At 40.3% G+C, this 576,716-nt stretch overlaps 10 protein-coding genes and 2 long non-coding RNA genes across 27 annotated transcripts; 6 read left to right on the plus strand and 6 right to left on the minus strand.

Annotated features, from left to right (window-relative positions):
* Window positions 1-35,604: 35,604 nt before the first annotated feature.
* On the plus strand, window positions 35,605-43,825 carry LOC122888082 (myb/SANT-like DNA-binding domain-containing protein 2). 2 transcript variants are annotated; one of them, XM_044222042.1, is made up of 4 exons: window positions 35,625-36,400; window positions 39,735-39,990; window positions 40,081-40,144; window positions 40,988-43,825. In XM_044222042.1, the coding sequence occupies exons 1-4, from the start codon at window positions 35,903-35,905 to the stop codon at window positions 41,904-41,906; spliced, it is 1,737 nt and encodes a 578-aa protein (XP_044077977.1). In that variant the 5' UTR covers window positions 35,625-35,902; the 3' UTR covers window positions 41,907-43,825. The 2 variants fall into 2 exon arrangements, with proteins under 2 accessions (XP_044077976.1, XP_044077977.1); XM_044222041.1 differs by having other exon boundaries at window positions 35,605-36,400; window positions 39,735-40,144.
* Window positions 43,826-48,021: 4,196 nt separating this feature from the next.
* esama (endothelial cell adhesion molecule a) lies at window positions 48,022-112,660 on the plus strand. The gene is given in 8 exon segments (XM_044222043.1): window positions 48,022-48,476; window positions 104,252-104,403; window positions 106,290-106,491; window positions 106,648-106,803; window positions 107,896-108,018; window positions 108,231-108,363; window positions 109,237-109,497; window positions 109,499-112,660. Coding segments are annotated over 8 exon segments (1,374 nt in total). The 5' UTR covers window positions 48,022-48,409; the 3' UTR covers window positions 109,779-112,660.
* Window positions 112,661-114,421: 1,761 nt separating this feature from the next.
* Window positions 114,422-130,805, minus strand: fez1 (fasciculation and elongation protein zeta 1 (zygin I)). 2 transcript variants are annotated; one of them, XM_044222045.1, is made up of 10 exons: window positions 130,507-130,805; window positions 127,057-127,411; window positions 123,648-123,735; window positions 121,767-121,853; window positions 120,825-120,990; window positions 118,177-118,490; window positions 117,113-117,193; window positions 115,935-116,010; window positions 115,775-115,840; window positions 114,422-115,434 (listed from the first exon to the last, which is right to left on the minus strand). In XM_044222045.1, the coding sequence occupies exons 2-10, from the start codon at window positions 127,380-127,382 to the stop codon at window positions 115,418-115,420; spliced, it is 1,221 nt and encodes a 406-aa protein (XP_044077980.1). In that variant the 5' UTR covers window positions 127,383-127,411; window positions 130,507-130,805; the 3' UTR covers window positions 114,422-115,417. The 2 variants fall into 2 exon arrangements, with proteins under 2 accessions (XP_044077980.1, XP_044077981.1); XM_044222046.1 differs by lacking the exon at window positions 130,507-130,805 and adding an exon at window positions 124,138-124,358 and having other exon boundaries at window positions 127,057-127,196.
* A 1,098-nt stretch (window positions 130,806-131,903) lies between these two features.
* cfap58 (cilia and flagella associated protein 58) lies at window positions 131,904-152,737 on the minus strand. The gene is made up of 18 exons (XM_044222044.1): window positions 152,585-152,737; window positions 151,860-152,129; window positions 151,465-151,613; window positions 151,230-151,380; window positions 150,444-150,638; window positions 149,503-149,640; window positions 148,214-148,373; window positions 145,787-145,869; window positions 145,357-145,548; window positions 145,046-145,207; window positions 144,450-144,596; window positions 143,971-144,111; window positions 143,647-143,870; window positions 142,138-142,246; window positions 141,839-141,943; window positions 138,074-138,193; window positions 137,387-137,511; window positions 131,904-137,198 (listed from the first exon to the last, which is right to left on the minus strand). Exons 1-18 carry the CDS (start codon window positions 152,588-152,590, stop codon window positions 137,087-137,089), a joined length of 2,589 nt encoding a protein of 862 aa, XP_044077979.1. The 5' UTR covers window positions 152,591-152,737; the 3' UTR covers window positions 131,904-137,086.
* A 2,550-nt stretch (window positions 152,738-155,287) lies between these two features.
* LOC122888087 (protein turtle homolog B-like) lies at window positions 155,288-300,512 on the minus strand. Of its 7 annotated transcripts, none has more exons than XM_044222050.1 (21): window positions 300,167-300,512; window positions 265,538-265,729; window positions 250,217-250,363; window positions 236,215-236,366; window positions 231,661-231,778; window positions 221,601-221,742; window positions 212,076-212,221; window positions 204,840-204,982; window positions 204,450-204,590; window positions 204,196-204,312; window positions 202,815-202,965; window positions 201,804-201,927; window positions 198,360-198,535; window positions 197,525-197,751; window positions 190,603-190,687; window positions 186,982-187,128; window positions 186,159-186,204; window positions 182,220-182,306; window positions 174,871-176,508; window positions 168,963-169,090; window positions 155,288-165,143 (listed from the first exon to the last, which is right to left on the minus strand). In XM_044222050.1, the coding sequence occupies exons 1-21, from the start codon at window positions 300,228-300,230 to the stop codon at window positions 164,929-164,931; spliced, it is 4,386 nt and encodes a 1,461-aa protein (XP_044077985.1). In that variant the 5' UTR covers window positions 300,231-300,512; the 3' UTR covers window positions 155,288-164,928. The 7 variants fall into 7 exon arrangements, with proteins under 7 accessions (XP_044077985.1, XP_044077983.1, XP_044077986.1 ...); XM_044222048.1 differs by having other exon boundaries at window positions 186,982-187,146; window positions 201,816-201,927; window positions 300,167-300,511; XM_044222051.1 differs by having other exon boundaries at window positions 182,247-182,306; window positions 186,982-187,146; window positions 300,167-300,511.
* A 10,066-nt stretch (window positions 300,513-310,578) lies between these two features.
* LOC122888088 lies at window positions 310,579-312,716 on the minus strand. Its single transcript, XR_006380651.1, has 3 exons — window positions 311,532-312,716; window positions 311,265-311,353; window positions 310,579-311,064 (listed from the first exon to the last, which is right to left on the minus strand). It is a non-coding gene; the product is annotated as an uncharacterized LOC122888088 (long non-coding RNA).
* A 79,413-nt stretch (window positions 312,717-392,129) lies between these two features.
* Window positions 392,130-427,359, plus strand: LOC122888089 (junctional adhesion molecule 3B-like). 2 transcript variants are annotated; one of them, XM_044222055.1, is made up of 10 exons: window positions 416,984-417,014; window positions 417,528-417,683; window positions 418,066-418,134; window positions 418,251-418,364; window positions 418,469-418,621; window positions 421,045-421,247; window positions 422,707-422,806; window positions 422,928-423,057; window positions 423,174-423,228; window positions 424,410-427,359. In XM_044222055.1, the coding sequence occupies exons 1-10, from the start codon at window positions 416,999-417,001 to the stop codon at window positions 424,443-424,445; spliced, it is 1,032 nt and encodes a 343-aa protein (XP_044077990.1). In that variant the 5' UTR covers window positions 416,984-416,998; the 3' UTR covers window positions 424,446-427,359. The 2 variants fall into 2 exon arrangements, with proteins under 2 accessions (XP_044077991.1, XP_044077990.1); XM_044222056.1 differs by lacking the exons at window positions 416,984-417,014; window positions 417,528-417,683 and adding an exon at window positions 392,130-392,274.
* A 705-nt stretch (window positions 427,360-428,064) lies between these two features.
* On the minus strand, window positions 428,065-431,678 carry LOC122888091. The gene is made up of 2 exons (XR_006380652.1): window positions 431,567-431,678; window positions 428,065-430,260 (listed from the first exon to the last, which is right to left on the minus strand). It is a non-coding gene; the product is annotated as an uncharacterized LOC122888091 (long non-coding RNA).
* A 158-nt stretch (window positions 431,679-431,836) lies between these two features.
* vps26bl (vacuolar protein sorting 26 homolog B, like) lies at window positions 431,837-442,570 on the plus strand. Of its 2 annotated transcripts, XM_044222059.1 has the most exons (7): window positions 431,837-432,215; window positions 434,267-434,423; window positions 435,896-436,060; window positions 436,203-436,378; window positions 436,472-436,614; window positions 439,140-439,305; window positions 442,179-442,570. In XM_044222059.1, exons 1-6 carry the CDS (start codon window positions 431,993-431,995, stop codon window positions 439,275-439,277), a joined length of 1,002 nt encoding a protein of 333 aa, XP_044077994.1. In that variant the 5' UTR covers window positions 431,837-431,992; the 3' UTR covers window positions 439,278-439,305; window positions 442,179-442,570. The 2 variants fall into 2 exon arrangements, with proteins under 2 accessions (XP_044077994.1, XP_044077992.1); XM_044222057.1 differs by having other exon boundaries at window positions 439,140-442,570.
* A 3,683-nt stretch (window positions 442,571-446,253) lies between these two features.
* arhgap32b (Rho GTPase activating protein 32b) lies at window positions 446,254-557,727 on the plus strand. Of its 6 annotated transcripts, XM_044222060.1 has the most exons (25): window positions 446,255-446,748; window positions 478,182-478,302; window positions 491,303-491,408; window positions 495,491-495,585; window positions 495,881-495,965; window positions 516,773-516,859; window positions 521,725-521,862; window positions 522,995-523,087; window positions 523,898-524,020; window positions 524,165-524,242; window positions 526,626-526,707; window positions 528,404-528,454; window positions 529,664-529,738; window positions 540,735-540,884; window positions 544,280-544,382; window positions 546,273-546,417; window positions 546,941-547,023; window positions 547,391-547,498; window positions 548,756-548,901; window positions 548,996-549,197; window positions 549,651-549,796; window positions 549,897-549,971; window positions 550,138-550,971; window positions 551,307-551,959; window positions 553,342-557,727. In XM_044222060.1, the coding sequence occupies exons 2-25, from the start codon at window positions 478,208-478,210 to the stop codon at window positions 555,583-555,585; spliced, it is 5,997 nt and encodes a 1,998-aa protein (XP_044077995.1). In that variant the 5' UTR covers window positions 446,255-446,748; window positions 478,182-478,207; the 3' UTR covers window positions 555,586-557,727. The 6 variants fall into 6 exon arrangements, with proteins under 6 accessions (XP_044077997.1, XP_044077995.1, XP_044077996.1 ...); XM_044222061.1 differs by lacking the exon at window positions 528,404-528,454; XM_044222063.1 differs by lacking the exon at window positions 478,182-478,302.
* A 4,036-nt stretch (window positions 557,728-561,763) lies between these two features.
* Window positions 561,764-565,517, plus strand: h3f3c (H3 histone, family 3C). Its single transcript, XM_044222068.1, has 4 exons — window positions 561,764-561,919; window positions 563,162-563,302; window positions 563,847-564,000; window positions 564,116-565,517. Exons 2-4 carry the CDS (start codon window positions 563,175-563,177, stop codon window positions 564,242-564,244), a joined length of 411 nt encoding a protein of 136 aa, XP_044078003.1. The 5' UTR covers window positions 561,764-561,919; window positions 563,162-563,174; the 3' UTR covers window positions 564,245-565,517.
* A 3,269-nt stretch (window positions 565,518-568,786) lies between these two features.
* Window positions 568,787-572,016, minus strand: crx (cone-rod homeobox). The gene is made up of 3 exons (XM_044222066.1): window positions 571,573-572,016; window positions 570,399-570,550; window positions 568,787-570,097 (listed from the first exon to the last, which is right to left on the minus strand). Exons 1-3 carry the CDS (start codon window positions 571,667-571,669, stop codon window positions 569,459-569,461), a joined length of 888 nt encoding a protein of 295 aa, XP_044078001.1. The 5' UTR covers window positions 571,670-572,016; the 3' UTR covers window positions 568,787-569,458.
* Window positions 572,017-576,716: the final 4,700 nt, after the last annotated feature.

A 576,716-nucleotide genomic window follows, 5' to 3' on the forward strand; every position in this document is an offset into this window, starting at 1 on the left:
CTGTCACTGTCTTACCCATAAACTACACACACACAAAGGTCGACTCATATACATAAATGCACTCATACAGTATGTGTTAGACAAACAAATATGGGACAAGCAAAACCCCTGCTGTGTCATTTGACGCTGTGTTTGTTAGTGTCTACACCAAGAGTGTATCTGTTGTCTTTATCTATACGTTGCTGTTTGTATATCTGTGTGTTTCTGTGTTGTACTGGCTGTGAAAACAAATCTCCCTCTGGGACAATAAATCTAAATCTAAAATCTACTTCTACACTTTCTTAAAACACATTGCATGTCAATATCTTCATGGAAAGAGGGTTCCAAATCCAAAAGTTTGCATCAAAAAGAATCAGAGCTGGTTTGTCTCTGGAAAAACAGACTGGCTGTATAGTGCATGTATGAGTTGGGTCCACAGTTTTGTGCCAGAAAACAGCTTGATGCTGATGCATGCTAAAAGAAATCTTAACATTTCACTCCTTGCTTTCACAACAAAAACAACTTTGTAATTTAGACTGAGCAATGCTAAATACATGCATATTGAATTCATTTTGTAGTCCAAGAAAAGCCCAAAACATCATGGCATGGGTTACTTCACATATGAGAAAGGAGCAGAAACACATACAGTAAAGCAGTGGCTCTGTATTAAGTATTCATTTGCTGAAGCTTATGATGTTTATTGTTCAATTCAGTTTCCAAAAAACTCCCCATTATGAGCTTTACCAAACTGCCATGACTGCTGGGCTGCTGTGTTGTAATGTGTTACAGCTATTTTGTACATGTAGGAGATTTCCTAAGTGTGTGTGCCTGTGTGTACGTGTCCATATGGATGAAACAAATTTACCCACATGCCTTCAATCAATGCTCAAGCATGCTATAGCCCTAATGCATAGTCTACAGATCATCATTGACATGCACGTGCGATCGCAGCAGTATAGTCGCATGTGGCGCCCGGACGCCCCGCTGACAGCCTCAGTGTGACTCCTATTAACAATGCCCGTCCCCCATCAGGACCATGTCCTCCTGCTTCATCAGTGTGACAATAAGAGCCATCCTACCGACAAAATTACTGTGACGACCCCTGTCCCGTGCCCTATTCCTGGGGTCCTTTCTGGTCCCCCCTCATTGAAGAGGGTCTTCCATTCATGGGGCATCTGTGCCAGCTATATACACACATGCAGTGCTAATGAGCGTACAATATGGGCATGGTATGGAAGGAGGGCGAGTTGTGTAAGATCAATAGCTGCTGACAGACAGGAGTCATGTTATCTTGTCAGTCTGTTCCAGCCGTTTCACATGGATGTGCTTTAAAGTGTTTCAGTAATGTGAGAAGATGTGAAAGTCCCATAGAGACAGGACATGCACAGCGTGGATGAATTTCTGTCTCTGTTTAAAACAGCATGACTGCCGCACTTAAGGTGCTCTGTACTTCTTCAGTGACTCAAAAACTCTCACACACATATGCACACTCACACTCACAGTAATTCCTCAATCAATCTCCTCAAGAGCAGACATTCCACCTCCACAGCCAGGTCTCTAGCAGGGTGATTAACAGTCTAAGAGAGGAACACCTTGCTCCACACTCTCCCCATGAGTCAGGTTACATTGTATGGGAAGAGTTTATGTGTATTATAGGTTAGACACAAGTAGATACAGATAGAAAACCTCATGTTTTGCACTTACCCTGAACCAGGAAACTGCATTAACTTTTGGGTTGTTAATTTAAAAAAAAGCTGACAGCTGCAACTCAGTTTACTGCTATGTATCTCTTGGACAATACAGACAAATATTCATGCGAAGAGTCTGTATTGTCCAACAAATGTGCCAACATGTAACACCAGCCACTTTGCTTGGCAAGAAAAACAATGCATGTTCAGAGCACTGCTGTCACCTGACCCTAACGATATGTTTGGGAGAAGCACAGCAGACAGGAAATCATAACCTGCTCATGGTGATAATGTTGTTACAATTATCTTCAACACCCAATTGCCTGTTTTTTTATTTCTGTCATAAACTAGCCATAATGAGGCAGCACTGAAGTGCCACTACAGAGATATGTGTATGATTGCATGCTCCCTGGTTTCTCTCCTCAGCCACTCATAATTCTCAGAAAAGGCTCGTCAGCTATGTAATCTGCCATCATGACGATCATGTTCTTGGTCAGTTCTGCTGCGTAAACATGGTGCATTTTGAAAAATTCTATTTTAAATAAATAAGTACATTTAAGTCCAGGCTTTATGGCTTCTTCTTTTTTTCTAAGTTAAGTTTTCTCTGAAGTTGTTTGTACCATCATGTGTTCTTTTATCCGTGTGCACAGCTGTAACATTAGAAATAGACTACACCTGTGCACCTGTTGTTCTCCAAAATAATTTCAATAGCTATAGTATTGGTATGCTGCAGTATAACAGGGAGAGTAATGGTAATAGTACTAACAATGGTAGTATTAGTATGTAAAATAACACTAGTTTTCAGTGTTGATTTAATAAGTAACGATTTGCTAACTGAGTGTGACCATAGTTTAGAATAGCGGGTAGCTGCATGGTGACCGTTTGTTTTGTCAGAGGTGCTTTTGTCAGTGACATGAGGACCTCTGTTTGAAGCATGAAACCACATTTCATGCAAATCCATCAAACAGACGGATGAATGGTGGGACACCGAGTGTTTGGCCTTTCATACAAATGTTAATGCAGAGATGGATGCAGATGGGTCATTAATGTCAACATCCTGTTGGATGGAGGTCTTCGTCTCGCTATGACTATCATTACGAGGTCAAATCCGTTTGACATTCCCACACAGGTCTTAGAAAAAAAAAATGACTGAAATTCTTCCATATCACATTAAGTTTTTCATCTGGATGGATACTGAATCCGACCAACACTCTGATTTCAAATTAAACAAGCACAATGAAGAATTATCACAACAGAAATGTCTTTTTCAAATTTGTATTTTGTCATCACTAGTCAATACAACTTTTGAACTAACAACTAACTTTTTATGATTATGATTATTAGTATTACTTAGCATATCAGTGTTGGCTGTACAACATAAACTTTAGACTTACAGGAAAACAAGTACTTTGAAGCAAATTTGTGATTTTTGGCTATAAAAATAAAAAATCGAAAATGGAATTGGCTAGCTAACTAGCAAGTCATCTGTGGCACATCAACTGATTAACAAGTTTAGGAGTCTACATGCTCACAATGACAATGCCAACATATTGATGTTTAGCAGGTAAAATGTTTACCATGTTCACCATCGTAGTTTCTACTAATTCACCAGAAACACAAAGTACATCCGAGGCTGATGGGAATGTCATTAGTTTTGCAGGTGTTTGGTCATAAACCAACGTTTTGGACAAATCAACATTTTGACCTCATTATGGCAATAGAGGAAAAGTCAGGATCACCAAAGTGATTAGGATACATCATCTGGCAACCATGAATGTCAGTAGAAAATGTGGCGCCAATCCATCTTTTAAATGTTGGGATATTTCACTAGATAAGTGAAAACTTTGACCTGCTCTTGGCACCAGATGAAAAGTTAGGGGATCACCAAAGTTATTGCAATTCATCGTGTATGGAACACACGTAGTGACTCGGAGGCCTGTGCTATAAATAAAGGGAGTGAAAACCAATCAAAAAAGCCAGGATTCAAAGGGTGAAAGCACGGCAAAGTATAATAAATCAGAAGTAGGCTAAGAGATGTAAGTAAGAACTGTGTTTCTGTTAAAAAGAGACAGTGGTGAGTTGACTTGTTTTGCTGATGGAATTATTCCTTCGGAAAAGTACATTATACTCTCTTTACCATGTGAGCCATTATAGTGGAGGCACTGCTATTTTTTCCCCCTTTCCCCCGGCCTTTATCTGGGACCAGCTTTTATTGGTTCCAACACTCCACAGTCCAGAATACTAGCTGGAGCCTCCTAATATTTGAGTACAACCCATTTGAGGATTGACTAATTTACCATAACTTTACCTCATGTGCATAAGTATGTTGATGATTTGCACATACATTCAGTTGTGTTTGTAACTTTCACTTTGACATTCATTTGAGTTAATGAGTTCATACAGTACACAGAATGTGAGCACCTTGATCCAGCACGATGTTTCAACATGTATCAAAATGATTTGGATGCAGTATTAGATGGCAAAACCAGTTTCTCAGGAACAGCAGAAATGTATTGACCTTCTTTGGGTCAATGCATTATAACATCCTGAGCTGGGAAACAGAGCACACCATACAAAGTCAAGATGGATAGAAGGTTGATGGCCAACAGTTTTTTTATGTGAGAAACAGTTTTGAGAATATCGACACAACTGAACTCTCATTACCCATTTTCCTTTCTCACAGTGCTTCTGATGATGAGCCAGTCTCAATTAAATGCATGCAGCCCAAATCTATTGACAGAAAGAACCTTGCATGTTGAAAAGCTGCCAGACATGAGTATTAAATAGACTGAGTTTTTCTTTTTTTGTGTGTGTACGCTGACTTAATGGAACAATTTTACAATTTCCATGAGGTAGATTTGGTGTACAACAATGAGAGAGCTGAGCAGCCCCACATATTTTCTTAAAGTCAGCAGTGATTGCATGCATTTTTCTAGAACAGTTTTATAGTATATTCATACATATAAATATATTGATACCTTGAAGCTGCCTAGTTCAACCATAGCTTTCTGTTAACAACTGGACATTTGTGAAGTTTCAAGGTTAACTTCTTTGCTCAAAGGCACTCCAACATAACTGTTATAATAGGGAGACAATTTGATTATCAAAAAAATTGAATTTACTGATCACACAGGGACATTAATATTCCGTGGAAAAAACTGCTTAAAATTTTTGAAACTGCATCTTTAATGAAGGAGATGTATCATATCATGCTAAAGCTATGACCATTTTAGTTTCATTAAACTTGAATTAGAACCTGAATGAATTAGAACTCTCCAGCCCATGAATGTTTTATGATTCCCAGTGTGTTTTTGCACATTTCATCAAGAACATTTTCTTTCTAAAAATACGAACATGTTGATGCACCAGGCAAATTTTTCCTCTCAGTGTGAAAATAGATATGTAGGCCTGTGCTATTGCCTGGTGAGCTTTACCTCCTGTTCAAGAGAAAGCGTTAAAAGGTAAGGGGTCTTGAATGTAATGTCCAAAGAAAACTCTGGCCTCATTGCAGCGGCTCATTTTCATGTCAGCTGCATTGCCTGTCAAGGTAATGACAGGGTGTGAGTCCTATTCCCCTGGATGCGCGTCAGCTGAGATGAAGTGTGGTTAATGTCTGACTTGTCCTGAGCAGCGAGACGTGATTGCTGCCAGCACCTGCAGTCAGACGGGCATCAGAAAGGTAGCAATGTGCCACTAGACGCCACACAGCACCAGGGTGGAACATCTGTGCCCGGGTCTAGTCATGTGCACTTCTGGGGTCTGCTGCTGCAGTTTGCCCCCTTGGGAACGTCTGAGCTGGGGCAAAGACAGCCGGATGCATCCCCAACCCCTCTCTCCCAGCTGGATGGTAGAGGGCTAAAGGCAGGCAAGCAGCCAGATCCAGCATCCCAACCAGGCTGCAGGTGTATGATACTCCCCCCTCGGTCTTTGCCTCCTGCACTGATACATCTCATACACTGACAAACAATTGCCATCAGGAAAGGAGGTGGCAGTAATTGGGGGGGGTGGATTTGGCAATAAATATCATATGCCACTGACCTGGACCGGCGAGCAGTTGGCAGGGTCCATCATTAGAGCTGGGTGCTTGCCACTGCCCATATGCCAAAGTGCCATAATTGGTGCCTCTGTCCTATACATTTAGTGTGCAGGCCAGAAGGACAGGCCCCCTGAGCAAAATGGCCGCTGTCTCCCTCTGGGGCGCTGTGTCCAATCATGCCTCTCACAAACTGGCTCTCCAGGAGACCCTGCAGACAATTTCCTCATTTCCTCCAATTGCCTCATAACTTCAAAGCCAACTTCAAAGCGTTTGGACTGCCCGCTATCATGGCTGAAAACTAGACAACTGTGCCCCTTTAAGAGCAAGAGGAATTCTTGTATGTCATCTATATCTGTTTCTTGTCATATAGCGGGCAGCATAACTGAGAGTGACAGAGCCAATATGCTTTAGTCAGGGGATTATCCGATCTCCAGAGGCCTAAGTTGCATGCGGGGCCACGAGGGGAGGAAGTTAAACAAAGCACTAGCCGCACCCCACAGCCCGACTATCTAAACCCTGAGCAAACTCTGGGTAATTGCACAACAAAGGCACAATTAGCCACGACCCCACGGATATTAAGTAGGAAAAGATGGACCTGTCATTTATCCTATCAGACATTTACATCTCATGAATTCCCCTCCTCACACCTTTTCATATCAATTTCATTCTATTCTAATTTTCACACTATTTTATTTTCAGATGAATGCAGATACATGCAAAGTACTCATTTAAATATGCATTAGTATTATAACCAGCCCCACCTACCCAAATAGAAGGTGGTAATTTTAGTAAGCCCCAGACCATGTCTGCTCCCTCGGGTTAGACTGCTCCTGTCCTACGGTGGAGACTGACCCTGTGCACCGCGCTGCAGCGAGACTTTGATGTGACTTGCCTGGAAAAAGACCTCGTGCCATTCAGCGAGATTGGTTCACATTCTCACAATCAGTGTGTGGACCATCGAAACACTGGAGTTCATTCCAATCAGCGTTGGAGAGAATGAAAATATTGCGTTGCAAGAGTGAAGAGGTCTGCGTTATATTGATTGGAGCTAAAAAAGATGAGTTATTTGTCAGCCTCAGAATTTGAAGGAGGAGAAAACTTTTGAACTTGATTGCTTTCCCACAGTGCTGTGCGCAGCGGACAGCCAACTTCAAAGAGGCCAGGGGATTCCAGGGGAAAATCAATGGAAAGTGCCAGTCACAGCTTAATAAGTGCTTTAACAAGGACTCACCTGGAGAGATTTAGCCACCTTTGCTGTCATTCTCCACAACATGTTATCTGATGCATCTGAAATCTCATGAAAATTTCATTTCATCCATTAGAAGCCATAAATATGGTACAATAAATTCTCAAATAAACAATCTCAAAAAATTTTAAAGTCTGGTTTCCCCCCTTTTGTGGTTTTATTGTGGTGCTCATCTTTGTAATTTTTTTTAATATAATATTTATGTGCTACAATGGGCTACAGAATTTAAAAAAACAATCACTTTGATGGGGAGGATTAGGCACCTGTGTCACACTGACCATTCATTTTATCTGTCAGAAAAAAATGAAGCTAAAATAGATTTCACAGTGGTGGCAAATAATATTAGATCCATAGAGTTTTCTATGGCTGAATGATTTCAGCCTCTTCTTCCTGAGAGGGATAAAGTGCATTTTAGCAAGTTAAACAAACACGTGGGCACACCAGAGATTGAAAACCTGTGTACTTTTACATGCACCTACTGAGGTGTGTCTTGCCTAAAATGCCCTCAAGGCTGCTAAAACAACTGCATCACGCACCAGCGGGTACCACTCCGCCTCTTCTCTAAGTGCCAGTGCAGGCAAGCCAGCTGGGCCCCCTCCAACCCCGCCTGCCTCTCTCCCTCTCTGTGAGGCTGATGAGCCAGCCACTGTAACAGGTAGACTCCCCAGGTGCTGGGACCTCCTCCCAGCTCGCTAAGCTATTGCACGTCGGCTCAACAAAGCTGAGCTTAATTAACCAAGGGGGTGGGCTACTACTGGCCAATAATGAGCAATGGTGAGAGTAATGTCATAGCATGAAAAGATGTGGAAGTGGGGGTCCAAGGGTCTTTTTTTTTTGGCGGTGAATTATGGATTTTAACCATCTGGCCACATAGGAGGGGTGGGGAGAGGAAAATGATATGCCTGACGGACGACTTTAACAAAGATGTGGCAAGAGAGAGGGGCGTGTCTGAGATCACAAGTAGAATTATTGCAAGCGTGACTGGGCTATTGTGTGGTGTGATGGGTTGGTTATTCACAGCTGGGGCAGCCCAAATTGTTCTTTTATATTCTTTTATTCTCCTTTATTGAAGCCAGAGGGGCTTGGGAAATGATTAACAGACAGCACAACAAGACAGACCCATTGTCAACCTTTCGCTCTCACTTTAGACCCCATCCATTTATTTTCACCACTGTCTCTGTGATGCAAATGCACAGGCTTGCTTGGTTAACTGTGCCAACACTGGTCAGGCTCTAGAAAATTGGTTGGAATAACACAGCGGGTGCACCGTGTGTGCCAAAATAAAGAGGTTTGTTTTTGCTTCTGTTTTCATACAAAACTTCACAATGTGGGCTATATCTACAGGAAACCTTTCGGGGAGGAAGGATTTTACCTGTAAACATTCTCAACAACTTCATTTGTTCAGCAGAAGGTTTACAACATCGCCTTCTTCACATCCGCAGTCATCTCAGATAATACTTTGACATTATGCCCGTACAACACAGAACAACAAGGCCAGCCAAGTCACCCACCATGCTCCATGCTCAACCCCCTCCGCCTCTTCTGTTAGGCTTCTTCCATCTGGTGTCCGTTTTGCAGCCCACCTCTTCTGGCCCTTAGGGGGGGGGTCGGGAGCAAGAGAAACCAGGGCCAACTTAACAAAACCTCTCAAAGGGCACCAGTCCCTCCTGCCACTCCATAAACCCAACTAGATGGAGTTTTCATGGCAATTAGGGCAGAGAGATGAGTGGCTCCTTTCCAGGCACCCACTGGCCTTCCTCTGCCACTACTACCAACGCTCTCACATCTTTCACACTGAAGCCATTAGCACGGCTGGCCCGCTGGCAAGGACTAATTGTTGGCCTCACAGGAAATGACAGTGGCTCTAATGGTCATGCCGTCATTTAGGGGCTCCTGAGATCAGAGACATCTGGTTTACAATGACTGGAGCTGTTCAGGCCACACCAGACATACTTTTTTACTGGGCAAGCTTCAGATGCCATCATTGGATGTTTGTGACTCTAAACTTGCTAAACACTTTGATCTTATCGTAACTAGTTTCAATGACCCAATTATGGACATTATGAAGTTCCATTGTTATTATACAATCACACATTGAGGGAACATTATATTTACAGTTCTAGAGTTGCATTCATCCTAAAATACTCTTTAGACATAGGACATTATATTTTCTTCATTTGGACTTTTGATAGATACATCGGTGATCAATGTTTGTATGTTTTAAAAATGCAGTATACTCTGATGCAATCATTAATGCATCATTCTGTAGCAGTATGGGACATGCAAACCACTAAGGCTGCTTTCAGGCTGTCTTCAGCTGTCCTCACTAAGAACAAGAAAGTGGATCACATCACTCCAGTTCTGAGGTCTTTACACCGGCTTCCTGTCTGCCAAAGAATTGATTTCAAAATACTACTGCTGGTTTCTAAAGCACTGAATGGTTTAGGGCCAAAATACACCCAGTCCGGCAGCACAATTGGGATGCCAAGGCAGAGGGCTCTGATAAAAAAACGCAAGCAAAAAAGCTGAACCTGGCTCAGCCGCAGCATGTCGTCATCAGGCGAGGCGCTGCGGTGGCCAGTCCAATAACTGCAAGCGCACATTCCTGGTGGATTACTTTGTAACATGAAAAGTTTGTATTTCTATCGTTTACCTCGTGATCGTCACAGCGAAAGATAAAATAGCCGCCACCGTCTGATGAGCCTTTAAATTTACAGATGTGTTTTTCATGTCTCATCATATTTTATCTCATGTACAAGACACACACTGAAGACATTTGCTACATGTATGAGAATACAAAGAAACCCAGATTTTATCTCTTTGGAGACCCTACTCCCAAGTGACCCCCCCGACCCTCATCCCCTCAGTTCCTCTGCACACACACATGCATTTACACACAGGCCCCACTCTCTCTGGCACAATGCACAGCACATTCTCTAATTAAATCACTGAGCATTTCATTGAGATCATTAGTAGAGTCTTGTTAAGATTTGATGCTTGATTAGATCTCAAGCTACAGCCCGGTGGTGTCAGCCTCCTTGCATACAGATACAATATGGCAGATATGTTACAGTATATACAAGGTAGCACTGTACAGCAGGATCTCTACATATTACCCTGGTGTTTGGACAAAAAAGGCTTTCTGGTTAAATTGTGGTATAGTATGTTCAGTTGACCGTCTCAATTTAAACAAAATTACAAGGCACACCTGAGCTTAAAGCACAAAAGTTTCATTGTGAAGAATTATGAATTCCTCATTAATGGAAAAGTATATGCTAGTTAATTAGGCTATTTTCTTCATCAGGCTCTGGCTGAAGTGCTGAATGCCATTAGGATTTCTGTCCCTTTAGGTCTTTTGTTCATCCTTTTCAACATGCAAATAGCATCACAATTCCACAAACATCACTGTATGAGTAAAGCCTATTTTATTCATCCAATTACAGCAGGTCCTACCCAAACAGACAAAATCACACACTGATTTAGGATGCCTCATCATTGAGACTCACACATTTAAATAAAGTTTGTTTTCCTGAGGAAATGAACAGATTATTTGTATTGTCCCCTGTTGTTATAATGATTTTAGCAATGTTTGCCATGGTACAGCTGTACCATTCCTAGTGTTTCTGTCTGTCTGTCCCCCGTTGGTTCTCCTCCTGTGTGTATGTGTGTGTGTGTGTGTGTGTGTGTGCTGCGGGGCGCGGCCTCTGAGAAGCTTCCAATAAGCGACTGACACACCTGCTACCCATCTGCTGCTGCTCACCTGCCCTCCATCCACAACCAACCCCTGACAGTATATCTACCCGGCTCTTCTCACCAGTCTTCGCCAGATCGTCCATTTACCTTAGTGGCTCCTGACTACTTTGCTAGAGATTTCCCTGTATGATATCTGAATGCCAGACTAACCCTTTGACTCCCTGTGCCCAGGTTCGATCGTGTCACCTGCCTCCAAGTTGCCCACCGGCTTCCCAGGAGGACCTCACCACAGCTCTCATCTGCTCCACATCAGACCGCTGTTCCTGGCTCGTGTCGGTCCGCTGTCTGCACCCAGTCCACCAGCTTCCAGCATTACCTCCACACTCCTGGTTCCTCATTGTGTTTCCTATAAATAAACGGAACCTACTCCTTCACTTCCACTGTCCTAGTCGTGCTTTTGGGTCCAGCCCTGGTATAGCATAACAATGTTGGCATTTGGGCAAGAGCTCAAGACCGACCTCATTTCAGTCCAATACCCAGTGCTAAACCAGTAGTGTAGCTCTGGCATGATATCAGTCCATTTATGTACAAAATGCTACACACATTGATGAGATGTGATGAATAATTTCCTCTTAAATTGTTCATGATCATGTTTTCTTTAGCAGCAGAGAGGATGACAATGTCAATAAACAAGCTCTTTGTTTTTTAAAAAAAATATATATAAAAGCTAAATGGTGAATACTGACATTCATGACTACACAGCTGTCAGTTTCGAGTAAACAAACCTTTATTATATAATCAAAATGTAATAGGCTCAGTTACAAACTATGCACTTAATCTAGACTTGAGCTTTTACATGATTCTTAACTGTGTCCTCCTCCAAACCACTTGTCTTTATCTATATTTTCTTCCTTGTGATTATATTTAATGGTTGAAATCAATAAAGGATCATGGCTTTTAACTGAATTCACATAATCAAGGTACTTCATTACAAGTGTACAGTAAGTCCCTTTAATATTGTTCCCCCAGACCAATGTAAGAAATATAACAAAAGAAGGTTTTGGTGGAAGAAAAGATCTTGTCAACCTAATACCAATGAGTACGTTATCTCTTTAAACTCTTAGCAATACACGCCAGCATCCCATGTTTGTTCATCCATAGAAAGCTCATGTGTTTGTCTACCCAAAGCCGTGAGTGATTACTGTTCATTGGAAGGGGCAGCCCTTTAATTAGTCAGGGGTCTCTGGGGAGCCATTACCACGGGGGAATCTTGCCCCTCTTTATTAGCCCATTTTAATATTGACTAGGAAAAGAGATACACAGGGTGGGGCAATTTGGTTTCCTCAGACGGGACACCAGCTCCTGTGAATATGCATGCTGAGATGTGGGCTGTGGAGTAGTTGCAGGGTGCGGGGACATGTGACAAGGGTGATGGATGAGCCGGGTTGGGCATCATCTGGGGTCCCTCACACCATAACAAAAGGGGTTGCAAGTTCCATTGGACTTAATAAAGAGACTGTGGAAATGCAGCAGCAGAAACTGAGAGGTGAGAAACATGAATGATGAAAAGGAGGTTTGGATTCCTGTCCATCGCTTGAATAAGGAATATGCACAAAAAATCTGGAGTTTAAGGCTCAAAGTGAGCTATAGAAGAGTTGCTCATACAAAATTACCATAAAAAACATTCCACAGCGAACTCTTACCCATAGAACTGCGAACAAACAACAATGGCATTAGAATAAATAATTGTTGTAATGATCATTTCTTCCAAAAATAAGGTTGTTCTTGTCAAAGTCACCCTTTTCCTCTTGTACCAAAATTACAGAAGGGTGAACCCATCAAAGTGCACACACTAATTCCTGCCAAGGACAGACTTGAACTCTTCCAATTTCATCCCTACACCTCTTTGAAAGCTACTTTAATTAAAAGTCAGAGCACATTTCACTCCACAACTCTCTCTATCTCTTACTTTCCTTGAGCTCTCTCACTCCTTGAGTCAATTTTCATGTCTACCATTGTTCCCCGACTCAGCTGCTCATTTCAAATGATGTCAAATCAAGAAGCGCATCGTGGGGGCTGACTAATTACCAGCCCTGATGCATGTATTTTAGCCATCTTGTTTGGGAATAGAGAGATTAAGGAACTGAGAGACATATGTTGTCAAGCACCGACCTTGGAGAGACCCGAGACGCATCTTTCACCACTAAAGTGGCTTCAGCGGTGTATTAAGCATTTCAGAAACCTCCCGAATGCAATTACAGCAGGGGATTACGTCCCTTACTCCACACTAGGATAAACTCAAATTGGCCACAGTGTGTGTTTAAGTGTTTGTTTTTTTAGTGCATGTGGAAGTGGAAGGGGTTGTTATTGGCAACTGATCCCCCCTCAAGGCCTCTGTTTCATCATGCAGGCCTGGCATCCTGTTTGGGCTGGTGCAGCCTGGTAAACAGTACATAAGTACATTTTTCAGTTTTGAGTGATGACAGTCAGGGTGTGTCTGATGTTGATGAGGCTGACCTCAAACTGTTTTTCTACAGCAAGCGTGGAAGTATTGTGGTTCATCTGCGTGGCAGAACAACACACCCTTTGCCCCCTTTAGTGGTGTCAGAGCTGACATGAAAGGCAGAAATATTTTACTGAAAAAAACTGTTTTCACCTTAAAAATTAGACTTGGATGTTATTGACGTTATCAAAAAAAACACGTTTAAAATATTCCACTGTAATCTAGAAATACAGATCTGAATATGCATTATTATCATTAGAAAAACAAATGTGAATAAGAGAATAGTTGGTTTGACCCTTCCAGAATAAATATAAAACAATGTTTTTGGATGCATATACATCAGTCATGCATACATCATTTGGAGACATGCATCTGAAAATAGAGATGAGAGACGAGAGAACAATGACATGCGAGGTTGTACTCTGTCAGATGCAAAACTTTCATTTGCTACACAAGGCCCATTTGGGTTTCATTAAAAGAGTATTCCACTGATTTAGCATTGCTCTAGTAGAACATTGTCGGACTCATCGTGGACAGACAAAAAGAAGCAGCAGAAGCAGACATATAATCTTTTTTTCCTCCTTTTCAAAACCTGGCGTTAACACTCAAGTGACATCCATTGAGAACATTTATCAGACTTCACACAGCTCCCTCTGGAGCCACAAAAGGCTTTATACAACTTTTTTTCACATATGCAGTAATACTCCCCAACACCTGGAAACACACTTTGATGTGTAAAATTGACGTAGTTCCCCTTTAAGTTCTGTTAAGGCACGGGTTCATTTTCCATCTGGTCCGTGAGGTAGCAAGTACAAATCGTCAGACATGTGAACAGCTCTACCTCGAGTGCCATTCAGACTGGGCTGCAAGGTGAACACACTCATAGACACACAACCAATCAAAAGTTGTGACAAATTTATATCCAACTTTTTGCAGAACAAATAAAAAAGAGGACTTCACTGAGTGATAAAAGAATGAGCTATGGTCAGTCAGCTGGCTGGGTTTTGATGAAATTAAATGTGGCAGCCTGGAGGGAAAATATGAAAACGCCAGGCACCTGAGTTACCAAATGAATCCCTACTGATGCATATGACAATAACTCAGTTCATTTTGCTTTGAGTGTTTTGTTAGAATAGTCATTTCACTTCAACTTGACAAACATTTGAGTGAAACAGGACTTTCCACCCCTGAGCCTTCACAATGAAGCCGAGGGGAAAGATGCTCTCTGTCATTCTCCTTTCCTCCTCTCAGCCACAGAGGGGTCACATGTGCGGCTGCGATCGAGGGGCATTAGTGCTCCATGGTAATCAAAGGCAGAGGATAGAGCGGGAGGGAAGCAGGGATATAAAGGGACTCAGTTGGGCGCCAAAGTAGCCCCCTCTGCACCCAGTGCCTTTTAATTAGGCTCACAGCAGGGACGTTCCACTGACACACACGCTGCTCATCACTCACACACAGATGCATGCACATACTCATATGAGCTGGCAGTCACATACCTTATTCTGCTTCATTATTCCAGAGTATGTGTCATCTCTAGTTTCTGTTAAATTGGGGGTTTGGATGTCTGCTGTCCTGGAGTTGTCAGGGGAGCAAAGAGGTTGTGTTCTGATATTCTGTGACCCATTCGTTTCAGGTAATCCTGCTATGTCGTGGGCTGTTTGCCTCACAAATGGATGATAGACCCATATATGTTCAGGGGCATCACTTTATAACCTCTCAAATACTGTAAAGTTTATTTGATCAGGATGGTAAAATCATCCCATGTCGGGGATGCACTGGGCAATGTTTCACCCCATTCTGTTTCAGACACACAGACAGACAGAGTGCTGTGTTAACAAAAAGCAACTATACAATACTTATCAAGAATAACTTAAAACATTTTCTGTACATATACACACGTGTAATGCTGTGCAGTGGTAGCCAAGTAAAACCTGGTGAGGTGGACGTGCAAATAGTGCAAAATTAAATACAAGAATAAATAAGATGAGATGAGATGATTTATCTAGGAAGGAGGAATTATTTGATGGTTGTTTTTGTGACAACACATTTGGATTCAACACTATCCTGCCTGTTTTTTTTAACCGTTCTTTAGGGTCTGTTGTATCACGGTGACTTTTTGTTTTATATCTAAATTAATTTCTGGAAAGTTATGTTTGATGCTTGGTAATAACTGAACATTAAAAAATGTAGATCAAATCTTAACTCACTTCAGCAAGAATTCCTTATTTCTACAATGTAATACATCCAACCACAGAAGTGGAAGGCGCTATAAGACGCTGTGAGCAGCAGTCCCACTGGAGAACACTGTTAATTCCCATGTTGAGGTTTTTTTTCAATGATATCCTCAACATCAAGTGTCCTTGATAATTCAACAATGAAATAGGTTAATTTTTTCAGTTTTGATTATTTCTCCTTCAGTTCTGAGAAATAATTTTTTGTCCTGTTCTTTTCTACTGGTCTGCATCCCCGTCATGTGACTGCCAAGTGACTTTTGTGGTGGAGATTTCTTTTATTCTCAGTGGAAAATGCAGCATTAACATGCTCACTTTATATGATGTCCATTGCAAAGAAGTTATTAGATGGAACATTATCAAACTTCTGGGTCGGAGCTGTGTGTATAAGAACAGAGGAGCCTGTGCAGAAGCACAAAAAGCTTTCCAACCTGCGTTGGTCTGCGTTCCTGATGAATCTCTGCAAGTGGTTCAGTGCTGTCTGCTCTCTCTGTGACAGAACCACAGACTCTGTTTGCAGCATTTCACTCGCCTTCTTGTTTGTTGCTTTTTTTGACTCGTACAAATACAGCACATTAGCTTTATGAGGCAGATTCAGCTGCACATCTGTAATTCTGCCTCTGGGCTACAGTCCAGTACAGAGGACAGGAAGTGTTCACGGATGAAACCGACAGCATCCTGCAGATTACTGTGCTGCTTTCTTCTGGGGAGACCAAACCATGCCTGCCTATTGAGCAGTAGTACTGTATCAGCATACTTAATGCTCCGTGAGAAATGCATTTTATTTTCATAATCGTTGTTCAGTGAATGTATATGGTCCCCTGTTTTGGGCTCTCTGCCGTCAGTGGGCTTCATTCCATTTCAAATTTCAACCGGTCGGTCGTAACCTGAATCCAAACGTCACTATCTCTGTTGAGAAGTGGCCTTTTACAGCCTGTGATTGTAAAATGTGAAGTTGCTCATTTAAATGTATATATTTATATTTCCAAGAATATGTGGCTGAGTATATTTAATTATGAAATCACCTCTCTTAAGAAGGGGTTATCAAACTGGACTTTTCACATCCCTCATTTAATCCCTGCACTTATCACATTCATATATATCATCAAACTGGACAAGACACATTCTTTGTATGCTTGCACTGGCTAATGAAACAGATTCTGACTGAATGGGCTATGTCATGCTAACCTAAAATCCCAAAACCAAGAATCAAAAGAATACAAAACATCTCCAGGGTTGTGTAAATAGCAGCCTGTGCATGCCTCAGTATTAGATGACCTGTGAATGAGAACAAGATGATCTTTTCAGCCATAACCCAAGAACCTCAGGCCTTCCTCCAAGCCTGTACTAATGTCCTAGATTGTCAGCAATATTGTACAATAATCTCTGAAGGTGACTCATTTTGGTCACAAGTTCCACTAAAAAGAAAAAACAAACAAACAAAAAGCTTCATTTAATATACTGGGCCTTCAAAGTGCTTTCTTAAACTACGCCTGCGATGGCTTGTGTCCATGAAATGAGAAAATGAAAACTTTTGGCGTAGAGCTAAACGAGATACATCGTTGGAAAGGTCGTGATCTTGAGAGTGAGATATGTCAGTATGAAGATTCTTCATGGCTCCTGCTTTGAGTTACTGACCTTTGAACCTTGTCCTTGGTGCATGTTTGAAGGCTTATAATCCAGCAACAAACGAGGCTACAGACACGGGACCAACAGTTACAGAGCGCTCTTGACTTCAGATATCATGTGAGCATCGTCAACAACTGGGGGTGCCGTCAAATAAGATACACTGATACATTGATCCCACACCGGGGAAATTTGCTTGTTACAGCAGCTCAAGATTCAACACGTACAGGAAAAAGGTTGTTAGATAAAAAGTATACACAAAATAAAAATAAAAAAGAAGTAGAGAATAGAAAATAAGAGCTTTAAACACTATATACATTATATATACAGATATGTGTGATGGATAATTGCACAGAGTACTGTACTTGCACAGACATTGTCATACACACATGGTGTGTAGCATTATACTGCTATAAATAATAAATAATCCTCTTAAACTCCCCAGTGTACTCTCAATTCAGTATTTGTAACTTCCAATCCTTTGAAAAACACTAATATTTCCTAAAAACTACAATTCCCTAGTGGCCCGCCATGCAGCTTGGTACAAATCAGCACCACAGTTGTAGGTCTTCAAAGTTTTCAGAGTAGTGTTGTAAATATGATTGTAAAAAGATATCAAATATCTACTACAGCCGAACTAGTAATTACACTTTGTCTAGATGATCTATGTTAAGAAAAAGTAAAGATTTTGGTTTATTTCAGATATTTTAGCGAGTATTCTAGAAATGGGGTTTTGGGTTGGTAGTCCTGTTTGAAAAGTAGGCTTGTAAACAATGCGAAAAATGTTGGTTTAAGATATTTTAGTCAAAACAGGAGTTGAACACTCCGTAGTTTACACCTTCCGCATTACATCAACGACTGACGCTGAAAACAGCCAATGGGAAGAGAAAAGAAGTTTTCCCCTGGATCAGGGGGCATTTCATGCCAAAAGACGCCTCTGTAAAAACCTATGTGGCACACTATGTCTGGCTGATTATGACTGTAAATTCATTGTACAACACGTACTTTGTCTTATCTCTATCCAATACTGACAGAATCAAAGGAAAAATAAGCTGCGGTCAGGTTAATATCGGAGTGAATGGACGGCAGGAGCAGTTGCTCTGTATGAGACGCCGAGGGGGACAAAACATCGTATCTGACGACCTGGGAGTGAGAACAGGTTGATATTGACAGGATCAATTTTTTTGAAACAGAGGCACTGAAACACAGCTCGCCATCTGCCTGGACTCCACTGTTTGCTGACATTTGGTCAACGGCCTTTCACCTTGCAGGGAAATGTCATGACACCAAAACTCACCCTGATACAACAGACCCTAAAAAAAAAAAACCTGGCAGGATGGCGTTGCATCCAAATGTGTTGTCACACAAAAACAACCATCTTCAAATAATTACTCCATCCTAGATAAATCATCCCATGACCATTAACAAGCACAGATGAGCGCTCGGATGATTTTTCAGTTGGTTTTTGACTGGGGCTGTGATAAATTAGAGTGGTGCTGTGATTTTTAAATGCCAGGTGCACACTTCATATGAGTTTATTTCAGTTGAGGAGAGCTGACAGTGAATAATGCAGGCAGGGGGTGAGGGGTGTGTGTGTGGGGGGGGGGTGGGGGGGGTCTTTGATACATGACGGTCAAAGATTATACACTCCTATCCATGTAATTTGAGTCACATGAAGGAGGGATTTTGTGTGAACATCAGAACTTTTCTTTTACCTGCTACCTTGTCTGAAAATAGTTCTTAGGGGCCTATGGGGAATATGAATTTTGAAAGTATATAACAACATTCGCTCAACTGTGTAATTTATTCAGCAAAGACATTAGCATCATTCAAGGCCATGTCAGTTACTCTGTGATTGGACCTCTTTGTTCTCGCAAGCGTAGAACTAGTGGATGGTGCAGAATTAGATTCTGAGCTGCTGAAGCCTGCTAAGATATTGGTATTTATTTAATCAGTCTGAGATTTTCTTGTCCTGCCTCTGTACTTTGACAGCTGAGAACAATAGCTGCATTAAATATTATATAGAAAAAGGGTAAAGGCATGGCCAAAAAAAAGGGAAGGGAGTTCACAATGACACCAATGATCTATGACAAACACTTTAGTATGTGTCCTTACTCTTAGCCCTTAACACAAGTCGTGCTTTGACATGTTCCCCAGCACTGTATTTCACTTAGAAACACTTAAAAAGGGGGTTCATTTATGATTTATTTATGGTCAAGTTCCTCTGGCATGAGTTTTGTGATTAGTTACATTGTCAGGATTATTATATCTCACTAAAAGTACTGAGGCTGTTTAAATGATTTGACAATATATTGGATGCCAGTATACTAAGCTATCGGACTTTTATTAAAGATGCAAGCAATTCTTCAATCCAAATGTTCTTTACTCTAATGCAACTGTATGTGTGATTAATACTAACATTATTTTGCTGGGTGCAGTAGAGAGATTTTGTGTCACATTGTGGTTTGGATAGTGTCTGAATAGCTGTGCCACCTTGTTGATCGCTAGAGCAAACTTTAAATACTGATCTAAAATATATGCTCTTTGCAACAGCTTTGCACATTTTAAATACAACATTTGTCAGCAGTGTAAAAGAAAGATAATTGGTCAAATGTTAATACACAAACATTTTGTCTAAACACCAAGACAAAGTTGCAGTAACATGAAAAATCAACATTTCCAACATTAATCGGCAATGTTTATTTCACGGCTCCATAATTCCCTAGGAAGATTCCTGGAAAGACCTACAGTATGTAATATATTCATATTCATTCATTATTCATTACCTTAATTCAAATTTCAAACCAGTCACCATCCTTTATACTTTATTTTTCTAATAGTTCAGCTTTATTATATCTTTCATAGTTTTTCCCAGTTGAAGTTTTATGGTCTTTTCGGGCATTTTTTAGATTTTTTCATTTGTGTGTACTACGCAGAATGTTCAAACCACACACACACACACACACACACACACACACACACACACACACACACACACACACACACACACAGAGTCAGCTTCAGCTGTGAAACTTCACAGGAGATTCAGCTCTCATTAAGTTACACTATATAAAATCTCAGTTTCCATCACTTACACTTTCACTGTCATCTCAAATGCTTTCACCACTTACATCATTTCAACTCCTTTCAGCTCCTTTTTATTTCAACTGATACTTGAACTTCGCTCAGCGCTTACACTTAAACTGAAACTTCAACTTCTTTTAGCACTTCCATTGTAACTGCTATTTCAACTTTCTTCCGTATTTATATTTCGACTGCCTCTTCAACTACAACTTAAAGTTACAGTGTTCCAACTATTTCAGATGTTTCAATGGCAACATTTCCGCAGCAAGCACACATGAACTTTCTTTAGAAAACTTTGCCCTGCATAGTTGTTGAATTGTATGCTTACTTGTAGACAAATATCACTTGCCTGTTCAACTGACCTGTGACTGACGTGCACTATAATTAGTACCAAATTATGTAGTTCTTTCAAGGAAATCATGGAAATTATTAGGAAATGATTCAGAAATTATAGACCCCTAAAATAAACTCTTACCTGTTAATACATGAACAATTGATACACTGCTCCACTGTCAAACTTTTCCCTAGTAGGCACCAATTAGTGTATCTTCCACAGGGAAGACAGTGAAGAAGCCACACTGGTCAGGTCAGCTGCAGAGGCTAATGGTGTATTGAGCTATAGGCAGGCCGTGGGTCAAGAGGCCTAGGTGGTTCATCTGCTCCACACCTGGGGTCCAGCAGGGATACGGTGGGGGTGTGGGGGGAGGATGTCACCACTCCTCTACTCCATGAAGAGATACAAGCATCCCTCATCGAGTCCATCTCTCCAACCTCAACACCTAACGAATCCCCCCCCCCAACAACCCTAACTGAGGGGGCTGCAGATCAAGAGACAGTGATGACCATTAGCAGTTCTTCATTCATTTATGTCAACTGTTTTCCTTTGTCTTTTCTCTGATGCCTGACATTTGGGGAATTGCAAACCAACACAGTCCCTCTCATATTGCTCGCCCTTTTTAAACAGAGATCCCGCGATACTGCTGTAAGAAGCCCGTCATGGCGCTGTGTGCCATCCTGCTGGCTCCCCCATTTTATACAGACATCGATTCAGCTCTGTCAGCACCTCCGGTGCTGGCTTAACAATCCCCCCCCCCATTCCGTGTCTGTATGTTATTTACAGTATTGTGAGGCAGAATAAAAGGGGCTGCTGACTCCAGGAACACCTAATGGGGCTGTCTGATTTGAGAGTGTGCGTAACAAAAGCTCTTTCTAAAATCAGATCCGTTTGCCATGTTAACTCTGCATAAGCACCAAATTTAGATTGTGATTTATAAATATAAATATGTGATGACATTGCAAACTATATCATCACCAACCAATTATTTGCTTCTTGGCTTAACATTCATGAGATGTTAATGAACTGAGAAATGTCCCTAATTCAAAAAGCTGTCTGTGATATTTAGATATAATTGGGTAATGGCACCCAGCTGCGGACCATTTTGGATGGCATAAAAACTTTCAGCTGGACTGGTTGGAACATAATTTTCTTTTTTCCCCCCATCATGTAAAATTGCTTCACAAACAAGGCAGCATCTGCAGAAAAGACAGATTTTGAAAGAGGTGGTAGAGATTATTTTTGGTACTTTTTGATTAACACAAACTCCAAAGCTTAAATCTTGTGGTAGCTCAAAAACAAGGAGCAAGACCCATTCATTTAAACCCAATTCACATAAGACACACCAAAAGATTCAGTTCAATTCAATTCAATTTTATTAATATAGCACCAATTCATAAGAGAAGTTATCTCATTGCACTTCCTATAGAGCAGGTCTAGACCGTACTCTTTATAATATTATTTACAGAGACCCAACAAATCCCATCATGAGCAAGCACTGGATGAATTAGCTTTGAAGCATCAAGAAGACAAAGAGCAGCTCTTCTCTCAAGTATGCTGCATTGTCACTCCCCATTCTTCTTCTTAAGTGTTTTAACTTGGATTCCCTCACTCTGTCCCCCCCCCCCGCTCCCTTCAGAGGCAGGGAGGCGTGATATGACTTTGGCCCTGACCCTGGGCCCTACCTGAATGTATTGTTTGGATCGGGTGGAGATCAGATGTTTTTGGTCATTACACTGCCTCTCATTAGGTTCCCTGTCTCATCCAAATAAACCTAATGAGACAGTGTTTAATGTCCAGAGTCCCTCCCTGCCCCTGATATAAGGAAGGTGTGTGTGTTAGGGCGCGTCGAGCCAAATTACCCCAACGTCTCGTTCAGTGATGGCACCTGGGCCCCCTTGTCGCTCGGGGGAGGTTAGCTCAGGGTATGCGAATCCACTGGGGTGGGCGGGGGCAAGGCTGGGCCCAGCTGGAGGAAGTGAAATAGCTAAATGCTGATTGGGGTGGCTTGGATGAGAGAGGCGTTTGAATTGCAGCATCAGGAGAGTCAATGGGGGACTCATGGGGGTTCTTTTGTTTGAGGACATGTGGGAGAATCCAACATAACTGTCCTATGGAAAATTCCAGAGTTGAGGTGAACGCCTTCATTCAGTGTTTGCTGTAAAGGTTTAGCAATAGTACACAGGAGACTCAGTGCTAGACTTCAGAGGCACAGGTTTTAGTCACATGCAAGTACGCCAAAATAAAATGAAAACAAAATGTGTTCATTTTGGTGGACTTGTACTGAGGCTCAAACTGCTCAGCACCTCATGCGTTCTCAAAGTAAGACAATGTAGTAATGTGCAAGTAAACACAGACATCAAACACACATTGTGTATGCTGTGTCTATACTTACTTCACATGTGCTAAAAAAAACAGAACTGATAATAGAAACTAGAGCTGAAACAGTCGATAAATTGTTTAATCGTTTAACAGCAAATTAATCTGCAACAATTTTGATAATTGATTAATCCTTTGATGCATTTAAACCATTCTTTTAAGTATTTTGGGGTGATTTTAAGCCTTTATTAGAGAACTGACAGATAATGATGGCAGAGAGAGATGAACAACATGCAACAAAGTATTGCTGGGAAGTTTAAGTGTTACAGTATGTTGCTTTGGTATACCTGGGTCCAGACTTTTAAACCTATCAAACTTTAAAGTTTTTCGTGTATTGGGTGTTGCACAACTTTCAGGCTACACTCCCAGGATGTGCAGGTATCGAGTGGAGGTGCAATTTATGCTTCATTATCCTCTCAAAATATGAAGCCTTTATTACATTATTTAATGTGACCGATAACATATGACAAATAAATATATAAATAAAAAGAGAGAAATATTACAGGTTAGACTATTAAGAGAGGTTTGAAGCGATTTGGATGAGATAGAAGGAAACCCTCCTACTTTTTTTCCTTCTTGGACCAGGGCACGAAGACCATATTTCAGCACCATCTTCTAGTGGCACGTCTTTACAGGGTGTCAGCAACATTGTTTGACTTTCCTGGGTGAAGCTCTGTTCTGTACGTATACTGGGCAAGTCGATCTGACCATCTGGATATTCTCATGGGCCATCTCCCTGATCCTGAGGCCAACAGAAGAGTGGTCAGGGCCTGGTGGTCTGTTCGAAGAGTAAACCGTCGTCCAAATAAGTACACGTGCCATTTCTCCATGCTCCATACACAAGCCAGTGCTTCCCTTTCCCTGTCTGAGTATCATTGTTCAGTGGCTGACAGGGTGTTCGATGCATAAGTGACTGGTCGTTCTTCCCTATCTACGATTTGTGATAGGACTGCGCCTAATCCAACTGCTGAAGTGTAGCAGGTTAGGAATGTTGTACGGTCTGGGTGGAACATCAAGTAGTAATTTGTCATCCCTAAGAAAGTTTGAAGCTCTTTCACTGACTTTGGTGCTAGCATCTTCTCGATGGCAATCACGTTGGACTGGCGTGGTATCATTCCACCAGGGCCCACATTGTAGCCAAATTCGATTGAATCGGTGCTGAAAACACATTTCTGTCTGTTCAACGTCATGTTGTACTTTGTCAGTCGTGCCAACACTTCTTTCAAGTCTTTCATTATGTTCTTTTTGATCCCTTCCGTGGACTGTGACCTTGATATTGTCAAGGTAATGTGGCACCCCCTTCAGGCCAGTCAGCACGATGGCCATGATTTTCTGAAAAGCACTTGGTGCAGATGCTAATCCACAGGGTACGCGTTTGTACTGGAACACACCCTAATGCGTGATAAATGCGGTGAGGTGATGAGACCCAGGGGCGAGTGGAAGTTGGTGATATCCGCTCCTCAAGTCTAGTTTTGAGAAAACTGAGGCTCTGGCAAACTGGCTATAATCGCTATGTTGACTTCTCATAGGTCATAGTAAGTGCCACTTCCTGGCAGCTGTCATGTTCAAAACCCATTTTGGAGCTTCGACCAGTTTGATTATGTCCTCCTGTTGCAGTCGTTTCAGGTCTACTGCAACCTCTTCCCTGACAGACAATGGAAGTTGTTTCAATGGTTGCACCACTGGCAGAGTTCAGCAAAGACACCTGGGCTCCAGTGTCCAGAGTCATATTCACCTGTATGCCACCAATAAAGCACTGATGAGAGACTGTAAGGACTGCGTGCCATGTAGACTTGCATTACAGTGGTAACTTTCCCATCTTCATTATCCATTTTCTCTGTAACACTTCCGACAGATTAGTGTGAAGCGATTGCTGAACGGCACACTTTTTCAACAGCTTTAGCTAGGGTAATGTCTCTCTCATTAAGCAAACGTCCCCTCCACTGGCTGCTTGTAGTCTTATTTATCAATTGATCCATTATCAACTGCTCTGTAAGCTCTCCCCATTCACAAATACTGGTTAGCTGCCTTAGCTCTGCTACATACATTGCTGCTCATTCTCCCTGCAGTTGTGCTCTTCTGTAGAATTTAGTATGTTCAATAGTCACATTTATTTTAGGCAGAAAATGCGCATCCAGGCACGTAATAGCATGCTCAATTTCAGTAACTACAACCTCATGCGGTAGAGTGGCAAAGACGCGTTGTCCCTTGGTCCCCAAACAATGAAGAAGAATCACCAACTGTTGCTCCTTCTGGGCCTTGGTTAATCCAGCAGCTAGCAGGTAAGTTTCAAAGTTCTTTTTCCATATTTTCCATTGCAGAGGAGGGTCACCTGGTGCAGCCAATAAAGGCTAGATCAGTGCCAAAAATGCAGACGCCTTCATTTCCACAGCACTCGGGTTGAACATGTAGGAGTGTCTTAACTATAATGATCACAACTTGTAGTGTCGTTTAACAAATTTTACATTTTACAGCCTCGTAACTGTCAGCTATGCTATCCCTTAGCCAACCTATAGGTCTCAGTCTCGATATCTAAACCTTACTTCTGTTATTGAACAATGGTAGCTGTATTTTTCTAACTATGTACTATGTAGGCACATCAGGTCCTACAGCCACCAGTAGGGTTGCCACCTTCAATGTGTTAAAATAACGGACACCTTGCTACCGGCCCCATGCCCAGGGGACACAAATTAAGCAGGGGATCTGGACTAGTATGTAGTATAGTAGTCTGGAAGGTATATAGACCAGAGACTTCACATGAACAAGTAGCCTAACAATTTGTGTAACAACAAAGCAGGCTGAGCTTGCAGTATGAAGTTCACCAAAAATCAACATAAAAAAATGTAGGACATAAATCCAGTTTGATTTGAAAATAATACAAAGTTTTTGATCTTGAAACTATGCAGACCAACTCTCACCTCAGACACCTCTCACACAGCAAAAAATATCCATCTTGACAAGTCATTTAAGAAATAGCTATATCTTGTTTGTTTCCCCACATCCAACCTGTTACTCTGGTAATTGGCTTCAAATAGAGGCTTAATGTTTAGAAATTTTGTTTGACTGTCCCTCAGTATTAAATCAGGTGCTGCAGTGAAAATACCAGTGTGTTTAAGCTGCTGCATTGGGAGTCACAGGGGGTGCTGGAAAAAAAAAACACAGCGACCTGCGGAAAAGTTGAAATGGAATCAACTTTTGGAGAAAAGCAAAGCAACGTCATGCTGTGGTGGCCAATCCGATCAGACCGGTCAAACTGCTTCACAGTCAGCCTGAAATATCATTGAAACCAGGCGCTATCCAGGCGAGTTCATGGACCAAACTATAGCCGCGTTTCTAACCAAAGTATCTGGAACCTTTATTCCCTGGAACTACTTTTCAAGGAACTAAAAAGTTCCTTCAGCCCATTGTTGTGTGCATTTCCACTGCGGTCTAAAGACCTGTGAAGATTAGGCAAATTACACTCATTAGGTTAAACCCATCACACAGCTGCATAGCTCTACGTTTTAACTTATTAAACACATCACCTACAATTCAGCATAAGGACCTTTGCTTATTTTAAACTATGCACTCTCACCTTTTTTAAACACTGAGCTTACCGGTGTATAATGGCGAAATTGAGAGCCACTACTTCCTCAGAGGGTTGTAAATATTAGAATATCGTAACACAAGCATAATCATTATGTTTTTTTTACATATATTGTATAGACTTGTTTTCAGATAGAACAGTCACTATACACACATTTGGTTCAACTATTTATTCATCTGCAGAAATATAAATGTGCAGCGTTTGTGTGCTTCAGCAGGAGGTATGGGACGAGGGTTGCTGAGTAAACACATTAGTCTCTGCAGCTTGCAGTTCAATGTGTCCGCCCGTTGTGTCTCACTGCGACGACATTTACAAGCTGTTTTGTAGGCCTACGATCAAATTTGACAACAGTTAGCGTTATAGCATTTAACAAGAATCATGTGGGCTGTATGTGATTTACCTTCAACCGACCGGTTATCCATTTCCGTGTCTTCCAGCACGGCTTTCAACAGCGCAGTAGCTGAGCCGCTGCACCAGAGAAGGCTAGCCTGTGACCCAGAAACGCATCGATCCAGACGGTCAAACCACTTGCTGCTCCGCCAGTCAGAGTTTGACTTATCAGAAATGTTCAGCGCAGCAAGTCCCACCCGAAAGTTCCTGTACTTTTGGAAAGTACTACCCCTCGAGCAGGGACCTTTAGGGGGGGTAAAATAATGTCCCCGGAACCCTTAATTTAGACCCAGGTCCCTGCAGTAGAAACGCAGCTTTAGATACTCTCCCAGTTGTGTCTTCATTTGGTTTATTTCGTGTAGGCCTATCCAGCACTGGCGTCTGTGCCTGGCTTACACTCTATGCTGAAAATAGCGACACCAAGAAGCTTCCTTTGGTTTGTGTTTTTGAGAGACAGTGGTGGTCGAGCGATCTAAAGAGTGAATGAGGAGAGGGAGTGCTGGTAATCACTTTTTCACACAGGGCCATGTAGGGTTTGGATTTTGTTTTCCCTTAATAATAACAATCTTCATTTAAAAACTGCATTTTGTGTTCAGTCTAGGCCTATAGCAGCATAACTAAGGGATGGTTCAGGAGCCCTAACTATAAGCTTTATCAAAGAGGAAAGTCTTAAGCCTACTCTTAAATGTGGAGATGGTGTCTGCCTCCCGAACCCAAACTGGAATCTGATTCCACAGGAGAAGATCTTGATAACTGAAGGCTCTGGCTCCCATTCTACTTTTGGAGACTCTAGGAACCCCAAGTAACCCTGCATTCTGGGAGCGCAGTGTTCTAGTTGGATAATATGGTATTATGAGATCTTTAAGATACAATGGTGCCTGACCATTATGAGCTTTGTAGGTGAGAAGAAGGATTTTAAATTCTATTCTGGATTTTACAGGGAGCCAGTGCAGAGAAGCTAATATTGGAGAAATAGGATCTCTTTTCCTAGTTCTTGACAGTACACGTGCTGCAGCATTCTGGATCAACTGGAGAGTCTTAAGGGACTTATTCGGGCAGCCTGATAATAAGGAATTGCAGTAGTCCAGCCTAGAAGAAACAAATGCATACACAAATTTTTCGGCATCATTCCCGCATTTGTGGAATAGGGGCGCAAAGTGGGAGGGACCCCCTACTTCCGCCACCCATGGGAGTAGCTAACTATCACATGACTCTAAACACAGTACGATCTAATAACAGTACACACAGCCAACAACAACAACTTACCGTATCCGCCTCTGGGGAAGTCTGGGGTATCATGAATTGAGCGATTCCACTAGAGTGGAGACTGAAGCAGCGGTTACCCATCTGACTCGGGTTAGATGCCGCGTGGATCTGGACAGGCAGACTGGTCCGTGAGGCGAGGAGCAGGTGGTGCATTGTAGACCTGGGCTGGCCACGAGGTGGAGTTGGTGGTGGGGTGTGAAGACTGACCGTCAGCGTAACCAAGAGCATGGAGCAGGTCGGATCCAAAGGGTCTAGTTCCGTGGTGGAGTTGTTGGAGACAGGCATGGTGGAGTGGCTGGAGAGTCAGGTAGGTAGGCTGACAGGAATCCAGACAGAAACAGAAAACTGCGATCACCGGCACAGGATAATCCTGAGGCAGAGCAAAACAGGATTTTTAAAAAAAACGAGGTAACAAAACACACTAGTAAATGGTACTTAACGTGTAAGTCTTGGGCGCCTTGATGTAGTGGTCGTATAAGTGTACACAGATGATCTGCCATTGGTGTTGTGGGAGAGCCTGGTATTTGAGCTGTGGAGACTGATGGTAGTTTGGAGACAGGTGTGCCGGTGATCAGCAGCAGGCGGGAACCCATGGAGCCAGACTAGAAGACAAAAACACACGCACACACACACACACACACATCCAGAGCCGAGTCGGGGACATACAAGACACACCAGGAAAGGAGAGTACAACAGAGAACACAGGGCTGGGGAGGATAAGGTGGCTGACTACCACAGAATTAGATCATTTATATCATATATAAGTATAATGTGAGGAAGAGCTGGAGGTGTTCGCCAAAAACACGCATCTGAGTCTTTGGTACCAAGACAATGATGACGTTGAGTGACAGTGAATTCTGATTTAATACTTCTCTGCTATGTCTTGTGAAACTCTGTTGGTTTTATTATTTTCATGTCATTCCAAGCATGTGAAACTGTACTGTATGCTGTACGGGACGATCCCATATTATACAGGATGAGTGGCAACCCTAACCACCAGTGTACACTGATTAAGTAAAAAATGTAAATATGTGCTGGTTTTCTTAGTGTTCTATGATAGTACTGTATAGTAACATATTACGGCAGAAGAGCAAAGTTCAAAAACACAAAGTATATTTCAACTGCTTTCTTTCCTTTGAACAGACTTCTCTGCTCTTTCTGAAGTCTTGGGGTGATTTCCCCTTCTGCTAAAAAGGCAGGGGGCAGACACATGATTTCCACCATGACTGCACTTTTTCAGCCTGATGTGCTTAAGATGACATGTCTACTGCAATCAGTATCAAGGAAGCAGCCCACGTAATGGTCATTTCACACCTATCTGGTAATGATCCAATCAGAGCACTGCGATGATGGGAATGAGATGACACCGAAATTGATGGAGGATGTGAAAAGCCTTCGCTAAAACTGATGGCTCCATTTCAAAGACTTCATGAAAGGTCTAAAAGATTGAATATTGATTAGCAATTATATTATTTTACTGCATAATCTTTTTTTTAATCTTTTTTTTTACTGATTTTAGCACCATTTTGATGTTGGATATATTTTTAATGCGATGATACAAGAGCACATTGGGATGCAAGGCCAATGAAGCTTGTAGATGATGTTGTGAAGTTTAGTTGAGTGGATTAATCAACTGATCAGTTAATCAATCAAACGGCACAATCTATCCACTTTACTAACATTTCTAAAATTAATTGCTATAGCACATTGCATTCATGGAAGAGTATCCATTATGGAATCAGTGTTCCTAATATAACAGTTTAAAAGCAGTAAAAACAGTCAGTCCTAGCTAGCTTGTATAATTGAGAACAATGCACAGAATTTCATGTTGTTTCAATTCATTGCCAAGTGCAGTTTTAGCTGAATCCTTACAGAGACACACTGAAATGCAAAAAGGTTGAGAAGAACACCTGAAAAATGAATATGATTAGTGTAGGTACCATTCCTAATCCATGAATATTACATTCCTGTAGGGCCATGTTGGGCAGCTGCAGTCTAGAAATCATTACACATTAAGACTTCTGATTATGTATGAGAATAGGCTGCTGTATCAAATGTTATTTTAATGTGTCTGTCAAGTGACTTTTACCAGCTTCAACTAAATAAAAAACCTGCAGGTGCTTACCTGATCATCTGATTTTAAGCTGAATTTAAGCTGACAGGCCGCTCTTTAACTTCATAATCATCGTGTCACTTCACACATGTAAAATAATGAGTTTGGAGCCATAAGTAGGACTGCACTCAGATACACTTACATGAAAACACTTGAGGGCATCTCTGGCACTGTCATTAATACTGAAGCTCATGGGTAACAGATGTGGCCCAATCAAAGATGAGCAGAGAGACAAAAATAAATCCATCACCCGACTGAAGGCGTAAATTAATCTTGCAGCCTTAAACAATAAAAAGGTTGATTTTTTAGACCTCCTTTCACATAAGCCTAGATTTCAACTTCAGATCTACAAAGACAATCAAAAACATCCTTCCCATATGAAATTAAGCAACACAAACACTATTAAATATACACTCCACCAAAAGAAAATGAGCATTCAGCGAAACAGAACTTTGTGGTATTCACACTCATATCCTCCCTTCATCTCTGTCAGATCCAATCTCTTGGCAATCAATTACAGTTTGAAAAAGCAAATCATCCATCTGATGATAAACCCTAGATTATGATCCTAACCATTCTATAATTACAAAAAAAGCTTTTCTCAAACTTCAAATTCATGAAGCGTCAGTAAAGCTGGTGGTAGTGAAAGGTGAAGCCAGTGTCCTGAACATGTGCAAATAAAGTCCCATCTCATTACCTTTAAGTTATGTCTGTACATGTCCCCAGAATATAATGGCCGTCTCTTGATGGTACATAGATTAACACAGATCCTCACTATTTTGTTCAGATGTGCTTTCAGGAATATTAAAACACAAATGAGGCCACAGAAGACTTGACCTTACTGATTTTGAATGTGCCCGTGAGAAATCCGGGTAAGGCACACTTTTCTAACATCTCAGCTAATAAAGGCATTAAGCAATTGCAGCCTAATAAACCGCCTTAAAGAGGTGATTGTGCACTGAACATTTGGATGAAATTAAGTTTTTTTTTAAAATTTATATATATTTTTCATCGGTGAGAAACACGACTTGACAGGAGAGTGCACAGGGCAACCACATAAGTGATCAGACAAGTTATAAGCAGTCGACACTTTACATAATACACTGATTATTTGGAAGTTAAGATAAACAGTAAAGTTATTACCCAAACTTTCATTTGATTTGCAGAGCCACTTGCTGATTTGTGGTGTGCACACAGTTTTATGATGCAATGGACAATTATAACAGGTATAACAGGCCAAAAACTAGGGCTACAGACGCTCACCGACGTCCCAACATTGGAAGAAGGCTGATTGTCGGCCCGGTGTGTCAGGGCCTTTAGCTCCCTAAAAATCCCAGTCCGGTCTGATTGTCAGTCGCTAGCCGGTTGCAAATCAGGCATTATGCGAATGTGACATAGACGAGTAACGGAAGAAAAACCTGAAATACAAATGAGGCGTTTCAGCCAGGTCAGGAGCAGTGTTTTCTGTGGGAGACAGTAACTCCCTAAGGAATTTGGGCTTTGTAGACATTTTACATACAAAAAAAGCTATATAACACACTAAAGGAAAGGGAAAAACCCAAAAAGCATAATATGACCTCTTTAAAGTATACAGGGCTGGCAGGTCAAAGTGATTGGCATAGTCTGTAGTCTCCACTGCTGTTGTACAGTCTGATGGCAGAGGCAGATAGGCACAAATGAGTGTCTGAAGGACTCCATTTTGCACATGGGTGGGATGATCTGGCAGCTGAATGAGCTGCCCATCTGCCACAGCTCGTTGTAAAGAGAGATTACCCAAGTCAGCAGGATTCATCCTCTGAGGATCGTGAATGTCTGTACAAAATTCCATGGCAATCCATCCAATAGTTGTTGAGATATTTCAGTCTGAACCGAAGTGGTGGACCGACCAACACACAGACTGACATTTCCAACCATAAAGCCACACTGCTAGCGTGACTAATAAAGGCTAGATCATTTCTTAAAACAACTGGGCATTGTAGTTTTTAGTGCATTTGTTAGGGACTATTTTCAGGTGCAGATTAATCCGCATTTGGAGCTGTAGTGAGTATTTGGGGCAGCAGGATGTGTAGGTGGGACTGACTGAAAATAAACTATTCAATTCAATTCAATTCAATTTTATTTATATGGCTCCAATTCATAACAGAAGTTATCTCATTGCGCTTTTCCTATAGAGCAGGTCTAGACCATACTCTTTATAATATTAATTACAGAGACCCAACAAATCCCACCATGAGCAAGCATTTGCAAGAAAAAACAAGAAAAAACTTCCTTTTAACAGGCAGAAACCTTGGGCCGAACCAGACTCAATGGTGGGCGGCCATCTGCCATGTTAGGTTTTGAGAGACAGAGAGAGAGAGAGAGAGAGAGAGAGAGAGAGAGAGAGAGAGAGAGAGAGAGAGAGAGAGAGAGAGGGGAGGGGTTTGGGGAAGGGGATAGGGTTGGGAAGCACAATGCAAAGACCATGTATAATTTTTTTTTATTATTATAGTAGAATAGTAATTATACTGTTAATATTAATAAATTAGTAATAATAGGAATGACAGCTATAGGAAGAATAATGTCAGCATCAGTAACAGAGCCAATAACAACAACTGTAGTAGCAGTTGTCGAGCAGGAACACGGGGGCAGCAGGTGGCCCACAACCACAGACCCAGACCCAGAAGTAACAAATGCATACACAAATTTTTCGGCATCATTTTGAGACAGGATGTGCCTGATTTTTGCAATATTACGTAGGTGAAAAAAGGCAGTCCTTGAAGTTTGTTTCATGTGGGAGTTAAAGGATAAATCAGAGGTTCCTTACGATGCTGCTGGAGGCCAGGGCAATGCCATCTGGGGTAACTATATCTTTAGATAATGTGTCTCAGAGGTGTTTGGGACCAAGTACAATAACTTCAGTTTTGTCAGAGTTTAACATCAGAAAGTTGCAGGTCATCCAGGTCTTTATGTCCTTAAGGCATGCCTGAGGTTTAGTTAACTGGTTAGTTTCATCTGGCTTGATCGATAGATATAATTGGGGATCATCTGTATAGCAATGAAAGTTTATGGAGTGCTTCCTAATAATACTGCCTAGAGGAAGCATATATAAGGTGAATAGAATCGGTCCAAGCACAGAACCTTGTGGAACTCCGTGACTAACTTGGGCGTGCACGGAGGACTCACCGTTAACATGTACAAACTGAGATCGATCTGATAGATAGGATTTAAAGCAGCTTAGTGCGGCTCATTTAATGCCAATTACATGTTCCAGTCTCAGTAATAATAGGATGTGATGGTCAATGGTGTCGAACACAGCACTAAGATCTAACAAGACAATTACAGAGACAAGTCCATTGTCTGATGCAATTAAAAGGTCATTTGTAATTTTCACCAGTGCTGTCTCTGTGTTACGATCCACTCTACTTTCAACTACAGTGTGTGTTCATGGTGATGAAAGAACATGTCACCCAGTGCAACAGTGTGACTCACTGATGTGTTTTTAATAGTTTTTTGACAACAATAGGACTCTATGGCACAGAGGAAGAAGATTTATCCAGCTTTGGATACACACACAATACTTGTTAGTAGATACATTCATTGTTGGTGTTGGTCTTTTTAGGGGATTTGTTTACAGAAAGAAAAACATAGAATATCACCAGAATTATCATTTATTTCAACCCTGATATGCGCCACACTTCCAGAAAGTTCATCCAGTCCAAATGCAATCAGTTGAAAAATGTTAAAAAGGCATTTCTGGCACATTTCAGCTCTTCCTGACAGCAGACACGAAAACTCACTGACAGCTGCAGTTTTGACAAGTAAAGGTTAGACTGTCCAGTGTTTCCTGTCTTTGACCTTTATTGGACAGCCAGTGTGTCCTTTTTACTGTTCTTTTGGCCAGGTCAGTGCCCTCACTGACCACACACACACACACACACACACACACACACACACACACACACACACACACACACACACACACAGCCAAACACTGGACAGATGGCAGAGCATTGTGGAATGAATGACTTGTAGTCCCTGAGGGAAGCTAAGACAAACATTGTCATGGAAAAGATGAAGTAAACAATGACCAATTATATGATCAAATGACCAATTATACACTCAAAATCCAATAAAAGGTCTCATTCACTGCCAAGTGATGACAGTGAATTGTTGGACAACAGAGAGATTCAGTAGTGGATATCTGTGTTCAGAATTTGTGGATTAATTCATCTGATATGCTGTTATATAATTTAATTAATGATTTTGATATGCTTAGTTAGATTTATTGTATGATGCATGACAGTTGAACAAGGGCTTCTTTTGAGGCTCAGTATTGCTGGTCAGACAGACACACACACACACCACTGAGTGTTACAGATTCTACTCTTGTAACATTTTTGCCAATTGGCATCTTTCAAATAGGACAAAGACAAAGACCCAAAATTCTCCCATGTGGACAATAAAGTACAGTACATCTAATAAATCATTCAGCCAGCCATTATATAGCTACACTGTCTGTGCTCTAACATTAAGACATTACCACAATTTGATTGTCTGAATTCTGAGTGTGTGAATTTATGCATTACGCAAAAATTCCAACAATTAATTGGGAGTAGTGTCCGTGGCATGTATGCTAACAATCCCATAATGCTTCTCATTTTATAAATGCAAAAATTACTGTTGTGCGACCCTACAGTGACGATGATCCATAAGTGTCAGAACGCTCAATCACTATAGCGTGTACTGAGTGGCTGTCATGGCTAACTCGGACACTTGAATAGAACTGAGCCATTGTTACTGTAACACCCAGTAGTGGAAGAAATATTCAGATCCTGTACTTAAGTAAAAGTAGAAATACCATTGTCTAAAAGTACTCCATTACGAGTAAAGGTACTGCATTCAAAATGTTACTTAAGTAAAAGTACAAAAGTATTATCAGCAAAATGTACTTAAAGTAAATGTATTTCTTATGCAGGAACACTCCCTCTTTTCAGAGTGTTATATTATGAATAATACATTGTATTATTGGATATTATTACTTAATGTTGTAATTTGTCAATGTGTAGCAAATTTGAGGTACTCTATACAATACTGGTTAGTTTAATAGTAAAGCACTGCATCATATTGTATAAGCTACTTGTATGTTTTGCATGTAAAATCTTAATCTAAAAAGTTATTAACTATAGCTGTCAGATAAATGTAGTGGAGTAGAAGTATAAAGCAGCATGAAATGAAAATACTCAAGTAAAGTACAATTACCTCAAAAATGTACTCAAGAACTACTTGAGTAAATGTACTTAGTTCCTCTCCACCACTGGTAACACCTGGGCCTTTCCTACTAAAACAAGTCAAAATGTCTGCTGTGAAAAAGGCCTGTTGTAAGATTAAAACCTATGAAATAGGTAGGCCTACACCCCCACCCATTCTTTCTACATTAAATGATCTAATAAAAAGTTAAAACTGTATAACAATTAAAAACCATTTTAAAAATGTGCACATCCTCCCATGCTGCATGGTTGCCCGCACTCCCCTCCTGGGCTCATATTTCATTACATTAGTTCATCTTTAAAAGGAGGTGGAGGAGGGGGGCCTTCTCTGAGGCGGTCCCGCATTCAGTACGCCCCTGTCTCTGTCTCATAGTTAGGGCACCAAAATAACTCGGTCGAGAGAGACGCTTGTTTTTGTTTGTTTGTTTGTTTACCTGAAAGCCAAAACTCTTCCAGGATCCACATTTGCAACTCTCCTAGTATCCACGCCGTATTTTTCTCCATGCCTTCTAGCGTAAAGCCCCCGAACGTCACCTTCCCTCCCCCTCCCCTTAGCAACAGAGGCAACATGGCGGCGTCCAGTAACGCGGAGCATTCTCCAGAGATATCGACGCCTTTAAAGATACCGAAAACCGAGGTGCCATCCCCCGAGTCGGAGGATTTGAGTGACAGTAATCAATACCACTCCAATCCCTCGACACCTAACCGCTTCTCGCCTTTGAACGTGGGCTCAGGGACCGCGGGCCGGACGGCGGCCTCATCCTCCTCCAACAGCTTCACGGCTTGCCGAGGGATGTCGTGGACCCCGTCTGAGACAAACGCCCTCATCGCGGTCTGGGGCAACGAGAGGCTGACGGAGGCGAGGATGCAGCAGCTGGAGGTCGCGGGCACCGTGTTCTCCGGTAAGGCCCCCGGTCCTGCCATGTACGAGCGGGTGTCCAGAGCCTTGTCGGAGCTTGGATATGAGAGGACCCCGTCCCAGTGCAGGGAGAGGATGAAGGTAAATAAGGTTATGAGGACACAACAATGGCTGTACATGTCCGTCCTCCATCACCAGGACTTCTACCTGTAGCTTTGAGACTGAGCTGGAGTTGCTAACAGTAGCTGCCATGCAACTAATGGGGGCTTGCAATGCACTGACATGTAGGACAAGGGGATGTTGACAAAAATAAGTCCAGTCACATTTGAAAATGCCCAGTTGTTGAGCAGATAGCGTTAGCTAACAGCCCACAATGGAAGAATCAAGCCCCAAGTGTCAGGCTGTTGACATTGTTGTAGGTTTGTTGGCACACCTCACTTCTCAATGGATGCAGTAATCCACCTGCACTGAGTTGACCCTCCTTATAATACACTGCGCGTTGTGTTTGAAGTACACATCATACTAGTGGCCAGGTATTGTATTAAATATGACATAGGGTTTCAATGGATAAAATAGCTTTTTAGTTTATTGCGTTGAGTTGTTTCCTTACTGTTATCACCAAATGAATATCATAGTTTTTATTCTTTTCATTTACAACCACATTGCTCTCTCCAAGACCCAGAAATAGTTGTCTCTATTAGGGTGAAATTAATGCTAACAACTAAAAATTTTAATCATTAATTGATTCAGTCACCTCCCTGCATGTAATAGATAGATAGGGTGATACTAATGTGTTTTACACTTGTCATCAGAAAGGACAGGGTGATCCTATCCATGCATTTGACACCATTGCATTAGATGTCAACATACCCAAGATAGTTTCCTTTTCAGCATCTTCAGCATGTTAAGCGACATATTCTATACAATTTGAATTCCAATGGGTTGCCAAAAAATGACAGAAATAACAAAATAATCATTATGTCCTGCAGGAGATCAGGGTTTTAATCAAATGTCATATCATATACTCGGCACTCCAGACACAATGCTTTATTCAACAGTGAAAAAGTGTACCGATTGTGATGCAGAAACTCAGGGTATCTGCCGATACTGAGGACCGATCCAATACTATAGCTCTCTTTTTCCCAAATGTATGTTTCCTCACTGCATGGAATTCTTCTCATGCAAGTTAACACGAGGCTGTAACTGTGAAACATGTAACACACCTAACACACTCTGTTTTCTACTACTACTGCTACTACTGGTGTTTTGAACAGATACAGACCTGACAAACAGCACTGAGTTTCTGTGGTAAACAGTGATTAGAGCTGATGTGGCACTGCTGTCCTCTGCGTGCTAACAGGACAGCTGAAATATGTTTTGCTTCTCGTTCCTTGTTTGAGCTTCACTGTGCAGAATGATGTATGTGCAGAGTTTGATCCTAGGGTGGGAAAACGCCTCTTGAAATCGCCAGGAAACCAGTTGAAAATGTGAAAGAGTTAAAATTTCTTGGGACTATAAGCTCATCAGAGATTATACTTTTTGCGGGAGCTCAGGAGATGTGGCATTTCAGGGAAAGCTATGGTCCAGTTTTACACATCTGTTGTAGAAAGTGTGCTAACTCTATCGCAGTTTGGTTTGGTAGTCTGACTACTGCTGAAACAAATAAAGAAATACATTAGAGAAAAAAGTTAAGACCGCATCTAAAATTACTCACCACTCCTTCCCATCCATCTCTTCGAGTTATAGTTTGGCTTCACCAAAAGGCTCTGAACATTGTTAGTGATGATTCTCACACAGCAGCTCCTCTCTTTGAGGAAATGCCCTCTGGGAGGAGGCTCAGACAACTCCGTTTTAAATCTGAGCGCTTTAAAAGAAGTACATTCCTTGAGGCTATTCAATTCTTGAATGGTAAAGTGGCACTTTAAGGTACATTTTGTTTTTTAAGTTTATGATTTGTAATTATTAATGGTATTTTGCGTATTTTTACTTCCGGCAAGGAGCTTATGTCTTTGGTGCCATTTGTTTGTCTGTCAGCAGGATTACAGAAAAACTACTGGCCAGATTTTCATGAAACTCGGTGCACGGGTGTAGCACGGGCCAAGTAAGAACCCATTTTGGATCTGATCACGGGGCAGATACACAAATTATTTTTCACTTTGTCTATGGCAAAATGAACTGAATTAATTGCGCATGCGTAAACCCGTCGTAACTAAAGTGAATGGTGTGCTGCAACTAAACATACAACAAAACATAACAGCCACCCCAAACTTCACTGTAGAAACAGATGCAGCAGGTATGTAAGAAATATGCAGTCAGGGATGGGATTTTTCCCGATTAATCCAGAATTCCAGATTTTCCGACCTGAAAATGCAACCCACGTGAATCATAAAAAAATATCTTATGGTCACGCTAGCTTCTCTGTTGTCTCCTCTGGGTGTTTGACCCAGGGCGGGGCTCAAATCCTGCACACACACACACACACACACACACACACACACACACACACAGCGCACAGCAGAGCAGAGAGGCTGTGGTAGAGACAGTGAACCAGGTGAAGTGACGGCAACGTTTTACTCCGAGTTGACAACAACTCAAGTAAAAAATAGAAGAAGTAGAAAAGCGATATTTCCACCTGCTTTGTCCGCAGCTGTAACAACCGCAGCGTGCTTGTTTGACTGTAATTCTAACAGTTTTGGAAATATGTCCAGACATACAGTATATAGTGGTTGAGCTTGCAGATTTGCATGTGATGTTGTGTTGAAGGAGTTCACCAAGGCAAATTCCTAACAATGTTTGTTGTAATGGCAAGAAAATTAACTCAACTCATTATTATTATTATTATTATTAGTATTCCAAGTAAAGGATCTTTAAAGTCAGTCCTTGCTTTCTGAGCCACTGTCCTTTATTGATCTTTGTTAAACATGTAATAAAATGTGATGTTACTTCGTCCTTGCAATGTTTCCAAACAACTTACTGACAGAAAGTGCTGAAAATATAAGACTATATTGAGTCAAGCTTTGCCAGTGTTAGCTAACCACAAATAGCACTGTCAGCCTTTCTGGGTTCATAGTTAAGGCCTCGTGCCACTGCCTTCACATTAAAATGTATTTATTGTGCAGGACGTACAGGAAGTGTTGAGTAGCAGCAGTAGCATTACAGTAGCGGTAAGTATTAAATGTGGTGTGGTGACGTCTGGCCGATACCCGCTGCACTTAATAAGGTCAGTCTCGCGGCCGATGGATGGGATTGCTGCACAACTTAAAACTTCACTTATTGCAGTCCACAGCCGGACAAATTCACTTGCTGTTGAACATGAAAGCGCCTTAGACTCGCTGTAAGTAACCAGCTTACATTGGTAAAAGCGTGAAGTGAACCTTTCTTTGAGTCACCATACTGTAGAACTGTCGCAACAAAGTTGACCGTTACCGGAACAACAGCTGAGTAAATCCTTTATCCATCCTCCCATCACATACAGACGCTGCGGCGCTGCTACAGCCGCGTGAAGGAGCATGGCATCGGCAAAAGGAAGAGCAGCTACACTATAGAGCAGCTGGAGAAGGTGTTTGGTCAGGGAGGCTGGGACTCCCAGAGTTGTGCCCCGGTGCTGATCAACAGCAGTGGGCTGTATCAGGAAATGGAGTCCGATGGCAGCACCCTGGAAGACTTCTCCCAGGAGGACTGGTGCAACCAGGTGCTAGACTCAGCCTTCCAGGAGGGAGACATGGAGACTGGTGAGTGTGCTAGCAAGCAGTGGACAGATAGCAATAAAAGACACAGAAATAATGGGTTTGAACTAATATGTGTGTTTGTTTTCTCTCTAGAAGAAATCCAGGTGCCTAAAAACAGAGCTCTGCAGATTCAAGCAGAGCTGTCAGAACAAACCCAGTAAGTCAACTAGAACAAAGGCTGACCTCGCTTTGTCTTTGTACATGGAATATGTTTGATATAAAGCTTTATGTTGTAAATTGTGAATTAGCCTAATCATTGCAAATTACTGTGGAAAAGCCACCACTGTATTATTCTGACATTATTCTGAATGGGATGTACTTAGTGAAAATCTTGTTGCCGTTATCTTTCCCCAATTCATTCAGTCTGCCAGGTGAAACAGATGGCCCTGTATCCCAAAAACATCTTAGGATAAAGATGATCTTAGTCCATAAACATACAATGGAACAAAGATTATCTTAGTTTTAAGATGTTTGTAGGAAATGGGTTAGATTTTGGTCATTCTCAAATCTGTATCCGTGTGCAGTGCTGTCTGCCGGAGTGTCTTCTGTGATACTACCACTGGGAGGCGCTAAAGCCAGAATCTTTCAAATCCTTCACATAGGGAGTCTCCGCCTCACCTCTTGGTGTTCTTTTGTTTTAAAATTGCAAAATTGCTCTTTAGTCCCTTTATACTGTGTCAAAGACATTACAAGAGACTTTTTTATATATATAAGCTGATATGAGTTTATCATCTGTAGAGCTATGAATGCATAAATATTACCTGAGGCTGCTGTTCCTCTGAAACAGAGCTCTTACCACCATCTGGTGGCTTGCCAGACCAAAATGAAAACCAATAAATTGGGCAGAGGTAACATAAGTATTTTAAGCCACAGGAGCTCCCAAAAGCAGGCTAACAAGGTGCTACTTATGTCTGACAGCTCACTGCTGGTATAGCACTTTCTAACATGGGAAGCGTGTTGTATTACTTTGTCATTAGTATGTATCTTGGGTTCTCTGCAGAAAAAGAGACATGATGCAGACTGTGATGCGTATCCTTGAGTCAGTGCAGCTGAAATGGGAGCACTTCCAGACGTGGACTGAGTTCTCACGGCTGCACCTCTCCAACAAACTGGCCATCTTTGGCGTGGGCTACAACACGCGCTGGCGCGAGGACGTGCGTTACCACTACGCCGAAATCAGCTCGCAGGTGCCGCTGGGCAAGAGGCTTCGTGAGTACTTCAACCCAGAGAAGCCAGAGGGCCGCATCATCATGACCAAAGTTCAGAAGATGAACTGGAAGAATGTCTACTACAAGTTCCTGGACATTACCATCAGCGAGGCACGCTGCCTGGAGCTGCACATGGAGGTGGACTGGAACCCTGTATCCCAGTCCAGGGCAGCAGGCTGCAGCAAAGGCACCTCCCACTACCTCCTTCCTGGGGACATCCCCAAGGCGTATGGACTCTACGCAATTGGCTACGAGGCAATGTCGTCCTCTGACACCGCTCAGACCTCTCCCCAGGGTGATAGTGAAGACCATAGCTTACCTCAGTGGGAGTCAGAGAACGGGGCACAAAGTCAGGCTGATGGAGAAGGTGCAGGGAAAGGTGACAGGACTGGGGCTAAAGTCACTTACTGCTACCTAGGCATAGCTGAGGATAGGACCATACAGCAGTGTCTCTTCCAGCACTTTCAGGGCTCTGGCAAACACTATGTCCATGGTGAACCCTCCACTGTGACGCGTTTCCTGCAGGAGAACTGCTGCGGTGCCGTCACAAGTCAGGATGGGGAGGGAGGTGAAGACTCGTCTCAGCGTTTTTCCATTTACATAAAATTCATTGAGGTGGAGCTGGACTTCCTCTCAGCAGGCTCCCTGGTGGAGTGCCTCGAAACTGCTGTTGGTTATTCCTTGAAATACAACAACAGAGAAACATCTTAACTGCACTCAGTGTTTCAGATTTGTATTGACTAAAGATATAATTAACACGTGTTACAGCCAACAAGGCAACATGAACGGTGACCAATTCTGTCTGTTAAAGCATGGATGTGTGCAAGAGTCTGGCATATTTTTGCAGCCTTTTCAGCTCTATTGAACAGATTTTTCAGTAGACCCTTATTAAGTCCAAAAAGAATGACTATGCACAATATGGCAAATGTATTGTGTAGAAATATGGGGACAGTAGCTTAAGTATTTCAGAGCTGCAACATCCAAGAAGTATGTACTTATTATTTTATGCTAATGTGCACTACAAAGGTTTCTGCTGCTTGTTTAGTGTAGATATTGCCTCATCAGGGAGTGTGGGGTTGGCAAGGTGACTACTGCAGTATGCATCTGTCTACCTCAGTAGGATGTAGCAAACAAGGCAGCGAGGGCACCACAGCGTGTATTTATTCTGAAACTGCCTTTACTTTGACTGTTGAGGTCTGGACCTGAATTCACAAAGCATCTAAGAGTAACGGCTGATTTATGCCTTACGTTTTGCACGTGGAACTGGACTGCAGCTAGAGATGCTTCCATGCAAATTAGGGAGAAAATTAGTTAGTTCAATTGTATAGGTCTGATGGTTTATCCAGCAGTGTGAACACTGGGTGCGCGTCAAAACCCCGACCGGCCGGTTGGGCGTGGTTTCCACTCCATTTCAATTCAGCACACAAAACACCACATGCTGCTCATGCCGACCTGTATCGACGGCAGTATACAAAACCCCATGTGTACCAACAGCATCGTTAATTATACAGTCTAATAAAAACATTTTTCACACGGCTGAATCCAAATGGAAAGGGTTCTGTAGTGTCTCTGCAACTTTAAAAATACTAAATTAAAGTTTATCACAGCATCTCTACCACCGGCTGCTGTTTGATTTTCAGTTTCGTACCTGCCGCCTCATATCGTGCCTGCTCTCCATTTAACCGGGGTTCCCGCCCTTGCCCTTATTTAAAAAAAACAACCAAACGGAGCGCACTTTTCAAGCTGTCTGGGTTATCTGTGTAGCTCACTTGCTGACTCTCTTGCCTGGTCTTTTATAGCTCTAATGCACATTCAAATGCTTGACTAGGTTGGTGGTATTCAGAGTTTTGCTCCTGCACAAGCAAACACTGAATTTTGTCTTTGCTAGATATTCTGAAATACTGCCAGATCACTAAGGAAATTATTGATTTACTTGTTATGTGTTTTTGGTGCCATGGTATCAGCCAAAATGAGAAATCGCTGATTTTACACTGGAGTGTAAATATACACTAAGCCAATATGTATTGTTGGCCAGTGCTTTGGAGCATCTCTAGCTGCGGCTGTGGGGTTGTGGGTATCAGTGGACCAACACCACAGCACCTCCCACATACTGGTATTTTAAATGCACCAGTGTTGCAGATACATAATCACATGAACACATGATCGTGCCAGTGGTTGAGGTAATCTACTTGCTTACAGCCTAAGATCACAGATCTACAACTTCTAGTAAGGGTAAGACTATAAGCTGCAGAGGTTTACTCATCCTTGACTAATAATCAAACTGAATTCTTTATGAACATGATTCCTGAGGTTATGTGCAATGTGCCAGGAAGGGACTGTGTAGAGAAGAATCAAACAATGGATAAGTCCATATCATATGTTTATGAAATCTACCTTATATATCTATAATATATATTTAAGAATATTGTTGTTCTTGAGCATTCCAGCTTTTGCAAACTTGCAATGTTCATTTGTTTGGGTATACAGTATATAAAGATAAATATGATATTTTATATTTTATCGGTTGACATCATGTCTCGTATGTGATTGTTTGGAAGTCACCGTCTTGTATGTTTACATGTTTGAAAAACAATAAATGGGGCACTCACTGTCATTTGTTACACAGTGAACATTGGTTTGTGAGTGTTTGTTTGAGCTGTAGGTTGTACTTACTTTAGAAATTCTGAATTATTTACATATTAAACATGCTATGCAGTGCGCTGTCCTCAACAATGTATTATACTAAAATGTTTATATTCCGTGGAAAAAGTATAGTGGTGTAATACCAACCTGCAGGTTCAAGTTTATGGACTGTGCAGAAGTTTGTTTTTGGGAAACACAAGACGTTTTCTAGAGTCAGGAAAGAAGGCGGCATTCCAGAGGTGAAAAACAGCCGAAGGACTATTTACAATAAATGTGCTGACGCCCCAAAGTCAACCATGAGGTGCTACTTTTGCGTTTTAGCCAAGCGTGGCTCTTGGAATGTCAATGTCTGTGGGCCGCTTCACCACTTTGGTCCAAACTGAAATATCTCAACAGGTATTAGATAGATTGCCATGAAATCCTGTACAGACATCCATGGGCCGCAGAGGACGAATCCTCACACTCTTCTCTAGCGCCACCAGCGTGTGGACATTTTTGGTTTAGAGTGAAATTTCTCACCAACTATTGGATGGATTGCTATGCAAGTTGGCACAGATAGGATGAATTGTAATCACTTTGGTGACCCTCAGACTTCTCTAGAGCCATCATCAGGTCAGAATTTAATTTGTTTATGAACAAATATCTGCAAAACTAATGTCCTTCCCATCAGCCTCAGCTGCACTTTGTGTGTAGTGCTAATTATAAAATGTTAGCATGCTAACACACTAAATTAAAATGGTGAACATGTTAAACATTATACCTGCTAAACATCAACATGTTATCATTGTCTTTGTGAACATGTTAGCATGCTGATGTTAGCATTTAGCTCAAATCAGCACTGTGCCTGTAAATATAGCCTTGCAGGCTTGATTTTTTTTTGTTGTTGTTTGTTTGTTTGTTTTGAGGCAGAGCACCCAGCTGAAGTTCAGGGCCGGAGCACACCCGTTTCCACTTATGAACTCTATGTAGAAATAATGCCTCACCTTCAATGGGTAGACCACTGTGTGAAATTTCCGTGGATGTAATTGCAGTAGCTGAATGAGTGTGTGTTGAGTCTTGGAAGATGTAATTCACCCGTGTGGCCAGGAGATGGCCATAGATCGCTACTGCTGAAAATCCCCACATGGTAGGCCAGAAACAACAAAGACTTCTTGTCACTGTGAACTAAAATGTGTTGCTTTGAAAGGCATTAATACCTAATTAATAAAACCAAACAGGTAGACAGATGTGGGGAGCCGGCTAAGAACTCAAAGCTGCCTCTGAGCGAGGCAGAGCTGACACTGCGATACTGCGATGTGTCTGCAGAGAGACAATGCCACTGACCTTTCAGAAACTAGCCTTTGGAACTGGAACAAATATCTGTTTTTTCAGACTCACTTCATCCATAAACAGTATCATAAGACTTGATATAAGAAGTAAACAGAATGAATGAATCTACTTTAGACACCGAAACGAATAGAAAGGCTGTACTGTATACTGCCCTTTAGTTATGAATAAACTGTCTTGCTCAGGCAGTTAATAATTAAATGTTACATTTTGTCATTCACTATTTTATTTACATTGTAGGTGCAAAATATTTCTGACTCAATGACAGAAATGACAAACATAATGTGAATAAATATTTCATTATATTCATGCAGTATAATATGCAGGAAACAACAGGGGGGTTTGCCTAATGTAAATTTTAATCATCTACATCAGTGTTTTGTCATCAAAGCATTAGATTCATAGATCAAACTTATACCGCGTTGTTTCTGAGCTGCAGAGTATCAAACACAAACATACTTCCATTATTTTCTAGTGCAGACTGTAGGGGTGAACCCTTCAAGGAATTAATCAGCTCACTCCCACAAGCTATTAACATATTCTTCTATAAATCTAGATTTGAAATATGAAAACACTACCTGAAGCCAAATCAAACAAACCTGAACTGATCGAAGTGTCCTCTCCTGCTCCCTCCGTATATCTACACATGTCCAGAAGAAGTGATCAGCAAGCAACCAGATCTACAGCATCTGGGGCAGCGATGATGGCCGCCAAGACAATGATACTTTTATGCAGGTTTATGGAAATTTCATGCATCTGCCCTATAGAGTATAATCTGAGATACTCAGATCATAAAAACTAAATTCTCACATTGTGGTCCTCACACTGTTTTTTCCATCTGCCTTATTCTTATATTTTATCAAAGCAGTAACGCACTTCCACACAGCTGTTGTTTATATTAGGGGAGGCAACAGTCCAAAGAAATGCTACTGTTCAGTGATGGAAGGCGCAGGATGGAATGGAGTGATACGGGCGGCATGCACGTCACAAATGTGTGAAGGCTGCTCCAGCTGCAGTTAACACAAGAAGCTTGTGTTGAATGACCAAACATATTTACATGACCAGTGACATTCCACAGCACTCCTACCTCTCTACAGCCTGTGCCAGTCTAGATTCTATTGAACAGCAATAGCAAACACTGTCACCTGCATATGGTTTCTTCCATTGAGACCTTGGTAATATCTTCTCCCTGATTATGAATGCAGTACTGTTCCTCACTGTTGGACTTTCCATGGTTATAATAAACTAGCTCCAGAAGTGTACCACGACAAGTTAACTATATACACTGTGGGCTGTAGACCCTTTAAAGTGCCTTTAATGTTAAATATTAAATATTAAAGTACTATTCCCAAGGTTTAGACTGGATGTTTATGCTCACGATGTGCTGTTTGTATGTGTGTAGATATTTGTGTATGGACACTGGGTAGTGGAAGATATTGGGATCAGGGGGGAATACGTCACGTAGAGTATATTGCTGCTACTTGGCACTTTTTCTGTTGGATTTTCTCTTTTCTATTGAGAAAAAAAGCTAACAAAGATTATAAAAGAAAGAAAATATCTTTAATGTATCCTTAGATAGATAATTAATTGGCACAAGCTATATATCTGGCCTCCAGGAGTCAGGTTTGCTCATCATTTTACCTGACTGTGTGTAGTCTGTTTGGAGTTTGCAGTAGCAGTCTAGTCCAGAATCCAGTATTGGCCTCTCTGCCCTGCTCACATTATTTGTGCAGCAAAATAAAAACAGGCCTGTTTTGACAGCTTTCCCCTGAATGCTGTAGATTTCAGTCGGAGGCCCAGATGCAATTTACAACAACACAACAAAAGCTCATTCCCATAAGGCTTGGACCCTGCTTCTTTGGATTTAATCACAGGAATAACCCTCGCTCACCTTTCATAATTGAGCAGTCCTCCTGCATTAGCTTCACCTTTGTAGCTGAGGCAACTGGGCAACCTTAGAAAATGAAATAAAGGGGTCTGACCACTGTGGAGAGCCAGGCCATCCAGATTTTTACATGAGGGGGCTGAGCTCACCTTGGGAATTCACGTCAGGCTGAGTCCGGTCTGTTTCTCTGCTGTCTACCTGGCCTCTGCACACATGACAGCACAGCTGAAGATTTCCGAGGGGACACTGGGGGAAAGGATGTTTTAGGTGTGTGGGTTTGCAAATGTGCTTATTGTTGAAAGAGCGTGGGCCAGCCGGGGTGTTAGAACGCGATGAAACCCCCTGTGTTGGCCTTTATCTTATTTAGAGGCGAATTCAGGTCCTAACAGGTCAGTGGGGACTTCGGACTAGTTTATAATCAAATACATTTATGAGCTGCATGTTTAAGGATTTTTGACAAAAAATAAGCTTGACTGAGACCTTCACAGTGACTTGTATCACACTCGCACCAACAGAGAGAGTGACTGTCCGTGTATTACTCCCACTGCCACTATGTTTGAAATCGTTTTTAATCAATTGAATGTTTTCGAGGAACATTGGGAAAAGACCATGCGATCACACTTCTCATTTCACTGTTGCATCACGCGCTTTGTGTTTGTGGTTTTCTGCCATTGTTCATTTTGTGAATTATTTCCAGAACTGTATCCAAAGCTGCGCACGCAAAGTTAAAGTAGCTACCGGAGGACAGGTGTCCCAGCGTCAAGCTAGAAGATGTAGGTGGCACAATAACGGATGTCAGTCAACTTTGCTTTCAAAATAAGAGCGGACTGTCGCGCGAGGCTTTCGCTAAAGCCGTATACGTAAACAGTGGGTTTTACTTTGAAGCGAATAACCGGAATTTGTCATTAATATTGAGGTGGCACGCGGCTCTCTCTCTCTCTCTCATCTATCTCGTTGGAGGTCTCTCCCCCCCCCCTCAGGAAAGGACACAGGATGACAACTTGCAGAGTTGTACTCGCTGCCGTCTCGACAAGGAGGGAATTGCAGATGCAGCCGAGCGTTAAGACGAGGAGAGGAAGAGTCGCGGAAGACCTTCAGTGTCGAAGGTGGTGATCCAGTTTACACTTGGCTTTCTCGCCATCTCACCGCAAAGTCCGCAAAGAGGATTCCTGCGGCTGTGGGATTAGACGGCGTCCACATTTCCTCACCTGAAGTGTCCCTCACCTTCCCCAGACAACGCGTCTGCTGGGAGACTGAAGGAAGCCCGCTTGCCTGACTTGAAGAGCTTTGCCTGAGGCAAAACAGAGCTCATATATAAAGCTGGGTGAAGAACATCAGCACACTGACAAGTGCATCAACCATGGAGGGCTATACTACTTCGAGGAAACTTACTCTGCTCTCATTTACCTTCCTGTTGGGGCTCTCAGGTCAGTAACGGGCTTATTTTCACGCGTTTCCTAATTTATTCACAAGTGTGTATTTATGTTTTTTCATACACCAAATAATACATTTCACATACCTTTTTATATTGCAGACATTTTTAAAATAATGCAAATATTGGCCCTAAATGTGGACTAATTATCTGTCCCAATGAGTTCATTCAACTCTTAAACTATTGCCTTGATTTGCTGAGACGCTGGATGAAAATGTGGTTTCACTGTCAAAATGAGTCTGTCTCCTGTGAGTGTTGTCAACATGAAGTGCATTTTTTGCCCATTTTTAGCCTACTTTAAAAAATATCCCGAGACATTCCATTCTTCAACATGTGACGTGTATTTTTTTAGATGAATGGTACTGAGACCGTCCTGACAGTATTCACCATAGCCTAATAACTAATAAGGACCCGACAGACAAGCTCTGTGTCTGGGGGTTCTCTGCTGTATGTGTGCCAGAGGATGAAGGGGTGGCTTTAAAGCTGAAACACCTGTTTGTTTTTCACAGGATTTGAAACAAGTGTGTTACACATGATTATGTCTTCCAGGGAAGAATAATCCCTTTATAGCTGCTGCAACATTGGCTCAGCCGTCACTCTCTCTAGCAATGTATTAAACTCCTACTTTCACTGAAAGCTGTACAGTACACGCAGCCCACTTCTCCCCTGCCATCTCTTTGATTTAGAAATTGGGGCATGGTACAGCGGCACGAGCATTTTGCAAATGTTTTAAGGATTGAGAAGTTTTAAATGATTAATTCAGGTAAAAAAAAAAATGTAACAGTGTTATGTAGAGGGGAGCATCACTTTACAGGAAAAAGATTATTGCAATTTGTCATGATTTTTCAAAAGATTGGTTAGTCAGGTAGCTGTTTTCTTGAGAGAAGTTTTGGATGGCTCCTTCCTAAGAGGCAGAAACAACAAGTAAAATTTCGTCTTCATCAGACTGCATGACTGGAGGTCATACTGTATAAAGGCTTCTGATTTGACAGAAAGTCCTTAAATAGCAACAAGGGATTGAAGTTCATATATATATATGTGTCGTGATGAATTTTGAGGCCTCTAACATTCACTTTTAGCTTGGCCATGAACTTCTCTCACGAACCATCCTGCTTCCACATGGAAAAACAGGAGATATCCATTTAGGTTAGGGAGCTTCATCTGCTTCAGGTGAGTGCGTATTAGTTCCAACAGACAGGCTGGTGACTTTCATTTGGCCTGTGAGACATAAAAAGCAAGTGGAAGCTTCACATTTTACCTGAATCTGCTCTTGGCTGCCCGAAGCCTGTGTGCGCTTTTCAGCGCTGTTGCCAAAACAATCACATGCACTGACACGGGCAATCTCAGGCATGCTTGTTGCACCCAGAGGGAGGGGTATTACCTGAGAAATGCCACCATTTTACCACGCAGACCCCTATGACGACATTATGGTTTCGACGCCTTTAAGGCATTGCAAGGAATGATTGCTGGTAATGTCTCCAAGTTTTAACAGCAGACTGTGATTCAGTGTCACAGTACAACTGGACAATACAACCACAGAAGCTGACCTTGACCTCAGCGTTTGACTCACCATCAATCGCCCTGCAGGTGTGTCCTGAAAACACTGATACAGAGAGGAAATGTTCATGAATAGCAGCCTGCGGCAACAGGAAGGCTGGGCTCTCCTTGAGTCCCTGATGTAAACGAGTGCGTTAGAGCAGGAAGTGAGCGCACGTCCTGCTCTAACGACAAACAAGGTAAACAAGATAAGCCCTCATTTAATGTTTCAGTCAAAACTCTGAGCAGTGGAGAATGTTATCCGACTGTCGACGTCAGAAGAAAAAAAAAAGTCTACACATGTACTGGTAATTTCAAATTAAGAGCAAAAAAGTCTACACATGTACTGGTAATTTCAAATTAAGAGCAAAAAAGTCTACACATGTACTGGTAATTTCAAATTAAGTCTACACATGTCATTTCAAATTAAGAGCTCCACTGGCTCATACTTAATATTTGAGAAGAGTTTTGGCGACCACATATATAAAAATAATCAGCAGATTAATCAATAATGAAAATGAATTTATAGAATATGTATAGAATAGAAGATATAAATAGAATAGAATAAAGTATAATATGCATTTGGCTCACAAAAAGTTGTATACAAACTAACGAACAAATAATTACCTGCCAAGTGTACAAAGATCTGAACATGAGACATGAGATGCTGTGTCCTGGTATGATGTTGTTCAGGTAGAAACAAGTTACACAAAAATACACAATATTGTCTCTGTTCAGTTCATTGATACTTTTCTTTATTGAATTTGACACCAAACTTCTGTGCTTCCTCCCAGCTATTGTATCTTGTTTGTATTAAGCTTTTACTGCATAATAGTTAACTGTGCTTCTCAATCGCATGAACCCATTAAGATTGTCTCAGTAGAGATGCCTTTGGATCAGCTAATTTGATTACATTAGCCTAGGTTCAATAGGCAGCGTGCCTAATTATGTATGCATTGTATTCAAATTACTTAAATGAATTTGCCATCCTGTCATTTGTTCTTAGGCAAGTCAACTCAGGGATCACATACAGGGAAAATTTAATATTTTTCTAGTATTGTTTCACTCGTGCCAGTAAATGTGCGTCCTTGTCATCTGTATTTAGGGTTTTATTCTGGTTCAGGCCCTGGTTCATGTTATCTGGACAGCCTGATTAGGAACACATAAATATTCAGTCACTAAATTACTCAAAGCCAAGTCAAATTGTTAGTAAGCTGGTTTGACAGGACATTAGTAGCATGGTTTGACTGCAGCAACACTTGGTCCCCCCAAGAGGAAATCTGGACAACTGACAGATGTTCCCAGTTCCAATAAAATGGACAGTGTGCATTTAAAATGGCAACAACTACTTTTTTATTCCTGACATTAGCCCTGTGTTTTAGTGGTGTGTGTGTGTGTGTGTGTGTGTCAGATGTGATTGCATTTACATGAGCATGCAAGGTAATCTTGAAGCTAGACGTTCCTTATTAAAGTTGTTCGTGGCAGCGACGTATAAGCCAGGCCTTATCTCTTGACCAACCATTGTACAATTACTCTTCTATTCTGGACACACCATCTGGCAAAAGAACATCTTCATTTGTTTTCCAGGTGTGTCCCACAATGGACTTTACTTATTTAACAAGGTCAGTCCATGCAAGCTTCAAAGGCTCCATTTGGGATGGGGGTGGGGGGGTCTGTGGCAACTCTCAGTGATTTAGAGTAGTGAATGAGAGGATTGCAAGCGTTATTTTAAGCTACTTGTATTATTTTAACATGGGGCCACTTAGGGCATAGCATAACATGTCTTAAAGCTTGGCATACTGACATACTCTATATATGACAATATGACATTGGTTTGTTTCAACCCCTATCGTTACCTTAACAGCACTTTTATATTATATGTCCCCTAATACTGCCAGAGGGAGGGCCATGGAATGCAACTTACAACTGTGGCCTTATCTCTAATTGCCTATTTCTTAGAATAATACCAAATGGATGTGCGGCAAAGCCCCTTTCCACTTTGAGCCGGGATTACAGCAGTTTGAAGCCCGCAGTCCTCATGTATGTGTCCCCAGCAACTGGTGCAATTTTGATTTGAGGAAGGAGATTGAGGGATTTATCAGTACATAGGTAATGCCACAGAAATACAACAGTGCATTATGTCCTCTCCGGCGAGGCAGTTTGCTGTCAGTCCGTGCAAGTGTGCCAGCGCCTCTTGTAATCCCATGTGTTTACACTTACTGGCCCAGGAGAACAAGAACCTGAAGGGACATTAGTGCAGGTTCAACCTCACAGTGCTGGGTAAAGAGGGAGCCATCATTGTGCAAGAGACATCATACATAGTACATCAAATTTCACCATCCTTCTCCATTTGTCTTTTTCCTCATATCCAGTGAGACCTCCCCATTTTGTCAATAAGTTGGCCTATAATCATATACCATTTTATAGCCAATAATAAGTCTTTTCATTAGCTCGCTCCTACGTCGCCCCCTACGTAGGAGCAAATCAACACAAAGAGAAGAGAAACAACTACAAACGACAACGGCCACGTTGTTGTAGTCATCATTTTGCATCTCTTTGTAGTCATTTTGTGTCTCTTTCTGGTCGTTTGATTGAATTTCCAACAACAAATGTTAACAGTAACTTCAAACAGAGGCTTTGGCATATACAGGTACATCGATACTTCAATCTTACTGCAGTTAAGCCTGGGGTCATGTAAACACCCTAATGTAATTATTTTACCTTAATTAAAGTCACATCCACAGGATTAATGCTGTGATTAAAGAATGTGGAGCACTGCAGTATTAGCTGCATATTTTAAAGGCTGCTTTGACCTCCAAAGACCATGTTCAGGCTAACCAGAAGAGGTTTGACAAGTTGAAACTCCTGCCCCACATTCGCTGAGTTACTACTATTTTTAAGTATACACAAACATTCATATTTTTAGTATCAACATGAGATAAACTGTGGGAAAGTGGCATAGGAGTAACATAACAAGTATGGTGCTCGGAGAGCTGTCGATGTGTTGCTGTCACTTGTAAATGCATGAAAATAGGAATTTGTGAATTATCCTCACAGTCAAAGTGAGAGCAGAAATTAGAGGATTGAGTGCAGGCAAACATAGACAGTGAGAAGCAGTGTCTCAGTGGCAGCCATGACATGCATGTTGGGATGTTCCTTTCCTGGGCTTTCTCTGATGTCCCATCTCCATCCATGGACCCAGTAGGAAAAAGGCCTCCCCTCAGGGGTCATGAGAAAGCCACTGGGCGACTTTCCCAACATTCGGCCCTGGCCTGGGGACTCTTAAAGGCACAGACACACATACTTCCTTGCGTCATCTCTCTCTCTACCTCTTCCCTCCGCGCCCCTCCCCATCTCCCTCTCTTGAAAATGAAGGACCCAACATCAGCCTACACAGAGCAGTGCAGAGTGGCTGTATATGGGTGTTGATCATTTTTCCCTCATGAGTGATCACTGCCTGGAAAGTTGCCTGCGAGCTCTGATAGAAATCTCTGGTGGACAGTAAAATGTACGGACAGACAATAATAGTGTCCCTCAACAAGGCATTATGTATTTATATATAAAAACATAGTATATTTAGAGACATTATCATGATTTGTGTAGAGTTTGCCCCAAGTCATAATAATGCCATGTGCTCCTGAAGTGCACACACAATACAAGACTGCAGTGTCAGCCTCATACCCAGCTCCTAAATTAAGGTTGCCTGTGACGCTACTGTAGCCAGGCTTTGACAATACACTGGCTAATGATTATTTACAGCCAAGAGAGCCACAGGAGGCTTATCAGGTGGTTCTTAAGGCCAGTCTGGCGGCTTTGCTGGATATTCTCCCTCTATTCTCACATCAGACTGCTGATATCAAACCTCTTTTCCTATCTGCCTCTGGACTATAATAGTAGCCGCTAATAATAACTAATAATGGGTCACTGACTTGGTGCTCAGCACAGCTGACTTCAGGAACTGTAGAACGTAAATGATAAAGCTATATGTGAACACCTGACACCTGCCCAGATGGTCAGAATTTGCAGTTGCAGCCTGTTACTCCTGTGTTTTAAGAGAGTGCTGCCCAGTGCTTGCAGATCACAGTGGAAACACAAGTGGAATGGCAGGACCACTGTTTTTCGTATTTTTGATCATTATAAAGAATATTACTAAATGTTAAGTTAGCATCCACCGCGGCTCTTAGCCAGAAATGAATCTGTCTTCCTGCATGGTGGTAGAATTCCATGCCACTGTACTATCAAGTACACCAAAAATAGGCATCTCTGAGGAGTCTTAAGTTAAACTAAATATGTCATCACATCCTGAAGAACTCACAGCACTGCTAAATATGATCAATTGATATTTTATTATAAAAGGTTATCAAATCAGAAATACTTTATTGATCCCCGTAGGGAAACTCATTAGGATCATTAGGTACGTGGGAATGATCCCTACAATGTGTTACATAGAAGCTGGAAAAGCTGTGGAGTTTTCTGAAATCTGAGCTTGTGAGCAGCAGGAAAAGTTACCTGAGATGCTGATGTAGTGGGTCTAACTCTGCGTAGTGTTGTATAGTGGACTGTCTTTCAGCATGTTATTGCACCACAGATGGCATTAGCATAACTTTCTTGCAAGCTTAGAGAAACACAGCACTCATAGGGTCTCTCTTGCATAAATGTTCCCAGTGCCTTCCCAGGGAAAGTCCAGGATGAAAAGAGACACTAATATTTCAAAAGAGAAATGAAATGATCACACAAAAATTAGACAGGCAGAAACCCACACACCTGCGATTGTAGAGGAACAACATATCCACAGGGTTTCTCTTGCATAAATGCTATCTGTGCTAAATGGTTTAGCCAACATGGTCTCAACAGTACACTCAAGTAGAGCTGAAACAATTAGTCGAGTAATCGATTAGTTGATCAACAGAAAAATAACTGACAAATATTTTGATAAGTGATCAGTTCTTGAAGTAATTTTTAAGCAAAAATACAAATCATTCTCTTCAACTTCCAGCTTCTCAGTTTTATGTGTAAATCATATGTTCTGTTGTCTCTTTGGGTTTGGCATTACCTTGGACTTTGGAAAACTGGGATGGACCTTTTTTAATATATTTTGTCATTTTATATACCAAACTATGAATCATTTAATGGAAATAATCTGCAGATTAATCAATAATAATTGTGCCTAAAGTCACTTATAATATATAGTATATACTGTACATAATATATGTAATATTTTCTTCTCTTTATGCCACAAGAAGGTAGACTATGCCTGTTTGTTGAAAGCTGTGTAATTTCAAAATGTCTGCTTCCAAAAGTTGTTTTTCATTGAACGGTCATTACAGTTATCTAATGGGTTTTGAAAGGGTCTCCTAAGGTCAAGGTTTGCAGAATCTTGTCAACCCACAGGGGACCACAGTTACCAAACCTGGGGTTACGAGAGCCCCGATATCGCTAAAGGCTATGTGGCAGTCTTGCCTCCCAGTTAGCTAAGACAACGCCACTGCTATGAGCAAACACAGCTTGCTTCCAGTGCCGCTGACAGATGTTGCAAGCAGAAGTCAACAACATCCGCAACCACATATCCGTCTGACCTGTCCTTCAAAAAAAAAGTTAATAAAGCTGTGGACAGACGGGAATTGAGGGCATGGGCTTAGACAAGATAGGCTGTGTTAAATTATTCTTACTTGGAGGTACTTAGGTGGGGGTGGGGGTTAGAGCCTGATACACTTACGACTTCAGGGACATTGACATAATCCTGGTTTTCTTCTTGAAGTGTTTGAGCAGCTTGTAATCACACTCTGCCAATCAAATATCCATTTGTGAGCTGCTGTTTTGTTTTATTTCTTCCTTAGGGAGATATTAAAAACACTTCTTAAATGCATTGTTCAAGCTGATCATTGAGATAGACACGTCTACAATGTATTTTTGATTGTTGACGTAATTTATAGAGTATAACAGCCGCTAAATTTAACCTTTCATGACTGACGCTTATTTATACATTCAGAGCAGTTTCAGTAAGGCATATTAACATTTTATGTTGCTGAAACCAAATGGAAAAGCTTTCAATTTATTACCTTCCTGCTCTTATGGTTGAATAGGGGTGCTTGTTTTCCTTAACAGTAGAAGAGTGTCCACGAGCCAGAAAAGTGACATTGATTTGTAATATTCTTGTGTTCAGGCATGTAGCAATTTATAAACCCATTAACTGCAGGGTTTCCCTCAGGAAGTTTGGTTAGCAGAGGTGCAGAGTTGTCATATTTTTTTCGAATTTGGATGAGGATTGTGGTTGTGTGTCAACGTAGCGGAATCTCTGACTCTTGTATCAGTTTTCCGATATACATCGGTTCATCTTTACACATGCCATCTTTCCGGACAACATGCATGCTCTCATTTATTACTGTGAAGCGACTATACCATGCGATCAATCAATCAATCAATCAATCAATCACCTGCTGAGCTCAGTCAGACACATTCTGATGCTTCTCATCTTCTTATCAATGTAGTTATGTACTAGATGATGGTTTAAACACTCATTAACAGGGATGTCCCGAAGTTTGTTTTTGCCTTGATCCTGATCCAAGTCCTTTAATACTGTGAGTCTGATACTTACATTTACCTAAATGACACAGCTGCCCTATGCACACTCCAGTTAGTGTAACCAGTCCAATTCAAGTAGTACTGCATGTTTGACAATTGAATAACTCTGAGCTGATACAAAAGGCAGCATCACACCTTTCTTTAACTGTTTTCATTTGACTTTTATCCAAATGTTAACCTAGAAGTCAAGTAACTCAAATGCAAATAGTTTTCACAAAGCACTGACCAAAACATGCAGCGCTTCCAAAGGTTAACGCTGAAATTGCAAGCACACTTGTGTTCTTGTAGTCCGCTTGTGGTGTTACGGAGGGGAGTTTCTTCCCTCACAAATAACCTTTGGCTGAGTACAGACGCCGGTTTGCAGAGAGTTCAACATCAGCCTGTCATCAAGTTACTTATGGAATTAACGTTAATTAGTGATAGCTGGTATGACCTGCTGCCATCGACAAAAGCAACGGTCAGCGCCGGCTAAAACTGAGAAGCTAGCTGAAGGTTTTGTACATTGCTCTTTGCAATGAGAAAGAGAGAGAGAAGACAAGATTTGCTACCATCAGAGTTTAGTGATTCCATGTATTTTACTTTAAAACGCTACTTCATGGCTGCCAAGAAGTTGAGTTACTTCACAATAACAAAGTAGCCAATGGGAGGATAAGGGTCACATTAGGTAAAAAGCCTTTTTTACTGGTTGTGGTGTCTCATAATGAGCATGACTTGTGGTCATGTAGTGGATCAGGCTAATACAGTATGTCTGCATGCACACACATACTATGTGGACACACACAGAGCCGAGTAGTCCTTTTGTCATAGACACAGCAACTGACACCTGGATGATGGGAAAAATGTCTTCTTACATTAGCAAAAGTATAATTACAGTGGCCCAATGAAAGCCAGACGGAGTAATTGTGTATGAAGCGATGCTGACAGCAGGCAGCTATGTGGAAAAAGTCATTATAGTCACACTATTAAGCTGAGGCCTTTAGGGTGTCACTGTTGGTGTTCTCAGGCAGGCTGAAAGAGTGAAGAAGCGCCATTAGAAAGACAGTAGGAGACAGAAGGGAGGTTTATTCCACTGGTGTCCTTTGGACACCGCTAAGGGAAAATCCCTCCCTGGACACTCTGACACTGCTAAATATCTTCATCAACAGCATGATGTTCCGTTCTCGTCAGGAGATATGTTTGATGGATCTTTGAAACAAAAGGTTTGGGTAATTAGATTTTTCTGCCCTCGACTTAGTGATCTTGGTGATTTCCTGTGTCTCCCAGAATTCCATGTGTCAACCCCAGGGAATGGCAGTGGGCTTGTCGCAGTTAGATGACATATACACACATATTGTCGTACACACATGAGAAAGAGACCTTCACTGAGGTAGCAAGTAGAGATGCTCAGATTGTCACACACTATAATGAGCATGTGACGAGCTCATGGGAAGTTTGATCAGAGGCATGACTGCTGACAGTTATGGAGGACCGGAACTGCCAAAATCAAAAATAACTACATTTTATTTATTTTTGATTTTGGCAGTTCCGGTCCTCCATAGACTCTCACAATAATTAAGGGAGTGAACAACAAACCTACACCCGTTTGTGTATTTTGTTGAATCGCTGTGAACTTGACTGTGCTGAAAGTGGGAGAAAAGGACAATTAAGGAGGAAGTTAGTAGCGATCAAGCAACACAGAGCAGTTTGGTGTCAATGATTACTGAGATTTGCCCTCCTACTCAGAAAAGGCCAAAGGCATACAGAACAAATTCAGGTACATTGTGGTGGTTTTCAAGGATAAAGATCACATTCAAAAGCTTAGAAAAACGTTGTGTAGATGATATGTCTGTAAATTACACTTTAGAAAGAAGCTTCTGCACCATCAGGTCTGTGCAAAAGTTATTTTACTGTATCCAAGCTTTCAGTCAGAGACCATCTTAAAGGGATAGTTTTTTGAGAAATACATTTATTTGCTTCCTTGCTGAGAGTTGGATGAGAGGACTAATACCATTCTCATGATTCTCACAAACAAGATATAATGTATTCACTAAATGGGGCCGCATGGCTCAGGAGGTAAAGCGGCCGTCTAGTAATCGGAAGGTTCGTGGCTCCTGCAAGTGAGACAAAATGCACAGAATCAGCCAAGGAAACAGGAAGCACATTCATTATACACAATATATACATGACATTAACATAACAGAACATAAATTACAATAGATATATTTCAGTGTTGAGGCACCAGACAAAAGCCACCATTAAAAATGGAGAATATAAATTGTATTGTAATTTATTTATAAAAAGACACTCACAGATTTGGGCATAAATCCCTTAAGCCCTCCTTGTGGAAAGCCTTCGTGAAGCACACTGGCCTTAAAGGAGAACAGGTGATTTACTGTATTTGGTCACGATTAAAGCTCCAAATGCTACAAATTGACTATTATTACACCATTATTTGAAGAAAATAGAGCTACTTCCAGTAGGTCTGTCAGTGTGTCCCACTAACAGAGGTGTCACTCACACAGTCCAGGATGAGAGTCACCGTGATAAATGATTGCACTACTGATCCAGCCAATTTAAAAGCACCATTTTGAGGTAGTTAGTCCAAGGTGAAATACTTCTACAAGAGAGAGTCTGTGGATGATCAACCAGACACTCCGCAAACCACAGCAGTGGTCCCAGCATCTCCAGAGCTCAGCTCACCTATGTGATTTGAGATATGAATGAAACTGGAGCCTTTCATGAAGGACTCGGTTAAGCCAGGTTTCCTGCAGTCTCAATCCTTAGTCCTATGTCCGCCAGCGTGGAGAAGTAGCCGCACTATCGACCACATTATTTCACTAGCTTGTGTCTGTGATGTTCCAGAGGGCAGGACCTCCTGTCCTCACTGCATTAAATGTTCTCCTCCCTCCTGCCCCGTTAGCCATTTCATTAATAACATTTGTTGTCACTGTTTATTGATTGAGAGCGACTAAATTATCTGTATCTCCTCTTCATTCATGCAGTGTAGCTCCTCTTTCGTCCCTCTTCTTTCCATTCTTTTCTGCTCATAAACATCTCCCTGTGTCCTCTTTCTCCTTGCCCTCTTCTTTTCCTCTTCATCTTGTCGTCCAACCCTCCTCCTCCCTCATCTCTCCTGAGGGCTGCAGCTCCAGCATCTCATCAGCATCAGTGTCTCGGGTCAGCCGGGTGGGCTGGAGCAAGGAGGCTTTGTTACACCAGCGTGTGTGTGTGTGTGTGTGTGTGTGTGTTCGGTCCTTCATCTTTACTCCTCAGCCCCAGACTTTTATGTGTTTATTCTTCATTCTTTCAAATAATTTCTCCCTCCATCTCTCCCTCTATCTCTCATCACTGGTCCTTTCCTCCCTGGGTGGTGTATGTAATTATAAGCTGTTAAGCGCTTATCTATTTTTCTGTCACACACAGCTACACTCCAGAGAGAGCTCAGTTGATGTCATTATGTCCAATAATGGCTCGGAGGTGCAGCCCCCCTAGCCTCCCTTCCCCATCCTCACCACGCTTCACCATATACAGTATAATTGCTATTTATTGAAAGTATCTCCCACATCGTTGCCCTCCCCAGTACTCTCTTTTGGCTAATGCACCCTCTCCCACTGACAGTCATGAGAGTGGATATGTTTTAATATGCTTCTAATATGCTCCTTTTTTCAATATGCAAGGGGATCTCTGCCAACACTGTCATAATTGGATTTCTCTTTCTTCATTTTCAGTCCAAGTGACAACAGCCCTCAGAGAAAACATGTTTTCATCAGGTTAAATGCAAAGTGCTTTTAACAAACTCTATCACACAAATGGACAATAATTTCTCTTCCACCACAAGTCCTCCAAATTAAACGACAGAATACGTTGTTTGTCCATGCCCTGTAGAACGACGCTTAGAAGCGTTTTCTGATCTGACGCCCTATCAGCGGGACGACATCGTTTCTCTGTGTCTTCCAAAACTGTTGAAAAATAAATCTGTTTTACGATGTGACAATGCTATGGCTACACAATGTCCACACAGGCTACGTAGTGAAAGCAGTGCGTTAGCAGTGCAGCAGTTTCAGTCCTCCGTCAGTTTCTACACAGGATGCGTTCAGGCACAGTATTGAGTGTAGGTCACCCGCATTTTGGCAGCATTCAGAACCCAACACACAATCACTGTAGTTGCGAATAAAACAGAAGAAAATAGAGTTGAAACGTAAAAATACACCTTGGGTCACATTTATGTGTGTACAGGAGCGTATCCATTCTGTCAGATGACCTTTGTACACAGACGTCATCGCTCTGTAACGTCACCTCAGTTCCTCCCATCGTAATCGTTAAGGCTGCTAGGAGGACAGTCACCTTCTCGAAGGGGGCTGTTTCACTGGGTTGTATTTCTGTCCTCGCAGGGACACCTCCCCTCACAAGGCACTGATATCCGCTGCTCAGGTCCAGCTGTCCTCACATGCAACCATTGTTAATTGTGAAAGTCACCAAGGATCTGTGGCCCGCGGAAAGGCTAAATCAGCTTCCTCGCAGTGAATGCCTGACGCAAACTCTATTTTCTGATTCTCCAGCCAAGAACAATGTCATGCAACAAGACTGGGAAGTACAAAGGAAATTCTAATTTACTAACTAAACTAACTTTGACAGAATGCTGTGTGCTGCGTTGTTGAATGCTAGCCTCCTCCTAAATGTCACTGCCTTTGCCGTGTCCCCTACTGCCAGAAAAAAAGCACAGTACTCCTCCTCCATTCATCTCTCTTCCCATGTATCTGTATGCAGCAGCACTACTGTACATGGGCTCTGAAGTACAGTACAGCAGAGGCACAGAAAGCCCACATAATCTCCCCTGCTCATGTGTTTGAAGAGGTGGACGTCTCTCAACTGAATGCTAAACAGGATCTATCAGGATTAAGTCTGGGTTTGAGGCAGTTTAGCTTATTGCTGACTCTGTTTCAGAGCTGGAAATGTGGAAATGCTCGCCACTTGAACCACAAAGCAACAGATTACTCTAATGTCGCATGCACAGTCTCGCTCGGCCACTCTGGCAAACCTGGGCCTTTTTTTTTTTTTTTTTTTTTATTCCGAAAGCTACAACAGACAGAAAGCCTTTCAGTCGAGTATCATCATTGATGTTTGGAGCGTTCATTAGTGACTGGTCATTACGTTCACTGATTTCCTGAGGCCAACCTTCCATGAGAGCCCATTAACCCCAGACATTAAGAGTAATTAGGCAAAGTGCTCACTTTTTGTGCAGATACTTTCACTCGGTGGATTGTTTATGTGAAGGTATGCATGACGTCCTGAAGGAAATTGGCAATCTAAATTAGGTAGGCCTCTTGGTGCTCTATTTCTGTATTCCCAAGAAACTTGAATTCCTATATGCAGTGATGTAGATTTGACTCAGTGAAGGCAAAGGATATTAAACGGGAAAAGGATGAGACATCGGTGGTTGTGGTAGTGCTAGGAGGGATCCTGATGGTGTAGGCCACACTCACATGCACATATATACTGTAGGTGCATACGTGCCCACAAAGGCCTTATTAAACGACTTAATAACACTGTCATATGAAATGAAAATCCTCATTTAGATGCAACATGTTTTTTGTCCCTCTGGGAGACCCTGCGCTGCAGTCACTTCATTCTCCCTTGCTCTTGTCGCACACCCCCGTACCGTTTCCACGACACTCCCGCCAATTCCCTCGATGGGAACACACATCATGATGGCAGATCCATATATCCCCACCCCCTCCACACACACACTCACTCCCTCACTCTTTTTAACACACATCCTTTGGGAGGACAAAAGGCAAGCCTGTCTGATCCGTAATCGCTTTCTCGAGTTCCCCCCTCCCGCGCGCACCTCCTCCGCTATCACAATCATCAGGAAAATAACTTTACAGATTCTGTTTAATAACAGCGTTGGCACGCACACGGAACCCGCAGAGGAATACTAGTTTCTGTCTCATCTCCCCTCCTGACATTACCTGTCAGTGAGCAAGACATCACACAGCGAGGCGCAGGAGAAACGATCAGAACTCCCCTTAACCGCCAAAACTTGTCGCTCATCTGTCTTTTACCTCCTCCCTGTGTTAAAAATAGACCCAAGATGTCAAGTGCCAACCACAATTTTTCTTTCTTCCCCCCCCCTTTTACTCACTTTCTTCAGCTATTCATAATTCGCTGGCTGCAGCTGTTTTCTTGGTCATTACAAGCCACGTGACAGAACCGTGCATAGCTCGTCATTATAATCTGTTTTCCCATTTCTCTCCACGTCAATCACTGCTAATATGCCTGCTTGTCAAGGCAGTGTACAAAACAAGATGAAAAACGACTTAAAATATAAAGTAACTAAGGCACAATTACAATGGCAACAGCACGGCCACATCGCTGATGCTGTAAAGTGTCAGCTTTAAACAAGGTCTTTTATATAGGAGCTTTTTATATAAAGCTTCATAGAAGTCAGTGCTGTGGTGCGTTAGAGTGCGACTTCATTTTCCACCTTCTTCATTTAAAAAAACTATAGTGTTCTGCAGATAGTTTTACAGCAGTTTCCCGTGGCTGAAGCCTGTCTGACAGCAAAAGTGATATTGATGTTTGATGTAAATGTGAACATTTGAATCAGAAGTGGATGCATGTGTGGTATTTTGCCTTTGCACATATGTGTATATTAATGCCGGAAGGGGCCATGGGGGCTGCTTAAAAAAATCATTTTGACAGTTTCCGTTTCAATGCTTGTGGATGCCTAGTTCTGTTGTGGTTCAACTATGAAAAATATGGTAAATTTGAAGGATAAACATAAATGTGGTTTTCGACCTAATACTGACATGACTGCGGGCCTTCGCCTCAGCTAAAAGTTGAGATGGGCTGCTAAACGCAACTGGCTATAGGTGCAGAAAACAACATATTTAAAAATCATATTTCTTCACTGTAAATAGTCCAAAACCAACAAAAAAATAGGCTAAATGGGAAAAAAGGGACCCAGCGTCCATTAGCGAGAGTGAGGCTGCATGTTATCTGTACATCCACAGGTGCATTTATGCAGAATTTACACTGTTTACGCTGCCTGGCGGCTTTTGTCGTGTAAATCCAGCATTTTCTTATTTTGTTGAAATGGAATCTCAGTGTGCGCACAGATCCGCAGCTAACCCGCTATCAACCTGTGGAGGTAAGGAGGTAAAAAGAAACTGCAGAGAAGGTACTGACAGGACAGACAGGATGGACATCTACAGTATCTGAAACATGATGCATCATTAATAACATGTTGAATAAAACACCAGGGTGGTAATCAGCCCATATATGTTAAGTGTATGTTTAAGATGTTTTGTATTTGTAGTTTTGAGCGAGTCACCAGCAGCTGAGCTTGTTGCAGGTTTAAATATCCCTGATCATACGGGTCCTATTGTAATATTATTTCCACGCAAGTTTCAAATTTAACTATAGAAAACTACTACATCTGTCAGATGTTAATTAATTAATACTTATGTGCACGTGTCCAGGGCAACCCTCCTGAAAACATGCTGCAGTGTGTGTGTGTGTGTGTGTGTACCTTTTTGGCAATAGTGGACTTGAATGACTTAAATTGTAAATTATGTTTAATTTAACCATTAAAGGGTTTTGCACAATCAATAAAAGCACTTGAACGAGAAAACTGCAGCTTCAGTTTGAATATATTTAATTTAGAGTGAATTGACCTCAGCTGTGTGGCTCCGCAAGAATACAAAGTTGAGAGTCAAAGTGAGGAAGGAATGTCCGCTGCTTTCATGAGGAAAGATGCCGATTACACTGCTGTCCTTCATCAGACTGTTGTGATGTTTCTCCATCAAAGCTTAGAACAGGAGTTATGCAATCAGTTACTGGTACAAGCAACATGCATAACTAGTGATAAGACTGTAGACGTGTTCGCTCTGGTGTACTTGTGTAACTCTACAGATACAAAGTCGTAGGCTCACAAACACACACACATACACAGAGTTTTAATCGTTGATTGTTATCACCAATGGATGGCTCATTTATCTTCCCTGTAGTGTTTGATGAATGGGTTATGTAAATAGGTGGTGTCTGCACGTCCAGACAGATGCGTGTGATTCCTTTTAACATGGCTTCTGAAATGAACCCTCAGTGAGTTTAGAGTAACAGTTTTACAGGGGCAAACGTCGCTCGGAGGCCGCTTGGAGAGCAGAGGGAGAGTGGGCGGGGGATTTAAATGGAACGCACCTGCCCTTGTACACTTTTAGCCCAAACCTTCATGGATCGACCGCCAGGTGCAGCTCTGTGCTATACTGCTTTTTACAAATCATCAGAAACCCCTGCAGACACGTTTCACATTACTTGCATCGGTTTCTGATTTAGTAATATGTTTGTGATCTGTATCATGATTTTCATAACTATTATTGCTACAGGTTTATGATATCTTGCAAAACAGCAATGCTCCCATCCATTTACAGATAATGTTGGGAATAAAGAAAAATCACACAAGCTAAACAACAATCCAAGTAAATATTAACTGCAGTGAGTCATATGACCTTTCACAGTAAAATGTCAAACTATCAATGAGACGTTTTATGTAGGCTACATTACTGCCACTTAACATGGATGTATTTTCTTGCACCAAATGCATAACTGCAATGCATTATGGGTGGTATACACCTTGAGTGACCATTGTTGTTGACTCACTCCCTCAGCCCTCTGAGGGTCGATCCAGTTCACTTCACTTTCAGACAAATGGAACGACACTTATGATGGCGGGAGTCCCCTGAGGGCATGTGCCGAGGGGAAGTCAACGGGGGCTTGTTGAACGACTACTGAAACGCAGCCAAACAGTTTGAGCTGTGAGGTGAGGTTTAGGCATTTAGTCAGGTGATAATGAGAAGATGAACCTCGTGAACCAGCCCACAAAAGGTATTCTTACTCTTTAGTCTAATCAAGTGTAATCAAAATCACAAACTATGCCTGCAATTGCTATAAATTAGTGTGGTTTAGCAAAATGACTCCAAATATGAAAAAAACCCATTTAGAACAGATCACGAGACATTTAAAAGACATAATCAGAGCGTAGCTCCAGAGAATATGCATCACTGGCCTTGTACTTCCAAAAGAGTAGGAATTCTGTGTGTGGGCTCCTTCCTGTGTTCCACCTTCTCATTATCAGCTGACTAAATGAGAGCAGAGTGACACTGAGCGCACTGAGGTTGATTCGTCCAGCCTAGTTTAACTTGTACTCAGTGGGGTGATGTCAGCCCGAGGTTATGCACGTGGCGTGTCCAGACTTTTCTGACTGGGGTGGCCCAAGTGGGGCACTGACTTATGCAGGGGTAGCATGTAGTATGCGCACACACACACACACACACAAACACACACACACACACACTCACACATACACACATACCTTGGAATAGCATTAATTCCCCATTTCTATCTCCATTACTAACATTGCATTCCTGTAGATATTAAGGAATCTGCTTAAAGTATAAAATACCAACAAAATTAAAATAATTTAGCCTCTGTGGAAAAAAACATTGTATTGACAAAATTGTGCAAAACTTCATATCTACAATACAACCACACAATACGAACTAAGGTCCCGCCTCTGACTGGGTAGATAGCCAATCATAGGCCACTCCCTGGACACGCCCCTGTGCACACTGAGCTGGTGCATGACACCGCCCAATGCTTTTCAATAAATCATAAACCCACAGGGAAGAGAAAAGCTGGTGGTGTGATGTAAGAAAAACAGCTCTGAGAATATAAAATATTACAGTAGATGTGATTGGAGGACAAGAGAACAGGTGAAACACAGTGATTGGTTCAAGTTTGGGTCTCTTGATCCAGCACATGGACGTAAGGATGGAGGTGGCTTATTTGATTTTTAATTTTACTGCTGAGTGCTGCACAGAAACCATTTCACCTGTAGCCTACAGCTGCAATTGCTCATGCATAAATTGATTCAAGCTGCACATTGGAAAACAACATTCTCCACAAACTTAACTCAAGTTCAAGGGCTGCTACAGAAATGTTGCTACAAGTTTGGAATTCTTTTTCCAGAGCTTTTAACCGCATGTCACGTCTTCCCGATGGAGTTTGCTCAGTTATCATGAAGATGATTGATCACGTGATCACCCAAATATGGAATATGGATCATGTGATAACAGATGGTCATACATTGGATGTGAATGTCCTCCTTGATCTCACTGATGCTCAGTCGATGACTTTTGACCCCTTCCCAGACAGAGCTGTGAGAGGTGTTGGGCTGGTGTTCAGAGTCAGCTGATGTTGTCTGTTTCTGGTGTTCACTCAGTCTCTTGTCCAGGGTCGCTCAATTCTTTTGTACATTTTTGGGATTTTTTGACAAATTTCGCACAACAAATCCTCAAAATTAAATGACAAAATACGTCATTTGTAACTACCCTTAAGAACGACACAGAAGCATTTTCTGATCTGACGTCACTATCAGCAGGACAACATTTGTCTGGGCCTTCCAGAACTGTTACAAATCACTGTTGCAAAGACATTTATGAGGTGACAATGCTCTGGTTAAGGTTTGGTTATGGTTTAGGGAAATATCATGGGTTAAGTACTTAGTTAAGGTTAGTTAATGACCATGTGGTTTAGGTTACGGAACGATCATTGTCATGGTTAAAAAAACAACACGTTGATTCGTTGAAAACGGGGAAACCAACAGCAGTGTCCAGTGTTTTCTTGGCCCATCCATCCGCCCCGACTTCTCTCCTACACAGACTTTATCGCTCTAAAACAACGTCACCTCACTTCCTCCTTTGCTCCTGACATGCAAGAGTCAGAATTCATACGGCCGCCAGTGGGCTTTGTCACTTGAATGTCGTTTTGCCATTAAATGATTACTCCTCTTCAAAACTGTGATGAGGAAACTCCTCACAGTCCCTTTCTTGACTGCATGGCAGTGCCTATTTTGAGCAGACATGACTCACTAAACTCACTAAAAGTCTAAGCTCCAAACCCTATGCAGTAGGGTTTTTCTTAAAGAAGATTTTGAAAAAATTAGTTGAAAATCTACCTCTCCCTCTGTGCTCCACAGCTTCCAATAAAGGAGGACTTTATAAAGGACCACTTTTAGACCAACCTAGAACTTCAAACTGCTCGACCAAAGAGTGATATTATTTTAAATGTTCAAAAAGCTGGGGTTCATCAAGAGTTTTGGACTCCAAAGGTCTCTCAAGCGCCTCTGAATGTGACCTCGCGGTTTCGGCAGAAACACAGTTCATGTTGTATCTGAGCCAGAAGAAAGATGCGACAGGAGCAATTTTGGGGACGATGAGACAGAATGAGTGAGAGTAACAAAAAAAGACATTGGCGAATCGGTGAGACAGAGGCTGAAAGAGAAGGAGGCAGACAACGCAAAGAAGATAAAGATTTTGTTAAGAGTCAAGAGGTGGAGGGGAGAAAGAAAGGCGGGGCAGGGAGAAAGTGGAGGAGAGCAAGTACAAATGAAGAGTGCAGCAGATAGAGCCAGATACTGAGCTGGAGATTTGGCTGTTTAATCGAGTCGGTGAGGATTAGAGCCGGATTATGTTGGAATTGCGACATAGCAGCAAATTAGCCCGGTAGCTTTAATCTGAGAGGCGGACAAAGCCAGAGCACTTTACCAGACAGCAGCGCATGTGTGTCTGTGTGTGTGTGTGTGTTATATGTAAATAATGAGGTGACATAGTTTATGATGTCTGTTAAAACATACAGTGTCAGAGGACGCACTGACACAGACACAGACACAGAAACTGATCCAGGGAAAAACGGCATTGTAATCATAACATTACATCTTACTATTTATGGCTATAAAATGTTTTTTCTGTTATTTTTCCTTCTCAGAAACATACAAAAGAGATTTCCAAATGAAATCTTCCCTTTTCTACATTGTCTCTGGATCAGAGCTGTAACAGTTATCGAGTCATCGATTAGTTGATCGAGAGAAAATGAATCGGCGACTATTTTGATAATTGATTAATCGTTTAAGTCGTGTTTCAAGCAAAACTGTCAAACTGTACTGTTGGTCAGACAAATTAAGTCATTTAATGATGTCACCTTGTGCTCTAGGATAATGCGATTGGCATTTTTCACAGGTTTCTGACCAGTCTAGAAAATGATTGGCAGATGAATCGATAATGAAATTAATTGTTCGTTGCAGCCCTCTGCATCACAGTGCATAAGTGATTAAAAAGTAGGATAGAGTGCAATGATGAAATTAAAGATGTTACACACATAGCATCAGAATACTAGGATTCTAATACTTGTTACTCTAATTTACAAACCTAAAATCTGTTGATTACACCTTAAAGATCACAAAAACTACAAACTGACAGATATGCCCATTGTAAATATTATTTTCCCAATGAGTTAAATTACTCTGAAGGCTTTTTTACTTACTTTTACTTTATTTTAGAATGCAAGTAAAAATTCTGCAAGAAATGCACTCCTAAAAGAAAGGCTTTTTGGAATATGTTTGTAACCACTGAGCTGTAAACAGGAATTGCCATCCAGTAAATCCCTAAAATGAAGTGAGTAGTTCCAGTCCTGTGAGCAGTCCAGCCCCGATGAAACCTGATCAGAGCAGGTAGGTCAGACACCCATGAAGGCAGAAACAGTCCAGTGAGTCCTCCACACACAGGGTAATCAGCATTGACATGCCACATGCGCGTGCACATAAGTTCACACCTACAGTAAACACACACTTTATGTGATACACACACACACACACACACAACTCTGTAACACTGCAGTGTGGAAGAGGAAAATTGCCTGCCACTCACCTCAGCCTAACTGACTGCACCTCTGTAAATGAGGATAGATGGGGTGTGGAGGAGAGCAAAACATCTGAGTTATGACTTATTAATGCCTCAAAGATGTGTGTGTGTGTGTGTGTGTGTGTGCGTGCGTGGGGCTTATAGAGGACAGGATGAAGTTGCTTACATAAGAGCTCATTTCCAGCCTACAGTAGCACCTTGGACTGTTTTCCCTTCCTCTTTGCTTCAGTCGAGTCCCTCGCAGCGCGTGGAGTGGGGGCCGACTCGTGTCCATTTGAATCACAGTCCGTTCACTGGGACCCAGCGTGTTCGTTTCTCACCTCAGTGCTTGGCAGGACTGGCTAACAAGCTGCAGACATCATCATATAGTTGCACACGCCACGCACACTTCACCACGGGGCTAGTGGGTAGTTGTTTTCTCAAGACCATGCCAGCGTAACGTATTCACTGCTAGACAAAAGCTTGTGTTTGCTGTGGCGAGTCGGGAACTGGGAAAAAAATCGGGAAAGCTACAAGAACAATCAGAGCAGCTCTTTGTTAGGTTCCCTATGCGCTCCGAACATTCAAGGCATGTTAGGGAAAGACCAACTAAATGCATAGTGCATGTCAGCTGATGATGTGATGGAGGCTCTTCCTTGACCACAAGTATTATATGATTTAATGGAATTGTTTCTCTCCGTGTCCAGCCAGAGACTGTATTGTCTGTCGAGTCAGAGAAATGATTCCATTCCATGTATCTGGTGATGTTTGATGTAGGGTTTTTTTTCCCCTTAATGGAGTTTCAGCTTAAAATGATCAAATTTAATGGTGCTGAACAGAAACAGCCTTAGTCCACTTATTTCTGGCCTGATAGCAATATACAGACGGGGGACAAATGAAAGGAAAACCCTGAATAAAAGAGTTTGCGAGCATATCAGATGCAGGTGCTTCCGTGCACCAGGGCTCGCTGAACGGTTGGGTGAGGATGAAAATGATGTGCCGCCAGATCTCAGCCCAGTTTCACACCTGTGGAGGACTTTGGACCAACGTGTAAGACAACGCTCTCCACCACCATCTCCATAAGACCAGATGATACAATATAAACTTTCATCTTCAAATCTATGTAGTGCCGTCTGTGACTGTCTCTGATGCAGCATGTCCTTTTGTGTCATATATGTTTGTTTTCCTTTCTACCTGCTGTACTCAGGTCTGTCTTGATCTCAGTGGCCTGACCTGATTAAATAAAGGTTGTATATATAACTGAGGGAGCATCTTGTGGAGGAGGTGTTCATCCCTCCAATAGACTTCCACTGACTTGGCAGGGAGCCCTGAAGCTGTGGTGGAGGCTCGTGGTGGCCTGACTCCCTACTAACACACTTCATGTTGCTTTTCCCTGTCATTTGTCACAACATCTGTATCTCACAAAGCAAAGACCCTGACCAGTTAACAGTAACGCAAACTGGATGTGATTAAATTAAGCAAATTATGAACATGTTTTAAAGGATAGGTTCAGATTTTTCTGAAGTCTCTCTTATTATAATACTCACATGCCATATTTAGAGAGTTATTGGTCGCTGTAATCATTCCTCCTGTTCAGACTGACTGTGAAGTGATCCCTTTGTAGCGTGACTACACTGTAATGGGGAAAGTATCCAACTGAAAAAATCGAACTATTTTTATATTTCACTGTGTATAATGAGTGTAATCGCATACTTTCAAAGCACAGGATCCTATCTCCTGGCTGCCATGGCCAAGCCTCTACCTCCTGTCTTTCTTAATTGCTTTGTTTGTTTGTTTAACAGTTAAACAACATGACAGGGTAATTCCTGCCACCCTTGGGACCCACTGGGCAGATCAAGTGTGAACCACTCACTTCTGAGGCTAGAGCAGGATATTGCTATCGCCACTGCCTATCGCATAATTACAACCCCTTCTCCCAACGGATGCCCACTGCCGCCGGACGATCGCTGTCTATGAGGGGAGATGAACAAACTATAAAGTCCCCAATGGACAATGGCTTTTTAGGAAGGACAGTGACGTCCCGGAGAGTGCTTGGTTCAGTGGAAGGAGAGTGTCTTGCATTATGCATGGTGGTTGTTATTTTCATCACATGGTGCTGTCAGGCGTCATTGTCGTTCCTGCCCCGTCAGCACAAATTGCAGTGTGTTCACAGATTGCTGTTTTGGTGTCTACTTTAACCCTCTCCCCCTCTTACTCAATCCATTTTTTCCCCCTCTGTACTTTATTTCGCTGCGTTATGGAAATGGAGTTAGAGCACCCAGTGGGCTCCATTAACCGGCCCTGTCTCCAGAGTGGTGTGGATCCTGGTTTGAGGAGGGCTGTAAGTCGAGCTGGTGGTTGTGACAAAGCTAGCCCTCGCCGTCAGGCCACTCAGAAGAATGAGAGGGAGAAAGTGGCCCTGCTCTGGAGCCCATGCATTATTTCACACAGCAAGTGACAGCCCAGCACACAGGCACAAATGCCAACAGACGCCGGGGTGTCAGCGAGAGGTGTGTGTGTTGATGTGTGGATGTTTGTGTGTGTGTGTGTGTGCACACAGCCTCCCGAATGTGTGTGTGTGTGTGTTTCCGGCTTTATGCCACTGGTACTATGGAAGCTTGCAACATACAGTATCCTTCGCAGCCAAATAGCCTAGATTAGGGCTGGAAGCTTTGAAGTTGCTGGAAGAAATCTTTTGAGGCCATTATCTGGTAAAAGATGAGTGTGTTACAGAGAGAGCTGTTGCCAGGTCTCGAAGCACTCATTAACAAGGTGTAGAGAGCTGAAAACAGACAAGATGCATGATGTTTCTGATTGCCACTAGGTTGCAGTCAGTCTTTCACTCCTCATCCAGATTAATGGGATCCACCCACCTGTCTTTTCTTGAGTTGTTTATTTTCCGTCAGGAGCACTTTATGATAAAACCTATTTGTTCAAAGCGCTCTAGAAATGGCGTTGATACTGAGCTCTCTGTTTCTGCATTGTTCTACAAAGGCCCATTTCCTGGAAGAGTAACTCATTCATTTGAAATGAGAATATGATGCGTCATTAGGCTGTGGCTGCTCTGAATGTACACTGCAATGTTAGAGCCTGGTTAAATGGCTCGCTCAAACAGTTATTTTTACTTCATCAGTGCACACCAACACTCTCATTTCACAAGTTATTTGTGTAGATGGATTCCTTCATCTACAAAGTGACCAAAGGTTGTTTAAATGACTATTTAATTACTTAGTTATTCATTTATTTGTGTTGGTCACGGCAGTGGTGGAAAGTAACTAAGTACATTTATTCAAGCACTGTAAGTACAATTTTAGGTACTTTTACTTTACTTTAGTATTGATATTTTATGCTACATTTATTTGAAGCTGCAGTAATTAGTTGCTTTGCAGATACCCTACTATTTTCTTTTTACATCCAAAACATGAATAACTTAAAAAAAAATGCATTAGTATAGATTAAACTGCTAAACATTATATTGTCTTTGATATTATAATATAATAACACCACATAATGTATAATGAGTTTTAATTTAGATACTTACATTAGTACATTTTGCTTGTGCACTTATGTACTTTCACTTAAGTAACATTTGGAATATTTGTAATGGAGAGTTTTTACACGGTGGTTTTATTAGTAACGTAGAGGACCTGCGTCTTCCCCCTTTGTTCAAAGGGTATAAACTAGGAAGCAGTGTGGAAATTTGAAAAAAGGTTGAAATATCGCAAAACCGGTTTTACACGCGGTTGATGTGGAAAAGTTGGTGTATTGATAAAAAGAAAATATGTCGCAGTGCAATGGAAACAAACTTCGCGAACAAATCATGACGAACATGAAGTATGTGAGCTAATGAGGAGGCTGTACCTTTGCTCAAACGAATGCATGAACCACACAGAAATGCCATCTGTCCATCACGTTTTTCACACGATTTTTCACTGTCCGAGGTGAAGCGCTCTTTTAATTACGTCATCTCGATGCACCCTCTTCTTCTGCAATGGTTTAACACGCTGAGCCTTCAGTTAGGAGGACAACATTAGTGGGTGGAAATGCACATTAATTCACATTTCCTTTTCTGGAAATTCTGTAAACATTGTGAATGGAAACTTGACTAGTGTAGTGCCCACTAGATATTACTACTATACTATACTATACTATATAGCTTTGGACCAATGAAAAGAAATAGCCATGTAAAAGCATGGTTTTATGTAATGAATGCTTGACTTGCACATAAGAACATACTATGATCTACCTGTGCACACAGTTCTCACATGAACCCTATTGTATCAGTTCTGTCTACAAAACAGCCTTCCTTGGTTTGATATTCACTAGACCTGGAGCAACATAATGCTGCAATGTGTCCCCCCATTCGATTTATTAATAAAACCTGCTGATGAAGACTAAGGGAAATAGGAAGCGAGAGAGTGAAGTGGAAAAAAAAGAATGAGGAGATAGAGGAACTGAAATCACAGAGACAGGAGAAAGATGGGAGTTGTCTATCTCAGTAGCATTGCCGATTAGGCAGGAAAGGCTATGTGCTTGTGTGTGTGCTCGCTTGGATGTGTGTATTTGTGCACGTCTAACTATATGTGTGTGTTTGCATGTTACATCCTAGCCTACTTCCTCTTTCCCCTCCTGACATTCTACTTCCTTTCAGAGCGGCCTGGCGCTCCCAGATAAGCCCTTCCAGTACATTCCTCCTTCCTGTCGTCGCTCTCTCCTCCATCCAGCACCAATTCCAGCCCACAGCGATCAATCCCACCGATAACGGTTAGCCACCAAAATAAATAAATACATTCTCTCTTCTCCACATCTCAGTACAAAAGGCACAAGGCTGTTGGTGAATAACAGCCTCTATTGTAGTAGCAGGGTGGAGAAAAAAAACAACCTATCCTTCGATGAAGAATGACGCACGCTGAATGTGGAGTCTGCTGCTTGTGTCACGTCAAAGTGGTAGAGACCTCAGCTGCTCAGCAAGCACCGATCAATATTGCGTAACCTTTTGTGGGTGATGATATATTAAGGGGCAGGAAGGCTTCTGCACTGAAAGTCTTCATCGAGCAGGGATTGTTCATTTAGCCAGTGTGACGGCGGCACCATGCCCATCTATTCTGCAACTGTATCCCTGCTGTGGTAGCTGGTGAAGCTGCAGAAGGGGTCTGAACTCATGGGGAGTGTGTGTGACTTTCTGTCTCCTGTTTCTGCTTATGTGCACGACTATACAGGTGCTTTGTAACTGGAGTCGGACCCCATTGTCTATTGTCCTGGGGGATTCTGGGTAGTGGAGCAGGCTGTGGCACACACAATGGCTTGATTTAGAAAACAGAGGCTCTTACCTGGAAAGGAAAAGTATTGAGGTCTTTGCTCCAGCTGCTTCTCACCATCTCTTTAACAGAGAAGTGAAGATAGTGTTACTGTGTGGGGAGTAACTTGTGTGATAGCCTGTTCCTTTAAAGAAGTCTACTGAAATAGATAGGGGGATTATGTTCACTTTGCTCATTACCTGCATGTAGGACAACATTTCAAGCCATGAAAATACTTTAATCATTGACATTTAACTTAAATTGACATTTTACTTTCCTTCAGTATCAATTTCACGAATTGTGTGGAGGATCGTGTAATGGTGCACGAAATGGATGTCATCAAACCAGATTTGAGCAGCAATTAGATTCTGCAGAAGAAGAAGAATTAGACAAGTACAATGTTGGAGTTTGTCAAATATTTGAGAACCTACATTAAATGACAAAAATACATCCTACAACAAGCTTACTAACCTCACCATACTGACAGCCTAAAGAGTTTATTTGACGTTCCATCCTTTTACTTTTACTACATTTTACAACATATAAAGCTGAGATCAAACTTCATTTGAACGTTGCCACCCAATCAACTGCAAATACAACCAGGGTACAAGCTGAAGGCTTCGCTGTAACTAAAATTGCATGCAAAATGAACATTCAGCTAATAATGACTGAACTGCCAGAACGTTATTGAATGTTATAAACATTATATGACCTATTCTATGATGTTAAGGTAAAGACAGTTGTACAGTCCTGTTTCATTCAAAAAAGAATGTGGGGGAAGTCAGTCACATTTAGCCTCTTACAGCTCTCTATTCTTGCCTCATCCATTGTCTGTGTGTTCAGGACACAGCAGCTAGGACGTCTGCTCATGCTGACAGAACAGATCACATCACATCAATTCTCACATAACCTCGTGGGTTACCTGTTGGTCTCAGCGTGCACTTTATGATTTTAAAGCACAGGTTTTGTCTCGGAGCTTTTAATCCTTTGTGCCAAAGTGTGGCCTTGGATACCTACCTTTTTAGAAAGGCTTTCTGCAGGGAAAATCAATATCACCATTTGCATTACTTCATAATACTTCAACAGACATTTGTTCAATGTGATGTTTATTTCCCATTACGATGTCCTCTTTTGTTTGTAATCTCGTTTCTGTTCTTTTTCTCCCTGTTGTGCAGTACTTGTACAGTACAGTGTGATAGTGTCTCTTTGCTGTTGTTTCCGACTGACCCCTTCTTTTCTTGTGAAACCTTGTTTATGTCTGTTGATTTTGAAGCACATTTTAACTTTACCTTAGAAAAGTGGCATATAAAAACACTAAGAGTGCCTTAATGTTGCTGACTGATGTAAGGATCACACAAGGACAGCAATACAGACTGCCAGGATGAGCGAATTATACAGCTGAGATCAAACTTCATTTCCACCCCATCAACTATCCAGTATCTCTGATGCCTTGTGAACTTTGTCCAAATGAATTCCACTTCATAGTTAAATAGTCCTGGTTAGCATGGACAAGACTGAGAGGACATCCAGTGTACAAGCTGAAGGCTTTGCTACTTACCAGAATCACTCACTGCAATTAGTGTATGACATTCAGCTCTATGTGCTTACAGCATATATTATAGCAATCATATCTTTTCCATGCCATGCTAGTGACGTGGCTCCGTGGATGGCAATGTCAGTCAGTCCACCACTTTGATCCAGACTAAAATATATTAACAGCTATTGGATGGATTGCCATGAAATTTGGTACAGACATCCATGACCCCCCAGGATAAATTGTAATAACTTTTGGTGAGCCCATGGCTTTTCATCTAGCGCCATCATCAGGTCAAAAGTTTGATTTGTCCAACAAAACGGTTTTGGTTCATGACCAAATACCTCTAAACTAAACTGTGCTAATTAGCAAGTGTTAGCATACTAACACACTAAACTAAGAGGGTTAACATAGTAAATATTAGCCTATATATCTGCTGAACATTACCATGTTAGCATTGTCATAGTGAGCATGTTAGCATGCTGACGTTAGCATTTAGCTCAAAACACTGCTTTGTCTACTGCAAGTACAGCCTCAGAGCTGCTAGCATGGCTGTAGACTCTTGTTACCATGTAAACCTGCTCTACTGAATGGTAGTGACAACAATTCTGTATCTCTTTGAGGGTGTAGCACTGAAATACACAAAAATCACATGATGTCAGTAACGTGAATGTTTTTTCACTGAAGAAAAAACAGACCACATCCAACACAATTTCATTTGGATAATTCCGGCAAAATATACACAATATTAGCTATGGTGGATTGGACACTGTTTGAATATAGGCTGGTATGGCTCGTGCATGTATGCGTAGAAAGCATTCTTTGTGTTGCTTTAATTAATAATAACTGATGGTCACAACATGTTAAGTACTCACAAATGTCTTTTTATTTTCCCGTTTCTACTGTATCATCTTTTCAGAAAACAAAACCAATTCATCCAATTCATTTCATTTCAACTCATTTGATCTCATTAAAAGTACATCTCCTGATGACAGGCTGACAGCTTGCTTGATAATTGATATTGCTTGGCAACAGTGCAACTTGGCTGTTGGTCTTAACTGTGGTAGAGCAGCTAATATTTCTCACTGTGAGTTTGATTTCCATCAGTGACATGTTTACTGTCAGTCACTTTTATTTCTAGCTGGTGGCAAAGTTTCAGCAGTTAGATGTGTTAGCAGGTGGATGTCAGTGCACAGTTCAGCGTCGCTGTATGTATGTGTCTGACTCCCAGTCCGTCTGCTGCCACCATCCCTTCACCCCAGCACCAGATGTGCTTGTCTCTTTGGGGAGCCTTACCTTTAGCACTGCCTTTGAACACTGATAGGATTAGGACTGTTGAGGCTTAGCACCGAGTCCTCGCCGCGTCGCCATCTAACCCAATCAGCTGTAAGTGCAGTAGAGATGAGAGCTACCATGCCAACACCTCTGTCCACACGTTTTTATGTTGTATCCACTCACACACACACACACACACAACATATGGGATGCTTTCACACTGTTTTTCTCTGTGAAATCAAATGTAATCATGTTTTCGCTTCATCTAGGCATACTGATGAGTAAAGCAAGACATATCCTACTGTGTTTAAACTGAAATACACGTGAACATGTGTTTCACAGTGCCAATGCCAATATGCTGTTATTTCTCTGTGAGGTGATATACAGCGAATGTGACATAATAACAGTGATGCACTATTTGATGATTTGGATTTGAATAGTATAATTATGTTGGATATGAAATGTAAAAAAAATCACCTGTAGCCTAAAGCTTTGTCTCACATTTCATGATTTAAATTTGATATGCAGTCAGTTATCTTAGCTGACCAGTCATTCTTGATCAAATATTCCCAATCCATTCTGACTTATTTAATTCTCTGTCAATGTGGATTCAGGTGGGGCAACACAGTATTCTACATATGATCACAGAACTGCCAAAAATGAAGAGAAATAGATATTTCAGTGTTAAACAATTTAGACGTTTGTAGTCCAGTGTGATTATAATGGCATTTGTGTTGTACTGTGTAAAAAAATAAAAAAAAATAAAAAAATTGAAAAAAATAAAACAACAACAACAAATCCCCACATCTTTTGGTTTTAATATGACAAACCGACATTCTGTGATATCTGTGTTTCAATTTGGAAGTGACGTACGTGACTAAAGTATCAGACTGCAGACGCTACAGCTAAGCTAACATAGCAAACGCAGCAGATGACATTTATCTCCACAACTGCTACTACAGTTGTTGTTATTGGCTCTGTTACTAATACTGTCATTATTTTTGCTATAGCTGTATAATAATAATTATAATAATAATAAAATAATAATTCTAGGTGGTATTTGCATTGTAACCCCCCCCCCCCCAGTTCTATAGGAAAAGTGCAATGAGATAACTTCTGTTATGAATTGGCGCTATATAAATAAAACTGAATTGAACTGAATCTGAAGTCAGAAGTTATTCTGTATATCTCTGCTATATCTCTTAGACATCGAGGACTATACTCAAAAGGTACTAATTTGAAAACTAGAAAATGACAATGGGACTGAATGGGCCTCCATAGACTTTAGTGTATTATACAACTCAAAATGAATTTGAAAGCAGCAAGAGGATAACATCGACAATATGAGACTATACTGTGATTAGTGTCACTGTTGTGTATATTGAACATAAGTGTGGTAACGTCTGGCTTTGTGTCAGTAATAGGGGCTGTAGTAGGAAAATTATAATCTCACCAGCAACAGCAATAATTACTGGATAAATATAGGTTCTCTCCCCAGGGGTTCATTCTATACTGTATTCAAAAACGCCTGTTCAAGCCATACTGACCCGAACCCCCTGTGGGCCACACCATCTACATGCAACCATATAATTACGAGGCTCAATTGCTATCATTATAATACATTTTTCAGACATTATGCGCGGGACACTCATTATGAGCCACACCTCGCTCCGGAACTCAGTCTCTGCAGGACAAACAGTGTTTTAGCACATTATACAGTCAACACAGTTAAGTTATGTTTATTGCCAAAATTATTTGTGACAACCACAAAATCCACTGGACAGTGATAACATCAGTTAGCTGCACACAGACTGAGCCAGAGAGCAACAGAAGTGAATGTGAGTGTGTTATGACTTTTACTGTTTCTAAACAAGACTGACAGGTTAAACATGGTATCATGACATATTTTGGAATTGTCTACCTATAATATGCTTCATATCCTTTACTTGAGTAAAAGCAGCAATGCTGCTCTGTAAAAAATACTCCATTACACGTAAAAGCCCTACATTCAAACTTTTACTCACTCAAGTAAAAGTATATAAGTATTATCAGCAAAATGTACATAAAATATCAAAAGTGAAAGTACTCATTATGCAGAATGGCCCTTGTCATTGTATTGACTATTGCATTAACACATTGGGCGTATTGATGCATTAACATGTAAGTAATACTTAAATGTTGTAACTGGTCGAGGTGGAGCTAGTTTTAACTTATGTATATACTTTTGTCTGATCATTTGTTTTGCATGTAAAATCTTAATCTGAAAAGTAACTAGTAAGTTAAGCTGTCAAATAAAGGTAGTGGAGTAAAAAATACAACATTTGCTGAGTTGTAGTGAAGTATAAAGTACCATAGTGGAAATACTGAAGTAAAGTACAAGTACTTTAAAATTGCACTAAAGTATTCTACTTGAGTAAATGTACTGTGTTACTTTCTACTGTGCCACTGTCAAAATGTTATCTAAGTAAACAAAAGTAACATATAATTAGCAAAATGTACACAAAGTGTCAAAAGTAAAGGTAAATATGCAGGCAGTGGCCCCTTTCAGTGCCTTGTATTATTATATTTTATTAACATATAAGCAGCATTTTAATGTTGCAGCTTATCGCAGTAACTATTTTGTAATATCTGCATACTATTGGTAAGTTTGATCCATAACGATGCCTCATATTGTTTAAGATGATCATATGTTTTAAATGTAAAATCCAAATCTGTGTTTTCTGTTTTTGCAGCGTGTTTCTGTATTTGGTTGGATTTTTTTTTTTCAGTATTTCTTTCTGCTGCGCATGTGTTGTCAAATTGGTGAAGATGTTTTCTTCATTTGCTTGTGTTTTTCTATTTGCTATGTTTTCTTAAGTTGCAGTTGACATATAAAGTGAAGCATAAAATAAAAATAAAGTAAAGTACCAGTACCTCAAACTTTGCTTACGTACTGTACTTAAGTAAATGTACTTTGTTACTTAACACCACTGTCAAGCTATTACCTTCCTTTTTAGCTGGTGATAGCAGGTAGACAGAGTTAATAGTGGAGTGGAGTAAAGTGAACTTGCTAATGTGCTAATTCATCTGAGTGTGGAACATGTCAAGTCAGGTTTTCCTTTTGAGCACTTGATGCATCTGCTCCTAGATTAAAGGCTTTTCCTTTAGCTCTTAACTGTCACTTCCAAAGCCACATGCAAATTAATAGCACTTTTATCCCAGTTTTAAGCCCTTTATGAGAATCAAGTTATGTTTGAACTTGATGGGCAACAATACAATACCCTATTTTGCTTTTATGCCTCTCATAAGAATTGCAATATAAAAGCCTGATTTTTTTTTTTAAAGAGTACCATAAACTTTAGATGGCCATTTGCATGTTACTTTAATATAGACCGTCGTTTCTATCTTTGGTCTAAGTCGTCACATCTGGCTGTCTGCCAACAGAGAGCTGACGCTGAGAAAATTGGTATTTTTCCGTAAACAATTCCTCACAGTTCAGAGATTTAGCTTTATCAGAGACGGATGTTCCTCTGAATAATCCATCCACAAGTAGCTCTTTGATAGCTTGTCATGAATACTCAAGGGACTGTTTCTCCTCTGTTTTCTCGCTGCCTCTTCGGGCTAATACTCAGCAAATATCCCAGCCACGCTGGTTTAATAGCTCAATCTTCAGGTGTTTTTTTTTTTCTTTTCAACTCTGGACACTGTGGACCAAAAAAAAAAGCACATTTTCCATTGCACTGATGCTGGAGGGGATATCAGAGACCAAACCATTTCCTCTGGGGACAGTGAACTTTGCTTGTCACTTCCCGCCTCAGAGAGCGCTTTTGTTTGTTTTTGATGCCCCCTCCCCCACATACTCTCTCTGGGACCGTGAGCTCGCTAATTAGGCTATGCAATGTCTTCTGTAAGGAGGAAAGACAGGATGTTATCAGAGGATGCTGAGGGCGCCCTAGTACGGTATGGTGACGTGATAGATGTAACAACTGATTGAATGTTTATCAGTCAGCTCATCACTCTGTATGTTTGTCACAAAGCTGAAGCAACATATATTAGTAGGTTAGCTCTTCTTAGTTTCTCCTTGGCCTGAGATCGTCCTGTTTTCACCTCTCAAAGACATAAACCTGAGAAGCAAGAGTCAAATGAGCTGCTACTGAGCATAAAAGCAAGATGTTTTGTTTTAGAAAGTGGCATTACAGAGGGAAATATGAGCCTATTCTTAAAATGGCATCAGTTTAGATGATGTAATAGGTTGAGCAGTAAGATAGCTGAACATTATGGGAAATATGCTAATTTGCTTCCTTGCCAAGAGTTAGATGAGAAGATCAAAACCCCTCTCGTATTTGTCCGTTAAATATAAAGCTCGAGCCAGTAGCTAGTTCGCTTAGCTTAGCATAAAGGAAGCATGGGGAAACAGCTAGTTGGCAAGGAAGTCACCGTTCCCGTCCAAGAAATAGTTCAGGACATAACCCCTTGAAAAACCACAACTGTTTTTGTTCTCACACTTTTTTTTGTACTGATTAGACAAATGCGATATAACATGTTAATTATTGAGCTTTAGAGGTGTCGGGAGGTGTATTTTGTTACCTTGGGAAAGAGCCTGAATAGCTGTTTCCCCTTGTATCCAGTCTCTATCTGAGCTAATCTAACTATCTACTGGCTCCAGCTTTGTATTTATTGTACAGACATGAGTGTTATCGATCGTCTCATCCCACTCTCTGCAAGAAAGCACATTTTCCAAAATATCAAATGATTCCTTTAAAGCTTTATTTCTTTCCAAAGTAATCATGACAGCTTTTACCATTTTGTCCTTGACTGAGCTGCTTCATAAAACATCACATATTCAGAGTTAGGACAGTTTCTTCCCCATAAATGAATGCTCAGTATTTCAAACCTAATTGTTGCAAGATTGTAACAGAAACTTTGCACTCCAAAATTAACTGGTTGTCCTCTTTGGAGGCTTGATCCTTCTCTAAAGATTCCAGTTTTGTGTATGTATGTGTGTTGTGACCAAGAGTGTCTCTAATGTGTTGTGATATGGTGTGGGAAAACCACAAAATTTTCTGAGAATGTAATGTAATGTAATTCAGCCCTTCATGTAGGCCTGTCTCACACTCTGTGTCGTGGTAGTTCTCATTTTACAACCCATCCAAACCCACTGCATCTCATTATCGTTGTCTCCATCTGCTGTCTACCACTATTCTACTAGTGATGAAATAATCCAGAAAATACACTCAGCCATTTGTTTCTTTCTTTCTAATCACTATGGAACATGCCAAATATCAGCTGCTGTCATTAGATACTGTCACACAGCAACATATGATCACATTTCAACCAAGGAGAGAAAGTTTCCTCCACATTTCTTCATCACTGGCATTTCAGGTCAAATTAGAATGTTAAGTTGTTCGACATTTTCAATTAGCCTTAGCTACACAGCAGACGACTTCGTCCTCGCTCCTCGTCCTCCACCCCCCCCCCCGACCCTATACATTATCAGTCTTTGTGTCAAAATGAGATGAATGACTCTCCCTCTCTCACTGCAGAGCCCTTATCTTTGATTTCAAGCATCATCCTCCTTTCTCCTTCCTCGCCTTTTTCAAGGGTGTGCAAGACTAGGCTCTTAATTATAGAGAAACCCATTTTCAACACCAAAGAGTTACATCTGAAAAGATATGTAACACCTAATAAAGCACTTAAAATAAGACTGAAGCTATAAATTCTAATAAGAGGAACTTGTCAGAATCCCAAGATCCTTTGGGAAATTAAATGAACTTGGAGGAAAAAGCCATTCAAGATTGTTAGACTCAGACTATGATGAGGAACGTGTGTCTTTACTGTACATCCACACACTTGATTCTAGACGTCTTTCTCCCTAACAAGGCAGGTGGATTTATTATACACACACTGAGCTAACCATGCAAACATCAACATCTGCTCTTGCTAGTTCTGAGAGAAAGGAGGCGGGCCGAACGCAGGGTTTGCATTGCACCATGGGAGGACCAAATGTCGTCATTATGGACCTTGTCCGCTCCATTAATGCCAGACAAACTGCTTTCATCTTTCCAAAACCAAGTCCTTCCTCCGCTCTTGTGTCTTTAAAGTGCATCGCTCTACTGCCCGCTGTTCCCTGTTGGTCAGTTGAATTCCCGTGCCTCTTTTAGCTTTTTGTGATGAAAGTGTTTTGTCAGAGAATCGGTCGAGTTAAAATGAAAGTTTATGTTGATGATTACCATATCTAATCAGTTTTACCTCAGCCTGACTTTGTGTTTGCTCAGAGCTCTGCGCTCAGCTTGCAGCAGCCCAAATGCATTATGGATCAGGTGTGATGCTGGGATAACACAGCAACTAAACACACACACACACACAACACAACACAACACATGCTCCACATGACATAGCATGTATTAGAAATACCCAACACTAGCACACTGATCAAAGTTGCCCCACTCAAGATTAAAAGGAAGTCATGCAATAAAACATCTCCATGGATAGACAACACTGTCCATGAGAAAGAGATCATGTAGAGTAGTGGAAAGAAAATGGAGGAGCACAGGACTTGAAGTCCACCGTTGTATCTACAAAGAATACATACCCACCTATAATAATACTATACACACTGCCAGAAGGGCTTACTTTTCTAAGATCATTACAGAAAACAAAAATAACTCTAGAAAACTGTTTTCTACTATTGACAGACTGTTAAATCCTGCCCCGACCCTGACCTTCTAAGCCAAGCCTCTGCCCCTAGATGTGAAGAATTTGCAACTTTCTTTACCAATAAAATCACAACCATCAGAGCTGGCATTGCTAAAACTGCCAGCACCCCCTGCATTCAACCTTGTGAAAGGCAGGCAGTCATGAGCAAATTCACCAGCATCTCAACCCTAGAACTTTGTAAGATTGTTACTCTGAGCAAACCGTCCTGATGTCTCATCCCGGTTCCTTCTCCAATCTTTAAGAGTGTTTTCAATAGTATTTCAAACTCTGTCCTGAAAATTATTAACACATCCCTTGAAACTGGAGTTTACCGTGAGGCCTTTAAAACTGCTGTTGTGAAACCTCTACTGAAGAAGCCTAATCCTAGACTATGGTATTCAAAGTAATTAAAGGCCCATATCAAATCTTCCATTTCTTAGCAAGATACTTGAAAAAGTTGTTTTCCAGCAGATAAATAAAGTCCTAAATAAAAACATTCTTTTTTAGAGGAATTTCAATCAGGTTCCAGAGCTAATATAATGTTTGTCTTGGGGACAATGTGTCAAAGAAACATGACATAACCTTTGGTGTTGCACAAGGGAGCTGCCTTTCCCCTCTGTTGTTCTCAATTTATATGCTTCCTTTAGCTGATATCATCAGGGAACATAATATTAGCTTACATAGCTACGCAGATGATGCACAGTTATACATATCTGTTGAGCCTGCCTGTCGGCAACAAATAAATGGATAAATAATAACTTTCTTAAACTAAATGAGGACAAGACAGAATTTCTATTAGGTGGCCCCAAATGCTTTAAACACTTGATAAACTGACTCCCTGGATCAAAGCTGAAGTAACAAGTCTGGTAGTTACTTTAGACTCCGACTTTATGTCCGTTATGTACGTTTTATGTCCCATATAAACAAAGTGACCAAGGTGGCATTCTTTCATCTCAGAAACGTTGCCAAGGTACGGCCATTCCTGACCCAGCAAGATGCTGAAAAATTAATTCACGCTTTAATCTCAAGTAGACTAGACTACTGCAATGCATGTGTTCTTAAAAAGTCCATTGAGAGGCTGCAACTTATCCAGAACTCTTCTGCTATAATACTAACAAAAACAAAGAAGAGAGAACACATCACCCCAGTCATAGCTATACTGCACTGCTTCCCTGTAGCTTCCAGAATTGATTTTTAAAGTCCTCTTACTTGTGTACAGAGCGCTCATTGGCCTAGGACCAGTCATCACAGATTCCCTGTTGTTTTATGTTTCTTCACGAGCCCTTAGATCCTTTACTGCTGGCTTTTTAGTTACTCAAAACCCCACCAAAAAGAAAATTTGAGATGCAGCTTTTTTTAGCTATGCTCCAAAACTGTGAACAGCCTACCTACAGATATCAGGCTCTGATGACATTTTTAAACAGCACTTAAAAACACATCACATGGAGTCCCACATGCTGTTTTTAAATGACTTTTTATGCTTTTAAATGTCATTCTGTTACCTGCTTTCTTTTCAGTTTACATTTGTGTTTCCTGTTTTTAATTATTTCTAAATGTAAAGCATGTTGAGTGGCACATTTTGTATGAAATATATATATATATATATATATATATAATATGTGTGTGTATCTGGACTGTCTGAGAAACTACAAAGGATCTTTAGACAGCACAATGTTCCTGTTTTCTTTAAACCAGGCAACACTTTCAGACAGAAACTCGTTCGTCCTAAGGACAAGATGCCCACACAAAAACAGAGCAATGTAATTTATTCAATTCAATGCAGTGAGGAAAACTGCAAAGAACGGTACATAGGTGAGACTAAACAGCCACTTCACAAAAGACTTTAATAACACAGACGACACACTAACTCAGGATTGCAGAGCGCCGTGCATTTGCATCTAAAAGCTACAAACCACACATTTGAAGACAGTGAGGTGAAGATTCTAAGTAGAGAGAAGAGTTGGTTTGAAAGAGGAGTCAAAGAAGCCATTTTTGTGAAAAAAGAAAACCCCTCTTTAAACAGAAATGGTGGTCTGAGATTCAATTTGACAACCGTTTACCACAGTGTATTAACACCAATCCAATATATATTGGTTAATGTATCAAAATAATGTCTACTTGCAAGCCAATCATATGCTAATCAGGTACTTAATAGTGATGAGGGAGGTGCAGCCAGAAAACAATAGGCCTGATTACTGGGCCATCATGGAAACAAAAGAAGGTCAGTTTCAAGTGAAACTAGGCAGGGTAAACAGCACTCAGGAAGACTTCTTCCTGAGGGCACGGCTTAAGCAACACAGAGTAGCTTACATTTCTGAGTTCTCAGACCATTTTCACAATTGAGAATGACGTCCAGATGACTACGACTGAAACCTTTTCTATGATGGAACACTCCTGGACGAATGTGGGACTACACCATCTTATATAAATAAAGTTTGTCATTATTATTATTATTATTATTATTATTATTATTATTATTAATAACATGGACAAATGATACCAAGGTTCCCAGATTAAAGACTGATTTTGATGTCAACATACTCATTCTCTCTCTGTGTGTGTCTCACACACACATACACACACATTCATGTAAGGTCATACTCTAGTAGTAGGAGGAGGGAAATGTGGTAGAATAACCCTGGGCTGAATTCACCATGATCTAATGATGTCCGTGTCACCTGTCTTCTGTCCGTATCGTCCGGTTTGATCTTCACAGCTGTCAGTGTCTCCATGAACAAATCAAATATATGACACTATTCAGGCATATCCAGCCTTCCCACCCTTACTGTCTGTGTCCTGCTGCTCAGATTTTGAATAAATGCACGATATGTTGCCTCGAGCTTCTGCGTTTTTCAAAATGACACTGATTAAGGGCACAAACATGGTCCACACAAGTACGCCAACGCAGACGCTTTGAGCTAAGCGATATTTCAGCTGTACTGTAAAGTTGTAGTTGTTTATTACTTTTCCAAGTACCACAGCTATTAGTGTACAAATTAATATATCAGTTATCAGCGTCACCTTCTTTAAATCACAGATGCTTTGTGTGAACTTGTGGTAGACAAATATCCCGGCATGCCTTTCACATCAACCACAACCGATGGCGGAGAATTTTAGCCAGACCTGCATCTGTTATTGTGTCACCAAATCAAGATTTTATATTTTCAGGTGAGAAATTAACTGTTCAGATTTTTAATATGTGGTTAATGTATCAAAATAATGTCTACTTGCAAATTCGCTCCAACATTTTCAGAGAAATGAGGACCCACTAGCCAGGTGAGATGTCCATTGACATCTCGATGAGAACGGTCTTACCTCGGCAAGCTCTTCGGTCATTTATTGGTGACACTGATGTCTCCATAGAGTTTTAAACATTAGATATAATAACTTCTGTAAGCTAACATTAGTTCTCTGAGTTGATTTAATAATAATCTGGTAATGCCAAATTGTGTTTTATTAGACTAATGTAGCGCTGCCTCTGTGTATTTTTGGCTCCTTATATGTAGATTGCATCACACTTCTACTGTATATATAAATGAAAATGAACATTGGCATAGAAATATACATTACAGTGAGAATAACAAGTATTTGTTGACTGCATCTCACTGCCATTGTGTTGTGAAAGCTCTTGAAACGCTAGTGAGCTGACCTATGAGTTGAGGTTATTATTATTAGTAGTGTTGAAGTGTAATCTCCAGAGCCTGGCTGAGCTGGTGATTTCAGTACGCTGTTGTCCCAATTACAAATGGAGGACTCCTGAATTCAACTTCCAGTTTGAACTCCCAAGGATGCGAGTTTGATTATGGTGTAATCTGTACTGAGTAAGGGCTATTGAGTTGTTCCAAACCTATATTCCACCCTACTAGTAGTGCAACAAAGGATGGTAATAGGTAATAGGTAATGCTATTACATTTCTTAAATGAGCAAAGAATAATACATTGTTTATTTGGAACAATAAGCCTACATCAATCTTACAATGTATTCTTAATGGTATTAGCTTTGTATCCATTGTAAAATGTTTCCTGATAACATTACTACACATAAGTAGAGGTCAATGAGTATTCAAATGTGGGAGTAGTCAGCCAGCAGAGAGTGTGTTAAAGGCTGTTGGTGACTCAGTGTGGGCTACTTCCTGTCTGACCCCCACTTACTGGACTTCACTTTAACACTACCTACCAAGACAAACAGGCTAATCCTGGAATAAAGCTCCATCACAGCGGTATCAAGAGGCCCAGCTTTTTCCTCCCTGCCATAATCCACACAATGCAGAGGAATTGTGCGTGTGTGTGTGCGTGCGTGTAGAAGGGTGTGAGGCAGTCCTTCATTTTTTATAGAGGATGTGACCTATTGCTTCTTTTTTTTTTAAGATTGTCCAGACCCACTTCTAATGAAAGCAGAACAGTTTTAGACTTTGGCTGTTAAGTTAGTGCCATGGCTGCAGGCATGACTTTTTTTTTTTTTTTTTTGTCTAAAGCTAGATTGGAATTGAGGTGCCATTGTTTCTGTCACCTGATAAGACTGAACATGTTGGATGGATGAGGTTGGCTTTTTATCAGCAGTATGTGTTCAATAAGAGCCTCAAGCTCTTTCAATTGACAGATTTTCAGTAATTTCTCCTCTCCCTCAGTTCCCATGGTGTCTTGATCAGATGGAAGGCAGCTCCAATTAACCAAAGCGCTCTGGTCTTGCTAAAGGCTCAGCTGCTATCAGAAACCTGTACATGACACTGGCACTTGAAGACTGCTGCATAAGATTATGAGAACAGAGATATGAGAATAAGAATCATTTTATTCGTTAAGTACAAAAAATATGCAGAAATGTGTCTGTTGCAGGAGCTATAGTATCATCTTTCTCAGCACTAATGAGCATGTTTGCAACATCATTGTAATGTAATTATGACAATATTGCAAGTAAGACGGGATTCATGTGAACACTATACGATTATGTTTGTGTGATTATAATCACATAACCATGCATTTATAGTGCAAATGATGTGCACTCTTTTGTGTATGGTACAAAGCTCAGATTACATTTGTATCTTGGCTTTGAGCACTAATTATGTGTTTTTACGTAGGTATTGCCTTTAAGAGACAGACGCAACTGAGGAGGAGTGAGGAGGCTGGCATTTTTTCAGAGCATACCCTCAACTACAACAACGGATTTAACTGATTTCCAACCATTGTTTATAAGACATCTATTCCTGTGTTGGGTGATCACAGACAAATAGTCCAAATAATTTATTAACTGTATGTTTTTGCTGGACGGTATGTTTTGCAGGGTCATTATTAAAAAAAGTGTTGCCTGTAGGATTGATGTTCTGTACACTCTTAGCACATTAGCCAGTGGTGTATGATAGCCTTAAAAACCAACCTATTAAAAATGTATTTTTACTACATAATGAGTGTGGTCTTCAAGTTCAACCTAATTTTTCCCTAACTGGCAGCAGAACTGTAAAGCGTCAGTTAACTAAAGTGCATTTTTAAAAAAAGCATACAGTGAGTCATGCTCAAAATACTGACAATGTAGCCCAACCACAGTCCTTGTGAATTGTGGCTTACGTGATTGATAACATGGCTTTACTAGACAGTACTGGATTACTGCCACTACAGACACAGTATTACATTAGTTTTATTATTTTTCTGAGAGATGCAACTGTTTTTTCAGACTTCCGTCACTTGATTAACAACAAAGCTCCTTGAACGGAAGGCTTTCATAATCTGACCAATTAGAGGCCAGTGAGTAAATGTAGTACACCCCACTGGATCAAATTAAGACACAGAGAAGTCTCACATGAGGTAGAGTGAACCTCTGGCAATGTTTATACAGAAGACCACATTAAGGTATGACCAGTAAAGTGGGACGCCTGGTCCCCCTATTCCTGCAGTCTTTCTAATAACAAGACTAAGTCTACAGCCATGCTTGCGGCTCTGTGAGGCTGTACTTAGGCACAGCGGTGCTTTGAGCTAAATGCTAATGTCAGGAAGCTAACATGCTTATAATGACAATGCTAACATGGTGATGTTTAGCTGGTATAATGTTCACCATCTTAGTTTACCATGTTAGCATGCTAAAGCAGAGGTTTTCAAGCTCCCCAGGCGGGCGTGGGTGAGGTCAAGGAGGGGTGGGCGGTGGGGTACAGAGACTCCGTGAGGTGAAAGGGACAGATGCATGCTGGTGTTCTGAAAACAACGGGAAGCCTGCTAATTTCGCCCGCTTACCAACAGGGTTAGCAGCTGCAGCTGCAGCGGTGGCTGTGACACACAGCTAATGGAGGCAATCAAGGCAGTTGACTCAGTGTCAGACTTTGGAAACCCCTGCGCTACGGTCAAGGGATCATCAAACTCATTAGGATACATCATCTTGGAACCACGAGTGTCACAAACGTTTGTGCTAATCAATCTAGTCAAATTTTCATGGCAATCCATCCAATAGTTGACACATTTCAGTCTGGACCAAAGCGGGGGACTGCCTTACTGACTGACCAACATGGCCATCTCCATGTTGCTAGCACAAACAAAAGAGAGCTGGGAAGCTGGGAATTGCTGCAATCAACTTCTGATCTATTTTTCATTTGCCAGGCAGAATTATTGTTTATGAAACCAAATCATATCAGTAGGGAAATATAGAAGAACAGACATCTGATTGGCTAATTGCCAGTAGTGATGAGAAATTTATCTATGGCCAGTTTTTCCCCACTGACAAACACTGCAGCCAAGTTTCCCTAATTGCTCAGTTCTCAGAAATGAACTGATTCTAGTGGCTTCGAACACAAACGTGTCATTTTTACCCCAGGTTAAACATGTATACGGCTTCATTTTTAAAATCTATGGTTAAAGAAATTCTGATTATGTGGCACATGCAAGCAGTAAGGAAGGTCGCTCATTGCATCGCCATAGTAAGCCATTGTGACCAAGACAAATACTGTACGTGCTTTCACACAATGCAAGGACATCAGGACCTTCCTCACAGTGAAGTAGACTATAGACTCTACATGTCTCTCTATATGTTTACATAGTCAGCGTACAGGATGAAGTCAGACAGTAAAGCATTCAGTATGCATCTGAAGTCACATTTGCTGCTGGAAAGGGAAGCGGTCCAGAATTTGAGATGTGTATCATAGGTAGATGGAAATGCATAAACATAAACTCGTGCTTGAACGCACACACATACTTCTACAGCTACAAACACACACACTGCTGACCCTCCTGGCCTCATACTATCTCTGTTCTCCCAATTAAGCAGATGCTTCCCTCCTCCTCTCCTCTCCTCTCTCTCTCTGTGTATCCAGCTGATGACTGGCTCGTACTTTTGCAGCTCGAGGACAGAGACGACACATTCTTCCTCTCCAAGAGTCCCACCGCTGTGTCTCTCCTTTAATTATACTGGAAGGAATGGCAGTCGCAGTTATCAGATGACGAGCTCTGCCTCGGCCTTTAGCCCTGAGCCCTCTTTCTGAACGAGAAGCTGTACAGTATGTGTTTCTGTGCGTGTGTTTGAGTACTCTTGTACTTCTATCTTTGTTAGGACCAAATGTCTTCATAACAATATTAAGATTCAGAAAAATATCTAAAGTGGGCACTTTTTTGATTCTCACTGTAATGGGATTACTCATGCATTATTTCTGTGAATGTGAAGAGTGAGTGGAGCATAGCTATTGTTTGGGAGGAAAGGTGGGAACACAGCTCATTTTTGCCCCAGAGCCCCTTAGTTAATCCATTCTTGGTCTGTGTCAAAAATACCTTTACTTAATAGGATACCTGGGAATTCTGAAATTAAATTATATCCACCACCATACAGTAAAACCACCTTTTTGAGGCGGAAATATTTGCACTGTATGTTGTCTGTCTTATTTTTCTGTTTGTTGAATTGTATCTATAGGCAGTACTTGGTTAGTTTGTTCTTAATGTGTGCTATTAAATATTCATAAACTGAATATGCATAGTTTGTACATGTTAGAGGTATAGGGTGAAAGTAGTTTTGTCTGCATGTGTTTTAGCTGGGACGGTGTGATGTTAGGTGTGTGACTAAATAATTCAGTGCTGGAAAGAGAATTCTGTGAGTGTGAATGCTTAACTAATGTACAGAACATAAAATAACTATTGTACATTTATATGTTATGGGTGGTTGGGAATGTGTGAAATTTTGTAGTAATAGTCCCACTGACGTGTCACACGATGGACACACTTTTTAGAGTCATACGTGTCAGATTGAAACACACACACATCATACACACACTGCTACTACAGTAGAACTCACTCGTTACAGTGTTGGTAGGATCTCTGGTGTCCATTGAAGATAAAGTCTGTTTAGAAATCATATAAAAAGAGCGTTCTTTATAACTCCAGATCTTGTCTCATAATCATGAGATTCAGACTTTTCTTCAGGATCAGAGTAATCCAGGTGACGTCGTCTGCACACTGTGAACAGGAACTGCTAGCAGCCAAAGCAGCAGGACTTTCCATGATGCAGATTTGATAAACTGTAAACTTACAGGCTGCAGGCTAAAAACATGGAGCTTGTCTGATACTCAGACATTCAGCAGGTTCATCCTCGATAACTTTTCATCAGTTTTCACCAGATTAGTTGTGCGGTGCAGGATAAAGCTTCACTGATGTTACTCAGCCGTGATCTGATATTGAAGCCAGACACCTTGGTCACTTGACAGTGGGGGGGAGCTGAAGAGCTGAAGTCAGGGACCGTCTTAAAAGTGCAATACAAAATGGCCAATAGAGCTTTTCAGATTTTTGTCAACAGCTTTCTCCTTTCTTTTTTTTTTTTATCATAGACCAACCTCACATTCATGTGGGCCTCCTCTGAGCAACCGTTACCTCTAGTTGTTAAAGAAAAGTCATGAAATATGTGTCAAATAGGCGTCACTTGCCATTTTTGCCAAGACAGGTCACATCTGACACCACCTGACCCTTCCAAGGAAGGAAGTAGAGCCGCTTACTGACGAGGCTACACTAATCTGCCAGTGAGAAATACCTCTGACTGTATTTCTGAGACTAGATGAACCTTTTCCAGCCGCCTGAAAGCTTCTGTAACACCTCGTATTGTCAGCTTCTTGACACATAGGCAAACGTGAAACTGCTACATGCAGACATTCATCTAAATATTAACAACGTGACATGCTGTCATTTGATCTAACTCCTGATGCTCACACATATTTTCTCCGACTCTGATGACAGAAGAACCACCAATACAAAGTCAGATCTGGTGAAATTGGGATAAGCTGTCCCATGAGTTGGTTCAGTAGTTTATCTCCATGATGGCATAGCATCACGTCTCCACCCAGCCTCCAGAGAGAGGACTCAGTTGTCCTCCACTGGGACATCTTTGTGACAATGAACTACTTCTCACTGCTGATCATCCAGATTATATCATCTTGTCCCCTTCTCTCCGCTCTGCCTTTTATTGCTCTTGTTCTCATCCTGTCACCCTCGCATTCTTTAATGAAGCTGTTGTAGAGTTCGATTTTTTTCTGAAGCTTCTTCTTCACATACAACATCGTGAACCGTTGTGACCAGATGTATTTGAAAGTAGGATGTAGAAAGAAACTTCACAACACCTTACCTCTGACATTCTCATTTTCCATCTGTTTCTCTACCTCACTCGCGTTAGCAGTTTACTCGAAGTAGCTGATAACGCTCTCAGAGGAAGTGACTGATCCACTCCACCCATCTTTTTAGCATGAAAGACGCTTGTTAAGCCCACCCTGCTTGGCCTCTGCTTTATCTGCAGTAAGGCATGTAAACAGGCTCAATCTGAAGTGTTTCCTGTAATTAGGAGATTGGCGCATACAGAAACACAATCACAGCCAACTATTTTCATCAAGGGAAAGAAGTGGCTCTGCTGTGCGCTCAGAAGAATGCCAACCAACTCATGTGTACAATATACACCTGGCTCTGAGGGTCAAACACTCAGCGGAGGAATTAGATGACCGTTTCATCCGATGTTTTCAACACTGACTGGTTGGCTCATGTCCTATCCACACATTTGCACTGTATTGAGTCCTTAACTACATTATAACTACACATGATTGCCTTTTTCAGAACACTGAATTCAACACCTACTGATGCATGAGTAATGTGTGGCTGAGCTGGTTGATTTCCAAAGAAACAGCTCGATTTTACTGTTGCTCCCAATAACGATGAAGCAGCCTGATTGTATTGTTGCTGACAGTGCATTATGAGCCAAACGTTTTGTTTTGCTACCAGGAAACCGTTTACAGTGGAATTTTGTGTAATATCCTGACCTCTTAAACAGAACTGTTTTTCCAGCTTTAATATAATTAGCATACTGGAAACCAAGTGCACACAGAATAGAACAGAATATAATAGAATAGAATAATTTTGGTGAAGTTGTAATTGAAAATGAGGTTATTATATAATGAGTTTTACAATAATAAAACTGGAACAGAGGTCACGCATTACATTCTTTACCTAACATTAGTTTGGTTGTTTTTTTTATGTAATTTTGCATACATTTGCCATATTGTGATAATTGTATATCAATATTATTCATATTGTGATATTAGCCTAGCCCTATTTTGTACAGTCAGTTGTATAAAACAACACAAGTTGTATGTGGCATTAAAGACCATCTTCAGTACATTCTCCTGGTTTTATCACTAGTTTTACTCACAGGTTGCTAGTTTCACACCGGTGAACGGCCGCGGCCACGTGTGTACTTCTGTTTTCATTCGTATAGTTGTATAAAGTCACGAAATGCAAAACAGATAACAAAGAAATTAACTTTGAAAGTAAAGTTACTTTATGGATATTTTTAAAGCATTATGCTGTTGTTAGAAATTACATACTAGAAAGTAAAGTATGTTATAAGCTTACTGTAAAATCTAAATCCTGCCAGAAATGTTGTAGGAAATGTATCCTGTCCTGACATGAATATTATAGGAATATTATCAAAATAATATACAGGGCTTGTGATAATATAGTAAGTGAAGTCTGATGTTTCAGTATTTGTTTCTCAAACCTACTGCTTTAATTTTTTTTCATGCAGTCCTGCTGAATATTCTAACATTTCCTGCTGTCCTCATGAACAATATTAGGCATAATCAATGGCAAGGTTTAAGTTTGTTTCTATGCACATGGAATTGGAATTGTTTTTGTTTTTATTATTATTATTATTATTATGAAATGAGATAAACAAAATAAAATAGAATACAACTTTATGGTCCACCAGAGTGGAAATAGTCTTTAGCTCATCAAAACATAAAAACACCTTAAGAACATGTAAAATAAGAAAACTGTGTAAAACACAGCACACTAGTAGAAAATACAAATAAAATACTTAAAGGTCCAGTGTGGAACATTTAGGAGGATCTGTTTGCAGAAATGGAATATAATATGTATAAGTATAAGTTTTAGTTAGCGTTTAATCACCTGAAAATAAGGTGATAATAATAATAACCTGTGTTTTCGTTACATTAGAATAAGCCGTTTATATCTATAGAGGAAGCAGGTCCCCTTCCACGTAGGCTGCCATGTTGCACCGCCATGTTTCTACAGTAGCCCAGAACGGACAAACCAAACACCGGCTCTAGATAGGGCTGTTTGCATTTTTCACAAGTTTCACGGCCACCATAGTTTCTCCTACACGCTCGGAAGGCGAGCGGTATTCAGTTGGTTGCAATCTGCAACTTCACTGCTAGATGCCACTAAATCCTGCACACTGGTCCTTTAAAACAAAGTAAAACATTAGCTCATTTTTTTTTTTTTTAATGCTTACTGCACTTAGAATAACAGACATTTTAAAAAAAAATAAGAAATGGGTGCAGTGGACACTTCCTTATTTTCAGCTGATATACTGAGGGCTACAGATTTCTGTCTGGAGCTGTAGATGAATATTAATTTGTCTGGAGGCTGATACATCTCAGCGATTAACTGGAATTTTGCAGATGGCTGATATTTCCGCCAGGAGTCCAGTCTTTTATTATTCACTCCCACTTTTTTCCCTATTGTTAAACATCTTTAACTGTTACAGTATCTCACCTTATTTCTACCAACACTTTTCTCAAATCAAATGTTTACCTTAAGCCGGTGGTTCCCAAAGTGGGTGGGTTTTTAATAACATTTCACCACATAAAAAAAATTGCCAATATTTACATTAATTATGTTTTATGTTATGTTAGGATTTCAAACATATCAAAACAGAAGAAAAAAGTAAGAAATGTCAAAATCACCATATTACAAACTTTGTTTAATATGCAGTTATGCCGCAGTTATTGACGTGACAACTCACGGTTGCTGGTTGTCATAGTAACATAACACGCTTTACAGTGTACAGAAGCACAGTGACAGTCACAGCGGCGCTGGAAAGATGTGACATGGTAAACAGAGCTCAAAGAAATGCAGCCACATCTCAGCCCTCAGCACAGTCTGACAGGACTGAAGGCCACCAACCAAACTCAAATCAGTTCTCAGATCTTTTACTTAAATAAAAGTAGCAAAACCATAGTATGTAGACATATACAAATAAAAGTCCTGCATTCAAAATTTTACTTCAAGTACAAAAAGTAAAAGTACTCGTTTCATTCATGCAGAATGGCTCATTTCAGAATAATGTATATTATACTAGTGAATTATAATTATTGATGCATTAATATGTGGGAAATCAACAATCTTGCAGATTGGTGCACAGAGAACAGACTACTGCTCAGCGTCAGCAAAACCAAAGAGCTGATCATTGATTTTAGGAAAAAGAAGGCAAAGACACACACCCCTGTCTACATCAGTGGAGCTGAGGTGGAGCAGGTGAACAGTTTTAGGTTCCTGGGAATCAGCATCACAGAGAACCTGACATGGTCCTCTCACATCTCCACACTGGTCAAGAAAGCTCAGAGTCGGCTTTTCTTAAGGAAACTTAAGAAGGCAAAATTTCCGTGCCAAGTTCTTATTAACTTTTCGCAGAGGAGCAACAGAAAGCATCCTGACTGGAAACATCACTGGCACAGGATGTGCATGGCCCAGGACCGGAGGGCTCTGCAGCTGGTGATTAAAACCGCTCAGAAGATCGTTGGTACCAACCTACCGAGCATCAGAGATATCGGTGAGGTGCACGTGCAGAGCCAGAAGGATACTAAAGGACATCCCTGTCATACATGAAAATAATCCCTGTCAGTGGAGTCCGACCTGCGGGTTGTGCTCTCTCTCCCCACACCCGAGAGAGAGGCAGCCGCCCCATCTGTTCCATTAAAATGTTTGCAACCTTTTGTTTTGTTTCGTTTCGTTAGTTTGTCCTTGTACAACTTAAATATAAGCTCATTTTGATTTTGAATTAAATGACAGAAATACATTTAACATATTAGCATATTTAAATGTAGTCAGTGTTTATTTCATTACTTAACATTGATAATATAATATGATAATATTAAATCTAAAACCGTTAAAAATGATAAGCATCTGTGTATATACATGCGGGTTGGGTGGCTCGGGTGCCAGGACAAAAAAAGCCCTTTGAAAGAGTGCTGTGGTGTGAAACGGGTTGGAAACCACTTCTTTAAGCCTACTATCATGTTTCCAAACATCCACCTTCCAAAGTGTTGACTACATAAAGTCCTGTTACAAGTGCATACTCACCTGTAAAGGCAGAAAGATGATTAAAAGCTCGTCCACCTCCTCATGAAACACCTTGTTAAATCAGACTTAGTGAAATTACCCCATTACCTCCAGTGAGACCCATCCAGACCTCATTACTCGCTCCATTCTCTTCATACTGAACAAACTCGCTCCCATCTGCCCTGCCATCAGTCACCATGGAATATTTAAAGCCAATCGTCATGAAGCCTGCAGAGTGTGTTTCAGACCTGCCACAGTGGGAAAGATTAAGATTAAGCCTCGCTGACCAAATTAAGAGTGAAGAGTGACTGTTATGAACGTGATCCCCGCGGCCTTGTTCGTTTCTCTATGTATCCCTCCATTTTCCATGCTTCCATACATTCATTCATCTTTTCCTCCGGTGGGGTGCACTCTCATCGGAATCAGGGAGGATTTCTGTCAGGAAATCTTCTTAAAGCAGCACTTGGCAAGATTTCTATGGAAAAAAACACACCAGCCTGATCAGGCTATGAAGAGCTGCCCATCCACACTAATGAGGGGCTGAAGATTTGGCCCATTTTCCCCGATGATCCCTGCTGGGAAGTCTTGTATGCACACTACAGGTCACAAATTAACAGTTTTAGAACAAAATACTAAATTTTCTACAATAGTGAGTAAGCATGCACCGTATCCGTGCAAAGCTGGACTGACCCCACAAAGACACTTAAAGGGATAGTTCAACATTTTGGGAAATATGCTTATTTGCTTTCTTGCCAAGCGTTAGATGAGACTATTGATAAAACTATATCTGTCCATTGAATATGAAGCTGCAGCCAGGAGACAGTTAGCTTAGCACAAAGACAGGGAGCAGGTCAAGATATAGTCTGCCACATAACCCCCCCATAAAACCACAATTAGTTATTTTTACACTTTTTGTACTGATTAAATTAACAAGATATTGTGTGTTAGTCAGTGAGCTTTAGAGGTGCTGGTAGGTGAATTCTGTTATCTTAGGACAGAGCCAGGCTAGCTGTTCCCCCCTGTTTCCAGTCTTTATGCTAAGCTAAGCTAATTGCCTGCTAGCTGTAGCGTCATATTTAGTGTACAGACATGAGAGTGGTATCGAAGAAATAAATAGGTATTTCCCAAAATGTCAAACTCTTCCAGTAATTCACTGACGTAGCATTTCATTCATTCATTCATTCAAGTCCAACCATTCAAACCCCACTTGCTGTTGCTTTAAGGATACAGGTCGATGATTTGGTTGTGGTGTCTTTCATAGCATCTTCCTTGTCCCAGAGGTTCTTATTTAATGTCAAATCCATTCCTCTGTCCATCCATCCATCCGTCTCTCTGAGACTTACAGCAACCACTCAGTGGAGTCAGTTACAGGCTTACTGCAATCATCAGAGAGCTGCTCCACAGTGACTCATTGCGTTTATGTTTAAGCCTCTTTCTGTCATCTATACATGTCCACTGATCCATCCATCCATCCATCCATCCATCCATCCATCCATCCATCCATCCATCAGTCAGCACCTCTCCAGACAAGAGGTCTGCTTCCCACTGCTACAGCAAATCTTCTTAGGGTCTTAAGAGCAACACAATGAATCTCTTCATCTTGTTTCCCATCTCTTGTCCTTCCTTTCTCCTCCTTTTTAGAACCCTTCCTTCTTCCACTGTTCATCTCTTTCCTTTCATCATCTCCTTCCTCACCTCTGTCTATATCGTAATATCTTCAGTGGCATGACTCTTTATTAGAAACCATGCTTTTGAAGGAGTATAGCCTACTTACACATTCTCTGTCTCTCTCATCACTGTCACTATCAGCTCCATCCGTCTCCACAGTGACAGACAATGATACCTACACCTACTCTCTGTAGAGATCTCTTTACATTGTGCATTGTGGTTCTAATTTCAGCTCTTCCAAGAAAGCGTAAGAGGTGTTCATTAGAAATAACATGAGGTCATTCATTTAATACTGACTCTTACAGCTGGATTTTTATTAAATCCAGGGAAAACCCAGATTGTAATCTTTTTTTCCAAAGCAAATGATTTTGTGCCAAGTTTTGTTTTTTGAATTAGACAAGTTGTATTTTAGGATGTTGCTCACTCGTATTGATGAACCTACAGAGAATTATCACCTGAAGCTGTAGCTCCCCTCGGCTTTTCGGAGCTTTATAATGACTTTCAGCTCATTGTTTAGCTGTCTGCCCCACAGCTTCTCACCGCTCTCATAGCATCGTTTTCAGACTACACTACCTGCTCAGCAGGCAGACACAGGTACTGCCTAGCTGGTGAACATGGTGGAGCATTTAGCAGCTAAACAGCCAGATATTTCCCTCAGGAGCTGGTGGAGACCAAAAACAGAGCTAACAGAGAGAATATTACGCTTACATTCATCAGGTGACACGAACATGACTTGAAATGAATGATAATGCTGCTCCGTTTCTGCTGGATGTGTAAATAAGCAACTGTTTGCTAACAAGTTCACCACATCAACTTTAAAGATGATGATATGTCAATGCTGTGCCCACAACTTGTTTTCACTGCCCCCAAGTGGCCAAAATAGCAGGAGCAGGCGCTGTATTTAAAAACTCAATCATTTAGAGCTTTATATGTTGTTTTTTTTAACAATCGCACCACACCACATCAATCTGTCTTTCTCTCTTTAGCTGACATCCTACTCTGTATATTATATTCAGTGTTTCCACCCTAATATTCTTTTTCAGAGGAAAGCACAAATTAAGCAAGTAGGACACTAAAATGCGGTTTCATTGGGACTTTAAAGTAGTAGGGAACTCTGAAAGTTGGTGGCCCCAAATGGCAGCAAGCCTGAGGCAACTATTTGAATACTGAGGACTTCAACACCCAGAAGTCATGTACCATAACGTTAGTAGACCAAGTTTCTTCTTTGTAGTGCCAGCTGGTGCAGAGTTAGTGAAGAGGTTCAGCTATCACTGATGGGTCTGGACAGAACACTACTTCACACTTTTGTATTGGACTTTGCACTTACATTTGATTGCATCACTTCCTGTGCATAGAGAAATATTCTTGTTAGTGACAATTGTGACACCCTAACGACGGAACTAATTAGTAGGAACGTCTTGCTTTTCCCAGTGAAGCAGGCTAATACAGTATGCATGGTACATGTGTGTGTAGAAATATTGTGTGGCTTTAAAATCACTATTTTTGGAGTACAGTGTAGTGGATGAAGAGGGTGTGTGCATGTAAGTGGATGTCATTAGTCAGATTTCCATCTTTTTGCATTAGCATTCACATGAAGGTCTTGTCGGTCACACTGGTTAGCACACACAACAACACACACAGAAATCCCGTCAATTTTTAAAAATGTGAATACGCCTGCCACATTTCTACATTGCATGTTTTCTGATGAACACACACATACACACTTAGAGCTGGCAGCTATGTGAGACTGATCAAAAATGACTCGGGTACATCTTTTCTCAGGGATGGAAACGGTACTAGAATATTGTACTTAAGAAAAAGTACTGTTACTTTAAATAAATTTTACTCAAGTAAAAGTAAAACTACTGTAAAAATGTCAAAAACAGCAGAAAGGCCTCACACTTCACTGAACGTTCCTCGGTGAAGGCAGGAGTCGCCTGGAGGATCCACCATGAGCATGTTAGCATGTTAGCATTTAATATTTAGCCAGACCCAGCATGCACCTGTTGGTCACGCAACATTGTGGGTGTGTTTGATTTAAGTTAGGCTAGCCTACTTAGCGTGCTCACCGGGTGGTGCATTAAATGGTAAATGGACTTGTATAGCGCCTTTCAAGTCTCCTGACCACTCAAAGCGCTTCACACACTACATATCACATTCAACCCATTCACACACTGATGACAGAACTGCTCATCAGTACAAAGAAACTAATTAATCATTCACACACTGAAGGCACAGCCCTCGGAAGCAATTTGGGGTTCAGTGTCTTGCCCAAGGACACTTCGACATGTGGACTGAGGGAAGCCGGGATCGAACCGCCGACCTTCCGATTGGTGGACGACCCTCTACCACTAAACCACAGCCGCCCCATAAATCAGTGATTAATTAAGGTGGTGCAACCTTTTTTTTTTAAATGATGCTGAGGTACAATAAAAACCATAACCCTAACCCATAATGACGTCATCCTTCATTTGATTGCATTGTTGTGCTACTGTTCACTAAGTGCTATCCCGGCCTGGTTGCAGCCGCTGTCCCCCCACACCCCACACCCTGACACTCGGCGAACGTCTCCGTGCAGAGCATGCATGTGTTCCAGCGTGTCAGCGGAGTGCAGAGTGTCACCTCGCTGCTGCTTTGGCTCCTTTCTTCTGTTCCACCGTCACACAGTTTATCAGGACCTTTCCATGTCACCTTTGAAATGCAGCGAAGTACAACACTTGTGATGAAAAGTAGCCTACTTAAAGCTATAGGTAACATTGGAGAAACTAGAAAGAGACAGCTAGATTTTGGAAGTATCCAACTGAAAAAATCCCACCCCCTCCCTTCAGGCCTCCCTCGAACACATTTTCATGCGCGATGAGTGCTCGGGCAGAGAGCATGCAGGTATTGGATGGGCTTATTACAGGCCTGTGACTGATACCATATTTTTTACATTTTATTTTCAGAGCATTTGATTTACTGATTGCTGTCGGGATGTAAAGAGAATTTCAACAAATATAACAAAAAAAGGCTTCTGAAATTACCTACCCTAGCTTTAAGTAAAAGTATTTTAAAAATACTCAAAAAAGTACATGTATACAAAAAACAACTTTGAGAGTAAATGTAATTCGTTACTTCCAGCAGGTGGAAAGGTTACAGATGAGAGAGAAAAAGAGACCAGGGGAGAGGCTATGTGAGGGGAGAGTGATGGAGAAGAAAAAGGGATCAAATATAGAACAAATACGAAGTTGCTCTGGTGTGTGTCGCCTTCCTCCTGTGCTCATCTTCTTTTATACCTTCTCTGTCTGATTATGTCGTTATGCTTGCTGGGATGGACATGGAGAAGTAAAAGGGCAGATGTGCAGCAAAATCATTTCTCACCAAAGGAGGAAATGGCATTCATCTGAGACGATGTCAAAACCCTCATTTACCGTGAGCGTCAACTAAGCACTAGTATTAACAAACACCGTCAGTCAAATATGTTCTGTCACACAGTTAGAGTGTACTTGAATGAATGCAAGTCATTTTCTTCACTGGTGAAACGCTGAATCATTTTAAAGTGGATATCACCTATAATATATTTTCAACAGAAAATGTGTAAATATAAACATGAAAGTGTATTTCTTGTTTGGTTCCGAGCGTAGCAGACGTGTCTTGGCTCTCTGCTGCCCCTCTCTGGCCATAAATGCAAACTACAGTTTCCTCTGTGTGAGCCCCTGAGCGCTTCATTTCAGGTTGTCTTCTTACTGTGCCACTTTACAGCCTCTGGTGGATTCACCAGCGCGCTCCTTGTTATTTATTTTATCTACATCATAGTTTAACCTTGAACTGAGATACTGAATGCAGTAATCAACTAAATGCTCACATAATATATATATATATATATATATATATATATATATATAGAGAGAGAGAGAGAGAGAGAGAGAGAGAGAGAGAGAGAGACTTCTACCTTGCAATAATGAGCTGAATCCAGGTAAAGCTCATTATTACTTCTTGGTTTCCCCTGTGATTAACCAGTACAGTACTGTGACAAGGAAGAAGATTGCAGCAAGATGATGATGATACCTACATTACATCTTGTCCTTTAGTATGCTGTGTGCTAGCATGCTTTGTGAGAAATTATTTTAGGTAATTTCTACTGTGCCTATAGTGAGGTAAATAAATACAGAGATGTGTATTTTGACATTATTAGTAAAAGAGCCTCTTTTTTGTCTGCAGTGTTATTTTTTTTTTGTTGCTCTCATATCAACGTCACATACAATCCCATATAATTCCCTCCGATCCAGTCTTTTAGACATGAAAAGTGGAAAGCTCTGTGGACATGCAGATTGACTTCTTGGGTGTCAGTTGTTCTGGAATGTGTTTCTGCTTGACTGCTCTGTAGCTTGATGACTAACATCAACTTAGAAGGTGTGTACTGTAGAATTATGAAGACTTAACCTCCACAAGTGCTCACCTGCATGGATATTCTCCCAGCTTTGGTTGGTAGGAACAGCATTTGTTATGCTTTTCAGGATGATGAATAGACATTAGATGTCTAAAGACATGGTGAGCTGCTGAAAACTCTTACCAATGAGCTTTTTTCCTTTTTTCCCACTGTATAGACTTGGCTTTGGCTTGACATTCACGCAAGAGTTCCAATGCTTAGCAGAAAATCGTGTTTGGATATGGATGCCATTATTATCATTTATGGCATGTCAAATCTTAATTTTTAGTTGTTGTTATGAATGATGTGGGATCAAATCATGACTTATCTAAATATGTGTGGTTGTGACATTTAAACATGAATCTGCAATGACACAATATGAAATGCTAAACATGTTTAGTACTGTGTCAGCTTTGCAAGATTCATTCAGATTCTTTCAGCTTTACACTGAGTAGGGATGAAAACCTGATCAGTTTCCTTTCTCTTCCCTTCCTCTATCCAGGCATACGGGCCCAGATCCAGATGCCCCAAACCAGTATGGATGTGATCAAGGGTCAGATGGTGGTGCTGAAGGCCTCGTACAGCCCAGGGCCCGGCAGTGACCTGAGCACCAACACCATCCTCTGGAACTTTGTCTCTAACAACACCCAGCTGGTACGGAAGCATAAGGAAGTCGTATGTGGAAAATATTGAAGTGATATTTGTGCAGATCTTGCTTTATATCCAATATACTACAGTCTCTACAGCCCAGCAGTAAAATCTTTTTACTTTGCCTTCTGTGGCTATAATTCATGAAGGATGTTTGCCTGTTCTTATACTGTTAATCTGGCAAAGCCCTTCCTTGGTAAACCCTTAGAAATGAATCCAAGACATAAAAAGGCTTAAAGCTTTCATACAAGCGCTGTATTATTTCTTTACTGCTTTAACACCATACTGTAGCAAGTGTGTTTTTCTGCGTTAGGAATTTAAGGCTAGGATAAATGTGTTTAAAATTAGATTATTTATGAAATCATTGTTGCGGTAAAACATGAAATGACTTGCGTAACAAGCCCAGCTGAACAACCCCCCTCCTCAACCCTGCATTGTTTTTTTTTTTTTTTTTTTACATATTATCTAGAGATCTGGCCGTGGCTCAGCTTACATATCTGCCCAGGTCAGATTATTGGGCTGTACAGATGGATGACCCAAAAGAGGATCACAATCAAAAAGAAAACAGGGGAAAAGTGATCCTCAGAGAGCTGGGAAAGACACGCTTGATTAAAAGTGAGGCTTTTGTTCCCCATGTGCCTGGACAGCCATCCAGTGTCGCACTCTGCTTATCTGTCATTTGTAGCCAAAAAGATGAATAAACAGAACAAACTCTCACTACCTCAACGCCAAACCTAGATGTCACAATCTCTGTGGAGAATTATATGTGTATGTTACCGTGATGCACAGCCATCCGCTCGGTACGCAGTCCAGCAGCTAATGCGAGGTACTCACTTCTGACAAACTAACTAGTTAGTTGAAAATTGGAAAACCAGTTCAGTCTTGATTTTTCCAAAATAAAATATTTTCTGAAGAATTTTCCATTTCCTGTACATCAAAACCTAACTGGCCTCCATGCAGACTCCTAAATAAGGTGGTATTGACTCAATTAGCACTGGCGTTTGAGAGAGTAACTAAATCAGGTCGTTAAATCCAGCTTTAATCAACTTCGAACGGTTTTCAAACTCAGTACCATCCTTTGCGTCCAGCTACTGTAGTTCAGGATGCTGCAGCAATGCTCAACAACATTAAAATAAAGATTATAGTACTAAGTTTAAAATTGAGTTGTTAGTCACAGCACTACATGGTCTTGATCTTGCTTACATATGTGAACTAAATCTTAGTGCATTGACAGTAGCTGCCCCAAAACTATGGGGTTTCCTCACCCCTTCTGTCCAGTGGAGCTCTGTGGTACAGAGGAAGAAGATATATCAGGCTTTGATACACACACACACACACACACACACACACACACACACACTTGTTGTGATGCATTGTTGGTTTCGGTCTTTTCATGGGATGCATTAACCCTGTTGAACTATCGTAGTGTGTACTACAGTAACTATTCAAATTCAGAAATATAAAATCTGTCTAGCTTGGATTTGTTTTCTTCCTGAACTGCCTAAATCTGGTATTACAGTATAATTATTTTAAAGGGACAGTTCAGCCCAAAATCAAAAATACACTCAGCAACTCACACCAAAACAGTCTGGATGGATAAACAGCGCTACAGGTAAGAGGGAAAATCAGTATTTTTGATTTTGGGGTGAACTCCCCCTTTAAACCCTAGGTTGATGGAAATGGGTCACAAAGTAGTACATGATTCTATGGGAAGACAATATGTGTACAAAAAAGTACAAATTGTGTTCCATGTAACTCAGTTTTTTTAGTTACGCAGTCATATTGACATGGATGTCAATGAAACTGGTTCCTCTGTTGTGCACAAATATGGACAAACGCTTTTATTTCCTGCTGATTTACATCTGACATTGGCTCTCTGTTCTCTTGTCCAGATCATCTCCTACACCAAAGGCTCCATGAGCGTGGGCAGCTCCCAGTTTAAGGGCCGCGTCGGTTTCACCACCAGCATGCCCTCACGCGACGTGTCGCTGTACATCAACAACACCCAGGAGTCCGACTCGGGACGCTACTTCTGCCAGATCATCATTCCTGATAATCCCGGCCTCACCGCTGAGCTCAGTCTGGACGTGAAGGGTAAGAAACAGATTCTGCTTCAGAAGACATTTGCTTCACCTTGCCTGCTGTATAGCTGTACTTCTTACGCTGAAAACTTGACTAAGAAAGATTGAATTACATATATTATGTTGTCTAATCTAACAAAATAAACATTTTGTAATCCTCTCGTCACAGTCCCTCCTGCTGTTCCTAAGTGCTCTCTATCAGGGAAGCCAGTGCTGAAGGGTAATGTGACTCTGAGCTGCACATCCAGCTCTGGGAAGCCCATTCCTCTGTACAAGTGGAAGAAAACCAGTCCCACCTCTGAGGTCTTCTTCTCACCCATGCTCAGTGAGTGGATAATCAGTAACTGATTATTATTATTCAGTTAGAAGTAAGATTTGTGTACCTGCTCGTGTTGCTGGAGTTGCTGAACAAGGAATCAAGAGTCTCTCTTGAGTTTTTGCATTATTTTCATTCTAGGAATCTGTGTGACGGTGTACATTTCAACGACAGTAATGTTGTAAAACAGTAAAAACTTGTTTAAAATGTTCATTATTTCAGATATTGTTTTGTGTTTTTGTAACTTTAGGATTTAAGAGAAACTTTGGACAGCAAAGCTAATCTGTGTGATTGTGTGTAGAGTTTTTATGTGATTATTGCCTTTTTCAGATTATTCAGATGGTATAAGCAATAGTATACTTTTATACTACCACTAGCAGATACAGAGAGAGTGCAGTTTTTAACCTTTGGACAGGGCCAGGCTAGTTGTTGCCACCTGCCTACAGTCTTTATGCTAAGCTAAGCTAACCGCCTGCTGGCCATAGCTTCAGATTTAAACGACAGAATGGTATTAATCTTCTCATCTAACTCTCTGCAGGAAAGTTATTCCCCAAATTAGTTTTGAATGTTTCAGTACTTGTTGAGTTGTTTCCAAACTTCGTGCTGCTTTCATTTTTTTATACAGTGTTGAATAATATAACACATCTCCTGCGGCCTTCGGGAAATATATTTGGCATAATCAATTACAAAGTTCACATTTATGTTTATTTTCATGTGCCCAAAATTGAAATTGGTTAAATAAGCTACTCGATAAAATGAGATGCTAAAACAGTAAAGTGGACACAAACAAGCTGAACTATTCCTTTAAGGAAAGCAAGGAATAGCTGCATTCAGTATAACTGACGAAACTGGATGTTGGGATGTTAGTAAAGGACTGACTATGAACTGATTTTTCTTGTCTTGTCTGTAGTCTTTCATCATAACCAACAGTATAATTCTGAATCTGATGTCAAATAAAGCATATTCATAATTTCCAAAGTCTAACGTGTCAGAGCAACGGATGCATCTACAGTCTGATTTTGTGTTGTCATGTGTGTGCAAATACACATGGAATGCTGTGTCTGCATGCATGCTTGACCTCCGTGTCCGATGCTGCTTTAGATGAGAAGACCGGCACTCTGAGGCTGAACAACCTGAGCAGTAACATGTCAGGGAAGTACGTGTGCACAGCCAGCAACTCAGCCGGATCAGAGAGCTGCTTCATCAACCTGGAGATCGTCACCTGTACGTAGCACACAACATCACAGGCAACCATCATATACACACAACTAGGAAATGATAAAAGGTGGAATCAGACTCTTTTTTCTTTGTTGTTAAGCTTAACCAACAGTCCCTTTCTTACATACTCATTTAAGACAAAACCAATATGTACACTATGTAGACATAAGTGCTTTGGTGACATGTAATCATTGTGTATCCCATGATTCTTCCTGTAGCCACTAATGTGGGGATGATTGTTGGTGCCACAGTGGGCTCAGTGGTTGGCTTCATCTTCCTCCTCCTCATCTGCCTTGTTTTCCTGGTGAAGAGGCGGAGAGACAATGAGGACGACATGGCCAATGAAATCAAGTGAGTTCATGTCACTGAAGTAGCCTTGATCACTGGCTATGTAGACATTTACAGTACAGAATGTTTTATAATTAAAAAATAGATTTCCTATAATGGCTGTCTGATGCCTTCCCAGAATCTTTATTTGGTTAACAGTATATGAGGTGAAAAACCTTTTCTCTGCTGGCTGAACTCTTTCTGAAATCACCAGAAAAATGCTACACCTTGATGCTTCTTACAGAAACTATAAAGCAGCAGGTGCTCAGAAAAAAATGACGCCTCCTCAGTGTGGTTTAAGGTTTGCTCTGGTTGCATTTGCACCTTTGGCTACACTTTATTTGGATCCTTTGTCCAACCAACAGTCCCAAACCCAAAGATATTCAGTTTATAATAAAAAAAGCTCACATTGTAGAAGCTGGAAGCAGCAAATGTTTGGCATTTTTGCTTAAATGACTAAAACGATGATTCGATTATCAAACGTTGCTAATCGTTGCAGCTCTAGTCCCATAAAAACAAAAATCCTCACAAAACAGTAATCCCACCAATTCCAGATGGGATTACAGATTATTAGTGTCGGGCTTGCGCACAATGTAACAACACAACTTAACAAACTTAGTTCACACCCCTCAAAACTTAGTAAGTGAGAGGAGTGATTTCTTGCAACTCATAGGGTGTAGAGAAGAGACATCAAGTCAGTGAACTGAATGGGTAATATCCATTATACAGTAATATGTATCTATAAGCTTGCTAACATAGGTTAACTTTAGCCACCATAAGCTTCTGGTCATACCAGACCAAGTAAGACTGTAGCAGCAGAAGCCTTGAGTGTATTGAACTGAAGTTCTTGTGCGTGCTGCAGACAGTAAATGGACTGTGTGTCCTGTCCACCTCCAGGGAGGACGCTCAGGCTCCCAAGCGTGTGTCCTGGGCTAAGAGCGGCATGGGTTCGGATATCATCTCCAAGAATGGCACCCTGTCCTCCATCGCCTCCAGCCCACACCACAAAGATCCCTCCCACCATCACAACAACCACCACCACCACCTGCAGCAGTACCCCCAGCGCCCCTCCTCAGACACAGCCTCCATCATCACCGCCACGGGCAGCACGGCCGGCTACCGACCGTCCCGCCATCATGGGGCCTCCACCCCACCCCACCCACTACAGCTACAACAACAATACCACCCTGCCGCGCGGACAGCCCGTCTCCTCTGAGGCCAGCACCAATGGGAGCTCCCTACCCAGACCAGAGCGCTACACCCAGCTGCCCCAGGCTCAGGCGCTGCCGCAGACCTACAGCCAGCCTCAGCTGCAGCTCCAGGCCGCTCCCTCCCCGCCACCGCTGCCCACCTCCACAGTCACAGCCTCCAACATCACCCGCATGGGAGGGGTGCCCATTATGGTGCCTGCACAGAATCAGGCCGGATCTCTGGTCTAACGCCTGCCAGCGCTGGCAAAACAGTGTTGTTGACAAAAACAGAAGAATACTGTCCCTTTACACTCTCAGAAAGGGTCAGCTGCTGAATTTTTTTAAAGAGAACGCTTTAAATACTATTTAGCAAAGAATTACATTAGATGAAAAGGTCAAATTCATTTATTGACGCTGGCTTTTGTGCCATGAAGCTTTCATGGCAAGACTGTCAGACAGAAACTGTTTACTTGCTTTAAGTATACTTAAGTCTTTAATATTCTGTATGCACTGTGTACATCGCAAACTATGTATATATATGATTTTCATACATTTATCCAGTATCCTCTTTTCTACTTCATCAATGCATTTCTAATGTTTTGTTTTTGTTGTTTCAAATTTAGATATTCAATGTTGTATTATATATTTTTCCTCCTGCCATACTAATTCCATAAAGTGAATAGCAAATGGATCCTCACTGGGGGCTTTCATGTGTATGCAAGATGAATATACAGATGAAATAAGAAGAGGGTTATGCAGGTCTGCTGTACTTCATCCGTCATCTTTACTTAACTACCTAAAGAAGGAATTATCAAGGCCAAAATAGGTTTAAGCACATTATATCAGTACTGTTCAGAGAAGAGAATGTTGCTCAAAGTGAAGTTAGTGTAATATATGAACATCTGTAAATGAGTATATTTCTGCAGCAGAGTTATGGCAAGAAAGATAAGACAACATTATACATATGATAAAGTATCCTAATCCTTTTTTTGGCTTTGCTTCTGTTGGTGGTTCAGCTTATAAAATGCTCTTAGACTCAATTCTTTAAACACAGATTAGCAAAAGCTTCTTATAATATTGAGCACTATTCAGAAGTGCAGTATGGTGACTTTGCTAATACATGAGTCCACACTTGAGTTGTAATAATTTAAAGTTGCCTGCAGCATTCAAATTGTAAATATGATATTTATTTTCTTTTAAATGTGTGACATACAGCATAGCATATTGTTGGCACATATGATACAGGTAATGTGTTTGCCTGCAACACTGGATACTGAACCAAAGATATACAGTATGTAACACTTCATTATTTCAGCACGCTCTCCTTATATTTTATTTTCTAGTGTAGGTCAGTGAGGTTTAATGGAAGCATTTTGATTCACTGCCAAAAGCTTCGGGCTTCAGGCTTTTTCTAGACAGACCTTTCCCTTTTGATTGACATTGCCAAGAAAGGCTAACAGGAAGCAGATATGAGCTTCTCTAAACAACACTGATGTGAAGGTGTTTTTAAGACTCTTGAAGGAGCCTAGTTAGTGGTCTTCATTTCCTATTATGAGAAGATGAGGAAGATACACCATTCCCCCTTAACGTTGGGCAAATTTAAAACAACCTGCAGAATACTGTGTCAGATATATGTTGGCTTGGCACTGCTGAACCCAAATAAGCACTGGATTTTGGTTCAAAACCCAGTTTCCATTAACGAAAAAAGAAATATCTGGGCATATTTTGAATACAAAAAAGAATTTGTGCATGATGCTATTTGTTCAGTCGGTATTTCTGAATATGAAGAGCTGTGTCTCATGATGCACACAGTAGATGACACAGAGGCACTATTCTCTGACAGACTGCTCCACTCAGTCAGTGAGGCTCTGACCCTGTTAACAATGTCAGCTTAGTTTTTACATTCAAAACATCTTTATTGCAGAGTCCGACTGTGTCCGAATGGCTACAGACTGAATGATCTTAGCACATTTACACTGAATGGTTCAAGAACTTGACATGAACTGTATCAAATCAGTTTTTCTATAAAACTTAAGCAGCGAAATCCAAGTGCTATTTTTAATCTTATTCTGGCCACAGGTCCCACAAATGCCTGTTTAAATACCATTTAGATTTGGAAAAGAAAAGAAAAACATATTATGATCACTGTCATTATACATATATATCCATTCTGCTGAACTGTAATTACACCGGAGCATATGTCTGTTGTTTTTTAGTGTGCACAGGATGTCATAACAACACAATTCTGAAATGAATCAATTGAAACTTGATGATGTTGAAGGGAAACATAAGTGCATCCTTTACAGACCCTTTCTGAAAACTGTTATCTGTTTGACACAAGCTGGACTGTATAGTGACAGCAAAATGTGCAATCGAGTGGTGCTGCATCTTGAAGTTTTGATAGTTTTGCTGAGATTTGTATTGTTTTTAGTACATTCGAGCAAATGGAAAGATTTCATGTGGAAAGCTGAAAGTGGTGAGGAAATCATTTTGGAGGGCAGGACTCACGGCAGGAGCCGAGTGCACCCTGGGTGTAACTTTAACACGCCTAGTATGGAGCAAGTGTAAGTTGGGAAGTCAGATGAGTATCCATGGTAATAATAACAGAATAAACAATGATCATACAACCAGGAAATAAAAACAGCAATGGCGGCGTGTTTTGTTTACAGAATAAATAACGAAAGGGCATTAAGACGCGAAAGCTCGTCCGTGATCGGACAAACCCACTGGACATCTATTCAGAGAGTGAGCTGAGGTTTCGCTTTAGCCCAAGCCCTGTTTGAGTTCATTCATTCGTTACTTTACAGCTACAGTTATAGACTCATTGCTTTAACTTGACTGGGTCATTTTAAAAGTGTACATTATTAACATTAAAATGTATTCAAAACAAGCCTTTATTTTTATACAGTAATGTATAAAAGCACATGAGCAGAGTTTATAAATAGTAAACGCTTCCTGAAGTAAAGAAGTGCTCACTGTCACTGAGTTATAAACCCTGATGGACTGATGTGCTTATTTAAACAGTAGGCCTAAACTGTGGACATTAATGTGCAGTGTGCTCTTGTATCCTCCATATTTATGTTCATGGAAAATGCTTTGTATAATATTTTCAATTAAAAGAGAAATGATCAGTTGTGTGTGTGTGCATGTGTGTGTGTGTCCGTGTGTGTGTGTGTGTGTGTTTTCCCCAAAGCTTCTCAAAGTAGTTACAATCACTATTGAAAGATAGTTTATATCCTAAAGTAATTATCCTAATTTATTTCCAATACTAATGTTAGTACTGTATAGGTATTTTGGTTAAGGATACTATTTGTTGCACATTCCCAGAGCTCAGCTGAGATTTAAAGTCAACCACCAGAGGGCAGCAAATGGACTCTATGTGGGAAAGACCTGAGAAGTGGTAAAGGAAGAATCAGAGCCAAATGTGGCAAAGTGCCAGACAAGAGTGAGGTAAATCTGACAGTTTAACATTTTTAAATCAAAATAACTTGTTGGAAATAAAACAAGAATGCAAGGTTTGCCCTCACAAGCAACAATTCCATGCACATTATTTTTATATATATTCATAAACTGTGATTTTCCAACGTTGTGCATTTAGGCTAGTTGTTCGGCACCGTGCTCAATAAAGGAGATGTATAAAAATGTAAACTGATGACCTTGGTCAGTGTTTTTATTATCTACTCATACTCACTGACAATAATGGACACGTGGACATTTCATGCTCGAAACCTGAACCTGATCGAGTGAATCTGGTCTTTTCCTGCTGAGGACAGTGAGCTTCAGAGCAGTGACAGCGAGGGAGAATGGACCCACCAATCAGGTTTGAGAGGCAGTTGTGAAGGTTTCATCACACCAGAGCCAACACACAGAAACCTCTCAGTCTGGCTCCTTATAGAATTAGATATTCCTGAAACCAAGAATGACCCATATTTGCAATTTGACAAACAGCATTTTGAGAAGTGTAGGATGTAAGTGAGTAATCTGAGATATTAACATGTAGCTATATTATATTTTTTGCACAGGCTGACTACAGAAAATATGATGCTCATCTCTGTTTCACGACCAAACGCAACTGCTTCCTGAGGTTCCACATGAAGGAGTGTTTTGCTTATAGTTCCCTCACTGTGATGTTCAGGCTTCACTGTGCAGAATGATGTATGTGCAGAGTTTGACACTAGAAGCCTGATTTCATATTCATGTGTTGAAGGGGGAAAGTTTCTCTGTGTTTACCTTAACTCTGTTTAACACCTGATGTTCCAGCAGCATTTTGTGACATCACAACTAGTTTGGAAGCCAATCATGGTCCAGTATGCAACTTACACAAGTGTGATGTGGAAACTTGAAGCCTCCACTGCGCATACACTGAGAGCGGACTTTTCAGTGAAGGAGGAGACCTCTTGTGTCCAGCAGCTTTTGTAATGAACCATATATGCATTCTGGATTTTTCAGTGATGGGGGGGCAAATGTATTTTTAGGAATTTTTAATTAGGTAATTAAACTTTTTTGTGTTAAAAACCACATCCGACACAAATAATTATTCAAAAGGGAGTCTTTCTATATGTCTTAAAACATGCCTGTAGTAGATCTTTGATTATATTTGAAGAAAATACTGAATTACTAATCAAGAGACCATCTATATGTTAAAATACAACCTTTCTAATGCATATGTTGTTTCTTTTCGCCTAAAAATTGTTCTACAGAAATCACATTTTTTTGGTGTTTTTCTACTCATACGGCACATTGTTGCCCTGAGACAATGACAAATGTGTGTATGGGTGAGGGTGATGAATTCAATTTTGTGATGAGTTAACCTTGCCCACACCTCCACAGTTTATCAGCATTGATCCTGTTACCTGCTGAATTCAAAAGGGAAAGACAGAAAGAAGCAACTGTTAGGGTAGAATGTTTATTAGAATTTGCGATCAGCGATGTAACATTCACCTACATGGTGCAAAGTCATAAATATGCTAATATGCAAATATGCACGCCTTTATTGAAATGAGCTCATCTCATCGGGGGATGATATATCTCCACGTGGCTGAACAGGGTGGAATGCACGGAAGCCTGTCACTCTGATGACACAGTAAATAAAAGTAGAAAATCAGCAACAGAGTTTATATCAAATATTTAGATACAAATTAAAAGAAATTTCAAAAAAGTCAGAAGAACACTGGATATTCAGATAGTGATGCAAAAAGAAAAAGAAAAAAAGCTTTGTAATGCACTGCACCCGTAATAGTCATGTGTTTCTTTTCATTCACATGGAACTACAGTACTAAGTTGGCAGAAAAAGGTGCATGGCTTTTGTATTTCATCTGAAACAATACAGGGAGATGATCACTTGTGGATGCAGTATGGCATTTCATTTATTTTACAGTATAGTCCTTATGAATCAAAGAATAAAACAATCTACAGAACCCAGTGGTTAAGAGGTCAGTTTATGTTAAGCGTCAACACTTGGCAACATTGAAATTCTGTTAGAGGAAACAAAGTAAAAAAGAAACTGTAAAGTAAAGAAATCAAGGAAGAGAAAGCAATGATAAAGTTGTATCCCTGGACCAAAGTGGTGTTGTGATATTTAGTAGCATGTCATGCTCCATTAGTGAAGTCCATTAAATGTGGGATTGGCTGTCCCACTTGTTTAACAATTCAGATGGCGGCCATTTTGGGTCTGGCCTGAGCTTAATGTGCAGGAAGGGAGAAGGTGAGCTCAGCAAAAGGCAGTAGTCATAGTTGAGGTGAATACAATAATGTCGATGGTGAGGATCCATGGTTGATAATGGTAAAAGAGGAGAGGTCATGCAGCTTGGGCCAGAGGCGAGGAGGGTCGGAAAAGCCCTCGGGGGAAGAATTCTCTGTCACACTGTGGCCCCTGGCCTGGCGGTGCTTTAGGTAGGACACAAGACTAGAGAGGAACAACAGGGGATAATAATGTTAAGTCTCTACGGAATAAGATATAATGAAGTTACTTTAATGTAGTGATTCTTGTAGCAAAATGAGGAAGTTCAATTTCGCAATAACTGAATTTACTAAACAATATTCAGATCAAAGAACATGCTATAATCTTCACTGTTGTGACTGTGTTTGTTTAATTCTCTTGTCTTCCCCTGTACTGTATGTTAAGCTATACAAGTCAGTAGAAGAATAGGGTTTTGTTCAGTTCACCAAAAGCACTTAAACCCATTTGGTTGTTGAAACTTTATAAAACACTGACTTTTCATTCAAACTTGTGTCGTTGTGTTTACCTTTCAATATGTAGTCAGTTAGCAGTGTAGGCACCTTCTCACTGTCCTCCTTCATGGCATAAAGAACTGGGTAGAAGAAATTAAAATTGTACCAACTCAACAAGCCAGTAATTATTATTTGCCTTTGATACAAATGTTCTCGGTTGGCCAGCCTACTTACTATTTGTGAGCATCTGCAGGTCGTCAATGGATGGAGGGATGCCTTTCTTCTCATATGGAATAACTGTGTTTAGATACTGAAAACAGAGTCGAGGTTCTGAGGGTTTAATACCTAACTGCGATATGTAACATTCAAGCTAACATGTAATGATCAGATATTTGTATGTGCTAGCTAAGCTGAGGCAGCTTTCTCTCACTGCTGTTGACACATCATTTAACCTGAGAACTTAATATTTTGGGAAATACACGTATTCGCTTTCCTGCCAAGAGTTAGATGAAAAGATTGATACCACTCTCATACCAAGCTGTCTGTTCATTATGAAGCCGGAACCAGGAGATGGTTAGCTTAGCTTAAAGACTGGAAACAGGGGGAAACATAGCTGGATCTGTCCATTATCATCTCTCTTCTGAGAGAGGTTAGCTTAGCTAACCAGCAGCTGGTTGGAGCTTCATGTGCAGTGTACAGACACGAGAGTGCTATCAATCCTCTCAGCTAACTCTTGGCAATAAAGCAAGTAAGTGTATTTCCCAAAATGTTGAACCATCCCTTTAAAAGTCAATGGACTGTCAGTCTGTACACATTGCAAACAATTAAGCCTTTAACACTGAGAGGTTAAAAGCACAATCCGTGATCTCAATGTAAACACAAGGGTAACCCCAACACCAAAGTTCACTCCCAAACTTATTGACAGATATTTTAATACACTACCTACTATACTATATATTACTCAGAACTGTTTTCTAATGCTGTAAAAAGGTTTGTTTACATCCAGCAATGCTTTTAAAAACTGGAGCAAAACAGACCTACATTTTCAACTATGATCAGCTGAGAAACACAAAATGCTGAATTCATTTCTTGCAGTGTACCATGGCATACTGCTTCCACTATCAACAGCGATCAAATTACATAGAGTAGGCTGATCATCCCTGTGTATGACCTCAATTGTGCAAAGGACTGAGGCAGAGGCGGAACTATGCAGCCAGGGCCCATGACCTAGAAGCGTGTGGACGTTGTTTTTTTCATCATATCATATGCAGTGACTGCTGGGAAATACTGCGGTCCAATGTCTATCGTCTATTTCACCATGTGACAGTTATGTTTGCGTTTGACCAGCAAGATTTCTAGCTAAGCAGAGCTATGTCACACCTTTTTTTAAAATATTTGACCTTTGACCTTACCTGTTTCTCATTCCCTGTGCTTCCAAATGTCTGTCTGATGCCTGTCTGCAGGATGTTAGACAGTCCCTCCATGCTGAAACGCTGCAGGACACACACACCAAACACACACACACACACATACAGACGATTATTACAAGCTACTCATCATCAGTTCCTTGATCAAACTGTATTTTTTTTTGATAAAGTACAACACAGACTTTTCAGCATCTCACACAAACCATGACATCATGGAGAAATACGATTAGCTTTATTGTTTATATTGCATCTGCATCATTAAGCCATCTGTACATTCATACTACTTCAGTAATGCAGCCTCAGGTACCCAGCAGTCACCAGATAAAAACACTGCTGCTGCATTGCATGGAAGGAAAAATCAATTAGGCTGTTTCTCTGTTACTGGACAGGGGTAGACTGGACTGGACTGTTACTGTATGCAGATGACGGGTCACTTCCACTTTAGGATCTTTCCTGGAAGATACTTTAGAGGCTAATGGACCTGGGATCCATTATGCTAACAGGCAGGGGGAAGGAGGAGGGAGAGCTGTAAGGCACTGTGGCTTCACCTTTCTCTCATTTATACTGGAAGGATTAAACATGAAAGTTTCACATTTATAGGAAAACCCAATGGAGGCTAAATATATGTTGGGCCAGATTTACTTCAGATGTGATACATTCTTGAATTGGAACTTGACCATCAGGATAATCATAAGAGACTGCAGCTAAACCTTTCTTTATTTTGTTAAGACATAAGCTACAGTATAAGTGTGTGTTTGGCTGTATTTACCTCTGTATTAACATCCATATCAGCACCATCTCCATCTGTGCATTCAGCGCTGAATACACACAGGTATGCGGTCGCAAACCGCAGCGCACATTTGTGCAGAACTATTTTCTTTGTAAATCTGGCCCATTGTGACTTAATTAACTGCGGCGTAGATACATGATGAATGCACGCACACACACACACACACACACACACACACACACACACACACACTCATATAATGTACTTAAAGGTGTGTGAAGCACACAAGGCCACCCCCCTCCCCCTCCCTGCTTCTCACCTTGACAGGCATACTCCCTGTCTTCTCTGTGTGGCCCATGGAGCCTGTATTCCCTCCGTTCACAGATGCCGTCCCTCCCCCCTGCAGGCTCAGGGCCTTGTCCCGGCGTCTGCGTTTGCTACTGTCTCGTTGCTCCTTCTGCCTGTTCTGCACCTCCATCAGAGCCGTGATGAACGTGTTCTTCACCTCTTTCTCAAACTCCAGCTCCTCACGCCGAGCTAGCTGGCTGACCAGCTCCTCTGAGTACTCGCGGATGGCGGCCTCCACCCGGTGCAACAGCTCGACCAGTGCTGAGCTGGGCATCAGGCTCAGGCCTGCAGAACAGATGAAGGGGGAGAGAGGGACAGTTGGTTTCATTTTGTGTAAAAGTATCGTTTCTTACCCCTAGGTTCAGACAGAATGCTGAAACATATACAGACTGTGTGAATATGAGCACAATCAGTGGAGCTAAAAGTTACTATTTTACTGTTTGAGCAAAAGAGCAAAAGTTAATCAGACTCAAGCAGGACTCAACAAACTCAAAAACTGTCCCGAATCGAACTTTATTGTAACACTATTTGGTTTCTGTGACACTGTGGCAATATCATTCATTCATTCAAGATGTTAACAACTGATCCCTTATGGCTTTTTCACATTGTCAGTGGTGGTTCCAAACTCCTTGTTGCTTGTGACCCTTTAAGAGAAAGCAGCATCTTTGTCATGTATGTACATGAATTGTATGCAGTTCAATCACAGTGATTTTCCCTTTGCAGATTGTTTCATTTGAATGATTTTTAGAGGCCTGGAGAGGTACAAGTATACAGTGTTTCATAAGGAAAAGACAAAGATTAGAGAAAAAGTTCATCATCATTTTATGTAGCCAAATGTAGTTTTTTCTTGTTTCTCCAATAATCATCTCACAACCCCTTCGATTCATCTTGTGACCCCTTGGAGGAGCCCAGACCCCAGAACCACAGACATTATGTAATGATGACAATTTTGCAGATTTTTTTTCCCATATAATTAAACTCATGTCAGTTAAGTTCTTTCCAAATCTGAACTTGTATCATTATTATCAATTTACAATTCATAAACAGAACAGAGTATACAATATACAGACAATCTAATCCTACAGTCTTTATTACTGCCCTACAGTGTTGATGATTTATGAGTCTATCCAGCTGCTTATCAGACAAAATTAAATAAATAAATAAATTAAGCCTGTTGTGTGTTACAATGAGAACTACATATTTGTAATCAGCAACATTTTTTATTTGTTGCATTTTTATTCATCTCTTGTCCTTTCCCTCTGAAAATTTCCCCATAGCTCATTTGATCTTATATTCAGTTCAATTCAGTTCAATTTTATTTATATAGCGCCAATTCATAGCAGAAGTTATCTCATTGCATTTTTCCTATAGAGCAGGTCTACACCGAACTCTTTATAATATTATTTACAGAAACCCAACAAATCCCACCATGAGCAAGCATTTGGCGACAGTGGCAAGAAAAAACTTCCTTTAAGGGGAAAAAACCTTGGACCGAACCAGACTCAATGGTGGGCGGCCATCCGCCGCTGTCGTCAAGTATGTAAGCAATTTCTATAGCACCTTTCAAAACCAGAGGCACAACGTGCGTCACAGGTGCACAACAAGAATTTCAGGGAATGGTTAAACATAGAGAAAGAAGCCAAAAAAACCAAACCAAACAAACATAAAACCATTGGAGTAAAAGCTAAAACCCACCTGTATAAGCCACAGTTACGTACTTAAAATGTGGATTAAAAACAAACGCTAACAGTGATGGTACACACCAAAAAATTGGACAAATCAATTTATTTACACAGCTGTGTGAGCCAAAAGATGCTCTGCTTCACACGTGTTCAGCTCCCATTCCCACAGTGGTCAGGACAAATGAATGCGACTGACAGAGGAACCACATGGCTCTCCAATATGTTCACAATGGGGTGCCTTATGGCAGAGAACACCTTGTCCTCTTGAACTCTACCTATGGACTGAAATGACTAATCTAACCATGTGGATTACTAAATCAAAATCTGTCACGTGGGGGCGTCCTGGTGACTCGGTTGGCTGAAGTGAACATGACTACTGACGCATATCTCTCCAGTCTCTACCCAAAAATAAGATGTGAAGAGTGAATATGAGAGTAAACAACTTGTTAAATAAGATGGATATACAGTATATTGCAGTTGGTGCATGTTTGTCTGTGACAAACCTTGACGCCTTGTCCATGCACTTATCATTACTGGCCTCCATGTTGGATCTTCTATAAATAGGGATGATGATATTTTTCATGTCCAGCCGATGGCAAGGGCTCATTTGAGGGGAGTCTCACCCTTGGTATTTTAATGGTGTTTAGCGACATGCTTCAAGGAGAAATATTAATTGTAACCTAAAGGGTAGTGCCATTATGAAGACTGATCACCCTGATGGCAAACTAAGCAGTTTCTTTGGTCAGAAAAGATTTACTTTTACATAAGCAAGTCTACGAGGAGCAATGTTTTGACAGGAATGTAGCCTGTTGACTTCCCAGACCAGCTGAGAAAATCCTGAACAGGAGCAGTGAACAAATTACTCTTAACAACTGCTCCCCGTGTGTCTGTTAGGAAGTTGCATTTATTAATAAAACAGTAACATGGAGTATTTTACCTTCATAGGAGCAGTTGTTGTTGGAGGCCTGTGACAGCTGCCTGATCTCCTCCAGCAGGGAGGGGTTGGTCCTGGAGGAGCAATGGCTGCTCTCCTCTTCATCCTCCTCCTCAGTTTCGCCAGGATCCGGAGAGTTCTCCATCATTTCGACTATCTCCTCAATGACCTTGAAGAGAGAGAGAGAGAGAGAGAGAGAGAGAGAGAGAGAGAGAGAGAGAGAGAGAGAGAGAGAGAGACGGGTGGATGGACAGGAAAGAGATTAGGAGGCAGGGCCAAGTACACACACATCCATAACTGTCCATTTGTCAGTAGAGTGTGGCCACTAACATGCCAAAAGCCTCCTTTATAAGTGTACATACTTAAATCCATTATTGATGTCTGCACAGGCTACAGCAGTTTACTGCAGAGACAGACTTGGATTTCAGCAGGCGTCTGTCTAAACTCCTGTAGCAGCAGGGTTTTATCTGGCATGATAAAGAGCCTCTCCCAAAACACTATGCATGCAAAAGAAGACTGCGCAAACACATCATTTGGAACTTCAAAGGTAATACATACACACATATCCACATTGTTAATCCATGTAAACATTACCTGGGTGGAAGACAATGAGCTATCTAAATGGGAATACCTCATCTAGCAATGCAAAAGTTATCTCTGGGGTTCCACAGGGCCTGTTCTTGGTCCTGTACTGTTTTCAGTCTCATTCTGTTATGCTGAATGTAGGGGTGGTCTCTGATTCTGACTTGAGTTTCTTCAGTCATTTTTGCAATATTACAAACTCAGGAGCATTGCACTGCCCAGGCACCATTGAGGGCCGTTCTGAGATGAGTCTCATGTTACACCCTGCTTTTTTTTTCTCAGTATCAAAAACAGGACACAGACAAACTGCTGTTTGATCTTAAACACACACACACACACACACACACACACACACACACACACCTGATCGGCTGTGATGAGCGGCTCTTCATTCAGACAACTGGCATTGTCATTCTTCTCATTCATCTCCTCTTCTTCTTTTTCGTGTATCTGCAGAATGTGAGACGAAACATGAGAACCAAATAACAAACAAATGGCTTCTACAGTACGTCTTACTAAGAAAAGGAGGCTAACGAGTCAAAAACTGCCACCTGCATTGAAATAATAAACTAAATCCACAATACGTTTCCAGAAGAACTCGATCAGTGTTTGGGAAAGAGAGGTCATTCTGCTCTCATTTGAAAGACTCATGCTGAAATATTTGAAAGGTTACATGATTTTGTATCACTTTTTTAAAAAAAACGTTTTACTATTCCATTTGTAAAAGTGTTTTAATAGCTTATACCGTATTTATTGGCAATATTTGACTTTTATACAGTTTTGATAGTGAAGTTCGTTGTAACGTGAAGAAATCCCTGACACTGGCTCTAGGGATGGCAATGTTGGTCTGTCTGTCCAGACTGATTTTGTACAGACATTCATGGTTCCCAGACGATGTAGCCTAATGACTTTGGTAAATGCCTGGCAATTTCTCTAGCGCCACCATGAGGTTGGCCTTTGTGGTCTTGTGTGAAATGTCTCATCAGGTACCGGATGGATTGCCATGAAATTTGGTTCAGACATTGGTAACATTGTCATTGTGGGCATGATAGCATGCTGGTGTTAGCAATTAGCTCAAAGCATTGCTGTGCCAAAGTACAGCCACACAGAGCTGCTAGTGTGGCTGTTGACTCTTATTTGAATATCCGCAGGGCTTGTCTCTACTGCTATAATACTCAGGCAGTTCATGAAAGATTTGCCATTTGACAGGAATGTAGCTGGAAAATCCATGTCACACGGCAAGCAGATGTATTTTGTGGTTCTGGTACTTTTAACGTAGAAAGCATACCAACAACTCGACTGAAGGCAGATCTAGCTGAATATCAGCACCATGGTGCATTTTCACAACAACCCTCTCCCTCTGGGGTGACCAGCCCAAACATGGCCTAGACTGCTAAGTGCCTGCAGTTGTATGTGACAGCCAATTAAGAGAGGGGAGGAAGAGGGAGACCTCTGCTGAATGGCAGACCAGTCAAGGTTGGTCAAGCATGGCCTCAAGTGTCAGCATGAGATTAAGAAAGAAAGAAAGAATAAACCAGTTAGCTACTCAGTTTAGCACCAAAATGAAAAATAATGAGACACTGCACTGATACTTTTACAGATATCTTAAACCATAAAAACAGAATCATATATTCCTATATAAACTAGTGGGACAGACATTAATCAACATTTATTCAACCATTTGTAGCCAGTAGATAGACTGATAAGTACTACATATCCCTCTTTATCTGCAAAAAAGAAGGGAAATATGGGAGAAGTGACTGTGAGAGCAATTTTCTGGGGTTGTGAGCATGTTTTCTGGGTCAGGCCTCTTAGCAGATTTAATAAAACTCTGCTCATTTGAGCATAAAATGGGTAAATAAAGATTACAATAGATCGCAGAATTCATGATTAACGCTTCTGACACATAGCTTCATACCACCCACATAATACCACACTGTACAGGATGTTGATTCAAATAACATTCATATGGTTTTGTAGCAATGGTACTAAGCTACTCTTAAAGACATGGGAAGTAAATGTAAACCAAATACAAGATAATAAAGTCAGAACAGGAATAGGGAAGTAAATTTAAATAAGAAAGATATTTTAAAACATGTTACCTTTGTCAGCTAAAGAAAATCATGTTTACTATACATGTAGTCAAGGGTTATAGAAACTCAATTCAATTCATCTTTCCAAAATCAAAAAGCAAATTACATTTTCCAGATCTAAACCAATAGAAAGATGTGGAGTGACATGTACCTCCTGGTCAGAAAGATTGCCGTTGAGTCCCTCTGAATTGGGGTTGTCCCAGGTGGAGATGTAGTTGTCAGTTAGAGCATCCCACACACTGCAAAACAACACAGAGACACATGCATGCACACATGTAAGCAAGGGCCACTTTTATACCACAAAAATATCAATAACAAGCATCAAAACACTAATTTTGGCCTTAGCTCTAAAGGCTGTCTACTGTTTTAAGCTGGGGTATCCACACACGTGTTACATGTGGTTAGACAGTTATATAACAGCAATAAACTACAGTTTGGAGTTGTTTTAGCTCCCTGGTTACAAGGCAGTCTACACAGCCCTGTCTTCAGCAGCCTGCAACTCAGTCAATATTTATATGTGGCAAGTCAGTGATGGTGGTCAATGCTGGAGGCTGCAGAGGAACAATGCACAACAGAAAAAAAACACAGCTTACTACTCAGCAAAAGGTATCCTTATCAGAGGTTTAGATAAAGCTTCTCACATCATTGTGCCAGTGGTCTCTGACTGCAACCCGGTGGAAGTCTGTCTGAGGAGGAATGGCATAAAACTGGGAGAGAAGTCTCCTTTGTGTTTTTTCCTCCTCCACTCAGAGGTTGGCTCAGACCTGCGGCCCCGCTCCCAGTGGCACTGCCCACACCCGGACACACAGTGGACACCATTCAGCTCACAGCTTACCTCACCAGCCATGCCTGTATGCCTTGGCTGCATGCACAAGCACATAAACAGGGTCAAAGTTTCAGTACACTTGATCCTAAAATGAAAACTAAGCGATAAAAAGTGTTGTCATGGACTAGAATGCAAATAAAATGGAATATAATATGGAAAATAAATGTTCCCCATCAGAGAATTAATTTTGTGCTAAGAATTTTGAAATATTTTCCTGAAAGTGAAATAAACTAGACAACACCATTGTGTTTTAATTTTTTCTTTTTTATGAAACAGTGCAATAAAAATAAACTTGAACTGCTGGTGAGTTTTTTCAAGCATAATACCCAGTTTACGCTGGTCAAGGATATACCAACTGAAATTAATACACAGAAAAAGAATTTGTTTGTAATAAACAATCACAGTAGCTAACACATACAAAATAGCTGCTCTAATCCTCTATCATTACATCTTGAAGACAAAAAATACCATCTCTAATAAAATAGTGAGCTAGAATTGAACTGAACTTTATAGCAATAGTTTGATAGTTTGAGTATGCCAAGAGATGGATGAGAAGATTGATACCATTCTTGTGTCTGTAAGCTTAATGTGAAGCTACAGCCAGCAGCCAGTTAGCTTAGCTTAGCATAAAGACTGGAAATAGGGAAACAGCTAGCTTAGCTCTGTCCAAAGGTAAAAACATCTGCTTACCAGCACCTGTAAGGCTCACTGTATCTTGTCTGTTTACTCCATACAGAAAGTGAAGTGTAAAAATGAAAGGTTGTGGTTTTACAGGGGGTTGTGCAAGAGTGTTTGTACAAAGGTACAAAGGCAGGCTAGCTGTTCCCCCTGTTTCCAGTCTTTATGCCAAGCTAAGCTAACAGGCTGCTGGCTGTAGCTTCGTACACTGTGTAAAGGACAATAATGAAATTGGTCTTCTTATCTAACTAAGTCTATTTCCCCAAATGTCAAACTTTTCCCTTTCCTTTAAATTAATCTGAACACTTTAAATGAAATAAAACTCACCTCATTAAAATTAAAAAAAAAAAATCTAATCAGTAATAACCACAGTGGAAACCACAACGACACATGAACAGCACATAGTGCATGCATAACACAAGGACGCGGTTTGGTCGTCTGGCCAGCAGGAACTGGAACTCCATGTTACAAAGCTGTTCTGCTGTGTTTGTTGGCCTGCAGACACTGAATTGAAATCATTCTGTTTGATATTCTACATCTCCATCAGCTTGTCGGACTCGCAGATTTATATCTGCGTTTATAATCAGGCAACTGCAGGGATTAGGCCAAACTGTGCGACAGACAGTTTTCAACCAAAGAGCAGATTTACATCGTTGACGATTATTTCTGTGGGTCTGTAAGACTCTCCGGATTTAAATGAGTCACTTTAAGTCCGACTACACTCTTCACTGAAAAGAGATATTTCTCCTACATGCCATAACGCAACATAAGGTGCTCAGTGTTACGAACAGAATCGTGCACTAAGAGTATTCTGTGTTTGACACTAAGGTGAATAAATATCTAGTGAACGAGACTCACTTGATTTAAAATCACAGCACGGAATGTTACTTGCAATAACTGTTATGAAAAGAGGAACAATGAGACAAAATGGGACGGTTGTTATGTTTGACCAGCGTATAGCTCTACTGGTTTCCTTATCTGTGCCACAACAAATCAGTGTATGGCATTCGGCTTGTGTCTTGGTCATAACATGCAGATTAGTGTAGTACTGTAGAACTCACATCCACCCACGGCCCTGTGTTGTGTGCTCAATAATCAGTCAAAGCTCTATTCAGCGATACAGAGTCATTTTTAACAGCAATTTAATATTTGTTTGAAAAATCATTTCCATCTCTCCTGTTACACCTACAGTCTGACTATTTTTAGCACAATTCGTATGTGAGGACGTGTGTGTTTCCGCCTCAGAGCCTGCTAGCAAAAAGAGGAGGATCTGGCAGTCAGCTGGTGGAGAGACAGACCAACAGAGCCAAAGCTAACTGAGGCGTACAACAATGCACATTGAATAATTCAGCACGCGGCCCGACTGTGGAGCTGAGGGTGGGGTCATGCTGCTGATTGACCGGTGTAGAAATATTTTGGCTTTTGTCATGTGTGACGTGCTGCGCTGCTGAGCCACTGTTCTGGCCTTGTTGTGAATGGCAGTAATGGCAGCATAATAAGTAAGCTGGTGTGTAATATAAAGGGCTGGAGGAAGAGGTTTTGTTTTATGTGTGCTGAGAGTCTGGCATTTTATGCTGTCACTATATTTGTGGTAATTTCTATCATTTTATTATGTTCCTGATGGCAGAGCAGGGTGCATCACACAGCCCACTGATTTAGGCATTTTGCTGAAAAGTTCAAATAGTCCAATAGAAATACAGTAAACACAAGTTATCTGTAGTCTGCAGAGCAATGGAGCTAAAGAGCTAAAAAATCTAAAATCATCTTTTTGTATGTTAACATTGTTGTCAGATGCTGTTTGGAATGTCAAGTTATTTCTATTATTTTAACCCAAAAATACTGATGCAGATGCTTTTTGATGAACTATAAGTGCCAGTCCTGGTATGCCCCTTAGAAGACTCAACTGTATCAGACCCATTAAAACCTCTATTGTGTACATCGCAGGCTTGATATTAACTGATGAATGCCATAAGGCTGAAAGCCCCAGAAAATTTCCACTAAGTAGATCTTGTGCTTTGAACACTTTGTAAAACTATATGTGACTGTGGTCACTCACTCTTCGTCCTGCAGCCTCTCCTCATCCTCCTGGTTGTGTGACTGGTTGCGTATGGGCGCCAGACCCTCCGTCTTGGTGTTGTAATTGTGGAAGCAGACATTGAGCTTCTCGTCAAACTCGTTGACCAGGTCCTCCATCGACTTAAAGCTCATCATCTCAGAGAAGTTCTCCAGCTCAGAGAAGTCCTCACGGGTGATGGAGGCCAGAGGGACGGTGGTGGTGGTGGAGTAAGAGGAGTGGTTTAGCACTGGGTGGTCCAGCTCATCCATGCGGCAGGGCCGTAGGTCCTCAAACTCCTCATCCAAACACACAAGAGGGGCTTCCATGGTGTCCCCTGTCTGTTAATCTGTGAGCCCTGCACAAACAGAGTGGTGGTGATATAGTGTTTAATGCATTGAGTTTGCTAAATCAGCACGGCTTGTAAAACAGATTTTTTAAGTTTCATCAGCATTCCTTTAATGAGGCAAGGCCACTGCTGCAGCAAATGTGTTTAAATGGAAAGACCAGATCAGACAAAGCATCTGCCCCATCTGTTAGATCTACCAATATCCCAGAAGGATTTATCTGGCGTCTCCTAACTCATGTCTGCCTCACCTCATGTGGAATGGCACCATGTTGTCTAGACAAAGAAAAGATAGAGGTAGATGTGCCAGAAGGGGACCAGGTCCCAAAGGGAACCAACCAGTTGGCTTTACTGGTAAACCACAGTTAATTAAGTACCTCTACTGGGAATTAACTGATGACTGATTCAGGGACATGAAATTATAGGAACATTTGTCAAAGTACACAATAGATTATATTAGTAAGGCTATTTTTTGTGCTGGCCAAGGGTTCTTCTTTAAGGGTGTTGTTGTTAAATACATATGGGTGTAAAAATGTATCCTTCACTAAATTGTGTCAGATGATTATAATGGTGGATGGATACATTTCTACAGCACATCACCCCACACAGCACTTCTGGGACAGACTTCAGAAAAGTACTTCAAAATATATTTGGAAAGGTAAGAAACCTAAATGTAGCAACTTACAAAGAGTCAAGGAATCAGGAGGCCTGGGAGCTGCAAATTTCAAGTCGCATGTTTGGTCTTTTATTTTAATTTGAATGCATCCCCTGTGCATTTGCTTAAGCTTGTCAAATAAGGCGCACCATAAAGTTAAACCTTGGTGATTACAAGATGTGGTATATTCAAATGTTCCCTTCAAGCTAAATTTGGTGCAATTTACTATCAGTTTGTTCACAGAAAGATATGAAGTCCCTACAAAGACATGATTCTCAGTTCCTTCTGTTCAATAATTCTAGTTAATTAACTGGTGGAAAGCCTCTTTCCCACAGTGGAGGGAAGAAAGAGTTCATACGGTCTCAGATATGAGGTGACCTCTATAAAAATGATTTTGATTTGCCAGGTCCTTCTTTGTTCTTCGCTGTGCACATGTGCCACGGCAGATTCAATTACCAGTGCAAACTGTATATATATATTTCTTGCTGAACTTTTCTTACAAACAATTAACACTTGGGAACGTTTGGGACGAGGACTTATTTACTACAATTTAAAACTTCAATTAACTGAAACAGTTTGAAAAAACATTAGCCTTTCTTCCAGAGACACAGACCATCAACTGGCGCATTATAAATATGTTCACAGAGCACATTCTACTCCTGATTTTCTACCAAATGAAATTGTTGGCATCTCCATAGTGTGAGTTGTGCTCCAGTGGCTCTACTGGGACATATTATCACATGGTTTGGGAATGTCTCTTGTTTTTTTTGGGACGTGTTAACCATGTGCACATCAAATATTATAAGTAAGAGTATTCCTTGTTTCGAAACTGCCCTACCCCTAAGTGATGATTCTTTGCTTAAGGTTTTGATACGTAGTTCAGCTTCCTTGTAGAATTGAACAAATTCACAGAAATTGAATACACAGTAAGCAGCTCACAGTAACTGTAGAAAATGCTGATGGTCAGTTTTACTTGACTGTATAAAATAATGTCCTGAAACACTTCCTTTGAGCTCAAAATGGCGGGGCCATCAGTAATTCTAAATTATTTCATAAAACAGAAGAAATGAAAGAGTGTAAACCTGCAAAAAGAAGCAGCATTCATTCTCCTGCAGCCAGACATTGAAGAGAAGTTGTGCCTCAGTCAGGTTGACGCAGAGTAATTACAGTAGTGAGGCCTATATTTCCTCCTTTTCTGGACCGTGGCCTGGCGTAAGAGGGTGAGCACAGAGGAGTCCATTTAAAAACAAGCTTGTGCAAGCCTCTTCCTCCTCATCACACCACTCAGCAAAGTGCTGCTCTGTCAACATCCGGATATTGTTTTTCAGGATCTCATCTTCTCTCTGTACTGGTGTGTCGTTTGTTTGTGTTTATTTTAATTGCATCTGCTTCGTCTTTGGCTTAACACTTATTTCTAATGACTCCATGTTGAATAAATCCTCGCAGCAGAGAAATTAATCATCCCCTTTATGTGACAGTGACTGACAACTTGCGTCTTTCAGTAGATCCAATTAAGGTCATTTGGTCTACTTAAAGGAACTTGGACATAGAAAATTAGTAGCTGACTCTAACCTTGCCACAGGGACTCTTCGCAGGGAGCACTGATGCACTGTTGCTTGACAATTTGGCAGGGTGAAAAATCACAAATTCAATTTCCTAATAGCACTTTCCAGTCATGCTGTAGCCTTTCTGTTTACTGCTGGGTTAGATGGGCGAAATGGACGTGGAAAACTCTGGAATATTGTTCCAGCAAAAGGAAGCTATGAAATCTCAGCATCCACATTAGAGCTGAGAGCAGTATAGATGGTGTGGAGGTGTTTGAGATGTGCAGGTATTGAATGTCTGCATAGTGTGTGTTGAGGATGTGTGTCAGCCTTTTTTGTATGTGACCTTCACAGAGAGTGGTGGTGGTCTCAGGTGTGTCTCCCTGCTCCACAAGCATGCAGGTATGAAAAGAGCCAATCACAAGAGCTAATCAGAGGTCATTTAATCCAATGGAGCCTTTTCACTCAGCCCATTTCACTGTGGGAGTGATGATCTCAACTACACGATTGAACACCAATTTCATTGCAGATTTTTAAAGCATTTTTTTCTAATTTGTGACTCCATGCAGGAATGTAACCATATTTGTATTAATATAAATACCTGTTAAATCATTCTGATTTTGTCCCACGTAAATATAACTGAATTGGATTCCCCTTCAAATCCATTTTCAGGCGGCCATAGCAAAAATGGAAATCAAGCAAATGCATGTCATCAGCTCATCAGAGGGAGAAAAAAGAGGAGAGTGGGGGAGGGAGAGAAGAGCAGCGAGGAGAGAGGAAGGAGAGATGGAGGAAACCATGGTTACAAGGCAAGAATGGTGGAAAGAGGATGCACAGCGAGGAACCCCGGAAAGGTCAGGACTGGAAGAATGAACAGCAGGATGACAGGCACAGGAGGAAGACAGTACCTGCAGTAGATGTGCCGCTGTTGTTATGGCTTGGTGTGTAGGCAGGATCTTCTCGGACAAGGAATCTGTGCCTAAGCCTCCCTCCGCTGAAAACCTACCGATGAGCAGCAGCAGCAGTTACATTCATTCCAGGGTGAAAGAGAGAAAAAATCAGGGAGGTAAAGATGGCAGCGTGGTCTGAGCTTTGGTCTGTATCCCTTCCCTCACCCGTTAGCCCACAGCCACCCTTATCTGTCCTCCCACAACCCGTTGTTTTCCAATCAATAGGCAGCCAGCCCAGCTCACACAGAGCCTGCGCACTGCCAGGCCTCTGACGATATCAGCCACCCCCCCCCTTCTTCCCTCACCATCCTCTCTTTCTGCCTTTGTCCCTGCCTCCTCCCTCCCTCCCTCCCTCTCTCTTCCTGCACACATTAATTCCCCAAAATTCATGAGGAGAGAAGGAGGAGGGGGAGCAGGAGATTTAAGACTCGCTGTGAACACTGAGTGACATGAAAACTAAATCAACTTTTACATTTGAAATCAAGCTTGTATTTGCTTCCAAAGTCAATGTCGTGCTTTTTTTTTTTTTTTTTTACAAAAAGAGCATAAAAAACGGAAACAAATGGGAGAAAAATGAAACCATATTTACAGTAAGAGGAAAAGCTTTGTGAGCTGAGGGGAGAGCAGTCTTACACAAACTCATCGAAAGTCCCTAACCTTAATGTAATACATGGGATAATCTCTTGGGAGGAAATATTCATTTTTTCATTTTGATTTTTCATACCACACTGATAAAGTAGGCGGATATACATCAAGCCAAACATACAGAATTGAAAGGAGTGCAGCATACAACACGATGCTAAGCAATTTTGCATTTTTGATCAAGGAGTTAACACCAAGGATCCATTGTTTAGGATCCATTGCTATTTTAATCCAATGAAATTTCTCAATCTCTGTTTGAACAGAAGACCAGCATGTTGTGATCAATGAACACGATCACATTAAATTAAAATAAGTACCACGTTGTTTTTGCACTTTTGGCACACTGGAGAACATAAATCATCATATTTACTACATATTTCACGAGTTACATGCAAATTATTAAAGATCTTATGTTGTGTTTCATGTGATTTAGTGGTTGTTTTGGCATTATACAAAACTTTCTCAAAGTTGGTCATTCGTGTAGGTCATCACTTTCCAACTAATGCAAATTTCTGCCACTTTTACAATAAGGAGTTGAGTTCAAATAACTCTTGAAAGTCATTTGAGGAATACAAAACTCCTGTAACTGATTTTAATATAATGTGAACCTAGATACGCAGCCTATAACACATTTTCGTAATGCTAATTAGCCTTCCAATCCCTAAACCCCACATCTACACAAATGTATTCAAAGTAAGGATTATTGGCAATAAGCACAAAGAGTCAATGTCTTTAATAGATATATAAAGAGAAGATATGTCAAGAAATAAAAGAGTTTTACCGGAGAATCCCCTGTACTGATTGCTTTTCACTACATCATTTCACAGGCAGTTCTCAAAGTGAAATCATATGATAACAAAAACTACAGCCAATATTGGAAATTTGAAAATAAAAGACTCAGTAAAACAAGGATCTTCTTGAAATTAATTCAAATATCAATTTAAGACAATAAATAAAAAATAGATGCTAATGAAAAATGCCAAATGGCCCATCTCTCCTTCACAGCATGCTTCAAAATCTGCATAATCCCTGCTTTCAGTCTGTGACCTCCTGTCTAAAAGCCTCGGCTACATGAGAATAAACACATGCACTGACGTAACAGTTCACGCCATCACACCCAGAATGCACTCCGACTGGGAAATATAATAATATGGCTATCTTTGAGGTCTGGAACATCCAGCTCTCAGATATGAGCAGATTTGACAGATTAAGCTTTTTACAGCCTGATGGGTTTGAGAGAAATGAGAAAGTAAGGAGTCAGAGTGTGTTTCACTGAGGACTTGTTCATGATGCACACATTTCTTTAACATATTCTAAACAGTGATGGGATGATGTATTTTGGACTTTTTCCTTTAGCCCAATAAATGTGACTCTACTGATAAAAATGCTATATTTTGTGTGTACTCCAAGCTGGTGATTAGGACAGAACTGAAAACTTGTCAGTGAAAATAAGTGTTTTTAGTGCTCCCAAAATAGATACCATGATTTTAGAAATTGGCAAGCAGATACAACAGGCGAAGACAAAGAGAGAAGCTGCAGACAGTTTCACTGAACACATGGCGTCAGTACACAGGAGGTGCTGTGCCTACCTGCTTGGTTAAAAAATAAAATCTCACACCACAGAACACACCGTACTCACTATACCTACATACAGTATCTAAAAACACTTGAGCACACAATATGCAGTACATGCCGTGTGTATGCACACATTTCATCATCAACAGCGAAGAACAATTTGGGAAGCATCACGACCAACCAGCCTCGCTAAGCAGCTGCTTCTTCCCCACACAACAGGGGGAGAAGAAAGGAGATTTGGATTTGGCCAGTCAGAGGCCTCCCATTACTACGGCAACGTAGCTCACACAGCCCAGCACTGCACAGACGCTGGTTACCATGGTTATACTGTAATTGCACTGGCAAAGGAATTACTCCACAAGCAACAGAAGGGATACGGAGAGAACTCTCTCTTTCTACACCTTTTCAACTACTGCGAACGCCACCAGAGTTGGCTGTAAATGTACTGGCTTTGTCTGAGGAGGTGGGACACAGTATATGGCCTGATTTTAGCTTAACAAGAGCAAATTATACATAAGCTATGAATACTGTAAATATGTAGAAATGGGAATTTTTGTGATTTGTAGCAGCATGGTTAGTATGGAAATAGCTATTCTGCACTTAAAAAGCTGCATATTCCTCCTTAAATTTGCAGTGAATTTTTTTTTATACTAAATCTTAGCATCTTATTGTTTAAATTGGTTGTGGTGAACATACACCAATTATGCATAAGACAAATGATGTGAATATTTGTAGTCATTAAACAATGATACCTGTTCAGTTATAATTGGATAGAAACAGATCCAGTGTGTGTTCATTCCACTCAAACACTTCAGCAGCTGATGTCACTGATAAGCACACCTGCTAACGAGCTTCAACAAAGCCTAAACAAGGATCAGTAGCTGGGGACCCAGGAACACTGTTTGCCCTGAATTAAGTCTTTAAGGAAGATTCTTCTTCCACTGCATATAAATCTCACAGACCCAATCTGCGGCTTTACCATAGAGTAAAAACTAAATTTTCTTTTCTTGTATGGAGCCCACACTACAGGACGACAGCAGTTTATGTGTGTTTGCCTGTGTGTCATAATTTGCCAAAGCGAGACGATGGGAGAACTAAAACTATTCAGATCAAAGAACACATCCTCATAGCGGCATACTGCAGCAGGAGTCCTGGGATCACCAGGAATTACGGTGAATGAATTGCACTGTTCAACATCAACAGAATGAGATGGTGATAATAATTCCATTCTGTAGCTCATGCAAAGCCTTTAATTGAGTGTCCGATACACATATAATACAAAATATACAATATTGCTGTACCTAATAATTTTAGATAACAAAAAATTAAAAAAAATCTTTTCACCCATGTATTTTAAAAGTATAGCAGGAGATGGAATGTATTTTTGTCTTGTCAGTCTATATTTTGCTGACATGTAGTGGTGATCACAGGGACATCATGTAAATAACCTGCTCAAGAGACAAAGAGGGTGACGATGCCACATATAATCTCACTTTTTGTAATATGATAGATGCAGAAAATAAAACATGAACCCTTGACCCCTGGGTGCTCCCAGGGCTGTGACTTGCACCTGCATTGATGGTGATTCAACAATAGAGGGCACCAATGCAGTGTGATATGTGTCTTTTGCTTCAGATGACTGCAAGATAAGTTTAATTAGAAAAATCACATGTTCAGTCCCTGCACACAACATGAACTCTGGCTGATTGGGATAAGTTAATTATCAGCTTTTATTCTTATACCTAGCACTACTCCATCACTGAAGTGTCATGGGACATATTGTTTTGTAGGGTAATGTGTCTCAATGGTTCCTCCATACGTGTAATAATTATATATTATCGCCATAACTTGGTAATAAAGGAATGGTTTAAGTGACAGATAAACAGTTTCCTATGTAGAAATATTTACTTAACCCTGCTGAGACAATCAGATTCTAAGTTCTTACAGCCTGACTCATTTCTTCCATAATGATCGTAACAATGTTAACTAAGTCAGAAACTGCTGGTTTTCCCTTGTCATATCCTAAGAATATGCACAAGTCAAAAATGTGCATTTGTGTGCTGTTTAGACTGGGGCTGAAAGGATTTTTTCATAACAGATGACATTTTGATAAGTTCTGGTGCAGACAATTCTGATCTGTCTGTTCTGCTTTAAAAAAAAAAAGAAATCTGTGCAAAGTTTTGTCTTAAATATCAGACATGACAAAGCCTGAAAAAAAGTCCCAAATATACATTAATTTTTTATTAAATCTCTTCAGTAAATATACTGCAGACAAAGGCTTCTGAACAGCATATATTTTAGGATTTGTGATGAAATATGTTAGGCCTCACCACGAGTGGAGAACAAAAGACAGCGGCCCAGTTGGGAAAGGCAAAGCTTGGACCCAAGGCTTGAATGGAAAGCACGGGCCAAACAGTAAAATAGCGCCAAATCTCCACCAGACATTAATTCACAGTTAAACATGAGATTTAGGCTTGAATCCAAACACTGGGTTTCTATTGGATAAACTGCCAAACACAGCTATGACGTCATCACCTCTATAAAGCCTAGCGCCACACACTCTCAGAGATGGACAAGTCAACATTTAGTACAGGAGATCACGTTAGTGGTGGAGTCCAGAAGGAAACTGCAGCACAAAACCTTTTCTTTACTATTTTCTTAAACTCGGGCAGACTTGCAGTAGTTGGCTGAGTTAATAAACTGGGCACTTTTTTTTGGGATCTTTTATGTATCTGGATTGCTGAAGAGCAGAGCGACAGTTGAGCACAAATTTCTTTTGGGATTTGATCACTGGCATAACATGCCAGAGTGTTTAACAATACCTTTTATTAACCTGGCATTGGAGAGAACACTGTGGAGAAACATAAGCATGAGGGATCAATATACTTCCTTTTATTGAGAAGGACGCGATGCTCTTCTCAGTATGCTGTATCCTCTCTACCAAAGGTTTTTTTTTTTAGATTTTCTCTTTTCCTTAGACATTTACTGATTGTGCAGCATTTTCTTTTAAGGTGAAGAAATTGAATGTTTGAGTATTGAACTGAAGTATAGGGTTTATAACAGACAACTGAGTAGTCTGTGATAAATGCTTGAATGGTCAAATGAAGAAGCAACTCAACCCCAACAGATCTGTGCTGGTGCTGTGGCCTTGGAAGCTGGGGAATTGAAGACTTAAATCTTCCCCTATTGTCTTTATTTGAACAGCAGTATGCTGTATCAAAGCTGTATGTTTCAGCTGACACCTTCATCAGATCAAACAGAAGGAGCGGGCAGGAAATGACTTTATATGAACTTTTACAATGTACAAGACATCCTTTGGATAATTCAAATATTGAGTGATATCTACCAGCAATATATTTTCTGCCGAATGATCTTTGAATGAAATTGATTATTTTGGCATTTTAAATACATTTTCCTTCCCACAGGCTCATTACTAAACAAGAAGGTAGTACGTGCTTCCCACAGTGACTCCTCATTTGAAAAAAATATGACCCTGCATATAAAACGAGTTATGTGGAAGTTGTTGGGAGGAAACCTGTCCATGTTTATTATGGTTGTATTTCATGTAGCTGGATATATAGCACAATGTGCTGAGTGATGTTCTTCTATGGTACTGTCTAAAAAGTCGCTTCCAAAGCCTAGTTTAGATCTCAAGGGATATGGAGATTTCTTGAATTTTTCATAAAATGATTGGTTGATCATTACTCCCATTTAGAGCCAACCATATGCTTAAGAGGACTATTTATACATTCTGTTTGTACCATGACCATGTTTGATAAAGACACACTGTGTGTCAACAAATTAGAACTCGCACTTAACATGCTTTGCAGTTTCCTTCTGTGCTTTACCACTTTTCACTTGTGATGTACAGTTACTGTAGTGTATTTGGGATGAGAGAAAGGTATGGACAACAGACTCTAATTTCAAAGATTTTCTAAGCTAGAAAGAACGAGAACATGATAGGGACTTGATGCGTTGCTCAAGATTTATGTACTGATCTCCTAGAACAGGATTTAGTACAGACTGAAAGCAGTCCTGGTGTGGTGGGAGGGATGAGGGACACCTTTCTGATGTCCAAATGGAATTAGCAGCAATTTTTTATCATTAAGTTATCATTATTAAAGTCACACATCATCCATCTACATTGTGAATTCTTTTTCAGAGAGGTCATGATTGCTTAATGGTAAAATACAGGGTTTTTGAAAAAAACAACAACTTTGAGTTGCTGATAATGTTAGGTTATGTGCGAATAGATATTTTTTCATTTCAAATTATGTAAATGATGTCAGATGGATGACAATATATTCCATTATAATGGCCATTATCTTCTCACAGGGTTGTCAATCCTGAAGCCTCCTCCAGTGAAATGAGGTTTGCTGCTCAGCTGGGGCAGGGGCTCCAGCTGCTCCACCTTGGTCTTGGTCCTCTGCTCACTGATGAGACACACAAAGCTCCAGGACATCAGAGTGAACAGAACTATCACTAACTGCTACAGTGTACATGTTCCCTGCATAAAATAAATTGTACATTTTGTACCGATCAATAATACTAATAATAAATAAAATGTCAAAATGTTAAAATGTCTACGATTGCTAAGATGTAAAATATAGATCAACCTCACCTGTGAAGCTTTTTCTCAAAGAGGTACTTCTTCTTAATGTTTGCTAGCTCATTAGCTAAACTCTGATTCTCACTTTTGTACTCATTCATCTTTGAGTCGAGCATTCTCAGCTCCGCTATCAACGCCTGTGGAATCCGAGCAAAAAAAACATCATTTTGTCAGAACACAGAGAAGCAAACAGGGACCACACTTTACCTGAGATCAAGTGCTGCACCTGTTCTGATATAAATGTGTTATTTATAAAAGGTTTTTAGATATATATGGACAGTTATATAGTGAGTTGTATTAGTGAAGCTCATTTAACATCACTGAAAGGATGAACTGTCTGAAACAATATCAACTCAAAGGTCTTTATATTAAAGTGTATCTAACCACATTGACAAATCTGATTAAGTTTGCTTGAGGCTTACATTCTGACGAAGGCCTTTGTTAGACAAAACTTTAATGGAATGATTTTTATTTGGTATAACAAATAACTATGGTAAATATGATGAATGTTTTTAATGGGCACAGATGACTGTGAAGGACAGAGAAAGAAATAGCTGACTTGGGGAAGCCAGAATCTGATGGGGTCAAATAAGAAAACTTGAAGGAGTGGGATACAACAAGAAAAACAACATGAAACAAGAAAACAAAACATGGGGAGAGATACGCTTTGACTGGCAACAAGAGGGTGTGTGGGATGACCTTGAGCTTTTTAGTTCTCTCTCTGATGATCCACTGGCACTGCTGGAGCTGCTCAGCTGCCTCAGGACCCGGCTGCCGGGCCAGAATGTGCTTCAGCTCCACATACAGCTTCTCCTTTTCCTTGGCGGGGAAATGGAAGGAAAGGAAATTCAATAGATGAGAGAGGGAGAATGAGCCTACATGCTGTATAACTCAAAACATCTGTTCCGATTATTAAGTTTAGGAAGGAAAAGGCACCAAAGCACACACACGTTCCTGCTATTACAGAAGAAAACTTGCAACTCCTACTGTATATAGATCTGTGATCTGCTTTTGTTGGCTTAAAGCCAGTATGTGTTTGTAGAATCCCAGTAAAAATTGTGAAATTATGGAGTCTTTTTACACAATGACAGTACATTTTCATGAGCAAATATATAATTTCATGGACTAATGTTTTGTTAGTTTGGGACTTTTAATGGGATTTGTTGACAGTAACAAAAACTAAGAAATTCACCAGCCTTATCCTTTAAGCCCTAATGACAAAATGGAATATATATGGAAGTAATAAGACTCAAACCATTTTTTATATGGTAAATAATAGCTTAAATTAACTTAATTATGGTGACCATATTGCTATGAAGATGTTTCAAAAACCACTGGACTGATGCAATAGCTATCACAGGAATCGAATCACTCGGATGACCTAATAAAGCTCAAGTGAATGATTACACTCCACACACAGAATCTCCCTCTCCCTCTCCGGTTTCTTCCCAGGCCACTGTTTCCAGCGCTGGCTCCCCCTACTGTCCTCCCCTGGCACTTACACCTTCACCGGTTATTTTCCCTATTCAGACCGTTGTTACAGACAGGGCCTCCCCTCCGGTGAGAAGTTCACTGTGCGCGGTGGATCAGACCCTCACTACCTGTGCCCCTTGGCTCGGGCCCCTGCTGTTGCCAGCAGTTGGTCTGTGCCCCTCAGGATGGCGCTGATAAATGCTTGCTCCATTGCAAATAAGTCTTTTGTACTGAACTTTTTTTTCACATCTAAAGGCTTGAATTCTGACAGAAACTTGGCAGAGAAGCATGGAATGCGGCCCCCTAATCGAACTGTGCCTGCTGGATTGTACTTTTATTAGCACTCCTTCCTCAACCTTCCTCAAGTTTACCAACTTCCATGCTCAAAAATGTACTTGGGTCTATTGGACCATGCTTGGTGTCTATTATAAATAGCTCCCGGCAATCTGGTTGTGTCCCAATTTATTTTAAAGATGCAGTTGTTCAGTCTCTTCTGAAAAAAAAAAAACTAACCTTGATCCATCCCTTCCCAAAAACTATAGGCCTATACCAAAGCTGCCTTTCATTTAAAAAAATGTTAGAAAAAGTTGTTGCCAAACAGCTCACCGTCGTCTTGACTGAACACAACATTTTAGATAAATTCCAATCTGGTTTCCGTCAGAAGCATTACACTAAAACAGCTCTTCTCAGGGTTTCCAATGACATAATGATGTCTTCTGATGTGGGTGAATGCTCTGGTGCTGCTGATGATATCCGGCAGCTGTATGTCTCTTTTAAGCCTGATGAGACTGACAAACTGACCGTTTTGCACAACTGTCTGACTGCCATTAAGGACTGGATGGCTACCAACTTTTTACAGCTCAACACAGATAAGACTGAGGTCCTTATTGTTGCTTCAGATAGCTTAGCTTCCAAGGTTGCTCAGTGTATTGGGTCCCTTTCTTCAGCTGTACAGTCTAATCTCGGTGTTGTATTTGATCAGGCTATGTACTTTGACAAACACATCAAATCGTTGACCCGTACATGTTTTTTCCTTTTAAGAAATATTGCAACTCAGTTGTGTTGTATCACAACCTGAGCTAGAGATGATCATTCATGCTTTGTTGATGTTGATTAAAAACGTGGCAGTCTATTGATACTTTGATCCTTTGACTAGAGCTGAAAGCTTGAGCTCTAAACCATACAGTCAATGATCTAAACATTGAGAAACAAGGTAACTTTGCTTCTTCGCATCGAACCTCCCCCTTCTCTCTATGAGAAAGGTGATTAGTCGAATTAAAAACTCGACAAATGGTCCATTGGTGCAGATGTTATTCGGCGCCATGTTTCATGCCAGGTTTCGATCACTTCGAAAGGTGACGTCATTAACAACAAGCCTCCACCACACGCAGCTCACATGCTGCTGTGAAAACGGAATCGCGGGTGAAAAAATCTAAAACACGAGTTGTGTTTTTTGGGCGACTGATGAAGAAAAGTCAACTGTGCAGACACATACGGGGAGAGAGAGACAGGAAGAGGCGAGCGGGGCAGGAGGTGTAGGTGTGTGCGTGTGTGTGTGTGGGAAAGAGAACTGAAGGGAAAAGCAAGGTGAGCAGATTAAAGTAGTTTGTGAGTAAACACTAAAATAAGGTGGGAATAGTAATAGCACTATAGTAAAATAGTAACATAAGAAATAACCTACTAGAAATAAGTTAATTTATTCTTTTAAATATTATAATATTTTCTATTGACAAATACTGTATATTTTTCATTGTAGAACAATACCTTGCAGTACATACTTTATTTCTTGTTACATTTGTTTGTTCTTAAGAGATGATTGAATAAAATATTGAAATATTAATGAGACAGGTTTTTGATATTTATTTTGGTTAAATTAATTGTTATATTAATCAGTAAGTAATAAAAAATAATCTTTAAAATAATTAGTTGTTAGATTAATCGACTAATCGAAGAAATTATCGTTCGATTAATCGATAAAAAAATAATCGTTAGGTGCAGCCCTATCCAAAATGCTGCTGCAAGGCTGTTGACCAGGTCCTGCAGGTCGACTCACATCACAGCCATCCTATCGTCTTTACATCGGCTTCCCATCAGGTTCAGGATTCATTTCAAGGCTCTTGTTTTCACATTTAGAGCCCTGCATGGTCAGGCACCTGTGTACATCTCTGACCTGCTCCACCCTTATATCAGTAGGTCACTCAGGTCTTCTGACCAGGGCTGACTGGTTGTCCCCCGCACTCGACTTAAAACAAAAGGTGATCGTGCCTCGAAGTCGCTCCGACACTGTGGAACGCTCTTCCTATAGACTTACATTCCACGGCCTTTAAAAGCAGCTGAAGACTCTTCTATTCATATGGGCCTTTGTCTCGCTTCACGCTGTCTAGTGTTTGGAATCTTGTGTGTTTTTAAAGATCTCTTGTTGCTTATGTTTTATTATTTGATTCTTTTTTATTGTTTTTTTATGGTGCTTTTGCATATGTTTCATTGTTGTATTTTCACTTTTTTTACGGTCTTATTATTTATAATTTTACTCTTGTGAAGCACTTTGTGACCTTGCTCTGTGAAAGGTGCTGTATTAAATAAACTTTACCTACTTAGCCTACTTACTTAAGTCAAACTCAATCTTGTTTAAAACAGAGATCATTTTAGCTAAACACTAAAACATTCTGAATGGGTCCAGCTTCCCTTCCTGTGGCAGAATTAATAATAATAATGTTAATAATTAATAATTGTTCTACAAGACACATTTGAGGGTCTACCTAGTACTTGGCTGCCATTGTCGCTCAGTGTTAGCATCTAAGCAGTCGGCTGCTGTAGTGCCAATAATTACTTTTGACATAGACCGGTGACAGAGGTAATGATATACTGACCAGCTCCTTTTTGAAGAAGTCACATCACGCACGAGGATTAGACTAATTAATGCAAAGAGGCGTGTAAAATGAGTGTGTGTGCTTGTGTGTACACATTGAGGAGACAGTGTCAAGTGTTTACCTGTAATAGGAGTTCACGTTCCTCAAGCTCTTGGGTCTTGGCAATCAGTCGTTTTTGTAAGGACTGAATCTTCTGGATGAGTTCGTACTTGCCGGGGTCACTGCCCTGCAGGGGAGAGTCATTTACAAAATGTTAATGGCCGGACCTTTTCCTCTTTGAATAATTATTAGTGGTCTTCCACATAAACTAAAAATGAAAACGTTCATGTCACTGTCTGGTAGAGAAAAACAAATACAACAGGCTAGGGCTATAATGGCTTCAAGCTAATCCACACAGACACTATGAAACAAGTCCTTCACCTCCAGTCGTCTCCATCTGTGAATATTTATGGGCTTCAGCTGCTCCTCCAGGATGCTGTTCCTCGTCCTCTCTCTAAGCAACTCCCTCTGCAGGTGGAACAGCTCTCGCCTCCAACACAACAGCTCAGTGGTATTTCACACAGTACTCACATACAACATTATTTTAACAATTAACAAGGCTCCAGACTAACTTTTTACATTGGTGACACTGGTGTGCCTGACTTTTTCATTTAGGTGCACCAGCACATAATTTAGGTGCACCCAATAAAACATTTTAAGTGTCACCCTTTTTTTGGGGGTGGGGGGATAATATATTCAAGGTAGATTTATTTATCATTTTACAATAGAGGGTTGTATAATGAGATTTGAGTTGTTGTTTATTTCACTATTGTAATTCTACTTAATTCTCCTCTTTTTTTAGTGTTTACTCACAAACTACTTTAATCTGCTCACTTTGCTTTTCTCTTCTGTTCTCTTTTTCTTTTCTCTACACACGCACACACCTACACCTCTGGACTCCTGCGCACACACCGCTTTGCCCCGCCTCTTTCAGTTTCTGCTCCGTTCACTTTCTTCGTCAGCAGTATGTTTTATAAAGTCGCCCAAAAAACAAAACTCGCGTTTTGGATTTTTTCACCCGCGATTCCGTTTTCACGACAGCAGATGAGCCGTGTGTGGAGGAGGAAACGATCTAAACCGACGGGGCACTGAATGACATCGGCACCAACAGATGCACTTACAAGCTTTTACAAAACAACGGCATAAATAGGCCTACGTAAACAGGAGACTCTCTCTCTCTCTGTTTCTCTGCAGAGCATGTGCGATTGTCAGAAGACCGCACGGGAGGGGTAGAGCGAGGGGAGACTGTCCACTCGTTAATCGATTGCGGATGGCATCGTTGTTTAAATTTCTATCAGACCTGTTAAATTTCAGGCACACTAGTGCGACCAATGAAAATGTTTAGTCGCACTTGACAGATTTTTGGTCGCACCCTGGAGCCCTGAATTAATATACTAAATTTGCCCCATAGTTCACTGGAAGGCAATTTTAGTCAAAGTAGAAAAGAAAGGATAGAAAATACTAGCAAAAACAATAGGCTTCTTGTACTTTGGCTTGTTAGGTAACAATCATGATGTAAAATGAAATATTAAAATTAAGGTAATGAAGTAATGAATTAACTACAGGTTGACTGGAGTCTTATAGGTAATGCATCAAGATTTACTACAGAAACGCTGGAGTTTTAATAGAAAAGAGTTTACTATGGTTTTGGAAGCTAGACGTTCAAAGGAAGTTATTCCTACCTCTGACTCTGGATCTCTTTCCACCTTGCTCTATCTTTCCTTGAATCGTACACTTCTACTCTAAATACGGCACTTTGTAGGTCACCTCATTCTTTCTCCATCCTGCCCATCTTCTCTACTCCACATTCTTCTCTTAGAGCAATTCAATGCTGACTGTCTTTGTTCAAACTCTCTCTTTATCCTGCTCAGGCCCTCTTCTCTCTTTTACCTCAGGTCCTCTGTGTTGGGTACAGTCTTGTCCAGGATGCTCTTCTTGCGCCGGAGCCTCTTGATCTCCAGCTTGAGCAGGCGAATGTCTTCCATCAGCTGGTGGTAGTGGAAGTCCCCCTTGCTCAGGATTGATTGCTGGATCCTGATCTTCTCACACAGCAACGCACGCTCATCATTGCGGCGTAGCAGCTGTTTGCCCAGGTTGTCCCGCTCTCTAATCACCTTGAGAGATGTTGCGCCAACAAATAATCAAATACAAGTCTCTGTTTATCATTCTCTTTCTCTGCTTGATCTTGTCTACCTCCTTCACTTTTTTTTTTACCTGTTCCAGTTGCTTCTTCTGTTGGATCTGCTCAGCATCAGCGTCCGCTATAATCTTCTGCAGTTTTTGCAGTTCTGCTTTCTGACTGTCAACACGCTGCTTTGTTTCTTCAAGCTGGAGCTTCATCAACTGCAGCTCCCCCTGTAGCAGGACACAGAGATGGGTGTACACATGCATATAAACTAGGCATAAAAGGTCATGGCAATGTGCAGTGAAGGTAGCCCTAAAAATGGCTATCTTCTGCTTAGAAGTGGGTCAGTGGTTACCAGTGCTACTTGCCAAGGCAACTTTCAACAAATGAAATGTACCTAATGCTCATACATGGGGGCAAATTTTACATCAACATTTATTAATTTGGCAGAAGCTTTTATCCAAGCGTAAAGTTACTAAAAGGGCTAAATAATAACAATCTAAATGATGATAAGGAACTCAAAACCACACCCAACCCACCAAAGACCCAATGAGGCAGGCTACAGTACCTTGAGGGCCTCATTATCCTTCTCTAAGCGCTTGTGTTCCTGCTGATCCTTGGCAAGGGCCAGCTCCTTCCCAGTGATCTCATCTCTCAGTCGGGTGACCTGGTTGTTCATTGTCTTCATCTTCCTCTTCATCTCTGCAATCTCTTCCTGAGGCACAGAGATAGACGGTGGAAGGAGGGAAAGCAAGGAAGGGGGGGAAAAGTAAAGGATATATAAACTATATATTATATACATACAATAAAGTAAATAAAGTGCAACCAGTGGTCAAAAAGTTCATAGAAATTGAGAGAAAGTACTAGTAACAACGCTGGAAACATGTGGGCATATTTAGCCTCAGCCATCTTTTCAAACTAGCAAAACCAGAATATAAACAAGGAACTACAGAAATAAAGGGAAAATATTACGCTCCATCCGAATCCTTAGTGCAATATGTTATTTCAAGACATAAAAGAATCTCAGTCATAACTTTTCCATTATCTAGTAACTATTGGTGTAATGCATACTGGCATGCCACGGCTGACTCACTGGCAAGCTGACTCCTTACCTGGATAATTAACTGACAAACTGAATGGATGACAAGAACACAACATTTGTACCTGAGCCTCAATGAGGTTTTTGCTGTAGATGTTTCTTTCAGACACGACGGACTCCAGCAGGTTCTCTTGCTGTTTGAGCTTGCACTCTGCCTCAGTGACCTTCTTCCTCCAATCAAATATCTCCATCTCTCTTACTTCAACGTCATTCATTTTTTGTTGGACCTGTGGAAGAAATAAAAGTTCCCCTCAGAGAGGCCAAGGTTGATGGCAGGTTCCACAACCTTGTGATAATAAATAACTTCATCATCTTGTAATATTAAACTTAAGCCAAATAATACAATTCAATAAGCTAGCTCTTCTGGATAACCTGCCTTCTGCATTAGGTTGCTGGTGTCGTTGATGTAGCGGTCACGTTCTTTTTCCAGTTGTTGGATGATCTTACGCTGCTTCTGGGCCTCCTGGCGGTAGCCATTGATCTCATGTTCCAAGGTCTTTTTGTCCTGCTCGAGGAGCTTCACAAGGTTCTGCTGTTTCTCAGTCGACTGTGCAGCTTTGATCATGTTCTATTAAATGGGATCATACCCACAGATACAGGAACATGAGTAAATATATGCTGATTCTGGTGTTGAATGTTATGTTATAGTTGGATGACGCACCATATACGCACCATGTACATACTATATATGTACTGTATATATGTATATACATATATACACACATATATATATATATATATATATATATATATATATATACATATATATATATATATGTTTGCAAGAAGGTACACTATAAGCATACCTTATTTAAGATGTCTCTCTCTCGGATCAGCTCGTCTATAGCTTTCCTGTCAGCTTCAACTTGCTTTTGGGAAGATTCAAGATCTGCGGCGGGAGAAAGATGGGTTTGTGTGTGGACAAATCTGGAGATGTAGTCTGTATATTATGCAAAATATTATTTCTTGCCCATCTGTGGGTGTGGTGGGGTAAACTGGAGATTGAGGGATGGTATGGTTTGGGTATGGGGAAGGAAAAAGTCTCCGCAACATGCATGCTTATGTGATATGTTCAAGTTGACTGTTATGAATGTACCTGTAAATATACATGCCAAAAAAAAAAAAATTGCAAACAAAATAATAGGCTAAATTATATTTAAAAAAATTACAGAAAGTGTGTACAATATATCTGTTTTTAGAATGAAAGAGCTGTACAGTTTGAGTCCCCACCCTTGATTAGGCCAAGGATGGTCGTGTCATCTGCATCTCTCATTGTAATATTGTTGTTCTGGGTGGAAACAGTCACAAGTATCCAGGGTGTCGAGTTTGGGGCTGAGGCAACAGCCCTGGCAGATTCCATATGGAAGCAAATATGGGTCACAAAAATGTGCATGCACTGATCTGAATGTGTAATAAAGTTTTGCAGCTGTAGAAATATTTAGTGCATGTGTGAAGCTTTGTGCACACAGATAATTTGCACATGTAAAACTTTTTGTAGCTGTAGAAATATTTTGTGTATTTAAAATTTGTGCTGGAATAAGTCTGAGAGATGGACGCACACATTTCCTATCTTTGTATGTGACACTGAAGTTTTTACACCTGAGCTGACTAGCCAATCAGCATCTTGCCCACTGACCATACAATCAGAGGTAGTCAAACTGTCCAATCAGGGGGCAAAAGGTTCTAAAACATTCTGGTTACTGATGGCTATTGGCCGGATTGTGTTGAAAGCAGAGCTGTAATCCAGAAAGAGCATGCGCACATTACATGTCCTGTTAGTGTCCAAGTGTTCCAGTATAGAGTGAAGCGCTGGGGCCACCACGTCATCCACTGATCTGTTCAGGCGGTAGGCAAACTGTGGGGGATCCACCGGATTTGAAACCAGAGTTTATGGATTGGAGAACCAGCTTTTCTAGGCACTTCATGGCGACCGTTGTAAGTGCTACCGGCCTAAAGTCATTCATTGGATGTTTCTGGTTTTTTAGAGAAATATTCTCCTCTCTGGTCAGGCATTTGATAAACTGATGATGGTTCATGTCAGTCTCCAAGTTCATGTGTGTCTATGACAAAACATGGCCAAGGTTGTCGTAGTATTTGGAGCAGTATTTTGTCTGTCACATACTTGGCCAAACAATGACAAATGAACATCTTTGATTGACTGTTACGCTGCCGCTAATAGAATAATTTGGTTTTCTTAGCTACAGGATATGATTAGGCATGTCCAACATGTGTTTATTTTATTTTAAGTTGATTATAAATTACTTTTACTTTACTTTTTTTTTTTCTTTTTTTTTACAAGTAACTACATTCTGTCACACCGTCCCTCAGTTTGGGAGCCATCGACACTGATGGGGCAACGCTCAGCTTGAGTAAGTGACATGTGAATCAGCCATGCAAATAGCCCAAAACCAAACCATTGTTGACTGAACAATGGAGATAATGACTGGCTAATGAATATAAATAACATCTGTTTATAATCTTAGGAAAGAACAAATCAAGAAATTAGTGTGCAGGTATTTAGCAGTGGTTACAATACATGTTTAATCCTTATTTAATCAGCTTTTCCTATTGACCACTGAGTCCTGAAATGACACCCTTACACATTACACATGTAATAACATGTATTATATAACTAATCAGTGTAAAAAATAATACCTTTTTTTGCACTTTCCTACATTTTATTATTCTTTCAGCAGGTTGGTGGAAGAGCTTTTTAGTCTTTTAAACATCACTTCTTGTTTCCTCTGTCTGAAATGTATTAACAGAGAATAAAAAAAATGTATTTATAATATTGAAAGGCTGCTTGATGAGCTGCAGCATCGCCACATGGTGGTGACTGATGTCCCGCATACCACTGCCATATGCCAACATTACCGCAAGGCCTTCCACCAGCACAACCACACAGCCCAGGAGTTGCAAGAGGGATGACGCAGAGGCAGAGGAATGATTCTTCGCCTGGCTCGCAAAGCAGGGCTGGAAGAGCAACATCCCCACCGCAAAAAAGGGCAGCACATGTGCATCGATGCGCTTTCAGCTTCCTGTGAATGCCTCCCTGAAAAGCAGACTTTTGGGCGGTTGATCAACCACCCAAGGAAAAGATCCAACCTGAGGCATCTGTGCCATGTATAGACTGTTAAATTCATCTGTGTAAGCTGCTGCAGCTGTGAAAACGCATGCAGCCACATACCTGAAGACGCCTGCAACAAATCTAGTGACGAGTCAACCTCCTGTACCTTTCTCCAGACCAGCGATCTGAGCTTTCAGTGTCTCCCTCTGCACATCCACATCAGCTTTCTGATCCTCCATCTGGTGGAACTTCTTCTGGATGGCTTCTCTCATCTTTGTTTGTTTGGAAATCTCCTGACGCATCTGATTCACCTCCTCTTCTCTCATCTGGTGACAGGAGTTGTATGAAGCATTACACAGAAGTAGCAAGGAGGGGAAAGGGTTTTGAAAAAGCAGAGTGGACAACAGATGTCACTGTGCGCCAAGGGCCGTAACTCAAATTTGGTCTGTCTCTCTGACTACATCCTTCACCAAACTGTTTCAAAGTACTTAAGACAAAAATAAAAAGCCTTTCCTCTTTTTTGCTGTCTTTGCTTTCTAGGAGTAGTACAGCTCAAAACACTGTAGGCTTGTCTCTGACTTGCTCTTTACATGTTGTGCTGTTGGAGCAGTGCCCCATGTGATACAATAGGACAGAATCATATCATCCATTATCAGGTATCCTTCACTACTGTTGATTTGATACAATACTGAGAAAGATGCCAACTCCATGACTTCTATTTTAAATTAACAAATAAGAGAGAAAAAATACTTCTGAAGGTTAATCGAGTAATGCCTACACAGCTTTACCTCTACTCTGATTTTGTCACTGTACTGTACACGCTGCATGTTAAATATAATAACCTTCAGGACTGGCCAACTTCGGCTATCTACTTTGGCTGTATGTAGTCTATGAAAGATCAGTGAGGAGTGACTGAGTAAATCTAGGTTTTCACTGAGCGTGAATGATACACTGTATGGTATCACAGAAATAATTATAGCCTTTTTTTCACTGTACTCCAGTGTGCACAATGCTAATGCAAGTTTCAGGATGTTTTTGAGGAAGTTGAGGAAGTTTTCCAAAAGAAGAGTATCATTAGGAAAATGTCAAATATTATTCATTCTTGTCTCAAAAAATAAATATTACTTATTTTTAATAAGGTACATGCCCTAGCAACTGCCTACCTAAGGATGAGTGGAAAAGCAGCTCTGAAAGAACAAGCTTACACTCTCATAACTCCATGTTATGTGACTTAGCAAATCAGGTATAGGTATACAGTATGTCTCATCAACAGTGTGAAGTCATTCAGGTCTGTTACTTTACCACTCTCTTTAGCCCACTCTAATTCATAATCACGCATGCACAGGCACACCGCTAACATAAACAACCAGTCAGGCATATACAGTGTTCATTTGAGAGGCAGAGGTGTGTCTCTGTCGGTCAGGTGTGTATGCGAGTCAGTGGACCAACGTGTACCTTGAGCTCATTTGCGTTCTGCTGATTTGCCAAGGAGAGATGTTCTTTGACTGATGAGAGCTGCTCACACTCCTGCTGCAGCTTGGTGTTCTTCACTTGCATCTGCTCCAGCTCCTTGGTGGATCGCTCATTCAAGATCTGTCACAGTCCAGGAAGAGGTGTGGGAGGAAATGCTGTGTATTAATCACACAGTTACATGTACACTGGATTTACAATGTTATGGTTAACCACCCTAAATGATAAAAGATGCACTGAGAATAATATACATACAGGTTTTTAAATGCATATTGGTTTTATACACAAGTTTCCCCGATGTACCCTGTGGTTTTGTTGAATACATATTGGTTTATAGGTTCATATAATGGCTTACTGACCTATACCTTGGCTTTAATTAATATTTATTTATATATACTGTACACTTGTTCCAAAAATATCTTTTGGAAGAATGCTGTTCATCTCTCCAGTAGAGCTCCACAGACTTGTGTATGCCAAGGCGCACTGAAGCTGTTCTGGAGGCACGTGGTGGCCCAACACCTTACTATGATGCATCTAAGTTGGTTTCATGGTTAATTTTTCACCCATCTGTATATTGGTTCATTTGAATACATGGGTTTGTACAAGGGGTAAACTAAATACCAGAAAGAACTTACAATATATGCAATTCAATCAAAAAGGTAAGCTTAGCAATAAAGGCATCTTTTGTGAATGCTTCATGCAGTCTCACACTCTCAAAGAGGTGCTCATTTAACTCTATGGTTACTTTTGAGGCCAAATTTGTTCTGGTGTACACTCTAAGTTGTTGCTGTTTTTGTTTTTTTTCCATCTTAGGGGTAGGGGTATAGAGTAGCTATACAAATGTTATACATATGTATAAATAAACCTTTACATATTTTGGTTAAAGAAAACATAACAAGTGGTATGTGTCCCTCTCCATTGCTCACCTTAAGCTCTTTCAGCTGCAGCTCCAGTCTCTGCTGCTCCTCTTTGGCCCTTTGGCCCTGCAGATTCAGAGCTTTGATGTCCCCCATCTTGGCCTCTATGTCAGTGTGCAGCTGCTTCACCTCCTTGTCCAGCTTTTCCTTCAACCTCATCTCCCGGGAAATCTCATTCTGTTGTACCTGGAACTCCTGCTGGAGCTGGACACACAGAGCAGCAACAAGTTGGCATCAGCGCTAGATTAAATTTCATTTCATATTTCTGTTTAGTTCTTCAGCACACCAGTTTGCATTACTCCTAGGGTCCACTGCTGGAGCTAAAAAGTGGTATCCTTTTAAATGTAATCCTACTGGAATTAGTCATATAAATCACAAGTAAAGATTTCCCTTCCCAGTTTAGTGAAAAGGTTTGTGGCTCCATGAGTGTGCTATTGCACTGTTTATGCTTAACATAATTTGGCTACTTCTATTTTTACATTTTTTAGCATCATGTACATACATATGGTCTTCTGCAGACTCACTGACGTGGTAAAAATACTGCAAAACTGAAGTAACGTAAATATAGGTTAAAAATCTGATTTCCCTCTACTTCTCTACATGTTTGTTTTGCTGTTGTCATGTCAAAATCTGGCATAGTCACAGCAATCTTCCCATGAATATAGGCCTTATACGATTATTTTCTTGTAGCCAAGAGCAGAGTCACGAGTCACAGAATCTCCTTGTGTCTCTACCAATGATTTGAATCAGAAATAGGTCAGCCTACTGTCTGTGAGAATGTGTCACTTATTTTACCTGAGAAATATTTTCTAAGGCACTATCTCGTTGGGCCTCTATCTCCTGCTGGGTTGTGGTGGCCTTGTTTAGTTTTTCTCTCAGACCCTCCACAGTTGTCAGCAGCTGATCCCTCTCCTTAGTCAACTCCTCATTCATTTTTAGTAGATCACTGAAAAAAAACAGATTACAGTTGGTTCCATCCACTTTATCTACAGATTCCACACAATGATGAGGAGGAGGACAGATGGCTGACCTCTGCTCTTGGTCCATAGAGAAGCCAGTTTTTTGTTCAGCCATTTTGATTAGGTTGGCAACTTCTTCTTTTAAATTCCTGATGGTCTCTTTGTCCCTCTTCTCTTTATCATGAGCAGCATCAACCATTTTCCAAGCTTTATCCAGCTCCTACAGTGAAAGCAAAATCATTTTTTAGCAAAACCTTATCGAGTTAATGGAATCTGAGGGTAAAACAATAAAACATCACCCAAATGATTAAATGAAATATAACTTTCTATGCCAAACACCACATACTTCCTCAATTTGCATTTCTGGTCCTTTATTTTACACAATCCCAGGTGTAACATAATCTCCATGTTTAAAATTTTGCCAAGTCAGGGCCAAAACCCCCCCAAATATAAATAACTGCTATACCCGCTTTAGTGAAGCAATTGTTATTTCATCTTCCTGGGACAGTTTCAGGGCAGCTGCAACTTTAGTTGAGGTTGACACAATCTCTGCATTCAGCTCTCTGCATTTGGACATTAGCCTCTTCTCATTCTCTCTGGACTTCTTCAGCGCATGGATGAGCTTCTCGTACTCCACCCGGACCTTATCCATACTCTTGTCCCCAACCAGCTCATTGAGGACCATCTGGAACTCCTCCAAGGACTCAAACGTGTCCTCTCTTACCGGTCCTGTCTCCTGGAAATACAGCAGAGCCACAGACTGCAAGTGAAAATGTGTGAAGGCTGGGAGTGACAATGAGCTTAACAGGCTAGACCTGGCTGCTAGTCCTGTCCTAATGAAAAGATAAATAACAGACAGGTATGTTATGTGAAAATGATTACACCTGAAGTTACTTAACTTACTTAACTCTTAATCTAATGGCAATTTTCAAGTTTTCCCTTTGTATTTGACCCTGTAACTCACAGTAGGTTAAAGTTAATACAGATAGCACAGTAGTGAAAATAACGTTAGCGAACATGCTAATAGTTCACTTTCCACGGTCTAATAGACGTTAGATTTGATAAACTTTACGGATATTTTGCTGACAAAACTTGCTACATTTTAAACAGCGTTATGTTAATGTATAATGCTCAATCAACTAAGTTGCCCTGTAAACCTTTTGATACCAAACCCTGAGGAAGAGCACTTACCTCCATTATATGAATTGAAAAGTCAATGTTACTTCGTGAATCTTTACAGATAGCGTAGCATTGGTGTTAGTTTTATCGATAGAGCTGTTGACGTCGGTTGCTAAGGAACCACTGATCTCGCGAGAGAAGGAGTCGCTGGTCTGCAGGGTTGAATGAAGACTGTCAGTATGTAGAGTGTTACACTGAAACAACATGCACTGCTACATAACAAAGTAGCAATGTATGCTACATTTAGCTATAATACTGACTGGAACCCAGTCACACAAAGTCCTCCTACCAAGGAAATTCCCCAGAAAATGATAATTTCATTAATTCCTTTAAAAAGTGATCATTACTAGCACAGGGGCTCGGAATCAGAATCAGAAATACTTTATTGATCCCTGAGGGGAAACTCTTTCCTTACCAAAAAGTTTTGGTGCCAGTGCCCACATGTGCGGGTAGTAATTTACTCACATATTTTAGAATAAATCAATTTGACATCTAAACATAAATAATAATAATAAAATAAACAGGTGCAATGTGAAATGCAAATATATTTAAGGGGTAACTGGGTCAGTTCAGTTCAGTCCCATTCGCAGCTGGGCAATTTACCAGTATAATATAATGATGACTACATAGCACTATGTGGGACTTTTCCATCATGATATGGCTTAAATTACTGTGTTTGTGGTCTTAAGAGCTGCATTACAATAGCCATTTTAACTACGGCCATCTTGGCTCGTCATAGGAGGTAAAGCACAGGTGTAATGAATGACCATAATGATAGCTCCGCTCCATTGAAGTATCCCTGTTAGTAATGCCTGTGAGCCAGCATGTCATGCCAGTTCAAAGGCCATGGTGTGGACCTTTTTCACAGCAGACGTTTCATAGCAGGAAAAGCACAGGTGTAATGTCAAAATGTCACACCAGTGAACACACATTTCTGGTTTTAACACGTCAGCGGCTCCTTTCATATGCATGGTTTTTGATGGAGAGTGGGCAAAAGTGTTTGTGCTTATACCCTTGAACTTGACCTCAGGGCTTATCTTGATTCACCTGAAGCAAACGATAAATTGATGGATTTTTAAAATGTATTCCACCTGTCCTCTCCACTTGGCAGGGTTTCAGTATGCTCCACAAATAGGCAGCTAAAGACACTCAAAGTATTCAACCGAGTTTAATTCTCACATCTCACACTTTTTTAGATTAACCGTGACTTTGGGTCGCCAAAACCAAATGACAGCTTTAAGAACATGATTGTCCTAGCTTGCAGTTAGCTGGAAAACAGTGAGAAGAAGACAAGTGTGCTAGCTTACAGCTCTACAAGTGATGCGCTCATGTGGCATACAATATAATACTTCAAGTTACTTACCCTCTCCATTCACTTGGTAAGCTCCTGACTTTGCAGACTACAGTGGCCAGCCACATCATGCAACACTTTGTGACAATGTAGCTTGCCTGCAGCATAGGACCTATTCCAAGTGTTAAGATGTTTCATCTCCACCTGAAATGGCTTTGCCTTATCTGCACTGCTGATTGCATTTTTGTCTCAAACTGATTTGAACTAATTTGTTGTGCTACTGTTTCCCAACCTACAGAGCGATGAGCTACAGCTACAGCATTCTAAAGCTGGTAGGGACACAGTCAGAGTCAAATACACAGTCAAAACTTGAAAATTACCATTAGGTTAAGAGTTAAGTATCTCCGTGCTCAAATAACGGGAGAAACTTGTAGATTTAAGGGTCTAAAGGGTGATATTTTCTGTTCATACCACCCCCTGTTGTCGGGGGGGCTATCAGTATATTTTGCAGGGTACCCCAATTTCCTAATTATGCTCTTTTTGGATTAACTCTGTGAAAGTATTCTGTACTGTACCAAAAACATAGTATATATACTGTTTACTGTTTATAATAATTCATAATTTTATGATGAAATGTTTGTCTTTCTTCTTTATAATAGCCAGCTAAACTTTTACCTTTCATACAACTAGTAACAATAACACTACAAACAAGATAAAAACCAGAGTTACAGCCATGCTAGCGGCTCTGAGCAGCTGTGCTGTGATGTCAGCATGCTAACATGCTCACAGTGACAACATGTTGATGTTTATCAGGTTGAGCATGCTAATTTGCACTACGCACAACATCCAGCTGAGGCTGATGGGAATATCATTAGTTCTTCAGGTATTTGGTCATAAACCAAAGTGTTGGACAAACTGAAAGTTTGACCTGATGATGGGGTTAGATGAAAAGTCAGAAATTCATGTAATCATAACAGTACCTCAATTTTTCACTAACCTAAATGTTGATGGACATTGCTTTAAAGGACCATACCAGTGGTTTTGCATGCTTTATCATTTACTATAAATCACATTTATCACACAGCTACTTTGCAGCTCATGATGTTGTGTCTCAGATATTTGTAGTTTTCTTTTTGGTATTTTTCCCACCCTTCAAGTATCCATTGGTTTCCATTCATTGTTGTATAATAATCAATTAGTCAACGCTTTTTGGCATATTTACATTATTCCTACGCAATGCGCAATACAATCTGCTAATTTATTTTTATATATACAGAAATGAAATGAATGGAGATCAATCGCTGCCTGAAACAGTAGGGGAAATACTTGCAAAAACACTGATATGGTCCTTAAACACATTGCATAGAAAATAACGCTACACCTTTAAATATAAACTCTGCTGAATAACGTGAAAAGTCATCTTAGAAAATTTAAACATTTTAATAAATAAAAACTGATGTAATATACACCATTATGAATATACAACTACAACAAGCATACCAAGACATTTGAAATACAAAAAACTGACAGTTCAATTTAGTTGCTTTAAAAGCTTCAATTTTTAGGAAGAATGGGGGTGAGCAGGAATTACAATAGCCATACATTCTTTTTAGTGTTTGTGCCAACAAATATAAAAAGCATAATGAGTACTGACTTCTCAGAGATGGTGAACATAAAAAAAAACTGAGTAGTTACATATCTGGACTAGAGATTTCCACGAAGAGACATTTTGAGGTACTGAGTTGTCTACGGCTGTAACTAACAGTGAACACACTCACACGTTTTTGTTGTTTTTCAGAAGGTCATGATAACAAAAACCAGTAACTCAAACCAGTTCTACACATCTCAGGAAGACCGAACAATTAAGAGGAGACAGTGCGTTCAGTTTGTCCTTCTTCCACTTGTATTGCATTTTGTGATGAAAAGAAGAGATAATCAGCTTCATGTAACTTGTATATAAACATAACATTTTCATGTATAGAGGCTCCAAAAAGTTGAGTTGAGTGTTCGCAGCAAACTTTTGAAACTAGTTTTAAACAGCATCTTTATAAGACAATATTCTGATTCTTTCTCTGGTCTTTCAAACATAGTAACACTACAGGTCCCTTATAAGCAACAACCTCCATCTAGTGGTGGGTTTCAGGGTAGTTTGGTTGCAGAAGAACCAGTCCTATTGACTTAATTTCACTCCGTCCTGTCACCATGTTGATGTTGCTTATACTGCACAATAAAAGGGTAACTGCAGGGGGGGTTAGTATGTTTACTTGACCTGACAGAAAGACTATAGAGGGATTAGAATGTTTAAGATGAATACCATATCAAAAGTCATGGTGAGCATATGTTCACTCAGCACCAAACACAATGTGTGGATACTATTTGCAACCACCAATACATTAGACTTTGAAGCACTGTGAAGTTCAGACCAAAATTAACAAGAAAATTGTAAACTCAATCCCAAGAAAATCATTATGACATGTGTATTCAAATGAATGTCCTATTAAATTTCCTTGCTTTAAAATTTGCCACTCAAGATGTTAGTACTATCTGATCTGTGTATTCCCTGAAACAACAGCCAAAGAAAACCATCTAAACACATGACCGAACCAGGTCAAATGATGACTTACTGGCCAAACAGCAACCTACAGTACAGTACAGGATTGTGTAGCTACATTTTGTCTGAAGCAAGGAAATAACTAACTTAAAAAAAAGCACCACAGATGTTTTTTTTTTAAAATAGCACCAGTTGTCAGAATGTATATGACATGTTTTTGGCAATGTACAGCACTGAATTGAATGTCACCAATGTCTGGAGTAACTTTTAGCAGCTGCTGCAATGCTCAACCTCCCCTTTTAAGCGTTCATCGCATTAACTTGCACATGCTTCTGTTTATAACCAAAAAACAAACCAAAAGCAAACATTTGGATCCCCTTCTGTCAGTTCAAAGCAGCATCATGAAGCATGTGTCTGTTACATACATACTCTAAATATACACTGTGAAACATTTCTATCTGCACAGTTTGTGAATTAGATGATTATACATTTATATTTATGTGCTCTGCTGTGATACAGATTGCAAGAGAGCACCATAGTATGGAAAATGATTCTCACCATTATTTCATGCCAAAAAAATATTTTCAAAAGATGAACGTGTGACTGCAGAAGCTAGCCGGGTAATTGACCCAAAAAACAACAATAACAAATTAGCGAGGAGCTAAATCACCGTCCCCAAAAGAAAAAATGGTAAGTGTGGTAAGATGATGGCCCACAAATAATTCAACAATTACATTTGCTATTCACACCAATGGACGTTGCTATAGTAACTACTGTAGTTTGCTGTATTCTTCTCTGAGAGTCTCTGAGTATAGACAGTGAGATATACAGTACAATGACATGTGCCATGTTGGTGCACCATTCTCTTTTGTTTTGTACACAACTGAAAACCTGAAAACACACGTCATATTTCTCTACTTGTGTAAGATTCTGCATTGCTACAGTATAAAGCAACACACTGATATAAAAATAATAGAATATAGACTTATACATTCTTGAAAACAAGTACTGTCCCCAAATATAGATACTCATATAACCATTTTGGTTCCATGACAATATACTGTGTGTATATATATATATATATATATATATATATATATATATATATATATATATATACACACACATATATATCATTTCTTTCTCTATATTTCCTGGCTCTATAATATTAAATTCTTAAACTAATTTCTAGCTTTTAAAAGATTTCCATCACTCACATATATTGTAGACATTGGTCTGTTACATCATGTTATGTGTCACTGAAGCAGATCCTACACTACTCAGTTCCCACTCAGTCTTCAATATAGTTGATGTGCATCATATTTTCTTCTACAAAATATATATATATATATATATATGACATGGTATGCTTATTTGAGATATTATTTACACGGTGGAACGAAACTTTTTCTAAAATCTCAAATCTGTAATGCCTTTTGTACACTCAAGTTTGGACAAAAGTTGATACATTATAATATCTCAATACTTTCCTCCATGTTGCTGTATCGATACACTGAAGGCAAGTATCTGCAGTGTTTTGCATTACACAAAGACTGATTTTAAATGAGCTTGCCTATTTCTCAAGTTTAGTTTAGATGAAAGTCTCTGCCTCAATGTGTCCTTCCTGTCAGTAAGAGATAATATTTCTGCTATTAGCTCTTGTTTTGGTTTGTCATGGAATTTGCCTGTGATTCAGCCTATAGTTCCTGGAAGAAGTATCTGCTATAATATCCCCTATTCTTTTAAAGGATGTTCTTGACAATAAAGAAAATGCCCCCCGAAAGAGTTTGACAGATTCAAATATGATCATGTAATTTATTAATGGGCTTCTACTTTTATTATAAGGAAAGTTAGTTGTAACATTTTCCTGGCCTGTGAGCTAGTATTTCATTTGAAAGACGGAGTAGTGATTTGTGATGTATTCCATTGCACTATATCATTGTATCAAAGATAATTTTGGGAGCAGTATGTCAGTTCTGACCATGAGTCAAAATACCAATTTGTCTATTTATTTACAGGAATCTCAGTGATATGATTAAACTCACAGCACGCGTCTAAATAGCTAAATTTGCTAAAAATGTTTTTTTACTTCTTCTTTTTTTTGAGGAAATAAGGAAAACGATATGGCAGTTTTAGGTGTCGGGTACATTGAGGTGCATTTCAAGAGCAACTAAATATGGTCCATTAAGTAAAAGAAAAATGTTTTTTAACTTGCGCGGCATGTTAGCACCAGAGATTCTCCACTCTTAGCGTATGGGATAAAAGCCAACAATATGATGATAAGTCTCTCTTAATGCATCTTAAAATATGTTAAGCCAGAGCAGAATGACACCAAAGCCAAGAGTCAAGAGTGATACAGTACTGAGATTTTCTTTACAAATGATCTTTTAATTAGCTATTTCAGAGTTTTGTATTGTACCATCAACTGCAAATGATCACTGTTATCTCAAAATGTGTAGCACTATTGGGGCCTCATATGACAAAGTTACAGTATACTGTATGTGTAAATCAGAGTTACCCCCATTGTGGTACATAATCCATGATAATTCTGAGCTAGGGTATTTCACAAAGAATCAGTCATTTTCTAAGTGTACATCTACATACTGTAGTTAACACAAGTCCGACTGCAATTTGACAAATCAAAATTGACTTGTTTCTTTTTACTCCACACTACAGTTTGTGAGGTAACGTTCACCTAACATGTACTATAAAAATATCAATTGCTAGACATCACAGAAGTAGTAAAGAGTAAATCTACCTGCCCTAATTACCAAATCATCTAGAAACAATTCTGGGTGTTGTAACAGCTTCAGAGCCACTGAACTGATCTAACCTCATGGCATGTGCCTTTATTGCATCTCAGCGCTACTGTGGCAAAACTGCCTTAAGGGTAAAATTTGAACATTTGAACCTGTAAGTCTTGTTGTAATTCAAATGTTGTTTTGTTATTAGCAGTAGAAGTGTACAGCAGCGTTATTTGTTCAGAGTAACATTAGTATTGTGTCTGCCAGTACAGTAGGTGGTTTGACTGAATTGTTTGTCCTTTACCAGCGCACCACTGGGAAAACAGCATTTTAGTCAGTTTAAAAGCCTTATTTTACCTTTCAGGTAAGCATAGCTTTTGCTTCAAAATTTGGGACCAAACAGATCACTGATCGCTTTTCTTACACATCACAGCTACACAACGTTTGCTCTGGTAGTGGTGATCCCCCATTTTTGTCAGTAGCATTCAAATGTTTATACCATGCAAGTAATATCTTTCACTATACACTATGTACACGGACACATTTCTCAGTGGCACATTAAGAGGTATACAGTACTTCTTTGTTGAGGAGGATCTGACCTCACCCTCAGCCTTGTTAAGAAGTCTCACCCATCCAGCTCACAGTGTCCTCACTCCACATAAGTCTCATTAAAGCCCTTGGTGATGAAATAACTGCCCAGTCACACAAAGCTACAATTTCCCACCACCGCTGGTTTGAATTTTCAGGGTTTTCTCTAGTTGGGTTTTCATGGTATTCATTCTGTCTACATTCAACCAAAACATAAAAAAACTAAATCATACCACTGAACCTTCACTTTGTATGAAACGATGTACATTTCTTCTTCATTTCATTTCTTTAGTTCAGTTAGTTTATCGTTTTGGATGTGGTGTCCCCGAAGCATTTTGGAGGAGATGTAGAGGCTCACCCAGTTCATTTATTATTTCCACTGTGCTCTGACTTCACTCTCAGACTTGAACTTGAAAATATACTGGCTTTGCAAACAGTCACAGCAGCATCTACACCAAAACTATTTCCTTATTGAAAAAAGTGAATATATTTTATATTAATTTCTGTAACTGCATGCCTATTATAGACCAATTGTAATAAAATATGCAATTTCATATTTTACATTACAATATATAGACTAATTATAACTACAAATTCCGATAAAGAATCTTCTGTATATTTTAGGTCTTTTCCACATCTGTCAGTGTTCCGATTTCCTTTAAATGCGGGATAATTACAACACGGAACAATATGTTCAGTGTTAAGTTAGCAAAGTGCATCAATTATGATTTTGCAGATACAATGTATGCAATGAATTGTAAAGTTAATTCCTCAACAGAAACAATATAATGGAACAATGTGTTGGTACAGTACAGTAAGTGCATTACAAGCTATCATTGTTAATACATTTAGCTTTGTTTTAAATTCTTGATTTAAACTTTTTAAAGGAAGTTGCAGGACTTTTCAATGCCTATTCTACTGATCTAATATTGATTCTATTCCAAAACCTTATATTATTGGTAGAAAATAGTGATTGTTTTATAAGAATTTGTAAGAAATGCTCTCCCAATATTAGGGCATGTTAGATTCCCAAACTTACCTAACAGCAATATCTTGCTTATTTCTTAGTAATGTAAATATAGTTATTACAGTCCTAATTGGGGAATGAATTGTTAATTGATGGCAAACACACGGTCCCTATTGTGTTTGGCTTGTCTTTTCATACACAGTGTTATATGCAATGACTTCTGTCCCCTCTATTGTGCAGGCATAGAAAGTACAATGCCAAAGTCTTTCAACAAAACAAACCCAGTGCCTTCTTTCATTCAATGAATTCCCTCCAGAGCTCTGCTAAGACGACCCACAGCAACACAAACATCAGAAGGTCTACAGAGAAACATTCAATAAACCAAAATGTCCTCTTGAAAGGAAACTATGGCACTCTTCTTCTTATTCTAACAAATACCTTTCTATAAATGGCATATAAACAATGATATTCAACAGCAACAATTAGACATTTGACTTGTAGAACATTATGCATCAGAGTGCTTGCACTTTTTTAAATATCTCTGTAGGTATGCCATAATAGAGGCTTTTATGGAAGAAGAGGTCCTTGTTTCTCTGTCAGTGTGATTTTGAATCCAACCACCACTCCAACAAGCACCTTCTAACCACAGATTATTTTAAAGATAGACAGCAGTGCAGCCTTTTCTCATTTCTTTATATAAAAAACTTCCTAAAATACAACAATGACACAGTTGCGAAAATGGAAGTGGCATTTGTAATCACTTATATGGAAGGTCACTCATTAGTACAGCATCACTTTATGGTTTGCTTAGCACCTTGGGCTGCAAGAAGAGCCTCTGTTTGACACCACTGCTCAAGCACCTATGATGAGATGGCTTCTTCACTGATACGTTTCAGTCACTACATCAGTTAGTGCCTTACAAAGAATGTAAAAACAATGTTGGTGTCACATGGTAGTTCCTTGTTCTCTTTTATCTTGGTTAGCTAACTATTGTCTGCTCAGTCCTTCAAATATCACCACATTCAAAGAGGTGGACAGTAGCCGTTGTTTAGGATTCGTCAATGATCAATGATCGTGGTGTTCGATGTGCATTTTCATGCCACTTCCTTCTCACTGAAAATATTCATGCTGACTTTGTTATCTTTGGAAGTAGAGATTGTGGTTTCACTTAAGTTAAAGATGTTAACAATACATTTTATAAATTTTATTTCAAAGTTATTTCCACAATAAATCATTATATTGACACAATACTTGCAGACATAATAATTCCATCATAAAATAAAGGCACTAGCTTCTTTAGTAAAATGGCTGCTTTTTTAACTACTAAAGCAACCGCAATGCATCTGTATGATGCATTTGTTAACTTTTTTCCAGTATACTAGATATGGTCGTGAGTTAAGACACTTATTAGCAATTATTTTTGCTTGTCTATTTATGTGTGATACTTGCTCTCAGGAGACTTAGTAGTTAGTATTCTCTGTTTTATTAAATAGATGTAAATGAAAAAAATCACATCTACTTTTCACTCCTCCTGCACTTTAAAACTCAAATATGAGAGGAGAAGTCAGTTGTTAGAGCAGAATTTTTCAAACCATGCCACTGTCGCCAAATGCTTGCTCATGGTGGGATTTGTTGGGTCTCTGTAAATAATATTATAAAGAGGTCTAGACCTGCGCTATATAAATAAAACTGAATTGAATTGTTCCTTTTGTAAGCATTTATTGTGGAAATATCTTAAGCAATGGAAATTACTCACTTAAATTGTGGCTGAATTTAGAAGACTATGTTGGAGTTGCAGCTGTGTCAGAATCTGCTCAAAATCACAATATAAAATTACCCAAATAAATAAATACATAAAAACGGCACATCACCACTGAACATACCTATGAGCAATACCACTCCAAACACACAGCAAAACATGGACACTGCTTCGATGTTGCATTGGGAGCCCAAGATATGTTACCGTAACAGCTACAAGTGAATATAACATCTGAAGAAACTGAGCATTTTGAGCAAAACCAAAAGCGCAAAAACATTAACAGTTACATTACACACCCATCCTTTGTTGAATCAAAAATATGAGTGAGCTACAGTGTAATGTGTGAGTTGAGTTTCTGATGTTATGGCACTTCCTTTATACAGTCAATAAAATTCATTTTAGCCCCTTAGTATCCACATTTCCATGTCAGTTAGACAGGCGAATTTAATCATCTCAGTCACTGGAACCTTTCAAAGTAAAACTGAGCAACATGTAAACAAAACGGCTTATACCAGTGTAGCAGTATACAACAAAATCGTTTGGCTCACTTTGTGTTGCCTTCAATGCCACATACTATTTTCTTAAGGTATGACTGTACTCTCAACATTTCCATTTCAAATGAAAAGCACATAAAGAGACAAAATACAAAGGCTATGAATATAAAATGGCCAAAAGAGGCAGATACTTACATACGCACGCACAAACACAAATAAAAAATTTAAATAGAAATAAATAGACACATAAATTAGACACAAGTGAAGCAGGCAACCACCCAGAAGCACCTTTAAGGCCAAACAAAGCCAATGTTTTTATGCCCTCTAAGATGTATGAAAAAAATACTATCATATACTATGGCACAAAATTTTATCCTCCACTACATATCGTTGTTGTTTTTTTATTGAATTATTTTTGGCATAACTATAGTGCTTTCTGAATAGGATTTGGAACCCTCTACACTACCTAAAGTAGAAGAACTGGAGGAGATGTACAGGAACACACACAAAGGAAATGAACAAGATTTTGCTCAAGTGCAAACCGTTATGAGATATGAGAAGCTAAAGACAGAGCAGATAATTGGAGCAATTAAGTGACTTTATATAGAATGACTGAAAGTAATTACCACGTTTCATTGTGCCTATTAATGGTTGTTTTAAGTGTGTGAAATGCAAATGTATCAGTAAGCCCCTGGTGAAACCCTGTGTGATTCACTGCTGAATGACATCTATTCAATAAGAAATTACATATATTGAAAGTCAATAGAATTCCTTCTGTAAGCCAAGTGAAGTAGTTCAGGGTCGTTGCCCTGATCATTTGTGACAGAGCGGAAAAGATGAGGAAATTAGTTAAGGTGAATTTCTTCACTTATGTGACAGAATTATCATTCTGCAAGATACACAAACTGAATTAACTCAAGGAATGTACATCTAATAAACAAGAAGAAGTACATATAAGAATGGAAAACTAGAACACGTCATTATAAGAAAAGCAAGTGGAACACAATAATGACTAAAGAGATGAAAAAGGCTAGTTTGTTCTGCTGGCTGATCCTGGTGGTTGTGTGGTCTCGTGTCCTGTGCTCTGAGGTATACTTGGTAGGAAGTGAGAACACCCATATTTGTGAGGCGAGTTTCTCGGCAGATAAGAGACGTTGCTGGCGGAGAGGATCCCGTGGAAGGTGCTGTAAACGGAGACCCGCAGGGATTTTTGGGGGATTGGCTCAGCACAAGAAACATGACCCAAGCCTATAGAAGCCTTTCAAATTAAAAATGGTAACACTGGAGTAGGAAAACTGTGATTTAAAAAAAGAGAAAGCTGGTAATCATGTATTGCCTCTTTTTGAGTTAATCATTTTGCACTGGAGTAAAACTTTGGAAAAATGTAGCAGCTATCATTTTGATTTGAATCGTTAAAAGTCACATTTTTTAAAGGGAATACTACTTGATTTAAGCATACACAGATTATTCTTGTGCATTTGGGCATCCCAATCAGTAGTTGTAAAAATAATCAAAACTTTTTCAGAGGGAAATCCTTAGAACCAAGACTTGGTGATGCCATTCCAATCACCAATGCTGCTATTTCACTGTTGGGACCAGCATTTTAGAAACAATCATTAATCTGTACTTTTTTATTGAAAAAAGAAAGAAAAAAGTTTGGTCTCTGAAAATAATTCTTGTGGTTTCTTGATCTGATTTCTGATTCTTCCAAGTACATTTCTTGTCATCACAGATTAGTTTGTGAACATTGCAGAATGCTTACTAATGCAGATTGAACTGACCAAGGGAGTACCTACAGAATACACCAAATCTGAATGCTGAAATTTAGTGCTATTACCCTTAATAGATAATAATTTGCAAACATCTGTAATTGATAGTGTTGTTTTTTCCCTCTGGTGTGTAGCTAGTGTTATTTTGGAATGGGGGCGTACTGCATGATTGTGACCTTGTCCTCAAGGGCTTTTAGAGGAGAGTGGCATGGTCTAGGTCTATGTTGTCCATGCTGGCCAAAATAGCCTTCTGGTCCTCCCGGGGTTGGCGGCGGTACAGCAGAGCAGAAAAGCGAGTATATGGGTCATGGAGGATGGGCCGTTTCTTCTTCTTGCGGAGGTAGAGAGCTTCTTCGGGCTGGAGTACCTGAGAGGTGTAGGCCTGCTGGGTCTGAGAGGTGGAGACACCTGGTGGAGAGGAAATGAAAGGCTGGTCAGAACTCACAGTTACTATGTTTACAGGCAATTCTGCACAATAATCCCACTGACTATAGTTGTTTCCACTCCCACCACTATCTAATTTTACCATGTGAAGTGAAATCATGAGGCTGCTCTACCACATCATGTAGTCCACATCAATATCTATTGCAATTAAACATGCAATTGATACAGTACATGCAAGGGCATAACATTAGTTTGAAAAGTGGGTTATCTGGGGGTCCTCCCCCAGAAAAAAAGGATTTGAATACCATTTTCTGCATTTCTACATGCTTTTATCATTCTCAGCTACTTAAAAGCAACACATTATGATTAGTTTAATCATTGTGTCTTACTCTCTGCATGTTTAACCCAGACCCTACTGAACATCACACACTGTGGTATTCAGTTAGGGATATAAGCTGTACTTTGAATAATAATAATAATAATAATAATAATAATAATAATAATAATAATACTTTATTTATAGAGCACTTATCAAAACAAAGTACAAAGTGCTTCACAGAGAGAGAAATAAAATACCACTGTGAATGATAAAATACATAAAAACAATAAAATAAACAGCTCAGGTAAGATCAGGATCAGGTATGCTTTCTGAAGACACTTAAGGAAGACACTGACTCAGACAATCTAATTTCTTCGGGCAAGTTGTTCCAGAGCCTCGGGGCGCTGATGGCAAAAGCTCTGTCCCCCTTAGTTTTCATCCTGGACTCAGGAACAGGTAAAGGTTCATAAGGGATTACAAGGTTTAAAATATAATCCGGAGCCAGGCCATGAAGAGCCTTAAAAGTAATTAATATCTTAAAATCAATCCTAAAACAAACAGGGAGCCAATGTAAAGAGGCTAAAACAGGTGTGATGTGATCAAACCTCTTGGTCCTGGTTAAAAACCGAGCAGCTGAGTTCTGTACAGTCTGCAGTCGTTTGCAGAAGTTTTTTGATTAAGACAAGTGAACAGGCTGTTACAATAATCAAGGCGTGAGGAGATAAAAGCATGCAACAGTTTCTGCATCACTAAAATTTTAAATAGATCGGATTTTTGCAATATTTCTGAGGTGATAAAAACATGATTGGACAAGCTTAGTGATATGTTGCTCAAAACATAAATTACATTAAAAAGGACACCAAGTACCAGTAGATGGCAGTATTTGTTTAGTGATGTGTTGGGGCCCAATAACAAGGATTTCTGTTTTATTTGAGTTGAACTGAAGAAAATTTATCAACATCCAGTTTTTCTATGTCAGACAGGCAGTCCTGCAGAGAACTCAGCATATTGAAGTCGGTGGACTTGACAGGGAGGTACAACTGTGTGTCATCTGCATAACAATGAAAAGAAACCCCATGTCTGCAGATGACATCACCCAAGGGGAGCATATAAGGAGAACAGTATTGGTCCCAGAAGTGAACCTTGAGGCACACCGTACTTGATATGGGAAAAGGATGACATGAAGTTATTAATGGTGACACAGAATTTCCTATTGGACAGATAAGATGAGAACCAGTCTAGTGCAGTGCCAGATGTGCCCACCCAGTGCCTCAGTCTATCTAAAAGAATGCCATGATCAGTTGTGTCAAAGGCAGCACTTAAGTCCAGCAGCACAAGAATTGAACACTCATTAAAAGGTCATTAGTGACTTTGAGAAGGGCTGTCTCAGTGCTGTGGTTCTGACGAAAGCCAGATTGGAACTTTTCAAAGGTATTATTGTTTTCCACAGCAGCAAGAAGCTGCTTAGATACAAGTTTTTCGAGAACCTTTGAAATAAAAGGCAGTTTGTATTGGACGATAGTTATCCAGGAGGGTGGGATTAAGCCCAGTTTTTTTTTTAGGACTGGCTGGACACAAGCATTTTTAAAGTAATCTGGGACACAGCCAGTAGACAGCGAGCTGTTAAAAATAATTAATCAAATGGGGCACAATACAGTCCATAACTTCCAATAAAAACCTAGTTGGTTCAGAGGGCTGGAGGATACTCTCATAAGAGACATGATGTATGTGAGTTAAGGCAGAGTAACAGCAGAAAAATGTTGTTGAAAGTTAAAAGAGTTAGTGAAATTAAAAAAATCAGCAGTGATTAATCATCAACATGAATTTTAAAATCACCACAAAGAACAATTCTATCACAATTTAAAACAAGACTGGATAAAAACTCAGGGAGGGAACATCAAGAAGGGGCCATCTGGTTTAGAGGGGTGATAAATAATAGCAAATATGATTGGGAGTGGGCCGCCAAGTTTAAACATGAGCACTTCAAAGGAGGAAAAATCATTGCAAGCTATGAGGTTACATAGTAAATGCTTCCTATAGACAGTAACAAGGCCACCACCACGACCACAGTCCCAAGGGCGACTAAAGCAGTCATAATCAGGAGGGCACAATTCAGCCAGCTGACTGTGATCACTAGGACGTAACCAGGATTCAGTTAAAAACATAAAATCTAAATCAGTAGAAGAGATAAAATCATTTATAATAAATGTTTTGTTAGAGAGGGATCTTACATTGAGAAGAGCCAGCTTAAAAAGTCAGCTCAGCCTTAATACACAGTATGTTACTTCCTGGTTAAAAGCTTATTAAAAGACAGCGGTAGTTGCAGAAACAATCTTGATGCGATACCTCCTGAGTTATTAACATTATAAACAGTTCTTGTATAGACCCAGTTTTGTACTCAACTGAACAAAACAGCCTGAACCAGCAACAGATTGAATGTACTAAACTGTAGACAGTCTGAATTTGCGCCAAATGTTGCAGCGGTATGAACGATGTTGTACCTTCTGACGTGCATTTGAATAGTGATGCGTTCACTTTCTGTTGTATGTACTGCATCGTTGTAAGTGCATTTAAATGGTGATGCAATCGCTTACCTTAGAAAAAAGGGAACAAACTACATACTCAGTGACTATAAATCTTTGAACTTTGAACGAAATGATTCAAATGACAATTTACATCTCTAGTGTGTACCCATCTATGGGTTCCCTTTGTATACAGTCACCCTGTATATACAGTATATATGTTTCTGTGCTTTTGTTTGGATGGCTCAATGTAGATGTGAGACCCAAACAAGTTTAATGAAATCTTTATCTGTAATTATTAGCCTTCCAGCTCTGCAAACTGCACACTGCAGCAACAAAATGATGAAACATCCACTGCATTGCCAAGTCAAAGCTTAGTTATGGGTTGAATGAAAGATGCTATTCAGTTGCATTATGGGAAATGTAGGATCCAGTGTTTTTGTAGCTTGAACAATACTAGTCAGGATGGCTGGGCCTCTGCTGCTTTGATTTTGACCATTCTTTTAATCTGTCTCTTGTGAGTCCCCCAGCTCTGTGGAATTGCAATGTTAAATCACTGGAGTACTCCTTTAAAGTGTCTTTTTAGAAAGAGAAAAACACATTTTTACAATATGACGTGCCAAGTGTTTGGTGCAAATTAATTTCAGTTTTTGAGATTACTGCTTACAGGTACACAGACAGACACACAAAGGGGGAGGAAATGTAACATCTATCTAACTGCTGGCAGAGGTAAATGGTAAATGGACTGCACTTATATTGCGCCTTTCTAGTCTTTTCCAACTACTTAAAGCACTTCAACTAGAAGCAAGGTAATGAAAAGATGTATTGATACTATCACAAATAAATGTGATGTATCCTTTGTTGACACCAGAAAACATAAGAATATATCTTTGAGAAGCAAAAAAAAAGAAGCGTTTTACCTGTGGTCACCATAATGTTGTTTAGAAGTTTTTAATAATATTACTGTGTAAAATGTGAGAACAGAGAGGACAGGGTTCACACCTGCTTTCTTTCTGGTCTTGGAGTTATTGTTGTTTATCGTCATCTTCTTGGCCTTTTTCATACGTTGGTATCTCAGTGCATCAATCCTCTCAGACCCCGAAAGGGCACTCGGCGCACCTCGACGTTTTCTGGATAAAGAACAGAAAGAGGGGAAAACGGGTAACTCCAGGCCAAACATGGTCAGTGGACTGTGTTTCTGCACTACGGAGTGCAACAAAACCAGAAACCCACACACTCTCAAAACAGCACTGCTCGTGCTAAGCAAGAGGTGCAGCACATTGCCAAAGGATCAATGTGAGACACCTAAAGAGCTGTACTCTGAAATCCAGCAAAAGTTTTTTTTCAAAGGTTTGAAGATTTATTCTACTATTACCAAAACCTTGTACATCATCTGAATTTATTAACAGTTATGTTTAGGTTAATGATGATTATGTTTCACAAAATTAGTTTATAAATCCAGATGGTATATTAAATTGTGCACCTTGAAATTTAATTGCCCTTCAGGGACATCTAAGATATTTTGCTCAAATTGATCCAAACAATCTTCATCCAAAGAAAAAGCAAAATGTTATACAATCCCTAAAACCATCTATTTACCTCATGGTGTAGATTAGAACAGTGACATTTTTGAAAAGATACAACATTTAAAAAGACTTGCACTGTTGATTTCAGAGGAAAATTCTCCAAAAATGACGAATATTTTGAACAAAATGTAAGCAAAAGTTTTTTTCAATTGATGATATGTTTGCAGATTGTATAATTCTTTTAAAAAATGTATCTTTCCCACTCTGAAAATAACAGATGCAAATGTTCCCTTGGTGTGGAGTGTATATTTCTCATCTGCTCATGATTGCATCTACAGACCCCCCTCCCATTCATGGAGGCACTTATGACTTGGCAGCCCACAGATTTCTGCCACAAACACACTCTTGGTTCTCTCAAGGCACAGAAAACAATTAGCATTACAGAGAGGCCATCTTCCCACCGTGGCTGCAGAGAGAAATCGATGGTCGTTAGTAAAGGGGGAGAATCACAGCTGAGCAACAAAGCATCATCAATATGTATTCATAGACATGGATACTGTCTACAATGGGCTTCACCATGCTGACAGGGGGAGAGATGGCGGGAGGGGAAAATGACTACTCGGGAACAGTCACATAATGAAAAATAAGCCAAAGAAAAGCGAAGCACTAGGACAACAAATGTAACAAGAATTTATCCATAGAATTGATTCTTTTTTGAAACGGAGGAGCAATATTTAGCGATGGCATGCATGGCAGTTTGCACATGGAACACGACTTTAAAGGGGAATACATTCAAAAGCACTTCATTGGGCAGTTCACTCAAACATAAGGGGGTCCTCAAGACCCCTGTGTGCCCCCCTCTGCAAGCCCTTGGCAAAATATTTGTTCCTTAGGATAAAAAGAAGTGCGTAAGCTGTTTTGGCAGGACACTTGCTTCACATGGTAGTGAGAACTGTTCTGCAGTCCAAACTTACAAGTGCAATTGTATACTTACAGTAGATGGTTTAATTCATGCTCTATACAGATGCTTTATACAGGGGATTAATGCCATGTGTCCACCAGGAATCTGCTTTTAGTTATTCAGGCTAAAGAGATGCTGGCGGGAGGTTCTGGTCATGGCTCCTGTTATTGCTCTGTTCCTGTTCAAAACCTGCAAGGAATCTGGTGCATTTTTGATAAAAGCTGGAAATTTTTTTAAACTTCTTGAAACTGGTGCGCTGAGAACTTCACACATGCTAAGCTTTCATCACTGCTAGGAACATGCAACAGCCTTTATGCTTCATTGTTAATGCAAAAAAAGAGCTGTGAATGATGGCTCCCAGTGGACACACAGCTTAATGTGACATCATAACGCCAATCTTACAAAATATTTCTTGGAGATTGGGGTCCAAAATATTTTCAATTGGTGTCATACAATACAAGCATCTGTGAAATATAAATGGCAGAATGTGTCACGCTTGAGGAGAGTGCTAAGAAAGTTTTTAGAAAGTGATCATCTGAGAATAAATAATGTCCACCCTATATTTGTATTTACCACTGTATTTCATAAATACACAGTACGCCACACCTACAGAAAGACACAAGACACCAAAATAAATTGGTGATCATACCTGCTGAGAACAGCATATTTGCTTTTTATAATGAAATATCAACGTTACCTGGATGTAACTCAAGTTCTATGACTATGTGTGTGGCCGTCTAATGGACTTCACTATTGGTTCTTTTTTATAAAGGAAGTAATGAGTGGTACAATGTCCTTTATTATTAGTATTATTCTTTGCTGGCCTGATGAGGTTGGTCCACCAAACCCCTACTAGGCTGATGTTCAGAGTGAGAGGGAGGAGGAGGCCAGGATTACCTGGAGCAGCTGGACATCAGTTTAACATCTTGCTGGATGTTGGGTCCAAATAGTAAGTTGGAGGAATGGCATGTCGAGGAGCGCTCCTCACTCAAGCTCCTTGAGCATGAAATGGCTTACCCAAAGGTGCCTGTTTCTGACCTACTGTATGTAGCGCACATGGTTCTCTCACAGTTGATAGCAAAGACCGGTGACATCCTGAGAAAGGCTGCTGCCTTAGTGCGGACCTCATTGTAATCCTTGACAATTTCCTTGGCAATCAGTTCAGTCTTGTAGGGAGTGAGACAGGCAAAGGAGCCTCCCAAGAATGCTTGACTAGAGCTGCACCCTGAGCAGCGTTAGTGTACAAGAAATTGGAGAGAATCAAGCAGCAATTGATTCCATCCTGAGGAAGATGGCTGAATGGGAGAGATGGCTTACCGCTGGGCTAAAGAGAGGAAGAGGGAAAGAGGCACACTTTGACCGTATTCTTAACATGTGCAATTCCTTTGTTTGATTGCCTGGCCTGGACCATGCATTTGGTAGCAAAAGCCATTGCCAGGAGCTAAGCAGTTAGCAGTGCATTCCATTCCTTCTTGTCTAGTGAAAAATGGGCGTCACATAACCCAGGCCTTCTTCTTGGCATGTGGTTTTGACGGGAAGTTGGTGGTAAAGTCATCCACTAGCATTTCAACACTGGAGGAGTGAGAGGGATCACTATTCATCAGCAGATGCATGGAACAGACCTGGTAGATAGTTGAGTGGGTAGTGGTAAGTCAAAGAGGTGGGGGGGATCTTCCTCAAACCCAGATGGCACTGAACTGCTGTGGCGGGAGCAGGCAGTGACGTCATCGTGCCTCTTGCATTGAGCACACAGGCTCCGCAAGTCATCGCGGCACGTGGTCATGCACCTCCACATTTTTTAGACTTAGCGCCTACTACGCGCGGGGCTTTTCACTTCAAGATGGATTAATTTGGGGAATTTTTTTGTTTGTTTGTTTTTTCTCAGTTTATTGAAAACAAAAGTTCAAACAGGCATCCGTAGAACATGACATTAGTTCATTACACTACAACTGAGAACATGACACAAATACTAATAAAAGCAAATAACTTAAATTAAGAAGTAAAGTAGTGAATTAATTTTTACTATTAATATGTCTCAAGGATTTTAAAAAGATGGCCAATTTGTTTTTAAATGCTTAAAATCTTAAAAAATCTTAATTTCATTAGAATACATTTGTTGTTCCAAATAGGAACATTATGAGGACTAAAGTTGTGCTTGTAAATAAGTTTCCAATGTAGCAAAACTTGTGAAATAGGGAGAGTTTCATAGATAATTTATCAACATCAAAATGTATTCAGATTATTTTTAAAATGCACTTTCTAAGGCATGTATCTTTAGTTAAAATAATTCCCAAATACTTGACCTCTTTCCTTACAGAGATATTGTATAAAGGAGATAAAGTATGTCCACAAATAGATATGAGTTTACAATCAATTACAACTCTTCTTCAGAATTGAGGAGCTGTATAGCAGAGCGTGCAGCCATATTTGGTCTATGGAGTTCTTTCGGTAGTACTCGTTGACTTCTTGCTTCTTCATAGATTATTTTGTTTGGGTAAATCGATAGAGAAGTCAGTAGAGGGCCGAGCTCATACAAAATACCATCAACCTACAGTACACTGACAAAACTTAATCAAATGATAGCAGACATTTTTAGGGGCTTACTTCTGCATTGACCATCATTTAACTTGTGGCTGATGTCAAACCCATGACATATAGGACACAACTTAAGTGTGGTTTTATCTCTAGATTAAAAATGTTTGTGCGTAGAAACATTTCTGAAGCTTGTTGCTATTCAGTTGGAGTATAGTCCAGTTTGGCCACGCAAAGATGTCTTCTTTGGCTTTTGCACTGAATACTGACCTTTGCCAAACTAATTTTCACAATAGTGAACCAAGTAACCAATAAATGCTTGAATAAATAGTTAAATTGGTTTGAGGCTGATAAGATCACTATTGTCTTATTTATGTATAAACCTAAAGAAGATTTATATTTAGTGAGGAATTGTTATTAACAGATTAAAAATGTGCATGTGAATGTGGTCAGTTAGCAAACCACTCAAGCATGAAATCATGTTGGTGATACATCTCTGACTTAATCTATTAGCTAACAGATGGCATATGCATATCAGTCAGAATGCATAATGTACTGAAGACTGCAGAACTTAAAATGCATAGCCACTTTGAGAAAAAGGAAAAAGGAAAGAACTGAAATAAACTACACGTGTTGACTGAAGGAAGGAACAAATCAAACAAAGACTCAAAGTCTTGTATTCCCCTTTAAAGGACGAGGTGATCAAAAAGTCCCACCTGCTAACCCCCCCCTTTCAGACATGGATCCAACCCTTACCTATTGCGGTGTAGAGGACCTGGTCACAACAACGCTGCCCAGATAGCTGAGATCAATCAAAAACAAAGCAGGTAAGACTCCAGGAGCCATCAAGAACCACCATACTGCCCCTAATTCATAATGATGGAGACATTGCAGTACATGAGAAGCGGACAGGCCCTGTGACACACTTTGCCCAACAACCTTCCTTCGTAGTCAGACCTGGGGGTGTCCTGGGGGCAATTAAAGGGGTTGGGGAGAGGAGGGTTACAGAAAGGGAAAGGGAAGTAGGGTAGGAAAAAATCTGAGAGGTTGGAAGGTAAGGGAGAATTGGTCATGCAGTCAGGTTACTAAGGCCGAGGATGGGCCGCAGGGCCTGCCAAGATGAACTCTTCTTAAAGCATCCCTCCGCATGATAAAGGCATCTTCAGAGGCTTGGAGCTAGACATAACAATGGTTGTTTGTTTTGTCTGGGGAATCAATTGGATGAATATTATGGGATTCCTCCTGTTAGGTGAAAGCAGGGTAACGCATGATACAGATGGAAAAACAGGGATCCTGTGGTGATGTCTGCAAATTCCCAGGCTTTTAGGGGCTTGTGCCAAACAAATTACAAAGTGCATTGGCAATTAGTATTTTTCATCTGGATGGACTGTAGCCCCAAAAGGTCTGAAATGTAATCTGTGAAGCAAATGCATTTTCTTGTCAACTCAACAAATAATTTGTTTCGCAGTTGATATTTTTGGACTTTTCATTGGAAAATGCAATGTATTCTTCAAGGTGATAATTTTGAAACAATGCTTCACAGATTCAATGGGTGAATACCTCTAACTTGATGTCTGACATGAAAAGCAGCATTGACCAAATTGAAATTAAACTTAAAAAACTTCCAGAACTCATCAAATGAATCATCACAACAAAATGGTTTTCCTTCAACCATACTGTTTTCATTTTCATTTTTCACATAAAAGTGTTAACAAATGAAAAAAGCATAAACTAAACTATAACCCTAATTTGCCACAGAGATGATTTTAAAAATTGATGGATATTAGACAGCACTTCAGTAAAATGTCAGAGCAACTTTACACATCAAAGCATTGTGGGTTGGGGCAGATGACTCAAATGGTATCCCTCTCTGCATGCCTAATGCACCTACCCTGAAGCTGACAACTGGGGTGGAGAGGGCTCAGATGGAAGGATCTCCTCCTCAGTCCTCCTCTGAGATGGCATCTGCCCAAATATGTTGCTGCTTTCCATGGGGGGTGACGGGGACTGGGAAGCTGGGTAGCTGGTTGCAGAGGTGGCAAAGGCCATGTGGGAACGGTAGCTGGGACTTGCTCTCCTGCTACCCTGGCCTTGGGCAGGTGAGGAAGAGGGGGAAGATCTCCTTGAGAAGCTGGCTGTGGAAGGAGGGAGGAGGGTAATCTCAGACATCTCTGGGGGTATGGGAGGTTGTACAATGCTGGGACGTGGCCGGGGACGTACTACAATCTCTGGGGAGCCCTCATGAGAACTAAGGGGGCTTTGGGTGAGCGGTGAGAGTCGGGAGGGCTGGAGAACCACCTGATGCATGCCGGAATCCATCCTACGAGCCTGTCTGGGACTGAAACGAGGGGTGGTTTCAAACCATCGTGTGTCCAGACTACTGAATGTGCTAGGGACAATATGGGCCATTGGATCGGTGTAAGGCAAACCTGGCACACCCATACCGTGGCTTGTGTGTCTTAGCTGCCCTAAATGTGCCTCTTGCATAGCTAAATGCTTGGCTGGGGAGCCATGAGGCTTTGCCTTGCTGGGAGACTTGCTTGAGTGGCTCTTTGGGGCCTCCAGTGGCAGGACAGCTGGGTAAGTGGGCATTGGAAGGGAGGAGGGCTGGAAAGCACTAAGGGGAAGAACATGAGGTGGAGGAGGATAGGGGGAATCGTGGCGGAGATGCAAAGGGTGATGCGGTGGAAAAATGAATTGGGGCCCCTCCAGACTTGCAAAGGTGAAATCCAGTCCCTGCCAAATCTCCGGAGAACGAGAGGAAGAGGTGAGTGTCAGAGGAAGTGGGAAACCAGAGACAGCATATTGTGGGAAATCACCCTCCCCCATTTCTTCAGGAATCATGGGGTGACCAAAAGGACCTTCAGCAAGGTATGGAGGGGAGGACATGACAGAGCTGAGTGGACTGGTATCAGGCATGTAAAAAGGAGGTGGGGGATCATGATCCCCAGGGTGGCCTAGATAGCCATAGAAAGCCCTGTGGTGGAGAGAGCCTCGGATCTGCCCTGTGGCCTGGAGCCGACTGCTCTCCATGATGGTCATACCTTCGAAGGGCCTCTGGAAACGAGGGCTGTAGGCTGGAGGTTGCAGGTAGGATTCCTGACTGGAGATGGGGGAAATCTGGTGAGGCCGAAGGGGGGCCATAACTGGTGGCAGAGGCCTGGGATCGTCATTCTCTTCGTCTGACTGCCGGAATTCAGGATAGAGGTCTGATTCTTCCACAAAGGGGAAGCCCTCGATTCGCCGAGGCTTAACAGACATTTCTGCATCAGTGGGATCTATGACAAAGCGTCCATCTGGGCCTCGGCTGATGAGTTCAATGGGTGTTGTTGCTTCAGCTTCATGCTTGGAGATGCTGTACTTCTTGCTTGTTATTGCTCTTTTGGTCTTCATGTATAAAGACAGTTCCTCCTTCTTCCCTGGACTTGGGGGTGGTTTCTTCCCACGCTGGTCATGACTATCTTCAGATGATTCTGACGGGGATGCCTTTGAACGAATGCTCTCTGGGCTCACCTTTCCTGAAGATGACCTACAGAAAAGAATACAGAAGAAGTGAAAATTTAAAAAAGTCAGACTTTTAAGTCAGTTTTTAATTAAGAATATAGAAATAAATAAGCTGAGTTCACATTGTGTGTCATTTGCAACATCTGCATAAATTGATACGAATATCACAAACCTCCAATGCCTTGAAAATGAACATGGATTTAAAATGTTATGAACTTTGCCTAACAGCCATCAGTGTATGTGCATTTTCTGCTGCATCATCTAAACCATCAGTCTTTTACATATTTCTGGCAGAGTTAAGCATGGGAAAGGGACACATCATATGACTCTATGCCTCACTGTTATGCCACCAACTTGATAACTTAACCAGTGTTGGAAGAAGTATTCCTTTACTTAAGTAAAAGTACTAATACCACACTGTAAAGATAGTCTGTTACAAATCTTGCATTTAAATATATAGTACAAATCTTGCATTGAAATATATAAATATAATCATGAAAATGTACTTAAAGTATCAAAAGTAAGAGTACTCTGTTATACTGTCCTATATTATATCATGATTATTACTCATGCTTTAAAGTAAAATCAGGTGTTTTACAGTTGATATTTAGTTGGTTGAGGTGGAGCTCATTTTGAACTATTTTGTATAAGGCTGCAACTATTTTCATTATTATTTTCATTATGTATTAACCTGCTGACCATTTTCTTGATCAACTGATTGATTGTTTGGTTTGTAAAAATTGCTGATAAATGCTCACAATTATCCAGAGTCCAAAGTGGCACCTTCACAATGCTTTGTTTTGTCCAACCAACAGTCCAAACCTTAAACTTATTAAAAAGTAAATTCAAATAATTAAAAATAAAAGCAGGAAATCCTCACATTTGTGAAGCCAGAAGCATGAAATGTTTTTGCATGAAAAATGACTTAAACAAAATAGTTAGCAATTAAGTTTCTGTCAATTAATTGACTAAACGTTTCAGCTGCACTTGTCTTTAAAGTAGTGCTAAACTAGTAACTATAAAATGGACATGTCTTTCTGTGTGTGACACACATTTCTGTAAATATCTAAAGATGTCTACCCTTTGTATTAGAAAAGTTACATCAGGCCAAAAAGTAAATATCCATGACAATGTCAAAAGAGGAAAGACCCGGCCTTTGCAGTAGATATCAACAGCATTGTAGCAATAGGGTTGAAGTAATTGTCATTAACAGCAATTTAACGCTCTGGTATGCCAGACAGGTGTAACTGACAGGTGAGGAAAGAGAGGATTTGATCCAAGACACCTACAGAAGAGTGAGAATATTACCAATCTTGGAGTGATAGTGACTGTTGTGCCAAAATCATTATGAAAGCTAGAGATGGCCCAATTGGGGACTGCCTTTTCTGTGGCCAGCTTTGATGGTGAGAATTCCAGGTGGTTTCAAAGACTTTACAAGTTCAGGCGATGACAGAGCGTTATATAAATTGTATTTGAGAATATGACAAGTACACAATACACTTTCAAGTAGATGATATGAAACGATGTTCCCATTTAGCGAGATTATTTTTGACTATAACATGTCTTCTTACAGGAAGGAGGAAATGAAAACCATGATTTGTTTTGAAGTCACAATTACTTTATTTAGTGGAAAATTAAACCTCTAGCCAATCCACAGTGAAATAACAAAGGGTTGTGCTTATAACGACCATGTTATAGAGTCTTCAGAAGGCAGCTGCCAATGAAAAACACTGTTACAGATGATAGATATTCCAGGTTTGTTTCCAGGGTGCAATGCCTTCTCAGCTATGGTTTCTGTGAAAAATTACATCAGCTTTATTAAGCTACAGAGACAAATAATACTGAGATATCAAGTGATAATATACATACAGTGTAATGTAACAGAAGCACATACATCATAGCAACTATGCTTGTCTTAAAAGACAATGTGCTGCCTTTTCAGTGTTCACATGATAGACTGCTCATACATGTAGCAATCATCAATTTATTTAATCATTCATTTTTTATTTTTGTAGATTTGACCATCATTCCTGTTGGTTACAATAATATATTAAATCATCAACTTCAACAACTGTTTAGACAACAGGGTAAAACTGGGCTTGTTCTAAAGCTTTCTGATTATTTTTGTTTGTAAAACTACATGTTGTTAAATTGTCCCTGTTTCTCTAATAAAATGGAAACTACAACCAAAAGGAATAGTGGCCAGAACGATAAAATGCAGGCTGTATAAAATGCTGAATATTCCCTTCATGTGCTTAGTACACATTACAATAACAAATACTGCTGACGCTCTTCAAACTGGCTGTATCATGACAAAAAGAAAATTAAGGGAACACAGCAATTACTGCCTCATTAAATGGCCACTGAATAAAGATTCAATGATTACTACTGATGCTGTAAAAATATAGGTCTTTCAAATTTACTCGATCATTCTACAATTAGATAGAATTGTGACTGCAGACAATGTTTTTCATAAGCTTACACATGTTGTCATGCGCAGAAGTTGGTACTGATATTGTAATCTTTACAAGCTAAAAATGCAGGATGGCATTAAAACACTAAGGTCGATTACTGCAACAGGCAGAGTGAAGAAAAAATTTGACTGTGACAGTATCTGGGGTGAGAAAGGAATAGTGGTGAAGGCTACAGTATCAATTCAAAGCGTCAAAAAGAAAGTGTTTCACGTCACTTCACGTCAAGTAGAACAGTGATTTAAAGGAGTGAGCAAGGACACGGTCACATACAGCTCAAACCACAGAAATAGTCACAAAGCATAAGCAGAGTGCTATGCACAATGCAGAAAACAAGGATTATGTTAAAGAAATAGTTCAACATTTTAGGAAATACACTTATTAGTGTTAGATGAGAAGATTGATACCACTCTCATATGGTATACATAAGGCAACAGCCAGCAGCCAGTTAGCTTAGTGTAAAGCTGGGAACAGAGTGAAACAGCTAGACTAGCTCTTTCCAATGATGACAGAATCATCCTACCAGCACCTCTAAACTTTACTAATTAATTAACACGTCATATCATGTTTGTTAAATCCATACAAAAATGGAAGTGTGATAACAATAATTCACCATTTTAGAGGTACTGCTAGGGGGATTTTATTACCTATGAATAAAGCCAGGCTAGCTGTTTCCCCCGATTTCCAGTCTTTGTCTATGCTAAGCTAAGCTAACCAGCTGCTGGCTGTAACTTCGATCTTCTCATCTACTGTAACTCTCTGCCAGGAAGTATAGTGATTGAATGCACAGCTCAAGAATGATGTCATTGCTCTGGAAAGAAGTCTCTCAAGATTTAGATATTAATTTCAGACAAAATCAGCTATATATATATATGTTTTTCATCATCAGCCTTGGACTCATTGATGTTTCAATGAATGAATCACCATTACCATACAGTGAATGGCCATTATACTGTATGTAGTTGAATAACAGACTCTTAGAGGCTGACAGCAAAAACCCGCTTTCAGACAGGAGGTGGAAGTGACACAATATGTTAATTCTCGTGCGAGAAGTAGCCTAGCTGTTCACACCAGAAGGGTGTGTGTGTGCTCGTCTCTCTCTGTTTTGACACAACTGAAAAGTCTGTGGAATAAGTATGTAATTTAAAAAACACAATCACAAACAGCAGTGATACTATTTCTAATAATTATAGTGGATGGGCAGATCTTGAAATTTCATCACGTGGGTGGAAAAAATCGGGGGAATTGAAACTCCAGGAGAACAGCGGGGAGAGGGGTAGGAAAATCAAAAGGGTTGGCAGGCATGGGATGCATATTTCATCATTTATCAGAATCAGATAATTTATATCATACACTGTATAATATCATTAATATCATTTATATCGTTTATAATAGATTATCAGTGTGTTTTCAATTCAATTCAATTCAATTTTATTTATATAGCACCACTTCATAACAGAAGTTATCTTATTGCACTTTTCCAATAGAGCAGGTCTAGACCGTACTCTTTATAATATTAATTACAGAGACCCAACAAATGGCACATCCTGTCTCAAAATGATGTCGAAAAACTAATGCATGCATTTGTTACTTCTAGGCTGGACTACTGCAATTCCTTATTATCAGGCTGCCCGAATAAGTCCCTTAAGACTCTCCAGTTGATCCAGAATGCTGCCGCATGTGTACTGACAAGAACTAGGAAAAGAGATCCTATTTCTCCAATATTAGCTTCTCTGCAGTGGCTCCCTGTAAAATCCAGAATAGAATTTAAAATCCTTCTCCTCACCTACAAAGCTCTTAATGGTCAGGCACCATTGTATCTTAAAGATCTCATAATACCCTATTACCCAACTAGAACACTGCACTCCCAGAATGCAGGGTTACTTGGGGTTCCTAGAGTCTCCAAAAGTAGAATGGGAGCCAGAGCCTTCAGTTATCAAGATCTTCTCCTGTGGAATCAGATCCCAGTTTGGGTTCGGGAGGCAGACACCATCTCCACATTTAAGAGTAGGCTTAAGACTTTCCTCTTTGATAAAGCTTATAATTAGGGCTGGCTTGGGTGAGCCCAGAACCATCCCTTAGTTATGCTGCTATAGGCCTAGACTGCCGGGAGACTTCCCATGATGCGCCTCTTTCCTCTCTCCTCCTCTCCCTCTCCATCTGTATGCATTTTTATCCCATTACTGCATGTTACTAACTCGACATCTTATCTCTCCTGTAGTTTTGTGCTTTCTTGTTTCTCTCCTCTCTACTTCTGTCGCTTTCAGCAGGTATTTCTGCCTCCGGAGCTGCGGGGTCTGGGTCTGTGGTTGTGGGCCACCTGCTGCCCCCGTGTTCCTGCTCAACAACTGCTACTACAGTTGTTGTTATTGGCTCTGTTACTAAGACTGTCATTTTTATTCCTATAGCTGTCATTCCTATTATCATTAATTTATTAATATTAATGTTACCACTTCAGTTACATTATTACTATTTAAAAAATTCTAGGTGGTATTTGCATTGTGCCTCCCTCTCCAGCCCCCCCCAACCTCTCTCTCTCTCTCTTATAAACTCTCTCTATCCTCTCTCTCTCTCTCTAAACCTCTCTCTCTCTCTTCATACTTCTCTCTCTCTCTCCAAACCTCGCACTCTCTTACTCTCTCAAAACCTAACATGGCAGCTGCGCCCACCATTGAGTCTGGTTCTGTCCAAGGTTTCTGCCTCTTAAAGGAAGTTTTCTTCTTTTCTCATGGTGGGATTTGTTGGGTCTCTGTAATTAATATTATAAAGAGTACGGTCTAGACCTGCTCTATAGGAAAAGTGCAATGAAATAACTTCTGTTATGAATTGAATTGAATTAGTGAACTGCATACAGTAGAATGACCATTCAATGTAGTAGTAGTGGTAGTGGTGATTAATTTAATGAAACATCAACAAGTCCAGAAATGATGAAATTATAGTGAAGCTTATATGTCCCATTATCACTCCTGCTGCCCGGAATGTTAAGCTGAGAGAAATTAGCAGACTGATTTTGTCATCCTTCCTTTGAATTTTTGAATTCCCTAACAATCAGAGCTGAACTTGGATTTTTTCAGCATCTTCTGATGATGAAGATCCTTCATCTTTCATCAATGAAAGACCATGCCCAGTATTGTTGTTGCCTTGTGGGGGTATTTGGCCAGAAGCATGCAGCCAGGTCAGGAGTCTGAGGAGCTAGGGTTGAACCAAAGTGCAAAGGGGTGTATACAGTGTGCAAGAACAGGGGGACAGTGGTTAGCACACTCACTGAGGACTGGAAGGTTGGGGCCTGTACCTGCTTGCGTCCAGCCCCTCCCAGTAGGGCTCGACGCTGGGAATGAGGGTAAGTGGAGTCCTGTAGAAGTGGGGAGATCAGACAGTAAGAAGTGGGGAGAATATGGAGGTATACAGGAAGCCTGTGAAATGAGAGGTATGTTTGAAAAAGCAACACAAAATGAGAGAAAATAGCTTGATATTATTATTAAGAGAGTTGGAAAAGACAGAAATAGGAAGAAGCATGAGTCAAGTCACAAGTCACAGAGAAGATCTGAGAGAAAGAAATGTCAGAGAATACGCTTGAAGACAAGACAGGCTATCATGGAGCAACAAAGAGAGAGATAAAGGCAAGAGAGAGGAAAGAAAAATGAGTAAAGATGTGACCACTGCACTTTGAGACAGTTCTCCATTTACTGACTCGAAAGGTATATGGCCAAATCCCACAACCCACATTCTCAGACCCAGAGCACTAGTCAACTGATGCAACTCAAATTCCTCTAGGTGTATCTCATTGGCCTTGTGTTGTTTTCCCCTCACATCTTAGTTCCCCCCACTAAAGACACGAGAAACACACATTTCGTGCAATGAGACGTGCTTCCCAGTCATGTGCCATCTGAGGCGACATCACTTGCCGATGATGGTCGCACAGCTGTGGCACCACTCTGTAGCATCTCATAGTCTTGGAGTTGTGAAATATTAGCCTATGCATGTGGTCCTACAATCATTACTTTGGCAAGCATCCACACATGTACAGCAAACCTGTCCTTGGACTGTACAGATCAGTCAAGTAAATATGTTATGTATATAAATATTTAGTGTGTAACATTTAGGAGGTGCTATAAGCAGAAATGGAACATAATATTTATAAGTATGTTTTAATTAGTGTGTAATCACCTGAAAATATATTTAAATCTACCAAGGGAGTGGGTCCCCTTTCACAGAGGTCGCCATGTTGCACTGCTATGTTTCTACAATAGCCCAGAATGGACAAATCAAACACTGGCTCTAGATAGGGCCATTCACGTTTTGGCCATTCGAGTTTCGCAGCCACTGTAGTTTCTCCTACACGCTTGGAAGGAGAGGGTGAGGCGAGTGGTATTCAAATGGTTGCAAAATGCAATTTCACCAATACTTGCCACTAAATCCTACAGTGGACATTTGAAGCCCCTATGTGTAGAAATGTTACATGATTATAGCATATTTTAAATTACTCAGATGTTTTTAGAAAAATAAGACAATTCAGATGAAAACTGGTGCTGTTCATGTTTCTTTCAGCCCATTATTCACTGTTTGCACAGATCTGCTGAGAGTTAGCAGCAGGAATTGCTGTCTTTGCAGACAGTTCTTGACAGCTGTTCTTTTTTTATACTATCACTGGGAGTCATCAAAGTCAGACATTTTCAAATTCTAAACATGGGGGCTTTAATCTATGGAAAAAGGTTGTTTTTTAGGATTTCCTTGTCATTCAAACCCACATCTGGGGTGCCCTGGTAGCTCACCTGGTAAAGCGTGCACCCCACGTACAGGGCTGACTTCCTATTAAATAATGGCAAAAAGCCCCCCCTAAAATAATCCTTTTTTTAAAAAAAACCCTACACTTAAAGGACGGTAATATTCTATATGTTCTAATTATCAATAAATGCCATGAAAAGACCAAAACCAAAAATGTGTTAGTTCATCTCTCAATGTGTTCCGAATCGCCTACCCTGTCTGTACTCAGACCCAAGCCGATTGCATCCGATTGGCTTAGAGCTAATAAATAATCAGACTTTAGACAGATGTCATAGCGGTCTATTTTTATGATCTTTAAAAAAAAAAAATCTTAAGTAGGCACATTTTCCTCTATGTTCTACATAAATTATGACTCTTTTCAAACTGAAGAAACATGACCTAGCCAAACTAAGCTGCTACGGTCTGTTCACTCCCTCACAAAGGTTTGTGCATTCTGAAAGTGTTTCACATTTAAAGGATCTTTTACTGGGAACATGTAGTTAGCAAGTGTAGCAATAACACTTCATTTGCATTTGCAACAGGAGTTGTTCATTGTCTTGTTATCCTGTAAGCAGGTATCATATAATGTAAAATGGAAACATAGCTCTTGGCTCTGAGATCCTCTTGCGGCTGGGTGACCAACTTTTTAGGCAAAATATAATTTTCTATCTTGCATTAGACCAGTCTAAAAGCAAATATAGGACAAACTCTATGGACTTTATCTTGTGAGCTACTAAGAGGTACATCTTGAAGGAAATGAACAGCATGAGGTGAAATAACTTGAAAGCGTCACATTCTGCCTCTCTGTCTCTCTCCCCAGCCACACTCTTACTTCCCTAAACCAAACCATTGCTATTGCAAATCCATCTACCCTGACTTATTAAGAAGCAGTTGTCTGATGTCACACAACAACAGCAGCACCATGGAAGTGCACATTGTAAATGGTAAACCATCAACTAAACGGCAACCTAAAGTATTTTTGCCTGTATCTAATTAAAATAATACATACTATCATATCATAAAACCTGTTAACCGTGTTAATTGATGTCAAAATATGTCACCAATGTTATTAGGTAGCTGGTTTTGGTGAACAATCACAGAAAGTCAAATGAAATGAAAACATTAGGAAATATACAACATGGTCATGTTTTTTGTTTACGTTTGGTGTTGTGCATCTGGAACGCTTGGAGGTGGGAAGCTGGAAATTTCAACTGGGAAATTCCAACCTCTGACTTTGACTGGAATGCAGCAATAGAATCCAAAAGTTTTTATATCACGTCAAACACCTCTGTCCATATTCACACGCTCTCTCTGCTGCGAGTCTGCTTTACATGAACAGCCAAATGGTGCGTCGCTTTAAATGTTGCTGCAGCAAGGAATTTTGGAACAGCATTCTCCTTTAATTTCCTAAAGGATGGTACAGTGTATCCTATGCTGGAGATAAGAAAGGAAGCATTGAAGCACCTTTCCTTAGCATTTAGAGAATTTGACCAGCTCTTATCATGGCTGCCACTTAAGTACTTGTGGGTCATTTCACTCAGGTAGGAACCTTCCTAAGCAAAAAAGACTATTTGACCACAACCCAGATCCTGCCACAGCCATCTGCCCTGCAATCACCTCATTCCCCTCATCTGAGCTTGCCATGTACCTCATGGCTTCGTTTTCAAGCCTGAACCGGTACCTGACTCCGTACCCATACCTGAACCTGCCTGCCTGTCTGTCCGTCTACCTGTACCTGTCTGTAAGCAATATGTTCTAATTACAAAATCTATACAAGACTGCTCCTGACCATCAGTCAGTAGGACCAGTTAGGTTCAACATCTTTGCTTCATGATGTTTAACTTTTCTAGGGTCACACACATTCAAGTTATTCAAGCAGTTACATTTCAATACATCATCCATTGCTTTGTCTGACCCTTTGAACCACAATAAACTGCTGTTGTGTATTGTATGCAATGTGTTTGTACATTTGTCACATCACAAACAGACACCCCTTCCCCCACTCACACAACTCTGGTATAAACTAAAGGCTATTAGGTTTGGAGCGAGTGTCTTTCTGCTCACTCTGACACAACAGACTTCAATCAGTCACTATAATGCCACATTTGATACACTGATAAGCCAGATGAGGATTTCAGGTCAGACGATGTAATGTATGTGAAGCTGTCATTTAGGTATCAAAAGGATAAGTTGATATATATGATCTGTTAATTTTTTTGTTATATGTTTTGTTATACAAGTGAATTTACTTAGAGCAATAATTTACTGAATAATATGAATAATTTAACTGTTCAGATTATGTAGTGTTGCTAACGCGTGCTTACAAATGTACTGTATAAATCTCACTGTAGGAATAAAGTATCTGCTTTTATTGTTTTTTGTAGGGTACTGTGCAGTGTTGCAGTGAAACAGTGTTGTGTGTCATGTAGGGGTTACTTACGGAGTTTCCATGCTTTTTCTGCAGTGGGTTATCGAAAGAGGGGGGTCTTGAAGATGAGAGAAAGACAGAAAAGACCATTACTGCCATTTAAGATCAGTTTTAAGTGTATATGTATATTTTAAGTAATGTTTATGATAATTACTGCAAAGTTGTTTGTCATTTCACAACTATTTAAATAAAGGAGTTCATGATGAGTAAAAACTACAGTGGTTGCTACATCCTCTTTCCTGGCATTCAGGCAGAGAGCAAACACTAAAGTTAGAGGCAGTGCAAATGCATCATATTTACAATGGAGAAAATGTCTTTTTGGTATTCATGATAAACAACACTGATCCAAGACTTTTACATAAACGTTTTATAAAAACTTGATTCCCCAACGACGACATTAGTGTTGCTGCTGCCGAGCCTGGAGCAGGATTTGAAACGGAGTGAGAGGATGACAATAAAATGCAAAAGACACAAAAAACATGACTATAACCATGGCTGCTTTCTGAAGTGTTATTAAGCCACTTTTAGCTTATAGTTAAAGCTAAGAGGATATGAGACGGTTAAAGCAGCATGAGGTTGCAGTTCAAGTACATGAATCGGTAAAGTACAAGTTAGGTAACGTGTGGTAAAAGTTTTTCCATAAATATATTCAAAATTAATACAGTGATAAAAACACCCAGCTAATGTTATGACACCATGAAACTGTCGAAGTGCCAAATACTACTGTACAACATGAAAGAATCTTCTCTTCTTATTTTTTGTGATATTTTAAAATTTCCCTTAAAAATTGCCATAGCAATTGTGGAGATATAAATGACCAAGACTTTCCCCTCACCTCTTTTCCTCTTAAGCTTCCGCCGGCGCTGCTTGTTGACGAAGCAGGCAGCCATCGTACTGAACAGGACAGCTGCTGCCAGGAAACAGATGGTAGCCACAATGCCAGCCACCACAGGTCGTGCCAGTCCACGTTCCTCCACCATCTCTGGAGGAGGGAAGAAGTCTGTGAGGCGAGGAGGGAAGAGTCAGGGACCTAAAGCTGGTTGAAGTCACAGTGTAACAGCAAAATGATGATGTGGTGATGGGGAGAGAAAAGCATGTAATAAAGAGAGACATGACAGTTTACAGTTGGAAATATGTAGGTACAGAGGTGGCCACCCAGAGGTGGGGGAAATGACAGATTAACGGAGAAGAATTTGTTAAATATAGCAAACAGAGTAAAGAAACAAATGTCAAACTTCACCTTGCTCACTAGACTTCTGATACGGCACGCCACAAGATAAATGCTAATATCAACATTAATTTTCTGGCTCCGAAATAGTGGGTGATGTTTATGATTTCCTCATTTGCCTTCTATTTTTTTTGCCACCCTCCCTAGCAAAAAAGAGAAGCCTCATCCAATAATTTGTAGGTTCCTGCAGAGGAGCCTTTGAAGGGAGAGGAAAATTCCTGCCATATCTAATGAGATTCAAATATGATAGAGCTGACCTTTGCTACTGCATATTTCTTCAAAATGGGCATTTCTGCAGGGTGTATGCCATGATAACTTAGCAGAATGTAAATTAGTATCTTGTTTATGTTGTTTGTTCGCTGGTAACTGGCAGTGGCTGACACAGCGTTAGTGGTTGTAGAACACAATAATATCTGCTACGATGTCACAGTGTGTTCACATTGTTATCACGTAACATTAGTAGATAGTGGAAGGAAGCTCCAGGGTCCAGTTTACATCCAAAAACTACACACTCTACCATGTTTGCTGTCAAAACTTTCACTACGCTAACTTAGTGCAAACTCTCGCTCTGTGCTGGAGGGTTCAGGTTTCTTTGCCGGTGGCATTGTGATTGGCTTTCGAATTTGTGGCGTCCCAAATCTAGCTTGCCGGAGTACGTTTGAATCTCAGATTTTAGGGAAGTGTACAGACATCTCCGCCTTCAGTAGAGGAATGAGAAAACACCTCTCCAGTGACAAACGCTGCACAGATACAAGTCAGTAAAGTCATGGTCTGACTTTTTAGGGGACATAAAAAGAAAAACACATTTTTGAGTGGAACTTTGTTTTTTTGACATTTCCGCTTTTATTTGATAGTGACGGTAGAGAGAGACAGGAAGTGCAGAAGTGATGACATGCAGCAAAGGGCCTGAGCCGGATTGGAGCCCAGGCTGCTGCTGGAAGGACGCAGCCTTGATACGTGGTGTGTGCTCTACCAGGTGAGCTACCTGGGAGGCCTGCTTGAGTCCATTTTATGCTACTTTATAGTTCTACTCCACTTCATTTCAGAAGCAAATATTGTACATTTTACACTACATTAATTTGATCACTTAAGTTACTAGCTACTTTGCAGAGTCTGATAAATAATGCAAAAATAGTCAACAAATTAATTATGATGTATTATGATCCCTGGGGGGAAATTCACAAGCTACCCAGTAGTATGTAAATTAATTAAAATTAGCTCCACCTTTACCAGCTGCAACATTGCACACAAGTGATGAACACAGGACTTTAAGGGAACACACCATGCTACAGTAGAAAACCAGCTATAACCCCAACCCTTCCCTCCTGCCATACACAAGAGTAAACATAAAGGTGCTTGTATGTACGCCTCTAGATACAGTCTGACAGAGACATGAAATGTTAATGATCAAGTTGGAGCAGTGATCAGGCATATTTGGATATACTATGACATGGCCATACATGAAAAATGGACATGGTTTCTATTTTTTACCAATTATTAAGACAATTACGCTTTTGTTATTGGTTTGTTTTAGTGCTGTGTCAGTATTAACTCAAGGGAAATAGGATGGGAAAACTCTTAATGAATGTACAGAATTCCAAAATCAACCATAACCATAATAATTCTAATAATTCAGGGAATCTGAGACATGCAGTTTGCAAACTAGTATTGTCCACTGGTTCTGCAAGACCTTGTAAAAAACAATCACAGATGAAGAAGCTGATCACTGCCCTGCCCAAAGGTGATACATACTACTGTCTGTGACATTCTTCACAGGAGACAAAGGACAGGATTCGTAAATACATTAGTCATTACACGGGTCTCCTTTACTGTGTGACCATAGCTCATCAACTTGGACATGACTATGAATTAGGATTCAAACCTAAAGTGATAATAGTGTCACTAAGTTAGTTCTTGAATATTCATAACTTAAACCATCGCTGTATGTAGAACTACCATTTAGCTACACTGCAGTTCAGGTTGCCAGAACAAATTCAGCACTGTACCATATTCTAGTGCTACATTTCTCCCCTATTTTCTGATGCTCTGCTCAACATGAATGACTGCACTCTTCATTTTGTTACACTGAGATGCATCAAAGCCAGAATTAATGCGACTGGCACAGTTATGCATTAACAATATCATTACGAAAATGAAAACCCATTACTAGAGAGGACAATGTATCGTGTACCTACTTTAACTCCTGCTATAGAGCTACACACTTTAGAACTGTCCTCAGTTATTAATGCTGGAGTTGTGTTAGTGACCTACATGCTAATGAATCGCTCAGTGAGGACCAGGGGGGGCAATGTGTCAACCTTTGTTATGAACTCGTTAGAGTGGTTTATGTGCTGCAGTGAAGCATGACACATCAAACTGAAAAGTATTGTACCTCCAGCAATATTAGTACTTGAAATAACTACGGATTAGCCAAAGAACAACTTTGTCATCTTTGGAAGGACAGGGTGTATCCACATCATGTTTTGAGTATGATATTGAGTGACAATACGCACAGAAACAGCTGTCAAATAATACATATAAAATGAATACCATATCAGCAGAGAAATGAGCAGGAGCCTTTGATCACCACATAGCATAGAACTCCAACTTTACCAGTAGGGGGGAGCAGAGTACTTCCAGAGATCCTAGGGTTCCTGAGCAAATCTTCTCTATAAATGCTACCAACAGCTGCTCTTACCAAATGATGTGTACTCAGTGACCTCTGCAGGGGAGTGACATCACATTTTGAGGGGTTTAATTTCAGATGCAAAACAGACTTTCAGCATTGTGACCAAAAAAAGTCTTTAATGAATCTTTTTTAGCACAAAGCAGCCCAAGACAGTCCGTAAGAGACAGGCATAACGATGATGTCATACTCTTCAGGATGGTACAAAGGAGTGTGCATGTAAAGTGAGCTTAAATTTAATAGTGCTGAGTGGGCAAAATGTAAAGTTGGAGTTGCTGCGTGTGCAAAGCCCTCAGAAATGTTAAGATTGCCTGCGGTTAGAGATGCATGGTTACTGCCAGAGGTTGTCGGGTTGAATCCCAGCATTGACAAGAAAAGCTCTTCTGAATTCAAGGCAGTGAGCAGAGTTTCAAGAAGACCTGTCCTTTCTTCTTTCAGTCTCTGACTCATTTTGCATGCATATACAGTATACTGTATAATGTAGGGTTCAGCTATATGACCACAGGTGTAATTATAATGCATTATGTGATGTAATGGCTCACCTGTGCTGGACACTCCTACTACGTTACTAGGCTCACTGACCATGTCATCCATGACGGCCATGACACGGAACTCATACCACGCCTCCTAGGAGCAGGAGAACAAAGAGATCAACATTCACAAGGTAAACCATCCGGATCTCATGTCTGGTGTCTGAAAGGTTCAATCAGGCTGTAGGATTCTGTTTGTGTCTCAACAAAAAGACCAGCCAGCTATGCCACCAAGGCTTTGGAAATAAATAGTGCAGCTCAGTCACTGACAGTTACCATTTAGTTTTAGTACCACATTGTATGAGATTTAAAAGGCTTAAAAAAATATTAACTTTGAGGTAAAAATGTATCATTCCTAAATGAATGGCACAATAGAATTGAACAATAGAAGTCATGTATTGCAAACTGAATTTGACATGATTCTGATTTTACATTAAAGGGGCACTCCAATTTCACACATAAAGATTAGTTTACCAAACACATACCACTCAGACATTAAAACCAGTTGTATAACTTCTGTGGCTCTGTGTGGAGATTTAAAAAATCTACCAAAATCACACTCCTGATGTCATAGTGATGTCATCAGGATTATCTTGGATTGGACTTGACACTTAAAATTTTTAACAGAAAGCCTGGGTTATGAACTATGGTCATGGACTTTGAAAGACGTGGGCATTTACCAGGCAGGACAGTTCTAATGAGTTGCATTATGGGAAAGTAGGTTTTTGGAGCTTGACCCACACTGGGGATATCTTACATACTTTAAAATCTGTACACACCAAATTAAAGGAAATTTGGATGATATAGTTTACTGATATAAAATAATGTCTATTATTTTATTCAGTCAGCTGAATAATGTAAACAAATGAGCTTAATGTGGCTTGTTAAATTGCTTTCAAAATCAATATCATATAATCATATCACAAGGCTATGCTGTGATGAGAACAATATGTATAAGAAGGAACAAAAAATATATAAAAAAACATGACAAGAATCTCAATAGAAAATGTATGACAGCAAATTAACTGATTACGTGAATATCATAATTGATGATTAATGTGGCTCAAGATGGATAAATCACTAAGCCAAATTAAGCCTTTTAGAACCTCTTTTTCTTGGTGCTGGCTGTGCACGTGTTTTGCTTAAGGACACTTCAGCACGGTGCAATACCTACTTTGCTGTACTGTTGCCGTAACACTCAGAAACCTTCTGATAAATGTGCTGTGGACTGAGTTGACAGCACAATTGTTTCCTACAATGTCAGAAAAGATTGTTGATTTGAAGTGTGTCATACCAAACATCCTGCCACCACTTACACACAAATATTACATGCAGGCAACCAAACAGAGCATCCCTCCTGGTCAAATTACCTCAGTCTATGCAGTAAGAAATTTGCAGCAAAAAAGTTATACAAGCTAGATCCATCGTGTGTGTGGTGAGAGAGCTGGAGAGATGTGTGTGTGTGGGTGTTTGCTGTGCAATAAAAGGAAAGATAAAAGCATCTGCATGGAGCTGAAAGTGGTAGTTAGATTAAAGAAAGAATCTCAAACATGTCATGGCAGAAGAATTAGCTGACATGAGCAAGATGTGTTAGAAGCGTTGTGTCAGAACTCATAAATCAGTAAATATACATTGATTTTTCCTTTGCTGTAGAGAAAATGGGTCTAGGAAATTCACTGTCCTCTAAAAAAAGCATATTGTATACATAATTTATATTGCTACAGTATATTACATTGTATTGAATGTCATGTTTCAGTTACTATTCTCTCTGTGCTCAGTACGACCCACCTGCAGACCTGCAGAAATAAAAGCATGTGTTTGTTCTGCAAGTCACATACAACATACAAGAAAGAGTAAAAGCAAGAAATGCCATGCAGTAAATTCCACAGAGATGGTCAGAAAGTGAGTCAGCATGTGCACACCTGCATTGTAACTATGACAACCAAGGTGGATATGGCAGCACATTATTATACATATGCAGAATCTGATCTGGGTACTTGTAATTTAGAGCCTTAACAGCACGATAAATAATAAACTAAAAATAAATCAACTTTGTCTGCAGTCTGAACATAGCCTCAGAATTGAGCTCTGTTCAAGTTCATTAAACAGGGCGATTCTTTCAGAATTTGTTAATTCTTGTGCAGTCTGATGGCATCTGACACCAGAGGTCAGTAGTGTCAGTCATTATGTAGTTTTATACATTGAAAACTGACAAAGCATTTACTATGCCAGGTTTATAACAATGGTTTATTTGAGGATTTTCAGTCAGGGTTTAGAGTGCATCATAGCACAGAGACAGCACCGGTGGAAATTACAAATGTTGGCTGTACACATGCGTCCTTAATGAGCATAGTGCCTCAAAATTCTGTACACTGTTCAATTCTCCTGGCAGTGTGTTTCCCAATCCCTCCAACACCAACGATTTGGTTGATTATTTTAACTACATGTGTTCTTCAACCTTAGATCTCATAGCTCCTCTGAAAAATAGACCAAACTGAAAGACTAGAAAACAGCCATGGTTAAATAACAGTATTCGAAGCTGAAAGAAATGCAGAAAAGCAGAATGCAGATGGAAGAAATCAAGTCTCCAGGTCCACTTTGTGGCCATGAAAGAGTTATTACGCCTTTATAATAGGATGGTGAAGGATGCAAGAACATGTAATTTCTCTGCACTTATTTCTGCCCATCAGCACAACCCCAGATTCCTATTTAAGACTGTGGATCAGTTAGTTAACCCTGCCTCTCCTTGTGCCCCTACTGATTGTGATGCTGATTGTGAAAAGTTTCTTTTGCACTTTGCTGGAAAGGTGGAGTTAATAAGATCTGATATCACCCCCAATCCAGCCTTTTTAGATGTGGATCACCCGCTCAGGGATTCTTTGAGCAATTTTTCTGCTGTTACGCTGCCTGAACTGTGTCGCTTATGAGAGTGTCCCCCAGCCCTCCGGACAAAATCCCAACTAGGTTTTTATTGGAAGTTATGGATTGTATTGCGCCCCTTTTACAAATAATTTTTAACAGCTTGCTGTCTACTGGCTGCGTCCCTGTTTACTTTAAAACTGCTTGTGTCCAGCCAGTCCTAAAAAAACCTGGGCTTGATCCCACCCTCCTGGATAACTATCGCCCAATCTCCAAATTGCCTTTTATTTAGAAGATTCTCGAAAAACTTGTATCCAAGCAGCTTCTTGCTGCTGTGGAAAACAATAATACCTTTGAAAAGTTCCAATCTGGCTTTCATCAACACCACAACACTGAGACAGCCCTTCTCAAAGTCACTAATGACCTTTTAATGAGTGTTCAATTCTTGTGCTGCTGGACTTAAGTGCTGCCTTTGACACAATTGATCATGGCATTCTTTTAGATAGACTGAGGCACTGGGTGGGCATATCCTTATACATGTTTCCTTTGGGTGATGTCATCCGCATTCATGGTATTTCTTTTCATTGTTATGCGGATGATACACAGTTGTACCTCCCTGTCAAGCCCACTGACCTTAGTATGCAGGACTGCCTGTCTGACATAAAAAACTGGATGTCGATAAATTTTCTGCAGCTCAACTCAAATAAAACTGAAATCCTTGTTATTGGGCCCCAACACATCACTAAACAAATACTGCCATCCACTGGTAACCTGTCACAACATATCAAGCCTGGTGTTCTGTTTGATGACAATTTATGTTTTGAGCAACATATCACTAAGCTTGTCCAATCATGTTTTTATCACCTCAGAAACATTGCAAAAATCCAATCTATTTTGAATCTTAGTGATGCAGAAACTGTTGTACATGCTTTTATCTCCTCACGCCTTGATTATTGTAACAGCCTGTTCGCTTGTCTTAATCAAAAAAAGACACGACTGCAGACTGTACAGAACTCAGCTGCTAGGCTGTTAACCAGGACCAAGAGGTTTGATCACATCACACCTGTTTTAGCCTCTTTACATTGGCTCCCTGTTTGTTTTAGGATTGATTTTAAGATCTTATTAATTACTTTTAAGGCTCTTCATGGCCTGGCTCCAGACTATATTTTAGACCTTGTAATCCCTTGTGAACCTTCACATAGTTTGAGATCTTTGGGCAGGGGTCTCCTGTCTGTTCCTGAGTCCAGGATGAAAACTAAGGGGGGACAGAGCTTTTGCTATCAGGGCCCCGAAGCTCTGGAACAACTTGCCTGAAGAAATTAGGTTGTCTGAGTCAGTGTCTTTATTTAAGTCTCTTCTCAAAACACATTTTTATCTGAAAGCATATCCTGATTTTACCTGAACTGGCTGTTTATTTTATTGTTTATTTTATTGCTTTTGTGTATGTTATGTGTTTTATTTCTTGTGGTATTTTATTTCTCTTGTTGTGAAGCACTTTGTACTTTGTTTTGATAAGTGCTCTATAAATAAAGTTTTATTATTATTATATTATTATCATTATTATTATTATTATTATTATGATTATATAGTTACTCTAGATGGCATTGCCCTGGCCTCCAGCACCAGAGTTACCTTTGATCATTTATTCTTTAACTCCCACATGAAACAAACTTCAAGGACTGCCTTTTTTCACCTATGCAAAAATCAGGTACATCCTGTCTCAAAATGATGCAGAAAAACTAGTGCATGCATTTGTTACTTCTAGGTTGGACTATTGCAATTCCTTATTATCAGGCTGCCCGAATAAGTCCCTTAAGACTCTCCAGTTGATCCAGAATGCTGCCGCATGTGTACTGACAAGAACTAGGAAAAGAGATCCTATTTCTCCAATATTAGCTTCTCTGCAGTGGCTCCCTGTAAAATCCAGAATAGAATTTAAAATCCTTCTCCTCACCTACAAAGCTCTTAATGGTCTGGAGCCATTGTATCTTAAAGATCTCATAATACCTTATTATCCGACTAGAACACTGCAATCCCAGAATGCAGGGTTACTTGTGGTTCCTAGAGTCTCCAAAAGTAGAATGGGAGCCAGAGCCTTCAGTTATCAAGATCTTCTCCTGTGGAATCAGATCCCAGTTTGGGTTCGGGAGGCAGACACCATCTCCACGTTTAAGAGTAGGCTTAAGACTTTCCAGTTTGACAAAGCTTATAGTTAGTGCTGGCCTGGGTGAGTCCTGAACCATCCCTTAGTGCTATAGGCCTAGACTGCTCCCATGATGCGCCTCTTTCCTCTCTCCTCCTCTCCCTCTCCATCTGTATGCATTTTTATCCCATTACTACATGTTACTAACTCGACATCTTCTCTCTCCCATAGTTTTGTGCTTTCTTGTTTATCTCCTCTCTTCTTCTGTCGCTTTCAACAGGTATTTCTGCCTCCGGAGCTGCAGAGTCTGGATCTGTGGTTGTGGTTCTGCTCGACAACTGCTACTACAGTTGTTGTTATTGGCTCTTTTACTGACGCTGACATTATTTTTCCTATAGCTGTTATTCCTATTATTACTAATTTATTAAAATCAACACTACAATTACCATTCTACTATTTAAAAAAAAAGAAAATTCTACGTGGTCTTTGCATTATCATTAATTTATTAATATTAATGTTACCACTTCAGCTACATTATTACTATTTAAAAAATTCTAGGTGGTATTTGCATTGTGCCTCCCTCTCCAGCCCCCCCCAACCTCTCTCTCTCTCTCTCTCTCTCTCTGTCTCTCTCTTATAAACTCTCTCTATCCTCTCTCTCTCTCTTCATACTTCTCTCTCTCTCTCTCCAAACCTCGCACTCTCTTACTCTCTCAAAACATGGCAGCTGCGCCCACCATTGAGTCTGGTTCTGTCCAAGGTTTCTGCCTATTAAAGGAAGTTTTTTTCTTGCCACTGTCGCCAAATGCTTGCTCATGGTGGGATTTGTTGGGTCTCTGTAATTAATATTATAAAGAGTACGGTCTAGACCTGCTCTATAGGAAAAGTGCAATGAGACAACTTCTGTTATGAATTGGCGCTATATAAATAAATTGAAATTAAATTTATGATTTTAATGTGTTAATTTACTTGAGAGCTGAGGTATTATATGAAAGTTAATGAGTTTCAGCTCATTGTTTAGCAACATTACTGTTTTGGTTCACTCTCACCGCTCTTACAGCATTCATTTCAGCCGCAGCAGGCCCACTGCAAACTACCCGATCAGCACCAAACAGCAGACAACGGCAGATAGACACCTCCAAATGATTGATAAAGTTGCTACGTAACTAACATAAGAAACTGTTGGTTCACCTTATCAACTTAAAAGGTGATGACATGTCAAAGTGTGTTCACAATTTGTTTCCGCTGCCCCCAAGTGGCCAAAAATATCAGTTATTGCAGGTTTAAGCTTTCCAAATAAACATATAAATTTCAAAAGAAGTCCAAACAAAAGTAAACACAGCAATCAATTTTTTACACTTAAATATTTCAAGTGTCAAGTCCAATCCAAGATAACCCTGATGACATCATTATGACATCAGGAGTGTGATTTCAGACCTTCCTCAAATCAATACATGAAATAAACAGAAATGCGATATTACCATCCTGTTTTCCACATAGTTTTTCACCGTTTGAGGTTTGACTGTCCCCATTTAATTACATCATCCCGTTGTGCTCTCTTCTTCTGCAGTGTTTTTTTTTATTGGCACCACCTGCAGAATTATTGCCACCAGCTGTTAATCTCGACCAAACCATCTCCTAATATTTGCATAACCGTAGTGGATGGAAACGCACATTCATTTGCATTTTCGGGATTTGGTTAAAATTTGCGCTACATTTGGATGGCAACCTGGCTATAGACATAGCAGAGGTTCTAAAATGTAGTCTTCTGTCTACATCTTCAGTGGTGTATAACTTCTACTCTGCAAATTGAAAAGTGTGTTTAACCCTCCACTACATCCCAGACATCTCAGATGTAGTAGTAGTACACTACCACTCACACACTAGTATAATACTGTGTGTAAAGTCCACAGTCCGTGTCCTGTCTTTTACCTGGATGAGGTCTCTGCCAAGCAACTCCGTCTCCCCAGCAGGAATGCTGTCGTCCAGGATCTCCCATCGTTCCCCCAGGCGAAACTCCATGACATAATGCTGGATAGGTGCTGTGTGATTGGCAGGCGGGATCCAGGTGAGCAGGACTCCCTGCTGCGTGCGATTGGCTGTGAGGCACCGTGGTGGGGTAAGCAGCACCAATGGTTCAGGGGTACTTATAGGAAATACTGAAAGAGCACATTAGGGTTGAGAATGTGTGTGAGTGACTCAGTTATATATTCAGTGAGCGGTTCCACCAGCACGACACCAGTGAATCCCCACACACACACACACACACACACACACACACACTTTAAGAAAAGTGCACAGAACCTAACTGAAATGTCGTGATATATGCTGTATTTCAGTACGCCTATCTATGATACAATATAACAGGGCATTGTCAGAACAGTGTCTTAATGAGAGTTTGAGCTGGTGACTGTTGATTTCACCTCTGATAATGACATGTGTTGCTGATAAATGCACTCAGCTGTAGTTAATTAACATTAATTCTTGTTCTTCCTTCTTTAGAGGCATTATTCATATGGAAATGTTAGAAAGCAAATGAGAATCGAGGTTTACGACCCTCCTAAAACTGAATGTAGTGATCCAGGAAAATGTAGTTTTGCACAAAAACACTTAAAATGTAAAAAAAAAAGATGCAGAAATAGAAATGATTCTGAATGATTTTTTGTTTCAAATAAGAGACTTTCTGGTCATTGTAGTTGCATGCCTGCCAAAGCCATTTTATTATTGGATCCCTTTGTCCCAGTTGAGCAGTAGTGAGTATACTCACCTAGTGTGTTCACAGTGACAACCTCGCTGAAGGGGCCTGTGCCAAGCTTGTTTTGGGCCAGGACGCTGAACTGGTATGTTGTCTCTGGCTCCAAGCCGGGCACCACCATCCAGTCATGGCCTCCAGGCACGGGTATGGAAAGCCAATCATGTGGACCTAAATGCTCTCTCTTTAGCCTGCACAGGAGTCAGGATGAGAGATGAGTGGACAGACAGGAAAAATTTGAAAAAAGATCATGGGAGCGCCTTCCCTTTTGTCTTTTAGATTGAGGTAAAAGTCAACTTCATGTTGATGATATAAAAAAAGTCTGTACAAGATACAATTTAGAGTTAAGTGTTTTCTCAGCATCATTGTCATCACACAGCTTAGCACATTACAATGTAACATAATGTAACATAATTTCTGCAACAGTTCTAGTTCCATCATATCTGTAAAATTCAAGATTTCGTCCATGAATTTTTGACCGTTCACTTCATTCACAACGCGACTTTCACTTGATGGTAATAAGCCCATGCTGCGCTCAGCTTTGCAGTTTGCAGTAGTTTACCCATGCCATATATTCAGCGTTGCCTGAACCTGATCACCAAATAAAGCAGAAAACTGTACACATGCAGCAGCTATGTAACACTCCTACTGTAAATGTCTAGAGTAATACTAAAGCAGTTCCTTTATGTTTAAATAGTTTTTATATTGCAGGGAATGTAACACGCATCTCATCACCTACTGAGATTATCTGTGTTCACCGACAAAGCTATAGTAATGTGAACTGCACACAGTACAGTATCAATACATTACTGGGGAAGATTTTTTTGACCCTATTCCGAAACCGAGTTCCTTAATATTGAGTATCTGCTGCACAGTGCACAATTAGCCTAAAGTAGGCTTCCATTAAAATTAGTAATACTAATCCAATTTAGATGTGCGTGACAGCTGAATGACTTTGTATTATGAAATTGTAGCATGTGTCACAGCTTACCTTTATAAGTCCTGTTAGACATTTGGAATAGTACCTTGTAGTATTTTATACAATAATATCCAAGAGTGTCAGTGTGCATCTGTTTTGGCAGGATGGTTTAGACAGGATTTGAAAAGCTATTCTTCATCCCCAGCATGACCAAAATACTGAAGTTTAAATGCATGTTTTAACCAACAGCAGGACTTAAGACATGGACCACCTGAGAAATGTCATTGAGATGGATGCAACCCAAAGCTGCTCTGCTCGCATCACTCACTGATGTTTGCTGTCAATACGAATATCATTAATTAAAGCTGCTGTCTGCTTTTTTATATTTGTGCTGCGCTGCAGTTCTCTCACTGTTGTAATAAAGCAGGGCTATTTAAAACCTTTTTTTAGTTTTTGGTAATGACATTTTAAACAAATGAAATGAATGTAGTAAAAAATAGCAGGAGTTTGGAGATGCCAGTAAAATAAACAAATACTTGCCAGTCCTGGCAGCGTTAAACTGACGGTTTTCATTGTCAGTTTTACATTTCAGGGTTGACAGAGACTTATTTTCAGTAGAGCACTTCCCTACTTGTGACTGTCGATAGTCAGATAGTTTGAAAAGTTACTAAGCGTGGTCGGAACTCATATGAGAAAACATTGACTTGTGAAAGATGATTGGCGGTGTCGCTACATCCGTAAACATCCTGCACGATCGGCACTGTGCATGTGGAACTCTCAACAGAGATGAGGAGGCTGGATGGGGCCCGTGGCCCGCCAATTGAATAGGCCGGGGTTACAATACAAAGTGTTGGGCATATTATAGTTGATCCTGATCCTGTGGATTGGTTCAGCAGATCCCAATAACTATCAAAGTAATTATGAAAGAAGTCTTCAACGCACTAGAAATATTGTTGGTGATTTACAAAGTTAAGATAACATTTTCCATAAATCCTCAGTTGCATATAGGATGGTGCAATTAACTCTGTTTGTGATGAAGAAAAGTAGTTTAATGTTGTAAAGAGTCTCCTTTTGTGCTATAAAGACAACATGAAATGCAACACAGAGCCCAGCAGGTTAGTTTCATGTTGACTTGTTTCCAGTGATTATAGTACTGGCTTATACTGGGTCAAAACTGATGTCAAATGATTTAGTGATGTGTAAAAATTATTATTCAAAACTGTGTGTGGAGTGACCTAACCTACTGTGCTGCAGTAACACTGCACTATCTCACCTAACAAAGACTTCATACAGTGTTTACTTTGTATATTAACAGTGCAGCAGAATGTTATAGCTCGTTTTCTTTTTTTTTTAAACGATGTACAGGTGTTCATGAGCAAGTGTACTGCATGTTAAGAAGCTTAAGGAAGAGACTAAATTGTTAGTGGTGAAAATCAACTGTATTCAATACTGTATTTCTCTAGCAGGGTCCACTTGAGCAATGCTATTATCACATTATAGTGACAAGCCTGCAAAAACTGCACAGTTTTATTAAGTAATGGTGAAATACACAGATAACGACAAAGACACTCTTTCTGCTAGAAAGAAAGCATCCAACTCCTGAATTTAAGAACAAGCTGAACAAATGCATTTTACACAGTCTGCAACACATATTGTTGGCAGCAGTTACCATCATCACAATTACATGTTTTAAACATTTCCTGCTTCACGCCTGAATTAATGGGTTAGGTGCTACATCTTAAACTGAGTCAAAAATCTTTTAGTGTAACATTTTATTTAAAATTTAATTGAGCACTTAAATAAATAAAATGACAGCATTCTAAAAACTTTTTTAAGGATTATAACAACGTTAGATATGTTTTCACTGTTCTGTTCTTGATCATATGTCCTAAGAAGCTTCGCCTAAATCCACCACACCTTTTTTCTTTTTTTTGACATTTTGCTCAAACACCCATCAGCCAAACTGCAGACGGCTCCCTTGTAGACCTGGGTTAAAACAGTACTTCATACTCCTTCAAGAAGATGAAATACTGTCTTTATTTAGACACTTTGATATATATTAACCCCTTGCATCCCAACCCAGGATTAGCAGCAAGATGACAACCAGAGAAACGCCTACGTTTTTCAATACATTTTAACATTTTACATTTGGGTATGTTAACAATGAAAAATCACTTCAGTATGATTAAGATTATACTGCGCTGGTCATGGCTAAAATCTCAAGTAATTAAATAAATGAAACATTTCAACCCAGGCCTCTTTCCCTGTCAAGCAGCGACAAAGCAGCAGCAGCAGCAGCAGCAGCAGCAGGACAGAGAACTTTGGGTCATGTTCAGTTTGGTTGCAACTGTTTTTATCTGTTCCTCCAGAAATTCCAAGATTAGAGATGAAAACTCACTCACACTGGATGTCCATGTATTTCCATCTCTACGTTTTCACAACTGTCCTGAACACAACCCTGGAAAAGACATTTTCAGAAATAACAGAGGAAGTATTGGAAGGAGAAAAAGCAGGAAGCAAAGCATGCTGGGATGACTCACACATGGCCATACCAGACTGAGAATGTCTGCTGGAAGCCTCCATCATAGCCTGCCTCCCAGGACACATTGGCTAAGGTGGAAGACGCCACCGCATGGACGCTGGTGGGGGCGTGGGGGCTTGTGCCTGCAGGGAGGGAAAGCAGTGAGAAGGTGTTGTTAAAAGGGCACAGTAGTCACTGAGTAGCCTTGCTGTGATACAGTACATTCATTTTACTTGTCAAATACATTTACTGTGAGCTGGACGCAGTAATGTGTTTTTAAGCAGCCAGCAAACCAATGCAACATCTAACTGTAAAGAAAATAAGAAAGAAAACATTTTTGGTTGCATGAATTATGTAATCTTGAATAAAAGCATCTAAAATTAGGTTTTTTGTAGGTGTTACCAGCCAAACGTAAATAATGTAGTAAAAGTGCTAAGAATAATTTTTCCAGCCCAAATTCTTAATATGCATTTTGCTCTTTTCCGGATCCATTGTAGGCACCGTACTGGAGCCAAAGCAACAACAAACCAATCAGAAGCCAGTTCAATATAGTCATTGTATTGGCCTGATTTGACTGGCTCAGATTCAAAGAGGAAGTACAGTGGTCAGCAAGGACAAAGATAGATAAACAGGGCAGACAAGGCGAATGACTGCATTTACCAGAGGTATTCAAATATTTTAGAAATTCAGCATTTCATAACTAACTCTGGAACAAAATAATTTTACTCCTGGAGAGCTTGCAGTGTGTTGTCCTTGTGGTGACTGGCTGGCTGTGAACTTATGAAAGAGTAAAACCACCAATATTACCAATGCTGTCTACACAGGTAAGCATCTGTTCCAAACAGACTTACTTGGTTAATCAAGACAAAAAATATCCACCACTAAGCAGCACCACTAATTAGCTAGCTAGCTACAGCTGACAACATCTGCCAGAAACCATTTTCATTTCAGGCAGCAAACAGATATTCTGATGTAATGTATGTAGTTATGTAGGTTTCTATATGTATATGTGTGTGTACATGTTGGGTACCTATGACTTGGACGTGCGTGCTGGCAGTGATGCTCGTGGCAACGTTGGTGGCGACACACTCCCACTCCCCGTGGTCCTCCTTTGTGAGTGACTTGAACTGTAAGCTGCCTCGGGGCAGAACATTGTGCTTGCTTTTACTGGGCTTCCCTACCTGCAGTCCACCGAGCCAAGCGAAGACAGAGTCAGCCAATGAAAGAGAGACGGAGAGAGGTGCACAGTAGGTTGGAACATGTAATTCAAAATTCACAACATACAAGCCACACATATAGTAGGGACAGTTTACCAGCTGTTAAAAATATCAATCTAAAATCTCACAACTGATACAATAATCTTGCTTTCAATATCTAACTTAACTATCAAAGTATACAGAATGATGGATTATGAATTTCATAAGTGGAAGACAAAAACAATAGCTAATCACACAGTAGTCAGTGAGCGAGATTAAACATGCCGCATAATCAAGCAAACAATTGAGAGAATCTAATATGTTCCTTTGATTGCATATTTTATAGACATCATTAAAATGTGATTAAAAACACTAAAATGACATACAGTAGTTTGAGTAATTAAAATCTGAGCACCCACTACAGGCACAGGTTAGATTGAAGATTTCTCAATGGAAAACAATGTGACATAAAACAACATGAAGTAGTGGGTTACACTTTATATGAAGGTGGCATAAGATGACATGATACCATCATAACCATGACATGACACCTGTCATGAACATGAAGGAGTCTTTATGAAGGTTTATGACTGTTGTCATTAAGTGTCATTTGGTCAATTATGTCACTTTTAATGCAAAGTTGACATTGTCTGAGATGTCTTTGTCATGACAACTTGAAATTAACCAAGAAAACACAACCGTGCCATAGCAGGCCTAATTATCAAACTTAAAAAAAACTATTTAGCTTTATGTGTTAATATTACATTACACTGTCATATGTGCTTGGTTGTTACAACAACTGTCATGAGACCATTATAATTGTGTCATGAATAATTCTCTTGACCTCAAGTAAAGTGGAACCATGTGGACTTGTCATAAAGATGTCAGTAATGTTATGAGGGCAGTTTGATGACAGAGTACAGTTTCCTGATGGACAGATAGCTTTACTTGTGTCGGAGGCTGTGTTCGTCCTGGTCATAGACTGGTCCGATGGTCCGGCTGTGTTCACTGGAAGTAAGACGCTGATGCTAGCTATATACTCTGCTAGCCGTTTTGCACGGCCATTTTGCTCCGTTCTCTTTATACAGTCCAGACCGGGACCAAACCGAACACAACTTCAGAGACCGACGGTGGCCAGTTTGACAGGGAATACAGTACCGAAGTGGTTTTCTAGACGGGTTTGCCCCCTGTAGAGTGTGGTGGAAGGTGTCTTACCTTCCTCCATGTGATGTTGGGAAAGGGGTCTCCCTCTGCCTCACAGGGGATGACCAGTTCTCTCCCAGCCTCCTGCCTGTACTCCCCTCCAGGAACCACTGAGAATTTGGGAGGGTCCTGCCCAAGGTGAAACCGCCAAAACAGGTACGTAAAAACTGACGAGTTGCTAAGATGAACTTGCACTATGTCCTGAATGCATAAGAGCTGATTTGCTATTTTGGGATAATTTAAATGGACAGTGACTATGGACGTACCTTTAGCACCAGGGGAGCGGGAGGGGACCATCCCATGGAACCCAGGGCATTGTAAGGCATGCAGGTATAGGTGCCGAGAGAGTCCTCTGTCACCTCTGCCACACGGATGCTCCCATCGTCCATTTGGCTCCAACCAGGGTACTGTGAATGGAGAAGTCATGGACTGTGTGTAAGGAAGAGTAATGTATTGTTATAAACCAATATAAACCAATGGTTCCTACCAATAACCCAGGGTAACTGAATCTTTCACTCAAATAAGAGACAGAGACACACACTGGAAACGAAAGCATGACTTGAAAAATGGAATCACATGAAGCTTCAACCGAAATGCCGCAGTCTGAGGCGGGGTAAAGTGAGCGGAACCAAACCTGCAGCACCGCTCCAGCTCACCTTATCTATCCGGAGAGGGAGGCCATCTTTCTTCCATTTAACCAGAGTTACAGGGGGGTTGGCATCTACAGGACAGCGGATGAAGCCGGGCAGACCAATGGCCACATAGATGACAGATGGCATGTTTACCACACGAGCAGGATCTGGTGAAAAACACAGAGAGAGAAAACCAAGTGACAAAACATCTCTTTGTAGTTTGGGAAACCTGGTGCCTAGTGATTGTAATAGCTGTGTAGAGAAGACTGGGAAATCATACAGCGCAGTGCAGCATCTGTGTGTGTTTGCAAAGTGTATATTGTTCAACATTGAACACCCATGCACATCAATTTTATTCCTGAATTGAAATTAAATGAGCAGCATTGTGTACATGATGACACATACAGTAAACCAAGCAAGATTTTAACAAGGATCAAATCTCACTACAACCTGCTCTCATGCATGTGTGCTACATTGACTGTACTCTGCATCAAATGCATAAACAATCTCTAAAACTTTATATATAACCTTGATGCCTAAAATAACTCCAGCAGGGGGGAGCTATTAAAACTTATCAACGCACTTAATTTGGTGAAGCCACACATACAGTATATGAACCTCCTTAAAATCACACAAGCGCATTTTTTCCTGTGTTGTTCATCTTTTATTCTGAATATGGTAATAATGCCAGCCAGATAGAGTTAAAAATGAATGGTGTGATTCTTACTAGCTCTATAATCCACAACAGTTAGTAGTTTATGTTGATGGCCTTTCCTTTATTCTGGTGACTCTCTTTACAACCATCTGAAGGCAGCAGGTTTCTGTTCCTGATCCACAAGATGGATTCATTCCAAGATTCTCAGCAAATTGTTTGCATGAAAAACAGTCAAATTTAATTGAATTAAACTTTTAAAATAATTTCAGAAAAAAAATACAACATGCAAAAAACTAAACTGCATTTTATTCTACTTTCATTTTATATATGGCACTGCCATGGTATTTAACTGTAGATGGTTATTGGATGGATCATTGTGATGATAAATAAAATCACACTATTACGCACGAAAAACTGTGTCGAGTAAAGTGAAGACAATTTAAAAACAAGTCAAGGTAAATGGACTGTACTAGTATAGCGCCTTTCCGACTACTAAAAGTGCTTCACATTACATATCACACACACTGTTCAAAGAAACTAACTCATTCACACACACACACACACACCTCAAAGGAACAGCCCTCGGGAGCAATCTGGGTTCACTGCCTTGCCGGACACTTCGACATGTGGGCTGGGGAAAGCCGGGATCAAACCGCCGACCTTCCAATTGGTGGACAACCTGCTCTACCACTAAGCCACAGCCGCATCGGTAGCTATGCCATTCCTATTTAACACTATGTCAACATAGTATTACAGTAAAAGTAATCAAAACAGTGTCCAAAAATGTTTGTGTCTCTATGAGGGTCCTTGACATAAATATGTTTGTTACTGTATATCCTGTTGAAAAAATGTTATTTTTTAGACAAAATTAAACTACTGTCCTGTTTAGTTATAGTATATAAAATTCACATCACACCATACCTGACCTGCCTCACCTCAATCAGATCAACTCTGATATGTTTGAGTTTTATTACTATATTTGCTCAACATTAGTGGCTATCCTTTCACATTTTTCTCTCTGTATTTTAAGTCTTATATAATTCGATTTAGTATGGTCAAGCTCCACACACAAGAAAAAAGTCCATCTGGTAGAGTAAAGGTATGGAACCGTATACAGGACTATATTCAAATGATAATGTAAAGGGGTGACTTACAGTGGCTACCAGGACTCTGACTCTGACTCCGAAGACATTCAGGATTCAGGAGGGCCGGCAAGCGGTAGAGAAGCTACAGAGATGTCAGGCATCAGTCAGTGCCCACCTGTGCCGGTGGGGTCAGCCCCGGGGTGCCATGAGTAAAACCCAGCTAGAAAAGCACATCTCAGTTGTCAGAGTCCTGGTCGAAGCTGCTGTAACTCAACTCAGTACTGTATTCCATGTCGGCCCTGAAAACCTCCTCCTCTCTGCGGTCCAAAGCTCCCGTGCTAACGGTGTAAACAACATCACTCAGCCGGTGCTCTGCGCTCCCAGTTGGGGCAGAGTCAGCTAATAGGACTGCTAACATTAACTAGTTAAGCAGCAGTTTGCGGTTACTTAGCAACAAGTAAAGCTATCTGTCAATCAGGAAACTCTGTAAATCACCGAGAGCTAAGGCAGAGCACCCGGAGGACATCAGAGGGAAAACCAGAAAATATTTTCTCCATAAAATATTATCTCTGTGATTTTGCAAATGGAACTGATGTGATGCAAGAAACATTTCAGACTCAATCAGACAATAAAGTATCATCATCATCATCATCATCATCATCATCCAGTTTCACCAAAATCGGTGAATAAAGTTATAAAAGTTGTGTGTTTTTGTACGGTAATCTGTGAGGCTCAGCCCTCAGAAATGCTGTGCTCATTTTGACTTATATTGTTTGCATAAATGGAAAATCCGGTTACATTTTATTTAATTTTCAAATTTGAATTAACATTTGGATATTGTCCACTGCACAGCGGGTTACCACTTTGAAAATGAAATGTTAAACAGCTTTTCCATTTTCATTTTAATATAGTCAAAGAACGCCCATACAAAAATGTGAAAATGAAAATGAAAATTAGACTATTGCATTTTAGTTTTTACTCAAATAACACATACACATATGTAAAATTATAATGCTATTGTGGAATTACATTTTCATTTTCAAGTTTACATTATCATTTGAATATAGTCCTGTATACGTTCCATATAAAGGGGCTAAGAGGAGGAAAGGAGGGGGGAAGCTAAAACTTATCTATCCTAAATCCTGAATTCTGAAGAGGGGAGAGAACAGCGTGGTGCCTAAATGAGGTCAAGGAGGAGAGCTTTAAAGTAGGAATTGGTTGATGAGGAGGAGAAATTGTGTGAGTGAGTGAGGGGAGGAGGAGGGGTGAAGAGGAGTGAGCACTATCAGCGGAGCGATAGAGGAAGGACGAGCGAGGCTGAGCACGAGCGTGGGAAAGAGGACAGGTGAGAGAGAGATGTGACTGGATGACGTAAGGTAGAGAGAAGCTGGCCATAGACAGAGGCGGATGAAGCGGTCTGACTGTGAACACAATGAAGCAGGCAAAAGGCATTCATCTGGCATTACAAAGGAGAGGAGAGGAGACAGTGAGAAAGTGAACGAGTGAGTGAATGACTGCATGCCATGTTGAGACAGAGGACTGAAACACAGTGAGAGATCAATTGACCACACTGTTGCCAGAACAACTTTGTACTACAACTGCTGTCCTCTGAAGTCCTAACCACTGGCCCGGCAGCGCTCTGCCACAAAGAGCCCAGAGGAGCGCTGCCACCAGCACCACAGACAAGAATATCAGCCAAGTTTCTAAATATAGCCCTCAGACAGCGCTATCGCTCACTACACGCTGGTTCCCACTGCAAGATGCTTTAGGGAAGTTATTCACTGGCAGGCATTTCAGGGAGAAAGACAGAGAGAGGACAGAGAAAAGGAAACTGTGAGAGAGATTTAAACAGAATGAGGCAGAAGAGAGAAAAAGGGCATGAATCAAATGGAGAAGAGTTAAGGATTGAGAAAGAGAGGAAGAGGGAACAAAAGGAAAAGATGTGATTAAGAGGAAAGAATAAGACAGAAAGAGAGAGAGAGAGAGAGAGCCCTCTGCAGTCTGAAAGAGAAAAGACCCTGGTCTTACAGCAATGACGTAATCCCCCTCTCTCACTTCTCCCCCGCTCTCACAACTGGTGTTGCCTGTCTCTATTCGTCACACGCACTCACACACACACGTTCACACACCACAATCTAATGTACAGCCATCAAAGGAGGCAGGAGAGCGAGGGAATGCAAAATGTCTGTTGCCTTGACTACTGCCAGTGGCCGGTCAACCAGTTCGACAAGGCTAAAATCTCAGAGCTCGTCCTGCCTCTGCCTGTCTGCTCCACAGAAGAGCCAGATGTGACAAATTCACCAGGCGTCATCTTTCTAGAGCTCGGAGTGACTGATGGGCTGTGAGTGTTTTATGGGAGGAGAGAATAAGGAGGCGGCAACCCATGATGAAGACAGAGGGAGGGAGAGATAGAGATGTGTTGGTGTGCATATGAATATATATACATAAATGAGTACAAATGAGAAAGGAAGAGAGAGTGAAGGGAGAGGCAGGAGAGAGAGAGGAAGTAGGAGGAAGGGAGAGGCAGAAAGCAAACATGCAAAATAGAAAAGTGTATTTGATAAAGCAAATGGGTGTTTGGATGGGATGAGGTGTTTGGCTGAGACGTGGAACAGAGTTAGCCTGGGGACTGGTAGAGTGTTTAAATCGATTCCACAGTGCCGAAGAAGCATCAAGTGCATTTTCCACCCAAATAAGATAAGTTTCTGGACATGCAGCTCTGCAGCAGTGTCAGATTTGACGCTCCTGCAACAGACCAGCAACTTCCAATTGTGGATAAGCCTCTGGTTTGAACTGGGGTCCCTTCTCAGCAATGTATTGAGATAATGATATTAGCTCAACATCATACTGTTGAGCTCAACATCATACTGTTGAGCTACTACTCTATTAAAGCTATAATTTGTCAAGATAGTCATGTTTAATGTAGAAAGCGTATATACCAAAACACCATATTACGAAGTCCTAAATGCTACAGTACGTCCTACTTTCTTCAACAGAAGCCTTGTGATGTTGCCACAGAGTTCTTAGATCGGTCTAAGTTTATTTTGAAGTTTAACTATTCTATGTTTGATGGCAAGTCCAGTGGCCAGGCATGGGAGGCAGGCTGCACAAAATCATGCTAATATGCTTATGGGGCATTGGAAACAATTATACTTATATTGATAATCAAGAGACCAATCTTTTTTCTGAAAATGCTTCTTCAACCAAAGTCTAAAGGCCAATCCACGCAGAAAGCGTTCTTTGAAGCAATCTGTCACTCGCCGTCTCACAGAATAGATTGTTTTTTTCCTCTGGTGCGCTTATTGAAGTGTTTTCTCCACAGGCAGCTGTTTAAATCACACAAACCTGTTGTGTTATTGTGAACTTGTGAAACGGTATCTGTAATCATTGATCAAGGCTCCCAGAGTGGCTATGAGCTTTCTGGTGTTACTGCAGGCCTATTCCCTCAAAATTAATGAATCAATAAATAAATTAAATTTATTTCAATTAAATTTTATTTATATAGCACCAATTCATAACAGAAGTTATCTCATTGCACTTTTCCTATAGAGCAGGTCTAGACCGGACTCTTTATAATATTAATTACAGAGACCCAACAAATCCCACCATGAGCAAGCATTTGGCGACAGTGGCAAGGAAAAACTTCCTTTAAGAGGCAGAAACCTTGGACAGAGCCAGACTCAATGGTGGGCGGCCATCCGCCGCTGCCGTGTTAGGTTTTGAGAGAGAGAGAGAGAGAGAGAGAGAGAGGTTTTGAGGGAGGAGGGGGAGCTACAATGTAAATACCACCTAGAATTTTTAAAATAGTAGAAATGGAATTGTAGTGTTAATATTAATAAATTAAATTAATAATAATAGGAATGACAGCTATAGGAAAAATAATGTCAGTATTAGTAACAGAGCCAATAACAACAACTTGTCGAGCAGGAACACGGGGGCAGCAAGTGGCCCACAACCACAGATCCAGACTCTGCAGCTCCAGAGGCAGAAATACCTGCTGAAAGTGACAGAAGGAGAGAGGAGAGAAACAAGAAAGCACAGAACTATGGGAGAGAGAAGATGTCGAGTTAGTAACATGCAGTAATGGGATAAAAATGCATACAGATGGAGAGGGAGAGGAGGAGAGAGGTGCATCATGGGAAGTTTCCTGGCAGTCTAGGCCTATAGCAGCATAACTAAGGGATGGTTCAGGACTCACCCAGGCCAGCCCTAACTATAAGCTTTATCAAAGAGGAAAGTACAAGCCTTCTTTTAAACGTGGAGATGGTGTCTGCCTCCCGAACCCACATTGGGATGTGATTCCACAGAAGAGGAGCTCAAGGAGAAACAACGTTGTTTTCTTCTTGTATACTTCTCATGAAGCCCACATGAAAACTATTTTTGTCCAGTACATTTCTGATAACAGTCATCTGGTTATGACGACAGAGACGGCTGAATGGAGGTCGGAGTCAGGTGTGGATTGAACAGGCTGAACGCTTCAGTAAGCACTTAAGTGCTGCTCACATAGTACTTTTTTATGTAGTTCACCAGTAATAGATTATATTATTATGTGTATGTAGGATAAGCTATTTGCCTTGAAAGAGTATCAGTACCACACAATAGGTTTTGATGTTCTTGATTGGTACATAGGGCAACTGAAATACAATTTCTTGACCTGTTATTATCCTAAATAGTTGTTGCATTTCATGTACATTACATTATGCTATACATTGTAGACATTGTTATATTTACATGCAGTTGTACTAATATTGTTGTATGTAATGATAAAACTGATGAGAATATAACAAATTGTCAGATTGTAAATGGTAAATACACATTTCTATGTTCTTCCACTGTGTGGTCACTCTTATTTACTTTATTTATATTTATTTAAGTCCTTGATTAGGTTTTTTCTTAATCAGCTTCTTTCTATGTGTGAAGGGATCCTATATGAACACACTAATTTCTACCAAACACTTTTGCTTGTTTCACATACCAGATTTCCGTATTTGTGTTTTTCTCTGTGCATTTCTCACTGTTTGGAAGTGGGCAGGGCTCAGTTGGAAAAAGGTGATGATGCAACATTTTAATAAGAACCTGATAAATGTTGGTGGGTTGTTTGGTTACTGTCAATCAAATGTGTTGTTGAAGCAGTCTTGATGAAGCAGATTAACAGACTTTTTAGTGTTACCCTCTTCATAAATAATACCTAAAGATGTGTTTTAATTGTTGCTTATTTAGTTAATAATATTTAGTGTTAGAGAGAAATACTAAAGATTTGAAGCCACGTTTTCAGGGGCTTTAAGTTATCCACGTTCTTGCAGTGGACTGAACCTATTTCCCATGTTTCTTTCCTTTGTACCTCAAGCATAATTAGCCCTTGGATTTAGGTATTAATAGTCCAGAGTTGAGGTGGCCTTGGCTTTGACCTAAACAAACGGGCATAAAGAGGAACCCTTACAATGTACCAGGACAGACTCTAAAGTTTAGCACATATAAGAAATGAAAAGTCAAAGTGTAAAAAAAATACAGGACACTCACATTGCACTGTTAGGTAGGCAGAGGCAGTCGGTGGTCGGCCCAGGCTGTTGCTAGGAGCACAGGTGTATTTCCCAGCATCCTCCGGTTTGACTTGGGCAATGATGAGGGAACCATCGATAAGAATACTGACTCTGCGCTTTAGGTCACTGTGAAAATGAAGTGAAGGGAACCGTTAATGTTGAGATATAGATCAGTCAGCTAAGTGTGTTTTATCTGACATCATGTCACTTGGAAGAATTCAGTATGTAGAAAAAAAGACGGAAATGTATTTATTTCAAAATAAGATTCATATGTACTGAACGTGAAACACATTATAACAGCCATCTTCCACACTAAAGCTTTGATTTTATTTTAACAACTCTTTCTTAATACTGAACATTTCTGCTATTTCAACACATCTTTTCAGCCAACAGAAGGCACAAGTCATAGCCTGATGAGCATTTGAGACTATTTATGGACAGATGCACATGCATAATGTCACTGATGTATGATGCAAGACTTCAATGAAGATGATGTCAGAATGTTTTGCCAGTGCCACATTTTCTTGACCATTTTTGCTCATTTCCTAGTGAACGTGTAGCTCTGACTTTCAAAAAATGATGTTCTGAACGCAACTTGATACTATGATTTACAGCAGAATGGTTGGTTGCAGAGGACCTGTAAGTCTACAGGCTTCAAAGGTAGCTGGAAAACACAGGCAAATGTATTCCCCCTGCTTATTAGTTACTTTCCTATGGCACAAAATCATTAGAATATATCAGTCAGGTTGATGGATTCATTGATACCAATACCAATGATAACTTGCAGAGATTTCAAACTTAAATTTAAACTTGAATTTAAAACCTCTATAAACCATTCAACTTGTAGGCTTTTGTGTTGGAACAGAAGAAGGGGATCCTAGAGATCTTGGTTCATGCTTGACTTAGCGTCATGCACAGTGCCTGCAGATTTTTCTGCAGCCCATTCATACTACAAAAATCCTATTTTTCTCATCCAAAAGGTGCTCTACTATTATGAGATCTGGAGCGTGTATGTGTAGCTCTCTGGAGAATTAAACTAAAGTCACCATCATGTTTCTGGAACTGGCTTCAAGTGCAATATCCTCTGAGAAGTATCCATTTAAATAGGGTTAGACTGGGGCTGTGAAGGGATTTTGGTTTGACCACTGTTTTATCTGATTTTAACTAATGACATCACATCTGGCATGAAGTAGTATTTTAAGGTTATGATGACCCAATGGACTATATCAAAACATATTAGCATTACAAAATTAAAGGTGTACTCCAGCAATTTTGTATTGTACCCATCCAGCTCCAAAAATATTGGATCCTACATTTGAACAAATGTATTATTTACAGGATAAGCCTCTTGAGATTCATCATCTCATTGTCAAGAGACAAGTGATCACATTTTACCAGCTACTGGGTGGTGCATATAAAGAAACATACATAAACACAGAAAAAACATGACAAATTATTTGATTTCAAATAAGAAAAAAAGGCTAGTTTTGAAAACCCCAAAAAGGTAATGGATTTAATGTGTAACAGTAAATTCCTCCAATCAAAGGCAGCATAAAAGAGTACTCCAGCAATTTAGTATTACACTTCCATAAAGTTGGGGGGCTTATGAGAGACAGATTAAAAAAAAACAGAGGCCAATATATCATGACTTTACATCCCTAGTATGGGGTATGCCCCAAAAACCCTGGATCCTACTCCTTCCTTTTTAATTCTAAAAATAGTATTTTATAGAATCAACTTGTAATAATAAAGACCCATCACTGACTGTAATTGAAAGAATATTTGAGGATCTTTTGACTCATTGTTTAGTGGCAAGAAGCATACTATACATTTTCCCATAAAGCAATCAATAGCATCCTTTTGTAAGACCCTCTCAGCAGGGTTTCTGTTGTAAATTTGTATTCTCCGAGTCTAAACTGAGATAACCCTGATGACATCATCAAGGTTATTTTTTCAGACTTTGGAAAGCTACTTCCAGAGTCACACAAGATATTATACATGTGTTTTCACATGCTGAGTAGTATTGCCCATGATAAGCAAACTGTTCTCTGTGTAAAATTGGTGGAATGCAATATTACAGTATTAAACAAAAGGGGATACTGTGTTAAGTCCCATGTTTTGCAGAACATGGCATGTACTGTCGCCCTCTCTATAGTTTCAATACTCCAAGATGGGGCATCTTGCATCTGGTGCATCTCATCATGGTGCATATCCTTTTTATACATCAGACAGGTGTTTCCATTTGGAGAGAGGGATCTGGGATGAACGCCCACGTGGGCAACGACAGTGACACCTGGAGAGGGGTAATCGGAAGGAACGGCCCCCCTGATCTGAACCCGAGCGGTGTTCAGTTGTTGGACTTCTGTGCTAGTTACAGTTTGTCCATAACTAACACCATGTTCAAGCACAAGGGTGTCCATCAGTGCACGTGGCACCAGGACACCTAGGCGGAGGTCGATGATCGACTTTGTTGTCGTATCATCTGACCTCCGCGCGTGTCTTGGACACTCGGGTGAAGAGAGGGGCGGAGCTGTCAACCGATCACCACCTGGTGGTGAGTTGGATCCGCTGGCGGGGGAGGAAGCCGGACAGACTTGGCAGGCCCAAGCGTATCATGAGGGTCTGCTGGGAACGTCTGGCGGAGCCCTCTGTCAGCAGGGTCTACAACTCACACCTCCGGGAGAGCTTCTCCCAGATCCCGGGGGAGGTTGGGGACATTGAGTCCGAGTGGACCATGTTTTCCACCTCCATTGTCGATGCGCGGCTCGTAGCTGTGGTCAATCCCCGAACACGGTGGTGGACGCCGGAAGTAAGGGATGCTGTCAGGCTGAAGAAGGAGTCCTATCGGGCCTTGTTGGCTCGTGGGACTCCCGAGGCAGCTGACAGGTACCGGCAGGCTAAGCGTGCTGCAGCCCGTGCGGTCACAGAGGCAAAAACTCAGGACTGGGAGAGGTTCGGAGAGGCCATGGAGGAGGACTATCGGTCGGCCTCAAAGAAATTCTGGCAAACCGTCCGACGGCTCAGGAGGGGGAAGCAGTGCTTCACCAACACCTTGTACGGTGCGGGTGGAGAGCTGTTGACCTCGACTGGGGATGTTGTCGGACGGTGGAAGGAATACTTTGAGGATCTCCTCAATCCCGCTGTCACGTCTTCCGAAGAGGAAGCGGAGGCTGGGGACCCGGAGGCGGACTCATCCATCACCCTGGCCGAAGTCACTGAGGTTGTTGGCAAGCTCCTTGGTGGCAAGGCTTCGGGGGTGGATGAGATCCGTCCTGAGTATCTTAAGTCTCTGGATGTTGTGGGACTGTCTTGGCACAGAGGGATCACACTTCTCAGCCTCCCCGGTAAGGTCTATTCCAGGGTACTGGAGAGGAGAATTCGTCCGATAGTCGAACCTCGGATTCAGGAGGAGCAGAGTGGTTTTCGTCCCGGTCGTGGAACACTGGACCAGCTCTATACTCTCCATCGGGTGCTCGAGGGTTCATGGGAGTTTGCCCAACCAGTCCACATGTGCTTTGTGGATCTGGAGAAGGCATTCGACCGTGTGCCCCGGGCGCTTTGTGGGGAGTGCTCTGGGAGTATGGGGTCCGGGGCCCTTTGCTAAGGGCTGTCCGGTCCCTGTATAACCGGAGCAGGAGCTGTGTTCGCATTGCCGGCAGTAAGTCAGACCTGTTCCCGGTGCATGTTGGACTCCGCCAGGGCTGCCCTTTGTCACCGGTTCTGTTCATAATTTATATGGACAGAATTTCTAGGCGCAGTCAGGGGCCGGAGGGTGTCCGGTTTGGGAACCATAGGATCTCATCTCTGCTGTTTGCAGATGATGTCGTTCTGATGGCTTCTTCAAACCAGGACCTGCAGCATGCACTGGGACAGTTTGCAGCCGAGTGTGAAGCAGCTGGGATGAGAATCAGCTCTTCCAAATCTGAGGCCATGGTTCTTGACCGGAAAAAGGTGGTTTGCTCTCTTCGCGTGGGTGGGGAGTCCTTGCCCCAAGTGGAGGAGTTTAAGTATCTCGGGGTCTTGTTCACGAGTGAGGGACGGATGGAGCGTGAGATTGACAGGCGGATCGGTGCAGCGTCTGCAGTGATGCGGGCGCTGTATCGGACCGTTGTGGTAAAGAAGGAGCTGAGTCGAAAGACAAAGCTCTCGATTTATCGGTCAATCCACGCTCCTGCCCTCACCTATGGTCATGAGCTTTGGGTAGTGACCCGAAGGACAAGATCGCGGATACAAGCGGCCGAAATGGGCTTCCTCCGCCGAGTGGCTGGGCGCTCCCTTAGAGATAGGGTGAGGAGCTCAGTCACACGGGGGGAGCTCGGAGTAGAGCCGCTGCTCCTCCACGTCGAGAGGAGCCAGCTGAGGTGGCTAGGGCATCTGATCCGGATGCCTCCTGGACGCCTCCCTCGGGAGGTGTTCTGGGCATGTCCCACCGGGAGGCGGCCCCGGGGAAGACCCAGGACACGCTGGAGGGACTATGTCTCTCGGCTGGCCTGGGAACGCCTCGGGATCCCCCCGGAGGAGCTGGAGGAAGTGTCTGGGGCGAAGGAAGTCTGGGAGTCTCTGCTTAGACTGCTGCCCCCGCGACCCGGCCCCGGATAAGCGGAAGAAGATGGATGGATGGATGGATGGATGGATCTGGGATGAGTTTTAAGCCAGTCCTGAGATTTGGGTCTGCTGACTGGTGACCAGCCACTTGTAGTAGTCAAGGTAACAGATATTTTGCATTCCTTCTCTTTGCTCCCTCCATTGCCCATTCCAAATCAGACTGCAAAGTCCAGTTCAGACCAAGATAATAAGCGACGACACAAGTTGAAACTTGCAACTACTTGCAATGTGCTGGTCTGCAACATTCTGAAATCTGCCAGTTTACACCAATGCGACTAGACGAGACGGTGTATCATCTCCATAGCATCAACTTTCTGTACTTCTGTTCTAACCGCAGCTTTTCAGGCTTTTTTTGTAGCTGGATATAATTTGTAACATCTTAAAATATGAATGAGGATAGTGACAATGAGTTACTTGCTACAGTGGCATTTCTAGTACTGATGAAATCACAAAAACATAAAAAATAACGACAGGGTTTGGACCCATGGACAATTTGGAGCTGTCCATGAGGGCTTTAACGGAATACCCAGGGGGGCTTATGCAAATTTCTGCCGTTAACTTGAGACAGGACCAGATTCTCTCTTTCCTCCGTCCAAAACTCTGCCATTTCGACCAGCATTCTCCGCCATCAGCTGGCTTGAGTCAAGCTAAGATGGGCCAGTTTACACCGCTGCAATTTTTCCCTGCAACGTTCTAAAACGATTTCATCTCGTCGTGAATCTTTGGTCTGAATTGGCCTTTAGAGTGCAACAAGCAGGGGTTGGGCTATATGAATCTTGGGAGAGAAGCAAGTGGAAAGAAATGACATCATCTCTGATGGAGACAGCACATTTGGAAACTGTTGTTGTGTCACTTTCACAGGATATTTTTTGCAAAACAGAATTTCTATTGACTGAACAGAATATAAGGGCCTTAAAAGCAAACAATCTAAGCAGAGATCATTTGCAAATTGGTCATGATTGTGGCTTTTCAACAAAAATAACAAGATTTTGGATTTTGAACTGTATGGAATTCTGCTTTCAAAAGACAGAAACCTTACATTTCAGAGAGCTGTTAATGCTGCTGTGACTGAAATATGAGGGGGAAACAGAATTTAAGGGATTCATAGGCAAAGGCAATTGCGGAAACCCATTTTTATACTCATACTAATTTTTTAAAATATCATTATCCAGTCAAAATATATCAAAGCTGTAGTAGTATAAGCCATTTTGTGGACAGAAAAGCTCAACTGGGCCAAGCCACATTGATTATCAGGCTGATCTACTGTCTCTGCAAATAATTTGAAATACAATTTGAGGGCATTTCTGATTGCTTGACCCTCGTATCATTTCTCTCACAATAAACATGGTAGTGAGCTGATTCACCAGCGAAGGACAGCAGTTGTTTGTGTTCACCACCTCCACTCACAGAAACTGATAAGCATTAAGAATGAATTACTTGGCTCTAGTAATATGCATCTGGTGGGTCTCCCTTCCACAGGATATAAGTTCTACAGTGTCAGTGGAGGATCTCTGGGAAAGCTTCACCAAAAGACTTCTGCCTGGTCACCCCGATGTAGGAATGGCTTCCGATAGCCAGTTCCATTTTGGATCTGGTTCCAAGGTGGTAAAATACCCAGTTCCAACGAATCACTTATTGAATGTGGTTTAGGTATGGTGCTGAGTGAAATAAAAACAGTGCTTTTCTTTCAACTAAGAGATGTCTTTATTCCCTACCAAACAAACTACCTAAAAATATTTGATGAGGGATTTGATCAGGATTCAGATTCGATAAGTGGATTCAGAACTGGACTTTGATTTAATAAAATGCTATTGAACCCCATCCCTACCCTGATGATACTGCAGACCTGAGAGTTGATGAACACGATTTAGAGCCAAAGCAGTAGCTTCATTCCAGCCTTCCATGCTGTGTTTCTTCTCTGCCTGTCAGTTCAGACTTAGAGATGAAACATTCATATATATGATTATCTGCTCTATATAAATATTTATTTTTTGTTCATTAAAAATCCAGTCCTTCATTTTAAGTACTGAACACCACAATCATGTCTTTAAATAACCTTTCAAGAACAGGTGGGGAGCCTTGATTTCTGTTCAGCAATATTCTCAGGTTACCTCTTTGTGTAACAAAAATTAGACTAATAAAAGCTGTGACACAGACTAAAACATCATAAAACAAAAAAAGCCCACAGCCTGTGACCCTCCCTGTCCCCTGTGAATATTTTTGAGGAAATAGCACCCCCTTTGTTCAGCTATACTGCACATATGCATGAGAGCTGGGTTCATCCCTGTCTACTCTGTCTCCTTCAAAAACAGTGCATTGACGTGATATGATCCATTGTGAATGCACATCATAGACCTAACTTAACTTCAAGCTTTGGTGGCTGTGGGGCACTTTATGGGTCAGCAGAATGGACAAGTGCATTGCCTCTGTCCTAACTGCATCCAAGCATCAACAGTGGAAAAGTCATAGCTTGTGGCCACATATGGAAATGTGCCTGCTGACTGACATTTCTGGAGATCCAACGTTACAAAAATAGTGATGTGCTTTCCATTATAAAGTTCGTTTACTTAGTCAATTAAAATTAAAACACGTTGTGCAACCCCTCTCCAGCACATCATGCTGTAACCACCCTGATGAAGGCAGGATAGCTGAGAACGTTTGGTGGGTACAGCATGGTGTGCTGGAGAGGAGTTGTGCAACATGTTCTGATTTTAATGGACTTGCATTGAAGCGCACACTGATCTGCACCTCGCTGCGTGCGCTCTCAAAGTAAGAAATTGTTACTTTATAGTTAATAACATGGATCTTCAGGATATATCTGTCTGTCTAAAAACTCATCATACTAAACTGGCTCAGCATCATGTCAGCTCAATCTTTTCTCTACGTGGCAGACTTTTCTAAAAAGATTTTAAAAAAGCATACTGCATACTATACATACTGTACACACTCTTACCTAAAGCCCTTTTTGCACATGAAATATGCAACTTTGCTGGCTTCATCAAGCTGTTAAAGGGAAACTTTGGTATTTTTTAACCTGGACCCTATTATCCCATGTTTCTGTGTAAAATGACAGACTCAGATTGTTATTCTAAGTGTCTGACAACATTATAAAGGATCCCTACAGAGAGAGACCTTTTGTTAAAGAGTAAGATTATTTTTGTTTAACCGGAAACAGCCATTATATCGCTCTCCTCAAAGCCACCAGACTCCATTGACAAATACAGCAATTTTACCTCGCAGGTCATTGTAACATCATAACACTTCATTCAAACTAGACAGAAACAAAATAAAATTCACCAAAACCATCTTTGTTAGTCTTTCCACTGTTCCAACAATTGCTAGCTCTGGTTTGGTTGAATTAATAAACCCTTAATTCACAGAGTTAGATGTGAAAATATTGGGAGAGGCGCGAGATGGAGGAATTGTTGTCCCCAATAGTCACAAACACATTGAAAAATAGGGTGCAGGTTGAAAATACTCAAGTTTCCCTTTAAAGTCATGGCTTTCTGTCATTCAGATGATTTTCTACCACTTTATTCGGACATGACTGTTACAGAAAGAGCTACAGGCTTGCCCAATATTTGACACCTGTTGTGTGAGAGGAAGTGGTATCACTGCTAGAAAACAACAATAACATTGACTTGAAAAGTTTTATGATATGAAGGAGTGCTTTCTGTTCTCTTACAGGCTGCATCACTGATGGATTTTAAAACTTCTTTTTCCATCGTTAGGGACACTCTCCCTCTCTTCTCTCTAGTGAATCTCCTAACACATTTTCTCATCGCTTTCATTATTTATTAAAGGATTCTGCTGCCCACTTTATAAAGTCCGACAGAGCACAAGCATAGCATGACAAGACAAGAAGTTGGGATTCACATGCTGTATGTAAAGCTAGGTTTTGCTGGATATTAATTTATTCATCCATGCAGTATGAACTGATGAAATTTTAAGGAGGGGGTGCTGGTCTGATTATTACTATGGTTGTACAAGGGTTTAAAAAAAGGAGATGATAATCAAGTTCTAAATGTATAACTAGGCGAAAAAGACGTGCATTTAATCCCTCTCCGTACTTATTTAACCTTGTGCTGCAGCTTTTACATTCATCTGACAACATTTAATTCAGATTTTTGCTATGTTTAATCAACAACTGAGAAGGCCTGCTCAAGTCAATAAACTTCAGATTGTTGAAGCTGAACAATATTATCTCGACTTTGGGACTCATGTATTTCTTTTAGAATCCCTCTGTTGATTTGTCTGTTATCCCTCCACAATAAAACATATTTTACATGCCTCAGCAATTTAAAAACAGAAATGGACAGGCCAATATACCCCCCTGAGCAGAACAATTACATTACTTAAATCAGTAAAACTCTTAGTGATGCAGTCTTCTATTGCCTCAGTTGGACTGTTCTGTCAGTATGTATTGCCACTGCTGTCTATTATCATGTTGCTTTTATATTCTAGGTTCAGCATCCATGCTGACTATGTGATGTCAAAAGTATTTCAAAAATACACATGATGAAGTCATGCATATTTCAATTTAGGAAGACAAGGATATTGTTTTTAACACTGAATATCATTGTCATGTAAAAATGACATTTTTTATTTTCTTTAAAGCCATTTTTACACTCCAAAAGATTCCTTAATTGCATATTTAGCCAGCTAAATAACTGTTACATCAAAAGGAATATTTCTGTCTGCACACTTTTTGCCTGATGATCATTGCAAAGGCATTTGTACCTGTTTTTTTAGGAATTTAAAGTTATATCATTCCTCTCTAGTGAATATCCACCACAAGAACAACATCACAACATATGACTCTTGACAATGGCTGGTGAACAGTAGGTACAGAAGGGTGAGTTGATATGGCGGACAATAATGAACCCGATCATAACTTTACTTCTTGAAGAAGACGTTGTCCTCCTCCCAGAACCAGGTGTAGGTAAGGTTTCGAGGGTAGGCCTCTGCCTGGCAGGTGAAGAAGGCGTCCTGTGAGATGTTCACTGTAATGTTCTCTGGTGGTGATACAATGAACGGAGGGCCTTGTGGAGAAAAACACAGAAACAGTCTTTAAAAACATATACTTAGTAGGACACTTTGCCTCATTAGAAATGCATGATGCCAAATCATGCATTTCAAAAAGGGATTGAGAAGAATTCTCATCAAACAAATCAAATATAATATTTTGCTTAGCAGGAAATAAATTTTTGCTGCGATGGAATAATAAGGAAAAAAAGCTAGTTTGAATTCATTCAAAATTGTGACCTTTTGACCTTTTGAAAACTACGACAGCCTTATTAAGGGAAAATGTATATTCTACTCAATATGTTGCCTTTTTCTGATTAGAAGATGAGAAAAAAGCATTTGTAATGCAAACAGGGAAAAGAAGATGCCATAAGGGGTCACCCTTGCAATGGCTAGAAATAGAAATACCCATAGTGTATAAGCAATAAGTCATGGAGACTTGACACATGCCTCAGACTCTATACCAAAGACTTGACATTACGGCACTCAGTGCAACCATGTCTCACCCTCTACAGACACAACACAGGAGTTAGTGATCATGCTGGGCAAGGGTCATGTGTGGTATTTATGGCCATGTACACATACTGTGTAGACACATAGGGATTAAAACCAGTGCATCCATTCTGAATTCTTTAAGGCAGACCCCAGAGCCATATCACATACTTATTTTGCACTCAGTAAAGGATTATGAGAATTTATTGAGTGATCCTTGCTGTGCCAGATGGATCACTCAGATGGACCTTGCAAACATGGATATATTTATACCACAATACTTGATTTGTAATCATTTCCTAGCTGTGACCATAACTATATCCATAACCATGCTGAGTTTGGTCTGTAAGCTAAAAGCCTATTCTACCTTCATCTACTTACCACACACTAGGTGGTTGGATGTATGTGAGAGCACCACTCAACACTTTAGTGTATGTGGCAATACCACCCAAAATAGGATATACTACACATAAGTACTGCTTAGTAAGACTGGGCCATTGTGTGTGAAAGATCTCATTTGAACGTGTCTAGTTCTGCAGTCTTCACATGCATGACAGAACAAAGACTTTCTAATGTGTGGATTTAATTCTTTCAAACTAAATATACATTTTTCTACATGACAGGAAAAGTAGCATAGGCTTAAAAGTCCAATTACAACACAGAATTTAGACAGATATATACAAAGCCAAGATATGGGTCAAGAGATGTTCAGGAAGATGGCCCAGCAAATCTCAGTGTGACTCTGCTGGTGAGCGAGCAAGTATCGATGGACTGAATCTTTTTCTGAGCTCTTCAACTAACTGGACAAGTATAAAGAGGCTACTGAGGGTTAAAAAAGAATGAGGAGACTCAAAAGCTTGTGCTCAAGATGAGTGGCAAGGGCCAAAATGAAGGAGGAGCGCCACCAGCAGTGTTGTGCATGAATGCACTAAAAGAGCGGCGTTCATTGAACACGCTCATGTTTTTGGTGAATGGTGAACTGAACGTATCCGTTTGCAACTAATGAACGTGAGCGTTACAGCACCCGGCATGCTGGTAATTTGGGTCACAGAATCTGATGGGTCACAGATTTTTCAGCGAGCTGAAGCATCCAACCAGTCTTGGGAAATATCTGCGAGTGAATATTGCACCTTTCATAATTACACAGAGCTTCACAACAGCAAAATAAAAACAGAATTCAATAAAATGACAATAAAATAAAAGCATTATATAAAGAACATAAACGTAAGGATAAACTAAAATAAAGTATATGATAAGATATTCAAATAATAAAACAATAGATTTGATTATTAGACATACACAGCAAGGAATTAGTTGAGAAAAAGTGCATTTAAAAAAGTGCATTTTTAAAAGAGATTTAAAAGAGGACAAAGCTGTGGCTTGCGTGAGGGGGACCCACCGGAGGATCTCAGGCTACATTTAGGCTCATATGGGATAAACATTAATTTATATACTCAGGAGCCAGTCCCATCTGGGCCTTAAAAATGATAATTAGTATCTTAAAATCGATTCTAAAATGCACAGGTAGCCAGTGTAATGAAGCTAAAATTGGGGTTATATGTACTATTTTGTTAATGAGGAGTCTGGCAGCTGTATTTTGAATTAACTGAAGTCTGGAAAGGTTGTGTTTGCTTAAGCATGAGTAGAGTGAGTTACAGTTACAGTAGTTTAGATGGGATGTGATGAATGCATGGATGACAATTTCCAGGTTCTTGGGAACATGTTTTTAACATGCTGATTGAAATTAAGATTATTATCAAAAGTGACACCAAGATTTCTGCAGCTAGTGGTGATACAGGTGGAGAATGAACCAAGCTGTGGTGTGATGTGATTACGTGTGGTGTCTGGGCCTAAGATAATGGCTTTGAATTTGTTTGTATGCAGTTGAAGGAAATTACTCAACAGCCAGATCTGAACTTTATTTAGGCATGCCCTGAGAGTGATTAATTGGTTGTTATAAATTCTTGGAAGTGGAATTAAAAATGCGAGAGCATGTCTGACCTTCAAGTCGGTTTGAGATAATGGGCAGGGTAGTGTTAAATAAAACACAAAAAAAAAAATCTCATTCCCTCCCTTCAGGCCTCCGTCCAAAGCCACTCCCCCAAAGCACATTTTCATGCGTGCTTGAGCAGAGTGTGTGCAGGTAGGCAAGTAAGTAGATAGGTAGGTAGGTAGATAGGTAGACAAGCAGGTAGGCCAGCCAATCATTTCATTTGGCCCAAATGGGTTTATTACAGGCCTGCGACAGCCACAGATACCGGATTATTTTCTCTTTTTTTTCTTGATGTAAAGAGAATTTCAACAAATATAACAAAAAATGCTTCTGAAATGCATTACCTACCCTAGCTTTAAGAAGACCAAACTTAGTAGTGAAGATGATGTGCTGAACAGCATCCAGAAATGGTTTACACTTAATTGAAATGAGGTTGCTATTGACATTTGAGTGATTTTTATTCCCAAAATTTGAGGTTGAATGGTAGATGGTAACCCTAGATTTGCAAAACTCTCGCACATGCACACTTGATTCAGTACAGTAGCACACCCAGCAGACCTAGGTTCGTGCCCTTTTTGAAACCAAAAGTCAATGTTGACTTGTTATTTTTAGACTTCATTGACTTATTATTCTCATTTTAATTATTATTATTTTCAGTTTTCATTCACAGTTTGGTTAGGGTTAGGCAACAAAACTAATTCGTTAGGTTTAGGAAAAGATCATGGTTTAGGTTAAAATAATAAGTCAATGTTGACTCCTGGTTTCACACGGGAAACAAACAGCAGTCTCCTGGGTCAAAGTCCTGTGTTTGTGAAAGGCTTTCTGGCAGAAAGCCCTGAAGAAACAACGCGTACAACTCTTGCGGGAGTTTCTCAACTCCAGGGATACCATCTAGACAGGACCAAAATTTTACTTTGCCTTGGGCAGTCTGGATTGATTGTTGATCAGCACAGGCATAACAGAGGGGACTATCCGGGATAGGGGCCTGCAGAGAAATATGTCAGTCAGATAAATTAGGTAAAGATTTCCATACATTTGACATAAATTGCTTCACTCTATGTCTGGATAGATGAATGCAATCCTATCTAAGTATATGTAAGTAATGACTGAGGTGCCCTCTGAGCTCAAGGCTGAGGAGTCAGCAGTTAAACCTAGCTGCTGCAGGAGGAGCGGAAGAAGCAGTCAGTGGAGAAAATCTAAGACCAGAAAGTGAAAGAGGGAAAAGAACTGATGTTGAGGAACCGCTGAGTTCAGCGAGTGCCTTTCTTTTAAGTAAAAATCATGGAACTACAGGTACTCTGACAGTGACACATTGGGCCTCATGCAACAACATTTTCAAATTTTATTTTCATAATTTTAAACCTCTCTTACTTGTTTCTGTGAAGTTTGTTCATACAAATGTTCCAAGTCAGATTCACTAAGGCCCCGCTTACACTTGTGATTTCAAGTGTCACATTTCCAGATAAAATCCAGATGAGATTTATGACACTTTCATTTACACTTAGCCACATAGATGTGTTTCTGGCAGTCAGATCACAAATCTGACTGCAATCTGTCTTAATTTTCTTGGCTACATGCAAATCAGTGTTGGCCCTCCTTCAGTCCAGAAGGAAGTGGCAATGCACCTGAAGCTGTTTGGTAACTGCCAAAAACACCAGAAGAAGAATAACTTCTGCACTTAAGCAGTTTAGTTACAACAATAATAGTTTAGTAAGTGTTAGCCAATAACTATCCATAAGCTAACACAAACACATGGATACACAAGGATGAATCATATTTATATCGAGTGAGTTTTATCGTCTTCACAGCCTCTAACTCATGGCGCTCCCTCACCCATACAGATCAATGCTCTCTTTTTTCAATCTGTCGTGAATGCTTCTTGGTTTGCACTTAGCTTTTTTGAGATTGAAAATCTATCTGATCCGCCCAACACACATGAAGTATAAATTGGGTCTAAACGCTCTTGACTGCATAAACTTGTCATAAATTTCTTGTTTGACCTTGATGAATGCCCCCTCTTCCTGAGTAGGTGCAATTGTTATATAACTTAGCTACCTGTTTAGCTCCATTTGTGGGCAGGTTTCATTCACAAAAATGTCATCCAAGAGTAAAAATAAGAACTTAACGCTGCTGGGCTTTAAGTCCTCCTGTTGGAAATCAGCCAACAAAAACACATTGAGTAGAGTCAGTAGTCCTATTAAGAGAACTGGAAAAATGTAAATAATAAAAGTAAAATAAATAAATGTGTAAATATTAATACTGCCAAGCTGCCAACATCATCAGAACAGCACTGTACTGTGAAAGAAATAAAGAGGGAATGGTTTGAAGAGAAGTTAGATATTAAAAACATCCGGCTAAAACAGAGCGGGCCCATCACTTAGATAGCAGGGGGTCAAGGGGACATGGCAGTAATAGATGATTGTAGAGTAGGTGATGTTATACTGTTGGATGCAAGGGAGGATGTGCCCCTGAACAGGGACCCTGAGTCAGTTGATGGAGTGTGTTTTTGTACCTAAAAGAACATTCAAAGTACAAGAAAATTGGTGAATGCCACAAGTTGTCTTAAATCACTGCTGTTTATGAACAAGTCTATTTTGTGCTTTATCCTTCATGTACAGTAGAAACAGAACAGTACCTTGCCAGTAGCTTAGCCCTTCTCTTTGAAAACTCTTAACACCAATATCTGAATATTACCCAGATTGTCAAATATAAATACAAGCAGCCTGCATCAACATCCAGTTGTGAGACAGCATTTATAAGAGGCTGGTTCATAATAACCTTTGAATGGGACACTTTCTCCTGATGATGAATGTATACACACAAACACACACACACACACACACACACACACACACACACATATTTATCCTCATATTTCTTCCAATTTGTTCATAACTTTTGGTCCACACAAGTGTAGACCCAAAAATAACACACACACACACACACACTGATATACAGCTGAGTTAAACCAGTGTTGCAACTAAAACTACTAGTCCCATATGTTAGTTCTGATCTGTAGCCCACGGCCTGATCCTTTAACAGGCAGAGCATTTCCATCTGCCAGTCCCTTCGCAGGACAACCAGGACTAGGCCTGTGCTGGATGACTGTGTTGTTGGTGTTTGAGTGGGTGTGTGTGTACGTGTGTGTGTGTGTTTGTATGTGTGAGTGTGTGCCAACCCGCCCTATTTGGAACGCACTGAGTGCTAGAGATTTGTTGGCACTGTAGTCTCTTAGCTGATCTGCAGCTCAGTGGCTTTCCAGGAGGACCTCTATTAATCCGTCTCTCCCGTAAATTATACAGGACGGGTCAAACAACCGCTCTGGCTCAGCCCTGGCTATACTCAGTTGCAAAAGGAAATATGTGATCTCTGTGAACATTTTCACTGTCTGTTCTCTGATGAATGAAAGCAACTGACAACCAACATATAAATAACAGAAACTTCTTTTATTTAGCAATGATTTGATGAAAGCAAGCTGACAGAAATCATCTTCATGCTTAGGAATAAGGTCAGCGGAAAACATTCAGACCAAGCTAATAAGCTGGTGTGTATTAGTCTGTAATTTTCCTTTTGCAAAGTGACTTGCAACAGTTCTATCTATCTATCTATCTATCTATCTATCTATCTATCTATCTATCTATCTATCTATCTATCTATCTATCTATCTATCTATCTATCTATCTATCTATCTATCTATCTATCTATCTATCTATGCATAAAAGTGTTTTAGAGGAGGTTTATAGTGTCCCACTGAATCAAAATAATGAAAAAAGAACTATTTATCAATCCAGATAAGATGCTGAATGATCATCAATCCAGCCAGCCATAGTTAGGTTAAGTAAGGTAACTGTCATTACTGCCACTGTGCAGTAATCACTTATAAGCCATTTGCACAATTTAGGCCATACTGTATTTCATTAATATGTAGTGATTTAGTTATTGCTCTTGATTAAAAAGTAGATCCAGTGACTAGGGGATTCTTTGGCAGAGCATTAAATCAATGATATTTTTGTTTAAATGTCATCTAACCAGCTCCCTGAAGAGAGAGAAATACTGTAGAAAGCATGCACGTGTGCGTGAGCGAGAACACAAGTGGAGACATGAATAAACTAATAGTCTACAGCTATGTTAGCAGCTCTGTGAGACTATACTTAGCTGTGTTTTGACCAAAATGCTAATGTCCACATGCTAATATGCTCACAATGATAATGTTAACATGCTGATGCTTAGCAGGTTGAATGTTTAGCATGTTCACCATCTTAGTTTAGCATATTAGCGTGCTAATATTTGTTAATTAGCGAGTGAGTGAGTAGGATTCATCATCTGGGGAACATCAATGACTGCACAAAGGTTCATGCCAATCCACCATAGATGTTGAGATATTTCACTCTGCACCAAAGTGGTGGACCAACTGGTCGACCGACATTGCCATCCGTAGAGTCACGTCGCTAGTATGGCTAAAAAACTTAAAGATCCCCTTCAGACATGTTTAAAGGAATATAAAAATGCTCTGCTTTGAATCAGAATTTATGTCCAGTATGGTTACTATTTCTTCTTTAAAAGTTCTTAAAAATAAATCGTCTCCTCTCCCTCATTGATAAAATCCAGAATTTATGAATATGCAAATATTTTAGTTTCAAAAGTTTAACTGCTGGACACTGACTCCTCCTTCACTGAAAAGTCCGCTCTCAGTGTATGCGCAGTGGAGGCTTCAAGTTTCCACATCACACTTGTGTAAGTTGCATACTGGACCATGATTGGCTTCCAAACTAGTTGTGATGTCACAAAATGCTGCTGGAACATCAGGTGTTAAACAGAGTTAAGGTAAACACAGAGAAACTTTCCCCCTTCAACACATGAATATGAAATCAGGCTTCTAGTGTCAAACTCTGCACATACATCATTCTGCACAGTGAAGCCTGAACATCACAGTGAAGTAAAACACATTTTTGACTGGAGGCTAGTCATTCAGTGTAATTCTCTGGTTTGTCAGTGCATTATATGGATGTCAGCTATCTTTAAGTCTCACAGTCCAGTCTTGCTTAGTCCTTTTTCTGGTATCTAACTTATTCCAGACACACAACTGGCACTTATTAAGTGAGCATATATTTGCTACTGGGAATCAGTCTAACTGAAAATGTTTCAGTTAGAGATCGAGCCTCAATTCCCTCAGTCCAGATGAGGTCATGACCACTCAGCTGTGTTCATCTGGGGCAGCAATCTTTAAATTAGATTACCTGGAATGCCTTGTTTGCTGCTTTATCATTTATCCTCTTTGGTGAGGCATATCAAATCTAAAGTTGTTGCACAGGCACAGGCACACATTTGATACTGTGTTTACTTTCAATTTCTGGGAAAAACAATTAGTGACTTTGACCACTGTTGTGTGCATGATGTGGCACATTGTAGACAATAAATGACTCATTTGCTAAATGCGTCTTGATTTTGTGGCGGAGCGTGGACTGATACAAACAGATCATTTTAGTTACAGAAGCTGACATTTCATTTAGAGCTGGAGGCAAAAAGCTCTCCCATCCTCTGATTCTTTTTTCTCTGTAGGTCTCTATAAATAATAAACTGCTCAAATGTATGAATACAATTGTCAAGCCCCATCTAGTCTTAAATGTTCCTGTTGTAAAATGCAGCTGTTAGTCGTCCTCAAATTAATTTCAGTGTAGTCTAGTCCCAATACTATACACACTACTGCATCATACACTATTTAAATTCTACTCAGTCTGTTGTGTTCACATGGATGTGATAGCACGCTTGAGGGATCAGCCAGCTGATATCACCAAGGTTGTGACTGTTTTACACCAGCAGGGAGAAGATATACTTAGCTTTAACACATATTAAATTAAGAGAAACTTTTACCTTTTCACTTAATACTGATTATTATTATTATTATTATTATATTGTTAGCCATGCTAGAGGCACGGCTCAAGGGTCTGTCTGAAATTGACTGAAATACCTATAAACCTAAATAACTATTGGGTGGATTGGCGTAAGATTTTGCACAGACATTGATGATCCCCACAGGATGATTCCTACTGATTTTGACAGGAATCACCGTGAGGTTGATATTTGTGGTTTTGAGTGAATGTCTCGAAAACTATTGGATGGATTGCCATGAAGTTTGGTACCGACATTCAGGTGTCCCTCAGAATAATTGTAAGTGCTGCTCTGGCTAAGTACAGCCACAGAGCTGCAAGCATATAAGATTTTGTACTTTAAGTACAAAAAAGAGCGAGCAAAATAGGTTTGGGGGTTCACACAGTTTCTGTTATTGTTGTGGATCAATATAGATCATTTTCTGTGTCCTTGCTAGTGTACAGGTCTGGTAGCTTGCCGTGTACTTAACTGATTTGATTTGCAACAACATTTCTACTGGATAATAGTAAACCCAGAAATCTGCTCCATTTTTCTTGATTATAGAAACAATTGTTTTCTATTTTCTTTCTCTATACTGCTGTCTTCCAAACCACTCTCTACCTTACAACAATCTTCCTGTTCCTCTTACCTTGGCTGCTCTGCTCTCTACAACCGTACTTGCAGTAGTGTCATTATGTTGCACAACATGTACTTAGATACACTGAACTGACTGCAAACTTACAGTACGAACAACAGAGTAATAACAGAAATACGTTTTACTCTACAATTAACTGTAGTAGCCAAAATGTAAATGGCATTGATTGTAAATTTGCTTAACATCATTTAACTGTAAATTCAACTCAATAATAGGCATAGTCTGCCCTAAAATCATATTTTGCAATCTGTATATTACATTTGGAGTGCTGTGTATTTGTCTTGCAACTCTGTACCTCCAGAACAGTTTTCTTCAGCAAAGCCACCTTGGACTCTCCTCCTGGCTCATTAAATTGTCTGCTGCATTTTAAAGGTGATGAGAGGACCTGATGTGATTTGCCGTTACTGAGGCTTGTCCAAACTCCACCTGCTGATGCTGCATTCCTTCCACATACCCACAAGAATGTATTTATCCAACTTCATCTATCAAAGGCAACACATTGCATTGCAGGATTTTTATCAAAAGTGGTGTACATGCTATAGACAGGTTTCTTCTTCATTTTCTATGCGTGGGGTAGAAAGTTGTTGTTGTGCAAGAAACTGAACAAATTGAAAAAGTAATCCCCGGAAAATGTTCAATAACCCAAGAGGGAAACCTCCCTGTTAGCTCAGAGGGCATAAATAGATATTAGCATCTAGTTATCTGGTCAGACCCCTGGATTTTAATAAGGTGGTGGATAGTTTTGCACAGAAAGTGGTGCAAATGTTTATCAGGCACTCATCAATTAGGTTCAGTTTTGACATGTGCTTAGATTCAGTGTGTGACTTGGTGACAGCTGATAAAGGTGCAGACTGATGGTTTGGGATGGGAAATATATCATTTTGTTACACTGATAATTTTTCAGAGAATCACAAATACAGTACCTACCTTGTACTAGCAGCCGTGTGGTGTGAATGGCCTCTCCCTGGGGACTGAAGGCTCGACACGTGTAGGCCCCACGGTCCTCCCGGGTGATGGATAGCACCGTCAAACTCCCATCAGACACCTGAACACACACACACATTAACATTTAACTATTTAAAGTCTACTTTGAAGGTGGACCTTCGGTGACAAAGGGCCATAAACTTTGGTCTTCCAACCAAAGAATGGTGTCTTTATGCACTCAGAGTCACTGTGGCCACATGTATTTACAAACACAGTAAATGTATACACACACACACACACACACACGTGTGAAGTTTTAATTAAATTAAAAATTTAAATTAAAAAAAAAGTTAAACAAAGACATATACTGTAGGTATGTACACATTTCCGATACATGCCATTTGATTTTACAATATATTTCAACATCATAAAGCATAACTTTAGGCAAGGCAAGGTAACTTTATTTGTATAGCAATTCAAAGTGATTTATATAATATGAGGTGAAGAAATGCATTAAATCAACATTTAAAAAGCAAGATAAAATACATTTAAATTGACTGAAAAAATTGATGAATTAGAATGAAATAAAATACAAGAAACAATAATAATAGACCAGAAATACAGTCAAAGTGCAGTTATAGGGCAGTAATAAGATGCCACACATTTAATAAAAGAAAATGCACAGCAAAACAGCAGGTTTTAACAGAGTTTTTTATTTGATTTTGAAAAAAAAAACGGCCGCATTTAAGATCATCAGAAAGTCGTAGCTAAAAGCAGCTTGTTTGGTTTTGAGAGGTACTCGAGGTGCTACCAGCTTACTGCTTCCAAAAGATGTGAGAGACCTGCTGGGTTTATATTTTTCAAGCTGAACTTTTATTTTGGCCCGAGGTTGTTAGGTGATTTATAACCAGCAGCAGCACTTTAAGCCAGTGTAAAGATTTAAGGACAGGAGTAATGTGCACAGTTCTCTTGGTTCATGTTACAGCTCTGGCAGTTTCAGCTGAATGTGCTAAAGTTTTCTAATGGTGTTTTTGGGAAGACAGTTACAATAATCCACCCTGCTGGAGATGAAGGCATGATTGTGTTTCTCCAAATCTTGTTTGGACATGACACCTCTAATTCTTACTATTTCTTTAAGATGATAAAATGCTGATGTAGTTACTGCCTTCATGTGCCTGCTGAAGCTCAGATCTTCTATTAAAGCATTTAAGATTACTAACTTGGGAAATGTAATTGCATCTAGTTATTTAATTACTCTAAGCACTAGCAGAGTGAGTCTAAGGGATATAGTCGTTTGGTGAGAGGGTAAAATGTAAAAGTAAATTGTGCCGTCGTATGATTTGACCTAGAGGGAACATATATAGGTTGAGTAATAGAGGCCCAAGAATGGAACCCTGGGGGACTCCACATGCCATGGTGATTCACTCAGATTTACAGACTCAGATCACCAATGACGAGAACAACATAGCCCCTGCTTTCGAGATATGATCTGAACCCTGAGGCCTGCACCAAATAATACTACTCATTTATCCAGTCTTCCAGTCTAGTCTTAGAATTGTATTTTATGGTCATTATCAAAGACTGCACTAAAATCAAGATGTTTTAGTCAGTATTCAGACAGTACAGCAGTGCACACAGAACAGTAACTGACCATCCACTATAAACAGATTTCACATTAAGCCCAATATGGCAGATTAAGCATGGAGAAGACAAGCACGTAAGTCGTCACTGACAATTATCTATATCTCTGTTTCATTTTCATGGGATAACGTTAATAAACAGTGAATGGCTTTCAAAGATACATGCATTTGTTTTAGATGAGAGGTACTCTACAAGCATGAATTACAATGTGCATCGATGCACGTGTGTCATTCCTTATGCAGTTTTATTAGTTGAAGTCAGACAAAAAGGAGGGTTATATGAACCTCCTCCATGCCAACTACACATATACAGTAAAGATAATCTAATCTAATCTAGACATACAAATACCTAAAATCTAAAATTTGTATTGTTGTTATACAGACAAACAGAAAGTCAACAACTACCCAAACACACTTCAACTGCATCTAATACAAGAAAATCAAGAATAAATAAATGAAATAATTAATAATCCAAAGCTTTCAAATAATGTCTCAATGTCATATTTTGATTTAAGAGGCAGGAAGTAATCTATGAATTTAATCAAACTTCAGCACGGATTAGGGAATATAACAACATTTACAGGTATCTAGTAAAACCGAATAGTGCCTGTAACTGGAATTAACAATAGTTAGATTTTTACTAAAGACTAGTAACCTGCTGTAGCTCCAGATATATTGAAATAATTATATTGCTTCTTAATTTGCTTTTTGGCTGATAATACAATGAGATGTGATGTTACTTGGAGCACTGTTATGCATTGGTAAGCAATTGGAAGCACATGCTACTGGTACTGGAGAAGGTAAATGGGGAGTATGGCTTTAAAGTGAGTTGTGAAAGCCAAAACTCTGTTTCTTAAAAAGAGATTTTGAGGAGGAGTGTGATTTAAAGGCAATAACAGTGAGCAATGTTTAAAGTGAAGTGGTTGAATCTCTCCCAATCTGCCATAGCAGTTAATGCAATAATTTTATCAGCCTTTAAAGGAAAATACCACTTTTTTACTATCTCAAAACAATACTCACATGCCCTTATGTACATTAAAACAGGTTTCCATCCTAACATGCTCCCAATGGAAGAGATGTATAACACAATTCCTGTTGTTGTGAAATTCTAAATGCATTTTAGCATAAAATGAGGACTGTGGATTTTTCCCCCATTGGAAGCATATTAGCAAGGGATCTCTTAATGTCCAGTATGAACAGGAGGAATGATTACAGCTAGCAAAACCTGTTTCAATGTTCATATGAGCACCTGATTATTGATTTAAGACAGACATGAAAAAATGTGAACAAATACTTTAAATGCAGCAATATGAAAGGCTTTCTCTGAATGTTTCTTGCCTGCTTTTAATGTTGTTACTAGCTGACTTTAAAACAAGACATATTTTGGCAATTTTTTGCAGAAGCTTTGAAAACCAACATCCAACAACCAACATATTTTATGGTAAGCACGTCATATCAAATCAACACAGCTGAAGTCAAAACTGCCTCAAAGGACGCATTCAGCCCTTGACTTCCCTTCCCACAAGATTTATATTTTCAGGCACAAGATGTAACTTAATTTTTCAATCCATTTCCTCAAAATAAACCACCACATCTGACAGCAGAAAGCACAGCATGATGAGCAACTTCCAGTTTACATGTGACTTGATATTTTTGTCGTTTTGTCATTTATTCACATAAAAGAGATGATACTTTCGTATCAAAACTAAATGGTTATTCAGATTAAAGCATCGCCTAAATCTTCAGTCAGTATAGAGCACATCTTCATGTTAGCAGATCTACAGGTTTTACAGTTGCTCACCAGACTGTAGAAAAGTATAGTGTTGTGACTTAGGGAAAGCTGCTAGCTGCAACTGGAACAAATTTAGATACAGAACTCTCCTATGAACAAATCTCAGTCATTTAAATAATTGATCTAATGCAGGGGAGTCATTTCCATTCCTACATGCAGAACTCAATGGTAGCTACTGTTGCCTACAGCATACACTATTAACACAAAAGCTTCTTTTCTCATTAAACACAAATTCTAAAACTAAAACCAAACTCTGTCATAGTAAGTGTATAAGGAGTAAAGATGATTGCGACTGAAAGATCCCATCTGCAATTACAATATATTCACTTATCTGCTACACTTACAGTAAGATCCAGTGAATCCCACAAGGATCATACTCACCTCACTAATAGATTCAGAAATTCTACAGGAGATTCACCCTTTCCTCTTGTCTCTCTCTCTCCTGTGTGAATGGTGTGCTTGAGCTTTGCCTCTTGTGTGTTTGTGCAGTCTGTCTTCGGTGAAGCGGAGGTTATGTGGTTCAGATCCTATCTGTTTGGCGGCACCTGGAAGTTGCTCGATGTCCTCCCTGATCCATATTCTTCATATATGTTTACAATCTATATCATCCTGATTTAAGTGTCTAAGAATAGAGGGTGTCATACACTGTACAGACTGTAAAGCCACTCAAGGCAAATTATTTGATAAATATATATATATATGAATATATAAATAAATATGACTTGACTTCACAGATCAGTATACGAAAGTGGTACAGTAATAATAACAAAAGGGGTCATGAAGTAAACATTAAAATTAAGTCATTCGCGTTCATCTTTGAGGAATATGTGCTTTCACATATTTAATTGGGCAATGCAGCACCTTTGCCGGATGACGTTGCATTGCATTGCTGCATTTGGATTAAAGTTGACCTAGGTTAAACATTTTTGCAGGATGACCCTGCGTTTTTTTACTGAGTCCATTGGTACCCCTGCTTTGCCCATGCACTAGTCTCATTAAAATGAATGAGGAGACTGCCTTTTTACACACAGTACTGTTGTCAGTCTGAACACAACGTAAGTCAAAGACACCAGAGGAGTAACAAGATCAATAATCAGATGAGCCATAAAGACATATAGTTAATACCTTATACTTGGCACTGCTGACCATGAGGCTGCCTTCCCGCAGCCAGCTGACCGAGGGTTTGGGGTTGCCGAAGGCTGTGCAGGTCAAAGTGATGCTACCCCCCTCCTTGGCCTCTACGTACTGAGATGGTGTATCTGTGAACGTGGGGGGGGCTGAGGAGTCAGAGGATAGGGAGAAGTTTGGAGAAAAAGAATAAACGAGGACAAGTTAAAAATGTTTCAAAGGGATCAAGCACTGGTAGAACAAGGAACAAGGTTTTTCTGCAGACCTCTTGTTTTGACCCAATATAAACTGGATCAGTTGCATACTGTTAGCAGCGACTAACCGCATTAATCTGACAATGACAACTCTTTGTAAAACAAATATGTTCTCAAACAACGGAATAAGTTTTGAAGTCATTGTAGATCTCCGCTTACCCAACTTTCACTGAGCCCCTAAACTACGGGTGGGCGATATGGATAAAAATCTTCTATCACAATATTTGTAATTTTAAATCACAGTAATGGTATATATATATCGATACAGTATTTGTTCTGTAAATTCAATTAAGGAATGGTTTAAAATAATCATACCATACCGTACTTCATCACAAGTGATTATTTTCTTCTTTTATTTGGAACTTCCATACAAACAAAAACAACTCCTCCTGCTCTGTATTTACAAGTTCACTCTCCACCTCCATGTTTTCTTGTCACTCTTCTTCTGTGGCGTTTGGCAAACCAGCTTAAAGATGCATTACCGCCAGCAGCTGTCGCTCATGTCACGTGATAACGTGGTAAGCAGTCCTGCTGCCCTGCTCACGTTACCTTGCGACGAAGCTGAATTCATGATTTCACAAGATCACGCAAGAATCCAGCCGTGATCCACTACATAGCATGCTCTGAATTTACAGCAGAGACACTAAGGGATCGCTCCATCGGTGGAAACGGTATTGCCAAATCTCTACCATTGCATTTTGCAAAACAAAATATAAATCTTTTGTAACACATACTGTTATATTTTGGTTGCCAGGATACTGATCAACTGTCTTGATGAACATGCATGGCAAAGGGAAAGAAACTGCCTCCTTGAAGTTTATCGCAGTGGCAAGCAAGTGGTGACATGCCTCTGCATGTCTCTAGCAATTAATGACCTAACTGACATTGTAGAGATCACTATCTTTCAGTATTCCACAAAACACAATGATTCCTATTTACAGGTGATTAAACACTAATGAAAACATTATTGGCACTTGGCAAACACACAATTATATTCCATTTTATTTTATATTCCTTTTCTGCCAATAGTTTTGCCTATTTCCTCTAAATCTTACACACTGGTCCTTTAAGGCAATGATCATGGATGTAGCATGGATGTTTTAGTTACTTTTAGTTTTTTGCTACTTGGTAGCAGAAATCTTCTCATTCCTCCTTGTGTACATGATAGCAGGAGACTGGCCAATCAAACAAGAGACCACTCAATAATGCATGTGTGTAAACCTTTACAATGGATTGCTTGTCCCATAACTGAGCAGGAAGAAGAGCTAAGGATTAAACATGAAATGCTTTTACCCCTAGTGCTGTGAGTGCACATACACCAACAGAGCATGCTCATGCATTTATATGCAAAACACACAATTCCCTGGTTCAATCCCCGGGACCAGCTATAAATCTGGAAAGTGAAAAGTTTGCCCCTCCCCCATTACCACCAGTGAGGTGCCCTTGAGCAAGGCCCTTAACCCCAACAGCTCCAGTGGAGCTGCTCAGTGGCCAGCAGATACCAGATGTGAATGTGATCAGGGTGTTCCTGAAAAAGACAGCATTGCTTTCAGTGAAATTTATGCACAAATTAAATACGTACAGTATAGTGAAGGTTAAATTAATATGTCTTAATATCTAATGACTAACCCATCTGAACTAGCTAAACTAAAAAGAAAGTTTTTCATCTTGCCTTTTGGGGCTTTTACATTTAGAGTGTGATTCTTTTTAAAGATAGGTAGTGATGTCCCAGGCATGTTGCATTTAGTAAAACCATTTTTCAAAATCCTCTTTAGCTCAGAGGCCTTCTAGATTATGAGGGATGATCATGCAAGACAATTGGCACGTCTTCCTAACGCAACATACTTAAGCTGTGTTTTCTAACTAAACCACCCCCATTTTACTTGAATCAACTCCATTCAATGCGCACACATGCCGATATCATTGTCAGTGATTCACTACAGATTTTGTTCAGTCATAATTCCTGTTGATATTCTCAATCTAATCACCTTAGAACTGAAGCTGATCTGCTTACATGTGTAATCCTGTAGTCTCTCAATTGCTACCATGTCGTTCCATCTGCAGCCATAAGCCAGGCCATAGTGCTAATTCCACGCCACATGCTTTTCCACGCCACAGAGATGGTGACAAAAAAAGCACTCCAACCATGCATACATTTATCTCTATTAATCCATTTAATATTTTGAGTGAAAGTAAGAAAACGGCAAATGTGATGGAACGTCCTGATTCCCAATCACATGTCAGTCAAAATAGTATTGTGTCTAAAAACCTGGGGTGTATATCTTATTTTATTTTGTTTATTTTGCATTTTTTTATCATCAGCTGACTTGATCTTCCACTGGTTAGAAACAAGAACCTCGATCATTATTAGGCCATAATCATTTAGATCTGGAGGTAAATAAGTATCAGGCCATATTGAGTTGTTCTTTTGATGATTCCCTTTCATTCTATGCTGTAGTACTTTATGTGCATCTTATTTTTGGATTTTATTAGTTGACGGTGTAGCCCCTCATTCATCCAGGAGTGTTCCATCTTAGAAAAGACTACGACTGAAACCTTTTCTACGATTATATTAGTTGCTGAAAGATGGAGGGTATAAATGACTTTCAGCTAAGACTGATGTGTAAAGCTATATAAACATTGCATATGAAAATGTCAATATATTTTATTTTTAAAAAGTTACAATGGACAGAGCAGAGATATATCGATATGTATTAATATCTATATTACCACATTAGAATACGGTAGATATCTTCTGGATAATATTATGATATATATAGTTCCAATTGTGTCCTTTTTTTCAATGATGGTGGTTTTTCATATTTTAGTCTACTAAATACGAAGTGCATACACTAAACAATATTTCAGGCCATTTTCCACAACACAGCACAAGTTTTTATATTGAAGAGAAACCATTTCAGTACACTATGAAAATCTGCTTGCAGAGCCTTGACAGTCGCTCACCTTTACTTTTAACAAAGTTACATTATTGTCATGTGAACTGCAGCTGTGAGTAGGTAGTATTTTTATAACACTCCTCAGTGGTGCATTCAAGGACACTTTGACTCCCAATAATTGATAGCCAGCTTTCAGAAAGCATTGCACTGAGAAGCTACATTGTTAGTTAAAATTCAAAAGACAAATGATAAGCAAAAATGGATGTTGTGAAAGCAAGAGTGTGAATTTTTTTTTTGCTGTTTTTAAATCAATCTCAAATCTCAATCTCAAATCTCAATCTCAAATTTCACAGCAATACTTCTTATTGTTTTTAAAGCTATGAATGGCTTAGCTCCTTCCTACAATCGCTGACATGCTCACTGAATACACACCAGTCAGATCCCTTAGATCATCAAGTAAAGGTCTCCTCACTATCCCTAGAATCAATTCTAAGTCATCTTATAGTGCCTTCAGTCAGTCATTATGGTCCTACTCTCTGGAATTCTCTACCACATGAACTAAGGTCTGCTACAACAGTATCTTCTGTCAAAAGCAGACTAAAAACATATCTTTTTTCGCAAGCTTTTAGTTAGGTTTAAATTGTGTGGTTAACAGATAAAAAGTGTGTGGTTAACAGGTAAGAAGTGTGTAGTTCACAGGTAAAAAGTGTGTGGTTAACAGGTAAAAAGTGTGTGGTTAACGGGTAAAATGTGTGTGGTTAACAGGTAAAAAGCGTGTGGTTAACGGGTAAAAAGTTTGTAGTTAACAGGTAAAAAGTGTGTAGTTAATGGGTAAAAAGTGTGTGGTTAACGGGTAAAGCGTGTGGTTAACAGGTACATTTTTATCATAGAATCAGTATTTTTATCATTATTATTCCTTTTTTAATAATAATGATAACACCTACTTATCTTATTTCATTTTTATGGTTATACCATTTTATCTTGTTTTTATTTTATATTATATGTTTCCATAAATGTAATACCTCCTTATCCTATATGTTGTTATCTTGTATGTTTTTGTCATGCATGTCTATTTTTCTTGCTTGCTTTTATTTTGAAGCACATTGAGTCTATGCCTGTTATATGAAATATGCTTTATATATAAACTTGACTTGACCTGACTTTAGTTTTTTCCTGAAAAGTCACTAATAATAGCAAATTGTTCAAAATGTATGAGGGATTAACTCATTTCAGGGGGTACATTTCAGTACAGTGAAATGAATACAAACCAGCAGCTCCCATGAAAATAGTAATGCAAAATAATAATGCAAAATATTGGCAAATTGTGGTGTGTTACAGTGGTGTGTTACAGTGCAGTATATGTAGTATATCTGAAATGCATGAAAAAACTGATCTGGAGTTTGCTAATACTGTACTGTGTGCAGGTTGACTGTGACCATATGTAATGCATCCTGTCATGCAAAATCTATAGGTAATGAGATGTGATTCATAAACATGGCAGTGATAACCATTATGGGGTCAGAATACCATTGACTTATTCTGAGCAGTGGCATATGTAACAGGCAAAAAAATGTTAGTGCTAACTGTGTTCCACTGCATATAAGAAACTGTTACAGTGTTACATACCATAAAGGGTGCTTACACATTGAGTTTGAACAGCAGGTCAGCAGACCTGATCATCAAAGTTGGAATAGATGTGTTTGACAAGAGTTTGTGGGCCTCGTACTGTGTTAAACTATATACTATGTTGAGCTATGAGTGAACATTAGTTTTGGTTGAATGTCTACAGACTCACATGTCAGTCAAAGATGCTTCTGTTGCTGTTAACGCTATCACAACAATAGGCATCTCTCTGTATCATTGCAAGAGGTCACGTGAATAAATACTTATTACTGTGAAAGTAATAACCTTGACTTTGTGAGGTCTCTCTATTCTACAAGCGTATTGTTGTTATTGTTTAGTAAACCATTTATCTGATTTGTCTCTGTTAATGCACAATGTTAGATTGACAGATGATAAAAGAGATGTTGGTTTTCCCTTTGGTAACTTTTTGATAGGGCTGGGAATACTCGCGCTGAGCTGTGATCACCATTCAAGCCTTGTTGGCATGGTGCAAGTGTTTTTACACAGCACAGCACGACAATGTAAAAGGCACTGACGACATGTTGGAGGCATGTTGGTTTGAACAAACCACAGAAAGAGCCTATCCTGCAGCTATTCATCTCACAGCTCACTGTGCCTCTTTCTGCTTGTGTTAGTCCTCCCTGCAATATTCAAAATTGATCCACTGACCAAATAGTACTAAATATGTTCATGTCTTGTTGTATAGTTTTTAGGAAAAGACAGAGTTAACGGAGTTCTGCACTCTGTGACAAACACATTGTATTTCCTAGCTGCTTTACAATAAGCCTCCTGCTAGTTGGCCAATGAAAACATTTTCATGTGAAGTGGCAGCAGCAGGAAATGTTTGGTTTGCATCAGCAGTAACTTAAGACAGCTCTGAAAGTGATCAGTAACAGTAAAATATCTGAAAATATTAACAGCAACGTACAGCAGGAGTGAAACTAAACTCCAAATCACAGAGACTCAGGTAGAAGCTACAACAGGACTGAGAGATGAACACAGACTTTTAAAAACAGAGCTTCCTCTCTAGTCACCAGTACAGCACGTGTTCAGAATAGTGCAGAGGTGTTCACTCACTGACTCCATGGCAACATTATACTTGTACGGGGCCCGCCGTGTCAGGCTTTGAAAACCCCTGGTCTGGCAAGAAAGGGCTTTGGTTTGAGGGAGGAAAATGTCACAAGTTGGCTGCTGTCTGCAATGCTACCAAGCAAGACTACAAAGGTGCAGCTCCGTGTGGCTATTAGGACGCAGTGAAAACTCATGTGTTCACGACATGACATTGCACAAAAACCCATGGAAAAATGTCTGTTTTTAGACCATAACAAGGAGGGGGCACAATGACATGTTTATTTCTTCTTCCTTTTCCTCAAAGACTTCAACATGTGTGTTTGCAAGTGCCAAACAGCTCATACGAGAGAAAAATGAGGGAAGAAGTAAAGAGGTAGAGAGATAGAAAGACAGAGGTAAAGAGGGGGAAAACCATGAGAAAGAAAGACACCAACAGAGAGGAAAGATAGAGAAAGGGGCTGGCTCGCAGCATGCAGGCACTGCAGAGTTCTGCTGCAGAATACAGGGATGGCAAGCGGGAGGATGTGCTGAAGCTATTTTAGGGGGAGCAGTTGAAGACTAACCCTGGGAGATATGAACCTTGCTTCTTTGGCATCACCTCATACTGGATTGGGGCCTGTACTGTGAGGGAGAGCGAGGAAAACAGTGGGAGCCTAAATCATCTTAGAAGGAAAAAAAGGATATAGTAAAGTCCCAAGAAGCCAGAAATTGGTATACTAGCCACAGGTCTGTGTGAAGTTACTGTTATCCTCTTCATCCATCCATCCATCCATCCATTAATCCATTTTCTAAAAACTTCATTTCTGTCTAACAACAGCAATATCTTGAATACAAAAAAAGAGAAGAAGAATATGAGTTATTTCATGTAATAATTGGTCTGGTATTCCTTTCCTTTCCTTCAAGCAAATTGCAGGGAGCAATAATTACATCATTCTTACAAACACATGCTCTCTTCCGGCTCATCCTGTTCTCCACTGACACTCTGTCCGGAAGGAGTTTGAGGGTGATACACATTCACAGGAATGAAGCAAAGGTGTCAATTTGTAAAGGAAAAGCATCAGCACAATATAGCACTCTCACCCACAATCTGTATGCATCTCACCCGGGATCTATATGCCTCACTTACTTCTTCAATGCCGACAAGGCTGAGAGCTAAAGTGCTCACAGTAATCACTGACAACCACTGATGTTTGACAATGATAGGGAAAGGTGGATTGCAAATGGGGGTCTATAAATAGAAACACGGCTGGAGCTTCATGCAGCATTAGTATGTAGCAGGGCCCAGAACCTTAAAGATTCTGTCATTGCAATTCCTAAAAATACTGCATAAGGCACAGTTAAACATATGGTGGTGGTGTGTTGTTCAACACACTCATAATATTAATACCCAGGTGATGAGAGGTAGGTATTCACAGACATGATGGCTATCACAGGTAGTACAGCTTTACCACTGAAGGATATACAAAAATGTTGTAAGTACCAACTGGTTCACTGTGATTGCATAATATCTACAGCCTGCCAGCACTGTATTATTCACCATATTGACAGAAACTCTGATGGGAGGATGTGCGGATGTGAAGCTTAGGTGGATTCCTCCACTGTAGATGACATTCCATAGATCACATTAAACCCTATAAAAAGGAAGCCAAAAGAAATAAATGTTTCTTTCAGCTCTATTTCACACAGGCTTCACTGCCTGATGGAGCTCTTAAGACTTGACCATTCATCTTCTCAAATCTATGGTCAGTCAACCACAGAGGAGCTGGGGCCATATTTATCAAACTGCTAAACATTTGGAACATAAGTGAAAGATAAAGTAAAAAGTAAAAATCATTCACTTTTACTCCTACTCACAAACTTAAGAATCAAAGTCTTACTTCTATATGGAATGTTTATGGTCATTTAATCAGTTTGAACTCTGACACAGGAAATCATGAGGCTCTCCAATGTCCAGCCAGTTTGAGAGAGGGGGAGGACTGATCTCTTATTCTGGAAATATTGATTGTTTAAATTCTTGTTTATGGAACGGCACTGTGAAATCATACAAGAAGCAAAGAAGGAGGGACGCTGCATGGCTGCAGTGACTGCAAGGACAGCGACAGAGGTTAATGACAATAAATTGTCTGATAAGACATTCTATAATTTACAACTTGGACTGCTGTTGTTAACCTGCTAGCTATGCTACCTCCTGCAGTTTATGTTTTCAACCCTGCCCACACAGTTTTCCTGTTTCTTCTGCTTTTTACAACACCACACAAGTCAATTTCACCAAGCGAAATCTGCTCTGACTGTCTGGCAAGGCAAGGCAGATTTAATTATATAGCACATTTCAAACAACCAATTAAATTGGGCTTTATTGGCATGGGAAACAGATGTTAACATTGCCAAAGCATGTGTGAAATAATAAGTCTTAAAAATAAGACACTAGACAAATGTGTCTTATTCTTCACTTTCAGCAAAGAACTTTTTAACTCCGGAATTAGCTCTATAAAGCATTTTTTAGTGTAATTCTTAGAAGTTTGATATGTTATATGGCCCTGCTCAAAACATTTAAAAGCTGGCTCTAGTGCATATCTTTTATGCACTATGCTTTGTTGACTCCATCATGACTTCTACAGCCACAGATCATTTGGTTGTGTTCATACATACTACAGTACATCTGCCACGGCACACACCACCCCAAAGACCGGACAACCTGCCTGAACTGCTTCTACCTGCCAGCTAAGCAGAGGTGGGAGTTTTCTCCAGTGGAGCTGCTCGTGGATGGCATCATTAGTCAGTAAAGTGGCAGGGACTCCCCAGAGCCCTGGTCCCCTGACCCCGCCACTGCTTCATTGATGTATGTCTCTCCATCAAAGGACATTTATTTCACCAAGCATTTAACCAAGCAAACCTCCTTGTCTTAAGCAACCTCGCCTTGCTTGTCAGTGAATCAGGACATTGCCATAGCACTCAAGCCAGCTGCTGTCATACAGGGTACTCCCATGCTACCTCCTTCCCTCCATTTGAACTTTTATCTCCTCAGAGACGCTTAAAAGTTGACGATAAAGGAGAATTCTGTGAAAGCTTTTTGGCTTGCATCATATGGTGCTGCTACACATTTAAGGCTGGCCCGCCATCACTTTTACACAGTCAACCACTCAACCACTCAACAGTCAGGCAATGGCAACCACAATGGTGAGTGTGCTTGCTATTGCCTGACTGTTGAGTGGTCACCATCCAACTCACATTGGCTGCGTGCATATATGCAAATATCCAGTACACCGATCAACAAAGATGAGTCTTCGTCTGCCTGTTTATATAATCTAACAGGGACCATGCACCATCTTTTTTCAGTGGGCACTTCCACAATACATATGATGTTATAGGCTACTATTTTTGAACCAAGCTAGCCTCCAGTTTTATTGGTATACTGTAAGTTTGTTTTCATATTGACCTCCCACCCACTATAGGCTATTTCCTACACCTTCACTGACATCTAGCTCTGTGTTTTTCTTCTAAGAAAAAAACTGAAACACTAGAAACTCAGCCACAAATGTAATAGAGAATGTATTTAATTTCCCAACAATCTCCTCACTTAAACACATTTCCTATTCAGTAAAAGCCAAAGGGAGGACATGGTGATTACAGGAAGACGTACAGTACATCCAATCTGTGAAGCCTTGAAGTGGGATAATGTTTCAAAACTGGGCTGATAATGTAAACATGAAGTTTGTGATTTGTTGATTCCACATGCCTAAAAGTACTGTAAGCATTTTGGAATATGTCTAAATACAGATTTTTATGCAGATTTTGACATCTCTAAATACACAGAATTTAAATCATAGACTGACAAGTCTAGTCTCATTTTAGTCCCATTAGAGTCAACAAAAAAGTAATTCCTTTTTTGGCACATCTCTGACCAAAGTTGACCTCAACATCTTGGTAGCTAACTAGCAACCCAGTCAGCTGTGCCCTGTACAACACCACTGACTGTCTGACTACTACAACTGATAAAAGTGCTGTGGCTAACATCTGATGTGGCAACAAGACACTAAAGGACAGCGCAGGAGTGATAGACATTAAGAAAGAGAAAAGAGGCAGAGGAGGATGCCTGAGGCCTTTAAACACTTCTGGGAGAGGGAGCAGAGGCAAAGCGAAGTCTAACCAAACAAGAGCAACACTGATGAAACTGAGCTAGTGTGCCGTGACCAGGGGCTGAGGGTGGGGGGAGGTGTATAGGACCATATCTGGTGTGTCTGTTACCACAGCAACTAGCGTCTGATTAAGTGCCTCGATGAATGCTTGAGCTTCCGAATGAAGCCATGAATATTCTTAGTTTCTGTGAGAGTCCCGTGAGTGTTTACACTTGTGTGAATCACTTATTTTACACTACAGAGACATTGTCGGTGGCGTAGCAGCTAGGGGGTGCAGTGTTTTGCTCAGGGACAACTTTGTCAATCTTATAGTTATGACACAGCCATTATGAGACCAGTCAGACACCACACACATTGACATTGTGGTTATTAGACAGTATCTCTACCCAGATGACCACTGTGTGAAAAATTGACATTCATTCCCAGAAAAAAAGAATTTAGGTTTATAGTCTAATGCTATGATTAGAGCTGATTTACCAGACAGGACTGTAACCACCAAATATTTTTATTATTGATTAATCTGTCTAACTGTGATAGTGACTGTAATAGTTAGGGATGTCCCAGATCAGGTTTAGGCTCCGTTCCCGCTCCTTTAATATTGAGTATCTCCCAATTCCAAGTCCAATCTTCGTGTCTTCTCAATCTTGATACTTATATTTGCGGCCAAATTATTTTTCACATTCACACAAAATTTTCACACACATATGTAGCGGAATGCTGCATGTTAGAGCCCAGCTGTGTTAAAGGAAAGCCGCGCTGCAAAGCTAGCAGGGTGAGGTGGACAGAACACAGTAGAGTACAATAAACAAAAGGATGGGATTTTGATATTTTAATAGATCGATACTGATCCATTAAAATATGCCCAGATCGGCCCGATACCGATCCTTAGAATCAGCTCGAGACATCCCTAGTAGTACTACATAGTGGCAGAAGTATAGTCAGTGTAGCCAGTGCAGCTGTAGTAAAACTGACGAAGTCCATCCATGGGTCTTTCACAGTATTGCGGGAGCAACTTCATCTCTCAAAATGATGCCGCCGCTTTATTGGTCCAGTTTGCTTAAAACGTTGGACCAAAGCAGTTTATATACTTTCTGTCATGGTACAGCGTACCATTCCTAGTGTTTGTCTGTTTATTGGTTCTCCCTCTGTGTGTGTGTGTGTGTGTGTGTGTGTGTGGCTGGTGGGGCGCAGCCTCCCAAGGAAACCTCCAATCAAGAACTGACACACCTGCTACACTCCTGCTGTTACTCACCTGATCTCCATCCACTAGTCAACACCTGGCAGTATATATACCCAGCTCTTCTCTCCAGTCTCCAGATCGTCAGTTTACCTACGCGGTATTGAAGCTTGGCCTCTACCTGTACGCAACGAAAGATTATCTTGCTTGTATGTTTTGAGAAACCCTGACTAATCCTCTGATTCCTGTGTCCAGGCTTATCTCACCGACCAACCTGTCTACAACCAGCACTAGCTCTGCCAGTCACTCGCCAGCCTGCCTAAGCCACAAGGTCTTGCCGTTTCCCTCCACGCACCAAGTGTCTCTTCGTAGTTCCGATAACAAACTGAAGCTATCACCCAATCCCACTCTGTGTCAGTCGTGCATTTGGGTCCAGAACCTCTGTGAATCATAACGCCTTCACATAAGTTAACTCATGTCTGTCGTTGTTACTATTACATTTCTAATCTGTGTGTATGAAAACTACTCCAACCCTATGGAGAAATCATTAGACTTTAACATTACTTATAATAATCCAATAGTTTATCAAAGCCTCCTATTAGCCTCAAAATATCTCTGTTTAGATAGGAGTGAATTTAATTTTGGTTAATATCCGTCTTTAAAACTGAATTTACTGCATTACTCTGTGATAGTCTGGTTTAAAACATTATCATGCCTATATAGTCCTAAAATCCTGTGACCTCACACACCACATATTGCCATATGAAAACATCACTTTTGCAACAAACAAAAATCTAACATTTTACAGATTCAAACTGGCTTATTTACAATATTACAGTAGTTTATCTAATTTTATCTCCTTGTGCATAAGAAATGGTATTGTGAAAGGCTAACGTATAAAATCATAGTTGTCTGTACTACTATGTGTGTGTTTGTGTGTGTGTGTTTGCACTGATTGTGCGCACGTCTCAAAGTGAATAGGGTCCTTAAAAAAATCTTACATTGGGGCCCATCTTTACTAGCTGACGCCACTGCTGCAAATAATAACATTAATAATCATCCTTATTATAATCATCCTTATGTCTCTAGTATCAAATGCCAAAATACTGCATAATATTCCCATAGACAACCAGTGTATAATTTCAAAGACTTGATAATGTATGATTTTAAGTCAGTATACCTGTGTAATATCAGTCTACGTATGTACCATACTGTATATATACAGTGGTGTGAAAAAGTGTTTGCCCCATTCCTGTTATTTTTTTTGCATGTTTGTCACACTTAAATGTTTCAGATCATCAAACAAATTTAAATATTAGTCAAAGATAACACAAGTAAACATAAAATGCAGTTTTTAAATGAATGTTGTTATTGTTAAGGGAAAACAAAATCCAAACCCTACATGACCCTGTGTGAAATAGTGATTGCACCACCTCTGAAAACATAACTGTGGTTTATCACACCTAAGTTCAATTTCTCTAGCCACACCCAGGCCTGATTACTGCCACACCTGTTCTCAATCAAGAAATCACTTAAACAGGACCTGCCTGACAAAGTGGAGTAGACCAAAAGAGCTTCAAAAGCTAGACAACATGCCGAGATCCAAAGAAATTCAGGAACAAATGAGAAAGAAAGTAATTAAGATCTATCAGTCTGGAAAAGGTTATAAAGCCATTTCTAAAGCTTTGGGACTCCAGCGAACCACAGTGAGAGCCGTTATCCACAAATGTGCAAACATGGAATTACCCAAGAGCACAGCGACGACTCATCCAAGAGGTCACAGAAGACCCCACAACAACATCCAAAGAACTGCAGGTCTCACTTCCCTCAGTTAAGGTCAGTGTTCATGACTCCACCATAAGAGAGAGACTGGGCAAAAATGGCCTGCATGGCAGAGTTCCAAGATGAAAACCACTGCTGAAGAAAAAGAACATTAAGGCTCGTCTCATTTTTGCCAGAAAACAGCTTGATGATCCCCAAGACTTTTGGGAAAATACTCTGTAGATTGACAAGACAAAAGTTGAATTTTTTGGAAGGTGTGTGTCCCATTACATCTGGCGTAAAAGTAACACCGCATTTCAGAAAAAGATCATCATACCAACAGTAAAATATTGTGGTGGTTGTGTGATGGCCTGGGGCTGTTTTGCTGCTTCAGGACCTGGAAGTCTTGCTGTGATAAATGGAACCATGAATTCTGCTGTCTGCCATCTGTTCGTGACCTCAAACTGAAGCGAACTTAGGTTCTGCAGTAGGACAATGATCTAAAACACACCAGCAAGTCCACCTCTGAATGGCTGAAGAAGAACAAAATTAAGACTTTGGAGTGGCCTAGTCAAAGTCCTGACCTGAATCCTATTGAGATGGTATGGCATGACCTTAAAAAGGCAGTTCATGCTCGAAAACCCTCCAATGTGGCTGAATTACAACAATTCTGCAAAAATGATGGGCCAAAATTCCCCCACAGTGCTGTAAAAGACTCATTGCAAGTTATCAAAAACCCTTGATTGCAGTTGTTGCTGCTAAGGGTGGCCCAACCAGTTATTAGGTTTAGGGGGCAATCACTTTTTCACACAGGGCCATGTAGGTTTGGATTTTGTTTTCCCTTAATAATAGCAACCTTCATTTAAAAACTGCATTTTGTGCTTTCTTGTGCAATCTTTGACTAATATTTAAATTTGTTTGATGATCTGAAACATTTAAGTATGACAGACATGCAAAAAAATAAGAAATCAGGAAGGGGGCAAACACTTTTTCACACCATTGTATCTGTTTGTCCACCAGTCCTTCCATCTTCTTCCACAGTATGAATAATGCATAGTACTCCATGCTGATGGTACTTACCATTGACAGTTAGATGCACCCAGCTGCCGTTGTGGAAGGTGTCATACTGCTGCTCCAGCATCAGCACCTTACACTCATACCAGCCCTGGTCGTCTGAACGCACATTCTCTATCCGCAGGGAGGACTTGTCGTGCAGACTGGCCCGGCCTGATCAACAGAGAAGGAGATGAGGTGTCAGCAGAAAGGGACACAGAGAGGTGAGAAGGACAGGTGGATTGAATTTAATGAAGGAAATGAAGGGAAGGAAGGAGCAGGTGAGAGGTGAATGAATAAAGAGAAGAGAAACACCAGATGAATGTTAAAGAGAAAATCAACCTTTGAACAGTTCAGATATAAATATGCAGTGATCACAAAGTACACTATGGTGTGTTAGTGTAGGTGTCTCAGGGTAACACAGTGCATAAGACCTGTTTCTAAACAGAGTCACTGCTGCACTGCTAATGTGCAACACAACATCAAAGTAGGATACCAACTGCAGTTGTTTATGTGCAGTGAAATCTGTCACTTAAGCCTCAGCGTGGCAGAGATGTCCTAATCTTCATGTGTGTGGCGGTCTATTTTGGAGATGCACTGAGGCAAGGACAGGTCATTACTTCCGTTGAGGAGTGGGAAGTGGCCAACATGACAACAGAGAACCCTCAGGGTTACACAGGAGTCACAATCCGTCAGAACAGATATCAGCTTTTGACTTGGTGAGTACAGAGTCACGAATAGCTGCATTTTACTTTTACAGATCAAAAGCTGAAAGAGGGGGGATTGATGATGTTGCGCCGGGCAATCTGGCAACTGGATCATAACAGATGGCGACTGGCAATAAGGGCTAAACAAAGGGCTTTCAGGGAGCACACGCCGGCTCAAAACGTTAGCATTATCAAAGCCTGGCTATCCCTCATTAATCCCCTCACTTCACTATCCTCTTCACTTTGTGGGTATTCCTGACAAATTTTTTGTTTGCCTTCCTAAGTCCCCTCTGCAGCATGACACACCAGGTAAATATATCATTTGTACTGGCGGCTGTCTCAGTGAGTTAAGGTACAAAAAGTGATGTTAGTGATGTTTGTTCCCTAGCCTGTGTGTGTGTGTGTGTGTGTGTGTGTGCTTGTGTGAGTATGTGTGTGTCTTGGTTAGGCTATTTATATATCAGATTATATTTGTCCAGCTTCCAACCATGTCTGCCTCCTATCTTGGCTGACTGGAAGGAACTGAGAAAGAGACTCCATGTTACTTATTGAGTGTGAACTATGTATCTAATATACTGTATACAGTATCTATGGATCCTTCACTGTCTACTACTGTGTTTGTTCATACAGTACCTGCCCTTTGATTCCACTTCAATTTCTCTTTGTCTGAGGGAAAACAATCTGTCCAAACAGTACTGAATGTCCTCTTTGGACTTGATGCATTAAAGAATAAAAGTTCATGAACAAAAAATCATGCACGAGTGTGTCTGTATACACACAGGGTACTATTCTGACGCTCACTCACTTGGGGAAGCATGGTGGTGCTTAATTTTCACATATGGTCCGTGCTTTGTCCATTGCAATCTTGGAATTACACTGTGAATGTTTATGTAAATTATGATGTGTTAACCAAAAATAAAATTTACAGAAATGTACATTTCAAACTTGACTGAAGACACTGAAAATCTGTGAAGACTGTGTATTCACATAGAATAGTTTGAAGTAGGGGTATAATGTAAAGCTAGTAACTGTATGTGTTTATTTCACAAAAATATCTGTAGTGAAGTGAGCAAGTCCTACACTGGACTTTCTAGTTGTCTAGATTACTTCATTTTCTGTGTTAAATAGTTTTCTTCTGCCATTAATACTCCTCAAACAAAGCTATAGCTTAGCTGACAGCTAAATATACAAAATAACATAATATTTTAACCTCTAACCACAAACCCAAACTAATCAAATAATAAAGCATGATTTAAGTTTAAAGCCCACCTTTAATACCCCATTCAGAAAATTAGACAAAAGTAAGTCAAGACTGAGTCTAAATAAAAACTGTGTAACCGTTAATGGTCCTGGTGGCAAAGAATAGTATAAATGGAATTGGAGGTTTTAACAGTGGAAATATACAATATATCTCATAAGGCCATATTGTATGAGTTTTCTTTAAAGGCCCAGGACACCCACACAAGTGTTTTCAATTACTCTAGCTGATTAGACCTCTAATCAGGTGGAAGTTGGGTAAAGCTATGCTGGGAATGACATGATGTCACCAAGCTCTATGGACTAATTCGAATGACAGAGGTGTAGATTGTCCAGCCCTAAAAGATGCAACAAATCTAAGGAGAGTGAGGAAGAAGCACAGTTTGTACACGCCCACACAGACCTGAGAAGAGGTCCAATTAGGTAATACAAGTGAAAGCACCTGTGTGGGTGGACCATCGGTGAGTAGGGGCTTTAAAAACTGGAGGTTGTGAAATGTAATGGGAGGAAGCCCAGATGAGTGTAAAGTGTGAGTGGTTTGATGTGCCTGTGAAATTCCATCTAGTGTCAAGTCACCAAGGTGCCAGGCTTCAATATATGATCCTGAAGTAAAAATAACAGCTGTGTAACATCAGTCAAGAAGAAAAAGTCTCTAAAAGGTATGTATGTATTCTTACTTAATTCTTATTCTTTTGTTTCCCTTTTTCATTGTTTGATTATTGTCCTTTTTGTGTATCAAAGTTCAGTAGGGCTTCAAAGGGGTGAGCCTTGGCCATATTTCATATAGCTGGATCTCTCAACACCCTCTCTTGGCCATGGCTTCACCCCATAGTGCTATTGTTCTGACAGTGGCGCCACCAAAAACAGACATGGGTGAGGTCATACTCACGGACCTCGCACCAGGGGCCACTGCTATGGTTGTGTATGGTGACCCTCACCGCATCTCGATCGCCTGGCCTCGTGGCTGGCAGCTCTGTGGCAGCTACTAACCTGGACTCCTTGAAAACCCTCCAAGGGCCTGATGACCTCAGGTTACTGTAGGGTGATCCCTCGTACAGTACTTTTTTTTTCTCCCTTCCCTCCTTAGGGGGATGGGAGTTTCCTGAGTCAGAGCCCTGATAGGCCTCACTATAGACCCGACACCGTCAGGGGGAGATGTCATAATAAGTACCCCCATATCCTCTTTCATACCATTTTGGTGGCCCCTGAATTTTTTTATTATATCAAAGAGAAAGGCTTTGGAGGGCCCAAAGCTGTAAATTTGGACTTGCTTTCCATTCAACTATTTGTTTGCATTATCACCCAAGCCCATAAATGGTGGCTCATAGGGGCTCCCTAGGTCCCAGCTGTCTTCTCTGTAGATAGTATGAGTGGTTTTGGGTGAGACTTCCAAATACATCATCTTCTAATTCAGATTTGAATCTGGCCTGTAATGGGTCTCAGGCTACATGATATACATATCATGCCGCCTTTGAAACACTTCAACACCTATCAAGCTGTACATGATTAGGCTTTGTCTGTTTAGTAGAGTTAAAACTAAATAGAGTATCAAACTGGTTCCAGATAGGAAAAAACATCCTAATATAGTACACTGCCAATGTTTGACTGGCATCCATCTTTCTGCAAAGAGAGTAAATAACTAAACAGAATGGCCCTGATTGTCCAATCAGAATTTTGAGTATATTTTTAGCAGCAATTATTGGTACCTTAGAGGGCTTGGTATCGTTAAAATAATCTGGTTTACGATCTCTCCCCATTCCACTTCTCCAAATGAGATGGTGGTTGTGCGTTGGTTGAATCCATGGACATGGTTCCCGTTATTCAACATGGCTGGTTTTTTTTTACAGGTCTGTTGGTTCAGCTAGCTGTAAGATAGTCCAGAGCTGAGTGAGACTAGGGAGTTCTTAACTGTTGAATGTACTCTGAGTGAATGACTTAAAGACAAAGAGTATTATCTTGGTGGAACTTTAGGCTCCACCTGTAGTTCTGTGTAAAAAGGAAGTGGCACCACAAAAACCACAAAACTGCATGACAACCACTGCTAAGTCAAGCCAGTATATGTGGTGGCCGAAGGAGCTGTGGCATGGTGACATGGTGGACATGGTGCATTGCATTGAGAGTACATGAGATAGTGAAGTGTCAAAGAGGTTAAACAACAAACGACAAAGTTTTTATCATGTCTGCCGATTACTCTTCAACATTTTGCAAGTAATAAATTGATAGAGAAAAGCTGAATATTGTGTTTGCTGGGAGTCATTTTGTGGTTTTGCTAGACTATACTCATAATTTCATGTAAGTCAACATGCTGTTTTCGATTTTGCTACTGTTTCTTTTTCTTGGCTCTTTGTCTAGCATGGCAAGCGCCAGTGTGGCACATCCATCCTATAAGTGGACCTAACATTTTAATAATTAACAGTAATTTGACTAGCATTTTGATGAGTATCCATAAGCCATTTGCTTATTAATTTAACCACTGGCCTGGCTATCCCTAGTTTATGCAGGATGCCCAGGATTATCATGAACACTACAAGTATGCAGACAGCTAAAAAGCCCCATTTCACTTTGTGGAAGACATATACTGTACCATCCTTTGCCATGCATTTTCAAAAGCTCTTCTTATACTATTTATTGTGGTGTCTGTCCCTTCCACTATTGTTTTGACCTCTTTGTAGTTGTCTACTACTGGACCATCTGCTGGAGCCTGACAATGTATTTTGAAATTTGTTGCGTGAAATAACCTGGCCTCCAACGATCAAAATTTGCTTCTGACAAGGCACACCAGTCTATTATCATAAACTCTTCCATAACATATATTCTTGGGGCGAGAGGGCATATGGAGTGTGATAATCTAGAAAGCATGAATACATGTTTCTGGACGTGCCAGAGGTTCCTTCATACCAAGGGTCACCCCATAAGTTACCGAGCCATAAGTACCAATTCCAGGCATCCTTCACTGGTGGGTCTGACCCTGCCTTTTCACTGTAGATTTTCTTTACATTTCTTCTTTTTAACATACATACATATGTTGTTCCCCTTGTGCCCCAAAGAATAGGTGCCAATTAGGGCTGGCCGATATGGCTTATAAATGATATCTCGATATTTTGCCGTGATATACACATACACATATAAAATGTGTGCATATATGCACATTTTATCTAAAATAAAAAAACTACCCAACAGTATATAAAGTAGTTAAAATTAGCTCAACCTTAAACATCTACAGCAGTAAAATGCAACGTACACATTAATGCAGCAGTAATATTAATCCAGAAACATCATATATAATAGGAAAACATTGACAGGGACCATTTTACTGCACAATGAGTACTTTATGTAAATTTTGCTATAATACTTACATACTTTTACCTTAATAAGGTTTAGAATGCATAATTTTCACATGTAGCGGAGTTTTGTAGTGGGGATGGAATTAGTAGTTTTGTTTAAGTAATGAACCATGGAGCCTGGCGTGTCCGTGACATTTCCAAAGCTAGTTTCTATTTCTTTTAGGGTGGTTGGGTCTGGTAGGGCTTTTAGTTTCTCTGTATATTCTGGGGTGATGGCTCTCCCTGGCTCTGTAATCTCAAAACCTAAAAACTTCAATGAATGTTTGGCTATCTCATACTTTTTCAAGCCTATTTAGAAGCGTTCCCTAGTGAGTCTGAGGATTACCTCTGTCAACAGGTCCATATCTTCTTCCTCACTGTCGTGGGTAAAATATACATAATTGATGTATACTCTGACTAGAAACCCTGCTAAGGTCTCTTCCACAATGGACTGGGATACATTAGGTACATTTTTGAAACCTTAGATTAATCTTTTCCAATTATAGGATTTTCCGTTACAGGTAAAGGCTGTCTTTCCAGTCGAAACAGAGCATATTGATACTGACCAAATACCGTTATCTAAAGTCTAGGGTTGTTTTTTAAATTTTGATGATTTGGCCAGGTCCAGAATTTCTCTCAATTTGTCTTTATACTGTGTTGCTCTCTTCGACTAGTTTTCCTTTTCGATTGCAGAGTGTACAATCTGTTTTCATTTAAGGCTTAACAAATCTTATGATATGGACTTTAAAGTCTTATATGCAAAAAGAAAAAGGCTTCTAATAATGCTCTATGAAATAGCTTACTCGTAACATCCTCTCTACCTCTAACAAGAAAAATAAAAAAAGAAGCCCTCTCTATGCCCTTCTGTGCCTTCTTTTTATGCAGGTAGAGCGCAGGAAAAACTCAAGCTATCTTCCATACATGGTCAAACATAAGACACATACAAGACATTGCATAAGGCTCCACCCATCTACGTCAAATGTGAAGCACGTGATAAGATACATAAAGTTGCTTAACAACCCGTTATTTAGCAAGCCATAACTTATCATACATGAGGCACATAGGTCAAACGGCTTTGATGACGGTCGCAACCTTGGGACTTCACCCAGTGGAGAACAACACAGGATGTTTTGCAGCTCTGTGAGGCTGTACTTAGGCACAGTGGTGTTTTGAGCTAAATACTAAAGTGCTAATAACATCCTCACAATGACAATGCTAAAAATGCTGATGCTTAGTAAGTATACAAAGTTTACCATCTAATTATAGTGTGGTAGAATGATAATATTTGCTAATTAGCACTAAACACAACGTACAGCTGAGGCAGATGTTTTATAGGTATTTGGTCATGAACCAAAGCACTAAAACGTTGACCTGATGATGGCGATAGATTAAATGGATCACCAAAGTCATTACAATTCATCCCGAGGAGACATTGATATCTGCATGAAATTCCATGCCAATCCATCCCATAGTTGTCGAGACATTTCACTACAGACCAAAAATAAACCTCATGGTGGAATGAGAGGAAAATTCAGGGGATCACCAAGGTCAGTAGCATGCATAATGTGAGAAACATGACCAAAAACTGTACCAAATTTCATGGCAATCCATCCAAAAGTTGTTGAGAGATTTCAGTCTGGACCAACCAACCTACCGATCAACAGGCTGACATTGCCATCCCTTGAGCCACACCGCTAGCATGGCTAAAAATGGTGCAAATAAGACATAAGCTGTTGAAATACAACAACTACCACATACATGCATCACACAGTTGTTAAAAATCACAGAAACTAGCCAATATTTGGTCATGGTCAGTCAGGAAGGTATGTTTGGGCAATCACAATTGTAATGTGCAGCTAGCTTTTTACACAACAGCTCTTGGAAACTACAAATGTTACTGTGCTTAAGTAATGTAAAACCATGAAGGTGTAATGGTGCACTGTATGGTACAAATAGTTACAGTACATGTATATGACACCACATCAGTTTGCTTACCTCCTAGTTATTGCAGTGGTATGTACTGTACACAAAGGACTATAAGTGTGAGCAAAAATAATGTTTTTCTATGGAAGCTGCATCTCACAGACCTTCAAAGGGTCTTTAAAAAACAATTAGTAATTCTCACCAATTCATGTGTTTTAGGATGTAGAAATCTTTGGAGCAGGTAAACCATTTTAGTTTAGTTTTATTCCTACAAGCAGAAAAATGACACATAGAACTTTTATGTAATTTGGACATCACTAAAGGGCTTTGGTGGCATTTGAAAGAACACTCCAAGATCCCCCTGTTCTTGTTTTGTATTCATTCTTCATTGAAGGTGGGGTGTGAGATTCTGAGAGAATCTCTGCTACAGATGTAAAACTCATCAGAGAACAGAAAGAGATTCAATTCACTTTGCACTCTTTATATTTGCACTCTTTCCTACTTTGTACTGCAACTGCTGCACAACAGTTTCACTCAGGATAAATGAAGTGGTATCTTATCTTAAAGACTATGAACTGACAATGAGTCTTTGCATGCTAACTAACTCCTTTTAACTTGGCTCTGTCATCCTAAACAAACCACATACATGCACCTCTAGTTTGGCTCTTGAAGACAACCATGCCTTTAAAGCTCCCGCTTCATGTGTTTCTTTGTTTCTGACCACGTGGGTTCATGCTCGTGCACACGAAACATACGGAGGCAGAACAAAGAAACATACACACATTCCTTTTGGCGTGCACCCAGACCTGTGCGCACACACACACACACACACCCTTTTTTGTGTAGTTTAGTATTTAGAGTTAGACTTCATATTGTGTTTTTGCTTTGTTTATCTTTAATAAATACTTGTGTATAATTATGCTGGTTTCTTTAATGTTGCACAAGAGTAATTTGCCAACCTCTGATCCAAATCCTTCAACCTACTAGCTATTGGTGGAGACTCAATCAATTAATTGGCTGTCATTTCTTTTCTTTAAGAAGAGTGGTGCCCTTGAGGAGTTTATTAATTAAAGTTATTTATGATTGTCTTTGATAATTCTGATAGCCATAATGAATTGATTGCACCTGCAGAAGTGGTTGCCCCCCTTTAACCATTGTAAATCCCAACACTGTCATAGTTTGAGGTTTTGTCCTGTTTCCTGTTTTATTTAGTAGTGTTCTCCTCTCCTTGTGTGTCTTGTGGATTTACTTCCTGTCTTTGTTTGCGTTCCCTCCAGTTTAGAGTGCTGGCCCCACCTTGATTGTTTGCACCTGTGTCTCGTTGTCTCCCTTACGTCAGTGTATTTAGTCCGGGGTTTTTCCTTTATTCATTGTTGGGTTGTTCCCCTTGTCATGTGCATTTTGGTTGTGCTTTGGTCCTGTGTCATGCATCCTGGCTTTTGGTTATCTATAAGTTTTGTTGGACTGACTTTGTTTCCTTGGACCTTGTCTGTACTGTGGACTTTTGCCTGCTCCCTGTCCTTGTTCCTTCCTTGTTTGCTCGTTGAACTTGTTCCCTGTTTTTGACCGCTGCCTGCCTTAGGCCCATGGTTGTTCCCTGCCGTTGGTCGCGGCCTCCATGTTCTCTCCCTTGTCTGCAAAGCTGCCTCCCTGTTCTGCCTGCCCCGCTACACAAGCCAGTTGCCTTTCCTGTTCTGCCTGCCACGCTACTCAAGCCAAGCCAGAACCAACACTCCCCGTCTCCGTCCCCAGAGCCTTGCCGCTCTGGAAGAGCTCAGATCCCCCAGTGATTGCTTGCAGTATATAATAAAAACTGTTGCTACCACATCCAAGTACCACTTCCTTGTGTTCTGCATTTGGGTTCTTAAATCATGCACCATAACACACAGGTCTGACACACTTGGTCAAGGCCATTAGCATTCTGCCTGAGAGATCCAATCCATGTATGAAATACAAACCAACAACAACAAAAATTCATATGTTTCTAGTTTAGTGTGTTAGAATGCTAACATTTGCTAATTAGCAATAAACACAAAGTACAGCTGAAGCTGATGGGTATGTCATTAGCTTTGCAGGTGTTTGGTCATAAACCAAAGTACTGAGCAAATCAAATTTCTTTTGGCCTGGTGATGGCGCTAGAGGAAATGCCAGGGTAGTGGTAGTTAACATTAAAGTCCATCTCCAGGCAAAAACATGTTTTTCCTCATCTCATTTTACAGATTAATATAAAAAATATTAATGGAAAGATATTATCTTCCAGCTCTGAAACCTAGAAGATATATTGGTTAGTGTTAAAGAATCCATTTCAAACAATCTTCTACTGATGGGCCTGCAACAGTAGGGAATGTAGACTTCATAAAGTGATCAAAACTCTCATTTAAATCCCTGTTAATCTCACAGTTGGAATATACAGTACAGTATATAACTTCCCAGCCTAAACTGTGTCTATACAATAATGTTAAGTGAAAAGAACAGTATCCCTAAGGCAGCAAAAGCAGCAGTCAGCAGGACTTTTGTTCATTGAAGTATTTATGACACAAGTCCAGCTGTTCCTCCAATCTTGTTCTATTCAGTCAGTCTAGCACCACTTCTTGTCTCTTCTATCAGCTTCCTGCAGTCAACACATGGCAGTCTTTCGCAGAGCCACGCTCCTCATGACTGGCATTAACTGTGATAACATAAGAAGACTCGCCTTGGGTCCACATTTTCAACTTCGTATGAGGTTGCTTCTGGTGCTGTGGGTTGACTTGCTACCACTGCAATAGTGTTCATCAGAGGCCATGCTACTGAAATACTGTAGCTTCCACAGATTATCATACATATACTACATATTTAATTGTCCATCATAAATACTAACTCTACCCAACAATGTCCGTTTAATTCTATTTGTGTTATGAAAAGATCAGTTCTTAACTACATGAGCAAAATTTAAATCTGTGTCCAAAATTTTCTGTATAACTTTGACAGAAGAGAGGCAAAGCAGATTTATTAGCTTCAGGAAATGTCTGCTGGGGCAAGTCATTTTAAAATGTCACCATGTCTGGACCAGTGTGGAGATCTTCCATGATGATAGGCGACATTCAACAATGTAATCTGGGACCACTTTATTTTTTTCTTTGTCCCTCCATTTCCAGTTTCATCTTCAATTTCTACTGCTTTCTTCCTGACTGGCTATCAATTTATGTCCATCTCTTCCTCTCTACACTTTCTCATGGAAGTGTTTTATATTTGGTCTGCCTCTTGTACGCTCACGGATGTTTTCTCCCTCTTCCTTTCTAAAAAAGAATAAAGCAACGGCTTGTTTGAGACCAAGTGCAGACGGGTGTCTAGGAAACAGTGCCCCTGTGGTTGGCTCGACTTATTAACCCTCGACATCATCCCAATCTAAATATGGCACAATGAAAGACTATGTATCTCAGCAGCTTTGACCGTGACCTGTGACTTCCAATCCATGATGCAATATCATTCTCTCACTGAAGCACAGTGGGAGGTTGGTGTTTGCCTGTATCAGGCTATAGTTCTTCAGATATTTTAGTGGTGCACTTTAAAACAAAGAGATACATTGCTAAGGGCTAAAGGCAGTGATGTGTCTGAAGGATTGAAGAATATAAAATGTAGCAAGTTATGACAGCAATAGGAGTTTTGAAACCGCACAGAGATCAAGCAGAGTCTGCATTGTCCGTCAAAACCAAACTCAAATGTATGTAACTGATATCTAATAACTGCAGTCTTCACTGTATGTTCAAATCTTTAATACCAACCAGCAATACATTTTTGACACAAAACATAATTTACTATTACTTAAGAGTACGTCTGAGGGAGAGCATCTGTGAAACTTTGAATGTGGGTTGTGGTCTTCCGATGACCCTAGCGTAGTTTCCGATAGCTGGAAACATGATTAAAGATTTAAACTAAATCTAAATCTTTTATGTATAGTTTCAGTTACTTGAAAGTGTTTTGAAAGGATTTGGATTAAATAAGAGTATTCAATATTGGATTGAATAAAAAGCAATTGAACCCAGACCATATGTGAGTATAACTCATAAGTATGCACATTTGCAAACAATTTGCTGAAGCTGAGTAGAAAATGTGTTATTTAAATGATCAAAATGGACTGGTATATAAGCAAAGACCAACTAAATCATGGTATGAACATGTTGTCCTCAGTTTGGGGGCCCAGTCCTGTTTCCAAATCTACTATACAGACTTTGTTTGGTTCATGACAGAATACTCTCACACATAATGGTGCAATTGTTGCCATCTTCACACTGGGTTACATTCATATCCTACTGCTCTTTTTGTGTTGTCAGGATTCTGTAACTCTAACCATAGGTTCTGAAATTCAGCAGGCCTTACTGTCAGGTATTTGTGCTCTGTGATCTAATCAATGAAGACAAAGTGTGTGAGGATGCAGAAAGATTATACAAAGCTTCTGCATTTTTCCCACAGTCATGTAGTCTGTCAGACAATTTTTCTTCCTGCAACAGCAGGCAGGTGGGACGTAAAGGGCACTTCAAAACGAAACCCTTTCCTGTATCAGATGCAGAAGGTGGCCAATCAATCAGCTGCCTTTCAATTAGATGTGGAGATTAGTATCTGCCTGTTAATGGCATAACGTTTCTAATTAGGATAAACCTGTGATACATCGTTACTAGAAAATATTTCATTTTACACAACTTGGATAATTTGTAGTTTCTTAGAGCCTGGAGGATATTAGATTGTATTTGAGATAATGGCACACGAAAGAAAAAACTGTAAGAACAAATCCCTGCTATAAAATGAGTATTTCTTGGACTCAAACAAAAAGTTGAAAAAAACTAATTGCAAATTATCTTCTGATATGATGGGCATTTGGTGATACCAATCTTAACATGATATCTAATCACAGCAATTGAACATCAGATTATACAAAAAGTGACATACAGACACAAGATAAACCAAAAACCACTCCCCAAGAACAATCAGCAACGCTATAACTGAAACATAAAAGAATTCCTCCCCCTTTAACCCTGGCTTTAAACCTTGAGCTAACAACCATTTTACACAGATTAACTACAAATTAAAATGTTCCAAAGTTTGGCATTGAAAAATTATCTCATGGTTCAGGATGAAACTATTTTTGTAGCACAACCTAAGCCAGAGATCCTAATAATGATTAGTCAAATTATGAAAAACAATATATTTAAGAAAACAATATACTTGAGAAATTTCACTCTGGTTTTAGGAAACTTCACAGTACTAAAACCACTCTTCTTAAGGTGATGAATGAATTGAAAGCTGGGTGGTTATTAGCAGCACTGCTCTTCAAAGGTTTAGGCCCTACCTAAAAGACAGGCGTTTCTGTGTAGGTATTGCTGATGCTAAGTCAGCCACAATGTGTATGCACTGTGGGGTGCCTCAGTGCTCGGTCCAATCCTTTTTTTTTTTTTACATTTACATGTTTGCTTTAGGGTCACCTTATATGTAGGTATAACATCAGTTTCCACTTCTACACAGACAACACACAGCATCGCCCTGCAAACTGCCTTCACAGCACTCATAAATGGGTGGGTGTTAGAATTTTCTCCAACTGAATAGCGATAAGAAAATGACACTTATCATAGGTCCACACAGTGCAAATATTTCATCCTCAAATTCTCTAAGTACACTGTCTCATTCCTGATCCTGAGCGATCCTGGCATCCCTACATTGGCTACCTGTTGCTTATCAAATTTATAACAAAATCTTGCTAATTACTTTTAAAGGCCTGAGGGGCCTAGGCAGAAGGTATTTTTCTGACATTATTATTATGTTCCCCCTTGCTCCCTAAGATCCTCAGATGCTTCTCTTCTCGTTGTTCCAAGATCTAGCCTCAAACACAAAGGTGAGAGAACGTTTGCTGTCAGCACTCCTAGACTTTAGAATGACTTACCTGAGGAGATCAGGACACTCTACATCTTCTTTTAAATCACTATTAAAAACCACCTTTTTACAATAGCTCTTCAGTTCAAGTTTATTGTTTAAACTAAGTTTAGTCTGTTTTTGTTTTGAATGGTTGTATTGAACAGCACTTTGTAACTGTGCTTTTAAAAAGTGCAACATAAGGGTAGCTTATTATCATTATTATTATTATTATTATTAGTATTAGTATTATTATCATAATTATTATTATGTTTTAGTGGTTGAAGCTAATTTGTCAGCATTTGTGTGGAGTTTTTTTTTCTTCATTATTTTCTATTGGCCATTGAAATTTCAAGTGGATACCTGCATGTCTGTCTGAAGCTGTATCTGGTATCTTTACCAATTTTTTAAAGCCTTCATAGATCAAGGCATAAGATAAAAATAAAATAATATCATCTCTCATGATCATCAAATTGTTATTATCATGTAACACTCAGAAGGCAAATGCAGTTAAACTCTTTATCCAAAAGGTTTGTGGATGCTACTACTTGCACTGACTCCTCCTCACATTTAATGTGTTATGACATGAATGAATGCTCTTTGAATCAAACACATACTAGAATTGGGGATTACTTCTGAAATTTAATGATCAGGGAAGGGAAGGAAATCAAAAGCAGGCAAGGGGAAACTCCCTCTCCCCTCCCCAGCAAACTTCACCTTGAGCAAAGTATATAAATAGTCTGAGGTGGAAAGAGCTGCTGCCTCCAAAGGAAATGTCATCTCATTAAAGCTGTCTCCATTAGTTAGCAAACATGTTTATTGTAGTCTACACTGGTAAGCACACCACTGATCAAAGACAGCACTGTCAAGAAGGTGATGGTGTAATGTCTTTGTTTAAACCTTTTTACCAAAACAGAAAGTGGAAGAAAAACCAACTGCAATAGTGGCAAAAATGGGATTCTATGAACCAAGATGTATGACCAGCAACTGACTGTGTTTGATCCTCTGGTAAGCATATTTTCACTAATTAAGACAAATATCATGATTAAAATACATCTCATTTAGGTAAAGACTAATAAGGGATTTTTTTATTATTGTAATAATTGCAACAACTGGATAAATTTTAGCATTAAATGTGTAAATAGCTGTATGTGGCATAAAATGTTCTGGTCTTCATGACGATTCCTACATGAATCCAAGTAACAGGGGAGAGATCCTGTGAGGAGCATAATAAAACTCCTAAAGGAAGTATAGCACAAAACAGAACCCAAAAGTTAGATATTACTGAGCTAAGGCGTCTACATAATGCACACGGCAAGATATGTCATTATGATGTATGATTAATAAGAAAGCCCAACGGGTGGGTGCTGGGGTGGTGGAAGGAGAAATCAACATACAGTAACCAGTAGCAGCAAAGGTAGCATGAACAATAACAAAACTGAGGCTTTGACTCCAATGTACTGAGCTGCGTATGGCTGTGGGGAGTGACGGAGTAAGATCCGAGATGCCAAATATCACCTTAAGTACATACTCTCGTAAAAAAAAACATTCTGACTGAACTGCAGTTATTTCATGTGGTGAACAAAACAGCGTGCTTGCATTTAAAGTCACAATGAAAGGGAAGTTAGAGCGTCTTCACCTTCAGTAAAGTGACATATTACAGAGTGAAATGGAATATTTGGGTGGGGTTTAGTTGTAGAGGGTTAGTTAGAGTTGTAGTTAGTTAGGAGTTTAAATTAAATCCTACAGATGTTATTGAATCACTCAAAATGGGCGTGGCTTTGCAAAAACAGCACAATCCGGAGCTATACAGAGACACGGAGGTCAGCAGCTGTAGAGGACTGTTGGTCTCCACACTTATTTCCCTCACCTGTGTTGTTAGATCAGCAGGAGGGGAATAAGGGTGTAATGAATAAATTAGACCTCAACCACATTCTTTGGAAATGTAAACAATGTTTTTGCCAGCTGAAATACAAACACACACCTCCTACTAATTTATTGCTCTGCTAGTTATCCACTAGCTAACAGTTAAGTGGGATTTAATACGATGGGCAGGGTGAGCTAGTCACCCCAAATCACATTTGATTGGATAAATGTATGTAACCGCCCCCATGACATCACTGTTGAGCGTAGTTACAGGTGTAAGAACAGATTCAACAGATGTGAAATTTTCAACCAGAGGACTGTGAAACGTTGCTTTTCAGCCTGGTATCAAGTCACTGTTTAAAGTCTGCATGAGACTACTTTCACCATCTTACCAGCATATTCCGGGTCCACATGAGGAGGGTAGAAGCGAAAGTTGATGAAGAAGGGGATGGGCATTCCATACTTGAACCACTCCACCACATAGGGCTGGCCGTTCAGGGGATGGGACACGTCGCATCCCAGGATGACGTTCTCTCCTGCACGTGCCGTCACAAACTGGGGCTCCTCTCGCACTCCGTGGGCACCTGGGGTGGAGATTAATCAGATTAGAAAGAAATATCACAAGAGGGTCCAAGCAACAGAGTTTCACCCAGAAAGTGAGTGTTTGTGCGTGATAACACAAACATGTGCTACCCTACAACTTCTGTCACTCAAGACAGCAAAGACTGCAATTGACAAATCCAATACAGAGCCAAGGCCAGTGTGTTGGGAAAAGCAAGATTAACAGGACTTGCAGGCACATGAATGTGACTTATCTCGACAGAATCTTTTTCATCTAATTCATCAGACAGAATGTGGGCAAAAACATGAAAGAGGTAATGTGACAGTAAGGCGCCTGATGTTCAATAATACGTTTTACAAAAAGAATTCACTCTGTTAGCTCAGTGATGGAGCAATTCCAGTGAAACTGTGTCTGTGGGCTAGCTGCTGGACAGCCACATCGATCCCAGGCTAATTACTATGTAGCTTGGCTTTATGAGCGGAAACCCGGTGTGGTAGCATTTTACCAGTCGATATGGCTAATCAGATGAACTCACTGCCCGTCCCTTTGTGGCCTGTAAGGAAGCCAGGCAGGCAGCTAGGTTCTTCTGCACACAGATGATGGCCTACTGACTACATTGCCTCTCATTAGTGAAAGCAAACAGTGTAAGGTGTTGTGTGCATAAGGAACCATCTATTGCACCTGCAAATAACAAAGGCAAGGATGAATCACTAGTCTTGGTGTTGTATTATGTAGCAAACCACAGCATAAATGTGTGTCAATAAAAACATTTTCAGAGACTGACCAAAAGAACTGGTGTCATTTATTACTCTGAACATCAAAAATAATGTACTGAAATATCAGATAAAACTGTTTCTACACCCAAGTGAAGATGGTGAAGTTTCCAAAGCACTGGCCTAGACAGAAGAACATATTTAGAAACCTATGCTATGGAAAATGATTAGCAGTAGTGTAAAGCTTCATTTATACTTAAGGGGTTACACCATACCTGCGGTGGCTATGTGTGTAGTAAAGCCAATACTGGATTGATACTGAAATCGATATCTGGGAAATTCGATAAAGATATACTGGCCAATAGTATTTTTTAAACATAAGCACATAATATAAATAAGTCTCTTTCTCTCCAGCCAATCAACTGGTAGTCTCAATCTTCCTGATTAACTTGCATTTCCACAAGAGTCAATGACTCTTCTTAAATATGTTACCTAATAACCATCAGCTTTTTAAAATGCAATATAAGCAATTAAAGACAACAGAGCAGACTTAATGCTAACTAATGTTAGCATTAACAGAGAAAGATGGTTCAGAATTGTCTTACAAATGTTTCAAAGTGGCTAACACTGGGAGAGAATGGAAGACAAACTAACAGCGAGTCAATCATGAACAGAAATAATTGAGGAGTAAAAAAACGAACCCAAAAGACATTCACTTATCAGTGTCTTGTTACTGCATCACTATGTGGGGACCTGACAATGTGAAAATACCTCCATAACCTCATGTGAAGCCAGTGAAACCTTGGACATATTTTTCATTTGAATTTAAGCACATGAGTTGGGCCTACGCTTTGTGTAAAATTATATTGAGAGTCTGTAGCTGGCTAAATAGAGAAAGCTTCCTACTCAAATTATTCAATATAATACATTATCCCAATGAGAAAAACTTTCAAAAGAGCCAGACAGAGGCAGTTAACAGAAAGGAATGAACAGATGTCAATTAAATGTTTCTAAAATAGTATAAAATGTATGTAATAATCTGATAAATAGTTTATTTTTCCTTTTCTTCAGTTGGGAAAAAAAAAATTGGAAGATGCAATAACACACGGCCTAGAAGTGCTTGGAAAAACATTAGGAGGAAGATGAACACAAGAACCATTGAAAGCAGAATGGGACAGTGAGGCAGTAATGCGTTGGGCTAGAAAAGGGTCAGAAAAAACAGCTTGCTAAAAGCACAAATACTCATTCTGCTGAGCTTCAATCCCCACATATGATGTTTCTCCATTTTGCAATTACCAGAATGTAATTGTCGGGGAACAGACCAAACAAATTATATTGCTCTAATAATTGAATATCCATTCAAGGCCACCCATAAATTCTTAACAGCGTTAACACAAATTATCCATCTTGACTTGACAGCTTGAGCTTTCAAATGCATATTAAGGCTGCAGTAGCAAAGCGTGAAAAGCCTCCACAGTCACCTTGAACTGAGGTCAATATGAAAAGCAACTAATTGTCTAGGTTTTGCACTGAACAGAAGATGTTTATCTTACAATTAGGCCTAATTGTGAGTGTCAGACTAATGGAATAAAAACACTTGCAGATTCAAAGTGAAATGCAAATCAACAAATACCAGGAGGGCTGTGTTTCCCCAAACCCAGGGCTGAGAGGTACAGCACACATTAACCATTTCAACAGAACACTGCGACCACCTTGTAAAATCAACACACAATATGAAACATCTCGGAATACACCATTATCAGCATAGGCCTATAATTTCCACACAGTACATAGCACCCTTACTGTATGTACAAAATATAAAGTATATTACATCACTGAGAGGCTGTGTATCAGAAGAAGCCTGTGGATTCATGATTTGATGTGCATGTGTGCTCTCATGCTTTCCAGCAGAAACAACTGATCAAGAGTGCTTTTCCCAGTGGTGAACCCCCCCCCCTCACTCACACACATACGCACACACACTATCTCAAGCGGCACTACGTGTTGATTGGCTGCTGGTGACATCATGGCAGATAGCACAAAAACAGGCCCATTGGAAGGTATGACTTCACTGTTTATAACTGTTGAGACGGAGAGGGAGCAAGAGAGCAATAGACAGAGAGGAGAAGCAGAGCTTATTTGCTCATCCTCTCCCCCACCCATAAGGGTTTAGGTCATTTACAATCAAAGACCCAGGGGAGGGCACCACTGAGGTGCACCCACACACACATACACGCACAGTACCAAGAGTATAAGCAAGGTGGAAGAGAGGGGGAGTTTATGTTTGCTGTGTATTTGTGATTGTTGCCAGGAGTACTGTAACACTTGTGTAAGGTAAGTCATGCTACTTTGAAGCCACCATCAGATTGAAAATATATTGTGCTGCAATATTAAATCAGGGGAGACGCCACAAGTGAGCAAAATGCAGACGTTTATTTTGGAACCTAAAAGATGTTTGGTGTCACTGAAATCCATTTATATGGTAAAGCGTAGCCATTTTACAGGTCCCCATGGGGAGCCAAAAGCCAGGTTTTCCATCCAAATACAGCACAAACATTAACAACAGGACGTAGGCTAAGTAAAAGAGCTCCAGTCAAACAAACAACTACCATGTAAAAAATGTGATGGAAATATGACATTTATGTTTGTTTCATGTATTAACCATACACCAACTTTTCCACCTCAGCCAAGTTTAAAAACCTTTTTGCAATATTTCAGCTTTTTTTTTCGGTGTTTCCACACGTTTTTCAATGTGCAAATTGAAAATGTACATACACTGATGGATGAAAACACACACTTTTACATGACTGACAAAAGGAAAACTCGCTGCCTCAAGACTGCATACATTTCATTCTTCCATGGGTTTACCTATGAATGTGGCAAAAGTTTTATTTCAGCTTTGGGACACACTGCTCACATCACCTGACCAGCAGAGGAGCGCGAGACCCAAATACATTTGTCTGATGTTGAGATAGTGTGCAGAGGCAAACTTGTGGTTTGTAAGATCCCAATGTAACTGCACCATAGTCCACTACTGTTCTGTTCACATTTTCAAAAGTTCTGCTATTTAAAAATAATTTTAACCATCAACACTCAAAAGAATCAGAACATGTATGTGCAAATAGATGCTACATTTAAAGTTTTTAAGTGCATTTTATATTGATGATTTTGCAAAGTCCAATAAAGTTGCATCATCTGGTTCACTGTTCAGTGTTTGTTAAATAAATTACAAAGCAATCTGGTGAAGTAATTTTAATATACAGTATTTTAACACTAATAGCAGTATTTCTTTAAAGTTTGATGCAATATCGTGATAGTACTGTGACATTTTAGAGCACAAAAATTATATTGTGAAAATGTGATACCCCCAGTTGGCAGTGGGGAGGTGGTGGAGCGGAGAGGCATAAACTGCAATGACAGCAAAGATGTAACAGGTGGAGATATTTTCCTTCACGTAGGATGACCATTGGTTGACAGAAAATATCTGAACTTCGTAGATCATTGGATAACACCTGAGAGAAGGAGCAGGTGATGAGGAAATAAGAATGCTAACTGGCTTCCTGTTTCAACTTACTCAATAAGCTATATTTTAAAACAAGCTGGTTTAAAATAACATGGAAACATGTATTTGCCAAACTATTCACTCCCAGTCACTTGAGTCACATTCTAAATATTATGGGTGGCACTTTGTTTGAAGGAGTTTGCATAAGACTGACATGACACCATCATAACCACGACATGATACCTGTCATGAACATGGAGTCTTTATGAAGGTTTATGTTGTCATTAAGTGTCATTCGGTCAAAGTTGACATTGTTTGAGATGTCTTTGTTATGACAACTTGACATTAAGTTGTCATGTTTTGACATTTTTGCCATGTTCATGAAAGGTGTCATATCATGGTTATGACAGTGTCATGTCAGTCTTATGCACACCCCTTCAAATAAAGTGTTACCATATGATGTTACAAAAAGTTTTCATCTTAAAGGACCAGTGTGTAGGATTTAGTGGCATCTAGCGGTGAAGTTGCAGACTGCTACCATTTGAATACCGCTTGCCTTCCAAGCGTATAGTAGAAACTACAGAGGCCACGAAACTCGAAAAGGCCCTATCTAGAGCCAGTGTTTGGTGTGTCCGTTCTGGGCTACTGTAGAAACATGGCGGTGCAACATGGTGGACTCCATAGAAGGGGACCCGCTCCCTATGAAGATAAAAACAGCTTATTCTAAGGTTACGAAAAAAAATATTCTTTTTGAGGTGATTAAACGTACTTATGAATATTATATTCCATTTCTTACAGTAGATCCTCCTAAATGTTACACACACACTGCAAATGAAAAGAAAGAGCATCTAAATATAATATTTGTGTGTTTATGGTATAGTCTGCTTCCTAATGCTCCAGTACACTGCAATTTAAAATCCTTGTGTTTTTCCAGGTCCTGGGGTGTCAAAGATAAACTGTTCTTCCTCTGTTATATGACAGTATGACAGAGGATGTGTGACAGTATAATACTATGTGACAGTACAGACAGGCTTATTTTCACGTTGAAGCCTAACAGAAAACTGCATTTCTATATTTATTTAAGGTGACAAATGAGACCGTGCATGAAAATTCTGTGAGATGCAATAAATAAACAACACAAGTATGACTCATTACCATGCACACGACACACTCCAGCATACTATTTCAGCTGAGACTCTGTGTTGGCACTTAAAACATTGAATACACTCAAGCTTCCCCCGTTCCTGTGTCAGCTGGTCCTCTGGCTCGATCCTGGCGCCGTCTAGCAGCGACAACTGGCCCACTCTGCTAAGTGCCAACAAAAATAAAAAATAAATGAGATTTTTACACAATACAACATAAATTATTAATGACTATAGCAAGGTCAGTGCATTATCATACATCCTATTATTCTTGCACCTGCACTTAGTCTTACTGTATCTTATTCCAAAGTTGAACTCGACGATGGCGGTATTAAAACGACAGCCCTGTGAAATCAATGGGGGCATTAATAATGTTGCCAGCCAGCCCACTAAGCCAAGGGGAGGTACAATGCATTGGGGGCATATAACGACACTTCTTCGTGGACTATGTTGCACACTGCACATGTGCTTTATCTGTCGTTGCTTAACACGACACAGTAGAGGTCAGCCTGATCAGTATGTTTGCAGCAGTGTCACCTTAATCAGCTTACAAAAACTAGTACAGCTTTGTGCATAAAAGCTGAGTAATTCCCAATGTGTACTGTAGTAAAATGTTACTTCTTTCTTACTGTCACTTAGCCTCTAAACTCCATCACCATCTGCTACCAAAATCTCAAGGCTTAAATCTTGGGGATCAAAGTTATACAGAAGCTATGATGGTAGCAATTCACAAGTTGCAAATATCAATGGTCCAGTTTTAGATGAGCACTAAGTTATATTTGCTTTGTTTGAAATGCTGATGTTTGTATGTGTGTCACCAGAGGACCAAACCATTCACTAATTCTTGTTTCAACAAAGTTTACTCTAGGATTCATTTCAGTACAAGTAACAAGACTAGTCTACATGCTAGCACCTCTGTGAGGCTGTACTTAGGCACAGCAGTGCTGTGAGCTAAATGCTAATGTCAGTATGCTAACATGCTACAGTTGTTGGCTTTGTTACTATTATTGTTATTATTATTCCTATGACTATCATTCCCCTTAATATTACTTTATTAATATTAATATTACCACTACCATTACATTATTACTATTTTAAAATTCTAGGCAGAATTTGCATTGTGCTTCCCTCTCCCCCCCCTTCTCCCTTCTTTCCTTGCCACTGTTGCCAAATGCTTGCTCATGGTGGGATTTGTTGGGTCTCTGTAAATAATATTATAAAGAGTATGGTCTAGACCTGCTCTATAGGAAAAGTGCAATGAGATAACTTCTGTTATGAATTGGCGCTATATAAATAAAAATTGAATGCTCACAATGACAATGCTGACATGCTGATGTTTAGCAGGAATAAAGATTACCATGTTCACCATCTTAGAGTAGTGTGTTAGCATGATAACATTTAATAATTAGCACTGGTGGGAATGCCATTCGTTTTGCAGGTATTTGGTATGTAAACCAAAATATTGGACAAATTAAAAAAAAATACCTGCTGGTGGTGCTAGAGGAAACATCAAATCATCACCAAAGTTATCACAATTCACCCTAGGGTGGACATGAATGTCTGAACCAAATTTCATGGCAATCCATCCAACAATTCACATTTCACTCAAACCCACGAAAAGTCAGACAATCAAAAGAAGTCAGTAGAATTCATCCTCTGGGGACCATGAATGTCTGTACAAAATGTCATGGTGATTCATCCAATAGTTGTTTTGAGACATTTCATGCCCAAAGTAGCAAATGACAGACCGACCAAGGATGCCATCCCTTGAGCCACACAGCTAGCATGGCTTACTAGTACACGTTTGTGAGCAAAAGCCGACTAATTCAAAGGAAATGTCTAGTGTAGTAGAACATTTCCTCTTTCTTACTGTCACTTCGCCTCTAAACTCCATCACCATCTGCTACCAAAATCTGGAGGCTTAAATCTTGAAGCTCAAAGTTATGCAGTGGCTACAAAGGCAGCCATTCACAACATAAGTTGCAAATGTCAAATAGCTGAAACTAATTTATGTATGTATTATAATGTACAGTTTTGCTTTGTTTGAAATGCTGATATTTGCATCACCAGAGGACCAAACCATTCACTCATTCTTGCTTCACCAGATTTTAGTTTTTGATTCATCAGAAAAACTAGCAGTTACAAATTAGTGTGCAGCAGCAGATATAATACAATCCACAGTCTGTCACTATATATTAAAACATAATATCCTTCCCTAAAATAAAGTGGTACTTAAACAGACTACTAATAAGATCACTGAACAAAAAAATCTCTGCATTTATAAGTCTAAAGAGGGAAGTTTAAAAAAAAGCATCAAAATAGTTTCACAACCCAAAAGAATTAGAAGAGGATATTAAGAGCTTATTCTCCCTGTATGAGATCAACGACAAGTACAGTTTTAGATCAATAAAGCAAAAACATGTGAACTACAGTATATTCATTGTGTAAATAACTCTAAAGAACCCCATTTGGGAAGAGCAGTGAATGAAAATGAATTGTGAAAACTGGTGCATTTGAAGCTCTGGCTCAGTTTAGATGGGGAGAAAAACAGAAATCAAAATATTTTGTCTATACGCTTAGGGAAATTGCATCGCTCATTTGTGTTTGTCAGCTTGTGCTACAACCCTCAGATATATCAGGGTGGCTTAAAACACTAATGCTACACTAAAGGGTGGCAGACTTGACCTAATTCCGGTCTGCTACTCTCAAGCAAGCATCCCTCATCATTTGGAATTCAAAGATCTTTCCAGGGTGCAGAGGCATCTGATCCCTCCTGCATCATATATATCATATTGCACATTCGCGAATACTCTGGACAGCAAGACAAAAGGGTTGACTTTCAAAGGCCTTTAATCCTGGATGCAATATCCATTTGTTGTAGATCCATGCAAACAGCCAAAGCCAATTGGTCAAGGTGACTCTGTCTGGTTTTTGTCAGACAACATCTTTTGAACACAGACTGCAGGTCTGCCAGTTCTACCATGGTGTTGCTGTCAACAAAATGTCCACAAAGTATTTTGTCCATTAATCCTGTCCTTCTCCATGACCCACTTTTCCTGCTGCTGATGCTTATTATCTGTGTCCTGACAAATTCCTGAATAAATTCAGATTTGAAATTATAGTACATCCCTCAACAGCAGTCCCAACAAATCCATCTAAACAGCCACTGCTTCTTTAACTGCTGCTGATTCACCTTAACTTGTACAGTACCTGTGCAACTAGTTCTGTCTTACAGATATTGCTGCTGACTCTTTTGCTCTCTTTTACTCTTTTAATGGCATCTCCTTGGCCCTTTGCCCTCTAGGTTTACCCTGCAGTCCCCTCTGCCTGCTTCCTTTCCACACCAGAAATATCTAACAATTTAAATGCATTGCCTGTGACATTCTTTGTGGTCACAGGCAACGTCGAACTGAAAGGGCCATATCTCAAAGCTTCTTGATGTGGCAGCCAAGGAGCAAAGTTCAGATAGGCATTTGAACTTTAATTCTTCCTAATAAATTAATTTAATTAGTATACTTTTTTTTTTGGTTAGAAAAAAAGTTAGAAATCTACTGAAGTTTTTGGGGGTCACATGGTAGAAAAAATGTGATGTCAAAATTTAGTAATCTATGTGCACAATTATTAAGATTCATTCATGGACATATTATTTATTTGGATGCATTGTTTTTTTGTTTGTTGAAAGTAAAACACTAGTAGTGCTATACAGCAGTGTTTTTAGGAGTATCTTGTGTTTGTTAGTATCTCATTTGCGCACAAGCACACTGGTGATGTGATTCAGTCCTGCCTATGGTTCCTCGCTACGTACCGAAAGATAAGGAAGAAAAAGACTGCTAGCAAGTAAACAAGGATGTAAGCAACATGGGATTAAATTTCTTCCAAAAATCGGCTTTGCAAATGTTTTATTAGACAGAAAATACATTCAACTTGTTTATAGGGCATCAAGGATACACACAATGAGTTCTGGTGAGAAAATGTGAATGTAAACATACATTTGTTAACTCTCCACAGGGTACCTTTAATCATCATACACACTGAACGAAGGCACAGATTAATGGATGGTGTTAACTGTAGATGGTGCACATAATAGACAACCAGCCAGTCAGAACAATGTTTCAATTAGACATTGTGTAACAATTTTTTTTAAAGAGGTGTCTTATTTAAACATTGCTCCATATATGCAACATTTACAGTCCATATAAAAATTATGAATATTATGGTAAGTTGACTATTTTTCTGACACTAATTATCAAACCAGTTTTCTTTTGCTAGCATATGAACCATAACAAGCTCTGTAATTCTGCCAGGAGTATTTGGAAAGTTAGCAAAAAATACTTATTTATATTTTAGAAACATATATGTGTCACTCAAATACTGTCCAAAGAAACTGCTAGAAAGGATGTATTTAAAAATGTTTGGAAAAGTGGTGCATCCACTTTTGAACCTGTTGCAGGCTTCTACCTAAGAGTCTCAGATTTTGTGTCTGTGATGAGGACAAAGAAGTGTTTTTGAGCCTCTTACCTCCTGTTGACTGGTTGGAATTAAGTCCAGATGGCTGAGGGTGGATCAACAGACACTCAAGTTCAGGAATGCTCACAAAGAAGCAAGGGCAACTCAATGACTGAAATGAAACCAATATCTGACTCTGTCCACTCTGAGTATTTGACGAACAAGACTCTATATGACTGTCGACAGCAACAAGAAACCAATTACCATACTGCATCTCCATATGGTTTATCTATCATTAAAATAAATTACAGTAGTTTGTATTACAGCTGCATTATGCAGCTTTGGTTAAAATTACATAGGTGTCAAATTTGTTGCATTGTGTGTGCTAAAAACGTCTTAAACCTGGAGAAAAACACTGTTGCTGTGTTTAGCTTTCACTGACATTCTCGCTGCTGTTTGGATGAAGCTTCTGTGTTCTCTTCTTGCAGCATGGCAGGTACTTTCACACCTGCCATGCTGCAATTGAATAAAACACTAGCACATCTACCCTTGGTGCAATTCGTTTGGGAAGGTGAGAACACCCTAATCAAACTCTAGTGTTGGAGCACTTCCAAGTGAAGCTTGGAACATTTTTGAGAGGGAAAACTAATCTGAATAAATGCTGCACATTATGGGCTGACTATTGTATGTAGAGATGCACTCTTGTCAGGAATGGTGTACACAGACATTTTGCGTCTGTTCAGCTGTCAGCATGCATTACAAGCCTGCCTCACTTGTTTTCTTTGTAAAGAAACTGGGAACGGGTCATGATAACATTTCATCACTTCCAGTATTCCTTCTGCATTCTGGTGTGTGATAGCAGCACACCATTTTTTAGAACATGGGTATAAATACACATGACATTCACACTTGAGGCATCTAGCAGATGCTCTTAGCCAGAGAGACTAAGAATACTGCTCAGTAGACAATATAGTCCTTTCAAATGAAGGTAGACATTTGGTCACAAACAGATCATCACAATGATTAGCTGTACTAATCTGCAAGAGATGCTACAAGGAGTGTACGAGTGTTGATGTAAGCCTCAACTCACTCTCAAAAAAAGATTTTAACAAAGCCAGTCATTCTTTCCTAAGTAAGTGGACCTTGCATTTAGAATATTTACCACAGATTCAATCAAAAGATTTGTGTTGACTGTGCAATGATTTGATTCATCAACAGCCAATAGGTGTACTCTCTTCATCAGACATCAGGACAGCTTTGGTGACAGTCTGATTTATGTGTTGCACTCTGAAGCCACACCACCATTACTGCAGTGGTATAGTCAAACTGAACGCGCTTTTACTGACTGATGGTTGGCAGTCGCCTCTCATGGATGGAGGTATTCCACGTGCAAGTAAGTAATAGATTTTGAGTTGAGTGCGCATGTGCCAACGTGCATGCTGCCTTTTGCAGTAGCTCTGTCTCTTACTTCGTCTTACTTTTCCCAACTTTTGAGCTTTCTTTTTTCTTCAAAACTTGAGTAACTTGTGTGTAATTATAATTTAAACTACACTCTTTACGAAAATGATAGTAGAAAATGTTTTGGTACTTTTTTCGCTGTGAAACTTCTTCTCCTGCTACTCGGTCAGGGCACCGCTGCAGAACAGCTGTTTGGCCGCATTGTTTACACCGGGGAACAGCCAATCGCGCTGAAGCTGAGCAGCATGGCGCCCAGGACAACCGATGTCCCCACTGAGATCTGGAGGAGGACACACCTAGGATGCAGAGGTGGAACGAAGCGGCGAGGGAAGCGAGAGGGGTCCATGACCTTCTCTCGTCATGGGCAACGTGAGATCTCTGGCAAATAAAATGGACGAGCTAACGGCGTCAGAGTTCCATGAGTGTAGTTTGAGGTGCTTCTCAGAGACATGGCTACACCAGGATATCCCGGATCATAACGTTTCCATTGACGGCTTTCAGAGTGTTCGGTCCGACAGGGATCACACCGGGAGCGATAAGCGGAAAAGGCGGCGGGCTTGCTGTTCTGGTCAACAACAGATGGTGTAACCCTGGTCACGTTACTATCAAGCAGAGTATCTGTAGCCCGGACTTTGAACTGTTAGCTGTGGGACTCCGGCCATTTTATCTGCCACGTGAATTTTCATATGCCATTGTTGTGGCTGTTTACATCCCCCCCCTCTGCTAGCCCAGCATCGGCGTGCAACGCCATTCACACCGCCATAGCACAACTCCAGACTCAACACCCGAGTGCACTCATATTAATCTTGACTTCAACCATGTCAGTGTTTCAACAACACTGACTAACTTCACCCAGTATGTGAATAGTCCTACTAGAGAGGAGAGGACACTGGACCTGCTGTATGCTAATGTTAAGGACGCATACAGCCCAAAGACATCCTGAATGCCAAGAGGAGGGCCTTTACTGATGGTAATAGGTAGGAGGTGAGGGCAATCCAGTCTGACCTGAAGGTGAAGATCAGGGAGGCCAAGGAGAAGTACAGGAGGAAGCTGGAGTGGAAACTCCAGCAGAATGACATGAGAGGGGTCTGGAGCGGCATGAAGAGCATCACTGGCTTCAGACCGACTGGCAGCAGAGGAGTTGAAGGCAGCTTGGACAGGGCCACGAACTTAATCTGTTATTTAACAGATTCGACACACCGGCTCCTGCTCATCCCCCCTCTAACTCAGCTGCTGAAATTAATTTGGTAAAACCTACAGAATCTATATTAGGGAGATTAAATGCTCTGTAGAGTTTTAGTTTGCGATTTTGAATGGATGAGTAGATGCAATAAAGGTAAGCACAATTTGTTTGAATATTAGGATACTCATTTATATTAATTAGACTTAAGTCGATGTTGGAGTGTTGGATTTCACCACCGCAACACTACATGCATGTATTGTATATGATTGCGCCGTATCCCGTTTTAATAATATTCCCCACAGCAACTGTGCTTACATTCTTTCATTCACTTTGTGATACAAAGCCACTGTGAGCTGCACACATACTTATAGAACAGGAGTTACGTCCAGGTAACTCATTATTTTGCCTTGTCTCGTTCCTGAATGTAATTGCTGTGTTTACTTTCTTTTCATTCATACAGAGAACATTCTGCAGTGAAATAGATGCTAGATGTGTGTTACTGAGAAATAGAAGACTACTGAGTCTTTCTTAAACTCCCTTAATGTTATCTTAACTTTCAACATACTATACTCTGCCAACATTAGTAACCTGTAGGAAAAAACACAATGATGCACATGACGCAATTTAAAGGATTAACAGTGATGATAGGTAACAGTGTTGATAGGTTTTCAATGTAGTGAGTCCCCGGGACCCACAGGTGGTCATTTGAGTGGGTCCCAGGGAAATTTGTGTTTTTTGACAAATTGTAGTGTTAACCTTGTGTTTGATATTATATTGTTATAATTATGGTTTATTATATTAATGTATGTTGAAAATGTATCTGAAAATCAAACAAATAAAATCCCAAATCTGTGAATACACTGCAGACACACAGCACCTGACAGAAAGAGGTCATATTATACAGAGAAATATTAGTTTTTTCTGGGTGAATAAATGTTAAAAAGGGAAGGGAATAAAGGGAAGCTAAAGGGCAACGAGAATGCTGAGCTTTCAAGTTTCATCAGGAGTCCTAACACCTCAAGCACATCATGTTAAATTAAGTAGTTTAAAAACACACACACAAAGAGCAACCATTTACTGCATACTGCAGTTAGAAACTGAGTACAGTTAGCTGATAATTAGCCTGATTAGCAACCGTCAGTAATCAATACAGACACACACTGTAAACCATTAATCAAACCAATAACTAACCACAGTCAACGTCAGACAACCTTATCATAGTTTAGCAGTTACCTAGTGTTTCTGTAGTGGTGACAAAACATTAAAAAATATAGGCTACATACAGTATTAACCATTTGAATTAAACTGAAGTTCCCTTGCATGCTCCGGGGAAAATATTACGCCAAACTCCCTTTAAGAAATATGATATATATATATATATATATATATATATATATATATATATATATATATATATAATTTAGTCGATGACCATGGGGATTAGAGGCGAACGTTTCAAAAATTAAGATTTCTCACTAAAATACGTACTGGTTGGTGGATCAGATACACACCAAATTAAACTCAGTATACATATTGTGTGTGTGAGACACAATTTGAGGAGTTTTTTATAATACAATATAGTTGCTATATAATATAGTATATGCACAGATGGTAAAAACACTATTTTTTTGACAGTGAGGTTTCTTTTGTTTATTTCTATGATTTCAAGATGGATTTATTGTTCACAGTGTAGCATTATCAGGGGAAAAATATGGTGCATCCCCTGGACGTGTCAACAGTGAGTTTACTGCATTCTTTCGGATTTTAACGTATCAGAGACGCAGGACGCGTACCTAGCAACACCACTGGATTAATATACAGTGCATAGTCATTTTCACAGTATGGAATAGGGAAAAAACTATTGTTACAAAAAATCATGTTAGCTTGCTTCATGTTTAAAGCTAGGGTAGGTAATGTATTTCAAAGCATTTTTTGTTATATTTGCTGAATTTCTCTTTACATCCCGACAGCAATCAATAAATCAAATGCTCTGGAAATTTTTATTAAAAAAATCTGTGGCTGTCGCAGGCCTGTAATAAGCCCATCCAATCATTTCATTGGGGCCGACTGAAATGATTGGATGGCCTACCTGCCTGTCTACCTGCATGCTCTCTACCCGAGCACTCATCGTGCATGAAAGATGTGTTTAGTGTTTCAGTTTATCTTTACAGATGGAACTATCCCTAGAACTATCACTGGAATTTATTGTATATTAAGAGATAGTGAAATGTTTAATTAAAAAAATACATTTGAATAAGTCTCCCTACTGTATCACATCTATGTACATGGACTGCATTTGTACAATTTGCCTCTGATTCATCCACACCAATGGAGGCTGAGCTACCATGCACTGACCAAACAATTGGAGCAATGTGGACAGGAGGATCCGGGGATCGAACAGCCAACCCTAAAATTAATGAGCCATTGAGCCATTTACATCTTATTCTTCCTCAGAAATTTAGGTTTTTTTTTTTAACTGTTTCCAGTCAGAACTGGTCTGGGCTAGACTGAACCGGCGTCGGGTTGATATTGAACCAATTTGGTGGGTAGTAAACTAATTTCAGTCAGTACTGAACTCATTTGGGTTGTTTCTGAACTGGTTCCAGACAGTATTAAACTGGATGAGGGACTTATAAACTGGTTTGGGCTGGACTGAACTGGTACAGATTGGTATTAAACCCTTTTGGGTGGGTAGTGCCCTGATTTCAAAATCAAGTACTGAACTAGCTTCAGTTGGTATTAATCTGTGTTGGGTTTGTAGCAATTGAACCACTTGGGTTGGATCATAACTTTTATGCCTGATTCTGAGCAGTTCTGATCTCAATTCTTTGATCTGATCTTATTTGTCTATGGGGCATAGTGAACACTTTATCTATCTCTATTCCCACCCATTGTTCCACATTATTAAAGCATGCATGAGCACTGAGATGAAAAGAATGATTATGGGAAAGACATGCAGTTCAGAAATAGTTTACAATAATTGGCTAGCATGTTTTGAGTCCAGGGGTGATGGGCTGATCCACAAATTACATCTTCCAAAAGTAAACATTGTTTGGCTAGCATGGATGGATCATTTTTATGTGCATTTGTCAATTTTTCTATTGTAGTACAATAATACAAATGTCTACCGTGTCTAGAAAATACACAGGTTGACTATCTTTAAACGAAAGAGCTACTGACATTCTGTAATCATGGAATTAAAGATGCGGAGCTCTATATTTAAGATTTTATAACTGCAAACGTGATTTTGATACATTCCTATCAACATTACATTACATTTCTGACTTTTCTCCTTTATGATTTATGAGCATAAGATATAGTATTACCATACCAATGGTCTGTGATACCCCATCACTTACCTGTTCATATTTAATGTGACGCTTCACCCTGATTACTCTGAATAATATATTGGACTTTGTACCTCTTGTACTCCTCACACCCTCTGTTTGCTCTGTGCTCCAGATTGCCCAAAGACATTACAAGACCAATGATCCCAGCCTATTTTCTCTCTCTTTTCTCTATCTGGATTTTTAAAAGCCAAACATTTTTTCCCTGAAAATTACAGGCTAATCTCTAAAGTGGCCTTTGCTGCAAAAACTTTGTTGCCTTTAAACTGAGAATTACTTTCAAAGCAAACATCATTGATAAAGAAAAAAAGAGTGGCTGTGTTATCAACACACCTTGGATATTGTTTGTTCTGTACATCTGGTGGGGTTTCTTGAGCTTTTTTCACAGAGCAGAGGCCTGTATCACGAAGCAAGATTAGTGTGTTATCTAGACATCTTTGGGTTTAACTCAGCTTTTCTGGTATCACAAAGCTGGCTCACTTTTAACTGGGGTGGATCACCATGGTAACCTATGCTGCATGGCTAACCCGCTCCGGAGCAGGTTTAGTTCAGAGGATCAGATCATAACATGTCAATAGCCTGCCAACTGACCAATCAGCTCACTGAAAAATCATTCATGTCACTGTACACATAGGATCCTGTCATGGACAAAAGTGGCCTACTGCTTTTAAAATAAAGTAACCAATAATAAGCACAGAGCAACATTTTATAGATCAGTAGAATCACTTATTGATTACTTACCATGTGAATCACATCAGATATATAAAATTATTTTTCTACAAAACCATGCCACTTAGCATAACATAAGGGAACTTTGCGAGTATTTAATCAATAGACTCAATGAGATAATAATTGAAAATAAAAAGCATACCCAGTGTCACCTATTATTAGAAAAAAAAATCCACATTAAATAATAAACAGTCAGATAGACCTTATCAGTTATTCTTTTCTCTTCCTTAAGCCTTTTTTTTGCAGACTTGATTTGCAGTTTTATCCTCTGCTTTGGCAGCCTGACCACTTATTCATGATAGTTTGCTTATCATAAGACAAAACTGAAAATGCCAACCGTACTTAAAAAGGTCTATGTAATAATTCTCACACTTGTTTATAGCCTTATATTCTTATTTTCAGCCTGATATTATAGCCTTACTTGCAATATTATATATCATATATTATCCCTACTGTTTCTACAGCTTCATGTTTAAGGAGCTGTAGGCGACATTCACTGCCACTAAATGTCACACTAGAGCACCAGCATCTCAGACCAAAACAAATGGGCGCTACAGCACACCAGACTCCATTGAGAAAAACAGTAATTTTACCTCGCAGCTCATCGTAAAGCACATTTCATTCAAACTGGACAGAAACAAAATAAAACTCATCAAAACCATCTTTGTTAGTCTTTAAACTGTTCCAACGATCACCAACTCTGGTTCGGTCTAAATAAATCCTTAATTTACCGCGTCAGATGAGAAAAGAACAGGCTCTCCTCACAGACGAACAGTTTCACATGAGGGACTCACATGCACTAACATGCACGGTGTGGCTGTATAAACAAAGCACAGAGAGGCTGTGATAACAACACAGGCAGAGGGGGTGTGACGTCATCCTCTGCTCGGGACGCCATTACGCCACTATATCTTTATATAGCAAATAGTTGTTTGCTGCTTTATTAATGTTCAGAATCCTATTTACAGAACTTTTAACAGTATCAGTTTCATTTCATATCATATTAAGAAATCCACTCATTGTTCTGACAGTGTTGCTCATACTTAAGAACTCTGCCTCTTTCAAATGAAAACGCTCATAGCCAGATTTGAAACCAGTTGATAACCAGCTTTGTGATACCAGATATCCAGGATCACTAATGTTAGACTCTGTGAACCCAGGTAGTCCAAGAAATCCAGACTATATTGAACTTGCTTCGTGGTCTAGGCCCCTCGGTTAGAAAACTGTGGTCAAACTGATTTGAATGTGTTAAAGGGACAGTTCAGCCCAAAATCAAAAATACATATTTTTCTTCTCACCTGTAGTGCTGTTTATCCATCTAGATAGTTTTGGTGTGAGTTGCTGAGTTTTGGAGATATCGGCCATAGAGATGTCTGCATTTTTTTAATATAATGGAACTATATGGAACTCAGCTTGTGGTGCTCAACACACCAAAAAAATACATTTGAAAAACTCAAAAGCAACATCTCTTTCCAGAAATCATGACGGGCTTACTCAAGATAATCCAGAGCTTGTTGTGAGCAGTTTCATGTAGGAACTATTTTCTTTTACCGATAGTTCCTACATGAAACAGGCTTACCTGAATACAAATATGTATTTTCTATATTAAACCTTTTATGAACAGGTACAATCAAAGAACTATTGTGTGTTGTCTAATCTCACAGCATGTCAGCACCAACAGGCCTACAAAACAGATGTTAAGGACAGACAAATCACCAGTTCAGAAAACACACTGTATCAATAGACTTTAAATAACTAGGACTTGTTGACTCTGCATGCCTACATGTTTTTTTAATGTATCTGTCATTACATAACTTTGCTATGATGGATTTTACTTTAGCTGGTGTACTCTCTCTTCAGCCAAAACCACTGGCTGTTCATTTTTGCTGCTTCTGAAGATTACTTTAAGGCCTGATGTAAGCTTGGATCAAAATCCTTAAAAAGGAAACTGGTTGTAGATGTGAATACAAATTAACAGCATTCCCCTTCTACATTACTTAAGTGATAGTTCAGTGTGTCTAAGCATTTTCTTCATTAATATGCATCATCATTAACATAAGTAAAGGTAATGGTGTGCCTATATTGGCTATATTTTGCTATTGTTCCAGATGAAAAGGGTTAATCAGTGGTTGTACCACAGCCTTAGGTGAAGGAAGGCCAAGTCTGTCCCATTTAGAGTAATTATTTTTGACATTAGTTTCTACATAAAGAATCCGGGGAGGTCTAAACACAACAGGCAGCACTGTTAATGTAACTGTATAATGCTGAGACATCTACATTGAGCCTCTAGATTGAGTATACTGATCTGATTTGTAAAAACAGGCGTATGACTCAACAAAAATCATTGATATGTCATGCTAAAATTACATGATGTCAGGTCATTTCTCCCTACAGCACATTATAATAGTCATAATGACCGACAGAAACATTGTGGAACTACTTTCTCTGCTCAACAGAGTAGCCTACAAGCAGGACAAATTTCAGTCACAGCAGGTTTATACTTGCAGAATATATGCAGGTTTATATGCAGAATTAAATGACAGCAGTCATTGTTAATTTGGTTTAAAAAAAACTAACAGAAAATATAGTATTTCTCTCAACAGGCTATGGTTTTCACGATATCCGAAATTTAAACTTTGATACAATACTAGTATAAAAAAGTGATACTCGATACCCCTTTCGATACCGCAGCAAAAAGAAAACAAAGTCCTAGGCACACAAGATACTATTATTATATAATACAACCTGCACACAGTGCTGGTACAGAAAAAGACAACCACCAACACATTTGTAATACTGTTAATAGTATTACTAATAATTACTAATAATAGTAATTAACATTATTATTACTATTATTAAAAATGCAACCGCAAGGGGGCACAAGCCAGTGTCTTCTTGTGCCAGTCCCAAGTCTGGATAAATGCAGAGGGTTGTGTCAGGAAGGGCATCCGACGTAAAACACATGCCAAATTAAAAATGCGAATCGTGAAAATGACTTCCATACCGGATCGGTCGGGCCCGGGTTAACAACGAAATTGGACAACTGTTGGTCAAAGACGAAGAAGGAGAGGAGGAAGGTGTGTTCGTAGGCAGAGAGAGAAGAGGAAAGCTAAGAATGTAGGACTGACAGTAGGGACTTTGAATGTTGGGACTATGACAGGGAAGGCTAGAGAGTTGATTGACATGATGCAGAGTAGGAAGGTGGACATACTGTGTGTCCAGGAGACCAGGTGGAAAGGTAGCAAGGCTAGAAGCTTAGGAGCAGGGTTCAAGTTGTTCTACCATGGGGCAGATAGGAAGAGAAACGGAGTAGGAGTTATCCTAAAAGAGGAGTTTGTGAGGAATGTTCTAGAGGTGAAAAGAGTATCAGACAGGTTGATTAGTCTGAAGCTGAAAATTGAAGGGGTGATGTTCAATGTTGTGAGTGGTTATGCCCCACAGGTAGGATGTGAGTTAAAAGAGAAGGAGAAATTCTGGAGTGAGTTAGATGAAGTGATGCAGAGCATCCCCAGAGGTGAGAGAGTGGTGATTGGTGCGGATTTCAATGGGCATGTAGGTGAAGGGAACAGAGGTGATGAGAATGTGATGGGCAGGTTTGGTCTTCAGGACAGGAACGCAGAAGGACAGATGGTGGTAGACTTTGCAAAGAGGATGGAAATGGCTGTAGTGAACACTTTCTTCCAGAAGAGGCAGGAACATAGGGTGACATATAAGAGCGGAGGTAGAAGCACTCAGGTGGACTACATCTTGTGTAGACGTTGTAATCTGAAAGAGACCAGTGACTGTAAAGTAGTGGTAGGGGAGAGTGCAGCCAGACAACACAGGATGGTAGTGTGTAAAATGACTCTGGTGGTGAGGAAGATGAAGAGGACAAAGGCAGAGCAGAGGACGAAGTGGTGGAAGTTGAAAAAGGAAGAAGGTCGTGTAGTTTTCAGGGAGGAGCTGAGACAGACTCTGGGTGGTCAGGAAGTGCTCCCAGATGACTGGACCACTACAGCTAATGTGATCAGGGAGACAGGTAGGAGGGTACTCGGTGTGTCATCTGGAAAGAGGAAATAAACAAGGAGACTTGGTGGTGGAACGAGGAAGTGCAGGAGTGTATACAGAGAAAGAGGTCAGCTAAGAAGAAGTGGGACACTGAGAAGACTGAAGAGAGTAGACAGGAGTACAGGGAGATGCAGCGTAATGTGAAGGTAGAGGTGGCAAAGGCCAAACCAAGAGCATATGAGGACTTGTATGCTAGGTTGGACACTAAAGAGGGAGAGGTGGATTTGTACAGATTGGTCAGACAAAGAGATAGAGATGGGAAGGATGTGCAGCAGGTTAGGGTGATTAAAGATAAGGATGGAAATGTATTGACAGGTGCCAGGAGTGTGATGGGAAGATGGAAGGAGTACTTTGAAGAGTTGATGAATGAGGAAAATGAAAGGGAACGAAGAGTAGAAGAGGTGACTGGTGTGGAGCAGGAAGTAGCAAAGATTAGCAAGAGTGAAGTGAGGAGGACGTTGAAGAGGATGAAGAGTGGAAAGGCAGTTGGTCCTGATGACATACCTGTGGAGGTATGGAAGTGTCTAGGAGAGGTGGCAGTAGAGTTTCTGACTAGTTTGTTTAACAAGATCTTGGAGAGTGAGAGGATGCCCGAGGAATGGAGTGTACTGGTGCCAATTTTTAAGAACAAGGGAGATGTGCAGAGCTGTGGCAACTACAGATGAATAAAGCTGATAAGCCATACATTGAAGTTGTGGGAAAGAGTAGTGGAAGCTAGGCTAAGGGCAGAGGTGAGCATTTGTGAGCAGCAATATGGTTTCATGCCTAGAAAGAGTACAACAGATGCAGTATTTGCTTTGAGGATGCTGATGGAGAAGTACAGAAAAGGTCATAGGGAGTTGCATTGTGTCTTCGTAGATTTAGAGAAAGCGTATGACAGGGTGCCGAGAGAGGAGCTGTGGTATTGTATGAGGAAGTCTGGAGTGGCAGAGAAGTATGTTAGAGTGGTGCAGGACATGCATGAGAACTGTAAGACCGTAGTGAGGTGTGCTGTAGGTGTGACAGAGGAGTTCAAGGTGGAGGTGGGTTTGCATCAAGGATCGGCTCTGAGCCCCTTCAATTTTGCTCTGGTGGTGGACAGGCTGACAGATGAGGTTAGACAGGAATCTCCATGGACTATGATGTTTGTGGATGACATTGTGATTTGTAGTGAGAGCAGGGAGCAGGTGGAGGAAAATCTAGAGAGATGGAGGTCTGCTCTGGAAAACAGAGGAATGAAGCTTAGCCGCAGTAAGACACAATACATGTGCGTCAATGAGAGGGACCCAGGTGGAACGGTGAGGTTACAGGGAGCAGAGGTGAAGAAGGTGCAGGACTTTAAGTACTTAGGGTCAACGGTTCAGAGCAATGGAGACTGTGGAAAAGAGGTGAAGAGTCGAGTGCAAGCAGGTTGGAACGGGTGGAGAAAAGTGTCAGGTGTGTTGTGTGATAAAAGAGTATCAGCAAGAATGAAAGGAAAGGTGTTCAAGACGGTGGTGAGACCAGCGATGTTGTACAGCTTAGAGACAGTGGCACTGAAGAAAAGACAAGAGGCAGAGCTGGAGGTAGCAGAGCTTGATGTTGAGGTTCTCTTTGGGAGTGACGAGGATGGACAGGATCAGGAATGAGTACATCAGAGGGACAGCTCATATTAGATGTTACGGAGATAAAGTCAGAGAGGCCAGATTGAGGTGGTTTGGACATGTTCAGAGGAGAGACTGTGAGGTTGGAGCTGCCAGGCAGGAGGTCTAGAGGAAGACCAAAGAGGAGATTTATGGATGTAGTGAGAGAGGACATGAAGTTAATTGGTATGAGTGAAGAGGATGCAGAGGACAGGGTTAGATGGAGGTACATGATTCGCTGTGGCGACCCCTGAAAGGGAACAGCCGAAAGGAAAAGAAGAAAAGAAGATTACTATTATTAAAAGTTTTCCCTAACTTGTAGGCCAACACATTCTTTATGTCATTATTATTGCTTTTAGTATTTTTTATACTATAAAATAGAATTCATGGCAGATATGTAGGACACAAATCCTGTATTGTTTGCAAAATGCTGTCGTCCAATCTTCACAGTAAGCACATTTTACCTGATGGTAGAGGAGCTACAATGCCAGATCCCCTAATATGTCTCTATTTAGACATGACAGCTATTCCCTGCTCACCTCATGCCCACAGTGCACTTTACCTGCTCTAAACACTGTTTTCCTCTACTTTGTTCTAAAAAGCTTAGTTTTCCATTTCTCTCCGCAATCTTCCTATATTATTCACATATAAAATCACACATGGTTCTTTTACATATTCTCTCCAAGCTGCTCTGTGATATTTACTATATTTTACTGAGCTCTGCATTGATGCCTCATGTGTCTGCATTGTTTCTTAGCTGGATAAGAGTGATATGACCTTTTGATGGAAAGATTAAGAACAGTTCATGTCAGCAGTACGCTAAGTTGTCACTTGATACCTTGAAACCAGCCAGGCTGAGCCATCTGCCTCACCCTTTCGGGGTGATAGAGAGTCATGGATACCGTCATGGGCACAGGGCTGAAACAACTGCACATATGGCTGTTTGTTTGACAGAATATAGTTACTTCAAAGGCCCTGAAAACACATGTTCTCAATCAGCTTCGTACAATGAGTAACAGGTCCTGCATAAACACAATATTTTTTTATTGACAAAGTTATACAGTTTTGGTTATTTCACATTAGAGGTATACATATTTGTGTTTTTCCCTGTGTTCTTGTCACCGGTTTGAAGTGGACGGGGCTCAGTTGGAAACAGGTGATGTCACATACTTCTGTGCACCATTCATTTTCACAGTGACCTGGTACATCTGATCAAACCTCACGCACATGGTCCTGATGAAGCAGACTAGCTGAGTTTTTGAGTATTAAACTATTAAAACATTTTATGTTTTTAATGTTTATAATGTTTTTTTAACACATTTTCAAGTGCTTAGTGCTTAAAATGACATGATTAAATTAAAGTAAAATCCCTTTCTGCTTCTGCTACTAGCATAGAGAGCTACTGCTAGTTAGCTACCAAATGTTGAGTATATGATATAATAATGAGTATATGCAACCTTAAAGGTGGTGGTGGTGACATGGTGGATTTGGTGGTTGGAGTTGTTTTGACATGTTCTCTTACATCCTCTCTGCAAGTACAGACAAATTAAAATGAAACATCCTGGTAATCATTAGCTGCTGTTAAAGGTCCAGTGTGTAACATAATATATAATATAATATTATATATATATTATATAATATAATATTATTGTAATATGTTTTCACTAGTGTATAATCACCTGAAAATAAGAATCACTGTGTTTTCATTACCTTAGAATAAGCCGTTTTTATCTACAAAGGGAGCAGGTCCCCTTCCACGTAGGCCGCCATGTTGCACCGCCATGTTTCTACAGTAGTCCAGAACGGACTAACCAAACACCGGCTCTAGATAGGGCTGTTCGCATTTTTCGCGAGTTTCACGGCCACCATAGTTTCTCCTACACGCTTGGAAGGGGAGGGTGAGGCGAGCGGTATTCAAATTGTTGCAAACTGCAATTTCACCACTAGATGCCACTAAATCCTACACACTGGACATTTAATATTTTGGGCCTAATTACGGCTTACCACAACAGTCATTTGTCTGTTGTATCAATCCATGTACTCCAACACTGCTGCCACACAGCAGTGAGGGGATCATGTGTCATATACTGTGCCACAAAGGCCAGACACCAGCATAATCAATCAGTTTGTCTGTTGCATGCATTTTCTACTGCTTCTCTCAAAGGGGCCCATATGCAGCCATGTCTATAGAATTTGGCTCTTGGTTTGCAGTATCAGGGTTAGGGTGTGAAGCTCGGATCTTGGGCTGAATTTAGTGTAGCACAGCTGATGCTATGGTGAGGTATCTTATGGCCCTATCCAATGACTGTTTAATGGGTCTGGAGAAGTCAGTGTGGAGGAAGCTGACTGTGCTGCATCAGTAGGCCAGGCTGTAAAATGAGACAGGGGAGGAAGCCAGCCAGCTCAGGATGGCAGGAGGAGAGGGGAGAAAGTGTACAGCACAGGACAGCATCCAAGATGTATGTTAGCAGGAAGCCATTAACAAGACCACAGTGCTGCACTAAAAACCCTCCAAATGAAAATGGTATGGGTATGAATTGTATATTTCAGAAATGCTCTATTCAAAACTTGCACTGAAATCAGGCTTATTTTAGGAGAAACAAACTATACACAATATTAGCTTCAACTTCTTTACACTGCCAACTGCAAGTAAGCCACACTGCTCTGTCTGATAAATTGAATATACTTAATCCACTCATCCATCTAACTGCTTCCTCTGCCTGACAGTGCCAGTGGACATGTGTCCATGTCTGTAAACTGGCAGTGGGTGAGCAGTAAAGGAGCACTGTACTGTGGACACTGGGATCTCTAAGCAGATCAGGAATACACTGTCAACTCAAGGGAAGGCTTTCCTTTGAGCACTTTGGTTGAATTTGACTGCAGACACAAACTGGAGGCAGAATGCATTACCATTGTATATAAACAATGTCAGTATCACTTCAAAGGTTTATTGCAATGTCATAATAGTAAAGTTACAAGGCCGAAGGATATGACAAGCCTCATGAGAGACCCCAGAGCTGCGACACAATGGCTCGATGGCTGCAAGATCTTAGGATTGTTGGAGGCTGAACCTGCCGGAGAGTTGACAGACACAAGAAACATCAGAGCGGACTCAACTCTCCACCCAAACTCATACATCATCCACAGCTATTTTTATGGAACACTGAGATGTGGCCACACCAGGCATCTCCACTTCAACGTGTTAAATTGGCTATTTCTAATGCAAGGAGTTAGGCTTTAAGACCAACAAGAAGCTTCATTCAAATCTATCATGTACCTGAACTATGTCCTTAACATTCCCTCTCTACTCACTGATTGAAATAAAGCTTCCTGTGTACATCTGTCTATCCATATGCCCAATGCAAGCTCCACGCAGCTGTGAACGATGTGCTAATGAGTCCTACAATCTACGGGACATACCACGAAAAAGAAAAGTATTTCACCTCACAAAAAAAACGTACTTCTTCCTCCCACAACTTCAAGTTAGCAGCAAACATGTTCCACCTTATAACCCTCCAACAAGAATATATAATTCAAAAGACGGATATTGAGAAACACCACTAATCTAATTTGGATGGGTAAGCCAATTAATTTGGTTCTACAGTATATTGTACTCTGATTGGCTGTTGGAAAATTCAGTTTGATTGGTAGGTGCACAAGTAGTATTTTTCCCCACCCCAATAATAATTCATCTCAGTCCTACAAACAGAAAGATGTCTAAGAAGGTTCAAATCAATCCACTGGACTGGTTAATGGATAGCTGAGGGTGTTTTGCCCTTCGTCTGACTGGCTTCATCATTTCTGCTGTGAGATGTTGAAAGGCCAGCATAAAGATGGCAGTGGATTGATTCAAACTTCATTCGACAAAAATTATGTGTGCCCACATTGGATAGTATCCACAGAGTGAGATGGACCAAATTCATCAGATCTGCAATTTACAACAATGACAAAAGACACAAACTATGCAATCACACACTTGCAATCTACTGACTGAAGTTCACTTGTGATCTTCAATAACAAGTGTGATTTTTTCCCATTTGTGAAGCTGAGATCGATCAATATCAGACATTATTTGCAGACACTGGAACACTTGGGCTGAAGTTGAATTATCAATTTACTCAAGTTGAATTATCAATTTAGAAAAGTATGCAGATTGCCGCAACTACAAGTTTGGGTGCTCCTTTGGTCTTTTGAAAATCCAAAGTATTGCCATACCTAGGAAGGAGTATCATTTGGTAAATCAAACCCTCTGAAAAAATTGGCAGTGGCTAATCTCACGAGTCACCTGTCACCTGTAATTAATGTGAAGCTACGTGCAATTTGACACCAACTGCACGTGGAAAAGGACTTAAACAAAGAGCTGAATATTTCCCACAGTCATATTTTTGCTCATTATGCTGGCATTGTGTGTTTTATCATTTAGTAACCCAATTTCAACATGCAAGCTGTTATCAGTGCTTTGATTTTTTTATTACAAAGTACTGTTTGAAGTGTGAGGCTAATAAGACCAGTCTTGACACCAACACTGAATGCCACCAGGAATAAAACTCAACAAAGCATCTCTAATTAAGGGGTTTCTAATTCCATGTCAGTCTGTCCATTATATGGAGCACAAATGCAGGCTAGCATGAATGGTGCAGTTGATTTATCAAGCCATGTCATATCTATGGGTAAAGAGAAGCATCTCTTGGAATCTCTGGGAAATACAAACTCTTTTTCTACAACACAATATTGACAACTGTAAATAGACAAAATAACATTTTGAAAAGTGTGATCTGTGAAATAACAATGTCATCTCCTCTATTTTTATTAGCCCCACTGGTGGCGGGGCTCTAGGGATGGCAATGAAATTTAGTACAGATCTCCACAGTGCCAGTGACTTTGGTGATCCCCTGACTTTTCCTCTAGCGCCACCATGAGGTTCACATTTGTGCTTTTGAGTGAAATATCTCAACTATTGGATGGATTGCCATTAATTTTGATTGACATTCATGTTTCCCTCCAGATAAATTGTAATGACTTTGGTGATCCCTTAACTTTTCATCTAGCGCCATCATCAGGTCAAAATTTCAATTTGCCCAGTACTTTGGTTCATGACCAAATACCTGCAAAACTACTGACATTCCCATCAGCCTCAGCTGCACTTTGTGTTTAGTGTAAATATTAGCCTGCAAACATGTTAAACTAAGAAGTTAAACATAGTAAACAGTATCTCCTTAACATCAGCATGTTGTCATTGTGATTATGTTAGCAAATAGACATTAGCATTTAGCTCAAAGCTCGCTGTGCCTAAGTACAGACTCAAAGAGCTGCTAGCATGGCTGTAGACTTTTACTCTTGTTTCACTTCTGCTGACTCATTTTGAAAATCACACTTTGACAGTGTTACGTGCGCATGTGCTCCTGTTTTAATGGTTGAATAAATACACACCTTAACAGAAATACGTGCACTAAAAGTGAAATATCACTTTGCTTTGACTCATGGTCCAGCGCTAATCAAAGGAATTAAACTAAAATAGAATCTTTAATGTTCCCCAATGTAAACTCCACACTGGCAGTACAACTCGTCAATTACAACTGCGCAATGTTTTGATGACGTGCCCATTCTGTGTACCGTGACTGCAGCAGAAGGGCTACAGCAATTACTAGCTGGACAACTTTAAGATGAGTCAGCTAAAGGACACTTAAGTGCTGTGCTGCAAGGGCTGCTCCAAGTCAAATACTTTATCGTGATCAGTATACCAATCACTCACGTATCCCTAACTACCACGATCTATTTTAGTCCCTCACAGAGCTGAGGAGGAGCCGTGAGGGAGTTAGAAGGGAGTAAGTTTCATACAAAGCAGAGCAGTTGTCTTTTATGTGAGCCAAGAGACAACTATAGAGATAGTGTCTTATCCACGCTGAACTAAACCACTGGACCCAAACATTGTTCTCTGCTAGCTCCCTGCTCCTTTCAGGATTGATATATAATTGAAGTTACACAGGAAGGCAATACTAGATAAGCAACCCCGTCCTCCCCCCGCATAGAATTAAGTGACAACCCCAGGACACTGATTGATGGTGCAGACAAATCGAAATGCACAACGCTTGCAGCTACTAACTGAAAGCCTGGGGCAAAATCAGCTGTCATGGTTACAGTTTCTGGGCTATAAAAAAACATTTCAAGCTTCTTAAAGCTACTTAGGGTGTGAATTTCGAAGTCAACTGCAGCACATACAGATTAGTCTTGTATCTAATTTTATCTATGATCCCAACACCTCTACAAGCATATAAAATGGAAACATCCCTCTCAGAACACTTGAAACTATTGCAGGACAGCAGTGATAGGTAAAGCTGTTAACAGTATGTCTACCTTAAACAGGACAGCAGTAATGATCATATTGTAAACATGAATCAGGTGTGTTTCTGGGTTAACTGGACTGAAAAAGAAACACACTGACCTTAGTAAAACACCAACACTCATGTATAATTGACAGGGATCTGCAACAATCTAAAGCGTCACATGAAGCATCTCTTGCCGACAATCTTTTCCATCAGTTCATCCAGCCAAGCAACCCCAACAGACTAGTTCAATGAACCAAAATGGAGGCTGCTGGGAGCTCGGGGGCCTGACAGCAGCCGCCAGGCACTGTTCCTTGGCCCAAATACCAGCTTGATTGACATCTAAAGGTTGGTGACTTTTATGAAGTGTGCCATTTGCGCTGGGCAACAGGGGTGCTACTTTTCATTACGCTCAGTGGGAGTGAAGGCTTCCCCTGTCTAACCGTCCACAGTAGATTATACTGCACAGCCATACATGAACCAAGGCTACCAAGTAAAACAGATATTTGAAATCATGCTGCAACATGGCTGCAACCTACACTGTATATTTACTGCCAGATTGACAACTTCGCTGCTAACCTTTTCCTCTGCTCTGCTCGCATTCACCGCTCGCTCTCTCTCACTCGCTACGCACACACATTATTCCTTAAAGGAGCTACGCTGGGGCATTGGCAGTAAACCGCGGGATACGTTGCTCTTTCACCGCGGTAAGAGAAAGTCCATACCGTCACAGCCCTACTGCAACATCATTTCCACTTCCATTTTCTTTACAGAAGAATCTACTGTTTAAAATGATAGATTTTAAATAAAGCCCATACAAAAAGTAATATCTTTGACTATGGTGATTCTCAAATTCTAATTAAGCTTGTTCTTTTGATCTCCAACACCAACAACAATGCATGCTGTATCAGTGTTTCCAAAGCATTTGTCTTTATTAGCAGTCACTGATGAACACTATTGCAGGAACATATTTGATTGGCAGTACGACTGTGTAATATTAACGATATAAACACTGATTTCCTTGATAATTTAACGTAATATACTGTTGATAAGTTACATTGCTTGACAATGTACCAATAACCCAATCCCAACACAGAAACAAAGCTATTTCTAACTAATCACATGGCAGTCTTTTAGTAATAGACAGAACATTTCCCCAACAGGCACTGCCCAGTAGAGCTGCAAAACACACCACAAGCTATTGCTTTGGTATCAAAAGTCAGACAGAGGGGAAAGAAAAGTGCTCCCTCTAAGGAAACCTTTTAGTGTCAGCATAGAGAGCAACAGCTCAGTAGTCACAACAACTACAGAGCAGTTATAGATAAACAAGGTAACAAGACGTTGGTGGTGTGGTAATACTTTGGCTACTTAAAGCCAGTCTCAAACAGAGCAACAAAACATAGAGGCGATGTGTGCCGTTAACTAAGCTGAAACCCTGTGGCAACAAAGACAGGAAACACATTTTGAATCTGCAAATGGGGGAATCTTTAAACTCAATAGAAATAGCAACTTCATTTTAAGGTCAAATATGCCGACATTGACTGATATGAAAAAAGTGATGGTGAGAAATTTTTTATCCATAATTGCCCAGCTCTTATTGGCACTGTGTGAGTCTGGGGATAAGTTGGAGTTTTCCCTTACTAATGCAATGTTTCCCTGCAACATGGAGCACCCACATGGGAGAAGAGAGAAGCTTATTTTCATCATATCCAAACTTTGCAGACCAAATAAATTAAAGATTCATTAAACTAATAAAAACTGGTGGGTTCCATGTCTGTAAACTAGTCTGGAAATTGTCCAACTCCAATGAAGAATGTTGGCTCTATATGAAGGTGACAGTGGGAGCAACAAGTCTAAAAATAACCAACCCAACTTAAAAAATGTTGAAGTTTTTTTTTTTTTTTTGAGAGGGGGGGGGGGCTGTTGGAAAGCGTTGGCTCAATCCAGGAAGTCGAATGTTGGAATTAGAGAAATACATCTTCATCTGAAGCCATGGGGCTTAGTGTAAGCCATCACACTCTGATTCAGCTTTAAACTATGGTCTGCAATGAGAAGCAATGCACACCTACACCCACACATACACACTTTTATACAGGAAATGAGCCTTCTGAAGTCCTAAGATAGAATTTAAAAAATAGACTGATGGGCGTTATACAGATAAGCTGCAGCCTCATCCGACTGGGCCTCAAGTCCACTGGCAAAGTCCAGAGGAAAGTTGGCAAAAATATGAACAGGTGAGATTCTGGCGATTTATATGTTGAAATATGTTGAGTCATTTAGTCAGTCAACAGCAGTGAACGGTATCAGATAAATAAAAGACGCAAGGAACATTCCTAATGAAAACCAAATGCGTCACACAGAACATTCAACACACGTTCAACACAAGCCCTTCAATGACAAAACACTGAACACCCACAGGATTTAAACCACACTGTGAATGAGACACGAATCTCCCTTTTCTTGGTCAGCAGCTTTGTTTTTGCCAAGCAGCCACCCACGTACAGGGAGAACGCTCATTAAGTGATCATACTGTAGGGATCATCAAAAAACAGGGATACCAGAAAAGTTTCTGGGAATAAAATTAATTAGGCACCAGTGCTCCTTGCCAGCTCCATTTACACACACAGTTTACTCAGAAATACACATGCTCTGACTTGGGAGACAGCATCACTGAATCACAAAAACAAGTTCAAAAGTTTCCTGGGAGCTTCAGAGCTCCAGATGAATCTCATTCAACTCAAACAATCACAGAGCCTTAATGATATGCACCGTGAAGGACTCACTCAAAGAAAAAACATATCCAAGTGTAAATACAGCCAAAAGGCATTCAGGATCCAATCATTCAACTGCAGATGTGGTCAGAAGTGCAAATGCAATACTTTCTCTATCAGCTTAGAGGATCAATACAAATAAAAACTCCATCACATGGATGGAAACAGTAAGTCATGGAAAGTGAATGTGTGATACGCGTCTCTGTCATTCTTGTCAAAAATAGGTAGAGGACGAGGAAAAGGATGTAATTGTTAGAAGAAGAATTACTGTGTGCAGGATTTTAGGCAAAATTTTAAAGCTGCAACTAACAATTATTTTCATTAACGATAAATCTGTGTGTGAAAGCACCCTTAGTGTAAAGATGGTTAAAAGCTTTTAATGTTAAAGCTTTATAAACAAAATGCTCTTATATGTTTTTTCTGTTGTTTCTATTCACTGTACCCCAAACAACATCTCTTTCACACATACACCACTTACCCCCTCCTCTATCCACATCGGCCCCCAGCCCTCTTGGCATGTTGTGGCATATGTATTTATTGTGCAACCGAGTGGCATTTATCTCACAGCTTAGTCATAATTAGTCCAACTTAGTCTAGGGCAGGCAGCCTGTTAGTGGGCATATGTTCAGATCCTGGTTAAAGACACACAGCTCCCTGAGGGGATGCTTGCATGTTGATGTGTGTGTATGTTGTGTGTGTGTGTGCATGGGTAGGGGTAACAAGTGGGTGTGTCTGCGTATGGCAACAGACGGTTGCTGTGGAGCGCGCCCCGAGCCTCCATTAACACAACCCACCATCTTCCCTTCCCTCGGCTACCCAGCCGTGCTGAGAGAGGCCACTTGAAACCTGAAGGGAAGCGAATTCATCCGAGTGTACGGAAGAGGAAGACGACAGGACGGAGCAGGAGAGAAGAGAGACGGGAAGAGGAGGGGAGGGAGACGAGGACCTGAGTCAGACGGGAAAAGTGAGAGGAGGGGAGGGAGGGAGGGATGAAACAAGGTGAGGAAGTGAGAAAACCAGGAGGGGGGGTACATAGAAAGAGAGGCAGTCTGGCTCAGGTCCAGGGTTATCATTGGCTAAAGTCAAGGCATTTGCCAGCTGCCAGCTGGAGACAGCAGCACTCGGCCAGAAGGATGCTGCTGCGCAGCTTCTGTCGGCTGGTGTGTCCGTCTGTGTTTGTGTGTCTGCGTGCCCAGCATGGATGCTGCAGAGCGCTGAGAGCTCCGTCGATGTGTTAAAGCACGGCACAAGGACCATACGCATAACCAGTTACACTGACTGAAGGGACACTCTTTACAAAACACAAACAAGTCCAGTCAGAGTCAGTCCTCCTCTGCCATCCAGAAGTTAGTGCTCAGTTCTGCCAAGTTGCCTGCAGTCCCAACCGCGGAAGAGACAAGGGAAGCCGCTTAAAGACATCTCCCTAAGTCTCCTTCTTTTGGCAGCTTAAGTGTATCCTCTTTAGGCAGGACATTACATAACTGTTTGCCATGTAGCCAGCTGAGCCCAGTCACATGCCAGAAGGATGTCAACAAAAATAATTATATGTAAACCTTCAAGAATCAGTGTCAAAAGTTTAACACAGTGATGGAAAGCTTGTTTATATTATCAAGCGCTCCTTTCTTCATCATTTAATCAGTGATGCTGAAGCACAGACGTTGTCCTAATATCCGCCATCTCTCCTCTCTCTTGAAGATGAGTGTTAGGGAGGGAGGACGGAGGGGGCAAAAGTAGCAGGGATTCTAATTTTTTTAAGGGTAAAGTGCAATGTTGCAGCAGGTGTCCCTGTCGTCATCGATGCGAGACAAGCTCCCATGCACACAAACACACTGCGGGACCGCCAAATTACACGATGGTCCACTGACTAGAGGATGATGTCATTTCTAATTGGAGCTGGAACATTTGTTGATTAATAGATTATCGATCATAATAAAATGATGGAACACATAAACTTGGAACACATGCAGTTGATGTGGAGAGATGTTTCTCCTGCAGTACAGCACCCCGAGTGGTTAGGGGTCAGCAGTGCCCCCAGAGGTGAACTGGCACTTCTCCAGCTAGCAGTCTAGCTCCACATCAGCTGGTCCATGCCAGTGTTATTAAGTAATTTCTTGAAGCACAAATCCCCCAAAAATCACTAGTTTCAGCTTCTCAAAAGTGAATATGTTCTGGTTTTCTTAGTATTCTATCAAAGTAATCTGAACCTTTGGCTTTTAGACATCTCTGCTTTGTAATGACAACACTAAACCCTCCCAGGGAGAGTCTCTTTTCTCTTTCATCCCTCCACAGGGAGGTTAGAGGTCAGCTGCAGGTGGCTTGGTTGAAGGATCTCTGGCCCGTGAAGCCATCTTGCCACACAACACCTCTCCTCTTTTCCACAACAAAGGCAACGCATTTGTAAAAACAGCTTTAAGCTCACATGAAGTGATCATACATGGGATCAAAGTTGCATCACACATGAACTGAAAAGCAGCCTCAGTGTGCTGGAACCTTAATGCGGGGCTGGCTCAGAGAGCGCTCCCTCTAACGGACAGAGCTGGTAAGACTCAGCTTCAGCAGGAACAGCTCCCCAGGAAGAGGAGAGCGTTATAATGACATCTCCACCAGCGCACCATAGCTACTAATCACATTTGCCTTTACATTTCACGAAAGGCTGGCAGCTGGTGTGCAGCTCAGTGTAACCGGCTGCTGCAGTCCAGTGACTACCCGCAGAACGTCCCGGAGCTTCAGGAGAGCAAACTTGCACATCTTGGGAGGAATATGTCAACCCAAATAGGCTGCAAAATCTATCACTCTGAAGCCAAAAACGTCACAACTCCGATAATGTACTGAAAACTACGCATCTCCACGATGTAGCCTGGCTCTTACACTGGGAATAAGCAGGCTGTGCTCTTTTAAATTTAAAACAGGTTTAACCAAAGGAGTTCCTTATCCCCCGTGGTAAAGCTCTGCTAGAATTCATTTAACGGTGAACCGGTCCCTTTCCCTCATCATTTGCCGGCCCGGCTCCACTCAGGTGCGGTGACGAACACACGTATGAACTTCATGACGTAAGTGTGACATTTTTAACATACAAGCGACATAGGCATACTCAAAGTTAGCTAACAGACAAGGAAAACTCTGTTATAAATAAAAAAAGATATGTTAAAACTTGAGCAATAGGCGCTGGTGGATACAGATACTGCACTTCGACTCACCTTGAGCGGCCGTTCCTCGGGTGCTGAATACACTTGCTATCAAAGTGGCCACATACCAAATCATAGTACTATTGCCAACCAGAAATAAACCTCATCATATCTCAAAGTGCCCCTTGCGGTGTATCTCTCATCGCCGAGTGGCCCAGGACAAAATGAAGCGGGCCGGTATCCTGTTTTCTTGTTAACCGAGCCCTGAACACTTTTCCATCGGCGCTTTCCCCTCTCTCTTCCCCTCTCCTCCGCTCTCCTCTCGCATCCTGAGACAGATCACCTGCGCCAATGGGACGAGAGCAGACGACGCAGTGAAACCAAGCGCGAGCTTTTAGATAATCGCGGTCCCGCCTCCGCACTCGTTTCATTGATGGGTGTGGGAGAAATAGGGCCGTTGATTGGTCACATGCGCTGTCTGTTTCCCAGTTGCTGTGTAGCGTTCATTGGATGTGTTAATACTCGGAGATTCCAGACTTCCGTTTAAAGAAACGACCTCAGTGTGTCCACGGCGGCTAGAGCGAGAGCCTGCTTTCTCATTTATGGCTTTTTTCACCCTTGAGGCACTTACATTTACAATAATAGCAATAATATCAAAGTATCACTTTTATAGTAGAGTTAGAGGCAAAAACATTAGCCTACAGCAAGCAGCGAGACAATATGCAGGCTATCATAAAACAGAAGGGGGGAAAGGATTATCATTAGGCTACATAAACTGTGGTAACATGGTAACTTTTCAAAGTTACTAGGCTATAAGTATCTAAGGACTGGGTAACTTAAACTTCCCATTAGAAAGACAAGAGGCCCCATAACGGTTTTAACTGAATTAGTTTATCGTTTAGTACACTAGCAATGCCTAAGCAATATCACAATCCCAACCACAGATGGCAAAACCCAACAGGTGGTTTACCCTGTAGCCTATAATAAATTAGGTGAAACTCACTTCTGTGCGTTTAAAAGACAGTAATACAATCAATGCTTGACTGTATGTAGCCTATTTATGCGTGACACAACATTTTGTGTGATCGGGATCTATTAACAAAACTGCAAGTTTCTAACTTTAGCGTCGTAAAATGATTTGGCATCTTCCCGTTTTTTTTCACGGAGGACCTGAATGCAGCACTAGAGGGAACCGTTTCAAGGTGGGTTGGAGTGTGAAGCCGTAGCGGCGCTGCGGTATCATCCTGCGCAATTAGAAGAGAGGAATCCTCCAGCCTGTGCATCTTCAGAACACTGCCATCCACACATTGCAGTCCATGTTGAAATATGATGGGTTATGTTTGCAAAAAATGTTCACTATGTTGAAATGGTGATGGTCAGGTTGCTATAGTGTTACATTAGAAAAGACTTGTCATGAAGACCACTGTGACCATAGAACACTTACTGAAACAATTTCCAATACTTGTAACAAATAACTTGTCACAGTTCAGCATGATTCATCTTCATTGATACAGTGATTCAGTCAAGGACCGTTTCAAATTCAACTGACTCAGTCTGCCTTGCTCATAGAGCATCCTATCACGCCTCAGAACCAATTCTCCTCCACCTCCAAGTCTAAGGACCCCCACTGCTCCTTCAGGAGGAGGCTCCAACAACCTCTAGCAAGATGACTACTAAAGTCATTTAAAGTTATTTGAGGTCATCATTTGCTATTCGTATTTATGTCCAAATGTTCTCAGCATGTGTATTTTGTTTCATCTACACAATTTTTTCCCACAAAAATCAGTTAAATTTGACCTCATAAAAGGGAAGCTCATGATGCAACCAAATGATGTCCTCCTTAAATATGAAACTTTTCAGAAAGATTTTACCACTTAAGTCTTCTACAGTTCAAGATTATACATAGGGTAAATAAATCGTTCAAAACTGGCCAAATGATGACATATGCTACAACACGTCTTGCAACCTCAGTTATTTGTTTTCAACTTTTCAACAACTAAAGATGTATTGGGATGAAAATGATTAAAATTTTGTTTAACATTCTTCTCTAAAGCCCTGTCAGTTTTTGATCTTCCATAAAATCTGTGCTATCTCACCAAAGAGAAACTTAATATTTAATCTTAATAAACTTAATAATAACATCACTTATACTGTAGCACGTCATAGAATTTACCTTGTTGGAAATCTCCTATGCCTCCCACTTCCTCTCAGTGGCTTTAAGATATAATAATAATAATAACTTTATTTATATAGTACCTTTCAAAACAAGTTACAAAGTGCTTTACAATAAAAACAAATAATAAAAGTAAATCAAATTTAAAACAAAGATATAAAACAAGTTAAATCATTTGAATAAATACCATCAGTTAGACAGGATTTAAAAGAGGACACTGAGTTTCATCCCCAGGCAGGGAGTTCTGCAGCTGAGGGGCCCAGACAGCAACCTCTAGTGACAAGTCCAGATTTTGGAACCATTAGTAGGGCCCTGCCAGAGGATCTCAAGCAGCGATCAGGCTTATAGGAAGTTAGCAGGTCGCAGATATAGGCAGGAGCCTGAACATTCAAGGCTTTAAAAACGAGCACTCAAATCTTAAAGTTACTTCTAAAACTCACAGGTAACCAGTGAAGGGCTTAATTTATTTTGACAACTTATAATACTAGGTACTTTTTTAAAGACTTGCTTATGTTGTTGTCAGCACTTTTTCTGTCATAGTAGTAAGAAAGGCTGCAATTAATGATTGTTTTCATAGCTGTTGTTCTCTCGATTGATCGATTAGTCGTTTGTGAAGTGCCCAGTGCAATTTTCAGGACCCCGGGGTGATGTCTTCAAGTAGCTTGTTCTGTTCAACCTGCAGCTCAGGACCCAAAAATATTCAGTTCCTGATCATATGGGACATTACGAGTGGCAGGAACTAGGGTCTTTTGGCATTTTTTTCCTTTAGAAATGGCTTAAATTTTCTGTAGCTTGACTAATTGTCTCAGCTTTAGCTATGTTATATCTCAGGGCAGTAGTTCTGGGATGTATGAGAGGTCATTGCTGTTATTAATCTTTGCTTTGCTTGGTTTTTATTTTTGTTTGTTTGTTGATTCATATTTGGGATCTTTTGTATATGTATTGATGTATGATGTTTGGATCAATATTCTATGTATAAGTATGGGTTAAATATAAATATGTGTCAGCTTTATGTTCTGTCTAAAAGTGTTGTGGGTAGGAGGAAGATTACTTTAGAGGGAGAAAAATTAGAGAGAAACAATTTTCTTTGTGGAATTGCTGTTTATGTACTTAACTCTCTTTCAATAACAATATCTTGCAAAAAGATAAATAAATTACAGAGAAGCTGTGGTGAATTCGCTTGACAAGTCAAACAGAAACTAACTGTTGAACTGCTGAATGGATGACCTTTTGGGAAATATTACTATAATAAATGTAGTATTTATTGTCACCATTAGTTAATGTTAATCTTACATGCTCACACAGAAGTGATCCAGTATTTGTCCAGTTGGTGATGCTTTGTAAGCCTCTGGGTCTCAGACTCTTTTGAGGATGCTTGAGTGCAGGGGTGAGATGCATCATTTCCCCAGATTTCAGCAAAATGGTTTGAGTGGTATCTGTGATGTACATGAACAAATAAATACTGTTTCTGTCAGTAATTCCATTTTTAGAATTATATATGTATATATTTTTGCAGGCTTATTTTAAAGATGAAAAAATGAACAGAAAAAAAGAGTAAAGGACTGAAAAAAACAACAGGGAATTGATCATGAAACATGTGATTTGACCAGGAGGAAGATTGTGAGTGGATTCTCCTGGTCCAAACTTTAGTACTTTCATTATGCAAACCCATGTAGGGAACTTGAGAGAGATTCTTATTATATCCTATTTTCTTTTTCATATTGAGTAATGGAGATATTAATATAAAGTAACATTTTGAGGCAAACATCCAGGTACAAAATATCTACTTTCACTCTCTGCCTCTCTTTCCTGGAGCTATCTTGATTTCCATCTCTACTCTATCTCAGAGTGCCTGTGAGGACTCAGTTACTCGTGTTGGCTCTTCTACAAGAAGTAGCCAGGAGAGTGTGGCATGTCAAGCCCCAGCATGTCAGCATCTCTGACAGAGACATCACTGGCCTCAGATGCAGCTGAAGGCCCTTATCCTGATGCTCAACAGCCATTCCAGCCACTGTGGTGACAGCCACATCTCACAGCTAACTGTCACACCGAGCAGTGTGCTTTAAAAGAGGTGTGTGAAGTGCAAATAGTATATTCAAATTCAGCTTTCATCGTGTTCTGTGATCTTCTCCACTGCACTCAGCTCCAATCGGGGTTTTGTTCCTCCCTGGTGATTAATGAGCCAGGTGTGACTCGTTAACTGTCGGTTGTGGCTACTGACTGTAATACATACTGTATGTGGTAATAATGAAACTGAACTGGTGTCATATAAGTTTACGTGATTAAACTGTTCAGGGAAAAGGTTTATGGACAGTCCAACAAATGTCAGGAACAAACAAGAAGAAGAGTCTACAGCCTCACTCTGTCAGGTTGTACTGAAAAGCAATTTCAAGCTTATGCATCCACATGGGTCTGTGTGATGTAAACATGCAAACATTCTCTCCCGTAGTTCTGTGCTTTCTCGTTTCTCTCCTCTCTCCTTCTGTCGCTTTCAGCAGGTATTTCTGCCTCCGGAGCTGCAGAGTCTGGATCTGTGGTTGTGAGCCACCTGCTGCCCCCGTGTTCCTGCTCAACAACTACTACTACAGTTGTTGTTATTGGCTCTGTTACTAATACTGACATTATTATTCCTATAGCTGTCATTCCTATTATTATTAATTTATTAATAATATAAATGTATTAATAATAATACTACAATTACTTGACTACAGCAGAATCTTTAGAGGTGTGGGGCATAAAGTTTCGTTGTATGTGGATGATTTATTATTATATATTTCCAACCCTTCTAAGTCAGTCACCTTGATAATTTCTGTTTTAAGTACATTTGAACGAATATCAGGATATAAGCTCAATATTGGTAAACGTATATTGTTCCCAATTAATGTTCTAGCTGTTCAATAATATTTTAAACTTTGACTTTTAAAAGTTCAACATTGTTTAAATACTTAGGAGTCAATGTCACTAAAGCATTTGCAGATCTTTACAAGGATAACTTTTTTTAAATTATTCGAACAAACAACACAAGATCTGCAGAGATGATCCCATACCACCATATCATTAGCTGGCCGAATTAACATAATTAAAATGACCACCCTCCCGACATTTCTATTTTTATATCAGTGTAATCCAACATACATTTTAAAAAAAAATTCACAGCATAGATAAAATTATCTCAGAGTTCATTTGGAATAAAAAATACCCAGAATAAGGAAGGCACTCTTTCAGAGACCCAAATCAGCAGGAGGAATGGGGTTGCCAAATTTTCAGCTTTATTGCTGGAGTAATATTAGGATGATGGCCTACTGGCTACAAAACCAACCTCCATTATGTATTATATAGAAAGGGCATGTTGCTCCCCCTCTTCTCTTTCAGTTTGCTATTCTCAGCTCTACCCATTGTATGCCCTGAATCATTAGACAATCCAGTAGTTTCTCATGCACTCAAGATTTGGTCTCAGATCCAAAAATGTTATGGATGGCAGCCTGGTTCTCTCCAAAGCCCTCTCATTGGAAATCATTCTTTTGCACACTCATTTAACAATACAATATTTGACAACTGGGTCGAAAAAGGAATTCAAAGTTTTATAGATATACTTATTGATAAGGTATTTCCATCATTTGAGCAGGTACAAATAAAATAAAACATACCATCGGTCACATTTCTTCAAATATCTGCAGGTGAGGAACTTTGATCAGCAAAATAATCCATCACATCCCAATTCCCCAAACCAGTCTTCAATGGAATTGATACTTTTGCGAGATCCTCACAATAAAGGAGGTATATCAAATACATATGAGAAACTGTCTCAGTTGACATGTACAACAACTATGGACCACTTGACAGGACGAACTAGGTAAAGAAATTGCAGAGGAGCAGTGGCAGAAAGCCCTAGAACAGATTCATAGCTCTTCAGTGTGTGCAAGAAATGGCATTCTACAGTTTAAGATAATACATTGTTTACATTGGTTAAACCAAAAGCTCAATAAGATATTTCCAGAAATAGATCCTTCATGTGGATACTGTAGCGTGCAACCAGCATCATTAGCTCATATGTTCTTGAGTTGCCCGAGGATATCAAATTATTGGAGCAATATTTTTCATTTCATTTTAGAGATGGTTGTTTAACATTATTAAAAAGCCTGGAACGTAATATGCCTTTTGTGATGGTGGATAGATTTTAGAATGCAGATTTCCCATATGTAAAATCTATACTGAATGTTCTCTTGACAGAATATATAGCATATAAAAATAATGGACAACTACCAAAAACATAATAGAGGTCAAGAATGGAGACTGGAAATTGATAATTATTTGTACCAAAAGACAATAAATACAATTTATAAAAAAAAGAAAAAGCACAGGTGTTACTAACATTAATGATGTCTTTGTTCCAGTCAAGTGTCCCAGTAAGCCATGACAGTGAGTGAGCATGCACAATAGCAAGTTCCTGAAACTAAAGCAGCTAAATGGAATGCAGCCACCATTCATTTTTTAATTTACATCTGTACTTTTCATACTGTGACATGTCAAAATATATGCAGTGAAAAAGGCCTATTTACCAGTTTCTGAGTTCATAAACAGCCAATTTCTAGCAGTGATTGATTGTTTTACTAATGGATAGCATTTAAGACCTGTTGCTGAAGTCTGATGTACCATTACCTTTATGTCACTGTACAATATATAAAAATATAAAGAGTGCATTCTGCAGTCCATTACATGCAGTGTTAGTGTGGAGGACAATGGGGAAATCTGACAGGAAAAGCACACTCTTTATAGGCTCACATAAAGTATCAGGAGGCAGTGATATTTTACTGTTTACAACTTAGAAGTTGGACTGCATTTCCATTAACAGGGAAGACACATACCATACCAGTGTCAAATATAATCATGACATAGTGGACAAATATTTGCTGTGGCATTTTACTGAAACTGAAATAAATGAATCAGTCTGTAGAAAGTCAGGAGCATGTTCCTGAGATGAGATGTGTCCCATACTGAAATAGCTGGTCAGAAACATGACTACACCATACATGAATACATCATTTTCAGCTGCCTGATGTGTTGTTAGTGGACTTCATATAGGGGCTTTCCACATGTCTGTGTGTCCTGCTGAGAGAGCTAATGGCTAATGTGGAAACAGGTTTATCATGTGCCTGGGAGCCCTCAGTCTGGACCAGGGAGGGGATCAATGCCCCCATTGATGGCAGTTTGTCAATATGGCTCCAAATGGTAACAACCCAGCACAGCGAGACTCCCCTTTTTCACTACCTTAGTAGTGTCCCAGTAGTACTTCTGTTATGGGTTTTATTATGTTCGACTATTTCAAAATTTTTAATCCTCACAGTTAGATTTGCAATTATGAAGCCATTTAACATTAAAATAACAACTACTTAAGGATACATTATGGGCCGATTAGTCTGAAATTGCTTTTTAGCTATGCTAGTAGTTTGGCTCTATCAACAGCAATGTTTGTCGATCTGTCAGTCCACCATTTTGGTCCAGACTGAAATAACTCCACAACTATTGGATGGATTGTTATTAAATATTGTAACGACATTCATGGTCCCCAAAGGATGAATCCCACTGACTTTGGTGGTCTCCTGACTTTTCTTCTAGTGCCGCCATGAGGTTGACATTTGTAGTTTGAGTATATTGGATGGATTGCCATGAAATTTGGTGCATGTCATGCCATGTCTTTGTGAACTTCGGTGATCACCTGTCTTAATTATACTTTGGTTTATGACCAAATACCTTCAAAATTGCCTCTACTGTACTTTGTGTTTAGTGCTACTTTGCATTGATGAAAAGACTGATGACCTTTCAAGTGTACAGAAGTACATGTTGTATAATATATATAGTGTAACAGGGGCAATGCCCTTTTAGAAATATCTAGAATAATTATTTTTGCCATGGGTAGAGCACCTCAGTAAGAGAGAGAGAGCAGACAGCACGACAGGATAAATTATTAAGAGCTACAGTATTTTTACAAATTAATATTATTTAACAGAGAACCACAATAAAATGCTAAGTTCTATACTTTTAAACAGTTAACACTATTTCAAATAACACACTGACTGAACAATAAAAACAAACTAAGAAGACCATGTAATAAAACTCAATAAAATCAGTTCAGTCTTAACAGAACAATAGTGTTCACATCACACACAGGCCCCTTAATGAATATTCAGAAAAATAAATAACTGCCATAGATGAAAAAATAACGGTAACCCCAAGAAGAAAAAGAGAGCAGAAGCTAGGCTATATTAAAATACAGATACCAACAGTACATTAAAATGCATGCACACAGTAAAAGAGGATGTCCCAGAGTGGCTAAGCTGGAGAGACTCAACACAGCAGACTTGCTGTCTAAAAATGCAGTATGATTCTCACTGCTACTCAGTATCCCCAATTTACACAGTTTCACAATCACAAATGACTCCAACATGAATTTTTGCCCTGGGACTACAACTCAAAACAGAAGAACTTCGTGGAACTTCAGCCTTGCTCGCTCTGAAACTCCTGACTGGAAATACCAGCAGTCTTTTTGTAGGAGAAGCTGAATGGTCTTCTAATTACTCCAATTCACCACAACCTTCATTCTGACACCACCCTCTGTCCTATTATTATATTTATTTCAACACAACTGCAGAAGATCAAAAGCTTTTGGACCTGAACTTTTATCTTAGTTTAATTTTCTTTACAATGACAATTACAGCCTCACAGAGCTGCTAGCCAGCTGTAAACTCTTGGTTTACTGATACTGCGGATCTTTTCGGGAATTTGAGTGTATCTTATGTCTGTGGATACTGGTGAGCTCAAGGTGAGACTTGCAGCCACAGTGCGCTTTACTGAATTAATCAACAATAGAGGAAAATAGTGAAAGGAAAGGACACAGAGCTAAATGTTCCAGAGCACAGTGTTGCTGCTTTTGCTTTTTCTGTCTGCTTCCTCAACACCTACAAGGCCTTTACAGTTACAGACTTTTCCAAGGTAGACAGCTCATCAAGACAAATGACAGGTGTTACAGGATGGGGACTTCACCTACTCAGAGCTACAAGGACCTAATTGTCTCAGCAAGGAAAGCTGTACCTTTTGGTCAGTGTTGGGTTTATGTGAGTGCATCATCCCACCTGCCTGTAGAAATGAAGGTAATAAAACTGAAACTCTTAATTTACTATTTTCTAAATATCTAAAGCAGATTAAAAATATTTCTAACCAATTAGACAATCCTAGAATGCTACAGAAGGATTGCAAAAGATGCGAATGAGTATGCTGGACTCATTCCAGGATAGTATACAAAGAGAGCATGACAGCAGGTGGTAGGATGATGTGTAGAGTCTGAATGAATGAGAGAATAGATGTGGGTCTGTTTACAGGCATTGATGATGAAACAGCTCCTGGAGGCTTGATAATGTATTTTCATCAACAACAAAAAAAATCATCCAACATTTTTTGTTTTTGACACTAGAGTTCCAAAACCAGAAAATGGTAGAAAAACCTGAAATGGTCTCAAAGGATTGTTCCTGTCAACTCAGAGGCACAGCAGCTTTATAAAGCAAAACAGCTGCAGGTTGGTCCTGGAGAGAAAGTCACTTCACCACTTTATTGGTGCTGAGGTGGTAGAAAGAGGCAAAACTGACTACCACTTTCTGATAAAGCATTCATTATAAAACATTTTTACGAATAGCTTTATTGGTGGATAATAAATAGGAGTACATTTACATATACAGTATATATACAATTTCAAGTTCAACTTTAGTTACTTTATTCACTACATTTCAGAGAACAATATTGTAGTTTTGACTTCACTACTATTTCACAGCTAAAATTATTAGTTGCCTTTCAGATTATAATTTTACATAAAAACATATGATGAACTTAAAATATAATGCATTATTTTAAACCAGAGATTAAACCAGTGTTTCTCAACCTTTTTGGCTTGTGACCTCTTACAAAAAAGCAGTGTCTACTTGAGGCCCTTTTGAGGTCATGTTTCAGATTTCCCAGATTGGGAACTGGACTAAACTATCTAACTGTATTTAAAGTAGTAAAATCTAGCTCCACTTCGACCAGCTACAACAGTAACACGCTGTTTACACACTGAGGCATCTGTATGAACAATCTAATAATGTCATATATAATTATATATCAGTCACTATTTTTCTGCAGAACCAGTATTTTTACTTTTGATACTTTAAGTACAATTTGCTGATAATACTTCTGCACTTTTACTTAAGAAGGATTTTAAAAGGAGGGCTTTTACTTGTAATGGAGTATTTTTACATTGTGGTACTGGTTAGTTTATTTAAGTAAAAGATCTAGGTATGTGTTCCACCACTTATAAATAGGAGCAAAGTATTGCAGGAGACTGCAATCCTAAAGCTCAAGGACTTCAAACATACACAAATCAGCTTCATATATATTCCTGAGTAGCTGCAGATCAGTGATAGGCTCTCTGAATGGTATTCATTCAAGCATGTATGCAGGGGCGGTTTTAGTGATTTAAAGGCCACAGGTAAAGACCAGTGTGAGACCCATTTTGCTTAGTGCAATCATAGCTAGTGAACAAGATTATAAGTATATAATCTTTAATTCTTTAAAGACAAAAATATAGTACATGCTTTTTGATAAAGCATTTGAACATCCACTATTGTCTTGGGGTTAAAGTCCTGAGTCGAAAACTGTGTGTGTGTGTGTGTGTGTGTGTGTTTGAAACCTTCGGGGTCTTAGGCTTTTTCCAGCTTTGTTGCTTGATTGGTGATCTGTGTCAGGCTTACTTTGACAACCCAGTACAGATCTGAAGAGAGGGGAAAGGCAAAAGCCATGCTTATACATTAAGAATTTTCCCTCTACTTACAATAATCAAACCCACACATCCTTATCTCATCTACTAAAACTAATTAACTCATTAGTGTTCAGTGACATTGGTCTTCAGAGATAGAAAATGGAGGAGGGGTGAGGATTTAAAGACAGGGTGAAGGGATGCTAAGTACTCACACAGGTCACAGATCACAGGCAGCAGGTCAGTGGGGAGGCTGGGGGGTCTTGGAGGTCTAGATGCTGATATCATTCAATGTTGAAACAATCTGGAGAGAGAAATTGGAAGAGGGAGACAGAGACAAAGAAAAAGGGGCAGGTAAATAACTTAAGGAAGATAGGGATCACATCCAATGGAAAATATCTCAATGACTAATTAGAAACTTTTGAAATTTAAAACTATCTTGTTTATATGAGGGAAAGGTTAGTGTACAACTGTATACTTACTGTGTGTACTCTGATGTGATGTATAGTTTCTCTGGTGGATGTCCGAAGCTAGCTCAAGTCCACTATTCTCCCACTGGAACAATCTGGAGAGAGAAATGGGAAGATGGAGACAGAGACAAAGAGAAAGGGGCAGGTAAACAACTTAGGAGAGGGATCACATCCAATGGAAAATATCTCAATGTCATGTAGCCCAGTGGTAAATTCGGGTATTATAGTGTAAGGTAAACTGGGTGGGTTATGATTGATCCCTCTTATTCTCAAAACCCAGTGACATGACTATTAAAATGTAAACGTTTATTTACTTTAAGTAAATAAGTGACAACTGATTTTCAAATAAGTAAATACTAATTTATTTTACATGATTAAAGGGAGATCAATAATTTGTTATTTTATTTCATGACAGTGATTAAAACTAAAGGTTAAAGTTTATATTATTTTGTTAAATAATATTATCAGAGGTTTTATGCAGCTATCCTTTTATTACTTTATCCTTCCTGTGTTTATGTGACCGCTTTTTTATTGGTCATTTGAGTATTCACGCTGTATTGTCAGTAGTGTTTGGCTGCATGCACGTTAAAACGGGGTACACGTGACGGGATAGAGCGACACGGATGAAAAGTGCTGGAAGCAGTTTTTCCCTCGCTCGTTTTTTTTTGGCTCGCTCTCTCTTGCTGGACCCGTGGGGAGCACGGGACGCTCGCACGTTTAGAGAGAAGGAAAAAGACGCTAAAAAGAGCCACTAAAGTCGACGAAACTGAGAGGGAGGTTCAGAGAAGGGGACCGTTTGTGACTGAGAAACGAGGCCGGCGACCCGTCTGACGGAGCGGACGCCGCGATCGGAGGTAGCCGAGCTAGCTAGCCCACGGCGGGCGCACACGAGGCAGAGCTGTTGGTTCATCGCACCGCACCTGCGTATCCGGACCAGTCTTTTCGACGCTCTCAATGTTTTGTAAGTGTCAGTTCAGCGCACTCAATGTTTTGCGAGACCAAAACAGGCCTGCAACGTTGTTTTTTCTCTTTTTTCTTCGTTCAATCGGTACCGTGGTGAGTAAACTGGAACATGTGAGCATGTATGTGTGACTGGGCCCAACACTGCATTAGCTAACACTTGTTACAGGACACTTGACACGTTTTTGTAAAGTTCTCTGTGCATTCTCAATATTTAGGAAAGATATAAGGGAGGAAGATTTTACACCCCTTATTTTGGTATAAAACGTGTGATTTAAAGGGATTAAGATTATTATTTAATTGTTTGGGATATCTTTTGGTTATTTATTTTTGTACATTTTGTCATAATTAGGGACTTTTATATTGTGTTTTAGGGGAAGTTTTATATTTCATTTGCCAAATCCTTTTGATTCATTAAACAAGGGTTTTACCCATTTATTTTCTAAACTAAAAACCATCTCTGGGTCTCATTATTGTTAAATATTCCTGTCAAAAGGTTTTACAATTGAGTAGAAACTCATTAGGTGCACCTTTGTGGTATCCACCTGAACTACAACGAACCCAAGCACCCTCATTCTCACGTATGTAACATACAGAGTGGTTGTATGGGTGCTACAGTCATAATGAAAAAAAAATGTATCCTGCACCACAACGTCTCGGATGCCTACCCAACGACAAAGAGTGTTTTCCCTTCTCCTGAGCTCCCGATTCCTGCCCTGTGTTTCTCCTGTCTCCAGTGTGTGTCTTCTTCCTCTGATCTCCACCTTGGCTAGCTAAAGGACGGTATCAGTAACCAGTATCCATTCATCTACTCACTGTCTGTTTGCATCGTTTGAAATAAATCCATCTGTGTCTCCATCTTGGTGTCTCTGGCCTACTCTGTCCGTAACACTGGTGTTTAGATGTTCATTTTCACCTTCCAGGCTTTAGCATTGCGAATGCTGATATCAGGTCCTCCATGTCCAGCTTTCTTCTGACTTTTAGCGCTCTTAAAAATAATGGCAAGATCGGACAGTCGCTCATGATACATTGTAGACCTCAGATAAGTCTTCATCAGTTTTAGAGCTGAGAAACTCCTTTCCCTAGAGGCAACAGTAACAGGGAGGGTGAGAAGCAGACGGAGTGCTCAGATTGGGATATAAATCAGGAGGTTTGCCTAGTATATATATTCCTGGGGTGGACAGTGTTTTCTCCCTTCCTTCATAAAGGAAGTAGCGAGTTGTTTGTTCTTTGTTCTGGCAGTTTGATCTCACTCTGCAACTCCTCTGCGATCTCTCTCGCATCTGTCTGTGCTGCTTTGGGTCCTGTTTCCCTGTACTCTTGTAGAGAGTCTCTTACTCCATCAGTTTCTCTTTTCAGTGCTTCTATTGAGACTCTGGGACTCTGCAGGAGTTTGCTGACACGGTTTATTTGATATAATATATTATGCCAAATAATAACACACAAAATGAAACTCCATGTCTTCATTTCTTTGAGAATGCCTTGAGATATGGACACGGTCTCTCCAGGGCATGCGTGATAAGTGCAGCCAAGGCTTCCACAAATTGAGGCATTTGGTACCAGAGGGCCTTTACACTGTCTATTCTGCACTCCCATCTGGTTGTAGACAGATTCTTGACAGTCAACTGTACATAATAATAATAATAATAATAATAAAACTATATTTATAGAGCACTTATCAAAACAAAGTACAAAGTGCTTCACAACAAGAGGAATAAAATACCACAGTGAATGACGAGATATAAAGAAATAAAATACACAAAAGCAATAAAATAAACAGTAAAATAAACAGCCAGTTCAGGTAAAATAAGGATATGCTTTCAGATAAAAATGTGTTTTGAGATGAGAGTTAAACGAAGACACTGACAACCTAATTTCTTCGGGCAAGTTGTTCCAGAGCCTCGGTGCCCTGATCGCAAAAGCTCTGTCCCCCTTAGTTTTCATCCTGGACTCAGGAACAGACAGGAGACCCCTGCCCAAAGAACTCAAACTACGTGAAGGTTCATAAGGGATTACAAAATCTAAAATATAATCTGGAGCCAGGCCATGAAGATCCTTAAAAGTAATCAACAAGATCTTAAAATCAATCCTAAAACCAACAGGGAGCCAATGTAAAGAGGCTAAAACAGGTGTTATATGGTCGTACATCTTGGTCCTGGTTAACAGCCTAGCAGCTGAGTTTTATACAGTTTTTTGATTAAGACAAGTGAACAGGCTGTTACAATAATCAAAGAGAACAGTATTAGTCCCAGAATTGAACCTTGAGGCACACCGTACTTGATATGGGAGAAAGATGACATGAAGTTATTAATGCTGACACAGAATTTCCTATTGGACAGATAAGATGAGAACCAGTCTAGTGCAGTGCCAGATGTGCCCACCCAGTGCCTCAGTCTATCTAAAAGAATGCCATGATCAGTTGTGTCAAAGGCAGCACTTAAGTCCAGCAGCACAAGAATTGAACACTCATTAAAAGGTCATTAGTGACTTTGAGAAGGGCTGTCTCAGTGCTGTGGTGTTGATGAAAGCCAGATTGGAACTTTTCAAAGGTATTATTGTTTTCCACAGCAGCAAGAAGCTGCACTAGAGGGATCCGGGCTCCAGATAGCAGCACTATGATCAGTCCACAAGGGGGAGGTAGTGACAGCAGATGTTGCGTGGCTGTTTTTGGTGGGCAGAGAAGAGGAAGAGGAAGAGCGAGGGGAAACAGGTGATGTAAATAGTCAACTACGTGAGGAGGACAGCACAGCGTGCTGCAAGTTAGCTGCCAGCATGTGACTACCTGACTTGTTTGAGTGAAGACCATCTCATGCAAACAAGGAAGAACGATCCCAGAATAAGTTAAAGTTGTGAATAAAACCAACGTCATGGGTGCTGCAGACAGACTGGAGCCAGGTATGAAGGCTGAGGATCCTGCTAAAATGGCCAATTCCCGGACCCGGTGTAGGAATTGGACCCAAAATTAAAGCATGCTTTCCAGTGCTGTTGAGCAGGTCAAAGAGGCGGATGAAGTCTGTTTTCGTCAGCTCCAATTGCTGACGGGCGGTGTCATTGGTGCCGACATGGACTATGATTTTCGTGATAGTCGTCGGGAGTGCAGCCAGAAGTCCGGTGAGCTTTTCGAGAATGTCGAGGGTCGTAGCTCCGGGAAAGCAGCGTGTGACCGCATTAGCAAAGCGGATACAACGTTCAGCGTAGTTGGGGAGATGAGAGGAGGCAGAGTCAATGATCGTGGAGACCGCTGAGTTCCATCAGCCGTCCCTGGGATAGCTGTGGCTGGGGACTGCTGCGGCGAGGGTGCAGCGTCCTCCTTAGCAGAGGACTTCTCTGCCGTCTCAGGACGAAAGAGACCCCCAGAGCTTCTCCTGATCACGGCCTCTTTCAGTAACTTGCGGCGAGAGGAGGAGGAAGACTTGACCGCTGGAAAAAGGGAGCAACCCTCCAGTGGAGGAAAGTCCTGCGTGTCCAGGATGTCAAACCTGTTGGCCAGCAGGAGGTCCCGATGTGAAGGTGGAGGAGGCAGGCGCTTTGCACCATGTCCTTCCTTACAGGCTACAGTCCAGTGCTCCGGTTGGCGTGGAGTCGAACTCACTTATGATACTTTTCCTCAGCTTTGAGACGGTAAGGTGACAAGACAATCATTTAGTCCGTGAGAGTGCTTCGAAGCTTAAAGTCCCCAGTTAAGTCCATAAAAGTGCTACAAGCTTGAAATCCTTGGTAAAAGCGGCCGGCTATCCTAGCCGCCGGGCTAAAAACAAACCTAGCTAAGCTAGCAGCAGTGGACGCAGTCCGGTAAACCACTTTGAGTTGCAGCCAGCTTAAAATCACTTAAGATCCACACGTTCGATGACTGAAAACTTTTTCTAAGTTAAAACATATAGGTAAAGCAGTGGCCAGGAAAGCAGTGTAGCATAGAAAACTTGGCTTAAAAACTCAATAAAATATCAATTTATAATGCTTTAAGACAATGTTTCTAGCGATGCTTCTGCCGGGTACACAAAAACATGCTCTTGCATAATCTCCCACAGGGAGCTGAACAGGTTGTATAGTCTCTGGAGAAGTCCAAAGAAGCTCACTGACCGTACAGAGGACTTGGCTGCATCACCAATCACCAGGTTTAAGGTGTGGCTTCCACAGGCACATACTTCTTGATTGTGTCCAGCATGCTCTTCTGTACACCCTGGTGTTTCCCCTGCATGTTGCTTCCATTGTCACAGGATTGATCACAACAGACAGAGATGTTTACTTTTAGTTTTTCCAGATGCTTTATGAAAGTATCATACAGTCCTTTTTCAATTGTGTCATGGGCATCAACAAAACCCACAAAATGCTGCAGTGTGGCTTTTGTCAGGTCTACAGTCCATGACAGCAAAGTACTTCTCTCTTGATCAATTATAGCATCTGTTGTTCTGTGTGACGAGTGAGTTAATTTTGGATTTGCTTGCTCAAATAATGGTCCTTGTACTCCTTATTTTTAATCCTCCTCAAATGCTCATTTATTACAGGATCAAACTGTGCCATTAGTTATACCTGACCCAGAAAGTTGCCATTTCTGGGTTCATAAAGATGCTCTGAGTGGTCTCGAAATGTTTGGTTCTCTTCAGCCAAATGGCACACAATGGCTACCAGTCTCCTAAGGATCATTTTCCAATAGTTGAGCTCCAGGTTTATTAACTCTTAGTTAATTGAGTCACTGGTGGTGCTTGAGTTTAATCTCTCCACAAAGTGTCACCACTTCTCCATATTTTCTATGTGCTCCTTGCTGAGCTCGTGAGTTTTCAGATGAGTTTCAGAAAAAGAGACACACAACTCATCAGCAATGGCCGAGCTGTGTGTCTCTTTTTCCGAAGACAACTAAAGCAAAATACAGCATCTGCACTGATTGAATACATTAGCCACTTCCTTGATATTTTCTCCCCGTTTTTGATTGTTATCTCATAGTTTTCTTTTGTAAACCTTCTTGGGGTCGTATGTGCAAAATAAAAAATAAAAATAAAATAAAAAAGGTGATCGACCCCCACACCCATGAAATATACTTCCAGATTTGTGTCCAGGAGATCAGGAGGATGTTGCACGAGGCCATTGCCATTGCCTGTGTGGATGGGACCCTATCCCAGATTCACCAACAGCCAAAAGATGGGGGACACACTGTACTTGATTGCATCACCTGTAGAAGGAGAACCTAGCCCCCTTGAAATAACATTGTACTCTCAAACCTCTTAGAGTTATGACTATATTTCCTTTCCTGCAATGGCCCACAGACACCTATCAGAATATGGTTGTCATTACCAATGTGTTAACCAGCCTGGGCAAATCCAACACAAGACCAGACTCCCCAGACTCCCCAGACTGCCCTGCTGACTGCCACTCTGAATGAGTCCCCAATTTTGAATTTGCCTACATGCAACCGCTTTGTTGTAGTTGTCCTTCCTAAACGCTGTAACAATGTCATTCCCTCAAAGTGGAAATGATTGTGAAAAATGTTTCGACAAGGCCTTGTTGATTATGCTCCACTCTCTAAAAACCACCAACAGTGTTGATGGCCCAGGCATTTGATAATGAGTACATGCGCCAATGCTCGTTGGAGGCATGACACCAGTGGACCTATGGAGTTAGCGTAGAGGCAGGCACACTCCACTAAGACTGAGTAGTAGCTACAGAAAGAGTGGCTCGGCATTGGGGAGCCTTGATTGTGTTTGTGGTGCTGGTATATGTTTTTGTGTTCCCTGAGGTGCCAGAGAGTGCAGACCTACGAGAGGCAACAGAACAGGGTGAGGCTGTGAGACTGAGGGATAGTGAAGTTGTTTGATGCTTACACAATTTTAAGCACTTTCATCTTGCACAGAGGACATTTTAGCATTTCCCTGGGATTTATTCTCTTCTAGGAGCTTGTTTTGAACTATTTTATTTTATATAAAGTAATTTTCAGCATTTGTCTTTTCTTATAGTGCCACTAGTGCTGTTTGGTGGCAGGTGGCATTTGAAATTAGATCTTCCTTTATAGAGTAAGAGAACTTTCTTTGCATTGATTCCAAAGTTTTGTTGTATGAACATGTGGCTATTAAAACCCTTGGATCTCACAGAGGCTGAGTCATACAGTTGTTGATAAGCTTGCCTTACCAGTGTATTACAGTACTAGAATGCTTTGTCCAGCACCCAGATAATGCCAGTTCAGCTCCACCACTATTCTGGACATTCATCAGATTTCAGTCATAAATCAGGCTACATTTCACCGCTTTCATGAATACAGACATCGCATTCTCAGTCCTCTGTGTCTGCCATGCACATGACTGGGATAGAGTGGGAATTGGGGTGGAGGAGATCAATTAGGGTTGTCTGCTGAACTTCCCCCCTCTCTCTCTTTCCCTCACACACATATTCTGTCTCTTCCTCACCCAGCCTTTCCCTAAAACCCAGGAGAGCTGAAGGTCCAGCTGGCATGCAGCCCAGGCTGTGCCTCCTCCCCCTCAGACCACCACCACAGGGAGTGAACCAAAAACCAGAAACACAATGATATCCAGGTCACCACACAACTGTGGCAATATATGAAAGAAGCACACTGATGAATATACTGAAATTTTAATTTTAATGACAAATTGGGACAATAGTTTACATTGTTGAGGGTCTGCTAATGCTTTGCATTTAAAATTGTTACTGACTGGAACTGGCAAGGATAGGACTAAAATCATCTTTAGTTTTAGTTAAAAACCTGTCTCTGCTCATGTTACATACAAGATAAAACCTTCAAACTAAAGGCAAGAATATAGTTACAGAAATCAGTGTGACAAAATCATGACCGTGACCATCAGACCAGTAACAAGAAATATATCACATCAAATAACTCAAGGAGATGCATGTAGATAGAAAAGAGAGAAGGACCCAGGATAGATCTTTGGAGAACCCCATGACTAAATTTTGCATTGAAGGGAGTAAAATTACACAAAGAAATGCAAAAGTGCCTATCAGAGAGAAATTAATGGAGTACAACTTTGTGATTCCTTCTGTATATTGAGATGTTTCAGCTCTTTTTATGGGATGAATATCATGCCATATCTTGAAACTGGGGGAAAAAGCTTCGAAAGGTTGAAACTCAGTGTTTGAAAGCTTGAAATCTAATAAAAAAAGGTTTTGCCAGATTGAAACTAAGTTTTGAAGGCTTGCATAATGTTTTGATAGGCTGAAAATTCAAGTCTCTGCAAACATTATTTTGTATTTGAGTTTTCCTTCTTCACAACTGCAGCTGTCTTTTTCCATTGTTTCCCCAACACATTTTCAAATTTGTTACTCCTGCTGTATTTTTTTTTTCAGGTTTGGAACCTTGTAAATGTTGATCTGAAAACTGGTGCGCACAAACGTTGAAACGTTGAAGGTCGGAAGTCAGATGGCTGGAGTTGAAAAAGCAGCCACTGTTTGCTTCCTGTTTTGACCGATAAAACCAACTGTTTTTAGCACATCGTCGGAACATTTGTAGCCGTTTTTGTGGCAATAAAACCGGCTGTTTTTTAGCATGTCGTCTGGACATTTGTAGCCATTTTCGTGGCTACAAAACCTTAAAATTTTAACCCAAATCAATGATATTTTCCTAAGCCTAACCAAGTGGTTTTTGTGCCTAAACCTAACCAGACCTTAACCACAGCATTTGAAATGTAGAGATTCAACGTGTCTGTGGTTTGTAGAAACGTAAAATGGCAACATTTTACTCTGGCGACTGGGTTGGAAAAAATATGGCCCTACCATAAAACACATGTTTTTAGAAAGGAGTTTGGTTCAACAATCTGTCCACTCGAAAGAGCATAGGGTATTTTAACGTTAATAATTAACATAAATTGAGCTGACCTAAGCTCTAATAATGAACCTTGTAGGAAGTTAAAACCGACCTGTTTTCTACTTCTCAGCTTGTAGTAAAAGGTCACATAATAAGCACAAATGACTATCAAAACAGAGACTTATCACTTTGCCACAGCGATGTAATTAGTTTATAGTAACTTCACATTTGACAGACTACCAAAATAGCAAAAAATAAATTGTCTCAATGATATAAAAAGTGACAGATGTCAGAAATAAATAATCTGGAGATACAATATGGTAGCTGTATATGTCAGGTTAGTCCACTTGGTTCGTTCCACTGAAAGGACACTCATCAGCCCCTATTTCTTTATTTTTTCTATATAACAACGCTGATCATTGATCGTCAACGACATAACATAATTGTTATGAATAGAATCCAGTTGTCATCACAGTGACAGACATCCAAGAACGAGTCTCAGGTATGAAAAACTGGACAGCACCGGGCCCTGACAGGATCCACACCTACTGGCTAAAGAAGCTCACTGCACTCCACGAGCGCCTAGCAGCACAAATGAACCAGCTGCTAAGGGATGGGACGCACCCTGAATGGCTTACAGAAGGGCGTACAATCCTGCTGCTAGAAACAGCAAAGATACTGCGCAGAACCCTCAAGCTCCCAGGCCTCTGGTAGAGGACCCAAGATCGAAGGATGAGACCACCCGCGGAGGCTGAAGGATAAGGTTTTTTGTAATATTTAACATTTAAGACATTGAGTCTTGATCTATATCTAATAAAAGCTACAGAATGTAAAAACATGTTTATTCATCATCTGCATCTGCTGTCTTATTTGCTTGTGGAAATTTTCTAATCACATGGAGCGTGTGTGTTCTATATCTACAGAGGAGTGCAGCAGCCAAGACAATAATCCTGTGTTGACAGAATTAGAATAACTTTAGTTGACAAGTGGAAACAAAATGCACAACATTATGTCTGTTTGACATTGGTATAGGTACAGGAAAGTAAGAGAACTCCTGATCCTGCTCTCAAATGTTTTCACTGAATCTTTATATCTTCCCTGGGAATACCTGTCTGTATTTTCATATCTTTAAAGGTTATTATGACTGACTGGTCTTATTACATTATTTCATATAAAACTCTGCGACCATTAGTCAAGAAATTTGGAGACCAACAACTATACTATATATATATATAAAAAACTTTGTCCTTCACCCTCCGCGGGTGGTCTCATCCTTCGAGCTTGGGTCCTCTACCAGAGGCCTGGGAGCTTGAGGGTTCTGCGCAGTATCTTTGCTGTTCCTAGTACTGCACTCTTCTGGACCAAGGTGTCTGGTGTTCTTCCAGGGATCTGCTGTAGCCACTCCTCCAGTTTGGGGGTCACTGCCCCGAGTGCTCCGATGACCACGGGCACCACTGTTGCCTTCACCTTCCAGGCCCTCTCCAGCTCTTCTCTGAGCCCCTGGTACTTCTCTAGTTTCTCATGTTCCTTTTTCCTGATGTTGCCATCACTTGGTATTGCCACGTCAACCACAACGGCTTTCCTCTGCTGTTTGTCCACCACCACGATGTCAGGCTGGTTCGTCATTCTCTACCACCTTTGGAGGTGTTTCCCACTTTGACCTCGGGGTTTCCAGTCCATACTCAGTGCAGATGTTCCTGTACACTATGCCAGCCACTTGATTATGGCGCTCCATGTATGCTTTTCCTGCCAGCATCTTACACCCTGCAGTTATGTGCTGGATTGTCTCAGGGGCCTCTTTGCACAGCCTACACCTTGGGTCTTGTCTGGTGTGGTAGATCTGGGCCTCTATTGCTCTGGTGCTCAGGGCCTGCTCCTCTGCAGCCATGATGAGTGCCTCTGTGCTGTCCTTCAATACAGCCCGCTCTAGCCATTGGTAGGACTTCTTGATATCAGCCACTTCAGTTATGTTCCGGTGGTACATCCCGTGTAGGGGTTTGTCCTCCCATGATGGTCCCTCCTCCAGCACGTCTTCCTCTGTTCCCCATTGCCTGAGACATTCCCTGAGCACATCATCTGTTGGGGCCTTATCTTGGATGTACTTGTGGATCTTGGATGTTTCATCCTGGATAGTGGCTCTCACACTCACTAGTCCACGGCCGCCTTTCCTTACGGCTAGCGTACAGTCTCAGGGTGCTGGATTTGGGATGGAACCCTCCATGCATGGTGAGGAGCTTTCGCGTCTTAACGTCTGTGGTCTGTATCGCTTGCCATTGGCCTCAAGGGTGGTTTTCCACAGCCTCATCGAGTTTGCAATGAAGTCTCTTAGAGTCCTGTTGATGTTGTACATCTCTAAGCATTCAGTGATCCATGTGTGCGGCATTGAGTCATATGCTTTCTTGTAATCAATCCAGGCAGTGCACAGGTTGGTGTGTCGCGCTTTGCAGTCTTGGGTGACTGTTCTGTCAACCAGGAGTTGGTGTTTGGCTCCTCTGGTTCCTCTACCAATGCCCTTCTGTGCTTTGCTCATGTATTGATCCATGTGTCCACTTATCTTAGCCGCGATGATGCCTGACATGAGCTTGTGCGCCCTTCGGTAAGCCATTCAGGGTGCGTCCCATCTCTTAGCAGCTGGTTCATTTGTGCTGCCAGGCGCTCATGGAGTGCAGTGAGCTTCTTTAGCCAGTAGGCGTGGATCCTGTGAGGGCCCGGTGCTGTCCAGTTCTTCATACCTGAGACTCTTTCTTGGATGTCTGCCGCTGTGATGGTGACTGGATTCTGTTCAGGGAGGTTGCTGTGGTCCTTTCTCAGAGCCGCCAGCCACTGTGCATCGCTGTTGTGTGATGCCTCCCTCTCCCATATACTTTTCCAGTACTGCTCCGTTTACAGCCTTGGTGGGTCTGCTCTGCTGTTATTACCCTGCCATTGAGCGTACACTTTCGCAGGTTGAGTTGCGAACAGCCGGTTTATTCTTCTGGCTTCATTATCTCTCGTGTATCTCTTTAGGTGGCTGGCCAAGGCTTGTTTGGCAGTTTCGAGTGCTTCAGGTATGGGCATCTGGTTGTACTTCTTGGGTACTTGCTTTCTCATTGCACCTCTCTCAGCCTCTGTCAGTTGGCTCACTTCTCTCCGGGCCTCCTTGATTTTTGCCTCCAACCTTCGTTTCCATGGTGGGTACTGTCTCTCATGGCTCCCATGGTTGCTCTTGTAGCCAAGCATCTCTAGGATCACTGCTGCTGAGGTGTATATCAGCTCATTGGTTTCAGTGATGGTTGTGGTAGGGATCGCTCTCAATGCTGCATTCACATCTTCTAGGAGACTTTCTGATGGTACTTAGCCGTTGTAGTTGGCGTCGGGGTTGCCTTGTATTCATCCTCGCCATGATCTTATCTTTCAGGTCAGTCGCTGCCTCGTTCAGCGTGATTTCTCTTGGGGCTTCGTACCCAATTTCTGGTTGGGGAGCTGCTGGTTGCTCCCCTCTGACCTGTAGTCCTGGCTCCCCCTTGCCGTAGCATTTGTGTTGTATCTCGTCAATCTCAAGTTGTAATAGCAGTTGCCGCTTGTGGATGTTGGAACACTGAGCTACTAGTTGCTTCGCCGTAAGCCTTGATTGTGGGTTTCGAAGTAACCATTCATCCCACATCCTGTGCATGTAACCCCTCTGACTAGGGTTACTGGAGTAGTAGCATTCCAACAGAGCGTTATTATCTCCGTCTTGTTCCAGTAGCCCATTTGTCATCTCGATGCCCTGGTTCCCCAACACCTGACGCAGACCTTGTTTGGCCGGGCGACGTCTGAGCCGGCATGTCATATATTTCATTGTCACTCATCATCATCATGAGGTAGGCAGCAGCGTGAAGGGTCTTGCCTAAGGACCCACACTGGATGATGGGTCATTGCTCATTGTGCTCCGAGGGGGATTCGAACCCTTGTTCCCCCGTGGATGTCCCGTGGCCTACCAAATCGAGCTATCCAGCCGTTCCACACTGGATGATGGTCATTGCTCAATGCGTCCCGAAGGGGGTTCGAACCCTGCTCCCTCCGAGACACATTATCTAAAGATATAGTTACTCTAGATGGCATTGTCCTGGCCTCCGGCTGCCCCTCCACACACACTGAGCAGTTCTTCGCCTCGTTCCCCGGCAGGCTGGTCCCAGACCCAGCTCTGGACATGTGTGTGTGGAGTGTGTGGAGGGCCGGTGGAGTGTGCCAGTGTGTGGCAGACCCCCTGCAGACACGCGGCCTGTCCACTCTGCCTAGCCTAGAGACTCTGGAGGAGAAGTGACCGCGAGAGGAGCAGCGGGCAAGCTGGACAGGAGGGACTGCAACAGCCGAAGATTGGTGTGTTTACCGGAGAAACTTCAGGTCACAATCCGCTATATCAGCGTCTCCGCTGGCTTTGTGTTTGTTTTTTTGCGGTTGGTTTGTAAAACAGACACAATCAGAGCTAAACAAAGCCAAATATAACCTCTATGCTTGACTCAAACTGTCAACTAAAGTCCTTCAGAATTAACATTTCCCATTACTCAACATTCTGATAAACAAGGCTCGTCTGTTGTGCTGGCTCTCTGTATATACGCTAAACCTATCACGTGCATTAAAATCAAATTAAAGAACAAAATGTATTTGTGTAAAAATCATTTGTATGGGGAGTGGTGACATTTTATGCAACTGAATGCTTCCATTCACATGATGGGTATCGAATTAAGTACTCTATTGGTATTGGTATCACTTTAAGGATACTGGTTTTGGTACTGGTATCGTAATTTTTTAAACAATACCCAGCCCTGGTGACCAGCGTTGTGCATGTTCATTGAACGTGCTCATATTTTTGGTGAACGGTGAACTGAATGTATCTGTTTGCAACTAATGAACGTGAGCGTCATTCACTCCTGCAAGAGTTAGCAAAGCTCACACATTCTGTTTTACGGCACCGGTGTTTTGGGTCACAGAATCTGAAGGAGACACAGATTTTTGAAACGACACAGCGAGCTGAAGCATCCGACCAGTCTCGGGAAATATCTGTGAGTGAATGATGATCACAAGAAATCATTAACAAAGGGTAAGACCACAAGCCAACAGCTGCAAAGTTCCTCCACCCAAGTCAAACTCACAGTATAACGTAACTAACGTGAACTAGTTAATTTTAATTTGTATTAACTGAACTTTGTACTAGCTCTTGTGCAGTGTGAACTTGCAACACAGCAACCTTTAATTGCAATTTGCTTCAGGTACAAACATCTGCCTGGACTCTTGTTACAAGAGTTACTTGAATAACATAACAAAAAAATAACATGTCTGGTACATGCCTTTTTTTAAACACATTTAATAGTCCTGTAGATGGTGTTTATTTGAACAAATAATATTATTATTTGCTCAATTGAGAATGACTTCCGGATGGGAGCCGAAACATCTTGATTCTGAAAACAGTGTCCAGATGACTACGGCTGAAACCTTTTCTACGATGGAACACTCCTGGACGAATGAGGGACTACACCGTATTATTATTTGCTCCTTCTCATGGAGCTGTCTTCTGTAGTACAGATCTATTCTGAAAGCTTTGACTGGTTTGCCCCTGCGTGACTGGCCTGACAGTTTATCTATGATGAGCTACTGCATTTCAGCCTGGTCTATGTAGAAGATGTAGAATATAAAATTCAAAACTCACTTCTCACAAAAAAATTCTACATGGTCTTTGCATTGTGCCTCCCTCTTGGCGCTATATAAATAAAATTGACTTGAATTGAATTGAACTTCTAAGTTGTCAAGATCAGAGGAAAAACGATCTCCCCCTTCAAGTAGCTTTCAAGCCTTAGTAATCTTCAAGTAACATGAAGCATGGAGTTCTATATGTTAAAGGTTCTCAATAGGAGCAGTTCACAGTTTTGTGCCTTTACAAAAGTATTTTTATTTTTTATAAAGCTCATGTATTTATTAGGAGGATACCGCCACTTTGAAGTACTCCTTTAAAAGCTTAAGTAGAGGAGAACAACCATCTTTCATTTCGTTCAAATTACTCTGTATAAGGATTGTATTTAACATCTGTATTATTTATTGGCTGCCAAAGTCCATTTCAATCTTGGTGAAGAACAAGGGTGGCTAGACCACTCTGGGAAACAGCACTAAATGAAAATTTGACAACACCAACATTCATAAATAATCTGAAGACAAAATGAATGTATTCCTATAGGTCGCTACAGTAAGTGAAGGAGTGTGTGACAACACTCCACACGTCATTATGTCCTCATCAACCATCATGTTGTTGACTGTCATTATTTTAATTTATGAAAGTTCTCACATTAATATGTGTATATTTTGTTAATATACACAGCTGTATATTTTGTGAAATGCCCTTAATTAAATAGTTCAAAGAAGAAAGAAGAGGGAATTGCATGTGACAAAGTTCCTTGGCCAAATTTGAATCTGGGATATCACACTTCTGTGGCAGTGCTCGTTTGTACCATGGCCTGCTGAGCCACCAGGACACCTTTATGTCTGTTTGTTCATACCAATATGACAGATTAAAGTGACAAACAGGAGACTGCAGAGAAAGTCAATGGGAGATACCAAAGGAGTAATGTTTCGAGGGTGGTAGTGTGAAGAGTGCAGAGTTCCGAGGGAGCTGCCATTTCATGAGTTGCTTGGAAACACAACCTGTTTGATTTTGCCTTTCAATTGGTATGAAGTTCACCAAGTGTAGTACAAATGAGAGAAAACATACCTCAAAGCCCGTGGTTGCACACCGTTTTGAAGAAACATGTAGTTCAACCCGGAAACCGTAGCAAAACTGTGCACAGCAGTCACAGAAAACATAATATGGTGAATTTAGTAACATATTGAAAAAAGCAGACAATGAAGATGAATGGAAAGTGATTGCAAACAAAAACTATGCAAGCTTCATTTGCGTTGTTGTGCCAAAAAAATAAGAAAAAAGAAAAGAAAAAGGGATGCAACATCCTATCAAATGCTCAAATGAAATGCAAATAATATATAAATATAATATATATAACTATTATGTATATTGTGTACACTCACTCCAAAACATCTCTCAGAAGGTGTGTACTCTCCTCGGTTTCTCTACTGCAGCCATCTAGGATACTCTGGACCATCTCGACACACCTCTGGAGCTCTGTTCAATTTAGGAGCATTTTTAAGTCAAACGAGATGTGATAAATAGCTCTTATTCTGAAGTTTGCAAGTAGGAATAAATGTGAGGGACTTTTTATCACTGTCAAAAATTTCACTCCTAGCAGTTTGATCAATAGGCCCTGATTTATAATATTGTCACCAAGTAAACTTAATATATGACTGATGGTCATGGTGACTGTGTCACCAACATGCCGTCAGCACCCTGCCATGGAAACAAAGATGTATATGGACATAATGGTTGCTGGTAGGTAAGTAAAATGGCAGTAAAATACTCACATAAATCAAATAGTGGGTGAATTATTTGATTTTCTGAAATACAAGCACCTTCAATATAACTACAGATTAGAAATGAATGATGACTAATGATGGCTAAGATAGTTTTGTGTTAACTAACTGAAATGTGTGCAGAAAAACTGATTGAAACAGATGATTAAACAGAAGCAGCTTGTTTCAAGTTTTATTTTACAAGCTACAGTGGTCCCCACAGCCTGTCAGTGCCTGGTGTTTCCCCACTGGCCCCCACTTTTATCATAATGCAATACTTACGCAATGCAATACTACGGTCATAGCAGATCGTCTCATTTGAACTAAATGAACTGACACTGGAGAGCAATGCAATCAAGGCATGAAGTGTCATCTACCCACCAGTCCTCCAGAGAGACCACAGGCTGAACCTAATATCTCTTAGCACTTGGGAGGAGCAGTGTAATAAACCTACAGCAGCTATTAATTAGCTGGTGTTCTCCTGCATGGCCTGATTTCATAGCTGCTGGCATCCCTACGAGGGCTGTTGGGGATGTTGAATCTATAACTTTTGAAAGAACTGAAGACTTCACTGAACCAGAAACATAGTTAGCATGGTGTGTCCTGCACCTCAATTTGACCACTCCAATATTAACCTGACTGCAGCGCAATAAGATTGCATTGGAGAATCGAGGACCCCCCGCCCGGAAGTATTTTCCTCACTGTTAATTCCTGTGTTAAGGTTTTCTTTCAATGATATCCTCAACATTTCTCAAAACTAAAACACGAAAGTGTTCTTGATAATTTAACAATATGATAGGTCAACGTTACAGCCATCAGTTTTAATGATGTCTCCTTCAGTTGTGAGAAATATAGTTTTTTTGTCCTATTCTTTTCTATTGGCCTGTGTCCATGTCACGTGACTGCCAGATTTCTTTTGTGAAAACCAAAACGGTGGACATTTCTTTTATTCTCAGTGGAAAATGCAACATTTTAAGTTTCTGAATTAAAATACGTTCTGATAACATTTCTAGCAAGAAATGTGCATTTTATTTTCATAATCGTCGTTCAGTGAATATATATGGTCCTTAGTTTTGTTAGTTATTGTGAAGATTCTCTCAGGTCTCAGATCGTTGCTATGGTGGTTGCTATGGACGCTGCTACACGCACGTATGTTGTGGATGGACTTGGCATGTTTTGGGCTCTCTGCCATCAGTGGACTTCATTCCATTTCAAATTCCAGCCGGTCAGCAAATGCCAAGACACATTCTTTGTATGCTTGCACTGGCTAATGAAACAGATTCTGACTGAATGGGCTATGTCATGCTAACCTAAAATCCCAAAACCAAGAATCAAACTTTTGACGTAGAGCTAAACGAGATACATCGTTGGATGAGATATGTCAGTATGAAGATTCTTCATGGCTCCTGCTTTGAGTTACTGACCTTTGAACCTTGTCCTTGGTGCATGTTTGAAGGCTTATAATCCAGCAACAAACGAGGCTACAGACACGGGACCAACAGTTATAGAGCGCTCTTGACTTCAGATATCATGTGAGCATCGTCAACAACTGGGGGTGCTGTCAAATAAGATACACTGATACATTGATCCCACACCGGGGAAATTTGCTTGTTACAGCAGCTCAAGATTCAACACGTACAGGAAAAAGGTTGATAGATAAAAAGTATACATAAAATAGTTTGTTTTCCTTTGCTTCGTGTTTTCATGTCGATGTTTTGTGATTTATTTTGTATTTCTCCTCTTGTGTCAGTAACTTCACTTTGACTATATCTTGGCAGATATGTTCACTGAAAACATTTCTTCATTATTTTGATTAGAGAACATAGTTCAGCCAGATTTATATTTCTCCCAAGCATATTTGCTGTTGCAAATTAGTAGTATATAGTTCCTAGGAGACTGGGTTGATTACTTGTATTGTTGGAACAACCTACAAGTGACTAGTGACTACCAGGACGAAGACTTGATTTGGTTAACTCAAACTGCTGCTGAACTGCTATATTTGCTTTAGCTAAATTTAAGAGTACATTTTTGTTGCACTAGGAAGGAATCGCTTCACAGGGGAGGAATGATTACAATGACCAACAACTTAACGAATATATGGCATGTGAGTATTGTATTAAGACAAAATCTGAACATATCTTTTAAAATACTTTGACATTTTGGGATATTTGCTTATTTGCTTTCTTGCCGAGAGTTAGATGAGATGATTGTTACCACTCTCATATCTACAGCTTGCAGGGGGAAACAGCTAGTCTGGTGCTGTCAGAAGGTAACATAATCCACCTAACAATACATCTAAAGCTCACACATTATATCTTTTTTGTTTAATCTGCACAAAATTCCACGTTGCGGTTTTACGGTTTCACACGTTTGCTGGACTATTTCTGGTGTTTATCTCACTAAACCTGCTCAGTAAACCTTACAGTGGTTACAGCGAGCAGCTATGATCAAGGACAAATTCCTTAAGGTACATTACTTGGTGGTTAAAAAAAAGTTCCCATTCCCTATATCAAGGTAAATTTGAGATATTTCACCCTCTTTCTCTTCCTGTTTCAGCAGCAAAGATGGCTCTTGCTATATTTTTCAAACTCATGCAGTTGAGCTCATACTGTTGGCAGTATTACGCTTTAAGGAAAGCGTCTTGTCATGGTCAAATTAGAAAGACCTTAGCTATACCTTCAACCAATAATAGAAATCTTTATGGCTTTAAAGTGAATGGCAAAAGTACCTGAATGATCAGAGTTGGACACAGATGTTTACACCCATCTATCACTTTGATCACAATACTCAATCTAGGTTTTATCATATTTTTCCTCCAAATCTTTTGAAAAATACCTTTGTGGAAAAGATGTATTTCTCTCTCTTTTCATGCACAGATACTTACTTGTCTTTTAAGACATCATGCTCATTGCAGGATGTTTCAGGAGACCAGAAACAAATTTCCCCAGAGTGCTTTAACAATGACACATGCAATCACATCCTGATGAGCCAAAGAAAAAAAACGGTCAAATGTATCTAACACCATTAAATGGCATTGAGATGATTAAATCTAAAAACCTGTTAAGTGGAGTCAAACTGGGTGCAGAGCAGATCTACTTCATAATATCACTTTAGACAATGCCCACAGGAAGTGTTTTTCTTGTGCAATGAGATGAACAGTAGTATAAGTAATCTCCTAACCATCCTCTGAGTTGGCAGAACATGCAAACACCTGCAGGTCAGGAAAGCCTGAATTTGTGCCAAAGACGTACACAAACTGTATTCAAAGGAACTTTGATTGCTTTGCTGATAATAAAGAAAAATAACATCAAATGACAGTCGTTGTCAAAACCATGCAAATATGACAGTATAATGTAATGTTAACACATAAAGCTAAAAAGTTTCTTTAAGTTTGATAATTAGGCCTGCTATGGCATGTTTATAACAGGTTATGTTTTCTTGGTTAATGTCAAGTTGTCATAACAAAGACATCTCAGACAATCGTAGAAAAGGTTTCAGTCGTAGTCATCTGGACACTGTTTTCAGAATCAAGACGTTTCGGCTCCCATCCGGAAGTCATTCTCAATGGTAAAAAAATGGGACAGGAACTCAGAAATTTAAGCTACTCTGTGTTACATAAGCCCTGCCCTCAGGAATGAGTCTACCTGAGTATCTGTTGATTAGCTAGTTTCACCTGAAACTGACCTAATTGTTTCCATGATGGCCCAGTAATCAGGCCTATTGTTTTCTGGCTGCACCTCCCTCATCAGCCGGTAGGCACTTCTTGGGCTCTATGTTGTAATGTCCAGATTACACCCAGCTTGTGCTGTAATGGATGGTGTGAGTCAAAGAGCAAGTATTCCGGATGGGAGCCAAAACGTCTTGATTCTGAAAACAGTGTCCAGATGACTACGACTGAAACCTTTTCTACGATAGAACACTCCTGGACGAATGAGGGACTACACCATCTTATCTCAGACAATGTCAACATTGCATTAAAATGACATAATTGACCGAATGACACCATAATGTCATAAACCTTCATAAAGACTACGTCATGTTCATGACAGGTGTCATGTCAGTATTATGAACCCACTTTTAAATAAAGTGTTACAGAATAAGTCAATTCCATTACAAACATTTCAAACAAACATAAATCCTGGTGTCTCAGGCCTTTACAGTCCACCTTTGCTACATAGGGCACTCTACGTCCTGCATTGGCACTGGACCTAAATCATAAGGTGCGGAATCATCCAATATGGACATAATAATAATAATTCCAAGGGATAGGCCTACTTGGCTGAGATATTCTGCATGTAACTTAAACCTGTACTAATTTATCTTTTGGCCACTTTGGCAGCGCAACAAGCTGTAAACACAACATTGATATATTATCACCTTATAAAGTTGATATGGTGAACATGTTAGCTAACAGTGGCTATTAACATGCTCAGCAAATAGATAGCAACAGTATGCTAGAACCTGATTATCTTAATGTTGATAATGATATTAAACTACTGCAATCTGAATGAGTTGTGGTCAACAGTTTGTAAAAAATGTCAGGTTTTATTTTGTCAATTTCATTCACCTTAGAACACATTAGTGAAACTGGGGTGTGGAGACTGCTTTGGGCCGCAGTAGAGACCATAGACAAACCTTGGTGAAGAGCATTCATCAGCTTCCACTGGTTTCGGTGGGTGGTAGCTGTTGCAAAATTTTATTGACCAATGTTTAATATATTTATGCATGCTTCTGTAAAATGTTATGATTTGATTATACTAAGTAATTGGAATTCCATGTTTTCTCACATTTTTTATACCATATAAACCATTATACCATTTAAAATTCTAGGTGAAATTCTCTCTCAAAACAAAAGAAATCTAACTCAAAAAAGGCGGCTGAGCAACGGCCACATGGTTGAACAAAGAAAGGAAATTTAAAATGGATTAGGCCATGTTTGAAAAGAGTGTGGCTCTGTTAAAGAGGCCAAATTGAAGTGTACGTTTGAACTGTATAGGATAAACAGTGCCAGATGAGAAAGATGATAGTTGCATGCAAGACCCTGTGTCTGTTTTAACATCACTAACATCACTTAACATGTGGCTACCACATAACCTAACAGTGAAAACACATAACAATAAAACTCAATGAACCAAATCAATACACATACCTTCAAAAAAGTAACACATGTGCATAGCCAAGTACACTGTTAAGCAATGTGAAGCTATGTAATGTCCAGTTATAGGTTCAGAGGTTACATTACCAGTGCGTAAAGGAAGAAGTTGCTTTGAAGTTGCTGTTATTATCTGGCGGTTCTGTTGGAATGAGCCAGGCAGGGAAGAATGTTGGTTCAGATTGAGAGAAAGTCCTTGCTGTGCAGTCCATCTGTGCAGATGGAGGAACCGGTCACTCTGTCTGTTCATTTCAATTCAATTCAGTTTTATTTATATAGCGGCAATTCATAACAGAAGTTATCTCATTGCATTTTTCCTATAGAGCAGGTCTAGACAGTACTCTTTATAATATTATTTACAGAGACCCAACAAGTCCCAACATCCCTGTAGTTCTCCTTACAATTAGCTCGGTGCTAACTTCCTTAGTTGCTTCTTAAAGTTAGCTAGCAGACCTTGAGTAGTTGCCATTGTTGCAGAAATCTTACGCAGGTCCTCGCATCGCTGCTGTAAGAGAAAGATTTCAGTTCTGCTGCGTGTCTGCTTCAAGCAGACGACACAGTGGGAGACAGCAGCAACAGTCTGCTGCGTGTGAAGAGTTCCAGGAGAAAGAGAAAGAACAATGTCTGCTGACCCCCTTTGTTGACCTGGTGACATCCTGGGTCACAGGTCAGACCAATGGGAGCTGAAAGCTAGGCCCACAGGAGGAGTTCATACCTCTGGAGACTGAGTTCTGGCTCTCCTTTGTTTACAGAACAAAAGAGCATGCAGTCTCCTAATAGAGCTCAATTAAAGTCCCACAAATTAATTAATTTAAATGGTGGTGTGCCAGTGGTCCCAACACTGTACTTGAAATTCAACAAGAAATTACAGCTTCAGTCAAGTCATGCCTAAAATAAAGTGAATGAATGACGAAAAAGAAAAATAAGAATAAGAAAAAGTCCTTCAACATCAATCATCAGTGTGGCCCTCCCTATTCAGTGTCTGCAGCCGTTTCATTATGAAGATCGGGTACAGGAGATGTATGCTACACACACCAATATCCAACTGCCCCATGTTATGCGACACACCAGTGCCTCAACCTGGTTCCATCACCTAATGAAACAGAAAAATGTTCATTGTCAAATAGTTTACAATCACATTTACATGCAAACATTAAAACTTCAAAACAACAAAGCATCATCCTTCTGCTGAAATTATGTTAATGTAGTTTTGTTGCCCACCTGTCTGCATACAGTGATATTGTAGTTACAGTGTCTTAGCTTGTATAAATACAATAGCTCTACAACCGTTGGAGTTTAAAAGATTCTATTTTTGTCAAGACTGTAAACTACTCTTGAATAAACACTTCTCAGACAGCTGTAGCAAAAACAGAACCACACTGCCAAATAACTTTAGCTATTGGCTAAATGTGAAAAATACATTTTGTGTAATGCCCTTGTCGCTTTATGTACAAAAATACAGATATGACATCCATGCACCAGCAACATCAGCCTTTGAGATAGCTACAGTACATAAGCCTACTGCTTATGTACTGTAGACTGAAGGCTAACATTAGCTACGCTAGCTAAATTATGCTAACAGGACAGGTATCGTAAACAAGTAACATTAAAATCTATTAGTGTTGCGTGACAGCATTCTTTGAGGGTTTCGTTAGTGTAATTCCTTAACGATAAACACAGTAGAATTGCGTGTCTGGAGACAAATTACTGTTTATTCTTTAAACAGAAGCTCTGAAAGTCGGTCCAGCAACCGGGGAGAGTTTGGTACTGAACAGGTAGCTTTTTGTGGGTTTCTTAGAGTTTTTTCACTGAAAACAGCTGCCTGCTGTGGCTAACAACAAGGTTGATGACAGCAGTGAGAGTAAACCAAAACATTAATTGCGGGCCAGAAAACAAAAACTGAAACTGCTGAAACACTCCAACCTGAAAGGAACTGCAGTTGATAATTCTCTGTGGGTTCATCAAGCGACCCCTTTCACCTTACATAGTCATTTAGTCCATTCTTAATATAAAAATATTGATTAGCGCAGCTTTAAAAACACAAGCTTGCCAACATGGGAAGTGCATAATCCTGCGCTTCTATGGACCAAAGTCAAAGTGATGCTTGTTTGTTGGACACAATGCAACTGCTACGACATTTCCGCAGGTGGGATCAATTTAATCAAGTAGATATTTACCATGTAACTTCATGGAGAGATAGTTTTAGTACAATAGGGAACCCAAAATGGCAACAAGCTATCACACAAACAGTGCCAAACACACTTACATTGAACAGATGTCTCTTGTTGAGCTCCCAGTGGCAATACACTTTTGTCACTTCCATGTGCAGGGCTGGATTGCATCCTCTTATCCCACCTCTCCATCTGAAAGCACAACTTTGCATATCAACGAGAGCCCAAAAAACTGCACAGTCATCCTGTGGAATAGGAGAAGCTGGATGATGCATAAATGAGGTATAGAGGTGAGTGAAGATAGGGAAAAAAGAGCTAGTCTGAAGGACAAGTGACCAATGTACTGTAGAAAAAGAGGGTGGTCTGAAAATGTGTTCTGGCTTTGTGATGGAGCACTGAGCAAAAATTGATGTGCAGACACATGGATGGTATGGGAAAATGTGTGGAAAATATGCCATTGTGATATCTAAGTGGTCCAAATGATAGAGCTCATTGGCTGATCTGTATCAGTTACTTCTGCAGTAACCAAAGTTACAGTGGAAAGACAGCGAACAGTCTCTGTGCTCTGCTTTTATGGATGTGATGACGTCATGGCCAGGTGCCAGGATTTCCTACGCTGTGTTTAGCGGCTCGTCCAATAGGAATCCAATGTTTGGATTCAAGCTTAAATCTAACACACAAGTCAGACTTAATGGCTGATGGAGATTTGACGCTATTTTACTGTTTGGCCTTTGTTTTCCATTCAGACCTCTTAGTCAAGGTTTTGCCTTTTCCAACTAGGCCCCTGTCTTTGTTTTCCACACGTGGTGAGGCCCAACATTTGTGAAATGTCGTGTTTTGTGAAATTAAAATTGTGTTTTGACCCTCCGAGCCACCGTAGGAATGGGGTGTGTTCAAGACAGCAAATACACAGCTGTTTCAGGTTGCTAACATTTAGCTGCAATGATTCAACAACATTAGTCTTGGACTGCAATCCAGGTGACATTATCTAGATTGGTATTATATGCATTTGCTTACATTTTCGTTACTGCTGTGCCATGTACACGCACACACACACAACATTTTGAAAAGAGGACAGCTATTAACGATTTATAGAATTAGATTTTTTATCCAGTACCTTTAGTGTTTGTTTATAGAGTATATGGAGTGGTTGCTTTGTTGTGTTGCCTGAGACCAAGTTGTGACACAATATGAGAGATGGGATAGTATCATAGAGTGCTTAAACAAATTTGCTGCATCTGTACTCATTAGACGTCAAACACATTTAAAATGAGCTAGGTTACGTGTCACAATCCCTGATTTTTTTTTAAATCTCACCAACTTTCGTAGTTTACAATGTGTGGTGAAATGCAATATGCAATATGAAAAAACGGGTGGCTGAGCCTGAGACTGTCTCAGATCCTTTCACTGCGGAGGAACGGTGCAGTTCAGTGATTCGCTCACTGAACGTACAGTGACCGTGAGCCCTGAGGGAGACAGTCGCTGAGTTGCTCAAGCCAGCCCCTCTGCCTCTCATGTCTTGAAGTCTCAAAGTAGGAAGTACCAAATATTTTATTTAATAATTAAGTGTCACGAAAACATACGTGCTGAATAGGGAACAGTTTGCAAATGGTATCTTTATCCAACTAAATTCTCAGCTCACTGGCTTGTCCTTCAGTAACTGAACGTTCGGCCGTGATTCAGTTCAGTGAGTGAGACTACGCAGTCAGAGCTTCAGTCACGCACTGAACGAGTCGGTAAACCAATCTTTTAAACAAATCTTTTTAATGAACTGATTATAATGTTTCATTACACTGAAAAGAACTGCTTTGCCCATTACTATAGCTTGGCACAGTGGCTGGAGGTGGGGTGAGGTGGCTAGCATGTATCAAGAAACGAGAAATGTGACACCCGGTAACTCCAAAGATGTCATACATGCTGTGTGTTCTTTTCTGGCTTGCTAATGTTAGTCATTACATTCAAGAATCGGCTTGTTTTGTTCAGAGTTAGAGGGTGTGTGACAGGACTTCTGGAGCGCTGCGTTTACCCACTGGGGCTAACATTAAGCTAGCTGTCGATGGTCAGTTTATCTCCAAACTGTAGGCTGGCTGCATGATCTGGCTGCATGATCTCTTTTCCTAGTTCTTGTCAGTGCACGTGCCGCAGTAGGGCAGCCTGATAATAAGGAATTGCAATAGTCCAACCTAGAAGTAACAAATGCATGCTTTAGTCTTTCGGTATCAGAGTTGTCATAGGTCTCTTGGTGTTCTCCCTCACAGTCTCCTGTCTGCTCTAGGCAGATTTACAGCTGTGCCATAATGTATTTCTTCCATTCTTAATGATTGATTTAACTGATGTTCAGTGACTTGGAATTGATCTTGGAAACATGCCCTAATATGTGCTTGCCTTCATGTTTTTCACAGTGTTTGGAGTTTTCATCTGTTGATTAGTGTCAAAAAAAGCCACAATAAATCCCCTTTGATTCAATGTTGTAAAACAGATTAAATTAAAACTTCTAAGGGGGTGAATACTTACAATGAAACTCATTTGCTCATAGATGTATTAGACAAAACCTGTAATCAGCTGAATATGCTCTCAGAACACAACAGCTTCAACACAGGGTGCATCATACACTGAAGCCAGATGGCAACTGTTGGTTAATTGCTGAATATTCTTCCCAAACACTGGATTGTGTTTTTAGGTGTAAGCCAGTATTTCCAGACTGCATGCTGGGAGATCCGAATTTTAGTCTCATCTGCAGGGGCCTCTACTATTTTAAAAAGAGATTATAGCTGTGAGACTGTCAGTCTGGTGCTGTTTTGGGCTGCCTCATACAAAATATATGATCATATATGATCATTTTATAAAATATGATGTGTTATTATAGATTAAAGGCCCTGCATACCATTGTGCAATGCTGGGGTTTACGTGAGGTCACCCAACTCTACATACCAATGATAAAGAACGATAACGTGGTACCAACAAAACTAAGAGGAGAGTGAGAGAGATATAAATAAAGCCCACTCTCTACACATCCACTCAGAGAAAAAGGTCAAATCATGTAAAGTAAGTGAAAATACCTCAGGGGTGGACCATGGGTGTGCAGGAGTTTAAACTACTGAACTTTTTAGTAGTTAAATTAAATTAAGTTAAATTCCCCTCCAGACATATTTAAAAGTATGTAGAAATACTTTGCTATGATTAATATTTTGTTAAACATGGTAATCCCATGTAAAAAGTTAAAAAAGAAAACAAAAATGCAAAGGGGCTGGAAGCACATCTACTCTTTCTCCCTCATTAAGGGAGGTTTACATCCAAAAACTACACACTCTACCACGTTTGCTGTCAAAACTTTCACTACGCTAACTTAGTGCAAACTCTCGCTCTGTGCTGGAGGGTTCAGGTTTCTTTGCCGGTGGCATTGTGATTGGCTTTCGAATTTGTGGCGTCCCAAATCTAGCTTGCCGGAGTACGTTTGTATCTCAGATTTTAGGGAAGTGTACAGACATCTCCGCCTTCAGTAGAGGAATGAGAAAACACCTCTCCAGTGACAAACGCTGCACAGATACAAGTCAATAAAGTCATGGTCTGACTTTTTAGGGGACATAAACACAAGAAAAACACATTTTTGAGTGGAGGGGTACTTTAAATTAGCTCCACCTCAACCAGCTAGATTAAAATGCTGCTTACATTTTAACACCTCAATAATAAACCACTAATGTAATATATTTAATACAGATCCCCAAAAGTAAAAATAAATAAATAAATAAATAAATCTTGGGCACACAAGATAAAATAAGACTAAAAGTCTAAAGCCATGCTAGCGGCTCTGTGATGCTGTACTTTTACTGTACTACATTTATTGTGTTAGCATGCTAACATTTGCTAATTAGCAACTACAGCTGAGGCTGATGGGAATGTCATCAGTTTTGCAGGTTTTTGGTCATAAACCAAAGTATTACAAGTCATCCTGAGTGGGACATAAAGGGGAAGCACTTTGAGTAGTCAGACTAGAAAGGCGCTATATAAGTACAGTCCATTTACCATTACCATTTACATGAATGTGTGAACCAAATTTCAAAGCAATCAATCCAATAGTTATGTCACTTAGAACCTCATGATGGTGCTAGAGGAAAAGTCAGGAGATCACCAAAGTCACCAAATTCATCCTCTGGAAACCATGATTGTCTGAACAGAATTTGGTTTCAATTAATCTTGTAGATGTTGTGATAGTTCAGTGGATAAGTGAAAACACTGACCTGTTGGTGTCACTAGAGGAAAAGTCAAGGTATCAAAGTAGGATTAATCCTACTGGGGACCAGGAATATTTGTACAAATTTCATAATCCATCTAATAGTTGCTGAGATATTTCAGTCTGGACCAAAGTGGTGGACTGGCCAACAGATCGACATAGCCATGCATAGAGCCACACCACCCTATGCATGGCTAAAAATGTCACAAATGACTTTGTGGGCTCTGTAATTTAACACTGAATTGCAGTTCTGTGAATACTTTTGATACATTAAGTATATTTTGCTGATACTTATGTACTTTTACTCAAGTAGAAGTTTGAATGTTGGACTTCTTATAATATTGTAAGAGTATTTTTACTTTGGGGGTATTACTACTTTTACTTAAGTAAATGATGTGAGTACTTCCTCTGCCACTGGTATTAAAATGATTATAGCTGTAGTAGCAGTAAATAAAATATTTGCGGACTTGTTCTTCTGATTTCTCTTTAGAAGGTTTGAGGGATTGATAAATTTTGCCATCTGCAATAGATGAAGCATTCTAGACTCCGACTTGTGTATGTATCTTTACCATATGAAGCACCTTACCATTTCACTTTGTTTGCAAGCCTGATGTAAAGGACAAGTACCTCTAGATTTGAAAAGCAGATGCTATTTGACACTCACTTCAGGTAAGGGTACCCCTCTAGACTGACTTCGACTGTATGCAACCATGAGAAGCATCTCAGGTAAGTGACATTGATTTATCGACTACATCAGCTTCCCCCCACATACTAATGAGCCTAGCTGAATTGGATCTTGAAGGGCGCTGATGAGTAGTGAGCTGGGTGGGAGAAATACGTCAACCTGACCCACTACCACCCAGCAATGTGACTCACTACTATGACTGTATTCCTCCCATCTATTCAAGCCTGCTATTACATCTTGAACCTCTGTAAGGGATCAGCTCATTCAGTATCATTCACCATATCACCTTGCTAAGTAATAGAGGGGATAACATGAGTGATAAACAGTGTGGGTAAGTGGTGGATTATGATGCAAGTTATATTTTACAGCATTACTGATGCTAAAAAAAACACTCAGAAGAGTTGAGCTGTGATTTCTCTGACTTTCATCTTACGATGAACTTTAAATTCAGAGATACTGTAGGTGTCTTATATTTTGTGTATTTTAAAGTGCTCAGCATGGTGGATGGTGCTATAACATAGTGAACCTCAAAGGCTAAAAGGCTTTTGTCTAAAGTAGGTGACAAAGAAATACTGTGACAGAACAGTATAATCATAGTGATATAATGTAAAGTAACTGTCACTAGATACAGTATGTGTGTTAGATCTCTGCTCTAATTAGCTACCTTGTGTGAGGCTAACAGACAGACAGAAACTGGATTTATATCATTATTATAAATCGTAGAAAAGGTTTCAGTCGTTGTATTCAGAATCAAATTTCTGAGTTCTCAGACCATTTCCACAATTGAGAATGACTTCCGGATGGGAGCCGAAACGTCATAGCCCCTTTCACTTCACTGAGATTTAGGCTTTTACTTTTGGATTAAATCTATAATCTCCACACACTTAATGACCCATCCAGACCCTGTTAGGTCGTAAATAAACATTTTTTGATATGAATAAGGCAGCAGTCTAAAACTGTAATAAAGACATTAAACAGTGAAATCCAGCCATCAGATAATCTGTCCCAATGGAATATATACATAATCAGTCCAGTATGTCTATAGTGTGTCCCATGCTTATTTAGTTTGTAGAGTTTGTAAATCAGCAAAACTATTGGTCAGTTAGAAACCTGTAGATGTAGCTATATACATATACACATATATATACACACACACACACCCGTTATTGTTGATTTTCTTATATTAATAGATCAAACGACTTCATGTAATGTGAAATGTGTTGATCGTAGTGACGAATCCACAGAGAATTATCTGACTCAGCAGTTACCATCAGCTCTATAGAACATTTTAGAATCTTTCAGCCCATTGTTTTGTTTGGCTTCAACTTTACTGTTTTGGTTCACTCTGACCTCTCTCATAATTGCTGTTTTCAGTGAAAAGGCTGTAAAAAAAAAAAAACCTCTAGATTACCTGCCCAGCACCAAACAACAGACAAACAAAGATACTAGCTGGTGAACATAGTGGAGCACTTGGCAGGTAAAGAGCCAGATATTTTTCTCAAGAGTTGGTGAAGACCAAAAACAGAGCTAAAAGAGAATAAATATTTGGACTTACATTCATCGGGTGGCCATAAACACAACTCCAAGTGAATGCTAAAGTTGCTCTTTAACAGCTGGAAGTGTAAATAGCAACTGTTTGCTAATACAGTATGTTCGCCATATCAACTAATAACATATAAGGTGATAATATGTCAGTGTTGCATTAGGTTCAGGTGGTGGACAGTGGACAACTGAAAAGAAATAATTTGAAACAGGTTATATGTTAATGCACCAAGTATAAAGTGCCCCATTCCAAAGTTTTGATTCAAAAAAAAGTATAACATATTCTGAAACCTTATTGTGCTTCCAAGTTTAAGTATATAACTACAAAATCTCCACGACACATACGTCCAGCCTCCATGCTGACTCGTAGCCAGCGTGAAAGTTAACATGACTCAGTGACTGATATTTCCATGTGTGGGCTGTAACTATGAATAATCATGACTAACGTTAATGACCTTTATGGTCCAGCCAACGCCAAGTACCATACGGCCTGTGCAGACATTGTTCCCTCTGACATCATCTGGTCAGCAGCCACCCACCAACACCTGATGCAAGCGAGAGGCCTGTCACTGTGTTGTCCTTTGAGCATTGTCATCAAGATATTGCCTCTCATCAGCCCGTCACATGCCTCGTTCACCATGTCCGCCATGTGTGTGGTGAAAAGGGGAGAACATGAATGAGTCACCCACCTCTCTGTCCCCCTCATCTGCTCCTACATGTTTTTTTTCATATTTCATTGACAGTGTGAGTGAAAGGGAGTTGGTTTCTCTGGGTGACTCACTGAAACTCCAGGTTCTGATTCCCACTGGGCCTCTGAGTGAGCAGGAACACAGTCAGTTAGCATTTGTGACCATGAACCAAGGCTCATTTAAGTTCACACAAGGCCATTTTCACATCAGAAAAAAACATTGTGATTAAATTCTCACCATTTCAAACAAAATGATTTATTGGCTGTATTATGTAATATTAAAATTAAACATACATCAATAATATATGGAAATCACATAAGCAATCCTCTATAATGTGCCCATTTTTCTACACTGCACTGTTTTTCCTTCCTTTTGTCCCTAAAAAATGTATCAGTCAATGAGCTCTTACTTTCTTATTACACACAATACTAGATTTTTGCTAGCAGGCTGGTAATGTGCACTAAAAGTAAAGCATTAAGAATGATGATTTTCCCGCCTGGTGTTACTATGGTTTCCTGCCTTATTATATCATGGTAATCATCAGTTTGAAAAGTGGGGGGACACAATAAACCATTTTCTGCATTTCTACATGCTTTTATCATATTCCCAGCTACTTAAAAACAACACATTATGATTAAGATGGCTCTCATGCTTAGTTTAATCCTTCTGCCAGAGGTGGTAAATATACATCAGGACTAGTAAGACAGCCTTTTCTGATGTATATTTATCATGTTTAACCCATTGTCACGGATACTCCAGGCTCCACTACCCACTAATTATCCACACCTGCTCCCAATCACACTCCTGCTCCACATTAGCTCCCAATCACAGGTAGCATAAAAGCCCTGCACTCACCTCAGTATGGGTCTGACCTCGTTAGTGACTAGGACTTTCCATGTTACTCTGCATTACGCCTATTATCTCTGTCTCCAGCGATCTTCTTGTCTCCAGCGTTTGTCCTGTCTCCAGTGATCTCCCTCTCCAGTGAGTTCTTCTGCCTACAGACTTCCCTCTCTTCATATCCACAATATCTGGCTGTAATTCAATAAAGAACGTTCTGTGTCTATCCCGGTGTCCCCTGCCTGTCTGTTCCATAACAGAAGGTCGGACCCCCCCGATGACCCCTTCCCGGACCTGGAGGATGTTATTCGACAATATCTCCTCACCCATCCACCACCAATCATCCCAACCAGCGCCTCCTCAGACGCTCCTTCAACCCCGCTGGTTATTGGGATGATTAATCAACTACAGACCTTCTCAGGCACAGCAGAGGACTGCAAGGGATTTCTGTTGCAGTGTTCCCTGGTCGCCTATATTTACACCAGTATCCCACTGAACGATCAAAGGTGACCTTCTTGCTGTCCTGGCTCGCGCCGCCTCCAGTTTCAGCACCAGCACCCACTGCAGGAAGGCAGCAACTCCTCGTCCCCGGACTCTCCGCCGGAACGCAGCCACACCCTCCTTCTCGGCCGGAGTGGCAGGTTCTGGGCCCCCGGACACCTCTGATCCAGCACTCCCCACGGAGTCTTTGCCGTCTCCTGTGAGTCTCCGTCTTCGCCGCCGGCCTCCAGAGGATCCCAGCCTTTGTCTTCGCTGCTGGACTCCAGAGGGTCCCAACCTTCGTCTACACCAGCAGTCTCCTGTGATTCTCCGTCTTCACCGACGACCTCCAGAGGGTCTTTGTATTCGCCGCTGGTCTCCGGTGACCTTCCACCTGTACCACTGGCATTTCACCAGGCCTCCAAATGGGGTTGAACTTCATCACATACAAACCTGTCAAGCCCCCGGGCCATCCGCCGGGGGTCCCCTGCTCCGCACCTGTCCAGTCCCCGGGCCGTCCGCCCGTGTTCCCCAGCTCTGCGCCTGTCCAGACCCTTGGTCATCCACCTGGGGTCCTCAGCTCCGTGTCTGTCCAGTCCCCGGGTCGTCCACCTGGGGTCCTCAGCTCCGCGCTAGGCCAGTCCCCGGGTCATCCACCTGGGGTCCTCAACTCCACCCTGGTTCTGCTACCGGGTTGTCCAACGGAGGTCCTCAGCCCCGCACCAGTCCAGTCCCCGGGTCGTCCACCGGAGGTCCTCAGCCCCACGCCAGGCCAGTCCCCGGGTCATCCACCTGGGGTCCTCAGCTCCACCCTGGTTCTGCTACCGGGTCGTCCAACAGAGGTCCTCAGCCCCGCACCAGTCCAGTCCCCGGGTCGTCCACCGGAGGTCCTCAGCCCCACGCCAGGCCAGTCCCCAGGTCATCCACCGGAGGTCCTCAGCCCCACGCCAGGCGAGTCCCCGGCTCATCCGCTGGAGGTCCTCAGCTCCACCCTGGTTCTGCTACCAGGTCGTCCGTCCGAGATCCTCTGTAACATCCAGGACCAAGCTCCTGGTTGGCTGTCTGAGGCTTCCTGCTCCACACCTGCCCAGGCTCCTGGTCGGCCGCCGGAGGCTCCCTGCTCCACACCTGTCCAGGCTCCGGGTCATCCGGCCGAGGCTTCCAACTCCGCACATGCCCAAACCCCAGCCGTACGACAGGATCAACCCGCTCCCCGTGGTGGAGGAGGACCACCACGTCGGCGGGGTTTTTCAGCCCTCAGGAGCTGGCCGTGGAGGGGGGTACTGTCATGGATACTCCAGGCTCCAATACCCACTAATTATCCACACCTGCAGGCAGCATAAAAGCCCTGCACTCACTTCAGTATGGGTCCGACCTCGTTAGTGACTAGGACTCTCCATGTTACTCGGCATTACGCCTATTATCCCTGTCTCCAGCGATCTTGTGTCTCTAGCGAGCTTGTGTTCTCCAGCAATCTCCTGTCTCCAGTGATCTCCCTCTCCAGTGAGTTCTTCCACCTACAGACTTGCCTCTCTTCATATCCACAATATCTGGCTGTCATTCAATAAAGAACGTTCTGTGTCCATCCCGGTGTCCCCTTCCTGTCTGTCCTGTAACACCCATAACCCTACTGAACATCACATGCTGTGGTATTCAATTAGGAATATAAGCTATACTTTGAAGAATAGGACAGATCTATGGCACATTATTTATGGTGCCATGAACAGATAATGTTCCATTTGCAACTTCAATCACAAAATATAAATGTATCAAAATATGAAATATATAAATGTGACTTTTATTTATATATATATAAAGATGTCACTGCCAATAGTTTTATCAAGATCACTGTAAATGAATGTGTTAGCTTTTGTTTATGTTCAAGTCCAGTGTCTAGTACTCTTTATTATGAGTACATTATGATTATACCTTCTCACTGTAACTCAAAATACCTCTGGGTCATTTGTTCAGCTGCTTTCATGACATGTCATATCACTGTTATGCTGATGATACACAGTTCTATTTCTCTGCCAAAACCAATAACCTGAATCAACTGTCCTCCCACTTTGCAACTGTGTGTTTTAAAAAGTGCTATGCAAACAAAGCTTTACTTACTTACATGTACAGAAGCCCTGAAAGGCAAGTGACAATTTTATTTCAAAGGTGATCCATTTTCTAAGTCTCTTCTGTATTTATGACTTAAGAACAGGTGATTTTTGTAGTTCCTTAACAAAAAATGTAATCTGTGAAACAGGCAGATAGTTTTTTTTTCATCTGTGAAAACAGGTTAAAGTTGTTTTTTCATCTGGGAAACACCTGAAAGGCAAATAAGACATTTTTTTTCAGGCTCATTTTTCTACGTTTTTCTTTGTTTTTCATCTGTGAAAGCCCTAAAAGTGTTTGTTGACGTAATTCCCATTTCGGCCACAAGTGACTGAACAGCACTATTAGGCTGAAGTCATACAGTCCTTGAAGCATTCATGCTTTGTTCCAGGTGAGTTTTAATTTCTCCATGCACTCTAAACTCTCTAAGGTATATACAGTATATTGTGTGTTAGCAAGTTATGTAACATTACTGTTGTGTCTTTCTTTTGACTAGAAATGTATTTTATTCTGCGCTAATCTGCCGTTAGCATTAACGGCCAAAAAAACTCCTCAAATATCGTCACACACAATAGACGGTGTGTTAACAGTGTTATGAATTAGTGTTTAATTCGGCATGTTTCTGACCCACCAATCCGCACTTATTTTAGTGAAAAATCTTAGTTTTTGAAACAGTTCGCCTGTCATTCCCACTGTGTTCTCCAACTAAAATAGCGCAGCTAATCAACGGACGCTGGTAGCGAATTGAGCCGACAAAATCCAAAATGTGCGGAAATACAGTTTATCTTTATGGATTATATTAATGCCGAATTGACAAGAAGACTATCAACGTCTGACACCCTTCAGCTTATGTTTCTAGAGTTTTTTTTACATACACATAAGGAATTGTTAATGTCATATTTCTTAAAGTGAGTTTGACAGAGAGCACAGGTAACTTTTGCTTAATTCAAACTGCTAATATGTATATTTTTTGTAACCACTACAGAAACTAGCTAAAGTATGATATGGTTGTCTAACGTTGATGGTTTGATTAATGGTTTTAATGTGTATATTGATTACTGATGGTGGCTAATTATCAGCTAATTGTACCTACTCAGTTTCTAACGGGAGTATGCAGTAATTTGCTGCACTTTATGTACGTGTTTTTAAACTACTTACCTAATTAAACAGATGTGCTTAATGAAATTATTAATCAGAGGACCCTGATTGAAGGCTCTATATTGCAGAGATGGCACTTTCAGCCGTTAATTAAATGAAAATGTTCCTGCCATACCTCCCCTTGCCTGTGTCACTAATCTTACACCCTACTTTTAACTATAACTTGGCACCCTCCCTTATGAGTGGGATGTTTTACCAATAAAGATTTTTTTTAATTACCCTTATGAAATATGACATTAAAATTTCCTTACCTGTCCGTAAAAAAACAAATAACTCTAGAAACACAAGATAAAGAGCATCATACGTCGATAGTCTTGTCAATTCGGCATCAGGATAATCCATAAAGATAGCTAAACTCGCTACCAAACTATGTCACTATTTTAGTCAGAGAACACAGTGGAAATGACAGGCGAACTATTTCAAAAACTAAGATTACTCACTAAAATAAGTGCAGGTTGGTGGATCAGATGCATGCCGAATTAAACACCGACTCATAACACTGTTAATTCACCGTCGATCATGTGTGTGACGATATTTGAGGAGTTTTCAGCCGTTAACACTAACGGCAGATTAGCGCCGATTAAAATACATTTCTAGTCAAAAGAAAGACAGTAATGTTACATATCTTGCTAACACACAATATACTGTATGTACCTTGTGTTTAGAGTGCATGGAGAAATTAAAACTCACCTGGAAGAATTAAAACTCACCTGGAACAAAGCATGAATGCTTCTAGTGGGGCACATCAGAGACTGTATGACTTCAGCCTAATTGTGCAGTTCAGCCTCTTGTGGCCGAAATGGGTATTATAACAACAAACACTTAAAAATGAGCCTGAAAAAAAATTCTTACTTGTCTTTCAGGGTTGACAAAAAAAATCACCTGTTTTCACAGATCAGATGAAAAAAAAATGCCTGCCTGCCTGTTCTTAAGTCATAAACATAGGAGAGAAAACTATTTTGATCAGACTTATAAAATGGATCACCAGGAAAAAAAATGTCTTGTTTGCCCCCTTCCTGATTTCTTATTTTTTTGCATGTTTGTCACACTTAAATGTTTCAGATCATCAAACAAATTTAAATATTAGTCAAAGATAACACAAGTAAACATAAAATGCAGTTTTTAAATGAATGTTGTTATTGTTAAGGGAAAACAAAATCCAAACCCAACATGACCCTGTGTGAAATAGTGATTGCACCACCTCTGAAAACATAACTGTGGTTTATCACACCTAAGTTCAATTTCTCTAGCCACACCCAGACCTGATTACTGCCACACCTGTTCTCAATCAAGAAATCACTTAAATAGGACCTGCCTGACAAAGTGAAGTAGACCAAAAGATCTTCAAAAGCTAGACATCATGCTGAGATCCAAAGAAATTCAGGAACAAATGAGAAAGAGAGTAATTGAGATCTATCAGTCTGGAAAATGTTATAAAGCCATTTCCAAAGCTTTGGGACTCCAGCGAACCACAGTGACAGCCATTATCTACAAATGGCGAAAACATGGAACAGTGATGAACCTTCCCAGGAGTGGCTGGCCGACCAAAATTATTAAGAGCGCAGCGAGGAATTATCCAAGAGGTCACAAACGACCCCACAACAACATCCAAAGAACTGCAGGCCTCACTTGCCTCAGTTAAGGTCAGTGTTCATGACTCCACCATAAGAGAGAGACTGGGCAAAAATGGCCTGCATGGCAGAGTTCCAAGACGAAAACTACTGCTGAGCAAAAAGAACATTAAGGCTAGTTTCATTTTTGCCAGAAAACATCTTGATGATCCCCAAGACTTTTGGGAAAATACTCTGTGGACTGACGAGACAAAAGTTGAACTTTTTGGAAGGTGTGTGTCCCATTACATCTGGCGTAAAAGTAACACTGCATTTCAGAAAAAGAACATCATACCAACAGTAAAATATGGTGGTGGTAATGTGATGGTCTAGGGCTGTTTTGCTGCTTCAGGACCTGGAACCAGGATCACTTGCTGTGATAAATGGAACCATGAATTCTGCTGTCTACCAAAAACCCCTGAAGGAGAATGTCCAGCCATCTGTTTGTGACTTCAAGCTGAAGCGAACTTGGGTTCTACAGCAGGACAATGATCCAAAACACACCAGCAAGTCCTGACCTGAATCCTATTGAGATGCTGTGGCATAACCTTAAAAAGGCAGTTCATGCTTGCAAACCCTCCAATGTGGCTGAATTACAAGAATTCTGCAAAGATGAGTGGGCCAAAATTCCTCCACAGCGCTGTAAAAGACTCCTTGCAAGTTATCACAAACGCTTGATTGCAGTTGTTGCTGCTAAGGGTGGCCCAACCAGTTATTAGGTTTACGGGGCAATCACTATTTCACACAGGGCCATGTAGGTTTGGATTTTGTTTTCCCTTAATAATAACAACCTTCATTTAAAAATTGCATTTTGTGTTTAGTTGTGTTATCTTTGACTAATATTTAAATTTGTTTGATGATCTGAAACATTTAAGTGTGACAAACATGCAAAAAAATAAGAAATCAGGAAGGGGGTAAACACTTTCTCACACCACTGTACATGCCCTTTTTACTCCCTTTTTAAAAATACCATTGTATAGCCACCATCTCCACCATCTCATTTGTCTTTAATGGCTTATATAGGAACATAGTCCTTCTTACCTTCATGTATCCATACTTAACTTTTACATTTTAAGATGGTAAATGACATTAATAAATCAATTAAATCAATTTATCAAACTTGCTGTTGTTGCAAACTTGGAGTTTGCCTTCAAATGAATTTAAATCAAGCACATCGGTGACCCGGCGGTAGTATTAATCAAGCAGACCCAACGTTAGAATATTGGACATTAGTGAGCTACCATGGCTTTGCTGGATTAAAAAAAGTGGGGGGGACATGTCCCTTTCCCTAGTGGATCTTACGCCCAAGACTGTAGGCTCCAGGTAAAGCTGCAGTGACAGCAGATGGTGCTTAAGAGTGTAGTGCAACAAAATGGGGTAACTTTCTAAGCTGTTTGATCAGTCAAGATTGTCAATGGAATGGAATTAAAATGCTTAAATGTTTTCATATTCTACAAAAAAGACTGTAGGTAGATGTGCCGCACTGATGTGAGATATTGCATGTAGGAGACTCAAATACAGTTGCAGCATGTTGGCTGTAACTGTTGCCAAGTCTCAACTCAGTGGAGGAGTGTTGCAGTCAGGCCAGACCCAATAGACGCTAATGTAAAAGTGAAAATTAGTGAGTTAATCACCTTGGGTTTAGTTTTTAAATTTGACCCTTACTCATTATCGAATCCAAATGAATGAATTTACAATTCATTGTCTCAAACAATTTACTGGTTCATAATTGGACGGTGGCGCATAATTTAGTGTTGTAATACTATTTTGGACCAAGCCAGCTGAGCTTGGACCCTCATGTTAATTCATTAGTTCTTGCTGGCGGCACTGACTGCAGGCTTCTGTAAAGGCAGAGACAACTTGCAGTGGAAAGGCTGTAAAAACACACAGGATCGTTTTCAAGCTTCCCATAAGGAATGAAGCAGAGGCTGCATCTATTTTGGTTCAATATCAGTATAGTTGCCAGGTGGCCATGATCAGTGTTTTGACACCAAGGTAAAGGTGTGCCAGTGTGAGCATGTGTTGACAGCTTCAGTACCTACGCACTTTGGCTCATGTTAGGTGAGAAATGATGCAGAGAACACTCACTCTCTCTTGTAATCACAGTTTAGCTAATTGGTCTGACATCCTTTCAGTGTGTGAGCTTTTACATTGCTGGAGTCACTGTGAAGTTCTTAGACTCAAATCGTTCTTCTGTGGGCTGCAAGTGACAAAGGTTTGTGAGTTGAGATAAAACCAGTGGGGATTAAACACTAAACGTGTATATGTTGGTAATAGAGCTAGACTGATAACTTGGTCGGCTGATATTATTGCAGATGTATCGGTTTTGGCCACTTGGGGGCAGCGGAAACAAGCTGTGAACACAACACTGATGTATTATTACCTTTTATAGTTGATATGACAAAAATATCTTATTAACACATCCAGCAAACACAAAACAACATTATCTTTCATTTGGAATCGTGTTGCATGGCCACCTGGCGAATGTAGGTCCAATATTCACACTCTGCTTTTGGTCTCTACCAAAAAGAGAAAATATGTGGCTCTTTAGCTGCTAGATTTTCATCAGCTGGTCGCTAACTTTGTCTGTCTGCTGTTTGGTGCTGAGCAGGGGGTGTACAGTGGGTTTCTAGAGCTTCTTTGCATAAAACACTTTTGCACGCGCTAAAACACGAGGGGAACTTCAGAGTCAGGTGATAATTCTCTCTGGGTTCATTACTACAAGCGACCCCTTTCACATTCAAGCTGTCATTTTTAATATGAAATATTGATTATAGATGCTTTAATGAGATAGACCATTCACATGTGATATGATTTTGAATACTTCAGCAATCAATTAATCAAACTTGATTTACTGTATATTGTACCTTCACACAGGTCATGCAGTTCCAGGTTATTTCCAAGGAAATGTAACAGTGATCCTCACTCTTTGCATAATGATGATAATGTGCCAATGAGACAAATCCTAGAGTCACTGTATTGAAAATACTGACATTTGTGGATGCAGCATTTACAATCCAGAGTGACTCTAATGGGAAAGTGTATTAACAGGTTCATAAATGATGGAAAATGTTTTTAATGTAAGCCTACTTTATCGGAAGTAGTGTTTTGGTGACCTGTTCTCAGCTCATCAAACAGGCCATTCCACCTACGACAATCATTAAAACTGAAAGCAACATAACCTGCTTTTCATGTTTACATTCCGGATTATGAGAAGGCTGCTGTCAGATGACCTGATAAAAGTAATGCGGGTGCAGAAGTTCAAACAGTAATTCGAGCAGTGAGTCCATAAAGTCAGTCTCAAATTGGTTTACAGTGGAGCAGAGATAAGTGTCTAGTTAGCTGTGGGAGAGAGTTATTAGATGAATGACTGAACTGTCTGAGGTTATAGGAAGAGCAGGCAAAACTGTGGTTTTTGCTGTTTTGATGCAAAATGTCTGCTCTTCAGAAAAGCACAGAAAAAAATACTAATTAATTAATTGGTAACACTTTATAATAACCATCATTAATAAATGGTAAATTGATAGTTTATTAGTATAATAATACATAGTAATATATAGTAGATTTCACTGTTAACAAACAATGAATGATAATAAATAATGTTAACTAATTATTAGTAATGCTATAATTTATGTTATTTTATCATTAGTTTGTCTAATATAAAATAATTAGTTTATAAATTATATATTGTATCATAGCTGATAAGAGACAATAACAATTATATTCTGATTACATTAGTAAATTATTTATTAACAGTTTATTGCTGCACACAATATAACATTTTATATACTATTAAGTATTTGTTCATGATAAATGATTTGTAAGCTTTAATACATCGTTTGTAAAACAACAATAAACTGTCAATTTATTGTTTACTAATGTAATCAGATTGATCAATTGTACAATATATAATTTATAAACTATTTATTTTATATTACACAAACTAATGGTAAATAATTAGTAAACATTAATTATTAAATTTTTTGTTAGCAGTAAAATATCTATTATCTAAAGTTTAATTAACTATCAATTTACCATATATTAATGATGGTTATTATAAAGTGTAGCCAATTAACTTTAGTTTCATCACAGTTGTTCATCTTTCTTGAGTTTTTTCTACAACATGAATAAACTAAACTGTCTGGCTCAGACTTATTAATATTTAAAATAGTCTGCTTTGGAAATACTAATTTCATTAAGTTTCTATCAGCAGTCTCATGATTAACAAAGTGCTGAAAATAATTTATTTAAACAATCAGAGAGGGATGTTCTTCATTTGCAAACCGTCTAAACTCATCAAGAGATGGAATTTTGTATGTGCGCAGCTGTTCATGCAGCTTTGTTATTTTTACAAGTTGATCAGACAAGATTAAATTTACACTGAGTTTAGAATATTAAGCCCATATAAAATTAGCTCATACATTCCAACAAATGGTCATAATCATAAACCACTGGTAGCTGCCGAAGGCGAAGGCAATAAAAATTAAATCAGCAGCAGAGCAGAGCACAAAGATGAACACAGAAAGTATGATTTGGAGATTAGAATTTAATTTGGAATCTCCAAAAGCTACCACAGTACTAGCAATTAAATGAGTCTGGTCTATAACTTACATATATAACCCAAACATACAATTGCCTCAAAATGAAACATTGAAACAATCTAATCTATGCTGTTTAACCTGCACAGACAGACATTTGCAACAAATTAAAAAATGGCTGTCAAACAAATGGCTTAACAAATTGTGACTTTGAAACATGTCCACTTAAAAATAATCCACCATTCAGTCAAACTGAAGTAATGCTGTTTTAATTCAGTTGAAATCTCTGTTATGAATGCGTTGTGTTGTCACAAGGGGGCACCGTAGTTTCACTTTTGTTCATTAAACTAAAGCTGCGAATGAGATGAAGAGATACTGTGATGACAAGTTATCAGGAGCATGCAAAAGAAGGAATTATGTAATTTAATACCAAAAATACCAAATGAATATGAGTTTGGAAGCAGACTGAGTTACTAGACTAACTGGGTTATGGAAGATAACAAGCACATGCAATGAAACTCACTATTACACAAGAGTGGATACATGAAACCATGACATACTGTATGGCAATGCTTAATGTACTTCATAAAGTTTGTATTACCCTTAGTATTACTGTTAAGTGTGACAAATTCCTTTAGGTGAGGAGTGATTTATTATCTTTACCTCTTCTGGCAGTCGATTAAAACACATTTTTGTAAGATGAGACCTTCTAACATCATGTTGTAGCAGTGATGAGGATGGCTGAGCAAAGGTTTTGTAGATTGACATGATTGTGGACAGTGGTTATGAATTGTTTGATTTTCCAGTTCCAGAATTTGACAGTTCCAGTCATCATAAAATGTAGCACCATACCATGTGTACCATATATATAGTGGATGCAGTTAAATAGATTTTAAAATCTGTCAGAGTCATCTATCTATCAAAAGTGATGCAGTTCCCTCTGGTGACCAACAGAGGTTGGTAGAGGTCATAGATAACTTCATACCTATGTAAAGAAAGTGCACAATAGTGTGTGTGTGTGTGTGTGTGTGTGTGTGTTTGTGTTTCAAGTACTAATATGATGTGCTAAAATATTTTTATTCACCAGGTTACTTGCACATGTACATGTACTATTTTCTTATGTGAGAAAACTGGGCAATGGGATTATCCTGTGATGACAAGGTACTTTTCCACTCAGTGTTTGAAACTTTTTGTGTTTAGAAGCTCCTTCAGAAGCCGTGTAGCTCCCGTTGCTCCCTGCTGAATGTGGCTCACTGGATGAGCTCAGGTGCTGAAGGTGTCATGATCCAAAGTGGACTTATGTACAGTTTTTATATAAATATGTAACACATGTGGGCATATACATTTATCATATTTTAATTAAATTGAACTGAACATGTTAATTTAATGAATTCTTCAAGTTAAAAGTTCCAATAATATTACATAGGGCCTACCTGGCTTGATGCTAATTAGTACTGATAACAGTAGATACCCTTAACTTTAGTTTTAATTGCCTTGAAGCCATTTTCATATGTTATCAGTAATTAGACTTGATTTACTCAAGAGTCTTTAGTTACTCCAAATTAAAGTGAGAGAAATCTGAAGTTGTGGGTTTTTAAGCCTCAATAAAACATCTAATGGGGTGTGTTGACATTTAATATCAGCTGTTTATCAAAACTGGCTGCAAAATATATATATTTTTGCTGTATGTTTCAACAAGCACTCAGATGCCAGTTTATTTGGTACACCTAGTTAAAACTAATGCAGTCTAATACAACATACGTGCAATAAATCCTACCTTCATGAAGGTTCTAATATTTAGTTTTTGTTGAAATTGATTCCATCACGAATTCTCACAGTTCATAACCAGTATTAGTATTTGGTTTCTGTTTGTCAGTCCACTATCTCTCCTGTCATTTCAGATCCCAGTTCTCCCTCCTGCCTGGTCATCACCCTACTCCCCTCACCTGGCTATCCCCGCCTATCTCCTCACCTGCGGCTAATTTCCCCCCAGTTAGCCCTCAGTATATAGCTGCAGCGCTGTGTGTCGGACAGCGTGGTCAGCAACACTGGGGCCCCTCGGGGGACAGAGTCCTGCCACCTTCTGAAGTTTTCTGATGGCTCAATGCGACAAAGTCTAAGGAGCTGGTTGTTGATCTACGAAGAGCCAAGGCACCAGTGACCCCGGTTTCCATCCAGGGGGTCAGTGTAGTCAGTGGACTGGGCTAAGAACACTCAAGCTGTTTACAGGAAGGGCCAGAGCCGCCTCTATTTCCTGAGGAGGCTGAGGTCCTTCAACATCTGCCGGACAATGCTGAGGATGTTTTATGAGTCTGTGGTGGCCAGTGCTGTCCTGTATGCTGTTGCATGCTGGGGCAGCAGGCTGAGGGTAGCGGACGCTAACAGACTCAACAAACTGATCCGTAAGGCCAGTGACATTGTGGGGGCGGAGCTGGACTCTCTGGCGGTGGTGTCAGAGAGGAGGATGCTGGCCAAACTACACGCCATCTTGGACAGTGTCTCCCACCCGCTCCATGACGTGCTGGTCAAACAAAGGAGCACCTTCAGAGGAAGACTCATCCCCCCAAAATGCACCACAGAGCGCCACAGGAAGTCATTCCTGCCTGTGGCCATCAGACTCTTTAACTCCTCCCTCTAAGTGTCAGTCTATATGACCCTAAGTCATTAAACTGGACATTGATCATTACATCTCTGCAATACTTGACATAATTGTGCAATATTTTGTGTAAAACTCCTGAGCAATGTTTTAGTTTTTAGTTTAAAATTCCCTATTTATTGATATTGATATTACTCATACCTCTATTACTGCTGTGCAATATCCTCCGTCTCATTATAAACTTAATAAGCTACACTTAACTTGACAGTTCATGCACTATTACTTTATACCGTCAACCGGTAAACCCACTTTGTACTTCACACTTATTTTATTTTATACTTATACCCACTTGGTACTTAATTTATTTCCTGTATTATAGTGTATTATATTTTTTGCTAGTACTTCTATTCCGGTGTGCACTGAGGTGAGCTGCTATAACAAAAGAGTTTCCCCTTGGGGATCAATAAAGTATTTCTGATTCTGATTCTGATATACCAGCCCCTTTCACTTGCTCCTTGCCAGCTTGTCTAGTGTGTATACCTTTGCCTAACTGTCTAGGGTTTATTATCTGGTTTGCCTGATCTACCTGTTTGGGCCTTTACCTGATTACAGGATGATTTTCTCATTTCTCAGTTTTCACCTCCTCGATTCCTCTCCTCTCTCCTAGCCTCGTGTCACAGTCCCTCTCTCTCTTAATGATGTCTGTCAGATAATCATAACAGTGATCATGACAACTTATTTACTTTTAATTCAATTCACAATTCAATTCAGTTCAATTTTATTTATATAGCGCCAATTCATAACAGAAGTTATCTCATTGCACTTTTCCTATAGAGCAGGTCTAGACCGTACTCTTTATAATATTATTTACAGAAACCCAACAAATCCCACAATGAGCAAGCATTTAGCTACAGTGGCAAGGAAAAACTTCCTTTACGAGGCAGAAACCTTGGACAGAACCAGACTCAATGATGGGCCATCTACCGCTGCCATGTTAGGTTTTGAGCATGGCTTAATGGCATAATGTGACAAGAATGTACAAATGTCATACATATATACACATACATACACACATATACCCATATATGTGTGTATATATATATATATATGTGTGTGTGTGTGTGTGTGTGTGTTGTGTATATGACTGTCCATTGTCCAAATAAACAAATAAATTTAAAAAATAAATCTGTTGAGTGAGTCTGTTTCTATCTGCTGTACTCAGATCTCTCTTGTAAAAGAGAGCTTGATCTCAATGAGATTACCTGATTAAATAAAGGTGGTATATATAAACGAGGGAATATGTTGTGGAGGAATGGTGTTCATTCCTCCAAACCTGATAAGGAGCACTAAAGTTGTTCTGGAGGCTAGTGGTGGCCTGACTCCATACCACTTCAGCAATTAACAAATCATCAAAGACCTGACAGTATATAAGGTACAGGTACACCTCATATTTCCATCACACCAAAAACTGTTTGTGGCTACAGACAGAGAGAGAGAGAGAGAGAGAAATGAAGACAGCTATAGTGTGGTTTCAGTTGCAGCTTGATATTCTTCAGCAGGAAAGATGCCGTTCCCAGCGCTGGAAAGCAAAAATGCGTCATGCCACCCTGCTTCAGCATGAGGTAGGCCCATTCATGACTGCTTCTTGTTAATGTAGTTGAAAAAGAGGGAGCTTATTTGATTGCCATTAAAGATAACCAACCACAGGTAGCAGGAAGGTAATGCACAAGTGTTTTTCATGGCAGTTTTTCTGACACCAAAAAATTCTTGCGGTGTTCCACAAGGGAGTTGCTTGGATCCACTTTTTTTCAATTTTTATAAATGGTAAAAAAGTTCCGCTGTAGTTATGTATGCTGGTGACTCAACTTTGTTCTGTGCTTCACCAACATTAATGGAGCTAAGAGAGAATCTACATATTGAGTTACATAGCATTACTAAATGGGTGAGAAAGAACAAGTTACAGTAGTTAACATTGCCAAAAATAAATGTATTGTATTTGGTAGTAGGGATGTTCTTGATAACATTACTGCACTTTGCATTAAGACCAAATTACTGGGTGTTAAATTAGATCATTTATTGTCTTGGTCTGATCAGATTGATCATATTGTTTCCATGATTGGAAAGGGCATTGCAATTTCAAGGAAATGTTCTGCATATTGTAGATCTTCTGTTATGATTGATGTTGTAGCCGTAGTCTACTGAAATTCATTTTCAAGTAGTTGAGTTGTGCACAGTGGCTCAACAAGCCGCAAATTTTGTTTCACAACAAGATCCATTGTCCAGTAGATTTTTTCCAGCGCTTCAACTCTCCGAGAGCTAGTTTTCCAAGAATTAGCTTCCACAGTTTGGGTTTGCAGCAGTCCAAGTGCAAAGAGAGAAATCAGAATGCTCCGCAGACCTAACATGACCTCTGTTGGGTCATCATTCTGTTTCCATAACATTTACTGATGCGTGTGTGTTTGTGTGTATGGAAGCATATACAGGACTATATTCAAATGATAATGTAAACTTGAAAATGTAAATCCACAATAGTATTATAATTTTCCACATATGTATGTGTTATTTGAGTAAAAATTAAAATTAAAATACAATAATCCAATTTTTATTTTCACATACTTGTATGGGTGTTCTATGACTATAATAAAATGAAAATGCAAAAGCTGTTTGACATTTATTTTCAAAGTGGTAACCCGCTGTGCAGTGGACAATATTCAAATGTTAATTCAAATTTGAAAAATAAATATAAACAATGTAACATAACATGTTACTGAGAAGGCTTTAGGCATGGTTGTTGTCAATAACAGTAACTCAATAATTATATTCTTATGTAGTTTTCTTCTGTTTTTCCTTTTTTTAAATTCCAAAACACTGTTTTTGTTTTGAAACCTAATCCACCACTGTGCCGACTCACAATTTCAGCTGCTCAGTTGTGGTAGTGCAAAAAAGCAACAAGTATCATCTAGAACGTCTAGAAAAACCCTTTCTCTAATCCAACAAAAGCAAATAACAAAGCCATCTTTATTCCCTTACACTGCATACATTTCACTATTTATGCATGAAAAATGTCTTTTTCACCTTTCTAAATGATATACATGATTAAGATATAATTATCATCTATGCATTTTGAACAGCCAAAAGCCATCTGTGCCCAGGCGACCTGAATTTGTGCTGGTCTGAAGTGGGATGCAAGCCATATTGAGTGCAGAGAAAAGATTGTCTCCCCTAATTTGAGAGTCACCTTGAAACGATATTAGATCTCAGAAAATAAGAATCACCTTGTCCAGTGCAATGTGGTGGAAAGAACCTGTGGAGCAGATATATATTGAAAAATAAAACACCTCATTTTTTTAATACCTGCAAGAATAAATCCATCTGCAGCAGAAAGGGACCATGATGATTGGAGTATACAAAGCTTAAGATGAAATGTTTCCTGAGATATGATGGATTAACAACAAAGGCAACAAGATCAGGGTTCCATCCTTATCATTGACACATGATGAATGTACATGCATTACATCGTTTGTTACTAATCTTACCAGGTACACCAATTCTGAGGTAGACGGTTACATCATTTGGTTCACCAACAATGCACAAATTTTGTGACATTAATGTCTCAGTATTATCATATATACATCATAATTATATGATTAAAAGGACAGAATGATGATTAAAAGGACAGAATGTAATTTATGAGCAATTTGAAGCAAACAAACAGCATCACTGCTGTGTTACAATGCAACAGCAGGTTATATAATGAATGTGAAGTGAACATTATAATGTTATCATTTAATATCACAACACTTGCTGGTCCCTCATCTAGTTGGGATGTTGCACTGGTTCAATTGCAGACACTGACTGACCACAAGAGAGCAGCATTTCACCACATACAAGATAAAACTTCTGCACCCTGTGGTCAGTTGTAAACATGCTATATAATTGAAACATACATCTTTGAAAACTTCATATTTTCGGTTATTTTAGAGAAACATTATAAAGAATAACAGATGTTACTAGAGAATATAATTAGAATATATGATGATAATGTGTTGAAATTTAAAATTTAGAAAATGTATGTATGAAATGTATGACTGTGCTCTCTTAATAAAAGCATGGGCATCCAGAGAGAAACATGGGTTTATTTTATTTATTAAGTCAAAGCCTTACAAACAAATGATCACTGCATTCTTGTCCTTCTAAATTGTAACACGTGACCTTACAGGAGTGTTTGTCAGTGAGAAAAAGAGCAATGCTAGTATGGTCCACCTGCAGCTTTAAAGTGAGGCACTGCTTTATAGGACCAGGAGCAATAGCACTAAAGAGGCAAAAAGAAGAGAGGCAGTAAATCTGGAGGGATATAACACAGTGTCAAATGCTGGCTGCCAGTAAACTGCAGCCTGGCTCTTTTCTTGGATGATTCTTCCCCCTGTCAGGGCCAATTTACACGGACCCCAGTGCCCCAGTTTCATTTCATAGAGGAGCGACTGCCAGTGATTTGGCTGTGGGCAGGTGTATTGCACTAACAGGTAGCCTGTGAGCTTCCACTGACCTGACAGAGCAATTAAATCACTTTCACAGGGTTTGCTGTATGCACCCCGTGGGCTAAGACTGTCATTTGAGCATTTAGCAAAAAGGAGAGTGTGTATTTTCTGCTGAGAGGGGAGGGGAGGGGAGGGGAGGGGGAGCGGCGGCATAGTTCTGCTCTCTGGCGTTCAGGCTGCGAGTGGCTGAAAACAGTGGATTAAGGGAAGGGTCATGGCCTTGCTGATGGGATTTTTCTGAAAATACAGCCATGCCCCACAGCAGTGTTTTCCTTTGAAATATATAAATAATGTTTGACATCATGGGTGCATTATTTACAGTAGAGGAAGGCACTGTTTGAAACACATTAAAACCCACTTACAAAGAAATGTTTTCTCTGTTCCATCAGATCTCCTAGTGTGTTTGGATCTTTGTCAGGGTAAAATTTAAAGCCTTGGTTGAGCAATAAAGAATTAAGATTACAAATAAAAACAAATGGATCACATAGTAACACAATCTTAAATGACAACAGAAAAATCAGTGCAGAAAATATGACATGGGAAATAAAACAAATATAGTAATAAAAATAAAATGTCTCCAGTGAAGGAAATGACATAACTACTCGGAGTGGGAGTGATAATGAGTCTTTCCCCCAAAACTGCTAAAGAATGTGTGTGTGTGTGCAGACAACCAAGCAACCACCACAAGCAACAAAAATAACTCCTACTTTCAGAACAGCACTACTTCAACCTTCTTGACTATAAAAAACGTCAAATCACAGAGTTTTATGTCAGCCTGAAAAAGGTGAGTAAACTTGACTGTAAAAACAGGAGGGTAAACAAAGCTTAAGGTTTCAGTCCCGTGGATCCAGTGGAGCGTTAGCCTCATCACATCCCTTCACCTTATCTATAGTCTGTATTTAATACTGTTGTGAGATGGAAAGCTGGAGCATTGTACCACGTGACAGCAGATAATCCATGGATCCTGTAGATATGTTGTGTTCACATGGAAACTGCTAGAGAGCTGACAGAATTTTCTTTGCGTGACTTATCCTCATACCATAAACAGATTTGATGATTGAGTCAGGAAGAACTTCAACTGTGCAACAGAAAAAATATTTATATTTGGACATGTCTTATGTAAAACAATACTGTACATGCCATGCAGTGAAAGTTTCAGTTAAATTACAATACTGGGGTGAAAATGGCAATGGTGGAATGTGACCACGTACTTTAACTCAAGTACTGTACTTCAGTAATATTTTGCAAACTATTCCATTTCATGGTACATTATATGTCTACATCACTACATTTCAAAGGGAAATATTTAGTCGCTTACTGCACTACATTTATCTGACAGCTGTTGTTACAAAATATATGATCAGCTAATAAAATATGATCCACTGTTATACTACTCAAGAGTATATATAGTATTTAAAATCAGCTCCACCTTTTCAACTTTAAAATGCCACTTACAAATTCATGCATCAAAAATAATATTCCAATCATGTATATGATAAATATCAGACTCTGAATGGGGTCATTCATTTGCTTCTTTACATACACATTTAGAATAAATTATCCATTTATTCAGCAGTATGTAAAGTAGTTCAAATTAGCTTCATCGTGACCACATGCAGAATTAAAATACTGTTTACATGTAAATGCATCAATAATCTATCCATTATAATAGTATATAAAAGCCTAACACTGACAGGTGCCATTCTGCATATTATGCACTTAAACATTTTGCTAATTATACTTCTGTACAGTAACATCTTTAATGTGGGACTTTTACTTGTAATGGAGTATTTTAATATTGTGACATTAGTAATACTTCCACCACAGGCAGATGGCTGGATTTAGCAGCTGTTTGAATGTGGAAATGTTTGTCCTAACGGTGTAGAATGAGCTCAAGAAAAACATCAGCCAGAACCAACGTTGAAGACAGAATCTAGAAAACCTCAGTAAACCCGGAGAGAACAGGTTTTAACAGGTATTTTCACAGAGGAATGTGCTTTTCATCTGATTGCCAAAATAATCGAAAACTTTAGCTTAATGTTAAATCCCTTCATGGACTTTTTGTTCAGGTTTATCTAAAGGTGTTTGTCATCTTTTGAGAATGAATCTCATACATTTTAATTGGTCAAAAACTATTACTGTAAATATTCTTATTAGGGCTTATATGTCTCTGTTATTAAACATTTTTTTATAGTAACCTTACTCTGTATTAAAGTCTTAATACAGGTCTCTCGATATAAGCCATATTTAAAAAGAACATTTTTAGAAAACAAGAAGTGATTGAAATCACTGACAAAGACCATGAAATTAACTTTGAATCATTTGAAACACATGCAGTTTATGGTACCTGTTGGACACTGCTTCAAACTGAAGAAAAGACAGGGAATGTGTAGTTGCATGTTGATCATAGAGTCTCTGTTCGAATTATCTGGAGCTAAAAATTGTGCTGGAAATCCTCTCAAGATCAGCAATGGAGACTGGCCTGGGCTGCCGGCATTCCTCCATAATCTCAACCCCGCACACACCCTCAACATTTGTTCACATTCACTCTTCCTTTCTTATCCTATCACACATCTCTAACCTCACCATCCTCTCCAGTAATATTCTGTCAAATAAAACAAAGGCTGGTCACTGTTCCTGCTTTAGGTGACTGCTCTTTCAAAGATGTTATATGTTATGATAGATTTCCAAAAGAAGCAAGAACAATTTTTTGCTGTCATCGTGGAGAGGGCAGATGGACAGAAATAGAAATGTATGGGGGAGGATGGTGTTTAAAGGAAAAAGCCTTCAGCGAGGTCTAAACTAGGATATCAATGAAAATAGTGTGACAATTCAGTGTTTTGAAATAGTCTTTAAAACAGACTTCATATTGTTGTTTTCATTTTGTACAATTCAAAGTCAAGCATCATGGGATGTTACTTAGCTGAAAATCAATGATACACTGATTTAACTATGTTTACATAATTCTTTCCACAAAAATAATTCCCATTTCTATTTTCTGTTCAGGCTTCCAGCACAATTTTTAATTTGCTGACAGAAGAGGGGAGAAGCTCAGCGTGAGTGACAAGCTCAGGTTAGTCTAAAATTTGTGAAAAGGAACAAAACTATTTAAACAATAAAAAAAACTAGGTTAAAAACAGATAAAACAATATAGAGGCAATGTGTATAGGCAAAGACATAAAATACAGTACATGCAGATAAAATCTAGGCAAAACAGAAGTCAGCAATGCAAAAAGGGGGGAAAAACAGTTAGACACTGGCACACTGAAGAATGGTCTAATGTTACCTCAGCAGTAACCAAATGGTGTTCTTAGCAGCTTTCACTCAGGAACAGTCCCCACCTCTACTGTAAGAAACAGCTTGCACATAGGTGACTGAAGCAGCTAAGTTACAAAAGGCATAATATCCTTCTTACCCTAGTCATCAGTCACAAACAACCCAGAGAATGTGCTGGCAGTCAAAATCATTTAGAGGATCCCCACTGCATTACAATGACTCAAATAACTCTCACCAAAGGACGAGGAGCTGTGTTTTACAACCTAACAATTTGCCTTGCATATACAGGGGAGCATGAGGGTGTAGCCCTATCTGCCTTTAAGGTGGATTGGACCAGCTAACCCTACAAAACAGTGTTCAAACTAAATTTATTAGTATCTTTCAGTCTGTAATTAGGATTCAAATGAGCTTGAGGTGACCAACTGTGGCCCATTAGGTCCATTTACTGAAGTGTATTTGTTGCATGTCAAATTTCAGAGACATACAATTGTTTGGACAGAAGAAACCCTCCCAGTGGAGATATTGTTTCCAAGGCAGACTGAACATGTTTATCTTTCAAATGGCTAATGAGCACCTAGAAGAATCAGGGAGCAGTAGTACTGGGTCAGCTTATGTAACCCACAGTTTAATTAGAATTCAGCCTGAGTGGTTTTCTCTTAATCAGCTCCATCTGCACAGGTAGACAAGGAACTGGGGGGTTCACATTGCAATGCTGAAACCATACTAATTGTTGATCGTCACTCAGTTGCTTTGTAATAAAATGACTTGGATTCACATTGGCCTCTATAGCAGACTAATACAAATTATTTAAGGCCTGATGATGCGAGTAGTTGTTCTGATAGGGTTACATTTCTTTACCACATCACTCAAAATAGTGACTGCAGAAAGACCTATGTTATTCTGAGCACAAAATCTAAATATGGAATTGGTACTTTGAAGGTCACAAGAATCATATGATGAAGAATCATAAGAGCTGTTCTGAAAAGGAAGACTTACTTTTACTTGAAAATAAAGAAATAAAAGTAATGTCAATGTGACATTTCACACTTTCACAAAAGTTAATGTCATTAATTCCACCACCTGCAGAAAGGTTAATGTAACAGCAACAGTAGCTTTTCATTGATCTGAAAACACTTGAGTAGGTTTTGTTTACAGTATTTGCTGTCACAATATTTACCATCACAGTGTAAGAGCTGTAGTATATGTATATATATATATTATTAATATATATATCAATATATATATTGAGCGCCTTGTGCTGTCCTACCTCAAAACCATCACTAATCCACTTCTGGACCCCCTGCAGTTTGCCTACTGAGCCAACAGTTCTGTTGACGATGGAGTAAACATAGCCCTCCACTTCACCCTTCAGCATCTGGACTCCTCAGAAACCTATGCCAGGATCCTGTTTGTGGATTTTAGCTCCACCTTTGACACCATCCTCCCTGCTCTGCTAAAGGACAAGCTCTCCCAGCTGAGCGTGCTTGACTCCACCTGCAGGTGGATCACTGACTTCCTGTCTTACAGGAGGCAGCACGTGAAGCTGGGACCATCAGCACAGGTTCCCCTCCACACCACCCTCATTGGGCTCATCTCTGGTGATGATGAGTCTGCCTACAGGTGTGAGACAGTTGCTTCCACTTCCTAGGCACCATCATCACCCAGGACCTCACCAAAAAAGCCCAGCAGAGGATGTACTTTCTGCGGCAGCTGAGGAAGTTCAACCTGCCAAAGACAATGATCATTCGCTCTGCTGAGAAGGTGATTGGCTTCAATCTGCCACCCCTCCAGGACCTGTATGCCTCCAGGACCCTGAGGCGTGCAGGAAAGATTGTGGCTGACCCCTCCCACCCTGGGCACAAACTGTTTCAGACACATCAACAAGGCCGGGACACTCTGACACAGACTCTTACCCCCTCCCATAGACACTACAAGTTACATTAACATAAATTATCCACACCTGACTCAATGCGTTACATTAACACATTTTTTGGACTATTATTTATGTACATTGCACTGATTCTTTATACTTCATACTGTAAACTTTTGCACGTTACTCTGTCAATACTGTGCACATTCCTGCACAAATTGTACAGCTCTTTCATTTAAAAAACTGATATATTGCACAGATTTTTCAGGTTTTTTCTATTGTATTGTTTCTTGACTTTTGCAGTACTTGTTTTTTACTTTCTTATTTACTTTCTTTACTTTCTTATGTTTATTGTTATGCACCAATATACCAAGGCAAATGCCTTTGTGAAAAACGTACTTGGCAATAAACCTGATTCTGATGTATGCAACATATAAAATGTTAAGTCATATGCTCCTGAAATGGCTTGGTCTTGTGATCCTAAGTAACCTTGTTAAATATGTACTTTCATGATGGTTCATCTCTATCAGAGACAGAGCACAAAGTCTTCCAGGCCGTAAGAATTAATGAAATTTGAACACATGCAGACAGAAAGAGAGAGAGTCTGCTTTCACTTGAAGCATTTCAAATGTGCCTGTGGCTTTTAATTAGACTGGTAATTACTTGTGCTGCTTGATTTTGTTTTATTTATTTATTTTTACACAAGGGCATATATCATTTCCATCTTTAGTAAACATGTAACAAGCGATGAGCTACACACTCACCCTGTTCAGTTACAGTTTTGCATATGACCTCGGATAGCTTCATAGAAATGACATCCCATGTCTCATTATTGTTAACATTCATATGGTCACTGTCTTGAAAAAAACTTTTCTGCTCTGATTCATACTGGCATTTGCAGTGAGAGCCCTCGCCAAGAACTCAGCAGACAATGAAAGAGAGAAGCTGTGTCAAAATATTTGCATCATTAGCACTCCAACACTGTTTCCCAGTGGTGGAAGTGTTGAGATTTTTTTGCTTAAACATACTACAAGGAGTTTTTAAATGGTTATATAACAGTCTCAATTTAATATTGATGCCTCTATATGACCTACATAAGCAAACAAGCTCATCGGTGGGAAGATTGGCTATTTCTATATAGTTATACTAAATATTCTAAATGCCTGTCAGCGAGGTCCGATTCCCTGAGAAATCACATGAAGCGATATACGGCACGCAGACCAGAAGATCCTATGTTTAAATTTTCCCAGGCAAAGTTTCACAGTGAGCAGTACGGTAGCCAGATAAATGAAGCAGGAGGACATTTTTCTAACAACAACTGGCTTATAATGTAACACTTTATGTTGGCCTTGCCACCGAGCTATATCTTGCTGTTGGCTTATGGTTATGAAGACAACCTTACTAGGGAATGTTGATAACTTTAGCTTTCCCAATAAAATTACTATTACGGAGCAACCAAATCTGTTAGTTGTAGGCTTACATGTAACCTAGGTGTATGAACGGTACTAAAACAAAGTTTACTTTGTTTCACCATCGTCATATTACAATTATTAATCTTACATAGCCACAAATAGACATCACCTCATCGCTATGCATCCTACAAACAGCTGTGTATAAAACAGAAAAACAGTATTGAAAATAAGTTGCGTCTTTGCAACACAAGGCGGTGGAACCACTACTGCTTTTGTCCACAGGGGCCGCCAGAATCTGTACAAAATGAAAGTTCCTTGAAGTTGCTTTAAAAGAAGCAAGACCACAGTATAAAAATACTCCATTACAAGAATATTATTTCTGATGTATTAACGTGCAAGCAGCATTTGAATGTCGTCAAGGTGAAGCTGATTTTAACCACTCTACATACTGTTGGGTAGTTTAATCAATATTTTAATGATAATACCCTAAATTATATATGCTATATCCTTATCTGCAAAGTAACTACTATGTACTACTATAGCTTAAAAATAAATATAGTGAAGAAAAAAGTATTTTCATCTGAAATGTAGTGGAGTCGAAGTATAATGAAAACAGAAATACTCCAGTAAAGTACAAGTACCTCAGAATTGTACTTAAGTAGAGTGCTTGAGTAAATGTACTTGTAGTGTCTAAAGGTACCTCCATTTGCATTTGAAATGATTCGTAAATACAACTTTAATGCTATTTAAATATATCATAAAATTGTAAATTGAATTGTAATTTTAAATTCTGAACTTTGAGGGTCACAACTTTTTGTTTCAAAGTCTCTCTGAAAGTATCATGATGTCTAACAGAAACTACTGAGACAAAGATCAAACACATTGGCCACAAAACCGCTTTGCAGATCACTATCAACTCCCATATCAGCACATCACATCTGATTTATCATTAAAACAGCATGATGAGATTGCTGGAGAAATCAAGAAATACCTCAAAGCATTATCTGTTTAGATCACCTTGGTGGAGAAGGTGAGCTTGCTTGATGAAATAAAGAACAGCAGCACGAGCCAGATGCAATCGGTCCCAATCTATGATAATTAGCATTAGCTCAGTGAGCATCTCAGCTCGTCAGGGGTAAACAGAGGGGGGCAGAGCTGAAGCGGTGGGGCACATTGAGGTGATACTGAGCCTAGCATGCTGTGGCAAAGCATCTGGAAGGATGGCACAGGGCCAATCCATCTATTTCGTCCATGTTTAAAGCTAACTCATGTTTTTGTACAGATGCTGGCACATTAGAAACAAATAAGTGAGGTCAACAGGCAGAAGTAGGAGATCAAACCAGTCTTGATTCTGGCCTTGAGCCACATTGGAGGTGCCAAGGGAGTACTCTATTGCTGAGACGTGCTCCCTCCGACCCAACCGACCCAACCAACCGGGCAATTTGTTGGCCTGAGTGTCATGTGTACCATGCATGCCAGGCATGCTGGGATTTGTGACAGCTGTGGGCAGAGAGTAGAGACATTCGGTCAGTCTTGGCAACTGGAAAGGAGGGACAGGTGGAGCAGAGCTCATCCGATTGAGTCCTGCATGCGTGAGGGGGCTGAGTCAGCCAAAGCCTCATATTATCATCATAATGCAGAAATTGAGTACATGACCCTTATCAGGGCTGCATGTTGACGCCTGAAAAGAGTAAAAGCACTGGAAAAACACTGACTGATGAGAATGCATGACATGACACAATTTATTGTGACCACAGCCCTCGTGCAGCTTGGTTATTTAATTATTTTATTGGAAGAGCTGCAAAACACAAACTGAAAAAGTAACAGGTACATAGATAAGCAAAATAATTCCAAGGTGGACCAAGGTAGAAAAAATATTGGTGACAAGTTATGTCCAAGGGTCTCACGAGGAGATACAATGAGTTCCATTTTTCAATAATTAGGAAAGAAAATAAAAGCTTTATGGGCCTCCATAGATGTCTTTCCAGAAAAAAACATGTTATTTTACCACCTAAACCACTTTTACCAGACTTAAATCGAGTACATGTATTTGTATTAATCTGATTAATTCTGACCTTGGGCGGTACATCAAAGTATTTAATTAATCAATTTCCATTCCACTAAACCTTTAGGGTGCCAGGTTTCATCATCAGAAAGGCTGAGAAACAATTAGTTTTTTAAGGTCTTTCCTTCATCTCCTTTAATTAAGCATTTGACTCTTAACTCAACAGAAACTGCTTTTAGGGTAATAAAATGAAGATTCCTGTACACCACTCTTCTCATAGATACTATATACCACGCACCTGCTCACAACATCACTGTAGCCTCTCTAATCTTATCTACCCCACCCACTCATCACACACCCAACACCTTGTCACAGGGGGCCTGTGGAACAGTCAGCTTCCTGCAAAATGGAGTTCATCTCTGGCTATGCCTCCTTGCGATCTCTGGACTTCCTTGCTCTCACTGAGACTTGGATCACACCAGAGAACACTTCCACCCCTGCAGCCCTCTCTTCAGCCTACTCCTTCACCCACACACCCAGGCCCGCCTGCAGAGGGGGTGGCACTGGTTTGCTAATCTCCCCCAAATGGAGATTTTCTCTCTACCTGATTCCATACTTCACTCCTTTTGAATTTCATGCTGTGTCTGTTACCTATCCACTGAAATGAAACATTGTTGTGCTACACTGCCCACCAGGTCCTCTCTGGGAATTCTTGGAACATCTTTGAAGATAGCCCTGCTTGTACTTCTCTGTGACTTCAACATCCAAACAGAGAAGTTCACAGCTGACTTGTTACCTGTACTATCTTCTTTGGCTCACTCTACCTACCTAGAAAGCTGGTAATCTCAACCTTATATTCACCAGGAACTACTCTGCCACTAACCTTTCTGTAACTCCTCTTCATGTCTCTGACCACTTCTTCATATCCTACTCTACTCCCCTTTCTCTAACTCTCTTGTTACCTACTTTGTAAAAAACATAGATGGCTCCTCATTTCCCCACCCACCTGCTGACACCTCCTGTCCTATATCTACCTCTTCATCTCCTTTCTAACTTCCTTTTAGCCCCTCTGTCCCAATGAGGTATTAACCCTGGTTACCCCCCACAGCCCTCTTCACCCTATACTGCTCTGCAGTCTCCCAGGTCACATCCTACCTCAAGGACCACACTTAGAGGGTAACTTGGAGAGATTCCATGTAACCTTGTAGCCTTACTACTGGGGTCCCTCAGGGTTCTGTTCTGGGTCCGCCTCTCTTTTCTCTTTGCACCAAGTCACTTGGCTCTGTTATTTACTCACATGGCATTTCCACCCACAGATGCTACTCAACTAATTCTGTGTTTTCCCCGGTATGAAACATAGGTGGGAGCATGAATCTCTGCGAGTCTGGCTGACATCTCTCAGTGTAGAACGAGCTCCCCATTGACACCAGGACAGCAGAAACTCTTCACATCTTCAAATGCAGACTGAAAACTCATCTTTTCAGACTAAATAAATGTAACGTAATGTACTGTATATAACTTGTAATTAAAGGTTGTAAAAACGTATTACTTGTTATTTCTGGCACAGCGCTGAAGTCAAACTTGGATCAGCTGATAAATTCATGAAAGAATGCAAACTTCACTGCTTAACTAAACTAAAATAATCATGTTAGCTGTATATATGTAGCCACACAGTGAGCAGAACATGAGCCCCATTAAATTAGCTAACACACCAAGCAAATGATTAGCAAACAAACAATTACGACAATGAAGTGGGAATGAATCGGCTCCCATCCGGAGCCGAAAGTTTTATAATATAATGCACAGTGTGAAGGACTGCCAGAACTTTGCACTTAGTGTGATATTTACACTATTACACTACACAGTCCAGTTTTCCATGACATGGGCTTATTATTGTGTAACAAGCGAATCTCTCCATTATCATATTATCAACAAAATAAAAAACATCTGGTCTAGTGATCATTTGTGAAAAATGTAAATGGTTTTTTTTTTTTTCAAAAAAATGATGGGGCCTTTTTTTGCCTTTTATTTATAGTGCACATTTCAGACACAATGTGATTTGCGCTCACCATCCAGTGTAGTGCACGCTGAGCAGCATGGAGTGCTTTGCTCGGCGCAGTGAAAAGCCAGTGTCAGAATCAGAATCAGAAATACTTTATTGATCCCCGAGGGGAAACTCTTTTGCTACAGCAGCTCACTGTCACGTCAGTGCACACAAGAATAGAACTACTAAGCAAAAAATATAATACACTATAATACAGGTCAAAAAAAAAATTACGTACCAAGTGGGTATAAGTATAAAAGAGGAACGAGGGAAGAAAGAAACATCTGTTACTATCGTCCCAACAATGACTCCTGACAGTTAAACCAGACTTGCTTCTATACTGAAAAACTCTGACATGGCAAACTTCAGGATGTATTAAAGTACTAAATAATCTGTCAAATGATCATGAAAAAATAAACACAACTTGTCATTAAAAAAAATTACTACTTGAGTGGATTTACTTACTGTGATCCAAAACAGCTTTTTGGGTAAAACTCCACGCAAATTGTTCATTTTATTGAACAAGAAAAACAATTTTTAAATTACTACCAAACTACCAAAATTATTGTCAAGTGCACAGTGTATGTGTTATTCATTATTATTATTGTTATTCAAAGTTCCCCTCCAGACATGTTTTAGGATATGTAAAAATACTCTACTTTGAGTAATTTGTAATTGTAATTTTTCCATAAAAGTTACCTTGTTAAAATTCTTAAAATGACATCTACTCCTTCTCCCTCATTGAAAAATCCTGAATCTATCTCCCCACCCCTGCATTAGCCCATGTCTACCCCCATGACATCCATTCATGTGGTATGTTTTCAGTTAAAAATGACACAAATCTGTTATAAGAATTAATTTTAACAAACTAACAAGTAACTCTCATGTAACATACATACTGTGCATGAACTAACATCAGAATTAAGCTGGGCACTATTTGCAGAAAGTGGCCATGAGCGAAATTGTGGCACCCTCCACAAGCAAGCCTGTGTGAACCTTGCATGTACCCTAAAAGATGGATGGATAGGGGGGCAGACACACAGTTAGTGAGACAGTCAGATAGCGAGATAGACAGATGGATGGACAGACGGATATAATTTCAACATTAGAGCCTCTTGAGTTGTTGTGAGCATTTCAGCCTTTCCAGTAAATTATTCAGAGTACATTAAAGCTGCAGTAGGCAGTCTGAACACACACAATGCAAAACCTTTCACGTCTCTCTCTGCTGCTTGTGTCACTCCGCTAAGCCCCTCCCACCAATATATTAAATTCAAATTACTTACATGGCACAGAAGAACACCTTACAGCTGCTGCAAGGATCTGGACCAATCTAAATATGACAATAAATAGAAGGAGGGGAATGTGGAAAAAAAGATGAAACGAGTTAACAGTATGTATGTGGGGAGGCACATTATAATTTTTTTTTCCACAGGTGAATGCCGTATTATTAAAGTTCACACCAACTAGACAATAAACATTCAGAGTCTACATTGGTTTTGAGACGAGACTTAAAAGAAGACACTGACTCAGACAACCTAATTTCTTCGGGCAAGTTGTTCCAGAGCCTCGGGGCCCTGATAGCAAAAGCTCTGCCCCCCTTAGTTTTCATCCTGGACTCAGGAACAGACAGGAGACCCCTGCCCGAAGATCTCAAACTACGTTAAGGTTCATAAGGGATTACAAGGTCTAAAATATAATCTGTGGCCAGGCCATGAAGAGCCTTAAAAGTAATCAATAAGATCTTAAAATCAATCCTAAAACCAACAGGGAGCTGATGTAAAGAGGCTAAAACAGGTGTGATGTGGTCATACTTCTTGGTCCTGGTTAACAGCCGGGCAGCTGAGTTCTGTACAGTCTGCAGTCGTGTCAAAGTTTTTTGATTAAGACAAGTGAACAGGCTGTTATAATAATCGAGGCGTGAAGAGATAAAAGCATGCACAACAGCTTCTGCATCACTAAGATTTAAAATAGATCGTATTTTTGCAATGTTTCTGAGGTGATAAAAACATGATTGGACAGGCTTAGTGATGTGTTGCTCAAAACATAAATTGCTATCAAACAGGACACCAAGATTTCTTGCAACAGGCTTGTTATAATGTTAAAATGTATGCAGCATTTTATGTTGTGGCTGGTTAAAGAAAAGCTATTTTAACTACTTTATATACTATATATTCAGATAATATATATTTCTATAATGTTGCATTCCAGAAGAGAGTTAATGTTTCACTTACACACAAATATTTTAACCACTTTTGCGGAAATAATAGAAAGTATCTAACATATATAAGAAAATAATATACAAAATCCATTAAGTGTGTTTCTGTCTACCACTACTACAATTATTATTATTAGGCATATTATTATCGTTATCATTACTATTATTATTTTTATTAATATTATTACCACTACCATTACTATTATTTTAAATCTCTGTGGAATTTGCATTGTGCTACTGTATGTTCTCTTTCCTTCTGCTCTCTCTCTCTCCCATCTCCTCCTCTCTCTCAACCCAACTGGTCGAGGCAGATGGCCGCCCACCCTGAGCCTAGGTTCTGCTCAAGGTTTCAGCCTGTTAAAAGGCCGTTTTTCCTTGCCTCCGTCGCCAAGTGCTTGCATGGTGGGAATTGCTGGGTCTCTGTAAATAATATTATAAAGAGTACGGTCTAGACCTGCTCTACTGTATATGAAGTGCAATGAGATAACTTCTGCTATGAATTGGCGCTATATACATTAAATTGAATTGAACTGAATTGATCTTCCACAGGCTTTAGCCTTGCTAATAATGATGACGTATTTGATCACAATAACAAGTCAGGGGTGCTATATTACTGTCAGTGCAGGACAAACTATAAGAGGACTTACCATGTGGGGTTGACCGAATGTACCATGATCGTAGAACAGAGGAATAGGTACAATATACTAGCATCATGCAAACAGATTGGACAAGATGCAGAGATGACAGATGTGCAAAATTCGGCTAGCCTGAATGACTTAAATTATGAGCAGATTAGCAGGGTTCATTCAGTCTGTCAGTTCAGGGTTATGAGTGCTAGTGAGAGAGAGAGAGAGAGAGAGAGAGAGAGAGAGAGAGAGAGAGAGAGAGAATGTGCTTGACAGGCTGGTTGTGCAGGATGACTGACGTTTTATCTACGACACTAAATTTTAAACATATAACAGCCTGTTTACAGCTGCTGTTGTTTTGAAACTTTTATGAATTGAAGCCACTGGACTGCAGCCAGATTCAACCATAAACTAGACCTGAGTGGAACTTTGTGTGCCCTTTTTTGCTTAAACTTTGTTGAATAAAAGATGGGGAAAAAAACTCCTTGCAATCCTCGCAGAAACAATCAATTTCCTTCCACCTCCACAGCAGAGTCTTCCTCATTCACACAATCTGTTTGTTGCAAACTCACATTCATACCAGCATCATTTTTTCCTTGCCTTTCTAGATGCTTCTCTTTTCCATTTCCTCCCTCCACTTTCACTCTCACACATCTCTCATTCCTCCCAACTCTATTCGCCACTATTAATTTTTGATTGCAGTGTAACCACCTGCCTTCATCTCCTAGAGGTCACGGAGCCTCTGAAATGCAGCTTGTAAAGATCCATCCAGCCCTCCGCTCTGGCTCTGAGTCCATGTGTGGCTCGCTCATGCCTGCTGTCAGCTCCCATTACCTAATTGGAATTGAGATGCATCTGGCCTGCGTTTTCGTCTGCACTGCACTCCTGGCGGAGATACCCTCCCAGACCCCCCCCCCACACACACACACACACACACACCCCTCACGAGGACTCTTATTTATGCCATCCTGCTGGGAGAAGCTTTCTTTCCCCTGATGTGTGGTCAAACAGTCGTTTACATGGCCAAAAAAAAAAAAAGGGAGATGGCACCGAGCGGATCACAGCCAACTGCAGGAAGGCAACTCCTGTGGTTCACTACAGTTAATAAGAGCACTGTTTAATTCATGAGATCTGTTATGCTACAGTGGCTTCATCTTCACTGTTGGTAAAAATTACAGCAGTTTCCGTACTTCAAACTCTTCATCTGTCAGAATCAGTGACCTTGCATCTCCAGGTCTGAGATCCATGACGACATTTCTGCAGCCACATTTACATCCACGCAGCATTGAGCGTCATGAAGCTGGATGTGCCATATTACCAGGCATGAAAAAGCTTGAATCCCATTATTGATAGTGATTTTCTCTTCGCCATAGCCTAGGAAAAATGATTCCTCCTTCTGTGGGGGGAAATATAAGTAGCCTGTCATATAAAATGGATCATAGCTCATTAATATCCATTAAGTTAGCCAAGAAACTACTGGCAAATGACCCACATTTGAAAGTGTTTGAGGACAGCTTTTCTAAGAAAATGAAAGCTCTGAAACAAAAGGAAGAGTGTTAATTGTAAGAGATAACTTTGTTCCACTCTTCAGCTTGTCCCTAATATTCAGTATACTGGTGCTTTTATTATTCTGCACGCTTTTCATTAAAATGCAAATGATGGTAAATGTGAAAGAGATTCATTAACAGCTAAAAGTCTTTTACTTTAGTTAATTTAGAAATGATGCAGAAGTTGTGATTAAAAGAGTTTTGATTAGAGGTTTCAGAGTTTGTTCTCTCATACTATTTCTCTTCCTTACACTCATTGGCTTTCCTAAGCAGCAAATCTTTTCTCTGTCTGGTCTGAGACAGCTCACAGTAAAGGTCATGTAAAAGCAGATCGTTTGATTTTTCCACATCCCTGAAGTAGTGGTTTTAGCCATTTCTCTTAACACAAAGGAGCCTGAAATAGTTTCACAATGAGCAAGCGTAATACAGCCAGCTTTAGTGAGATTTACAGCCTAGCCTCTAACACTGAAAGGTTTTCAGCCCTGAGAGTGATATGCTGAAGGAGCAGAGGGGGCTAGCAGATATCTGACTTTCATTTTCACTTAGAACAAATGTGTGTGTGACGAGCCCCAAAGACCAACGTAATTTATCCAACACAAAAGGCTGAATGGCATTCAGCCAGGCCCTTAGAAAAGCTGAACGGTTCCCAGTTTGCAGCGGCAGTGTCATGGTTTTTGGACTAATCCGTAGAGATAACACACATTAAAGCTGGACTAAGACACTGACATACATCACAGTACCTCAGCAGGACCAAATTATTTTAAAATGTCCATATTCATTAAGTTGGAATCTGTCTCTTGCACAAATGAAATGTTTAGTTGTTGTCCTTCTTTAATAATGGCGTATGAAAATCTCACAGCTGATTTAGGGGCAGTGTAAAGCAGATTCCCCCCAGACGATGTACAAAGGAAAAGAACCTTGGTGGAGCAATTAATGAATACATCCGGATGAAGCCCAAGCTGATTGTACACAGGGGAAACTGACAGCCTCCGCAGAAATAAATGGATGATTTTCATATTGAAAAGAAATCTGTTACAACCATTAAAATATTTTGGCGTTCTAATTCAATTCAATAATTCTCAAATGTATTGTAGCATCCCTCAGTAAGAGGACGACGAGGCGTTACCTGGTTTTGCCGGCAATCTAATAGCGAAGAGTACACAGGCTGCTGTGGGCCGTAGCCAACGCCAAAAAAAACAAAACCTGTTAACTTTGCTGTTGTAGCTCTCTGAACTAGCCTCTCGCTTCGACTCCAGCATAAAGACTAACACCATGGATGTATTATTAGAACTAGATACCGGACCCAAAGATGGCGCCTATTCAGTCCAATGAGAATTGCTCGCCTGGCGCATACACCAAAAAAAGTTTCTAGCTTCCGAGTTTACTTACGGGGTATGTGGCCCACTGAATATGAGCGGGAGTGTTTCTCCCGCGGGCCCTGCCCCTGACTGGTGATGACGTCACAGATTTGTAAATCACTATACTCGGCTCAAGGGAAGTTTTACAAATATAAAACCTCCATGGATCAAAAATTGATAATAGAAAGAATTATAATTGACCTTGTTTGCAGTTTAAGGTGTCCTGTCAACACTTTACAGATGTCAATTTTATAATGGGGAAATGGGAAAATGCTTTTGGGCCACAGTGGAATTTTTTGTTGCAATACCACAAGTGGCCACTGGAGAAAACTGGAAGCAAGGCTGAGCGGCAGTGCCATATCCAGGTCTTATTATATATACATCCAAAGTCACTGTCAGAGGTAGCTGAAGTGACTGACACGCTCCACAGCTTCTAAGCTTACATGTTCACTGGCACCCCGGTCCTTTTTATCTGAGCTGAGCTTCTATCTCTGAACACAGTGACGCTCATAACATAACAATAAAACACTTATGTGTTACCCAGTCCATTACCGTATCCATGAATGGCTGAATTAACATTAGCTAAGCTAGTTTGTGTTAACCTGGCTGGAGTCTAGCTACTTCACTTAAGCCTTGCTAGCTAACTGGATAGTACAGAAGCATGAATCAAAGACCATTGAAGGACAGGTTCACATTTTTCAAGTTTGTCATTTAACAATATTTATGTCTATATGCGCATTGAAAGAGTTATTGGTCGCTAAAAACAATAAGGTTAGCATGCGACTGTTTTAAAAAAGGATGGCAGCTCACAGAGTTCATGCTGTTACTCTTTCTTTATACAAAGAACTTCTTAACAAAGCACATCAACACAGAAAGCATGAATCAGAAGAACAAGTCAGTGATGTATTAAGCTAACTATGTGCTTTTATGCAATGACCTTTCATCTTCTATAACATTTCCTTATATTGAGGTTTACTTTATGGTAACACTTTACAATAAGATACACACGATTTAGAGTAGTTACCAGGGAACTAATGAGGAACGAATTAACTAACTATTAGTTAATGGTCAGTTCTTGAGTAACCCCTAATCAAATGTCATAGAGTAGATAATCAGTAGTTATTGATTAGTTAATTGAAAAACAAGTGAGGAATGAATCAGGAACGCCTTGATTATTGATTAATAAATTAATAACTTCCCTAATATTTCCTAATGGAGGAATATATAGTAGATAATGATGAATAACTAGAGAACAGACTGGGAGATCCTATATTAATGAATCATTAGGGAATGATTAGCTCATGAATATCAGTGAATCGATCATACTGACCACTTTCTTCATGAGTCATTCCTGGTTAACTCTGAACAAGTCGGTGAACGGCACAAAACTAGTAACGACTCATTCATTACCAATTACTTAAACATTAGTTACCGTTTTTGTGTCCCCTAAAGTGAAGTGGGGCATCACACTGAGTAGTTACTAAGTAGTCCCTTCTTACTTACCCTTTTTGTGTACCCTTCTAGTAGAATTGTGCATCATACTGGGTACTGAGTACTGAATCATTACTTCATCATTACCTGTCCATTAGTTAAACATTTCAGCAATAAGCTAGACAGTGTGCGGGAGGTCTTCTGCAAGGACTCTGTACACACATTTGGTTCCACAACCATTTATTTATCTGCAAATGTGCAAAATACAGTGTTTGTGTTCTTCAGCAGGAGACATGGGAGGAGGGCTGCTGGTGGTCACAGGGGTGAACACACTGACGTTAATCTGTGCAGCCTGCAGTTCAGAGTGCCCGCCCGTTTCATCTGAAAAACATTGAAAAAAAGAAACAAACTAGTGGTCAGTTCGTCATTCGTTCCTTATTCTTTCCCTCACTCGTTTTTCAGGAGTTACTCTACAACTGACCATTAACTAATACTTAGTTCCACATTCGTTCCTCCTTTGTTCCTTAGTAACTACTCTAAATCGTGTGTACCTTATTGTAAAGCGTTACCATAAAGTAAACCTCAATATAAGGAAATGTAATAGAAGATGAAAGGTTATTGCAAAAAAGCACATAGTTAGCTTAATACATCACTGACTTGTTCTTCTGATTCATGCTTTCTGTGTTGATGTGCTTTGTTTAGAAGTTCTTTGTATAAAGAAAGAGTAACAGCATGAACTCTGTGAGCTGCCATCCTTTATGTTTTGCATTATATAAAGTAGAACTTATTAAAACAGTCGCATGCTAACCTTTTTAATTTTATGTAAGAAGATTTATACAAAAAAAACAGTTGAGGTGAGTGAGTTAAACTTCAGCTTGTGCAGGTTATTTTGGGACTCTCTCCACCTCTGGTTTCTGTCAGAGAAATCCATTTATCCAGAGGCCAGGCCTAAGTTTCCGTTTTCTCACTGGTTATCACTGTAATGTGGACTGTTGGAGTCTGTGGACAGCAGCGGCAGCACATTATTACCTGATGCCTGACTCAGTTACTGTGAGCGCTGTATAAGAGAGCCTTGACTCTCCCTGTTTGGTGCATGTTAGTTAGAGGTGAAAGTAACAGCAGCACTTTGCTTGAAACACACATTTGATTGATGTATACTCAGTGTGTTGTGAACACTCACAGCTTACTCATGATACTGCAAGTGATTCTCTGAAATGGCAAGTAAAAAACGTATTACTTTCAATCTGCACATGAGTCCAATTCAACATGGTAATGGGTTCCAATGGTGTTTTATAAGTATGGTGAGTAAGGAAGGTGTATGCAGGGTGATAAAAGAGCTGGGAGTTATGTGGTAATGTTTGATGACTAAGTTTTGGCAGTCAAAGCCAGTGAAATCTACAGTATTTTTACTTTTATACTGTCTTTCCATCTCACATGAACATGGAGCAATCTTTTATGAAGGTCTTAGAAACTAAAACCTGATTAAAGACTTAAAGATTGAAACACCCGGCATTTCCTGAAAAGGCAGCTGTGCCTCACTTTAACACGCTCCTTCTTCTTCCTCCGTGGTAATGACTTGTCTTGTGCGAGAGGGTAAATGTGTGTGCGCATGGATGATCTCACGTAAGCTCACAGAGGGGGCTTCACCCGCTTCATCCTAGCTGACCATCTCCCACAGAGCCATCTGGCACCCTTTTTCAGATGACGGAGGCCTACTCTCTATCCGCTTGCTTGTTTATTTGAGTGAGTGTGTCTGAATGCGTGACTCTGCCTTTGTGTGTTCACTGAACCGAGCAGCAGTTCTCCAGTATTATACATGTAAACACAGGTATGCCATGATTTATTGATCTCACCTTTTATCTCACAGTGCAACCTGGACGCTCCTGCGATCCAGCGTGCTCATTTTTCACCTCTATTTATTCATGTCTTGGTTTATTTTGACAGGTAAACAAATGTGGGAAAGCCTCCACTCACATGGAAGCAGCGTTTGTATTTGTCTGCCACATAATCAAATAATACACACAGATGTGTATTGTTGAATCTTTTATAGGCCTATAAATATTCACTGACGATTATCTAGGATCACTCCTTGATGATAAATTAGAAAAATTCCCAACTATGTTTGTGGTGCAGTAAATATTTCAAGCGCTAATAACCCCTGATGTGTTTTGATTTGTGGGCGTAGTTTTAATCCAGCATGAAAATTACCTTTACACAATACAGGCATGGCTGTTGTGTTATGGTCTACCACTTCACTCTCAATTTACAGATCTAATTTTAGCCCTGACTTGAATTTTTCCCCTTTGGGGATCAAGGTTTTGCCTTGGGGGTGATGGTAGTATAAAAAGTGCTAAATACAGTAGTTAAGCTACTGTATGATAACAGCATGGCAGCGTCATACTTGATGTTTCCATGACAGATTTGCTAAGCATGAGAAATGATTACTTGAGACATATTGTGTCCCCCTGAGAAAAACTGTCCTATTTCTTTGATCTTAATTTATTTTATACTTTCTATTTATTTTCCTGGCCCAAGCTTTTGATTCCCCCAAGCCTGACATTACGGGCCTGAGTGGGAATTACTAAGACTGGAGAAAAACTATTATTAACCCATAGAAATCCAAGAGTCCCCTCTATGCTGCAGATTATTTTTCTGTTTTTACTTTGGGGGAAGGGGGGCATGGGGCAAGATGCTGCCATGGAGAATTTTGTGTGACAGAAGCTTTCAGTTTGCCTGTCTATCACTTTGTAAGATGTGAGACATGAGGGATATAAATACACTGCCTAGATACCCTTGTCCCCATCCTTCACCAATCTTCTCTCACGTGGTCCCTCTGATTGCACACCGCCCTCCTCCCATGGCCCCTCATGGAGGCTGGAGGTCCGTCTGAGTGCTGGGAGTGCTTCGCCCTCCATGACTCTGATAAGGACCTCAAAATAGCAAAAGCCTCCATCATTCTCAAATTGGCCAACCACTGCAATATAATGAGCAAAACCACAGACAGGACAGATCCAGCACTTTAATTGCATTAGGTTTGTCTTCTTTTCTGTCTTTATTTCTGTGAGGGGCTGTACGCTAAGAAAACATGACGAATCTGTAAAACGGCAGGCCAGCGGGCATACCAGCAGATTCATTTGACTGATTGTAGGAATTATACCTTTCAGCAGAGATGTGACCTTGCAGCACAGAGTTGTTCAGTTCAGTCTCTGCATCCATGTCTAGTTTGCTGGTCAAACAAATGTCATGGCTGTGTAGACAGACAAGCTAAGCTGCACACACTGACGCAGTGACCCAGATCAGACACCTGGGGCCAAAGGGGAAAGGACCGCACTATAGCTCTTATATCAAGAGTGTGGGAAATGTATTACATATTAATAATTTTCTATTTTCATATTACAGGTGGGCTTTTTTTTCTTTTTGCTATTATTTGTTTTTCAAAGTAAAGCCAATGATTAAACAGTACACTGGCAATTATTGTTGTATTTCTGCCTTTTATTTATATATATATATATATATATATATATATATAGATAGATAGATAGATAGATAGATAGATAGATAGATAGATAGATAGATAGATAGATAGATAGATAGATAGATAGATAGATAGATAGATAGATAGATAGATAGATAGATAGATAGATAGATATGCATGTGTTTAAACATGGCATTGCAAATTATTTTGGCCATATATTTTGACCAGGCACGATTTTGATGTTGAGTGAACCTTTTCCTGATTGTCACTGTCACCTGCCATGACTGGTAGAGGTTCTACATGTTTCATTTTCTTATATAGTGACCCAAGTTTGATGAATAATATATATATCGCCCTCTCGCCAGCAACGTTTTAAGTGAAGGTTGTTTGTGCCAGTTGTTTCCTATGTTCTATTTTTAAGGTAAAATGATTTGAATTGAAAAACAGAACAGGTGACTGTGGTGTAATATAAAAATGCAAAGCTGATTGTAGGCGCATTCATATTATGAGGTGGGATGTATGACTGCTGTTAACCCATACAGCTACCAGGAGTACATCCAAACAAATATAGAGAAAATTAGCACACATTAGTCAGTCCTTAAATCTGAAGCAGCAATGTGTGTTTACTTCATGTAAATCACAAAAAAAGATAAGATACAGACAGGGGAAAAACCCAAATAAATGAGTAGAGAAATACAACAGGTGCAGATGCTTCCATGGAGGCTATGAGGGATTACTGAATGGTTTGAGTATGAAAATGATGTGAATCATATGCTGTGACCTTCAGAGTCACCACATCTTGACCCAACTGAACCACTCCATCACAATCATCAAAACACCAGATGAGGGAATATCTTTTGGAAGAATTGTGTTATAAATAGAAATATCTCAACAACTGCCATGGAATTTGGTACATACGTTATACATTCCAGATGAATTGTAATAACTTTGGCTTCAACTTTTCATCTAGCACCATCATCAGTAAAATGTGTTATTTGTCCAATATCTTGGTATGAGAAAAAACATCTGCAAGTCTAAAGGGGCTAAGGCTGAGGCTGATGAGCCTGCTAATTAGTAAATGTTAGCATGCTAACATGCTAAACTAAGGTGATAAAAATCATAAACACCACCTGCTAAACATTAGCATGTTAGCATTGTCATTGTGCGCATGATAGCATGCTGATATTAGCATTTAGCTCAAAACACCACAGCCTCACAGAGCCGCTAGCATTAGTTGATTTGTCACCTATCTCGAAGTACTGAATGGAATTCAATGTTATATTCAATGTCGTCTGCCCTACGGTTTTAAAAGAAATCTGTCAAATTCTTTTGCCACAGCCACATAACTGTTGTCCCACTATAAAGGTTGTGTAACAACTTTATTCAGTGTTTCATGCTTTCTGTTGGCATATCATCCTGATCCATAGGGCAGGTTAAGTACAACCAAACCTTGGTACTGAAGCTTATTTTATCCATGGAGCTAAATGTTTTCACTTGTTGTGGCTCTCCCTCTGCTGTCTTGTGAGCTGAAACCACTCAACTGGCTCCCTTGGTTGCATTATGTGCCTGTCTGTGCCCGCCCTTAGTCAAATTACTTCAAAACATCATGACACAATACAAAGAGGAAAAAAGAGACACATTATGATTTGTAAAACTATCAATTTTTCAATACACCTTGCAACGCAAGACCCAACAAACCACAAGAGAAGCAATAAATTAAATGAAATTGAGATCTGGCAGACACGCCTGGATAAGTGACAACTTCACTCCCTCAGGCATAAACCTAGAGAAAAGGTTTCATTTTTCACAAAAATATGCTTGCTGAGTGCAAAAAGTCCTCAAGTATTAATGTGTGGTGCAAAAATGACGTTATGCTTTCAGAGTCAGAGCAGGAAGCCAAACGATTACAAAATGAATCAGGCCATCTAGCTCATTGACTGGAGTACACACATCATACACTATACCTCTGAGGCTGCATCATGTGAAAAAGCTGTCTGAGTTAACATATGACTGAATCACTCAGCTGCTGAATCTTTATCAATCAGGGGGCTCTCTGGCCGCGTGCGGAGCTGGATCAGCAAAGTCCACAGGGCTTTGACAGCCGCCACTGCTGTCTGCTCCTTTATTAGCACTGAAATGGCTTTGCAGCAGAACCGATCAATAATAGGTCAACTTTAGAGGCATGTATTACTGTCCCAGCCTCCTCCTCAGCGTTGCTCATCATTGTTGCTTATATCTGTAGAAATACATTTCCTGCATACATTTACTTCGCACTTCTTCTAGAGAGACGCGGGACCTTCAACCATACAGTCAGCTATTTTTACAAAGACCACTAAATGGATGCACACTCCAGAGGTGTCAGTAGCAGTGGGGAAAAAAGTTGACGTGTCCTCTCAGTCCTCTTTATCTGCATGCGTGCTTCAGAGCACGATGTGATGTCATGACCGAGGTTGACGATGGATGAAGATGACTGAATGAATCAGGTTGCTATCCTGAACCCTAAACAATGGAATGGAGCCAATGTCAATGTTCCATATTATGTCAATATTTACACCAATGATTTTCATGTCAATGTCAAAATGTCTGCCATGAAAAGGGTCTGTTGTGTGTGTAGATACAAACCTGTCTCCTGGAAAAAATGTTTATACACAACTAATTTGCAACAGCAGATACATTTTGAAGCAAACGTGAAGCAGACCGGATCACGCTTTCTATTAACGTCATGAGGAAATGTTGTTGTCACAAAATATATAGCAATATAGCAATATCCGCTCATGGCAACTACAGCATCATTAAACTTTTTTATGGTAATGTTTAGGTGCTGACAGCACTTGGTTAAGGTTAGGGAAGGATTCGATCATGGTCGTTTAATACAGAAAAAGTCCACAGTGACTTGAGACACAAAACCACAAACTTTCCCTAACCAAAGTGTTTTTGTTAACTAAACCTAACGACAGGAGTCAGGATGTGAACCCTGGTCTCTGGAGTCTAAGTCCTGCACTTTTTTGTACACCCACCACCCTGTCACTGTGGTGTAGGGCATAAATGTGGTGCTTCATTCACTCATGAAAACATTGCCTCTGATCATAATTCGAAAAGTAGAATTTCAGTTGCCAACAACTAGTTTAGACACTCCTGCTAGATTTCTTTGATATGAACCAGTTCAGTGTCATACTGCGGTGTAGAGGTGTTAGCTGATTCACTCCTTTGGTTTCCTGGACTGCTGAGCAGTAGATTCTGGCAGGCTCAGCAAGTCTGTATGTTGCCAGACTTGGACCAATCATATCCTCATCATCATTATCCTGTGAAATATTTCAACATTCATAGGTTCTATTGGCACAAACGTTTGTACAGACATTCATGGTCCCCTCAGAATGAATAGTAATAAGTTTGGTGATCCTCTGATTTTTCATCTAGCACCATCTTTTTCCAATACTTCAGTTTATGACCAAATACCTGCAAAACAAATGACATTCCCATCAGCCTCATCATTTTTCAGTTTTAGGAAAAAACATCTGTGGTGTGCAGACTGTAAGATGAAAATGCAGAAGCCAGATTTACATTCATGTAAATGTTAGATTTCATGGTATACCACTTGACAATGATTCTGTCTGTCCCTCTTGGTCAATTGACATACCAGTTCAGTTTTATTCAATTTGAGTGCCCACAGACTTTTTGAGTTGAATAAAAGTTTCAGCTTTTGCATGGTAAAACTCAATGAAATATGCTCATGAAGGCACTCTCCACCACACCCTGAGGATTACTCTAAACTCCCTGGTCTTCTGGAAACATAAATGTTTGCTGCAGATCCTAACAGTGCTGGTGAGTGTTGACTCTTATTCAAGCCAAGCAAGCTGACAGGATTTCTCTTCCCTGCAAATGGGCCAGCGTGTCCATCTGGTATTTGAAAAGCTGCACATCCAAGCTGTGGGCCCAATCACAATATTGCAGTGTGTTCGATTACTGTGGGAACTTCCAAGTGGAGATGCGAGATGTAGGCTAGTGTGAGAGGAGAAACAAATGGCTCGCCTGGGGTGAGAGAGCAGCAGAAGGCTTTGCTTGTGTGCAGTCTGTTGGTACACATGTCTTGGTTTGGCTGTAATGAGGACACCACAGAGTCACAGTCTGTAGTGTTTACAGAGCCTGGTGCACCTCAAGGTCACTAAGAGCTAAAGTTAACTGGAAGTTCATTCAGAAATAAATATCTCGTCTTTATCTTCTTACATTTACATCAGTAAAGACACCAGTGAAGTTTGAATTTCCACATACAGTGATATAAACCAAGTCATCAGTTATATAAGCCGCCTATGCAGCATAATCACATTTTCTGATGCCAAATAATTTGGCTTCCTGACAGTATTCCCATAATCAACCTCCCAATACTCCCAATACAGGTAGTCATTTTCTATGTTTCCCAGAGAAGAAGTGTGTTGCTTTCAGATATAGGTAGACAAATGGACTCGTAGTTGTAGATGACAAACAGTTATTGGATTTGGTTGTTGATGTGACTATTACCGTGCCGTTCAAGTCTGAAATTCTAAGGTTCAGCTACAGCCACACTAGCGACTCTGTGAGGCCCAGTGTTGCTTTGCGCTAAATGCTAACGTTAGAATACCAACATGCTCCCAACAACAATGCTAACATGCTGATGTTAAGCAGGTATAATATTCACCACGCTCATCGTCTTAATACAGCATGTTAGCATGGTAGCATTGGTTAATTAGCACGAAACACAGTAAAGTGCAGCTGAGGCTGATGGGATTGTCATTAGTTTTGCAGGTATTTGGTCATGAACCAAAGTTTTGGACTAGTTAAAATTGTGACCGGATAATGGTGCAGGGTAGGGTGGTTAGTTTCCTGGTTACCATATTCACAGCATCATGACTGTGGGGGAACCATGCTGTGTCGCAGAACATTTTGACAGTGCACTTCCTGGTGTGGCTAATGGTTACAGCAGTAATGAGTTTAAAAGGTAATGTACTGATTTCTCAACACTGAAAGGTAATATTACTTTGTACTTATGGTGCTATCAGTGCTACAAACTACAATGAAATCAGTTATGTGATTTGCTATCTGACAGCTGTAGCAAGTTTTTATGCAACTCTGTGCTATTGCATATCACTTCTATAATACATCAGTCAATGATATTTTTTTTAGCAAATCTGCGTACATGGAAACTAAAGACAAAGAATATAAGAGATTGATACAATTACAGATTTGTGCATGTCACGTGAAGATGAGACAGCAGACATTATTTCTATTATCAAATTGCCTAAATGGTAAAGCCTTAAGAAAGTTCTTGTAAAGGGAAATATTCAGTATTTTAAGTTAAATAGTAAAGCAGAGAAAATAAGAAAAATAGTTATTATACTTGACGTAGAATATCTTCATTTTAAAGTGCATTAACACAACGTATTATTACTGTATGTTTGTTGAAAAGATCTAAGAGATGATCCTCAAAAACCCTCACTGTTGTTTTATTCAGTCCTCGGGTTAATGCATTGCTCTACATCTCTTGCTCCACCTGTCCATCCGATTCTCGACGAGTGCGGTAAAAGTGTAAGCTTGGATAAGTAAGAAGGAAAAAAAGATTTGCGAATACAATGTAGGCTTAGTGCCAGCAGTTTGAGTTTTGAGTGAATGGAGAATGGGGGAGTGTTGTTCTGAGTGCTGGAAGTAAATCTGAGAATTCAATAAGTCTCTAGTCATTTCTATTATTCAAAAGACACAAGGAACACAATGAAAACAAAAGAGGCAATGTAGTGTGTATGGACGTGCATGTGATAAGTGTATGTGTTGCAGGGTTCTACTTCTTCGCATCCACATCACACTGGAAAGCTTGATGCGTTTGGTGCATAACTGATCTGTGTTGTATCTGTCTACACGCTGTGGGACACGACATCATTGTTCTATGGAGATAACGGAACTGGAAGAAGTACATGTGCAGTTGTGTTACTTGCTGGGTAGATCTCTCATGGTCTACCTGTTCCCACGACTACACAGATTGTTAAAGTATAGTCCTCAGTCCTCCCTCAACTTTTGGCATATTTTGTTTTGCCATAGAATTTGCTCTAAAGATTCTTGTTTATGTATTTAGTAGATTTTTTGTCAATGCAAAAATGCTATTAATCAAAAAATATTTGAATAATGACTTTAGTTTAGTACTTGCTGTGATATTTTATACAGACATTCATGTTCCCCAGTGGATGAATCCTACTGACCTTCCTCTAGCGCCACCAACAGGTCAAAGTTTTCACCCATCCAGTGAATTCTTTCACCCTCTACTAGGTGGATTGGCACAATATTTTGTACAAACATTCATGGTTCATACATGACGTATCCTAATGATTTTGGTGATCCCCTGACTTTTCCTCTAGCGCCACTCTAGAGGTTTTGAGTGAAATGTCTCAGTAATTATTGGATGGATTGTCATGAAATTTGTTACACACATTCATGTACCACTCAGGATGAATTGTAACAACTTTGGTGTTCCCTCCGCCTTCAGTATCGCACCATCACCTGCATCAAATTGTTTTTAGTACTGTACGGTGTACTTTGTGTAGCTTATATTAGCATGCTTACACGCTAAACTATGAGGGTGAACATGCTCCAATCCAATTAAGTTGCATTGAAGATGGTGTAAGAAGCAGAACAAAAAGACAACAGGAATTTGGAAAATGTTATTTTTTTATGTTTTGAATATTTGAGTGGGCAAACCGCTGATGAGCCCAAAACCATTGTGATTGGTTTAAAGAAATACAAACAAACCAGATCGTTTCCCCCCCTATACCAGAATGATAATTGGTTCAGCCAGACCTTTCTCCAGCACTGGCACAGCGCTAAAGCGAAGTGCGGAGTTAGGTCTGGCTATGCGAGACGGTCTAATTCCTGATGCATGTAGAAAACAAGATCTCCCTGCTAAAACAGTTTTAGTCATTACTCATTGAAAGAAAAACCTTCTTTGAGGGCATGCTCAGCCCTGTAAATTCCTGACCTGATGGCAGTGATGTTTGCATCTGGCAGCAGTGATAGCAGCCATTGTGAATAGCTGCACAAAGTCTCTTGACTTTTAGCCATCTTTCATTTGGATGACAATAACCTGGGGGAGTCCATGCGTCAAGCTGATCTTTTTTAGAAATATATCTTTTTATATGCAGGGAAAAAAATGTTTACATCTGAATGACTTGCACAATGCAATGTAACTGTATTTTTCCATCAGCAAACTGTGCATTAATTGTACACTGAATTGTAATTTAGTCATATACTGAAGGTACTGCCATGCCTTGTTCATAGCGCAGGATTAACTTGGCATGACAGCAATAAAAGACTAGGGCTGGAATTTCAGGTCCATTGGGATGGCATTAGATATTGCCATCTGGCTGGTTGATCCATGGATGACTGTCTTTGTACAAAAAAGATACACCAACCATGCAGTAGCCATGACCACCAAAGGCCCATCTTACAGCTGAATGGGTGAAATAAGAATAGAAAAATGGCTATCCGAAAAGCACCCAAGGCAAGAAATTAGCTGATGACATATTTCCAATTTGGATGTTAGTTTTTGTTTCAGTGTGTCACTGAAATACACTCTTCTGTGTTTTATTAAACCAGGTAGTCTCATAGGGATTCAAAAAACGCTGCTTAGCCTTTTTAACTGTTTAAGAAATACTTGGCCAAGAAATAAGCAACATGACAAACACTGCAGCTGTGCACACTTAGCATAATGACATAAATATTCATGAGCAAAAACACAATTAAAGTCACATACAGGTAAATGCTTAGACAAAAGTCATTATGCAGGCAGTAGTACATCAGCAAGAACAGGAAACAAGCTGAAATAGATTTAAGCTAAACATAGAATAATCCGCTTCTTATTGAATCTGCCTTGAAATCCTTCATAATCATTTTAAACTCACACAGAGAGACCAGCACTTTCAGTTTTACATCATTTCCCCATGGGCTGTGGGAGCAGAGTACATGAAAGCCCTTTGGTCTAACTCTGTTTGCTTCGACAAGATGAAGAGAAAAAACACTTCCGTTATCATACACACTATTTTCCACCAGGTTTTCCAGACAAGAGCACCGAAAGTGAACAGGCAGACCCAGCCTTACGGAGAAATGTGTTCCAGTGAACATGTCCACAAGTTTATAAGGCAAAACGACAGCTGAAATGTTCAGCGTCAGTAGTAAACCTCAGTGCTCCGTGACACAGAGTGCCAATGTCACACACACTGGGAGGAAGTATGGGTATATTAAACAATGTTTTAGTAAAGAACAGACATAAAGGTCTCTCCTAAATTCAAAAACAAAAACGCATGTTGCTAAAGTTTAACTCCAGTTTCATCTTCAGTGTTTTGCTGTTTTAAATAGTTTTAATCACATTGCTTCTGATATTAATACTCCTTTTTAAGCAATACACATTTTAACATGTCATAGCAGGATAAGCACAGGTGTAATTAATAAGCTGAATCACCTGCTACAGTGCATGTGCCACTACGATGCACAGAATCATCTTTAATGTCATTAGTTGCACCTGTGCTTTTCCTGCCACGACAAATCAAATTGTGTTTACATTAAAGCAATGTTGCTGCTATATGTTAAGGTTGTTAACATGAAACAGATATTAATTCTTTATGAAGGGGTTCTGTGATCATTTTAAATGTTGTTGCAAGTGACAGGATTAAGCTTTGAAATAAATAAATAAACAATAAAAAGTAAAAAAATAAAAAATACTGCATGATGTGGAAGTGGAACAGCCAAGGCTAAACCCTGCTTCATCCTGCCAGTTGCTAAAATGGCAGAATCATTTCTGATTGATAGTGTTGCTCTATGAGAGTTTTTTTTCTTGAACACTTTTTTTCTCACCTGCCATTGTATTTTAGCTTTGCATTCATCAAGGTTTTTACAAACACAGTATCTACTACACATTGTGTGTCTGATATGCATGAAGATGACATTTCTATAGTTTTATGCAACTTTGCAATTGTGACATGCTTTTAAGAAGCGTACACCTTGAAGTAAACATTACTTCATCAAGTAATTATATATTCAGATTTCAATTCTAATTTATTCTCTGTAATCACAGTGTTGGAAGGGTTTAGTTTGCACATATTATTTCACATTTGCCTCAGTAGATGTAGTCTACTCATTGAATCGATGTCCTGATTTCAATTACTTAGAAAAACCTGGTTATAATTTCTTAGGGTATTAATAACAGCCCCTAATGTTTATATAACATTCCTTTTTTCAGGACCAAAAACACACTTTCAACATTGTAACACATACGACTGCCACATACTGACTTATAATACAAACCTAGAGAGCAGCGCCTCAAGGCAACAGTGTGGTTAAAATAACTACACTCGATTCATGTTAGAATCTAGCTTGAATTACAGATTTACATGTGTTATGTAATACAATTCATATGCATGCTAGCATAATTAGAGATAGTTCTATATTTAGACATAATTATCGTATGCAGTGAGTATTGCAATCATCTCAGATTTTACTTTTGTAAATGATGCAGTATTGATACACACTTACTGATGATGTCAAACAGTTACAGATATTAGGTAGCCTATTTCTGCACTGCACAGCTGCAGGTATCTAACCTTATTCTGCCTTTTGTGGAACTGTTTGAAGAGGCTGACCAGTCACAGACATGGTTTGAGTAGCATTTATATTCCAGGCTGCATCCGCTGTCATCACAGAGTTATAACAGGGCTCAGTGGGAGAAAACGGCTTGAAGTAAACAATGCATGTCACTGGAACTGGAGGCCAGACCATATCCACTATGACAAAAACAGGACTTTACAAGACTGGGGTCGTTCTATCATGTGAATAGGGTAAGAGAGCTCCGGGCTGACATGGCTGTAGTGCCTGTCACTGGGTTCCGACACATGAGCGGGCCTACAGTCCTCGACAGGGCTATGATTTACAGCCAGTGACGTAAATAAGCATATAGTGTAAGTGAACATTTTATTGAAAGCCCGCTGTGCAAGAACCCCAAACCATTCCTGCAATTATCATTACTCAAGTACTGTACTTACTGTAAGTACAAATTTGAGGTGCTTGTACTTTACTTGAGTCTTTTCTTTTCATGCCCCTTTCTACTTCGACTCCACTGCACTTCAGAGGGAAATATAGTACTTTTTACTTCACTACAATCACTTTGATAGCTGTACTTTATGAATAAAGATTTTTACATACAAAACATATTAAAAGCTTCAAAATATATAGTTTTATTTATTATATATTTTATATATTTATTAAATTTAACTACCAAACAAGTACAGCTGAAACGATTGGTCGATTAATCAATTAGCCAATTGGCAGAAAATTAATTGCCAATTATTTGTAGTTTGATAATCCTTTAAGTCATTTTTCAGGCAAAAACATTTCCCATTGCTTGGACAAAGCATTGTGAAGGTGTGACTTTGGGCTCTGGGTAATTGTGACGGCATGCAACATTTTCAGTGCAGGGATTTTACTTGTAACAGAGTACTTTTACAGTGTGGTATTAGGAGGCTACTGAATACTTCCTCCACCACTGCTAATAGCTTTGCCGCCTGTACATATTACAAGTGTGACACTTTTCCTTTCTCTCATTTTAATAAGGAAAATTGGGAATGTGGTCTTTTAAACAGGCTACCTGCTTTGTTGCTCATCTCTCTTGTCTCTCCCAACAAAGGAGTGTGGGCTGGTGGTTTCCTCTCCGAGCTCCCAGCTGCTGCCTACCTACAGTATAAGGCCACAGTAGTAAAAGCCTCCCACATTGTGTCAACTATAAATTCTTGTCTGTGTGAGTGATGCTTTCCGTAGCTATGGAAACCTAATATAATACATGCCCCCTCCCTCCCCCCCCCCTCTCTCTCTCTCTGCCTATGTCTCTCTCCCTCTCTCCGTCCACACCAAAGCTCTTTAGGCTACTTTGCGCATGTACGGCCAGTCAAACCTAGCATTGCATCGACTCCAAGATGGCGAAAACACGTCTGGCTTGCCTCCTGACTCTCCTCTCAACTCACTGTAAGTACAAAAATCATGGAAACTGGCTGTTATTTTCCCATTTTCTCCACGAGGAAAGTGACCGTCAAATGCTCTTTACTTCTGCGTCTGTTTGGTCGAGATTTTACACCAGCGTTAGGCAAAAAATAGATCCTGCCTCAGAAGAAGTAACCCTATCTGGACGCAACTAACGTTAAACTCAATCCAGACTGACAGCAAGAACAGTCTCTCCGAAGTAAATATAGTTATTAATTCTGCTAACGAAATGACAAATATAACGCTAGTCGCCATTTTTGATACAACTTATCAACATGACTCGCAAATGTACGGGTCGAGCGATGGTTTTAAGCAGCTATTGTTTCTCAAATCCATCGCTTAACGTTATTCTCCCTCACTGTTTTATTCGGAGTAATGCAGCTGTATGGAAAATAACACTGTCTGGATGTAGCCTTATATTAGCATAGCAACACCAAGTGACCAAAATGTTCAGCTCTTGCATCAGTTCAATTAGCGGTGCATTATAGAGTTAAGCCACCACGTTTTTTGTCCTCACTCTGTAAAAGTTTCAGCCTCTCAAGTTTGGAGAGAGACTTTGTGTTTGTGAATTAAATATGTATTAAGGCAGTTTCGTAGCCCGTGCCGTTAACTATTTAACGTGGGTTTGGAGCCGCGGTGAGGGCAGAGCTGTTGGAAGTAGTGATGCGAGATAACGGTTTTTCCTGCGGTGGAATAAAGCAGGCTGTCCGCGGGAGGAGCCAGCCAGGCCAGTGAGTGTCCGCTGCCCCCTCCTCCTCCTCCCGCTGCTGCTGGACCCTTTCAAACCACCGCAGAGCCGAGCTGCGATTTCTGTTTCAGTCGGAAAATCAGTCCGTGTCAGTAGCCCACCCTTAAGACCCCAGAGCCCCACTCTTTCAGTCCTCCAGTAGGAAGCGAGAGACGCACACCTGTAAGAGTGTAGCAGTTCATTTAAATATTAACGCACGAGCCGAACATCCCTTAATCACACTTCAGACATTAAGCTACAGACGTGTTTTGACGATATTTGGAGGAATACATTTAAATGATTACTTCTATATGTGATTAAGAATCAAATATCACGCCGGTTTTAATATTTGACAAAGAAAAGCGAGCCACTTGTTGCTGTGCTATGTGGCGATTTTGTGATAAATCAAGATTGTTTTACTCCTTTGCGCTTTTCTTCGAGCCCGACACAGACTCTCAGCTGCTCCCAAACTGTTACGGCAGTTTATTTTAAAATGCAGGACGATGTAAAGCTATAGTTTACATATTGTAAATTTCAGGTTAAAAAGAACGGGAAATGATTAATCAAACGAAGCGATTTACCCTTCAGTGCATCCCTGATACAGACGGTCCACCCTGTGTCTGTGCAGCTTTAACTTAGCCAGTCGTTCCCAGGCTTTGAAGTTTAAGAAGACATTTAGTTTTATTTTAAGTGTAACAGATATTTTTGAGAAACATTTTACATTTAAAAATGTTACAAATGCATTTTCAAACTTTGTATTCTTTTTCTTATCGTGCATAAACAACTGTGCTTTGGTAGTAAGTTTACCATAACAGTTCGGCATGAAATGTGGTGTTTATATTTCTCTTGTTTCCCCTTGGACGTAGATTAAGCAAGGTGTGAGAGGACAGACATACAGATCAAAGGGAAGTACAGACATAAGAACCTCCTGTGATCACTCAAGCGTGTGAATTGGCTTATTCGCTTTACTTTAATTAGGAATAGCAGTGGAGCTTGTTTGAATCTGTTGCTGTACTATCAACACTGTCTCTCTTGACATACCTCGAGGCTGTGTGCTGACTTTTTTTTTTTCTCCAAACGATACATTTCAAAGTCAGTACTCTTAATGATGTTCCCCTGAGTAAATCTGTGACAGGGCATGGTAGCAACACAGTTGACATTTTCAGGGGGGCAGTGAGCCGGTGAAGATTTAAGAATTTCTTTTGTCCATGCCTGGACAGGGCTTAACCATGTGGCCGACTGGCTCCCAGCCGGCATCGCCACTGTCTTTTAGAAACAACACAAATCTGGCAAGACTAAAGCTGGCTGCAAGCCATGCTATGAATTACTACTTGGTGCTGATAGGCACTGATTCCTAATAGCTACTGACTGTAATTAGAATGCTTCTTGTATTTTGGAAAAGCTCTGCTCCAAATGCAGTTTTGTTTTCACAAAGGGAGTAAGAAATTCAGAGAGGAATGGGTGTGTTGTTTGCTTCGCTTCTTGCTCTGTAGGTCACATGTTATTTCTGTGTCTGTGAGATGTGCTGTTATTTTCAATTCATGACATTCTTTGGGTAGCTATCATCTTAATGGCCATGCAGCCCCAGCCATTCCAAATGAAGGCTAAACCCAGCACGGCTGAACATAGCCGCAAATATCAGCCCAGTCATCTGTCAGCGGAGCAAAAGACGGGGGCCATTGTTATTTTAAGTACACATGCTTATAGCAGACTTTCCATTCTGATCTAATGGAATGCATTGACATTTTCCATTGTTGGCTTCACCTGAGCCATTTCACTTAAAATATTCCAAAGAAAGTGGTACGCACTTTAAGAAGACATCTGCCAGAACCCTCCTGCCAAAAGCATGGCCAAGATATGTGGGAGCTTGGAAGATGCTCAAAGTGGATTAGTACTCAGCAAATATAAACGTTGAGATCACTGCTGTGACTCTTATGAGAAACACCTGTGGACAAATATGCATTTCAGACCATATTGCTGCATTTTTGAAATTGTGTGGATCAACAACAGCAAACCTCATCAACTCAACGAAAAATATTATTGTGAAAACCTGATCATTCACAATTAATACCTGAATATTGTTTCAGACTCAATTAATCAGCTTTCACACTGACTTGACATTATCTTAATTTTCACTCATGACTGTCAGCCTAATCCAATTCGAGCTCTCTTTATCTGAATGGATAGGATAAGGGAGAACACTGTCCACTAGATTGTTGTTGAGCCTCCCCGTGTTCTCTGCTGATAAGTCATTGCATCACTCAGAGAGCTTCGAACATCCGCTAACCCACACATAACTAGGGAGCTCATCTGGTGACGTTACCCAGCACACTCTTCAAACATTTGTCTAAATTAGAGCCAAGCGTCGGCACTTTTCTCACTGTTTGGCATGTGTGGCATAGCCGTTTGGCATGGCAGGAGTCGGTGTGCCCCAAGATAACTGCAGATAGTGGCTCCCCTAGGAGGTGAATGTTGTCAGATGTTTCCCTACCCACCCAAAGCTTGTGAGCAAATGTTTGGTGCACTCTCTGAATGGCATGTACGGCCCCTGTGGGCAAGTCACATACAGTCTGACATTTTACTGCAGAGACAGTAAATGGCAGAGTAAAACAGGGACAGACAAACAGACAGGAGTCCCTTGCTGCTGAGCATTTGTTTGTTACAAGTCAGGAGCTCTCTCCAGACACCTCTGAGTGAGAGGTGTCGGTGGCATAATGCATTTATCATAGTTGTCATTTTGGTCTCAGCTTAGATGTAACAGCAGGAAGGAATTCTGCAGTTACCATGGGCTTGTTTGTGCTTATTGCCTAACTGAGAGTTGTGTAATTACTTTTACAAAATCACACAATTTTGTCATCGTTACACTGCAGTCAGCCATGTGGATATCTGTGCAACAACAGTCCCTCCATGGGATAAAGTCAAAGTGGCACATGGCCCTTACTGTGGAATGACCCGAAACAGCTGAGCAGGCGTGGGTGGTGGTGTTTTGAGCAGCGTTGCAGGCGTACCCAGAAATATCTGCTGCGTCCCTCCCAAACCTGAGTGTGCGTGTTAGCAAATGCAGCATTCCAAATAGAAAACACATGGAGTCAGAAACCCTCTCGTCATATGTGCACCGACTAACAATCATAACCACCTGTTTTCCTAAGAGATAAAAGGGACCCCTGTTGATGAGTTGGCTGAGGTCAGAGCAGAAAGGGGGAGTTGTGAAGAAAGCTCAGCAGTGTTGGTAGTTGAAGGCGTTCAGAAAACAAGCTGGGTGTGACGGTACATCTCCTGAGACAGAAATCCATTTTAACTTGACACAGAGAAGGATTCAGCTCCCTGTCCTACTTTCATTTTTTTTTTCACTCGCAGTAAGCTACAGCAGATGCTGAGGTTGAAAGGCAAACACTAACGTGCTCACATTCCAAAAATGGCAATGGCATGTGCGTGCTTCAAATGTCAATAAGACTACCATGTGAAAGAACCATCGGTAGAAGCTAGAACCAGCCTCCAGGCAGTATATACTGGCCAAAAAGTCCGTAATATAAAAAATATCATAATGGTCTGGAAAAGGAATGTTTCTTGTAAGGTTTTGTTGATAAACTTGGTCAGATTTACATTCAGAGGTTCGAACAAGAAAGGGGTTCATGAGAAAAAGAAGTTAATTGTCGTCCTGATTAGGGTAATGAGCTATTAGAAATGATGGCTTTTCCTCAAAAGAAGACTAAAGTGGTTGTTTTGACACAACACTATTATTCGATGTTTAGGCTACTCTAGATCAACAGGATAATCTCCAAGATGCCTCTGTACTTGTGGTAGTTTTGGTGTTGACACTTCCTGTTTTATTTTGTAGTAGTCTCCTTCCCTTGTGTGTCTTGTGTTTTTACTTCCTGTCTGTGTTTTCCCTCCAGTTTTGATTGTTGGTCTTCCCTTGATTGTTTGCACCTGTGTCTCGTTGTCTCACCTCCCCTTGGGTATTTAGTCTTGGTCTTTTCTTTGTTCTGTGTCGGATCATTGTTGTACACATGGTGTTGGTCCTTGCCAAGCCCTGTGATTGTGTTATCTTGGATTCTTTGTTCTCCTGTCGACCTTGTTTGGATTTTTGGATTCTGGATTTTGCCTGTTCCCTTGTGTACTGTTTTTCTTCCTCGGACTCACGCCACTGCATTCCACCCAACAATAAACACGGTAGTCATCCAGCTACTTCCGCTTCCTCGTCATCTGCTTTTGGGTCCACATACCTCCATACAGCACCCCCTCTTACGACAGTACTGGCTGCCTGAGCTTAGGGCAGGACAAGAGATGTTTCCTGTTTGATGATCTTTATCTGTGGTCACATGGTCCCTGGAGGGAGGAAGCGCCATAGCAGTTCTCCTGCTCGTGTGTTCACTGGATACTGACGGAGTACATCGATAGGTCAAAAGAGACCACCATCGATCAAACATTGGGATGCTGTCAGCTTAGTGAAATAATTAGGGGTTTCATTAATGACATGGCAGAGGCATTGAACTACATGTGGCTGAGCCGCTGTCGCTCAGAAAGGAAAAAGCTCGAGGCTGCGCTCCCACTGAGAGTCATAACCAGATAATCGCTCTGGATTCATCTTTTGTTTACCAGGCTGTAACAAAAGGGCAATTACTGTCTAAAAATAGCCACAAGGCAGAGTCATCTGACAAATTCAGGTGTTTGATCACAGTTCATTCCAAACCACTGGGCCCATCATTAAAATGATAATGATAATGGACAAAACCTATATACAGTAGCTTAACAATATCTCAAACAACTTCCTACGGGTTTTTTTTTTTTTGTTACTTTTCAGTTCCACAAAACTTGTTTTACTCATTTAAATGCGAATGATAATAACACAAACAATGGAAATAAAATAACAGCTCAGCCTGATGATGTCGGGTCACGTAGGGATTTTAAAGGACTAATAATGGCAGAAACCAGACCCATGTGAGCCCTAATATCAAACTAAAATATTAAAATCAACTCTAAAGGTAGCCAGTGTCTGGCTAAAAGCTTTGCTACCACATTTTGAACGGGTTGGGGACAGGCAGACAGAGTTGACAGAGTTTCAGTAACGAAAAGAAACAAAGCAGGGTGCACAATCTTTTTATCTTTTTTTAAATCTCTGTTTTTGTAAATCTCATTCTCTCTGGATTATATTGAAGAACCAGTGAAATGGAATTCAACTCCTCTGATGACACATGGTCACAATAATAAGATATCGACAAGATATTGGGGGGGGGCGGGGCAGCTTTGTGATCAGAAACACAACTGTGTATGTGTTACCTTGGAGGCAAGGCCCCAGCTCTCCACCTACTCCCAGAGATGTCGAACATAATGCCCTGCCCCTCAGTACAGGTTGAGGAAGCTGAAGAAAAATTAGTTTTGGCTGTAGTGTATGGAGATTTCATCTGAGGAGCTGTACCTGTGACCAATAGCAATGCTGCAAATAAGGTTGGTACACTAGTTATTACCACAAGAACTCCCCCTGTTAATCAGGAGCAGTGCTTGAAGCTCATTTCCTTCTCTTACTTCTGGTAGCCTGTAATTAGGGGGTTTCCGCACATCTATCCACCACCTCCAGGTTCATGCCAGGCCTGCAATATGCTACTGTGGAGGCGGTAGGCGGAGATGTGGATGCACCTGTCAGACATGTGGCTATCAAAATAAAAGGCATGTAACATCTAGTTTGTTAAATAATTTCAGGCACATGCTGTGATGTTTGAAACAAGGCTGTTGGACAGGAGGTCATGCTAATGGTTTGGGGTAAATCCAGCCAGTTTAGCAGAGACACTAAATGTCAGATAGAGGACTTCATGTGAGTTACTGGCATCCTCTGGGAGGCAGAGCAAAATGGGTTCAAAACAGCACAGCATAGAAATGATAGATGGGGCTTGGTCAGTGAGCGAGACCTAGACCTTGATACTCTCATCTTAAAAATAAATAAAATGAGGAAATTATTTATTACATTCTGGCAAGCCTGGCATTTTCAGACACAGTAAGCACTGAATGTAGCTTAGGAATGACAACCAAGTATTTAAAATGTATCTAAAACACCCTTCTAATTGAAAAATACAAACAAATCATCATCTTTGTGGTTAGAAATCCATGTCAAAGATTGATCTCGGTCTTCATCTCTTAAAAGAGGGACTGAGTGGCTTCATACTTGGCAGTACAGTCTGCGCAGAGGGGATTTCAGAGTGCTAGGGGTAAGACATGACACAGAAATCTTGGTGTTCATCCAAATGAGTTATTAGTGCTGATTAATTTGTGTGTGTGTGTGTGTTTGTGTGTGTAGAGTAAGAATGGTGATGCAGTGGATCTCTGTACAATGTTTCTTACTGGTCCTATATTAGCTTTGTAGCTTTATCAGTTCAGTGAGACATTCACTATTGAGGTAAAAGCTCAGCGTGAAATCATCTGCAGTAATTCTTAAACAAATCTCAAATTCAGTTTAAAACAATATGACACTACTGACTGGGAAAATAAATCACACATTAGATTTTGGTTCAAATGAATTTGCGGCAACTGCCTTAGCCTGCTCTGGAGTTACTTGGGTGTTTCCAACCTAATGGAATTCAAATGTCACTTTGACTATTTGTGACAAGTCACAGTACATTACACTTAAGAGCAAAGGAAGCTTTTCCTGTTTGACTCAAAACATATATTGTTTTCATATTAAAGGAATAGTTCAACATTTTGGGAAATGTGCTTATTCACTTTCCGGCAGAGAGTTAGATGAGAGAAGATTGATACCACTCTCATTGGTGTCCACTATATATGAAGCTACATCCAGCAGCCGGTTAGCTTAGCTTAGCACAAAGACTGGAAACAGGAGGACACAGCTAACCTGGCTCTGTCTGAAGGTAACAAAATCCGCCAAAATAGCACCTCTAAACTAAGCTCACTAATTAACATGTTATATCTTGTTTGTTTAATCCATACAAAAACAGAAGAATTATTCTCCATTTTGCTGTTTGATGGACTATTTCTTGGCTGGGACCACTCACTTCCTGGAGTCTCTGCTGGTTGCCTGGCAAATGCTCAGACCCAAAAAATAGCTCGGCACATAACCGCCAGTAAAGTATAGATTACATAAACAAGATATAACGTGTTAATGAGTGAACTTTAGAGTTGCTGGTAGGCAGATTTTCTTACCTTTGGACAGTAGTGACGGGAATTATTGCTCTTTGAAGGGAACCGGATCTTATGGCTCTTCATTTAGTGCCACTTCTACTGGTCACTGCCTAAGTTACTTTCTTATTTGTTGCAAGAAATAAATATGCAAGATTCTTCATCTGCAATACATTGAAATATTCTGTCATATTGATGGTTAAAAAGTGGGATATGTCAAGAATAACTATCCTTATTGTAGCCTATAACACCCTACTTATGAAATAGTACGGTTAATAAATAATTACACAACTCTATATAGACACATACAGTATACTTCAATTTACAAATAAAATTAGTTTGGGCTCCCATCGTTAACTTAAAGGAGCCTCAGAGAGCCAACTTGTTCGCGACTGACACATGACTGTTGGACAGTGGTTTCCAGTCTTTATGCTAAGCTAACCAGCTGCCTGTAGCTTCATATTTACCATACAGACATAACATCTAACTAACACCAGAAAGCTAATAAGTTTATTTCCCAAAATATCCAACTATTCCTTTAAACTAGTAAAAGAGAGTAGACAGACATACAAATAATATTTTTTCATGCAAACTCCAAAAGTTGTATTGTAGCTGTGATCAATAGCTCTGCTGCTTGTAGAAAGCCCACCAGTACTGTCAGACATACAGTGTGCATTCAGCTGACTGGACAGATAGAGTTGGCAGATTGTAACCAGGCCATCTGGCCATATAGTGTGAGGGCTTTCCCTTCTGGGCCACTAAGTGGTAAATATGTTGAGATTGAACTGGAATTGATAGCACTGTTATGCTATTTTAGAGCTTGCCAAAAAAAAAAAAAAAAAAAACTTTTGGTAGAAAGTAATCCAAATGGCATAGATCTGAATGGCATTGATATCTTACACCAGCGGCTCAAATGGTGGAAAAGTCCAGACAACAAGATGATCATGAAGACCTTCAGCTGAGTGCTCTTCCTCCACGACCACTAAAACTTCCTCATCAGCTGTGTGAAGAACTGTCCTCGTTCAAACTATTGTTGGCTGGAACAGGAATAAATACTTAAAGAGAGTTGAAATGCTTGATATGTAGGAGCATTAATGGAATTTCATGATTCTGTCAGAAAAGATCATGAGTGCCTGGACCGTCCATGCTTTTTAGGCTTTGCTGTGAATCATGCTAGAGTAGAAGCTCAGCGTACACAGGCGCTGTTGCCACATGTGTGTGAGGGCATACTTTGGGTAAGTAAGTGCCTCAGATATTTGTCAGGATGCCAGACATAGGCGACGAGTACATGGTTGCTGGCCCCTGTCTGAGCTCCAATAGAGGGGGCTTTGGATGTGGGTGTGCTTGGTTTCTGTGACATAGAAAGCAATAGAGGAGAAAGCAATTTAGGTGGATTTCATCGTGACTCAGTGGTTTGTCAGGCATTTGTCATCATTGTAACAGGTCACTCAAAATGGCCAGGCTGCAGCCTCAGAGCTGATCAGAGACTTAAGTATTAAGTAGTGACTGTCCTATAATTTTAGCTTCAAAACCTTCATGGAGACTTAAGTGAACTGTTGACATCAACAAGCCTGTCCACCAAACAGCAGTGCTTAGAGGAGCGTACTATTTTAAATGTATTTTCAAATACTGTGCTCTGTGTTAAACAGAGGATGAGCCAGTGAATATTGCACAGCCCATCTGTGTTAAGGGATTTCCTGATTTTTTTGCTGTTAAGATTGTAATTAAACTAAATTGTCAGTTTCTCAACATTAAACCTCATATCCTGTAAGAGAGCAGAGTCATTCCCAAAATGACCATGTTATCTTCTCTGCCATTTCCTTTCACAAGACTGCTCCACTTCCAAAGTCAGATTAATATATTTATACAATGGCCGTTATCAGCACTTAAAAGATAACCTTAACAGAACCTATCTGGAACGTGCAGATTCTTCACAGAGCCATAATAGTCACAGAGCATTATTATATGGGATTTTCCAAGACTTAACTATCCTCGTTGTGTGGAACGATCCCAAAATTCGAGATATTTTAATGGACAGGGGTTAAGAACTGTATATTTTAGCCTAAACAAGAAGAAATACATGCTGTAAGTTAACAGTAATATGGCCACATTCTTTTGCATTGTTGTTCCTTGTGAATTTTGTATTATTATTATTAAATTACAGTATATTATTATATTATATTGAAACTATGTAGAAAGGACAGAAAATGAAAATCAAAAATCAAAGCAGGAGTAATTAAACAATCCTTTTTGAACTTGCTATCATGAACCTAATGAAAAGCTCCATTCTGCCTATTATCATTTTTAGTTAAACGAGCACTCTTCCTTCCTCTTCTTCCTTTTCAAAACCTGCCGCCTTTTTTCAGATTTCACGCAGCTCCCTCTGGAGCCACAAAAGGCTTTATACAACTTTTTTCACATATGCAGTGTGTTTACAGGCCATGGAGAGTACCATGATGACCTGTAAACACACTTAAATTTTTTGTGTAAAGTTGGTGGAGTTCCCCTTTAAGTAGTGACTTGAGAATATAAAAAATATCAGCAGATAAGCTAGGTGCACCTACTGCTGGACAGAAAATCATATGTAATCTTGGTTAAAACTTCAAAACAACTTGGAATGATGTTGGTGGAGCCGCCTTGCCAGGGAGCACCAACAGGAGAGTTTTTACGTTTAAAAAAAGTAGACCTTTGTAAGACAAAATTGTGCCTGGTTCTTCAGGTCCTTGACTTCTTGATTAGTTGCAGTCTGCTTCTTGTCTTGCTCATCTTTAAAAACAAAGCCACATCTCAAAGTTATACTCTCGAACCCAAGAATACAGAGAGCACAGATGTGCGGTCCCTAAAATATTCAACATACAAAAGCAAAGAGCCAACAAATAATTTATTGAAAAAATAAAAAAACAACAGCAGAGAGCAAGAGAACAAAAGCCATTTAGTCAGCAGGGGTAAAGTTAACGGTGTACACACGAGGCCTCGGAATATATGTGTGTGTGTGGTGAATAAGAGGGAAAACATCCCCTGCCAACCCCTGCCAACCCCTGCACCCACCGCACTCCACCCCAAAGTTGAACCCAGAGCTCCCTCACAGCCATTGATTCTGGCCCGATCTGGTTTGAGCCAGAACAATGATCTTTGATCATGAGCTTTCCACCACACTTTCAGAGGGAATCTGTATCTCTGTGCTGACGAGTGTCTCTCAGCGGCCTCTGTCCAGCCAGTGCTCGCTGTAATGAATCCCCCACTTACACCCCCAGCCCTCCTTCCTTCCCTTCCCTCGCCAAGGCTCACTCATGCAGAACTGAGCGACTGTACAGTTTTATCTCAGATCATCAACACTCAAGATCATCAGCGTTCATGTCTGTGGGCGGCTTCCTTTGGGGCGATTGTTAGTGTGCTAATGTTATACAGTGAGGATGAGCTCTGAAGGACTGCTGTGATGTGCTGGTGTCCAACCTAAAGGTCCCAGTTAGATCTGAGTACAACAATCCTTGTGACCTGGACTTTCAGTGTTGAGATGGATCCATTTAAGCAGATTGAGCCTGGTGTTTTGCCAGTCAGTGGTAGTCATGGCTTATCAGGGCTGGGCCTGCTGAGCACACTTCCACAGAATTCAGTGCAGTCTGGATATTCCTTGGGGGCAACAGGGAGACTAGTGACAATAGTTTCTAATTGATGGAATATTCTGCTCACTGTGACTAATAAATGTTCACTTGTAATTAGTTAACGGGTTATTTTTTCCTGCACAGCTGAATCATTACACACTAATGCTGCGTGGAAAGCAGCATTAATGTGTAATGAATAAATCTGTATGATCTGGGAAGTGAGGCAGAGGTAAACTCCATGAGGTTTGGATGTCCTTACTAGATCAAGTGCCAGATGTGTGCAGGTTTTTGTTTTTGTTTTTGTATTTGCATGTAAACACCAGAAAGTGCATTATAATCTGCTTACTAAAATATTCTTGCATTCTTAGCAATAGGAGAAAAAAAAGACTCAATTGAAAAATGTTTTTTTCTCATTATTTTCCTGCTTGTGGCATTAAACTTCTTGAGTATCACAAAGGGCATAATTTTTGGTGAAATCAACAAAATATTGAACAGGGCAGCGTGTATGCCATGCTCAGTATGAAGACCGCCACAGAGCATTTATGTTTGACGCAGGCAGAGACAGCAGGTGACTGAGGTCGCCAGCTGTCCTCTATTCTTACCATGAAAGCACTTTGGAACTTAGCCATTGTTTCCCGGACCAGCAGGTCGCACTGTAACTGTGTACAGCACACCTTTACTTCCTGTGTGACTGTACGCATGGTGGCATAGTTGACTTTAGAGGCTGGAAATAGAATGGGAGGCATCAAATGTTGGGTTGTTCGGCTGTCTGATGCCTTCGTCTGGTATTTCCCACGGAAACCCATCAAGGATTCCTCCCTGAGCAGGTGATGGAAGTGCGGCTCCAGCGTGGGGGCCAGCAGCAGGAGCCTCAGATGGTTTCCCTCCCCAGCTGTTGTTTAAGCAACATTCCCTGTCCCACAGCTCAGCCAGCCTGTGCAAACCATTTGAGTCTGGAGTATGCCTTTATGCACATTTGTTGTCTGAGGGGGCTGCTTGTTGGCAAATTCTTGCTTGGAAATCGGACACTTTGATGTCTCAATGTTTATTTTAGTTTTTTTGACATGGTAGGCACATAATGTTCATAAACAACTGAGATGAGGATCTGTTGAGATGAGTAACAGTCATGATTTATTCCCAGTTATGTCTCTTGCAAAATGGAATTTGGAAGTCTGTTTTGAGTATGTGGCTTATGAGAGCAGGCGTCTCCACCCTTTTAATTAGGAGTTATTTCAGAGATTGAAATAAACATGTAGCAAAACACAAAGTTTGATGTTTATATAGTTTGAATTCTGTGTAAAGCCATGCAGTTTTAGTAAATGTTGAATATTTAATTGCAGCTCTCTCAAATTCAAGCATCCTCATGGTTTAAATACCTAGGACAATAAATAAGTGCTTGTTGTCTAATGTATATTCCACCGAGTTTGTAACCAGAAAGAGCTTTCCAAAGGGGTTCCTAAATAAACACAGAGGAGAAAGTTGTCTCTTTTTCTAAATGATCATGCCCCTGTGCCAATACTTTCTCCATTTAAAGTCTTGTGTTAAAAATGCGGGGGCATTAAGTGACCCCTGTCCCCTCAACCACGCCTGCCTGTCAAAGCTCATTTCACCTGTGACCAGTCATCCCCACACAGTCACACACTTTTGGCGACCTTACATTCTGCACTCCTCCTCATGTACTCCACATTAGTGCTTACTAAGGAACAATCAAACAGTCAGAATTGCTTCCCACAGCATTATACAACATGCAGGCCAGTTGCCATAGTTTGCGAGGGACTGCTTTAAAGGAAATCTTTGTCAAAGAGTAAATCTTTGCAGCAGTAACGTGTTTGACCCTTGACTCTTTGCTTTACCATGCTGATTGACTTGAGCTTTTTCATCTCACAAAGTCAGCAGGCACTCCCTTCTGTTTGATACTGTAGATATTAAAATGTAAGCAACAATCACATGCTGTGTACACTTCTCTAAGACTCTCCTTTATATTGTATTTCCTTAAACAACATCTGGAGTTTGTTAGTTGGGATTAATAGCCTGAATTTTTGGAAGCCTCGCTGATGATTCACTGTAGTTATACAGTACATCAGCTGTTAGTGCTGGAGACTTTTACTGATCTCTGAGCAGCGTATGGTTTGTGGAAAACAGCTCAATCAAATGGCATGTGTACATTTAAACAGGTTAGTGGAAGAGTTATGAGTCATCTGTTGAAGAAAGTAAAATAATGCTGTTGTGAAATAAATTAGAGCTCTAACAACACATTTTATTGCTAGTAAACCTGAGAAAGAGAGGCTTTCTGAAATGATTGTCTCCATCAGTGATCAAACATGCATCATGTCAATCTAACCGCCATGCTTTTCCAGTAATCAGACTTCCACTACACGAGATGGCTTTTGTTCCAAAGGCCAGTTAATAGACTGGGCTGTGGGAAGCCACTGTTGTAAGAGTAGACTTTAGAAATACTGGGATTTGTCCTGGGCCTGCAGTTTTAGAGCTGATAGCATCTTGATGACTGAGCTGAATGCTGCTGGGAGGCCCTATTATGAAGACTTTATAAGTTTCCTGCTGCCATCTCACACATTATGCACCTGAGTGCTACAAATGTGCAGCTACATAGTTCAAACCATAAATGCATTTGGCTACACTCTTGTTATGCGTTACGTTTGTCTGTTGGCATTCATGCATAGTTGGTTAGTGCTATTTAGTTACAATGAATGACCCTAGTGAGATGACTCCCGGTGCAGAGACATAAAAATAAATAAATAAATAAACTCCTGTCCATGCTGTCGAGATGTACAGGTTGGGGGAATACACAACTCATGGAAACAGCTCAGAATAAAAGTCAGCAGAGTTGTATAAAAAGTTAGTGTATCCCTAAAGGCTGCATCGCAAAAAGCACCCTTTCAGTTCAGCTCTTTTCAGCCCACAGCGCCCATCCTTGGAGCATGCAGGAAGTGAGGCAGATTAAACCTTTTGGACCTGCTAAGTCAACATGTCTCTGCTGTGTGGTGTTGTATTATTGTTCAGTTGTCAGTTGAGCCTTAGCTCATCGTGGTCGGCTACGCTCACCGTCCACGCACTCAACAATGAGCGCTGATCTCTGCAGGCTGTGGCAGAGTGGCTCAGCTGCCCCCCATCTCTCTGTCAGTGTGCTGGCCAAATAAGCATTATAAGGTAAAGGAACTGCTGGCTGGTCAAAAAAAAGACCCACATTAATATCCCAGCATCCAGATTAGCCTGATATCTGCAGATGTGAGTGTTTCCAGATCTTTATATGTTGTAGAGGAATTATTGGTTAATCCTTTGTGGTGCGCTGATGGAAAGCTTTAGAAAAGGGTGTATATTTCTATTGAGGATCGAAGTGTATTTGTGTGTGTGTGTGTGTGTGTGCGAGTGTAAGTATACCGGGTGGGGGAGGTTTTGGTGTGTGTGGTTGAAAGGACAGGCAGCAGAATGTTATCCAGGGATTTACCACCATGTATTATTATCTGACCAGTTTATTGTTGACTCGCAGGGAGGATATAGGTTAGTGCACAGTAGCTATAGTCATTTATAAAACCCTGCTCTGGTGATCCTTTTAAAATGGCGTCACAATCAGTGGACTTGTGGAATCATGAAATGATACTACCCATAAGCCACTGCCGTAGCCATACAAACATTTATTTTCATCATGCTTGAAAAATGCCTGTGTGGAAATTGCATTCCTAATTAGGATTAAGGAAGGGGTCAGGCAGTCTGGACTAGAATGTGAAGCATTTGCAATGAGCGCTGCTGATGCCATCTGTGCAGAGTGTGGTGAGGAGCTAATTCTGGCACTGAGTGTGGCGCCATTTAACACAGATTTTTGTGGTAGCAGCTCCAATTCAAGCATGGGATTTGACTTTAACTACAGCCCAAAAAACTGTTGCAGTGAGTTGAATTAGCCCCCACCTCCTCCTCTTAGATCTTCTTTAAGCTGATGCCATGGAGCTCCTCAATTCATGTGGACATTCAACATGTGTGGCATGTCAGATTGTTCGCATAACAGAGATGCTGCGCCAGGGGAGGCCCGCTCACCCTCTTGGCCTTATGCTTCGATCTGTTTTGACAAGGCGTTCTCGCTGTCTCCCTCAAGAGGCTTACCTGGGCTCGAAAAATGAGCGGGCAATTATTTCATCATGAAGTATGCTCATGGTTTCCCTGGGTGCCTGTGAAAAGCAGGGAGAGCTACCGCTGCTTACACTTCTTACCTGGGAGGGATCCCAATTAGCAGACTGCGGGGGCTCTGGCTGGTGCTGACAGCCTCTATAAATAGTGCCTGGGCATTTGAATGCTAACCTGTTCTCACTCTAGTGAGGAACAGCTCATGATTGTAGGATATTACCTGCAATTGTACATATTATCATTAAACTGCAGAGTTTCAGGACTGACATAGAAATCTATCATTTATCACCACTTACAGGCTTCCCCTAGGATTTTTTTCAGTAGCGGTACTGAAGTGCATGAGTCTTATTTTGCGCCGCCGAAAGATATGATACGAGAAGGGCTAGACACATATTTGAACACAGTTGTAGATGTCGAATTATGCTTAATAAAATGCTTAGTTTAGCTAATCAAATCATAACAGAAAACATAGCCTAGTAAAAACCCACAACATCTAGACATAGGCCTAACGTTACATTCATTAATAAATCGTGAATTTGATCCGATATTTGCTACTGACAATTCTACTGTGGGAACACCCCCAATACGCCCACACGGGGAAATTATGACAGCAAATTGATGTAAAGTTATGGCAAACTCATCCCTTTGGTGTGTGAGTTGGCACAGTGTGGAATTGAATATTTTCGGATATTAGAGTTTAGTGGTCCTTAAGATGTCTGATCCTTTTGATATATATGTTCTATCTCTCTGACTATGTCTCCCCTGTCCCTAGTGGATGTTACGCCGTTGAGTTAGTTAAATATCAGACTTTCCATAAAGACCAAGAGGGTACCGCCTACCTTTGAGCTGTGCCACGTTGTCTTCCCTGAACTCTGTTGTAATAGGTAGGTAGAGAGACCGGCAGAAGAGCCTTCGTTGCCACCAACTGCGCTTTGGAATGACCAAATAACCAATAACAGACTGCTAAACGGTGGCAATGTCTGGGGATGTTCGATTTATAATCCTCGCTTGTCCCTGACTCTGGCTGCTTATAGAGATATCAGCGCAACGCTAAGATTTAGATGTATTGACATTGTCATTGTCACTGATACAATTGCCTATACAAAAGGGTTGTGAAGGGGTTACATTTTCTAGTGGTGTTTAAATTCTTTCATTTTGTCTTTCATAAAACAGAATTAATATCATTGCACAGGTGACAGACATAGTCATGTTGCTAATAATTACTGTTCAGACAGCCAGAGGAGGGGGCACAGTGTTTCAGCAGAGAGTGCAATACTGGAATTACACTGCATCTCAAATATAACTCTCTGGAGTATCATGTTTTCCATGAGGATCCCATGACTGGATTTTTGGTCAATAGATTTAGTTCTACACTTCCACAATATATGTGGTCGATTGTTATTGTGTCTTCAGTCACAATACCCGTCGACCATTGTTCTGCTTAATTAAGCATTTATTCACTCCTACTGCCTGAAACTGTGTCACAAAACAAAGGTCTCCATTGGCATGCATGGCTGCTGGGACCATGTGAAGAAGCAGTGTGACACCAAACAACAGTACTGTTTTTATACAGCAACCAGGATCTGATTATCTCAGGGCCAAGATGTTTCACATGACTTAATGAATGAGTAATATTGTCAGTGAAGATCAGTCAATATCAGTCCTTTCTAAATGCCTTATTGTCACGAAAAGCTTTGGCAGCGTGAGAGGATACATGGCTAAAGAACAGGGGCCTCATGTTTTAAAGGCACACCAATTGTCCATGTGATACTTCTTGAAAAGTACAACATTTCATCAGCAGCAGCCAGACTGTGTGCTCACTTTGTCAATAGTGTTGCAGAATGTGATATAATAATAAAGGGATTAACGGCATATAATATAAATATGATATAATGCACACTTGTCAGACATGCAATCATTTCCTTACAAGTGATCCATCTGGGTTTAGGACTGATATAAATGAACGTGCACATTTATGCTGTCAGTACATGTATGTTTTGTTATATTTGCTGGTAACAAATATGGCAAAATTAAATGAAAATGAATTAATGATGTGTGTTCAAGGAATTTGTCAGGCTCTCAGATGACAGGAAAATAATATCATTTTATTAGGAATATGTGAAATAGACAACCTTAACTTACTTATTCAGGAGATAAAGAAGAGAGACCTGAGTCTCTAAGAACAGTTTAAAGTTGAGTGAGATTCCTGAATATATGAGTATTTTTAGACATGTGCATATTTCCTTAACAGCCATTTAATGAGTGTGGAATCTGTGAGTCTGTGAAGTGGTGGCTCAACGCAGTGACTGGCATTGTGGCAAGTGAAAGGCACAGCGTGTAAGGTGGACGAGTAAAAGTTGCTTTTCCTACTCTGTGGTCCAGTCCTGTGAGCTAGTCATGCTTAGCTTGGGGTCAAAGTGAGAGCAGGCCAGATGTAGACGCTAACACTGACACCAAGTGACAGGTTCCCAGGCATTCAATGACACCATCGGCTCCTCCCCCCCTCCTCCTCCACCCTCTCATTGGCTCAGTCCTAGTCTTTGACCCTGCCTAGATCAGAGGGCTCACCAGCAGCAAGGCACATGGGTTGCCCCAGCCTTACCGGGCTCACAGATCAGGGCCTGCAGCAGCCACATATGTAAATGCAAAATAAATGAATACACAATGAGCCCTTGTGGGGAAAGATGAACCGTGTTTGAGTACACCTGGAAAAGATAGGATGCATTTGAATGAACTCCTGATACCAGGATACAACTTTTAGTTAGACAGAATGAGTTTATCCACCAGGGGTAGAACGGTTGGTGGAAATAAAAGCCTGTCTGGGACATCACCCTGAGTTCAGGATAAACATGTGAACAGGGTGACTTTTAGTTCAACTGTGAGTCTTCCTATCTTAATGTAATTTAAATGCAACCTTTTAGATAATAAAAATTAGTTTTCTGTTTTAACCTGCTACCATGCTACATGCTGCATGTGCATTCTACTAGACTTTATCCTTTTGACACAATTTTGGACATTTTCACACAGACTGACAGTTCTTCCCAGAGGCTCTTTGAGTCATATAATAGATAAAGTGAATATACACTACTAACATGACAACACCAGAAAAAGGAAAACAATGACCTATGCTTGTGCCTTCGATCGTTTTGTAGTTCAGCTCAAGCTCAGAGAAGCAAAAGTGTGTTGTTGAAAGCTTCGGTATGTAATGAAAAAAAGAACAAATAATTTTTTCTCCAACCAATATAAGGGGATTTCCCCAGTCGATCAAACAAAGAGATTACTCGGCCTGAAATCTCACCATGTTTTATTTTATCTCATGAATAGTTCTTCTGTGGTGATCTGAAATGAGTTATCACAATATACTGACACCAGAGAGGTAAAAGTAGATGTGAGTGGGAAGAAGAAAGCTGAACATACACTTGGGGATGGGAAGAGTCCAACACTGGTGGATGACCACAGCTGTGACAATACAACCTGGGGTCTGGTCTCCCTGCCAGCTCAGCCCTAAAACCTCTCGCTCGCTGTCATTATGTCACGAGATTGCTGTTTTCATGGAGGATGACTTCTGAGGTCTGTTCAGTCACTTTCTCCCACAGCTACTAAAACAGGTGGGATCCTGTCTAATGCCGGTCAAGAAAGGGAAGAGAGAAAGAGAATCCAGTTACTATGGAAATATCACCAATATTGCTATGGGAACTAGAGCACCAGAGCACGCTTTGTCTATGATCTAGCTGTAATCGTCTCTCAGAAAGAAGCTTATGGTAATATGTGATGCTCTTATGAATTAATTTGTCAGGCTTTGTGTCCCAGCTGACATCATAGACTTTTATCCAATGGAAATTAGCGTATTTTCAGGGTAAAGCATGCAAGACATGAGAATGTTTCAGCTTCACCACTTCAACTTTTTGCTTGCCTCCAGTCAGCAGCCCAGTGTTACAGTGCATGGATTAAATATCTATAATTAAAGGGTCATTTCACTAATGATTCACAGCCATATCATTTTGTTTACAACTTGGCAATACATAATATTCCACTGAAAGATTTTAGAAAGGGACTACTACATACTTGATTGTAATACATTTGTTTTACAGTGAATAATCATCAAGTTATTTTAGCTTTTAATTCAGTTGTCCTCACCATGACATGATTGTGACATAATTTCTATATCTCACAGCACAATTGGCATAGTTTTATTTTTTGTTCCTTTCGACTTTACCTTTAACACATAGAAATTACTCGTTCCTGGCTCGGCTATATTGTGCTTGGGGCTCACATTGAACTTTTGAGCACTGTGACCAGAAACTTAGCGGCCATTTGTGCAGTGCCAAAAGCTCTAACCTAGTTTGTAGGAGAACACAAACATTTACACACCTTAAAAGATGTTCCAACAGAGACTCCTTAAAGGGATGCACAAGTGAAACCCCACAGGACACCTGGCAACCTCTTAACACTGCACGAACTGTGAAGGGCAGGTCTTTATCCATCTATATGGGCTTCCTAAAGGACGAAGTCATCTTGTCATTCTTAGGGACTTTAATCAACGGCCGGAATCAATAATGACAATAATCGTTAGTGGTAGCCCTATAGTAAACGGAAGATCATGCACTGAAGAACATATCTATATTGTTAAGTTGTGTAGACATTACTGGTGAAAACTGGCTGTCTAGCAGCACATTTCCAGTACTGTTTTTAACCTGTCCATAAATAGATGTGAATGGATTACATCTAAAAGTAGACTACATTTACAGGTTCACAATTTGACATTGATGAGAGCTTGTTATGGACTTGCTGTTTTGTGAATACTTTTCATTTGATTATTAAAGTCTCATAACTTACTACAACACACAGATTTACATTGCTAATTACCTGTTTGTTTGCTTGCTTGGGGTTTTCTTGTTGACTTTGGTTAGCTTTTGATGTGATGATGAACACGTTTCTGGCCTTGTTTCTTTGCTTGTGTGGTCAAGTTCCTTTATTCAGAGGTCGTGGAGAGAACGCGCAGCATACAGTGATATGTTTATGAATGATGAAACATTGCTCCCAGTTAAGTGTCCCTCAGCATTTACATTCTTCATTTCTCTACCACACCAGCCATCTTGTTGTTTCCTTCCTTGGTTTGCTTATTTAACTATGTTTAAATTAGAAACATGGTGCTGAATACGTTTCAGGGGTATCTAGGCCATGTTATTCATGTAACATTAGCAACGTGCAGTGAATATGTAGCGTGTATGTTCTCATATCCACGCACCTGGCTCTACACGTGTGTTTGGATGCACATGCTCATTCTACCTCGCTTATATAAGGTAAGATGTCCTTAATGTTGCACAGAAAATGTGTGACACATACGATATATTCTCTCCTGTTGTCATTTTTATAAAGTGTTAAAAAATCTATCATTTGGAGGACACAGCCTTAGAGATGTCATATGACACTGGCTGGTGAGCGAGCAGGAGAGTGTTTTATTGAGATGAACAGTCACTTCTGGCTAGAAATAAATTGCTCAATCTGCACTTATTGAACAGACAGCGCTCTTTCTTGGGGAATCAATTGAATCGATTCAGAATGAATAAAATAATGAATAAAAATATAATAAAAGAATATTAACGGCCTCATTGTTGGCGATATCAGCAGCACGTTTAACTCACAGTAAGCCAGACACGGCTGAGAGACTCTGTGCAACTCAAGCAGCACTCAACTATGTGAAGAGTTTCCAAACAGCAACTGGTTGTTAGTGAGTGAAACTGGGTCTGGACTTTGATGTCAGATGTCTTCCAAAGGGGCGTGGGAATATTCTCTATAGGCACGAGGCGGAGATGTTCCTCAGGGAATATCACTAGGTTGCTTAATTGAATCTTTCTATTTCTGATACCGGCCTCACCTCTCTGAATTCACCAAGCGGTGCAGGAAACAAGTGCAGTTTCCCAGGGGGGGCAACAGAATAAAGGAGGGATTCATTACACAGTGCAGGCATCAGGAGATACCCAGCTCCTCTGTGCCTATTGTATTATTCAGTGATGTAAAACCTGGGGGGGTTTATGAGGGCATTACACTAAGATTACAGAGAAAACCCTACGCCCAGAATGGGGGCGGTAAGGAAGATTAAAAAAAAAAAAAAAAAACTTTGATGCAGATTTGCAGATCTCTCACAGCTGCGTCCAACCAAGAAGGAAAAAATAGAGAAGAGAAACGGAGGAATGAAAGGCATGGCATATGTAGGTCACTGAGCACCTGCATGGTTTAAAAGCTAATCATCTATATCACACACATCTAACACACAGACCCGGTCATGTACTGCTTGGCTGTAGTGTATCAGAGAGTAAAAGTTTTGTCCTATTTTCACAATGACCACACACACAAAAAAATGAACAATATGTAGTTATCATTGGCTCCATTAGTCCGAGAGATGAGACAAGAACACAGTCAGGATGAGTATGACATGATCAGGGAAGTACAGACAGGCTGGAGGAGAGATGGGCAACACCGCTCTCATAACACACAGTCAGCACTTCCTGAGCTTTCATCAAGCTCTGATACTTTACTGGACAGGCCAGCTGTTTCTTGCTGGAATAATATTGGAAGCATTTCTAAAGAAGTGAATAGAGTGAAACACATAATAGGGAAGAAAATGTCACCATCATTGCTATCAGCATCATGAAAAAAACACATGGAGGACATACATGTTGCAAGATTTCTTCTGATACACTGTCACACCAGTAAATGATTAGGAATTCAGCACTCTTGCCTGAAAGACAAGGAAAGAAAATTACTAGGGCTGCAACTAACAGTTATTTTCATTAGTCTATCTCTGACGATTATTTTTTTTGTTTTGGTTTGTTTTCTCTAGAAAATTATAGAAAATTATGAAAAACGCCTATCACAATTTTACAGAGTCTTATAATAATCATTTAATTATCATAAAATACCATAACAAATAGCAAATATTCACATTTGAGAGGCTGGAACAAGCACACGTTGGCATTTTTGCTTGAAAAATTACTCATGATTAATCAAGTATTAAAATAGTTGGCGTTCATTTCCTGTTGGTTGGCCAATCAGTTAATTGACGTTTTGCTTCAGCTTGACAAATTCCTTAAGGCCGCATGTTAGTTATGAACTGTATGGTGTCTGCTGTAATATTCAGTGTCATTAAAAAATCTGCTTTTCCACTCTCCCCTCCTGTCTAGTGCTGGTCTCAGCTCATCTATGAGACAGTGCCACTTGCGACAGGTGTGCCCTCTTGTGTAACGTTGGAGCGGAGCGTTAGTGTGAAAGTGTATTTACAGTTTATCATTGTAACATTGTGCAGCATCATATAAATTCAGAACTTTGCTGCACAATGCATTGAATGCTTCTTTCCAAACTAAAGGGTCTCTATGTTTTGCTTCTGTAATATGCAACAGTAACTGTCATGAATTTCTCAGTCAGAAGTCATAACTGGTTAGTTCTTCCTGTGTTCTAGCTTGAGTTAGAATGTAGATGAACGTCAGTGCTTCAGTCTTTTTGAGTGGTTTTATATGTTTTCCTGGACAGCTGTTTCCATGGCAGACCTCTCAAGCTTTTTATCTCTACGTCAAGCTCACTTAGGCACCTTATCTGCACTAATACTCTCTGAAATAAGGAGGAGCAGGGGGGGGGCTGCAACTGAGTGCTGCATTTAGTGGAAAGTCATAGTCCTAAATTAATCACCTCGAATAATTTATTTTCAACTTTGGATATTATTTCATACGGCATATTCTGATATTTTGGACTCTTTGCATACTTGGCCTAGTTAGATTCGGTATTAAGTTACACAAGTACATGCAATACATTTGAAACTAAAAACCCAGAAGTAAGCACTGACATGCCTCACATGCACAAGCTTTTGTCAGAAACAGTAAAAAAAAAAACTGAATATTTCCACAAGAACATGAATTAATTAACTTGGATGTGGATTTTTATTGAAGAGCCGGAATCTGCAACATTGTGTTAACATAGATTCAGTCATATTTCCTCCTTTCAGTGTAAAGAAAAGATTTCCCTTCAGTCACTTTTCATCAGAGGACGGTTTACATTTGTACAACAATGTAGGTACAGTACAAGGAGCTCTCAGAAACGCTGAGAGTTGAAAAGCATTTCTCCTCTGTACACAGCTTTTAATTCTGCCAGAACTGTGTGGCGTTTCTGCATGTAGCACTGCGGAGAGGAAGCTAAATAGGTGACAGGCTTTGACTGGATTGGTGGTGTTTTGACTGTCACATTTCTGAAAATAAGTGCAGATTCTCATACTGACTCCTTTGTAATTCTTTGTTCAAGTTCTCAGTTAGAAAACAATACTTTTGTAGGTTTGTCAAGAACTTTTTCATTCAGTGCTATAGAGCTAAACTTATTCCACTTGGGACCAAACTTTATGGTCTTTGCTGCTGTAGCACAGTACAGAATAAATAATGTCTTGAGAGGCAAAGCCAAATCAAATATTTATTGAAATTAACGTTAGCAGTCAGAACAAATATAGTTTCATTATTGTCCTCAACTGTTGCACTGTTGAGCTATATTTTCCTATAGGTTGCTTCAAATGATAACACAATACTTTTGATCCCTGTAGGGGCGGTCAGGGTCAGCTACAGAGCAGCACCCCGGAGCTGGTCGGGATTCAGAGTTTTGCTCCTGGACTCTTCAGCAGGGAAGATGTTTGTGTAGAAGGCCGCTTAAAACCAAGATTTCTAATTGAAGACTTATCTTCATACTTTACAAAACACATTCATACATTATTTGTCACCAATATACTTGATAAAAAGAAAAATTGCCTCTTCGCTTTCATGTAGAATTGATCATGATGAGCACATAAATGTAAAAGGATTTTACAATGTTTATACCTACATTGTATGATGCAAGAATATCAATAAAGTCCCAGCATGAGCTCCAAACTTAAACTATCCATACAACGTCCTGAGGGTAGATCTCTTATTGTCAAACATAGGTGTGACCTACTTTTGACCTCCATCTGTGTTATTACACGGCTAGTCAGCAGTGGCTAAAAACAAGCTGTCGTCTTGTCATGATCTCCAGAAAGACCGTGGGCTAATCAGCTTACCCTGTCTGCTTTAGCAGGTGACCCTAGACACTGCTGTGTATCCAGATGACAGGTGGTGGAGGTCAGGTTATCCCCATTCGAACGTTTTTTTGTTTTTTAAATAGAAGCCCATGAGCATTTTCACCACTAATTACTACACCTACATAGTGTATGCACCATTTTTGTCTGTTTGTGATTTTACATCTCTTTGTAATCATTTTGTGTCTGTTTGTGGTCGTTTTTGGCTCTTTTTAGTCGTTTTCTGCCTCTTTGTTGTCATTTTGTATCCCTTTTTGGTTGTTTTCGTCACTGTAGTAGTTTGATTGACTTTCCAACAAGAAATGTTCACAGTCACTTCATACAGAGATTCTGGTCCAGGGGCCCTGGGCCTGTACCTGTTTGTTATATATCATATTACAATGAACTTTTACTCTGTTTCTTTTTAAGATTCAGCAGCAAGAGAGGTTCCACAAATGGAGATTAGGCATCCCATAGATTTTCAGTGACAGTACAATCTGCATAAGTGACCCTGCAACCAAGATCATCATTTTATGTCTGTGGAAGTGACTTTGTGTGGCTTTGTCTGTGGACATAGGCTGTCAGCATGATTCAGCAGTGCCCCCTCCCAAGGCCCTAGCCCTCCACCACATACCAACACAGATCTTTCCGGGGTGCTTTTGCACCATTAGTCCCACATGGGCAACAGCATCAGGCTCAGAGAGAGAGAGAAGGCGGTTGAACTACTGGCATGGTGAGCTTGCCCTGAAAAGGGCACATGCCTCCCTGCGCAATTATCCACTGTGCATAGAAACAGCACCCCCACCCTCAACACATACACATAGAGACACACACAATGGTTTGACCAACACAACTAAAAATGGAAGATGGAGCACCAGGATGTTAATATCATCATACTGACGTGGGATTGACATTTATCTTCACTTTAATTGTTTGTGAAATTTAAAAGGAGTGAACGTGTTACAAACATCCCGAAGGAGAGTGTTAAAATAAGCACAGCACATCAGTGGATGTCAGCTGGTATTGTGCATATAGCATGAGATCATCACTGTATCATGAAAATTCATGCTCTGGAGAGTCTCATGTTGCATTGCCTCTTCTCTCTTGTTTTGCAGGCTACTTCAGCGTGTTAGCAGTGGTCTTGAGAACAAATAACAACTCACCATGGACTGATGAGTTTGACAGTAAGAGCTTATGAACAAATACCCCACAAAAAATGCAAAAACAGTTTGTCTTTTTCACATCAGTCTTGAATTCATTTCAATCATAGTCATATCGCTCCCTTTTCTCTATCCTGCAGAAATTGAGTTATCATGTTTGATTGAGTCCATTTCGACAACTAATCCCAGAATTGAATGGAAGAAGATAACAAGTGAGGGACCAAGTTATGTGTACTTTGACAAGAAGATCTCAGGTAATGTATAAAATGCACAAACAAGTCAAATTTCCGTCTCTTCTATTTTCTCCAGTTTATACATGTATTACTGACATTGTTGAACATTGTTTTTCTTCTGACAGGTGACCTGGAGAACAGAGCGGTGATCAGAGAACCTGCCACATTACTGATAACCAATGCCACAAGGTTGGATACAGCGAAATATCGTTGTGAGGTCACTGCCGCTGATGACCAGAAGTCATTTGATGAGATTGAGATTGACCTTGTTGTAAGAGGTACTCTGACTTACCTGCATCATCGATTAATCTGTACAGTATGTGTGTTTTAGTCCTATGTTGCATGTAGAGTCAAAGATATGAGACAGACAGAAAATATGACAAAGATTATTCTAAATGGAGAAAACAAGTCATTATTATGCCCTTAAAGAGAGACCTTGCTTAGTGATTCACACTTTAGATGCTGTAAGATGAAACCGTGTTGTAGGTCGCACCAACCCCTTGGCATACATACGAGGATGTGTTATGACCAGACCTGCCCAGCTGCAAAGGCGTGTTCTGGGCTATAAGAGGAAACCTCTGAAACTGCATCTGCTCTGAATTGCAGTGCTAAAGAAAGCGCTGCGTGTTTTGGCGGCGTTTTTTGGCACGGGCCAAAAATCGTGTACCCGTCCAGTCCTGTCAATGCTGTCAGTCCAGTGAACCGTAAGGTTCAGGGTGACATTGTTTTTTTAAAGCATCAAAGTCAATCATAGACCCAGCAGCATCATGAAAGAATGTGTCAGTTTGTTTATCACTGTGATGCTTACAGAACATAAAAACTCATCAGAATTGTAAAGCTCCCCATGGAGACTTAGTGTAGTGACCAGTGGTGGAAGAAGTATTCAGATCCTTTACTTAAAGTTACCACAAGGAGTTTTTAACTGGTTATGAAACAGTCTCAATTTAATACTGATGCCTCTATATGACCTTCATAAGCAAGTAAGACCATCAGCGAGAAGCTTGGCTATTTCTATAGTTATTCTTAATGCCTGTCACCGGCTCCAATTCCCCACGAATCAGACGAAACAATATACGGCACGCACCATGCAGACCTGTGTTTACATTTTCCCAGGAAAAGTTTCGCAGTGAGTAATATGTTAGCCAGTTAAAAGAAGCAGGAGGAGATTTTTCTTTAGAGAATTTTATTTTTGACATTATATTTTGTGGTTATGGCTGATACTGGGGCAGGATCAGCAAAAAGAAAAAGAAAATAATTAACCAAAGAACGGGATTTGAAAAAACGATCCTGAATTGGCCCTCCTAGACAGGTATGTAATATGTCTATGCCTACGGCTGTTAGTTTGCACCTTAGCATATAGGTATAGGTCACGGTGGACATTACTGTAATACAACTGGCTTATAACGTAACATTTTATGTTGGCCTTGCTACCGAGCTATATCTTGCTGTTGGCTTATTATTATGAAGACATAACATTACTAGAGAATGTTGATAACTTTAGCTTTCTCAACAAAATTACTATTAGTTAGTTGTAGGCTTACATGTAACCAGAATCAATACAAAATTAAATTTCCTTGTAGTAACTTTAAGTAAAGGAGTATATCGAAGTATTATCAGTAAAATGTACTTAAAGTATCAAAAGTAAAAGTACTCATTATGCAGAAAAATGTTCCCTGTCAGTGTTTTACTATTATATATGATGTTTTTGGATTAATATTACTGCTGCATTAATGTGTATGTTGCATTTTACTGTTGTATTTGTTTAAGGTTGCGCTAACTTTAAGTACCATAAAACTTAAATTAAACGCAGAGTCCCTTTCACTGGCCGGGTGTGGCTACACGTGTTGACAAATTAATGCAGTTCTCTATTAGACGCTTGGTTTGGTTTTTATAGAAGTTCTTTGGATGTATAAAACCTCTTAAAGCCTACAAGGCCGCCCGCTTTAGCTAGTTCTAAGCTGCTTAGATCGCGCATACAAATATAAATGTTTAAACTTTTGTCAATATGGACATGCTAGAATAGACACGTTAGATCAGTTAGATTCTCCACAATTCAATCGTTGAGTTAATTTTACGGAAACCATGAGCACCAAAGTATAATTCATTCAGATTTACCAGCATGGTAAACAAGAGAGATGAAAAATGATGTGGTGACTTCCCACCTATGAAGCAGTCATAAAGTCTGAATATGTGTCCGTTCCTCGATTATTTACCATATTTCCCATCTTTACTGAGCAAGAGTTTTGTGTGAATGGATTTAAAGGCCTGTCCCATATAGACGCCTGTCCCAAATACAGGCAGGTTGAGTTCAGTGATTGAAGTAAATAAAAGCCTGGGCTATTAATTGAAGTTTTACGGTACTTTATATACTTTTGGGTAGTTTGATCTATAGCAATGCATCATATTCTATAAGATCATATGTTTAACCAAGTATCTCTAAAAAGTCAACTTTTCATGAGCTCAGAAAAACAGCCCTGTTTTCAACTAGTAACTAAAGCTGTCAGACAAATGTGGTGGAGTAAAAAGTACAATATTTGCCTCTGAGATTTAGTGGAGTACAAGTATAAAGTTACATAAAATGGAAATACTCAAGTAAAGTACAAGTACCTAAAATTTGTACTAGCACAGTAGTTTAGTAAATGTACTTAGTTATATGTCACCGCTGATAGTAACTATGGTCATATGTTTTATGTCACCACAGTAAAGCCAGTGGTGCCAAAATGCAGTGTCCCAAAATCAGTGCCTTTTGGGAAGTCAGCTGAGCTGAGCTGTGTGGAGGAGGAGGGCTTCCCCAAGTCTCAGTACCAGTGGTTCAAGAACAGGGAGGAGATTCCTGATGACCCAAAGACTAGCCTCAAGTTCGTCAACTCCTCATACACACTCAACGCAGAAACAGGAACTCTGGTTAGTATGTGTTGTGCATGTGTTTGGATAGGACACACATGAGCGGCAAGGGCGGGGCAGCGGGGACGGTGGCCTGACGCCCAGGGGTGGGGGCAGATATTTTGGGGAGACAGTTGATGGTGCGAGAGGACTTGAGCCACGAGGGGAATCTGCTGTCCTCGTTTGCACATTCCGCAATTCTCGCTTGCTTTCCAGCACAGCTCGATCTGCTGAGCAGCTCGCCTCCAACACTCTCCTGTCAACCTTCATGCTGGCCTCTAAGATGTGACATACCAACGCATACTACAGTGTTTGTCTTTACGTAAAACTAAAATGGAACAAACAATGTTTTTCCACTGTACTATATTTTTAGATTTTCCAGTTATCACTCCCCTCTTCTACTTCCATGTGAGGAAATAATGCCCACTAACTGATGTAGAGAGTGGGATTTGTAAAATGTATTATTATTATTATTATTTTGTATTAGATTAGATTACATTATTTGGCCAGGAAAAGTTTCATCTTCATCATTTTTGGAAACTTGAAGAAGATAATTTTTTGGTTATCATGTTTTTTTCCCCCTTATTCTGTATTTCTTGTTATTATTTTATGAACATTTCATATATAGTTCATATATTTCATAACATATTGCAAGAGACCACAAAGTTCTGATTTGCATTATTCTACACTACATTATTTCTGCAGTTTTACAATATTTATATATAGTTTTGCTTGAACATAAAAAAACATATAAAAAGCTGAACTTTGACATATATAACTGTATATACACATAAAAAGAAAACTAAAAGGAAACATGCAATACAAAGTTGTTACCAAAAGGAAAATAACAACAATAATACATTTATTCATGAACATATTTTAGACTTGACGTTCTCCATACATCTATCATTCCTATTATTTTGTGAACCTTTCTGATAAAACATAATAGTGAGCGCAGTGAGTTAGAATTGCACAGAGCAGCAGTTTTATGTCGTTTTTAAAAGGCTAATGTAATATAGCACCACAAGCTTCTCTGAATCCCAGAGTATTTAATGTGATATCAGCAAAGAACACCTCTGACCACTGAGTTGGTTCATTTGTTCACTCTTTTATCAGAAACAGACAGCAGTAAGTCCAATTCTGTTTCATTTTCATATTTAACATCCCCTGACATGGTAATGACATTTTGTCTCTCACCAAAAAGAATGTAATGTGGCATGAATGGCACTCCTTCTCTACACACAGTAACAGAACTGTTATTTCCCTCCATGCTGACTGCACCTACATCCTGCCTCTGTGACTTGATACTGACTTTATTTAACATCAGTATTTCTAACAATACATACAAATCATAATAGAATAATCCAATATGTTCTAAAACCTTCTATGAACAACTGTTGACTAAACAAACATTGACAGTATGAGCATTAGATTAGGACTTGCATTAATCAGATTTATGTTTGTGACTTCTCCAATGCAGAAGTTCATCGCAGTCAGAAAAGAAGATGCAGGCGAGTACTTTTGCCGAGCGAAGAACAATGCAGGATACGCTGAGTGTCCACCCCAGCAGATGGAAGTCTGTAAGTGTGTCACAGATACAAATATGTGTCCTATGTGGTGAAGAAATAGATAATCAGGGCTGATAGACACTTTAACCAAATGTCAGTGTTTAATTTCTACATTCTTACTTTAACTCCACAGATAATATTGATGTTGTTGGGATTGTACTGGGAGCGCTGGTGGTGGCCATAGTGCTCTTATGTATAACAGTGGGGATCTGCTGTGCATACAAGCGAGGCTTCTTCTCCAGCCAAAAACAGACAGGGAACAAGTAAGACATCAAGACATCCTCCCATTCACACGATCAACAAATTCATGTATTCCTCTCTAACCAGCACTACTTCAGCCTATCATCCATAAAACCATAATGTGCTTTGTGTCTTTTAGCTACAAAGTTCCAGCTAAAGGAGATGGGGTGGACTATGTCAGGACGGAGGATGAGGTTTGTAGATAGAAGTTACATCTAGATGCCTATAGAATTTGTAAATGATGCTATTAAAAGAGAATATAGTTCATTTTAAAACTGGTGAAGGACAGTCCAATCAGCGTCAAAGCTAAAACTATAATATATAGTCAGCAGTAATGCAAAGTATATAAATTATGGTTAATGGGCTAAAACTGGCAGATCCACCTGTATGCTCCTTTAATGAGCCCCACCTGGTCTGCATCTACCAGACACCACGGGCCAGATGGATAAATTATGTGTACGCACAAAAAACATGCATACACTATTTCCCTACATATAACGTGGTTTTAATAAAGGCAAATGTGAGGTGAGACTGTGCGCACCTCACACACACTTCAGACCAGCGCACACGTGTTTTTCTAGAGCCGGCCGGGGGTGAGATGACAGGTGTAGATTAAGGTGAGAGACGGTTCAGGCTGTTAGCCTCTTTCAGTTTGTAACATGTCAATCAAAGGAGCATTTATAAACTTAATTTTGATTCATTGTGCTCAGTTTTATCATTATTTCATTGGAGGCATAATGATATTTCCTTGTGTTTATATTCTTTTCATTTTATCCTTTATTGTGAAGCACTTTGTAGCCTGTTTGATATGAGCAGTCTAAACTAAATCACTGATTACCTTTCTTGATGTCTAATAATACAGTACCGGTTAACCGCCGATGATGGTTTACAGGTACATGTGATGAATTAATGGGCGCTATAAATAACCACAGTCATGCATAATGACAGCAGCTCTGGCAGTGTTGGGAAACCTTGCCGATGAGGGACCGTCAGTAAAATTGCACTTCTTCTCTGAAGTTCTACCGAGTGGTCGAGCAGGCTTTATAGATTTGATGAAAAGAATGCACATGCATCTGTCTGTAAATCTCCACAGAGGTTTCTGAATCTGGCCCTTGGTGTGGCTCATCACCTACTTTGGTGCATAGATTTATAATATGAAAAGTTAAACTATTACTAATTCCTGTTTTGTAGAGCAGTAAACTGTCAAGTAAGAACTGAAAGTAACTGTATAATCTCTCCCAAAATACAATACGACCATATATTCATTCAAGTGTAGGAGGAAAATGGAAAACAATATCTATATTTCTGTGGAACCACTTCTGCGATATGATGAAATCTTAAATATTGCTCCTGTTTGGCTGTGTGTTCTCTGCAGGGGGATTTCCGACACAAGTCGTCATTTGTTATCTGAAAAAGGAGAGGCTGGTGAGGGGCATTGTGCTGAGTGAAAGACATGACACGTGGGACTGCACTCCACGCTGTCTGACCACGGAGCTGCCACAGTTCATGCTCTGAGCTCAGCATGACTGAAATCCAACTACTCAAGTTTGCCAAAGGTGACAAGATTCCACAGGACAACATTATCTACAACTATTACACATGTAGGGACTGAGATTCATTTGTCAACTTTTATCACCACCAACTGAATTCTTATGCTAAATTATGGAGTTCTTACTTTACAGTCATTGCATGGTTTCAAACACCAGTCGAGGTGGAGAAAATGAAACATTTCTTTGTTCTGCCAGGTAGAAAAGGAGGAGTCTCTTTCCTCCAAAGTCAGTCTATCATGACACCTTTCTACTGTAAACATTTAGCTTCAAGCCTTTTGTCATTTGTATAACATTTCTTTTCTACTGTTGAAATTTGTCAGACTATTTTTGATGGAATATATTTTAAAATGCCTATAGATAAAGGTTTACTTTTTTAAATATTTGTAAAATACTAACATGTGTTGTTTTTTTTTTTTATTTGGTTGTGGATAAAAACATGTAACATTTTAACCACTTTGCATCAAGCTGTAAGCTTTTACACCTTTGCAATCGGAAGAAAGAAAGACAAATGAAAAATTACTTGTATTAGCATATCAAGATGTGGTTCTTGATCGGCGGTCTTACATATTTAATTTCTCCACTGGAAATGCCCAGTTTCTGTTGTGAGAGAATTCCATGTTAATGTTTGTAGATAGTCTTTGTAAGAGGCTTTGCGGAGTGCCAGTCTAATGCTGTGAAACACTGTACACAATCAGTGCTGCATTTTCTTGATTTAAGTGTCCTTCTATGCTTGCTGTTAATCTTGTATATATTGAATTTACTGTCCAGGATCGAGTTTTGCTGTCATACGTATGTTCAGTATTACACTATAAAAATAATAATAATCATCATCATCATAGTAATAGGACAGGGTTTGTAAGTTAACCCTCCAGACCCAAACAAAACTAGAGGAAAATCTGCTTGAAAAGTTGTAATACTGAAAAACTAGACATGGTACTTTCACTGTGTAAACACCTCTATTTGAATTCTGAATAGAAACAAATAAGATGATACAGAGAACAAAGATCTTTCTGTTGCTGTGAGTGACAGTTCAAGACTTTGTTATTTTAACTACTGAGTCAGCTATTTTTAAGCTACAATTACAAAAAGTACCAACGTCAGTGAAAATGCCCCACCTCTAAAGTAAATCACAATATGCAATCTTTGACATGAATCCTGGTTGATATTTGCTGATGTCCAATCTGTTTACAAGCTATTTTTATTAATACTATAGAGAGTAGACCTTATCTAACATTTTTAACCTTTAGTTGTGACTAAATGTTTTAGTTGGAAAGAAAAATCATCTTAGGTTTGACTGAAGCTCATATTGTACTCATTCCTCTCAGCACAGCTGAAGGCACACAGAACTGACCCCACACCAGTGTTACAGTAATATACAGCTGGGGTCTGGAGGGTTAACAGCTGGACTGATTGTATATAGATATTTCTTTTCTCTCTCTCTCTCTCTCAAGATTATGTAAAGTGGTGAAAAATGTAAAAAAAAAAAAAAAAATCCTATTTGAGGCGACATGAAACTCTTTCCATTTGTAAGACTGAGAAACGGTAACATTTTATCACATCATTCATAGCACACGAACAAGAGCTTCTTAACAGTACCACGGCAAATTCAGCCACGATTCAACCCTAGTGTCAGTTTAAAAAACACACAGCTCGCTGGTTTTTGATATGTAACTTCCATGCAGCTCATACGAATCTCTTGTTCAGCTGTTATGAATGCATCAGCAAGTGTGGTAAAATGTTAAACTAAATTTCAGTCATGGTAGAGACGATCTGCCCAACATTTGCACATAGGAAGTTGTCAACACTGCTCAGACTTTTTCCAAGTTAACACGTTGCATTAAGGAACCAAGAGAAAACGTTTCTAAGTGTACTATTAACCCAATTAAGTTTGCATATGGATCCTGTTGCAGGTACACTGTATGGTGAGAGACAAGTCACGCAGCACACAGATGCATACATTTCCCCTCATTTGTACAAATGTCATTCCTCTTAAGTGCCTTCTGCCTTTAAAGTAGTCCAGTTTCTCTACAGCCATCCTCTCTCCCACTGGAACATTTCTACGACACTGTCGGAAGCGTCGTGTTATGCATTCATTTAACCACAAGCACGGCGTTTGAGAGGAATGATATCGCCACAAATTTCCCCTTCCCTTCTTTACATACGTATCTGCAAATTTGTAAATAGCTTTTTTCATAGATTTGAAGGTGTAGACATGTTGAAGTAGAAATAGAAATATATTAGTGCCTAAATATAGTGGGAATTATTTTTGGTAAAGACACATAGCACTATTAGGCAAAAGAAAAAGATGGATACCCAAAGCAGGGACATTTATATTTTTAAAGTAGAGTTCATGCAAAGTGTCAGCCTCAGACAACAAACAGGAATTCATGTACAGCAGCTACATGTAGGCCTCCGTTTAGCCCACAGGCAGTCCTGAACAGGTCTGTCTGTAATCTGGTTAGATGCTGTAAGGCGGCGGTGACAGAGATTATATTTACTTCACAGTGAGAGACGGTTTCCAGTGTGTGTTCTGTATTAGGGGGAAGTTAAACCAAGCTAACTCACCACTGTCTTTCAACTCAAGGGTGGCAGCGCTCCACTGATCCAGCACTGTCAACCTGTTGTTGACTGAGGACTGGTACATCATGTAAGAAAACACCATGTTCTGAACCAAGCTCATATACAGTACGATGTCCATTTGGGGCCTGCTGGGGTTGTTTTTGTTCATTTTAGAACCACTCTATTTGTGATTAATAAAACTCACTTCTAATATTACTGGAGACATTTGTATTTGCTTTTTCTCTGGTGTGTGTGTGTGTGTGTGAAGTGAAGATTCTGTATCTGTGCTGGCAGTCGTGTCATTTCATAATTTCTCTGCTACCCCCAATCCTCCTCGACTACTCCAGTCTCCCGCTGTTCACAGAAATCGCATTCAGTATGAAAGTCCATCAAATATCCCACTGACAGCATCTTTGTTGATCGAAAGCCGTAATCTATTAGTGGGAGTTAAGCCATTTCCACTTTCTACACTGAAAACAGCTTTCTTGTACCTCTCTGGTTACTGTGCCAACTGGCAGCAAGTTCCTGGATAAAGAGCATTATAATCAACGAGCTCAGCAGGGATAATATTTTGTAGTTTGCAGCAGAGCCAGTGGACAGTTTTATTTAATTCACAGAAAAATCTATTCAAGCTTGGGTCACCTTTGGTTCAAAGTGGGATGAAAAAAACACCTTTCAGACTGTGAACCTGATGAATCATCAAAGATTACCATTAAATGAAGGCCATTTTTTTTTTAGTAGCTGAAATGACCACAAGGTTTTGGAGGCCGACCCCCTGTAGCTGCACAGTCCTCCTCTGGAGGTTATGCTGTATTTATGTCCTACTGTAAGTTACACGGTAGTAACACGCAAAGAAGCGTAGCAATGCGCCAACAAAGGCAGATGATGAAGAAAAAGGTTGCAAGCTCGCAAACATCAATGTAAACAATGCACTCTTTTTTTTTATTAAATCAGCTTTGCAAATGTTTTATGAGAAAGGAAATACATTCATCACGTTTGTTAGGCTTCGAGAATACACACAAAGAAACACTGAATGTAAATAGAACTTTGTTCGTTTTCATGAAAACTCCACAGGCTGCCTTTAATGTTGACATTTAAATACCACAGAATTAATTTAATGGAAATAATTTCCTTTGAAAACCATCTTTCCGGATGGATGTGATTTAAGTTTCTCTCTTTAAAATTTCCTGAAGGTCAATTTCCAGAAGCCAAAATTTAAGATTCAGAAAAATTCACACTTTAATATCTGGGCTACCAGGAACACTTGTTCCTCTTGCATTTCAGTCCGACCGGACGCTACGCCGTAACCCGCAGCCCTCTTCAGTTTTCTACATTTGTGAACCCTAAAACACACCAAGGTTCTGAAACTGCACCACGTGAGATGACCTTCAGGAAATTTACAAAGAAGGAAATTCAAACCACATAAATGCATACATTCAGTGCAGTTTATCTTTACAAGACAATTCAACAATTTCATCATAATATTAAATGAAAGCAAATCAATATGTTATAGATCACTGAGACTGGTGTTACTTTTTAAACCCTCACCATGTCCTACATAAAATTGAACTGATACGGTTTAATCAATTCTGACACTGACACCAAAATTGTTCCTCTGAAGTTGCTGCTTTCTTATATTTCCTGCCAGTCTGCAGGACACATTGGACTGTTTCCTACTCAAGATGTTCTAGAAACTTACAGGGATAGAGTGCCACTTATATTTTATTGTTGTCATGTTTGAAAAGCCAGTGAAACAGCAGTTACACGCATGTGACTAAAACTGCTCCTTTTGATGCAGGGTGATCTTTTTTTAGGATTAGCAGCGTGCTCTTTTTGAGCGGGAGGGAATCTCTGCAACACTGCAACATCAGCTGATTCAGATCAGTCTAATTCTAATATCAACAGACACAAGAGATGCATTCCAGTTTTTCTGTCAATTTGGCTGAAGTGAACAAATACAGACAGAACAGCGGTGTGGGCAGAGCAGACACCACAGTGAGGAGAAAAACAGATGACAGAAAATCGTACTTGACAGAAAGATGTAGCCCATTTAGAAAATATCACAGCATGATGTGATGAACTGACACATTGACAAGACATTTGTCTGCATCAGAGCGAGGCTACAGCTGTACCTACTGCTCTCAACCGTACGTGAATAATTGGTGTCGGCCATTTCAACACAGCTAGAAGGGCTCTGCTTGTTAAAAGTTTGAAGTAATTTGTCCAAACATGAGAAGGAGTTTCACCATATGACACTCAGATGTCCCAGCAGACTGTTGAGAGACAATTTTAGACATTTTTTTCACTGCCTCAAAAATGAGTCACTGTTATGAAAGAGCATTGTTACGTCTCGGTTCACGTGACATAAAAGCCCCAGGGGAGTCATTTAACTGTTGTCAGGTTTGGTCATAAAACTATTCACAAAAGGAGGATCATTCTAATCTTTTTTCACAAGTCACCAGAACTAATTATGCAGTTAAGAGAATCTGTTCCGAGGAGCCTCGTAATGAGCTAAAGTGACACACACACACACACACACACACAAGCACATAAAACACATACACCATTTGTAATAACTTCCTCTATACACATAATATTTCATAGAATTACTGCTGTTGATGTGTGGTGGCTTAACCGATGTGTTTGTGAAACATGTGGCTGAACGGTGTTGACTGACATATCAGCTAAGCAGCATATTTGGCTGATATTTGCCTTTTTTTTATTAAAAATGTGATACTGACCAACCAGTGTTGTATAAAATGCCAACACTGCACTGGTTGTCAGTGGTGTCAGTGGAAACCTTTGTGAAGTTTTTGAGTGTGGCTTTTCCATCCTATCAAGAATTCAAATCTGGGCTAAAACAAAACCCATGCAGTGCTTATAATATGGGGGAGGATTTATTTTGGCATGGAAATGTTAAAATACTGAATAATGGCACAAAATATCGGGAATGCAAAAACCTTCGGAACTGAAGTTGAGCTGAGGAGGGCGCTGGGGTCGATCCTGTTGTTATGGAACTCTGCCCTCTAGTGGTGCAGCACTGCCATCACAGAACTGTGTCCAAAATGTCTTCTTGTTGTGTTCACTCACTGGAAAGACTGTGAGTGGAAGCTTGAGCTGAAGTGGATGCAAGGGGAAAACATTTGAAACTGACTGTAACACACCGACGCATTTATTGTTACCATGACGATTCCAGACACCAACATGCGTTTGACTGAGCATGACCACATCAAAATTGACCTCTTGTGCTTAAAACTGGTACAACATGGTGTCAAGTGCTTTGCATCATGGTTTTGCCATCATCAGCCGGTACATTGAGATGAACACAGATAAGAAAAAAAGAGCTTGGAAATGTGATAATGTTGGAAGATGCTCTGACACGTACTTAAGTCATACACAGTAATAACAGTTTCAAATGAATATTAAGACCATCCTGATCCATTTCCTGCTCTAATCATTCCATTATCATGAGCTTGGTTTTGGTTTATTGACAACATTCTAATACATAAAATAAAGAACAACTAGAATAGACAGAACTATAAAGTCCTGGACTTATTTTTCCATCATTGTCTCTGGTGTTTCCAAAGTCCACCAACCTTCATCAAGATGAGACAGGCATTCAGTGTCTGACATGACATAAAAGGAAAATAAGAAGCAAAGAACTAGAATACTTCAATCATATGAGCAAACAAGTGGTAAAAACTGTTCAGAAGGTAAAAAGTATCAAAGACATATACATTTTTACAATGTGTGAAGAAATCAACATAGTGCATTCTGGTACTGACATTTATTATTATATATTATAAAGCCCAGGTATTAATAGACTTACAGAGATCAACAGTAATACAGTTGACCACACAAAATGAAGCAGTATTGTGCGCAGCAGAATGAAATACAAGGGAGCAGAATAAATCAGACAATGTCACAAAGCTGCAGCTGGTTATAGTCTTGTCTTTTTTGGTATACATGCACTTCAGTATATTCTTTTGTTTTCAACCTTTTCATTGTGTCTGGTACGCTGATTTTACTCTGCTGTGTGGAGACGTCTTTGCTATTTTCTTTTGTTTCAGTGAAAGAGGAGCGATCATAGACTCTGGGCTACAGAGCTCAGAGTCTGTAGCCCAGCATAGGGGTCCCAATGAGGTCCCAAAATACATCCAATGGGTCACGAGATAATTAAAGGTATTTGAAATGATTTTTTTTTATTTGATTTTATTATAAAATTGTGGTAATGTTTTACATCTTGTCTCAGATTTTTCCTTGTGAGATACTGGATACTTTCACCTCTTCAGGCGTCTACAAATCCTTAAATTTAAAGAATCTGAGAAAGAAAAGCTGCTCATAACTCATATTAAGGCCATAAGGTTGGAAACCACTGCAGCAAATGATGTCTACATGACCACTTAATGAGGCGTAGGCCTACCTGAAAGGCTTTACTCCGGGCAGCAAAGTCTCAGCAAAGCTACGGTTTGTTGTTTCTTCCGCCTGTTGATACTGCGCCAAAAAAGTGCAGACATATTGAAACGAGAAAGGATACTAGTATTTAAAATAGTCACGTTCAACCATATATCGTTGTGTTAGTTTATCAGTGAGAGTGTAGTTTATATCAAAAGTTAAAAAAAGAAAAGACAAAGAAAAAAAACCCGTTTGATAAATACAGCTTTCCTTCACATGACTGTCAACGCATGCGCAGTCAACCGGTTGTAACTCGAAGTATTCAATAATCAGGGAAGCTGTTTGCACTCAAGAGCTCACAGCAAAACGAGAAGAAACTACGGTGTGCTGTTTTACAGAACAGGGGGCGTCTTTGTCAGCGGGTCCAGTGTCAGAGCTTGACTGACGAGCAGCGATGAGCTTCTTTGGTTTTGGTCAAAGTGCGGACATTGATATAGTTCTGAATGACGCCGAAACAAGAAAGAAAGCTGAGCATAAAAGCGAAGACGGCAGGAAGGACAAATATTTTCTCTTCTACGACGGAGAAACGGTGTCGGGGAAAGTCAACGTTACGCTCAAGTACCCGGGAAAGAGGCTGGAGCACAACGGCATCAAGATTGAGTTTATCGGCCAGATAGGTGAGCGACTGGCAGGCCTGCGTTTCATACTGAGCCCGCCCGCTGAGAGAAGTAGCCAAAGTATGACAGGAGATATGAGGGAGCTAGCTACAGGCGCTGAATACACTAATAAACACTCACACCGTGTGGTTTAATACATTTATCTTACTAAGTAACGTGTAAACCACTTAAACTTCGCACCGGCCCACAACAGACAGCTGTACTGTCGTAACAAGTGTCCGTATGAAGTGTCAGGTCTCGTGACACACGCGGGTGCAAGCTAACATCAGCTGACACATCAGCTATTGGCTAGCTGTGTCAATGACCTTTGACCCTTGTTTTTTTTTTTTAAATCCCTGAGCTGTTATGTCAGATTAGAACTGTGACTTTCATACTAAGACGTAGTTTACCTATAAAAGTCCAGGGCTGACACACACACACACACAATGCAAGTAGCAGCGGGCTGCAAATAAAAGTCGCTTTTGTGCTATTAGCAAACTGATCTTGAACATTACAAAGGATGATACAAACCGCATGTATTTTTGCTGGATGATTCTCACAAAAACTAACCAGAACTGAAGTTGAATTCAGCAGTGGGGAAGTGTAAGTACATTTGTAAGTGTGTTTGTTTACTTAGATCCCCAGTAGCGACTGTAACCACAACAGTAGCTACTCTTCTTGGGGTCCACATAATCTGTTTACAACACTTCAAGGAAAAAAACAATACTTCATTGAAGTACTGTACTTAAGTACAATTTTGAGGTACTTGTACTTTACCGGAGTAATTCAATTTTCTTGATAATTGATGATTTTACTCCACTACATTTATCTGACAGCCATAGTTACTAGTTATTTTGCAAATTAAGAGATGTGCTCATAAAATATAATTAATTGTTACAGTTTAAACTGCCCAATAGTATATAAAGTAGTTCCACCTTGACCAGCTGCAACATTAAAATGCTTTTTTACATGTTAATGCATTAGTAATAATAACTCATAATAATATATAAAAATGTAACATTGACAGATGTTGTACCCTTCAGGTGCATAATAAGAACTAGTACTTTTGATACTTAAAGTAGATTTTGATAATAATACTTCTGTACTTCTTATATAAGTAAGATTTTGAATGCTGGACTATTACTGATCATTTTTACACCACTGGATCATTCTCTCACCACTGGAATTAAGGTTGCACCATATAAACTCAGTCAGGTAGTCTTTGTGTCAAGATAGAATACATTTAATAATACAAATCCTGATTTTGTTATAGGGTCAGGACTGTCCTTAAAGGATGAGGTCGGCTATACATGTTATACACTTTTAGTTGTGTTGGAGCTATGTAAAAAAAACATTTTAAAAAAATGCATTTGTAATCTGCAACTAATTGCACAAAGGTTGCACTGTGTAAAGCCAGCCTGAGGGCCCACTTGGTTAAGAAAAGATAACTCCTCATTCAGTCTAGCTACAGCTTGTTTGCATTCTTTCAAATGTACATATACTGTTCTATTTTAATTTCTTTTGTAATATATTCAAATGCAGTCTGCCTAGTTAAGCTGAGTTTGTAGCAGCAGTAGGGAGTTCCTCTTATTTTGTCCTTTCCAGACCCTTAATGCCCAAATGCTTCTTGACATTTTACATCACTGCTGCTCCCCTCCCTTTCCCCTTTTTTCTGTTCACCACCATTTGTTTCCAAATAAAGAAGAAGAAGTACTTAAGATCGGGGGTAGAAGGGCAAAATGGCAGCTTAAAGGTGGCCTTGTTAAAAAAGAAACTGAAGTAATGAATATGGTGTACACAAAGGCTGCCTCACATCAGATAGTTTAGAGCTGCAGTGGAGGAACTATGATGGCCCAGTCGTTAGATAATTAGCTCAGTTGTGTTTCAGGTAAAGCAGTTTAAAAGGATTTGATAGTCAAGACAAATCTGTTACAATTTTCTCCTGTCATCAGATCAAATCTTGTCTATTTGCAGCTGTCAGCAGTGAAGGAAAAGCTTGTACAAACTCTTTATCAGAATGTATAAAAGTGCTGCACTGTAGTTGTCTGATGCTATTAATGTATATTTTCCAGAGCTGTACTATGACAGAGGAAACCACCATGAGTTTGTGTCTCTTGTGAAAGACTTGGCTCGGCCGGGGGAGCTCACGCAGTCACAGACGTTTGACTTTGAGTTCACACATGTCGAGAAACCCTACGAGTCTTACACCGGTCAGAACGTCAAATTACGGTAGGCTCTACTGTGTGCTCTGTGCATGAATTCTTTGCAATATAGATTTGGTAGACATTTCTCACATACACCATACACTTTTATTTACTAGCACCTTACATTACATACAGTAGTTCATAGGAACATTCATGTTGGCAGTCGAAGGGTTTTCCACTAGCTCGAATCTTAAGTCGAAGTTTACCTTAGGTAAGTCTCCTGAATTATTGGTTTGGATGTATCAGCTGATAAAACTCCTTTAGAAGATGTACATCAAACAGTAAAGACTGAATACTCATCATGGTATCTGTATGCACGTTAACATCCTTATGTTATTGTTCGCATGATAACTTACTAGTGGTAAAGTTAGCATGTAATACGCTAAGACGCCAACATTAACATGTTAAAGGAATAGTTTGACCTACTGGGAAATACGCTTACTCGCTTTTTTACCAAGAGTTAGATGAGAAGATCAATGCTACTCTCGTATTTGTCTGTTATGTGGGGTTATGTGCAGGGCTATTTCTTGGCCACTACCCATCAAACCACAACTCGTTGTGTGATGAGATATAACGTGTTAATTATTGAGCTTTAGAGGTGCTGCTAGGCTGATTTTTCTTTTACCTTTGGACAGAGCCAGGTTAGCTGTTTCCCTGTTTCCAGTCTTTATGCTAAGCTAAGCTAACGGTCTCCTGGCTGTAGCTTCATATTTAACACACAGACATGAGCGTGGTATCAATCTAACTCTTGGCAAGAAAGTGAATAAGCATATTTCCCAAAATGGTGACGTATTCCTCAAACATGATTGGGAACTGCGCAGCTAATTGTATGTAACGCTCAACACTAACCCTGACGAACTCCAGCTCAGGCTGATGAGATGTGAACCGAGTCTGATAATGTAGAACGGAGCCTGACAAGCTGAGTCCGACATGTCCTAATGTGGCCACTGTAAAGAGGATAAACCTTTGTTGGACGATATATTGTCCTAGAAGTAATTACGATAACTGACATTATTGTCATTTTAAGACCATTTTATGCCACTGATATTATGATAAGCATAATAATGCAAGTACACCCTTTCAGTTTACTTAGAATCCTTAAGAATATTCAAACATTGGCTTGGAATGTGGAAAAAAATATTTAAACATCCTAAATAAAAACAAAACAATAAATAAAATGGACTCTCGGACTCTGTTAACAAAAATTGCACCTAAATAAATATTAAACGTTTGGCTCAGGGTTAGGCTATAGAGTCATTCATTCCTGAACAGGTAATATAGTAATGGTAGGGGAAACCCTCTGTTTATTCTGGCATCATGTTGTCTAAAATGTTGAAAAAACAAAGCAAAAAAAGTTTTTCTTTCCATTTTTCATCCATCCAGCAACTTCTGTTAGGCTGTACTGCTCAATACACAACCAGCAGGGCCGCTCACTGGTTATAGTGTTACAGTCTTGTAGTCTTGTCTCATCGGCATGTGATTTCTTTCTTCTCCCAGCTACTTTCTGAGGGCGACAGTAAGCCGGAGACTGAATGACATCAGCAAAGAGCTGGACATTGTGGTTCACACGCTCAGCACATACCCTGAGCTCAACTCCTCCATCAAGATGGAAGTGGGGATTGAGGACTGTCTACACATAGAGTTTGAGTACAATAAGTCCAAGTATGATTTTCTTCTTTCTCAATAATCCACTAAAATAACTTAGGACTTCCTTTTGGATCAGAATTGTACCTGTTTCCTTCATAAAAGAAGAGAGGGTGAAGACTAGTGTTTGGTTTTGACAGATCATACCGTTTGCTTGCAGGTATCACCTAAAAGATGTGATTGTAGGGAAGATTTACTTTCTGCTGGTGAGGATTAAGATCAAACATATGGAGATTGACATCATCAAGCGGGAGACAACTGGCACAGGGCCAAATGTCTACCACGAGAACGACACCATAGCAAAGTACGAAATCATGGATGGTGCACCAGTCAGAGGTAATCATAAGGCTTTTTACCGTCTTCAGTGGTGTTTCAGTTGTGAGTTCATTTGTTGCACACTAAATCTGCTTCTGACTCCTTGTGCTGCAGGAGAGTCCATCCCCATCAGGCTGTTTCTAGCAGGCTATGAGATGACGCCCACCATGAGGGACATTAACAAGAAGTTCTCGGTGCGGTACTACCTCAACCTGGTCCTCATAGATGAGGAGGAAAGGCGCTACTTCAAACAGCAGGTACACATACTGCACTATGGCTTCATGTTAGCTTGGAAGTTATCTGTGGTTCATTTGTTGACTTCCAGAAGGGCCGTCGCTGTTCCAGCTGTTGGTGGTTTGTTTCGTTTTCTTGATGCTCTGATATTTTGAGTTTTATTCTGTGCTTAGTCATAGTGACTATTAATGCTTTGTCGCTCTTCTCACGCAACTGAAAACTTCAGGGTGCGACAGAATGTTAAAGGGGCATTCTACCGGTTTTACACATGAAGTTCAGTTTACTCGTCACGAGGAGAGGAGAAGGAGGAGGAGGAGGAGAAAACCGTTGTATAATGGTCTTCTGTGGCTCTGGAGGGAGCGTTCTCAAGTTTGAAAAAAATATCCCTGATGATGTCAGCAGGGTTACAGCATCTCCACTTGGTGTTGAGACTTAACATTTTCAACAGAAAGCCTGCATTACAAAGGGGAGGTGTTGGGTTTGAAAGAAATGGGCATTTAGGAGGCAGGAGGGGTCTAATGAAAGACACTATTCAGTGGCATTATGGGAAATGTAGGATTCGGCAAAACTAAAAGTCAGGATATCTCGGCCTGGAGTACCCCTTTTAGTCTGTTGAATATACTGTTTTTAATTGAAACTACTTTGAAATAATATTGTTTAGTTTTGTATCAGTTTTGTTGTGATTTATCGATTCCCCGCCCTAAATACACATTGTACAGTTCAAACTAGAGCTGTAACGATTCATTTCATCGATTAGTCAAGCATCAGAAACATTCGTCAGCAACTGTTTTGATAATCAGTTAATCGTTTCTGACATTTTTCAAGCAAAAATCTCCAGCTTCTTACATGTCAGGATTTGCTGATTTTCTCTGTTTTTTGGGGTGTCACGATTCGATTTGACTTTCGATTTGAAGGTCACGATTTGATTTTCTTTCATCACTGAAGGCTTTGCCATTGTTAGACTATCCAGTCGTGATCTGTAAAGATCAACAGATCATTGGTGTTATGCCTTGACAACTGTCGTTTACATTTTCAGATCATTCTTATTCTCAAGTGTTATATAACCACCATATAGTTTTTTGGGAATGCACCACACTAAGGCCATATGGTAATTTATTTAAAATGTAATCAATAAATTATTTCACCAGTCAATTGGGAACAAACTGTTAAACACAAAAACAAAAAGAAGAGTCACTAGATGGCAGAAGGGTACTTTACAACAACAGCTTGAGTTTCCTCACCTGCAAAAAGCCACCAGGGCTAGAGTCTCTAATCACCACTGTAGTTTTCTGGCAATGACGCGTTGATTGTTGACAGAACTCACGGGGATTCTCCGTCCTCTCCGGCTGCACCGGTAAGCTACGCTGTGGCGTCTCTGAAGTGTTGTTTTTTTCTTGTCTTGTCTTCGGACTTGGGCCAGACGCGCGCAAGTAGGCAAGGATGAAGAGGGAAAAAAATAAGGGGAAAATCCTCTATCCTGCTTTTGATTTCAAAGGTTGAAATCCAAAGCTCATTTTGATTGATTTTCAATTTAGAATCAAAATCGTGGCACCCCTAGTTTTGTATCATAGTAAACTGAATATCTTCGGGTTTTGGATTGTTGGTTGGCCACAACAAGACATTTGACATGTCACCTTGGGCTCTGAGATATTGTGATGAGGACATTTAGTAGACTAAATGATTAATCAAGAAAATAATAGATTCATCGATAATGAAAATAATCATTAGTTCCAGCCCTAGTCCTCCACCTATTAACATTTTATAATGGAGGCATTTGGTTAGTTGAGCAAGCAGACAGCCGGCAGCTAACAGGATATATAGTACCTCATTATTAACCATGCATGCTGTTGACCAATAAAACATTCATTCACGGACAGGTGAACGTGACTGACATCAGCACATAGGCTAAATATCTCAAACAGTGCAATTCTGTTCAGTCAGAGGATTTTCAATAGTTCCATTTTACATAAGCATGCCCTTTCTGAAACCAAATCATAAGACTGGGAATTGTTTTCATTCAACAGCTCTCATGACTGTAATTTTGTCTAAGAGTTTGATATTTGTTCATTTATATATAGGGCTGCATTAATCAAAATATTATTGTAATCGCAACATGGCCAAGTGCAATATCCAAATTGCAGAAGCTGCAAATTTTTTGATAAAGGTAAAATGTGACAAAACAGCATGATAATGCAGAGACGCCCTGGCCTACAAATCTTGTTCTCCAGATGGAAGAAACATGTTTGGTACAGACCTCAACAAATGTCACATCATCGTGATTTTAATAGTTTTTTTTCAGTGAAAATTAATATTGTGATGCAAAAATGATCTTTCCCACTAATCGTGAATCATATCGCAATCGTAATATCTGTCAAAATAATTGCAATATGACTTTTTTTTTTACCATATCGTGCAGCCCTATTTTTATATCAACTGAGGATTTTCATCCTCAGTCACAATTTCCAGCAGGGTAGATGTGAGAAATCACCATTGGCACAATCCCATACACCATCTTGTTTATCATTAGTCTTGTGTTGTGTTGTTGCAGGAGATCACCCTGTGGAGGAAGGGTGACATAGTGAGGAAGAGTATGTCTCACCAAGCAGCCATCGCCTCCCAGCGCTTCGAAGGCTCCTCCAATCCAGAGAAGTCCCAGACCCAGAGCAATGATGAAGACAACAGCTAAAGCCCAGCTCATACGTCACCCTTGTGTAGTGAGTGTCTGAGTGAACACGGTGCAGAAATTGTCAGCAAATTTTGAATGTGAATATCATTTGTTTGCATTGAGATAGAATGCGCTGCAGTGTTTTTCAGGATGTGTGTGTGAGTGAGTGAGAGAGGCTTTTAAATATGTGTGTGTGTGTGTGTGTGTGTGTGTGTGTGTGTGTGTGTGTGTTTCAAGGGAACAAACAGTCAGACCAGACTCAGACTGTAGTTGCAAATAATTGTGTGAGTGTTTGTTTTAACCACCTTGAAGTACCAGCTGGGTGGAGTTTATCACATTAAGACTGATTAGACAGTGTCAGCTAATTTCTCTGCTGCAAAGAAACTGCACGAACTAGGCTTTTAAATGCTTTACTTCATTTTCTTGGCATTTACTATACAGTTCAGTGGGGCAAACTTCACCCAATAGATGCACTTAAATATCATTTGCAATTACTGTTCAGCCAATATCTTGACTTCACGTGTGTGTATGAATGTACAGTGTGTGGCAAAGAGCCACCTCGGGTGTATTTCTAACTTTCCTTCAAACGACTTACTTGGCTGGAAGATTGCGCTGTGCAGAAACTGTAGTCATACAGTAGGTTTCTAACAAGTGGGTAAACAATAGATCTTACAGTACAATTCTGAATGTCTCCTCGTAGGAATGTGAAATTGTGACGGTAAGTCATTTAAGATTATTTTGCTGCAGTGCCCTCAGCTGAGAAGCAGCACCACTTTTTTTTTTTTTTTTTTTTTGCTTCTTCATTTAAAAAAAGAGCATTGACTCTTAGATAATAAACACAAGACTTTAACATGCTCTAATTGAAAGGAAATACATTTACATATTTGTATAAGATAATGCTTAAAATATTTTCATACATTCCAAGACTCTCATCAGAAATAGGCATGACTAGTATATTTATTTTTTACAAAAATTCAATTTTTAACCAACATTTGACATGTTTGATGCATCAGCTGGTTGTAGCTAGGTGTCAGGCGTTGCCACTGCTGCTAAAACAAACGTGGCACTTGTGAGCGCTGTGGGATTTTTCTTCCATCATTTTTACAGTCTCTGATAGTTTGAAGCCCTGCTTAATTATTTGCACTATGATCTCATTCTGCTTCTTTCTGCTCTCCGGTGTTTATGAACTTACTGGACGCATGGCAGGGATCAGAAGTAGAGTGGAAATCAGACTCCACTATCCCCGGGTATCACTTCATATCTAATATAGACAGTATTACACCTGTGTTTAGTGACAAAGTCGACATAGATGCTTGTGAGTCCTGCCTTAATAGGCTGCTGGGGCAAACTGCCCTGTTTGGTAAGTTAGCTTTGTGCCCAAGGGTTTATTGCCAAAATGTTTGAGTGCAGTACTAGAGAACACTTGGAACAGTGTACTGCTGCGCCGTTTCTTCCCATTTAGACTGTGCTCGTCCGTTTATCCACTATAGTCACTTTTCATGAAGTTAAAAAAAATGGGTTTAGTGTAAGGGTGGTTTCAAAAAATGTTATTGTGAAAAAAAGGAATGTATAAGAAAGGCTACTTAGTCATATTGAGCACTTAATTCAAATTCAGTCCCAGACTGTATATTTTCTAAATAAGGAGGCAATCAGGTTTTTTGTTGCTTCTGGTCAGGCAGAGTAGATAATTGAGTTCCTGTGCCATTACTACTTTTTATTTTGTTTCATTTTCTAAAATATATTTTCATCCATCCTGAAAAAGAGCAATTCCCTTGGCATGTTATTGATGGTGGTGGAAATCACGGCCTTGTAAGCTGTTCCACAGTCTCTTCTGAAGCTCAATTCTTATTCCTTCTTTTTACCTGCTTTCTTTTCAATTTACATTTGTGTTTCCTGTTTTTAATTCTTTCTAAATGTAAAGCACTTTGAGCTGCGCATTTTGTATGAAAGGTGCTATATAAATAAAGTTTATTATTATTATTATTATCATCTTTATTAATTTGCATTAAGGGATTGTACCAAAATTATTTGGGTGGGAAGGAGGGGACGAACCTTGTGTGACTTTAAAAAAAAAAAAAAAGACCTCCCCCCAGGGTTATTAATATTTGTTGGACCCCTCCCTTCCCCTTGCAAAAAATGACAACATTCTCCCCTCCTAATTTCTCAACTCAACCCTGATTTCAAGCCTACTATGTTAATGAACCAATAATAGCCCAAATCGTTCATTAGGAGTAGAATTGGTAATTGCCAAATTCATGGTAAACATAACAAATAGTGCGTTCTGTTTACCGAGCATTCCAGCTGCTCTCTATTATTGAACCAAGAGCTACAAAATGAGCAGTTATTACCGCTGTCACTGAATTCACGAACAAGAGGCGGCTGTGGCTGCAGAAGGACCTCAGCATTGTAATATTTTTGCTTCACGGATTGGTAGAACAGGTTGGGTTGTGCTGAACATGCATGATATTATAGGTTAATTTTATATGAATACTGTACATTTAACATTTCTGTAATTCTTTTTAAGTGCAGAATAAAGTGAAGGTTAGTCGGCTAGTGAAAAAATGGTGTGCTCTTTGCAGAACATTAAGCAAATTTTAGAGGTGGTGCAATACAGAGTCTATGGAAAGATGCAGTTAGACGCAGATTCACCCGACGAGGCACAAATTGACGCAAAGGTGCGGCCACGCTAGTTGAAAATGTTTCAACTAAAATATAAATCTGGGGCATGGAAATATTAAAGATCCTTTCCTGCTCTTTTAAATTTTAAACCACCCTCCCTTCAGCAAAAAGGGAAAAAAAACCATAACCTTCCCCCTTCTCTGAGCTCACCTCACCCCTAATCATTTTCTTACAGTCCCTAAATTGTATAGAATGAGTTCAGCATTATTTCCCTGCCTAACTCGACATCCTTTATTTTGGCAGTTACCTCCACTGATACAATAACACTTCACTGAAAACTGTTGAAGAAAAAAAAGTACCAATCAAGAAACCCAAAGCAACTTTGGAGTATGTTCAGTACATGTTTGTTGTTTTGTTTTTTGTTGTTTTGTTATGTGACTGGGATTTTCATTTTTGCCAGTACTGGTACAGACACACAGTATCCAAACTAACCCAGTTTGTAATAGAGCGTAAACTGAGATTATAATAGAAAAGAATGATGAAATGTACAGTGTAAATGCACAATGTAAATGCAACCCTCCTCCCTCCTTTTGTTTATGTTCATGTCATATTTCATCTTCCTGTCTATAAATGTTGATTTTAATCATTTTATATTCTTGTTTTACTTTGAATTAAAAGGGAGTACCTGAAAAACATCTTAATTGCATGGCACTGATTTGTACAAAGTAAGTGTGGTCTTCCTGGGTCTGCCAGTGTTGAGACTTCTCTTCCTAATTAACACATCTATTGTTTCAGTCACTTGTGTTGAGGAATTCACACCTACTGTAACTGAGAGACACAAGTTGGTTGTCTGTAACCCAAGCTCACTTCTCTCTCACTAACATGACATGGATGCACTCACATTGTGGTTTTGTTTTTGAATATATTTCTTCCTAAAAAATCTCATACTGATTAAAAAAAAAAAAAAAAATAGACAGTCTTACATTTTTACTAGAATGAATCCGACTTGTCCAAAAAGCGAATGTGTTTGATCACTGCACGTTTAGTCCTTCTGTAAGTGACGGGGACATTCTCAAATTCAGTTCATTTTGTTGGATTTATTTTTTTATATGGAATAAGCAATTTAAATGCATCATGGTCATCAGTAAATGCCACATTGATGGCCATACAGCATATCCCCAGTATAATTCTCCCTGTGTGGAGCTAATGTTGTCACTAGAGGGCAGGTTTGGATCAAACGTCCTTATGAACTAGATTTTCTGGGCAAAGAATACAATTATTTATGTAAGTGAAGGCCATGGTTAATCTATATTACTCAAAGAGTAACAGATTATGAGTAAAGGTGGGCTGTTTAGACATTTATACCTAGTGATAACCAGCAATTGCTACATCTGTTAAATGTGTAATTTAAAATTGACAGCCCTACAAAGAGTGTAAGCAAAGCTATTTTGCCTCAGAAATAAAGCAGAAACTTGTCACTCCTGAGGCAAATCTTGTGTTTTTATGCCGTGTGCAGACAGCTAAAACTGTTCCAATGACTCATTCATCATGTTAAACAGGGCGAAACTCAGTTGAATAGATTCCACAGGAAGTATATCATGGCATGGTATTATGTGATGAATGTGCCTTCTGGATAGCTAGAAAGAATGTATGCTATGTAAAAGAAAACCTTGCTGCTAAAGAAAAGAATGTTCCTGAATGAATACAAAATGAAGGTTCTATTATCTAGTGGCACATCTGTCACAGCGAGCTGCTTCTGAAATTCCTTGTGTTCGACAGAAAGCCCGATGAGTTGTTGCATAGTGGCACAAGAAAAGACGGACATCATCAAAATGCTGAGCCATGTTCATGAGACAGAAGCAGCAACTGCCAGACCTGGATGTAAGTTGAAATAGATTGAAGCAGTTGAAGAAGGCTCTTTTCCCAGAGCAAAACTGCTCTTAACTTTTTCTCCACGTGGATCATAACAGTAATTACACACAAATGTCCAAATTGTTACACCTGTCCAAATTTGCTCGCACCGCCCGAGCAGCAGCTGTGGCTTTTTAGCTTGTCTGTTCTCAAACAACATTTTTGCTGTGAAAATGAACAAATGTAATGGCAGCATGCCTTTGAGTTGCCAAAGGCGAAGTATACATAAATGTAGAATAAATTAAGTTTTATTATTATTTTTATTATATAGAATGTCTTAAAGTGAGTGAGTGATATACAGTATACTTATTTAACAGTTAAGTACATCATGTAGCTTATTGCAGTGGTGGAAGAAGTATTCAGATCCTTTACTTAAGTAAAAGTAGCAATACCACAGTGAAAATACTCCACCACAAGTAAAAGTCCTGCATTCAAAAGCTTAAGTAAAAGTATAATCTACAGCAATGCATCATATTCTATAAGATCATCATAAGTTTGCAGTGTCGCTGTCCTGTGAGAACCACATATCTCTAAACAGCCAACTGTTCATGAGCTCAGAAAAACAGCCGTTTTCTGCTTTGTGACGATGCATCTTCCAGCTGATCCAAAGGTTTGAAATCGTTTATTTAGCTGAATGGTAAGTGACTTTTCTCAAAGGAACACTGGCAGATGCAGAAATCCTTTACTGGCCAGTAACTGGCTGGTGACTGCAGCTCATTTCTTTCACTGGTGGACGTTTCTTCTGGCTGTCCCAATGCGAGGACACACCTGAGAATGACAAATAACATGCATGTAGCTGATGACCTGCATAAAAGTTCAAATGTGTTTTGGACCATTCCTCTTACAGCATTGTTTCAGATCACTGATAACTGGGAAAATCTTTCATGAATAGCTTGCTTCGGGTTCTTGAACATACCAAAATAAAAATTTTGATCATTTTAAGCCCTACTGTTGAAGATTTCCTTCTATTCCTATTCTTTGTGTGATACAGCCTCTGTTCAGTTTCAGATGACAAATGTTTCTGCTTTTATAGACCGCTTGTTTTAAACAACAGTATGATCCAGGATCAGCTTCTGTTTAGAGGTGCTGACTAAAAAAGGGGACATCCTAGTTGACACAGGGGCTATTAACTGTAATAAAGACAAAGGAGGTGAGGTTTGTAGTTGAGAGCACTGATCCTGAAGAACAGAGATGTGTGAGTGACACCGGGGAGGTGAAATTAGGGCAAAAAATGTCCGTGATTACATCTCTCACAACATTTCATAACAGGCTAACAATGTTGAATCTGCTGTCTCTGGGGTAATTGACACTTTCCATGTGAGTTGTTTGTGTTAAAATGATGTGCAAACTTGTAGGAAGAGTGGAGTTAAATTGTTCATCTGACCACTTACACCAGCTGTTTGTGCATCATGGCTGAACAAGCTGCACAGCACAAACACTAAGCTGTTGGGGAAAACTAAATAATGTGTTAATGCAGCGAAGCTGCCGCTCCATGTCAGCACTGAGTGAAAGTGGCGCGTTATCTTTCATACACCCAGGTCGTTCCATATATATTATATCCATATATATCCATATATATATATATATATCCATATATATCCAATATCCATATATTCCATATATCACGTATACACTGTGATACTAAATAACTGCTACATACTGTAAGACACAGTTCATTTTTGCTCTATACCACTATATGCTAACACTACTGGCGTGTCTTAAGACTCTGGGATGCTTTTACTATAGGTTAGTAAAGAGAACCAAGATTTCTTTAAGTGTGAAAGTTAATTCGCCCATCCCTGAGCTTAATTTAGTGTTCCACGCTGTTGTTGCAGGTGGAAGCCTTATTGTAGCAGTGGATCAGCCTCCTATAACAAAAATGGGCCCTTGGGTGCACTTAGCTACTTCTATGCTGCCTTCAGGTGCACCTTCTGTGTTCCTGCTATCTAACTTCAGAATTAATACATATGACTCGCCTCTTTTTAAGGCCTTGTAGGCAATAGTGTGCCGTCTGGGAGCCAAATTGGAGGTAAAAGGTCATCAAGGCTCAACATAGTCTTTGGATGGAACACATGGTTCATTTCTGTGCTGTATCTGGTTGGTTATTGGCCAACACTCCACAGAGAAGAGTTTCATTTCATGTTTTTACTCAATTCTTGGTTTCAGTTGGAAATAACAAAACTGACCCTGCTTTTAAAAAGTTAGAATGTGACTGTTGGTTTGTTTTAGAACTTGAATTCTTGTAAGATCGTTAATGCTGCATGAATGGGAGAAAAATGCTCTTCAGCTGAGCTATCTAAGCAGTGTTACATGAACTCATTATGCGACCTTCATAGTCTCAGCCATTTTAATTCCCAGCCACACATGTCCCTAAACCGGCACGATAGCAAATTGCCTTTTTCCTCGTCCTATTCTCTCAGTTGTTGGAATTGCTGGGGCTCAACATTTCCGACAGCACTTGAAGGCAGCACAGAGATAGCGCTGCTCCTCTGCTCCAGTCAGTATCCACTCCGAGGTGTGCTCTCCATTGAGTGGCACACGGAGGAGAGCCTATTGACAAGTTCTGACCTGGAAATAGCGTCCTGTTACTCCAGCGCAAGGCCAGTTTAGTGGGACTTTTGTTTCGATAGTGAAGGAGTGTTTGGAGGGCGATACTAGTCTTTATTTTCTCCCCAGAACAGAGCAGCAACTGTCTGGACGCTGCCTGTGATCCTTGTTGTCCCGGGGGAGCCTTTTTTGTTTAGGGTCAACCTAACGTTAACCGTTAACTTCCCTCAGCTTGGAGAGTAATTGAAAAATATTCTCAAATACTTTCTGCCTGACGTGTTTGAGTCTGCTGGGTTAAGCTGTGATGAGGAGAGAATTTAACAGCGGCGAAGCGCCAGACGGAGACAGCGAAAGCTAAGCTTATCTCACCAACCAACGGTGGTCAGCTACCACAGCCGCGACCACAAAAACACAGGTACTTTTACTTACTTAGCACATTAATGCTACATGCTCGTGATGTGTGCTTTGCCTCCTTTCGCATCACTTTGCTAGATAACGTTATGTAAAGCTGTAGTTGGTGTTTAGTGGCCAGACCGTGAATTCTGCTAATGTTAGACGGCGCGCAAGTGTATTGTGTGAGAGAGAAAGAGGGTAGATGTGTCTGTGAAGGGGTTACTGGCGAAAGCGCGAATAATGTCTCCCCAGCCTAGTCGTGGCTTGCACGGAGTTGGCTAATCCTCCCGTAGTGACAGAATTGTATGCAGAACCCCATTCAAAAATAGGGCATTTTAACGCTACGTTGAGTTCAGCACTTACACCATACACATAACAACAGTATTTGAGTAATATTAAATCGTTTGTTCTTGTTCGGCTGTACAACCAACTACTAACTTACCAAACTCGATAACGAGCCCCGTGAACTAATATTGGAAGTTTAAAATATACTCATGTTCACGTGCCATTTGGTGAATCAGATGATGCCGCATTCAGCTGGAGACCGTATCGAGTCGTGGAAGATTATTATTTATGTGTTTTTAGCTCTTTACGCTGACCATCAAACAAAGAAAATTTAAAACTGCTAGATTTTCAACGGAGTCTGGCTTATGATGTTCTCCACACACGCGAAGTGCATATGTGAGAAGCTGGCAGAGGAAGTCAGCCTAGTTCTGTCTCAGTTTGACAGGCTGCAAACCATTCATTTGCTGAGTGTTGTATTAGCCTACCTTTTGAAAATATCCTAACATTAGCAACTCCACTGAAACAAGTGCCGCACTGTACATACTGTAAGGGCTCCACTGCTTCTATCAGAAAAGAGTTGGTCTAGTTTTTCTATTTGGCATTCTCTTTTAAAGTGATTTTCATTTGAAATGTTGAATCCTAAATTAGGTGTGAGCCATGAGGGACTGTCTTAAAAGCTGCCCACTCCCTCACATGTTATTTGATCCACAGTTCCAATGGTCTTCTGATGCTTCGCTCCCTGTATTACATTATGATTTAATCAGATATGCATGGCGGCCTTTAATCCTTATTTAACTAGGCAAACCAACTACAAACAGTACACATCATTCATATCCATGCTGCCCAGTACAACTACAGCACTGCTGTGCCATTGAGCATCATCTCCTGTGGACCATTTGGTTAGTGAATGCCTTGCTCAAGGGCACTTTGAGTTTCTCAAGCGTTTTCCAATCATCTCCCTTGTGGATCATTTCCTGGTCAGCATGACTAATTAGTTCTAGCAACAGGCCTCTAAAACCTATTACATTTCTGCCTCCACCATGATTGAGGTGGAACAGTTTACAAGCCATGGTTCATTATGCATTTTGCTGTTGAGGGTCACGGTTCAGTGCAGCGGAGGGAAACATACCTGTGCCAGCTGGCTTCTTGTGTGTGTGTGTGTGTGTGTGTGTGTGTGTGTGTGTGTGTGTGTGTGTGTGAAAACAAACAATAACATCTTAATCTGTATTTGTACAACTGTGCTAGTATTCCTAGCATGTTTGTGCTTGATGCTATTTCGATCCAGCCCTCTACTCTAGTTTGTTATCATTTCTTATATGAAGAAATAACCCTTTTGTCTCTTGTATTTTACTGTACCCACTTTCATTTTCACAGCCCTCAGTAAGGCTACAATATTATACACTTGGTTACAAAATCTCTAATTTCTGTCAGAAATATCCATCCACAGTGCAAAGTGGTGCTGTGAATTTCCTTTTTTTCCCAAAGGAGTCATTTACAAAATGAGTGGTCAAAAGGAGCAGTGCACAGTGGACTAACCTAATCTTTAGCCGGAGTAACGGCAGGTAGAAATTTGATTCTATCAGGTATTTCTAATGAAATCTTTCTAATGAAATTACACTGGTGAGACCTTTTGATGGACATTGATCAGTATGAATGCTAAACCAGTCTGTTGCATTCAGGGTTGGGTTGCTCATAGAGCTAGACACAGTTATAATAACAATCAATTTTCATGTCAGTCACATCTTTTGTACTGAGTTTTGCAGAGGTCATTTTGGGTCTGAGATTTGCACCATTCAGTGAGTTCTTCTTTTGTTGCAGTTATTGAATAAGGACTTTAGACCATGATTCCTATACATTGATGCCGTAATTGCAATTCTAAGCTGATGGGCATTAAAGCCAGATGATTCATTTGTATTGTTCTTGGATTTTTTTCTAGCTGAGGAGAAATTTTACAGCTAAATACATATAACAGACGACTCATTGTGAATTAGTTTGTCTGAGATAAACCACAGTAACATTTATATTCAGGTTCTTTCAAGCTGCCATGTCTTCCAATTTAGGTTGAGGAGGTGGCTTAATAAAATAGTGAAATGCCAGAATGTAGCCTGTAAAGAATAGTTTCATTTGGGGCCACTGCAAGACTGTTCACATTACCAAGATAAGGTACTAGTTGGAAGCAAATGAGCAAAGCTAATGCCAGTGTTAAAAGTTTGGACAGCCAGCTGCAGCTGAAATAACAACTCACTCTGGTGCAACAGATAAGACTCAAACGATTTCAGATTTACTGCTGTGGTAACTTCAGGATTAGCCGTATCGTAACAGACAGAGGGTCCAAGTAGTAGCTGCTTATGGCTGATGCAAATCTTGGAGAGTGCTGCACATTTGTCACACAAGTGAAGCTGTTGCATTGGAGTCTGAGCTCAGTTTTTGTACCAGTGGACAAGTAAAACCAACGGGATAAAGGAAGAGGCAGAGAAAATACAACAATTCAGGTTCCAGTAGTGAAGAAGACATACTAAGAGCAGCAGACTGCGTAAGTTAGTGTGTAAGTAACTGCACTGTCAAGGGGTCTGAACTTGCCTACGGTCCCTTCTACTTTGGCTGTGTGTTTTTGTATTAAGTTAGTAGTGTAGTAATAACTATAGTAAGCCTATTCAAATACTCAGTCTACAGTAGTTTTTAGCCAAGCTAGCAGCATGGTTCTATGGATGGTCATGGTCGGTCAGCTCACCACTTTGGTCCAGACTGAAACATCTCCACAACTATTCGATGGATTGTCATAACATTTTTCACAGACATTCGTGGTCTGCAGACAGTGGATGTATCATACTGACTTTGGTGATCCTCTGACTTTTCCTCTAGCGGCACCATGGGATTGGCCTTTGTGGTTTTGGGTGATATGTCTCAACAACTAATGGAGCCACTAGCATGGCTGAAGACTTGTTCAGAGTTCATTAAGAAGCACAGAGGAATGCTAACTCTTTAAGTGGTCATATTTGAAAGCATACATGTGTTCTGCTTTTCTTTTGGACTTCACACCAGTGATCTAGTCTGATTTTGTGTTGTTTGTTTGTTTTTTCAACCAAAAAGCTGGCTGTCCTGGATAAAGCTGGTGGCTTTGCTTGCAGAAACGGAATTGTTAATGGTGTTTTTGTTTCTGTTACGGGTTTCTAAGAAAAACGAAGATGGATGCCAGTTTTCTCTGTTGACCTGCAGTTTTTCAGCTTTTGCGTCAGGTGTGTTTCAACCAGTAAATATTCTGCTGCAATCTTTCTTTTGCAACACGGATGCTGCCTGTGCATCATTTAAGGATTAGTCATACCATTCAGGTAATTAAAGCCAGTGTGCGGGACTTTTGCATATAAAAGTAATATAAATTCAAGCCCTTGCCAAATGAGTTCACACAATGCTGATTAAGCCTATCACCAGCAGGTAAATCACAGAACACAAACGCAGATAACCATCGGTGTAGCTTTAGCTTTCCTCGTCAGAGAGCGCTGAGAGAAGGGCCTGAAGGCAGACTCAGACGTCACGTTACTGCTCTTGGACAGGTTGGTAAAATATTTGGAGTAGGCTATTACACCCCTATTACATTAACTCTACCTGAATAATGGATTATTGTCTTGGAACTGTGGAAGTTTCTCTGTGTTTTTGTAACTATTTCTGAACACGAGCCTGAGGCGAGCTCACTGTAGGCATACATCATAAGCACGCATCAACAGTGTTTGTGTAATTACTCTCACTGCCAGCAGGGGGGGGGGACAAAAGTTCCGCACTGCAGGTTTAAATAACTTGATGTCCTCGAAGATAACAGATATGGTAAATGGCTACATTTATATAGCACTTTTATCCAAAGCGCTTCCCAAGGTTTTTGCCTCTCATTCACCCATTCACTCACACGCCACTTACAGCGAGCTACCACGCAGGGAGCTGGCCATACCTTTTCTGTCAACTTGCAGTCACATCACATTGTGTTTTGTAACTTTTGAATGGCCTCAAACACCCTCCTAATGAAGCCAAATCTTGGTTTAATATGTTTTCAGATCTTGGTCACGCTACGTCAGTAGCTTGTTGTATACAGTAATTTACATAAGAGAAGCAATGATAAAGGAGTGTCAGGTTTTATCCAAATAAATACAGAGTGATTAATTCAGTGGTATGCAATTAAATCAAACAAAATTTAAAACTAATTTAAAACTCAGACTGACTGTCCTTTCTACTGTTACGCAACCAACCACTTTCTTTTGTTTTCTTGTTATGGACACGAAACCTCCTGCACTCTCAAAGGTCTCCTTGTTTGTCTTCGTCCTCAGCGGCCACGCACAAAGCCAGACGTGACCTCTCACCCCGGCCATAGATACTGACGCATTGTGCGGGGCTGAGCATCCATTGTGATTGCTTTCCGCATGTTCATTAATTATGCATATTGCATACGCTGCTATCCTCAGGCCTTGTCCCACACAAACATAGAGCCTCTGACTCTCATTCTTAGTGTGAAAAAGCATCTCGCTCCAGGCTCGGTGCACAATCACAGGCCTCTGAGGATGCCGTGACATTCCCAAAGGAGATTCCATTCCCCCGTAAACAATCCTGGCATTGACACAGGCACTGATTAGTGAGTTGCCTGGGTATTCCCACAATGGCCCAGCAGAGGATAATGCTATCGGATCAACAAAATGGAGTTCTCATTTCAGGACTTTGTTGGCAACAAGCTGTGTGAAACTACTTGGGTGCGTTTAGGGAAGCCATGTAGCTGAAACTAAGCTTACTATCTTACCAAAAGTGTCAACATTCAACAGATTGTTCTGACAAGGTGCTGAAAGCATCCAGGAAGCACTGGAAGCTGTCAGAGCTACTGGTACCCGAGTTCAGAGATTTGTCTCTTATGCTTTCTGTCAGCACTTTAATGCCTTTTTCCTGGAGTTATAGGAGTAAGGTGATGTCAAAACTGTGGTGCAGCAAAAATGTTTTTTCCCTCGGTCTCCTTTCCAGTCTTATCCTTTTTTTTGTGAACAGGGTAAAAACATGAATTTTATCGATCCTTGAGGGGGAAATTGGGTCATTATAGCAAAGAACAGAGCCAGTGGGGAAAAGTTCTAAACTATGACTAAAAAGCAAAAGCAAAAAGGGCAGTAAAGGACATAAATAAAATATAAAGAAGTGAAATATTTAACATATAGCACCTTCATTATATTAAGAGTTTTGACTGAGTTAAAAGAAAATGTATTTGGCAATGATTCCTAAGAGGAAGCTGAGGGGAAGTGGCTCTTCTTTGTGGTAAAACTTACATAGACAGAGCACAATGTGTCATACTCTGAAAACCACAATATGCAACCAAGAGCTGAAAGGCTAAGGCTAGCCTGCAGCTAGCTAAAAATATTAGATTTCAGCATGTCAAAGGTATAATGACAAACTCAATATTGTCGGTCTCTCTGTGTCCCTTCTCCTTACTTTGCTTTTCTTGGAGAAATGATACCACTGAAATTTTGATATTTACAACTATTTTATATATGTTGGCCCTCCAACACAGTTACCTTCCCTAGCTTTAACCTAACAAAGATCAAAACCAGGCCTTGCATAGCTTAGTTAGCTTCAACCTCTACAGTTTGTCTGGCCAAATTAGCAACTGTAACGTATTTAATGATAATCAAGGCACATAGCCTCAGCTTTATGGAAGATACATCCCCAATGTTATAAAAGATCTAATAAAAGCATGAGAAGAGTAGCCGGTGAACGCTGATTGCTGGTTCTTTGTCTTACCTGTTGTTAGTAATCATACAATAATGAAAAAATATGGTTCTTTGGATGCCCACAACTTTTTTGTTAGTGGATGGGTGCAAGTGACAAAATGCTTGCTGCACACGTCAGGATCCCAGTTGTCCCATTCTTCCTGCTGATGCCTCACGTCTTATTGCCTCAATCCACTTTTAGGACGGTGTAGTCCCTCATTCGTCCAGGAGTGTTCCATCGTAGAAAAGGTTTCAGTAGTATGGGAGCCGAAACGTCTTGATTCTGAAAACAGTGTCCAGATGACTACGACTGAAACCTTTTCTACGATTAATCCACTTTTGTCTTCTTAAAAGCTCCCTTTTTCGGTTCGGAAGCTTATAAAAACTTAGCTCTGGGTTCTTTACCCTGTTGGTAGTGCATCCCACCACACAGCAGCTTTTAGGCATCTTTCTGTTGTTTGCTAGCAGACCGACGCGACAAGGAGGCGTAACCCAATACAAAGTCAGTGGAGAGCAATGAATCCTTTTCCCCTCCAGTGTGGGCGGGACTTAATAGTGCTCTATCTCTATTAGGAAGAATCACACTATTATCTTGAAGTACACATTAAATTTTTTCTAATTGACCGTTCTCTAAACCCTCTCCCCCAAACAGTGATTGTCCAATTACAGCTTAGCAATCGTAACCAGGCACAGCAAGCCTGTCAAGCTTTGGATTTCTCCACACGTTGAAGCGGTGTACATGGGGCAGTAGTAAGAGAGACACAGTGTATATGAAGAGTTTAGAGCATGGTGCTTTTTTAAATTACTTTCCCAAAACCATCAAATGCAACAGCAAAAATGTAAGGAATGGATTCAACTGAACAACAGATTCAATCTGCTGTAGTGTAAGCTGCAAACATTAGCATATCCGGCTAACTAGCTCACTTCAGCTGCTGCAAACACATTCAGGACAGTGGCTGTTCTCAGTGTCAGTCAGTGTGAGAAGTGGCTTATTCATGCGGTTTGAATACACAAAATGGTCTTTTCATCTACTCAGCATCACACTTTAATAAATGCACTCACACTTAATTTAGTTGTCTGTTTTGTTCTGGATAAATCTTATACAACTTTACAAAACCATCACATTGGCCTATATTTTGTTTCCATCTCTCACCGAATACATTCATATATGAGAGTATGGTTAAACCATGGAGGTGAGCACACCTGTTCTGGAGATTTTCTGAGTGACTAAGATAAAGGTGAGTGAAATAGCTCCTGGGTTAAACTCTAAACGCTGTGTATTTGGTATAGCCTATTCCTTTACAGAGTAGTGTGGTCACATGTTAAGAGTGAGAGAGATTTGTCCTGCCTTTGAGTGACTAGACAAGCCCTTCTTCTGTTTATAATATCACAAAGGCTTTTGCCATCAAATTCAAAGTTAAAGTGGTGTTTTATAAGAATGAGATTTAGACCCACTCCATTAAAGAGATTTTATAGACTGTTTTCAATGTATATAAAATAGTTTGATGTCATTACTGTACTCCCAGTGTCCTTGTCATGTCATCTATCTGTTCATACTGTAGCCTGATTTTTCTTTTTCCAGGCCGAGCTCCTGAGCCCCACAATGCTCTAAAGCCTGGGGGCTCCAGACAAAGGCTCAGTGAGGCAAAACCTTCCTTAAAGCAGAGTTGTGTGGTGGGTCACACTTGTGCGTTCACTGAGATCATTCATTGGACACCCACTTTCCAACACCCCCTATTCCCCCTTCCCCATTCTGCTAATTAGGTTGATGGGTTGTCATGTTGTCTGGGTGCATTAAGGTCAAATTCACCGTGTCACAACAGGATGCCTGTCAATACCTTATTTGGACAAGCAAGCCATCTTCATGTATTGTTAGTCAGTTTACGGTAGTGAAAAGTCTAGTGATGATGAGATAAAACTCCAGTGATCCTTGAGTCATAACAGAAGCAGCAAGTAAAAGGAAAATACAGTAAAAACATGGAATAATAGGGTTTAAATAGGTATAAAATGTGTGGAATAATGTGTGGAAAAATGCTTTTGACTGATTTGAGATAAAACAGTTATGTAATGGTCCCTCTGTTTTTCCTCTGCTCACTCTTGGTTTTGTACAATTATTCTTAGATCTGATGAGATCTATAAGAAATTGATGAGAATATTCATTTTTTAAATTTTTGATTAGATTTTAGTTTCATTCATAATTCTGCCTCATTCTGAGGAATCATTTTGAAGTGATGTGCTTTAAGTAGGACTCAAGAACATTTTCCTGCTTCCCATCAGAAATCTTCCCTTCAGTATCCTGATTCCCCAGGGGGTTTGATGCCATTTATTTTCTGTGGTTGTGTATCTTGTTGTCCAGCTCTGTACTTCTCTCCGCTCTCTCAGACTTTCATCATATGATTGGCTGAAATGTACTATGCTGCCCATTTATCGAAAACGAGCTCAGTGTATGTAAAACCTTGAGTTAAGCCTGATGCATTAGTAGGCTGTTTGTAGTATCCACCCCTCCATGTTGTATTGCTTTGTAGTAAATTGTATTTAAACATCAAGTTTAAATAGTAACTTAACACAAAATCCACTTTTGGAGTTTGTAAATTATATGTACAGTCACTTTACTACATTATCAACTGATCCTGTTCTCAGTCTGTAGTGTTCATTGCACAGTAGGTATTTACCTTTTCTGGAGAAAATGAAGTAATTCTGCCCTTTAGACCAAAACAATTTCATCAGAAATCGGTCCTGAAGTACCAGGTGACTAGGTGAGTCTGTGAAAAAGGCCTGTTTCCTGTGCTGCATCTGCTGAGGCCTTACTAAGCTAGCAGTTCAAATAAGTCTGGCTCTGAACTAGCTTTCTGTTTCTGAAACAGACAATTCGCAAACTGCACCGTCTTTACACAGCATCGGCCAGGTGTTCGGCAGTGTGAAACTAGGCAGTGTCTGAACTTCTCTCTGGCTCTCTTGTGTATACAACTGAGTGCAACACAGTGAATACATTTTGAGAAGACACTGTCTAAAAGTGTGCGTTGTTATGCCTATTTGTACAGTTTCTCGTGTCTCTCCTCTAGATGATGGTAGGCCTTTTGCCCCGCCTCTGAGTGTGGCCTTTGTACAGCCATGTGAAGCATACTAAGACCTTGAGTGTCCCTTTGACCAGGCTCGTGGCCTCTTATTTATTTTTAGAACCATGAAAAGTCTTGCTAACCAAGGTACATTGAATTATGTTCATTTATAATACCTCTGAGTTTGCAACTTCCTGATCCCTAGACAGTGATTGTACTGTTTCCTATGCTTGAATCCATGTCTGAAATGTCATGTGAGTAATGATTATAGACTGTGCAGTTCTAGTTGAACAGCAGTTGATTTCATTGTAAGAACAGAGCAACAGTAATTGGCAACAGTCAGAGCTATTCACTTCCTTATCATGTGGCAGACAGCATTAAACTGTCTGGTCAGTGAAGCACATTTTGTCTCCCTCCCATTCTTTTTGTCTGTCTTTCTTATTGAAAGAACCACAAGTCATCGGTTGTACTTCAGGCGACAAACTCTTAAGACATTTTTTTATTTTATGCTTTTTCAAGACAAGTAATAAATAGTCTGATTAACTTGTCTTTTCTTGGTGTGCATGCTGAGACTCCTTTTTTGCCTGCTTCTTTGCTTCATAACATATTAATCCAGTGATGAGCTCTATTAAAATGTCCACTTTTAAGTCCATAGGACATTCCAAAAGCTTTTTTTAAGGAAGACCAATATAGGGGCTGGTGGAGATTGTGTGTTGTCAAACATTTCCCACAAAGAGGAGTGAAACCAATGTTTTATTGGAGTTGAATGGGTTAGGATAGGTAAATATAAGCTTTTGAATAGCTACTGCACTATGCTTGATTGTCTGATAAGTTGTTGTGGTCTACTAAATACATTTCAAATCTCTTGCCTAGAAAGAAGTCTGTAAATATGTTTTTCTGTCAACGCTGTTTCAGGTACTATTCAAAACAGAGAATCAGTTTTGGAAGCATATCTGAATGTACTTGCCCTTGATATTGTATGCACTGAGCTACTAAAAGGAAAAACTCTGCTCTTCTTCTGACACCTGCAAAGCTTGATAAAAGGATTTTTATTTGCTAAGTAAGTTTTAGATTTAGCCAGTGCAATTTAAGGACAAAAGGCTGAGAAAGTTATTATAGATTATTACACTCCACATCTGTGAATAAGAATGTGAATAAAATTGTGTTTACTGTTACAGAGAGACTTGGCAGTCATCAATGCTAGATAGAAATAAATGGGTGCTCCAAAAGTATTGTGTTATTAGCCTCAGAAGTGTTTTTTTGTACTATCTTCTGACGTCCCAGTTTGTCAAAGATTTTAGTGCACAACACTAACAAATGGTTCATGTCAGCATTTGCAAGCAGTGCTGTTTTGTTGTGAAATGAGCTTTTGTCCAGTCTACTTAAGAAAGATTGTCACTCTGGAATCATTTTTTGTTGATAGTAGATGAACAAGGCTATGACAGATGATCTGTTTTGTGAATAAGAATACAACTGGACTAAATGCCTTGTTATTGGGCCTGAACACATTTTTGATGAATGATAACAAAGAGGAGCTTACATACTCTTTTTGTACTTAAAGCTGCAATAGGGTTTTTTTGTTTTTACCACAAACATGGCAACAGAACAACAATATACCATCAGCTTACCAAGGTCTTCTAGTTTATGTGTTAGCAAATTCACATTGGTATCCTGTTTGCTTCTTGGTCACCAGAGTCTTGTTCCAGACCTCTGAGTCGCTGCTCACATGTCTGATATTTCAGCAATTCAAGTAGGTCTGGTGGTGTTCCCATTTCTCCCGCTTGGAGAAACGATCGACTGATCTGAGGATTGTGTGTGGGATTAAGAATGGGGACGTCATCTTCCTACATAGCTAGCTAGCTGTGCAGCTACGTTCATGAGAAGTAGCCACATAAAATGGCCACAAAAATGGCAACAAATGTGGATGTGATCAGTACAGCTATAGAGGTTTTTGTATGTCGACTTACAGAAATAACTCAAAAATCTGAATATTTCTTAGATTGTTCCTAATGTTTATTTCTAAAATGTTAACTGCTCCCAGCAACTGCTACAAGCAGCTACTGCGTTGACTGAAAATTACATCGGCGGGACAGATACATCACATGCTCCTGATTGGTTTGGGAAAAACAAACAGACATCAGTTAACACAATGTCAGACTGAATGAATGAAATGATATGAAATGGCAATGCAGTCTGAATATCAGGCAATATCAGGCTATACCAACTCCTGAGGAAAATGTCTTCTCTTTTAGATGTTTGACTCTCCCCACTAGCCAGTAGTCATTTACATTGGCTCCCCATTTTGTGCTGGGCAGATGACATATAATCGGTATAGTAATTGTCCAGTGTGAGCTAGTGACCTGAAATGGCCGCCCAGTGTAATGTTATATTGGGGGGGAGTTGGTGAGAGCTGTTTGGACTCAACCATGTGGACCGGTGAACCAAAACAATGAGCTGAAATTGGCTGAAAGTTGCATAGAGCAGCAGACTGAGGTGTTGGTTCTCAGTGGGATCGGTGGTACTACCAACACATTCACATTACAGGGAGTCATTTCAAAGTTCAATTAATGATTCAATGTTAATAGAAAAATTGCTTTAAGGACCTTTTAATGACTGACGCACAAAAAACCCAGCTTATGTTTCACACTCAAACCCTGAAATGTAGAGCTGTTAAGTTGTCTGTAAAGTACCTGACTCTGATACCCAACACCGTCCCTTGGCAGACAGACTTTGTATTCATCTCACAAAGGTGAATTGAATTAACAAGGTCACTGACATCCAGTCTCCAGAGGCTGAAGACAGTAGACTTTGGAGAAGGTATCAAATGACAAGCATATAAAATCACAGTGTTGAAAAAGAATCGCAAAGGCTGCGTCACACATTGATTTTTGTCTTGAGTTTGTCCTGGGACAGCTAACTGCCGACTGGCTGACTCCAGTGGGGTGGGGTGGACATCAATATGAGACCCTAACCTAATGACCAGATCTGGATTGCCTTTTTACAATCATTTGGGACTATGCCTGATGAAGTAACATCTGAGAAATCATTGAAAGAGTAATCCATGAGAATACAATCTGTCATTCCAGTTAATGTCTAACAGTATCTACAGTAATATTTCCTTTGTATTTGGCAGCATTTTAAAACCTTAACGTAGGATGTGGCCCTGTCTTCAGCTGCAGCAACAAGGGAACAACACAAGGTGCTAATGTCAGTCAAGGATGCTGAGCAGACTGCTTTGTCATGGCCTAATTCCTGTAAAGCTCCAAATTACCTCATGAATATGCACCACTGACAGAATTAGGGTCAGAGCCTGTCAGTACAGTCAATCATACTATCATACTAGTTTGGTTAGTATATGAGCAAAACAACAGTAGGAAACTTCAGTACAACACTGCAGGGTTTCTATGTATTTAAGGTGGTTGGCTTATGTTCTTATCCATGTGTACATTGATTAAGCTGATTAACCACCAGTTCTTTTTCACAATAAGTATAAGCAACCAGTAATAAGATGTGTCAGTACCAAAGTCCCATAATCATTGAATGTGAAACATAATTTAAAGGGGCAAATCACCAATTTTACACACAAATTCAGGTTACTTGTCACAAGGAGCATTATAATGCATAATGTCATCTGTGGCTCTTGATGGAACTCTAAAGTTTGAAAAAACAACTTTGATGATGCCATCAGGGTTATCTAAACCAGGTCTTGAAACTATTATCTATAAGACACTATTAAGTTGCATTATGGGAAATGTAAGAGCCAGCTTTTCTGGAGCTTACCTCTGGTGCTTCTGATTTTGACCACTCCTTTTTTCTGTCTCCAACTTAATGGAAGTAACCTTTAATGGAAGTGCTAGGAAAAGCTGAACAATAAGTAAAATTTTCTGTGGTATAATGCTGCTATAATCAATATTTTAACAATGGATCACATGACTACTTGTGGAAGGGGTCACTTGTAGTGACATACCCCCAGAGAATTATCACTCAACCCTGCAATTCCCGGCCCACAACTTTTACTTGTTTGGTTCGCTCTTACCGCTGTAGCGCTGTTTTTCATCTGGAGCAGGCTGCTGTTTTCATTGGAAAAAGCTCTAACAGCCCTCTGTACACTACCTGCTCAGCAGCAAACAGCAGACAGACACAGTTAGGTACTAGCTGGTGAAAATCTAGCAGCTGAAAAGCCAGATAGTTCCCTCAGGAGTTGGTGGAGACCAAAAATAGAGCTAAATTATTATTGGACTTACATATACTGTATATTGGCATGCTAAGTTCAGGAAGGCACTATAATACCTGCTGTTTCCCTTCTCTCTTTGATTTAATAAGGCTAATTTCTTTCTTCTTTCTGCCAGCATATTTCACACTGGTCTCTAATTTGAAATTGCTGCTTGTCTAGAATGGAAAGTCACAACTCCTGCAGTCTCATGCTTTAGTGTTCTAGTGTTTTCACTAAAATGAGGTCTGTAGGGAAAGCATTTTTTGCTCCTAACTCTTAGTTTTTCACAGTAATTTGAGTGTTTGCCAAAGAGGAGCTCTATGTCTTTTATGAGAGGACCTTTTTTCTTTCTCAAAAGGTCTGAGCTGTGGGTGGCCACGCTCAGCACTTGGATAAATTATTCATGTAGAAAAAACGTAGAAAGAACTGTTAATGGTTCTTGTCCTTCATACCTACCAAAGAGGGCGTTTATTAAAAATAAGTTTTACTTATGCACAGAAGCTAGCAGATGCCCCCAAACTGTAATTATTCTGGAAAAAAAGCACAAAATCATATTTGTTATTAAGAGACTGAGTTTATCAAGTTTTAATTTGTCCCTTTGAGGGAAGCCCTCTGAAAAACAACTATTCTAAAGGTTGCAGGTTTAGAAAACAATAGAAATAACAAACATGGAAAATGGCTTGGCCTGTTGCCAAATGATGTAATACTGTAAGAAGGATGTAGTTTTTAACTTGGTTAGTTTCTAGTGTTTTTTTTAATCATCAGCACACCCGTTGTTGATTAGAAGCATCTTCTCAGCTCTTTCCTAGTAAGCTTGAAGATGTTTAGAGCAGCTGCTTTGACTTAAATTATTCTCTTGTTCACCATATAGGAACAGGAGTTTTTAACTGTCTAGTCATTAAAAGGCAAGTATTGTCCCATTCAATGTCAAAAACACAAGTAGTTATGTATAAATTGATGGGTATGGTTTTCTTATAAAGCCCCTCTCAGAGACCTTCAGTATTTCACATCTGTCTCACACAATCATTACACTCATTGTTTGCTATATTCGCAAGACTTAAGAAGAAGATGAGTGCACACTTGTGAAAATATTCACCTCTTCTTAACACATAGTTTCATGGCAGCAAATGGCCTACTTTCTTTATTTTACTTCCACTTTAACTTGCTAAGTGTTGTGAAAAATGATATGGCTTGAATATCAAAGGAAATGTATGGAAACAGGCGTGTTACAAAAATGATTGGCTGTGGAAAAGAAGCTTTGGTTAAACATGGAATGTCTCTTTTCTCCAGCTTGTTAAACAGCTGTGCAAGTGAAAGCAGCATGCACCACCTGCCAGGTTTTATACCCACAGTTCAACTCTGACCTCAAAGAAGGCTGACCCCTATAGGGCATGTCCAAGGGCATTCTGGCACACAGGAGGGGAATCTTTTGGTGTCAAATTTGAGTGCACAGCAGAATGGAAACCCAGGGTTCAATAATTGTATGCTATGATCATACTGTGGCACTGCAGGGCCTATAAGTGAAACGTAGACCCCCATTTACTCTCCACCTTATGTTTCTTTGGAAACTTCGTTGCCTGTCCGATATCAAAAAAGCCAAATGAAGATGCTTTCAAGGTGGATTGAAATCACCAGACGCTGAAAAGGTGTAAACGCTTCCAAGGTCAATTTATAGTTTCCCTATCTGCATGGGCGCGAGGGTCCTCAAGGGTCCGCCTGATGTAAATTTGTTATCAAGTCCATGTGTTTCTGCGTTGACCTTCCACTTGCAGGGCAGAACTTATCTCTGCGGTGTACATGAATACACACCAACAAACACATATCAACACATCCACCTATGCAGACACCCAGCGCATAAAAACATGCTTCGTTATACGCGTGCAACGCAAGTAAAACGCGAGCCAGTACGCAGCCTGTGTAGACAAATGTATTGATTTAAAATAGAAGTGCAACTGTTCCATCGGATGCACCTGAGACGGATGACTGAAAAATGCGTCTGAATCGCCTCCTGTGGAAAAAGCCCTTTACAGCGTCTATCCATGGGGCTTGTGATAATGGCAGCTGTGGTGACTCTGAAATTGGGCCACACTGAAATTAACCATATGTCTCCCTGTCATATATAACGTGACAAAGCTAGTTTGTGGATGAGAGAGCATTCATCTGTATGGATGAGGGAGCGGGGTGAGTGAGAGCCTCTGAAGACGATACAACTTTTGTCACGTAGCTCATCCATGCAAACTAAACCAGCAAAACTGTTATTGTTGTAACTATACTGACAAAGTTCTTCTTCTGGCGGTTTCGTCGGCTACCAAACAGCTTCAGGTGCACTACCACTGCCCTCTTGACTAGGTAGTAGTACCGACCCTGATTTGCATGTAACCTGGGAAAACCAAGACGGATGCAATCAGATTTGTGATCTGGCAAACTTAGAAGCATATACAGTATGTGGCTATGTGTCTTAAATTGCTTCTGGATTGACTGAGCTACTTTGTATGATGTGTATTCTTCATGTCATTTGTAAATCTAAACAAATGAACTGTCTGAGATTAAAGACTAAAGCAAACTGCGTTTTATCGTTTCTGGTGTGAAAGCCTGGTCAGTGATGCACTTTTGCTGACAGAGAGTAGCACTGGCAAGCTATCCTTGCCTCATTAATCAGAGCAGGAGGGAAGATAATGAAGACAAGACAAGCCGGGAAGCATCCAATCAGTGAGCCATGGGTGTGTGCTAGCATGTCTTTCTGTTGATGCAAATGCTGTCAAAAATAATTGACAGGAGAGGTGCCACACTCGGACAGAGGATTAGTTTCAGCTGAACCCACCACCATTTTCAGCACAGCTTTCCAGGAGATTTATGTCGAAGGATCCCTGATAAATCACTTATTTGTTAGTCTTTGTCACAGTGAGTCAGCAGACCGGTTTAGGGTCAGGGTGAAGCACCGCCCTCTCGTCCCTCTTCTCTCTATACAGTGGTGGTGACACGCCTCAGCAAAACACTTCTCACTCAGTCAGAATTATTCCATGGAAAGCCATTGCACAGATGCACTGCAGAGGCCATAAAGAGAGCAAATATGAAGCCCCAGCCTCAATCAAGTTAGCACTCTTCTCTCACTGTCTTATTTGCTTTGTTTCTGGAGTGCCAAGTGATTAGAATGTACAGCTGCTGCCAAGTCAACATTGCAATTAAAATAATAGTTTGTAGTAAAGCTGTCAAGTGGATGTAGAATGATAAGTCTGTCTGAAAAATTAAAACTGCTGATAAAATAGCTCAGGTATTTTTACTATTCCACTTGATTAGGCATTAACTGGCATTCTAAAGAACTGAATGGTTTGATCTATTTAGTTATAGTTTGTAGACTTTACAGGTGCTGATTTACCCCTTCATTTATTTGTTTGTCATGCAAGATTCATGAAACTTTGTTTATTCCTACTGTTTGTACACAGTTTTATAGAGGTTTTAATTTGACTTAACTCTAAATTATGCTATTTGCTGTGTGCTGTGTTAACTGTTCAGATTTGACTTTAACTTCCACCATCTACACCTCAATAAGTCAATGGGCCAGTACTGTTTCCCATTAAACTTATTTGACTGGACACCTGGTGGTCAAGCTAGGACTGGGGACACAAACTGGCTCAGGGATCAAATCCTTGATGTATTTGCTATGTATGTATTTGTGTGGAAAATTAATTTAAGTGAAAAATCTCTCAAAAGGATTGGCCAGAGTGTCCCAAAAGTGGAACAGCACAGAGAAAATCCTCTTAGCTTTGCTGATGGACAGTCTGGCTGTTTCAGGGGCTTTCATTCACCATGTGGAGTGTAGATGTGCATATTGATGTATCACTATTTCAATAAAAAACAACATTTACATTTAGAAATGCTCCATTTTAGTTTTGAGGAACCTTCTGTGTAAGCCTAAACCCTTAAGAACTGATTTTCACTTGGATTTTATAGGAATAAGAAGTTGTTTTCTGCTGCAAGATGACACTGTTCACTGCAGTTTACAGTAAACACGCTGCTCTGCTGGTTATTGCACTTGTGTCAGCTGATACACAGAGGCTGTCAGCATATTTTGCATGGAGCATTGCTCTTTGTTTTGCCAAACCATTTTTATATGAAAGTGGTTGTGTGACATTACTGTTTTTCATGGTCACTGTACCTTTTAGTCCTCTTGCGCACACATAAAAACCTGATTAATGTGAACACCCAGGTTAAGGTATTAGCTCAGTTAAGACATTTCCATAGTGTGCAGTAACTTCACTAAGTGGTTTATTAGTTGCTCAATTTAAGGTGTGGATGAGTATGAGATAGTCTACAGGCTAACAGGTAATGGGAATATAAAATGAAATGGATTTATTTTGTTGAGCTTTGCCTTTTGTGTTGATATATTCACAGACCTCTGCAATCCATGTCCTGTTACTTGTATTTGTTTTAATATGAAGGACGCTTTCCTGTTGACTCAAAAAACATATTTCATTGTTCACTGCCACTTGCCAAGCTGCTCCTTTTTCAAACACACCATTTTGCATCCGCTTCATTATGTGACTTTGTGTGCGTGTGAAGAATTGAAACAGTGGAAGCAACCAGACAAAGGAGTGTATGTGGCAAGAGTAATTTCAAAGACTGACAAGTAACCCAGCTCTGTTTTATGTTTATTCTGATTAGATGAAGATGTTTACACGACAACTGAAATAACCACTATTACCGTACTATGGTTATAGTTGCATCAGTAGAGTGCATATAAATACATTTGCAGTAATTTTTGCTTCTCTAGTCTGCAAATTCTTGTTAATTTAGATTCACATCTCACCTTCTAATGTATTATCTTCTTTGGTAATTCACAAAGTCCATAGTGAGCTGTTGTGAGTGGGTACCTTATCAGATTTTAGCCTGCTAAGTATCAAGACAAGTTTTATTACCTAGCTCCACTCAAGCGCTTCCAAATCAGCTTCAAGGACATTCATCCCTTTACTTGGATACATTCTGTAAAAGGCCAAGTGACTCATATCTTACCTTTCTTTCGATTGTCTGTCCAGCCAATCTTGTATTCACTCAGGCTAAGTTAATCAATTGCAACTTGAAAAGGGGATATGGTCTGCTTCCAGGCTCGCACTGTATAATTTGTCGATGGGTTGAGGGATAACTGATTTCTATGGCACACAAAATTATATTTTAATGAACTCATCCCTGGCGGTGATTCACACTTAGGTTACTGTGAGACACACTCTTATACATATCATTCAGATGATGTCAGCCTCACTGGGGACAAACCGTAGCCTCATGATGTCATTTGACATCAACAAAGGTCTCCAGTTAGGTAACAAAAATAGCTTTTCATCTGTTTTATGACAGTCAAGCAAACATTATTCACAGGTTGATCAAATTCCCCCCAGTTTTCCCCGTTGGTGTTTTGATAATCCAAAATATGCTTTTACAGGGGACAATTTATGCCAAAGTGATGTATTTCACTTTTAGAGTGTGAATATTTGCCCCAGTTTGGATTCATATATTCTACTATCACACTGGTTGATTTTAGTAGCTCTCTTTCAAAGCCTTTTTTTCTGCATAACTGCATCTCTTTCCTATTGAACTATACAAAATGTTTCAATAGTCAAAGCCAAATGAATTCAGGCTCCATCCTATACATCAGTACTGACATGTTCATGGTAGAGTGGGTTTGCTCTGTCTTTTGCTGGCAGCCTCACATACTCTGTTGCTTGTGAGATTAGCTTTCCTGATGCTAACCCAAATGTAGTCTAGTTCGTCAAATCCTCTGCTTCATCTCCTGAGACCCAACCACATGCCAGTGTATTAAACAGGCTTCTATAACAGGGCTTTCAAATCAAACACACAAGCATGGCATTGCCAAGAGCAAGGACATTGTTTTAAAAGGGACTTCGAAAATAAGCGTTTCTTAACATCTGCACAAGTGACAGCCTTGATTTTGTTCTACACACATAGTTAACTAAATTCAACTCTACCTCATGCAAACCATCCACTTTACTGTTTATGATGTGAAAGTCTGTTAAGAACACAACAATGACTGGTAGAAGGACCATGTGTGAAGGATCGGCTTTCAGCTTAGGATCCTATCTTGGCTTTAAATCTGAGATCAAATATACCTGGAAACTTTGTTTGGACAGAAGTGTAGACCTACAGAGACTGTTGTCAGATTGGTGTCACACTCCCAACTCAGTTGTTAAGTCATATCTTGCACATACTTTTCTCAGCTAATATGAGACAGTAGTCTCACAGTAGCTAACAGTAGTTTTGCCCTAACACCAGCTTCCAAGTTGTAATGCTATGGAGTATAAAGAAAAATGTTGGCTAGTAATGGGTGGGACATCCTGATATGAAAGATAATCATTTCTAGGACTGCCCCCTAAACGTTTTATTTTATCAGTCGAATTACAGCATGACAACTTTTAAAAAACCGAAATTCTATAACTACAAAACTGTAACTTAAATAGAGATGAGTGAGGGAGACAGAGGGCAGAGTGATGGAGAGCAGTGCGACTCATTTCTGTTTGCTCTGATGCTCTCACCTCTGGTGCTGAATGTTAGGGAAGTCGGCTAAACTACTTGCGAACTGGATGAGGGTACAACCTCATCTACTCTTACTATAGAGCAGGTCTAGACCGCACTCTTTATAATATTAATTACAGAGACCCAACAAATCCCACCATGAGCAAGCATTTGGCGACAGTGGCATCCTTCTGGCTCTGCACGTGCACCTCACCGATATCTCTGATGCTCGGTAGGTTGGTACCAACGATCTTCTGAGCGGTTTTAATCACCAGCTGCAGAGCCCTCCGGTCCTGGGCCATGCACATCCTGTGCCAGTGATGTTTCCAGTCAGGATGCTTTCTGTTCCTCCTCTGTGAAATGTTAATAAGAACTTGGCACGGAAATTTTGCCTTCTTAAGTTTCCTTAAGAAAAGCCGAGACTGAGCTTTCTTGACCAGTGTGGAGATGTGAGAGGACCATGTCAGGTTCTCTGTGATGCTGATTCCCAGGAACCTAAAACTGTTCACCTGCTCCACCTCAGCTCCACTAATGTAGACAGGGGTGTGTGTCTTTGCCTTCTTTTTCCTAAAATCAATGATCAGCTCTTTGGTTTTGCTGACGTTGAGCAGTAGTCTGTTCTCTGTGCACCAATCTGCAAGATTGTTGATTTCCTCCCGATATGAATTCTCATCGTTGTTTTTAATCTGGCCGATGATGGTGGTGTCATCTGCAAACAGAGTTGTCTCCATGTTGGGAGCTGCAGTAAAGGGTGTACAGCGTGAACAGGAGGGGCCTGAGCACACATCCTTGGGGGGCTCCAGTCACACCTCCTCCACTAGAGTGGAGTGGAGGACCGCCAATCTGAACTGTCAGGGGTCTGTTTGTAAGGAAGTCCAATATACAATTACAGAGTGTGGTACTCAAGCCCAGAGTGCTAAGTTTTCCAATCAGTTTCATGGGGGAGATTGTGTTGAATGCTGAGCTGAAATCAACAAACAACATTCTGATGTAGGTGGTGTTGATCTCAAGGTTTGTGACTGAGTGGAGGGCAGTGGAGATGGCCTCCGCTGTGAATCTGTTGGTTCTGAAAGCAAACTGGTGAGGGCCCAAGCTGGCTGTTGTTCTTTATGTGCTGGAGAACCAGTTTCTCAAAGCACTTCATCAGAATGGGGGTGAGAGCCACAGGGCGGTAGTCATTTGGACTAGACACTGCAGATGTTTTAGATACAGGGACAATGGTGGCTGTCTAGAAGCAGGTGGAACAATCTTCTGAGACAGTGATATGTTAAAAATGTCAGTAATAACATCAAGTAGCTGATTGGCACATGTTCTTAGTACACGGCCAGGGATGTTATCAGGCCCAGCAGCTTTACTCACATTCACTCTCAGCAGGACTCTTCTCACATCCGCTGTGGATACTGACACTTGCTGGTCTTCTGGAGGCTGAGTAGACTTGACAGCTGACTATTTGTTGGGAGATCAAAGTGAGCATAAAATGTGTTAAGCTCATCTGGCAACATGGCCTCACACATGATGGGGGCGCTCCTGCTTTTGTAGCCTGTGATGTTTTTGTTCACCTTCCACATATCTTTGGTGTTGTTGCTGTCGAGGTCTCTCACCAGTCTCTCCTGATGTCTCAGCTTTGCCTCCTTGATGCCAGCTTTCAGTCTTGCACTGGCAGTGTTGTAAGCTTCCTTGTCTCCTGACCAAAAAACAGCCTTTTTGGCTCTGAGTAGAGCCCTCACCTCTCCATTCATCCAGGATTTCTGGTTGGGGAATGATTTTATTGTCTTTGTGATCACCACATCATCAATACATTTGCTGACGTATGATGTCACTGATCGTGTATATTCTTCAAGATTGATGTGGTTCTCCTGGGTGGTGGCATCTCTGAATATGAGCCAGTCTGCACACTCAAAACAGTCCTGTAGAGCTGCTGTAGCTTGTGTCCACACCCTTTTGTAGCCTGTGATGTTTATGACTCTTTTATCAGCTTGGTGTAAGTAGGCAGGAGAAGCAGGGAAATATGGTCTGATTGACCAAAATGGGGGCGGGGGGAGAGCTTTGTAGCTGCCAGAAATCACCAGCTACAGTACATAAAAACACCATCTGGTTGTTTTGTCATGTGACTGCTGATGACCTCATACAATTCCTGAAGTGTGTTTTTTGAATTTGCATCTGGAGGAATGTAAAACAGCAGCAACAAAAACACTGGTGAATTCTCTGGGCAGAGAATATGGTCTACATCTTAATAAAAATTCCACATCTGGGGAACAATGTCAATCCACTTTAACTGCATTTGAGCACCAAGCATAAACACAGAGACTGCATCCTCTCGTCTTACCGGAATCTTGTGTTCTATCAGCATGGAACAAGCTTCACCCGTCGAGTGCAGTAGCTTCATCCGGGATGTTGTGATGCAGCCAGGTCTCAGTAAAGATGAGGGCACAGCAGTCTCTGATTTCCTGTTGCTGAGTTAGTCTGAGTCTTATCTCATCCATTTTATTTTCCTGCGACTGGACATTAGCCAGGAGTAGACTTGGTAGTAGAATAGCCTTAGGTCCGACCTGGGTTAGCTTAGCTCTTATGCCGACTCTCTTTCCTCTCTTCCTGTTTCGGTCACACTGCTTGTGGTGACGTTTGGCCCGGCTGGTCTGATTATCAGGACGGGAGATGCTGTGAACAGTGATCGTCTCAAGGTCCACTGCACTTATTGAAATCCCTGCACTTCCTTTTCCGATGTTGATGAGTGTATTACTGTCAGAAGTAATATGTGTTTCAGTAATAAAGGCGAGAAAATAACAAATTAAAACAAAAATGTAGTGAAGTTTGAGGGAGCTACTTGCCGCCGCATCTACATGCACAGCCTTTGCCATGGTAAGTGATAGGTTAACTGTTAGAGGACAAGAGGACAGCTCTATACTGCCTCTGCTTGATGTTATGATGTAGCTATATGAAAATGAAATAAGTAGAACTGTTTTCACATTAAAAAACACCTGTTTCATTCATTGATTTCATAAAGGAACTATTTTCTTTCTATCGATAGTGCCGAAACTGCAGTACCGAAACTGCTCACAACAAGCTCTGTGGATTATCTTGAGTAAGCCGGTCATGAATTCTGGAAAGAGACGTTGCTGTTGAGTTTTTCAAATGTATTTTTTTGGTGCTTTGAGCACCACAAGCTGAGTTCCATATAGTTCCATTATATTAAAAAAACGTGATTATTTTTTTACATGTTGGGTACTTGAGATGTTGCTGTTTGACTTACAGTCACTGTATGAGTGGAGCTTCAGTTTCTTGCTCAAGGACACTTTGACAGAACAGATGGCTTTCTCAAGGATCGAACCTGTAAACTTTGAGCTGAGTGACCTTTCTCTAATCAGCAGGCAACCCTGCTACTTGTTCTACTGCTGCACATAGACAGCTGCTTGAATAGAGAGACTAGTAAGTACATTCATCAGCTACTTGCAAAATGCAGGCTGCTAAACATCAATGTGATTGCTGCCGATCACATTCTACCTTTTTAAATTGTTTACATGAGGACCCTACCAACTGTAGCAAACAGACATTTCTCCATATACTGTAGCAGAAGAGTTCAAGGTTGTTGCAAATGTTGAAGAGGCTACGCAGAATGGGGTCTGACATAATTAGAGGAATGCTGTGTGTGGTTCTAGCCTCATTAAACAAAAAACACTGGGTGTCAGTTTAAATGTCATTGTCTGACAGAGGCATGGTAGAGTTACGATCTCAGAATAGGCACCAAGGATAAATCCATGCTGCTTAGATAGATAATTAAATCCAAAATATGTTTCTCAGAATGATTTATCAAACAAAAGGTGGAGGAAGGAGCTTGACGTGACTGATACAATGTGTAGCTTATAGGAGGTGCTGTTTCCAGGCCATTACTCCACTGTGCTGCACACTAATACAGGGAGGATTTTCTTATGTTATTACAACTAAAGGTAATTGTCACGTTAAAGACAAAAGTGTGTATGTGAAAATGTTAGAATAACTGCAGATATTTAAAACCTTTTACTGGCAATCTTCGGTGATGTGAACAATGCAGCCCTGAGACAAGTAGCCAAATATCTTCTACAGAAAATAAACATTTGCGCTGATAAATCTGGTAGCATATTTACTGAATCCTCTTTTGAATTGAGAATTGATTTGAGCTGTACTCTGATCCCAAGAATCACAATCGAATTGTAAGATTTCCAAAGAAACCCACACATACATTTTCATGTTTTACACTTCACAAATTTGCAGAAGAGGCGAGTTGAAAATTATAACTACTAAAACACAAATGTCCAAAATCATAGAAAAGATAATAGAAAAGGGACCTTGGACAATATTAAACAGAAATGTTAACATTTTATGTATTGTACCAGTAGAGTTAGCTTAAAGCTTTTAGTATAACTTTACTTATTTTTTACTTATTTTGTTCCATGCATTTAGTTATAAAAACAATTAGTTGTTGTTGTTGTCTCTCATAGAGTTGCGAAGTGTGAGGAGCCGCTGGTTCCGGAAGTGTTTTTCCCCATTCCGTATTCACAGGATTTACATAAAGATAAAACAGCTCCACCCTGCACCAGCTTGATGTTATACTCTAGCTATAAGAAAATTTAGTAAGTCAGAAATCTCATTTTCAAATGCAAAAAGACTTTAGACAGTTCAAGACTGGATGCTGTACCAAATCAAGGCTGATTCATTTAAGTGTAGTTCTGTATTTTGCATTTGACTTCCACTTTTCAGACGATACTTGAACATTGCACATTGAGGTTGCACATCTTCTAATGCCATCCGGCTGATATAACGACCTTATAGGTTCTTTCATGTTCTCACCATCACTTTCATTTATTTCAACTGTGTTTCTGAGAAATCATGTTTTGTCCATCAGTTTGACATGGCTACAATTCCCATGAGCCTCGGCCATTGCTGTGGAGAAAGAAGCCACTAAAAGGCCCAAATCAAAGCAGTAGCAAATTCAAAATGCTTCGTCATTGAATTTGTGAACAAAACATGGCGCCATAGCTGCTGAATTCATCTAAAATTGAACCAGAATCCACAAGTTAAGGTTGAAACTCCAAATTAATTTAAGCTGCAGATTGTGTTGTCAGAGGCATTTCAGTCAGGTTTTTCAATCATCCGTCTGATGGTTCAGATACACCTCTATTTCAATCAATACAGTTGTCTAACAGCTTAAAAATAATTCCAGTTATTTTAATGGTCCACTGATCAAGTCTTCTTCACCGTTACTGTTACTTTAAGTAACAGAGTCTGCATGCTGCCCAGGTTTGTCCCACTTTCAGTTGGTAAATTAAGTTTGCTTTGGAGAAGCTCTGTAGTGATTAAATGCCCTCTTGATATTTCAGCAGAACAAACTTTACAAATTGCTACTCTGCTGTCCATATCAGAAACCATGAAATGGCTACATACTGCTGATATTCAGCTAGGCAGTCAGACACACTGCGGAAGAGTGTTAACTCCAATGCTTTTTGCAATTCTTTTTATTGAATTGAAAAGAATTGTTTTGAATCTAGAATGGATTCCAAATCAGAATCGAATTGTGACACTGCCAAAGATTCCCAACCTCCCTAACATAGACAGCTCTAAGTACAGGTGTGAATGCACCCAAGATGCATTGAGAACACATTGAGATCTGTTAGCTCAGACCACATTCGGAGGTGGTCTGGGCCACATATGGCCACATTCTTTAAGCAGTGTGTACACAAATGTGTCCTGGGTGACATTGAAGGACTGCCTACTCAACTGATGTCCTCTGCGTAAGCTGAAGTATGTACTCATTCACGCGCCAATGGCGAAACAAGAAGAAGAAGCCACAACAGGTAAAATGGATTCTTGTGGATCGAATCCAGTGCCTGGAATACACCAAGGAATAGACCCAGTCTGTATTGTTTTTTTGATTTGGTCTCCAGAGGATGAAGTCCTACTGACTTTGGCGATACCCTGACTTTTCCTCTAGCACCATCATTGAAAGGTTGACATTTGATGTTTTGAGTGAAATCTCTCAACAACTATTGGATGGATCTACATAATTTTGGCGTTCATGTACCGCTCAGGATGAATTATAACTTTGGTGATCCTTTAACTCATCTAGCACCATAATCAGGTCAAAATTTAATTTGGTTATGACCAAATACCTACAAAACTAATGACCATCAGCCTCTTTGGTGTTTTAGTGCTAATTAGCTAATTTTACCATGCTAACGCACTAAACTAAGATTACATTAGCAATGCACCGCTGTGCCTAAGTACCGCTTCACAGACCTGCTAGCATGGCTGTAGACTCTCACTCTCATTACTCCACTCGCTTGACTACTTAAAGTTAATTGTCTTACATAAGGTGTGACACCAGTCTTTCTTGTTTTTCAGTTATTTTGAGAGTTGTGATAACATATTTTCTTCCATGCTGTATTTTAAACCAACTTCAACAAAAAGTACTGAAAATCTCTAAATCTGTTTTACAATCAGCTTTTATTTGGCTTTTTGGTAATGTTAGCTAACGTCGCTGCCATCGTCAGCACTTTCTTTGCCTAATACTATCCTCACTTGAAACCATTTTTATTGTGATGCACATGCAAGAAGTGTTTTAGTATCAGTAGCTTTACCCAACATTAGCTTACTGCAGCAAAGGAAACTGCACAAGACATGAAACTGAGTGACTGCTGGAATATAGGGATAAATAAGGCAGTATTATGTAAGATTGCTGGTGCACTGTAATTCAGGGCTGGCAGGCTGCCACCACTGGCTGAATGTAGTGGACACACTGCTTTGTATTTGATAAGCAATTAGTACAACTTGCTAATAGCTGTACAATTTAGACATTACAACTTAAATACTCTAGCCTGAGAATCCCCAAATTGGCAACAGTGACGATAAAGTGACAGTAAACACAGAACATTGCATTTCTTCTGGTAGATCCTGCATTATAGCACTGAATTGAATGAGTAAATAACTGATGAATTGTAAATCACAACTTTGAGCATTTTCATGCCACAGGGTGATCACTAATATTGATCATTTGCCAGGTACCAATGGAAGGCCAAACCTTCAGTGTATGTTTTACATTTAGACTGATGATAATGATAGTAGGAATTAAGGAAGGTCACTGCCCTTTGTCACACAGCATCTGTTGTTTGGGTCTAGTGACATGTCTCAATCTCAATCTCAATCTGCTTTTGCTTCAGTCATTAGGGAATTAAACCAAAGATGCCAAAAGTAAGTATTCACCTCAAAGACTGAAAAAGTTACTTAAAAAATCCATTGCATACATTCAGCCTTGTTATAGAATTGATGTCTGTATTTTCTCTTTAAATTGTAGCTGTCTTAAACTGGAGGAGGTCATGTAAGTGACCTTTGCCTTCCCAGTATTGACTTAATGTAGAGGGGTTTGTGTGCATTTACGTGGTTCGCTTGTGTACTTCTGAGCTGCTCTGTTTCCCAGGGAGTTTAGCATGAGACTGAATCTGCCAGGAGAGAAAACGCAGTAATAGCAGCAAGACGTGATACAGAAACTTAAAGTAATACACAGACTTCATGTGACATAAACTTATCTTTCATGTTGGTACTCTCATTAGAGTTTTAATTTATAGTATTAATTTTGGCAACTGATTTTGATTTAGTTTTAGTCTTTTGATTTTGAAAATGTATGTTCATTTGTCACTTGATTTTTTTTATTTTAGTCTCATTATAGTGATGCATTTTAAATTTTTTTGTCTGCTGAGCTTTCTGAGGCTACAGCTGTCACCATCTTTGATGTGTACAGTTACCATGGTTATGGGTGTCCTTCGTCATTACCAAACTCTGCTGTTTGAACAGCACTGTCATTTTTGCTCAACTGGCATCTTAAAGTAACTTTAAAGTTACATCCACATACTGTATGGCTCTCGAAAAGTTACTTTAACATTGGCGTACCATTTTATTTATGTCGGCAGGCTGCCTGCATGTTTTTCATAGGTTCGTAGCTGTTTTGTTGTTGCTGCTTGTCTAATTTTCACTGCCATTGTAGATGAATTTAGTCTATAAATCTCTTACTTTTTTCCTTCCTTAGAACCACTAACATTACTGGCAGAGACATAACATTACTGTAATACAAGATGAAAAATTCAATACATTTTATCATACTTTTTATTTAGTTTTAGTCTTGTTTGCGTCGTGGAAAAAAGGTTGTCACCAAATATTTTACGTCATAGTTGTCGTTGACATTTTATAAACGTATAACACTTAATACTACTTATATGAAGTGTTAAGTGAACAAGGGATCTGTGTGTGTGTCCACTATTTAACTGAACGTGCTGATGCTTTATCTGGCCAGGTATCTTTTGTGGATAGTAAATACTGGCATCTAAAAATGGTATCATTTCCACTGAAATACACTGACACAAGTATTACACACAGAGGTCAAATAGCTAATAGACATACAACATTAATTTGAAAAACAAAACAAAAAAACCCTATATGTATTCCTTTTGAGCCTTTGGCCTTAATATACTCACAATGGCTGCATCATACACTGTTAAGTTGGACAAGTTTAAGATTTCCTGACTCAAATCTGTGGTAAGCCATGATCTTGGATTCTAATAACAACTTTGTCATCAGTTATGCTGCCATCCTGATGAGAATGAAGGATGTTTACTGTGTAGAGACTATTCAGTCTTGGTTTTTAATCTCCTCGGAGCTGAGGCTCTGTCCTCTCTCAAGGTCAGCCATTTTATGGGTTTTCTGCTGCATCAGGTATTTGTGGCCAGCTCGGCCTGTTTGCCCTGCCTGCCTGGCACAGACAAACTCACTTCCTCTTTTAACAAATGCACACACTTGATTCTGCCACACAAAAACACACAGTTAATGTCAGATGGGTTGAGCTCGTGTCTTTCCTGTGTGACTTGGGAGCTGTTTGTGGGTGGTTTAAGAGCAGGAGTTTACAGTGGCCCAGGACACGAGATGAATTTCAACATCTATCCTGTGTCTGGGTCCAGAACTCACCCTGCCTTCATGCTCATGTCACACCACTCACTTGTTCTAGCAGTTGATATCGCCGTGTGTTGGTTTAAATAGATGAAGTCTTGTACTGAGCACGTAAGGAGCCACAGAAGTTGATCATCTTTCCATCCAGACTCACAGGCAGCGAGGACGTCTGGATGTTCTTATGCCATGGACGATCACAGGTCAAAACAAGGTGACGCGTTCATTTCTGATTGGTCCAGAGGGAGGCTTAATCACTTATGATTCATACTGTTGCCTTTTTATTTTTAGAGCGAAGATCCCGGAATCGCTTTGAATGAAAAACTTTCTCAGTGATGTAAGATGAACTTCAGCATTTCAGAGGAATTCCTCTTACAGTAAAAAAAAAAAAAAAGAAATCTGTATTTTAGAATAGATACGTTTTATTTACCTTATCTGTTATCTGCTTATGTCTATTATTATAGATAGTATGTTATATGTATATTATGTATGGTGCTTTTTTGACTAAATTGCACACCAAAGAGAGTCCTGGGAATTACGTATGCCCAGCAAGTCTTCCTCAGATGTAGAACCAGCTGCTTCAGTGTGGCCTGTGAGGATCCTCTCCTCCCACGCTTCCCCCCCCTCCTCTTGGCGTCATCCTCCTGGGATTAAAGCGCATGGCCATTGACTACCACAGAAAAACAGGCTGTATGGACTTTTCTCTCCTCCCCTGTTTTATTGGGTCATCCCTGCTGTGTTCCTGTCATCTGTTTTCATCTGCTGACAACGTCACATTTGGATTGCACTGGGAGGTTGAAATGTGGTGGGTCGTATTATAGCAATAATACCCAAGAGGGCATTCTCTGCTGTGATTATACACTGATGATTCAGTGGGTAGGAGATGAGCACTGTTGACTGTCCCAAAGTAACCTTAATCACAGTAAATGTGAGTTTTAAACAACAGATAGAAGTAGCGTGCATACTGTACATAAGAATGACGATAAATGAGAACACAAGAAGGGATGCTAACTGGTTATCTACCTTATCAAGTAGGCTAATTGAACATTCACTTTGAAGCTGAAAAGATTAGTTGATTAATCGTATAGGTGGTGGATGGGAAAATAATCAGCAGCAATTTTGATAGTTGATACATTTTTCAAGCAGAATGCCACAGATTCTGTTGTTCCAGCTTCTCAAATGTGAAAAACTCACTTTCGGCTTCCACAAATTGTTATTGGGCATTTTTCAGTATTTTCTGACATTTTAGAGACTAAATGATCAATCAAATAATCAAAAAAAGAATTGGTTAAGTTAGAATCTTAAATTGCAGCCCTCATTCACTTTAACAGTACATGCTGATGCAAATACAGACCAATCATGAGAAAATCTACAGTTTTGTTTTGGGAATAATTGCATAAAAGAAAAAAACATAATCATGGTTAGTATTGTCAGATAGTGCAGGTGTACTATTGGGTGATATAATGGTTTATAGTGATCATAATATCGATGTATTTTCAGTAAGTAAAATAGTTTTATAGTCCTTTAACAAGCCTTCTTCCTTACCTGCTGCCATTCTTGCCAAGTACAGTAGCTTGAACATCCACATGATGTTTTGGTCTTTGGGCTGAGCGTGTTTTGCTCTGCTACAGGATTAGAAATAAGTAAGTCTTGAAAGGTTTAGGAAATTCACTTGGTTATGGTTGAGCACAGAAATTATAAATGATACACTTGAAACATGAAACAAGCATGAAACAACATAGCACTATAATAATACAATAAATACAATGTTCTCAATACATTCTTTCCAGAGAGTGATGTGGGAATACATGGGTGCATGATATATGTATATGTATCTTATCATGTCAAGTTTGTTTTATGGAAAAAAAATATTAACATGCTTTTCAACCATTAGTAATGAGTTTCACAAGCTCACTGCTAGTATAAGTTAACTGGCTGAGTGGGAACGTAGTGCCTTATGTTTGTCAGAGCGTTTCAAAGTCTGCTGTTTGCAGAAATCTTACAGTAAGTTTTATATAACATAACAAGCTTGTGTTTTTAGGATGTGTGTGATTGTGTTGTATTTATTAATCTTATACTTAGGTGGGGAATTGTTAAAAATTTTGATTGAACAGTTGATATACGTGAAACCACCATTGACCTTTTTTTTGTATGAAAGCGATCGGTAAGTCAATGAATGTCTGGACACAGCGCCATTGTAGATGAGATAGAAAAAATGGCATTTTAAATACAAAAAAAATGTATTTGACAATTGATATTGTGGGTTGAGGATAGAGACCTCAGAGAGCACAGTCACCACAGGATAGCAGGCAGCCAGTGCTGGTGTTTGACTGTTGATTCACACTCGAATGTGTGTGCCAGAATCTCCATGTGTTAACACCAAAGTTAAATCCTGCTGCATCAGCATGACTTATATGATCTATCAACTACACACACAATTAATGATCCCCTGTTTTCTCTTCCTGCCCCCATGCCAATCTTCCCGCTGATTTTCTTCTTTTCCCTTTTCACCACTCATCTTTTTCACAATCCTTTCTCCTCTCTCATTATTCCCCTTGCTCCTCTCGCCCTCTGCTTATTCCCCCGTCATCCTCACTCTTGACTCTACATGTGATTTCTTTTATCTCATTTGTCTTTCTCCCTCCTGATCTACCTCTTCACATCCCCCCCTCTGCTTCTCTGGCAGGCTGCTCATTGCAGTGAGTCAGTATCATGGAGGCAGGCAGCGGGGCTGCTGCAGCGGTGGGGAGTGCAGCACTAGGACTGCTGGGAGCCACAGCCACGTCCAGCCATGACATCTTGGACAGGTAAGAGCACAGGACGAGGCTGGCGCACACCCTCAGGAACGGACTCCCCCGTTTTCCATCAGAGGGAAGAGGGGAGGAAAGAGTGTGTGTGGAGAGAAGGACCACACCTTAGGTTGTGGTTTGGTGAGCATGCTAGTTTGTTTATAGTCAGAGTAGGGGGCATGGAGAGTGTGTAAATGTGAGTGTGTGTGTGCGTGTGCGTGTATGAATATGTGTGTGTGGCTCTCTTATGCTCTCTGTGTGCGTCTCCCTCTCTATCATTTCTCTCACTGTATGTGAGGCATGAGCTCAGGTTTTGACAGTTGGAGAATCTGGTTTGTGCTTGTAGCAGTGCCGGCGTAGAGTGTGTGTGCGTGTGTTGGAGTGTGTGTTAATGGGGGGGGGGGGTTGTTACTTGGCTTCCTCAATGCCTCAAGGAGAAATGACACCAGGGTATGCGCATGCAGGGGAGGAGGGGGAGACTTGCCTGAGTGAGCTCTATAGCTGAGCCGATAGGGTGAGTTTGCACAGTCACCACCCCACCCCCTATTTAACCCCCACCCACACCCCATCAGCCCATAGCAACTGGGCGACAGCCATCACTAACCGTCAGCGCTGGAAACCCCTCATTCAGATTTCCTTTACTGACGGAGCCAGTAAACTCCCAGCTCCAGCGACCACTGCCTCCACAGAGGGGCCGAGTGTATCAGCTTTCAGCTAGTTACGTCATCGTTACAGTATACCCACATGCTCGTGCGCTGTCATCACACACACACACACACACACACACACACACACAACCTCAAGCATGTACATTCACAAAAACACATATAGACTTGTATCCAATACACATGCACATGCTTCACAGGGATGTTTTAGGACAAACGTTGCCGTCACACGTGCAGGCGCTAAACGCACACACAACAACAGCCATTTATTTTTGTTGTTAGGGGCTTCTGGGCATGTTTCCCCGTTCACGGCGAGCTCTCTCATCAGCTATCAGGTGCTGTTGGGATATCACTTATCTCCTCTACATTACAGTTGTTACACTTTCTGACAATGAGGTATAACTAATCTCTAACACGTCCTGGGGATCTCCTTTGACACGTTGTACAATCAGAGATGGAAATTATGACTGTGACTCATTTAGCTGTTTCGACTAGTCACCACTCACATTCTCACTTCACCAGCCTTCTCTGAAAAACACTGAAATATACATATACACGTACAACTGTTCCAGTGCCATGCAACCAGGTAGCCAATGGCTTCTCTCCCTGACATTATTGCTAAGGAAACATGATGTGGGTTGTGGGGGGGTGTCACTGGTTATACACTTGTGTACATCTGTCTGTGTTTCTGTATATTATCTGTTTAGGAGGGTGGGGGGATTACAGTTAAGGCAGCTCAGCCCCTCCAGTCCTGAACTGGGTCTAAATCCTGCACTGGGGTTACCATGGCAGCAGCAGCTTAGCATACATTAGACAGTGGTCCAACATTACTACTGAGAGTGAGTGAAAAGAGAAAGGAGAAAAAAGAAAGATGGAGTAAAGAGAAAGAAGAGATGGGGAAAACAAAATGGAAAAAGGAAGGGATATTCCTTTGCTAATTTGCTTCTAGATGATGTCATGTACAGAATATATACGAGGGTGTGTGTGCTCAGTCTGTTGCCCACTGCAGCAGATTATTTCTTTTATCAGAGACGACAGGGAGGACGTCTGGCTGGGGCCAGTGCATTCTAAAAGTTGTCCGGTGAATCCTGGTGGACAGGGGTGGATCAGAGGATCAGCAGCCATGGCCGAGGGGGGCGGATTGGGGACACGAGGCCCCCAGGAGGTGACACAGAGAAAGAGAATGAAAATGCTGTAAAACTGTGTTTGTGATTACCTAATCCAGTCAGACAGATGAGTGGACAACAGAGCAGTACTGTGCAGAGGAGGCCCACACCAGCCAGCTCTCTGTAAACTGTGAACCTGTAACTAAATCGATCGCGTAGCTGCTAATTTAAGATACACACAGGCTGCGAGGGATGTAGCCTTCCATGCGCTTGTACGGGCAGTTGATTGAACATAAGTCATTTGTTGTTTTTTAGTAAATAAATTGACAGTAAGCTAAGCAAGATGTGCTTTTTCTTTTACTTTGGGTTAGAGTCTACAAGCTGAATTTGTTTGAAAGTTTGTGTCTCTTCACATTGGTCTTCCTATCAAGCCATCATGATTTTTTATTTGTTTATTAAAGGAGCGCCCCACTCATTTTTACTTGTCGTAGTTAGTCCTACTACAAACAGTTGTATAATGTCATCTCTGATTCTGGAGGAGCTTTGTCAAGTCTAAGAAAATAACCCTGATGATGTCATAGGGATGACTGTATTACAAACTGGGGGTGTGGAGTTTGAAGATGTGGGTCTAATGAAGGATGCTGTTGGTATAAAATCCTCTCTGTAGTACTCCATGGATATTGTTGTTCATTGTCACTTTGAGCTCTACAGCTTTTGCAAACCAAATGGAAAAATGAAAGGTTTTCGAAGTCACCACTTTGAATGTCAAAGTTTTTGTAGCATCAACAGTAGATCATTTTTGTTTCATTTTGAATGTCTTAAGTGGTTACACAGGGATTTATACAGTGTTTTCCCCATCTTCCCTCCACACAGCTCGAGTCGATAATTTCAGCGTGGGGCTGTGCTTGTCCAAATGGATTCAGACATGGAAAGTTAACACAATAACCTTGATCTGCAGTCGGAGCTGCAGCCCAGTCAGTTTGTGAAATTGACATTTTTGAAGCAAGGAACAGAAATAATTTTATTCTAATGATTTATTAATTCAATCTTGTAACATGAGTTCAACATTTAGATAACAAACATGCAAACATGGTACAGAACTTATTATGAAGAGCATGTGACCTCCAAAGTAAATATTGGTGTGTATCTTGTCCATCAGTCTTCCCCAGAGACATCATATACTGCACTTGTGCAAGGGAGAGCAATTAGGTTACTTGCACACAGCGCTACCCTGTTTTGGTTTTCTAGTAATTGATGCTGCACAACAACCATGCTGCTATTCAATGACCGGTTACTAACACAGCTGTTCATTAAATCCATGCCTGAGTTCTGCTGAGGGAAAAATAACCATTATACGCAGTGGCCATTGACATGTTTTGTATCAACAGCAGAGTAATATTTATGGAGATATCAAAGCATGTTTCAGTTTAGCATGCATGGCTAGCTGAGCTGTAGTGCTGATTTTAATACAACTGGAACACCACAGTATGCCAGATCAGATTGCTTGGGCAGAGTTTCCTCGTGTAGGATGATACCAATTTCATGAAGTTGTTGGTAGACAATTGGTAGATAGACAATTGACTTCTGTCCTGTCTGCCATGCCATATGCAGGACAGATAAACTGCCTCAGTGGGATATGAGCTAAACTGCTGGCCGACTGGAGAGACTTCCAGCCAGTGGATGAGATCCAAAACATCCATAAGGTTGAAATCCCGTGCACTGCCTACTAATAGCTTCCTCCCTGTTTTTTTCTTCTCTCTATTTATTGCTGCTGTTGCTTTCCAAGGCTTTTCCTTCACAGTGGAAATGAAATGTGCGCAGGGTCCACAATAAATTTGACTTTCGATTATTTAGTCAGGAGAGGCGAACTCATGTATCCTTAGAAGTACTGTGATGAATCATATCTTATTTACTCAGACTGTCTCGACCTGTTTGCTCTTAGGTGTACAGTAGGGCTAAACGATTTGAGGAAAATATCTAATTGTCATTTTTCTGCGATTAAAATTGTGATCATTTTCTATAGATATGATTTACCAAACATTATCACAAATTACATTTCTACATTAATAGAATCAGGTACTTGTTTGTTGCTAAGAATGTTCCAGGGTTCTTATTGTTTTAACCAGTCAGTCAGAGAAAAGTCTACAAAGTGTTCTACCGAAAAATTGACCAATTTAGCTCACTTTTATTAAGATATTAGATTAGTGGTACACTGGACATTACTTAATATTCAAATATAATCACGAGATTCAAAACTGGCGTTACATTTATTGATAACAGCGACATAGTTGGCCTGTTATGGTAAGCTGGCAAGTAAATAAGTGACACTGACAATGCTTTGACACAAACTCACAACCCCAAATGACTGCTGTTGACAGCTCTGCTTAAGCTAACGTTAGCTTCACAGACTGACCGTACAGACTGCTTCACGACCCCGAATCCTCGAGGTCTCAGTTTAGTATCCGTTTTTAGGTGTAAAGATTAAAACAATGATATGATGTGCTTGAAAGTTTAACTGGGAGATTCTGTTCACCAGCTGTCCGTAATTTCTTACACTGACAACTGCAGAGCCACCTCTATTGAATTGATGTTAGGCGGTAGTATATATATTTATTTATTTATTTATGTTAAAAGAAAAAAGACTTGCCACTCTTTTGGTCTTTTATGAACATCATGATGCTACTCATGATATACAGTAAATGAGTGGCATCTCTGCTTCCACAAAACCTTTGACCAATATGTACAGACACTGGCATGCTAAGAGTGAGGATAATAACCAGGCAACAGCCAAGGTTTCTTTTATGTCGTTTTACCAACTCAGAATAATAGTTAATTAGCTACAGTAAATTTACCAGCGACAGTTGTCATTATAGCTGGTGAAGTCAGTGGTTGTTGGCTTGAACTTTCATTTGCTACACATTAGGACACTGTTGATTATGTAGGTTAGAATTAAAATTGTAGCTCTTGCAATTTGAAAATTGCACTCTTACAAATTGTGATTTTGCATTAAATTTATGTCCTTTTCTCTCCAAGGTTTTATACTATGGACGAAAATGGGCATGCTACTCTGCAGTTAGGATATGTCAATGTTTTAAAGAAGAAAACACTGATTTGAACCAAAAGAGCATCTTCCCCAGTCACAAAATGGCTTGTGGTTCCTGTGTATAACTGCAACCTGAAGCATCTTTTTATGCTTCAAGTCTTTTTTGATTTCACTTATACTCATAACTACATGATTGTTTTTCGAGCTGCTGCAGCTCTGTCTAAGAGCTGTGCTATGGCCAAAAACAGATCCAGTGTAGACACCGACAGAGGTGTTGCTATTGTGCTTCTTGTTATGTTGGTTTTGCTGCATGGCAAATGTAGACAAAGGGAACAAGAATCTGCCTTTTACCTTCCCTCCATCTTGGTCATAAAGCAAAAAAGCATTTTTGAATTGCTTAATCCATCCAACCATTTTCTTCAGTTTATTTGGGTCCAGGTCGCATTCATGTAATTATTTTATTGTTTTTTTAGGAATCACTGTTATATACAGTGGTGTGAAAAAGTGTTTGCCCCCTTCCTAATTTCTTATTTTTTTGCATGTTTGTCACAAGTAAACACAAAATGGCGTTTTTAAATGAAAGTTGTTATTATTAAGGGAAAACAAAATCCAAACCTACATGGCCCTGTGTGAAAAAGTGATTGCCCCCTAAACCTAATAACTGGTTGGGCCACCCTTAGCAGCAACAACTGCAATCACATAACTTGCAATGAGTCTTTTACAGCACTGTGGGGGAATTTTGGCCCATTCATCTTTGCAGAATTGTTGTAATTCAGCCACATTGGAGGGTTTTCGAGCATGAACTGCCTTTTTAAGGTCAGGTCCATCACACCACTGTGTGTGTGTGTGTGTGTGTGTGTGTGTGTGTGTGTATGTATGTATATAGATAGATAGATAGATAGATATACTGTAGATATAGACAGGTCTATCTATCTATCTATCTATCTATCTATCTATCTATCTATCTATCTATCTATCTATCTATCTATCTATCTATCTATCTACAATATAATATAATATAATAATTCTAGGTTGTATCATCCCAACTGGTTGTCATACTTAATCATACCAGCCAAAGTATGATCGTGAAACAGGTATTAAATTGCATTCTATGTAGTATTAAAAGGTCTTAAAAAGTCAGATTTAACTTGGTGAACCCTGCAGAAACCTTGTGCTTGACTTATTTCTACTTCCCTGCTGTTCCTGTTATTGACTGAATATATTTAGCGACCCCAAAACCAAGTTTGAATTTCACCCTCATAGCTTCAGCCAGAGCCAGTGAGTAGAAACGCTTACATTACAGCAAGATCCACCCTAAATAAGTTTTACTGGTCATTATAATGTTGGATAGCCTGGCCTAGATTTGCTACTGTTCTTGTACTTGTCAACCAACACTGTTATCAAGCAATGCTTTTTGGATCTGCTTTATTAATGATGGAAAGTGGATTGTTTTTTGGAGGGATTTGAATACTTTTTGCTTGCTTAGAAATGTTCTTGAAATGAAATGAATCTTTCAGTAAATCTTACATCTGGATAAAAGCTCAAACATCCTCTGAGGCTACCAAGTCAAACTCTCAATAAATGTCAGTAGAGCAAAATCCAGCAGAGGTTTGAAGATTCGTGTTCACAGTTAATGAGTTAGTAAACAGAATCAACACAGGTGAACCGCTGTGTGAACTCAGGAACATCTTTTCTCAAAGTTAGAAATGAATGAAAACATGTCATGCCATAGCTTTACTGATCAACCAACAGAGGATCATTAATGTCAAAACAAGTCAAACTTTCAAAACTAACAATAGTTAAACTTATCTTCCATTATTTTGCTGCTCATAGTTCCAAAGCACAAACGGAAATAGGATAAATTCTTCTGTGACGGGCATGTGAGAAACATTTACTGTATATAACAGACTTGACTTAATGGATTCATTACAGTTGCTTTATTTTAGCAGAATCGCTCTTGAAGTTTTTAATAGCTTCATTCTTCAGGCAGCCACCTCAAAGAGAGAGAGAGAGAGAGAGAGAGTCATTCAGTACTTTATATCTTTTGGATAAATTATTGACTACAGAAACAATTTCAGCTAAACCAAAGCATTATTTAATTCTTGTAGAGCTAAACATGAGGCCCTACACTCCCCTCAGCCTTTAGTCATCACTCATTGGATATCTCTTTCATCGGACCAATGCCATAGAATTCTCTGGAGGGTATTATTGGCAGTTCTAAAAGTGGCATGTATCCATGTGTGTTCAGTCCAGTACAGAAAACATGCTATGCTCTTAAGCGTTGCTCTTATAAACACTGATCACAGCCTCTCAAACTGGCAGCACTTGTTGCCTGGCTTTGGCTGGTTTTATTCATTCTTTGCCTCCTAAATAGATTTGTGCCGCTTATGAGGTTTAAACTGATTGTCAGATGCAAATAAAAGATTCTAACACGACTGTCTTTCACATATGATCATTTTGAGGGGGAAAAAATCACATTTTCATTTTTGCTTTCAGCTGCCATTCTAGACTCATTCTTTGTCTGTGGGTGTCAGATCAATAACCTGTCACCAGCAGCACACACACACACACACACACCTATAAATGCATTATCTACCTAGTGAGAGAAAGGATTTAGGAAGCTCAGTTGCCATCGATCTAGATAGGACTGGTCAATATATTGAAATTGGTATATATCAGGTTAAGATGTTGTCACAAATATACAAATAAATGTATGTAAAATAGTCTAATTAATGTTTAGTGTAATAAAGTCTGTTGCGTCATACAGGAGGAGTGATCTTTGCACACCTGTATACAGACAGGTGTGTAGGAGAATAAGTGATGAGTCAAATTAACAAAAATCAGCTCCCACACTCAAATAGCTACGTTTTGGTCAGTTCACATAACAAGTGACAACAATCCCACATATATATGTATTGTGCATACATACAAGGACAACAACCATTCAGCGGGACCAAGCAGTCAACCATTCAAAAGAACATAGCAAACAAATAACTTGGAAGGGGCAGGCAGGATAACTTCGTACCTAATGAAAATGTAAAAGAATAGTTCAACATTTTGGAAAATACACTTATTCGCTTTCTTGCTGACAGCTAGATGAGAAGATCAGTCTGTGTCCAAAGGTAAAAAAAAAAATCAGCCTACCAGCACCTCTACAGCTCACTAATTAACAAAAAACAAAAAACAAAATGTAAAAATTACAATTTTTGGTTTTACAGAGGGTTACATGCTGGAACTATTTCTTATGAGATAACATAGAGGTGATGATTGGCAGTTTTTTTCCTTTGTACGTTTGGACAAAGCCCGTTTCCAGTCTTTATGCTAAGCTAAACTAACCGGCTGCTGGCTGTAGCTACATATTTATTGTACAGACAGGAGAATTGTATCAATCTGAACATCTAACTCTGCAAGAAAGTGAAGAGACATTTCTTTCATAATGTTGAACTATTCCTTTAAATATACTAATCTCTGAGAAATGTCACTGATATTACATCAGTCAAAACTCTTTACAAATGTAAACAAAAACTTGAACTAATTTTCTATGTTCTTAATTACAATTTGCTCTGAACCATAAATTTAGACAACAAAATATTGTAAAATGATAACAGTATTATCATATCATGGTATGATTCCATTGAAAGTGTACATCTGCAAAACTCGTCTGTTTCATTATTAGTCTGAGAAATTGGCAAAATCTTAAATTACTACAGCAGGTAGCCTATAGTTAATATAAAAAGGATCTGCTAGAAAGTTATTAGGTAAGCTACAATTTGCAATTCTAGTAGCTGGAAATAGTTCTGCTTCATTTGTACTTTTGGTTCTGTTGTGATGAACCATTCCATAGTCTGGACTTACCTGTGCTCTGTGCTTGTGTTTAAAACTCTTAAGTTCAGTATTGATATCATATCTTTTGCTTTGCTTTGCTTTTTTAAGTAAGCATTTGGTTAGCAGTGTAAATGCTGTGGTGTAACATTTAGCTTTAAGTGTGATCAAGTTGCTACGGATGACTCTGCTCCAAAGCATTTTGCCACAGAGGTTCTTCCAATGGCAGCTTTTTATTGTATCTCTCGCCCATCAAACATGTGTGTCTATGAGGGAAAAGTCCTGCGCTTAACTAGCTGTGGCAACTGTGTTTCTGTTTGAGGTTGAGCCTGTGCTGAGTCAGGCATTCAGTGGCGAGGCAGCCTAATAGCAGAGACAGGAGAAAGTGGTGGCTGAGGATACATGCAGAGAGAGATTCATGGCTTTCATTTTCTAAGCAAAATGGAGCTGCCACTGCTTTTATGCACCAAAATTGAGAGGGTGTTGGAAATGTTTGGAAAATAGTCAAGATTGAAAAATTTGTTTTAAATGGGAGGTTCCAATCCTCTTTTGTTTCTTATAGAGTGGAGAGAAAAACATTTGACTCAGCAGGGTAGGAATTTTGGAAGTCTGAGGGAAGTCTTCCTTCTTCTCTCTCCGTCAGTTTCTGCTTATATCTACTTTTCTAGAAGGGGAGAGGGTAGACGGAAAGCAGGTGAGAGTGCTGCTGAACACAAGGTTAAAGCAAGGTTACTAAAAGTGTTTGGAGCAGGTGCTGAAGGGAGCAGTTCCTTTCTCCTTACATGCCTCCCCACCAAGGAATGCTGGGAATGCCGGGAGTGCACAGCACTTCTGAACAGAGAAGGTGATACTTGGCGAGTGAAATGCACCGTTCAAGCTTGGCCTTTATCTCTGGTATCTGAAAGTGCTTCACAGTGTGTCAGTAGTTCTCAAGCCTTCCCTGGTAAGTGGTGCTTAAAGCATGTCATTAGAGTCTTTGTGGCTGTGGGATGTCAGTCAGTAGCCCAGAAATTCTGGAAGCCTTCTCACAAGTTTTTTCTTATCACTTACATCATGACAGAGAATCTACATTGCTGAAGACGGCCACTTTCTTACTTTAAACAACTAACAATATACAATATCTGTTGCACGCGTGGTGGGACATTTAGATCATATAAAATCATTTTTTGCAAGCACATAAATCAAATTATAAAGAATAATTTAATCTGAGCAACCAAAAATAAATTTTTGTGTGTAAATATATTGTGCTGTTTGCTATTAACCACATAAGCGCACACTAATAATCTCTCTCATTCAGTTTTACTCATTTGCTCATTCTTCTGCTCGGTACGTTCCCAAACCCTTGGACGCTTGCTCAGTGTCTCTCTTGCTCTTTCAGCATCTCTGCTCTGTGCCCTCAAAAGCTTTCCTGCACACTCACTCATTTGCTGAAAATTGGCTAAAGAAAATGCAGGTTTAATGGCCGTTTCCATCCACTACTGTTATACAAGTTTTAGGATTTGTATTTGCTAAGTCTGTTTCCATTGCACTTTGTCGCATTTTGTTTTTATCAATACACCTCAGCCAAGCATAAAACCTTCTTTGCGATATTTTGAGGTTTTTTTTTCTTCCTGAAATTTCTGTTTACTGTTTTTTTTTTATGCGCAAATTGAAAATGGTTGATGGAAACACACCTCTGCACCAGTGTGTCTGCAATCCAAATGCTGGTTGGATTCGGTTACTAGCGAAGTAAGGAAACACTGGTAGAATGTTCCATAGGCAAACCAGACATAAGTAGTTAGTAGTCACAGTTTTGGTCACATACCTAGTTTTATAAACCTTTATTAAATTCCATTTGCCAGATAATCAGTAGCTTATTGGCTAACTAAGATAGCTGGCTAACTTGATAATTGCCACTTACATAACCAAGGCATTAATGTATCCTTTAAAAAAAGTTAGTTAACCGTTACCATTCTACCAGTGCTTCCCTACTTCCCTAGTAACTGCTAGTCCTACTTGCAATTGGACTGGAGACAAAACAACCAATCAGAAATGACCTACTCCAATCCTCCTCGCGAACAGAAGGGATTTTTGTTTGCTCAGATTAAGTTGTTCTTTGCATGATTATAATTTCTCTACTAAATACAACTTATGTGAATGGATTTTTATTTCTGGGCTCAAAATGTCCCATTGTTCACTCAGTTGAGGCAGAATTGAGGTACAAATATAATGCCATAACAACATCCACCACCACATGCAATCATCTGTGATTAAAGGCAACAAACAAAAGGAAATTGATGCATATTTGCTGTCCTTTGCTCAAGGCAAGATGGCAGAAATGTCCCTACAGATAAGTGCCAAAGAACCACTTTATGAAGCTATAATGTATTGTCCTTAAGTTGAGTCCAAGTGCTAAATATTCATTCCTGCTCTCTATGTAATACATAGTAAGTGAACGTGATTTTTTTAAGTAATCCACAGGGATTAGAGTTTGATAGAGGATTTTGATTGGAATATCCCTTTTCAAAGTCAAGACTCCTCAGTTTTTTGAATATTAATGAATGTTTATCTCCTAGTACATTCCTGTTGTAGCACTTTCTTTTCCCTCACTTCGTTTCTCCCTGACCTCTTGCTCAGTCATTTCTAATCAAGGTGATGTTAATGACCTTTTGGGTCCCAAAGCTGTGAAGTGTCCGCACTGTTTCTAAAGAATTTCAGTGATCTTTTTCAGCCTCACTGGCTTTAACAAGTTCCATTGGGACTCAGTCTGTATCAGTGTATTTGTGTGTAATGTGTGTGGTGTGTGTGTGTGTGTGTGTGTGTGTGTGTGTGTGTGTGTGTGTTCAGTTCCTTCTTCAGGATTTGATGCAGTTGGAATGAATACAATAAATTCAAACTATGTAATAGCTTTTATTTATTTTATTTTTTTCCATAATTATGTTATTGAGGATTCTTTTGGCAAAAGTCAAGGTGATAATTTTCAACATAATTTGACTAAAAGGTTATTGGTTTAGCATCTGCCTTTTGCAATCTATAAAAAAGTAATGGTCTTTTATCTTGTGTTTTTTGCCCCTCTGACCAAGTGGATTTCCATTTATTTATTTTTTAGTCTTGCATGAAACTGTTCTGCTGAGAAAAAGTGGCATAATTTCACAGAACAATGAAGTAAGATTGGTGCATAGTAGTGGAAAAGGGTTTGGGAGAGCAGGGAGTACAGAGAATTGCTTATTACTAAACTTAACTTCCCTGCATCCTTACTTAGAATCCCCGGCTCTTAAGTCCAATTATCTCAATGCAGAGACGTTATTTCAGCATTTTCTAGACGCTGTCATCTTGCAGCTGCTACAGACTGTTCCATCCTCCCCAAAACAGAGGACTTTTCCTCTCTCAAATTCTTCTGTTGTCTTCTCTAGTTTATTAGACTCATGTAGATGTAGTGTCACTCCTGCATTCAGGATGATGGTTAAAAATCATCTTTGAGATATTGTGTGTGTGTTGTTGTTGTTGTGTGTGTGGCTGAGTGTAGAGTGTATGTACACTGTGTGTGCATCACTAGTCAATTTGTGAAATGCTGCCGTGTTAGTCTGTTTCATTTCCATCCCTTTTCTCGGCTTCTCTGGAAACAAAGGCGGCCTTTGAAGTTGATGAGAAGTCTGTGTAGAGAGACGTCTCATCAACTTCAAGTTCTATGAAGGCAATGCTAACTCAAATTTACCTTCATTAAATTTTCCAATGTCCTGTCCTGTTTCATTTCCTTTGTTGGTCTCTGGATGCTGACCACATTATATTCAAAATGTCCTGAGCTGGGCCCTGAAGCCTCTGGACACACTACTCGTTTTCCTTGCAGAATCTTGGTCATTGATTCACCAAGACTACTACTCTTATTTTAAATTCCAAAAAGGTGGAAAGATCTTCCCTCACAAGCAAATGGCACGTCATATCTTCTTTAAAAGTAGGGCTGCATATAATGATTATTTTCCTTATTGATTAATCTGCAGATTATTTTCTCGGGTTAATTGATTCATCGTTTAGTCTAAAAGATGTCCAGAAAACAGTGAAAAATACCCAGCACAGCTTCCTGAAGCCCAAGGTGACATCATCAAATTGCTTATTTCGTCTGACCAGCAGTCTGAATCCCAAAGATATTCCATTTACAGTGATAAATCAGAGAAAAGCAGCAAATCCTCACATTTGAGAAGCTGACAAATGCAGATTAATTTTCTGTCAGTTGAGTAAAGAAAATAATCATTAGTTGCAGCCCTAAAGCTAAGTATCATCTGAGTGTAATTGAAATGAATTTCGTTCTGTCTGTGTGTCTGTGTGTCTGTGTGTCTGTGTGTCTGTGTGTCTGTGTGTGTGTGTGTGTGTGTGTGTGTGTGTGTGTGTGTGTGTGTTGGCTGTAGGGGCCTGAGGCCAGGACGTCACCTGGAGGACGACGATATTGTGCCTGAGTTGGCTCACATCCATCCCAGAGAGAGACCCGACTGGGAGGAGACCATCAGTGCCATGGTGAGACACACACACACACACACACACACCCCTGACATGTCAGATCAGTGATAACACCACACCGCCCTGATCAGCTGTTTGCTGCCTGTCACATTCTTATCAGTCTGATTTCATTCCAATGGATTGATTAGTTGTGTCTTTCTCTCCTATCGAAACTGTGTCTTCTCTGTTTCTGCAACACTATCACACATCCATGATTAATGCAGGTGACTTTTGTCGTCCTAAAGCTACCCTACTCCAGACTCACAGGCAGTCATCTACCTGCCATCTGTGTACTCGTGTGTCATCTGTTTATTTCAGCCCATCTCTCCACGCTGGATTCCATTCACCAGACAGCATCATTCATTATTTCCTTTCCTTTGGTTCGGGTCTTGCTTCTTGCATCAACAGCACGGTGAAAATGAGGCCGTCTCCATGGTAACATGCCGAGCCACCCGTGGTCGGCGCGTGGTTAGAGCCCTATCGCAAGTGCTCACTTCGATCGGGCAACAGAGAGAAAGAGAAACAACAATCTCACCAGGCTAATGAATATTGATCACAGAGGCGGGGCTTTTAATACTGCATGTCTGCTATTCTTTGTTCAATATTTGATACGAGAGGGACTCTGTACTGGAGTGGCATGCATTATGTATGTCTCCGGTGGTTGGAGGAGGTGATGAGAAGTGCTAAGCAACTTAGTGTAAGCTGTCACACCAACGCCCTGTTGCACTCTGTAGGATAGATCATATTCTGTGTTGACTGCAGAGCAAGGCATAAAAGAACAAAAGATTCCCAAATCCCTGCAACATAATGATAAAATGAACTGTAAAATCTTTTTCAATAATTATAGATTTGCCATGACGTATAGCATTTAGACCATGGACTAGGAATAAGCTTGAACAAGTTCAAAGCTTTCACATTCATTTACAGCATCGGAGTCACACAGTCAGAAAAGCATTTGGAATGTGCCTGTGGCTGTTTTTGGTACACACACACACACACACACACACACACACACACACACACACACACACACACACACACAATTTTACTGGCAGAAGATATTAAAGAAGCTCAAGTCATGGCAGATTTTGGGTGACCTTGCAAACCTTGATTTTTCTGTCTATTGACTAATCGATTAATCAACTAATCGTTGCAACTCTACTGTATATGAGGAATTAAAATGACTGCTTAAACTGCTGTCCCAGTTAACACCTTGGATAGAAATGGTGTAGACTGTCTCTGCTGTCTTAAAAACCACGACCTCATCTGCATACCACCTTTGCTGTCACTGACCGTCTGGCTGTGGAGTCACAAGTTGAATACAGGAAACTTTCCACCTTGGCTTTCTTATTCACACCTCACTTGGGCAGCAGCTCTTTGGTGCAGTTTTCCTACAGAAACTTTGAGGAGTCAGAAGACTAGAAAGGTAGAAAGTACAGTCCATTTACATTCATAGAGTTTTTCAACTACTTCCCATAGATGTGTTTTGTATATCCTTACTTTGATTTTAGGTTATTTTGTCTCCCAGGTATCTTCCAACAACCCACTGTCAGATTACTGAAATGAAAATTCCACAATAAATATATCCACTGATAAAAATCTGCTTGCACCAAAATAGATTCCAGGCTCTGTAAATGTTTTGTTGACCACAGCTGCATTTGATTTTCGCTCTGATTTAAACTAAATGAAGCAAGTGAGTGCCTTGAACATTTGGTCCTAAAGGAGAGTGGCCGATTGTTCCTGAACCTGTGTGGAGTGGATGTTTTTACTAAACACTGTAACATATCAGCAGTGTATATATCATGTCTGAGCATAAACAGTTTTTTAAGCATGTGATAACTTAAAGCCACTTTGTTCATTTCAAGAAATGGTAGCAAAAAGCTTCTGCAGTGTTTGGTGGGAACCTATTCATCCTGCCACTGGAATGTTAGAAAATGTCATTGAAAGCAATTCTTTAATTATCAATTTTCAATTATTCTTGATGCTCAGATTTCACCATGTGATTAGTGAGAGATTTATAATCTCATGTGGTACACAATTAAAATGAGCAAGGTCTCTCCTGACATAACTACCAAACAAGACAACGCAGTGAAAAGGCATTTTCCAATCAATGCTAGTAAACGCAGAAATATACTACAAACAAAAATGAAGCTGAATGTGCTGTTTCAAGCGAAGATGTATGCTGTACACAGAGCCGGTGAAGTCAAATAGTTTAATAGCACTGCATATGCAGTATGGAGCTTGCAAATCATGTGGTGAGGCAGTAGACATTACTCTGTCACTCTGTCTTTATAGGCCCTGCCTGTGTGGGCCTGTCACACCTCAGCAAGTCAAGCCTCCAACTGATTCATCTTACAGATGAATATGAAAATGCACATGTAATGAAGAAACTCAGGGCTAAGCATATCTTGTCATACTATTGTCCAGTAAACAAAGCTGAGAAAATATCGGCTAGTTTATGATCCAACAAGCTCATGCACTCTGTGCGATCAAAATCAACACGGCTATTAAAGTCACAGTGAAACAGCAGTTCGAGCTTGTTTGGCTTCTGTAACGTGACGCATTTCAGAGTGAAAGAGAATATGTGGGTGGGGTATAATTACGTGGGAGATTTAAATTAAATCCTCTACGGAGCTGGACCCACATCTCCCTCACCGGCCTGGTTAGCGGACTTTCAGACCAAACACAGCCTTGCGCTAAATGTGTTTGTTGTAGTGTGTGTCGCTTCAGGTATCGGGGGGGCGCTACGAAAAACCATCCAGGTAGTCCAGTTGGAGATCCAGGAGTTTGAAGGATTATCAGAAGGCAAAGGGGTTACAGTATTATGAGGAAGGATTTTACAACTCTGGAAAGTTATCATGCTGGCAGTTATTTTATCTTTCAGCCCAATGATCCTGAGGTAAACGATAGAAATACAGAGTTCATGTTACAAAATAATTTACAAGATATGTACGCTTGCACTTGCACACTTGGATTACATTGCACTACGTTCTGGCAAAGACTGAGCCTGGTTCAACTTTTTTGTCACACAACTCTGCTTTTTTTCTTCTTCTTTTTTTTGCTGGAGCCCTCTATGTTGGCACCCGTGCTGCTGCAATGGAGTGCTTTCATTCAAATGAATGAGAGGGAGGAGGGTGAGGGAGAAATGAATAAATTAAACCTCAACCACTTTCTTTGGAAATGTAGTTAGAAATGTTTGCCAACGGACATCTGAACACACACCTACTAAAATATTGCTTTGCTAGCTACAGTACTACAACCCACACTTAACGAGTCAAGGCGGTTTTAATATGATGGACGGGTTACCTAGACACCCCCAAATCACATTTGATTGGATGAATTTATGTAATCAAAAATAGTATAACATCTTAAAGGAAGAGAAAAGAGAGAGATTTTGATATAAAAACTCTTTGCTAAATATCAAAAGACAAGTGAACAGTTTACACAGGTATACAGGGTTAGAACTTGGAAAAATGTATTTTTGATTTCATCGTGTCTTTAAGTAATCAATATTTTACTTACACTAGCAGGCGTTGGGTCAGCTTATGAAAACAGCTTTGATATACTGTAATACAGTAGTGGGATGCACTATAGCTTTGGTTAGAACAGAACACTATCATAATAAATTAAGTCACAGCTTTACCAATTTACCACTTGACCTAAGCAACCTGATGCTCATTCAGCCTCTTGATCTGCATTTATTAACCGACTTGCACTGCTTTGTCATTGATTACATTTCATACAGATTTGTTATGAAATTCTCTTGCCGGCTTGCCTGATTAAAGCTGAGTTACGAATAAGGTTGGAGTTGATTTAAAGTTTAATTGCACCACTTCACCCTCTCACGTATCATCCTGTTCACAAGCCATTTCACTAAACACCACAAAGACCAGGACAGACATTTCATCTTACATTGAGCAATCAGTGATGTCCACAACCAACAAACTTGAATCTACTTGATGTTAAAAGCTGGTTTGGCTATTTGAATGTTGCTGCAAAGCAAAACCTAAATGGGAAATTGTCCAACAATATAACAGTGGCAGAGATTTATTTGTATGCACTAGCTGGGTCGCTGATGTTTGTGTGTGTTCGCGTTTTAGGCAAGGAGTGCAGAGATCCCTGAGCTGAGGACGGAGCCCCTCATGCGCTCCTGCAGCAGCAGCACGGCCAGCATGAAGGTCAAGAATGTCAAGAAGTGAGTAGACACGTGCACTTTTACAAACACACAGCCTCTGCCTGTCTCCTCCACCTCTCTCACATCGCTCCTTCCCTCTGTTCATCTCTATTTATCGCTCTTAACTGGCTGTTTATCACCTCTGTTTGCTGCTTGATTCCCTGAGTCTATTTCTGTGTCTTCCTCCTCCTTTCACTCCCTCTGTTTGCACTGCACTCTCCTTCTTATACTAATCATACACACTCCGACGTGTTATCATGAGCTGAGGATGGAGTGCCAACCAAACTGTGTGTGTGTGTTTGTGTGTTGTTCTCAGACTTTGCTTCACCAAGGGCCACTTCCCGAAACTGGCAGAGTGCGCTCACTTCCACTACGAAAATGTGGACTTTGGCACAATTCAGGTAAAGACCTTAAAGCTCTTCTCCTTAAGTAATTACGGCCACATCACAACATTAATGTCTATATATCCCAAATGATGAAGAATTCCACCCTGGGCTGGACTGATTGCCCTCAGCGTGAGCAGTGTGTTTGCTTCACCAGTGTGGTTTTAAACAGTTTAAAATGTTGGTGGAACTGGCTGTATGAAATTACAGCACCATGGATGTCATTTATGGTGTAGACGAAGCTTTGAACTTCACAGTTTTAAAGACTTATGTTCTCTCTAGTTATTCCCCTGCAGTGTTGGGGTAAGAAATGGAAAGATGATGTTCAGAAAGACAGAAGTATGACTCACATGTCTCTTCCAATTGACGTCAAACAGAATTTATACTTTTTAGCTGTTGAAATCATGAAGATGGTTGATGATTTGCATTTGTTTGATATCTTCTTGAATACCCATCAGCTACAGCACGGCCTCAGTCACTACAGCTTCACACACCTCAGCTGACTGTCTACCTGCCAGTTAAACAAATAGCTGCTGTAGCCCTGTCTGAGATTGAGGCGATTAGTATTGTAAGAATTGCATTCTGACATGAAATTACCTCTGTGGCCTTTACTGTCAGTGAGCGTCTGGCTGTGGAGTCACAAGCTCAGTACAGGGAACTTTCACAGTTTCCCCCCCTCTGACTTTATCTTATTCGCAGCCCACTTTGCCAGCAGCTCTTTGGTGCAATTTCCAAAGCAAATAGGTTCTTGAAAACAGACTTATATTGCCTTATACTGTTATATTATAGTTTGTCCTCTGTTTATGTGTAGAGGGAAGTATAGTAACTAATAGTTGGATATTTAAAAAAAAAAAAAGATCCAAGAGTTAAATGTGAACACTACCACAATTAAAGGGACACACCACTGATTTTACACAGGAAGTTCAGTTTGCTTATTGCAAGTAGAACCCTAAAGCCTGTGAAAACCTGTGTAATGTCTTCTGTGGCTCTTGAAGGAGAACTTGAAAATTGGATGATGTTGTCTCAGCTTGGATGTGAGACATTTTTTTCCAGAAAGTCTGCATTACAGCCTGAAGGTGTGGGATTTGAAAGAAGTGGGCATTTGGGAAGGTCTGATGAAATACGCTACTGGGTTGTATTATGGGAAATGTAGGATCCAGTGTTTTTTGTGCTTGACCCATACTAGGGACTAAAAGTCAGCATATCTAGGCCTCTGCTGCTTTGATGTCGACCATTATCTTTTCAGTATGTCCCTTGTGAGTCCCCTAACTTTGTGTAAGTGCAGTAGTATTGCACTTACAGAAATTGATTTTCAGATTCACAGTGCTGCTGACTATGCTCTATTAGCATAAAGGATGTAAAGATGGAATGGTTTAGTCGTTTTGAATTAGCTGTTGTTCTTCAGCTTTTACCAAATACATGCAGGGATTGGCTCCAGTTTTGGCATTTCATTATAAAGATTGTACATTTCTCACTCAGACAACTTTGTCATTATGTTAAGAAACCAGTAGGGGTCAGCAGTCAGCCGAACAGCTACACATTGCTGTTGGGAGGGCAGAGGAAGAGTTTGCTATAAAGCATACATCTACTTCACCTGCAGGTTATTTGTTGATGTAACTCAGGTTAAACCACAGAATCCATCTATCCATTCACTGCATGCATAAAGGAAGCTCTTCAGCTAATATGAATTGTCTGTAGTCAGATTGGTTCTTCCTTTGTTATCCCAGCTGTGTGTGCTCGCTGGTCATACTGGCACAGAGCAGCACGACTGTGTTACCCTTTGTGGTTTTATATTGCTTTCAAGTAGCCCTATCTTTTTGTTTTGCTTGGGTGTTTGCTGCTCTATGGTATTACTATTCAGCACAGCTCCTGCCTCTTCTCGAGTGAACAGAACCCCAAGCGAAAACTCACGTCGTCTTTGTTTGTTAAGGGATTAATTATTCTGTATTTGTTCCCCATGTCAATCAGTATATTTTATGTATAATCTTGCCTCAACCAAACATGTTTGCTTGTTTAATGAATGTATTCTGTTTATTTGGCCCAAATGATTCTGACATAATATAAATACTTAAACATTTTTGATGAATGGAAACATTGCTGCTTAGTTAAGCCATCAGAGAGTGTTAACTCAACACTTTTATGTTCATCGTGCTGCTTGTTTGACTGCAATGTAATCTGCAATGCTACATGATACCAATTGTTGGAGTTTAACATATTCCCCACATCTTCAGACAGTTCATGATCCATACAGATGGACATATGCACTGAAATATTATTTGTAGTACTGCCAACTGTCATCTGTTAGCTATAGCTGTAGAGGTTCAATCAACCTAGGTTCACCTGGTGAAGTTCAGGAACTTTTTTTTTTTTTTTTTTTTAAATCAAGCCTTACAGATTTTATGGGCAGTATACTGGACTGAGGCAGGGTTAGGACTTGGGCTCCGGTTGGCGTTAGGCCTTCTGCTGGAAGACATATTTTTTCATTTCCATAATAAAAAACCTTGCCAAAGGAGAATTTGAGTCAGGCGAGGTTTTGTTGTGGAAACATTAGGATCTCATAGTCACTGAAGGCCAAAGAGGAGAGTGCCTGCATTCAGAGCAGCACTTGCGTGGCAGTTTTTTTCTTATGATACGGGTATTTCAGACAATATGTGCCTGGTAACCTGCCAGTTGTTTTGGCAAAGGAGGATTGTTTTTGTTCAGCTGTTTATTCATTGACATGAATTGGATTCATTTCACAATTTTAGATTGTATTATTCTCCAAGTGTTGCACATTTTCTGAATTGCTGGTGAGAAAGAGGTTAATTTATTAGATTTTAATGTTTGTGTTTCAGTAGCTCAGACGCAGCAAAGCCAAAAGCGACAGTCAGCGTCTTTTCACAGTTTTTAGTTTTCACCTAGGTGTGCAAGCAAGGTGTTGCTAATAAACTACTTTTAATTTAATTTGACAAGCAGACGACCACACCTCGCCCGCACTCTTACTTTGAGATGGTCTTTGAGCTCTGTTTGAACTGTCCGATTTCAGTGTTTTGTTGATGTAGGTACCGATGAGAGGTACTGAAACCGACTGGATGCATGTTTTTCAGTCTCACTGAAACTCCAGTCTGAACATTTACAGTATAATTTGTAGGTTTACCTGTAGCTGTATACTTGCAACAAATAGCATACTGGGATCCTTTCAGCTCAGCAGAGCATGCTGCTAAATCTGACAGGAGTTCAGCTGCCAATGGGACCAACTTACTATGCATGCAGACATGTTATTTTATGGTGATTTAAGTTAAAATGTCTGCAAATTACATGTTAAATTGCATACGCGCACTCATTGTGGATGAGTCTGCACAGCCACTTGCGTCACACACACTTATGTGTGTTTCTGTGGGTGTGTGAGTACACAGTATAATGCAGGGTCACAGAGAGGCAGTAATTGGGCTGTATGTCTCAATAAATTCCGAGTCAGACCTCTAGAAAGATAGTTCAGTCCTGGCTTTAATCTTGCCACATGATGAGGCTCAGAATCAGATTATCAGCTTTTACTGGTTTCTAATAGAACTCCTTCAGTTCAGATGAAATCTCCTGATTTCACGAATACGCACACAAACCCGGATGAGCTACAAATGTTTTGTTTGCTTTTGATGTACTGTATCCATCTTCCTAACTACTGCATAGCATTTTTAGTCGTGCTAGAGCATGGCTCTATGGATGGCGATGTTGGTCAGTCAGGCCACCGCCCTGGTCCAGACTGAAATATCTCCACTACTATTGGATGGATTGCCATGACATTTTGTACAGATATTCATGGTCTGCAGAGGATGAATCCTACTGACTTTGGTGATCCTCTGTCTTTTCCTCTAGCGCCACCATCAGTCAAAATTGCAGTTTGTTCTGTAGTTCAGTTTATGAGCTTAAGTATTGTCGTTGTTGTTACTTATGCAACTGTGTATTTCCATATCAAGTTTATAATCAGTGAAGAGGATTTGGGGCCTTTTGCATGAAAATTATATAGAGACAATAGTTGATGGGCCTGTGGTTTCCATTCTTCACCTCTACCACTATGGATAGAGCCACTTGAAATAATAAAATAACGTAATGATAAAGCTGTGCCATCAGACACATTTGTCCAATCAGGCTTCCAGCACAGTGTAAGAATACTTAAGCTCATCTTTGTGGCTGTGGGAGATAAGCTCATTGTAATTTTAAAATTCTGCAAACTCACTCAGCCCTTCAGAAACGGTTTCTTCTGTTTATGGAGGTGATAGTGCAGTAGTCAAGCAAACAATTCCTCATTTATGCATCAGCTGTAATCATTTTTTGAGGTGATAGTGCAGTAGTCAAGCAAACAATTCCTCATTTCTGCATCAGCTGTAATCATTTTTTGTTATTAGGTAAAATATAGGATGTGACAAATTTTCAAGAAAAAGATTAAGCACCACAGCTGTGACATCAACTATAACTAGGTTATGGATATTTGCAAAAATGTATTAGTGACTTGACAAACATTAATTTGTATGGAAGTAACAGATTTTTTGAAGGACTCATGGCGCTAACTAGCATTGGCTCTTGTTTGATGACTTTCTGCTGATGGGTGAGCTACCCTTTGCCTGTCTTTTAGTCCAGCTCCAGAACACCTTGAATCCTTTGAGCCACGGCTAGAAACGGTCCTTAGGGAGTGTGTTTAGGTCTGTGCTGATTCAATAGCATCAGTCCCTGCAGATCTGTTTGCCACGTAATCATGCAACATGCATAATCTCTCCTCCATCCATCCAAAAGGTGCCCTTTTAGGTTGAAATCTGGAGAATGTAGAAGCACCGTCAGTGAACTGAATTCACTGTTTCTGTATCTTTATTGAGATGGTGAATACTTTGTTCCATATCACATAATTGTGCTAGAAGCATGCTTTTGAAAAACTGACCATGAAGGGACACAGACGGTCATCAGCAAAGCTTAGGTACATCATGGCACTGATGCATGCACCAAGACAGCACTCCCCAGACTGCTACACCACCATCCGTCTGTAACACTGACACAAGGCAGGATACATCCACAGATTCATGCCGTTTAGACTGAATTCTGACTCTAGATTGAAATTTTCGTCCATTCTTCAGTCATCCATTTTTGGTGATCACATGCCCACTGTAGACCTAAATCCTGAGAGTAGTACTTACAAACACCTTTCTGCACATCACTGCTGTACTGAGCTGTTATTTGTGGGACTCCTGGTAGCTGGAATACCTCTGGACTTCCTCCTCTGACCTGGCACATTGATATGGTGCTTTGGCTCATAGAACTGCATGTGACTGCTTTTTTTTGGTTTACTGGATCATTCTCTGTATTGTATAAAAATTGCCAGAGGGCAGGTATTTACGATATGATGGACCCGCTGCATCTGGCAACAAAAAATCAAACAATATAACATTCAAAGTTCTAATGAATCCTTTAAAAGTAACTGAACTTGTCGACCCTGTCCACATGCTGTTTATATTGAGTTGCAGCCGCACAGTTTGTTGGTGAAAGGAGATGACTGTTTGCCTCAACAAGCATATGTATCTAATAAAATACCCACTTTCTTAAAACCTCACTTTTTCAGTACAGTATTCAGTACAAATACTGTATCTACTGTACAAACTCCAGACAGTTTGACATTTCACAGTCCATGGCCTCTGTCCTACTTGATGTCTCTTTTAAATGGCCTCCAGCTTCCTTCTTTTCCACTCTCTTCCCCTCAGCCCTCTCCCAGCCCTGCAGGCCAGTGACTACATGATACAGTCTGCAGCCAGACACCAGGAAAACAACTTTATTGACTTCAACACTACTATCCCACTGTGCCAGTCAGCCCTGCTCTTCCATATGGTTTATCTACAACCTAGCATTTTGTCCCGCCTTGTCGCACACTGAGGTTCAAGCTCTTACACATTTTACTATTAATGGAGAGTTCAAAACCACACAAGCTGGTGCTGTCCAAAACGGTCACAGTTTTCAACTACTGTTTGGTGTACGATGATTAACAGCTAAAGTTATTCTGAGATTTTTAAAGGGGAACTCCAGTCAAGATGTGTTTTGCTTATTGTTCCTTGACTGTGATGTTTGAGCTTCACTGTGCAGAAGGCTGTTCTCACATTCATCTGCTGAAGGGGGAAAGTTCCTCTGTTCACCTTAACTCTCAGTTTAACACGTGATGTTCCAGCAGGATTTGTGACAGCACAGAGATTGGACTTTACAGTGTCCAGCAATTCAGCTTTTAAAATGACCAATATTTCTATATTCATAGATTCTGGATTTTTCAATGACGGAGACGGAGTAGATGTCATTTTAAGAATTTTGAAAAAGGTAATTGAACTCTTTTTGTGGAAAAAACATATGAGACACATTATTTTTATATGTCTTAAAATATGATGGAATATATGGGCCACATTACTTCTACCCCTTTGATTAATCATAGAGCCATTTCTGAATACATTTCTTTGCAGATTGCAGTCTGTAACTGGTGTTTTTCATTAATGATTAGTCGATTAATTGAGTCAATTGACAGAAAATAAATCGGCAACTATTTTGATAATTGATTAATCGTTAATCATTTTTCAACATTCCCAAGTTGCTGCTGTGAGGATTTGCTGCTTTTCTCTCTTTAACATCATTGTAAACTGAATATCTTTGGGTTTTGAATGTTGGTCAGACAAAACAAGCAACTTGAGTCATCATCTTGGGCTCTGGATTAATGCTGAATATATTTGGCAGATCGATAATGAAAATAATCGTTAGTTGCAGCCATTGTTTGTTTTCAGGGCTTCCACTGCGGTACCAAAGCCACAGCCAGATAGACAGCCCTTCAACGGCAAGGCTTTCTGTCCGCATACACACAGCCAGAGGCCAGACATTTAATGGCAGTGTACGCAGGAAATACTGTGCACCAAAGAATTTGAATAAAATTTGGAGACAAGAATTTTACTATCATACAAACTGCATTATGCACATTTTGCAGATATGGGTGTTCTCAGATATAGATTAATAATAAACATAGAGTGTGATAAGTGGCCTAAGACATTTTGTGTGTGTGTGTGTGTGTGTGTGTGTGTGGAAAGACAAAGACAGAGGCGGGTGGTGTATCCAGCCTCCGACAATAATCACAGCCATCAATCTGAGTTTAACAGCTGAGGGGTGCCCCCTCTCTCATCTCGACAACAGTGCATGCAGTTATACAGGCAGGGATTTTAGCGTGTGGGAGAATGAGAGCAGTAGGCTGTATGTATGTATGCGTGCGGCCATGCGTGAGATCATCACGCCCCTCTCAGCCTTTCTTTAGGCCAGCTCGCTGTGTGTTGCTGTACGGCTGATGCGTCCCAGCTGCTTCCAGCTTCACACTCTGACGCGATGAAAACAGTCTGGAGATTGAGGGGAAGGGGATTTGCTCGTCATTCTGTCCGTGCTCTCACCCATCCACCTTTCTATCCATCCATCCTTCCATCCCTGGCCTGCCTGAATTCGCCCTGCTAGCTGAGCATCGTGACACAATATGCTCCTACTGCCCACTCACCCCCTTTACTCACAAAGGACCAAGAGAGATGCATAGAGATGAATTCCCTCCCCCTAGTGGGACCCAATCCATCAACTGCAGCACTACACTGAAGACAGCATTGGTCAGCACACACCCAGGCGGGCTGTCCTTTAAAGGCACAGGGTTGACTAACAGCAGGATCCGCACAATATTCGTGGCAATAATCTGCGTTTTTACTGAAGGACTTTGCTGAAGATAAAGGAAATATCAACATTAGATTGGTTTTAACTGTATAATTGTTCAGGCACATATGTAAGTCTGGACAAAGCAAACTCAGAGCCATGGCCTGCAAAGATATGATGTCAAACTCTCTATCACATGTTCATTCAGAGGACCTCTCTCCGCTCCTTGTGAGCAGAGGATGATGTAACGGTTAGACTCATTCTGTCCTTGTTAGAGGAAACAAAAGACCAGCCAGAGCGCACAACACACACACATAACCTCTCTCTCTTTCTCTGTGTCTCTCATGGTTGTTATTGGAGGACAACAAGAAGGGTTGAAAATGTGGTTGTCCTCAAAGCCAAAGTGCTCATAAAGTGGTACAAAATCCACTCAGTTAAGAGTTGACTGTTAAAGATATGATTCAGGATGGAAAACCAGCTCAGTTAGTCATGACAGTGTTAGCATATTTTACCAATACTTTTAATTTCATTTTAGTGAAGTCATTTGAATTGCCGCACATTATTAGATCAAGATAATGCTGCTGCAGTTTATATCAACACTGCTAAATGAAATCCAGTAGACTGTTGAGAAATGAACTGGACTATGAGTCTGTGAGACTTTCAATCCAAAATTACATACAAATCATTTAGAAAACGTAAAGCCTACTGTTTCAAATTAAGTGTTTCATTATGTAAAACTGTATGCCTACAAGCAAGCATCTTGTTGGCGTGTGATCTTTTAAAACAAAGCAATGACTCGCAGCTCCCTGTCACAGACTGCATGAGTTTCGACCAAAAAGTGATGTTCTCTTTCAACATTGTTTCATTTGAATAGTTTTTAGAGGCCTGTTGAGGTAAAACATCTTCAGTATTTCACCAAAAAACCAAAGAAAAGCCCCTGAAAACAATCAAAGTTTTAAAAAAGTATTATTTATTTTAGTATTTTAGTTTTAACAGTCAAAAACTCAAGTAATCTATTTATCAGGACAGCTTGTGTGTGATTTGATCAGATTTGATTGACAGTAGCCTGGCAACATCAGCAAAAACCCAACAACTGGCATCACATTTTTATTCAAATGTTGCTAAACTCTGATTGGTGCAGGGAATTACATCACCCTTTTCCAGCTGAGCCTCCTCCACTTCAACCAAGAGCGAAAAGTGAGGACAGAAACACAAATATGTGAAATAACCAAACTATTCAAACTTTGGCAGGAATAGTGTGTTTTTGTAGAACAATCAGAAAATTCATTATTTTCCCCCCACCCCCCATTTTGCTACCCGTTACATTTGTCACTGCTGCTGAAAGACTGAGTCCCAAACTGTAAGGTGATATTGGTAATATTCAAGATTTTCAGGGGCCAACATATCTGATGCTACATGGCTGTGATGCTTTAGCACTGCGCTTCCCAGAGATTACTCAGTGATTGAACAATGTGTTTAATACTGTGACTTTTTATTCCACAGATTCTCTGTCCCATGGTGGTTTTTACACCTCCAGCTAAACATATAACACATCACGTCATTTGTATACAGATTAGGGGTGTGCCATATCATATCGTTCACGATATATCAGTTTAATTTTTAATATGATTTGAAAAATTCATATCGTGATAATGGCAGTATTCCGACTGGCCGCTGTAATGACGTCATACGCACAGCGACAACAGGCTTCGCTGAAAGCCAATGTAACATTGCTACCGGCTCCACGGTGGAGGAGTTGGTTCCAAAAAGGGGAGCGACTTCAGTAATGGGAGTGGTTTGGTTACAAAAAATCACAACAAACCACGGTAATGTTTATTACCATTGCAAGAAGACTGTAACAACAAAAAGGGGCAATACAACAAACTTATTTCACCACCTCAAGCCAAAAACCCCATGAGCAGAGCTCAACTGCTATTGTGAGAAATATCTGAAATATCATGATATTATTTTAGGGCCATATCGCCCACCACTAATACTGATGTACATGCATGTTCCCAGAGTGATATTCATGTTCTCCTCCACTGTTTGTGATTTGTCCACCAAGCTGACATCCAGCCGTCAGCAAGAAAAATTACCAACCTAAACTCTGTTCCATATACACTGTCTCTTGTTATGGCATTTGCAGCTCGACTAGACTGATTTATTTCCCTTTCCTCCTTCACACTTGACAAACCGGCCTCTCCTCTCCTACCTGACCTGGGGGGCCTCCAGCAGGGAAATGCCTGGGACGTGGGAACATTTTAACTGCTGAGCTGGCTGCTGGAGTAACAGCTGAAAGCATGTTTTGGAACGCCTTACCCCTTTCTGGCCTCCTGAAAATGAAGTCTGGATGGAAAAGACAAAATTGCAATATCCTCTTGACATCTAGATGTTTCTGGTGTTTTCTTCATTCCAGTCATTCTGTAAAACTGGAATGTTGACGTGCCTTGAAAGAATACAGTCAGTTTAGCTTCATACATCATGACTTGTGTTTGTGAATGGCACCCTTTCTCTACATGATCTAACGAACTGGTGTGATTGTAATGGGCCCACAGCTAACAGCGAGGTGGGATAACAGCAGTGTGCAAAGTGGTCTGAATTAGTAGGATGCACATATTGACTCATTGTACTCTCTGCGCAATGGTGGAAATGCATTTTTAGCTCCACTCAGTGCCCTTTCATCTGACGGTTATTCTGTGTGAGGTCACTGCCCTTGAACTTGTGTGTGTGTGTGTGTACACTCTGTGTGTGAGCGCATGTACACTACAGTAAACAAATCTTTCTTTTAATGGAATTTGTCTTGTGAACCTGCTCCAAGTCATGATCTCATCCTCTTACAGCGATCTGTCTCTGTGTTTAAATCCCATTGCACCCCTCAGTCCCTTACTAGATCCATTTTTATAGCTTTAGTAATGATTTTAGATGTAGTTTCTTCACACTTCGTCCTTAAGCTCTGAAGTACTGCAGCAAAGCCCCCGCAGGCAGCCCTGCGCTCGAAACCCCTCTAGTTCTGCAGTCTGACAAAAATACCACAGCGTGAAAATAGTGTCATGGGAGAGCCATTTATTAAAATCACAACATTTCTCTGCCATTTTCTGCAAACCTCCATCCTCACTTTTTTGATAAGAAAACATTAATGAGAGGCTTCAACCTATGTAGTGCCTAAATCATAATTAGTGTTGAATCACCAAGAACGATATCGTTGAGTCAAAAGTCCTCACGTTCTTTAGTCTGACTGACGGATTGAGGTCTGTTTTTCCATCATTGATGAAATTATAAAGACACACACAAATGTATTAACAGAGTAGATTTGCTGCCAGAGCAGTTGCAGCAGAGAAGGGGGAGACTCGTGGAGAATGATTTGAAAGCATAGAGGAATGCTGTGGGCTGCTGCTCTTAAGTGTTTAAGATAATGTTAGTATTTTATTTAAAGGATCATACATTATAATTTAAAATATAAAAAATGCATCCTCATTTAATAACAAGTCCTTCATAGTCTCTGCCCATAAATGTCAAATAGAGGATTATTATAAATCCAGTGGGCACTAGCCTCTGGTAGTTCCTTAAGTAGTTCTGCTGATGCAGTACTGGTGTTATTTTTATTAGCCATTCTAGCAGTGTGGCTCTAGGGATGGCAATGTCAGTCTGTCTGTCGCTCCGTCAGTCCACCACTTGGCTCCAGACTGAAATATCTCAATATCTATTCAATGGTTTGGCACAAAATTTAGTACAGGCATTCATGGTTCCTAGACGATATATCCTGGTGACTGTGGGGTTCCCCTGACTTATTGTCTAGCGCCACCATGAGGTGAAATGTCTCCACAGTTATGGGATGGATTGCCATGAAATTTGGTACAGACATTCATGTTCCCCTCAGGATGAATTGTAATAACTTTGGTGATTTCCAGACTTTTCAGCATCCATCATCAGATCAAAGTTTGAATTTGTCCAATACCTGCAGAACTAATGACATTCCCATCAGCCTTAGCTGGACTGTTCAGTGCTAATTATTAAATGTTAGCATGCTAACACGCTAAACTAACGATGACAGTGGTCGTGGTAAACGTAATACCTGCTCATCATCAGCATGTTAGCATCGTAACTGTGAGCATGTTAGCATTCACTCAAAGTACAGCAGTGCATGACTGCAGACTTGTAGTCTTGTTTTTTTGTTTTTAACTCCCTGCATGTCAAGTAACATACTAGTAGCTGCCATGTCTAATACAATCAATTCCAAAGATAACATTGTAATCCTCAGTGCAGTGCAGAAATTCATAGTGTAGTCAGAGGAGGAGTCCTTAGGTTTGAGGTTGGTGTTCATCATGGGTCTCAGTGTAGGACTTCAGTACTACAGCACACCTGAATGAGCAACAGCTGTGTGCTGAAAATCTATAACTGATGAATCATACACAGTAATGAGGAAAATGAATCAGGATCAGAAAATGGCAAACAAAACTTATGGTCACTGCCCAGTTGTGTTTTGGCTGAATGCACTCTACAGTCATATTTCATATTACAATCTTTCCTGGAACATCTTTATTTTTGTATAAAACGATATTGTCATTTGATGAGGGTTTTTGCTTTTTGCATTCACGTCTTTAACTTCAGCTGTGGTTACATTTCCTGGACAACATCTGACCTCCCCACATGTGGTTGGTGATAAATCAGTCCATCCTGTCACGGGCATAGCAGAATGAACTGGGTCATCGTTGGATTATCATTTGATATTCATAAGCAGACTTGTAGTAGAGAATGATTTGATGCTCTGCTCTGGCAGCCAGTCCAACCAGACAGCCCGGCTAACTGAGAGGACCGGCTCACAGCTCATCTTGAACACTGCTTTTTCAGGAAAGCTGGGACAGTTTGGGCTCAGTGGTGACTGTTAGCAAACTGAGACACTGAGGCACTCCCGCTGTAAATGTTTGGTTGCAGGTGTGGTTAGAGGAACATTTTTATAGTTTTTATCACAGAGTCATTTCAAGAATGAAGGTTGCAGCAATAAAAGTAAGTAAATTAGTTTGTTTGATTGAACTATGTGGATGTTTGAACTTTCCTTCTTTTGTTGTTAGATTTCTTTTTCCTGCACAGAGAAACACACACACACACACACTTTGCATGTTTGTTAAGCAGCACAGGGAGGGATTTTGTGAGCGCTGCAGGTCTCATGCAGCTCTGTGTCCTTGTGGCCTCTTTTGGCCCACATGTCCTCCTCCGTTAGGCTGGCCCTTTGCTTGGATTTCCTCTCTCCTCTCCAGCAAAAGGTCTTTGTAATCCATCTCATGTGTGGATGGCACATATGAAGTCATACCAGCTGATGCAACCTGCACTTTTCTTTCCTTTTTTTTTTTGTTGAGGTATTTGGCTGCAACCTGAGAGCAGGCTGTTTAGCAGAGGGGAGTTTAAGGTTGTATTTTTGGTGACTCTATTTCTACTTTGCAAGTGTGGTAGACTGTGAGCTCCCACACTTGCAATTTTTAAATGGTCGCCTAGAGTTGAAGTAGCTTCCCATTATTTGCTGTATTTGCAAAGCATCAGTTATTTTCATACTTAATTGAATGTGCTTTTAGCTGTAATGTCTAGATGTCCTATGAATTGCATATCTCCTAGGTTGAGTGAGTATTTCAATAAAATACCACTGTGCAAGAGGACAGCACAAAGAGCACTGTACATATGAAGGAAAGTGCACCCCCTCCCCTCTTTTTCTGTTACCCCCTGCCCTCTCCCTCTCCTCTGCTTCTTTTTGCTCTCTCTTTCTCTCTCTCCATCCCTGCTCTTTGTCCTGGGAACGTACCAACCAGAGAGGGGGAAGAGGAGGAGAGAAGGGGGAGGGGTGAGCCAGCATGTCAGACAGGGGAGAGGAGGGAAGAGGGAGAGAATAGCATGTGGCGGAGGGACAGAGAAAGCAGACTGTGAGGTCGTCAGAAGAACAAGACTGAAACAAAATAGCTTTTTGTTCTTTAAAAAAATCTGGTCGTTCCCTCCCATTATTTCCTGCTGCTAATCAAGTTGAGTGTTAAAGTTGTGTCAGGTGCCAGCCATCAGAGAAAGGAAGCCAACAAGAGAAAGAAGGCAAGAAAATCAGGATGGGGCATCACAATGGTACGATGGGAGGGAGGGCAAAATGGAGGAGATGAAAGCTGTCCTGTTGAGGAATCCACCAAATCACAGCCTCCTCTCATCCTCCAACACCACCACCACCGCCGCTGCTGCTGCTGCTGCTACTAATATTGTTGCCTCCCGCCTTCTGTCTCCGAATCCCACACTGGGAGAGCTTTCTCTGTACGTGAAAGAAAGTGGAGAGCTGACATTTACATTCTGCCAAGGGGATTTGTGTGCTAAACCAGGACTCTGCGAGACGGGATGTACATTCTCACACTCGAGAAACACACACTTCCTCCGAGAAATAGAGACTGGGGACAGGTGTTGGAGTGTTAAGGAGGGGCAAACTCTGAGCGTGAAGCTGCACGGCATGAAGAGAAGGAAAGTGTAGGAACTCAAACAAGGAGGGAGTAAAAACCAGACTTAAACTGCTGTGAGTACAAAGTGTCTTTCTGTTTTTTTGACAGTGCCATTTGGTTCTTTTATTTTATTTTTCTGCTGCTGCTCTGCAGTCAGATCAATGCTTCCCCCTTGTCCTTGTGTGCCTGCAGGACTCATCAAAATTGCTTGTGTCCAGAATATGGCTGTTGGATTCAGCTTTTTTTCCACTGCAGAAACCTTTGTTAGAGGTACAGCACAACTTCACCTCTGTCTCTAACTTGCTCTCTTTGGAAATTGACCACCACGGATGGGATGGGATTTCTCTTGCTTTTGAAAATTTTATGAGCCTGCTCTTACGATGTAAACAAGAAGAAAACACAGACCACCCATTGGTGTGTGTTTTTCCCCGGTATGACCATATACAGCTTGAGGACAGGGAGAAAGTTCTAATTTAATCATTCCAGTGATTTTTCTAGTTGCATTGCCTTCATATTTATCTTTCCATTGTTACCATAATGTAGAGTTTGAACTTGAACCCAGTATATCCAGAATAGCAATTCTTTAATCTTTAGAATTATATTTTGGGAAATACAACCTGTTCTCACTTTGTTATTCTGGTGCTTATAGTTATGAAAATCCAGTTTGCCCAGGGCTGGCAAGATTTCAGCCCCCTTTTGTTGTTAAGCTTTGCTGGGGCTACAGGGACAATGTGTACTAGTGCAGTGCAGGTTGGACTGAAATCAAATTATAATGTGGTGTGTTGCATGCATTGCAGAAAACGGGCCTAGAATGGTAGACAACCTGTCTAGCAAGCCACACAGTTTGGGTGCACAGGATCTGGCACTGGATATCATCACAAGTTGTAATTTGGATAAACTACTGGCTAAAAGCAGAAGCACTTGTAGAAACAGTTCAATTCTCATGTCGAGCAGGCACTAGTCTTTGTATCTAGTGTCTTATACTGCTCTAAAAATAATGTTTCTGCAAGTACTGATTTTACAAAAGTTTATAAATGTTTGTTATACGGTTCTGTTATTATGCAGCTGAGAGACAATTACTGTATGCTTCCTTGCTAGCTTGCTTATTCACTAAGTGTCATCTTTAATTTCTAAAGGCTTTGTCAACAGATATACAGTAGACAGTTTAGGATTTGAGACTTGTGGCTAAATATGTCTATGTCTATATATTATGTATAACATTTTTTCACAATATGACAAGTGTCTTCCTGCAAAATCCCTCAGAAGAGTGGAGCTGTACATGTTGGTATTATGTTCATACGTAACTGTGTGAATTTTATGAGGAGTAGACTACTTAGGTAAACAATTAATGAATGTAAAGCCCTGGCCCTGAATGTCATGGTTGTGTTGAAGGATTGTAATGGAGTCCTGTATGTAGAATTGCAGAGGGAACTATACAGTAGCTAAAAGAGTGTTGTCTGAGAAATTCAAATCAAATCTTTAAGTATTTTTTGCTCACTGGAGGTTGTGTCAAGTCTCAGAGCCTCCGAATTAAACACCACTCTGTGTTGCCTGATATCTATAATATTGCTCCTAACATGCTGCTTTACCCACAAACTGAAAGGCTCTGAGCTTGATTCTTGCCACATTTTTTCTGATATTTTGGCTGATGCTAACACTTTACTACCTCAATGTTCGTACCTTAGCGTAACTTTTTTTATCAACCAAATTTTGCTGTACATTTTGGTCTCTTTCATATATTGAAACCATATGGTTGCTGTCTTACCTTACCTTTTCTAGCAGCATTAAGGGTTTTCCCTATTCATACTATTTGCTGGTGTTGGTGGTCCTGCATAGGTTGAGGTTAGGCCAGATGTTGTGTCCAAGTTGCCTGTTGGAATTTTTTGTTTATTTAAAAATGGCAGATAAGCTCCTGTTACTGTTGTCTAATAGTCAAAGACGCTCACACATCTTTTAAATAAATTTCTAACAAAATTTTCACCATTCTTTTCCAATCAGTTATTGGCAGAAAATCACAGAAAGAAACCAGAGTAAAGCTTTTATGTTTGGCTTACATGTACATGTACAGCAGTCAGAAGATGAGTTTTCTAGACAAAGAAGTATTCATTCAAAATCTCTGGTCTGTGTTTGTCAAATAAGACTAACAGTCTACAGCCACACTAGCTGCTCTGTGAGACTGTAAATGGACTGCATTTATATAGTGGCTTTCTAGTCTTCCGACCATCACCACCAATCTTCCGATTAGTGGGCGACCCGCTCTTCCTCTAAGCCACAGCCACCCCATGTACTATCCAGATGTTTAGCAGGTATAATGTTTACTATGTTCACCATCTTAGTTTGGCATGTTAGCATGGCAATATTTGCTAATTAGCACTAAACACGAAGTACAGCTGTCATTAGTTTTCGACCTGATGATTGTGCTAGGTGAAATCTTAAGGGATCATCAAAGTTATTACAATTCATCCTGAGGGGAACATGAATGTCTGTACCAAATTTCACAGCAATCCATCCAGTAGTTGTTGAGACGTTTCACTCAAAACCACAAATGTGAACCTTATGGTAACGCTACAGTATGAGTCAGGGGATTACTAAAGTCAGTAAGAAACATTGTCTGGGAATCATGAATGTCTGTACAAAATTTTGTGCTGCTCCATCTAGTAAATGTTGAGTTATTTCTCAGGATCTGTGAAAACCTTGACCTGCTAGTGCCGCTAGAGTAAATCCCAGGGGATCACCAAAGTAGGTAGGATTCATCCTCTGGAGACCATGAATGTCTGTACCAAATTTCATGGCAATCCATCCAATAGTTGTTGAGATATTTCAGGCTCCACCGTCTGCTAATGAAGCACACCTGCTCCCCATCAGCTCCTAATCACAGCCAGCATATAAAGCCCAGGACTCGCCTCAGCCAGTTGTCCGACCTCGTTTGATACAAGGACTCCCCATGCTACTCTGCATAACCCCGATCTCCCTTCTCCAGCGATCTCCCTTCTCCAGCGATCTCCCTTCTCCAGCGATCCCCCTTCTCTAGCGATCTCCCTTCTCCAGCGATTTCCACACCAGCGAGTCTTCCCTCCAACAGACTCCCCCCATCTCCATACCTGCACACCTGTCTTACCTGGCTGTAACCTAATAAACAACCATCTGTCTCCATATCGGTGTCCCCTGCCTGTCTGTCCGTAACACACGCTAGCCGTGCCGCTAACATGGAATAAAATCAGTTTACCAACAAACAATATTAAAATCTATGCTAAAATTTAACAGCAGCCTATGTGCAAGGGTGTGGGGCTGACTACATTTAAAAGATGAAGAGAAGCTGAATAGGTCTAATCCATCAATGCAAAAATATTCCAGACAAACACTGTTTTGTAATGCTGCTCTTAGCCTGTTTTACAGCACTGCACAGAGTTTTGCTGCATTCTGTATTAAAACAGCAATGCTTTGTCTGTTTTCCTACATGATGTCTTAGTTTGTTGAAACAGCAGTGATCCCAGTCAATCAAAACAATTACTCGTCTCAGTCACAGTTGGTCATTGGGCAGCTGTCCTTTTTCCTAAAGTATAGGTCCAAACCCTTAAACCCTTCCAGTGAAATGGGAGAAAGCCTTTTGCACTCTGCTTAAATGTCTTCCTCTATGGGCTCACTTCTAAAGTTTGTTTTTATTGCTTTTGCTGGCTGCTCTGTCAGAATGGCTTTTGCTTGTGCAAAACTTTTCTGGGTTGCTCAGTGCTGATACTGAACAACAGAGGGGTAATTAGGTCATTTGCTGTCATACTAGTTTGTGTCTCTGTAAAGAGACACAGCCACAGGAAAGGACATTGTTGTTCTGTGAAGGCTCTATTTACTGCTGCCCCTCCATTTACAACTGTCTTTAAATCAATCCCTCTTTAATGGGAACAAAAACACTTCCATGTGTTTTTCTCCCCTCACTGGCACCATGACATTGCTTAGACAATATCTGTTTAGTGGACTTTCAGAGCACATAAATACCTACCTACCTTGGTTTTAATGCTTGCTGTTGTGAAAGCAGAAACGGTTTCTTTTGTCTGAACAAATAGATGCAGATTTAACCAAAAAAGCTGAAGCAAATAGAATAGAAAAAGAAAACATTATCAATGCAACTGTGGGAGAGAGGTGACAGAGATGTTCCAAACAGGAGCATTGAGAAACAGAGAGACGTTCAGAGATAGACGCTGAGAAAGCCAATCCTGAACACCACGTACTGCCAGGCTGAGTTTCAGTAGCATTGAACAATATAACCATTGTTTCTGATGGAAACTCCCTCCAACCTGAAACTAATTGCATATGTGCAAAGACCTCACCCCATCTGGCTAGGTGATGTGCTACATCATGTGTTCATATCATCTTCTGGTGTTAAGCTCAAGGGGAACTCAATGACCCGTAACCTGGAGCTTTCCATTATCTGAACTTTTAAGAAACCCTAACCCCTCTTTGGTTCTAGCATCTGCCTTGCTTTTCCACTGTGTTTTACAAACCAGAACATGATGGATATACATCATTGAAATAGCCACACCACTTAGCATATCAGGACAAACGTGGTCATTTTGGTAGGTGAGTGCAGCTGACTGTGGGACTGACAATAATGGAAAAAGTGGCATCAATAAAGGTTTTCTTTCACGTTTACACATGAGCTCTTATGACTATTAAACGTCAGTGTTGATAAATTAATAGACGGCCCCCACCTGCAACAGGAGGTCAACAGAATGGAGCAAAGACAGATGACAGGACCGGCATTACTGGGAAATGTAAATTTAACTAGTAGCTACAGTTTATGAACAAATGTAGAACAAGACAGCAAAACACATGTGCCAGATATTCTGAATCACAATATCGCCTTTATATTGAAGCACACTTCCTTGCAGTGCTTATCTAAACACATGTGCTGCTTTATTAATTGTGGTGTTTGCTGTATTGCAAATGAACATTTCCCCTGACAGTACAAGGAACTTGGATTTAGTACCACCTCCTGAGCAGTGCCCAAATTTAGGTTCAGGAACTCGCCCCCAAAGTAGGGAGACAAAAGCAGAACCTGTGACAATGGGTACACATTAAGTTACGGGTCATTAAGTTTGTGTTGTGGAAAAGGCCTTTGGTTGCAGTAATTGAGGTTTGGTTGAACGGGAGAGCCAAATGGTAGCCCCATTCAGACCTCTCAGAAAAGAAAGGATAGAATTTCATGCATTACATAAAACCCCATCCATGACCACTCCAGAACTGTATGGTTAGCAGTTCATAGGTTAATGAAAATACACCCTATTAAGCAATAGTATTCATCCATGTGACATAATGCAGAAAAAAACAGACATTGATTAAGGAAGGAGTTTTTACACTGGGAAATATCTTTTGAGCAGATAAATTTGAGTACCACCTGGGGCCCAATGATATTTGGGGATGAGGAATATTATGCATTACCTGATTTGATGCAAATTTTGGGTTTATTATACACAGTCGGTGTTGGTGGTATAAGAGAACACAAGGGACTCTCCTTGCTTTGCGGGAATGTTCTTGATAGAAAAAATTACTGAATTACATGGAAGAGGGTTTGGGGATTTGTATCTTGTAGTGCCCAAAGTTCAGTTTATTGTGTGATTTCCCTAATGTACCTGGGTTGAATCAAATACAGGCTTATATATATTGTCTGTATGAGTCTTGTGGCATTGATCAGGCTGGTCCTTGGAATGGATGAGTCCAAATGCATCATCATTTAAAAACTTATTAGATTTATTGATTAGAATAACACCATGTGAGATAAATTTATCAAAAAGAACCAAGAAAAATGAGAAATATAAAGGAATATGGAATTAAATGACATGAAGGGAACACATTTAATGTAATTAATCAATATAGTTATCTCAGTCACTTTTGTGTTGGTCTTTAGACTGTGTGCATAACATTATAGATATGGACTACTGAATTGTAATGTGGGTTATTAAATTGTAATCCAGGTACATTATAAAAATTGAAATACAATGTGTCCATAATGGCTTAATGCAGATTATTATTTATTAGAGGGAACAAAAAGAAATGTTATAGCTTCATTCTCAGCAATAGGGCGTGTTTTGTTTTTGTCTAATTTTATTTAGGTGTAATTTTATGTAACTTTTTGAATGGGTCCCCCTTTTCTTTCAGTTATTTTGTGTTGCCCCCTTTTTTTCATGTAGTATAGGACAGTACTGTGATTAAAAGCTGCCTTACATCTATCTTTTGAATAATAATATCTTGGACACCTGAAGTAAAGGCAGTGTTGTCAAAGTGAAACCTAATATTTCTAATATTGCCTTGAAATGTTGCTTCAAAGTTAATAAAAGACTTCCTACACTGTTTGACAACAGCTCATTTTTATTTTAGATCTTGTGCCAGCACTTCATTAAAGCTGGAGCATATTACACTTCTGACTGAAACAGTCATGGCTGTATCATTATATGAAATAAAAAAAATATTGGTTTCTCTTGCCTGACATGTTTGGTAAACCTTAGGATCACAAATAGAATTTAAGTTTTGTGCTGTGGTGCTGTCCACACATGAGTTTGTAATAATGGACCTGTCAAAGGGTTTGTGAAGTTGAAGATGTTGAAGTCAGTTTTCTCAATCACCACTATCTGATTCTAGCTCTTTCCTTGAAATGAAAAATGCTTGTCTAATGGTCCAACTCCTCTCTCGCTCTGTGTCTTTCAGTTGTCTCTCGGGGATGAACAGTGTGAAGTGACGCGGAACGGCTATGAGTCCAAGGAGCTGGTGTACTTAGTTCATATTTACTGCCAGGTAAGACAGCGGACTCCACTGGGTTTGATGGTGCAGTCATACAGAAATACACCTAACCTCCCACAGCATGTATACACTTAGAGAAATATATATACAAACTCCCACGCAGACTCCACTTCATCTGCAAACTCACACCCAGACATTTGTAAAAATGTATTCATGCTTTCAACTTTTCTCTAAAAGCTTGTCAGAAGTGATTTCCAACTCACAAATGATGGTTCAATACAACCTGTTCAGATATCCAGCCCAGTCCTCCCTCTGAGCAGAACGCTGGCTCAAATTCATTTCAACACCTAACTTACTAATTAAAAAATTCAAGTTATGTGGGAATTTGGAACTGAATTGAAAAGAGCTGTGGATGAATGCCAGGATGGATGAGTTATTTTAAAGAATGTCAGATAGATTGGGCTTCAGAGTGTGAATTCTTCAAACCCTGAGCTTTTACAAAGTACCGTAAAACTTCAATTAAAAGCCAAGCCCCAATTAAACGCAGAGTCCCTTTCACTGGCCGGGTGTGGCTTCACGTGTTGACAAATAAATGCAGGTCTCTATTAGACGCTTGGTCTAGTTTTTGAAGTTCTTTGGATGTATAAAACCTCTTAAAGCCTACCAGGCGCCCGCTTTAGCTAGTTCTAAGCTGCTTAGATTGCGCATACAAATATAAATGTTTAAACTTTTGTCAATATGGACATGCTAGAATAGACACGTTAGATCGGTTAGATTCTCCACAATTCAATCGTTGATTTAATTTTACGGAAACCATGAGCACGAATGTATAACTCAGTCAGATTTACCATTTAGCATGGTAAACAAGAGAGATGAAAAATAAAGTGGTGACTCCCCACCTATGAAGCAGTCATAAAGTCTGAATATGTGTCCATTCCTCAATTCTAGGGCTGCACAATTAATCGAAATATTATAAAAATCACAACATGGCCAAGTGCAATATCCAAATTGCAGAAGCTGCAATTTTTTGATAAAGGTAAATTGTGTTACAAAAAAGTACTGTAGTGCTGCAGAGGTGCCCTGGCATACAAATCTTGTTCTCCAGATGTAAAAAAAACATGTTTTCTTTGGTATAGACCCCCAAAATGTCACATCATTGTGATTTTAACAGTTTCTGTGTGTGCGTGCATGAGGTTGTCCTAGATGCGCTGTCTCTCAGATGTTAAATGAATGATTTGTAATTGATATGTTATTCGATCTGTTCGATCGTCTAATTTTTATATAGTAAAAATATATTATGTATTACTTATATATAAGTAATATTCATACTGGTTTAAATAAACAATTTGATAGTATTTCACATCTTTTGTGAACAAGAGTTTTGTGCAAAAGGAATTAAGGCCTGTTCCATATAGACGCCTGTCCCAAATATAGGCAGGTTGTGTTCAGTGATTGAAGCAAACAAAGGCCTGGGCTATTAATTGAAGTTTTACGGTACTGTACACATGTTTCTGCATATTTTGTGATATTACCCCACTGTTTTTTTGGATTTAATTTCTTATGTTGATGTTTTAGAGGATAGGTTGCAATGTTTTCTGTGTCATTATTCAATCATTCATTGCAACAGTTATTGGTGGCAGCATCCACCAAGTATAATTTTCTATTATTGATGGCAGAGGCCTTATGAAGTGTTCTCTTCATTGGCACTGCTGTGTCCATGCACTTTTTCTTCTTACAGCTAGTTATGAGTTCCTTGCTTAGTTTCATTGCAGAGGTCTTGTCAAAGTATACAAAAGTTGGCTTAGTCATCTTTAAAATTCCTTTTTAAGGGGGGATGTCAGAGCAAAGTAACTGCCAAATTATTTATGATTACATCATATACAAAGTAAAGCAAAAAATTAGATTTCCCCAAAGTTGGGCATAGACTTAAAGTAGAACACACACATGCACACCAGCTGCTCAGAAGCTTTGCCCCAGCCTCCTCCAGTGACATTTTTGATTCTGGTTTCATGAATTTCCCTCCTCAGATCATATTCCATTTGCATGACCTTGGCAATGCCACACAAGTATGTGTACTTGGAAATTCCAACTTCTTACAGCCATTGGAAAACGGCTAAATGTACACTAGTTCTATTTGAAAAGGGGAAAAACTGGCAAAGAGTTGGCCTTGAGTTTCAGAGTCAGAGCTTTAAACAGAGAAAGTAGCACAGCACAGTGAGATTGGTTCAGTTCCACAGACCCAGAAAGGGGGGTAACTAGAAACACCATCTGAAAGTGGGGCAGGAATGCATAAAGAGTTCCCCAAGCCCACAGAGCCCTCCCAGCGCGTCTCTACCAGCCAGCACTTTTAAAACAGCAGTAGAATCAGTGGGCTGAGTGGTGCACTGCAGTCCCAGTCACACAAGCCCTGGCCTCGGTACAGACACATCTTTCTAGGCCAAATCAAAGACTTTTTCCACCACTAGTTTTTCTCAGTCGGGTTTTGAGGTTTGGAGCCCAGTCTTACTGGATGATAAAGAAACAACAAATCCATGGAAGAAGATAGATTTTTTTTTAAAAACAAGAAAAAAGAAAAGTTACATTTAATCTGTTGGATTGAGGGCAAAATTCTCTTGGTTTGCACTTGCACTATTGGTATTTAATCACTGCATTTTACTAGGAAGGGCTGAGTAAGCTGTTGATGTTCTTTGTTCATGAAGACATTTCCATTATCAAAGTATTTAGGTCCATAGGAGACTTGATTCCCATATTCTTTTTCTTTATTTTTTGAGACAGTGCCATTGTATCAGAGGCATGAAAAGAAGAGTGTCTGTGGGGACAAAAACAAAAGAGACTATCCCAGAGAAAAAAAAGGAAAAACAGAAGAGTCACAGCAGTGTTGGTTGATAAAGGTTTTAGTGGGCTTGTCTTTATGCTGACACAGAGGCTGGTGGAAGAGTTCTTGTATGTTATCCACGAAGTTCAATTGCTGGCAACAAAATGTTTAGTGTCAGTGTTTGACCTTGAGTTTTCAGCCAGGCCAAGAAGCCTGCTTTGGTTTGTGAAGTGGCTACACCAGATAATGATATGACTAATGATATGACAGCAGATACATTAACACAAGAAAAAATGAAGAATAAAAAGCCATAAAACAAAGTTAACAATAGATGAGAACATAAAGTGGAGCAGCATAATCAGAGGAAACAACAGCATAAAGTGCATTGCTGTAGTCCAGGCAGGAAAAAATAAAAGCATGCATAACTTTATTTAAATCAGTAGAAATAGAAATGACCTAATTTGAGAGATTTTCTTGATTTTTAAAAAACAAACAAAAACAAGACTGCACAAAATTCTTAGTCTTGAAAACAAAGATCAGCGACAAAAATAACACCAAGCCGTCACTCTTTTTTTTTTTTTTTTTGACAGGCAGCCTAGCTTGCTATTGAATTGGCTGGTAGACATTTCTGGTTCAATTAGTTTGATCTCAGATTTGTCATCATTAAATTTTATGAAATTTTGGAACATCCAGCATTTCATGTCATTAATCCTGTTTGGCCATTTGAGGGCAGCAGAAACAAGCTGCAAACACAACACTGACCTTTTGTCACCTTTTAAGTTGATATGGTGAACTTGTTAGCAAGCATTTTCCTATTTACACATCCAGCAGATACTGCGCAAACAACAGTGGGCCAAGAATGAACCCCTGGGAACACCATAATTAATCTGATTGACAGAGGAACAGGAGTCTGCTGTACTTCACAACAGAGATGCTTCTGTCAGACAGATATGAATACATTTTTTTTGCAGTGACTAAATTCATAACATGTTACTTTTTCATTTATCAGTTATGACTTGGCTTCATTTTTATTCTCCTTTCTCAAGTATTTTACTCCCTCAATTACAGGACATTTTCACACACAAAAGCTCGGCAGATGAAGGAAAACAAAAGCACAACAGTGGTTTTGCATGTTTTATCCCTTTTATTACAAATCAGGTAGTTCCAGGAATGTAAAGCTACATTTTACACTACTGCAGATAATTTTCAAAGCATGCTATGTTTTTTGATTGATAAATCACCTTTTCCTACCTTCCAAGCAGGAAGAATGTGGGAAAATCAGAGCCAAAATACACATTATAAGCATATACAAATGTTGTATAAAGGATGATATAAGTTTGATAGCTTCTTGCATTTAAAGTATGCAGCCTACCCTAAGGTACTCAAATGCTGGATGCTCCCACAGCACCTGAACGCACCAAGTCTGGGTCTTCAAAACAATCCCATACAGATTCAGCTAGCTGATTATCATATTGTACGGAAATTAATGGAAACCAATTACTGCCTTGAAGTAAGGAAATGCATTCATTAAGCTTAAACATGAATCTGTTCTTTAGAAACACTTGGCAGCAATGTAAAGTACACACAATTTAATTTTATTAATTTTGTCTTCCTCTCCCACAACTGGAATATCTTTCCGCTGTTTGAGACACCTGGAGGGTCCTGAAATATTGGATATGCTGTCACTAGCAATTGTAAGGTGCCGTTGTGGTTCGACGGTTATTACTTCTGTTGAAGTGCCTACCCAATATTTTAAATTGTTATGTTTGTATTGTATTCTATGGATCTTACAATACATTGTTTGTTTAATTTAAAAGATATTTTATTTTAATAAATTACTCCTTTTTCCTTTGTTTGTTGATCCAAATGTTGCATTTACAATAAACTTAGTGTAGACATTGTGTGGCAATTCAAACTTTCTTTCGTCTGGTTTCCTCTCCTAGGCACCTGTCTACAGGGTGTGCATTAGGCAGCATTTAATTTTTCCCATGTTAATTAGTGAAAAACTATCAACTTCAGCCTAGCTGCAGTTGAATGGAAACGTTGCTGTGTTCTCTGTCTCTGTTCTTGCTGGTTACACTGTATTGGTGTTGTCGTTCTGAAGGGCCGAAGTTGGATTGTGAAGCGCAGCTATGAGGATTTCCGTGTCCTGGACAAGCACCTGCACCTCTGTATCTATGACCGACGCTTCTCCCAGCTGCCTGAGCTGCCTCGACTGGACAGTCTGACTGATCAGTCAGAGGTGAGCACTGGAAACACACATCTACACACACACTTGTATTGTGTACTGTATTTTTTACTACAAACTGAAGCGTTCAGGGCTGTAAGCAAAATAATCCACCTGGTTTTAATAATCCACGCAGCTTTATTGGATTTAGATCCCATTTTCTTCACATTCTAACTTGAAGTGAATCCTGGCCACAGGTAAAGGCTTAAAGACCATTTTTACATGTATAGTATGCAAAATTAATAATTATTTTTAGGTTTGGGGAACCTTGCTTTTCTTAAATCTCACACTGCCTTGTTTACGCTCTCACTGAACCATCCAGTACTTAGTCAGCCCCTAAATTAAATGAATGATAGGATTTGCTGCCCATATACTTTTAAAATACAAGATAACAAGGTATCAGTTAGTCTAAATAAAACCTATTCTAGTTACTGTGCTTTGATATCCAATATGATCTACATGTTTTTTGTCTTGGGAATGCACAATTTGATGTTTTGCCAGTTATTCCCCGTTCAGCCCGCCTGTGGATAGTATTGTGAGCCAGACGAAACCTTTATGGTCAGATTGAGGCTCTGAAAGGAATGCAGAGCTTAGGTATCAAACCAAACTGGTAAAACCAGTCCATTACTGAGGGGTATTGTGTGTGTGTGTGTGTGTGTGGATGCTTTCAGAGTAAAAGCTTTACAAAGCTGCCTGCAGTACACTATTATACTTTCACCAGTAGCTATGTTTATACTATTCATAAGGTCAAAGTAGTGAACAGTGATGTAACTGCAGGTTTAGACAAGAAGAACTCAGCTACAAGAGCTGAAACTCGCATCCTACCCCATCTTCTCAGTAAAGTTAAGTGTCATCATTAGCTCAAATGTGCCGATGTTGGGTAGCAGAAACTGTAAAACAAAATTTCCCTTGTGAAAGGAAGTCATAGCTGCAAATGTCATTTCAAGTGGTTTACTACCATGCAACACTCTTTAGCTGCGCAATTAGCTGCCTTTGTCACTCATAAACACATAACAAAAGGAGCTGATGACTTTTAATGATAATTATTAACATCCATTGTAACAGCTAAGTTTAATATTCAGAGTGTTAGTAGTGGATCTGAAGTAAATGGAATGACTCTGGCCTGTGTGTGTTTTTTCCACGTTAGTCAGTTTCCCAGATGTTGTTGGCTTACCTCTCCCGGCTCTCGGCCATCGCTGACAACAAGATCAACTGTGGGCCTGCCCTCACATGGATGGAGGTAAGGCTGCACTGTCCTCTGTCTTTATGGAGTGCACTGACTCTTTGGCAGAAAAAAATAAATGTATTCAGTGGATCAGAGAGCAAAGCCTCAACCTTTTGGCAAAAAGGTTGAGGCTTTGCTTTAAATTATTTATTATTTATGATTATTTCTGCCTTTGAATGGTCTTATCTACACATGAAATCGTCATTCAGGAAATTCATGAATACTATTGCACATTATGAATAAGGAAAATCATTTTAGTATTCTTTTCCATTTACAAAACTGCAGGGTAACATCCTTTTAACACAATATAGCCATGCAGAGATTGCTGTCTGAATTGCTGGAGCTTTAGTCTCAAACACTGCAGAGTTAATATATTGCAGCAAAGAGAAATACCTAAAAAAACAATCACAATGACATATTGCAAACAGCAAAACTGCATCAACAAATAAAGAAAAGTAGACAAACAATGATAGAATGATTCCTTGCAAACTAAAACAAGGACCTGGGGCCTTACAGTGTTCTACTTTGCTATAACAGATTAATACGGGTTTCCATAGCTACAGGATTACTGTAGAAATACTATATTATTGCTGTAGGATTACTAGAATCTTATAGTACATATGGCAGCAATTTCTAGCCACTAATTCATTCTTTAGCAAACATATTTGAATAAGCTGGTAGAAAAGTCACCAGAGCTACTTTACCACTTCACCATCATATTTTTGTATCTTTTCCCATAGTCATTTGTTAGTCAATGGCTGCCACTGTTGAAATGACGTGTAAGTCTTGTGTTTGTGTGTGTGTGTGTGTGTGTGTGTGTACTAGGTTGACAATAAGGGAAATCATCTGTTGGTTCATGAAGAGTCGTCCATCAACGTGCCAGCTATTGCTGCTGCCCACGTCATCAAGCGCTACATCGCCCAGGCCTCAGACGAACTGTCCTTCGAGGTGACAACAACAGTTCACACACACGCTCGCTATATAACGCCTTCATTTTTAGCAATCACTGATGTCTTCTATGAACAAGAGGTAAAGGGACAATCAGACACATCTTTAATCTTCTGTCTTTCCTCCCTCTGTTGCTCCCTGCAGGTTGGCGACATTGTGTCAGTGATTGACATGCCCCCTAAAGAAGACACCACATGGTGGAGGGGCAAGCATGGCTTTCAGGTACGCAGCTCACAAAACACTTGGCAGGCTGGGGGCAAAAACACATACACACACACATTTTGCGTTTCTCTGCCTTTTCCTCGGGCTGTAAACCTTTGATTAGATTTGTACTTGAGGTATTTCAAGGACAAGGAGAGAACATTGCTTTGTAAGGCAGATTTCAAATACTCAGAGTATGTCAAAAGACAAAGAAAGATACAAATCCTCTTTTATATGAACTTTTGAGCAGATTACAGGGTGTGTGCCTCCCCCTGTAACGCTGAACTGATTCACATTCCTACGCTGTCTTCAGTATCCTATAACACACAGAATCTGTGCTGGACTTTTGTTACAATCGACTTTGTTCTCCCAGTTTCAGCTCTGAGCAAGCACTATGTAGTCTAAGCATTTTATTAGCTTACGGTACTATAAATTTGACCTCTAACTGAAATGAAGTGAAAAAATGTAAATTCAAATAATGAATAACATAATTACATTTTTGAGCATAAATCTTTTCAGAGGCTATAAGAAAACAAACTGTTAAATTAACAGCCTGTTGTATATTACAAGTTATTTTGAATTGGAGGTTCATAATAATGGAGCACGATGGTGTGTCCACGCTGTGTGCTTAGGCGACACCCAGACAAATATGTACAAAACACTAAGCGGACATTTAGACAGAAAGCAGTTAAAGCACCAGCACTAAGAAGGTAGGGCCATGTTGTTTAAGGTTGCAGTGAGACAGTGAGATACGATCTAGGAAGTCCAGTTGGAGTAACAGATTAATGCATTTAAAGGCTTTTCAGACACCAAAACACTGCACAACAGTTTGTAATACTCAAGAGAGAGGATTTTACCACTCTGGAAAATTATCACAGCTGCAGCTGTTTTATCTTTCGTCACAACAACTGCAGAAATGCCAGGAATATGCGCTTGCATGTATGTGATTGACCAACACAGCGCCGTGCTGGATGACGGTGCGTTGCAGCAAAAGTTGAGTCATGTTTAACTTTTTCGCATGACGACTCTGCGTTGGCTCCCCCTGTTGCACCAATGGACCGGCTCCATTCAGATGAATGGAGAGGACTGCATTTTTTCACACAGAGCTAAAGTCGGTCTGAACCCGGCATGAGGCTTTTGGACCCGTTTGTCAGGCGCAGATTTGACGCATTCTGCCTCAAACACATGCAGTGTATTTAACAAACAGGCACAGCAGGCTGGAGTTACAGTTAATGTGTCATCTTAGGGAGTGCCTCCCCCCTCATTGCAAATGCATTTAAGAGAGAATTGTGCCAGTAATAGGAGGACACATGGTAACAGAGGCTGAATATGTATTCTGCTAGATTTATTAAAGTCTAGCGATGAAAAGAAACATAAATTAAATATTTTATATATATATATATATATATATATATATATATATATAGAGAGAGAGAGAGAGAGAGAGAATAAAAAACTGTAGCAATGATTATTAATGAACACAATATCTGATTACTGTAACAGCACCAATGGATGGGGTGTTGCGGCAAGCACTGAAAAGAAAAGCCTGGTTTTAAGGTTGAATCTGGCTGAACCTCCTCTGAGCTGCTGCCTCCTCGCCACACTGGCCTCTCTCCTCTTGTGTGTTTTGGCTCTCTGCTTACAAGAGGTACTCCTGCCATTCAGGCTCACTGGCAGGGTGGCAGCCTGCAGGCACTTACTGATCAGTTATATTTCTGATGAGTTGTCAGTGGCTGTAGACCACTGCCCTCCTCTGGATTACAGAGCTTCTCCCTCTGAACACATAAAGACATGGAGAAGCTATTTTCCACTGATAGATGTTGACTAGGAGCCCATGATTGCCTGCAGCCTGGAAACCTCACTGCATATATATATATATATATATATATATATATATAATATCAGATCTACACTTTCTAGATTCATACTAATGGCTGACTGAAACTCAAACAGGACATGTATTGGGGAACTAACTGAGCAAATGCAATGAGAGCAGTACTACCAGTAATCAGTTAGCCAGTCAGTGATGTTACAGTGTTTGTGTGTTGGTGCTATTTGCCACTGGGCTACATCTGGCAGTCTTATACAATGTAGAATGTAAATTCAGATTTTTTTTATATCATTCTTTAAAAGCAAAACCTGTACCAAAGTGCTATTCACAAGAGCAGCAGGTACACAGGTACACTTAATATGTACCTTGTGTGCAATGTGGTCATTTCCACACCACCTGATCAGTAGATGTCCAAACCAAGTCCAAAATGCCATCTTTGCCACAGTCACACGATTAATGTGACAGCCACACCTCAGTATAGATACTGTGTTGTCTCTCACTGTCTTCATTTTACTAATCCGATGAATTTCCTCCCACCTCACCCTGCCTGTCTCACTCCTTTACTCTCTCCAGGTTGGCTTCTTTCCCAGTGAGTGTGTGGAGCTCATAAATGATAAAGTGCCGCAGTCCATGACCAACACGGTACCAAAACCAGGTACTCCTCCTACTCCTCTTAAACCATTCACAGGAAATGTGTTGGAAGGAAGTTATCACTGATGGCAGTTAATGTCTCAATGATGCTGCATTTTCAGGAAGTGGTTATGGGTGTGGTGGATGATATGGTTCGGGGTGTTTGAGTCCTTGCGTACGTGCGTGCATGTATATCACACCTTGCCCACAGCTATTATTGCTGGTCTGACAGACTTGTTGTGTCATGGAATTGATTTAGTATTAAAAACAAGAGCTCTATAGTGGATTTCTAGTATATCTTTACACCATCATTTCATAATTTTGAATGACTGAAATGTCGTGGAGGTATCGATATTGCACAAACCTGAAAATGAAATTGAATATACAGAACCTCGTTAGAGGTCTTCGCCTGTTTCCATAGAACTAAATTACAATACATAATCCTCAGTAAAGATAATGTAACTTCAATTTTTGAACATGTTACAGTGAAAGGATACCCATAATTCTGACACGTCATCCCCTGAAATAGCCCGCTAATCATGTTATATTGACTCAGCACTATACAAATCCAATGCAAATAACTGTGCTAATCTATTGCTGTCCAGTGCAAACAGATAAGCTCTTTAGCACGAGAGTCCTGAGAGTGTATAACATAAACCCTCTTGGAGTCAAAGAGAACACTTAACAACATTTGGCAACTGGGATACAGACTTGAGCTGAACTTTGCCCTCACTGCATCACACACTGAATTACACACTGCAGCACCCAACAAAAATAGCAGCTCACGTCTTGCTGTGACTGATCCTTCTGATCAGACCTCAATGTCTTGTACGAATCCACGTCACGTCTTCCAAATCCAAAGACTGATTCAACCAGTATGACTCACTGTCACAACCAACTGACTGGCTTTGGGGTGGGCGAGTGGAGCCGGGGTTCCTAACCATCCAAAAACCTCGGAGACTCCGGGGTCTGGATTAAGGGATGACACCGCGAAAAAAAACACCAGCTCTATAAGATCCATAATTGTGATGGAGGAGATATAATTACAGGCGCAGGGTTCCGGGTGCTGTTGGACACCCATGTTATCTGATGTGCCAATCAAGTTTCAAATCCAAGTTTTTGACCTTTTGACTGTGTGACTGATCAGAAATGCATATTGCGGTGTAGAGTTAACTTCGCAGTGCACGCACAGTACACTCCACAGTCCATGACTTAATCTGCCTGCCCACTCCCCTGCTTTTGAACAATGTTTCAGTGCTTGTTGCTGTTTTTTTTTTGTTTGTTTTTATGCATGTGTCCTTATTTGTCAATCATGCATTTTTTCCTTTACAGAGTATCCGCAGGTCAAGTAGTCATTTAGATATCCTGAATAAAGTTAACAGATTTTCTAATTCTCTTAAATTGCTTTTAATTAAATCGTGGTCTATATTCTACATAGTAATAACCAAAGTCTAATATTTGGTTTTCTAAAACCTGCAAATTCCCTTGTGTCAGTAATATTAACATGACTCTAAATTTGCAGATCCTGGATCAAGTTCACTATCAGTGGCAGAACAAATAACTAAATGTAATGGTGTTTAAGCTGCCCGTTTATGTGTCAAAACTGCACTGCTTGTTCTCCACTGCATCATTAATTCTGTTGTTGTCTCACAGCACAGCTGTACAGTAGTATTCGCATGTGTCTTGATTTGTTGCATTTGACTGTGACTCCTCTGCCCCAGCCTCCCCCTGCTCTGGCCTGCAGCCTGCTTCTTGGAGTCTCTTCCCTCCCTGTGCGTGTTGGTATACACACTTCATCCACCTGTCCACTCACTCCACCTTAACTCACTCACACACAAATACATTTGCACATTTGGACTTGTATGACATTTTGTTCATTAGAGTATGGATGTAGTTAAAGTTACAATCCTTAAGATTTCAGTGCGGGTTGATTTGACAGTGCCCGTGGTCACTGGTTGTAACAGCAAGTGCTGTTTAATACTACAGGTTCCAGGACTCTGGGGGCAGGAAACACTCCATGAGCAGCGAGTTTGTCAGAAATGCAACAGAAGAGCAACTGGTGTATCAGTTTACACAGCCAAACAAACTTGCATTGTTTTAACAAAGAAGTCAGTCAAAAGTCAGTTGACTGTGGCTGCTCCTGTTTCATCACCCCCTGAAATATTTAAAACTGATCTAGAACATGCCAAAAATAACCGCTGTCTTGTTTTGTAGATGCATTTTTGAGGAACGATTGAGGTCAGTGTTAAACTCTGTGAAAAATACATTTCTGTGCCTGCTTGACAATAAAAGCCAACACACGTTTCACCAGTTGAATGCTTTTAATGTGAACGAGCAGCAGCAGGAAATGTTTGGTTAGTATTAGCAGTAACTAAAAACAGCTCAAATATGGTGTTAGGAGAGTCAACAGTGAGGCTGATATCAGTCAGATCAAATTACAAATTACAGATCAAATTAAAAACAGTAACACTGGATTACATGCTGCATCGTTTCCTGTCAATCCCTCACGCATTGGTAGGCAAATTGAATCTTGTGCGGGAATGGCGGACCCCGTCACCAACGATGCAAACTACTGTATAATTACAGAATGTAAATACACTGAATGGCTATTGCTGAATAAACGCCAACTATAAATAGTATCAAAAACAGGGTTTGATTTCATGAAAATCTTAAGGATTATAACTTTAAAGTTGAATTTAAGTTCTCTCATGTAAGAAGACTTGTCTTATTGATGAATGCAAAGTTTCTTTATTTGAGTTCATTGCTACACTTTTGTTTTTATCTGTGCACTGTCTCGCAAAACAGTTTATTGCATCAAAGTATAATTTCTATGCAAAGCTACTGACCTCACAGTCCCAAAGTACACAGTTGCTCTGTTCTCTAACTTGAAGTGCTTCTCTCCCTCTGCTGATTCTCTCATGTCTCCATCATCCATCCATCCATCTGTCTGTTGGTCCATCTGTCCATCGGGCTGCATGCAGACTTGGAGATGGAGAGTGTAATACAGGACAGTGCATGGGTGGCCGACCCGCTAAACCACTACAGCCTAAGTTCAGGTAGACAAAAATCCTTTGGTGTGCTGCACTGCCATCCCCTAACCAGAAACTAACTTCACAGCCCTGAGTGATGACTCTAATACGACTAGTCTGTATACCTGTCACAGTAGCTTAAAACTGGGATATAGCTTGGGTTATAGCTTCACTCTTCACACAGGAAAATGCAACACCAAAAATGCGCTTTTTGGTGTTGCATTACAAGAGGAGCATCAGAACAAGCATTTATCGCGACATGATAAACTATCATTTATCATGTGAAGAGAGTCCACTTCACTTGTCCACATTATCTCTACACTCTGGCCTTTAGCCACATCTGGCTGTGCAGTAATAGTAATAATAGCATATATGGCACAGTAATGTGGAAATAGGTATTTTTCTTGTGTATGTGTGTTTGTGAACTTTTTTTCACTTTAATTGCTATAAGCTCGTATAAAAAAAGGTCTGTGTGATGCAAATAATGGCCATATTTCCCTTTTTAAGTTTGTTACTTAAAGTCCTACAGATTCCTCCTGCATTGTATGATTCTTCTTATCATACGCCTGTATTTTGGATAAGTTTCAGATTCTGTCAGACTGAATGTTCAAAATGAGTCCGTTTTGCATGGCATCTGTCTGTAAAAGAACTAAAGTTTTGGGATTAGATGTAATGGTGTAAAAATACAACCCCACTTATCAAATGTTGCTTTCAAAAGAGAACAGTCTTATCCCTCTAAACCCCTGTTCTTTACTGTTTTCGCCCCTCAAGGTGTATGCAAATGACTTCAGGGGTGAGCCAGGTTACTACAGTGTTTCTCAAAGCTGCTGAATGTACCCTGTGTCTGGACGGGGGCCAGCTCTGTTTGTGTGTGTGTGTGTCTGTTTGGTCGAAGCTGAAAGGCCACGGCAGGGGTGCTGTGGTGCTAGGTCTCGACCGGCCTTGATTTATTTAATCCTTTTACAATGAGGGGGCCTGTAAACCCATCCATTGAGCGTTAAGCTTTGTCCTGCAACAGTAAGAATCTCTGTCTCCCTCTCCATGGTGACTGAAAGAGCACATTCCTGCAGGGAGCCACACAGCATTGGAAAAATATGCTTGCTCTGCCTAGATCCACTCTGCTCACCACTAACCTTTGCTGTTTCCCAGTAAAACCATGGAAATTGTTAACATGCTGCACTGCTCCAGTTAAAATCGAGACGATAGAACCCAGGAGTTATTAGTCCTCCGGTCCATGTGCTTGTGTTGTGTTGCAGTGGAATCTGAGAACAGAGACTACTCTCTTCACAGTAAAAATAGACTCTTTTGTTGACATCAATGTGAAAATAAAGAGTTGTGAGCTTTGGATAAAAAATTACAGTCAGCTTTCTTTCCTCCCCAGACAGCCCAATAGACCTACCAGTTACTGACCCAGATGTAGAGCCCCCTCTGTTCCCCTCCTCAGTGTAGGCCTTCATCATGTCTGGAGACCAGTGATTTGGGCAGCTGTGAGCATACATGAGCCAAGACAGCTGGTTATGTGAAGGACAGAGGAAGGGAAATTGGGAGAGAATGTGTGAGACAGAGTAAGATTTGTCCTCCTGTTCCCGAGGATCTCAGATCATTTCCTGGTGCTCCAGTTCTGGGCTGTGAAGCTGTGCAAGGTCCCCTGTGTAACGTGTTGCTCTGTAGCTCCAGTGTTGTTGTAGACCGCTCCTTTGCTTTTGATTACATACCAACAACTCAAGCTGCGTTGTAAACTGAGTGAGTGTGTAAAGCACAAAGATCATTCTTTACACCTTTGCTTCTTTCAGTGGACTTCTGAATATCTGTAGTTGCATTACACAGAGTTGTAAAGCATCATTATTGTGATCTGTCGCATTGGTGTCATTACCAAAACAAAGTATTATGTACTGTGTTGTTGCAAGGCTCCAAAGTTTAACCAGCAGGTAGGAATTCAAATTTACAGCCATGTTTACAGTATGTTTCACACAGCATGGCGTTCTGTTCCTGTACATTGAACTTGGCATGCAGCTGCCTCGTTCTTTCCACATCCCAGGAGTGAAATAAACGATTCAGATCCATGCAAAATAGCAGCTGTATGATACTTAATCTAACACAAAGCTCTCATCCTGTTTATATGCGAAATGACTTCAGGGCAGGAGCTCACTACTTCCTGTATAGCTCCACCTGCTGCTTTACTGTCTCTACCATGTCATTGACAACCAAACTGCCCCCACTGTTCTAATAATTCCACACATTTTGACTTCATATGATTTTTATTTTAAAGGCATCATGACAAACATATAAAAGTAAAAAGCATTATACTGTATACAAAGTGGACAAATGAATTAGAGGAGAGAAAACTCTAGGCTCACTGTATCTTGTTTATTCAGCACCGCGTCATCTATTACAGCTCCTCCATATGATCAGTTCAGGGAAAACTCATTCCCTCTGTACTTTCAGAAGTTACCGTTTCACCTTGTTTCTTAGCTTGAAGTGCTTCTGGTCTATAAGCGACAGGAGACATACGTGCTGCACAGAACAAACTTGTTTGCGTTGAACTTAGTTGGACTTTCTCAGTAATCTCCCCCTGTGCGTGGAATTAGTGCTGTGTGATATTAGGGAAAAACTATTTTATAGAGCACGACGTTACACACACATGGAAAAAGGACAGTGGTGGAAGAAGTATTCAGATCCTTTACTTAAGTAAAAGTACCAATAAAACATTGTCAAATTAAGATACTCCATTACAAATAAAAGTCCTGCATTCAAAATCCTACTTAAATAAAAGTGCTGAAGTATTATCAGCAATATGTACTTAAAGTAACAGTACTGGTTCTGCAGAAAAATGGTGACTGATATATAATTATATATGACATTATTAGATTGTTCATACTGATGCCTCAGTGTGTAAACAGCGTGTTACTGTGAGGTGGAACTAGTTTTTACTACTTTATATACAGTTAGGTAGTTTAGTCCACTGGTTACCCACTTGAGGGTCGGACCCCATCCAAAGGGTCACAAGTTAAACTGGGGGGGTCTCGAGGTGATGAATGTGGTAGGAAAGAAGAAAAAGACAAGTTCTGTTACACAATTTTGTATTTATTATTTGGACCTTGGACTGAGTCTTTGCTTTATTTAAATTTAATTACCCCATACTCCAAATTACAAGTACCTTAAAATTGTACTTAAGTACAGTACTTGAGTAAAATGTACTTAGTTACTTTCCACCACTGAAGATGGAAAGTATCAGAACCCACATGCAAAGAGAAATTTGAGGATCAGCCCAAAAGAAATGTTTGTCTTTGTGTAACTTGTTAAACGCATGACAAGTTCGAAGGATCACATGCAGTGGAAAGGTCTGACTGCATTCTGGACCAACAACAAATTAGTTTGATTGTATTTTGACTCAACATGTCTGCTTAGAGTCTAAGCTAGTTAAGGAATGAATAAGATAATGCTTTCGGGGGGGCAGGCAGCCCCCCCAGAGGGGAGAGCTGATCTAAAGTCAAGGCAAGGCCGTCCTATATGTTGTTTACGTCGGACTGAATCATTCTGACAGTCAGCAGTGTGTAACAGTTTGATGGTCTCTCTCTCCACCTGACACCAGATCAGTAGGAGCCTGAAGAGTTGTTTGAAAGTGGTAAACTTTGTCAGTCTGGGAGGACGTTGAAACTGTAAACCTGCCGGCAGCCAGTGGCAGATTAGGTCAGGGAGAGGGGGAGAAAATAAGGTTTAATAATAATAGGAAGTCATTTTTGAAACTACTTAGTTTCTCAACTCAACCGGATTCAGTCTCAAGGGTTTGTAACAATTTGATTTGAACCTTGTATACAGGCCTAGAATTACACAATTAGTCTATTCACATAAGTATGTAATTAGAAATTGAGCAATTATTAAATTTGTAAGGTTTTGAAGGTAAAGGAGTATTTTCCACTGTGCAACCTCACCTCTTGGCTGCATGACTCCCGTGCTGCCTTCAAATGCTGTCGGAAACAGTCTAATCAAGCACATGGGCAAATCAGAAATGTAAATATGACTGAATATGACAATTGTAATTAGTAATTATTATACAACCATCAGTAACATTCTTAAAGGCATTCTAAATGTAATACTGAAGCACAAAGTAGATCCAAACTGTTCCATCTAACATGGCTGTTTTGTTACTTTACATTTGTAATTATATCCGGACAGTAGCACTAAAATGCTGTACAGCATTTATAGCCTCAGACCTTGGAAGTGGGAGTTTAGAAGTTCAGCTCTTTACTGAGTTTTGGTGAAGAGGAGTGTTTTTCGGAAAAGCACAGACTGGCATGGCATCAGATGTGTTTGCTTTAATATAACAACTAAAAGTTGTTGTTTAGGCCCACCTACCGTCATATTGACTTAATGTAAGATGTGCTTCAATAATACTCACAGCTTCGTTAGACTGGGATTAACAACCAGTGATTCCCATATTTCCGGGAGCACTTCAAGGCAGCACGCGTGGGGCTGGAAAGCGGCGCGTTGGAGCGGAGCTTTGTGTGTCCGCAGAGCTGACGGAGCAGAGAGCTGCTCGTTGCGTCAAGACTTTCAACTTTTATTAGCTTTCAGCTTGGTTAGTCAGACCTTAGCGTTTTTGCGGCTTTCAGATGAGGTTTCATCGCCATTTTGTACAGGTTAACGGTTAGCGTAAGATAAAGATAAGTGGATAGTTGTACTTTGGACTTTTTTTAAATTCCTGTCATAAAGCCTCAAGGCAAGTCCAGCGTTATGGAGCGAAGGTAAGGAAATGCGTTTGAATTGTGTGGGATTATATTTTATATATTCGCTACAGTATCCCCTCGCGGATAACCGTTAACAGTTAACCTTATGCTACATGTATCGTGTTTCACCCGGAATAAACAATGTGAAGAGAGCACTTCGGATGATGGAAGGGCTTTCCTAGGCCTGGAACAAATGTGGAAAATGTTGCTTCTGCTTCTTCCTCACATGACTCCTCATGTTTCCATTTTCTCTCTCGTTACACGTATTTAATAACGTGTGAATAACATTTGCCTCTTCCCCAAGTGTTAAAGTGTTTATAATTTCCCACTAACGTCAGAATATCATAGGCTGTTAAACAGAGACTAAAAACTTGAAAAGACACAAAACGAGGTTTTAGGAAAGTTTGATTTTTAAAATGCAGTTTGGGAATAGTTTTGGAAAGTTAGACTTTCGAAATATGTAGTTTACACGATGTGTAGTTGTTAAGCATCTGAATGGACATTTCTCACTGTGATTGCGCAGCCCTGCCACAGTTAAGTTGCTCAGAAAAGTCAAACCTGGTCTGACAGTACAGTGAAAGGCAGTCCGTTCTCCATAGCTGACATTTGTAAAAATAAATAAATAAATAAATAAAAGGAACTTTTTGGTTTTGATATCATAATTGAATTTAGAAAAAAAAAGGCTTTGGAAGAGTCGCACCCATTTGCGGTTCAGTGGTTTGAAAATTGCTGTTGGTGCTGATGCTGATATTTGTTGATCTTTCATGACATCGTGATGTCTCTGATGTGACAGTTATACCATTTGGCATAATTATTGGGTGAGACCACACAGGACCCAGCTGAGGCTCTGTTCAGTGATGGGACAATAAGGCTTTTTGCTCCTACAGTCACCACACACTTTAGGCTCCAGTATCCAAACAGAGGTCACTGTCACTCATGACTGCCTTTTAATAGGCAGACACTGCTCTGTTGTTTACACACCAAACAGCCCTCCAGAAACACCAACAGGGGATGGTTAGGATGCATTAAGCGGCGCAAACACAGTGTCTCCCAGTGTTATGTTCTCTTTTTTTTAGTTTGATGAGTAATGCAAACATCATCTCTGTGGTAGTCCCCTTTTCGATGACAGCTATCAGGAAATGATATTAATAAAGTGGCTGTAAAAGATAAACTCCCTCAACTTTCTGTCACGATTAATTGTGGCAAAAGGAATATATTGAAAGGATTTTGTACTTTGTCACTTTCATCATCAAGAATGTCTATGTTAAGTGAATTCAATCGTATTGATAAGTTGGCGGTCATAGCAAATTGCAGCCATTCTCAGAATCGCAGGATTCACTCACATAATTGTCAAACTTAAATTTGAAGGACACACCACAGTAAAAACACATTTAATCCATTTAGAAAAGCTTTTGGTGCGTCCACAAATCACTTTACTGCCAAAACCCTTGTTCTCACAGCATGTAGGTTTCTGGGATGTAATCGTATCCAACCCATTCACATAATGATTTTCTGAAACTACAACAGTGAGGAGGAAGGCAGTTTGAATTTTGGTGCTGGGGTGCTGGCTGAAGTGAAAGGGCTGAGCTGAGCTGCGATGAGAGCATTGTGAAGCCTCGAGGAGCCGCGGTCACACCTACTGGTGGTCGTGTATTCAGGGAACACTGACACGCACAGTAGTTGTATCGAATATCTCAGGCTAGAGTTTGCTGATTGGGTCTATGGTGTCACTGCTCTACTTTAGGAAGCAATGGCACTTTGTTGTGTTGCTATGAAGTTGGAATTTTCCTCCAATCTGCATCCTTTGAAAAGCTCCTCGCTAACTGAATGGAATGAGGTGTTCGGTTTCGGGTTGGAGCAGGGGAAGAAAGCATGATGTTTGCCATTACGTCTGTAATTGCTCCTGCTGTAATGCTTGGCCTCTTTTCTCATCACTGGGCTCTCTTGGGGAAAAGCCTCGTCATTTAAGGGCTGCAACTGAAACCTGACAGTGTTCCTCAGGCATGCGATTTTTTAGATTAGATTCTAGGCCCTGGGCCCCACCCCCTCCGAGTGTGTCACATGTCAGAAATATACCATCAGATTTGACGAGTTAGAAATATTCCACAGAAACAATTTGATCTCAGCTGAAGATGTGTTTACCAGCCATGGTTAGAGCTATTCAGCCTGTGAAAACAGTTTAGTCATAATGTCGTCTGTGCCTCTGGCGGAGCTTTGTCAAGTCTGAGAAATTGGGGTTGACATTACAAATTTAGAATGGAATGCCTGCGATACAAACTGAAGGTGTGGAGTTTAAAAAAACATGGGTGTTTACCAGGCGGAGGGGTCTAATGAAAGACACTATCCAGTTGCATCATGGGAAATGAAGGATCATTTAGGCGGGGTATCTCAGCCTCTGCTGCACAGACCATTTGATCATTCTTTTTTTAATGTGTCCCCAGCAAGACTTACAACTTTGTGGAAGTGCCATACTAAATTGCTGGAATGCCCCTTTAAGTGCCCCCAAGTTATAAATCTTGTAATTAGAGGCACATAAAGCAATTTTAAGGCTTTATCAGTCCCACTATCCTTTAAATGAAATGCCTTTACCCAGCTGGATTTCAGCAGTGAGTGTGTCAGAGGCAGTTTCAGTGCTGAGCATGCTTGTAGAGCTGCTGGCCCTCAGGCTGTCATCTGCCTTGACAGTAAGCAGATGGGAGTCTCTGTCCATCCTCTGGAGAGTGCACTCCTCTTCCTCCCGTCTTACAGTCAGTCTGGGTTCCTAAATAAAAGTGACGTGTCAGTGTGAGCCAACACAGTTGCTCAGTCAGCCCCCCTCCTCCTCTACATGATACTAAAGGCCCTTTTTCATGCCTTAACAGTGAGTAAACAAAGCTGCCTCAGCGGTTTTGTCTGCGGGAATTTCTCCCTGAGGAGTGAATTGTAGTTCCACTTTTCCTTGAAATGGAACGATGGGTCTTGTTTGTGGATGCTGGCGCAGAGGCCGGCTGTTGATTCACAGTTGATTGTGCTGCTTTAGTAAAATGGCACACAATAGAGAATCAGGACTCAAAAGTTTGGTTCAAACATTATGTATTTACTTGGAGTGAGGTAGTTATAAATCTGTCTTGGCAAGGGTTTGTTTATTTTGAGATACTTGTGTGTGTGAGCATCAGCCAATATAATTCAACTTTAGAAAACACTATGACAGAATAGATTTGATTATCATCTACAAAAAACTGAAATGAGAAAATGTATCACCCAGTGTGAGTAAAGTGTCTTGCAGAGTGGTTAGTGGGTAGACATGCAAAGAATGGATACCAAGTCTGAACCTCATTTCATGTCAGTTATTTTTAACAATCATGTGTTTAACAGTGAATTGGATGTTAACCTAAACAGTGTCCAATTTTTTTACCCAATTTTTTTGTAACTCTTTCCTTGTTACTTAAGAGTACTCCACCGATACAGCATTGCACTCCTATAACATTGTCGGACTCATGATGGACAGTTTTTAAAAAAGGATAAAAATCGATGCAGCAGAACCAGAGATATCATCTTTTTTATTCTACATATTCTTCTTCTTTGTCAAAACCAGGCTCCACAAACATTACCCACAATGCAACTCGACCACTGACAGATTGGTCAGAGATTCGGGGGTGATATGCTAATAGCGGCTAATGTAGCCGCTAGCCTCAAGCAGAGATGAGGAGTGGGCTACAGAGGTCTGGTAAGCTCACTTCTTTGTGACCCCACACCCCCAGATTTTTACATTTTTACATTTGAAGTCCTCAGCCTCGGTGTAAAATCGGTGGAGTTCCCCTGTAAGATTTACAATCTTAGTTGTAGTTTCTACTTGTCCTTAACATGTGTTTGATTTAAAAGAGCAAATGTGAGTGAAAAGTAAAGAGTGTCACTGTACATAGTGTCCTGTCCACAGTATTTCTGAGACATTTCTTCATGAACTGTCACTGCGTGCATATATTTTTGATAGTTTTCTGCCAACACAATGAGAAACTGTTAAATTAATTCAGCTACAAAGTAACTTTCCATTCCCATCAGCTCATTAGTTTTACTCTGGTCTTGATGTGTGCATTCTAAATGTACTCAATGGACTGACAATTAAGCTTGCTGCACGCAGTTTACCTCCATAGTGTACATTTAGCATGCAAAACAGGCAGCCTCTCATTAACTTTTAGCTAATAGTCTCTGGGCAAGAGGGCCAAGTCTCACACTGTAGATGTTTTGGGATGGTTCTTTAAAATAATAATATTCATAACAGCACGTGTGTGCTTCGTGATGCTGTGCAAGGCTCTATAAATTAATCATCGTATCATCACTTCTGATAAATCGTCACTTAAAGAGCTGTGAGTAAAGACGCTGCCTTGACACTTTTATTGTATTCTTGTTATCTTCCAAACACAATTCAGCCGCAGCTTTCTTTAACTCAGCTTGTTTTGTTTCTGGAGATAGAGTTTGGTAAGCACTGGCCTACTTTCAGTTGTTCTGCAAGCAGAGCTCAGCTTGGCACAGCAAATTGAAACTGCTTCTCTCCAAATACTAGTTATTTATTTGACTGAATTGTAAATGCTTTCTTTTTTAAATTGCAACTTGTGCGTTTGTGTTGGTTTAAAGTCTGGAGCCGGTAAAATAAATATGATGTCAATGCTGTGAAACACATGAGAGAGGTGGAGGGGTTGTGATCGGGACTGTGTTTATAATCAGTTAAAGGAATGCACCCTGGAATATAAATAAAGAAAACTGATGCGACACAGCAGTTTTTCCACTTTAGCCCAGAGCACCTCAGACAGGAGATGTTGGTGTGATCAGTCTGTTTAGTGAAGTTCCAGATGTGGTGTGGCTGAAAGAACACAGTGATCATAGATCGGGTAGGTAATGGATGTTTTAATGCTGTCCTCAGTAGTAAACCTTCAGGGTTCCTGGGTTGTTTGAGACCGTCGTTTTAAATGTTTCAGATTTCAGGAGCGTGGACCATGTGGCTGCTGAGTGATCTACGATCATTTATTGGTCTCCAGGATTCAGAATGGATAGTTGCGCCGTGGAAGACTGCAGAGTAAAGGACTAATAGCAAGAGGTGTTTATCAAAGTCAATGTCGAGGGCATCAAGATTCAAGTGTCCACAAAGGGTCAAAGAGAGACAGCTAGAAAAGAGTGAGATCCAGGACGAGAATGCCTCGTCTGACGCAGTGACAGGAGCTGAGGGCTGACCACTGACACTGGCAAGAGAACAGAGGGACAAAAAAGATGAGTGGATTGGGAGACATTGTCTTGTTCTTTGAGATGGCTTAGGTCTGAGTGGAAGGCTTTACAATGCAGTGAAGGTATGAAACATTGAGAGAAAGTGGCAGCTGATGCTGCTCTAAGAGTTTTAAAGAGTTCACCTGGGAAAGTTATCAGGATTAGTGGGATCTTCTTCACAGAGAGAGGTTTAGAATATACTTGAATATTCAAGTCAGTCAACAGTGTTAAGATGGTGAAATAGTTTTTAACCCTGCAGGCAAGCTGTTTTGCTCTCCAGAGAGCTGCAGTATTTCTATATAACATCTACCCTGACATTTGACTGATTGGCGTCAGCGCATCTGTTTTTTCAGACTTTTGTGTCTGACTGATAAGATGGCTTAAACTGAACTGAATTCTCAGTTAATGGAAAATTGATGCTTTCATCAGACAAGTTCATCTGCATAGCAGAGTCAAGTAAACTGACCCAAGAATGGAAAAACACTCTGCTACTGTCATCTCACCAGTGGTTGACAATGTGTGAATCTCAGTGAAGATTTTTTGAATAAACGTCGAGTCAAGGCCAGCTCCATTGTTCCCCCCCTCCAAAAAATGCAGATTGTTTGATTCACTTGATAGCCTTTCCGCATCTCTCTAAAGCAGAGAAAACAACTGGTGTGTAGTTTAAGAAGCTTACGACTCTTTCCCAGACATAGTATCTGATTAATGCGGTGTGGGTTTTTAAGTAGGTCTGCTCCTTTTTTTGTCTTGTTTTGAAGGGGAGCAGAGGATACTGGTATTGGATGTGGAGGATTCCTTTGTAGTTGCCTGGGAGGTGGTATTTAAGAACGAAGCTTTCGCCTCAAGGAAACTACACATGCATAAAGGAAGGGTTTGCATTAGAATAAAGCTGAAATGCACAATAGGCCAACCCTGAACAGCTTGTATGGGGTTTCACTCTAGTGCACAGATAGACCTTGTGTGAAAGCTGAGCTAGTGTCTAACCCACACTTACTGTAGAGTAGTAAACAATTGTGTAAGAGACCTAAGACGTGTCCTTCCTTCCTTCCCTCGTTCCTTAGTGTCTAAGAAGCACGGGAAGCTGATCACCTTCTTGCGCTCCTTCATGAAGTCCAGGCCCACTAAGCAGAAGCTGAAGCAGAGAGGCATCCTCCGGGAGAGGGTGTTCGGCTGCGACCTGGGAGAACACCTCCTCAACTCAGGACATGATGGTGAGAAACATGTAGACACACCTGAGAGCAGTAGTATTTCCTGGATCCATTTATGCTTTTTTTTTTCTTAACACCATAAATTCTCAAATAGTGGCCGTAATTCACCAGGACCTAGACTTACGACAGAGAGAACAGGCCTTTATTGGCAACAGGCTTACATTGGAGTCAGGCTTTGATTCCTAATTTCACCTATTCCCTGGTTGATGCAAACTCAAAACTTCCTCCATGTTTACCTGTTGACTTAATAAATTCTGCTGCTATGAGTTTCTCTTTTAAACAGAAATACTGTTTTCATTCATTAACCATTTCCAGTCATTCCACTTTGCCATGAATGAAATTTAACAATCCCTGCAGATTTTTCACATTAAAAGTCTTCCTGAGTGCCTAGCAGTTTAAATAGTTTGACCTTTTGAGAAATATTCGCTTTCTTGCTGAGAGTTGGATGAGAAGATTGCTTCCACTCTCATTCTGTTAAATGTGAATCTGTAGCCGATTAGCTTAGCTTAGCACAAAAACTGGAAGCAGGAGGAAACAGCCAGCCTGGGTCTGTCCAAAGGTAACACAATCTGCCTACCAGCACCTCTGTATTTAGATGTGCAAGACAAAGTAGTTTATCAGGTTCTTTGTCATCGTGATCCATTAGGCTCAAATTATGGAGCGTAATTATTAACTAATTACTGTTTAACGTCATCAACATAATCAGTGACATCACGACTGTCAGAGCTCAGTGTTTATTCATATTTTGTAGGAGAAATGTTTACCACCCCAAACACACCTGCTGCTTCCTCCATTCCAACTTATGAGCTACTGGTTTTTAGATGTCATAATGTACCTTCTCTAAACAAATAGACAGCACACACTGCACTAGACCAGCTCTGCTTGTAATTAAGATATTTGCTGGGCTAAAGTCCATACCTACATTTATCTGCTGCAGCCACATTGATTTTGAGCTCTCAGCAGCGCGGTGTCTGGCAGGTGAGCTGATGTGATGACAGAGTGGGAGGATAATGGTCTCCTGATTACACTGTAACATCAACTTCATCCACCGTAATGATGCTACTCTCCTGTTGAAGCTTAATCAATAACTTCATTTCAGTTCATGTTGACACCAACTTGAAAACCCATTTATTCATGTTAATGGATCATATTCTGTGTCTGAACATGAATGATTCTCATCTTACCAGCACATTAGCTCACAGTGAGTCCTGTCCATTTAACAAGCTTCATGCCACAGATCAGTGTTGGGCATTCTGCGTCACAGTCACACATTCATGGGTGAAGTAGTCAATCCTTGACCCTCTGTACATCCTGCCTTACCTTGACATGGAGAGATAAGCTGCTGTGTCAAACTTTGCTGGGTCAAACGGCCAAGGTGTTCTGCTTCAGTGACTTGTAAAAAATGTGGAGCAAGAGAAACAGTTAATGATTATGATTTTGTAGTTTATAAGTAGAGCACTGAAACCCTGCTGCTATTTAGACAAATCCGGGCTGTAGATGAAAGTAGACAAGCCGCCATTACTGCGGTGGCACTTGACTAGTAAACCTGCATTTAACACTGTAATGTACTGTATGTCAAGGGTTTCACTTTTTAAGCACTTTTGCCAAGAAATCTGTCCCAGGACATCCTCTAAAATGGATTATATCTTTAAAATATAGTCATCAAATGTTATAATCTACAAAATTTAAACTTTTCAATGAAATTTAGTCCAGTTTGAACAGACAACTAGATGTCTTGCTGTGTTGTCATCAGCTGCTCCAACAACAAACTGAGACTCTGGAAAAAAATTATTATTAATAAATTATTAAAATTAATTAGCATGTGATTAGCCAAAACATCTCTGCTTCCACTGTCAGTGTAAATGTGCTCACTTCTACTCTGCCACCACGTTAATGGTGGTGGCGCTTGAGAGCGCAACACATAAATCAGTTGCCAGATTCATCTATAGTCAATGCCAAAAGGTTTTCACTTCTTGCTGCACTCTTAAGTCAGTTTGAGCTTTTAAAAGTGCCATTTAAAGGTGGGGTATTTGATTCTAATCCAATAAATGTCTTTTTGTCAGAATCAGCCAATATCTCCTCACGGTCCGCTAGCTGTCCGTTAAGTGTGTGTGCTGATAAAAAACTCTGGTGTATGTACACAGCCCTGGCTCTGTGAATGGGAAACAAACAAAGAGGCTCGGACCGAGCCACACAACACTATTCCAGCCATGATGTGTGTCAGGTAATGTTAAATGACTTGCCCACGGACATTCAGCTTACTTTCTAGTTTGCCAGGATATGCTGTTGTTGTTGTGATGTTAGCTACAGCAGCAGGAGAGTTGTGAGCGTCGCTGTCTGGAGCGGCTGTGCTGGCTCTGGGAAACCGTCTCGTCCTCTCTGGCTGTTAGCTTAGCAGCAACTGTAGCGACAGTTTGCTAACCCACAACCTAGCTGACGTTAGTTACATCACTTGCTGTGTCGTTGTTTGTTCTATATCACGGTATTTGTCATGGTACTGGATTTCTCCGGAATCGCATACCCATCCTTTAAGAGATCAAAATCATCACTAAAATCAAATGAAAGCTGTTGCTTTGAATGTTGTTATTTTAACTAGAATTTAAGAGGATGAATTCTTGTTGTGTGTCCAACACTGACTTCATATTCAAACACATGTATGTTTGTGATAAGAGAACCTCATAACAAAATCTTCCTATGTGAAGGCCTTGGAGAGGATTTATCCACCCTCACTGTCCTCTCCTCTGCTGCAGAATGCTAGTTTCCTCAAACCTCGTCTTGTTTTCTCTTTCGCTATGTGTGGAATTCATCTGAACAGCTGCTTCGGCGAGTGTCCCACTCTCTGTCATCCTCTGAATGATGTGTGATCTGTGGGAGGCTTGGGAGCCTCCTTATAAACACACACACACACAGATAAATAACATGTCTGTATGATTCATGGTTCCTGAAGGAGAATGAAGAGGCTCTGTGTTTTTCTGAGGTTTTTCTTTTTTAATCTGTCCATCTCTAACACCCAATCACTGGCATTGTGTTTAGAAGCCAAGCATATGTGATTGGCTGCCTCACTCACAGACAACATGTTATCTCACAGTTTGCTTCATCCAGAAAACTGCATCGATGTAGAAAATAGGTTAAAGGCCAGCCAAAAGCACCAAATAAAGAAATTAGTTATTTTTGAAGCTCTTCAGGATATATTCGTTTCTACTTCACAAGGTTCAAATGTTTCTACCCTCAGATTGAAAAGTGCTTTTCCCACGAAAGCACTAGAAAGTTAGTTATTCACACTCTGTACTCACACATCAAAAAGAAAAGTCATCCTATTCTTCACCTTGTAGCGCTCAGTGAAGACTGGACAAATATTGACTGATGTGTTATGTGACACGCTGTTTTTCTCTTTGCAGTGCCCCAGGTCCTCAAGAGCTGCACCGAGTTCATCGAGAAGCACGGTGTGGTGGACGGCATCTACCGCCTCTCTGGAATCGCTTCAAATATCCAGAAATTGCGGTAGGAGACACACACTGCCTATTTATTACAGTATTTGACTCAAGTGTTTATCAAGATCTCCACTCTGTGTATGCTCCTTCCACAGAAACGTCTGTTGTCATAGGAGGAGCTCACAAATCTAATCCCATCATAGCACTCATCTAAACGCTAATAACACATGAATTCCATCTAGGATTATTGCATCTGTGAAAGAAAAAAAACATGATGACATGCAGTGTAACAGTTGTTCCTCATCAACAGTTTTTACTATCTAATGTTGTCATACCAGGAGAAGAACTTGTACTAACATAATCAGAGCTTTTACAGCAGTTGTGGCTTGTAAAAGGCAACATATGCATTGTGGACATGTTAGGTTATTGTTTTTGTTCTGCTATGCTGTGAGGTGTGTAAGGGTAATGCTGTGTTTACATGTAAATATGAAGGATAGGATAGGATTGTGTCTACTTATGTGGGGAGGACCCATTTACAGTTTAAATTTGATTTTCTCACTTAACTCTAAACAGTGCCCCCTGATTGTCTACCTGCTAAAAATCCAGATGTGATAAGAGAGAAGTTTATAGAAATGTTAATACACTCTCCAGGTCACCTTCAATTATTAATGTACTCTCACAGTAATATTAAGCTTTGTGAGCAACGGCAAGTGCTTTTCGAATGTTTTTCACCCTGGGTTTCACCTCTCAGGCCACATACAGTGTGCTTATATGCACTTAAGTAACCAGGTCATGCGGGTAATTGGAGAACACGTTAACATGCACTGTAATAACCTGGTTACTGTAAATCCATGTATACACGCATTAGGCCAGTAATCAGATTTCTCCCCGACCCCCGATCTTACTTAGGAAGCATGGCTTTCTTGAGAGGACAGACAGACAGAGCGCAGCTTTTCCTCACAGAATGAGAGTGTTTGCATTTAACAAATACTGAACTGCTCAGCAGTGGGAACCAACTTATTTACACTTGTAGAGGCTACTTGGTGTTAATTTCAGTTTTAGTCTGAATTTGGATTAATTTAAGTGCTTACTTAAACCCAGTGATATAGGCTGCCCTGACTTTCTGATTGGTCGAGTTTGTTGGGGCTGTACTGTACGCAGCCTGACAGGAAGACCTGCAGACACTATTAAGGATTCTCACCCTCCTCTGCATAACTTTGGAATAAAAATTGTGTCATTCATAAACATATATTTTTGCTCACAAGTAACTTTTTTTGAATCTAATGAAAAGATGCTAGAATTAAACATCACTCAAAGCAAAGGCAGTAAAGGACAGTGTTCCTGAGACAAGAATTGATTTTAATGACTAAAACTATATTTCAGTCTTAAAAGTCTTTGTATGCTTTGTTTATTTTATTTTATTTGTATATTTATTTTTGTGGTTAGAGATGTAAATACAGCCTAATTACAATCTCAGTTCAATGACACTAAATGTATTTTTCAGTGTTAGGGCATATAGAAATGGAGTCCACATTTCTAATTATTTTGTTAGACTTCACAAAGACCAGTTTCATTATTATGTGTTATTTTCTAGTTTAGTATAAACTGATAAATTGCATTCACATAGGGATTTTAGGTTGAAGAACCTCAAATTCATTGTGCCCCGACCCACCCACCCACCTCTGAAACCAAACATAACATGAAACATACTGTACACCCTTGACCACATGACACATTACACTGTCCATGTGCAGCCTGAGATTATATTATTACCAAGTTTGATTTGTTTTAACTTTTAACAGAAATGGGAATGTAGGCACAAGTCTATTCTAAAACACTACTGACATGCAGCTTGACTTTTTTTTCATGTCTCGTATCTATCCATTTCTCATTCATTGTTGCATTTTTCTTCAGCAGAAGTTGGTTTGACTCTGCCTTTGCCATCTTTCTCTTTCATCAGGCACGAGTTTGACTCTGAGCAGATCCCCGACCTGACCAAAGATGTTTACATCCAGGACATCCACTGTGTTGGCTCGCTGTGTAAGCTCTACTTCAGAGAGCTGCCCAACCCCCTGCTCACGTACCAGCTCTACGAGAAATTCTCTGTAAGCAAAGCCTTCTCAAACACTTGACAACAAGTCTGCTAACTATTACAACACTTGACTTTTTAGATTTGTTTTGAGATTCTGTGCTCACCGATGCCCCAAAGGAAACTGATAGGATGCGACTGACAGTGCTGATTTCAAAATTGTGCTTGATCTCTATAGGAAAGAAAGGAAATTCCTCAGATTTATCTTCATAGGAATTCTTCAAATTTATCTTACAGTTGAAGTCACAGACACCCCTAAAATCATAACATTGTACTTGACACACCCTATCATACAATTACAGCAAACTGCTCTCTGTGTGACTTGGAATAAAAACCATCTCCAAGCACAATAGAGTCGTCCCTGAAGACGAAGTAAATGTTTGCTGGTTGTTATGGCAGCTGGGGGGGCGCGACTACAGACTGATGTCCGCTCTGTGCACCATGTAGCAGCGTGAACCTGGGATGACAAGTGAATGAGCCTAATGTTGATGTACTGACACAGCCCACTATTTATCTCTCCCTTTGTTTTTACTTTAAAGGAGGCTGTTTCAGCAGCAACGGACGAAGAACGACTCATCAAAATCCATGATGTCATCCAGCAGCTTCCTCCGCCGCATTACAGGTCAGTGTAGAGGCACATTGCCACCCTTTGGCAGGCAAAGGAACTGCCATATTACAGATGCACACTCATGCTGTGCATTCACATCAGTAGTGTGTGTGTTAATGTTAAAATCAAGGGTTTTTGTAGTGTCACACTGCATTGAATGGAATCACTTAACAGGTCCCAGCTGACCTTAGTGTCGGTGATGATGAATTGAATTTCCCGTCCTTTGTGAAAGCATACAAATGCTAATTTCTGACATTCCTCGGGGATGTGAGTACATGGTGAAATATTGATGCTCTGAAGAAGTAGCTCTATCATGGCCATTAGTCTGCACATCACTAGTGGGAGCCAATTAAATCTGAATAAATGAATATTTCATACTTAGGACCCTGGAGTTCCTCATGAGACACCTTTCTCGCCTGGCAGCGTTCAGCTACATCACCAATATGCACAGCAAGAATCTGGCCATTGTCTGGGCGCCCAACCTGCTGAGGTGAGATGCCATCCTGCTCCATAGAACATTCTTTGTATACATGTATTTCATTGTGGTGAATACACAGCAAATCCTCACCTAAAAGCCATCTCGATTGGCTTTAGAGATCCATGTTATTTGAGTGATTTTTTTTTTTTTTTTTTTTTTTTTTTTTACAACAAAGTACATCTCAAGATAATTTTGATGATCTTCATAGTTTGATGTATATGTAATTGAGCTTATGTGGGTTTTCTTATAGTATTCACATTAACGATTTCTCAGAATTGAATCAGCCATGATAATGGTAATATTAATAATAAGTACCCTGTCTCCTGTTTTGAATGAGTCATTCAGCCTAAATGGCTGTTTGTGGGAGTGTGCTAATCAACACATCAAATGCTGGAAATGCATCTCAAAATAATTTTACACAAATGATGTAACTTTGGTAGGTGCAACAGCTTAAAAGGCATTAAAATATTGAAGAAAATGCATTAAGAGGAAGTAGCAGATTTACACTCACTTCCGGCTATCAGGAGGAATCAGTATTTATTTGAATAACAGAATTTAACTCACTCAGTCCATGAAGGGAGAGGCGTTCCTTGGTGTGCTGCTTTCTTAGCTAGCGATTTTGCTGATCGTTGATGAGCCAGGCTGGGAAGAGTTGTGGTTCCATTGTTGATTGCAGTCTTTGCTGTGCAGTGTTCCGATGGTACAGGTCGGAGGAAACCAGTCGCTCCTTTGTTCTCCTTGCAGAGTTAGCAGCTCGGCGCTGACTTGCTTCGTTGCTACTGTTGCTTGTAAAGTTAGCTGGCGGACTTTGTGTCATAGCTGCTGGCGCTAAATAAAGTCACTATTGGTTAGCGGTGCATACTTAGCTAACCTGGAATCTTAGGCAGGCTCTCGCGTCGCTGCTGTAAGAAAGGAGTTCAGTGCGTCTGCCCCGAGCAGACTACACGGTGGAGGGGACCTCTTTCCAGAGGTCAGAGAGCCATCAGAGAAAACACAGGGAAGAGACAGATCAATGGGTGAGCTGGGGTTTCTTTTGACCTGGTCGGGGCGTAGTCCCAGGGATATCAGATTATAGGAAGTGACTGGAGTAGAGGTGCGACTGTTTACGAAATGGCTTACATTTCATAGTAAAGTCACACAATGAACAAATTCATCTGTGGAGTTCCAATTGTACCTCCACTTTAAATCCAACCACTTCAACATAATCAGGTGGACTCGTAACAGAATGTCTTTTCCCTTTTCACTGTTGTTTGTCCATGATTGTCTCAGGTCAAAACAGATTGAATCTGCCTGCTTCAGCGGCACAGCAGCCTTCATGGAAGTCCGAATCCAGTCAGTGGTGGTGGAGTTCATCCTCAACCATGTGGATGTTCTCTTCAGCACTAAACTCAGCTCACTAATACGAGAGGGAGCAGGTACGTACAGGCATCAGTTAGATAAGACCCCTGCTCAGATTGTCATTCCACTGCAGCTTCTACTTGAGCAATAAACACTGTTCCACATCACCAGGTCACAACTCATTGTCACGGCCCAAATCCCTGCTGGTTTCATCACCTTCCACTAAACTTCTGACTCTGGAGGAGGCACAGGCCAGGACACAGGCTCAGATCAACTCTCCAGTCACTGAAGACAGCAAGTACATTGAGGTGGGCGAAGGTCCGGCTGCCCTGCAGGGCAAGTTCCACACTGTCATCGAGTTTCCCACCGAGAGGTTTGTTAACTCTTCTTCCTGTTATGACATTTGATGACTATGTCTTCTAAAGACCAATTAATATAAAATCTAAATTTAGACACACAGAGACATAGACATTTATCTTACAGTGCAGCTGTACCGATTTTGTCACAAAAGACATGCGTTGTAATGTCAGTTGGACTTAAATAATGATGCTGGAATGTGTCTCCCTCTGCTGGTTGCTGGTAAGACTGCAGTAATTTTCCTCCTGATCCAGGTTGCCAGTATCTCACAAGATGACTGTCTCCAGTTTCAGACTTAGGCACATATCTTAAAAATGAAGATGATCTTATTTTACACACGTAAAGTTTAGAAAGCAGTTAAAAACTAATTCATGTGACTGATTATTTTGTCCCTGTGTCTGAGGATCTGTCATTGAGATTTAGGGAAACTAATTATTCCTGCTTGTCCACCACCATTTTTTAATCATAGGAAGAGGCCTCCTATTAAATCCAAGAAGTCTCCTGTGGGTAGTTGGCGTTCTTTCTTCAACCTAGGCAAGTCTTCCTCCATGTCCAAGCGCAAGCTGCACCGCAACCCCAGTGAGCCCAATGAACTAAAGGCTATGGCTCTCGCTGGTGAGTCCTTCCTCCACTTAACACCTTACATTTGCAATGACAAGAGCTTATTTGACTAAACAAGGCTGAATGCTGATACTTTTTAATCATTATGTTTCAGGAGGCAGAGGAGACACAGCAACATTAAGATCAGCCAAAAGTGAAGAGTCACTGAGTTCCCTGCACAATGTTGAAGGTAATCATTTGTGTCTTCCAGTTCACTTTGTCTCAGCTTAACAAGTTTAATCAGTCAGTGCAGCCCATAGCATATTTGAAATGCTCTTTCTACAGTGTAACCCACTGTTATACATAGGGCCTTTTTAAAATAAATTGCTTCTGATTATATTCTTTTTCTCCTGCAGGAGAGTCCAAGGTGTACCGTCCTCGGCGGCCGCGCTCCAGCAGCGATGCTCTGTCAGCCTCCTTTAATGGCGAGCTGCTGGACAGCCGGCAGCACTGCAACTCCTACGATAACTTGGACGCCACAGAGGACAGCGACGGAGACGATGGGCCCATCTGTGTGCCTGCCCTCATCTCACCTCCCCGCTCAGCAGGTGAAGATGTGGACCTCAGCCCGCCAGACATTGGCATGGCCTCCTTGGACTTTGACCCCATGTCTTTCCAGTGCAGTCTCCCCGACACCTCCTATGCCTTCCCCCTAAATGATTCACCAGCTGGGGCAGAGGGCTCCACGTTAAAGAGGAGCCCCGGCAGCTTCTGTGGCAAGACCAATGGCTCTGACTTCATTTCTGCCACCTTCCTGGGCAGCTTGACCCCCCCCTTGTTGTCCACAGACTTCAGCCGAGGTGCTGGAGAGAAGGTGGAAAGCAAGAAACTGACCACTTCCTATTCTTACACTGATAAACCCACACAGGCTGTGTCACCTATTAAATGTGGGAAGACCACTAGTTTGACACCATTTGCCACTTCAGAGCTTTTCTCAACAGAGAATCCTGACAAGAATACAGCTGGACAGGCTGTCTCTCCACAGCCATTATCTCCTCCTTCAGTAGCCAAGGACTCTCCTCCCCTGATGGGCAGCGTGCTGCTGAGGGCAGCAGAGCCGTCACTAAGTGAAGCTTTCCAAATGGAGCTGCACTCTAAGCTGGCAGCCTTTGACAGTGTGGACAGTCGAGAGCTGAAGGGAGAGGACAGTGTACAGCAGGCACCAGCTGCCAGCAGCCAAGAGCACCACGGTAGGGAGCGGAGAATTTCCTATTTAAGTGTCGTTTTTGGCATGTTTCTGACATGTCACTGTTTTGTTTACACAATGTAGATTAAAAATAAGGTGATAAATCATGCCAATAATTATATGAATGCTTTTTTCTAGTTTCCCACGTTTGCATGGATTTCATCTTAAATATACCTTTTCATATGATGCCTGAGCATCAGGCTTAACGTTTCCCCTCTTTCCCACTCTTGAAGGCCCTTAAAACCAGCCTGCCTGCTGTCTTTTCTTTTCTTCACCTACTGCTCTCTTGTGTATTCATTCTTCAACTATAGATCCTTTGTATTTTTGTGTCCCTGCTAGGAGTCATAGCTCCGGACTCTTCAAAGGACCTCACCCCTCGTTCCCTCAGCTCTACAGCTCCTACTACTGCCCCCCCTCCTCCTCCCCCTCCTAAAAATGCTGCCCGCATGTTGGCCCTAGCCCTCGCTGAGTCTGCCCAGCAGGTCTCCAATCAGTCTCAGTCCTGGTCCTCTGAGCCCCCCACACCGGTGTCCCCTCTGCAGCCACAGGAGGCCTCTAACTTCCAGGACTCGCCACATCCACTGCTCCCACATTTCCAGACCTCCGAGGAGGAACGAGCAGGGGGAGAAAGTTCCCCGCCACCAACCAGCACTGCTACGACTGTCCACCTAGCCTCATCTTATCCCTCCACTTCCAGTCCTACAATCAAGCAGCAGCCACTAGAGTTAACCAGCACGATTACCAAGCCATCAGACAGTGCCAAGTCCTCTACAACTCCACCTAGAACACAGCCAGAAACAGACTCCACCCCACCAGACACTCCTCTTAACAAGTGTGCCCCACTCCCCAGTTCAACCAGGAAAAGTCCAGAAAGGCAGCAGCCTGTCACAGGACAGGTCCCAGTCCGTTCCAGCTCATCTAGTACCACTCCAGCCACCACCCCCAGCAGCAGCTGCAAAGACACTGGAGTCTTACCACAGCCTGTTCCTGAGGTAAGTGTCATATCAGTTTCATATGTAGACTGGTACTTATAAGTGATTATGCAGGATAACACAAGCGAGTAAGTTGCCACAAAGGAAGAGTTCAGCATTTTGAGAAATGCACTTATTCGCTTTCTTGCCAAGAGTTAGATGAGAGGATTGATACGACTCTCATCTCTGTCCATTAAATATGAAGCTACAGCCAGCAGACGGTTAGCTGAGCTTTGCACAAAGACTGAAGACAGAGGGAAACGGCTAGCCCGGCTCTGTCCAAAGGTGAAAAAAAATCCTCCTACCTGCACCTCGAAAGCTCACTAATTAACACATTATATCTTGTATGTCTTCCTGGTGTCTTGTCGTCTCCATGAGGTTGCCAGACGACCAAAAGAGACTCCATGAAGTCACCTGGCCACTTTCACACTTCGATTTTTGTATCGATTAAACAAACAAGACATAACGTGTTAATTAGTGAGCTTTAGAGGAGCTGGTAGGTAGAGTTCTTTTTACCTTTGGACACAGCCTCGCTGGCTGTTTCCCCGTTTCCAGTCTTTATGCTAAGCTAAGTGTCTCCTGGTTCTAGCTACAAATTTAGCGCACAGACATGACAGTGGTATCAGTCTTCTTATGTAACTCTCTGCAAGAAAGCAAGCGTTAAAAGGTGTCAAAATGTCGAACTGTTCCTTTAACTCACATTTGTATATCTTTGGATTAATTAGGTCACAATTTCGTGATTAGGAATGACCTGTGTTCTTCCACCAAAGGAATTTTCACTGACAGTGTTTTGGCCCCTGGCACTTATTATAGTGCTGTATCATATTACAAGTCTTACCTAAGTCCTGCACACTATACTGCATGACATGCAGAATGTTTGTGGCACAGACATACAGAATGAATACCAAATGCATTCAATTCAGCTTATTTGATGCTATGATATTCAGTGTGGATTTTTTTCCTATAGTATTTTTTGGCCTGCATATGTGATATTTTAATTTAGTGCTAGCCGTTAGTGTAACTGATGTCTTTTATAAATTATGAGTTATAGGGACAAATCATCTCAGGTCTTCTTAATATTCACTACTTTCTTTTATTTTAAAGCAAACAAAAGCCAAAATAAGCCTACAACACAAGGGCCCCCTACAAGTAGGAAAAAGAGTAAGTAAGAAATAAAAACATAAACAAACAGACATTAAGAGTTTATGGCATGCTGCTGCTGCAGTGGAACTGCCCAGTGACCAGACTGGTGACACTGGACAGACACTGGACAGCACGTAGCTGAGGTGTGTGTGGGGTTAGGTGTTTGATGTATGATAACCTCTTGTCCCTCAACGGTGACCTTGTTTTTTTGTAAACTTTCCTCAGTAAATAAGAGACTGTTTTGTTGTGTTTTGTCTAAGGTCAAACCAGAGGAGACTGCACCGCCCCCAATCTTTCCAAAACCATCAGAACAGCCACCTCCAAAAACACGAAAGCCCAAAAAGCAGGCTGTCTCACTGCCCCAGCATCAAACACACACTCAGATACAGCCTCATCTTCCAACACAGCCTCAATCTCAGACACAGCCTCATCCACCATCACAGCCTCACACACAATCTCAGACGCAGGTCCAACCCCAACCCAAAACCCAACCCCAGCTCCTCTCGAAGGCCAGCGCAAGAGTGGCCCCCACCTCTGCTGAGCCTGTTGAGAAGCCTTGGGAGGCCATAAAGCCGGTACAGCCCTGTACAGAGTCTACAAAGTACCACGACTCGTATGGAACCACACCTCCAGCCCCTCCTGTCCGCACCATAGAGAGCAAACTGGCCACAGCAGCACTCAGCCAAAGTGAAGCCTCCTACCATATCCTGGGTGAGGGCCCTGCTCCTGGCCATCTGGAGGATGCTCTGCCTCACCATCCTCTTTCTCCTCGTAAATCTTCCACGCACCAGCCAGCCTACCTGTACCATGCTAAAGGAGAGTCTGTCTTAATTGAGCCTCCAGGATCTACATACTACCACCCGAGGCCTGTTACTGTGGGCCCACAGTCCATGCCACACCACTACCGGCCAGACAGCGTCCCCCCACACCTCTCCTTTGTGTCCAAATCTGAGCCTCAGATACCTTACAGCGCCCGAGTAGACAACAGGTACAGCACTTTAGGCCCCAGGTCCTACCACTACTCTATAAAGTCCAGAGGAAACCCCCGCGGTGTGTTCGTGTCTCCGGGCCCAGGGCATCAGGGTTATAGCCATGACAGAACCCATGGCTATCCCACCATCCGCAGAGTGCACTCACTCCATGTTCCTTCTACTATCCGCTCGGTGCCCATCCAAAGGACTGAAGTTCCTCCAGATGACGATATATTCTTTTATCATCGGCCCATGTATCAGTGCAAAGCCTACCAGCAGCCCCCGCAGCAGTCATCACAAGCAGACTACCACGTCACCCAGCTGCAGCCTTACTTTGAGAATGGACGGGTTCAGTATCGCTACAGTCCATACTCCGGTTCAAGCCCTTTGGAGGCGCCTTTCTATGACATTGACCCTTACGGCACCATTCGAGTACGGCACTTCCACTCCTATGGCAGCCGAGATCCTGGAGCCGCTGCCGGCCGACCGGGTGGAAAGGCGGCTGGGTACCACCATCTCGCTCGCCATGTTCTCCCACCTGGGAAGGAGCACAGCTTTGTGAGCAGGGACATGCCCCCCAGTCATGGGACCAAGGAAGCTGCCGCTTACCTTGCTTGGGACCCAGAGGAGTCAGAAAGGCTCCGCATGCACTCCATCCGCAGGGAGAGCAGGGCCAGACAGAAGATTAAAGGCCCTGTCCTTTCTCAGTATGACAATGTAGGCTTGTTTGCACCAGCAGATATATCAGGGTATGAAACCCTGCACCTGCGCAGTAAATCTGACCCAGGTAAAGCTGTGTTAATTGCAGCCGAGAGCAAAGATGGGCGCTACCTCCCCAGACACATGGTGTCAGACCCTGACGTCCTCATGTACATGGAGACTGACAAGCATGTCCAGGGTAGCACAGTGGGCGACAAGTCAGACGGGCTCGGCAAGCAAAGCAGTTCCAAGAAATGCCAATCGTCTCACTCCCTTCCAGCTACTCTGAGCCACAGTCTCTCCCTTCAGCAGGAGAGCGGCCGACACGAGGCCAAGTACGAGACTGGAGACGATAAGCTGGGTGGAGACAGCAGCAGGTCTAAACACTGGCAGCAGGAGTATCCCAACAAGAAGAACTTCCAGCCACGTTACGAGTGTCCTGATTCTGACCCCCACCAAGGTAAAGTGAAAACATCAAGCGACCAGCCATCAGCCCCCAGGGAACAACTTGCCCGCTCTAAACCAGAGCGATCACACAGCGTCCGAGAGCAGCAGCACTACAGCCAGGGCAAACCTGAACTGGACAGAGACTACTCATATCAGAAACATGGCACTAAAACAACGCAGTCCCACTATGATAACTTGGACGATTACCACCCAGTACCTCAACCTCAGGCCCCTGTTCAAACACGTGGAGGCTCCAGCTCCTATCCCGCCCCCGGATTCACAGTGAGCCACAGCAACAGAGCATACTCCACAGCACTGGGCCAGGGAGCCTTTATCCAGACTGAACTGGCCATGCAGAGGCCAGAGACAGAGACACGTACAGAATGAAGCATTTAGGGGGGGAAACGTATGAAATGATCTTCAGCTGTGTCGAAGAAAGACTTTGTTGAGCTACGGTTGAGCAGCCTCTGCAGGACAGTGGACTGTTGTATCACCAATATTTTTGTTCCTCTGTATTTTTAATGAATTGTAAAGAAAATTGTAAGACTTTTTACAGAAAGTCCTGAATGTACCTGAAAATATTGTGCAAGAGGTCATATTATTGTGATTGCTTGCGACAGTAGCTGGTCATAAATGTACATGATATGAAAGACGTATGGTACTTTTAACAGGAACCACAAAAATGTTTGTTTACATATATATATATATATATATATATATATATATATATATATGTGTGTGTGTGTGTGAACAGAATCAGTAGTAAAAAAGGGATTTTTTTTTTTTTTTTTTTTTTTTTTTTTTTTTTAGGTGTGGCGCTGGGTATGAGCATCAACTGAGATTAAGGTTTGCATTTTAGAAATGCAGTTCTGTGTATTTCACTATCCATTGCGTTCTGTATGGATGTTACAGCACAAGTTATTGAAGGAGGATACATGTAGGTCAGTCCACCTCCCTCTGCTAATATGTACACAAGTGGGCAGTACGGTGTGTCCATGTTTGTCTTGAAGAATCTGACTGGGTGTGTAGTTTGATAAGGAGCTGCAATGGATTACTTTCAGTTAATATAGTGGTTATCAATGTCTTAGTTTCTCTGTGACTGTGCCATTTTTATGTGACTTTGCTATAAACAGATTTCGATGACTTCTAATGGAATGTTTTGGTACTTGTTTGTTCTTCATTGGAAGAGGGACCAAACGACTTGGCGCAGTTGTTGCACATACGGGATAAAGAGGGGAAGATGAATGAACGCCTGTTTAGATGTACCTTTTAAATGTGTAATTTTTATTTCCTTTTTTTTCATCACATTCACGGTACTGTCATGAACTAGACCAACTGAATAAAGCTGGAAACATTTTCCTCTCAAACAACGTGGTGAAGAACATGTTGCCGCTGCTGTGTGGAAAAAACAACTTGGTGATGAGCCTTAAATTTTGTTCCTACAGACCATATTTTGTTTACTGTCATTGTCAAGTCCATTGTCATAATGCACAAACATTGTGATATCTAGATTTAAGATCACTTTTGATGATTCTTGACAGTTCAGGGTTGACAGGTTTCACTGGTTTTGAATTTAAAACCGGGAGGGAGGGAATTTTTTTTTAAAGATATCTGGGGCCATTTATTTTCAGGCTGGAAATTGATGTATAGTACATTCATCTGGTATTATACTACATGCCCTTTTGGGCCACCATAATGTATGGAATACAATATCTTTCAATATGTCTAAATCCAGGTTGTACTCTGTAACTGTTTGACTTCTATATCGCTTGCAGGTTTTGCTCCTCTTGCCTTATCTAAAGCCTCTACCTTTTCAGATGGGGCATTGAAGTAAGGCACTGTGTACTTGAATGTGAAAACACCCTTGTCTCAAACTAGAGGTATCTAAAGTTAGATATGAAATAAATAAAACTGTTCAGGAATAGCTATAATCCATGTCTTTTAATATGTGCATGATGTTACTAATACACCTCTGCTTGGTCCGGTCTGACAATTCCTTTGAGAAAATTGGCTTTGCAAATGTTTTATGAGGAAGGAAATTCCATAGTCTTCTGGTACAGCATGTGAGAGAAGTTTGCCTTCAGGGCATTTCTGGCAGAAAAGCTTTCTGCCTTTCTTCTCTCTAAACCTAACCACGTAGTTTTGGTGTCTAAACCTAACCTACTTGGTTAAGTAGTACAAGTAGTAAGGCTTTCTGGCAGAAAGCCCTGAGGGCAAACTTTTCCCATGTGCAGTCTGCAAGCACAGATGCTCTTAAAGTGTAGATACAGCATAGGCCTAGAGATAAGAGTTACCATATTTCAGCTGGATGACCCTAAATGATGCCCCTGTTTTAGTAAACACCCACCCTGCTGAGGAGTCCTTAAGCAGGACACTGCATTCTTAACTGCAGCAGGGCTGCTGACTCTGACCCCTCTGTGAGGAAAGTGAGAAGAAAAATTCTCTATAGAGATCAATAAATTGTTTATCACTTTATCTAAATGCATTGTGGTGGAATTCTCCTTTTAAGGCAATAAATGATTCATGACATATTTGAGTAATCCTTTTGATTGACATCCTGTTGAGCTAAAGGTGTTGAGAGATGGAAGAGCTGTTTAATTTAATGTATATCAATACCCACAGGTTAAAGGATAGTCTGACATTCACTGTCTAAGACTTTCGCTTGTACTTCACATTGCAAATAAAATTTCATGTTCACCTTTCATGAGGACCAGAAGCAAGGGAAGCAGAATAAAAAATTGCAAACCAAGTCATTGAAATGAAAACTTTACAGCCTACATCTGACCAATACAGTATGATGGCACATGCTCTAGAGCAAGCATGCTAAATGTTTTCAGCACAAACCAATGGGATAAGGATGATTAAGTTTACTTTTCATTTCTGCCTTTTATTTTTATTGACTAGATTTGTCCAGATTTAAAAATTGTCGTTTTTGTTGTCTGGTGAATCTAAGGCCTACAACTGAAGCAGAGTTCGAAACTAAATAAATTGGTTTAGACATGTCATTACACCTGGCATCCTACAGTTAGAATTCTAACTGCTCTGGTGCTGTGATGTGATGACATGAGTACTAACACATCAGAGTTCTTCATGTATTCTCAAAGAGAGAAGCTAAATTAGGACTTTTTTTAAATGAGGCCAATAGGGGGCACTACAAATTATTAGAAAAATTATGCTCCAGGGCCAAACATCCATCAAAACATGGAAGGTTGGTTATGAATGGTTAAGTAGTTTTTCAGCATCAGTGGAGCTTGGCATAACTGATAACAACATGTATGCTTAAATGTCATCTACATGAACTGGAATATACGTATGTAGAAATTATGATGCTATCACAAGGGCGTAACATTTGAACATGGCTTTGCGATGCAGGTCTGAACTTGTGCATTGCAACCTAATATGCTTACTTTCCTCCCTGCTTCATATCATGGCCAATAAGGTGATCAGAGAGATATAACTCCAGTTCACTTGATAAATGTCAGAACTTGCAATATTGAGTGATATATCTATAGCAGTCAATAATGATGTAGATACAAATATAACCACATTAAAATATTGGTTTTCATCTCTATACTCTTAGAGGCTTAAGTATAACCTTGAATTTTGTGAATAGTTTATTTGTTCATTTTATCTTTATCACTAAATGAGTTAGTTATTCTAAGATATCTGCATGACAGTAGACACTGAACACTACTTTCAAACAACAAATTGGGATCCATAAATATAGAAATAGATTTTAGCACATATAGTGGTGTGAAAGTGTTTGCCCCCTTCCTGATTTCTTATTGTTTTTGCATGTTTGTCACACTTAAATGTTTCAGATCATCAAACAAATTTAAATATTAGTCAAAGATAACACAAGTAAACACAAAATACAGTTTTTAAATGAAGGTTGTTATTATTAAGGGAAAACAAAATCCAAACCTACATGGCCCTGTGTGGAAAAAGTGATTGCCCCACCAAAACATAACTGCTTTATCACACCTGAGTTCAATTTCTCTAGGCCTGATTACTGCAACCTGTTCTCAATCAAGAATCACTTAAATAGGACCTGCCTGACAAAGTGAAGTAGGCCAAAAGATCTTCAAAAGCTAGACATCATGCAAAGATCCAAAAAGGAACAAATGAGAAAGAAAGTAATTGAGATCTATCAGTCTGGAAAAGGTTATAAAGCCATTTTTAAAGCTTTGGGACTCCAGCGAACTACAGTGAGAGCCATTATCCACAAATGGCGAAAACATGGAACAGTGGTGAACCTTCCCAGGAGTGGCCGGCTGACCAAAATTATCCCAAGAGCACAGCGACGACTCATCCAAGAGGTCACAAAAGACCCCACAACAACATCCAAAGAACTGCAGGTCTCACTTGCCTCAGTTAAGGTCAGTGTTCATGACTCCACCTTAAGAAAGAGACTGGGCAAAAATGGCTGGCATGGCATAGTTCCAAGACGAAAACCACTGCTGAGCAAAAAGAACATTAAGGCTCGTCTCATTTTTGCCAGAAAACATCTTGATGATCCTCAAGATTTTGGGAAAATACTCTGTGGACTGACGAGACAAAAGTTGAACTTTTTGGAAGGTGTGTGTCCCATTACATCTGGCGTAAAAGTAACACCGCATTTCAGAAAAAGAACATCACACAACAGTAAAATATGGTGGTGTTAGTGTGATGGTCTGGGGCTGTTTTGCTGCTTCAGGACCTGGAAGACTTGCTGTGATAAATGGAACCATGAATTCTGCTGTTTACCAAAAACTCTGTAAAGAGAATGTCCAGCCATCTGTTGGTGACCTCAAGCTGAAGCGAACTTGGGTTCTGCAGCAAGACAATGATCCAAAACACACCAGCAAGTCCACCTCTGAATGGCTGAAGAAGAACAAAATTAAGACTTTGGAGTGGCCTAGTCAAAGTCCTGACCTGAATCCTATTGAGATGGTGTGGCATGACCTGAAAAAGGCAGTTCATGCTCAAACCCTCCAATGTGGCTGAATTACAAGAATTCTGCAAAGATGATGGGCCAAAATTCCCCCACAGCGCTGTAAAAGACTCATTGCAAGTTATCACATGTGCTTGATTGCAGTTCTGGTGCTAAGGGTGGCCCAACCAGTTATTAGGTTTAGGGGGCAATCACTATTTCACACAGGGCCATGTAGGTTTGGATTTTGTTTTCCCTTAATAATAACAACCTTCATTTAAAAACTGCATTTGTGCTTACTTGTGTTATCTTTGACTAATATTTAAATTTGTTTGATCTGAATCACTTAAGTGTGGCCACCATGCAAAAAATAAATCAGGAAGGGGGCAAACAATTGTTCACACCACTGTATGTATTAATATATCCTGCTGTAATGGAAAAATTAACATTAAAGAGTATAACGTAAATATACAAATTCTTTATTTAAATAAAATAATATAAGGAAAGTAACAATATTGTTAGTGATTTAGTTCAAACCAACAATTTTTAAAAAGTAAGCACATGTTCTAGTTTTATTAATTTATACAACACAATAGAGAAGAATGGGGCATTTAACAAATAGGCAACATCAAAAATAGTTGCTCCAAAGGTAAAGGAGAACCACTCTAATATTTTGTTTCTCTCCAGTGAGTGCTGTTTTGCATAAAAAAATTGAAGTTTGAGATGGATCTTTGTATTTTCTGTTGGAATTTCTGGTAGAAAATTTTGTATTGTTCTTTCAGTGTGTAACTGGGTGTCCTTAAATTTGAAAATGTGGTCCCATTTACATCTTTTGACAGTAAAATTACTCATTGTGCAGACTGGGCCATTTCAGAATAACATTATATTCATGTATTATAGATGCATTAATGTATGTATCGCTCTCGTTGCCGCTGGTAAAGGTGGGGCTAATTTTAACTACTTAATGTACTGCCTAATAACTTATACTTAGTTGAATCTATAATTACACATAATCATTTACTTGTGTATGTATTAATAATCTGAATCTGCAAAGTAACTAGAAATTAAAGCTTTAAAAGAAATGTAGTGCAGTGGGAAGAAGATAAGAACTCTTTTGAAATTGCCACCTAAATGTAGTCCAATCAAAGTACAATATTTGCCTCCGAAATGTAGTGGAGTAGAAGTATAAAGTAGCATAAAATGTAACTGCTCAAGTAAAGTACAAGTACCTGAAAATTGTACTTAAGTAAGATACAGTACTTGAGTAAATGTACTTAGTTACTTTCCACCACTGGTCACTAAATATTGTATTGTCATTGTCTCTTGTATTTTTAAAATGTATTTGGCTCTTGATGATCCTGTTCATTTTTGCCTTGCTCCTGATTATTTTCTTTTTTCTGGAGCATGACATATCTTGTGCCCGATTTGTCAACATACATTTTTGTTCCCTTTCTTGGTCTGTAATTTGCATTTATATTGCTTAAGAAATGGTCAAACGGTCAATAGTCAAAAAATTGCAACAGTTATGCCTGACATAAAATAATTACATAATAATTAGTTAGTTTTTAATTATAACGGTATTTTATTCAAAACCAACGTTTGGAACAAAAAGTTACAGTTGAGGAAATTAAGTTACAATGTTTACAAATGTTGGCAGTTGCATTCTGGGAGACTGATGATTGACACGGCCGCCATTTTGCTCCTGCTCTGTCTGCTTCCATTGTGTGACAGATAGTAAATATCTGACACTGCCAGACAACCACAACACACTTGTATCCGTGCGAAGAAAAAGCGTAAAATTCATCCTCGGTAAGTTACATTTTTGTAATACTTATTTAACCACATAATACTATTCGCCGTTTTGTTAAGAAAATGAGACGGATAAAGTTGTTTTTGTGTAGAAATAGCGTGTTATTTCGACGCTGTAGCGAGGAGAAAAAGCAGCTGCCCCGATGCCCAGGCAGAGAGGAAAAACGGCTCAGTGCTTCCACTGCCGAAATATGTGCTCCACTTTCATAGGCGATTTCCACTTCGCTGTTTCGCTCAAATATACCATACCTTCACAAGCCTTGATGCTTATTTGATAGCTACACTTGTCTCCTACGTTTTGTTGGTAGTCTTGTGTCCACAAGTTGTTTGTTTTTTAGTAAAAATGTCAAAGTTTACGTCCCGCTCATTGCCTTTTGTATTGGTAGGTTCATTTGGGTCTGCGGCCATAATCTTGCGGTATAAGGCGGGCTTTAGACTGCTCGTCCCGCCCTAAATCCATGCAGAATAAAACACCATTGGTCTTAAAATGCGACATAGACACGGCGGATTGGTGTATTTGAGAATGATGACCTGTTTAGCAGTGTGATTGGTGTGGTCGGGAGACCACAGTGTCTGGATTGGTGTGTGTGTGTGTGTGTGTGTGTGTGTGTGTGTCTTTGCTGCTGCCAAACCGGAGGAAAAGTTTTCCCAGGCGGCCCAGTATGACTGAACATCAGACTTGCCATGTTTGAGTGAAGGAAAACTTCGGAATAAGATGATACTTTACTGACCCTTCTGCAGATATGTGGGTAGTTCCAGGAGCAAATAGTGATAATAAACAGAAAGAAAAATTCTCTAAACTCTCCTTTTAATTTCATGCATCACCTAACTTAAACGTTAATGGTGCTGACACTCAATTTTGAATTATTTAACTGACAGTATTATAATTGATGCATTCAGTTCTATTTTTGACTTGTCTAATATTTTTCTGCTTTTTGTCAGTTCCAGGGCTCCAAACATATAAGCGTTCACATTTAAGCTAAATATTTTGCACAAAGTTATTATTGTGTTATACATTTTGACTGATAGGTCAATGATAATGAAATGCACAATGAATTGACAAGAAATTGCTGAATTAACGAACAGTTATTAGTTTATAATAACAATACTATTGTTAGAAAAAAATGTGTAGAGGGTGTACAAAACTGCAGTTCTAAAACATGTTAAGGCCAGAGAGAAAAAATATGAACCTAAGTATGAACAACGCAAAGTATGCTGTTATGTTTTTGATATTCCCTTCAGGTGATACTTCGCAATGGCTCGTACCAAGCAGACTGCTCGTAAGTCCACTGGAGGAAAGGCTCCTCGTAAGCAGCTGGCCACCAAGGCTGCCCGCAAGAGTGCCCCCTCGACTGGTGGCGTCAAGAAGCCCCATCGTTACAGGTAACACCTTGATCTCCCACAGCCATGTTTTTGACATCATAACATCATTGAAATCTTTATGAAGGTGAGATGGTGATTTGAAAATCATCTTAACTGATTCAGCAAGCCGTCTGTGGGCTCTGAATTGTGGGAGGAAAAAACTCTGTAAGACGGATGTTGTGAGTGTATGTTATACATACCATTTCATTTTTAACTTTGACGTAAACTCTTGAGTTCAGCTTCATGTTTTGATACTTTTATTTACCAAAACCTTTTGGTGCACAAAGTGACACTTGTTCATTGGCAGCATTCAAACGTGTCTGCATGCACATCCTCCTGTCCAGTTCTTAGGGTGCATGTTGGGCCTCCAGTCAAATACATCATACTGAACAGATTAAATTGCTATTTGCAGAGCTGCTCACTGCCCACAGTTTGAGTGTTTCATATAGAGTCACATAGAGGCTTCTTTCTTAGGAGGATAAATCCTGTTTAGCTTGTAGCAAACAAAATTAACCTGCTAGAATTGAAATGGTGTATTGAGCTAGAGTTTGGTTGTGTGTTTCAGGCCTGGTACCGTGGCTTTGAGAGAGATCCGTAGGTACCAGAAGTCCACTGAGCTGCTGATCCGTAAGCTCCCCTTCCAGCGCCTGGTGAGGGAGATCGCTCAGGACTTCAAGACCGACCTGCGTTTCCAGAGCGCCGCCATTGGAGCCCTGCAGGTGTGTGTGTGTGTGTCTGTGTGCGCGCAGAATATATCAATAAAGCTATATCAGTATGACTTCCGAGCTCTACACTTGTCCTGCTAATATGTGTTGTCCCTCCCTCTCCCTGCAGGAGGCCAGTGAGGCGTACCTGGTGGGTTTGTTCGAGGACACTAACCTGTGCGCCATCCATGCCAAGCGTGTCACCATCATGCCCAAAGACATCCAGCTGGCACGCCGCATCCGTGGAGAGCGTGCTTAGACGGCCTCCCTAATGTTTCTCCTCTGTCCTGTTTTTCTTTACCTGTACATGCCCTTACTCCTTCATTCTACCCCACCTCCACCCATCCCTGTCACCCTCCCTCCCCAGCCTGCCCAGCTTCTCAGTAGACTTTAGAGTAATTCTGATTATGAAGAGATAGAAATATGTTGAAGTCTGGTCTCATAGGTTTTTTTTGTCTTCACCAAATGTTTTTAGCCTACCTTTTTCGTGCATGTAAAAGGTTTTGCAGATCAGACGCACATGTGCACACATACTCAAACATGCGTCGTTGGGTTTGGGTTGTACCTCAAAACATGAAGTCCACCGGTGAGCTCACCTGGATTCTTCCAGGGTGGGAGGCCAGCAGGTGTGGTTGTGTGGCAAACAGAGCTGAAGCAGAGGGACGTGGCCAAGGGGCTAGTCTGCTTAAGGGGAGCTGCAACTTCCACAGCAGGGTGCTATTAAAACTAGTCCTGAGGCCTCTGCCCCCTCTGAACACCCTCCTCCCCTCCCGCCCAGTCCAACTCCCCCAGCTGCAGCCGGATGGCTCGCTGTACCTCCTTCACCTCTGTAATCTGCACTGGGAGGGGATGGCGGTCTGTTTGTGTGGATGTGTGAGCTCTGATCTTTCAAACCACTTGTACTCAACAAGCAAGAATCTTTTGGTTGCTTAAGAATATTGATTATCGTTGTGGATATGGTGTCTATTTTTTTTATGCATATAATTAATCGATGAGCATCTCTTCTGTTTACCGCTTCCAAAATCATCAAATTAAGAGAAAAAAGCAATTAATATTGTCAACATGGTTCTCAGTTGTTGTTTTTTACAGTGATCTGATTCGCTATAGAAAATCAGGAAGGGCTTCTCTGTTTTCCAAGGCAACTTCTATTCTAATGGCAGCCACACGGGGGCGATGGTTTACCATCTCCTCATCTATTCAACTGTTCACTGTAGATCAGTCATCACACTTTATGCTTCGGCCTCTCTGTCTTCATCTCCACAGAGAGGCTTTAGACTTGTCACAACAGTATGAATTGACTTTATAGTAAAAGTAACACTGCATGTTTAGGGTCTGTGTGTCTCCTGCACTCTGTAGATCTGAACATTATAATCTGTCCCTTTCTCAAAATTTGTGATACACAATATAACCTCATATTTGTTTTCTTTTATATTTTTCTTATTCCTCGAGATTTTCAGACGTATAAATAAGCTGATCTTTGTATTTTCCAAATTTCTCATATTATGGTGGTAATAAATAGGTGTTAAAACAAATTGATGCTAGTTGGTGTGATTTATTTGCTTTACAGTGTTTCACTGAGGCACATATATGCTACAGTGGCTATCCAAAAGAATGGTTGGTTATGAGTAACTGCAGTGTAGGCAAGGCACGTTTATTTGTATAACACTTTTCATCAACAAAGCAATTCAAAGTGCTTTATATGAGACAGAAAGGCATTAAGAAAAGACATAACAGAAACACAAGGCAATATAAAAAGGCTATATATAAAGATATACAGAAATAGGATTTTAAAAAGAGATAAACACAATAAAATAGAAGATAAACATAGATTAAAATAGAAAAAGACAAACAGAATCAAAATTACAATGCAGCCTCAGTGCAGTCAAGATATGAATAAACAGTCCCGAGCAAACAGAAGTGGCTGAAGCCCTGGATTAATAGAACAGAGTTACAGCAGACCTGCAGGTTTCTGGGAGTTTGTTCCAGACTTGTTGTGCAGAAAGAATGAATGCTTCTTCTCCGTGTCCCAGACCACCTGAGAGGTCTGCATGCTTCATAACGGAGCAGCAGATCAGAAGTGTAGTTTGGCCCTAAACCATTCAGTGCTTTATAAACCAGCGGTAGATTTGTAATATCACTTCTCTGACACAAGAAGTGTACAGATCTGAGAACTGGAGTGATGTGATCCACTCCCCCTGGTCTTAGTGAGGACAGCAGCTGTCTGAACCTTTTAGAGAGACCTGACAGTGTTACAGCAGTCGATCAGGTTTTTCTAAGTCCTGCTGAGATGTAAGTGCTTTGATTCTTGATATATCCTTATGGTGATAGTAGGCTGATTCTCTAATTGTCTTAACGTAGATGTTAAAATTTATGTCTGAGTCCATGACTACACCAAGATGTCTGGCCTGGTTTGCGGTCTGTAACGTTTGCAGTTGGAGGTGAGCACTGACTTTTCATCACTCTTCTAGTGACAGCGAGCAGCTGTAACACAAGAGTTTCCCCTCGAGGATCAATAAAGGATTTCTGATTCTGTGGGTCCGAAGACGATCACTTCAGTTTTATCTTTAGTTATGAGTATTTTTACTCTATACTTTTGCTTTTACTTTTGTCTGTACATTAACTTGCTATTTGTAATGAAGTATTTTTACATCGCAGTATATGTACTTTTACTTACGTCAAGGATCTGAATTCTTCTTCCACCACACTGACTACAAGAAGTCAGACTCATTAAAGGTTGAGTCCACATTGTTATGTGCTGCTAAAAGATGACAGAAAAACATTGAGAGGAAGCGCAAGGAGCACATTCCGCGGGCACTAACATTATAAAACAATGGTTTTGAAGCTTTTATATTATAATTGATAATTATAAAATAATAATTGATTGTAGCCTGAGATATCACGTTTTGAATAAATTATATGGAAAAATCAAACCATTTTCTCTGAGAGGAACACTTAAGTGGTGTCTGTGTGGACACTGGAGGAGCAGAAAGAAAGACATAAGAGAAACACACAGATCTCAGTATCAACAATAAAGAGCAGGTTCACATTTTAATACATTTAGTCCCTTATTGCTAATCTCCCTATGACAGCTAATAGCTTACGGTGACAAATGACCCAGTAAGCAAGAGCTGCTTCGTGTTTGTTAAGTTAATTTGATGTAATGCTGATTTTTACATTTTGAAGTGAAATTTCCCATAACTGTGTGTTCAAAGTGTCAGTGCCTACTGTATTTCACTCTAGGTATTCATCACTTCCTGTAAAGGTGGAGAAGTGACCGTGCTTTTGTTTTCCGGCGTTCACCTTCCTCAAGGTCTGCTCGCTGCTGTCCATCCCCCCATCACATCTGCTCCTCCCTGGGATTACAGCACAAATGTCTGTCTGAAACTCTCAGTGCTGAGGGGGAAGATTACAAGTGCACTGCACCCTCCAAGAGAGGTTAACCAATCAGGGTGCACAGACGCAGGGATTAACCAATCACACCACGGAGAGGGAGGGCAGAGGGATTAAAGCCAGCACAGAGTGGGATTAGGTCAGTGTTGAGTGCAGAAAAATGCTTTGAAATGTCTCTCGCTAGCCGTTTACTTCTCTCGGTGCAGTAGATCTGACGTATTTATCCAAATGTTGTGACATTTTACATGGTTGAGGACAGGGATCAGATTTACATAGCAACAAAAATAGAATTTGTATCAGAATCACTTCAGAAATCTTTCAGGAGTTATATTTTGTCAAGCCTTATATTAATTTAGCTGACACGACGCATTTATCATGTCACTTGCATAAATTTAATCTGATCCTACACATCAACACCTTAAAACCTTAGATTAGATTTATTGATAACTGTATGGTAACTGCTCTAAAATGTCAAACCTCAATTTAGCTTTAAAAAGATGGCAAAATGCGTCATAGATGGTCAGATGTCTTTGTTGTTTGTTAAGTAACAGAATCAATCCTCTTTCACTGTCTACACTCACTCCCACAACACACACTTCTATAAAATACTCTCACATATTTGATGTCATAGTTAAGTTTGCGTGGCAGTAATCAGGTCATGTGGGGATTACCAAGTTGTCAGAGGAGTTGGGGAGATTGGTGGAGCGGTGGGGGTGGGGGTGGGGTCCAGGAGGGGTGAAAAAAGGGGAGCCACTGAGCTGATAGAGAGCTCTCTCAGAGCTGGAACAAGTCATTCAAACAACTGTAGTAAAATGGCTTTATTAAACTGCATTGTTGTCAATGATTCAGATGTTTTGGAACATGTGTTATTTTTGGGAGTGCATAGGACAAGCGGGACACACGGGAAGCGACACTGAAGGCAGACGACCTGAGAGCAAACAGGTAGAGGTGAAGAAAAGAAGCAGTGCAGAGTTGGAGAGAGAATAAGGAAAGGTGGAGGAAAAAAGCCAGGAGAGAGCCAGGAAAGGAAGAGAAGGCTGAGGTGGGTGAGATGGGTGAGAGACAGCGAGAGACAGAGGGGGATAGGGCAATAATCCTAACTAATTCACTTAGGGCATTGCTGAAGGGAGGCTAAGAGGATTGGGACACTCCCAGAATCAGATAAGCTAAAATAACCAAGATGGACCAGTGAGAGCCATGCAGGCCATATGACAAACATGACAGGTCTAGACCTGACCACAACATGGCCACTTTACATCCACACCATGTCCAGTCTTCACACTGACCTCTAACCGTGGATCTGTTTCTAACTCAGAATCAGCCAATTTCCTAACGAGCTATGAACTTGCAAACACAAACTATAATTCATTTCAAAGCACAGAATCTCAATGATTGTCAGTGCACAAGAGTGTAAAGAATAGATCATTTTAATATGTCACACAACTAAAACAGAAGATCTAATTTTTCCATCAAACAGATTGGGATGATAACACTAGAGGCTAACACTGTAATATGCAACACAAATGCTCAAAATCTTCTAAACGCAACCAAATGACATGTTTAAATGTGGCATTAAATAATAATAAATAGCTTAAAATAATTAAACCCTGAAGGAGGAAGTGACCTATAGGAATTCAGAGCTCCCTCCTGTCAAAGCAGCTCTCTTTTCTCTCCATGACAATGCAAGTTTAAAACAAAATGAAACATGTGTAGTGTGTATGTGTCTGAGTCAGACAGTTATGTTAAGAGAAGAGACGGCTCTGTGTGTTTCCGTACGTACGCCTCCAGTACTTTCCTACAAACGCTTTAAAGGCTTTTGTTCTCTTATTTTTAACGTAGCATGAAGAAGACAACAGATATGATTTGCAGTCAGGCAGCATTGATGACAGTCACTGGTCCCTCCGTCTCATCACGTCATCAGTCATTCAAACAAAATGCATTTCTACAGAGTTCACCTTTAGAAAATAAAACACAATCTTACAAACAAGAAACTGACAATCAAAGACAACGAGTCCTCTGGCTGAACTGCTTCACACTATCTCACATGGAACACGTTGACCCGAACGCCGCCCTTTCTCGTTTTCTAGAGGACCTGGAACTTCCAGGAATTTTGGTCCTTGTGGTCCAGGCAGTCCATTGTGGTGAAGCCCAGTTTCCAGGCCTGCTGGTCCTTGTAGTCCAGGCAGTCAACAGAGGTGAAGCCCAGGGAGGAGGCAGTGCTGTAGCCCTGTGAGGACAGCGAGGCCGGGGACTGGCTTAGTGAGCCCCCCATCGAGGGCACAGTGATGGGGCTGAGGGCGCCCACGGTGCCTGACAGCTGCGAGTGCATGGGGGACAGGTAAGCGCTGCAGTCCAGGCCGGTGAAGTAGGAGGTGGTGCTGGCGTAGCCCTGGGTGTAGGCCGACGGCTGGCCATAGCTCATAGGGTATGGTGAGGGCCGCTGCATGCAGGGGGCCGAGGAGGAGGCCAGGGGGTCGGGCAGGGGCGAGATGGCCGGGCTCCAGATGGACACGGCAGTGTTTCCGGTGCTGGAGCTCGGGGCCAGGCTGGGGCCTGACTGGGCAGAGGAGGGGCTGTAGGAGCCAGATGGGTTAGGAACAGGATCAGGGGCGCTGGGTTCCTGCACTGGAGAGGCCTTCTTTTTGGGAGGGCGGGGCTTGGACTGGCCACTGCTCTGCTGCTGCTGCTGACGGCATTTGGCACGGCGGTTTTTAAACCAAACCTGGAGGCGCAAAGAAAAAGATACAACATGTGAGTACAGAAAACAACTGGGAGACATGGAAATATGTGTCTCGAGTTGTAAATAATTAGAGCCGTTGTGTCCAGAGGAGAGAACGTGTGACTTATGTAACTGAAGTGTTATACCATCAATGAATATGCAGGAGATAGCATGCTGCTGTGCTCCTTCTACAGAAGAAGTGAGTTGCCTCTAAAGTCCTTAAGATGTCTACTCTCGCTATAAGTAACCCACAAGCCCTGAGCAGAAAGGCCTCCATCTTGGCTGTAGCCTACTTCTCCAGTACCTGCACACGTGACTCAGGCAGGTTGATCTTGAGGGCCACCTCCTCCCTCATGAAGATGTCTGGGTAGCGGGTCTTGGAGAACAGTGCCTCCAGGATGTCCAGCTGTGTCCGGGTGAAGGTGGTGCGCTCTCTACGCTGCTTCCGGGGAGTGGCTGCAAACCCAAGAGACACGGAGAGGGGATTATTCCACTGGCAGCAACAGAGCGAGGACATGAATTATGAGCACAACTCGCTCTTATTTTAAAGGGAACGTGTCATTTAAGGGGTTATTTTTGCTAGGTTTGTTGTTTTCCTGCTAAGCGTGTGAGGATGACAACAAATCAAAATATGGAAACCTCACAGTCACATTGGGATCTGCAGGCTGTGACCAATATGGAGACAAAGTGTATTTGCTCATTATATCAAATTATTATAATAGTCACTGGCTCTTTCAAGAGCTTCAGTTTTCACAGAAAAGAAGAAAGTTACATTTTATTCATTTAACTACAGTCACAGTCACAAAGATCTGCCCTGCACTGGACGCAGTCAGGTGTCTGGGTGTGTTTGCTTCAGAACAAGTCCAGTGAAGGGTTCTACATGTAGTGACAGTAAGCGTCTCCAGCTGCCGTCAGTCTTAACATTTGAGAACTCTTGAGGGAAAAAGTGAGAAACATAAAGCAAATCGATGTCAGATCACGTCCTTGATTCCTGACAGACACGGAACTCAGGAGTGGGCGCAGATTATCTGCGTTTCGGTTTGATTAACAAATGTATCTGTAGGAATGCATTATCTCTGACAGTCATGTGGAAATTAAAAGATGAACATGTCATTAAACCATCGAGCTCTCATAACGGAAGTTACCCTTAATAACATTAAATATTTCCTTTTTCTTTTCTATTTCAGTGTAGTAATGACAATGTTATAGCTAATTTCACCATATAATCATCATTATCCAACACTTGAATCAATACGTGTGCTCTTATGAAACTAATAGTTGATCCTCTTTAAAGTGAGTTTCCTTCGCTACAGGCTGCGGACAGCCTGAGCGTCTTTACGCATCGCTTCTGGCGGAATGTATAGCTACTCTAAATTACTAGGACAGGAGAAGACAAATGCGTAAAGTAAAGTAAAGTAAAGTAAAGTAAAAAGTAAAAAAAAAAAAAAAAGTTTTAAAATGTAACAGTTTCTACTTACACGGATAAGCGACGGTTGTGTGTAGCACATCCATTCCGGGGCCAGGCAAATTTAACCCGTTCATGGTGTAATGGGGTTGCTTTATGTAGGACATCATCCTTACAGCAGGCTTTTAAGTCCTGTCGCTGACTTGTACGTCGGACACGCAGCGCTGCAGCCGACGGCCCCTCAGAGCTCAGCTGGGCAACAAGGCGGTGCGTCGGATCCAACCCGCTGCGGAAAGAAGCGGGACGCGCCGGAGTGGAAACCTCAAAGTGTTTTTTTTTTTTAATCGACCTGCAGTTTCAGCTTTTACCGTCCGTCAGCTGAGCGGAGCACACTGCAGCGCACCGAGCGTCCCAACTGCGTCTCCAAGTTAGATTTCACACAGTTAAGTCATCACACAGGTGAAGTGGCCCCCGGATGCCTTTGCGCCTTGGTGAGGTCGCTCCACTGAGTTTCTTTACCGGCACACGCTGCTAATTAGAGGGAGCAAGTGGCTCCAGCAAACCCCTCCCACCACACGCGCGCGCGCGCACACACACACACACACACGCACACACACACACTAGGTAGGTAAACTATTCAAAGCAACAGGCTACATAATAAGACAAACTGTACTTACACAAAGTTTATTCTTATAAGTTGTAAATTATTTGTCTTTGATATGAATAACCCTTTTAACTCATTTGGCTTAAATGCATAGGTACAAGCTTACAAAGAAAGTGGTTCAAATAGAAATAATGCAAATATGTTCATGAACAACATTATTTAAAAAAAAACAACCTTCATTATGTGACAGAAATGGTTTTGGATGTTGAATTTGAATCTGTATGTCTGCCATATTTAAACAAATGTTGTTTACTTTTCACAAAGAATTACTTTTGAAATATTTCACTTTAGTTCTTGAGTGGAGAAAACAAAAAAAAACACACCCGAATTTTATATCAGAAATTATAATGTTCATGAAAATGCCAGTTTCCTTTCAGTTCTCGTTATGTCCTCGCTCAAAGTTTCTGTCCTTTCCCTTTTTCTCCTGATGATCAATTAACCTGCTGGGCATCTGCTGCAGTTCATACATTCACACATAATTGACAGATTACATTTATCTCCAAAACAGCTGCCTACACACATGCTGCATTCACACACACACAAACACCCAGATGCACAAAACCGACAAAGCTCATTTGATTTATCATAATATGCTTTATCTGAAAACTAAGTATCTTATCTCCAGATAAAGGGAGGAAAGACAGAGCAATCCGTTCAGTGGCGGAGCAGGAAAGGAGGCTGGAGGGAACTATAGCCGCACAAAGGGGGAAATGGACGGGTCGGTGTGTAGACAGGGAAAAAAGAAAGACAAGAAAACAGCTGAAATAGAGAATGTGGTGACAGGAGGAGTGGATGGTGGAAGGAGAGAGAGCGACGTGGACAGAGGATTCAGAGCAAGGAGACAGCTGCGGCACCTAATGGAAACCAACAAATTGGCACACCAGTTTTAGAAATGGATAAATTAAAACATGGGAACCCTGTTGTTTTTGTGGACTATGTGTTTGCCAGTGCTGAGAGAATACTGCCAAGGAATGAGATGCATACAGTACATGTGTGCATGTATTGTCCTTAGAGGGAACTCTATATATGTGCGTGCATTGTTGTGTACATTATCGGTTTATATCATGTTCTGAAAGCCTTTGACAAACTTTTTAGCATTATTTTAATTTGACAGTTTTTAAATGGTGACTGCTTCCAATTCAATCAAAATACTTTTTCTTTACTTTACTTGCATTTATCGTTGAGTTTTATTCACAAATTACTTTTTCATTTAGGACATTAGGACTCTGTTAAATCAAAATATTGTACAATTATTATTATGAGGCATTGCAATCACTGGCCAAAATGTGGATTCTGAGGTTGGATTTTTAAAAATCCTGCTGAAGTGCGATCTTTTTTTGTGACTTATTTTCATCTGATAAAAAAAGATCATATGTTTTGAACACTGTCCAGATGATGTTGATAATGGCGATGCAATCTTCGCCCAATAGTGGAACAGCTCGTCCTGCAGCAAATAGGGAAGTAGGGAAAAGGACTGAGCTGGTATAATCCCTGCCCGACTGCCCTTCCCCCACCAAATCTGCCCTCACAGAGACACATTCAGTAATGCAAGCAAGCGCTTTTATTTTAAGACTGAACAGAGTTTGTGTTCAACATATTATAGGCCGACTAAGGCCTGAAAAGTCAGGAAGATGGAAATAAGAGAGAGAACAGGTTGATGGAGGGGGAGCAGGTTCACAGAGGGAGGGGAGGGGAAGTGAGAGGCATGGAGGAGAAGCAGGTGAAGGGGCAGAGGGTGGGAGAGGCTCCGGTTCTTGTCTCCACTGACACACTGCTGCAGTTAATCCAGATTAGAGTGTCTAAAACAGGTCGGCTAAATCTGCAGGCCAGCCAGCAATACAGAGGCTGCTGTCAGCCCCAATCACTTACCCTGCACACACACACACACACACACACACACACACACACACACACACACACACACACACACACACACACACACACACACACACACACACACACTGTAATAATCTCCTCTGTGCAAACCAGGTGCCACCAGCAGCTCAGCACAGACCGTCACCAACCACTCCACCAGCCCCCCTTCCAGTCCATTTAGGACTCATTCCAATTGGAGCTCTACACTGTCAGACTGGACACACACACACACACTCTCACACACAGACACATGAAAGTCTATTACACCACCAAGCACTATATTCACACTCAGTAACACTCAATTATATTGTGGTTACAAGATCCCTTTCATGCCCTTCTGGTTTATGAGACAGTCCACATGGGCGATAGACAGCTAGCAGACATGACATTCAGACCCATGACCTAGTGTACATGTGTGCACCTTCAGCCTGCTGAGTCACCATAAAGCCCAATATGACCTGCAGATTTAACATGTCCTCTGTCAATAAATCTGACCCTCTGAGGCAGGAAGGTGCAGCTGAACACCTGTAGGAGATAGGATCACACTATCCTAAAACATTCATACTGGCTGTGAAAAGATCCCTTCTTAAAGTGATTTCATTTTTGATTTGATTTGCAGTGATTGCAGTTGTCATGTCAGCTGTATCAATTAACAACAGTATATGTCAAACCTGAAAGAATGATATGAAGAATGAATGACTGGATAACAATAATAAACATGAACATTCTGATAGTAAGGTTACTGAGGCCTTTTCTACATTTATCTGTAATTAACCACATTTTTTGACACTAATTTAAAAACTAGTCTTCATCATTTGGAGGCAACCTGATGTAGATGTATGCGCTTTTAGACTGTTACTTGTCTGGCCTTTGTTAAGACATTATATTATTATGTTGTCATTATTATCATATTTAGTTTGACATTTTTTGAAATACGCATATTCACTTCCTGGCCAAGAGTTAAATTAGAACATCGATATCACTCTCATGTCTGTTAAATATGGAGCTACAGCAGCTGGTTAGCATAGTTTAGCAGGACGACTCCCGTGGTAATAAAATCCAGCTACAAGCACCTCTAAAGCTCACTAATTAACATGTTAATATTATTAACTAGCTGTCTGCCCTGTTTCCAGTCGTTATGTTATGCTAAGCTAACTTTCTCCCGGCTGTAGCTTTGCATATAAGAGTGGTATTGATCTTCTCATCTACTCTCGCAAGAAAGCATATTTCCCATAATCTCAAACTATTCCTTAAAGATGTTTTTAAATCATATTTTATAATTTTAATTTAAAGGTCCCCTCAAGACATGTTATAAAGTATGTAAAAATACTCTGCTATGACTAATATTTTGTTTAACATGGTTACTCCACATAGAAAGTAAAAATGAACTCTGAAAAGGGGCTGAAAGCACATCTACTCCTTCTCCCTGTGTGTGTGCAGGTGAGAGCATGAATGTGAGGGAGACACATACATCCAAGGTGAGAGCGGTGCGCGTCAAGATGGCGAGAGTTAGAGGACACATCGGAGAGATTCAGCCGTACATGTTTGAGCCTCAGTCAGACCCAGATGAGGAGTCTGTTGTGCACCAAAATCGGCGACTAGCAGACGTATCAGAATGGTAAGTGTAGTTAGCATCTTTTGTTTATGTTGTTTGTTCGCTTGTAACTGGCAGTGGCTGACACAGCGTTAGTGGTTGTAGAACACAATAATATCTGCTACGATGTCACAGTGTGTTCACATTGTTATCACGTAACATTAGTAGATAGTGGAAGGAAGCTCCAGGGTCCAGTTTACATCCAAAAACTACACACTCTACCATGTTTGCTGTCAAAACTTTCACTACGCTAACTTAGTGCAAACTCTCGCTCTGTGCTGGAGGGTTCAGGTTTCTTTGCCGGTGGCATTGTGATTGGCTTTCGAATTTGTGGCGTCTCAAATCTAGCTTGCCGGAGTACGTTTGAATCTCAGATTTTAGGGAAGTGTACAGACATCTCCGCCTTCAGTAGAGGAATGAGAAAACACCTCTCCAGTGACAAACGCTGCACAGATACAAGTCAATAAAGTCATGGTCTGACTTTTTAGGGGACATAAACACAAGAAAAACGCATTTCTGAATGGAGGGGGACTTAAAAAAAAATCTCATCATCAGTGTGAAATGTATTATGGTTTTATTATTCCATTGTTTACTATATATTGAGTCTCAAGCCACGCATTGCAAAACAATCCAGAAAACAGATTCATAAAGCCTCTTTCTCCCAGAAGATCATACAGTTTTTTACAATAGCTAACACATTTCTCTATGAGTTAATTTCTTCAAAACTCTTCACACAGTCAGCACAGCAGAAGTCAATGTGGACTAAACTGTGGATCACTTATCATTGCTTTGACACAAAATGCATGTAACGACCACATCTTGAACTGTTTTCTCAATCAAACTCAGCCACCACCAAACATCTGTGAACTCCATTTTGCACATGCTTACATACTATTTTAAAAACTGTTACATTCATGTTCAAAACCTACCTAAAAGAAAATTAAAATAATGCATAAACTTCTAATTGGGACACTGAGCTCCTCATTTCATTCCTTGTTGGCCTCTATGAAAGACTTGTACCAGGTGAGGAAAGGGGGCAGGTGTGAAGATTCCCTGTTCTCCTCCAGTCACAGAGTGGTTTACA

Source organism: Siniperca chuatsi, linkage group LG14 (genome assembly GCF_020085105.1).
Source record: "Siniperca chuatsi isolate FFG_IHB_CAS linkage group LG14, ASM2008510v1, whole genome shotgun sequence".
Lineage (NCBI taxonomy): Eukaryota > Metazoa > Chordata > Actinopteri > Centrarchiformes > Sinipercidae > Siniperca > Siniperca chuatsi.

Bases quoted from the DNA above. Each gene is read 5' to 3' on its own strand.
- cfap58 (XM_044222044.1), bottom strand. The intron at 144,597-145,045 runs GTACAAATGTTG...TCTGTGCCTCAG, and splicing joins AAAACCTCATTGAGGCTCAG to GAAGAGATTGCAGAGATGAA. The intron at 138,194-141,838 runs GTAAACACTTGA...TTCCCCGCCAAG, and splicing joins AACGTGAACTCCTATTACAG to GAAAAGGAGAAGCTGTATGT.
- vps26bl (XM_044222057.1), top strand. From the start codon at position 431,993: ATGAGCTTCTTTGGTTTTGGTCAAAGTGCGGACATTGATATAGTTCTG. The intron at 436,061-436,202 runs GTATGATTTTCT...GTTTGCTTGCAG, and splicing joins TTTGAGTACAATAAGTCCAA to GTATCACCTAAAAGATGTGA. The intron at 436,379-436,471 runs GTAATCATAAGG...CTTGTGCTGCAG, and splicing joins GGATGGTGCACCAGTCAGAG to GAGAGTCCATCCCCATCAGG.
- LOC122888082 (XM_044222041.1), top strand. From the start codon at position 35,903: ATGCCTTCTAGCGTAAAGCCCCCGAACGTCACCTTCCCTCCCCCTCCC. The intron at 36,401-39,734 runs GTAAATAAGGTT...CATCACATACAG, and splicing joins AGTGCAGGGAGAGGATGAAG to ACGCTGCGGCGCTGCTACAG. The intron at 40,145-40,987 runs GTAAGTCAACTA...GGTTCTCTGCAG, and splicing joins GAGCTGTCAGAACAAACCCA to AAAAAGAGACATGATGCAGA.
- fez1 (XM_044222045.1), bottom strand. From the start codon at position 127,382: ATGGAAGCCCCTCTTGTGTGTTTGGATGAGGAGTTTGAGGACCTACGG. The intron at 120,991-121,766 runs GTGTGTGTGTGT...TCTCTCTTCAAG, and splicing joins CGCTCATCACAGCCGATCAG to GTCATTGAGGAGATAGTCGA. The intron at 117,194-118,176 runs GTGAGAAGCAGG...TGTGTCCTGCAG, and splicing joins CAGGGAGTATGCCTGTCAAG to CGTTTCAGCATGGAGGGACT.
- arhgap32b (XM_044222060.1), top strand. From the start codon at position 478,208: ATGGAGGCAGGCAGCGGGGCTGCTGCAGCGGTGGGGAGTGCAGCACTA. The intron at 524,243-526,625 runs GTACGCAGCTCA...TACTCTCTCCAG, and splicing joins GGGGCAAGCATGGCTTTCAG to GTTGGCTTCTTTCCCAGTGA. The intron at 550,972-551,306 runs GTAGGGAGCGGA...TGTCCCTGCTAG, and splicing joins CAGCAGCCAAGAGCACCACG to GAGTCATAGCTCCGGACTCT.
- h3f3c (XM_044222068.1), top strand. From the start codon at position 563,175: ATGGCTCGTACCAAGCAGACTGCTCGTAAGTCCACTGGAGGAAAGGCT. The intron at 563,303-563,846 runs GTAACACCTTGA...TGTGTGTTTCAG, and splicing joins AAGAAGCCCCATCGTTACAG to GCCTGGTACCGTGGCTTTGA. The intron at 564,001-564,115 runs GTGTGTGTGTGT...CTCTCCCTGCAG, and splicing joins CCGCCATTGGAGCCCTGCAG to GAGGCCAGTGAGGCGTACCT.
- LOC122888087 (XM_044222047.1), bottom strand. From the start codon at position 300,230: ATGATTTGGTATGTGGCCACTTTGATAGCAAGTGTATTCAGCACCCGA. The intron at 197,752-198,359 runs GTGAGTATACTC...GTGCTCTTTCAG, and splicing joins TGTCACTGTGAACACACTAG to TATTTCCTATAAGTACCCCT. The intron at 182,307-186,158 runs GTAAGTAACCCC...CCACTTCTACAG, and splicing joins AGAAAAAGCATGGAAACTCC to GACTCCACTTACCCTCATTC.
- LOC122888089 (XM_044222055.1), top strand. The intron at 418,135-418,250 runs GTAAGAGCTTAT...TCTATCCTGCAG, and splicing joins ATGGACTGATGAGTTTGACA to AAATTGAGTTATCATGTTTG. The intron at 418,365-418,468 runs GTAATGTATAAA...TTCTTCTGACAG, and splicing joins CTTTGACAAGAAGATCTCAG to GTGACCTGGAGAACAGAGCG.
- crx (XM_044222066.1), bottom strand. From the start codon at position 571,669: ATGATGTCCTACATAAAGCAACCCCATTACACCATGAACGGGTTAAAT. The intron at 570,551-571,572 runs GTAAGTAGAAAC...TTGGGTTTGCAG, and splicing joins CACAACCGTCGCTTATCCGT to CCACTCCCCGGAAGCAGCGT. The intron at 570,098-570,398 runs GTACTGGAGAAG...TTGCGCCTCCAG, and splicing joins TGCCTGAGTCACGTGTGCAG to GTTTGGTTTAAAAACCGCCG.